Genomic DNA, 576,716 nt, shown 5'->3' with positions numbered 1-576,716 from the left:
GAGAGGAAATCGCAGCACCAGTAGAGTTGAACTGCCACTTAGCCAAGGAGGAAGGCGACAGTAAAGAGGATGTAGCAGGAGGAGTAGGAGGAGAAGGAGAGGAGGTGGCAGCAACTAGGTCCGCTGCACAGCCACGTACTCCCTGCTTGCCAGTGGTCACCAGGTTGACCCAATGAGCTGTGTAAGTAATGTACCTGCCCTGACCGTGCTTGTGTGCCAGAGATGACACCACTTGCCTTTCAACTTCACGGTACAGTTTGGGTATCGCCTTTTTGGAGAAATAATTGCGGCCTGGTATCTTCCACTGCAGTGTCCCAATGGCCACAAATTTTCGGAAGGCCTCAGAGTCCACCAGCTGGTATGGTAACAGCTGGCAAGCTAACAGTTCCGCCAAGCCCGCTGTCAGATGCCGGGCAAGGGTATGACTGGCAGACATTGGCTGCTTCCGCTAAAAGATTTCCCTCACGGACACCTGGCTGCTGCTTGTCTCGGAGTGGAGGAGGGTGGCTGTGATTGTGAAGGTGCAAGGGAGAAAGCGGCTGAAGATGATGCACCTGAAGGAGGAAGAGGAGAAGGAGGGTGGCTTTGTGTTTGTGTGCTGTTTTTCCTCAGGTGGTCTTGCCATTGCAGTTTGTGCCTTTTCTCCATGTGCCTTCGTAAGAAAGTTGTCCCTACGTGGCTGTTGGCCTTTCCATGGCTCAATTTTTGGCGGCAAAGAGAACAGATGGCATTGCTCTGATCTAAGGCAGACAGACAAAAAATTTCCACACCGCTGAGCCCAGGAGTGTGGGCACTATGGTGGCGTCAGCAGCTGACATTGAAGGGCATGTTGGCTGGCTGTCCATAGGTGGCCATACATGGCTGTAACGATTGTGGAACTTTCTCCGTGATCAGCGCACAACGCGTGCGCTGATACGGCGGAAATCCTTCACAAGCGTATAATTGCAGGAACCAAGCAAAAGGTGCTACGCACCCGTAGAGGGAAATTCCTGTCGGCAGTTGGCGCTGAGGAGTGCAGAGGAACCAATCCTCTGTACCTCCACAAATGCCACACAGGAATTGTACGAAGCGCAGAACGCAATTGCAAGAGAAGCGATTGCGAATGAGAACGAGCAAAGGGACAGGTTGTATGTGTGTGCGCCAATCTAGTCGCCACCCCGCGACAGCGGACACACAACAGCAGATACGAAACAGAAACGCAACCGCAAGAAAGGCGATTGCCAAAAGTGACACAAGGCAGATCAGAACAGAATATGAGGATAGCAAAGGCACAGCAAATCATACAATGAGGAGATACGGAAAATAATAAACGCTAACTGAACGCGAACACCGCACTCATTCGCAACAGTGCACGCGTTCATGCGCGGTCTCCACGTGATAAGCACAATAGAGACAAGCACGCCTAACTAACCATCGACAGACAAACATGTAACAGAGGACGCGAGCGCTTGCTTAACGGTTACCTCACAGAGCCTCCAGCAGGCGTTCGTAGCAGACAAATCAGACACACGAAAACAGGGACAAGCGAGAGATAGGATCCACAGCACTAGCGAAAGTGGCTAGCGCGATCCAGGAAGACAGAACAGAAGGATCCACAGTACTAGCGCAGGATGCTAGTGCGATCCAGGTACAGAGTAGCAGAACAGAAGGATCCACAGCACTAGCGCAGGATGCTAGTGCAATCCAGGGAGACAGAACAGAAGGATCCACAGCACTAGCGCAGGATGCTAGTGCGATCCAGGTACAGAGTAGCAGAACAGAAGAGATCCACAGCACTAGCGCAGGATGCTGGTGCGATCCAGGGAGGCAGAACAGAAGGATCCACAGCACTAGCGAAAAGAGGCTAGCGCGATCCAAGGAGACAGATCAGAAGAGATAGCTGGTAGCAACCGCTGCACCAGCTATACTCCATGAACAGAGATCAGAACGATTTCCTGTCGACCACCACTGGGACAGGACAATCGCAACAGAACAAACAAAACAGATAAGCAATCCTAACTGCACTAAGGAAACCAGCCTAGTGCAGTTTCCAGGAATAACTCTAAGCTGATCTTCAAACAGAGAGTAAGGCTGACACTCCTCCAGGAGTGTTTCACAGGAAGGAATCCTTATGACCAGCCAAGCATTGTGGGAAACACATAGTACTTATAGTACATGCCTCCAATGAATGTGGCCAGGCAATTTGCATGACATCGTATGCAAATTCCTCAGCAAGCACAAGCTGCAAAACTGACAGAAGCTCTCCTTTCCAGAGTCCTGCAGCATGCTAACCTAAACAATGGTCAAAAAGCTGCCTGCCTGCACAGGCAGCTGAGCAGATCATTACAATGGCGCCCGACACTGCCATCAGCTGTTTCTGACGACAAGCTCCCCATGCTTTTTTCAGGAACTAGTCTCCTCATACTCCTCTCTGACTCCCCCTCTGAACTGTCCCCTGAACCCACGTGACATTCGTATCATCATAATTATCCTCCTCAGTTTGCTTGCATCAGACACCTCCAAAACTGCACCAACAGCAGGTACTTCATCCTCCTCCTCCTGACACCTTACGTCCATAGTGTAGCCTAACTCAGACATATGAGGTGGTGTAACTTGCTTAGCGCCTTCATCTTGTAATAATAATGGCTGTGAATCAGTGAATTCACCACCAAATAACTCCTGCGAAGTGTGAAATGCAGCGGATGTGGTGCTTGTAGTAGCGCTGGTGGCTGCGGAAGATGAGGTGTTCTGTGTTAAATAGTCAACCACGTCCTGACAATCTTGGGAGTTGAAGGGACATGCCTTCTTCTGAGCACTATACTTTGGTCCAGGGCCGCACGAAATCACGTCAGCATTACCTCAAACAGACCTGCCCGGGTCTGCCTCTGCCTGTTGTTTTGTCCATACCGGGGGAGATGAAGTGAAAGGTATGCACTGACTTGACTAATACAATATGCAGTCACACAGGTGCAATGAAAGGTATGCAGTGACTGGTATTATAATACAATGTGCAGCTGTCACACAGGTGCAGTTAACAGGTATGCACGGACTGGTATATTAAACAGCGTGCGTTCACACAAGTACTGTGAACAATTATGCAATGAATAGTATTATAAATGTGCAGCTGTCACACACACAGGTACTGTGAACAGGTGCAGTAACTGGTGGTATATAACACTGGTGCGCTCACGTAGGTAGGTACACTGAACAGGTAGGTATGCAGTGATTGGTATTACAAATGTGCAGCTGTCACACACACACAGGTAGTCACTGAATGTGCTGGGCCTGGCAGTGGCACAGTAGGTATTACCAAGGGGCCAAGGGCCAGCTGCAACTGACTGACAGGGCTGAATATGCAACACAAGCGTCTGTGGGACACACACACACACACACACACACAAAAATAGATCACAAGAACAACATTAGCTCTCAAAAGAGCTTTTGAGGGGTGCTTTTTAGCAATAAGTATCAGCAAGGAGCAAGCTAACAAACACTAACTAGAGCCTAACTAAGCTTTCCCTATGTCTACAGCAGGTTCTCTCCCTTCTCTAATTACTGCAGCCAAATGAGTGAGTGAAAAGGCTGATGCTGCCTGCCTTTTATAAGGGGGGGGGGAGGGGCTCCAGGAGGGAGTGTAGCCTGATTGTCTACCCTGTGTCTGCTGACTGTGATGTAGAGGGTCAAAGTTGACCCTAATGATGTAGTATAGGGGGCGGGTCAAACTCGCATATAGTTCGCGGTTCAACGCGAACCACCGAAGTTCACGCGAATCGTTTCGTGGTCGAACCATTCTGGCCATCTCTAATGCCGGATACATGTGCTTGCCGGTTGCTTGTACAACTGGCAGAAAATGCACAAACCTTCCCCACTAAATATTTACCAAGCCTCCAGTGATGTCTTTTAGTCTTCTTGCAGCTCCTAGCAGCCTTCGGCGCCCTCCATGCAAGCAAGCCAGTGTGTCACTTGACCTGCATCGGGTCAGGTGACACTTTCATGCATGGTGCTGGAAAGCCACAAGGAGCTGCAGAAAGGCTACAATACTTTGCTGGAGGCTAAGTAAGTATTTGTATGCCTTGAAACCTGCCCTAAATCACCTAAAACAACAGCCCCCATTATCCATCAGGCATGCCGGTTAGTTGAGACTTCCAGTTACTGACAGCTAAAGATCAAGCAGCTGAGCCAGATGGTTATTAGATAAATGAAGACACGTTTTGAAAAAAATAACTTTTTGGTTTCAATCAAAAGTCAAGTGTTATGTTTTTTGAATGGCAAATGCTGCATTCTGCCATGAGAACCTCATCCCATCTGTGTGAAACATAACAGAGCTCTCATTATCGAGTTATAGGACCTCTGTGGAAAACAGATCACGCTCTAGTTAATATTAATAACGGGTTATTCAAAATTCAAAAGTGTTTACAAACTTTTGAGCACCACTGTAGAACAGACTCAGTGGAACTAACATACAGTATCTAATTGGATCTAGACTTTATACTGCCTGCACCTTATAACATCCGTTGGGTAAAGGCTGAGGGTGAGGGGGGGGGGGGGGGGGTTAATGATAAGCTAAGTTTGAAATTAGTAAGGTTCTATAAATTCAGGCTTCGAAAGCTGTTAACTGAACTGCTCCCGAACACCTTGCAAAAACTACCACCAATCACAAGACGAATGGCAAAACATAAATTAACCCAATACATTTTAAAAAGTGATACTTTCTAATTTACAAAACGTTAAGAAAGCCGAGTGACACGCGAGGCGGGCGCATTTAGAAGAATTATTGTGCTTTTTGGGCAGGCATTTTTATTGCTTAATTAATATGAAAATTATTCTCGGCCTTTCTTCGGCAATGTGTCCCCATAAAAATGAAAAACTACTTGTTGGGTTTATTAGGCGACACCAATGTAATCATCATAGGGAGAGCTATTACATATTAAAAAGAGGAAAGCAGAAATGGAACTGTATTGCAAGCTCGATGTTGGAACACAGACCGGTGATTACAGACATAGCTTGTTTAGCCTTCTGCTTTATGGTATTTGATCCTGGGGGTCAAGTGTGTAAATAACAAGGTCTGGGTTACTCCCATCAGTGCCTGTCTTTAATTAAAAGTCCATGCATTAGTTGGACATAACTACAAATACATGACAGGCCATGGCGGCTGCATCAAACCTGACATGTGCAAAGTCCTGATGAGAGTGTAAATGAGAGGTTACTCACCCAGCTCTTGGCATTCCACTGATGAGATCATCCTTCAATCAGGGGCACCTATAGCTACTTAAAGTGACTCCAAGCTCATAAAAAAAAATGAAAGCTGTACTCACCTGGGGCTTTCTCCAGCCCAGTGCTGGTCGGGAGGTCCCACGACGGCGTCCTGGCTCTTCTCCTTCTCCCCGCTCCGGAATGGCTGACAGGCCGCAGCCCGGATGACACTCGCCCGAGTGTCGGGCTGCTCCTTCCGCGTATGACGCGGATTACGTCACACGCCGGCCGCCTCGCGTCATCACGGCGTGAAAGTACTGCGCATGCGCGCTTTAATCGCGCATGCGCAGTACTTTCACGCCGGCCGCCGTGATGACGCGAGGCGGCCGGCGTGTGACATCAGCCGCATCATACGCGGAAGCTACAGCCCGACACTCTACCGAGTGTCGCCCGGGCTGCGGCCTGTCAGCCATTCCGGAGCGGGGAGAAGGAGAGGAGCCAGGACGCCGGCGTGGGACCTCCCGACCAGCACTGGGCTGGAGAAAGCCCCTGGAGAGTACAACTTTCTTTTTTTGGGTGAGCTCGGAGTCCCTTTAATACTGAGGATCTTTTAGCTACCTAATACTAAGGGACACCTGTAGCTACCTGATGGGCAAAGGAAGTAAGGGAAAAGTGACAGCTAGGGTAGCCAGCACACTTGCAGTGCAGTTTGGTGGAGGTTTAAAGGTTCATAGAGAGCGAAGTCTCAGGTGCCAGGACATCTGTGCCTATAGGCTCCTGTGAGGTAAATCCAGGCCTGCACATTGTACCTACACTAGTGATTTAAAGCAAGCCTTTTTTTTTTTTTTTTTTTTACAATAGATAAATGTGACAGACACTTGCCACAGATTTCTTCTCACTTTCTGTCCTTTTAAGACCTGAGAGGGCGAAGGGGCGACTTTCTCTAGAACACATACTGAGACAGCGTTCACACTTATTCATGCAAATTCCACATGCAATTCATGTTTTTCTGCATATCCAATTCTGCATATTGTGATATTCCAGGTTGCGTCTTTTTTGCTATTTTGCATTTTTGTGCTTGATTTTTATGCGATATTTCAGATTTGTCATTTTTCTTTGCACACCAATGAAGTTAAGTTGATGCGGACCGCCTAACGCTGTATGGCGGCAGGTCCGCTGTGCTGTTATTCCTATACGACGCATGTATGCGTCATCTCGTGAGGAGTGAGATTTGACGGGAGCTCACGCTAGGACGAGTGCGCACTCCTGTCAGCGTGCACAGTGAGTCCCAGCCATCAGCCTGCCAGCCAATGATCGGTGCTGGCAGGCTGTTTTTTTAAAATAAACAATTATTTAAGTATTTATATAGCGCTGACATTTTATGCAGCGCTGTACAGAGTATATTGGCCTCAATTCATAAAGCATTACCGCATGCGGTAATGCTGAAAACAGCAGACTTTCCCAAGCACTTAGCAAAGTGTCAATTCATAAAGACTGTTAGCGCATGAAAAACTGAAATTACCGAGCAATGAGGAAATCTACCGACTTGGCTAAAGTTACCTCCAACAAATGTCAGTAAATTGTCAGCTAATGTCAATTCATAAAGCCTTCAACAAGCGGTAAGTCAGACGATAATTACCAACACCTCTGGTGAGGTCTTAACAAGTTACCGACACCTCTGGTGAGGTCTTAACAAGTTACCGACATCTCTGGTGAGATCTTAACAATGCAAAGTATAGGGAGCCGAAAGTCGGAGCAGGGAGCCGAAGTCTGGTTGGGTCATCTGTGCAGGCCGAAGTCTGTGTGAGTCATCTGTGCAGGGAGCCGAAGTCTGTGTGAGTCGTCTGTGCAGGGAGCCATCTGTGTGAGTCATCTGTGCAGGGCGCCGTCTGTGTGAGTCATCTGCGCAGGGAGCCAACTGTGTGAGTCATCTGTGCAGGGAGCCGTCTGTGTAAGTCATCTGTGCAGGTAACCGAAGTCTGTGTGAGTCATCTGTGCAGGCCGAAGTCTGTGTGAGTCATCTGTGCAGGGAGCCATAGTCTGTGTGAGTCATCTGTGCAGGGTGCCACCTGTATGAGTTATCTGTGCAGGGAGCCGAAGTCTGTGTGAGTCATCTGTGCAGTGAGCCGAAGTCTGTGTGAGTCATCTGTGCAGGGAACCGAAGTCTGTGTGAGTCATCTGTGCAGGAAACCTTATTACAGCCTGTAACAAAAGAGAGATATTTCCACACTTCTGCTCTACTGCTCAATGGGCTGCAGTAATTTACCAAACTTCAAAGGCAGCTGTGAAAATCTTTATGAATTAGCACACAAAGGTCTAAAATACCAAATGCAGTATTTTCCCTCCCAGATTTTTTTATTGCACTGCTTTTATGAATGGAGGCCATTGTCTTCTCACTCACTAACTATCCCTTGGATGGGCTCATAATCTAATCCCTGCCATAGCCATGTCAATGTAAGTAGTGTGCAGTGTATGTGTCTTAGTCTAGGGCCAATTTAGGGGGAAGCCAATTAATTTATCTGTATATTTGTTTGTTTTTTTTACAACATTTCAGGCTATTTTCATCAATAAAATTAAAAACCTCTGGGCTCAAGTGATTAAAGGACATCTGTCGGAAAATCTTAAAATTTAAAGGACCACTATCGCGAAAAAAAGTAGGCAGTTAAAATGTGACAGATGACAGGTTTTGGGCAGTCCATCTTTTTAAGGGGGATTCTCAGGGCTTTCTTTGTTTTTAACAGCATTTCCTGAACAACAGTTGCAAAATCTAACTGACATAATAGTGTGCAAGTGATTAGGGAGGCCGGCTGGTATCTTGCTATTTTGGCAGTTAAACTGCTGTTCAGGAAATGCTGTTGAAAACAAAGCAAACCCTTGAAATACCCTATGAGGAGATGGATTGTCCCAAAACCTGTCGGTTCTGTCAGATTTTAAATGCCTACTTTTTTTTCGCGATAGTGGTCCTTTAAAATACATTTAAACATATACAAATAAGGAGTACGTTTCTTCCAGAGTAAAATGAGCCATAAATTACTTTTCTCCTATGTCGCTGTCACTTACAGTAGGTAGTAGAAATCTGATATTACCGACAGATTTTGGACTAGCCCATCTTCTTCATAGAGGGTTCTCAGGGTTTTCTTTATTTTTAAAAGCACTTAGTGAATGATAGTTGCTCCATCCAACCACCAAAAAGTGTGCAGCGAGCAGAGAGGCTGGCCAGCATCTTTGTATAAATCTTTTACAGGGAATGTCTTTATAAAGAATAAAGGCCACGCCGAGAATCCCCCATGAAGAGATGGACTAACCCAAAACCTGTCGGTAATGTCAGATTTCTACTACCTACTGTAAGTGACAGCAGCATAGGAGAAAAGTAATGTATGGCTAATTTCACTCTGGAAGAAATATACTTCTTATTTGTATGTGTTTCAAATTTGAGGATTTACGCGACAGTTCCTCTTTAATGTACATGAGAATGTATCTAATTAACTAAAGGTACGGGCCCTTAGTGTTATATTATCTACAAAATTCTCTATAATAAGATTTCTTCTAGTCCTTGTGATGTTGTTCTTTCTGGCTTTTTCAGCTAATGATTGCCTGCATGACGTCATCTAATAATCCACTATTCATTAGTCAACTACCTGACTACAACGCACAACAGTTGTCAAAGCCAAAACAACACATTAGCCTCTGTAGATGCCTTAATAAATCAGACCCACTCAGTTGCTTGGTGTAATGATCGCTGCTGCAGCAGCTATTGCTGGAAGTAGTGCTGCAGCTCAGGCAGTTCTGATGTCTTTCCATGCAAGTTGCATAGCTTTGTCTGTCTTTCCCTGCTGTCAGCTTGTGACTGATTATCATTCACCTGTGTGGGAATCTGCATGTCTGCTCCCATTGGATGACCTCAGTATAAAGATCTGCTTCCTGCAGGGTTTCCTTGGGTTTTCATAGCTTCAGCTTAAGCCTGCCTTGCTGTCGCTTTAGCCCCCCGATCGTGTTTCTTGTTATAAGATATTTTGCTGGTCTTTGCATCATATATTGGTTCATTGCCAATATATATGCATACCAGCACGTTTATTATTTTCCTTGTATTTGTGTTACGTTGATATATCAGTGTTGCTGATATATACGTACACGAACTGTTTATTTCCTGTGTTCAGTTAGTCAGTTTTCCAGCACGTTTTGGTAGTTTGCGCGTACCGTGAACACCCGTGCTGAGCTAGTTATCCTGTTCCTGGTCCTGTTTGTGGATTGCGTTCATCTCTGCGAAGAGATAACGAATCCTTCTGAATCCTGTTCTGTTCCTGTTTGTGGATTGCGTTCATCTCTGCGAAGAGATAACGAATCCTTCTGAATCCTGTTCTGTTACTGTTTGTGGATTGCGTTCATCTCTGCGAAGAGATAGCGAATCCTTCTGAGTCCTGTTCCCTGTATTACTCCAGTCCTAGTCAGCGTTCCTGCTTATGTCATATATCGGTTCATTGCCGATATATACATATGTTAGTCAGACGTTACAAATAGTTTCATTGATAGCTGTAATTGTAATACGCTAGGAAAACATACTTATTGTATATTTATCGGTGTTACGTTCATCTACCTTAATCCTGCTGTTTCCTGACTGTCCTGTCCTGTCTTTGTGAGGCACGCCATCGCCGCAGCGCATTGGCTGCCTCATTCCAGTCTGTCTGATTTTGGACGCTTGCTGTCGCTAAGTAGCCGCTAGCTAGCAAGCGTTCATTCTGTCTACCTGTCCTGATCTCCTCAGTTCTGGTTTGTGCGCTCAGCGCTACTTTGCGCTGAGACGTTATAACGAAAGCATTGTTTGTGGCTGTCAGATCTGCACCGGCTCTGTGCGCCACAATCTCCTATTGGAGTCAGTCCTCCCCTCCACTATACTAGGGATAGCCTGTTTCCTGGTGCTAGTGTGTGTACCTCCTCCACGCCAGCTCATGCGTTGCATGCTGACTGTGGAGAATACACCACCAAGCCTTACATTATGAAAACCCCATTACCAATCCCCATTGTGGGGGGGATTCCCAGAAAGTATGACACTGTTAATTATGGTTCCTGTTCCTTTAAGAAATTTGAAGAACTTAGCTCTGAAACAGAAAATGAGTTTTTCTCTGAATGTGCCAGGTTCCTGACCAATCCTGATCTCCAAGCGACTCCTGTTTCAACCTGGGCACTCCAACTAAGTTATATTTTGTTTAAAGGGGAATTTTTCCAGTGGGCATTTGATGTTCTCAATCATTCCGATTTGAAAGATAGACCGCTGGAATTTCTAGCGTTTGTGATCCATAACTGGTTGCGCATAGATCCATTGCCTTTTCCTCTTAATGAACTCCTGGCAGCAGGCCAATCAGCTGCTCCTTCAATTGCTTGCAAGAATGAGCAGCAAGCAGAAAGTGTTACTGATAATTTTCCTGCAGCTTTGAATAAATCACCAAAACCCGCAAGGTCAAAGGCAAAACGCAAACGTTCTAAGAAACGTGTCCAATCTGCAGAATCGTTATCCTTAGCGACTGAGACCTATAATGAGATTCTGCCATTAACAGATAATGAAATGCAATTGTCTTTCAGGGGAGTTAAATGGACTTATGAAACTACTAATGAACTTTCCTCCCTGGCTAGGGAAAATAAAGATTTTTGTTTAAAAGAATTATCTGAGTATGATTATGATGAGATATTACAGAGTATTGAACAAATCAACTTATTTGTGAACCAAGGGAAGTTTGCATACACTACAGTTCAACACTTGCTACAGGTATTGGAGATTCTTAAGAATAAGGAATCTGCCAATCACCTGCTAATTAACCCTATACATGTGCCTGCCACAATCATATCTGCAGACTGTGATCAGCCTAAATGTTTCGCTGTTAAGTATGCATGGGATCCTCCATTCGAGAGGGGAGAGATGGAAGCCCTGGTCTGTGAATGGAAGAATGATTCAAGTTCATTTTGTCAATTTTACAGTGCAAAAAGTGAAATGGTATTGAACGCATGCATTAAGTCAGCCTATAACCTAATAGAGGCTGGTGTGTGTAGGTATGACTGTGTGGCTCCCTTGATTGATGTGTGGGAACTGATTTTGGATGATTTTTATGTGACTCCGAATTCGCAAATTTGGCGTTCTGACCCGCCTGCTTCAGCACCTTTGGCTGATTCAGCAGGTGATTCGGAGCTCTTTTTGTGTGAAATTGAAGTTCCTGCAATTCCACCCTGTACCATGGATAACTCAGTGTTACTTCCCAGTAAAACAGAAGCCACTGATACATTCTTAACCTTGCCCTGCGCAAATTTCTCAGCAGAGAATCCAGAGGTCCTGCTGACTTCCGAGTCCAGCCTAGCCAGTACTCATGACTCTTTGTTTAGTGAAACAGACACCAGAAAAATCTTGCCTGTCTCTGCAAACACTTCTGCAGAAATTACCTGTGTTAATAAAGTTCAACTCCTGTCTGATCCAGCAGATGCCAATAGATGCACTACATCAGTTTCCGAGTCCCAGCAATCCTGTCTAGTAAACTCAGAACCCCAGCATCTGAATTTTCCAATTTTACAAATGAATGGTGATTCAGATGCGCAAACATTGTGTCTTGATCTTCCTGTTTCTACACCTCGCTCTAGTTTCGTGAATAGCTCAGAGCATCTGCTATGTGAACCTGAAATCGCAGAATTATTACCTTGTTCAGAAAATTTTCCAATAAATTTGCCCTGTACCATGAATTGTGCAGTAGATCTCTCCAATGAAACTCAGGTCACAGAATCATTATGCTGTCCAGCAGGTGCTTCCATGGTTTTGCCCTGCAATATGGACTGTTTAGTGATCCTGTCCAGTGAAGCTGTGGTCGCAGAGTCTTATGCTTCACCCAGTACTTTGGATACTTTAAACCCTCTAGCAGAGGAGGCTGAAGCACTGCTTACCTCAGTTGGTGTTGCAGTAATATTCACTTGTCTAGCAGCTGTTTTGGAATTACAGTCTGCTCTAATAAAACTTGATGAATTTCTGCCCAGCAAAGCAGAAGCCATTGAAATATTGTCCTCGTCAGCAAGTGTGTCAGATACCTTGCCCTGTACACAGTCTGATTTAACCAATGTTGAGTCCCTCTCCAGTGTTGTAACAGCCGAGGAACTCCAGCCCTGTCCTCTGAATGTTTCAGAAGTCTTGCCCTGTAACATGGATAATTCTGATTCTCTGGTCAAAATAATAGAAATCTCAGAATTTCAGTCCGGTCTGATGAGTGTTCCTGAAACCCAGCCCTGTATCCTGAAAGATTGTGGTTCTCTGGCCGCTGTGGCAGAGGTTCCAGAGTCCCCTTCCTGTCCAGGGAATTCCTCAGTTTTGCCTAGTCCAGTGGGGGCTGCTGCAATACTGACTTGTTCTGCAGCGCCTCATGAGCTCCAATCCAGTGTATTAAATGAGTCTCTGCCCAGTCCAGAGGTAGTTGTGGAGTCCCTATCTGGTTCAGTGCATACATCAGAAGATTTGTCCTGTCTTGTTAGTGCCCCTGAATCTGATTTGTTACTGACTTTGCTGGAATCAGCGACATCTAAGTCTGATCCAGCATTCTCGTGTAAAAGTCCAGTAGTTGCGAAGTTTAGTCATGATGATTTTTTTTTGGCCAGTCCTGGTTTTGGTCCTGTCTTGGCTGACCCTGAGGCTCACAGTTCCTTGACATGCCCAGAGGTTTCTCTTGTGCCGGTGTGCCCAGATGTTCTTTGTGTGCCAGAATGCCCAAGTGTGTCTAAGGTGTTAGCGTGCTCTGATGCTTCCTTAGTGGGAACACGTTCTGATGTTGCCAGTCTGCCTGCATGCCCAGAGATGGTTCTGGTCCCTGAAAGCCCTGATATTGATGTTTGTCCTTGTGGCCCTGACTCGGGAATTGCCCTAGGTTCCATAGGGGTTCTTGATAGTTCTCCATGTGAGCCTAAGGGGCATTCTGACCTATGGGGATCTCTTTGGAGCTTCAAGGTGTTCTGGGAGGTCTCTGAGAAAACTTGTCCTGGTGCCTTGGACTGGTTCAACAGTGGGTTTTGTCTTGGTAAAGACAGTACCGGTGGGCATTGCAAAGGCTTTGGCGTTTCTGAACGGTTCCTGGAAGGCGGTGGGTATCGCTCAGGGAATTTCGGAGGGCTTTCTTCTGGAAATCATGGTTCTGATGGGTGTCACACTGGGGCTTGTAGTACTGATGGGCATGGTTCTGTAGGTTCTGGTTCTGATGCGTCCAGTCTTGTGGGGACTGATTCTGGAATTTGGTCTTGCCGGGCTGTCCCGGTCATCATGAATTATCAGTCAGACTGTTTTGTTGGAAATTTCGGTTTTGAAAAGCGTCTGGAATCCGCTTTTAAAGGCGGGGGTACTGTAATGATCGCTGCTGCAGCAGCTATTGCTGGAAGTAGTGCTGCAGCTCAGGCAGTTCTGATGTCTTTCCATGCAAGTTGCATAGCTTTGTCTGTCTTTCCCTGCTGTCAGCTTGTGACTGATTATCATTCACCTGTGTGGGAATCTGCATGTCTGCTCCCATTGGATGACCTCAGTATAAAGATCTGCTTCCTGCAGGGTTTCCTTGGGTTTTCATAGCTTCAGCTTAAGCCTGCCTTGCTGTCGCTTTAGCCCCCGATCGTGTTTCTTGTTATAAGATACTTTGCTGGTCTTTGCATCATATATTGGTTCATTGCCAATATATATGCATACCAGCACGTTTATTATTTTCCTTGTATTTGTGTTACGTTGATATATCAGTGTTGCTGATATATACGTACACGAACTGTTTATTTCCTGTGTTCAGTTAGTCAGTTTTCCAGCACGTTTTGGTAGTTTGCGCGTACCGTGAACACCCGTGCTGAGCTAGTTATCCTGTTCCTGGTCCTGTTTGTGGATTGCGTTCATCTCTGCGAAGAGATAACGAATCCTTCTGAATCCTGTTCTGTTCCTGTTTGTGGATTGCGTTCATCTCTGCGAAGAGATAACGAATCCTTCTGAATCCTGTTCTGTTACTGTTTGTGGATTGCGTTCATCTCTGCGAAGAGATAGCGAATCCTTCTGAGTCCTGTTCCCTGTATTACTCCAGTCCTAGTCAGCGTTCCTGCTTATGTCATATATCGGTTCATTGCCGATATATACATATGTTAGTCAGACGTTACAAATAGTTTCATTGATAGCTGTAATTGTAATACGCTAGGAAAACATACTTATTGTATATTTATCGGTGTTACGTTCATCTACCTTAATCCTGCTGTTTCCTGACTGTCCTGTCCTGTCTTTGTGAGGCACGCCATCGCCGCAGCGCATTGGCTGCCTCATTCCAGTCTGTCTGATTTTGGACGCTTGCTGTCGCTAAGTAGCCGCTAGCTAGCAAGCGTTCATTCTGTCTACCTGTCCTGATCTCCTCAGTTCTGGTTTGTGCGCTCAGCGCTACTTTGCGCTGAGACGTTATAACGAAAGCATTGTTTGTGGCTGTCAGATCTGCACCGGCTCTGTGCGCCACAATCTCCTATTGGAGTCAGTCCTCCCCTCCACTATACTAGGGATAGCCTGTTTCCTGGTGCTAGTGTGTGTACCTCCTCCACGCCAGCTCATGCGTTGCATGCTGACTGTGGAGAATACACCACCAAGCCTTACACTTGGCTAGAGTGTCCCTGTCCCTTTAAATGGGCATCCATACCATTTAAACAGATGTTTACTGCTCTAAATCCTTTCCTATTTGTCTGCCACTGCCAATATATGATACGTCTCAGACAGAAACGTGTCCCTTTTAAGCAGGCTGTCTTTGAAGCCATGGTCCCATATTTATATAGTACGATTTAATTAAACATATTTTTCAGCCCTGAGCAGTCAATTTTGTGTTGTTGTTTAATAGCCCCAATTATAAAAAAAAGAAAGAAACTATTTACGCAGGCAGCTAATTTGCTATTTACTTAGTGAGGCTCGCTGCCTAAGCAGATGGCCCTGGAATGTTTTTTGGCTGCAAATTCTCGCCCATCTTTTATTGTTCTTTGCAAACTTCTGTCGCCAGGCATGGGGTTGGCGGCTAAACGCAAGCGGCTTCGCACCCGCCGGATCCCCGGTGCCCGCTCACGCCACGTATTAAAACTCAGCAGATAATCCATTAAAGTTTCTTCTGCAGTGCAAATATTAATCATTTAACAGAGAGAGCGAACAAATGTAAAAAGCGTCATGTAAATATTAGCACTGTTACTGATTTTAATCAGTACTGATAGTAAATACGGGAGCGTTAATTTTTAATAACGTACAAATGGGAAGAGATAATGTCATTTAGCATTCCGAAATGACCTGCAGTGCTTAGTGAGATACCTATCAAATAACATTTGCTTGATTAGGACTAAATAAAATATGCAGTGAAACAGCCGAACAGCGATGAGATTACAAGTGCCTGCCTGGGACAACTTTATTCGTAATGTGTATAATATCCGAGAAAAATGAGTATTTCTGGAGAGAGACGATGAATTTTTAAACGACTTAATGGAAAAGTGAACTTATAACATAAATATGCTAAAGAAGCCCGCCTGATTAATAACGCCATTATAATGTGTTATCACATTTGGCCTCGCTAATAGATCTTCGAACTGCCTGGATGCCAATTGTTGATATGTGCTTCTCTTTTGATAGTAATCTGTACACACGCTATATACAGTATATACAGTATATATATATATATATACAGTATATACTGTATATATATATATATATATACAGTATATATATATATATATACAGTATATACTGTATATATATATATATATATATATATATATATATATATATATATATATATATATATATATATATATATATATATATATATATATATATATATATATATATATATATATATATATATATATATATATATATATATATATATATATATATATATATATATATATATATATATATATATATATATATATACTGTGTATATATATATATATATATATACTGTGTATATATATATATATATATATATATATATATATATATATATATATATATATATATATATATATATATATATATATATATATATATATATATATATATATATATATATATATACTGTGTATATATATATATATATATATATATATATATATATATATATATATATATATATATATATATATATATATATATATATATATATATATATATATATATATATATATATATATATATATATATATATATATATATATATATATATATATATATATAACATTGCATCATTCTGTCATATTTGCATTTTAGAAACCACACTCTGTCTTTTAAGCTATAAAACAAAGCTATAAAGCGATCCTTGAACTTTCCCACAGTAAAACCTTATCCAATGTCTCTCACGGTTTCTTGGCTGTTTAAGTGCTTCAGAAAACAGGACTGTAATCGACCCATATAAGCCAACTCACATATAAGCCAAGGTACCCATTTTTTCTCAGAAAACAAGAAAAAGTGATTGACTCTTGGATAAGCCCCCGCCCCCAATATAGCCCCCTCCACAGTAGCCAGATGTGCCCCCAGTACAAGTCAGCTCCCCTCTCCACAGCTAGATGTGCCCAAGGATGATACAGCTGTGTCTCAAAATGCCATTAAATGGCATTATAGATATGACACACAGCTATTGCCACACAGGAAGAATCCCTGATCATTGCACCGCTGACACGTTGCTGGCACGGTCAGCTCCACAAGCCAGGGTACACAGATAGTCTTGGGCAGCGCACTCTGCACACCATGTTCCAGGGGCACAGACACAGCAGGGAGCCAGCTGGCAATAGCAGGATCACTAGTGCACGATCCTTATGCTCCTCTCCCAGTAACAAAACATACTCCACCGACCCTTCTGCTCCACTGACTCGTATATAAGCCAAGGGGGTAACTTTTCAGCACATTTTTTGTGCTGAAAAATTAGGCTTATACACAAGTATAATTGAAGTTTTTTTGAACTCTTCCTGTACTAGAAAACAACATGAGACTTTTTTTGCTTTGATACTAATGTTCTATTTCTCATCTGTACCACACGTACAATTCATTACCTCATACATTTATTTTCGCTTCAGGTTTCCATTAAAGGGTCACTATGGCAAAAATCTGTAACATTTAAAATACATATATGTAGATGTACATTTTTCCCATAGTAAAATACACTGTGAATGACTTTCTTTCTAGGTAGCTGACAGCTGTCACTTAGGGCTTGTTCACACTAGTGGCGTTTTTGGCCTTTTTTCAAGCGCAGACAATTCTTAAAATCACCCACAAAATGCTTGTGAAATTAATCTCTATAAGAAGGATCATATCAGCATAGTTCGTGCGCTGTGCAGGGCCGGATTTCTGGCAAGGCCACATAGGCCATGGCCTAGTGCACCAGAAATTTAGGGGCGGTTCAGTGAGGGACAGTAAAGCTGTTCCATGCAGCCATCCCTATCTACAAGGACAGCTTTAACCTTTGAACTCTCTGTCCTGTGTACTTGTGTCGTCCCTGCAGGACCTGTAAGCTCTATCCTACAGGTACACTTCAGCCTAACTCACATGGTGGCACAATGGGTCCATCATTAACGAGATGGCAAACATAACATGTTCTTAAGGAAAATATAACTTATAATTTATACGCGTATTACTGAAATAGTTATTGTCTGTGACATCCAATGATGTAAGCAGAATTCTCATTGCGGCACACGGAGATAACAACCATACAGACGGTATAATTGGCCTTGGGCGGTAAAAAGTACAAATCCGGCCCTGGCGCTGTGCACTGTGCGCGCAGCAAAGCAGTGCCTGGACCATTTTTAGGGCGATTTTGCCTTAATGGAACATATAGGAAAACCACAAACGCTCACAAAATAGCTTTGTGCAGTGATTGTGTTTGCGTTTTTAAGAATAAATACATTGTATTTATTCTTTTCTGGGTCAAAGAGTTCACTTCCTGATTTGCGTCAAGGAGTGAATTAAAAAATCGCCTGGGAAAAGCGCTTTTCACAGAAACACAACACCCACCCAAGCGCCGGGAATAAAAAAAAACCTCAAAAAAAGCCCAACGCTAACACGAGCGGAACGCAATGTGAACGAGGCCTTACAGTATTTTTAATCTAATGTTTCTGACCTTTCTGACAGATATTTGACGAGTCCATATTTCCGAAACAGGAAGTGAGCCCAAGCAACCGTCACTTCCTGTTTGGATGTTGGCCAGTAGGGGATTACCGCTTATTTACATGGTAATCCCCAAAGGCCTGTTTTTGGCAGTGCTAACGCCAACCCGCAATCTGAAACTGGCCTTAGGCTCCCATGTTAATATCAGAAAAATGATGGAAATTTGGGCGCTCAATACTTTTATCATCGGCACCTATGAGGCATCCAAATTTACGTGGTACCCAATATTTTTGTGGGAAGTGAAGGGGAAGTGGTAGGGGCCGTAATCTGGGTTTCTGGGAGGAGGTTTAGGGTTAGGCATCATGGAGGAGTAGGTTGTATTTAGGTATCGGTTGGTGGTCGATTAGAGTTGGGCATTGGTGGGGGGATCGGTTAAAGTTAGGCATCGTTAGGAGGTAGGTGAGGGTTAGGCATGGCTGGGGAATAGATTAGGGATAGGCATCGGTGAGGCATCACTAGAGGGAGGGCTCTGTGTGATAATAGGGTTAGGTTTAGCGGTAGTAAAATATAGGTAACATTTACTTTGAAATGACCACTGTACAATTGTAGAATATTTATATATATAGTATAAAAAGCTATTTGCAGTGCCAACATTTTCCCAGCGCCCTTTTTGCATGTACTCAAAAAAAACAAAAAACAAAACACCCATCTGCTTTAGGTAAAAAAATTACATGTCATGTATTGTTTCTGGCATGCAGCCATTTGAACTGCATTTACAGTTAGCTCCCGCTTTCTGAATTGCCTTTACAATCAGTGGAAGGCAGATGCTTCTCTCTATGTAAGTGAATGCTCTCCCAGCCACTCGCCTGATTACTGATATTGATCTCCTCTGATTTCTTTAATGCAGTTTGCTTGTAATGAAGGTAGTAGGAGAGCCAATTTGCTTCTCCTTTGTTTAAAACAAGGAGACGCGTTGCATTAATCACAGTTTGCGTCCTGATCTCTGCGAATGACTGATAACTTTGATGAGCGGGCTTCATTATTATCTCATTTCAGTCTCACAATAAATAAAGTGGAAAATGAGCGTGCTGCAACGGGAACCTTGGGACCTGCAGAAAAAAAGAGGGAAGATTTAGCTTTTGTTGTCTGCGAGACTGCAAAGTAAACTATAGTTCTACAAGAGCCGCGCTCAACCCATCATTCACATATTACACAACTGCAAATCAATCCTGAAAGACGAGACTTACACATAACTACCGAGGTGTGACATTGAAAATATAATAGCAGGGGGAAAAAAGGAAGAAAAGAAAAAGAAAATTCTGCTTGACTGAGTGTGTAGTGACCCTCTACATCCAATATGTTCTGAGGAGCTGACACAGAAGGAGTATGCAGATCGAGTTTTTCGACTCTATGACAGTGGGACCAGGGGCGTAGCAATAGGGGGTGCAGAGGAATTATGTATAAATAATTTAGTCAGTGTTTGCCCATTGTAAAATCTTTTAAATCCCTAATTTACATTCTGACATTTATTACATGGTGAGTGACATTTTTACTGCTGGCAGGTGATGCAGCTGCTGCTTGCTTTTTTAGCAGTTGGAAACAGCTGTAAACAGCTATTTCCCACAATGTAACAGGGTTCACAGACAGGGAACTGCCAGGAGTACCACGGTCCTCAGAGCTTCCTGTGGGAGGGGTTTCACCAAAATATCAATCATACAGCGCCCCCTGATGGTCTGTTTGTGAAAAGGAATAGATCTCTCATGTAAAAGGGGGTATCAGCTACTGATTGGGATAAAGTTCAATTCTTGATCGGAGTTTCTCTTTAACAAGCGGTTCCCCATCCCCTTCTTGCACCTCTGAGCTCTGACACTGTAGTTGCCATTGGCAGATTTTGATGTGCCGTATCAATTGTTATGTATAGAGTGCTTTGGGGGCCACATTATAAAACTTGCATCGGGGCCCACAGCTCCTTAGTTACGCCACTGAGTGGCACAGCATCTGGAGTCTGAATTGCCATTGGGTCTGCTGCTCCAGATGGTACTGATCATTGTCTGCTGTTTAAATGCAGGGAGTAACTACAAATCGTGGTTAGCCCCAGCAAAGCTTTAATGGAACCCTCTAATGTTCACACCCTGTCCCTTGCCTACCCCTGGTGATGCTCACAGCCTGGGTGCCCACCTTACAAGGGTCATAAAACAAGTGTGGCCATCAATATCTTTAAACCCATAACAAGCGTAGCCACAAAAACACCTGATCTGAAGGATGAATTTGATCAGAGAGAGCAGAGGCGTAGCTATAAATCACTGTGCCCCCCTCCAAAACTTTGGATGGGGACCCCTTCCCTTACACACTGAATAGGTATTGTCTACAAAACTTTATGTGATTCGTTATCAGTGTCTGAGCAGATGCAGTCATTAGAACAATTGTTCAGAGAGCAGAACGTTTTCTCTCTCCTTGCCCTTAGTTGTCAGTCTCTCAGGACGGGGCCCCCTGTATCTTCTGGGCCCCTCTGTGGCTGCATCCCTTGCAGGGTCTATTGTTATTCCCCTGGGAGGGAGTAAAGTAATATTTGGGGACCTTTTCGTCTCTGGGCCTCCTGCGGTTGCAGTGGCTGCTCACTTGTAGTTTTGCCCCTGTTGCCATGGCCACTTGTCACCAGAAATGACCTTGCCTTGTTACCTGTTGCAGACAGCACCTGTAGGTAAATATTTATACTTGGCTAGACCTGACTCCTTCTTCTGCCCCAACAGTCTCCGTTATGCCCCTTGGTTCCTTCTAGAGCAGTGATGTTGAACTTCAGTCCTCAAGGGCCGAGGTCTTCCTGCATTTTTGGCACAGCTATAATTAAATGATGAATCTGAATCAGGAAAGGCGCGGTTCATCAAGTAGAACACATTTTTCCATTTCTCAGTCCATCCTAAACACTGGCATGGATATGGTCCTGGAGTTCGACATCTGTGTTAGAGATAGACATCCAGACACCGGGTCCATTGCACTGGCGAACTCAGGGGGCTGTTCCGGGTGTCTGGAACCTCCCCCCTGCACTGAGCTGTGTATTCAGCCAGGGAAGCCCTCATAATATAAACAGCCTCATTCTCCCTCCCTTCTTACTTCTGGTGCTTCCCTCCAGCTAATAGAATGAGAGAGGCAGCCGAGCTTCCCTCACAACCCTCACAAGAAGATGCAGCCTACAGTGAGAGAATGTTGATTATGGAGTCCTGGACTCTCCACAGCACAGAAGTGTCAGACATGATGAAATTAGAGTGCAGGCAAGCTGGTAAATATGCACAGCATGATGCAGAGCTTGCCTGGACTCAGGGTCTGTGGGCAAACATCTGTCTGGTCTCTCCCCATTGTTATAATGACTGCATGTGTGGATAAGGTGTGGAACTGTGGATAACAAGCTGAAAAGTTTTTGACAGTCCCTAGACTCCAGGAGGGCTTCTTTCTGACTTGTGTGAGAGACTGACAGGGACAGGAGTCCGATTACAGGCAAGTAGCCTGTGTGATGTGGGACTTCAATACAGATAAGTTCTCTGCTCCATCTCCGGGGTTATTCTCAATTTCTCCACTCCTCTCTCTGGGCTAGTGCACGCCAAAATGACAATAGCAATCGCTAGCAATTTGTGAGTGTGATTTTGTGAAGTGATTTTCAGAGCGATTTTTGAATGAATTGCTCAAAAACATGCTACATGCAGTATACCTGCGATTTTGAAAAAATCACAACGCTGCTGTGGGAACACCCACATAGGGTAACATTAGCCAAGCGCTTTTCAAATCACTGTTGATTTGAAAAACGCTCAGAAGCACTCTTGGTGTGCACCAGCCCTCCCTCATTCACCTTTGTTTCCCTCTTCCCCTAGTGCTGGCTGACTGTGTGTTCTTGTCTTACAGGAAAGCTAAATAAAAGTGCAATCCTGGTGAGGCAAAATAATATTATTTAGTATTTATGTAGCGCCGACATCTTCCGCAGATGCATATATCCCTGCATCATATGGGTATCGCTTGCGCTATGTGAAACTATGTAGCATATTCCACTGAATTGTCCAAACTAAGTCTATCTCCTGTTCCTCTCTTGGGGAGTTGTTCCAGCGCTGTCCCCCGTTCACATTTGCTGCTACCAGAAGCCCTCAGAAACACTCGTGTCCTTGAGTACTTCCAAAGATAGGCAGCTCCGTAATACGCCAGCGCACTTTTGTGCATGGGCAGTATGGAGCCACCTGTATTCGGAAGCACTCGGGACATACGTGCTTCTGGACCTTTCAGGAACCCCCCCCTTAAAAATCCTGCGTTTGCCCCTGCATTGCAGCATTCTGGAATCCAGGCAATATTTAGCAGGTTTCAGATAAAATTTGGAAAACTGTAAAAAAACGGCTCAAATATTGGACTGCAGGTGTTTCTTTCACTGAAGTCTATGAGGGGGGAACCGAACACTCTTTTTTTTATGTATTACGTGTGCTGTCACTTTAACTTTAATACTGACACATTTCTTATAAGTTGAAGCAAGGGGAAGCTAATGAGCTTAAAACTCTAAATCTATAATCTAACACTGTTCTTGTGCAGCTCCCCCCTGACTGGAGGAATTACTGGGTCGCCTAGCCAAGGATCCAGGCAGCCTGTGAGGACGGCGAGGGACCAATGAGCCTGAAGGGAGCTGGAGGCAGCCTCAGGGCGTGTATCAAAAAAGGGCACTTGAAAAAAGGGCGCGGGATATAGCCGAAAATATAGGTTGTAATGTAAAACAATAATTTTCGTTTATAGCTTGTAAATGAAAATGTAGTGCTAAATAGGTGAAATAAACGGAAACTGAACGGCAAAATACCATCTGTAACAACAAACGAATTCTGAAATGAAATGTCAAATAGTGTCTATAACAAAAAACGATATTTACACTTGTATTAAGCATGGTAATACAATGGTAGATTTTACTGCAATTATACCTACCTGTAGGCTCACACAGTTTCCTCCCTATCCCTATCCCTAACCCCTAGACCCCCTCTTTGTTTAAATATACATAATTTAATAAATTGTATATATTACATATATTGTGCTGTAACTATACCTAACCTTACTTTCACACAGAACCTATCCCTAACCCCTACGACCCTCCTGATGGTGGCTAATCCTAACCAACCCCCTGGTGGTGTATATTGTACTGTAACTATACCTAACCCTTCTCTCACACAGAACCCTCCCTGTACCTATCCCTAAGGCTAGGGCCACACTAGCTCCTGGTGCGGGACCCATCCGCGGTCCGGGCTCCGATTTTCAAAATCCGGAACGCAAACGGATCCGTGCTGCCTTTTTTGCAGCACACGTTCTGGATCCGTTTGCGTGTGTTTTTTTTTTCCTGGAGGGGGTAGTAGCCACAATGGGAGGCGGCAGGCAAAGCGGCGGCCAGGGGGGGGGGGGGGGGGTCGCACCCCCCCTGCTCACCTGGGTGCCCCCCGTCCCCGCTCCCCCTCCAGCTCACCCATAATGTAATAAATTGTACCTAAGGAGGAAGTTCGGCGAGCCGGGCACTTGCGCCCACACTGCTCAAGTCACTTCCTGCAATGCCGCCCTCTGTATTTCAGTGGGGGGCATCGCAGGAAGTGACTAGAGCGGTGGGGGCGGAAGTGCCCGGCTCGCCGAACTTCCTTAGGTACAATTTATTACATTATGTGCGAGCTGGAGGGGGAGTGGGGACGGGGGGCACCCAGGTGAGCAGGGGGGGGGGTGTGACCCCCCTGGCCGCCGCTTTCCCCGCAGCCCCCCGTCCTGGCTGCTACCCCCTCCAGCATGGTGGCCCCACCCTTCACCAAGGGACACAGGAAACTGATCCGTTTCCAGTGTCCCAAAATGTCAGTGAAGAGGGAGGCCCGTTTCTCCATTGATTTTCACTACCCGTACGTGTATATGGGTCCGCGAAAAATGCTGCAAGTCCGGACTCTGCGTTCCGGGTTTAAAAACGTATTCCGCAGATCGCACGCGGATACGTTTTTAACTTGAGTGTGTACTGTTCCTATTTTTAACATTGGTATCCGTGGCTCAGTTTTTTGTCCGGGACAAAAAACGTAGCTACGGATACGTTTTTAAAGCAAGTGTGAACTAGCCCTAACCCCTAGACCCCCCTGGTGGTGCCTAACCCTAACCACCCCCCTGGTGGTGCCTAACCCTAAGACCCCTCTGGTGGTGCCTAACCCTAAGACCCCCCTGGTGGTGCCTAATAGAGTTGGGCCGAACGGTTCGCCGGCGAACGTGGTTCGCGCGAACTTAGGTGGTTCGCGTGCGGGTACCGCACGCGAACGTTTTGCGGAAGAAGTTCGGTTCGCCCCATAATGCACCTGAGGGTCAACTTTGACCCTCTACATCACAGTCAGCAGGCCCAGTGTAGCCAATTAGGCTACACTAGCCCCTGGAGCCCCACCCCCCTTATATAAGGCAGGCAGCGGCGGCCATTACAGCCACTCGTGTGCCTGCATTAGTGAGAGTAGGGCGAGCTGCTGCAGTCTCTCATATAGGGAAAGATTAGTTAGGCTTAACTTCTTCCTGGCTGCATACCTGTTCTGTTCAGTGAGCCCTCAGCCCACTGCATACCTGTACTGTGATCCTGCCACTGCATACCTGTTCAGTGATCCTGCCACTGCATACCTGTTCTGTGAACCCACCCACCACCACTGCATACCTGTTCAGTGATCCTGCCACTGCATACCTGTTCTGTGAACCCACCCACCACTGCATACCTGTTCAGTGATCCTGCTGCCACTGCATACCTGTTCTGTGAACCCACCCACCACTGCATACCTGTTCAGTGATCCTGCCACTGCATACTTGTTCTGTGAACCCACCCACCACCACTGCATACCTGTTCAGTGATCCTGCCACTGCATACCTGTTCTGTAAACCCACCACTGCATACCTGTTCTGTGAACCCACCCACCACTGCATACCTGTTCAGTGATCCTGCTGCCACTGCATACCTGTTCTGTGAACCCACCCACCACTGCATACCTGTTCAGTGATCCTGCCACTGCATACTTGTTCTGTGAACCCACCCACCACCACTGCATACCTGTTCAGTGATCCTGCCACTGCATACCTGTTCAGTGAACCCGCCACTGCATACCTGTTCTGTTCAGTGGACCCGCCACTGTATACCTGTTTAGTGAACCCGCCACTGCATACCTGTTCTGTTCAGTGGAGTTTGGTGTGTCAGTGTGAAGCAGTACCTTAATTACACTACCTGATTGATGTATACACATGCAAGATGTTTTAAAGCACTTTAGGCCTGTCATTTAGCATTCAATGTGATTTCTGCCCTTAAAACGCTGCTTTTCGTCAAATCCAGATTTTTCCCGGGGACTTTTGGCGTGTATCCCACTCCGCCATGCCCCCCTCCAGGTGTTAGACCCCTTGAAACATCTTTTCCATCACTTTTGTGGCCAGCATAATTATTTTTTTTTTTCAAAGTTCGCATCCCCATTGAAGTCTATTGCGGTTCGCGAACTTTAACGCGAACCGAACCTTCCGCGGAAGTTCGCGAACCCGGTTCGCGAACCTAAAATCGGAGGTTCGGCCCAACTCTAGTGCCTAACCCTAAGACCCCCCCCTGGTGGTGCCTAAACCTAACCACCCCCCTGCTGGTGCCTAACCCTAACCACCCCCCTGGTGGTGCCTAACCCTAAGACCTTCCTGGTGGTGCCTAACCCTAACCACCCCCCTGGTGGTGCCTAACCCTAACCATCCCCCTGGTGGTGCCTAACCCTAACCATCCCCACTGCACAAACACCCTTACACACTTATAAAAAATATTATATTTAATTATTTAATTCTTAAAATACTTCACTATAAATAACATACATAGAATAATTTCTATATTTGTAATAGAATAAATAGCCTTAAAATCACGTACACATTAATAATATTATAAATAGAAAAAGGTGTGTGTATATATTATATATATATATATATATATATATATATATATATATATATATATATATATATATATATATATATATATATATATATATATATATATATATATATATATATATATATATATATATATATATATATATATATATATATATATATATATATACACACACACACACACACACACACACCTTTTTTCTCTTCAGTATATATAATAGAATAAATAACCTTACAATCACGTACGCATTACAATTCTTAAAATAACGATAATATTAAAAGCGATATATTAGTAAGTTAATAAAACTATAATCGACGCATTATAAGTGTGAAAAACAAAGTTAATACCAAAAGCGATGTATTTCTAATAAAATAAGGTTGAAAACGATATTTAAAGGGACTCCGAGCAGGGCAGAAACTATGGAAAGATGCATATAATTTTAAAGCTCTCTTTCTCCTCTTTCCGATGATATATAAACCGCCGCCCTACGCCTTTTAGTTTTCGCTATTTTTGCGATTGAAATTGCCGCGGACGCGATTTCAATTGCGAAAATAAAGAAAACTAAAAGGCGTAGGGTGACGATTTAGGGGTCGTCAGAAAGAGGAGAAAGAGAGCTTTAAAATGATATCCATCTTTCCATAGTTACATTGTATTACACAGGACGACTTTTTCTGCTGAATGGAGCTGCTGACACTGGGGAAAGTGTTGCCCTGTGTAATACAAGTAACTATGGAAAGATGGATATCATTTTAAAGCTCTATTTCTCCTCTTTCTGGCGACACCTAAATCGTCGCTCTACGCCTTTTAGTTTTCTTTATTTTCGCGATTGAAATCGTGGCCGCGGCAATTTCAATCGCGAAAATAGCGAAAACTAAAAGGCGTAGGGCGGTGATTTATATATCATTGGAAAGAGGAGAAAGAGAGCTTTAAAATGATATGCATCTTTCTATAGTTTCTGCACTGCTCGGAGTCCCTTTAAGCATTATACGTATGAAAACGAATTTTTAAATGACAAAATAAGTGTAAACGAAAATTTACTTGTTACAGTCCTGTAAGCAAAATTTTAAAAACGGGAAAATAAGTAAAAGCTCCTATAAGTGAAATTTAAAAACGAAAAATAAGTATAACGCTAAGTCAAAACGAACTTGTAAACGATATTTGTTATAAACCTTATTCTGTAAACGAAAACTTTTGTTAGCACGATCCCTGCAACCACTATTTCTCTTGCGCCCTTCTTTCCTGTCGGGCGCCCAATAGCCGATATTTTGCATTGCAGTCTATGGCGGCACCCTTTTTGTCCATTAGCCATGTGCGCCCTTTTTTTACTGGCACCGCCCCAGGTATGTATAACTTTTTCCCAGCATCTCCGGTTTCCTTTAAGTCATTTACTAAAAGGTGAAAAGACAGTACATAAATATCTACATGAAACAAAAGAAAAAATAACATGACATGGGCAACATAGTGCACAGCATAAATACAAAAGTATTACAAGAAAATCACAGACAGGAAAGTAGTGCTTTGAAACACAGTGGTAGGTTGTGGGGATGGCAGAGGAAGGGCAGGGGAAGCTGTCATCAGCAGCCACTAGGGCCTGAGACCACTAACACAGGTGTGTCTGCTTCCGTTTACTTTTCAGCATCTGTAACATTGATGTTTAACTGAAAAGGGGGCACAACTGTGTCAATGGGCTCAGACTCTGACTCTTCTGTATATAGAGTTCAGAAGACTAATAATGCACCAGTGGATGTAAACAATAAGTAGCTACTCAGGGCAGGTGCTACCATTGACCCAACCTGAGCAACTGCCCTTAGAAGCACCCAAGTCTCAGACTGCGAACTGTAGCAACTGTCTTTACTGACAGAAAAAAATTAGGCTTGGTTCCCACATAAATCTTTGCATTTCCAGTCCAGTATTGTCCTGTTCTGTCAGTTTTGCATCAGTTTTCTTTTAGTTTTACCTGACTGGACTGGAAATGTACTCCTTTTATGTGTGAACACACCCATAGAAGCACACACACAAAACTGATACAAAACTGACAGGACTGGACCGGAAATGTACAGATTTACAGTATGTGTGAACACAGTCATAGAAACACCTGCAAAACTGATGCCAACTGTCAAAAACTAACAGGACAGGGCTCGACACCTTTTTACGTGTGCACCAAGCCTTAAAGCTAATGGGAACTGGGTTTAGAAAAAAAAAAGTCAGATACTCACCTGCTCCCGAAGACAGGCCGCTCTACACTGCGCATGCGCGCGCGCCCTCTATGACGCGTCCGCGTGTGCGCCGCTCCCGAAGACTTCCGAAGTCCCCTCGGCATGGGACGAGAACGGAGGAGCCAGCGCAGCACTGGGGCCACCGGGAAAGGGATGGCTCATTAGGACCGAGCCTTCCCTCTCCTTAGGTGAGTATCTGCCTTTTTTTTTTTTTGTAGATCCCAGGTTACATTAGCTTTAACGTGGAACTGAAGTCAATTTATTTACTTTATTTCCCTTGAGAGCACAGTTAATGACTTGCAGAAAAACAGTATTATTTACATGTAAAAATGTAAAAAAAACACAAAATTAAATATACTGCTTTTGGCTATGCCCCCTTTGAGCTTTCCCTGTGAAAATGTACTACATTTAATTGCCATGACTTCCCACATGGCAAAGAAACTTGTGAGCAACCATCACCACCTTGTGGTAAGCTGAAAAAAATAACATGTGCTAACACAGTTGAGACTGAAGAATGATTTTATTACAGTAGCAAGTATAGGTTGAGAGCAACTTTAGACGTGCACTTTACAAATTGTAAAGTGCACGTCTATATTTGTCCACTTTATAAAAGCATCCCTGCAGCAACTAATATTCCCTGCATCTTCAAATAAATGTTGCTACTTTATTGGCCCGATACTACCTTACCAGGATAGTATTTCTTACATACAGTATAAACTATCTTCCCAAGTTACGTGGGTGGCTGAAAAAGTGCTCATCCCATTAAGTAGATGAAGCAAGAAAATACAGCTATGACTCAGCGTATTAATGCGATTTCTGATACGTGTGAAGTGAGAATTCTAATGATAAAGCTGCTCAAATGTTCTGCTGTTTTAAGACATATTCAGAAAGGCTCCATTGTTTCACAAAGCACAGCTGGAGGCCGTCAACATTTTTCCAAATGGGTAAATGCATCATCATCATTCAGGACAGTCGCTGGGTTTAACCTAATTTCTTTCAGCGGCGTATGCAATTCACACAGCACAGGGGAATCTAAATAGGGATCGGCACAGCGGTCAGCCCCAGTGTCAGCAGCTAATACTCTTCCGCCGGAGATACCTGGAGACTCGGCTGCCTGGCGGAGCCACAGAAAATCATTTCACTGTTTACAACAAGGGCAGCACTCTCTCTCGGGCTCCCGTTTACCGGATTGTCGGAGATGCTTTGTGAATGCTTTTCAAATGATAAGTAAGCCGCAGGTCACTTGAGAAGAAATAAAAAATTGAAATGAAACGCATTATTATTTTTCTCTTTCTCCACAGATGCCAAGTAGCTTGAAAGGTCTTCCAAATCAGGAGAAGGTTGCAGTTTCCCATGCGGCGGTAGAGAATATCTTCTTTTAAAGAACTGTACACTGTGAATTACTGCAGGGCGGTGTTAAGATGTGTGCCATAGACAATGTTTTTTTGTTGTTGTTCATGAAAAGAATTACTTTTGGGGCTGAACTGCCATCAAATCAAGAGAACATGTGATAGAAAGACAACTGTTTTTCGAAGCTTTATTTGGAAGATGCCAATTATCTAACTTCGCATGAGCATTGCTGTTCGAGGATGATCATAAATGGATTCACAAAGGGAAGAAGACCCTCAGTGTTACCTATCTGGTTTGCAGAGTCTGGGCAATAGCTGATGGCAGCAGAACTGATGAGTGGTATAGAAATGGACCATGATGGAACAAGCTTGAGGTCAGGGCCATTGGCCAATTGAAGATAGCAAGTGGACAGGGCAAGGGTAGGGCCAGGCAGCAATCAGTAGGCAACCAATGCATAAGTCGGAGTTAAGGTAGCCATACATCTCTCAACTTGGTGGCCAATCAACCATCCCATTCGATAATTATAATCGAATTGGATAAAAATCGGTGCCACCAACAGCATGCCCGATCGATGATGTAACCAATTTTGGGACAAAATTGGTCACTTTGATTGATTGAAAATGCTGAAAGATGTTGGGCCGGAGTGGTTGATCAGGTGTGCAGTGGTAACGGCAAGCGATATTGGGATGAGCGACAAACATGACAAAACCCCCGGTGCTGTTCCCCCTTGTATATAAATGAGCCCCCCTTGTGTGCATTTATACATTACCTGTCTTGAAATCAATTGGAAACGGTCTGTGGTGTTTGGGAAGCCGACAGATCTCTCTCTAATCAGATTCAATCAAAGAGAGATTTGTCTCTTGGCTGAATCTGCCTATGTATGGGCATCTTTAGGATAGGTAGTAGACAGCAGATAAGCTGGAGAGAATTCTGAGGCAGGAGTGGAGGAGAAATATATAAATAATTGGAAGGTACCCCCTGGTGTTTGACTTGAGTATGTCATTAACAGTAAACCTTGAAAGTTACCGGATTGTGCAGATACACCCTACAAGTGAAGTTGAAAATTCAATAATTTAGCTTTCTTATCTTAGGCATGAAAGATTTGAACTTTAGTAAGTTTGTAGGTTTTATTGGTTTCATACACAACGTTCCCTGTTCTTGTCCAGATGTCAGCATGCTGTATGTGCATTGCCAGCTGGCCTGTGGGCTTATGATCATGGTACGAGCATGCATGCACACTACTGTGTCCCACTTGGCTCAAGCAGTTGCACATACGCAGTGAATGGGAATCCAGAGACAGGTCTGCAAGACTAAAGTAACTGCACAAAACATGGAAAGAACAGACACAGCCATGCAATCTGGCAGAGCTATCAGTACTGAGTGCTGTCTGCAGGGGGCATTTATAGGCAAGCAGGGGGCATTTATAGGCAAGCAGGTGACACTTGGGCAAGCATGTCCATGCACGGTGCATGTGCAAAGGTGTGTGCCACAGTGCCAGTAAATGTGCATGAACCTGTTGGGTGTGATGCGGCAGTGCACATGCAGACCTAAACCTCCCACCGTGGTCAGAAGGCCATGGCCGACCGCACATGTGCACAGAAGCATGCCATCGCTGGGACAGGAGCAAACAGCGGTAACTATGACAATTAAAGTGAGTTAGGAATATCGGTCGTTGCCCTTTGCATGTGGCTAATTTAGAGACAGATCCTGACTGCCAGCACTCAAGAAATAAATATAGCTCAAGCTCAATGACAGTTGCATAATGAACTTTATTCCTTGTGCAGTAAGACACACATATAGCTGATTAGTGGTTGTGACTGGGGACAGCAACAAACGTCAGTCAATGGCACATCTTCAGCAGCATTATTTAGTAATGTTCTTCAGAGGCAATATTGCAATATGGAAGGTGCAGACTGTCCACCCCATTTCTCAACATATCAAAGAGCTCTCAGGCACTAAGCAGAAGAATCACACTGTAGGCAAAGTTTGTCTACTGTGTTGATTCCCTATGACTGGCTAAATCCAAATCAAAGGATATCTGTTGATAATGAAGTTATAAGAAGCAGCAGCGGCGGGGAAATGCTAAGTTTCTTTCTTCAACCTGCCTATTTGTCCACTGTTTAGACCTGACAAGAATTCCCTAGAGGTCTGATGAGCCAGGTTTACTCATCAAAGACTTAAAAAGCTTACAGGTAACTGTATTCTTGTGGTGCAGATCTTAGTGATATACTATTGTACAGATATATCATATATGGGGTGCTGGACACAAATTGGAACACATGAACTCACAGTATTTTCACTGCTTATTAAGTGGCTTGGCCAACTGGGTTGCACAGTGGTGTGGACTTAATCCAGCCCAGTGTTTTCTGAAGAAAGCTGAGCTACTGCGCCTGTGCGAGCTGCCAGAGGTGTAACCAGGGCCGGAGCTACCATAGAAAAAAATGGGCAATTTCCCCAGAGCCTGTAGGGGCCTCCAATGTGTCCCTCCCCCATCTTAACTGTTGCTCCCCAGGGACTCTGCAGAGTCTGTTAAGTTGGGAGGTGGTTGGGGGAGGGTCAGCAGCCAGCTCAGGGGCCCAGGAGGGAAGTTTGCCTGCAACAAAGGGCCTATAATGATGCTTTGTGGTCAGGGAGTGTCTGTTGGGGGGCCCCCAGGCTAATTTTGCCCTAGGGCCCAATTGTTACTTGAACCGGCCCTGGGTGTAACAATAGCCACTGCAAGGGATGCAGCTGCAGGGGAGGCCTTAGGGGGAGAAGCCTGAGAGGGGAAGTTGGCTCTGGGGCCCCCCAGGGCCATTTTTAGGGGCAGGAGAGAACGCAGTGAAGGAAGGGAAGAAGCAGGCACAGGCAGCAGTGGGGAGGGCGGCCTGGTTCCCTCCTCACCTCGGGCTGCCACCAGCACTCCCCCCTGCAGCAATGACAGCTTGGGGGGGCATCAAAAGTTCCGCAGGGGGTCCCAGTGATTTCTAGTTATGCCCCTGTGAGCTGCTGATATGCATCGATAAGCTCTTTTTCAGGGGTCTCAGCACTGCAATTGAGGGCGGACGTAGGACGGGGAAGCCTCTGGATCCAATGGCGAGGTGAGTACTTTTTTTTCCTTACAGGTACACTTTAAGACTGAATTCTAAACAGTAACTATGTCAGCGTGATGTAAAATCTTGAAATATATAGAAATCAAGCGCACATCAATATAGTCTCATTCATGGATAAAAGGGTCACAAATCTTCTGTGGATAACTGTTAAACTTCACAAGGGAATCTAATCCTCCACCAGGACACCCGTCAGGGAGCAAACTCACCCTCGTGGTGTAACCCCTGTTAGTTGGGTTATTGATCACTCAGTACCGCCCAGGCTCCTTCGTGCATCAGGATCCGGGCCCTCAATCAGATATCAGCCAATAAGCAGTATGCCTCAAACAAGAGTAAACACTCCCATAGCGTAATACCGTTTTAAAATCATAAAATGTTATTCTAAAATTCACTTGCATATTCCTTAGATGTCATAGCGCATAGAGTTTGGTATAACGGCTCTTTCCTGCTGCCTCTGCGACAGGCACCGCCGACCTTTCCCTCTGCGCAGTCAGTCCTCGCGTCTCTCACCTGCTGGCCGCTCACGCATAGACGCTTCCTTGTTTTCCTAGGCTCCGCCCGCCTAGTTTCGTCACACCCTCTTGACTCATCAGGGGCTACCTGATTCAGGGGTCTCCAATCTTTTTGAACCCGAGGACCACTTTCATGCAAGACATTCTTTCCAAGGTCTGGCAGGAACGCGATCAGGGGCTGCGCATGTGCAGTAGCCGGCGAGGGGCCAGATTTGGGGGAGTCGCCGCAGCTAAACGGAGAGAATCAGGAGGACGTTGTGAGCACAGACAGACTCCAGGGGGCTGCAAGAAGCTCCAGGTAAGTTACAATAAATGTTTTAGGGGAAAGGCTTCCTATCACAAGCAGTTTACAAAACACTTTAGTGCAGATCTCCTCTCCATGTATACCTTTAAGCTAAAAAAACATGGCCCCCTCTGCACAGTGCACACACTTTCAACTTCACCCCACTGAGTGGGGCCCACTCACTGCTACTATCTGGCCACCCAGGGCTTCCCTCAGGCCAGGAGTCAGAAGTCACTGACTGCCTCTGTGGGGCTGTGATTGTCATAATCATGGGGCAGAATTGACAGCGCATACATCCAAAAGAGGCCCCGGGAAAAAATGGTGCACAGTGCCGCCAATAAAGTGCTATAAAAGCTATTTAGCGTTTTAAAGTCATTCTGCATATAAACTTTGCCGTTCACTTAAAATGCTATGTATGACTATAAATTTATGACCTAAACCATAAATAACGTTTTAAGCAATGACATAAAAATGCTAAATAGTATTTCACGGTGGGCAATGGCATACTAAGTCAAAACGCTAAATAGCGATTTACGTGGCACGATAACCCCATCACCGTGCGCCATTATTTCCCGGTGGGGCGTGCGCCATAATGTTACACTCCAGAACGTAAAATAACAATTACAATGTAATTGAATGGCGCACCAGAAAGTATTAACGGCGCTATGCACCATTTTTACCTGCTCCGTTGACAGCTAGGTGAAAAAAATCCATTAAGTATGAATTATAATAATCTCCTCCAGCATGGCTGACCTCCGCTCTTCCACGGGTTAGTCAGGTGGAGTCTCCTCTTTGAAACCAGGCAGACAGCAGTAAGGATCCCTGGATTCCCTGGTGCCCGCCTGCTCGCTTGGCACACAGCCCGGCTGGTCACTCTCAGGCAGCATGTTGCCTCAGCGAGTCAGCAGCAAAGGCTCCAGGGGAAGCAGAAAGAGCCAGCCAGGCCGTATGTACACTGATAGGGGTGGGGCTTGGAACAGAGCGGCCCCGGGTCGCCATGCAACATGACTGTGCAGTGTGCACACCACGGACTGCAGGGACTGTACTGTGAGGAGAGTCGGAGATGTAGCCACGTCCACTCATGGCTAATAAGGAGATGGGGGGGAGGGGGGTAAGGCTTGCTCAGCCGAAGGTAAATTTACATTCGAGCCGCGGCTGCACACTGCAGTGAGGAGAGGCAGGGGGTGTAGTGCAACATTTCCCGTGGCCCAGTATTGGGGCGTAGACCAGGGTTTGGGGACCAGGGCCGGGCCGAGGCAGAATCGAGAGGGCGTACTGTAGGAGGGGGCACACAACTCACTCAGCTATCATTCCCCTATTGTGTTTGAAGCAGAGAGAAATAAGAAAAAGAGTATACATGGCAGTGACTGCAAGGTAGATAACTAGAGATTAAGGTGTTGGGAGGGGTTGGGGCCCTGGGGGCCTCTTAGTCTAATAGCAATCAGTGTGTAATGGCTGGGGTGGGAGGAATGAGGGGGCACACTTTGGTGTCACAGCCATGGGTGCTGGAGGACAATGTCCTGACTCCGTTGGGGACCCCTGAGTTTAAGGTACAGCCACTCACTGCTTGTAAAGTGTCCTTCATACAGAAATCAGCACTTACATTTGTGAGATTCCTGTCCACAACAAGGGAGTTGTTTTTGTAGAGTAACAAATGTTATGCTGCCAGTACAGCTCCTGATAATGAATAATTGGCAGAATGCATTCAATAATTTCTCCTATCAAACCATCAGACCTGCGTGGAAACACGGTAACAGTGTAGAATCAGAAACAGACTGTATACTCTAGAGAATGCCTATTTTGTTCTGCTCTGATTCTCGTTCTTATTAATTCCATTAACTTTGTATCAGGTTGCAATAATGTTCTTTTGTCTTCTTTTATTACTCAGCTGCAAAGCGCCTTCTGAACATATCTTCCGCTTAGTTCAAGGCTGGTTTTCAGAATGGGGGGAGGACCTATCTTGTAATTATTCTACTGGAAATATTTTAATTAACCAGATCAGCATGCCTTGATAAGTGTGCCGGAAGCTGAGGATAATTTTAGACTCTGGCTTTTGTCAGGTAAAAACACTAGGGATGTGCGTCTTATTTTTTCCTTTGATTGTTTTTTCTTTTAGCTATTTTTTTTGTCCATTGTTTTCTTGCTCAGATAAGAACTCTACTAAGCAAAAAAATGTGTATAAAATGACCACTTAGGATAATTATAATTTGAGTTTGTGTAACAAATGGTCTTATCAATGTGTATGTTTAGTTTTGGCACAATCGTTGTACAGACACTTTGTCTCCCAGAACAAAGAAAATTGGGAACATTAGTCCAATCTGACAGATCACTACAGAAGAGGCAAGCGATATTGGTAGACCCCCGACCATGGGACCGCATGTAATAACTGTCATATAATTCCAGGCTGCTTAACCTTCCTGGCGGTAACTGCGCAGGAGGATTTCTCAGGCCCTGCTGGGCCGATTTGCATAATTTTTTTTTTTTGCTACACGCAGCTAGCACTTTGCTAGCTGCGTGCGCATATCGATCGCCGCTGCTCTGCGCCGATTCGCCGCTACCCGCCGCGGCGCCCCCCTCAGACCCCTTGCGCAGCCTGGCCTATCAGCGCCAGGCAGCGCTGAGGGGTGGATCGGGACTCCCAATGACGTCGATAACGTCGGTGACGTCATCCCGCCCATTGCCATGGCGATTGGGGAAGCCCTCCAGGAAATCCGGTTCGTTGAACGGGATTTCCTGATCGCAGATCGCCGGAGGCGATCGAAGCGGGTGGGGGGATGCTGCTGCACAGCTTTAAAAAAAAAAAAAAAAAAACTGCTGCGCTGCCCCCTGGCGGTTTTTAATAGACAGCCAGGAGGGTTACAAAATGGTGCTTCCAATATGCCTGTTTAGCTTTATGTAAGAGTAAAGCTACATTAAAGCAGTAAAGCTACATACACACTTGCACAATCTTTACAGGCCGTGTTGGTTGCAGTTTTAGCAGCACATCTTTAGCACAAACACTGTTCAGATGTTTGGCTCCCGGCTGAGCAGTGTGTAGTGCTCTGTGGAGAGGAGAGGGGAGAGATGCACAAATGGCACCAGATGGGAACTTTTTTTGAACAAAAAAAACAAAAACAGCAGTTTGATTTCCATTGTGCCTGGATCGCATGCTCGGCACATGAGTGGACTTCGGGCAGGTGTCACCGATGGTACAGCCATGGGTGCTCACGCTTGGGTTGCGTCCATGTGCGCATGTTAGGGCCATGCGTGTGTTGCGGGAGGGTGGCAGCTGAGCGCAGAAGGGACAGAGAATCCTGTCACAGTGAACCTTGCATGGAGCCTGGAAATTGAGTCTTTACTACACCACTCCTGCTGCCATAAAGCTTTCTGTGCAATGGAGGGGGGGATCACAGAGGGGGTCCAAGGAGAGGGAGGGAGAAGTTGAGTGCACCAATACCTGGCTAAGCTATACTAGAGACACCTATACCTGGCAAACCTATATTGGGGAACCCATACCTGGCTAACCTATACTGGGGCACCTATACCTGGCTAACCTATGCTGGGGGCACCTATACCTGGCTAAAATATAGTGAGGGCTCCTATACCTGGCTAACCTATACTGGGGCACCTATACCTTGCTAACCTCTACTGGGTCACCTATACCTGGATAACCTATACTGGAGGCACCTATACCTGGTTAACTATATTGGGGGCACATATGCCTGTCTACCTATACTGGGGGCACCTATACCTGGCTTACCTATACTGGGGGAACCTATCCTTGGCTACCTATTTTGGGGGCACTTATACCTGGCTATCTAGACAGGGGGCACCTATACTTGGCTACCTATACTGGGGGCACCTATACCTATACTGGGGGGCCAAATACCACACTGCAAATAACGTTCTCAAGCCCATTGGGGGGGGGGGGGGAGGGCATTTTGAGGCGTACGTTAAAAAGGGGCGCTGGGAGAAAAGGGCTCGGGATTTTAAACGATAAGCATGGATAACGTTTAAAAATGAATTGTACTGTATTTCGTTTAAAATTAATGTTTTATAAAGTTATAAATCATTAAATAATGTGCATGAAATCGGCAATTGTAAAAACGTTAATCTTCCGTTTAAATAGTGAAACGTATAATAAAGTTTAAAAAAAAATTACTAACTAACCCTCCCTGTACCTACCCCTAACCCCTAGACCCCCCTGTTGGTGCCTAAACCTAAGACCCCCCTGTTGGTGCCTAAACCTAAGACCCCCCTGTTGGTGCCTAAACCTAAGACCCCCCTGTTGGTGCCTAAACCTAAGACCCCCCTGTTGGTGCCTAAACCTAAGACCCCCCTATGGTGCCTAAACCTAAGACCCTCCTTAGAGATCACTGTATTGTGTGTAGAATAATGTTTTAAAAACAGTAAGGGATAAAATATAATACAATTTACGTTATGTACTGATCGCTTTCTTTCGTGAATAATAATGTTTTACAAACACTAAGGGATAACTTTTAAAATAATGTTTTATTGAAATAGGAAACGTAAATCATCACAAGCAGTTATAAAACATGAAAAATCTTCGGGCGCCGTTGGTAAACGTTATTATTCTTGGGCGCCCTTTTTTCCTGTTCGGCGCCCAGTAAACGATAATTATTATGGAAGTGAATGGCGGCGCCCGATTTGTCCACTAGCCACCTGCGCCCTTTTTTACTGTTTCCCATTTTGACACCCTTGCCTTGGTAGCAATTTAGCCAAAAATTTGCCCTGACTTAAAGTATTAGCTGCAGAGGATCAGCAGGACAGCCAAGCAATGTGCATTATTTAAAAGGAAGTAAACATGTCTGCTTCCATATCACTCTCAACTAAGGTTCCCTTTAAAGGACACCTGACCCGAGATAAAGCCACCTAAGCCAAGCTCAGTTATGTTCATGCTGGATTCATGTACATCTGTGCAATGTCCATTCCTCTCCCCAGTCCCTATAACATGCCTTGAAAATGTGACTATTGGCTAAATATTTCTTCCTATCACCACCCCTTCACACCATCCCCATTCCCACATTTTCCCCAAGGGGAGTGAATGGGGCAGAGAAAAGGAAGGAAGGGGAGGGGTTATGTGATAGGAAGGAACATCGCAGCAAGCCTGCCTCATTCTGTCTGAAAATTTGCCTTTAGCTGAAAGTCAAATTTCTCAAGGACTGATTACAGGGATCGGGGGGAGCGAGGAGAGGACAGTGCACAGAGGAATGTGGATCCAGCATGAACAGACCTATGTGCTTATCTTAGGCAGCTTTGGCTCGGGTCAGGTGTGCTTTAAAATGACACTTAAAGAGGAACTCCAGTGAAAATAATGTAATAAAAAAGTGCATTATTTTTACAATAATTATGTATAAATGATTTAGTCAAAGTTTGCCCATTGTAAAACATTTTAAATCCCTGATTTACATTCTGACATTTATTACATGGTGACATTTTTACTGTTGGCAGGTGTTATAGCTGCTGCTTGCTTTTTTGGCAGCTGGAAACAGCTGTAAACAGCTATTTCCCACAATGCAACAAGGTTCACAGACAGAAAACTGCCAGGAGTACCACAGTCCTCAGAGTTTCTTGTGGGAGGGGTTTCACCACAATATCAGTCATACAGCGCCCCCTGATGGTCTGTTTGTGAAAAGGAATATATTTCTCATGTAAAAGGTGGTATCAGCTACTGATTGGGATAAAGTTCAATTCTTGGTCGGAGTTTCTCTTTAACGGGAAGGTCCAAGCAAAATAAAAAAAATAAGTTTCACTTACCTGGGCCTTCTACCAGCCCCATGCAGCCATCCTGTGCCCTCGTAGTCACTCACTGCTGCTCCAGTCCCCCACTGGCAGCATGCCGACCTCGGAGGTCGGCGGGCCGCATTGCGTACATTTTTACGCATCTCAGCTAGTGCAGAAACATTAGCACATACATTTTTACGCGTTAGTGGTTCAATGCGTGAAAATGTCCCTTCCCCTTAAGCCTGAAATAAAAAAAAAATCAGTTTTACTCACCTGGGGCTTCTACCAGCCCGCTGCACAGTGCGCCTGTCCGCCAAAGTGAAACTAGCTGGCGGCGGGGTAGAGGAGGATCCGCAAGTGACTGGGAGGGCACTGGACCGCTGCAGGGGGGGTTGGTAGAAGCCCCAGGTGACTTAAATTGATTTTTTTAATTTCAGGCTTAAAGGACCACTATCGTGAAAAAAGTTGGCAGTTAAAATATGATAGAACCGACTGGTTTTGGGCCAGTCCATCTCCTCATAGGGGATTCCCAGGGTTTTCTTTCTTTTCAACAGCATTTCCTGAACAGCAGTCTAACTGACAAAATAGTGTGCAAGTGAGTAGGGAGGTTGGCTGGTATCTTACTATTTTGGGAGTTAAACTGCTGTTCAGGAAATGCTATTGAAAACAAAGAAAACTGAGTTTCCCCCATGAGGCAATGGACTGGTCCAAAACCTGTTGGTTCTTATTTTAACTGCCTAATTTTTTCGCAATAGTGGTCCTTTAAGCATCCCTTTAACCATAGGAACAAATAAATCTTACTTTTAGCCACTACACTTTTCCTTTAATTAGGAGCGGTAAGCAGAGGTGAACCGCAGTGTGTATTTTGTTCTCATCATTGTAACAAGCTTGCTTGCTGTATCAATCAGGCCAGTATATTAACATTACTAAGTCAGTCATAGTGATGCACAAGGCCTTTTAATAAAGACTCTCAGCCCTGCAGCTCAGGAGTGCTGTCTGCTTGTTTCTAAGCAACAGCAGAAATGGAATAAAACATTTTTATATTCACTTAAAAGGGAGCCTAGACACAGGCAGAAGACTGCTTGGTGAACTTCTGGTCCATTTTTTCCGGCGAACTTCCAGTGGTTCACGTTCGCCAGTGAACACTAACTTTTCCGGAAGTTCGGTTCGCCCCATAATGCACCATTAGGGTCAACTTTGACCCTGAACATCACAGTCAGCAGGCACATTGTAGCCAATCAGGCTACACTCCCTCCTGGAGTCGATTTTCGCCACCTACTGCATGGTTTCTGTACAATTTAATTGTAAAAATCGAATTGAAAGAGGACATCTGAGGAATATATTGTACCCTTAATGGGTACCTTAAAGCTGCTTACACACCACGTTAGTGCGCCTGTAACGCTCCCCCAACGCACAGCAATGTAACACAAGTGGGCTGTTCACACAGCCCACGTTGCGTTACATGTAATGCTGCACGTTCGGTGCAAAGTGCAGCATGCTACGGCGTTGGAGCGGCTATAGCCGCGTTAGACTGTTTGCACATGCGCAGTGAGGGGCGGGGAGGAGGCGGGGAGAGCCAGCTACAGTAGCCGCGCACATGGCTACTTAATATTCACTGCACTGGCGGCAGCTGATTGGCCGGCGGGACCACGTGATGCGGAGTGTCTCGCTCCGCATCACGTGGTCCCGCTGGCCAATCAGCGCCACTCTGGGAGACATTATAGGAATCGAGCCGCCGAACGCGGCTCACTCTACCGTCGGCTTTTGCAGCACCATACGTTGTGTTAGGTGCACGTTATGCGACCTTAACATGGCACCTAACACAACGTCTTGGTGTGCAAGAAGCCTAAAGTGTACCCAAGGCAAATTTTTCATTCCAAATGTGACGCAGAAGCATGTGCACAATATCCAAAAATAAAAAAAAATCTAATCCACACAGTGCTATATCAATAATTGCTGGCTGGATCCATTTTCAATTTCCATGTACCTTTCTCCCCCATACAACCAAAGTGAAAGCAGGAAACACCATGAGAAAACCCTCTCACTCTGCCCTTTATTAAAATATGAGAATTTGCTAATTCCTATTGGTTGTCAGGGTCAAGCTCTATATGATCTGATTCGTTTGCAAGGTTACCTGGGGAAATGCCATTGGATGTAGAAGGAAATGGGTGAATCTGGTAAATTCAAGATAGAATGGCTTTTCCCGCCATCCCTCAATGGGCTTACTTGCAGATCAGGTCATTTGTGCTAAAAGCTTCGAAAAAGTTTTTTTCTTAGGGCTCTCACCTCATTTGAAAAGTTATGCCACGAGGGCACTCAAGTCCACCACACTAAGGCCTAGTGCACACCAGAGCGTTTCCGCTGCGGTTTGCGATCCGCCTGCGGGTGCGGATCCGCTAGGGTAATGTATTTCAATGGGCTGGTGCACACCAGAGCGGGAGGCGTTTTGCAGAAACGCATACTCCCGGGCTGCAGCAGATTTTGGATTGCGGGTGCGTTTCTGCCTCAATGTTAAGTATAGGAAAAACGCAAAACGCTCTGAAAAACGCCTGTTCAGAGCGGTTTTGCCGGCGTTTTTGTTACAGAAGCTGTTCAGTAACGGCTTTACTGTAAAAATATATGAAATCTACTATACTGAAATCCGCTGCAGCAATCCGCAAAACGCCATAGAAAAATAACATAAAGCGTTTCAAAATCTGCTAGCATTTTGCGGATCTGCTAGCGGTTTTTGGTGTGCACCAGGCCTAACTCCTTATTTTATAAGTTAATGCAGAGGGGCTGCAGCACACAATAGGAAACAGTGACAGGGGCTCTTGGTTACGCTTTAACGCGCTTAAGCTCACCAACTGGGCCAAAGTGTCCCTAATCTGGTGAGTCCTACTCTACCATGTAAAATGCCAGTTTTTATAAGCAGTCTAGTGGGAACTAATCCAAAACCCAGAGTCAACTAAATGGGAGAAAAAGAAATTAAAAACACCTCACCTTTCACTAGCTACCAAATGAACTCTCTGAACATGTGCTATGCACTAATTTATATGCTTAACTGTGCTAGAGGTGGGCGTGGCTATGCAGGCTCACAGGGGAAAATTATAAACAAATACCAAGGGGTGAGCAGCACAAACCACAATTTAATGCAATATTTTTGCAAAGTATGCAAGCAGCAATGGAGATCCCCAATCTCCACATAAAATATATAATTAATGCAGAGGGGCTGCAGCACACAATAGGAAACAGTGACAGGGGCTCTTGGTTACGCTTTAACGCGCTTAAGCTCACCAACTGCACCAAAGTGTCCCCAATCTGGTGAGTCCTACTTTACCATGTAAAATGCCAGTTTTTATAAGCAGTCTAGTGGGAACTAATCCAAAACCCAGAGTCAACTAAATGGGAGAAAAAGAAATTAAAGACACCTCACCTTTCACTAGCTACCAAATGAACTCTCTGAACATGTGCTATGCACTAATTTATATGCTTAACTGTGCTAGAGGTGGGCGTGGCTATGCAGGCTCACAGGGGAAAATTATAAACAAATACCAAGGGGTGAGCCGCACAAACCAAAATTTGATGCAATATTTTTGCAAAGTATGCAAGCAGCAATGGAGATCCCCAATCTCCACATTAAATATATAATTAATGCAGAGGGGCTGCAGCACACAATAGGAAACAGTGACAGGTGCTCTTGGTTACGCTTTAACGCGCTTAAGCTCACCAACTGCACCAAAGTGTCCCCAATCTGGTGAGTCCTACTCTACCATGTAAAATGCCAGTTTTTATAAGCAGTCTAGTGGGAACTAATCTAAAACCCAGAGTCAACTAAATGGGAGAAAAAGAAATTAAAGACACCTCACCTTTCACTAGCTACCAAATGAACTCTCTGAACATGTGCTATGCACTAATTTATATGCTTAACTGTGCTAGAGGTGGGCGTGGCTATGCAGGCTCACAGGGGAAAATTATAAACAAATACCAAGGGGTGAGCAGCACAAACCAAAATTTTATGCAATATTCTTGCAAAGTATGCAAGCAGCAATGGAGATCCCCAATCTCCACATAAAATATATAATTAATGCAGAGGGGCTGCAGCACACAATAGGAAACAGTGACAGGTGCTCTTGGTTACGCTTTAACACGCTTAAGCTCACCAACTGCGCCAAAGTGTCCCCAATCTGGTGAGTCCTACTCTACCATGTAAAATGCCAGTTTTTATAAGCAGTCTAGTGGGAACTAATCCAAAACCCAGAGTCAACTAAATGGGAGAAAAAGAAATGGTACTTATCCGTTAGCCGGGCGCATCCTCTAGGTGGCGACAAAACTCCACCAGAGTTACATCTTTCCCTACTATCCATGTCGGCCTGGAGGGGGAATAGTAATAAGCGCCACCTGCCGGATGCGCCCGGCTAACGGATAAGTACCAAAGAAATTAAAAACACCTCACTTTTCACTAGCTACCAAATGAACTCTCTGAACATGTGCTATGCACTAATTTATATGCTTAACTGTGCTAGAGGTGGGCGTGGCTATGCAGGCTCACAGGGGAAAATTATAAACAAATGCCTTCTCCCATTTAGTTGACTCTGGGTTTTGGATTAGTTCCCACTAGACTGCTTATAAAAACTGGCATTTTACATGGTAGAGTAGGACTCACCAGATTGGGGACACTTTGGCGCAGTTGGTGAGCTTAAGCGCGTTAAAGCGTAACCAAGAGCACCTGTCACTGTTTCCTATTGTGTGCTGCAGCCCCTCTGCATTAATTATATATTTTATGTGGAGATTGGGGATCTCCATTGCTGCTTGCATACTTTGCAAAAATATTGCATTAAATTTTGGTTTGTGCTGCTCACCCCTTGGTATTTGCTTATTTTATAAGTTGATGGAGCCAGCACTCTCGGACAGAAAAAAGAAGTTTTTTAAGCAGTGATGAGCGAAAATGCTAATATTCTTTTCGCCTTATTTTTGCTTCGTCAAGCATAAATTCGCTGAAATATTTTAGCCTTTTTTTTCGCCTAATAGCTGCTGACTTTCGCAATTAATAGCTCAGCCCCCTTATGAGCTAGAATCACCAAATTTGCAGGATATGTTAGGGAGAACAGTGAGTGCAAAAGGAAAAAAAGTTTTCAAAAATACCTTATAGTTTTGGAGAAAATCGATTTTAAAATTACGAAACTAAAAAAAGTATACATTTAAATGCGGTAAACGACAGATACAGTAGGTTTCAAAAGTATTCAGCCCCCTTGAAGTTTTCCACATTTTGTCACATTACTGCTACAAACATGCATCAATTTTATTGGAATTCCACCACGAAGACCAATACAAAGTGGTGTACATGTGAGAAGTGGATCGAAAATCATACATCATTACAAACCTTTTTTACAAATAAATAACTGCAAAGTGGGGTGTGCGTAATTATTTGGCCCCCTGAGTCACTACTTTGTAGAACCACCTTTTGCTGCAATTACAGCTGCCAGTCTTTTAGAGTGTGTCTCTACCAGCTTTGCACATCTAGAGACTGAAATCCTTGCCCATTCTTCTTTGCAAAACAGCTCCAGCTCAGTCAGATTAGATGGACAGCGTTTGCGAGCAGCAGTTTTCAGATCTTGCCACAGATTCTCAATTGGATTTAGATCTGGACTTTGACTGGGCCATTCTAACACATAGATATGTTTTGTTTTAAACCATTCCATTGTTGTCCTGGCTTTATGTTTAGGGTCATTGTCCTGCTGGAAGGTGAACCTCCGCCCCAGTCTCAAGTCTTTTGCAGTCTCCAAGAGGTTTTCTTCCAAGTTTGCCCTGTATTTGGCTCCAACCATCTTCCCATCAACTCTGACCAGCTTCCCTGTCCCTGCTGAAGAGATGCACCCCCCGAGCATGATGCTGCCACCACCACCATATTTGACACACCATTTGATGGTGCGTTCCGAGTGATGTGCAGTGTTAGTTTTCCGCCACACATAGCGTTTTACATTTTGGCCAAAAAGTTCCATTTTGGTCTCATCTGACCAGAGAGCCTTCTTCCACATGGCATTCTCCCACATGGCTTGTGGCAAACTGCAAATGGGACTTCTTATGCTTTCTGTTAACAATGCCTTTCTTCTTGCCACTCTTTCATAAAGGCCAACTTTGTACAATGCATGACTAATAGTTGTCCTATGGACAGAGTCTCCCACCTGAGCTGTAGATCTCTGCAGCTCATCCAGAGTCACCATGGGCCTCTTTATTGCATTTCTGATCCGCGCTCTCCTTGTTCATCCTGTGAGTTTAAGTGGATGGCCTTGTCTTGGTAGGTTTACAGTTGTGCCATACTCCTTCCATTTCTGAATGATCGCTTGAACAGTGCTCCGTGGGATGTTCAAGGCTTTGGAAATCTTTTTGTAGCCTAAGCCTGCTTTAAATTTCTCAATAACTTGATCCCTGACCTGTCTTGTGTGTTCTTTGCACTTCACGGTGTTGTTGCTCCCAATATTCTCTTAGGCCTGGTGCACACCAAAACCCGCTAGCAGATCCGCAAAATGCTAGCAGATTTTTAAATGCTTTTTCTTATTTTTCTGTAGCGTTTCAGCTAGCATCTTGTGGTTTTGTGAAACATTTTTGGTGTAGTAGATTTCATATATTGTTACAGTAAAGCTGTTACTGAACAGCTTCTGTAACAAAACCGCCTGCAAAACTGCTCTGAACTGCCGTTTTTCAGAGCGGTTTGCGTTTTTTCTATACTTCAGAAACGCCTCCGCAATCCAAAAAATGCCTCTCCCCGTTAGAGTGCGTTTCAGCAAAACACCTCCCGCTCTGGTGTGAACCACCCCATTGAGATACATTGACCAAGCGTATCTGCAGCCACAAGCGGCTGCAAAAACGCCAAAAAAAAACAGCTCGGTGTGCACCAGCCCTTAGACAACCTCTGAGGCCCTCACAGAGCAGCTGTATTTGTACTGACATTAGATTACACACAGGTGCACTCTATTTAGTCATTAGCACGCATCAGGCAATGTCTATAGGCAACTGACTGCACTCAGATCAAAGGGGGCCGAATAATTATGCACACACCACTTTGCAGTTTTTTATTTGTAAATAAAATTTGGAATCATGTATGATTTTCGTTCCACTTCTCATGTGTACACCACTTTGTGTTGGTCTTTCATGTGGAATTCCAATAAAATTGATTCATGTTTGTGGCAGTAATATGACAAAATGTGGAAAACTTCAAAGGGGCCGAATACTTTTGCAATCCACTGTAATGTAGCAGCCTAATGGTAGTGTAAATTTACATATATCAAAAGAAAGAGCAATGAATTTCATGTCAGGGTTTCCAGGGGGTCCATACTAGTGATGTCGCAAACTTGAAATTTTCGGTTCACAGACGCGAATTTGCCACAAACGTTCACGAATCGGCAAATCATGCGAACCGTCCGCCACAGACTTCAACGGGCAAGAAAATTCTGAAACCTTGTTTCTGGCCACAAAAGTGATGGAAAAGTTGTTTCAAGGGGCCTAACACCTGGACCATGGCATGCTGAAAGGGGATCCATGGCAAAAGTCCCACCCAAAATTACGTTGTTTTAATCCCTAAAGGGCAGAAATTACAGTACATTCCTAAATTTGTGGAATAAAGGGCTTTAAAATGTTCAGCATGTGTACTCGTCGATCAGGTAGTGTAAGGATTATGCCCAATTCACACTGACAGACGAAACGCCACATTTACTGCCACATAACTGCGTATGGACTCCCTAGAAACTCCATGGAAGTGGAAGCTTTGGCCAGGGATCGCTATCAGCCGCAATATGTATAAAGATCCCTGGCAACGCCGACGTTTTAAAGCACGATAGAGATTAAAACACGACTTTAGGTCTACTGCGTAATTTTTTGTGGGACTTTTGCCATGGATCCCCCTCCGGCATGCCACAGTCCAGGTGTTAGGCCCCTTTAAATAACATTTCAATTAATTTTGTGGCCAGAAAAAGTCCCTCTAGGTTTAAGAATTTGCTTGCAAATTGACGTTTATGGCAGTTCGCGAACGTTTGTGGGGAATTTGTGTTTGCGAACCGAAAATTTCAAGTTCGCAACATCACTAGTATGGACCCCCTGGAAACCCCATCATGAAATGCATTGCTCTTTCTTTTGATATATGTAAATTTACACTACCGTTAGGTTGATACATTATCTGTCATTTACAGCATTTAAATGTATAGTTTTTTTCGAAATGTGATTTTAAAATCAATTTTCTTCAAAACTATAAGGTCTTTTTGCTAAATCTTTTTTTCTTCTTATACCCACTGTTCCCTAAAACTTACTCTGAAAATTTGGTGATTCTAGCTGGTAAGGTGGCTGTGCTATTAACCGTGAAATTTGGCAGTCATTAAGCGAAAAGTTTCGTAAATTTACATTAAAATCTAGAGAGCGAAAACATAAACATTTAAGCTTATTTTTACAAAAAAAAAAATCTCGAACACGAAAATGGCATTTTCGATGCGAAAATGCCTTAGGTGAAAATTCACAAGCAACACTTTTCTCAAGGCCTGGGAGGAGGCGTGTGATACCGCAGACCAACCTTTGGGCTGGGAAAATATCTCCTTACACACAAGAGCTCGGTAAATACTCTTATTCAACAGAAGGGCTACAAAGTTCTCACCAGATGGTACAGGACACCCGACAAACTTCACGCTATTTTCCTTTGCTGCACCAACCTTTGCTTGAGATGCTCTCAGGCCGTTGAAACTTTTGAGCATGTTTGGTGGTATTGCCTAAAGATTGCAATCTTTTGGGAATATATTCATTACTGGGCCAAAAAGATCTCAGGCATCTCGGTTCCATTTAAAATTGAGAGGTATCTCCTCCACTCCACTCCAACTCCCTTTCATTAAAGTCTTATAAAAATTCTCTTATGAAACATATTATTGACGCTGCCGGATCTCTCATACCACGGTGTTGGAAGTCTCCCTTACCACCCAAGTTGATTGATTCACCTGCATTGATTTCATTCAGGATATGGGAGATGTGAAACATACCAAACTTACCAAACTAGATAAAATTGCAAAATTTGTGTCTACTTGGGCCTGTTGGACTGACTTCCAAAGCACTACTGATTATCAGTGCCTCTTAACATCTGGATAGCTGGATTTGGAAACTCTTCCTCTTCCCGCTGTATCCTTATTCCTTCATCATCCCACCTTTCCTCGCTTTCTGCTGATAACCCCTTTTACATGAGAAATCTATTCCTTTTCACAAACAGACCATCAGGGGGCGCTGTATGACTGATATTGTGGTGAAACCCCTCCCACAAGAAACTGAGGACCGTGGTACTCCTGGCAGTTTCCTGTCTGTGAACCTTGTTGCATTGTGGGAAATAGCTGTTTACAGCTGTTTCCAGCTGCCAAAAAAGCAGCAGCAGCTATAACACCTGCCAACAGTAAAAATGTCACCATGTAATAAATGTCAGAATGTAAATCAGGGATTTAAAATGTTTTACAATGGGCAAACACTGACTAAATCATTTATACATAATTATTGTAAAAATAACGCACTTTTTATTACATTATTTTCACTGGAGTTCCTCTTTAAGTGTCATTTTAAAGCACACCTGACCCGAGCCAAAGCTGCCTAAGATAAGCACATAGGTCTGTTCATGCTGGATCCACATTCCTCTGTGCACTGTCCTCTCCTCGCTCCCCCCGATCCCTGTAATCAGTCCTTGAGAAATTTGACTTTCAGCTAAAGGCAAATTTTCAGACAGGATGAGGCAGGCTTGCTGCAATGTTTCTTCCTATCACATAACCCCCCCCCCCCTTCCTTCCTTTTCTCCGCCCCATTCACTCCCCTTGGGGAAAATGTGGGAATGGGGATGGTGTGAGGGGGTGGTGATAGGAAGGAATATTTAGCCAATAGTCACATTTTTCAAGGCATGATTATAGGGACTGGGGAGAGGAATGGACATTGCACAGATGTACATGAATCCAGCATGAACATAACTCTGAGCTTGGCTTAGGTGGCTTTATCTCGGGTCATGTGTCCTTTAAAGGGAACCTTAGTTGAGAGTGATATGGAAGCAGACATGTTTACTTCCTTTTAAATAATGCACATTGCTTGGCTGTCCTGCTGATCCTCTGCAGCTAATACTTTAAGTTAGGGCAAATTTTTGGCTAAATTGCTCCCAAGGCAAGGGTGTCAAAATGCCCCCTCCCCCCCAATGGACTTGAGAACGTTATTTGCGATGTGGTATTTGGCCCCCCAGTATAGGTATAGGTGCCCCCAGTATAGGTAGCCAAGTATAGGTGCCCCCTGTCTAGATAGCCAGGTACGTACTCCTGGCAGTTTCCTGTCTGTGAACCTTGCTGCATTGTGGGAAATAACTGTTTACAGCTGTTTCCAACTGCCAAAAAAGCATGCAGCAGCTACATCATCTGCCAACAGTAAAAATGTCACCATGTAATACATGTCAGAATGTAAATCAGGGATTTAAAACATTTTACAATGGGCAAACACTGACTAAATCATTTATACATAATTATTGTAAAAATGAAGCGCTTTTTTTATTACATTATTTTCACTAGAGTTCCTCTTTAAGTCAGGATTTTGAAAATACTATTCTTTTGTTCATTATAGGAAAAGGTTACATTTTGTTGTTCATCATAAAATATACTATGTATTAATTTTCTTAAATATGCCGAGTTCCAGTTTTCATATGCTAATTCTGTTTCTCAGTTGTTTATTGTGTTTATTCAATAAAGGCTTTTTTTTGGAAGGGAAATTCCTCTCACATCCTGTGGTGCCAATTGAAAGTAAGCTGTCATAGCACCAGCCCTGTCAAGAAGCCATCTGAATAATATAATTCAGAGGGCAAGATCTAGGGGGGCGGCACCGGCGACAGTACTTACTGTAATATGCAGACTGGAGTACATTTATCTGGTCCATCGCCATGTCATCTCCTCTTCAGCACTACAGCCTATCACCATGCAGCAGAGTCTTTCTGTTGAATCCAGACCCATGTCATGTGACATCCAAAAGAGATGAATTCACTTATTCAAAATTGAGCAAATAGACATGTCCAGGCTTTCCATGTGCACTGCATGGATCATCAACAAAATAGAAACAAATGCCGACACTGGCATTTGCTTCTGTCATGTGACTTTGGGAGCCTATGGAGAGACGCTGGCAGCGCACCTTTCTAAGGAGGTGAAGGTGGGAGGGACACATATACTGGCTGGACTTTTTGTGTGTTGGTCTTTAGGTAAGCATCTGGCAACAAAAAGTCTAGAACTGGCTCTGCTTAAAGTCAACTATGACATAGACAGCATTGTATAATTTTAAAGGAAACCTGAGATGGGGCAGGAGAAAAAAATTATACATATATGGGGCTTCCTCCAGCCCCCTCCAGGCTGATCTCTCCCTCGCCATCCTCCTGTGCCATCTGGATTTTCTGCAATTCTCTCCGGAGAGTCGTCTGGTCTCAGGCGTACTGCACATATGTGGCCCAGCCATGCGTGCACCTCCAGTGTGCTCCGGTCACTGAGAGCATTCAGTGCAAAAGGCGCAGAAGGCTCCCAGCCATGGGAGCGCAATGGGGTAGCATGATGGGGGAGCATGCACAGCCAGACTGAATTGCAGCCAGGCAAGGGCGTAGGAGGACGGCAAGAGAGCGATCAGCCTGAAGGGGGCTTTAGGAAGCACCAGGTATGTATAATATTTTTTTTTTTTTGCCCCATCTCAGGTACACTTTAAGGACTAAAGGAATCTGTTCTGCCAATGTTTAATGTTGTCGATATACCTATTGGATTGATAACCTCACTTCAACTGGTAAGGTCATTAAAAGAGACGAACGCTGGACACAGGATGAGTCTAGGAGTTGTGCTGGCGAGACAGGTGAGCATGCAACACACACCAGGGACAGAAATTGAATGAAATTGGGTGCCCATGTTGCGGTATTGTTATCCTCCAGATTCTATAATTATGACCGAATTGGCCAAATATCCAGTAATGAAATGAAATGTCAACCTAACACTATCAGAGTTATCTGAGTTTCTGTAGTTTGTTTGATGAACAGTTTGTTCCTGTTTTTGTACAATTTTGGCATCAGATGATTACAGTGATTTCAGGCTGAACACGGTAAACACAGACCACATTGAGAGCCTAATATTGGACAATTATATAGTTTAAACATACCATCAGGTGATGTTATGCATTTGCTTCAGTTGATTCTAAGGTTAGTGTGTTCTAGAAAATTAATTTAATGGTTCAGATTTTATCTTTTAAGCAGCGTCATTTAAACAGCTTATATCCATAAAATTAATTTTAGAACATTAACATTTAAGGAACCTTGGTGTCCTGAGGAGGCGTGACTACACGCGAAATAGCTGTTGACACAGGCATTCTGTAACCTGTTGTTCTTATCAACCGTGCTTGAATAAACTACCTCTGCATTGGAGTGCCGGAGTCCGTTATTCTTCATTTCAGATTGCATTAACATTTAAGTGACTGACTATTCTATTAGCACATCAAAGGAGGTACGAAGGGGCCAATAACACTGGCTCCATGCTGCTCCTTCTGTCATGTCACCACTGTGAAGGATTGAGGAGAAGCCGCCGCTTGTGCTGACAGTGAAGCGGCGGTTTCCGCGCACAGAGCAGCGGTTTCCTCACAGCAACATGCATCTGGGTTATCTGGACCTAGTAGTGCACACAGATGGAGAGCTACGTGCACGCGCGCCGCAAGACAGGCTCTTTATGCCAATAGGAGAAGGGTCAGCTGATCGGGACGGTCAGCTGACCCCAGCTCAGCAGATGATTGGTTGATGGGAGCTGGGCGGCGCTGAGGAGCGCTTCACTATATATATCTCTTACTGTTCAGTTGCTGTTGTCTGGCGTTGCGAATACCTATGTGTTAGCACTCAGACCTTAGTCAGATCCTTCAGTGTGGTGGAACCAGGAGGACATGGGAATCCACACTTAGCCAGTTTACTGTGTATCATCTGTGTTATACATTAGACCAGTTCCAGGGTGTAGAGACCACGGACCTCACACCCAGACTAGGGAACTTGTGTTATCATTCTGTTATACTTCAGACTAGTTCCAGGGTGTAGAGACCACGGACCTCACACCCAGACTAGGGAACTTGTGTTATCATTCTGTTATACGTCAGACTAGTTCCAGGGTGTAGAGACCACGGACCTCACACCCAGACTAGGCATTGTTTGATATCTGTTATGACTTTGCTTTCCTGACTATTCTTCTGATCTCTGATTCGGTACCTTGCACTTCTGATATTCTGTTGCCAAACCCTGCTTGCCTTGGATACCGAATCAGCCTTCTGTCTTTGTACTTTATCTGTCTGTGTGTTGTCGACCAGGCCTGCCTGACCTGTCTGACTGTCACCCACCCCTGGGGTGCTCAGTCCTCCTGCAGGGGTCCCCTGCTTTTCAGAGGGCACTGCTGCATACCAGTCAAGGTCTGCTCCCTCCTGGAGTTCCTGAATGCAGTAGAGTCTGTTTCTACTTATTGGACCACCTGCTACCCCGGTGGTCCGATCCATACTGTTACACCAAACACTTACACGCTTCAGGTGCCCAGAGGTTAGCGATATATCTGTATTATCGGTGATTCTGCAGATCATCAATAATCAGGTATATATCTGTATTCTTGGTGATACTGCAGATCGCCAATAATCAGATTCTCTCTGTGTGCTGACACCCATCGTTACAACCACTATGTGAGATTATGTTCCTTTCCTGCTAATAACTTGACTGAAATCTCACATTCTTTTACTTGACAGAGACAGAGAGCTTGAAAAAGATGAATTATTAATGTGGGTTTTGTTTTAAAGGAATCAGTCCATCCAAATGCGATATTTCAAATGCTGCGTTGTTGTTGAGGGATCTCGAAAACTAAAAGACCACTAGTGTTTTAATAAGAAGATAACTTGTAGGGTAAAAAAATTATGCAAATGGTCACTCACACATGTGGCTCACCTTAAAGGCAACCAACCACCAGCAGCAGGCAGCATGGTAGTGTAGTGGTTAGAACTCTTGCCTTGAAGTGCTGGGTCCTTGGTTCAAATCCCAGCCAGGGAATTATCTGCATAGAGTTTGGATGTTCCCCCTGTGTCTGTGATGGTGGCTTCCTCCGGTTTCCGGACTATCCACAAGGCAGTCATAGGGGCCTGATGGATTCTAGCTTCCACCAAACCTTACTAAAAAAGCCAGTAATTATCAGTGGTGGGCCAAAACTGTAGGGCCCCATTTCATCTTAAACTTTTTCTGCCCACATCTCAAAAACATACAGATAAGTTAATTGGCCCTAGACCATACATGTCAAACTCCGGTCCATGGGCCAAATCTGGCCCTCAGAGCCATTAAATTTGGCCCTCAAGTGGGTTCCCCACTTTGCATTATGTTTGGCCCACTCTAAACCACCAGGGAAGCTATATTGGAGGTGAAGCCCTAGAACACCAGTGAAGCCGTATGGGGGAGATAGGGGGAAAGAACTAGTCACCAAGGAACTGTACAGGGGTTGGAAGGGGGCCATTAGACATCAGGGAACTGTATAGGGTTTGGAGGGGAGCCATTAGACACCAAGGAACTTTGTAAGGGAGTGTAGCCACTAGACATTAAGGTTGGCCCGCAACTAGGTCCCAGTGTACAATTTTGGCCCACTTTGTATTTGAGTTTGACACCCCTGCCCTAGACTATGATACATGCAATACACTATATAGACATATGACCATGGTAAGGATTAACTTTCAGAAGGTGAAAAAGGAACACCAAGAGCCCAAAATAGTGTAGTACGTTCAAGAAGCAATTGGTAGTAATAAGGTGTATAAGAGTTTACACGCACCAGCGTGGGTTACCACAAAGGCAACCACTGTATAAGTGGGTGGGGATGTTATGACCCCACTCAGGTTAAGAAATCGCTCTCTGTAGATAGGAAACGGCGTAACACCCCTCTCCCAGGGGTGGACTTAGCAACATGAAGAGAAGCTTGAACAGTGTAAAAATATTTAAAAGCCGTGGCAGTGGTGGGCTTACCTCCCCAACAAGTAAAACACAGACTGTGTTGAATAAAGTTCAACAAAGATACAGTTTATTTAAGTACACCACAATGCAATGCATTTCGCAGGTTCTATCCCACTTCATCAGGCAATCAAAGGAGTCAAAACTAATACAAGTCAGGGTCCAAGCCAAGCATCTCTGTGCTCACATTAAAATACTTTTAAATGGAGAAAACATAGTGGACTTACCTTCCACAACAAAATACCTCAATGAAGGTCAAAAATGTCTTAGGACACTATGACGAGGGCCCTTATTCAATAAATTCTGATTCCTAAGTTTTCTGTCAGATGATATTTTCACACCTTGTCAGTTGTTTTAAGCCAGCAAGAAAATACTTTTTCACCTACTTTTTGGTACTTTTTCAATTGCAGAGTGCTGAAAAATTATTATAACAGATGAATAATTATCTCCTAGGAGACAACTTAGGAAAATACAAGGTGAATTGAATAAGGGCCAACAACGTGTTTTGAAGATTACAACCCCGTTCTTTTAATCGTTTCTTAATTTTTAATGTAATTTTGGTGATCTTTCTTAAAGATTAACAATGCTACTATAGATAACTCCCACACATCTTATTTGCCCAGTTTTCCCGGTGCCACAACATTTAAATTATTATGTCCCTAGTACAATGTGTGGCGATAATATATTATTTGGAAATAAACGTGTATTTTTTCTGTTTGTCCCCTATCAATAATTACAAACCCTTATTTGCTAAAATAACAGTAATATACCCTCATTATGTACATATTAAAAAATCTCAGGCCCTAAGGTAACTATGTATTTTTTAAAACTGTCAATTTTTTAACGTGTTTATATTTGGTAGCTACAGGGGAGTGGTTAGAGGGTTAATAAGGTTTTAATAAATAAATAATTTTGTAAAAAAAAAATGTAAACTTTAATTTTACTTTTTGGCCACTAGATGGTGCTATGCGCTATCCTGGAAGTTACCAGGAAAAACTCAATCCTTTTTTGGGCCCTGTATACATGAAAGACTTGCTGAAACTGCACCACACCTCTCACAAACTCAGATCAGCAGGATCCATAAACTTGATCACTCCCAGAGCAGTGGCGGACACAGGCAGCAGTGGGCCCCTGTGCAAAATATCAATTGTGGGCCCCCCTGACCTGCGGTGCGCGAAGCGCGGCGCGGCAAAAAACGGACGGGCAAAAAATGGGTGTGGCAATGACCGGATAAGGGCGGAGCTAACTGTAATTTAAAGTGATCCCGGGGTGAGAGTGATATGGAGGCTGCCATATTTATTTCCTTTTAAACAATACTAGTTGCCTGGCGGCCCTGCTGATCTATTTGGCTGCAGTAATAAACTGAATTACACCAGCAACAAGCATGCAGCTTAATCTTCTCAGTTCTGACAATATTGTCAGAAACCCCTGACCTGCTGCATGCTTGTTCAGGGTCTATGGTTGAAAGAATAAGAGGCAGAGGACCAGAACGGCAACCAGGCAACTGGTATTGCTTAAAAGGAGAGAAATATGGCAGCCTCAATATTATTCTCACCTCAGGTTCCCTTGAAAAGTGCAACGCAAAGACAGTGGGCCCAAGTTTTGGTGACCCTTTCCCCAGAAAATTCACATAATTGTGCAGGTTTTCTCAAGAAAATACACATAATGTGAGCAGATTTGCCCAGAAAATACATTCAATCATGTCGGCAGATTTGCCCAGAAAATACGTGCAATGATGTCGGCAGATATGCCCAGAAAATACGTGCAATGATGTCGGCAGATATGCCCAGAAAATACGTGCAATGATGTCGGCAGATATGCCCAGAAAATACGTGCAATGATGTCGGCAGATATGCCCAGAAAATACGTGCAATGATGTCGGCAGATATGCCCAGAAAATACGTGCAATGATGTCGGCAGATATGCCCAGAAAATACGTGCAATCATGTCGGCAGATATGCCCAGAAAATACGTGCAATCATGTCGGCAGATATGCCCAGAAAATACCTGCAATCATGTCGGCAGATATGCCCAGAAAATACCTGCAATCATGTCGGCAGATATGCCCAGAAAATACCTGCAATCATGTCGGCAGATATGCCCAGAAAATACGTGCAATCATGTCGGCACATTTGCCCAGAAAACACATGCAATCATGTAGCAAATTTGCCCAGAACATACATGTAATCATGTGGCAGACCTGCCCAGAACATACACGCAATCATGTGGCAGACCTGCCCAGAACATACACGCAATCATGTGGCAGACCTGCCCAGAACATACACCTGCTAAAATAAATAATAAAAAAAAACATTTACTCACCTGCAGCAGCAGACCTCCTGTCCCAGCCTCCATCCGGCGCGCAGCTCCCATGGGTGGTTGGGTGGATAGGTAGCCTGGTGGGTAGGTAGGCAGCCGGGAGGGTAGGTAGCCCTTAGCCGGGTGGATAAGTAGCCTGGTGGGTGGCTAGGTAGCCGGGTGGGTAGCCTGGTGGGTGGCTGGGTAGGCGGGTGGGTAGGTAGCCTGGTGGGTGGGTAGGTGGGTGGATAGGTAGCTGGGTGGGTGGGTAGGTAGCCTGGTGGGTTGGTAGGTAGCCGGGTGGGTAGGTAGGTAGGTAGCCTGGTGGGTAGGTAGGTAGCCGGGTGGGTGTGTAGGTAGCCGGGTGGGTGGTTAGGTATCCGGGTGGGTAGGTAGCCGGGTGGGTGGGTAGGTAGCCGGGTAGGTAGCCGGGTGGGTGTGTAGGTATCCGGGTGGGTAGGTAGCCGGGTGGGTGGGTAGGTAGCCGGGTAGGTAGCCGGGTAGGTAGCCGGGTGGGTGTGTAGGTATCCGGGTGGGTAGGTAGCCGGGTAGGTAGGTAACCGGCAGGGTGGTTAGGTAGCCGGGTGGGTAGCTAGGTAGCCGGGTGGTTAGGCAGCCGGGTGGGTAGGTAGGTATCCGGGTGGGTAGGTAGCCGGGTGGGTGGTTAGGTAGCCGGGTCGGTGGGTAGGTAGCCGGGTGGGTGGGTAGGTAGCCGGGTAGGTAGGTAGCCGGCAGGGTGGTTAGGTAGCCGGGTGGGTAGCTAAGTAGCCGGGTGGGTAGGTAGCCAGGTAGGTAGCCGGCATGGTGGTTAGGTAGCCGGGTGGGTAGCTAGGTAGTCGGGTGGGTGGGTAGGTAGCCGGCAGGGTGGTTAGGTAGCCGGGTAGGTAGCCGGGTGGGTGGTTAGGTTGCGGGGTAGGTAGCCGGGTGGGTGGTTAGGTAGCGGGGTAGGTAGCCGGGTGGGTGGGTAAGGTAGCCGGGTGGGTGGGTAGGTAGCCGGGTGGGTGGGTAGGTAGCCGGGTAGGTAGCCGGGTGGGTGGTTAGGTAGCGGGGTAGGTAGCCGGGTGGGTGGTTAGGTAGCGGGGTAGGTAGCCGGGTGGGTGTGTAGGTAGCCGGGTGGGTGTGTAGGTAGCCGGGTGGGTGGGTAGGTAGCCAGGTAGGTAGGTAGCCGGCAGGGTGGTTAGGTAGCCGGGTGGGTAGCTAGGTAGCCGGGTGGGTAGGTAGCCGGGTGGGTAGGTAGCCAGGTAGATAGCCGGCAGGGTGGTTAGGTAGCCGGGTGGGTAGCTAGGTAGCCGGGTGGGTAGGTAGCCGGGTGGGTAGGTAGCCAGGTAGATAGCCGGCAGGGTGGTTAGGTAGCCGGGTGGGTAGCTAGGTAGCCGGGTAGGTAGCCTGGTTAGGTAGCCGGGTAGGTAGCCGGGTGGATGGTTAGGTAACGGGGTAGGTAGCCGGGTGGGTGGGTAAGGTAGCCGGGTGGGTGTGTAGGTAGCCGGGTGGGTGGGTAGGTAGCCAGGTAGGTAGGTAGCCGGCAGGGTGGTTAGGTAGCCGGGTGGGTAGCTAGGTAGCCGGGTGGATAGGTAGCCGGGTGGGTAGGTAGCCAGGTAGATAGCCGGCAGGGTGGTTAGGTAGCCGGGTGGGTAGCTAGGTAGCCAGGTGGGTAGGTAGCCGGGTGGGTAGGTAGCCAGGTAGATAGCCGGCAGGGTGGTTAGGTAGCCGGGTGGGTAGCTAGGTAGCCGGGTGGGTAGGTAGCCAGGTAGGTAGCCGGCAGGGTGGTTAGGTAGCCGGGTGGGTAGCTAGGTAGCCGGGTGGGTAGGTAGCCAGGTAGATAGCCGGCAGGGTGGTTAGGTAGCCGGGTGGGTAGCTAGGTAGCCGGGTGGGTGGGTAGGTAGCCTGGTTAGGTAGCGGGGTAGGTAGCCGGGTGGGTGGGTAAGGTAGCCGGGTGGGTAGCTATCCGGGTGGGGGGCCCGACTCCTATCCTCCCTCACTCACCTCGGGGCCCCCTCCCGGTATGCGCTGCAGCCGGCGGGAGAGCAGAAAATACAGGAAGTCTCCGGCCGGGGCTGCAGCAGACGCTAGAGGCACCTGCTGCTTAGTTTCCGATATGTCTCCAAGTTGGAGACCAAGCGGCAGCTGCCGCCCCGGCCGGAGACTTCCTGTATTTTCCGCTCTCCCGCCGCATGAGGGGGGGGGGGCGAGGTGAGGGGGGAGGACAGGAGTTGGGCCCCCCAGGTTAAAAAAATAAAACATAAAAAAAAAAAAAAATTAAATTAAAAAAAACCTGCAATACTTAATGGGCCCCTGAAGCAGCGGAACTTCAAGGGCCCTCGTGCGGCGGCACGGCCTGCACGGCCGTATGTCCGCCACTGTCCCAGAGTGCACCTCAAAACCTTTGGAGCCAGAGCTTTCTGTACTGCTGCCTCTACCCTTTGGAATTCCCTACCACACCCAGTAAAGACAGCTCCATCCCTGGAGTTATTCAAATTTAGACCTAAAAAAGCCACCTGTTTAGCCTGGCATTTGCAGACTTATAGAATTCTTCCTCTGTACCACAATTTACCAATCAACCAATTACTGGTCTGAGCCATGCTTATGCTCCTTGTGCGAATTACACTTTTATGAATCAACATGTCTTGTGATTCGAGGCATGTTGATTCATTCACAGGGGCTTCAATTGGCTTTGGGAAAACATGTTCCCCTTCACCAATCGATGCCTCAGTAAGTGCTACTGAGAACGAGTGGCGGGCGCATGTGCACACACCCATCCCAGCAACACTAGACATGTATACACATCCAGAGTGGCTCCTATCTGGACAACTATAATGTACTTACTGTAGAATACTTGGGCTGGAAGGTGTGGATAGTGCTGCCAGTGAATCACTCACCCGTGTCACGGCAGGCGACCGCTGCTAGTACCCCCTTGGTACTCCAGATCATAATGGCCACCTTCTATTCTTCTGGCCTTCACATCCTTCTCCTGGCAGGCCGACACTCCTGGACTTCAACCTCTTGACAGGCTCCAAGCTTTACCTCCTACACTATTAGAGAACTCAACCTCCTCTGCTATTGGCCAGCAAAAATCAAATCACTATTTATAAAGAAGAAACCACACACCACATTTGCTTTGCAAAGTTTCTCTGTTCAAAATTCTGATTACAGAAGTATATAATCTGCATTAATCCAATATACAGGGGTTGGACAAAATAATGGAAAAACCTAACATTTTGGCATCATAATCTTTGAACATGTTTTAAGCAATCAAAACTTGACATATGTTTTTTTTTGTTTATTATTTTTGTTATTTGATATGTTTAACTAAAATAATTGTTTTTTACAGATATTTAAAACAAACTTGGTTATAATTTATAAAAATGGCAGATCCCTCAGACTTTCAAAGAGGCCAAATTGTTGGTGCTCGTATGGCAGGCGCTACTGTAACAGAAACTGCCCGAATGTTTGGCATTTCAAGAGAAACTGTCTCAAAAGTAATGACTGCCTTTGAAAGAGACGGAAAAACGTCCTCAGCAAAGCACAGTTGTGGCAGAAAGGTTGAAGTTGTCTGAAAGAGACCGTCGGACTCTAAATCGAATTGCTAGAAAAGCCCGGAAGACCACGGCTCCTAAAATCACTGCAGAGCTGAATGAACACCTACAAAACCCAGTTTCCACAAAAACTGTTCATTGGAAGCTTCACAAATCTAGATTCCATGGAACAACTGCAAATGGAAAACCTCTGCTCTCAAAGACAAATGTTTCAAAGCGTTTAGAGTGGTGTAGAAACCACCAGAATTGGTCCCTCGAGCAGTGGAAATTGTGATTTTCTCTGACGAATCATCGTTTCCTTATTTCCTTACCTTATTTCCGACCTCTGGCCGAGTGTACGTTTGGAGACAGCCGAAAGAAGCATTTCATCCAGACTGCCTTCTCCCAACCGTAAAACATGGCGGGGGTTCTATGATGATCTGGGGTGCTATTTCTTGGAAATCCGCCAGGCCAATGATTTCCCTTCATGGAAGAATTAACAGCCGAGACTATTTAGGAATTTTGGGCAACCAAGTTCATCCTATGGTTCAAGAATTGTTTCCAGAGGGGAATGCCATCTTTCAAGATGATAATGCCCCAATCCATACAGCTAGAATTGTTAAAGAATGGCACATGGAACATTATAATGAAGTTGAGCATCTCATCTGGCCACCACAATCCCCAGACCTCAACATTATTGAGCATTTATGGTTTTTTTTAGGGATTCAAGTAAGAAGTCGATTTCCACCGCCATCGTCTCTAAAAGAACTGAAGGGTGTTTTATTTGAAGAATGGGCTAAAATTTCTTTGGAAACAATTCACAATTTGTATGATTCAATACCTTGGGGAATTGAGGCTGTAATTGCCGCAAAAGGTGGACCTACACCATATTTAAAGATATTTTGTTGATTATCAAGGTGTTTCCATTATTTTGTCCAACCCCTGCATATACAACAGTATAGGTTGGTCAATCCAATGGATACCAGAGCTTAAACATATTGCAAAAATGGGGGTGCAGGCATGTGCAGAAAGCAGTCTGCATGCCTACCACTCCCCCTATTCTCCTCCCCTCCGTTTTCTCCCAAATGTCTCTCGCAGCTACTTCCGGGTCGGCCAGTAGTGCACAGGTGCTGGCCTCGCTGTGTGCATCTTTGATCAAGGGCTAGATGCTTAACATTTGTGATCATTGAAAATCAGTGGTGCTCATCCAATATTCGGGTATCTGAACTACCCAGATAATCCAAACTTTTTATCTGCATTCGGATATCTTTGTAAATCCGAATAGTACTATCCGAGTAAATTTGGATTTTCCATGTGAAATCCGAAATCTGGGCGGAGAGTTAGTTAGGAAATCCGAGCAGAAGCCATCAATGGCAAAAATCCCTTTCGGAGGCATGAGAGAGAGAGAGAGAGAGAGAGAGAGAGAGAGAGAGAGAGAGAGAGAGAGAGAGAGAGAGAGAGAGAAAGAGAGAGAGTTTTGGAAGCAATTTAAGCCATTTCCAGGCCACTTCGGGTTTTCGATCCGGATATCCGAATCCGACCGGATATCCAGGATATAGGGTTCGGATATCCGATTCTGCTCTAATACCAAAAAGTTCGGATTCGGATATCCGATTCGGATCCGGATATCTGAGTATCCGGATCCGAATTCAATTCGGATTTTGAAAAGGGGTATCCAAGCACCACTATTGAAAATTGCTGCAGTGCCAGTAATTCCATAGGATTAGTTGTGCAGCAGCGCTTTACTGATCTCCGGCAATCAGCAAAGTGCGAATTGCAGGTAAAAAGTGCCTGACTGAAAATGAGGCCTTACTCATCCCTCCCCGCACACCAATTAAATCACTGGCAAACGGAGGGGGCTATTCCGGGTGTCTGGAACAACCCCCCTGCACTGAGCTGTGTATTCAGCCAGGGAAGCGAGCCATAATATAAACAGCCTCATTCTCCCTCCCTTCTTACTTCTGGTGCCTCCCTCCAGCTAATAGAATGAGAAAGGCAGCCGAGCTTCCCCCACAAGAAGATGCAGCTTGCAGTGAGAGAATGTTGATTCTGGAGTCCTGGACTCTTCACAGCACAGAAGTGTCAGACATGATGCAATTAGAGGGCAGACAAGCTGGTAAATATGCACAGCATGATGCAGAGCTTGCCTGGACTCAGGGTCCGTGGGCAAACATCTGTCTGGTCTCTCCCCATTGTTATAATGACTGCATGTGTGGATAAGGTGTTAAACAAGTTGAAAAGTTTTTGACAGTCCCTAGACTCCAGGAGGGCTTCTTTCTGACTTGTGTGGGAGACGGGCAGGGACAGGAGTCCGATTACAGGCAAATAACCTGTCTGATGTGGGACTGCAATACAGATAAGTTCTCTGCTCCATCTCAGGCTATTCTCAATTTCTCCACTCCTCTCTCTGGGCTAGTGCAACGCCAAAATGACAATAGCAATCGCTAGCAATTTGTGAGTGTGATTTTGTGAAGCGATTTTCAGAGCGATTTTTGAATGAATCGCTCAAAAACATGCTACATGCAGTATACATGCAATTTTGAAAAAGTCACAATGCTGCTGTGAGAACACTGTCATAGGGTAACATTAGCCAAGCGCTTTTTAAATCACTGTTGATTTGAAAAATGCTCAGAAGCACTCTTGGTGTGCACCAGCCTCCTTCATTCACCTTTGTTTCCCTCTTCTCCTAGTGCTGGCTGGCTGTGTCTTCTTGTCATACAGGAAAGCTGAATAAAAGTGCAATTCTGGTGAGGCAAAATATTATTATTTAGTATTTATATAGCGCTGCCATCTTCCGCAGATGCATATAACCCTGCATCATATGGCTTTTGCTTGCGCTATGTGACATTATGTGGCATATTCCACTGAATTGTCCAAGCTAAGTCTATCTCCCGTTCCTCCCTCGGGGAGTTCTTCCAACGCTGTACCCCGTTCAAATTTGCTGCTACCAGAAGCCCTCAGAAACACTCGTGCCCTTGAGTACTTCCAAAGATAGGCAGCTCCGTAATATGCCAGCGCACTTTTGTGCATGGGCAGTATGGAGCCACCTGTATTCGGAAGCACTCGAGGACATAAGTGCTTCTGGACCTTTCAGGAATCCCCCCCCCCCCCTTAAAAATCCTGCGTTTGCCCCTGTAAATAGCCAGCTGCCGGGAGATCTGGGCACATCATACAGCCGATTAGTGGTGCTCAGCAGAGCTCGAATATTCGAGTAGCTCGAATATTCGAGCTCTTTTTCAGCTATTCGAGCTCGGTATTCGAGCTCCGAATAGCTGGAGCTATTCGAATGGGCTATCCGAGTACACTCGAATAGCCCATTCACTATTCGAGCTATTCGAGCAACCCGGCGCTATTCGAGCTCGGTACCGAGCTCGAATAGCGTCATAGCCCAGATTGATGTCCTTAGAGCCAATCAGAGGGCTCCCAGGCCCTCTGACGGCAGCCAATCACAGAGGGGGACCCTGGCCAGCCCCTACCCTATAAATAGCGGCCGCCATGTTCCGTTTCTCCGTGCTTGCCTGAGACTTGTACAGAGAGAGAGTTGCTCCTTTGTGCTTTGGCTTAGCAAGAGCTCTATTGTGGTCATTTACCTAGCGTTTTTGCTCACATACACCTCCTATACACACCTATATTGTTGTTAGTTAGATAGACATTGTATTTTAGTTAGTAGCTTGTGTGTTACATTAGAGACAGGCAGCTGCTGCAAGCTTACAGGTTTAGGCCTCAGGGGGGCCTTGCCTCTGTGGGCAGCTGTCCTCTGTTTATTTCTCTCATCTATACCAGTATTTCTGCTGTCCTTTACTAATAGTATTGTAGTTATACTGTACTAGGAGTAGGACACTCACTGACTGTCACTGTTTATAGGCTACTAGCTAGCTCCTGCGTGTGTGCACTCACTCACTGTCTGTGTGTACACACACTCTATTTCCTTCTGATTACTGATAGATTATTGTTAGTTAGTTGTACTTACTTACTACTTACTCTTACTGTACCCGTAGGGACACTCACTGTCACTGTTCATATAGGCTACTAGCTCCTGCGTGTGCGCACTGCACTCACTGTCTGAGTGTACACACACAACACACACTCTATTTCCTTCTGATCGCTGATTGATTATTGTAATTAGTTAGTTCTACTTACTGTTACTACTTACTCTTACTGTACTAGGAGTCTAGGACACTCAGTCACTGTGTTCATAGGCTACTAGCTCCTGCGTGCGTGCACTCACTGTCTGAGTGTACACACACAACACACACTCTATTTCCTTCTGATCGCTGATTGATTATTGTAATTAGTTAGTTCTACTTACTGTTACTACTTACTCTTACTGTACTAGGAGTCTAGGACACTCAGTCACTGTGTTCATAGGCTACTAGCTCCTGCGTGCGTGCACTCACTGTCTGAGTGTACACACACCCACACTCCATTTCCTTCTGATCGCTGATTGATTATTGTAATTAGTTAGTTCTACTTACTGTTACTACTTACTCTTACTGTACTAGGAGTCTAGGACACTCAGTCACTGTGTTCATAGGCTACTAGCTCCTGCGTGCGTGCACTCACTGTCTGAGTGTACACACACTAAATTTACTTGTGATTACTACTGATTATTGTAACTGCTAGTTGTACTTCCTGACTGTTACTACTTACTTACTGTACTAGGGGACACTCACTCAGTCACCTCACCAACCAACCCACTCCATTAAAGTACCCCACTTTTCACCCGCCCTTTTAAAAAACTTTTGTCTATACGCCCAAAACATTGAAGATGTCTGGAAGTGGCAGCCAGCGCGGTTTGGGCAAGGGGAAGGGCAGCAAGGGAATCAGGAGGAGAGGGAGCAGCATTGTGGCAAGCCGCGGCCGCGGGCGCGCCACCATGCACAGTTCCGCAGCAGCAGCAGCAGCGTCAGTGGCTAACATTCCTCCCATAGCCACTGGCCGTGGACGCCTTGGGCGCCGCCCAGCAGGAGCATCTGCAACTCACGCTGCAGAGACACAGCAGCAGCAGCGTGTAGCACCTGCTCCCATTTTCCTCCAGCCGGGTCGGAAACGTCCCATTGAGGAAAAGGATGCAGACACTGTGGTGCAACTCATGACGGAGGATGAGCAGCCCGCCATCAGCTCTGCATCCGAGGCCTCCACCCTCACCACCACCACCACCACCACCACCACCACCACCACCCCTGTTCGCAGCAGCCGCCCAGCAGGGCCTGGGGAGGAGGCCAGTTCACCATCAGTCGCCGACCTGTCACTCAGCAGTCTTTTTACCCCAGGCACCATCAGGGTATTGTCTGCTGTTGTTGGCGATTTTGAGGAGGAGATGCTGATGGGCACTTTGGGGGAGGAGGGATTGGACAGCAAGACTGTGGCGACAGTCAAGCGTCCCATCCATGCATCAGGAGAGGAGTTTGGGGGGTCATCATCCCAGCAGGACATGTTTCAGGAGGGGCATGATGATGATGACCCGGTGACAAACAGAGACTGGGTGCCACCACCTCCAGGGGATGTCGTCCTCAGCAGCTCTGAGGAGGAGGAGGAGGATGCGCTTGTGGGCCTTGCAAGGAGGCGCATCATTGCAAGCATTGGCAGCGTCCCACAGCCTGCTGGTGTCTCAGGCTCAGCAGCAGCAGCAGCAGCATCAGCCAGTACCACCACCAGCCGCACCCAAGCCCCCCCCCCCCCCCCCCCACCACCACAGGGAGACAGGCAGCAGCGCTTCCATGCCGTAGGGGGAAGTTTCTGTCACCAATCTGGCGGTTTTTCACCATGCCCACTGTGTACAGCAAGTACGCCACTTGCAACCACTGTCAGCGGAAGTTGAGCAGAGGTGCAGACCCCTTAAAGTTCTGCACCAGCTCGCTCATCAACCACCTTGCGGCTAAACATTTCCACCAGCATGAGGAGTTCCAGAGGCTGAAGGCATCTGCTGCTGGCAGTGGCACCACACCCATCACTGCACAGCCTTCAGCAGCAGCAGCAGCAACAGCAGCCACCCGCCCTCCTGCTCCTCCAGCAGCACCAGCAGGAGTGCGGAAACGCACTGCTCCTCCCCCCTCTGCAACTCCTGCCGCCGACACTGAGGCCTGTTCTGGCAGCCAGTCCTCAGTGGCCTCCTCTCCTGTGTCTGCTGATTCCCGTGTCAGCAAAAGGCCACGCCAGAGCCTTTTGAGCGAGTCCTTCCAGGGGGTGGTTAGGGCTCTGCCTCCCAGCAGCCGTCGCGTGCGGCAGCTGAACGGCTTGCTGGCACGGGCCATGTGCTCCCAACTCCTGCCGTACACGCTCGTGCAGGAGGGGAGCGACATTCGTGCGCTGCTTGCTTGCGCAGCCCCAGACTGGAAGCTCCCCAGCAGACACTTCTTTGCCCGCAAGGCCATTCCTGCACTGCACCGCTTTGTGATGGCCAATGTGGAGCGAGGGCTGGAGCACGCGGTTGGTGAAAGGGTCCACGTCACCATGGACTCCTGGAGCAGCCGCTTCGGGACAGGCCGCTACCTGTCCTTCACTGTCCACTGGGTCAGCTTGGTGGAAGGGGGTGAGGATGGGAGAGCAGCAGCGGGCACAGCAGCAGCAGCAACACAGTGGGTGGTGCCACCCCGCAGGGTCAGGGGAACTGCAGCAGGTTCCTCCGATCCTCTGCCATCCTCCGGCACACCTGGCCAAACCCCCCGCCTTAGCAGCAGCGTGAAGGCCCGCCACTGCCAAGCGCTGCTGCACTTGGTCAGCCTTGGGAAGACCAAGCTGACGGCAACCCATGTGTTGGCCAAACTCCAGGAGCAGGAGAGGATTTGGCTGACCCCCAGAGGCCTCAGAGTCGGAGAGGTGGTGGCCGACAATGGGGCCAATCTGGTTGCCGCAATAGACAGGGGAAACCTGACCCACATCCCCTGTCTTGCCCACGTGCTGAACCTGGTGGTGCAGAAGTTCCTGCGCACCTACCAGGGGATGGGCGAACTGCTGGAAACGGCAAGGAATGTTGTGCGTCACTTCCGGCGCTCGGCTGCAGCCTGTGCGAGCCTGGAAGACGTGCAAAAGGAGCTGGATCTGCCACGCCATCGGCTGATCCTTGACGTTCCGACTCGCTGGAACTCCACCCTGCCGATGTTGGAGCGTCTGGTTGAACAGAGGCACGCTGTCAAACAGTACCTTGCCCTGGCCACTGTTTCCGCAGCTCAGAGAAGGGACAAGACCAGCAACATCCCGTCCATCGTCCCCGATGATGACTGGAGGCACATGCAGCAGGTGTGCTTAGTGCTGGCTCCCTTCCTTCAGGCCACAAACATGGTGAGCAGGGACCATGCTATGGTCTGCGAGTGGGTGCCCCTGGTTTCTCTGCTGAACAGGGCCCTCGATGCTTTGCTGGAACAGGGAGCGGCAGCCTTGGACCAGCAGGAGCGGCAACCAGCTGCGCAGTCCACCTCTGAGGGGGAGGAGGAGGAGGACTTGGTGGAGGTCCCTGACCTGGCTGCTGATGAGGGGGATCAGCACAGCGCAGCTGAGTTGGTGCGGGGGTGGAGAGAGGATGAGGCGGCAGAGGAGGAGGATGAGGACAGCACTGACGTCGATGTGCCAGCAGACGTGGCCCGCCTCTTCCCAATGGCAGCGCACATGCTGACGTGCCTGCGCAGGGACCCCAGGGTGATCCAGATGAAGCAGAGGGAGGACATCTGGATCAGCATGATGTTGGACCCACGCCTCAAGGGGAAGTTGAGCCAGTTCCTGCCGCCTGCAGGAGGAGACCCAGCGCAACAAATAAGGAGCTTGCAGCAGGCCCTTGTTGAGCGCTTGGAGGAAGCCTTCCCCCAGCCTTCCACCCCCACTGTCCAGCAGCCAGCACAGAGGCAGCAGCAGGTGCCTGCATCCAGCAGCAGCAAGCGCCCCACAGACCTGCTGTCTCTCAGCCACGAGCTCTACAGGACTGTAGAGGCTCCGGCAGCAGTGACTAGAGAGGAGATGCATGCAGCAGCATCCTCCTCCGGTCACAGCCAGCGCCTGACCCGCATGGTGGCTGACTACATGGGGTCGTACAGCGGGCTTGACAGCGATGCCCCTGTTGATCCCATGGAGTATTGGGTCAAGCGCATGGAGATCTGGAGCGAGCTGGCGCAGTACGCCCTGGAAGTGCTGTCCTGCCCCCCTTCCAGCGTGCTGTCCGAGCGCTGCTTCAGTGCAGCTGGTGGCGTGGTCACCGAGAAACGCTCACGTCTGTCTCACAAGTCTGTGGACAGACTGACGTTTCTCAAGATGAACCAGGCGTGGGTGGAAGGCGAGTTCCTGGCCCCTCTTGTCGGCGAGAGGGGGACATGAACTGGCTGCCGGAACCATCGTTAATGTGCCTTACCACCCTTTACCACCTCCTGGCTCCTGCTCACTAAGCCAGCCTGGTTCACTTTGACTATTACGTCGCCTGCAGCCACACATTTTACACCTACAGTGGGCTGCTGTGTACTGCCCTTCTGCTGTCTGTCTGTGTTTCCCACTGCCAGGGTACACAGAATTACCTTCTTCTGCTGCCACTCTGCCACCAGCTATTACGTCAAACAATAGCTATATTGGTTGCAAAACCAAAACCAAACAAACCATTAAAAAAAAAAAAAAAAGGTTTAATTTTTCTAAGGTGCCCGGGTTGAAAACTGTGTTGTTCCAGTTGTGTATTGGACACAATGTGGGCTGCACGACCGCTGTCTGGGACCTCCTGTTGTGTTTATTTACAGCCCTGGTATCACCGCTAGGTACCAGGGCTATTATGTCACGCTGCCTACCTGCTGCCACACTCACACTGCTCCTCCATACCTCCTCCTGCTGGTATACCCAGTCCTTTATACCCTGTAACTACAGGGACACTGTTATCCCACAATACACATTTGTGTGCGGTGGAGAGATAACAATATAGAAACATCCATTTCTCGTGTACTCAACAAGATTAATCGTTGACGTGAATTCCCTATCTTTTTAGAGGGATCACGTCCATCTATTGATTATTTATTGATTGTTATTCATTCAATGTTTCGTTTTGATTTGTAGATTAATTCATGTGTCTTTTTGATTGACTTGTATTCATTTTCTAATTTTGTGCGGGGTTCCCCTTTAAAGCTCGGTGGTGGGGTTCCGTTGCGCGTTGTATCCTGTGGTGTGCCCGTTGCACACATGGCGACTTCCCTCTCAGTTCCTCATTTATCCCCCATTCCCCCTTTCCCTACTCCTCCCTACACCCTTCCCAAGCCTCTTATCCTTGGTCGCACTGTGCACTGGGGGTGCACCGCGGGCTCCGGCGCGCATATGGTTAATCCCATCTATGCGCAGACAAGGGGGGCGTGCTCAATAGGCGTTGATTACGCCCGTCAGCCGGCCTCCTCACCAGTTGTCTGCGCATGTCCAGCCGGATCCCTTGGCGGCGCAGAGGGCATGCGCGAGCCGATTGGCTTCCGGCGGACCCGAGCTGCCTGGAACGCACTGACCGCGCCTCACTTTGGTTGCGGATGACGTGCTTCCGGGTGAGACGCCTTTTATGGCGTGGGGCGCGCCGGAGATGTTACACTCAGCAATCACACGGTCTGGGGTCCTGAGGAGCCGGATTACCGGCGAAACCGGTCGACAACTTAGCCCACCACAGCTCGCAGCTCATATCCCTGGATGTTTCCCCCATGCTTGCGGACCTTTATTACATCTCATTCTTCTACCTCAGATGGACAATCTGAAGCGGTGCATGGATGTGTGACGCATGGAATCTTTCCAGGAGTGGTAGCTATAAAACAAAGTTATTGCATGAAGTTGGAACTTTCCTTGCCTTACGAATATTTACATGGATGTTGCGATTGGACATCTACAGGCTTTACAGTTCATTACTTGTTACAGAGCTGGAACTTTTGTTGCTTGCTGAAAACCTATATGGATGTTGTGATTGGACATCCACAAGCATTCTAGCTGACAATTGGATAGTGGGATTGATTTCTTGCAATGTGCTATCTACCACCATACTCTTGAACCAATGGACATACTCCATTACCATCCATGAAAGTGTATACCTATATATACTCTACGCCTATACAGGCTAGCAGGCGACCTTTATCGCTCTAAGGGGATACTATTACATCCAGGTGGCCACCATAGGGCATGCTGAGTGGGCTTACAGACCGTTGTATTCTTTTCTTTTATATTCAATGCTGAGTTGTATATTTATGTTGATCCATTTATCCCAATATAGGGAGTTTTAATGTAAAAAATAAAAAGTTTTTCTATTTTTCTATATACATGACTCATTGAGTGCTTTGGCTCGCAGATGGGTTCTGCGGTTTCTTTGCACAAATACTACTTTTTAGCCAGACCACTCTGAGCCATGAATGATACTTATTATAAGATAATACCATAAGAAACGGTAGTGTGTTGGTTTGGGACGTGGTTTACAGTATTACACAGATGATTTACCTTCTGCTGCCACTCTGCCACCAGCTATTACGTCAAACAATAGCTGCTCGCCTACTCCTCCATTCCTCCTCCTGCTGCTGCTGTCTGTCTGTGTTTCCCACTGCCAGGGTACACAGATGATTTACCTTCTGCTGCCACTCTGCCACCAGCTATTACGTCAAACAATAGCTGCTCGCCTACTCCTCCATTCCTCCTCCTGCTGCTGCTGTCTGTCTGTGTTTCCCACTGCCAGGGTACACAGAATTACCTTCTTCTGCTGCCACTAGCTATTACGTCAAACAATAGCTATATTGGTTGTAAAACCAAAAACCAAAAAACCATAAATAAAAAAAAAGGTTTAATTTTTCTGAGGTGCCCGGGTTGAAAACTGTGTTGTCCCAGTTGTGTATTGGACACAATGTGGGCTGCACGACCGCTGTCTGGGACCTCCTGTTGTGTTTATTTACAGCCCTGGTATCACCGCTAGGTACCAGGGCTATTATGTCACGCTGCCTACCTGCTGCCACACTCACACTGCTCCTCCATACCTCCTCCTGCTGCTGCTGCTGCTGTCTGTCTGTGTTTCCCACTGCCAGGGTACACAGATGATTTACCTTCTGCTGCCACTCTGCCACCAGCTATTACGTCAAACAATAGCTGCTCGCCTACTCCTCCATTCCTCCTCCTGCTGCTGCTGTCTGTCTGTGTTTCCCACTGCCAGGGTACACAGATGATTTACCTTCTGCTGCCACTCTGCCACCAGCTATTACGTCAAACAATAGCTGCTCGCCTACTCCTCCATTCCTCCTCCTGCTGCTGCTGTCTGTCTGTGTTTCCCACTGCCAGGGTACACAGAATTACCTTCTTCTGCTGCCACTAGCTATTACGTCAAACAATAGCTATATTGGTTGTAAAACCAAAAACCAAAAAACCATAAAAAAAAAAAAAAGGTTTAATTTTTCTGAGGTGCCCGGGTTGAAAACTGTGTTGTCCCAGTTGTGTATTGGACACAATGTGGGCTGCACGACCGCTGTCTGGGACCTCCTGTTGTGTTTATTTACAGCCCTGGTATCACCGCTAGGTACCAGGGCTATTATGTCACGCTGCCTACCTGCTGCCACACTCACACTGCTCCTCCATACCTCCTCCTGCTGCTGCTGCTGCTGTCTGTCTGTGTTTCCCACTGCCAGGGTACACAGATGATTTACCTTCTGCTGCCACTCTGCCACCAGCTATTACGTCAAACAATAGCTGCTCGCCTACTCCTCCATTCCTCCTCCTGCTGCTGCTGTCTGTCTGTGTTTCCCACTGCCAGGGTACACAGATGATTTACCTTCTGCTGCCACTCTGCCACCAGCTATTACGTCAAACAATAGCTGCTCGCCTACTCCTCCATTCCTCCTCCTGCTGCTGCTGTCTGTCTGTGTTTCCCACTGCCAGGGTACACAGAATTACCTTCTTCTGCTGACACTCTGCCACCAGCTATTACGTCAAACAATAGCTATATTGGTTGTAAAACCAAAAACCAAAAAACCATAAAAAAAAAAAAAAGGTTTAATTTTTCTGAGGTGCCCGGGTTGAAAACTGTGTTGTCCCAGTTGTGTATTGGACACAATGTGGGCTGCACGACCGCTGTCTGGGACCTCCTGTTGTGTTTATTTACAGCCCTGGTATCACCGCTAGGTACCAGGGCTATTATGTCACGCTGCCTACCTGCTGCCACACTCACACTGCTCCTCCATACCTCCTCCTGCTGCTGCTGCTGCTGTCTGTCTGTGTTTCCCACTGCCAGGGTACACTACACAGATGATTTACCTTCTGCTGCCACTCTGCCACCAGCTATTACGTCAAACAATAGCTGCTCACATTACTCCTCCATTCCTCCTGCTGCTGTTGCTGTCTGTCTGTGTTTCCCACTGCCAGGGTACACAGAATTACCTTCTGCTGCCACTCTGCCACCAGCTATTACGTCAAACAATAGCTATATTGGTTGCAAAACCAAAACCAAACAAACCATTAAAAAAAAAAAAAAAGGTTTAATTTTTCTGAGGTGCCCGGGTTGAAAACTGTGTTGTCCCAGTTGTGTATTGGACACAATGTGGGCTGCACGACCGCTGTCTGGGACCTCCTGTTGTGTTTATTTACAGCCCTGGTATCACCGCTAGGTACCAGGGCTATTATGTCACGCTGCCTACCTGCTGCCACACTCACACTGCTCCTCCATACCTCCTCCTGCTGCTGCTGCTGCTGTCTGTCTGTGTTTCCCACTGCCAGGGTACACTACACAGATGATTTACCTTCTGCTGCCACTCTGCCACCAGCTATTACGTCAAACAATAGCTGCTCACATTACTCCTCCATTCCTCCTGCTGCTGTTGCTGTCTGTCTGTGTTTCCCACTGCCAGGGTACACAGAATTACCTTCTGCTGCCACTCTGCCACCAGCTATTACGTCAAACAATAGCTATATTGGTTGCAAAACCAAAACCAAACAAACCATTAAAAAAAAAAAAAAAGGTTTAATTTTTCTGAGGTGCCCGGGTTGAAAACTGTGTTGTCCCAGTTGTGTATTGGACACAATGTGGGCTGCACGACCGCTGTCTGGGACCTCCTGTTGTGTTTATTTACAGCCCTGGTATCACCGCTAGGTACCAGGGCTATTATGTCACAGCGAGCTGCCTGCCTCATTGACTGCCTGCTGCCACACACTCATCCTCCTCCTCCTGCTGCTGAATTTACCTCCTGCTGTCTTTGTGTTTCCACTGCCAGGGAGCACATACAATGGCGCTTCCAACATGCGTGCGCCCACCAGCTATTTGTTACGCTCAAAAATAGCTGCATTTCTTTAAAAAAAAAATTGAAAAGAGAAATACGTGAAGAAGAAGAAGACGATATTGAAAAAGAAGGAGAAGGAGAAGATGAAGATGAAGAAGATGAAGAAGAAGATGAAGAAGAAGATTAAGAAGAAGATGAAAAAGAAGAAGAAGATGAAGAAGATGAAGAAGATGAAGAAGAAGAAGATGAAGAAGAAGAAGATGAAGAAGAAGAAGAAGAAGATGAAGAAGATGATGAAGAAGATGAAGAAGAAGAAGAAGATGAAGAAGAAGAAGAAGATGAAGAAGAAGAAGATGAAGAAGATGAAGATGAAGAAGAAGAAGAAGATGAAGATGAAGAAGAAGAAGAAGATGAAGAAGATGAAGAAGAAGAAGAAGATGAAGATGAAGAAGAAGAAGAAGATGAAGAAGATGAAGAAGAAGAAGAAGAAGAAGATGATGATGAAGAAGAAGAAGAAGATGATGAAGAAGAAGAAGAAGAAGACAATATAGAAGAAGAAGAAGAAGATATAGAAGAAGAAGATCTAGAAGAAGAAGAAAGATAAAGAAGAAGAAGAACAAGTATATACAGTAACACTACTGAACAAAATTAAGGACACAACTTCTCTTTCCACATTTTTTTTTAAAGGAACATCCCCACATAATCACTTGCTGTTGTTACTTGGAAAAAAAGATGTTTCTTGCATCATTCACCCTCAAAACAAGTGTTGGAAGCTATTTAAGGCCAATTCGAATAGTCAGCTTTAATAGTGAGCTCGAATACCGACTCGAATAGTGAGCTCGAAGTCCGAGGTCGAATCGAATAGTAAAAATTATTCGACTCGAATATTCGACTGACCTCGAATAATTTACTATTCGAATTCGACCAAACTCGAATTTTAAAAAGGGGTATTTGAGCATCACTACAGCCGATATATGGCTTATCCTGCTCCTGCACAAGTCCTGGCGGCATTAATTATTATTCCCCCTCCAGGTCACCATGGATGGTAGAGAATTATGTAATTCGGCTTCCAGCTATCGCTGGAGACCGAATTAATGTTTTAAAAGTAATTTGATCTCCGTCTTGTGACGGTGCCCAAATTACTCACTGAGGGTAGCTATAGCCATAATTCCTATTACAGCCTATGGTGGTGCCGGCTGCGCCCAGACCTCCAGCCCTGTTTTAACAGCGTTCATCCCTCCCCACCCCTCCTTCTGCAGTAGTAGTCCCTACTACTGCAGTGGTAACTGAACTCATTTCTCACAAGTGAAAGCAGAGCAAAATCATTGAGAACAAATGCACATATGCTGCAGTTATCACTACACACATACATGAAGGTGGTGTTACAAATGAATACATTTTGCTACATCTTGACTCTTAAAGTTCCTCAAGCTGAAGGCTGTTATTTTCTTCCGTCATTTTAATCTCTGCTACTGGTTCCTTTCCCGCGAGTGCTGCATATTGCTTGGATAGAATCTAGGTCAGGAAGGAGTCCGAGCCTATCACTTATCCTACAATAATATTCAGACAGCATACATGAGCGAGGCCAGAGAAATGATTGAGGTGTGCCGCTCTGAATCTCAGGCAGTGTGCCAAGAATGGCTGATAAGATGCAGATGCTTTCAGGCTGCAGACTTGGGACCGCGGGATAGTCCAGAGTCCTGTGCAGCGATGGATGGAAATAGATGTGACCGTGGTAACCTAGCGTTCAACTTAGGCAGCCAAGCATATAAAGCACTGTGCAAGCTGTCATGGAAATACCGGTCTCAAAGTGACAACAACTTCCCACCAGCGCCAATATACTCCTTAAAGTGCCCCTATCATAAAAATAAAAATAGAGCTGGAATAAAAGTAATAGATATTATCTAAAGGGCATTTCCCAGCAAGAAAAGGTAACACACATTCTCTGTGCTTACTTAGCTCACAGTTGTCCTTATACTGGAAGGAAATTCCTCTGTTCCTCTTTTCTCCGCTAGTATCCCTATTTTGTGCGAGCGGGGGCACACATACACTAAGTGTAAATGTGCTTTCCCATCAACATAACTCAACACACAGCCTTTAATATCTAAACTGTTAGGAACAAAAGTGAGTACTCTCTCCCTTAAAACCAAACAAATAAAAAAAAATCAGGACTGGTGCTCACCCTGCATTTTTTAATAAGATGTGAAACTTCTACCCCTCAAAGATGTACACACACACACAAGCACACACACATACACACACACCTACACACACACACACACACACACACACACACACACACACACACACACACCTACACACACACACCTGCACACACACACACACACACACACACCTACACACACACACCTGCACACACACACACACACACACACACACACACACACACACACCTACACACACACACACACACACACACACACACACACACACACACACACACACACACACACACACACACACACACACACACACACACACACACCTACACACACACACACACACAGTACACACACACACACCTACACACACCTACACACACACACACACACACCTACACACACACACACACACACACACACACACACACACACACACACAAACACCTACACACACCTACACACCCATTCATACACACAAGAACTTTTGGCTACCTACTGTATACTGAAGATGGCTACGTATACTGGGGAAGAGGAGACGAGTGCACCTTTGGCTGTCTACCTTCAATGGAGGGCTACTTTTTTGGTTACCTATTATTATGTGAGGATGGGCTTCTACCCTGGGGGGGGGGGGGGGAAAGGCACAAATGATGTGTTACTTGGGGCCACAAAAGCCTTAGCAGCAACTATATGTGTGTCCATGTGTCCCCCCAGATTGCTTAAAGATCACACATGCTGAATCTTTACACTACATTGACCTCAGTTGCATTGTTCCCCTTCTTCCCCAGATTCCCGGAAGCCGCTCTATTGTGTGCTGTGCCATTGTCCCTCCTTCCTTCTCCGTAGAAAGAGATGCATTGCTTGGCTGTACTTTGGGGGTACTAAAAAGCTAGGGCACACTTTGGGGACTTGAAGACTACAACACATTTTTTAGGGATTACTAGAAAGCAGGGACAACATTCAAATACTCTGATGGTCCGTCCCTGCCATTTCCCTCACATACTGGACTGACCTGTTAAATTTGGACGCTTTAGGTCATGTGACCACATTTCTAAAACAGGATATTTAACTGCAAGCCCTTCATTTCATACAGAAATAATGTAATATTTGAGTACTCAGCTCACTAAGCTATCAGATGGCAGATTCAGATCTGTGCCCAGGAATGGGTTTTATCTTTAATGCCTTATTAATCAAAACATAACTCCCTCGATAATGTGGTCAGAGCATTCCGTCTGCTCCTTCAATATTTTATTAAACATCAACCTACAGGAACATGTGCAGCAGTGAGAGGAAGGGCTGAATCACACCAGAGTGACAAATAAATTAAAAATAACTCCCTGATGGCCCTATCCCTATACTTTAAGCTAATCCATAACACTTAAAGTGAAACTAGAGTAAACATTTCCTCAGGGCCCTTTTACACCAGGGTGGTGCGGTGTGGTATTTTTACCGCACCGCACCACCAGGCAATGAGACTTTCATACCTCCGCGGTATGACGCGATGCAACAGAAGTGATGTTTTCGCCTCACACCTGATGCAGGTCCAAAACTACCTTACCACGCGGCTTTTGCGTCAACTTGCGGCGATCTGCGTCGGCCTGGAAGTCATGTTAGTCTATAGCGACACGTGGATTTTCAAGAACAATTACTGACGCCGTGGCGCGCATGTGCAGAAGCGTATTTTTACAATATGCTTCTGTGCATTTCCACATACTGGTTTTACTGGTTATGAATTAAGATCAAAATTGGTAGAGCCTTGTGATTTTACATTGCTATGGGATATGAGAAAGTAGGATAATAATGTAGGCAATAAGAAGTAAATAAACAGTTTTTTTTACATGTTATGTCACACTGTAATTGTAATTGCACTCATTCCCTAGGGCGACAGTTGGGGGACGAATGCTGTACAGATGCATCACTAGCCTACACATTCTGTTGTTGTGGAGGGGGAGGAGTGAAGGTGGCATAAATTAAGGATTAAGTGCACATTGGAGCAGATTCGAGTGGGTGGTGAAAGTAGGAGAACAATGAGCTCATTCTGTGCCCGGTCCAGATGATCCGTATCCACAAAATAGTATTCATTGAATTAGAGCCCACAGGAAATCGCAGCTCATTCAGGTCCATGCAGAAGGGCGGTATGGTTCATATATGATTTGCATCGGATTCTATCCCCACTGTACTGTCCTAGTAGCAATGCACTTGAGGGTGTTTGATGCTGCTTTATTTAAAATAACTATACACAAAGGTTGCAATGGGACAACTCTGCTTCATCATGCAAAATACAGGCACCTGGCTTGCTGAGAGAACATTAGAGATACTCCATACGTTTTGTATTTGCCCGATGAAGCCAGATTGTCCCGTGAAACGTGTTGATACCTTTGGTTATCATTCTTAAAAAAAAAAAAAGCAAAAAAAAAGCTCTATGACAACCACTGACAGTGGCTCTGATCTGGTGAGCTAAGTCCACCCTTATCTCCTTTTTAAACTGTTTTTAATTATTTTATGCAACTGTTATGCGCCTCAAAAAAAAAAAATATAAAAAGTTTGTATGTTGTTCAACTTGCTAGCCATTTCACAAAATTGACATTTTGTTTTTGGCGAAGTTGGCCTTTAAACAACTCCTTTGTACAAGACGGAGATTTGTCTAACTGGAAAGTTGGCATATACAACACGCCAACATTTTTTTTTCTGTTGCTGCCTGTTGTAACATTATCAGATAAGCCTGTTCTACAAGATTGAAACAAGAACCTAAACAGATGAATTTCTGATCAGCCTGGCTGATAAAATGGATAGAACAGAGTTACATTTCCAGACCAACGTACTTTCCTTATTAATATCCCCAGACAGCTCGGGAGCAGCAGATGTGTTTCAGCAAACATAATAGGATGAAAACAATTGAAGTGATTTCAGGAACGGCGGCGGAACGTGCGCGGCGCTTTATGCAGCACTGTATTTAAATGTGATTTAACGATTCAGCTGAACACAGTGGAAGATCAGCCCTGATTGTATTGACACAAGTCTAGAGAGTGGGGATTACTCACCTTATATATCTCATCTGCGCACACGGCGGACATAATGATGGCTAATCCGACCGGGTATTATTTGCGTGTTTGTCGAATCAAGCCATTAAGGATTAAGTTAATCCAATATGGGTTTTTTTTTTTGCGGTGTGCAGAATTCTTCCTAACCTGTAGGCCATGACTGGCCCATTTTACAGCTGTGATCGTGAAACTGGCTGCTCTGGCTTATTCTTTTGCAGTCACAGAATAAGACGCTACGGCATTCACTTGGTTTTATGGAGGCAGGTTTAGACTAATCATCGTAATGAAAGCTTATAGCAGGGTTGAGAGTGAACTGAGTTGTCCATTTATGGTGGAATAGGTCACACTCACTATATTAAAATGCTTCACAGAGCTTTCATGTACTAGGGGAGTGATGGCTAACCTTGGCACTCCAGCTGTGACAAAACTACAAATCCCATCATGCCTCTGCCTCCTCGAGTTATGCTTAGAACTGTCAGAGTATTGCAATGCCTCATGGGACTTGTAGTTCCACCACAGTTGGAGTGCCAAGGTTAGCCATCACTTTACTAGGGCAAAACAGAGGTGCCAGAAAGAATAATTTGCACTAAAAACAGTTTAAAATGGGAGGTAGTGGTGGACTTATCTCCCCATTGAAGACTCAAACTGTTTAATTCAGGCAAATTTTCTTGTGTAAATACCTCCTCCACAAATGTGTGTTCTTGCACACTCTGTCGATATAAAAAATGCAAAAATTCCCAAATATATAGCAAATGTATCAAAAACTTTATTCAAAAATAGTTTAAAACATGTTGCTTCATGCTGCTTGTACAATTTTAGTCACAAAAACTGTGCTACCCCTCAAAACCAATGTAACACATCTGTGTCAACACTTCTTCTGTATATTCCCCTTTATACACCAATCATCAGTTCAAAGACCAGCAGGGCTACATGGTGATCATCTTAACATCCTCCTATAACAAACACAGTTTCTACCTGGTGAGGTTGGAGGTTCATGGGGTAAGAGGGGGTAACACCATGAGTTTCTGCACCAGGTAACACCAACCCTAGTGACGCCTCTGGAGGTAAGTCCACCACTAGCTCACATTTTTACACTGGTTTTAGCGTTTTTTATTCTTCCTTGTGCCTCTGTTTGTCATATTACCTATATGTTTGTTCACCCTTGGTGGAGAGGATTACCCCCTATCTTCTGATCAACAGAGAGCAACATCTTAGCCCGAGTGCAGTCGGATGTAATCTCCCCACCTGCCTACACAGTGGTTGCCTTAGTGGTAACCATTCTTGTGAGTATTCATTCACATTGATTTTATTCTTTGCAATGTGACTTTAACAAACTACACTATTGCCGGCTTTTTGTTTTTATAAAGCTTTCATGGTTCTCATTTGCTCTCCCCACCAATCCCATAAGTTACATAGCCAACACTGGCATCAATAAAGGTCCCCAAATACCTTTATATACTATATGCCTAAACTTCTGGTGATGGTTGCTATTTTATCCCACACTGGCAGCTTCTAGATGAAGCAGATAAAAGGGCACTGGAAGTGCAGAGGTGAACCCCAGTTTGTAAGTGGGTGGCTCGTTATTGTATCAGGTTCCTGCAGCGCCCAAATTACCAATTATAGCCACTGATCACAAATATTAATGTGGTCAGTGGTCACCTATGGTAGCAGCCAATAATAATAATGGCAGTATTTGTATAGCGCCTTTCTCCTGTCGGACTCAAAGCGCTTGCGAGGCAGCCACTAGAGCGCACTCAGTAGGCAGTAGTAGTGTTAGGGAGTCTTGCCCAATGAACTCCTTACTGAATTACTGGCTTACTGAACAGGCAGAGCCGAGATTCGAACCCAGGTCTCCCATGTCAGAGGCAGAGCCCTTAACCAGTACACCATCCAGCCACTCAGTTAGCCAATAAGTTAGGGTTAATCATAAGTTGGGGAAAAGAATGGTCTAGGGTTAGGCATAGGTTTGGGGGGTCTTTTTTTTGGTTAGGCATCGATTTGGGAGGGGGGGGGTGGGGGTGGGGGTTGGTTATGGTTAGGCATAGCTGGGGAATTCATTGAGGGTCATGCATAGGTTGGGGTGGGGGGAGAAGTCTTTTAAAGGATAGATGAGGCAAATAAAACAACAACCAGATTTACTTACCTGGGGCTTCCTCCAGCCCCTAGAAGCCTCTGTGTCCCTTGCTGACGTTCCACCTTCAGCCACTTTTCCGAGGTCCGAGGTCCCGCATGTGTGAGCGTGAAGACACATTGCTCGCGGTCGCTTGCGTTCCTTTGGACGGATTAGGCGATAGTTGAATATTAGTAAAAAATACCAGTATTTTACTTTTATGATTACATAGAGTCTATCAGTAGAATATCTGTAATTTTACAGATATTCTACTAGTGGCTATTTCTGGCTCCCTTATTATAACGGTGCCCTTTTAACATAATGGGCGAGAGATGCTAAAGCCAGCTCAGTCCCCTCAAGGAGCATACAGTATGTAAACCCGTATGTAAAGCCTAAGATTACTCACTTCCAAGCCAAAGTTTCTTCCTCACTCCAATCATTTCAATACTAATCTATCAGCAGATTCAGGAATGAAAGTCCCTACATAAGCTTTTATAAGTTAAAAGTTGTGACCACTACAAAGCCCTTTTTCCAATCCAGCGAGCCTTTGAAAGTGTACCAGTTAATTTAGGTGTCAGCACTTTGGTTTCCTTGGCCTGCCGTGACAGAGCCCAGTGCAAAATTGTGACTGAGAGGTGCCAAGTGCTTGATTTAGGCACTGCCATAGCCGAGCGCCAACTAGTTTTCTTTCAGTTGCTTTTCTTCTATTATAGTCAAATGTAATAGCAAAATATGTAATTGCTAGTTTTCTTCTATTATAGTCAAAATGTAACAGCAAAACATAACCTATTCCTGTCACTAAAGTATCATATTGCTTCAAATCTGAACTAAATGTCCCTCTACTCCAGCCAATCTCTGCTAAGAATATATCAGGGAAATTAGATACGGGGCATAAATATGGTCCAGGGTATTTGATACTGTGCAAAAATATTATATAAAAAGGCCACTTCTACTAAACAGCAAAACAATATAAATATTTCCATATTAACAATTAGTTCCAAATTGATGCAGGTTAATGCAAATGTATGCAAATCTATGCAGCTTGAAAATGGACCAATTGAATTCTACCTTAGCAGGAATCAACTGGTCCATTTTCGAGCTGCATAAATTTGCACACAGAATTTTTATAATCCTGCATCTAGAATTATTTGTATCTCAATGTCCCTCCCTAATTAACATGCCCTCAAGCCCGTAGATAAATGCACAGCATGACACACTTCTATAATACTGAGGGGTAGGAGTGATGGACTGGGGGACCCAGAGTGCCCGGTGAAGTGGGGCTCTGTGGCAGGCCTTGTGGAGACCCGCGGCAGTCTCTCCCATGGTGCAGAGTATTGGCAGCGGAACAAACCACATCAAAGAAGAAATGGCACACCACTGGCTGCAAAAATGTTGCTGTGTAATGCGGAACAGGAGCACAATACACAGCAACGTTTTTGCAGCGAGTTGTGTGCCCTCTCTTCTTTGATGTGGTTTGTTCCAGGACCGTTTTGAGTAATCCGGTCAAGGTTTGGCACCAGCTTATCAGCAGGCTTTATATACCTGAGCAGCTGTTTCCTTGGCATCACATACGCGGTTGGTATTGGCAGTGGAAGTTAAAAGAAGTAACTCATCACCTATATGGGGGTGATGCCACATACGACTCCTATACTAGGAGGTCCTTCGGCTTACAGTATATACTGAGAGTCTACAACTGGGTACCTAAACTTGAGGAAGGGGCTACTACCAGGAAACTCTCTGACTGCCTATAGTGGGGGGGGGGGATTTGGCTATCCATGCTAAAGTGGGGAGGGGCGCAAGCAAAACTTATAAAGCCCCATGATTTCTAGCTACATCCCTGAGATGAAACCATTTTCCTGTGATTTGGCTATCCATACTAAAGTGGGGAGGGGCGCAAGCAAAACTTATAAAGCCCCATGATTTCTAGCTACATCCCTGAGATGAAACCATTTTCCTGTGATTTCCAAAAATAACCTGCTTAACTGCTTGCTGACTGCTCCACGCCAATTGGCGTGAATGCGGCGGCAACCCCAGGACCACTCCACCCCGATTGGTGTGAATAGCCTTCTATAGGGCTAGCAGGAGAGCGCATCTCCGCATGGAAATCGGGTCTCCCAGCGGTGATCACCAATCGGAGACTGTTAGATGGCAAAACCGCTGTCTAATAAGGCTGGACAGCACTGCGATCTAAGTCAGTGCTGTAGTGGGGACCGCCGTGTGACACGGCTGTCCCTCTGGGGAACACAGAAGCAATCGGTGATGATAGGCTGAAGCCTATCACAGCCGATCGCTGTGATAGGCTGACAGAGGGAGGGAGGGAGGATGGGCAAAATAATAAAAAAATAGACATTTTTATTTTAAAAAAAAAAGCAAAATATTTGTAAAAAAATAAATAAACATTGGGGGAGCGATCAGACCCACCAACAGAGAGCTATGATGGTGGGGAGAAAAAGGGGGGTGGAATCACTTGTGTGTTGAGTTGTCTGGCCCTGCTGCGAGGCCTTAAAGCTTCAGTGGCCCGATTCATGAAAAAAAGGCCTGGTCACTAGGGGGTTTAACACCGTGGTCCTCAAGTGGTTAATGGCACCTCCTATTCCATTTTTAAAAGGAAAAGTCACACAACCAGTTTAGCTCCATAATGACTAAATTGCACATCTACATGTAAAAGTCTTTTTACAGGAAGAACAAAGCAAACATGACAGATGATGGAAGTATATTGATAAGCCAGTTCAGAAGAAAGACAGATCAGGGGATTTGCATATATAACGATCCTTGAAGCATCAACAAATTATCATCATACCTACCCTAGGCTTATACAGTCCATCACAGATCTCCTCCAGCCAGCCGGCAGACATCGGACCTCAACATGGCTTACCTCCCCAAGTCCCCTGGCCTGTATTCATAGCATGTTATGGCACACATGACTGAACTTCAAGGCCCCTGCTCATACATTTATGCCAAAGGGATCCAGCATTACAGTTGTCCCTTCTGTCTCCCATTTAGGTGCCTTTGCTTTGCCATGTGACCTGATTTGGTGTTCACTACACGTTTTGCACACTTATTATGGGCTTCATCGTGGCTCATGTTAAACATAACTACTGTAAATAACATTACCTTACTAATACAGTGTCACATTCCTTGCTGTTCAGGCAGGGAACACACTTGTCTTTCAGTTTTCTGCGCGCGTTTTCCTACATACTTATTCTGCACACCAAGTGTGTCTCTGTGCAGGAAAACACGCACGTTTTTTCATAGCAGCTGATGTAATTGATACAAAGAAATGACAAAATGTGCAGAGTCATGATGCAGAATGTCAGTTTTTTTTCTGCGCGCGAACAAAATATTAAGTGTGTACCAGCCCATTGATTAACATGAGTTCTCAGTTCTTCTGTGCAGAAAACGCGTACGGAAACAGTCAAGTGTGTTCCCTGCCTCAGAGATGCACAATATGCTGTATTAGTTTCCTGTGGACAGCCATTACTCTTTTTAAAAATTACAGAAACAACCTTTTCTGTAGAGCTGATGTTTCTGACTGGTAGCTACTGCAGACACTAAAAGGTTATATTTGCCTCTGCCTCTCCTGGGCCAGAAGTTTGTTTACACTAGAGGAGCAAAGCAGTATAAAACACTGCTGCCAACTTCATGGAGACTAAACAGAAAAAATCCAGAATTTCTAGAGAACAGAGTTCTAGCTGTGAAAACAGAAGGTACGCTTTTTTTTTTGAGTAGTGCTTAGAAATAGCTTTTGTTTGCAATGAAGTTTCTGTGTACAGCTGCAGTTTAACATTATCATTGGTTGGAAACATATTCATTTATAAGTGCCTGTAATTATCAATGTGTGTGCAGCTCTCCACAGCTGTCAGTCACCGGGCTGTGGGCTTATATCCTGCTAGCTTGCTAGAGGCAGTGGCACATTGTGGCAGTCATGTGGTTGGAGAGAGGGTTGCCCTAGCCCTTGAAAATAAAATAGTCACTGCTGGAGTGCAGAATGCATTGCTCTGTTTATCCTCGAATATTTCACTTCCCTGCTAATGTGTTATTTCCTAAGCCAAGCTACCTATTTCTTTTTATCTTGCATTCAAGATACTTTTAGAATGTACTCTTTATTTTATTTTGGTTATGCCCTGTCTTAGGTCAAGTGCGCATGGGTTCCAGACAGCAAACAAAAAGCATCATTTCAGGGGGAAGAATGGATTGCTTTTATGAAGGATTTGTGATGCGTTTACAGTGTGTTTATGATGTGATTGTAAAGCCTTTGCCATGCCTTTACAGTGTGCACTGACTGATGGCAAAGTATGAAATAAGCAGCTGAACGCAGCCGGGCAGAACATGCTGAAATTCTAAACACTCAAAGCATTGTAAAAACCACCAAAATGCTCAGCCGTATTTCTGCAGAGGCATAGGCTGTGGCTTAAAGCTCTTGAGGGCTAGGGCCAACTATTTATTATTATTAATTTATTCAAGTATTTATATAGCGCCAACATATTACGCAGCACTGTACAGAGTATATTGTCTTGTCACTTAACTGTCCCTCAGAGGGGCTCACAATCTAGTCCCTACCATAGTCGTATGTCTATGTATGTATCGTGTAGTGTATTTATTGTAGACTAGGGCCAATTTAGGGGGGAGCTAATTAACTTATCTGTATGTTTTTGGAATGTGGGAGGAAACCTGAGTGCCCAGAGGAAACCCACGCAGACACGGGGAGAACATACAAACTCCTTGAAGATGTTCACCTGGCTGGGATTCGAACCGGGGACCCAGCGTTGCAAGGCGAGAGCGCTAACCACTATGTCACCGTGCTGTCCAACTAGAGCGAGTTTAGCGCTTTGGAATTGATTCGATAGGGATTAATGGTGATTCCAAAAGCGCTCGGCCAATGAAAGTCAATGGCTGCAAACCCAAGGAGCGATTGTGATTAGTGAAATCGTAATTGCAGGTCCTGCAGAATTTTTTGAGTGGTACAAATTATAGCTAAATTGCTTTTGAGTTGCTATTCCAAAATGATTTTACGTGTACCACAATTCAGTTTGAAGAAGTTTTTCCAAACTGAAAGGTCCATGTGTGGTGGCTTCTGGTGCGTAGCCCCACCTCCTTGCACAGAATCAATGACTCTATATGCAAGGGGGTGGAGCAACGCTCTGGAAGCCGCTACATATGTAAAAACTTTATTCAAAATACAAATTGCAAAACCAACAAATCCTGCCGCAAATTGTGGGCAAAAACAGTGAGCATAGTGTTTGCGCTTTAGGAAGTGCAAGTTCTGCTCTCAGTGGGTGCCCAGCCTTATACTGCCAATGTTGTGCTGCATTCATGGGTTCTACTATAAACTGACGCATTGCGCTGTGATTTTTCACAACTGGAAATGCTGTGCATGTTCCTTTTTGCGCGCAATTCCCACTGCTTGAATACAAATTTAAAATGCAATCGCCAAAAGATTCCAAAAAATCACATTGCAAAAATTACAAATGCAAATTTGGGTTTCGCACTGTCAAAGAGCCCTAAGTGGACCTGCTGCCTAAGGGGTGAGATTGGATATGGTACAAGGGAACTGCTGTACATTAGGATCCTGGCTACAAACACAAATAAAGGCTTAAAATTTGTGACTGCACAAGGAATAAGCAAGGGCAGGTTTGCCTGAAGCAAACTTGTCCCTCTGAAAAAAGTGAGGCCAGTATCTGCCCCATCTCCTCCACCTTAGTAAGAAGTTCTCCCAGATTCTGTCTGTGTCCCTTCTCCGTTCCCTGGTGCTAAGGGGGCTCATCTCTCTCTCTTCCCTCATCTTAATAGCAAGCATGCAGAGGTGCACAAATACCTGGTCTAATGCCTGGTCCTCTCCTCTTCTTCATTAGTCGGTCTGTCACTATACCTCAATGCATGTCATGCTACATTGGCAACCTGCGGTGAGATACTTCTGCATGGTTATAGGTTGCAGGACAGAAGAGGAGAGGACCCTGCAGTGGACTAGGTATATATGCTCCACTTTGCGCTCTGTGCAGTCTCTTAGATTTTGCTGCATAAATTATTTGATTTAGGTGGTTTCATGGTAGGCCTGGCCCCACTTACTCCCCAGACGTATGAGTCACAAGTGCGGCACTCTGTCGGCTCTCCACCCCCCGCATTGCATCAGAACTTGTCTCTAGCCTGCAGGCTTACTACACGTCTGTATAGTCTCAGCCGAGCGTTGTCGCCCAAGGGATCAAGTCCCGATCCCATCCAGGCGACATCCATCTAGTGTGCGTATGGGCCCTATGTAAATAAGTAAAGTGAGATCATTCAAGAGGAAAGCTTTGTCAAATTATCCCAATATTACCAGGTAGAGTGCTTCAAGAATTGAAAAACGTTTACTTTGCATGTTTCATACATTTACAAATGAAATAATTATTAGCTAATAGCGATGATCTTGAATGTCGCAGAATAAACATTTTACAGCAAAATTTGGAATTAGGATGCAAAATCTCAATGCAAAATTTCAGACTATTGCAAAACTAATTTTGGATGTAATTGTAATTATGATTAGTAAATAATATCGCAATGATGCATCATTTCACAACAATGTATCTTTCTTATGCCCATAGACTTTAATGAAATTCTCATGCAAAACTTTTGGTTTTTTATGCTCCGTAGACGTCAATGCATTTATGAGATAAACGTATTTACTTACATGCACAAACATATTTTTTTATGCTTCATAGACTTCAATGCATTCATCCAACAAATGCTTTTTTTCATATGTGAAAATTTGTTTTCTTATGCTCATAGACATCATCGCATTTCTGTGAAAATTACACAAACTCAGGATGAACCATGAAATCATAATTTCGCTCAGAATCGTAATTTAAAAAAAAAATGATGTGAAGTTTCATGAAACCGAAATGACTCATTACTATCAATGACATTAAGTAAATAAAAAAGGAGAAAGTTGAGAAAAATGAGTTTTGGAACAGAGTAACCTGTCTTGTATAAAACAAGGATTTTAATTGGTTGCTTTGGGTGAATATTCCATTTTGCTCCACTTTTCTTTATTCCAGTGTTTATAAATCGAACACACACTGACAAATGGGAACCCCAGTTGCACAGTACATTCTGTCTAAATGTCCTTTCCAGCATTATTTCACTTCCCGCAAACCAATTCAGCTATCTCTATAGCCCACTATGATCTCTTTTCAAGTTAAAGAAGAGTAATATCCACTTATTTCAATAGCCTGTTTGTTGTTTATTTTTCTTTATTGTTGTTGCTTTTCCATCGCCAGATGTCGTTTTCTTCCCCTCATCTGTCTTCGCGTGCCAGCAGACAAAGACGGTAGGATAAGTGATCTGTAAGTAGATTATCTTTTCTTAAATAACCCAAAAAATATAAATCTTGCGCTATATAATACACAGATCTGCATTAGCACAGTTTTCTCATTAAGTTCCAATTTAGAAATGCAAATGTATTTAGGCTGCTGACTCGTTAATGGCACAGTGGCATCTCGGGGTAATGTGTCTTTACATTGTGCTTCTAGCATGTATAATGTGATTAGTGCAGTGCTACCAACCAAATTCAACAGCAGCATCTATCAGAGACCAACCTGAGGTCATTTATCAAAGTGATTTGGAAGTAACTTTGACCTTATTTATTGCCTATATTTAGATAATGTCAGCATAATATTCATGCAATACATTAAATCAGTACAACTCATCAGGCACACCGGTGTGCCCTTATTAAATTTAAAGTGAACAGGTATTAAAAAATTGCTTTGCAAATTACATTTACGAATAGTAAGAAGTACGTCCAGGACCACTTAAATTAAAATAGGGGCCCCCTTTGAGACTGAGGCTCTCAGTTAGATTGAGCATTAAGGGAAAAGGGAAAAATGAAGGGGAACCCAAAGAGATCACAATTCACAATATGTATTAAAAGATACCTTAGCTCAAAATTAAATTAAAAAAAGAGGGGTGGGGGGAGCAGGCATATTTAGTGGGTTCTACCCATGCCCACCAATCCCCCCATTCTCCTTCAACCACCTCGGGTATTGCCTTCTGACACCCCAAACGTACTTCCTGGTCGGGGTGGTCGAGGGTGACTGGGCAGATGCACTACATAGTCCTTGTTTGCATGCCCATGGCCTGGAGTGCTCTGCACAGGACCACTACATAGTTGCGACATCACAAAAGGGGGTATCAGCTACTGATTGGGATTACCGTATATACTCGCAATGACCCCCAAAAAGTGGCCCAAAAGTTGGGAAGTCGGCTTGCTTACGAGTCATGTGGACCTCACCCCCCCCCCCCCCCGCTCCCCCCGCGGCCGCCGCTGCTATTACCTTTGCCGGTGCCACTTCCTCTATTCCCCTCTCCTGCTCCCTCATAACTAATTCACAGCAGCGCTCTCCACGGCTGCTGTGATGATGAGGCAGGAGAGAGAGAGAGAGCGGTTCCCATAGTAACCGGCGATACACATCGCCGCTAAAGGAAGCCTGCTTCCTGCCTCATCATCACAGCAGCCGTGGAGAGCGCTGCTGTGAATTAGTTACGAGCAGGAGAGGGGAATAGAGGAAGCGGCGCCACCGGCTAAGGTAATAGCAGCGGCGGCCGTGGGGGGTGGACACTACTTACCCATACTGGGGCGCTATACTGGGCACTACCTACCTATTCTGGGCACTGTACTAGCTATACTGGGGCACTACCTACCCATACTGGGCACTTTGCTAGCTATACTGGGCACTATACTAGCTATACTGGGCACTTTACTAGCTATACTGGGCACTATACTAGCTATACTGGGACACACTGGGGGCATCACGTGGCCAGCATTTCCTACCCCCGGCTTATATAGGGGTCAATCATTTTTTCCTGTTTTTTCTGGTAAAAGCTGGGGGGTCGGCTTATATGCGGGTCGGCTTGCTTGCGAGTATATATGGTAAGTTCAATTCTTGGTCACGGTTTCTCTTTAAATGAGGAAAGGGAAGATGCAAGTTCAGATGGAGAGGTTGAAAATAGCTCACACAGCTCAAACAGCTTGGAGTACTCTGCGCAGGCGCACTACATAGATGTGACGTCACACGTCCCGTTTTTAATTGAATTAAAAACTAAAGTATCCTTTAAGTACAATTACAAAATAACATACGTTTCAAATACATTTTTATTTAGAAACTAGCTGATAGCCCAGCGTTGCCCAGGTATGTATTTGACTGGTTTTGGCTCCACCCACTTTTTCTAACCCAAACACACAAATACTCAGTTACTCAATGACCTAGTTTGTGAGATTTGCGGCCTTTGGCATCAATAATTTGCATTGAAATGAAACAAATCTGATTGGCTGTGGCTTTTCAGATTTTGAACCGCAGACATCCAATGACCAACTGTACCAGGTTTGAGGCTTGTGTCATTAACAGTGCAGGAATAGCAGCAATTACTTATTTCCCTTGAAAATCAATAGGTGAATTTGATTGGCTTTTGTAGGCTCCATCTACTTTTCTGAATATTACTTCCAGTCACCCAGTTACCAACTGTGAAAAGTTTGAGAACCCTACCATTATCAACAGTGTAAGAATGGCTTCAGTTTACATTTTCCCAGTGAAATGTGTATTTGTCTCCGCCCACTCTTTCTCCTCTCCCTCAAGATGTTTGTCCACTGTGATGCAAAAATGTACCGCCAGCAATCGACACCACAGAGTCAGTCAGACCACACACAGAGACATGCAGGCGGCAGGTGGCCAGATCGTCTAATGGCCGCCGCGGTCGAACTCAGACATTTTGGGTTGGCAAAGGGGACCCCCTCTGCCTTACTTGTAGCATATATTTGTGGCATAGCATAGTGGATAGTGCCTCTGTTACTCTTTAGCAAGGATTTGGTGGACGGATTTCAAGATCTACGGTACCTTAGGGCTGCATAAACAGGCAACACGAATCCCAGGATGGACAAATCACAGACTATGTCCTGTAACTGGGTAAGACAAAACTTCCTGTTCAACTGGGGCCAATCATGAAGCCTCTGTCCAAAATGTAGCCAATAATCATGCAGTCCAACTAGTGCACCTAAGGTATTCTAGACCTTGTAGTTCATCCATCAAATCTGGATTGTAGCTAAAGAGTAAATTCTGAATTTTTTATGTAGTCACAGCAGAGATTGTGTTACTGCATCTGAGTTTCTTGGTGTATGTGAGAATGTCTTTTAGTTCCACTGACTTTTTAAATTGTTGAACATTCAGTTTCAGTCTATTTCATATAGGATGTTTAGTTAGCAGTTTAACACTTCCAGAAAACACCGCTAGAGACAAAAACTGGGTCACATTCCAGAGCTTATGAGCATAGACCCGGCATATTGAGCATAAAATAGCAGATTATGACAGCACTTCCGATAACATAGAAACGCTCTTCTTGAGAGAGAGAGAGAGAGAGAGAGAGAGAGAGAGAGAGAGAGAGAGAGAGAGAGAGAGAGAGAGAGAGAGAGAGAGAGAGAGAGAGAGAGAGAGAGAGAGAGAGAGATAAAACTGCATGTGTCTGTAACTCGAGCTTCATGTATAGAAAGCATTTGTTTATTACCGAGAGCAACCAGTCATATTCCTTGTTTCCTATTTAAAACAATGGGACCCGAATTAAAAAAAAAATCCCACTCCGCCATGCCCCCCTCCAGGTGTTAGACCCCTTGAAACATCTTTTCCATCACTTTTGTGGCCAGCATAAATGTTTCTAGTTTTTAAAGTTCCCCTCCCCATTGAAGTCTATTGCAGTTTGCGAAGTTCGCGCGAACCCGAACTTTTGCGGAAGTTCTCGTTCGAGGTTCACGAACCTAAAATCGGAGGTTCGAGCCATTTCTATTGGTAAATACACAGAAACAGGAAACAATAGTGGGTGGTCCCCGACCTTGTAAACTTACATTCTCGAGGATAATGGAATGGAGACACTAAACCTCAAATTATAACTTTATAAGTTTGTCTGAATAGGTATGTCTTGAGGATACATTTTAAAATTTCCAGGCTTGGAGCATGATAGACAGGCTGTGGGAGAGAGTTCCAAATGAGAGATGAAATTTGGGAGAAGTCCTGGAGTTGACCAAGCTGAATGACAAAAGGGTCTTGTAAGAGAAGCAAAGTTTCTTATGCTGGGTACACACCATGCGTTTTCCCGCTCAATCTGCGGGTTGATCGGTATCAATTCGACTATTTCCAACATGCTTGATTTGGGCTTCGATCGTTCCTGCCATCGATTTGCATGTTAAGTATGCAAAATAAACGGCAGGAACGATCGAAGCCCAAATCGAGCATGTCGGAAATAGTCGAAACGATCCTAATCGACCTGCGAATCGAGCGGGAAAACGCATGGTGTGTACCCAGCATTAGAAGGATGATATCTGGAGATGAATAAAGATTAAGTGTACGGAGGAGATAGCTTATATAGAGCTTTGTATTATAGTGTTAAGATTAAGAACATTCAGGCAGGTAGCAGCAGTAGCTAGGCCCTTGAAACCCAAAGATGAGAGTGTCTGGAGAAGCAGCGAATGACTAAAAGTGTCAAAGGCAGAGGGAAGGTCAAGGACTAAAGAGAATTGGCCTTTGTAATTTGCAATGAGGAGGTAGTTTGCAACTTTAGTGAGGACTGTTTTAGTGGAATGGTGAGATCAGAAGCCAGGCTGGAAGCGGTTGAACAAAGAGTTAGACAGAAAGTTATAAATAGACAGTTATGAATAAACGCTCTACTCCAGAAGTTTGGAAAGCAAAGGGAATGTGTTTTGATTAGTGGTGTTATGGTATTTTTTCATTAATGGAGAGTGGGCTTCATCCAACATTTTTCTGAGCAGGCCTACTTAGACCGCTGTTAAAGAGGAACTCCAGTGAAAATAATGTAATAAAAAAAGTGCTTAATTTTTACAGTAATTATGTATAAAGGATCAGTGTTTGCCCATTGTAGAAGCTTTCCTCTCCCTGATTTCCATTCTGACATTTATCACATGGTGACATTTTTACTGTTGGCACTGCAGGTAATGTCACTGAAAGTAGCTGCTGCTTTCTTTTATGGCAGTTCGAAACAGCTGTAAACAGCTATTTCCCACAATGCAATGAGGTTCACAGACAGGAAACTGCCAGGACCATGGTCCTCACAGTTTCCTGTGGGAGGGGTTTCATCACAATATCAGCCATACAGAGGCCCCTGATAATCAGTTTGTGAAAAGGAATAGATTTCTCATGTAAAAGGGGGTATCAGCTACTGATTGGGATTAAGTTCAATTCTTGGTCACGGTTTCTCTTTAAATGAGGAAAGTTCAGATGGAGAGGTTGAAAATAGCTGTTAAAGCAGGGATGAAGTAAGAGGAGCGCTGGGGAGGGAGAATATGTTATGGTGATCAAGGGGAAAAAAAGGTGAGGGGGGGAAATCCAAAGGCTAAAGGTGGCCACACATGCTAGAGTAAAACCTTTGAACTTCCCAATTTTTCAATAAAAATCATTGGTTGCATAGAAAAATGTAATGTTTTCATTATTTTATAGGGAAATGTATAATGTAAATTTATATTATTTTAATAGGGAAATGTAATCAAATTTCCTATTTTTACTTTTTTTTATCTTTTGAAAATTCTGATCAGTTTTGCAGTGAATTGAATGGTGTAGGATATATTCATCATTTTTATGATTTATGGACCCAAGCAATTTTTTTCTAACTTTTGGATAATTTTTCATAATTAGGGAATAATTGAACACACGCAGGGCCGGATTACCAACCAGGCAACAAAAGCAGTCACTTGGGTCCCCATTCAGAGTCAAAGGGGCCCCATCAGCACATAAACCAGCCTTCACCATCCTGTCAGCGGTGGCTGGATGGTATAATGGTTAAAGGGACTCTGAGCAGTGCAGTTACTATGGAAAGATGCATATCATTTTAAAGCCCTCTTTCTCCTCTTTCCAATGATATATAAACCGCCACCCTATGCCTTTTAGTTTTCGCTATTTTCACGATCGAACTCGCGGCCACGGCAATTTCGCGAAAATAGCGTAAACTAAAAGGTGTAGGGTGGCAGTTTATCTATCATTGGAAAGAGGAGAAAGAGAGCTTCAAAATGATATGCATCTTTCCATAGTTACATTGTATTACACAGGACGACTTTTCTCCAAAGTCGGCAGCTCGATTCAGCACAATGCAATGAAATATAAGGAACCCAGGAGGACACAGGAGACCAGGATTCGAATCTCGGCTCTGCCTGTTCAGTAAGCCAGCACCTATTCAGTAGGAGACCTTAGGCAAGTCTCTCTAACACTGCTACTGCCTAGAGGGCGCGTCCTAGTTGCTGCAGCTCTGGCGCTTTGAGTCCGCCAGGAGAAAAGAGCGATATAAATGTTATTTGTCTTGTCTTGTCTTGTGAAATGATGCAGTGCTCTCCTCCTAGGTCCCCCTCCTGCTACTGTGCGCTCTGCCGCTGCCCACTCCTCCCTCCCTTCCCACAGAGATCCACAGCTGCAGCAAGAATGATAGCAGCAGAACGCTCACTCACTTATCCATGATCCAAGCGATAGAGATCCCGTCATCTGAAACCCATCTTTCTCTTCTACAGTGCAGCCGCTCGCTCTGGACTTCCTGATTCTCAGATCAGACAGGAAGTAGTAATAGTAGTAGTAGTAACAGAGCGGCAGCACTCTAGAGGAGACAGATGGGCTCCGGATGACGGGACCTCTATTGCTTGGATCGCAATAGGTGAATGTGAGTCATCTGGTGCTGTCATTCTCCCCCGCTGTGGCTGCTTTCTCTGCTGGACTATCGTATTCACTGGGATGGAGGCTGCATGGTGGCTGTCTAGTTTGGGAGGAAATCGGTTGTTCGGTGGTGGAGGTGGTTATGTAATTCTGACTGGGGAACGGCTTTCTGGTTTGGTGGTGTCCAGAGCTTTCTGCTATTGCCAGGCTGGAGATGCAGGGGGAAAGTGCTGCTACTGTGATATCTGATTTGATAAGTATAGGCTCTTCACTGTGCCCCTGATGAGTCATTGGACGAAACTAGTAGGGCGGAGCCTAAGGAGCTGAGGAGACGCTGGAGGATCCTGTGCTACGTTTTTTTATATGCGCATGTTTTACTGCAAATTTGTAAGTGCACTACTTTTATTACTTATTAAAATCAAACGGAATTATGCTATGGTCGGCTTTGTTTGAGTCCTAGGATGTCCTTTATCCCAAAAACTGAAGTTATAACAACACGCTATATTGCTGGTCTGTTGCGGGTCGGCCAGTGCATCTGGTGAGCGCCTTGTGTATCTGTTTATGGTGGAAGCACGTTGGTGGCACTGTTCTGGAAAAGGGGTGCACTGGTGATAATATTAAGCTCTATCCAAATGGTATCACACTATTGCATTTCCCTTGTTTTATTCTGAGCTTATGGTCGGATGCCTGGAGAGGCTGGTGAAGTGATCGGAGGAATCTCTTGCTGGCAAGGCCAAAAACGCTGACTGCTGATCTGAAAAGATTGGCCAACCGATCTGGTGAGCGTATAGTGATAAGCGCTGTGACAGAAATTTATCAATTTCTTTGGAGGAAGTTTTACAGTGAAGAGCCTATACTTATCAAATGTGGATGAACTTTGTTTGGACAGCATTAGGCTTACGCCAAAGAGGACATTGATTACTTAGCAACATTAGTGTTGCAGTTCTTGTTACTGTTGATCGCTCTGCTTTTATGTTTTTAATATTTTTGTGAGTGTTACACACACTTTTTATGCAGTAAGCGAACCAGATTGATATAGGAGAGAGGAAAGCAAGGAGGTAGTGAGGAGCGCCAGGTTTTATGTTTATTTACTGTGATATCTGGCACCCTCTTCACAGGGGTGCCCCAGCCCCTGAGTGCAAATGTCCCAGCCATTCATCTCTCACTCTGCATTTTGCCGCTGCTATTCCCTGCATTGTGCACCCACAGAGGAAAGCGGACTGTTGCCCATAGCAACCAGTAGCTCGGCTGCCCCGGTGTGTGCGGCATGTTGCTGTGCAGCTGCATCTTCTGATTCTATTACGACATGATGGGGGGGCCCAAATCAGTTACTTTGCTTAGGGCCCCATTTAGCCTTAATCCGGCTCTGAACACACGTGTGAAATACATTGGTCAGATTTTTAAAAAGTTACTGTTTATGGGAAAAATGGGATCATAATTCTATATATATATATATATATATATAGCTAATCATGTGGGGCCACCTTAAAAGAGAGAAGATATAATTAATATTACCAGATCAGGTCATATGCTTATGTTGTTAATGTAATAAATTGATTAATTAACTTAGGGAATGTATAATCTGGCATCATTGTGGGGGTTCTCTCTTGAACAATGCATGGTGCAAAAGTTTTCTGTGTTATCAGGGGATTTTATTGTTTGTGCGTATGTTAAAGGATACCCGAACTGACATGTAACATGATGAGATAGACATGTGTATGTACAGTGCCTAGCACACAAATAACTATGCTGTGTTCCTTTTTTTCTTTCTCTGCCTGCAAGAGTTAAATATCAGGTATGTAAGTGGCTGACTCAGTCCTGACTCAGACAGGAAGTGACTACAGTGTGACCCTTACTGATAAGAAATTCCAACTATAAAACACTTTCCTAGCAGAAAATGGCTTCTAAAATCAAGAAAGAGGTACAAATGGGAATTTCTTATCAGTGAGGGTCACACTGTAGTCACTTCCTGCCTGAGTCAGGACTGAGTCAGCCACTTACATACCTGATATTTAACTCTTTCAGGAAGAGAAAGAAAAAAAGGAACACATCATAGTTATTTGTGTGCTAGGCACTGTACATACACATGTCTATCTCATCATGTCACATGTCAGTTCGGGTATCCTATAAGGTGATGGTGTGTGAGTGTGTGTTGTGGGGGGGGGGGGGGGGCGGGGGGTCGGGGGGGGGGGGTTCATATTGTTTGTAAACATAATTTCATTATTTTGCAACGACTCAAGGAATACATTTGCTTGCATTTGTAGCCTCCAACAAGTATTAACATGTGCTGGGAATTATTCATCATGCTTTTTACTGGCTGTTTTAGACTTTTTTCTCAACATAAAAAGCATAACCTTATTTTTGTTATTGCATTTCCCATAATTACAGTAGCACACTATAATTTCTGGCTGCTGAAATCTTCAACAAAAAAAATGATTATGTTTAGGCTCTTACCAAAGGTAGTCATTCTAATGTATTCTGGAATAAATTGATTTGGCTCATATTAATGTGTTTAAATGAGCGACAAACTCTTGAAAAGTTTTGTTTTACCCCAAATTTGCATTTTAATAGCTTGAATTGGTCCATGAGATATACAGTTTTTGTTACTTGTTTTGGTAGCTATGCAAAGCTTTTATGTAAGGTTTAGAGATGGCCCGAACGGTTCGCCGGCGAACGGTTCCAGGCAAACTTTGGGTGGTTCGCGTTTGCATGCGATCACAAACTTTCCCGGAAGTTCGATTCGCCCCCATAGTGCGCCATTAGTGTCAACTTTGACCCTCTACATCACAGTCAGCAGGCACATTGTCGCCAATCAGGCTACACTCACTCCTGGAACCACTCCCCCCCGTATATAAGGCAGGCTCCGCCGGCCAGTACATTCACTCGTGTGCCTGCTATAGTGAGAGAAGGGACAGTTGCTGGCAGACTCTCATAGGGAAAGATTAGTTAGGCTCTTGGCTTGTTAGCTTGCTCCTGGCTGATTCTTATTGCTATAATAGCACCCCACAACAGCTCTTTTGAGAGCTAATCTTGTTCTTAAGATTTTTTTTTCTGTGTGTCCCACTGATCTAACACTTGTGTTGCATAGACAGCTTTTGTAATTCATACTGTGTGTGTGAGACTGCCAGCCAGGTCCAGCACATTCAGTGACTACCTGTGTGTGTGATAGGCAGCTGCACATTGTAATATGCATTACTGCACTTGTGTTGCATAGACAGCTTTTGCAATACATACTGTGTGTGTGCCACTGCCAGGCCCAGCACATTCAGTGACTACCTGTGTGTTATAGGCAACTGCACATCATGTGAGCACCCCTCCCACTCCTTGTGCAGCCCCCTCTTCCATGTCTAATATTCATGTGAGCACCCCCTCCCATTCCCTGTACAGCCCCCTCTTACGTGTCTAACATTGATGTGCAGCACCCCCCTCCCATTCCTTGTGCAGCCCCCTCTTACATGTCTAACATTTATGTGCAGCATTCCCTCCCATTCCTTGTACAGCCCCCTCTTACATGTCTAACATTCATGTGCAGCATCCCCTCCCATTCATTGTGCAGCCCCCTCTTACATGTCTAACATTCATGTGCAGCATCCCCTCCCATTCCTTGTGCAGGCCCCTCTTACATGTCTAACATTCATGTGCAGCATCCCCTCCCATTCCTTGTGCAGCCCCCTCTTACATGTCTAACATTCATGTGCAGCATCCCCTCCCATTCCTTGTGCAAGCCCCTCTTACATGTCTAACATTCATGTGCAGCATCCCCTCCCATTCATTGTGCAGCCCCCTCTTACATGTCTAACATTCATGTGCAGCATCCCCTCCCATTCCTTGTGCAGCCCCCTCTTACATGTCTAACATTAATGTGCAGCATCCCCTCCCATTCTCTCCTTCTAACCATGTCTAACCAGCACTTGCCTATTTCCATGTGTTGCTCCTTATTTACAACCTCTGTATTTTATTTGCAGCTTCTTCTTCCATATGCACCGGTTACGTGTGCAGCTGCCCCTTGGCAAGCCACTTGCTGGGCTTTGCTGGGCTATCCAAATTGGCCCTGCTAATAATGGCAGGTGCATATTGGCTTTTCTTGTCTCAGCAATTACTCTGTAGCCATTTAGTGTGAGTGTAAATAGGACGCCACATTGCATAGCTGCCAGTACTGTATCCCAGTTACCCAAATAAGGGCATAGCTACAAACCAGGCCCTTATTTTTGGCATACATTTCATAGTGCATGGTGTGGCCAGTCTAGCACCCCTCCTGCACCCCTCCTCCTCTGTCAACACAGAGGCGCTCACTTCTGCATTTAGACCCATTGAGTTATACTCCTGTTTGCCTGATGAATCGGGACCACACCCGAGAAACGCGTTGCACTAAGTGGAGTTGAATAAAAAATGTTTGTATTGATATATTGTGACTCAATTGAGTTTTGTACTTTTGAGGGAGGTAAGTCCACCTGAACATCACCCTCTTTTAGACGGCTTTTAAACACGTTTTTGTAAACACGCCTCTGGCCGCTCGCCCGGAGATCAATGAACGGGAAAATCCATTCCCGTTCGTTGATCTAAGCCCCGCAATGATCCGCTGCTTCTCCGATAAGCAGCGCGATCATTGTGAAAAAAGAAAAACTTTCCCAGCCTCCTAGTACTTCCTCCAAGCATCCAGAAGGACGCTTGGAGGTCGCATTAAACAAAAAGTTACTGTTGCAATCTTGTGGCCAAATAGTAAAACTACACCCTAAAGCATTTTTCACATACAAATACATTACTTACACACAAAAAATGAACTCATTACCTTCCACACTCCCCATTTTTTTTTGTAATTAAAAAAAAATTAAACATTTACAATTTAAAAAAAATACATAAATAGTTACCTTAGGGACTGAACTTTTTAAATATTTATGTCAGGAGGGTACAACACTGTTACTTTATAAACTATGGGCTTGTAATAAGGGATGGACGCAAAACTGAAAAAGAAATGCACCTTTATTTCCAAATAAAATGTTGGCGCCAAACATTGTGATAGGGACATAATTTAAACGGTTTTATAACCGGGACAAATGGGTGTAATGAGGCAACAGCAGGCTGAACGAGGAGGATTGTCCGGGTCCGCATCAGCAGCGCGACTGCCCGCATGGTCACATGCGGAACGCAGAGAAACGTCCGCAGCGGCAGCACGATCCACCGCTCAGTCGCAGACCTCTTGGCGTACTCCACGCCGAGGCTGCACTCCTGGATCACCTTCACAGGCCTCATGGCATGCTGCTCACGGGGCACCTCTCATGACAGTCTGAACCCCGTGCAGTAGAGCCTTATATACTCTTAGAAGGAGAGTCAGCTGACCAGCTGGTCAGCTGACCTCAGCAAGGTCCTTGACCTGTGCTGCAAGGTCCTTAAGCCATGTTGTGATTGGTTGAATGGTTGGGCGGGCTGTTTGAGTCCAGCACAGTATAAAAGCAGGCATTCTGTCAGTTGCAAGTTGTCTGCAGTCAGCGAATACTTGTGTGTTAGCACTCAGACCCTAGTCAGATCCCAAAGTGTGCTAGAACCAGCTGGAGGTGGGGATCCACACTTAGCCAGATCCTGTTGATAGCCTAAAGTACTAATTGCATTGTATATTGTGTATGAGCTTTTGCCTGTTACCTGTTTATTCTCTTGTCTCCTGATTTTGTACTTCGCCAGCCCGTACCATTACCGACTATTGGCTTGGCTTCTGACTCCTCTTGTGTTTCTCGATTCTGTACCTCTGCCCATCTGATTTTCCGTTACTGACCTTGGCTTGACCTCTGATCTTGATTTCTGTCTGTCGATTTGGTACTTCCTTGCCAGTTCTGATACCGAACCATTTTCCGTTTGACTTCGCCCCCTTTAGTGGTTCTTCCACTAAAGAGTTAACTTTGCTGAGTTCTCATTGCGGAGAACTCAGTAACTCCTCAGCATATCATTGCTGTTGAGAAACGCGATTCTGCGTTCTTATCCTAGTCGCAGAATCGCACACACTGCCCTTCCTCCCAGAGGTCACCATCCCTCTGAGTTAACGTCAGTGTGGTGGGTTTTCCACAAGTTATATCATCTGTACCTTGTACTTTCCAGAGTACATATGAATATTTGTATTATTGGTGATTCCGCAGATCACCATATAATCAAATATATCTGTATTACTGGTAATACTGCGGATCACCAATAATCAGAAAACTCTGAGTGTGTACACCAAAACACCACACCAAAACAGTACTGCAGACCAGTAAAAGTATCATGGAGGGAGTTGCCGAGCAGTTGCAGACTTTAACTACAGCAGTCGATGAGCTTAGAAACATCGTTGCTGCTCAGCAGGCCCAGATCAACCAGCTGACTGAGGCCTTTCAGAAACTGCCGGCACCACTTAATGTTCTACCCTCCCCAGCCAGTAGCGAGCCTAAGATGGCTCTTCCTGAAAGATTTTCTGGTTCTCGGTCCGACTTCAGTAATTTCAAAAATCGTTGTTTAGCCTATTTTCAGAGGAGGCCAATGTCATCTGGTTCTGAGGTACAGAGAGTAACTCTCATTAAAACTTTGTTACAAGGGGATTTTCAGACATGGGCTTTCAGCTTACCTGAGGGTCACTCTGCCTTATCTTCAGTGTCCGAGTTTTTCAAGAACATGGCCATCATATATGAGGATCCTGATTTAACCGGCACTGCCGAGCGTAAACTCAGATGCCTAAAGCAAGGCAATCGTATGGTTGAGGAGTACGCTGCCGAGTTTAGAAGGTGGGCGGTCTCAGCGAGGTGGGATCAGTTCACTCTTCTAGACACATACATGACCGGTCTCTCCGAGTCCATTATTGACGTCATGATAGGCCATCCTGAGCCCAAAGATGTAGATGCGGCTATTGCCTTATCAGTTAAAATCGATAGACGCATTCGTTATCACAAAAAGGGCAGGTCATCTGTGCTAGTTAGAGAGCCCTCTACTGTTGGTTCCCCTGAGGTTCCAGAGGAGGAGCCAATGCAGTTAGGGCACAGACGACTCTCAGTCGCTGAGAAAGCTAGGAGAAGGAAGGAGGGTCTGTGTCTATATTGTGGGGAAAAGGGGCATTGAGTGCAGAACTGCAGTAAGAAGGCGGAAAACTTAACGCTTAGGGATGGTTGAAGGTACCACCCTAAGCGAGCCAGTTCTACCTCCATCTCAGAATAAAATCTTGCTGCCCTGTTCTCTTCATTGGGAGATCAGTGACTTCCTAACCTCTGAATTTGTTGACTCTGGGTCAGCTGCCAACTTCATTGACAGAGACCTTGCTTTGAACTGTAACATTCCCATTCTTCCCATACAAAGACACATCTATGTTACAGCAATCGATGACTCTCCTTTACAGAACAAGACATCTCTTTGTCAAACTGCGCCGCTCACACTTCAGGTTGGAGTATTGCAATGCACACTGAGGTCATCCAGTTCTATGTTTTAAAGATGGCCACCTCATCTGTCATATTGGGGCTACCATGGTTGAAGAAGCATTCCCCTCAAATAGACTGGAAAGAGGGCCAATTATCTGCCTGGTCCTCCTATTGTCAGGAAAATTGTCTTAAATCTATTTCTGTGTGTGCTTCAGAGGTACAGGTCCAGGGTGTCCCACCTCAGTACACTGATTTTTCCGATGTATTTTGTCCTCGATCTGCTGACAGGTTGCCTCCACATAGACCCTATGACTGCCCCATTGAATTGAGACCGGGTACACTGCCTCGTAGGGGTCGTTTGTATAACCTCTCCAGCCCTGAAAAGGTGGCAATGAAAGATTACATCAAGGAGAACTTGGAGAAGGGATTTATCCGTGCCTCCAAGTCTTCTGCGGGTGCAGGTTTCTTTTTTGTTAAAAAGAAGGATGGTGGTCTTCGCCCCTGCATAGACTACAGGCAGCTAAACAAAATCACCATCAAAAATCGATACTCTCTTCCACTCATTGATGACCTGTTTACTCAGATTACGGAGGCCTGTGTTTTTTTTAAAGTTAGACTTAAGGGGGCATACAATCTTATTCGGATTAGAGAGGGTGACGAGTGGAAGACCGCATTTAACACTCCTGATGGTCACTATGAGTATTTAGTTATGCCCTTTGGATTGTGCAATGCCCCAGCTGTCTTTCAGGAGTTTGTAAACAATATCTTCAGAGATGTGTCTGGCAGGTTCACAGTGGTCTATCTTGATGATATTTTAATTTTTTCAAAAAACTTACAGGAACACAGGCAGCATGTACGATTTGTGTTACAAAAGCTCAGGGAAAACCAGTTATATGCTAAGCTGGAGAAATGCCTCTTCGAGGTGAAAGAGGTGGCATTTTTAGGGTATATTATATCCACCTCTGGACTGGCAATGGATCCAAGCAAAGTCTCAGCAGTTCTGGATTGGCCGCAGCCTTCAAGTCTTAAAGCCCTGCAGAGATTTTTAGGCTTTGCTAATTATTATAGGCGGTTTATTAGGGGGTACTCTTCAGTTGTTGCCCCATGACCCAATTGACCAAGAAAGGCGCTGATGCAACTAACTGGTCACCAGAAGCCATTGAGGCCTTTCAATCACTAAAAAGATATTTTTGTTCCGCCCCCATATTGCGTCATGTTGACATCACCCGCCCCTTCATCGTAGAGGTAGATGCATCGGAGGTTGGGGTTGGGGCAGTCCTCTTGCAAGCTTTTGGACCCGATAATAAGGTTCATCCTTGCATTTGCATTGCAATGAGGCAACAGCAGGCTGAACGCGGAGGATTGTCCACGTCCGCATCAGCTGCGCGACCGCCCGCATGGTCGCATGCGGAACGCGGAGAAACGTCCACGTCCGCAGCGGCAGCACGATCCACCGCTCAGTCGCAGACCTCTTGGCGTACTCCACGCCGAGGCTGCACTCCTGGAACACCTTCACAGGCCTCATGGCATGCTGCTCGCCGAGACACCTCTCATGACAGTCTGAACCCTGTAGGGGCCGCGCGCGTGTGCAGTAGAGCCTTTTATACTCTTAGAAGGAGAGTCGGCTGACCAGCTGGTCAGCTGACCTCAGAAAGGTCCTTGACCTGTGCTGCAAGGTCCTTGAGCCATGTTGTGATTGGTTGAATGGCTGGGCGTGCTGTTTGAGTCCAGCACAGTATAAAAGCAGGCATTCTGTCAGTTGCAAGTTGTCTGCAGTCAGCGAATACTTGTGTGTTAGCACTCAGACCCTAGTCAGATCCCAAAGTGTGCTAGAACCAGCTGGAGCTGGGGATCCACACTTAGCCAGATTCTGTTGATAGCCTAAAGTACTAATTGCATTGTATATTGTGTATGAGCTTTTGCCTGTTACCTGTTTATTCTCTTGTCTCCTGATTTTGTACTTCGCCAGCCCGTACCGTTACCGACTATTGGCTTGGCTTCTGACTACTCTTGTGTTTCTTGATTCTGTACCTCTGCCCATCTGATTTTCCGTTACTGACCTTGGCTTGACCTCTGATCTTGATTTCTGTCTGTCGATTCGGTACTTCCTTGCCAGTTCTGATACCGAACCATTTTCCATTTGACTTCGCCCCCTTTAGTGGTTCGTCCGCTAAAGGGTTAACTTTGCTGAGTTCTCCTTGCGGGGAACTCAGTAACTCCTCAGCATGTCATTGCTGTTGAGGAACGCGATTCTGCGTTCTTATCCTAGTCGCAGAATCGCACACACTGCCCTTCCTTCCAGAGGTCACCATCCCTCTGAGTTAACGTCAGTGTGGTGGGTTTTCCACAAGTTATATCCTCTGTACCTTGTGTTTTCCAGAGTACGTATGAATATTTGTATTATTGGTGATTCCGCAGATCACCATATAATCAAATATATCTGTATTACTGGTGATACTGCGGATCACCAATAATCAGAAAACTCTGCGTGTGCACACCAAAACACCACACCATAACAATGGGCAAATACATTTCATGGGTTTTAATTACAGTAGCATGCATTATTTAAAAACTATAATGGCCGAAAACTGAAAAATAATGCATTTTTCCCCACATTTTTTCTATTTTCCCAATAAAACATATTTAGAATAAAATAATTCTTGGCATAATGTTCCACCTAAAGAAAGCCTAATTGGTGGCGGAAAAAACAAGATATGTTCATTTAATTGTGATAAGTAATGATAAAGTTATAGACGAATGAATGGAAGGAGCGCTGAAAGGGGACAATTGCTCTGGTGCTCAAGGGGTAAAACCCCTCAGTGGTGAAGTGGTTAAACCACAACCAACTTAACAATATTACACCATATTGGGCTCTCAATTTCTCTTTGTTCTTCTTAGCTAGTAGGACTTCTATCTGAGCCCATGGGTAGAAGGTAATGTGGGTAATGTGGGGGAGTGCACATTCTCCCAATAGGACACATGCAGGTTGATGCATTACGTGTACAGCGCTAATGAAAATTGCGCAACTTACTTATAGCGTGGGCCCACTACGCACTCTACTGGCAGTGTCGCCTGCATTCTTTAGCAATGGGGTCCTTGTAAATGCCCCATCATAGTGACATATCGCTACGTTTATTAACGTGGAGCAAAAATCCAGAACATGGCTCATAACAATGCAAAAGAACCAACATAGCTCTTTTAAAAAAAAAAAAAAACAGCATATAACAAGGCTTATTTAAAAAATACAAAAACCTGTCTCACGGCAGACCCTATGAGTCCTGATGTTCAATAGGAAACATTTCACCTAGCACGACCCTATCGAAAGGCTTTGATGTACTTGAGGAGTAGCCAGGGGAGGGATAGAGATACTAAAGGAAGGGTATAATAATATATGGGTAGGCCTTAACAAATTAGTCAAAGGGGGTGGGAAGGAAATGAGACCACAAGGATCACAAATAGTCCCAAGGAGGGGTATATGGCCTCTGAGATATAGGGATATCTTTAGCTACTGGTGAGATATGTAGAGGGAAGTGAGTATATAAGCTCATGGTTGTATTAAAAAGATTGGGAGGAGGGTAGATGACCCCTTTATATTGATCTATAAAGTCGGTTCAGCAACTCTGGATCAGGAGTAAGGATTGAAGAGCATCAGAGTTGCAAAAATCCATATTGACCACCTCTGAATGTAAATATCATGTTTGTCCTGTGCGGTGAGCATGTGCTCATCCATGCGTTGGATATGGTTGACCTGTGTCACGCTGAAAAGTTATTTTAAAGAGACAATGAAAATTATCTCCTAGAAGATATCTCAGGAGAAAAAGTTAATTGCATCCGGGCCATAATTGGGCCATAGTTTTATGTAATTTTTCACAAATGCATTGAAGTCTATGGGCTGTATGCAATTATCATTTTCTCCTGAGTTTTCTCCTAGCTGATATCCTTACAACTTGAACTTGCCAATAAAATGCCCACCAGCAAGCAAGAAAATGCTCAAAATAATTTTGATTGTACTTTTTCACCATCTTTTTGGTACTATTTCAGTTGCAAAGTGCTAAAAAGTTATTTTAAAGAGAAGATGAAAAAAATATCTACTAGGAGCAAACTCAGGAGAATAAGTGAATTGCATATGGGCCTATGAGGAATAAGACAATACATTTTGTATTAGAGAAAACATTTTATCGCAAATGCTTTGAAGTCTATAAATGCATTAAAGCTATGGGAATGAAAAAAGTTATATTTTCATGAAAATACATGTCATTGTGAAAATACTGATCATAATTAATTAATTTTGCAATAGTCTGAAATTCTGCATTACAATTTCTCATCCTAATTTCTGAATTTCACTGTAACATTTAATAACAAAAATATGTAATAGCAAACTCAGTCCAGTAGATTTTGTACAAGAGGAAAGCTTTCTTTAACTGATGATCTTACATTTTTCATAGTAGTAATTTCTCAGTGAAATTCACAATTACCATGCAAAATCATAATGCAAAATGTCTAACCTATTTCTCAATGCATAATTTTGTAATGACTTTTAATGCCCATATATTTTTGCAAATATTCTGATCTGAGGGAATATTATGGAGAAACAAAAATGTCCCAATTCACCTTTAGGTAGCCATATGGCACACATCCTGCAAACATATTTCTTATTTCTGTAAGTGGATGATCACAATCATAGCTGTGAAAATTATAAAAAAAAAATTATAAAAAAAAAATCAGGAAAGTAAAATTACCCATTAAGATCAACACTATTGGCCCTGGTGAAGGGCACAGCCTTTCCAGCGAGTCAGGCTATCGCAAATGAGGCGTCTCACCGGCAACTTGTTTCTCCCCTGAATCTCGGCAAAGTGTGCCATGGCCGTGTAAGACCGCCTGAAATGCCCACACAACTTCCTGGCCTGCTTCAGGACATCCTCTAAGCCTGGGCACCAGTAGAGTTGAACTGCCACTCAGCCAAGGAGGAGGAAAATGATGAAAGCGAAGAGGATGTAGCAGGAGGAGAGGAGGTGGCAGGAGGCCTGCCTGCAAGCTGTGGAGGTGTCACAAGTTGGTCCGCTGCACAGCCACATACTCCCTGCTTGCCATCGGTCACCAGGTTGACCCAATGGGCTGTGTAAGTAATATACCTGCCCTGACCGTGCTTGGCAGACCAGGCATCTGTGGTCAGGTGGACCCTTGACCCAACGCTGTGTGCCAGAGATGACACCACTTGCCTCTCAACTTCACGGTACAGTTTGGGTATCGCCTTTTTAGAGAAATAATTGCAGCCTGGCATCTTCTACTGCGGTGTCCCAATGGCCACAAATTTATGGAAGGCCTCAGAGTCCACCAGCTCGTATGGTAAAAGCTGGCGAGCTAACAGTTCCGCCAAGCCAGCTGTCAGACGCCGGGCAAGGGGGTGACTGGCAGAAATTGGCTTCTTCTGCTCAAAGATTTCCTTCACTGACACCTGGCTGCTGTGGGCAGAGGAGCAGGAACCGCTCAAGGGCAGAGGCGGAGTGGAGGAGGGTGGCTGTGAAGGTGCAAGGGAGAAAGCGGCTGAAGATGCTGCACCTGAAGGAGGAAGAGTAGAAGGAGGGTGGCTTTTCTTTTGTGTGCTGCTTTTGCGCAGGTGCTCTTCCCATTGCAGTTTGTGCCTTTTCTCCATGTGACTTCGTAAGGCACTTGTCCCTACGTGGGTGTTGGCCTTTCCACGGCTCAATTTTTGGAGGGAGAAAGAACAGATGGCATTGCTCCGATCTGAGGCAGACACACTAAAAAATTTCCAAACCGCTTAGCCCCCTTGGGGTGATGGCACTATGGAGGCATCAGCAGCTGATGTTGAAGGGCATGTTGGCTGGCTGTACATATGTGACGATACATGCTGCCGAATACTGCCACCAGCTGTTTCTGATGACGAGCTCCCCCTGCTTCTTTCAGGAACTCGTCTCCTCCTACTCCTTTCTGACTCCCCATCTGAACTGTCCCCCTGTTCATCTCCTCTATTGGGAACATACGTGGGGTCATCATCATAATCATCCTGCCCAGCTTCGTTTGCCTCAGACACCTCCAAAACTGCACCAACAGCAGGTACTTCATCCTCCTCCTCCTCACACGTTATGTCCATAGTGTCGCCTAACTCAGACATATGAGTAGGGACAGAGCAGGGACAAGGTCCTCCAGCACCCAAGGCTGAGACACCAAAGTGCGCCCCTCCATCCCTCCCACCGCAGCCATCACACACTGATTGCTATTAGACTAAGAGGGCCACAGGGCCCACAACCTCCCCAACACCTTAATATCTAGTTATCTGGCTTGCAGTCACTGCTATGTATCAACTTTTCTTATCTCTTTCTGCTTCATACACAATTAGGAAAGACAACTGAATGAATTGTGCGCCCCCTCCTACACTGCGCCCTGAGGCTGGAGCCTCTCCAGCCTATGCCTCGGCCCGGCCCTGAGTAGGGATGCTCATTCGGATTCCGCGGAAATGCAATTTCTGAAATTCCGATCGGGAATTGCATTTCCGCATCGGAATGTGGAAATCGGTAATGCAAGTGCGTTAGGCGGATTTCCGCCGGAAATCACGGAAATTTCCGCCGGAAATTTCCGCCGGAAATCGCGGAAATTCCGCCCGACTTTAACATCGATTTTCTCAAAAACTATAAGGTCTTTTTGAAAACTTTTTTTTGCATCTTATTCACAAGATTTAGTTTAATAAACCCTGAAAATTTGGTGTTTCTAGGACTTACGGGGGCTTTGCTATCAACCGCTAAATTCGGCAGATTTTTACTGTAATGTAAAATGCAGAAAATCTGCATCTGCCTATTTTCTGCATTTACATTACAGTAAAAATCCGCCAATTTTAAAGGTTAATAGCAAAGCCCCGTACGTCCTAAAAACACCAAATTTTCATGGTTTATTAAACAGAATCTTCTGAACAAGATGCAAAAAAAAGTTTTCAAAGTTCTCAAAAAGACCTTATACTTTTTGAGAAAATCGATGTTAAAGTCGGGCGGAATTTCCGCAATTTCCGGCGGAAATTCCGCATCGGAATGCGGAAATTGGTAGCGGAAAGCGGAATCGGTATTTGGCAATGGCGGAATGCAGAATTACCGCGGAATCGGAAATTGGCATTTCCGACCATCCCTACATATGAGGTGGTGTAACTTGCTTAGCGCCTTCATCTGGTTGTAACAGTAATGGCTGTGCATCAGTGATTTCCCCACCAAATAACTCCTGCGAACTGTCAAATGTAGTGGATGTGGTACTTGTAGTAGCGCTGGTGGCTGCGGAAGATGAGGTGTTCTGTGTTAAATAGTCAACCACGTCCTGGCAATCTTGGGAGTTGATGGGACGTGCCTTCTTCTGAGCACTATACTTTTGTACTTTGGGCCAGGGCCGCACGAAATCACATCAACACGAACTCGCACAGACCTGCCGGGTGGCCCTCCTCTGGGTCTGCCTCTACTTCTGCCTCTACCTGTTTTGTCCGTTTTGTCCATATCGGGGGGGGGGGGGGGGTGTGTGAAGTGAAAGGTATGCACTGACTTGACTAATACAATGTGCAGTCACACAGGTGCAGTTAACAGGTATGCATGGAGTGGTATATCACACTGCGTGTGCTCACGTAGGTAGGTGGGTGCACTGAAGTGAACAACAGGTAGGTATATGCAGTGATGGGTATTACAATGTGCACCAGTCACACACAGACAGGTACCGGACAGGCACAGTAACACTGCGTGCGCTCATGTAGGTGGGTGGGTGCACAGTGAACAAGAGGTAGGTATATGCAGTGGGTATTACAATGTGCACCTGTCATACACAGACAGGTACCGGACAGGCACAGTGACACTGCGTGCGCTCATGTAGGTGGGTGGGTGCACAGTGAACTACAGGTAGGTATATGCAGTGAGTATTACAATGTGCACCTGTCACACACACAGGTAGTAGTCACTGAATGTGCTGGGCCTGGCAGTGGCACACACAGTAGGAATTACTAAGGCTGTCTATGCAACACAAGTGTCAGTGGGACACACACACACACACAAAATAGATCACAAGAACAAGATTAGATCTCAAAAGAGCTGTTGGGTGCTTTTTTAGCAATAAGAATCAGCAAGGAGCAAGCTAAGAAGCCTACAAGAGCCTAACTAAGCTTTCCGTAAAAGAGTCTGCAGCAGCTATCCCTTCACTAATTACTGCAGGCAATTATATGGTAGAGGAAGAAAGCCCTTAAAAAAATAGCACCTCCCACAGCAAAATTTGAAAAAGTATAACAAAAATCTTTATTCAACATTGGGTATATTAATTAACGACCAGCTAACGCCCATAGGCGTCAGCAGGTCTTAAGTGGGTTACCATGGAAACGGCCGCTCGATCGAGCAGCCTTTCCATGTCAGTTCACGGAGGGTGTCTCCGTGAACAGCCGGAGAGCCGCCGATCGCGGCTCGCCGGCAAAATGTAAACACGCGGGGAAGAAATCCCCGCTGTTTACATCTTACGGCGCTGCTGCGCAGCAGTGCCGTAAGGCAGATCGGCGATCCCCGGCCTCTGATTGGCCGGGGATCGCCGGCATCTGATAGGCGGAAGCCTATCCTTCAATGCGCAGGACGGAACTCCGTCCTGCGCATTACGGAGAGAGGGAGGGAGGGAGGTAAGGAGGCAGAGGGCGGAAATGGCTACGGAGGGGGGCTTTGAGGAGCCCCCCCCGCAAAACGCAGATGGCCGGCGTCGATCAGACCCCCCCGGCAGGACATCCCCCTAGTGGGGAAAAAAGGGGGGAAGTCTGGTCGCCCTGGCTTCAAAGCGATCTGTGCGGTGGGCTGGAGAGCCCACGCAGCACAGATCGGGCCAGCATAGGCTGGTCCTTAGGTGGTTAATAATCACAGTACTGATGATTCAATTAAGAATAAAACCATTTAAAAACCAAGCAAATATTCCAACATGATCCCTGCTGCATATGAAACAATCACTCTAAATGCAATATATTGTATAATGACACAATGCTGCTGTCAGATATAAAACCCCACAGTAGGCTCAATATTGAGCCCAACAGGGGGAGAACCCGGGTTTAGTATACAACCTAATGTGATACAAGACCAATAACCACCTGTGCAAAAAAAAAAAAAAAAGAAAGAAAAAAAAAACAGACACAAACAAATATCACATATATAAGATTATGAAATAAAGTGCACAATTGCCATCCAAGTATATAGTAATACTAGTGATAAGATGCCTAGTAAAAAATTAAGGCAAAGGAGCAGCCCATAGGAAAAAGAGCATAAAGTGGAGTAGTGCAAAAAGTAGGAGATACTTAGCCCAGAAATGGTAAAGTCAATCTCAGCAGCACAGCAGGGAACAAGGAATCCCCTCAGAGGACAAGATCCCACTAGTTCCGCGAGAGTCACCTCGCTTTATCAAGGATCCTCTCTCCTTGATAAAGCGAGGTGACTCTCGCGGAACTAGTGGGATCTTGTCCTCTGAGGGGATTCCTTGTTCCCTGCTGTGCTGCTGAGATTGACTTTACCATTTCTGGGCTAAGTATCTCCTACTTTTTGCACTACTCCACTTTATGCTCTTTTTCCTATGGGCTGCTCCTTTGCCTTAATTTTTTACTAGGCATCTTATCACTAGTATTACTATATACTTGGATGGCAATTGTGCACTTTATTTCATAATCTTATATATGTGATATTTGTTTGTGTCTGTTTTTTTTTTTCTTTCTTTTTTTTTTTTTTTTGCACAGGTGGTTATTGGTCTTGTATCACATTAGGTTGTATACTGAACCCGGGTTCTCCCCCTGTTGGGCTCAATATTGAGCCTACTGTGGGGTTTTATATCTGACAGCAGCATTGTGTCATTATACAATATATTGCATTTAGAGTGATTGTTTCATATGCAGCAGGGATCATGTTGGAATATTTGCTTGGTTTTTAAATGGTTTTATTCTTAATTGAATCATCAGTACTGTGATTATTAATATACCCAATGTTGAATAAAGATTTTTGTTATACTTTTTCAAATTTTGCTGTGGGAGGTGCTATTTTTTTAAGGGCTTTCTTCCTCTACCATATAATTGCTCTTGATTTGAGCGCTAGCACACACAGTTATTTGGTTGAGGTGTTGCAGACACTCCCTAGAAACTATCTAATTACTGCAGGCACACAAGTGAGTGAAAAGCCTGATGCTGCCTGCCTTTTTTAAGGGGGTGGGGCTCCAGGAGGGAGTGTAGCCTGATTGGCTACAATGTGCCTGCTGACTGTGATGTAGAGGGTCAAAGTTGACCCTCATGATGCACTATGAGGGCGAACCGAACTTCCGGAAAAGTTTGCGGTTCTCCGCGCGAACCACGGAAGTTCGCCGGGAACCGTTCGCCGGCGAACTGTTTGGGCCATCTCTACTGGTGAGTCCTCTTAAAATTGATATTTATCAATTGGTGGCAATTAAGATAGCAGGAGGCGCAGGTGGAAGGAGGTCATTATATTGACACAGACGATTTATTAGATTATATAAGACACACAGCCCTTTATTTAACTTTTTCTCTTGAGTTTTCTCCTAGGTGATATTTTCACACCTTGTCAATAAAATGCCTTTTAAAGTGGACCTGAACTCTTCCACAGGACAGAAGGAAAACAGAGAGAAATTCACCCTGTATGTATTTAGAGAGTTTAGCCTGTTTAATTCCCCCTCATTTGTGTCTAATCACAAGTTGTAATGTGATCTCTTCCGTGTCACATGACTGCCATTGCAGAGATGGCAGATAAGCTCATTTGAAAGCACAGGCTGTTAACAATATGTCTGCTTCCATGAATCAGGAAGTAGAAACAGTGCAGATTTATGTAGGATTTGTATCAGGTGTAACAAAGAAATGTTTTTTGTTTAAAGGTTATTATGCTGTTGCCTATCTTTTAAAGCAGAGGAGAATTTCTGAGTTCAGGTCTGTTTAAGCCACCAACAAGCAAGAAAATAATCAACATAATTTTGAAAATACTTTTTAGCTACTTTGTTGTACTTTTTCAATTGCAAATTGCTGCAAAGTTATTTTAAACAGAAGGTGAAAACGCAAGAGAAAAACTTAATTGCATATGGACCAGAGAATTTTCTAGAAATTCATGTAGCAAACAAAAACAAAAAAAACAAAAACAAAAAAAAAAGAACTTACGTAACTTGTAAGAATGAATATGGTGATAAAACATGTGATTTACAAGAACATTTGTATATCTTTAGAAAAGCATCTGAAAACCATAAGTTTATTAGCATTGTATTGTATTACTTTAAATAATTTTAATGCCATTTTGCCTGGTACAATGCTGCAAAGGAGTTTGTAACTTTGATGTTTGAGTGAAACCATTATTTTATGATTTAAAATATCTAGATTTATTTGAATTGTGAAATATGGAGTATATGGCTATTGTTTTATTGTATAACCTGAATTTTAACAAATGCATCTTCAAAAAATATATTACTGATGAATTGAATGAGAAAGCGGTCACTTACAGTTATGGCCTATTGTCACCTAGAATAGTTTAATGTCACTACGCGGGCCGTAACTTTTTTCCGCCGAGGGCGGTGATAAGTAAATTATTCCTAAATCATATTAGCTGTTTAATTCCGTGCTTCAGCCAGAGTTTTCTTTAATTAGCAAAGCTTTGTATAGATTTACTAACTTGTTAAACTTTTTGCAAACTTAGTAGAAAAAAAAAATAGCTCAGCAAAAAAGTTGAGTGGAGTTTGCGTTGTAATTTATTAAACACTAGCTCACAGTTAATAACATATTAAAATGCTCGGGGGGAAGATCTGATCTATTTTTCATCACTCTCCCAGGCAGGCATTACAAAACCCTCGAGTATTGTCAGGAAAAGGTCTTTCAGCAATCGTGCCAAATTGTTGCTCCTGCCAGCCAAACTGAGGTTGAGAAGTAATACATTACCTTGCTAGCGTACACTTAATATGATTTATCACTATTGGTTGACCTGCAGATGATACATTAATACATCAACAGATCAACAGATTTACCAGTGTCCTACAATGTGATGTATTTGTTTATTGGAGAAAAGAAGGTCATTTCGCCGATGACTTTATAACTCACGTAGGTCTTCGCATTAAAAAATGTAAATAGGATCCGCACTGAGGTTGAGTGTACATAGGCAGAGCTTTTGTTTGCTAAGTGAAAGCCTCCTATGACTATTGTCAATATGGTCCCTGGAGTCAGGCTTGCAACTCTACTAACGTCAACAAAGGGATTGCTAACAACACATGTGAGGTCACAAAAATGGTAGAGTAGAAACTCCCATTGTCTGATATCAACTTGGTTTTTATTGTTATTAATTCATAAAGCACCTACCTCTCCCATAGCACTAGGCAATAGACTGTACTTAGTACATTTAGTTACATGAACAACAGGGACGGATTTACCGTAAGTCACTGTAGGCAACTGCAGAGCCCAAGCAGAGCATAAATGTCCCGAGCAGAGCATAAATGAGAGGTTACTCACCCATCTTTTTGTATTCCACGGGCAAGATCTGCCTTCAGTCGGGGGCACCACCAGCTATTTAATACTGAGGGAACCTCTGGCTACCTAATGCTAAGGGACACCTGTAGCTACTTAATATTGAGGGTACTTCTGGTTACTTAATACTAAGGGGCACATGTAGCTATGATGGGCAAGGGAAGTAAGGGGAAACAAAATAATACAGTAGGAGTGCTTCTCTGGCGCATTAACTTTTTTAATATGCTTCTCAAATAAATAAAATTGCACTTTCAAGGTACAAGTACATGCAAGGCATATTACACGCTAAGGGCTTGTTCACACTAACAGCGTTTGCTGATTTTTAAAGCAATGGTGATTTTGCAAATCGCCGTACAAGCAGACGTCAGGAAGTGAAAAAAATGATCGCTGAGCAAAAGAGTTTAGAAAAGTGCTTTTGTAATCGTAAAGCGCTGTAAAAATCACAATATAAATCGCTCAACGCTTGCGATAGCGCTGCTGATTTATAATGTGAACAGGGCCTTAGGTGCAGGGTTCACTGTCTCCTTCTGTTGACACAAACCGCCTCACCTTCCTCTACCCTATGGCTAGTAGTGTGGGACTTCAGATCTCCAATAGGAACCAAGCGTCAGCATCTGAGGATGGGTGGACCCGGTAGCTACGAAGCACCTATTGCGTACTTACGCATTTCAGTGCTATACGACTTTCTCAGATATCAAGGGAAGTAAGGGAGAAGTGACAGCTGGGCCAGCCAGCACACTGGCGGTGCAGTTTGCTGGGGGTTTGTAGGTTTATGGTGAGTGAAGTCTAGGGTGCCAGGACATCTGTGCCTATAGGCTCCTGTGATGTAAATCTGGGCCTGGTGAACAATAAGACTTATCTATTTTTACTAACTACATTTCTGTGATGCAAATCATACAGCCCAAAGTTTTTTTCTTTGCAATCCAGAGCCACCATGATGGAAAAGTCTCTTTGCTTATTGCAATGTGAGATAATAGCACTGGCTAAGCATCGCGCTTTGAGAGGTAGCCAGTACAGGAGGTGAACAGAGCAGCCACTTCCTCCCACTGCAAGCCTGATTTCAACTTCCACTTGGTTTAATCTCGTAAAAGTGTCATTGTTTCAGGGCCTGAAGCGCCAAGTCCTCTCTTCTCTCTCACTCGCACTGGCCAGAGAGCATTAGCGTAGCTTCGGGGCTCGTGAAGTCATGTGACTTCGGTAGCCCCAAAGTTACGCTAATGTTTGCAGGCCAATGTAAGTGAGAGAGAAGAGAGGACATGGTGGTTCTGGCCCTGGATCCCACTGCAGCACATTGCATATGAGTGCACAGGGTGGCAGGCACATGGGTGCTGGTGGGAGGGGCATAAAGTTCACTGGTGGCTTAGATGAGGTAGGAGGCGCCCAAGGTATAGCTAAGATCACTATCTATAGGTAAGAAGTCTTACCTTATTTCAATCGAATTTCAAATAATAAGCATTTCTCGAGAAGGTAGTTAAATTTTAATATGCACATAAGACTTAACTACCTATAAAGGAATCCGCTTTAGTCTTATATCTCAATTGAGCTTAAAGACTGCATATTTTTTTTTTTTTGGAGCTGCGACCGTGACTTCTACCTTAAAGAAAAAGGCCGAGTGAGGACGGTATTTCCTCACACGCATTGACCAGTGGTTGCTTGGAGTGCAACCCACACTTGTGAGTATTTATACACCACCTCACATACTAATCCAACCTAACTAGGCGATACTGCACTATATTGGGCTCCCGGTGTCCCTGTGTCTTTTTTTTTTCTCGTACCAAGATTCACTGGTGGCTTAGGCATTGCAGGGAGGGGGTTAGAGGGTTAGAGAGTGCCCCGGACATACTGGCTATATGACAAGAAATTGAGGACTGACTTGAGTATAAGGCAACCCCTACCCTTTTATATTGTGGGTCAGTCCAAAATATCTTGACTCTAGCCGTGGATATACAATTCCCTAGATTAACCTTAGGCCCCGTTTACACTTAATCAGTTGGCACACATTTTTTTTTCTTCCCTAGCAGTGCATGGTTAAGAAGATTTAAGTTAAAACACGTTAAGTGTGAACTGTGCCATAGGAAAACATTGGCATTACTTTGAAAATCAGTTATCCTTTCAGTTATAACTGAGAGCAACTGGTTAAAGTCAATGTTACCCCATCTAAAAAGAACAAAAGTCAGATACTCACCTAAGGAGCGGGAAGGCTCTGAGTCCTAATGAGACTTCCCTCTCCTCTCTTGGTGCCCGGTCCCGCTCAGAAACCCCCGTAGCAGCATTCAACCAGTTCGGTCAAATACTGCCACTTCCGCCGCCGAAGGTAGGTTTCGGAAGTCTTCGGGAGCACTCGGGCTCCTGAAGACGGGCTGCTCCATACTGCACATGCGTGAGCGCCCTCTATAACGCACTTGCGCGTGCGCAGTATGGACCCGTCTGTCTTTGGGAGCCCGAGTGCTCCAGAAGACCTCCGAAGTTCCCCGCGGGGGGGATTGGAACGGGGGAGCCAGCGCAGCATGGAGGGCACAGGGAGAGGAGAGGGAAGGCTCATTAGGACCAGAGCCTTCCCTCCCCTTAGGTGAGTATCTGACTTTTGTTTTTTTTAGATCGGGTAACAATGGCTTTAAGTGTAAACGGGGCCTCACTTTTACCCTTCTCTTCCAAACCAGTTGGACAAATACTATATGAATCATTACTACTGCTGAGCACTACACCACTGTAGGCACTTCAGACTGCTGCAGTTGTGGGACTGACTGGAGAAGATGGTGGAGCACATACAGATGGGGTCTAGGAAGCAGCTCTCCAAAGATAAGTAATGCTTGTCACCCACCCCCAACAACCCACACTATTTATGAACCTCCTTTGGTGGGAGGTTCTTTTTAAATGTTATATCAGATAGATGCTCCGACCCCTTGAAGGGAGCATGGGACCAGCACAAAAAAAGATACTTTAATGAGTATCCCTAGCCACAATATAGTTCCATACCCAGTAAGTAACAATAATAATCATAATAATAATTGTAATAATGTATCACATATGCTGGTACTGGGGTATGTGCCAACTGATTTGAATATGAACACACGTTATTGTTACAGTATCACAGCACAAGAGCACAAAGCTATTTTTAACAATTAGCTCAAACCATATGGTTTAATACACAGTTACAACACATATGGTGGAACTGCTGCGCAGGCAACACAGTTTTCAATATAGTGTCTACTCTTATTTGCCCATATGGTTGAGCAGCATAAGAAGAACAAATCTTCTCAGAGCAAGAAATGCTGCAGAGCCCCCACCACTGTCCTCTGAGAGCTACTAGTGAGCACTATCGCACGATGATGTCAATTCAGAAGCCCCATAGGTTCTCCTCCACCACTACCACCACACACACACACACACTGCATTTGCTGTATGATAGTGACGGACATACAGCCATGCAGGCCGTGCAACTGCACAAGGGCCTTTTAATGTCCAGGGCTCACGGGAGTGAGATAGGCAAAACAGGGCACACATTTTGGGCGCACCACATGCCACCATAGGCTGCAATGTGAATTACCCAATTTGTAACCCTCCAGGACACTGTTGGAACCACTCCACTCCCTGCTCCATGTGTTTACTGGCTCTCACTTTCGCATCCAGACCCGTCCAACATGTTTCGTCATAAATGACTCATCAGGAGTTCTATAAAACAGACGACTACTGATGCCGTGTAGCCATTAAGGTAGGAAACAGCCTAGTGTCCCCAAGTGTATGCTGATCTACATATAGGTATTTATAGGACTACATTACCCATATAGGAAACATGAGCTCTTTTATGGGTAAAACACTCTTTGGGGGTACATTTGGCTTTACAAGACACTGACCCTGTACTTGGTTTGCTTTCCTAGCTTGGAAGACCAGCCCTCCCTGTTCCTGTCCCTGCCACACCCATCTCTTCCCTTGACATGTCTTGCCCCTTCCCTCTCCGATGTCTATGCTCTGTGGTGGCTTCTGAGGACTCACTGGGTCTCAGCAGAGCCCTGTTAATGAGCTGGGAAGACTGTATAATATTTTAATTTTATTTATTTAAGTATTTATACTTTATTTATTTAAGTATTTATACAACACCGACATATTACGCAGTGCTTTACACGCTGTACAGCACTACGTAATATGTTGGCGCTATATAAATACTTAAATAAATAAATAAAATATTGTCTTGTCATTAACTGTCCCTCGGAGGGACTCACAATCTAGTCCCTACCATAGTCATATGTCTATATATGTATTGTGTAGTGCATAGGGCCTATTTAGGGGGAAGCCAATTAACTTATCTGTATGTTTTTGGGATGTGGGAGGAAACTGGAGTAGCCGGAGGAAAGCCACGCAGACACGAGGAGAACATACAAAGTCCTTCCAGATGTTGACCTGACTGGGATTTGAACCGGGGACCGGGCATTGCAAGGCGAGAGCGATAACCACTACGCCACTGTGCTGCCCCATAATGCACACCCTTACCACATATCAGGCTTGCAGGGCTGCTTTAAATAAGAAAGTTTTACATTATCAGTGTGGAAAAATACTGTAAATATTGCATATAAAATTATAGTCTACTTATTCTTCCAAATCACCAGATACAAGCTGTATTAGAATGTTAACAACAGCATGAAGATAATGAGCAGATGATGGTCAGGGCTCATGTGCAGCAATAAATGTTTTTTGTGTGTGCTTCTAGCACAAGGTCGACAAGAATTATTTCTAATTACTTTAAGTAGGGTAGTTACTATGTTCAAAGTGCATTTCAGGAAGCTTTCAGGGCAATTGCAAAATGTGTGCTGGAGGTGTCTTATAGTACTAAAGTGGAGGAGAATCCCTTGTCCTGTTCCTAAGAGGATGAGTGTCCATTGTCCTGCTCCTCTCAGGACTTGACTCCTGGTTGTAACATTCACACTTTTATACTTTCCAGGTAAAATGGAGGGGTTGCTATCAAGGTGGGATGCTGTGTCTCAAGTTAATGATGCAGCACCCACTGAGCTTCATGGGATACCTGGTCTGCCAGGATCAAGTTTCAAGCTTGAGGCTCCCACCCAGTCTGCTATGCAGAGTGCACATTACAAGCATATGTGGGGTGCATAGTCCTTGGATTTTCCATGCAGCTTCTGACTTCAGGACGTTAGTTGCAGTCGTATGTCAGGGAACCCTGGAGCAGTGTTGCTCGGATACAAGCTGTGATTCACACAAGCATTGTTTCACTATCCGACATCGTGATCTGAATCCGTGATCGGGAATCGATCATGCCAGTCAATCACAAATTCAGCCATTCATTATTCCAAGTATTCGGCCCGTGATCACAGCCGTAATACTTAGTATAGCTGAGAGCAGTTCAGCGGGGGGCAGCATGGGTGTCGGCAGCCGGCGGAGATCTTCAATCAACTTGGAGGAGTTAGAGGATATTGGCGTGGGACATTTCCGAAGATATTGGCATGGGAACATTTTTTTAAAGGTACAGGTAAGTATTTCTGGTTAATTAAGAATATTAAAATATTTTACTCATCGTTGTGTTTTTATTTCATTTAGCCCTTTGTGGAAATGGGTAAAGGGTACTTAATTTCTCCTGGGAGGGGGCAGGCATCTGGGGTCCACTTCTTAAAGGGGACTCCCAGATGCCACCATGACCCCCCCCAGGAGGTCGTCGCCCCCACCTCCTCCTGGGGCACCGGAGGTAGGGAAGATCCCCTTGTCCATGGATTGGACAGGGCTCCGGGGGGAGGGGAAGGCTTGGCCGCCACTCCCCCCCGGAACCCCCCCCCCCATACCATGGATCAATCATGCTGGCTGGTATAGCTCAGGGTGCAAAGCTCCAGTCGGCTGGGACTCCGCATTCTGGCTATCCCAGCCTGCATGGGGGACAAGGGGTTAAATATGCTTGGTAGGGGCACCCCACATCATTTTTTTTTTAAATTTCCACCCTCTGAAAATAAAAAAAAGTTTAAAGAGAACCCGAGGTGTGTTTAAAGAATGTTATCTGCATACAGAGGCTGGATCTGCCTATACAGCCCAGCCTCTGTTGCTATCCCAAACCCCACTAAGGTCCCCCTGCACTCTGCAATCCCTCATAAATCACAGTCATGCTGTGAGGCTGTGTTTACATCTGTAGTGTCAGTCTCAGCTGCTCCCCCGCCTCCTGCATAGCTCCGGTCCCTGCCCCGTCCCTTCCCTCCAATCAGCAGGGAGGGAAGGGATGCAGGCGGGGACTGGAGTTCTGCAGGAGGTGGGGAGAGCAGCAGACTGACACTATAGAGATAAACACAGCCAGCTCTGACAAGCTGTTTGTCAGCAGCATGGCTGTGATTTATGAGGGATTGCAGAGTGCAGGGGGACCTTAGTGGGGTTTGGGATAGCAACAGAGGCTGAGCTGTATAGGCAGATCCAGCCTCTGTATGCAGATAATATTCTTCAAACCCACCTCGGGTTCTCTTTAAAAAAATAGGAAAAGATTATTTTTTTCCCACTGTTCTTTTTAACATATCCTGCAAAGTTTGTGTTTCTAGCATGTAAGGGGGCTTTCCTATTAACTGCTAAAGTCGGCGGGTTTTGCTTCATTAACTAACTGTCATTTATGCATTTAAATGTATACTTTTTTCCTTTGAAATATTAAAATCGATTTTCTCAAAAACTATAAGGTCCCACTATTCTTCTTAACATATCTGGCAAATTTGGTGTTTCTTCTACCATGTAAGGGGGCTTTGCTATTAACTGCTAAAATCGGCGGGTGTTGGCGTTTTTTAATCACGAATACTTTTTTTATTTGAAACTTTAAATTTGATTTTCTCAAAAACTATAAGGTCTTTAAAAAATTTTTTTTAAGATGTAGACACTGATCACCTTTATAATTCATGCAATTTTGGGGATTGTAGCATGTATGGGGGCTTTGCTATTAACGTTAAAGGTACAGTAAATCCGGATAACGACCCGTGATCACGGATTGTAATGGTAATCACGGCTAAAATCTGAGTCGAATTCGTAAGTCAGTCATGTATCTAAAACTTGATATAGGAATGCAAGGATTCTCACCACTCAATAGACACTGTGCCTGTATGCCTTCCAAGGCTACAACTCGAGATGAGGGGCACTGTGGGGGTTACTCAAAGAGAGATGACTCGAGTATAAGCCGAGACCAATTATAATTTCCATTGTTTGGATAATGCTCTGTATTCTCGCATTTTCTAATACTGAGCAGGAGCCGAACCATACAGTCGATGTCATTCAATGATCGTAGAGTAGAACTGCACAATTAATTTTTGAGGTAGGCCAAGCTTTTTCAGTTGCCATAGGAAGTGAGGGTTGTAGGATGAGGGTGGGAACTCAATGGTGGATGACCAAGGTAAGGCAGAGTTATTAAATGCTTTCTTTGCTTCTGTCTTCACAAAGGAAACAGCACTGTTGCAAATTACAGAGGCAGAAGAGTCTCAATCTTCTAACTGTAATATTAAATACTTAACGCAGGAAGAAGTAAAGGCAAGACTAAATAAATTAAAAATAGACAAGGCACCTGGCCCGGATGGCATGCATCCTTGGGTCCTAAGAGAATTAAGTTCAGTTATAGCTAAGCCCCTTTATCTTATCTTTTGTGACTCTCTTGCAACTAGCAGAGTCCCAGTGGATTGGCGTACAGCCCACGTTTTCCCATTATTTAAGAAGGGCAAAAAATCTGATCCAGGAAATTATAGACCTGTAAGCTTAACATCAGTTGTATGCAAACTATTTGAGGGGTTACTAAAAGATACTATACATGACTTCATAGTAGAAAATAATCTTATTTCTCAGCATCAACATGGGTTTACTAAAGACAGGTCCTGTTTGACTAACATGCTCAGCTTTTATGAGGTAGTGAATGCTAATATGGATATTGGGAATGCTGTAGATGTGATATACTTGGACTTTGCAAAGGCCTTCGACACTGTTCCCCACAGAAGTCTGGTGCAAAAGTTGAGGATGCAAGGACTGGGGAAGAGTTTGTGTGCATGGATAGGGAACTGGCTAATGGACAGAAAACAAAGAGTTGTGGTCAATGGATCGTACTCAAAATGGGAGACTGTTAGCAGTGGGGTCCCACAGGGGTCTGTACTGGGTCCAGTGCTCTTCAATTTATTTATTAATGACCTAGTAGATGCAGTAGTGAGTAATGTTGCTATTTTTGCAGATGATACAAAATTGTGCAGAATCATCAACTCTCAGGAAGATAGTGTCATATTGCAATAGGATCTGGATAGGATGGCTATATGGGCACATACATGGCAGATGAAATTCAATGTTGACAAATGTAAAGTCATGCATTTTGGTCGTACCAATGGTCTAGCACCATACAAAATAAATGGGATACAGTTGGGAACATCAAACTTGGAGAAGGACTTAGGAGTACTCATCGACAACAAGTTAAATAATCGTACTCAATGCCAAGCCGCTGCAGCTAAAGCGAACAAAATTTTGGGATGCATTAAAAGGGAAATAAAAACTCGAGATGCTAGCATAATATTGCCCCTGTTTAACTCTCTTGTAAGGCCACATCTGGAATATGGAATTCAGTTCTGGGCACCACATTACAAAAAAGATATTGCAGTTTTAGAGCAGGTGCAGAGACGAGCTACAAAATTGATACGTGGGATGGAAGGTCTCGCTTACCAAGAAAGGTTAGATAAACTGGGTTTATTTAGTCTAGAGAAAAGACGCCTTAGAGGAGATCTAATTAACATGTATAAATACATCAGAGGGCAATATAATAGCTTGGCGGATGAGCTTTTTGTCCCTAGGCCTTCTCAAAGGACTAGAGGACATGAGCTGCGCATGGAGGAAAAACGTTTTAGCCATTTATTTAGGAAAGGGTTCTTTACAGTAAGAGTGATTAAGATGTGGAATGCATTGCCACAGGAAGTCGTTATGGCAAACTCTATACCTGCATTTAAAGGGGGCTTAGATGCTTTCCTTGCGTTGAAAGACATCCATGGCTTAAATTACTAGGTTATGCCTAATGATGTTGATCCAGGGATTTTATCTGATTGCCATCTGGAGTCAGGAAGGAATTTTTCCCTTTTGGGGCTAATTGGACCATGCCTTGTGGGGGTTTTTTCGCCTTCCTCTGGATCAACAGGGGTATGTGGGGGACGGGCTGGAGTTGTACTTTGTACTGGTTGAACTCGATTGACGTATGTCTTTTTTTAACCAAAATAACTATGTAACTATGTAACTATGTAGTGAGGGTTGTAGTGAGGGTTGGCTTGACTTTGAGTATTTATGGTATGTCTCAATTTTTTTTTTAACTCTCTCTACAATATTTTTTAACACTCACAACAAGCTGGAACACTGACAGTAATTGAAGCAACTCAAAATGGAGGACCTTAGTTTTGAAACATACTGCAGAATATTTAGCACCAGGTTAATTCAGGAAATTACCTCAATTCACTAAGCTTATCTCCTGTCTTTAAAGAGTAACTGTCAGGCTGCAGAAGCTAATTTAAACCTCTATTCTCCTGTGTTAAACAGTTTAGAAGGAAGCTCAAAAGCCATTAGTGAAGATAAACATTTCAGTTACCTTTGATGTGTGCTTATCTTAAAGTCTGTTATAGACCCATAAAGACGCAAGCCGCAGCTAAACTGCAAAGCATTCTGGGGCCCTCCCCTCGGCTGCTAATGAGACGGTACAGGAGCTTCTATTCAGTCCAGCGCGAAACACTGATAAATCTCGGGGCAGAGTTTCACTGCAGGAGTCAGCTATTGTTCCTAGCCACATGGCTCATTAATATTCACTGCACACCGTGTTGTTCAAGAACGAGCTTATCTGTGATCAGAAGCAGGCAGGACATGACGACACATTTGGCTTCACAAACATGGAGCCTGCCATGAGCTGTCAGGAGCATCTATCTCTGCATATACTATATAAAAATTCTGTGAAATCCAAACGTGGACAGTGAAATGCATATGTAATGTAAGTACAGCCAATCTTTAGCTACTGATATATGTGTTTATTTTCTCTGAGACCCTATACCTAACAGCTCCTCTTTAATAACGTTTCTAGAGTTATCACCATGGTGATGAGGCTTGTCGTATTCAGGAAACCTTTTACCTCAGGCAAACCTAAAGTTAACTCTTCTGTCTTTAAGTTAACTCTTCAATGCTTAAACTAACTCCAGAATTCTAAAGTTAAAGAAAGGCTGTTAATTAGCTGTGTGTGAAAATAACTACAGAGGAGGTAACTTAACTACAGAGGAGGTAACTTAACTACAGAGGAGGTAACTTAACTACAGAGGAGGTAACTTGCGGAATGAAGAGATAAGATAACTCTCTCACTGTGTGGAGGTAAGTTTTCTCTTGCCTTATTATCTCCAGCATGATCTTAGTGAATTGAGGCCATTGTGGTTCCCTCAATTGTGGTGAATTGGTGCACAATATACTGAAGTTTGTTTTGGAAACTAAGATCCTCCATGGGTTATGGCAAAAGCAGGTGACACAGGCTTTAATAAAGCTGGGGAGGATATACACAGCAGGGATAAAGTAAGAGGCACAAAGGGACTGGCTGGTCTTTTTGTGCACCCCCCTGTATAATTAAAACTTGGGGGTCAAAAGACAGTCAAGTAGAGGAAAACCAATGATAACGACTATTCGAAGTGCATATAGAGATGATCATTGCCACTATAGCACCAATATATATTTAATGTAGTGACTGGAGGTTGGCCGCATGTGAGCCCCTCAGGTCCATGCCCTAGTGTATTCTATCTTTCTATCTATCTATCTATCTATCTATCTATCTATCTATCTATCTATCTATCTATCTATCTATCTATCTATCTATCTATCTATCAATCTATCTATCCAAGGCCATAATTACAAATCATGGGGGCTCCCAGCAAAACTTTGATAGGGCCCTCAATATTTACACCCTTTCCATTGTCTACCCCTGGTGACCCTCACAGCCTGGAGGTCCATCTTGCAAGTGTCATAACACAAGTGTAGACACTAAAAACATCTGATCTGAAGGATGAACCCCTTTATCAGAGGGAGTGAAGTTATAGTTGGGGCCTCCTTTCAGCTCTGGACCCCTGCAGGTGCAGTGGCTGCACACCTGTAGTTAAGCCCCTATATCTATATATCTATCTACCAGGCATTTAAACGCTCTCTAAAAACACACTTGTTCCGACAAGCATATGCTCTACCTTAGGCCACTTCCCTTTGTACTAAGACCAAATTGCACTCCTACTAGGTATCCTAAAACACAAAGCCTCTATATATTTGCTGCATACTACCCCTCCTCCTGTCCCCCCCCCCCATTCCCTTTAGATTGTAAGCTCGCAAGGGCAGGGCTCTCTCCCCCTTTTGTGTCTTGGTAACTATTATACATTTTATTCATCATGTTAATTTTATCACTGTCATTACCAATTCTATAATTTGTATTTTGTATCATTCTTTGTATTTTGTCACTAGTTATGTATCTTGTATATTGGTGTACACCATTGTCTGTATTATTATGTACCCCATGTTTGTTTCTTACTTTGTACAGCGCAACGGAATATGTTGGCGCTTTATAAATCAATAATAATAATCATAATAATAACCGGGACATTACAAGCCGGCACTGCTCTACGACTGTAAATAAGCAAGCCCGGAACTGAACCTTCTTCTTTTTAGCTGACCTGTTCAGTTATCTGTGGGAAATAAAGCATCTCTAATTGAAAGAGAATGTTAACTTAAAAAGACAGGAGGTGTGAATGAAGCCACACACGTCCGGAAGAGTTCTTGGCTGAGAATCTTTCCGTAACAAGTCTCCTGAACCCTGAAGTAGATGAGGTCAAGCTGACTCCAGCAATGCCGATTCCCCCCTGAGGGATCCGAGCTGCCATTCTACAGACCTGGTAGAATAGCTGAGATTGTCTGCACTCTGCTCTGCAACCTATTTCCATATAAGGGTGGGAAAACCGGATATTACTATGATAATCCATTGAATGTTGTACGGGACAAATGCAAAGAGCGTTAAGGGGTGACTCTGCAGCAAATTTGGACTCTGGAAATAAAGTCATACAGATCCAAATAGGAAATCAGTGAAAATCATGGTATTTACTAGAGGGACAGGGCTGGATTTACAACTCAGGAGCCTATAGGCACAGAAGCTCAGGTGTCCTAAATTCCGCCCCTCAGCACAGGCAACAACCTAAGTCACGCCCCCTTTTCATATGTCATAAACCACGTACGGTAATGCAGATATTACCAAGGACAAGTACAGAATACCAACAATATGCAGTAGATTTTAGTCATAGATAGAATCTATTGATAGGAAGGAGCCTTCATAAATTACAGGGTGGCACACAAAAGCAACTGCCAGTCATGAGCGCAAGTATAGAGGCAAATGCTGGCCGGCCTGTCCCTGTGTGCCTCCTGCTCTTTCTCTGCTGTATGTGTGTCCTCCTTGGCTTTATTGAAGCCTGTATCGCCTGCATTTGTGTATGAGATTGTTACCCATACAGAAGCTAATATAGGCAACATAGGCTGTAACAAAGCACAAAACTGCACACAATGCAGGGATAGAAAAAAAGGTGCACGGGGACCGGTCAGCATCTGCTTGTAAACTTGCACACATGACAGGTCACTTTAAAGAGGAACTCCAGTGAACATTTTACTGTTGGCAGATGATGTAGCTGCTGCATGGTTTTTGCCAGTTGTAAACAGCTGTAAACAGCTATTTCCCACAATGCAACAAGGTTCACGGACAGGAAACTGCCAAAAGTTCGAACTTTTCTTGTGGGAGGGGTTTCTTGTGGGAGGGGTTTCACCACAATATCAGTCATACAGCGCCCCCTGATGGTCTGTTTGTGAAAAGGAATAGATTTCTCATGTAAAAGGGGGTATCAGCTACTGATTAAGATAAAGTTCAATTTTTGGTTGGAGTTCCTCTTTAAAGCGAACCTGAACTCAGTCAGAACTTCATCTCAGCTCTAAAAGATACGCAAGAGCATAATAAACTTTTAAGAAAAGCATTTCTTTGTTACAACTGATAGAAACGGACATATTGTTAACATCATGCACTTTCAAATGAGCTTGTCTGTCAGTCAGGTGACACAGGGGAGAGTTCAAATTACACCATGTGATTAGTCACAGATGACGGGGAATTAGACAGTCTAAACTCACTAAATACATACAGAATGCATTTCTATTTGTTTTTCTTCTGTCCTGTGCAAGAGTGCAGGTCCACTTTAAAGCCTGCTTGTGGCCTAGATAAGACACCCCCACCCCAAATAAAGCCTACCTTCTATGCCCCGACTCTCCCGATATCCCAATACCCTTCGCCCCCCCCAGGCACACTGGATAGTCAATGGCCATAACATCATAAGCTGTGCAGAGGCGCCAAAAGGATAAAAGTATGCTAAAAAGTTTAAAATATTCGGGTGGCGGTGGTGGACCGGTCACTCCAAAAAGGACACAAAATTGTCACTTGAGGAAAAGACAATTTAATTAAATACTCCACGAACAATTCGCAACGCGTTTCACGGGCACAATCCCGCTTCATCAGGCAATAAACATACGGAGTATCACTACAAATGACAGAGATGGAAGCATGTCAGAGAACTGCAAATGTACATATGATTGTGCAAATAATAGTGGTACAAAATAGTGAGTGAACACGTTATATTGTAATATTTTGTCTTATTATATATTGTCTTATTATTCTGTCTATTATTCTTCTGGTTCCAATACGTACTACACCATACCGGGCTCTCGGTTTCTCCGTTTTATTAATGGCCATAACATACCCCCCCACCCATAAATAGCAGATCTCTTTAACCCCCATTCCCCCTAACTCCCTAACTGCTGGGCATTCAGGCAGCTATCTGTGAGAAAAACAAAATACTTTACCACAGCCTTGCCTATCGCAGGTGTAACTCACTGCATGCTTACTCTATGGCTGGAACCGCTGCCTGTTTAAAGTGCTGAGCTCTGGGAGAGGGGAATAGGGCAGCAGGAGCATAAGCCTATACCTGCCCTCAGGACCACTCAACGAGAAGACGAGCCCACACGCCTGCCCGCACGCCAAAGTGCTTTAGCTCTGGTGCTCCACGTGGTCTCAGAGGTTGGGAGGGAAGATCTTACACCGGAAATGCTGTGAGTGCAAGTTGGTCCTCATCTTATCTCTTGTCACTCTGGCTCCGGGTCCTCTTGTCACTGCTCCCAGCCTGCACCATGTGAAATGGGGTGGGGGGGAGCGCTTTGCATTTATCTTAGCCACACTGCACCCCCCTACCACAGCCTCTGTGGTAACTCCCTCCAGGCCTCCCCATGGTTCTTGGTGTCCAGCGTAGCAAAACTAAATAAAGCCAGCAGGCAATGCCCCGATGCCTACGCTGCACATGGCGCAACGTTCTGTGTGCTTGAATGAATAGGGCACGCCCACTGTGTGACTGCCAACTACAGGGGAGACCCTATTGGCCAGGGGGTGAGTGTTATCCCGCTCTGCCACTTTTGCTTTGTGTAGGGGGACATTGAGGGAGCCTCCTTTGCCATAAAAGGCGCCTGTATGAACGTGCCTACAGTGCATTATGGTAAATCTAGCCCTGTAGAGGGGTGAATGCTTATGGGGGATTTTTTTGGTAATAATCAAAATCCCTAGGGTCCCTTTTGAAATGGAATTTTACTTCAAAAACTGGTCACGGGACCTGAAGCAGTCCAGCTGAAGTAATTTACAGCACAATTTGTGGAAGCCGCTGCTTCTTGGTTTGGTGCAAGGTCATATTTATACTTTTGCCCTCCTAGGCCAACAGTCTTGTGGTTCCCCCTCCATGTGCAGCACTGCCCTCTCTTTTCCATTCCATAAGCAGACCCTCTATAATTTACACCATTCCATGGGCAGCAGCTCCCCTCTTCCTTGTATTGCTCACCATCTGCAACCTCCTCTTCCATATGTAGCAACTACTCTCCCATGTCAGCCACTCCTTTGGGCAGCCTGGGCTTTTGTGGCCTTCCCAGAAATCCGAGTTTTCTGTTTTGATGTGTGACTTTATTGGAACAGATCTCTAAACTGGTCCACTTCAAACTTTATCATCAGGTTTGGCATGTTAAGGGCCTTCAAACCCATTAAATTGACATTGTTGAACACCATACAATTCTTTAGTACCAGGAAGTATAGAAAAAGGCAGGTTCCTGGTGGCTCTTTATAAAGCACTTATTGTTGAATGGGTAGCTGATAGGCAGTAACAGTTTGCAGCAGGGGTCTAGTCCTAGGAAAAGAGGTGAGTGGACCCACCCCGAAAACTTTTGGCACGCCCAAAAAAATGGACGTGGCTAAGCATAACGTGGGCGTGGTAATGGGTGGGGCCAACTATACATGACCTTAGCAGTGATGTAAAAGGTCTTCCGGGGCAGTTTGAGCTCTGCCGTAGTGTATCCCCCCAAAATAGGTGTAATTTGACAGCATTTCACAAAAAAGACACGTAATCTGGTAGAAGTTCCCCCAAAATAGACAATGTGGCAGTAGCAGTTCCCCCAACATACACATAATCTGGAAGCAGTTCCCCAAAATATGTGAAACCTGACAGCGGATCACCCAAAATACACATAACACCCAAAATACATGTAATCTGGCAGCAGTGGTCCCCCAAACATACACAATCTGGCAGCAGTTCCCCAAAATACATGTAATCTTGCAGCAGCCATTCCCCTAACATACACATAATCTGGCAGCGGTTCCCCAAAATACACTTAATCTGTTAACAGCGGTTCCCCAAAAATGCAGATAATCTGACAGCAGTTCCCCCAAAATAGGTACCCCCAGCATAGGTAGCCAAGTCTACATGAGCGTAAACTTTGACCCTCTGCATCACAGTCAGCAGGCACATTGTAGCCAATCCGGCTATACTAAGCCCTGGAGCCCCACCCCCCTTATATAAGGCAGGCTCCGGCGGCCATTAGCCTCACTCGTGTGCCTGCTAGAGACAGACTAGGGACAGCTGCTGCAGACTTGTTCTCCTAAGGACAGATTAGTCAGGCTCTTGCCTTCTTAGCTTGCTCCTAGCTGAATCCTATTGCTATAATAGCGCCCCAGAGCAGCTCTTTTCAGAGCTAATCCTGCTCGTGTGATCATTTTTTTTTCCTGTGTTTGAAACTGACACTTGTGTTGCTTAGACAGCATTGCTAATTCATACTGTGTGTCCCACTGCCAGCAGCCCACCAGCAGCAGTAGCACATTCAGTGACTACCTGTGTGTGTGAGACACTTGTGTTGCTTAGACAGCATTGCTAATTCATACTGTGTGTCCCACTGCCAGCAGCCCACCAGCAGCAGCAGCAACACATTCAGTGACTACCTGTGTGTGTCAAGAAAAGTGGGGTGATAGGTAACACCCCCTGGTGCGATCAGGCCCCTCACAAGATGCACTCAGCTGCTCCCAAAGTATACCGCTGTAGAAAACATAAAAAGAAGGGGCGCTTTGAGCCTTCTGAACAACACAATGATCACTTCTACTAGGCAGGTCTCACCTGATTTGAATGTGGCTGGTACAGCGTACACAGCCTCAGCACGCTTGTGTCCCGCTAAGCCGAGCCGGGGACCAGGCTCTCAATCGTAGGGCCGGATGTGACGTCACGTCCCAGGATCCTCCGAGGTCAGTAGCTATAGCAACCAGGACGCTCGCCTGTAAGGGTTGCGTCCTGGTTGAAGTGGTCATTGTGTTGTTCAGAAGGCTCAAAGCGCCCCTTCTTTTTATGTTTACCTGTGTGTGTGAGACACTTGTGTTGCTTAGACAGCATTGCTAATTCATACTGTGTGTGTCCCACTGCCAGCAGCCCACCAGCAGCAGCACATTCAGTGACTACCTGTGTGTGTGAGACACTTGTGTTGCTGGTTCTCGTTAAAGGATTTAAAGTACATTCATTTGAAATACAGCAAGCCCTCGATAGTCCTCCTGTATTGTTATTTTTGGTCACTACCTCGGGGCGGCCATGCCTGCCTGCTGCCCGCCTTGGATGTGTAGTGGTAGCCGTTTCTCAGGCTCTACACCAGATTCAAGCCCTCATTCCCCAGCCATTACCTGGGGTCACAATGGCAGACTTGCCCGCCTCCATATGATTCTCGTGAAATTAGATCTTTTGGACTGCCAACCATACAATAATTGCCTGCCATAACTGGTTCTCGTTAAAGGATTTAAAGTTAATTCATTTCAAATACACAGCAGGGCCTTGAAAGTCCTCCTCCTGTACTGTTATTTTTGGTCACTACCTCAGGGCGGGCGTGCATGCCTGCCTGCTGCCCTCCTTGGATGTGTAGTGGTAGCCGTTTCTCAGGCTCCACACCGGATTCAAACCCTCATTCCCCGGCCATTACCCGGAGTCACAATGGTAGACTTGCCCGCCTCCATAGGATTCTCATTGTAGCGGTACTGAACAAGTACACAGCAAGTAGAAAATGTAATTTAAAAACAAAACGTAAGCTTTTTAACAATGCCATGGAAAGTTGATAAGGCAGTCACACATTACCTGACATCACTGAGTGAGGAAGAGCAATCTCGCCATGTTGCGCACAATGCGCAGTAGTCCAGCATGGCCGTCACTACACAAACAGCTGGTAACTTGCGGTGCGTTACACAGTGAGTTTGGTGTGTCAGTGTGAAGCAGTACTCTAATTACACTACCTGATTGATGAATACACATGCAAGATGTTTTAAAGCACGTTAGGCCTGCAATTTAGCATTCAATGTGATTTCTGCCCTTAAAACGCTGCTTTGTGTTCAATCCAGATTTTTCCCCGGGACTTTTGGCGTGTATCCCACTCCGCCATGCCCAACTTCAGGTGTTAGACCCCTTGAAACATCTTTTCCATCACTTTTGTGGCCAGCATAATTTTTTCTAGTTTTCAAAGTTCGCCTCCCCATTGAAGTCTATGGCGGTTCGCGAACTTTTTTTGCGAACCCAACCTTCCGCGGAAGTTCGCGAACCCGGTTCGCGAACCTAAAATCAGAGGTTTGGCCCATCACTAGTCTACAGGTGTCCCCAGTATAAGAAGCCATGAGTATAGTTGTCCCCAGAATAGGTAGCCAGGTGTATAATGTCCCCAGAATAGGTAGCCAGGTGTATAGATGTCCACAGAATAGGTGGCCAGGTGTATATGTTCCATAAGTAGCCAGGTGTGTAGTAGTACCCAGTATATGTAGCCAGGTGTATAGCTGTCCCCAGTATATGTAGCCAGGGGGTATATGTGCCCAGTATATGTAACCAGAGGTATATGTGCCCAGTATATGTAGCCAGGGGTATATGTGCCCAGTATATGTAGCCAGGGGTATATGTGCCCAGTATATGAAGGCAGAGGTATATGTGCCCAGTATACTGTATGTAGCTAGGGGTATATGTTCCCAGTATATGTAGCTAGAGGTATATGTGCCCAGTATATGTAGTCAGAGGTATACAGTGGGTTGCAAAAGTATTCGGCCCCCTTGAAGTTTTCCACATTTTGTAACATTACTGCTACAAACATGAGTCAATGTTATTGGAATTCCACGTGACAGACCAATACAAAGTGGTGTACACATGAGTAGTGGAACAAAAATCATTCATGATTCCAAACATTTTTTACAAATAAATAACTGCAAAGTGGTGTGTGCATAATTATTCGGCCCCCTTTGATCTGAGTGCAGTCAGTTGCCCATAGACATTGCCTGATGAGTGCTAATGACTAAATAGAGTACACCTGTGTGTAATCTAATGTCAGTACAAATACAGCTGCTCTGTGAGGGCCTCAGAGGTTGTCTAAGAGAATCTTGGGAGCAACAACACCATGAAGTCCAAAGAAGACACCAGACAGGTCAGGGATCAAGTTATTGAGAAATTTAAAGCAGGCTTAGGCTACAAAAATATTTCCAAAGCCCTGAACATCCCACGGAGCACTGTTCAAGCGATCATTCAGAAATGGAAGGAGTATGGCACAACTGTAAACCTACCAAGACAAGGCCATCCACCTAAACTCACAGGCCGAACAAGGAAAGCGCTGATCAGAAATGCAGTCAAGAGGCCCATGGTGACTCTGGACGAGCTGCAGAGATCTACAGCTCAGGTGGGAGACTCTGTCCATAGGACAACTATTAGTCATGCACTGTACAAAGTTGGCCTTTATGGAAGAGTGGCAAGAAGAAAGGCATTGTTAACAGAAAGCATAAGAAGTCCCGTCTGCAGTTTGCCACAAGCCATGTGGGGGACACAGCAACCATGTGGAAGAAGGTGCTCTGGTCAGATGAGACCAAAATGGAAGTTTTTGGCCAAAATGCAAAACGCTATGTGTGGCGGAAAAATAACACTGCACATCACTCTGAACACACCATCCCCACTGTCAAATATGGTGGTGGCAGCATCATGCTCGGCCTCTCTTCAGCAGGGACAGGGAAGCTGGTCAGAGTTGATGGGAAGATGGATGGAGCCAAATACAGAACAAACTTGGAAGAAAACCTCTTGGAGGCCTGGTGCACACCAAAAACCGCTAGCAGATCCGCAAAATGCTAGCAGATTTTGAAACGTTTTTTCTTCTTTTTCTGTAGCCTTTTAGCTAGCGTTTTGCGGTTTTGTGTAGCGGTGTTGGTGTAGTAGATTTCATATATTGTTACAGTAAAGCTGTTACTGAACAGCTTCTGTAATAATAAAAATAATAATAATCTGAACATTTGTATAGCGCTTTTCTCCTGTCGGACTCAAAGCGCTCAAGAGCTGCAGCCACTGGGACACGCTCAAGAGGCCACCCTGCAGTGTTAGGGAGTCTTGCCTTGAACTCCTTACTGAATAGGTACTTGACCTAGCCAGGTTTTGAACCCTGGTCTCCCATGTCAAAGGCAGAGCCCTTAACCAGTACACTATCCAGCCACTACACTGTAACAAAAACGCCGGCAAAACCGATCTGAACAGGCGTTTTTCAGAGCGGTTTGCGTTTTTCCTATACTTTGCATTGGAGGCAGAAACGCCTCCGCAATCCAAAATCTGCAGCAGCCCGGGAGTATGCGTTTCTGCAAAACACCTCCCGCTCTGGTGTGCACCACCCCATTGAAATACATTACTCAAGCGTATCCGCAGCCGCAAGCGGATCGCAAAACGCAGCTGAACCGCTCTGGTGTGCACTAGGCCGGAGACTGCAAAAGACTTGAGACTGGGGCGGAGGTTCACCTTCCAGCAGGACAATGACCCTAAACATAAAGCCAGGGCAACAATGGAATGGTTTAAAACAAAACATATCTATGTGTTAGAATGGCCCAGTCAAAGTCCAGATCTAAATCCAATCGAGAATCTGTGGCAAGATATGAAAACTGCTGTTCACAAACGCTGTCCATCTAATCTGACGGAACTGGAGCTGTTTTGCAAAGAAGAATGGGCAAGGATTTCAGTCTCTAGATGTGCAAAGCTGGTGGTGACATACCCTAAAAGACTGGCAGCTGTAATTGCAGCAAAAGGTGGTTCTACAAAGTATTGACTCAGGGGGCCGAATAATTACGCACACCCCACTTTGCAGTTATTGATTTGTAAAAATTTTTGGAATGATGTATGATTTTCGATCCACTTCTCACATGTACACCACTTTGTATTGGTCTTTCACGTGGAATTCCAATAAAATTAATGCATGTTTGTGGCAGTAATGTGACAAAATGTGGACAACTTCAAGGGGGCCAAATACTTTTGCAACCCACTGTATGTGCCCAGTATATATAGCCAGTGGGATATGTGCCCAGTATATGTAGGCAGGTGTATATGTGCCCAGCATATTTAGGCAGGGGTATATGTCCCCAGAATAGGTAGCCAGAGGTATATGTGCCCAGTATATGTAGCCAGGGGTATATGTGCCCAGTATATGTAGCCAGGGGTATATGTGCCCAGTATATATAGCCAGGGGTATATGTGCCCAGTATATGTAGCCAGGGGGATATGTGCCCAGTATATGTAGGCAGGGGGGTATGTGCCCAGTATATGTAGGCAGGTGTATATGTGCCCAGTATATGTAGGCAGAGGTATATGTCCCCAGTATATGTAGTCAGGGGTATATGTGCCCAGTATATGTAGTCAGGGGTATATGTACCCAGTATATGTAGCCATGGGGATATGTGCCCAGTATATGTAGGCAGGGGGATATGTGGAGGAGGAGCAGTGCAGAGAAGAGCGGCCAGACTAGTTGCGCACAGAGCGTTCCAGTCCCTTGCGGCTGGAAGAACGGCGGTAAGTCTCCGCCCACTTTAGCCGCCAAGATTTAAAAAATACCAGAGGGGAGAGCCAGGAAGGGGAGCCCCAAGGTGAGGAGGGGGGGGGGGAAGACATCCGCCCTTCCCCGCTGACCTCACAGCTCTCCTTCTCTGCGCTGCTCCCCTTCACACATGCCAGGGTGGACGGCGTCCACCCTCTGAAAAAAGCAAGTGGACGTCGTCCACCCGCGTCAACGCCCCACTCGACCACTGGTTTGCAGTACTTGTGAGGGTTGCTAGTAGGTTAATGAATTATATTTTGAAGCAGAAATAACAGCAGTCAGTTTAAAGAAAAAAAAACACTTACTCCAGGTTTGCTGGATCATTTGTGTCATCTAGAGTTCTCTGCTATTCTTTATCTCAGGAGGCCTTTAGTATATTAGCCCTAGTGCATAGCCTGCATCCAAATAAGCAACATCATTATGGCTGACTGTATCATTGTAATAGGTCTAGCCCATGTCCCTGACCTCTACAGCGGATGCTGGGTGATCTATGCTGTCATAGTGCAATTGTCATTCAAAGCAGGTTTCAATCGCTGGCTTAAAATGTAGTAACTGTATTTAGAATTCCAGCCTTGCTGCTACATGACTACCACCGGCAACTTGTCTGTGTGCATTACAGCCAATAGGTGGATATCAGTACTAGCTTTGCTACTACACACTGTGTTTAAGTCAATTGACTGGTTAGCTACCTAGTTGTCTACTTCTATCTCCATCACCACAAGCAGGGAGGTTTAACACTGGAATTGTATGAAGCTATGTGCTGTGACTATTTTCCTTTTTCAGATGGTTTATTTTGCAAATTAGTAAATTACAATATTACGTTTACAGAAAAATGTTGACACGTTTTATGTGTTACTATAATTTGGCCTCAGCCAACCAAACAGCTTGTTGTTATACTCCCAAGTATAATGTTACAGATTGTGTTATGGCACAGGTTATTAAAGAGTAAAGTAGCACCCACAAATGAAGGCTAGGCAGTGGACCAAGTGGACAAGCTGTTAAGGTGTCTTGTAGACTAGATACTAGACTAAATTGACAAGTTACTTAGGTCTCTTGGAGGCTAGATATTGGACTGAGTGAACAGGTTAGTTAAAGGGGAACTTCAGCCTAAACAAACATACTGTCATCAAGTTACATTAGTTATGTTAATTAGAATAGATAAGTAATATAATCTCTTACCCACCCTGTTTTAAAAGAACAGGCAAATGTTTGTGATTCATGGGGGCTGCCATCTTTGTCATGGGGGCAGCCATCTTTTTGGTTGAAAGGAGGTAACAAGGAGCAGGAGACACAGTTCCAACTATCCTGTGTCCTGATAACCCCTCCCAGCTGCACACACTAGGCTTCAAATGTCAAATTCAAAATGTAAAAAAAAAAAAATTGCACCAAAACAGCAGAACGAGAACAACAAAATCAGAAATCCCATCATGCTTTGCACAGCATCAGGGTGCAAAGGAGGTTCACTTTAAGGTCTCATGTAGTAGTCTACATGAGATATTAGATACTGGACTAAGTTGACAGGTTAGTTAAGGTTTCTTGGAGGCTAAATATTGGACCAAGTTGAAAGACTAGTTAAGGACTCTTGCAGACTAGATACTAAACAAAGTGGACAGGATAGTTAAGAGGCTAGATCTTGGCCCAAGTAAACAGGTTAGTTAAGGTCTCTTGTACTCTAGATATTGGACCACGTGAACAGGTTTGTTATGGTATCTTGTAGACTACATACTGGGCCAAGTGGACAGGTTAGTTAAGGTCTTTTGGAGGTTAGATATTGGCCCAAATGGAAAGGTTTTTAAGGTCTCTTCTTGCCAATGCTTACCATAAGAGCTTTCTGCAGAGGTACCAGACATTAGTAGAGATACAGTATGAAATAAAAAGGAGTGTGGAATGACACTAGAAATATGTTTTATACAACTAGAAATTGGATTGTCGGAATCATCATCAAAGAGTTGATGATACTGCCTTGACCAGCATACGTAGTGTAACATTGTCGGTGAGCTGGGCACAGGGCGAACTGAATGCGGCTCACCCTGCTGTCCAAATTCCCGGCAGTGTTAAATATTGTCTCCCCTCCGACTTGTAGCAACTCGAACGGAAAAGTAATTTGGGGTCCGGCAATCCCCGGAACCCCGAATTACGCTTGTACCGGTTGCACACTATAGAAATAGTGCTATCGCAGCGCCCAAATAAGGTGCCAAGTGTCTAAATAGCCTGCTTCACTTGACCAGCCCATGTCACAGTCCCATGTGCCTTTGATTAGCGTTATCTCTGAATATTGTCTCCTCAACATATTCCCAATACTGATATGGGCAGTTATTACAGATGTCTGGCCCATACGCTTCACCCTGCAAGATTGTTGATGGAAATGTCTTTTATGTAATATCCAACTGCCTTCATAGTTAAAGGACCACTGTCATGAAAAATTGTAAAATTTAAAACACATGTACAAGTACGTTTCTTCCAAACTAAAATGCACTACAAATTACTTTTTTTCTATGTCACTGTCAATTACAGTACATAGGAAAAATCTCTCATGGGGATTCCAAGTATTTTGTTTATTTTTTACAAAATGACTCCCTGGAAAGAATCTGTAAAAGATGTTTTCAATTGTGCCTGCTCGAATCATGCAAAAACAGCGCCAGAGATTTTGGCGCAGCCGGCACCACCATAGGCTGTAATGGGAATTATGGCTAAAGCGGTGCTTGGACAGTAATTTGGGGGCCATCAAAAGAAAGAGCCTAAATTACTATAAAAACAGCATAATATGGCTGCCAGCAATAGCTGGCAGCTGAATTAAATTTTTTACCACTATCCACGGCGACCTGGAGGGGAAATAGTAATTAACGCCACCGGATCTTTTGCAGGAGCAGGGTGAGAAATTTATCGACTTTGCCCTGCGCCCAAATTTCCTGGTGGCTTAATTATAGGTATGCACGCCTGCTTGCTACACAGTATTTTTGCAGTTGAATTGAAAAACTGCGTATCAGTAAGGGCTGAGACACACTGCAGAGCGTTTTTTTTTTTAAAAACACACTCCCGTTGACTTGCATTAAAATTGTGGAAAACAAATCACAGCGATTGCAACGTTTTTCATAGTAGTGGCCCTTTAAACTGTATGCAAAATTGCCACAAGATGGCACTTTGTATTTGGTTGACGTGAAAGCTCAACATCATAAGTTTGACTGCTGGGAGGATCGTGAGTGACCGTGTTGATCGGCCACAGAACAAATCTATAGTGCCACTGCCAGTCAGAGCCCAACATTCGGGGGGGAGGGGGGAGGAGCCAGTGTGAAAACTCTATACGAGCGTTCATCTGCAAAATTGTAAGTGCACAACTTTTTATAGCCAATCAATATGGAATGGTTTTACACTATTGGGGGCTTTTTGCTTTGAGATAATCTTTGCTGGTTGGATGATGGGAGAATCTGCTTGCCTATTGTGAAGAAGATTCATACTGTGAAGGTCCTTGATATCATCTCTTAACCAAAGAGATGGAGACAGCCTAGTGTCCCAAAGTGCAAGTTGACCTACATACAGGTCATCTGATCAGGTGAGTCTGCTTACATCAGGTGAGGTGATGGTTGGTCTATCCAGTGTGCAAAGCTGCCAGAGAAGATTAACAACTACTTTGTGAAGTTTTAGCTGATGTTGCTGTGTAGTGCTGCCTTCTAAGTTGTGAGCCTTCTAGCCTTACCAATATTAAGGGCATGGCCTGGCCTGCTTCTTCAGAGTCCACGATTCAAACAATAAAGTTAAATCATAGCTGGGCACAAGCCAAAAGGTCACAGCGGGCTTCAGGCAGGCATAGATGAGATATCTAGTGAAGGTCAATGAGATGCAAATAATTCCAAGCTAAGGCAAATGTTATGCTAATTATGATGCACCTGGAAAATAAACTAATGGAATGAATCCATCGTGGAATTTTCAAGCTGCACAAATTTGCATAAAAATGTGCGGAACCAGTTTTTCCACCACTACAGTATATCTACGTCCTCTGTGACTTCATCTAAGCCATGAGGACGTAGATATAAGTCGTGTAGCTGAAGCACAGCTCTGCATGATTAGGCTTGCCCCTGTGCAAAACCTCTGGCAGCACTAATTGGTGAAAGCGAATATATGTTCTCTGAGCATATAACGTTGATTTTTTACAATTCAAAATACTTTTATTTTCTCAGTTCATAGTGAAAAATACACACCGTAGCATTATTTCAGAATCAAATATCTTCACCATAAATTGTGATAGGAAGGTTTTTTTCAATGTTGGGATAAACAGTAGAAATAACCAAACAAAATGTATGTTTTTTTATCTACTATAGTGCTTTTTATTTTTAAACTGGAATTGGTAAAACTGAGAAATAATGTGTTTTTTTCAATTTTTTTTCCTAGTAACTGCTTTCCGACCGCGTCACGCCAACGGGCCGCCTAACACTGATCGGCGTAAGGTCCTTGGGGCTTTCAGTGCAGGAGATCACGCACAGGTAGGCGGAGCGGAACTGCCATCTAGTTTCCTTGTACAGCGCTGTGATCTGCAGCAGGCAGCGCTGTACTGGGGACAGCTGCGTGACACGGCTGTCCCCCTGGGACACTAGAGAGCGATCGACTCTCATAGGCAGAAGCCTATGAAAGGTGATCTCCAGGATTGGCTGGCTGGGCAGAGGGAGGGCTTTGACAAAATTTTTTATAAATAATAGTAAAAAAAAAAAATAATAAAATAAAATAAAGACACAAATATTTATTTAAAAAAAATAAACACTAGGGGGGCGATCAGACCCCACCATCAGAGAGCTCTGTTGGTGGGGAGAAAGGGGGGGGGGGTCACTTGTGTGCTGTGTTGTGCGGCCCTGCAGATTGGCCTTAAAGCTGCAGTGGCCTATTTTAAAAATAATGGCCTGGTCTTTAGGGGGGCTTAACACTGTGGTCCTCAAGAGGTTAAAATGCATAGACAACAAAATTGTTCAATGGAAAAATGCCATACAATGAAAACCTAGTTAGTGGGGATCAGAGGTCAGAGACTAGCAGGGATCCCCGCTGAGTTACGGAGCTCTGCTCAATAAACAGCCTGCCAGCCGCAATCGGAGCTGGCAGGCTGTAAATAGAACAACAACAAAAAAAAAAAGCCACAACTACTTGTACAGCGCTGCAATCTAGTGCAGCGCCTTACGGGGAACAGCTCTGTCACTGAACTGTTCCCCGGGAGAGGCTCACAATCTGATCCCTCTCATAGGCTGATGCCGATAAAAGGTCATCATAGAGGCTGGATCTCGGAGGGAGGGAGGGAGGGAGGAAGAATGAAAAAAATGCACAATTTAAAAGTAAAATGACACTAAAATTATTTTTTTTTAAAAATCTAGCAGCAATCAGATTCCGCCAACAGAAAGCTCTGTTGGTGGCAAGAGGAGGAGGCAAGATTCATTTGTGTGCAAAGCTGTATGGCCGTGCAGCGAACTGTTAAAGCTGCAGTGTGCTGAATAGTAAAAAATGGCCTGATTGCTACGTCTGTGATAAGCCTGTGGTCCTCAAGCAGTTAAATAGGGACATAGCTAAAAATGTCAAAACTGCTCTGGTCCAGAAGGGGGAAACAAGGTCTGGATGTGAAGTGGCTAAAATCTGTATCACATCAGAATTATTTGCATCCCATTGACCATCCCTCATGATAATGATGATAATAGTTCTAAACCTGTGAAAGTGTATTTCTAATGCTCGCCAAACACCATACAATTTAAACAATTGATTTGATTGGAATGGCCAATAGTTCATTTTATAATTAACTACAGTTGTGTCCAAATAAAAAAATGGTTAAATAACCTACAGGATCTTCTCAAAAAATTAGCATATTGTGATAAAGTTCATTATTTTCTGTAATCTACTGATAAACATTAGACTTTCATATATTTTAGATTCAAATACACACAACTGAAGTCGTTCAAGCCTTTTATTGTTTTAATATTGATGATTTTGGCATACAGCTCATGAAAACCCAACATTCCTATCTCAAATAATTAGCATATTTCATCCGACCAATAAAAGAAAAGTGTTTTTAAAACAAAAAAAGTCAACCTTCAAATAATTATGTTCAGTTATGCACTCAATACTTGGTCGGGAATCCTTTAGCAGAAATGACTGCTTCAATGTGGCGTGGCATGGAGGCAATCAGCCTGTGGCACTGCTCAGGTGTTATGGAGGCCCAGGATGCTTCGATAGCGGCCTTAAGCTCATCCAGAGTGTTGGGTCTTGCGTCTCTCAACTTTCCTCTTCAAAATATGCCACAGATTCTCTATAGGGTTCAGGTCAGGAGAGTTGGCAGGCCAATTGAGCACAGTTATACCATGGTCAGTAAACCATTTACCAGTGGTTTTGGCACTGTGAGCAGGTGCCAGGTCATGCTGAAAAATGAAATCTTCATCTCCATAAAGCTTTTCAGCAGTTGGAAGCATGAACCCACTTTTGAACCAGAAACAGTGGCAGAAGCGCCTGACCTGGGCTACAGAGAAGCAGCACTGGACTGTTGCTCAGTGGTCCAAAGTACTTTTTTCAGATGAAAGCAACTTTTACATGTCATTCGGAAATCAAGGTGCCAGAGTCTGGAGGAAGACTGGGGAGAGGGAAATGCCAAAATGCCTGAAGTCCAGTGTCAAGTACACACAGTCAGTAATGGTCTGGGGTGCCATGTCAGCTGCTGGTGTTGGTCCACTGTGTTTTATCAAGGGCAGGGTCAATGCAGCTAGCTATCAGGAGATTTTGGAGCACTTCATGCTACCATCTGCTGAATAGCTTTATGGAGATGAAGATTTCATTTTTCAGCACGACCTGGCACCTGCTCACAGTGCCAAAACCACTGGTAAATGGTTTACTGACCATGGTATTACTGAGCTCAATTGGCCTGCCAACTCTCCTGACCTGAACCCCATAGAGAATCTGTGGGATATTGTGAAGAGAAAGTTGAGAGACGCAAGACCCAACACTCTGGATGAGCTTAAGGCCGCTATCGAAGCATCCTGGGCCTCCATAACACCTGAGCAGTGCCACAGGCTGATTGCCTCCATGCCACGCCGCATTGAAGCAGTCATTTCTGCAAAAGGATTCCCGACCAAGTATTGAGTGCATAACTGAACATAATTATTTGAAGGTTACTTTTTTTGTTTTAAAAACACTTTACTTTTATTGGTCGGATGAAATATGCTAATTTTTTTGAGATAGGAATTTTGGGTTTTCATGAGCTGTATGCCAAAATCATCAATATTAAAACAATAAAAGGCTTGAACTACTTCAGTTGTGTGTAATGAATCTAAAATATATGAAAGTCTAATGTTTATCCGTATATTACGGAAAATAATGAACTTTATCCCAATATGCTAATTTTTTGAGAAGATCCTGTATAATTTATAATTCTTTTTTTTTCAATTATCTTAAAAACAGAAATGATCAAAAATCATTTGCCACGAATGATGAGAAAATGTACATTTGATTCCATGATTGATTTGATCATATCATCGAACTGACTCCTTTGAACATTTTGCTTGTATTGTATATGACCAATTCACATTTTTATCTACAACGAAGGACAGCGATAGGATAATGGCAAACACGTCTTATTTCAACATTTCATCTTTCTCTTACTGCCAGATTTTTACTAGCCCTTCCAGCTACTGCCTGGCACTGAGGGCTTTACTACTTTATTAAATGGAACAAAATCAAGTGTTTTGTGAAATCAGATTAAGTGCACTGCCAAGATCCAGTTTACAGCTTAGTTTCTGGGACAATAATGAACAGATCAGACAGGCATGGAAAAAAAAAATCCATTTATAGAACTAAACTATTCATCAGTTCAACATTACATTTTAGAAACTTTCTGTTTTTCTCTTTATTTTGTTAGCAAATAGCAGGAAAAAAAAAATAAGAAAGTGAAAAAAGAAGCCTAGTTGTATATGTGACCTTCCAGATTGTGCGTATACATTTTCACAGCTCCCTCTTGTTATGCACAGACAGTATCCTTGTTTGTACTTTGTAGATGAGCAAATTCAAACGTTTGAATGATATATGTATAAGGTTTATTTTACAACAGCATAATGGACTAGACAAATAATACCAAGCTATGAGAAGCAGCTTAGTGCTTGATAAAAAGACCCTATGCTGATCTTTCTACAGCAAAGCCCTCTGTATACAGCAGAGGCGGGGATTGGTTGCTGGTCAAAAAAGCACAACCCCCCCTCCCCACCAATGGTGCAGCAGAAAATACTTATTGAGACGTCAGTCATTGGCTTCTACCCTTCCTGTAGCTCAGTCCAAGCGGGTAAGGCACGGATGCCAGAAGGCCGATTGCAGCTGCAGTAAGGGTAGAAGGTCGTGCCTGGAGGTTCGGTAAGTATTTTCTACCCTACAATGCCCTACAACCCCCCCAGCACTGTTCCCATTATCCCCCTCAGGCATGCTGGTTAGTTGAGACTTCCGGTTACCTTAGTTCCAGATGACGGGACTTTTCTGTAGTGTGTATTTCAGTTCTGAGTGCAGCACAAGCTCAAGTCTGGAGGAGTACATTTACTGGTCACAGCTCTTACTCTGATCACTCTCCTCTTCCTAAACCCTTATTGTACCGTGTTTCATATCTATGCATTCTCTTATTAGGGATTTGACTGGGGCTTACTCAGTGGCATAGCTACAAAGTCACGGGCACAAATACAAATGTTGCACTGGCCCAGCTAACACTGTATGTATCAGAGCTGGGACAAGGTCCTCCAGCACCCAAGGCTGAGACACCAAAGTGTGCCCCTCCATCCCTGCCACCCCAGCCATCACACATTGATTGCTGTTAGACTAAGAAGCGCCACAGGGCCCACATCCTCCCCAACACCTTAATATCTAGTTATCTGGCTTGCAGTCACTGCCATGTATCCCCTTTTCTTATTTCTTTCTGCTTCAAACACAATTAGGAATGACAGCTGAATGAATTGTGCGCCCCCTCCTACACTGCGCCCTGAGGCTGGAGCCTCTCCAGCCTATGCCTCGGCCCGGCCCTGGTATGTATAGTAATCGCTTGATACAGACCACCAAATATTAGCTTTGTAATGTTATCAATGATGTGAGAGAGATGTAAGCAGAGGAAAAAGATTGTTTCATTAATGATTATCATTATTTAAGGCACATAGGGCTTGATTCACTAAGCAAAATAGCATGCCTTATCAGAGTTAATGCACCTTATCAGCGTTAACATGCCTTATCAGAGTAGCATAGAGAGCGCTACAAACTTATTCCTGTTATGTGGCAATGACGAGAGCTCAACTTCTCTTGCCCTGAGCCCCTGCGGGTCCAATCACTTTAAAGGACATTTTCCCTGCACTTTAATTGGCCCAATAGGCTGCCTGTCACTCGACATGAAACTTGACAGGCAGCCTACTGGGCTAATCAAAGTGCGGGGATAATGTTCTTTACAGTGATTGGACCCACAGGGGCTCAGGGCAGACCGAGTGGAGCTCTCGTCATTGCCAATTAGCAGGCATAAGTTAGTAGCGCTCGCTATGCTACTCTGATAAGGTATGCTAAATCTTATAAGGTGGGTTAACTCTGATAAGGCATGCTATTTGTCTTAGTGAATCAAGCCCATATAGAGGTGATCATTACCACTACAGCAACCAATAAAGAGCTACTGCAGCAACTGGAGTAAGGCCCTGGTACGGTAGCATCGTCTTCATCCCCTATTGTTACTGGGTTTAGTCAAAAGGGATAATGCTACTTTGATAAGGTATGTTAACTCTTATAAGGTGGATTGATTCTGATAAGGCATGCTATTTGTCTTAGTGAATCAAGCCCACATAGAGGTGATCATTACCACTACAGCAACCAATAAAGAGCTACTGCAGGAACAGGAGTAAGGCCCTGGTACGGTAGCATCGTCTGCATCCCCTATTGTTACTCTACTGGGTTTAGTCAAAAGGGATAAAAGGTTAAAAAAAAAAAAATTAGTACAGGTAGCTCTCGGGTTCTGAATGCATGGGATAAAAAATTAACCACCATTCCAAAAGTTGCACCAGTTCGAAGTCTTCACACAAAAAAGGAGATGAAGACTGCAGAGAACTCCTTGGAGCGACAGAATACATCATCGGAGGTGAGAAGAAGCCCCCTAGTGGCATAGGGAAAAGAGGGGGGGGGGGTGTCAGTGGTGGCAGGATGGGGCACAGACAGATAGGAGGAGGCAAAGAGAGAGTATGGATGGACAGGAGGGGGTACAGAGGGGGCATAGGGGTACAGGAGGAGGCACAGAGGGGCACATGTGAACAGGTTGAGGCACAGAGGAGACACACAGTAGAGGGTGCAGATGGGGCACAGAAAGACAGAAGGAAGCAAAGAAGGGGCACAGGGAGGCAGAAGGGAACAGTAGAGGGACACAGGGAGGCAGAAGGGAACAGAAGAGGGACACAGGGAGGCAGAAGTGGACGGTAGAGGGACACAGGGAGGCAGAAGGGAACAGAAGAGGGACACAGGGAGGCAGAAGTGGACAGTAGAGGGACACTGAAGGCACAAAGGGATGCAGTAGAGGCACAGAGGAGGACAGTAGAGGTATAGAGGGATGCACAGTGGGATGTTGGAGGCACATGGGGACAAATGTTGCACAGAGTGGGACACTGGTGTCACAGTAACACAGTGTTCTGACTTACATACACATTTAACTTTAAAATTTACCTTCAGTCCCTCTCTCTTTTATTAACTGGGGACTGCATGTAATCCAAGTGGAGGTTTGTTGTGATTGGTTTGTCTGCAGGGCTGTATTTCTGGAAAGGTCACACGGGCCTGGACCTAGCACAGCAACTGCCCAAGGGGGTGTCAGTTAATCAAAGAGGAGTTGCTGAAGATGGAAAATGAGGCTGCAAATGGAAAAGAAACACTTCAAGTATGAAACAACAAATGAAAGAGGGGAGATGCTACCCAAGGAAGCTGTACATTAAAGAAATGGGCTGCTGTAAAGGGATGTTACACCTGTAAGCAGGGATGGTCGTAGTCAGCCAACTTTGCTACGCTGGAACTACGCGTAGTTTTACGCAATTACGCTTTGCCAAACTACGGCCTCGAAATCAAATATTCGCTTTGTATTCCTTTCGTAGACTACGCGTTAAAATACGCAATTACGCGTAGTGTGAAGCTTATTGTATGCGGACGCTTATGCCATTATGAGGAAAAATGTACGCATTATTTCCTCTGCAAATGCTTGTACCAGGAACTTTTCTATGCGTACATTTCCCATTTCCAATGCGTAATTTTGTAAGCATACAATCGTACGCGAACAAATAGATGCAAATGGCGCATTCGTAGTTTACTTTGCGCTACACATGTGAACTACGCATAGGGGCGTAAGCTACACATAACGGTACTTCGCCATGCGTAAAATCGTAAGCGTAGTTTTGAAACTTCGTCTACGAACTACGATGCGTAAATTCGCACTGGCGTAGTTTCTGCTCATCCCTGCCTGTAAGAGAGAACTGTGTCACATGGAAGTTGGCCTAGGACTTAGAGGTGGAAAAGTTATAGTTTGGTGCAGGGCATGTAAGGGAGACTGAAGATAATAAGTTTGATAGTGACTTCTATGAAAAATACACACATGCACACGTTAACTTTTTTTTTTTTGTGAACAGCCAAAGGATTGTCCAATCACTTTAGCAATGGCTTAGAGTCACATTTTTTATCAGAAGCAAGCAGACCCGGACTAACCTCACAGGAGCCTATAGGCACAGATGTCCTGGCACCTTTGATTCCGCCCTTCATAAACCTACAAACCCCACCAAACTGCACCACAGGTGTGCTGGCTGTCCCACATGTCACTTCTCCCTTACTTCCTTTGCCCATCATAGCTACGGTAACTTCTAGTATTAGGTAGCCAGAAGTACCCTCAGTATTAACTAGCTAGAGGTGCCCCCAAGTATTAAGTAGCTTGAGGAACCTCAGTATTAAGTAGCTAGAGGTGTCCTTGACCGAAGGGAGATCTCACCAGTGGAATGCCAGGAGCTGAACCTCTGCATAGGGAAGGAGGAAGCGAAGTGGGCTGCCTGTCCATCATCCGGCACCCACCAATCTAATACCGGGGGCACATTTGGCTATGATGGGGGTCGGTGCTAATCCTGGGGGCATATCTGGCTAAAATGGTGGAATGCTGATCCCAGGGGCACATCTGGCTATAATTAGGGGCACTATTCTTAGGGGCGCATCTGACAATCTATGCTGGGGGTGGCAAATGCAGGGGACACATCTGACTATACTGGGGGGGGGGGGCTTATATTGGGGACATATCTGACTATCCTGGGGTGGGGGCTGATACTGGGGACACATCTGGCTATGCATTCTGTGGGGCATAATACAAGTGGCATGGTTTTTATGACAGTAGCACTTTTTATTTTTAAGCTGGAAGCGATAAAAGCACAGAAATCATACATTTTTAATTTTTTCCCCATTAAAATGAATAGAAAACAACTATTTTCTTAGTACAAAATACCCCCCAATAAAAGCCTAGTTTGTCTTGAAAAAAACGGTACATAGATCATTTAGGTGTCATGAGTAGGGATAAAGTTATTGCTGATTAACTAGGGTCATGGCTAAAACATCAAAAAGGCTCTGGTCCATAAGGGGGAAACAAGGCCTGGATGCGAAGTGGTTAAAGGAGTACTGTAACCCCAAAAAAGAAAAAAAAAGTTTGACTTACCTGGGGCTTCTTTCGACCCCCTGCAGACGTCCTATGTCTGCGCCAGTACAAAACAATGCGCTGGTCCAGGGAGGACGCAGAGAGAACGCGTTCGGTCAGGGTGGCGCAGGCGCAGTGGCTTGCAACATTAAAGTCGCGAATACTGGAAGTGAGCCGCAGAGGGGGACCAGAGCATCCTTTTGTACTGGCGCTGGCACAGGAAGTCTGGGGGGGAGGGGGGGACGGTAAAATCACCAGGTAAGTTAAACTCTTTTTTCTTTCTGAGGTTACAGTACTCCTTTAGGGCCAATTGCAGTAAGTATATGCACACGAACACTTAAAAAAACTTTTATGCATTTCCTTTCTGTAAATTTTATTTTACGCCTACTAAACAGAAATGTCCTTGGTTTTTGATTGTTTCATTCTCTTCTTGTAAAATACACCTGAGTAACTACATACCATTCATTTTACACAGCTGCAGAGACGTTCATTAGGTTTAAGTGGTGCTGGCGAATTAGCTCTCCGCATACGCCTGACTCGACACAGCTATACTGACTGACACTGATGACTCTCTTCCATTAGGGTTTCATATGCACATTTTCCTGAATAGGTTGACAACTAATTAATGCAGGTGACAAGCCTTGCTCTGAAGAATCAGCACGCAGTGTGTCAATTCTGCAGCGCAGTACCCTCTTGCCAACACTAGATGGCAAAGTTGCAATAGGATATTTCCACACGGCTCAGCCTGCTGTATAAAATGGGGATTTGGGTAGTAGGCATTGCCGCACCAAGGGGTCAAGCAATAAAGATGACTGGCAGTGGCTAGGCATGTCTGCCCGATGAAGCTTGCCTAATTGCTACAATAATTTGTATGTGATGCTAAGATTCATTCCAAATCCACAGCAGCTAAATGTGCTCTGCGTTCCTTTTCTAGGAGGGTGGCTTGCTTTGTTCAGCAATATTTGGAGATGCGACGAGAGTGGAAAGCATTAAACCGGTCTTTTTTTTTTTGTTTCAGAGGAGAGGAACAGCTTACGGGTTTTTCAAAGCAACAGGAGATAAGTGTCTAAAACATAAAAGGACTTTGCAGTTGTCTAAATGAGGTGAGCGAGGTTGGGAGAGTTTTCTCTACTTGAAAATGGAAAGGTAATTTCTCCCCTTCCTGGGTTCATGCCTGGGCTAGAGCTGGAGATGGCATTTGAAGTACAATATTGTCAGTATGGGAACAGCACTGCAATATTTTGATGGTAATTACATAGAAAGACACAAAGCACACAGACATCTATTCCCAGGTAGAAATAGTTCAGGAATCACTTAAATGTGTATATGTGTAAACAACAGACTGTGACAGTTTGTGAAGGGTATGAAAAATTTTAGGTTAGGGAGGGGACCAAGTGGGGGTTTTACCTGCACGCAGTGTCCCTGCTTGTGACATAATCCATAATTACATCCGACCAATAGAGATGGCCCCAACGGTTTGCATGCGAAAATCGCTGTTTATGTGAGTTCGACCCGCCACCTATACTACATAATTGGGCTAAACTTTGACCCTTTACATCACAGTCAGCAGACACATGGCAGCCAATCAGGCTGCACGCCCTCCTGGAGGCCCCCCCCCCTTTATATAAGGCAGCAGCGTCGGCCATGCTCTCACTCTGTGTGCTGCAGTAATTAGAGAAGGGAGAGAGGTTGCTGCAGAGATAGGAAAAGCTTACTTAGGCGTGTTAGCTTGCTCCTTGCTGATATTTATTGCTAAAAAAGCACCCCAAAACGGCTCTTTTGAGAGCTAATGTTTTTGTGATATTTTTTTTGTGTTTGTGGCCCACTGACACTTGCATATACAGCCCTGTCTGTCGCAGCTGGCCCTTGCTAATTGCTATACTGTGCCAGGCCCAGCACATTCAGTGCCTACCTTTTCACTGCACCTGTGTGTGTGAGAGCGGCATATTGTAATACCAGTCCGTGCATACCTTTCACTGCACCTGTGTGACAGCACACTGTTTTATATACCAGTTTGTGCCTACCTGTTAACTGCACCTGTGTGTGTGAAAGCTGCACATTGTATTGTAATACCAGTCCCAGCATACCTGTTCACTGCACCTGTGTGACAGCACGCAGTTTTATATACCAGTCCGTGCATACCTGTTAGCTGCACTTGTATGTGTGAAAGCTGCACATTGTATTGTAATACCAGTCACTGCATACCTTTTCACTGCACCTATGTGATAGCACACAGTTTTATATACCAGTCCGTGCATACCTGTTAACTGCACCTGTGTGTCTGACAGCTGCACATTGTATTGTAATACCAGTCACTGCATACCTTTTCACTGCTACTGTGTGACTGCACTTCGTTATACCATACCAGCAGTCACTGCATACCTTTTCATTGCACCTGTGTGACTGCACATTGTTATACTATACCAGCAGTCACTACATACTGTGAGAATCTGCTCAGCTGCCGGTGCAGACAGGCAGCGTTTTGACCACTGTTCACGTCTGCATTCTGCAGGTCTCTTTAAGAGAGACTTTCTGTCAGTTCTGCAGCTTGTGTTGCTGAGGAATTTGCATACATTAGTCATGCAAATCCGTTACCTGCCTTCTTTTGATGACTAGCACTATAAAAGCATTCTGCTCTCAGAATGCTTTGCTGGACATTTCCCTTCCATGGTCTGTTCCTGATGGACACTGCTGGAGTGTCAGCCATTGCTATCTAGTATAGTTAATTCCTGGGGGTTGCTTTAGGCTCCCCTTCTAGTCCAGTCAGGTTGTATTATCTGTTTTGCCTGTTCCGTCTGTCTTGTGTTTGGATCGCACAAGCCCTAGCGTTAGCGGCTGTGGATCCTTCTGATTGAGTCTGGAGTGTAGGTTGGAACAGCGGTTGTTTCTGCCTACCTCATCTGTTCTGTCTGCCGTGTGTTTGGATCCTTTTGTTCTGTCTCCTGGGATCGCGCTAGCCACTTTTCGCTAGCGCTGGGGATCCTTCTGTTCTGTCTCCTGGGATCGTGCTAGCTACTTTTCGCTAGCGCTGGGGATCCTTCTGTTCTGTCTTCTGGGATCGCTCTAGCTACTTTTTGCTAGCGCTGGGGATCCTTCTGTTCTGTCTTCTGGGATCGCGCTAGCCACTTTTCGCTAGCGCTGGGGATCCTTCTGTTCTGCTACTCTGTACTTGGATCGCGCTAGCCACTTTTCGCTAGTGCTGTGGATCCTATCTCTCGCTTGTCCCTGTTTTCGTGTGTCTGTCTTGTCTGATTCGAAACGCTTGCTGTAGGCTCGGTGAGGTAACCGTTAAGCAAGCGCTCGCGTTCTCTGTTTCGTGTTTGTCTGTTAATGGTTAGTTAGGCGTGCTTGTCTCTATTGTGCTTATCACGTGGAGACCGCGCATAACCGCGTGCACTGTTGCGAATGAGTGCGGTGTTCGCGGTTAGCTAGCATTTGTTATTTTCCGTATTTCCTTATTGTATTATTTGCTGTGCCTTTGCTACTCTCGTGCTCCGCCTTGCTGTACCTTGTGTCACGTCTGGCGATCGCACCTCTCGCGATCGCGTTCCTGTTTCTTATCTGCTGTGGTGTGTGCACAGTCGCGGGTTGGCGACTAATTTTATGCACACACACACAATCTGTCTTTGTGCTCACTTTCAATCGCTTCTCTTGCGATTGCGTTTCTTCCCTTCGTACAATTCCTGTCTGGCGTGTGTGGTAGGGCAGAGGAGCTGTTCCTCTGCACTCCACAGCTCCACCTGCCGACAGGAATTTCCCTCTGCAGGTGCATAGCACCTAGCCTGGGTGTCCTCAATTATACGCTTGTGGAGGAAATCCGCCGCGTCAGCGCACGTCTGGTGCGCTGACCACGGAGACGATTCCGCAATCGTTACAGAATGTCCAGCCAAACCAAAATTCCCAGGGCAGAGGGAACCTTCGATTTTGTTCAGATGTCATTGCCTGAGGCAAAGGCATATGTGGATCCTATTATAGGTAGGATCGCACACTACATTAAAGCAGTTAAAAAGTCTGTCCTCGTTCCTGACCCCAACCCATATGGAGATTACCTAGATACTGGGTTGTTTGAACCGCCATTTGCCTCATGGGAGATTGGGGCCTTGTTGGAAGAGTTTGATTTCGATTGGAAAGCCTTTTGCGATTTTTATATCGCAAAGAGCGCGGATGACCTGAATGATTGTCTCGACTCTATGTACCTTTTGATCGATTCTGATGAATGTGATGAGTGTGATGTGGATCTGGTGATTTATGTGTGGCAGACTATTTTGGACGAATTGCACACACACCAACCAATTATTTCCAATAAAGAGACACCATTGTCACATGATTATTCCTGTCTTTCTGGGGTAAAGCAAGTGAGTTTGGACACTGTGCGACCTGAAATGAATGGGTGTGCCTCGACTGTGGACACCTGCGCGAATTCTGATGGAGTTTCTCCCGTTTGTTTAGAGGTTAAATCTGTGCGATCTGATGCCGGTTTCTCAGATGTTCCTGTCGATTGTGATCGGCGTGAGTGTGTCAGCTTTGTCAATGATTTGTGGGATCCCTTGCCATGTAAAAACAGATCTTCTCTCAGTACTACTTTAAGATCCTCCATCTATGATCTCGCTATGGGGAAAATTCCCAAACGATGCAGTTTCAAGAGTAAAATTAATATGATTCCTCATGTTGTTGTCACAACTTCCCCTAACATTGTTCAGTATGAATGCTCAGACCTAGTCAGGTGTGAATGGGAGCCCCCGTTCCAGAAAAAACAGCTCGAAGCGTTGGTGTATGAATTGGAGAACGATTCAGAGTCGTTTTGTGAGTACTACATTGCCAGAAGTGAATCTGTCTTGAGAGCATGTATAAGTTATGCTTCCGCCTTAAGAGAAAAAAAGGGGTGTGAATTTGACTTTGTAAGTCCGCTGATTTGTATGTGGAAAATGATTCTGAATGAATTACGTGTACGTCATTCAGGTGACGTTTGTAAAGATACATTGTCAGCTGGCGTTTCTGAGATCCAGCAATCCAGCCTGGAGACCTCAGAATCCCTGTCTTTGGAGTGTTCGGTTTCGCAACCTAAAGCGATTGTGGATTCGCAAATTTTGCGTTCTGTCTCCTCGGATTCGACATCGTTACCCGAGTCTAAGAGTGAGACAGCACTTTGGTTTTGTAAACCTGATACTGAAGCACCTTTGCTCTGTCCAGAGAAGGTGTCTCTGAGCCTGCCCTGTATCATGAATAAAGACATTATGTCCACTCGCATTGACATTTGCGAGTCTGATTCTGAAGTAAGTACTGACTCTCCACTCAGTAATCTGGATGAGTCAATATTACCTTGTTTAAAATGTCCTGCAGTGTCCCTAGAGGCTCGTCTAGGTATTGCAACCATTGTTACCTGTTTCTCTGCTATTTTGGAATTGCAGTCTGGTTTGACTGCTATGGAGGAATTTCCCTGCAGTGAAACGAAACTCAGAAAGCCAGAGTTAGTTTCACTAGATATTTCTGTGTATCCCTGTCCTGATGATGAAATTCAGTCTCAGTTTATGGTGGAACCTTCCCTGGGACATCTGCCCGGTTCACAAAATAAAGTTCAAGCCTTGCCCTGTAACATGGATAGTTCAGAATCCTTCTTAGGAAACTTGAAAAAGGATGTTCCTGAGGTCCTGTCTGACCTCCTGGAGATCTCCGAGTTCCTCCCAAAGGGTGCAGAACTTGTAGGAGACGTCTCCTGCCCCCCAAGTCCTTCTGAGGTGTTGCCCACTTCAGTAGGCATTGCTGCCTTGCTGGCTACCTTTTCAGCTCTGATGGAGCTTCATGCCTGTGTAGTCAATGATGATATTATTGTCACAGAAATTTCTGAATTTGTATCCGAGTCTTCTTTTGAAAGTCCAGTGCCTGTGACCTCCACTCATGATGATTCTCTGCCCGGTACTGGTTTTGGTCTTGACGTGCCGGACTCTGAGGTTGGCAGTTCCCCGACATGTCCTGAGGTTTCTCCTGTGCTGGTGTACCCCAGTGTGCTCTGTGACCCAGAAAGCCCAAGTGTGCCTCGGTTACCAGCGTACTCAGATGCTTCCTCGGTGGAGACATGCTCTGATATGGCCTGCCTGCTTGCATGCCCAGAAGTGGTCCCTGAAAGTCTTGATCTTGATGGGTGTCCTCGTAATTCTGAATCCGGAATTGTCATTGGTTCCATGGGGGTTCTTGGTAATTCTCCATGTGAGCCTGGTGATTGTTCTACCCTCTTGGGATCTCTGTGGAGCTTCAAAAGGTTCTGGGAGATTCCGGGAGAGATTTTGCTTGGTACCCTGGATAAGATCAACGGTGGCTTTTGTGTTGTAAGGGACACTTCGAACAGGTATTGTGGCAGGTTTGGTATTTTCGGACGCTCCTTGGAAGGTGGTGGGTATTGTCTGGAGGGTGTCGATGGCTTCTTCTCTGGCGTTCACAGTCCTGATGGGTGTTATACTGAGACTGGTAGTACTGATGGGCATGTTTCGGTGGCTCCTGTTTCCGATGAGGTCGGTTTCGGGTGGACTGACTCTGGAATTGGACCTTGTCGGGCTGCCCCGACCTTCATGAGTCTTCTGTTAGAATGGTTTGGAGATATCGGTTTTGAGGGTCGTCTAGAATTCGACCCTAGAAGGGGGGGTACTGTGAGAATCTGCTCAGCTGCCGGTGCAGACAGGCAGCGTTTTGACCACTGTTCACGTCTGCATTCTGCAGGTCTCTTTAAGAGAGACTTTCTGTCAGTTCTGCAGCTTGTGTTGCTGAGGAATTTGCATACATTAGTCATGCAAATCCGTTACCTGCCTTCTTTTGATGACTAGCACTATAAAAGCATTCTGCTCTCAGAATGCTTTGCTGGACATTTCCCTTCCATGGTCTGTTCCTGATGGACACTGCTGGAGTGTCAGCCATTGCTATCTAGTATAGTTAATTCCTGGGGGTTGCTTTAGGCTCCCCTTCTAGTCCAGTCAGGTTGTATTATCTGTTTTGCCTGTTCCGTCTGTCTTGTGTTTGGATCGCACAAGCCCTAGCGTTAGCGGCTGTGGATCCTTCTGATTGAGTCTGGAGTGTAGGTTGGAACAGCGGTTGTTTCTGCCTACCTCATCTGTTCTGTCTGCCGTGTGTTTGGATCCTTTTGTTCTGTCTCCTGGGATCGCGCTAGCCACTTTTCGCTAGCGCTGGGGATCCTTCTGTTCTGTCTCCTGGGATCGTGCTAGCTACTTTTCGCTAGCGCTGGGGATCCTTCTGTTCTGTCTTCTGGGATCGCTCTAGCTACTTTTTGCTAGCGCTGGGGATCCTTCTGTTCTGTCTTCTGGGATCGCGCTAGCCACTTTTCGCTAGCGCTGGGGATCCTTCTGTTCTGCTACTCTGTACTTGGATCGCGCTAGCCACTTTTCGCTAGTGCTGTGGATCCTATCTCTCGCTTGTCCCTGTTTTCGTGTGTCTGTCTTGTCTGATTCGAAACGCTTGCTGTAGGCTCGGTGAGGTAACCGTTAAGCAAGCGCTCGCGTTCTCTGTTTCGTGTTTGTCTGTTAATGGTTAGTTAGGCGTGCTTGTCTCTATTGTGCTTATCACGTGGAGACCGCGCATAACCGCGTGCACTGTTGCGAATGAGTGCGGTGTTCGCGGTTAGCTAGCATTTGTTATTTTCCGTATTTCCTTATTGTATTATTTGCTGTGCCTTTGCTACTCTCGTGCTCCGCCTTGCTGTACCTTGTGTCACGTCTGGCGATCGCACCTCTCGCGATCGCGTTCCTGTTTCTTATCTGCTGTGGTGTGTGCACAGTCGCGGGTTGGCGACTAATTTTATGCACACACACACAATCTGTCTCTGTGCTCACTTTCAATCGCTTCTCTTGCGATTGCGTTTCTTCCCTTCGTACAATTCCTGTCTGGCGTGTGTGGTAGGGCAGAGGAGCTGTTCCTCTGCACTCCACAGCTCCACCTGCCGACAGGAATTTCCCTCTGCAGGTGCATAGCACCTAGCCTGGGTGTCCTCAATTATACGCTTGTGGAGGAAATCCGCCGCGTCAGCGCACGTCTGGTGCGCTGACCACGGAGACGATTCCGCAATCGTTACACATACCTTTCACTTCACCTGTGTGACTGCATATTGTTATACCATACCAGCAGTCACTGCATACAAATTGTACTGTTGTGATTTCGTGCAGCCCTGAACAGTGTTCAGAAGGCACGTGCCATCAACCCCGAAGATTGTCAGGACGTAGTTGACTATTTAACACAGAACACCTCATCTTCCGCACAGAACCGTGACATATCTTCCTCCTCCTGCTCTGATTCTGGCACCCCACTTAACACTCAGTCGGCAGCCATCACTAAAGTGCCATCATCCCAGGGCTCAGCGGTGTGGAGATTTTTATGTGTGTCTGCCTCAGATGAGAGCAATTCCATCTGTACTCTCTGCCACCAAAAATTGAGCCGTGGAAAGACCAAGACCCGCGTAGGGACAACTTCCTTACGAAGGCACATGATGACAAAGCACAAACTGCAATGGGATGACCACCTGAGGAAAAGCAGCACACAAAAGCAAAGCCACTCACCGCAGTGGAAGATACCAGGCCGCAATTATTTCTCAAAAAGGCGATACCCAAACTGTACCGTGATGTTGAAAGGCAAGTGTTGTCATCTAGCACGGTCAGGCCTGCCCAAAGACTAAGTCAGTCCCCACACACAGCATCTCTGCCTTCACGTCGTGTGACTGCCTGCCCCAAGACTAAGTCGGTCCCCAGTCCCCAAACAGCATCTCTGCCTGCAGGCCGCTTGACTGCCTTCTCTGTCACCACCAACAGGGTCCAGGACTCCAGGTGGATTCCTGAATTTTTAAGGCTGCTGCTAGAAGCGGCCGCTAACAAACACAATAACAATTTTTTTTCTGGTGAGTGTACATTCCTGCCTAATTTTTCTGGCTGCACTGCGGCCGCAGCAACAAAACAAAAGGCATGTACATGTGTCAATTCCCCTTCATGATCATTACCTTGCCGTGGGGAAGGGGCTTGCGTATCACAATTTAGCAATGACCGGCTATATGATTGTGTTGGGGGGCACACCTGACCCAAGATAATTAGGTCGTTGCTTCATTGTGGACAGACCAAATTCGATCAGCTGGACAGTCACTGTTGTTCTATCATTGAGCTACCTTAGCCCGGTGACCATATGGGCTTGAAAACCGCTATCGCCTGCACTCTCGCCATGGTGCGCACCAGTCCAGCACGGCCATCAATACACAAACAGCTGTGTGCGGTGCGTTACACAGTGAGTTTGGTCTGTCAGTGTGAAGCAATACACTCATTTCACTACCTGATTGATGTATAGATCTTTTAAAGCACTTTATGCCTCCAATTTAGCATGCAATGGGATTTCTGCCCTCAAAACCCTGCTGTGCGTCAAATCCGTAATTTCCCCCCGGGACTTTTGGCGTGTATCCCACTCCACCATGCCCCCCTTCAGGTGTTAGACTCCTTGAAACATCTTTTCCATCACTTTTGTGGCCACAATTAGTGTTTGAAGTTTTGAAAGTTTGCCTGCCCATTGAAGTCTAATGCGGTTCACAAAGTTCGCGTGAACCCGAACGTTTGCGGAAGTTCGCGTTCAAGGTTCGCAAACCTAAAATCGGAGGTTCGAGCCATCTCTACCGACCAAAGCCTCCCACCTGAATGCTGCTAAATGTATGAAATTCCTGCTAGATTTGGTATGGCAGGCAAAGGGTATATAACATTACACTTGATTGGCTGAGAGGCTGCCTGCTGAACAGATAAAGGTAGGAATTTGCTAACTGGAAGTGTGCTTTTTGCTTTTCGTGTGTGTTGCAGTCAGCATTCAGTTTAGAGGCAGTATGGGTCATTCCCCTGGTGGCGAAAGTTCCAGGGCTTACCTGTACCTCTAGGTATCGCGTGGTGGTTTAGGGGTCCCGGCCAGTGTTACCTTTGGAAATGTCAGTCACATGACCCATATATCTATGTCCATGCCCAAAGTGCAAAGCTGCTAACAGATTCAGTTCTTTTTCTGCACATAACTGTCATCTGACCATGCCCACCCCCTCACTCTACTCTATCCTGTGGTGCCCCTTCCAGCTCTTCCATGACTTCTTTCTGTGGACAATGATGGAATACAGTACAAGATTTGGGAGGATTTGGGACAGAACACAGAAACTCAGCCATCTATAATAACAAAAATGAATAATGCAAAAAAAAAAAAAAATGAATAAGAAAAAAAAAATATATAATCACACCACTGTCACTCTAACTATCATTACGGTTGGCTCGGTGTGTGGCTTATAGGAATGATGCTGTATTGGTGGGCAATAACTTACCAAGCATTACTGTATCGGGGAGGGGTTACTGTTAGTGGGGAGGAGGAAGAACCACTAGACACCAGATATTACTATATGGGGGGGAGGGAAAGGAGCAGGGAATAACCACTAGACATCATAGATTAATGTATGGAGAAACCGGGAGGGGGGTACTGGACACCAGGCATTACTGTGTGGGAAGGGAGGGGATCAGATCACACTGGGGTGTTCAGCAAAGACAAAAGTTCATGGGAGGCTGAAAGAGTGGAGGAAGTTAGGGAAGGTGAGACAATGATGACTGTATACCTTAATTCTTGCAGAACTATGAATGGAGCCAAAGCAATGTGAAGAAGAGCATATTGGTGGGCATGTGAGTAAACAGACTTAGAAATAGGAAGGAGTTCTTTTTATTTTGAGTATAAAATAAAAGGTTTGGTGGCAGGTGAATTCAAATGAAACTCTGGCACATTTCTCTCAATGAAACTTTAAAAGAGACACATCTGACAATTTTATATAGAGTTAACTCTATAAGCACCAATGAAGAGCTAATGCCATTGCTGAAACTGGACCCTATGCTCCTATTATTGTGTATTTACGTAACACAGGCAACTTCCACAGTTGCTCTTACATACTGTATATGGTCATGTCACTAACTGTCGCTCAAAGGAGCTCACAATCTAATCCCTATTTACAAACTAAATTATGCTGGGCATACACGGGTGGATACTTGTTATCAATCGAGCCGCTGATGGCTCGATTATTAATTTCCGATAGGTCCGATTGCCCGCCGGATCGATTCCACGCTCAATACCGGCGGGCAGGACAATGGAAAAAGCAAAGCGCTGATTAGGAAGTGCCCGCGGGGACGAGCGGGGGCGCGCTGGATCGAGCCGCTGGCTCGATTCCGGTGCATAATCTACCCGTATATTCCCAGCATTACAGGCTCAGTTGCAGGTACCACCTCTGCATCACCTACTGCTGTATCACTAGTTCCACTTCAGGCAAAGATTTACATTAACTTAATGAGTAATCCTATCTCAGGCCAGGAACTAGTAAAAAAGGGCGCACAGGGATAGTGGACAAAAAGGGCGCCGCCATAGACTGCAATGCAAAATATCGGCTATTCGGCGCCCGACAGGAAAAAAGGGCGCACGAGAAATAGTGGTTACAGGGATCGTGTTAACAAAGGTTTTCGTTTACAGGATAAAGTTTATAACAAATATCGTTTACAAGTTAGTTTAGACTTTGTATTATACTTATTTTTTCTTTTGTAAATTTCGCTTATATGGGTTTTAACTAGTTTTTTCGTTTTAAAAATGTGCTTATAAAACTATAACAACTAAAATTTCGTTTACACTTCTTTTATCATTTAAAATTCGTTTTCATATGTATAATGCTTAAATAACGTTTCTAAAGCTGATTGTATTAGAAATACATCGCTTATGGTATTAACTTTGTTTTTACACTTCTAATGCGTTGATTATAGTTACTAAAATATCGCTTTAAATATTACTGTTATTTTAAGATTTCTACGTGATTTTAAGGCTAGTTATTCTATTACAAATTACTGTTATTTTAAGATTTCTACGTGATTTTAAGGCTAGTTATTCTATTACAAATATATAAATTATTTTATTCATGTTATTTGGAGTGAAGTATTTTAAGGATTAAATATATTATTGTTTATATGTGTTTAGCGTGTTTTGTGCAGTGGTGATGGTTAGGTTTAGGCATTACTAGGGGGTCTAGGGGTTAGGGATAGGTACAGGGAGGGTTAGGACCAGGGTGGTGGTTAGTTTTAGGCACCACCAGGGGGGTTTTAGGTTTAGGCACCAGAAGGGGGGTCTTAGGTTTAGGCACCACCAGGGGAGTCTTAGGTTTAGGCACCACCAGGGGGGTCTTAGGTTTAGGCACCACCAGGGGGGTCTAGGGGTTAGGGATAGGTACAGGGAGGGTTAGGTATACATACAGTGCAATATACACCACCAGGGGGGTGGTTAGTTTTAGGCACCACCAGGGGAGTCTTAGGTTTAGGCACCACCAGGGGGTCTTAGGTTTAGGCACCACCAGGGGGGTCTTAGGTTTAGGCACCAGAAGGGGAGTCTTAGGTTTAGGCACCACCAGGGGGGTCTTAGGTTTAGGCACCAACAGGGGGGTCTTAGGTTTAGGCACCACCAGGGGAGTCTTAGGTTTAGGCACCAACAGGGGGGTCTTAGGTTTAGGCACCACCAGGGGAGTCTTAGGTTTAGGCACCACCAGGGGAGTCTTAGGTTTAGGCACCACCAGGGGAGTCTTAGGTTTAGGCACCAACAGGGGGGTCTTAGGTTTAGGCACCACCAGGGGAGTCTTAGGTTTAGGCACCAACAGGGGGGTCTTAGGTTTAGGTACCACCAGGGGGGTCTAGGGGTTAGGGATAGGTACAGGGAGGGCTCTGTATGAGAGTAAGTTTAGGTATAGTTATAGTACAATATATGTAATATATACAATTTATTACATTATGTGTATTTACACAAAGGGGGGTCTAGGTGTGAGGGATAGGGATAAGGAGAGATATCTGTGACCCTAAAGTTAGGTATAATTGTAGTAAAATACCTGTAAAACCTACCATTCTAGTACTATGCTTAATACAAGTGTAAATATCGTTTTTGCTATAGATGCTATTTGACGTTTCATTTCAGAATTCGTTTACTGTTATAGACGGTATTTTGCCATTTCATTTCCGTTTATTTAACGTATTTAGCACTAAATTATCGTTTATAACCTCTTAAATGAAAAATACGGTTTTGCATTCAAACTTATAATTTCGGCTACACCCCGCGCCCTTTTTTCCAGGCGCCCTTTTTTGATATACGCCTCAGGCCACATTCTAAACCTCCATAAATCCTTATCCTAATACCCGAATCTTCAGTTCAGCTATAGGTCTAGCACTTTCTGTTTACACATGTGTATGCCATGCATGAAATAATGGTCTCCTTTATTGCTGTGAATTAAAGCTATGTTGCCTTGATCTAATCAGGTTTAATGGAATATGATTGGCGCTAGCAGTGGTAATTATACATGTGTTTTATTTACACACTGGTGACTTGTGCAAGGGTCTAACAGGCAGCGTGTGACCAAATTATCTTGTGCAGAAACTGGCGGCATTTCATTTCATTAGAACAGAATTGTATAGTTTAACTGAATTAGCGCGGAACTCGGAAGATGTGATAGATCTGGCAACCCTTGACTTTATTCTGATTGGGAGATGCCATTTTGAATTAGGAAATAGATTTTGACAAAGAAATCGGTTTGTAGGCAGTTGTGCAAGTATATAGGTGAAATTGTATCCTAGTTATACTTTTTTTGTAGTTGGACATAATTAAATCATGCTTTCAATAATATAACAAAAACAGAGGTGCCAGCATTCATTTGCAAATATACAGAATAAAATATAGTAAGCAGCCAATAGCTATTATTACTATTATTTATGGTATTTAAAAAGCGGCAACATATTACACAGCACTGCACAATAAATATATATGTTACGGCCCAAACCAGAAGTCGGCCAAAGTGGGAACTGGCTGTCTGTTTCTCAGAATTACCAATTTAGTTATGACATCACTGGCCAAAGTCTAACATTGGCCGCCAATGTGCAAATTGGCTTTCCTTTTACTATTTGCCTGGTGTTGTGTCACTCTCTTGGACATGACAGAATCTGGAGAGGTGGGAAGGTTGGGGTTTAGGCTGAGGAGAGGAGGAGATTAGTGGTAGGTGCAGAAGAGGGGAAGTTCATTTTAGCCACAGGAGAGGGGATATTCATTTTAAACAGAGGAGAGGAAAAGTCTGTATTAGGCCTGGAGCCCACTAGAAGGCGCAAAATGCTATCGCAATCGCTAGCGATTTGTGATAGAGTTTTGCAAGTGATTTTGGGAGCGATTTCCCTACCTCCTATACAATTCATGAGAATGGAAACACTCCCAAAATGCTTCATGTCCTGCGATTGCGATTTCCTTAATCATAATCGCTCTAGTGGAATCTGTCCCATCCATTTACATTGGCAGAACGTTTAGGGAAATTGCTAGTGATCCCTAAACGCTAACAAACCCGCTCTAGTGGGTTCCAGGCCTCAGGCAGAGGAGAGTGGAGATAAGTGTTATGGTGGCCACTAATGATCCAATCTTTTTCAATCAATCTTACCATTTCTATGTAATATAGAGGAACTGCCTAAATTATCCATTCAATGTACAGTATTCACTCAATTTACCCTTAAACTACATAGATTGGGTAAAATTAGATGAAAAAAATTGGATCATTAGTGGCCAGCACTTAGACAGTAGAAACTAGAGAGGTGAAGGTTAGTGTTAAGCTCAACACACACCATACAATCTTGGTTGTACAGATTTACCAAATCTATGTAGTATAAGGGCCAACAGATTGAAAATACCTTGAATGATTGATTGGATAAGCTCTTATACTACATGAAAGTGGTAAGATTGAACAACCAAGATTGTATGGTGTGTGTTGAGCCTAAGGCATAAGCCTGCAGGTCACACATTTCGGAAGAAAATGCTTTGTTTTGTCACCTCACCAGCCAAGGTATGATTATTCTCTTACATCTGACTTTGGCCACTTCCCACATTACCCATACTTCCGGCTTTGGCCCTAATACATACAATGATACAAAGCATGACAGACATAACATAACAAGAAGGTTATACAATATAGGACTAAGTTATACAAGGCAAACGGAGCAAAATACATGATCATGCAATTTTCAGCTGGTTACGGTTAGGTAGGCCCAGTGATACAAGTATGAGGCCGTTATAAGAAAGGAACACACAATAATCTAGAATACACTAGGAAAGTGAGGACTCTGCCAAAGGCTTACAATTTAAGGGAGTACCTAGCAAGTTCACAGCAGAAGCTACAATTACATGCCTACCCTTTAAAATGACAAATATAGATAATGTGTTGCAGAACAGAACTTGTGTATTTCAGTCACTTACTGTACATGCTCCTGAACATCACTCTGTCTCTGTCTTTGGAAGCCAAGAACAAGATTCTTTAACTGAAATCCGGCATAAGAATGATCAATATTTCTGCTCTGTCATTGGGGTGTATGGGGGCGGGGGTTGGAGGAGAGGGGTGGCCAAGCCTTCCCCTCCTGGGTGCAGGTACTGGGTGTGAATACTTGGTGCCATGCCTGTACTGGGTGCTAGCTATGGGTGGGCTTTGGGTGTCATGTGGGTTTTGAATGCAGATACTTATAGTGCGGGTACTGGCTAAGTGGGTGCTTGGTACAGATATTGGGGGCCATGTGGAGGCTGTGTGCAGGTGTGAGTACTGGGTGCAATGTCAGGTCAATGTGGGTTCTGGGGGAGGGACAGGTCAGTGTGGGTACTGGGGGAGGCAGGATCACTGCAGTGCTAATGCTGGGTAAGGAAGAGGTTAGTATGGGTCTTGGGTGGAGGGAGAGGTCCCTGTGGGTGCAAGGTTGAGGGAGAGGTCACTGTGGATGCTGGGGAGGGAGAAGTCACTGCTGTCAGTGATACACCATCTTACCTGCTCCCACACAGCTGTGGGGATGATTACACTAGGATTCCTGTATGACACCTCTTTACTCCAAAGTGTTCCAGAGGCTTCTTGTGGTGTGGGCAAGGCTTCCCACTGGAAAGGGTGGAGCATATCACGGCCAGAAGCGGAGCTTCATTTTTGCAGTCCAGTGCAAGTTATACATTACCTGTCCGCAGCCTCCGCCTGTCCTCCACTGCTCCGGGTGCACTCCACTGTGCACTGCATTCACACGCACCCCATGTGGTTTCCTAGTAAGGGCGTGTGTGTGTGACGTCATGCGTCACACTCGTGGCCACGTTACTAGGAAACCACATGGCGTGCATTTATGGAGAATCCCAGAAACAGCGGAGGACAGACGGAGGCCGCAGATAGGTAACATATCACTTACACTGGGCACAGGGGAGACCTTTGACAATCGGGGCAGGGAGGTGGCAGATGAGGCGTCAAAAGGCCAATTCTGGGATCGGGAATTGGCCTGAGGTATATGGGCAGCTGACAGATCTCTCTCCAATCAGATGCAATTAAGAGAGAGATTTGTCTCTTGGTCGAATCTGCCCATCATCGCTAGATGTATGGCTACCTTTAGTATAACATAGCGGACAAATGGTAATTAGATAAGTGAATACTCACAAATCCAGGTTGCTTAATACAGGAACCACCAATATAGCTTGTGAGGAATTAGCATCCCCACTTGGCCTTGAAGGTGAAGATAAGCTTACAAATTCAACAAGTGGCTGCCAGTGCCAGCCCACCCAACAACCTCTTGTGTCTCTGACTGACGTATGGCACATGCGCCAGCCCACTTTCCATTATAGATATTCTGTTACAGTACATCTGTTTTTTGGCCCCTGCAGTATTCTGTATCTGGCTATAATGCAAAGTGCTGGTAGGAGGGGGGCAATGTAAAATTTACACTGGGGCCTGTGGCTCTGTAGCTATGGCACTACTGTCAATCATGAGGGGATACATGCTGCTGCAATAATATTTGGAAACACTATCATACACCCACAAACCTATGCATGACAATATACATATATACAGTATCTATCTATCTATCTATCTATCTATCTATCTATCTATCTATCTATCTATCTATCTATCTATCTATCTATCTATCTATCTATCTATCTACCTACCTACCTACCTACCTACCTACCTACCTATCTATCTATCTATCTATCTATCCACACACACACACTAGTGTCCCTTAGGGCCAGTTCACACGGGCGGCAGGCAGCGTTGGGGCGGCCAGGAAGTTGCGTCATCCTGTGACGTCTCGTTCGGTGGCGGCAGTACGGAGATCGTCGCCATCGGCGTTTCTCGTCCCCGCAGGGGGACATGAAGCTGCGCCGGCTAGCCGGCCCTGGACGTTGCATGCGGCTTCTAGGGACGGCCGAAACGATGCGTTAAATCGGGATCAGAACGTCGCGTTTATGCAATCGACGGTAATCGACAGTAACCGCGCAATGCTTAACGCTCCCATTCACTTGAATTGGAGAGTTTAGCCGATGGGTCCCGAACGCTTGACGGTAGACGCCGCCAAGCGTCCGTGTGAACCGGCCCTATAGGGTTTGGGAGAAAAAGTGGTTTACTCTATCAGAAGTTTACTAAATAGTACACTATAGTAGTAGACTTCAATTCAGTCAATAATTGGGAGTAATTTTTTTCTTTTCAGTGCTTCAGCAAGCAAACACAGTGTCTAAGCTAGATCAAAATGCACAGTGTTGAATAGGCAGGGATTTGCATGCAATAATCACGCAATAACTTGCACAGAAAGCATAGATCTCACGAGTTAATGCAGATACAGTACTGACAGTGTGCTCCTCTGTCCACATTTCTGTGCAGCCTGGATGATACTGTAGTGCTGCAGCCATGCACAAGCAAGTCACAGATGATAGGCAATTCCCTCAGTCCTCAGGCAGCAGCTTACACAGGAAGCTTAGGTCTCACTTGCTGGTGCTTTAAGGTAATTCCTGCAGGCCAAAAGTAGTACGCAGATAGCGAGCAGGCTACAAGTGACTGCCAGCCCTCCCACGGCTCATGAGTCTCTGACTGACATATAACGCATTCCAGGGGTCGAGTCCTGCGTGGACGCGGGTGGACGGTGTCCACCTGCTTTTTTCAGAGAGTGGATGCTGTCCACCCTGGCATGTGTGGAGGGGAGCAGCGCAGAGAAGGAGAGCTATGGGGACAGCAGGGAAGGGGGGACGTCTCCCCCCCCCTTCCCTCACCTTTGTGCTCCCCTTCCTACCTCTCCCCTCCGGTGTTTTCAAATGTCTGGCCGGCGGCTAAAGTGGGCGGAGACTTACCGTGTTCCAGGCGCAAGGGACGCTCCAATGGGAGGGGGATGGAGCGCATAGGTCATGACGCGATGGTCCCATATAAACATCCGCAATACGCATCGGGCTCCATGCCCCTGATGAGTCACTGTGTGACGAAATCGATAGGGCGGAGCCTGATGCGGAAGCGGACGAGCATACTACGGAGGGGCGTGGCGGCGAGACGGACCTAGGAAGGGAATCCCAGTACACTGAGCGCACGGTGGTGTCCAGGAGTGAGCCCAACGGGTCGGAAGCCTGCCAGCCTAGGCCACCTATACGGGGGAGAGCCCGTTGAAAAACTCTGAGCGATTTTAACCCTTTTGGAGCATGTGAGTGTATCTGATGTTTTAATAAACCTATTTTAAGACGTTATTACACTATGTGAATTTTTGTCCTCTGAGGTGGTATTATAGAGAAGAGGCATCCCTGAGAGGAGTTATTGGTGTATTTGTTCTGAGAGGTGGGGGACGACCCGGGAACTGTCCCAAGGCTTATACTGGCCAATCTGGTCAGTGGATGCGGTGAGTGGCACACAAAGGGTGCTGGTGGTGGCCATCTCTATTCTGTTTATATTGAGGAATATTCTCATTGAAATTAATATATGGAAGCCCAAGGAATTTTGGAATGCTAGTCTGTGGACTGTTTCAAGGGACATTATCAAACAAACCTTTCCTGAACTGTACCAAATCTTTGTATTAATATTGTAAATTTCAATCTATCATTTTATACCGTGAGCGCCATGCCTCTTGGATTGAGGGGTATTGTAAGCTAAGAGGTGGCGAACAGGTGTTTTTTTCTGTAATTTTTGAACTTCTTAACTTGTGAGTGGGACCATAACGCTGAGAGCGCTACCTCTTGGGGAATATTTCTCCTTCTCTGCGCTGCTCCCCTCCTGCTGGGGGCACACCTGGCTACCTGGGCACATATACCCTGCCTACATATACTGGGGACATATCCCACTGGCTAGATATACTGGGCACATATACCTCTGCCTATATATACTGGGCACATATCCCACTGGCTATATATACTGGGCACATATACCCCTGCCTATATATACTGGGCACATATACCCCTGGCTATATATACTGGGCACATATACCTCTGCCTACATATACTGGGGACAGATCCCACTGGCTACATATACTGGGCACATATACCTCTGCCTATATATACTGGGCACATATCCCACTGGCTATATATACTGGGCACATATCCCACTGGCTATATATACTGGGCACATATACCCCTGCCTATATATACTGGACACATATACCCCTGGCTATATATACTGGGCATATATACCCCTGGCGATATATACTGTGCACATATACCCCTGGCTATATATACTAGGCACATATACCCCTGGCTATATATACTGGGCACATATACCTCTTCCTACATATACTGGTCACATATACACCTGCCTACATATACTGGGGACATATTTACCCCTGGCTACATATACTGGGCACATATACCTCTAGCTACATATACTGAGCACATATACCCCTGGCTATATATACTGGGCACATATACCCCTGGCTATATATACTGGGCACATATACCCCTGACTACATATACTGGGTACATATACCCCTGGCTACATATACTGGGCACATATACCCCTGGCTACATATACTAGGCAACTATACCTCTGGCTACATATACTGGGGACTACTATACTCATGGCTACTTATACTGGGGACACCTATAGACCTGGCTACCTGGTGGTACCTATTTTGGGGGAACTGCTGTCAGATTATCTGCATTTTTTTGGAACCGCTGTTATGTATTTTGGGGAACAGCTGCCAGATTATGTGTATGTTAGGGGAACGGCTGCTGCCAGATTACGTGTATTTTGGGGAACTGCTGCCAGATTGTGTATGTTTGGGGGACCAATACTGCCAGATTATATGTCTTTTGGGTGTTACGTGTATTTTGGGTGATCCGCTGCCAGGTTTCGTGTATTTGGGGGAACTGCTTCCAAATTATGTGTATGTTGGGGGAACTGCTGCTGCCACATTGTCTATTTTGGGGGAACTACTTCCATATTATCTGTATTTTGTAGGAACTTCTACCAGATTACGTGTCTTTTTGGTGAAATGCTGTCAGATTACATCTATTTTTGGGGGATACACTACGGCAGAGCTCAAACTTCCTCGGCAGACCTTTTACATCACTGCTAAGGTCACGTATATTTGGCCCCACCAATGATCACGCCCACGTTATGCTTGACCACGCCCATTTTTGGTGCGCCGCGCTACGCGCAGCGTAGGGGTTTTCCTAGTGAGTCCACTCACTTCTTTTCCCAGGACTAGACCCCTGACGCATTCCTTGCTAACTTTCCACTAGAGCCAGATACAGAATGCCCCAGGGGCCAAAAAACAGGTTTAGGGCTGGTGCACACCAAAACCCCTAGCAGATCCGCAAAATGCTAGCAGATTTTTAAACGCTTTTTTTTATTTTTCTATGGCGTTTTGCTAGCGTTTTGCGGATTGCTGCTGCGGTTTTCAGTATAGTAGATTTCATATATTGTTACAGTAAAGCTGTTACTGAACAGCTTCTGTAACAAAACCGCCTGCAAAACCGCTCTGAACAGGCGTTTTTCAGAGCGGTTTGCGTTTTTCCTATACTTAACATTGAGGCAGAAACGCATCCGAAATCCAAAAAATGCCTCACCCAGGCATTTTTCGTTTCTGCAAAACGCCTGCCGCTCTGGTGTGCACCACCCCATTGAGATACATTGACCAAGCAGATCCGCAGCCGCAAGCGGATCTGAAAACGCCCAAAAAGCTGCTCGGTGTGCACCAGCCCTTACTGTAACAGAAGTTCTATTAGATCAGAGTTTACTATACCAGGCGCTACTCCCATAGACTTATATTGGGGCTTGGCTGGGATCTGGACACTAAAGGTGGCCACTTATGATATAATTTGCTGTTTACAATGATTGTTTACAAATGATTCTTCATACGAACCATCAGAAATGATCATTTGGGACCACTAATGGATAAAAATCTCCTAACTGAGATAAAATATAGAATTTCCAATACGATCAGATTAATAAAATTGATACAAAAATCAGATCAATTTCATTAATCAGATTGGACTGGTTGGAAGATTTTTATCTATTAGTGTCCCAAATGATAATTTCCAATCGTTGCTATGAAGAATCGTTTGCAAATGTTCGTTCAGCAGATTGTATCATTAGTGGCTACCTTTAGTTTAATATACCGGAATGTACTCTATACTAGTTCAGTAAATGGCAGCACGAGTGATCTACAATGCATAGGATGGCATGAGAACACAGCCACAAGACTTGCTGCTAATGTTTTCCTGACAGGCAGAAGTCATTAAAGCTCGAAATTCTATTTTTCTTTCTTCTTTTGTTAGTCATTCCTTGTTGCCAAGTCAAGGCCAAGGTTAAAGCCATCTAAGTAATCACATTATTAAAAGGCAATGTTGTAATGGCCTCCTAAATGTGTTGATACAAATCGCATTCGCACCAGCGGTGTTGCACAAATATTTTCAATGCTAATAAGGAACAGGAAAGCTGTGAAAATTGCTTAAGTTTAAGCGCTTGGCCTGCTAATGAAGCTAAGCAGCAACATTAATGTATGAATGGACAAATCTGCCTATGAAACCTTGAGCGCTGTATGCTTCGTGGCTCCTAATGTGTTTTCTCCATCCAATCTCTCGATGAGGAGAGCGGATTTCTAGCTCGGAGATAACAGACTTCTCATTATGCCGATGCAGCACATTTCTACTCCTGGGAAAACAATGCGAGGAAAATATTCCCTGTGGTAATTGGATTCCACCGGCCATCAGTCACTTGTCTGGAGAAGCTGTTTATCTGATTGAGTACTAAATAAGTCTGAAAAGATCTGCAATGTGCATCAAGGTTGTGCTTACCATACAGGCATTTGCCTGTTGCCATTTCCTGACCTCTGAGGGTGGTTCCTGGTGCAGATGTACCTCTTGGCTGGTTTGAACATAAACATGAACGCTCAGTTCTACCAAGCTTTCATGCCTATGGAGAGGTGGAGAGTCATAGGTTAATATAGGGAGCAGGGGCGTTGCTAGCTCCAAAGATCAGTGGCACTTGCCCTGGACCTATTGTGGGGTACCCCGAATGTCCCCCAGGCAGAGTCAGCTGCGGTGCCTCAATGGTGGGCATGCTGGGAGCTGTGGTGCATCAAACGGGGGTATGCTGGGTGCTGTGGTGCCTCTATGTAGGCAAACTGGGTGCTGTGTTGCCATGCTGGGGGCTATGATGCGTTTATTGGGGCATGCAGGGAGCTGTGGTTCTTCTATGGGGGCATGCTGGGAGTTGTGGTGCCTCAATGTGAGCATGGGAGAGGGTTCACTAGAAGGTCAGGGAATACTATGGGGAACTGCCCGATAACCTGGCGGCATTTTAATGTTAAAACGCTATTTAACGTTTTAACATTAAAACGCAAAAAAGCATTTTGAACACTAGCGGCGGCTCCGTGCACCATTTATTATCTGTACATAAATAAAAAATAAAATAATAAATATGAATAAAGAAAAAAATGTGTGTATATATAAATATATATATATATATATATATATATATATATATATATATATATATATAGGCGCTTTGAGTCCGCAAGGAGAAAAGCGCAATATAAATGTTATTTGTCTTGTCTTGTCTATATATATATATATATATATATATATATATATATATATATATATATATATATATATATATATATATATATATACACATATATATTTATACATGTATTAACATGTATATAAATGCCATTTTTTGCTTATTGTATGACGTTTAAAAAAAAACGACATGGGGTCCCCCCTCTTGAGCCTCTTTAACCCCTCATCACCCATGCAGGCTGGGATAGCCAGAATGCGGAGCCCCGGCCGAGTGGGGCTTCGCACCCTAAGCCATACCAGCCCGCATGGTCCATGGCATGGGGGGCTCCGGGGGGAGAGGTGGCCAAGCCTCCCCCGGGAGCCCTTGTCCAATCCATGGACAAGGGGCTCTTCCCCGCCTCCCTTGCCCCAGGTGGAGGCGGGGGCGATGACTCACGGGGGGGGGGGGGGTTCATGGTGACATCTGGGAGTCCCCTTTAAGAAGGGGACCCCCAGATTCCCACCCCCCTCCCAGGAGAAATGAGTATAGGGGTACTACCCATTTCCACAAAGGGTTAAAAGAAATAAAAACACAACCACGAGAAAAAATTCTTTATTAATCTTAATTAACCAGAAATACTTACCTGTACCTTTAAAAAAATGTTCCCACGTCAATATCCTCGCAAATGATTTAACGAATACAGTATCCTCTTATGTTGCGATCTTGATGGAAGATCTCCGCTGACCGCGCACCCGACGCCACACACCGCCGCTCCCACGTGCTTGCTCTAGCTATACTGAGTATAGCTAGAGCTAAAAAGCATCTTTAAATTTTGCTCCAAGGAGCCACATTGGTCTAATAACAGACCAATGGAGTTCCTCCTTATACCCATTGGTCTGTTATTAGACCAATGGGGAGCCTTGGAGCCAAAATTTAAAGATGCTTTTGATCTCTAGCTATACAGTGTATAGCTAGAGCCGCTCCGTGGTCCCTCCTGCGTGGCTTTCCGCATAAATGGCATTTATATACATGTTAACACATGTATAAATACATGCATTAACACATACATACATATATATATATATATGTATATATATATATATAAACACACACACACACACACACACACACACACACACACACACACACACACACACACACACACACACACACACACACACACACACACACACACACACACACACACACACACACACACACACACATATATATACACATACACACATATACACAACTATATATAGCTGAAGCCAGTGCCTAGGTTTGGGATAGATAGATATATTGAGCATATACTAAGATAGCACTGATGATATCAGTATTATAGTGAATAAAAATCGATCTCAAGTTTAAGACGGTGGAATGTAACTATTAGCTAGAAGTATTTATTATGGCTAGGTATAGTTCAAAAGGGGTAGGACACAGACAGGTGTCAAACACAAGGCTCGCGGGCCGAATGCGACCCTCCTTGCCATTCTATATGGCCCTTTGTGAGCTTCAAATGTGCTCCATTGTGAGTAGCAGTAAAAAAAAACAGTACACTGCATTCCTATCCAGAGGATGATAGTGTTTCTGGTTGGCACTTGGCACCAAAAATTCAGGCAAATATCAACGTATCAGTCTGTATGCTGTTCAGAATGAGAAACACTTGGAAAACCTACTAAAAACAGTGTAACCCCCTCAAAAAATATCAATGTATCAGTCAGGGAAAAGTCGGGTTAGTTTGACAAGGAGAGGTCCAACAAAACTAATGTCATTGTGGATCTATGGGTTACTTAGTTAATGCAGCACGGTGGCAAAGTGGTTAGCACCCCTGCCTTGCAGCGCTGAGTGCCTGGTTTGAATCCCAGCCACGACACTATCTGCACATAGTTTGTATGTTCTCCCCGTGTCTCATGGGTTTCCTCCAGGCTCTACGGTTTCCTCTCACATCCCAAAAAACATGCAGATAAGTTAATTGACTTCTCCCTAAATTGGCCCTAGACTACGATACATACACTACATGATATTGACATATGACTATGGTAAGGATTAGATTGCTAGGGGCAGTTAAGTGACAAGACAATATACTCTGTACAGCGCTGCTCTGTACAGCGATATTGGCGCTATTTAAATACTAGTAACTAATAATAATACTGACCCCTATGCAATAAAGACCTCACCAAAATGGAATATAGGTTCTCTGGAGGCAGGGCCGGCGCTACCATAGAGGCAGAGGAGGCAGCTGCCCCAGGGCCCCAGAACTTGTAGGGGCCCCCAGTGGCTACAAGAGAGAATTTTTTTTTTCAAATCGGCCTTATAGTTTTTGAGGTTAGAGACTAGTTTAGACCTGCAAAATCAGTGGGACCTGGGGTGGGAAAGGAGGGGTTGGGGATTATGTATCTCTGGTATACGGAGAATTAGAGACAACCTTCTTAGATTATTTGGTCTTGGTCTTATATGTTATATTATATTCAATTCAATTCAATTTCAATTTAATTCAATTTCCTCCCAGTTTACACATAATTGGTTTAGGGGCGTACCCATTTGCCCTCTTATGATAAAAAGCTTTTCCATGTGTAATGTGAAGTCCACTGAGTTACGGAGCTGGTTGAATGAGGGTAAGTCCGCCGAGCCCCAGTTGGATAATAGGAGTTGTCTAGCTGCACATATCAGGTGTACTATTTTAAATTTGCAAGGTACCGGTACAGGGTCGAGGCCTAATAAGAATAAGGCATTTTCCGGGGAGATTTTAAATTCCTTCTGTAGCCATGTTGATATTATATTGGAGACCATATCCCAGAAGGGTGATATAATCGGGCATTCCCATAGAATGTGGAATAGGGTGCCTACTTTAGCACAGCCCCTCCAGCAGAGTGGGGAGTTTAGTTTTGAAAAGGAGGCTAAGAGTCTGGGTGTTAGGTACCACTTATAGATTATCTTTTTTGTTGTTTCTATATGATTAACGCATCTAGAGAGGTTTTTTTGGTCTCTTAATGCCTTCCCCATAGCCTGTGGATCTATTTGAGTTTTCAGGTCCTCACTCCAAACTTGGAGACATTTTTCCATCGGATTTGGTTTGGCTAAGTTCAGCTGGCGGTACCATAGGGAAATGCCTTTCTGTGTCTGTTTGGTAGCATCTTGCGGCCACAGGTGGGAGGAGACTTCCTGGGGGATACTTTTTGGGATTAGTGATCGTTTACTATTTAGATGGCTTATTTGTAAGTACGTGTACTGGTCATTATCATTAAGTTTAAATTTCCATTTTAGGTGGGAGAATGGAGCAATTGACGATTCCATCTAGTGTTGGGCGAACAGTGTTCGCCACTGTTCGGGTTCTGCAGAACATCACCCTGTTCGGGTGATGTTCGAGTTCGGCCGAACACCTGATGGTGTTCGGCCAAACCGTTCGGCCACATGGCCGAACTAAGAGCGCATGGCCGAACGTTCCCCGAACGTTCGGCTAGCGCTGTGATTGGCCGAACGGGTCACGTGGTTTGGACCCGAACGCGCTCTGATTGGCCGAACTGTCACGTGGTTCGGGTAAATAAATACCCGAACCACGTCATATTTCCGCCATTTGTCTGTGGGTTTAGCTTTGGGTAGGCAGGCAGGGTAGTTCGCGCTCCAGCCACGCTAGCCAGGGTCCCCCCAGTCATTGTGTCGCTGCTGGGAATAGTAGTACACCGCTCGCTCAGCATTCTTTTTACTGCCACTCTGTGTACCTTGCTCAGCCACACTATATAGCATTCTGTTTACTGTTCTGTGTCTGCTGGGAATAGTAGTACACCGCTCGCTCAGCCACACTATATAGCATTCTGTTTACTGCCACTCTGTGTACCTCGCTCAGCCACACTATATAGCATTCTGTTTACTGTTCTGTGTCTGCTGGGAATAGTAGTACACCGCTCGCTCAGCCACACTATATAGCATTCTGTTTACTGTTCTGTGTCTGCTGGGAATAGTAGTACACCGCTCGCTCAGCCACACTATATAGCATTCTGTTTACTGCCACTCTGTGTACCTCGCTCAGCCACACTATATAGCATTCTGTTTACTGTTCTGTGTCTGCTGGGAATAGTAGTACACCGCTCGCTCAGCCACACTATATAGCATTCTGTTTACTGTTCTGTGTCTGCTGGGAATAGTAGTACACCGCTCGATCAGCCACACTATATAGCATTCTGTTTACTGCCACTCTGTGTACCTCGCTCAGCCACACTATATAGCATTCTGTTTACTGTTCTGTGTCTGCTGGGAATAGTAGTACACCGCTCGCTCAGCCACACTATATAGCATTCTGTTTACTGCCACTCTGTGTACCTCGCTCAGCCACACTATATAGCATTCTGTTTACTGTTCTGTGTCTGCTGGGAATAGTAGTACACCGCTCGCTCAGCCACACTATATAGCATTCTGTTTACTGCCACTCTGTGTCTGCTGGGAATAGTAGTACACCGCTCACCCGCCACTGTATAGCATTGTGCTCTGTGTCGCTGCTGGGAATAGTGGTACACCGCTCACCCGCCACTGTATAGCATTGTGCTCTGTGTCGCTGCTGGGAATAGTGGTACACCGCTCACCCGCCACTGTATAGCATTGTGCTCTGTGTCGCTGCTGGGAATAGTGGTACACCGCTCAGCCACACTATATAGCATTCTGTTTACTGTTCTGTGTCTGCTGGGAATAGTAGTACACCGCTCGCTCAGCCACACTATATAGCATTCTGTTTACTGCCACTCTGTGTACCTCGCTCAGCCACACTATATAGCATTCTGTTTACTGCCACTCTGTGTCTTCTGGGAATAGTAGTACACCGCTCACCCGCCACTGTATAGCATTGTGCTCTGTGTCGCTGCTGGGAATAGTGGTACACCGCTCACCCGCCACTGTATAGCATTGTGCTCTGTGTCGCTGCTGGGAATAGTGGTACACCGCTCAGCCACACTATATAGCATTCTGTTTACTGTTCTGTGTCTGCTGGGAATAGTAGTACACCGCTCGCTCAGCCACACTATATAGCATTCTGTTTACTGCCACTCTGTGTACCTCGCTCAGCCACACTATATAGCATTCTGTTTACTGCCACTCTGTGTCTGCTGGGAATAGTAGTACACCGCTCACCCGCCACTGTATAGCATTGTGCTCTGTGTCGCTGCTGGGAATAGTGGTACACCGCTCACCCGCCACTGTATAGCATTGTGCTCTGTGTCGCTGCTGGGAATAGTGGTACACCGCTCACCCGCCACTGTATAGCATTGTGCTCTGTGTCGCTGCTGGGAATAGTGGTACACCGCTCAGCCACACTATATAGCATTCTGTTTACTGTTCTGTGTCTGCTGGGAATAGTAGTACACCGCTCGCTCAGCCACACTATATAGCATTCTGTTTACTGCCACTCTGTGTACCTCGCTCAGCCACACTATATAGCATTCTGTTTACTGCCACTCTGTGTCTGCTGGGAATAGTAGTACACCGCTCACCCGCCACTGTATAGCATTGTGCTCTGTGTCGCTGCTGGGAATAGTGGTACACCGCTCACCCGCCACTGTATAGCATTGTGCTCTGTGTCGCTGCTGGGAATAGTGGTACACCGCTCACCCGCCACTGTATAGCATTGTGCTCTGTGTCGCTGCTGGGAATAGTGGTACACCGCCCAGCCACACTATATAGCATTCTGTTTACTGTTCTGTGTCTGCTGGGAATAGTAGTACACCGCTCGCTCAGCCACACTATATAGCATTCTGTTTACTGCCACTCTGTGTACCTCGCTCAGCCACACTATATAGCATTCTGTTTACTGCCACTCTGTGTCTTCTGGGAATAGTAGTACACCGCTCACCCGCCACTGTATAGCATTGTGCTCTGTGTCACTGCTGGGAATAGTGGTACACCGCTCACCCGCCACTGTATAGCATTGTGCTCTGTGTCGCTGCTGGGAATAGTGGTACACCGCTCAGCCACACTATATAGCATTCTGTTTACTGTTCTGTGTCTGCTGGGAATAGTAGTACACCGCTCGCTCAGCCACACTATATAGCATTCTGTTTACTGCCACTCTGTGAACCTCGCTCAGCCACACTATATAGCATTCTGTTTACTGCCACTCTGTGTCTTCTGGGAATAGTAGTACACCGCTCACCCGCCACTGTATAGCATTGTGCTCTGTGTCGCTGCTGGGAATAGTGGTACACCGCTCACCCGCCACTGTATAGCATTGTGCTCTGTGTCGCTGCTGGGAATAGTGGTACACCGCTCACCCGCCACTGTATAGCATTGTGCTCTGTGTCGCTGCTGGGAATAATGGTACACCGCTCACCCGCCACTGTATAGCATTGTGCTCTGTGTCGCTGCTGGGAATAGTGGTACTGTATAGCATTTCTGTACTGCCACTGTACTGCTGCCAGTCAGCGTGTACTGTAAGGATAAGTGAAATGAGGAAGAAATCCGGTGAAAGAAGGAGGGGCAAGGGAAAAGGTGTTTCCCCTGACGGTTCACGTACAGGCCACAGGGGAGCACCCAAGAAAACCCACTCAATACCGCCCATGTTGTCCAGGACAACAACCCTCACAAATCCAAAAGAACAGGACCAGATAATTACTTGGATGACCTCTCAAGCGTCCAGCAGTGGGTTAAGCAGCACCAGCACATCACGCACGAGGTCCGAGTCCTCAGCCAGTTACAAGGAGCCAGTGGGCACAAAGCTGACACAACCGGCAGCGACACCACGCACACAACTGCCAGATAACCAGTCCGATGAATTACCTCAGGACACAATGGGGTATTCGCAGGAGCTATTCCCAGCCCAACAAACTTCCACCTTTCAAAGGTCAATGGAGGAACAGCCAGAAATGTTGTGCCCGGATTCACAACCATTAACTGTGGGAAATGCACCGCGCACTGAAATACAAGGCGAGTCCGAGGAGGACTCGGAAACCCAAATCCCAGAGCAAGTTGGGCAGGAGGGGTTGCAATTGCAGGAGGTCGGCCGACAAGATCTGGAAGACGACGTTGGAGTGAGCTGCGCAGAGGTTGTTCTGGGGAGCTCTACTCCACGGCGGCGGCCCCCCACAATGACATATGACGAGTTTGAGGAGATGGAAGAGGAGGGTATGGACAATGTGGACAGAGACCCAGATTTTGTTTGTGAACGAGAACATCGCCGTCGTAGCAGCAGCACAGATGAGTCTGTTGAAGAACCCACTGCTGCACGAGTTCGCCTTGTGCCACAAGGTAGGCGGCGCGCAATTTCAGGCACCACAAGCGTGGAAGTTCAAGTGAGAGGCAAAAGAGGAGCAAACAGAAATCGCCAGCAAGGCAGGTGCTCCAAAGTCTGGGCTTTCTTTGAAGACTGCACTGAGGATGTTACCATGGCGATTTGCAAGGTGTGCAAGACCCGCCTGAGCAGGGGGAAAAGTATTAACAACCTCTCCACCACCAGCATGAGCCGCCACATGCTATCCAAACATCCCACTCTGTGGGCAAACTCGGCAGGACAGGGTACCAGCAACACTGCCTCCCTTGGGTTCACCAGACTCACCACCAGACCCGCCTCAGCAGCAGCGGTAGCCCAGCCATTGCATGGTTCACAACATTCACAAACATCAGACGACGCTGACACTGTCACTTTCCGGAGTAGTGCTCTTGAGGTCTCCCAGTCTTCATCAAACACAACAACCAACAGCCCTTCCGTGTGCAGCGCTACGGTTCAGTTGTCTGTGTCGGAGATGTTTGAGCGCAAGAGGAAATTGCCAGCAAATGACCCCCGGGCCGTGGCAGTAACAGCCAGCATAGCCAAGCTTCTGGCCTGTGAAATGCTGCCATATCGAGTGGTGGAGACAAACAGCTTCAAGGGCATGATGTCAGTGGCCATCCCACGTTACGTGGTTCCCAGCCGCTACCACTTGGACGCTCTGCAGTGCCTGAGTTGCATGAGCACGTGGTCAGCAAAATAACCCGAAGCTTGAAGAATGCCGTTGCCTGCAAGGTTCACCTCACCACTGACACCTGGACGAGTGCGTTCGGCCAGGGTCGATACATCTCCCTTACCGCGCACTGGGTGAACCTTGTGGAGCCTGGCAGCGATTCCTCACCTGCTACGGCGCGGGTGTTGCCCACGCCAAAAACAGCTGCACCGCCGTCCCTCCCACTGGATAACAACAGCAGCACCTACCTCTCTGACTCCTTCTCCTCCAACGCATCTCAAAGCTGTACCTCATCCGGAAACGCGAACCCAGCAGCAGTAGGATCGTGGAAGCAGTGCAGCACAGCTGTTGGCATGCGTCAGCAAGCATTGCTGAAGCTGATCTGCCTTGGGGATAAGCAGCACACAGGGGAGGAAATTTGGAAGGGAATAAAGGAACAGACGGAGGCATGGTTGTGTGTGATAATGGGAGTAATCTCATTCGCGCTTTAAGGTTGGCTAAGCTGACACACATCCCTTGCCTGGCGCACGTGATGAACCTAGTAGTTCAGCGGTTCCTGAGGACATACCCAGGCGTGGCCGATCTTCTGTTGAAGGTGCGTCGAGTGGCCAAACATTGTAGAAATTCCAGTACTGCTTTGGGGGCACTCGCCAAGATGCAGGAGCGCTTCAATCTCCCCCACCATCGCTTGCTGTGTGATGTCCCTACGCGCTGGAATTCTACGCTGCACATGCTAGCCCGCTTTTGTGAGCAGAAGAGTGCAGTGGTCCAGTACATGACGGTGCAGTACCGAGGCGCATCCGGACAGCTGCCAAGCTTCTGTGGATCCGATTGGGCCAACATGTTGGACCTCTGCCAAGTCCTCCAAAATTTTGAGCAATCCACGTTGCTTGTGAGCAGTGACAACTCTTCAGTCAGCATTACCATACCACTGCTGTGTTTACTGAAGAGGTCAATGTTGAAAATCAAGGAAACAGCTGTCATGATGCAACTGGGGGAATCTGAAGGAGAAAACGATCAGCGTGATGGTACCAACATCAGGCCATCCGCCTCAGGGAACGCTGGCCCCAGCAGCTATGACGAAGAAGAGGAGGAGGAACAGCTGGAGTTGGAGCAGGAATTTCATGCCACCACTGACGAGGGCCAGAGCGGTGCACGTTGGACTTCCACAATTCAGCGCGAATGGTCAGCAGAAGCAGACCAGGAGGAAGGTGACGACTATGATGCATCACAACAACTATCACAACGCTCACAAGAGGATGATGAGGATTCTGGTAGGACTCTGGCACACATGGCTCAATTCATGCTAGACTGCATTGAACGTGACCCACGCATTGTGCGCATTTTGGACAACACCAATTACTGGGTTTATACCCTTCTGGATCCACGGTACAAACACAATGTTCCAAAACTGCTTGAAGAAAGAGTCAGACAGGTCAAAATGGAAGAATACCAGCAGGCCCTTGTGGAGACTTTAGAGAGGAGATTGACATCCTCCCCCTCCTCTAGCCAGTTGTACGCCGACAGACTGACTTCCGCAAACCCAGGACGACCAGGAGGGCAGCAAACAACGCAAGCCGCAACTAGTGCCCAAAAGGGAATGGTATCGGCAGTGTCCTTGGAGTGGGAAAATTTTCTGACACCCATGCAGCAGCAGCCCACTGAACAGCAAGCGTGCAGATCCACCTCCAACACCGATCGCCTGGAGAAGATGGTCAAGGACTACATGTCAGATGATGTAGCTGTGTCGAACAATCCATCTGCACCCTTCAACTATTGGGTATCGAAGCTAGACACCTGGCACGAACTGGCAATGTACGCAATAGAGGTGCTGGCTTGCCCGGCAGCCAGCGTTATGTCGGAACGCTGTTTCAGTGCTGCCGGAGGCATCGTCACAGATCGGCGTATCCGCCTCTCCACAAATAATGCAGACCGTCTGACTCAAATTAAAATGAATCAATCCTGGATTGGAAATGACTATGCAACACTCCAGGACCCCAACCAAGTAACATGACCAATGAACATCTGGGATGGTGTAGCGTTTCCGGTCCCTGTTTATTGAACCTCTCATCTGTATTACATTTATGACTACATGGCGGCAAAAAGCATTGCTGCTATATCCGCACGCTTTTTGTCCTCATGCAAGGCCTGGGTTGTTGTGTCTCACAAAGCGTGGCCTTCTCCTCCTGTGCCTCCTCCTGTTCCATCACGTCTGCTGCTGCTGGGTTAGCGTTGCCGCGTGGTCCCTGTTTATTGAACCACTTATCTTTATTACATTTTTGACTGCATGGCGGTACAAAGCATGCTATCCGCACGCTTCTTGTCCTCATGCAAGGCCTGGGTTGTTGTGTCTCACAAAGCGTGGCCTTCTCCTCCTGCGCCTCCTCCTGTTCCATCACGTCTGCTGCTGCTGGGTTAGCGTTGCCGCGTGGTCCCTGTTTATTGAACCACTTATCTTTATTACATTTATGACTGCATGGCGGTACAAAGCATGCTATCCGCACGCTTCTTGTCCTCATGCAAGGCCTGGGTTGTTGTGTCTCACAAAGCGTGGCCTTCTCCTCCTGCGCCTCCTCCTGTTCCATCACGTCTGCTGCTGCTGGGTTAGCATTGCCGCGTGGTCCCTGTTTATTGAACCACTTATCTTTATTACATTTATGACTGCATGGCGGTACAAAGCATGCTATCCGCACGCTTCTTGTCCTCATGCAAGGCCTGGGTTGTTGTGTCTCACAAAGCGTGGCCTTCTCCTCCTGCGCCTCCTCCTGTTCCATCACGTCTGCTGCTGCTGGGTTAGCGTTGCCGCGTGGTCCCTGTTTATTGAACCACTTATCTTTATTACATTTATGACTGCATGGCGGTACAAAGCATGCTATCCGCACGCTTCTTGTCCTCATGCAAGGCCTGGGTTGTTGTGTCTCACAAAGCGTGGCCTTCTCCTCCTGCGCCTCCTCCTGTTCCATCACGTCTGCTGCTGCTGGGTTAGCGTTGCCGCGTGGTCCCTGTTTATTGAACCACTTATCTTTATTACATTTATGACTGCATGGCGGTACAAAGCATGCTATCCACACGCTTCTTGTCCTCATGCAAGGCCTGGGTTGTTGTGTCTCACAAAGCGTGGCCTTCTCCTCCTGCACCCCCTCCTGTTCCATCACGTCTGCTGCTGCTGGGTTAGCGTTGCCGCGTGGTCCCTGTTTATTGAACCACTTATCTTTATTACATTTATGACTGCATGGCGGTACAAAGCATGCTATCCGCACGCTTCTTGTCCTCATGCAAGGCCTGGGTTGTTGTGTCTCACAAAGCGTGGCCTTCTCCTCCTGCGCCTCCTCCTGTTCCATCACGTGTGCTGCTGCTGGGTTAGCGTTGCCGCGTGGTCCCTGTTTATTGAACCACTTATCTTTATTAAATTTATGACTGCATGGCGGTACAAAGCATGCTATCCGCACGCTTCTTGTCCTCATGCAAGGCCTGGGTTGTTGTGTCTCACAAAGCGTGGCCTTCTCCTCCTGCGCCTCCTCCTGTTCCATCACGTCTGCTGCTGCTGGGTTAGCGTTGCCGCGTGGTCCCTGTTTATTGAACCACTTATCTTTATTACATTTATGACTGCATGGCGGTACAAAGCATGCTATCCGCACGCTTCTTGTCCTCATGCAAGGCCTGGGTTGTTGTGTCTCACAAAGCGTGGCCTTCTCCTCCTGCGCCTCCTCCTGTTCCATCACGTCTGCTGCTGCTGGTGCTGGGTTAGCGTTGAAACAAGAAACATGACATTTTCCACATTTAAAAGACAGTTTTTCCTTTGAAACTTTACAATCAATTTTCTCAAAAACTATAAGCTCTTTTTCAAATATTTTTTTTCCTCTTGTACCCACTCCCAAGGTGCACATACCCTGCTAATTTGGGGTATGTAGCATGTAAGGAAGCTTTACAAAGCATGAAAGTTCGGGTCCCCATTGACTTCCATTATGTTCGGAGTTCGGCACGAACACCCGAACATCGCGGCGATGTTCGGCGAACGTTCGGCGAACCCGAACATCTAGGTGTTCGCCCAACACTAATTCCATCATTAGATCCTGTATGTAGGTAATACCTGATCTCTTCCATCTATGGATGTTAAGGTTGGGAATTGCTATTGATAAGATTTCTATGGTGACTTTTATTGGGACTGTATTATTTTTGGTGTCACTGGTTTTCCTGAATGTTTGCCAGGCTTTTAGCGTAGCTTTAATAGTTGGATGAGTTATCAGGGGTGTTGGCAAATTCAACCAGGATAGATAAATTAGATTCGGTAGAGGAAAGGGTGAGGCCTCTTTTTCTAACTTTACCCACAATTTGTCTTGTTCTTTAGGGAACCAACTTTTGGACATGTCTAGTAAGGTTGCTAGATGGTACAAGTGGGGATCTGGGAGGCCAAAGCCTCCTTGAGAGGGATGGGCTGTTAAGATTGAGTAGGCTATTCTATGCTTCTTTGCGTTCCATAAAAATTTGAGAATTATAGTCTTTAATTTCTTAAAGAACTTATACTGGATTGAGATAGGAATCGTTCTAAAGAAATATAGCAGTTTTGGAAACACTGCCATCTTGTAGGCTGCTATTTTCCCTGATATTGAAAATTCAAACTTAGCGATATGGGAGAGGTCCAGTGCAATTTTATCTAATAATTGGGGAAAGTTGCTGGCGTATAATTGTTTAGTACTAGTTGGGATTTGGATTCCTAAGTAAGTGATAGTGGAATTTGCCCAGGGGATAGGGAAAGGTAGTTGATATTTCCGATTTGGTACAGTTAGGGAGGTTTATACCCAGGAGTGTAGATTTGGATTCGTTAACTTTGTAAAGAGAGGCTTTAGCGAAAGCATCTAATGTGAGACACACATTTTGGAGGGAGTTTACCGGGTCAGAAATTGTTAACAGGACGTTGTCCGCAAATAGGCTTATTTTGGAAGTGATTGAGTTGGATTGGATGCCTTTAATTTGTGGATTGTGCCTTATGTTTTCTGCCAGGGTCTCCATCAAAAAATAAAAATCCCCAGTGAACCCTGTCGAAGGCCTTCTCAGCATCCAAAGTCAGGAGGAGAGAAGGCCTTCGACAGGACTCCAGCGCGTGTAGTATATCGATGATTCGGCGTGTTCCATCCGGGGCTTGGCGTCCCCTAGTGAAGCCGACTTGGTCTATCTGTACAAGGTTCGGTAAGACATCATATAGTCGATTTGCAATTATTTTAGTAAATACTTTGAGGTCACTATTCAGAAGAGAGATCGGCCGGTAGTTGGAGGGAGCTGCGTGGTCTTTCCCCGATTTTGGGATTACGGTGATGGTGGCTCTAGTAAATTCTGATGGGACTTGTTTTGTAGTTACGCAGTGGTTGAGTGTTTCTGCTAGTTTGGGGGCAAGTATTGGGGCAAACGTTTTGTAGTACTCGTTTGCAAACCCATCCAGGCCCGGAGCTTTGTTGTTTTTTAGGTGTAGCATTGTGTTAAGAACTTCAGAGGTAGTTATGGGTCTATTTAATTTTCCTAGGGTTAGAGGGGGGATTGAGGGTAGATTAATTTGTTCTAAGAACTGGTTTATAGTATCGGGAGAGGGTTGTGGAGTGTGTGGATCGTCTTTGAGATTGTAGAGGCCGCTGTAGAAGTCGCTAAAGGCATCAGCGATTTCTTGTGGGTTGGTAAGTAGCTTATTAGTGTTGGGATGGTATAGTTTTGCAATTTTGGATTTTTCTTGTCTGTGTTTGATTAGTTTTGCAAGTAGGGGGCTCGCTTTATTGCTCTGGTGATATTGTCGAAATTTAAGTCTGTCTAGGTGGAATTCATACTCTGAGGCTAGTACTATTTTAAGCTTCTGTCTTAATGTAAAAAGCTCTTTAGTAATGCTTGGGGAAGGCCCTTTCATATTTTTTAATTCTGCTGTTTTGATTTCTGCAAGGATTGAGTTTAAGAGGGCCAATTTTTCTCTTTTTTTGATTGCTCCCATCTGTATAAGGAAGCCTCTGATATAAGCTTTATGGGCCTGCCACACTGTGCTCACTCCAACTTCCGAGGAGGAATTCCTCTCAAAGTACTCTAGTAATAAAGACTGTATTTTCTGTGCTTTACTAGGATCCAAAAGAGTTGATGTGTTCATTCTTCAGACATTAGGTTTATGCTGAGATCTAGAGAGTTGTAGGGACATACTAAATGGGGGCGTGGTCAGACCACGAGATCTCGTGTATGTCCGCTTTGGAAATTCTTTGTAAGGAATGCCTGTCCGTGAGAAAGAAGTCTATTCTTGTGTAAGTGGAGTGGACTCTTGAGAAAAAGGAGTAGTCTCTTTCGCTGCCATGAAGAGCTCGCCAGGGGTCATACAGGTCCTCTTTGTGAAGGAGAGATGCTAAGGCTTTATAGGGTTTCCTCTTGGAGGTGGAGGTGTCTAGCGAGTTATCTATTATTGAGTTAAAGTCCCCTCCCATAATTAACGTGCCTTGCTGTGAAGCTTTAGCTTTGCGGATCATGCTGCGGATGAATTTCTGTTGACCCTCGTTCGGTGCATAAATGTTCAGGAGGGTAATTGGGCAGTTATCAATTGTACAGACAATTAGCACAAACCTACCTAGTGGGTCTCGTTCTATGGTTGAGATTGCTACATTCAAGCTTTTGTGAAACGCAGTGAACACTCCCCTTTTTTTTTTTGTAAAGTTACTAAAAATTATCGTGGGATAATCAGGGTGGGTACACTTAGGAGCCGAGTTTTCTTGGAAGTGTGATTCCTGCACGAATAGTATGTCTGAGTTATGTCTCTTCGCTTCCTTCCATAACGAATGTCTTTTTACTGGGAGATTGAGGCCTTTAACGTTCATTGATGTGATTTTAAGTGCCATGGTAGATATAATGGTATGATGATTCTTTGCTCTGTTTGATTGATGGTGTTACATAGGGCCTCCAATTCTTCCGTATGAGGTCATTAAAGGGGTCGAGATATCTAGGAGAGGAGGGGGTAGGGAGTAGCAGGTCTTGCTCTTTAGCCACACCGGCTGGCTGCTTAGTACCAACATTTAAACCTAGTATTATGAACCATATAGTTAGGTAGGAATCTATCTGTGACGGTGAACTACAAAATAAGGCTCCAAGGTGGGAGCAGGAACGGGTCCTCAGTACTTTTCTTGAGGATCCCTGTTCCATTTAGCTGGTCTAGAGGTGTTGTGTGCAGAGGCCCCAGCTTCACACTCGTTGCCAGTCTTGTGGAAGCTTAGAGGCGCCAGGGGATTTTTGATTGTCCTCCTGGCGGGGTGTAAGGTGTATACCCCAGGAGTGTAACAGCTTATTGCCATCAGATGCAGCAGAGATTGCAATTGTTTTGCCCGCTTTGGAGATTAGGAGTTTGGTCGGATAGCCCCATTTGTACTGTATGTTATTATCTCTGAGGGTTTTTGTAACTTGGTGGAATTCTCTTCTCTTTGTCAGGGTGGCTTGAGAGAGGTCTGAGTAAAGGGTGATGTGTTTATAAGGGTCTGGGAGATTCCCTTTGGTGCGGATGGCCTGTAGCAAGCCTTCTTTTGTGGTGAAAAACTGATAACAGCATATCACATCTCTTGGTATTGAGGCTGCTAGATTAGTTGGTTTTGGTAACCTATGTACTCTTTCAATTGCCAGCTCGATTTCAGAAATCTGTGGCAGGGTTGCTCTCGTCAGTTTGGTGACATAGTCCCGCAAGAGAGCTGGGGTGACTGTTTCCTCAATGCCACGGAATTTCAGATTACAACGCCTGTTGCGATCCTCCAGATCGGCGGATTTTAATTTTAGCCAGGCTATGTCTTCTTGGTTACCTTCTAAGCAATCAACCGCCTTGTTATGTTCAATTGTGAGGGCAGCTACACTATCCTCTACAACGGCTATTCGATCCCCTAGAGTGTCAATAGAGAGTTGGATTTTACTGGTTATGTTGCTTAAGTCCATAGATATGGAGCTTTTCATAGCTATCATCAGCTCTTTCATACATGCCTGAGTGGTGGTTTGTTCTGTGGCCGGGAACTGTTCAGAGCTGACTGTGGCGAGTGATGAGGCCTGTGCCTCCGTGTCTGCATTGCCTACCTGGTCCCCGGAGTCATTCAGTTTCTGCCGGGACTTAACCGGGCTGCGCGAGGTCGGTGAGTCATTCTCCGGTGAGGATTCCCAACTTCCCTTGTGCTGTGCCGCCTGTGTGATCTGGGCTGCGCGTGTGTCGTGGCCGCTGGGAGTTGTTCCAGCACGGGAGCCGGTGCCATCTTTAGTTCCAGCCCGGGCCTGCATTCCGGCGAATATTTCAGGCAGTTTCATCGGTTTGGGGGTCTGCTTCTTCCTTTTTTTGGAGGCTTCTGTCTCCATGGGCGTTTCTGGCATCCTGGGGTCTTTTTGCGTCCTGTATGGCTTGCTTTTCGTAGCTCTCCAGGGCACTCTGCACGGAGGAGCTGGATTACACGTCCGACATTCACGCTCTGCGGACACGCCCCCCCCCAAAGTATACTTTTAAATGCGGTAAATGTCACTTTTAGTAGCAAACCTAACGGTAGTGTTATTTTACATGCATCAAACGAAAGCGCAATAAATTTCCTGACGGGGTTTCCTGGGGGTCCATATGCAGCCACGGCGCTTTGGCCAGGGATCGCTATACAGCCGCAATATGGCTGTATGAAGATTCCTGACATTTTTTTCTATTTTCTCAATTTTTTTTTTTATGTTTAGAGTGTGGGTATTTTTTTTCTTTTAATTATGTGGGGTCCCTCCTGAAACTTTTTAACCCCTTGTCCCCCATGCAGGCTGGAATAGACAGAATGTGGAGCTCCGACCGATTGGGACTTCACACCCTGACTATACCAGCTGCAAAAAAGGTCCCCTAATGCCGATTTTTGTTCCGGGGTATATGTTGGGGGGGCCCCCCATGTTTATTTTGCCCTGGGGCCCCATTGTTGCTTAAACCGGCCCTGTCTGGAGTAATACTATAGGTATGACTAGGTCAAACTAAATTAATCCACATCTTAGGTCAGTGCTATTGTGCTTAATTTTATCCCCCTGCTACGAAGGCATGTATTTCAGAGACCAAAGGAAAATATTATACAAGGAAGTTTAAAATTCTGAAAATAAGCTAGTTAACTTAAAGTACTGCTCAGACTTCCTGTGTAGTCAGCCGTCAGGAACTTGCAAAGCCTGGTTAAGCATGAATGGACTTATTACTGTAGCCCCATAAAGATCATTACAGTGAGAAGCCTCTTAAGTAGCAGAAATAGTCGTGATTCATTAGCTGAGTCAAATATACTTTATTTTATGAAGAACCATCCGCCAAGGAATAGGATGGAGGATTCTTCAAGGGAAGTTTGTTTTTCATTAAAAGCAGTCATTAGAATTACAAATAAACAACAATAATAAAACAAAAAGAAAGGAATCCTATGGAGGATTGTAAATATATGGCTAATAATCTGTTAGTTCTCACTGTAACTTTGCCTAAATATTAAAAACATTATTTTTCTGTTTTATTCACCAAGCTCCATAGCTGTATATTTCCCCATACATTACCTTGTAGCAGATGAATTAGAGCTGATGATTTTGGCTATGCTGGGTAAAAAGCGGGTGGTATTCAGGGACAGAACTATAGGGAGAGCAGCCCCTGCAACAGCAGAGGGGTGGGGGGAAGGGGTCAGAAAGGGGAGTACCTAGAAAACCCCGTGCCCCCCCTGCAAAAAAATCCCCCCCTCCCCCCAGGGCCCGCTCAGGGACTTTTTGGGGGCAGGAGGGGTCGCAGCATAAGAGGAGAGCTGTGGCCGCAGATCGGTGGGGGAGATTTCCCCCCCCTCCCTCACCTCGGGCACTCCTCTAGCGCTCCCCTCCTGCAATCAACCATTGGTGGTGCTCGTGGCAGCCTCAGCGGCGGCAGGCAAGCTGAGCACATACCTTCTTCTGGCCGGAGGTCTCTGATCACACAGGAAGTTCCATAAAGTACTTTGTGATCGGAGAGACCGGCCAGAAGGAGGTATGTGCTCAGCTTGCCTGCCGCCGCGGCTGCCACGAGCACCACCAATGATTGATTGCAGGAGGGGAGTGCTGAGAGGAGTGCCCGAGGTGAGGGAGGGGGGGGAAATTTCCCCCCTCCCCACCGATCTGCGGCCACAGCTCTCCTCTTATGCTACGACCCCTCCTGCCCCCAAAAAGTCCCAGAGCGGGACGGCAGGGGTCGCATCCCCTATTGTTACGCCAGTAGGGTCAGAGCTGTGGGGCGGGCCCAACTATTTTCCCTCCCACCGTCCGATACAGAGGTCCATTGTTTAGACGCAATTATTATACAGTAGGTAGGGGGATTATGATGATGGTCAAACTTGATACATTAGATGGAGCAGAGTGGACTGTACACGCAGATTAGCACCCGGTATAACAAGTTAGAACTCTACTGAAGAAAATGTGCAGATATAAATCATACACAACCATTAGGTAATGCAGCTTACTTAGAACACAGAAAAACACAAAGCGAATTCAGGAAATTACAATACCAAAGAGATCATCACAGCACATTACAGACAGTGCCATCTTGTGGTTGCTTTAATATACTACAGTATAATTAATACTTGATAATTCTAATAACATGGCAGATAGGATCCAAGGCTGTAGGGCTCATCAAGGAGACCGGTGAAAGGGGTGTAAATGTTGGGGGTGGGGGCATCAAAGTTTTGGTAAGCAAGCACCTGAAGAAGTTTCCTAAGGGATGCGAAACAGCCATGGTGTGTTTATCACTAGTACCCACAGCTACTGTATGTCCTAAATTCATGGACCACCTCAACTGCCTTGTAATGTTTACCTGACTTTTGGGTCAGTAAAGTTCTACTACATTAGGATAGTCAGCAAAGAATGAGGAGCTCATGAGGCTGGGCAGAGACACACAGCACAATTTAGAGACCTCAGCTCAACACACAGAAAGCCAGCAGATTAGCATGGTGTTGTTTTTTTAATCATTTAATGGTACATACACACTTCTTGACTTATGTACCCCATCAGGCATTAGGAGGGTTAGGGTTGGGGGGGGGGGGGTGGCCGCTGTGTACATGCCTGACAATAGGCTGAGGCAGTCATTATTATCAGCTGCCTTAGTCAGGTGTGTGTACAGGCCAACAGTGGTGTCACACTGTTCTTAGGAAGATCATCTGACAAATAAAGCTTCTTTATTTTGATTTTTTTTTAATTTAGGCCCCATTTACACTTAATCAGTTGCTCTCAGTGTCAGAATTCTAGTGGTTTTATTTATGCAGGAAAAGATGTCATATGGATATGTGTTAGGTTTTAATGTTCTATGCAAAATTTCATTGTAAAGTTGAAAAGTTAGAGTACTTTATATTGCTCTGTGACATAGCATATTCCAGGCTGTGAGGCCTCTAAGATTATTCTAGTTACAAAAAGTCAGAGCATTCTTGTGTATGCTAGTGCATGGCCTTGATATTTAAAGAGGCTTCTGTGTGAAGACAGAAAAGCAAGTTAAACTTACATTACTGCAGTAATTATAAATGCACATAATTATTACACACAGATATTATTAATCTAAATATTAATGATCAATACAGACCCTTTAAAGAAATAAATAGTTATTGTTAAACCCTATATAATAGAATCTATTACTTTAAAATATATTTAAAAGCTAGTGATGATTTGGGTCTGTGAAACCTTGTGAGATTGTTTTAGTTTTAGAAGATGTTTCTTAGCTTGAAGGCCAAGGCCAGCAAGAAAATATAAACATTTCCCAGACAGAGAAAGTCAAAGCATGGAGATATAAAATATAAAACAAGGGGTTTTCCCAATTAGTTAAAGATGACTCCATGATGCCATCTGGCGTCAACATTATTAATACTGTTTGTTATTTGTTATGAAAGGCTGACCTCTGCCGGTTGAAATTAGATATTTATTTCTTCATCAGAAAGACAAATATATGGAAAAGGATTTTATATTATCAAGATTTAATGTGCAATTATTTCTTTTATAATTAATTGTTTTAAGAAGAATTATATAATAAGCTTTATATTTAAATAAGTATATTAGAAGCCCTGTATGTTTTAATAAGCCTTAAATTGCTGAAGGCTCTCACAGGTCTGGTTACAGTGTCAACCGGACCAATCTCATGTCTGGGGAAGTACCAAGACATTCCAACATAATTAGCAGCAAACACTTTATCAGAAATGCATCATAAATGACATTGTTTAGTCTCCATGTCTGGGTCAGCCAACAGACAAGATGGCTGTTGACGTCCATTTTTAATTAAGTGCGTCAGAAATGACCCTATATCAAATGTCAAGCACTCCAAATGACGTAAATTCCCACATAAGGTAAATTCCCATGATAAGGTAATTAAGAATTTATAAACAATAATATTGTGACTTAGGTAATCAAAACATGATAAAGCATTGACGCACGGAAGCTTTAGCCAATCAGAACCTGGGATCCAGGGAAGTTCCAGATTAGGCAGCCATATTGCCTCCAACCCCTATAAAAGTAGAAGCTGAAAGCTCATAGTTTGCAGAAGCCCAACAATCTCCTGACACATGAGGCAGAAGCTACCTTCCCACAAGTGGTTCGAGATCCTGAAGAGATGACAGAGCAGGGGTAATATGCTTAATATTCTGGCGATTTACTTTATTAATTTTTCAGCATTAAGTTTTATTAAGATGTTAGCAAGAAGTTTTTTAGAAGCTATTTTTTATGCTATTTCTTTAAGAAGATTACTACAAGTTTTACACAGCTACTAGATACACAGCTATTAATACAGATGAGACTACTTTTGATCTTATTCTACATAACACAACTGTTATATTCTTTTTTGAATGTACTTAGAAGATTGATGATCGTTTGGCTATAAAGCCTTGATGAGATGGAATACTGTTAGAAGGAAACACTACTTGGAACTGTTCATATTTTGTATATATGCTGTATGATAAGCAAATACAATTTTTTATATAGAACCATACACTGAGTGCTCTGATTCATTTCAAGGTATACCGTCAATTTTTAATTACTGTTATAGAGGGTTCAGACCCCGCTATGCCGGATTTATATTGTCCAAGATGTTTAAGGACAGGGAAGACTCGGACACACCTCGTCAAATAGACAACACATTTATTCATGCATCAAGGGCCGTTGATACAGGCATCATCAGAGTAATGCTGCAGATCATTAGCACACAGCAGATTTTATAGGGTTACAAGTATGCAAAAATATACACTCCCTGGGGCTGGCCAGGATATTTGTCAGTGTTACAAAAACCAATCACAGTTCAATAATCAGTGCAGACATGAAGCAGTTAACATTTAATTCTTAGAACTCTCCACCCATATTATAATGAGTTTCACCACCCACTGTTCTCTTACTCAACCTTCTGTTTAAGGTCACAAGGGGAAGTGGTCCAGTCTGGACAACACATCACTTGTCTAAATCTGTCTGTGGGGCCCCTTTTCCACTAAAAGTCAAGGAAGCTAGGACATTGCAAAATAACGGTAAATCTACTATTATGACATGTTCAAGAGTAACAAGTGTCCCTGAACACGTACACATCATGTGGCCTTCTTCTAACACATTTTGTTCATATATCACCAAATGGAGCTAATTTAGAACAAAATGTCCGTTATACAATAAAGACAGGTATCACAGCTTTGTCACTCCCTCCTCTAGTTCATCCCTGTGAACTACTTATATCAAAAGTTTTTCCTTGGTCCTTTGGTGGGGGGCCCCAGCTGATATCACCGGATGGCATTGTAGTATCTTCTCCCTCCCCAGAGCCGCACCCTTAGCCAAAACTCTGAGTTGGGTGGTGCACCCTGGGAGAGCATTATTGTGTCTCTCCTCAGGGTGAGTCAGAAAAGGTTCCTTGAGGTCCTCCATTGAAGCAAAGTGTCATACCAGGATGAAGAGTGCTCCTTTTTGATGTGGAGCGATGTCTTACCAAGGATTCAGCTGCTGTCACCTGTCCAGCTGGGGTTTCTTTCCTCACATCCTTGGGACCTCTTGCCACTGGTTTGTAGAATAACAGGTTATATGATGACACATGAGGTAGAGTTGAAATCATGAGGTAGGTGCCACACTTATGGACAACAAGTCTCTTAGGTGTCTTCTTGGTGATAAGCCAGGACCCCTTTAAGTCTTCTGAGGTAGATCTTAAGGTAGAACTAGAGGGTGATTGATGTGGTTGTTGCCTAGGTGCACAAGGAAAACACAAGAACATGTCTGCAGGACAGAGGAAAAACTTTTTTTTTTTTTTTTTTTTTTTTAAAGTCCCAGTACCAAGCCCCAGGTGTCTGTGGCCCCTTCCTCTTTTTTTTTTTTTTTTTTTTTTTTTTTTTTTTTAAATAGAGCCACATCATATTTGTTCAATAATAACACATAGGGGATTACAATGCCTAATAAATCTACCCTCTCACTTCTAACAGACTCCTCCCGCCCCTAGCTCAGCAGTCTGACCGCTGGCTTCCGGTTCAAGAAGAGTCTGTATAATTATCAGTTTCATTCATACCTATGTTAACTTGTTTTCTCCATCGCTGGAGGACCCTACGATTTCCAGTCACTCGTGTCCATTCACACTATTTAACTACAAGGGATTGGGGTAAAATTACCATGATTGCACAACATTTATCCATATTCGTCATCCGGGGATACCACCACTAAAACATCCCTGAATTTCTTTTTATTTCTTATTTATCCTTGGGCTCAACCTCTTCATTTTACAAAACATGAATAACTGAAAAAGGTCAACCAATACGGTAAGGGCTATTAGTACCACTACTGGGTTGAGCATGAGATTCAGAAAGGCACTTGCTTTTGGACTATACCCGAATAAGCTTTCCCACCAGGACACACTAGCATCTTGCTCAAGGGCATGTGAGACCTGTAACAGTTTCTCACGATTATGCTCCAGGAGCACAGTTGCTTGCCTTTCTGAAGCTCCGAGAGTTTGTATGATCTCATCCTTTTTCCCAAAATCCAATAACCACCCTTTCAATTCTGCTCCACACCCTAAAGGAATCTTTTGTAAATAGATAGGTGTATCAGGTTTGATGTCGAGTCTCTTTTCAGGTGTTATGGGTGTTCGCCCTTCTGGCTGTGCCAGATCTATCCCTAGGACTGGGCCAATGGTGCAGTACACCCCTCGGGTCAGTGTTCTACCTTGAGTACAATTCAATGTGTACACTGCATAAGAAGTGACATTCTCCATCTGATACCAGCACCAATAACCCTGTCCCAGACATTTCATCCTGCTCGGCACCTTTTTTGTTGCGTCCATCAAACATTATGCTTCCTTGTCCCAGCGTTGCTGTCTCAAAATTATATTTTGTTGTCCTTGACATAAGAGAACATTTTCCTTTTTCCAGTGCCCATATGTATCTACTAATCTGGGCTCCCCTTCTTCATACAGCACTAAATTTCATGGTTAACCCAGGAGTGCAAAACCCGCACCTTCAGATAGAATAGAACCCAGATTTACCACTGCATAAGCTTGGTATTCTTTGCCAGCAACAGGCACTAAGAAGGAAATAGTGCCTGTGAGGCTCTGACACCCATGGAACTGAGTAAGCCACCATTTTTCATGTGTCTTGCAAAATCAAGGACAGATCTTTCAGCCTGTTTACGTAAATTTATAGGAAAATGGCCAGCGTGCAGCGAGGTTATCATTAGCTTTAAATCTTGTGAAAGTTCAGATTGAACCTGCGTACATGATAATGCCAACTGGACGTCTTCTGAATGTTTAAACAGACCTGCAATTAAACCCTTGAACTTCTTCTTCATTACTTCTGACAGTGATGCTGTAGCATCAATGTGGTCATGTTGTAAATTCTCCAATACATGATTTATATCTAAATGGGTTTTCACTCCCATCCCTACATGCTGAGCCACCCCTCCAAGTTTATTTCGTAGCACCTCCAACTCCATAGTGTTCAAAAGCTCCCAAACCGAGACCCCCAGCCCCTCGTACTGTACCCATCAAATCCCTTTTTACTTTATTGTGGCTATGTCCTGATTACAACCACCCTTTCAGCATGTATATTTGATTTTTGACATACACACCACACCTCCTGTCTCATGCATTCACCCTAAAGTCAGTTAGGGTTACTCTCCATTGATCTGAGTATCCACCAACATCGCCCAAGGTGCAGCCAATCCAGGAACAATTAGATCCACCACTTTGACAGCTGGGACCTTACATGTGTCTGAACTCACCTTTGCATGGACCACAACATCCTTTTCCCATTCTACTTGAACTACAGTTACACATACTTTATCTTTTCCTTCCCATGTGTACCATCCCTTTTTATTTATCGACAGGTTGTTCACACCAGGAACTGGACTCTCCCCATATTACAACCACCCTTTATCCGACTCCTCATAGAGAGGCCAGACAAATGGTCCATATAGATCTAAGTCTAGATCTAATTCATAGCCATGAGGATCTTTCCAGTCCATGGTATGATACACTCCCCTCAATCCCTCAGACATGGGAATCCCATCCATCCATTCATTTACCTTTGGTGCATCTATCCCATTGCACAGCACATCCCACCTCCAAGGCTTTGGTCCATTGAAGGAGAGAGACTGATTTGATGACCAGTACGCTGTGTCAATAATATAATGACCTTCAATGTCTGGTGTACAGGCCTCTCTCATAAATCTCAACATATATTGACGTACTGTTATACCTTCTTTAGGTGTGATGCGTTCAAATAACTTACTTTTAGCATCTGTTTGTACATGCAATACCAGGGTGCTAAAATAGGCACCAAGTCTGACTTTTTCAGTGTCTTTATACTAGGTGACTTGTTTGACTATACTACAGTTCAGTCCAAATATAATTCTTTCTTGAGTCAAGTATGTCAGAGGGTTTACAGTTCCAATGTACTCAGGAATTTGCGTGAGTCGGAACTCCATAATCCCATCTGCTAGGTTATAACGCTTATTTAACAAAGTACCTTGCACTGGTTTGGGTTGGTCATAGAATATTTTCCTTACTGTCCTGTCTCTCCAACATTATATACCATGTACATAATGTTCCAGTCGTCATACCCTCCTCTTGTCGGGTCTTCAGGATATCATTTTCCTTTGTCACCTCTTACTGGCAATGGGTCAACTGAGGTTCCATTGTTTAAATTGTATGATAAGTCCCTCAGATCTTCACTTTCAAGTGTTTCGTCATCTATGTCATTAGGGTCTGTACTGAAAATTCCTGGTATGGTACATATGTCTACTTCAGGGTCCTCATCTCCCTCACAGTCAAGTATATTTTTGTCGTGGACATATGTCAAAAAGAAAATAATCTCCGGTCTTCCCTGCAACTTCTGTTTTAAACACTCCTGACAAAGGGGGAATTGTTCTGCGGTACAGACTGCCACAGAGCTCATCTAGGGTATGCCATTCAGTGTCCATTACGAGGTGGATGTATTGGTCTAGCATGTTCAAAATAATGCTAAATAGTGGGACTCATTCCCTTTATACCATGTATATTCAAATACTTATGGACAAAGAGGGGGTATTTTGGCACTAATTTCCCATGTTTATACTCTATCCTATGAAGGTGGGATGGATCCCATCCTTTTGGTTTTATTCCCCATATTTCATAAGATTTGGGTGGAACCCAAGGTTCCTGATGGTGATTTGGGACATGCTGACTATCAGTCCCTGTGGATTCACTTGACAAACGTCATAACATACAGACTAACATAAATGCCCCTGTTGGCATAGCTGCCTTAATTGTTTTCCCGTATTCCTTTGCAATGAGATGCATGGATCCACAGAACCTTCCCCTCCAATTGTCACCGAATTTAGAACCTGAAATAGAGGAGACAACTTGTCCATGCAATTTTTGTACGTGGGTTATGTAATGAATATACATACATCTCTAATGTTTAATGCATAGTTTGTCCTTTTTGTTCTCTATTCCTGACATCACTGAAGCCAATACCTGTGAAAGGCTGGAGGTCCAGCCCTTTAATTCAGATCTAGGAAGTTTATACATAGAAACTGACAAGCACCTGTTGAGGGTCCTCCCATCATGGGAGGACCCCTGCCTTTGAAAGCTAATCACATTAGTCAGCTGAAGAGTCAGATGAAGAGTCATCTCTCTCTCTGTCAGGTTGTATGTGGGCCAGCCTGTCACTGCTACTGTGTGTTGTCTCTAATGAGGTCTGCGTTAGCTGTCTGTTGTCGCTGTGTGCCTGTACTTCCTCTTTCTTAGTGAGATCACCTGGTGGCTGTGTGTCAGCACTGTCATCAAGAGCTTCTGCAGCAGCTCTGTGTTTCACATGCTGAGACACGGCCTTATCAGTCCGCCCACGAGAAGACCCGGACATAAGTGCTGTCCAAGCCTGGTGTGCTCCCATATCCAGCACATCAGTGTCTTCAGTCCCCTCATCTTCTAGCCGTGGTGACCCTCCTGTGCCTGATTGTTTTACTGTCATGATGGTGACGTCTTCGGATCGGCGAATCGCCTCCATCATCCACCTACTCCATGCTTCTCGCTCGTTTGGGCGAGTCATCCTCACCCTGTGGACATCCCACAAATTTTCCCACACCTTTGGTTTAAAAGTTCCCTTTCTGGCATATTTCTGGTTAGTCCATCGCTCCCAGTCCTCCAAGTATCGGGAGACCCACGGTCCATACTTGCTACACATCTCTTCTCGCGGCGTCAAATGCTGCGGCTCACCGCGATTTGACGCTCGCTTCTGAGCAATTGAATTCCCCATAGTATGGACTATGTGTTCCCCTTGAATTCCAAGCAATTCTCACACCAGAGATGGCCAATCTCTGGTTTCGCCTGGGAGCAACTTGAGCAACAGGTTCTCTCCCTGCTGCTACCGTGTGAACCACTAAGCACACTGGAGTCAGCCAATCCCGTCACCCCTCTGTTGATTTTCACAAGGGTCAGCAAGGTTTTACTGATGTTATTCAGCAATATTGTGCTCACTCCAGCACGTAGTAGAGGGAGTCACAATAGTCACACTGTCTCACGTGGTCTGGCAAGCAGCAAGGTTTTATGTTTGTCCTTGCTGCCCAACAGGTCACCCGACCCTTCACTGTCGCCCAGTAGGCATTGGTCTGGTGAACATTGCCAACCCTGAGAAATCCAAACTGCAATAATTGTGCGGGTGACACGCACTTAGATCTGGCTGAGTGGACCCTTCACTGGCTTGGTCTGACAGAGGGTCCCCTCCCGATGGACTAACCTCAACACCACCATTTACAACCTCTATTGAATGGCAACTGACCGAGTCTAACTGATTGGGCTCGTTTCTGAAGTGGCATTGAGTTTGCTCTCCTGATGCCCTTATACCAAAACCGAACCTCAATGCTCTCTCTGACTCAGCCCTGGTTCCGTATACTTCAACCAAATCAGGACAACACAACTCCCTCCAGCGACAATAACACCAGGAAACCACTAGAAACACCACAGCGCAGGCTGCAACAGCAAACCCATAAGTCCACACACCACAGCCTTGCTCAGAATAGGGTGTATATTCTATAGTCATTTAGTCAAAGGAAGAAACCTGCTAGTGGCATCACCAGTCTAGCCAGTAATTTATGCAAAATTCATATTTACAGATTTTCGGGTTTTTGAATTATTTGAGCCCGTCTAGCCCTTAGGTAGCGCTCAACACTTTCCTGCACCTGTGGGATAGGGCGGTGGCAGGGAGCAATTATTGGCAAACTCTCAAACTCGTCAGATTCCTCTGAGCTTTTTGAGTCCTGTGCTTGTTCTCCAGGTATCTGGGGATTGGATAGGTTCCAGGGTGCATTCAGCACTTGCCAAAATTTAATGCCTAATTCGCTGCACTCCCAGGGCGCTGAATACAAAGAGAATGTATAGCTGACTGGTGGCTGCAGCGAGCCAGGTGGCTTGTAAGATTCTATCACAACTGGCTTACGTTTATCTAGAAAGGTGTTTGGGATACCACAGGTTATTCTTCTTCTGACCAAATAACCAACAATACTAAATATTTTTTGTAACGGTGTTAGGCACTCAGGACATGTATAAAATTTCCTATACAGTGTTGTACAAGCCGGACACAAAGCTGGTAAATTCACTCTCCTCCTCTCCATTCATCACCCCAGTGCACCGCAGTGATTGGCTGGCTAAATGCCTTCCAACGCGATGTATCACTGATATTTTATGCTATTAAGGTGATCAATGGAAAGGAGACAACGACTCACCAACACATACTGGTGAACACAATGATCAGCACTAAGTGCAAGCACTTATATCTTGACCAACCAAATACTTTCACTATATGCAACAGAAACTTCATAGGAACAACACAGTTTGACCTTATTTTCAGACTACACCCTGCCGTGAACACTTCGTGTCCCTATCTGTCTTTGTTGTTTTATAGTTAGACTGAGGTGTGTAGCTACACTGTTTGATGAAATGCCCTGGGCTTCCACACCTGTAACATACTCTCAAACCTCGCTTACGAGGTCTAGGTGGATAGACAATTTTGAGTTGGTTTGCCAAAGCGTTTGTCCAAAAATGCCCCTTTTCACTGGAGTCTTGTGACACATCCCTTGGTATAAATGTCTTGCTGACTATTTCCTTCAGGTCCCTCTCCCCACACACCCTTTTGATAAGTCGAAACATGTTTCCCCATGTGGCCTTGTAGCACGTCTGTGTATCTATTAGTCCTTTTGTAAATTTGGCAGGGTCAGCTCGTGGGTGGGGTATGACACTCAAAAGTCCCCTTATTTCTGAGGGGGTCCAGGGTATACGGTGTCTGGTAGTACCTGTCAGCCTGCCATGGTTATTTGACAATACTTGTTCCCTTACTGGATATATCATTTCAGCAGGGTGCTGCTGTTCCCAGTTGGGTTTAGCAGGGGCTCCTGACAGGTTAGTCCCCCTCTGTGACTCACTGGGATTATGTTTCTCCTGCGTTTGCCTTAAGGGGATTGGCTCTTGCCTGAAAGGGTTAGTATCACTTACCCAGGATGGTTGACTGCTGCCTGACTGTGGTGTAAAAGGGGCAGTATTAGGACTAAGCTGCAAAGTGCCTTGGGGTGTGCCATTTAAACTATCAAGGTCGGTTAAGTCTGTATTGTCACTGAAGGGACTAGGTGACAGTCTAGTGTCAGAGAGAGAAGGTGTCACTTCCCCTTCTTGGCTTTGACTTAGATGTTGCTGCCAATCTGGTTCTGGCACCCTTGCCGTGGTAGTGGGCTGAGAGGGCATAGGAGTAAGCTGTGGGAAAAATCGATTTCTAACTTGAGATAGTAATGGATGATCCATGAAGGGGGAGGGCTGCATGTAGTGTGTTAAGTAGTTGCTTATATTACTAAGATGAGTAGGGATTAATTCATAAGGGGAGCAGTGAGGGATGCCCGTCATCATTGGTTGGAGGGGGTACATCCTATCATTTGGATTCAGAGCACAGTTGAGGGAAGTGTATTCTGACACTCTCCCTGTCTCATATGCATGTGGTGATTCTTCCCTTAACTGTGCTAGGGCAGTTAGTGTACTTACTTCAGTGGTTAGCTTAGGATCTATAGTGGGATGACGCAGTTTCCCTAGCTCCCCTCTTCCCCCGTGAGCTCCTAGGCTTGCTGATTCTGGCACATCCTGTCTCTGCCTCTGACCTATGTGAAACTGTACTTCCTCTGTTTCAGTGAGGTCAATGAGAGGCTGTGTTGCAGCATTGCCTCTTGTAAGAGGTTCTGCAGCAGCTCTATGGCTCACGTCTTGTGACGCAGTTCTGTTGAATGACTCATGCAGCTCCCCGGACATGATTGCAGACCAAGCTTGGTATGCTCCCATCTCCATTACCTCCTTCTCCTCTATTTGCTCATCCTCTGACCCATACAATTGTTCAGTGCTTGCAGTTGTAGGTCTCATCTTACCTGTGACAGTTGCAGATTGTGTCACTGTCAATATGTTCACATCCTCTGATCTCCGGATGGACTCCTTCATCCATCTACTCCATGCCTCTCTCTCATTAGGACGACTCATTCTCATTCTGTGTGTGTCCCACAGATTTTCCCAAATTTTTGGCCTAAAGGTACCCTTTTTAGCAAACTTGTGGTTCGTCCACCATTCCCATTCCTCTAAATATCGTGACACCCATAGTCCATATTTGTCAGACATTTCCTCTCGAGGGGTCAAATACTGTGGCTCTCCACGATTTGACTCTCGTTTCCGGGAAATTGAGTTCCTCATAATAAAGACTATGTGTTCACCCTGAATTCCACGCAATTCTCACACCAAAGGTGGCCAATCCTCTGGTTTCGAATGGGAACAACTCAAGCAACACTCTCTGTGTTGCTTCTGTGCAATACACTTATTGACACAAGGGTCAGCCAATCCCGCCAATCTTCTAGTGACTTTCACAATAGCTTGTGATGCCTCACTTAGACCCCTCCAGCTACAGTGAAGGTTTATAAAGCTCTCACTGTGCTGCCTGGTTAGCCTGCAAGACACCAGTACCAGTGAGGTTTCACAAAGGCTCACTTGTCTGCTTGAGTGGCCTGGGGAGCAGCAAAACCCTTAGTTCGGCTGCACTGCCCACCTGGTCACCCAATTATGTCTAGCAGGCAGTGGTCTGGTGTGCATCACAATCCCTGTGAAGTCCCGACTACAGTCACAAAAGTCTGCAATGCCCCACTTAGATCCTCCAGCCCCAGTGAGAGCTTACAAAGCTTCCACCTTGCTGCCTGACTGGCCCGCAAGACACCAGTACCAGTGAGGTTTCACAAAGGCTCACCTGTCTGCTTGAGTGGCCTGGGGAGCAGCAAAACCCTTAGTTCGGCTGCACTGCCCACCTGGTCGCTCAATTGTGTCCAGCAGGCAGTGGTCTGGTGTGCATCACAATCCCTGTGACATCCAGTAATCTATTGATCGGCAATGAATTGGATCTGGCTGAGCGGAGACTTCTCTCTCGTGGTCGGGAAGCTCCTCCCCCGGTGGACAAACCTCAAAGCCAAACCTCAAAGCCTCCTCTAAGGCAGCTTGAGTCTCATATATATCAGCCAAATCAGGACAACACAAATTCTTCCACCAGATATAACACCACTAGACTATCAGAATGATTATACTGTTAACTGTAGCAATGAGCCCATAAATCAGTGTCTCACAATCCCTCTCAGGGCAAATAACAGCACCCTGTGAGAAATTTACATTTATTTGATCAGGATAAGACCTTTTGAGCATGCGGTCACTCCCTCACTCATCCAGGGGTGTGCACAGGCTATACTGTCTCAGATATGTAAGCCATCAGAGTCATCTGAACACTTAGAACCCTCAGGTAGTGGATCCAACCTCTCCACTAACTGAGGGATTGGATAATTGATTCCAGATCCTCAGAATTGTCTGAGTCTTCTGAGTTGTCGAGTCCCTGCCCCACCCTCTCTTAATAGTTGAGGGATTGGGAGGTCCCAAGGGGGCGACTAATTTTGACAGAAAAATATAATGCTGAGCGACTATTTCAGGCTTTGGCTGGTATTCAAGGCCCAATTTTGCACACTCCCAGGGTGTTGACTCTAAGAGGAATTGAGTGCTGCCTGGGAGGCGTGGCACATAGGGCCTTATTACAATTGGCCTGTATCTGTCTAGAGAGATATTGGGGGTGCCGCAGGTCACTCTCCTCCTGATCAAATATTCAACTATACTGGGTACTTTTTCCAATGATATGAGACACTCTGGGCACACTCTAAAGTGTTTGTAGAGGTTAGTACAAAAACAGCATAGTTCAGGCAAGTTTAGTTTTCTCCCTTCCACACGCCAATTAAGTAGGCCCCCCCGATGAGCCCCACTATACTTTATGTAGTGTGACGTAATTTAATGTGTATTCCACCTTGGTGTTTGTTGGGAAGGAGAAAACAGTTGCCTACACATATAAGAGAACACTTAGTCAAATACAGTTATCTCTGAGCTGCACACACTAGGTACCTTGCAGACAATAAACACCATTAACATCACCATAAGTTTAAACATATGTTCAATCTCCCTGCTACAAGTATCCCATCCAAAGTTATGTTGTCTCAGGGGAGAGCCAGCCCACAAGTTCTCTGCTTTGAAGGAAGCGAATCTCCCCTCTGTCTGTGATTTATGACCACGGTCTATAGTTTTTCAACCTGTGGTTTCCTTCTGAAAACTTTCTCCACAGTGTGTATCCTGTGTGATAACTGCATGTTGCAGCACCACAGGGCTATGCACACAATAGTATGCTGACTCACAGAGTTTATAATCTAGATTGGCTCTCCACCGTCGACCCCCAATACTCAGGATACCAACATAGAATGTTCTCTTCAGAAATATGACATTACTCAGCATGAATCCACATATCATATACTATTGTAATGAATTCTAGTTACTCACACAACACTATACTCCATACAATAGCAACTAAGTCAGATTCCATGCACTAAGTTAATCACAGCAGACAGACGGCATACATAACATATGTTAGATCTCAAGCACCAAGTTAATCAGAAGAAAGAGACGGTATGCATACAGGGTACAGAGTAAGAAATAGAAGATGACATACCACATATCAGGAGACCGTTGTCATGGGAGATCCTCACGGAAACCCTGCTGAGCGGAGTAGGGTTGCAACCAGCAGGGAGGTGCAAATATCAAGTAGGTGATCAAGTCTCACCTGGTACAGCGCTGTTTAAGGATTTGATATCTGGACCTCTCCACGGCTGTTTCTCCAAGGTTCCGCTCCTCAAGATGTCCAGGGTCCCTCCAGAGGTGTGCCACAAAGTCAATCGTTCATTGCCCGCGTTTCTCCACCAAAACTGTCCAAGATGTTTAAGGACAGGGAAGACTCGGACACACCTCGTCAAATAGACAACACATTTATTCATGCATCAAGGGCCGTTGATACAGGCATCATCAGAGTAATGCTGCAGATCATTAGCACACAGCAGATTTTATAGGGTTACAAGTATGCAAAAATATACACTCCCTGGGGCTGGCCAGGATATTTGTCAGTGTTACAAAAACCAATCACAGTTCAATAATCAGTGCAGACATGAAGCAGTTAACATTTAATTCTTAGAACTCTCCACCCATATTATAATGAGTTTCACCACCCACTGTTCTCTTACTCAACCTTCTGTTTAAGGTCACAAGGGGAAGTGGTCCAGTCTGGACAACACATCACTTGTCTAAATCTGTCTGTGGGGCCCCTTTTCCACTAAAAGTCAAGGAAGCTAGGACATTGCAAAATAACGGTAAATCTACTATTATGACATGTTCAAGAGTAACAAGTGTCCCTGAACACGTACACATCATGTGGCCTTCTTCTAACACATTTTGTTCATATATCACCAAATGGAGCTAATTTAGAACAAAATGTCCGTTATACAATAAAGACAGGTATCACAGCTTTGTCACTATGATAGCAACGCTTTAAGGGCTGGTCCTTTACTGAGTTAGCAATCATGAAAAAGGCAAAAACCGCTCAGGTTTTTGACATCAGTTATAACTGAAAGGACAACTGATTTTCAAAGTAACGCCCATGTTTTCCTATGGCACAGTTCACACTTAACGCATTTAACTGAAATCTTTTTCACAATGCACTGCTATAGAGAAGAAAAAAAAATGCATACCAACTGATAAGGTGTAAGGGCCATTTTCCACTAGCAATCACAATCACAAATCACAAATGCCAGTGATTGCGATTCTTCATTAATTTTGTTATGCGCTTGCGATTTTTCATTTGCATTGCATTATCCCTCTTAAAATCGCTCCAGAAAGTGATTGCGATTTGCGATTTACAAATCAAATCACTATAGTGGAAAAAACTTCACATGGTTTCTATGATAAAGTAACAACCCTAGCGATTGAAAAATCACTAGTGGTTTGCGATTTTGCAATTCAGCTGTACAGTGGAAAAAGGCGCTGAACGGGGGCCTAACCTACCATGAGGGAGGTTCTGTATGGAGTGTGCCAGTGTGTATGTGTGTGTTGGGGTGAGCCTTACTAGTTACCTCTGTGCAGAGCAGGATCATCCATCAGGCAACAGGTGCTAGGGTCCTAGTGGTTGTCAAGGGGCCCATCTGCTACCTTTGACCTCTCTCGACTGTAGCTTACAAAAAGGATTACAATGGGGCCCCAAATCTACTACCTTGCCTAGGGCCCCATTACATCTTAACCCCTCCATGACAGGCTGACTTATTAAAACGTCCTGTTTGAACCTGTTAACGGCTCCAGGACGTTTTAATAAGTTGCTCGCTCCCACCGCCGCTCTGCACGTGTGCGCCCCCCGCCGCTGTTAACCGTCGGGACACCACAATCTGAGATTGGGGAAGAGAACCGAGCGGTCCTCTACCCAATCGCAATGCCTGGAATGAATGGACATGACCGCAATCAGCGGCCACGTCCATTCATAAAATGGGAAAGAGTCACAGTTTAGTTAAATGTAAAAATAAAAAGTGAACACTTCCTATAAAACAGGAGAGCACCATCTAGTGACCAAAAAGTAAAATTACACATACAGGCACATACATACACATACACTTACACACAATATTAATAACATTAATAACTTACACTTCCAAAGCCCCCCCTTCCCCCCGCCGAAAAAAAAAACCACTTGCAAGAAGTATCAGGTTAAAAAAAAAATTACATAAATAGTTGCCTTAGGGACTCAGCTTTTTTTTAATCTTTATTTTATGAGGGAATATTACTATAATAGGGGGATTGATTCACTAAAAGGTGATAACTCATATCACGGCCGTTTTCGATCACATTTTCGCGTTTGCAATTGTGCGCGCAAATTTGCGGTCGCGCGCAAACACGAAAAGGCACGCGAAAACTGCCGTGATATGAGTTATCACCTTTTAGTGAATCAAGCCCTGGAGCTTGTAATTATGGACCTGACAAACCCCCCCCCCCAGAAAAATAACACCTATATTTCCAAATAATATATTGTCGCCATACATTGTGATAGGGACATAATTTAAATGGTTTAATAATTGGGACAATTGGGCAAATAAAATGGGTGGCTTCTATCCACAGTAGTGCGTTTTATTTTAAAACTATAATGGCAGAAAACTGAGAAATAATGGATTTTTTCCATTTTTTTTCTAATTTTTCCCATTAGAATGCATTTAGAATAAAAAATTCTTAGCAAAATGTACTACCCACAGAAAGCCTAATTGGTCGCAAAAAAACAAAACAAGGTATAGATCATTTTGTTGTGATACGTAGTAATAATGTTATTGGCGAATAAAAGGGAGGAGCCCTGACAGGTGAAAATTGATCTTGTCCATTAGGGTAAAATGGTTAAGTGGTTAATCCATCTCTGCCTCTGGGAGACTGCTCCCGTGGCCTCTTGTCCCTACGGAATGCACCATATTCCCCACAGTGACTACATCTCTGTACTCTCATCCACAGGCTACATCTCCCAGCATGCACCGCTGCGAGCAATGCTGACATGAAAATGAAACTGCGGCACTGCGCGGGCTCTCCATAGGTAACATTGTGCACTCCATAGGGATAAAAGGCCACAAGAGCAGACCCCTGCAGGTAAGTGATGCCTCTCACCCCAACCCAAGCCAACCCCCATGGTACATTGACTTCAGACCCTCCCTTAAGGTCAGGTTTCATTTTTAAATAATTTATTCACTGGTGCTCAGTTTGCTTTACTATACTGCCAATAGTAAATGGTAGTTTTAGAGTAGCACTCAGTGCTGGTTAGTAACTTTTCAGGAGTATAAATATCTGGCTGGAATGAGGCATAAAACAGTCTGCCATCTAGAGGATTCTTACACCAAAGTGCTCCCCCCCCCCCCCCAGCCACGGTAAACGACTTGCCAGATCCAAAAACGCACAGGGTCTGTATGCGTGTGTGGAGTATATCACCATCCCCCAGCCACTCTGACAAACTCCTCTGCTTGGCCACCTCCGTTCCTGAGGTCGTCCTCCAGCTCACCTGTACAGGCGAGCAGCCTGTTTTAAATATTTTGTTTCATTGATCTGTGTATATTTGTGTGAGCGCTTTAAATCTTTTTACTTGCGCATACTGCCAATAGGTCTTTGATGTTAAAGAATGCCAAAAACTAATGAGGATCAGAAACTTTTTTTTTCTCAAACTCTACATCTGAAAATAAAAAGAAAAGATATAAAACTTATTGACATGTTTTTGTTATGATTGCCGGATTTTGTAGTTTGCCTATCGTCCTCCTTATTTCCTCTTGTAGTAGAACTGATTGTCTTGTTCCCAGAAATGATTACCTGTGTGAAAAGCTTGATTTGTAAAGACAAGGTGATCCCTGAGCATCTTGATGACAGATTTTCCATTTCCTTTAAGTGTCTGCGATGAATCAGCTGATTGTTTCCATGGTTTGCAAATTACTGGCAGATAACACGCTGCAGTTTTCTTAAAGTGTATTGATGAGGATGGAAAAGTTGTGAGAAGGGAGTCTGATAATGTGGTCTTTCTTCGTGGCGTGTGGATACAGTCACTCAAATCTAAAGCCTAGTACACACGATGCAATTTTCCATCAGATTGACGGGTAATCTGATAGGAAGTTGCAAAATGTGTAGACATCCGTTCTGTTCCAAATCGATACATTTTCTGTTGATAAGTACCCAAAATCTATTGTGTTATCGATCTAGATCTGATCGGACTGATCAGAAATTATTTGGTTGATCCGTCGATCTGTTGGAAATTGGAACATTGCATCATGTGTACTAAGCATAAAGGTCAGGTACGAGCTGTAGTTGAGTAGTTGATCTGGTGGAAGCGTAAAGTGTTGAGTCTAGATTGGATTTGTATTGCATATGAATTTATAACGTCTCCCTCCATTGGATGATTAAATGGGTTCCAATGGGAATTGAATTTTAGCGAAAGGAGATGGCTCAGCTTTGGCTACAATTTTCTACAAAAGTTTAATACTCTCAAAGGGGTTAATTCATCAAATTGCGATAATATTACTGTGCATAAACAGCACCTGGTAGTTAGTGACGCTGGCGAACTGCTCACCAGCGAACATCTATGGGCAGCCTAGCTCTGTACTACTTCCGGGTCGCAATGCCCCGGAGTAGTATGCATGCCCTAGCCCGACGCGTTCATTAGTGCGCATGACCTGACCCAGCGGTGCGCATCCTTGATTGTGCGCCTGTGGCCGGGCACGCTTTGTGACATCATGGACATGCACCGCTGGGCCAGGGCATGCTTACTAATGAACACGTCCGGGCTAGGGCATGCGTACTACTGCGGGACATTGCGACTCAGAAGTAGTACAGGGCTAGGCTGCCCATAGATGTTCGCTGGCGAGCTGTTTGCCCATAGGCAAGCTGTTCGCCTACAACACTAGCGGTAATATTACAAAGCGTGTGGTAATATTCATGTAGTGTACGCTCGTAACTACCGTGCGATCCGCTCGTAGCGCAGCTGCTACTACGGTAACATGAGCGAGCTTCGTCACAATCTCTACCGATCTCTGCGCCAACTTTGCCGCTAAACTAACCATCCCTGATATCTTAGCCAACTAATTACCATCGGGCACCGTTGGCACCCACATTACTCACTGGGCATGCAAGCCCCCATAAAGAACTAAGAACCATTACATAAAGCCCCATTTAGACTCCAGTTGTAATGAATATTATGTGTTACATAACTAAATTATTCATTTTTTTGCATTATCCTTTTTTATATTACTTGGCTGGGTTTACAACACTGACTTTCTGTCCTGTGGTAATTTTGGATACTGTTTGGCTTGGCTAAGCAACAGACTTTGACCTGTCTAAACTCCTCCCCTATGCCATCACCACCCACACCCACTTGAGGTAGTCAAGGAGGGTGCCCCACCCAATTTATCATATAAACACAGAGCTAGCCCATTATGTGTTTCTGAGAGGGAAACGGGTCAGGGGATAGCTCTGTGCAGTAGAATAAACTCATACTCTCCTTGCAGACATATTATTTGTATTCACATATTTAGGTCATGTGACTAATTTTTCCAATAGGAATGAGAGGATGGACTGAAAAACTGAAAGAAAAAGAAAATCAGGTTTTAAAATAACTAATTAAATAAATACAGGAGTTCCAACTTTTCAGATAACTGGGCTCAGGCTTGCCAACAAATGTTGGGAAGTATGTAAGCATTGAGCACAGGAGAAGAACAGAGAAAGAAGGTTACAGAATTAAGATACAAGATTTAAAGAGACTCTGTACTAAAAAAAAAGTCCCCTGGGGGGTACTTGCCTCGGGAGAAGGAAGCCTCAGGGTCCCAATGAGGCTTCCCCTTCCCCTGTAGCTGCAGGCAGTCCAGCGCTGGCTCCCCCGAAGCGTCCTGCAATCCTGGCTCGACAAGCCTGACAAGTCTTGATATATTTACCTTCCCTGGCTCCAGCAGGTGGCGCTGTTGCAGCTCTCAGCACGGAAATAGCCAATCTCTGTCGGGTCCGCTGTACTACGCAGGCGCTGGAGACTTGCACCTGCGCAGTAGAGCGGCCCGACAGCTATCGGCTATTTTGCCTATCTCCGAGTGGAGAGCCGATACTGCGCCAGCGCTGGAGCCGGGAAGGTAAATATTTACACCCCTGCTGTTCGGAGGGGCACAGCGAGACCGCCGTGGGACACAGGAGGACGGGGGAAGCCTCGATAGGATCCGGAGGCTTCCTCCACCCGAGGTGAGTATCCCCCAGGGAAACTTTTTTTAGTTACAGGTTTTCTTTAAGATGGAAGGGGAAAAACAGAAGATAAAGGGACAAAAAGAAAAGATTCATGATGAAACTTCACTCTAGAGTCTAGAACATATACTACAAAGGTCTTCTAGGATATGTACAGTGCAAAGCAAGTCTGGAGACATACTTTGTGATTCACCAATTACTTTGTTTGTGCAGCACATGCTATTTAGAGGCTATTTACAATATTTACAGAAAAACAGGTAACAGAACATTAAAGACTTGCCACTAAATGGGCAACAAACTGCAACTAAAAAGATGAGTATCCTCTCTACAGGTAGTGAGCCTACTGTTTGACCCAAATCAAAAGAAACAGCTGACTCAAACAAGTCTCTTCACAGCACATAAGTCTAATACCTTATCTGTTCAGTCCACTACAGCCACATGATTTCCAAAGCATGAAAAATGCAAATTCCACAAAAAGAATAATGAAATTGAAGCTCATGAGTGCAGTTGTACCATAAACAGATAACAACTGGCATGTGCTTTTTTTTTTAAGGGATCGGTAGAAGGCACAATATGACTGGTGTTATTCTCACGATGCAGAAACAGTGATTTTTTTTCTGGGAGAAACAAGAAAGTTATTTTGTTTTTCTGAAAAACATCCTTCCAATCTTTATGAAGAATGCTGTCCCCTAATAAAGTTTTACTATGATTCTGATTGCATCTAGTAAAGTAGTATAGGTTTTGCTTGTTACTTGGATTCTGTGGAACAGTTTCTTCCCTTTCTTTTTATAGATAACTATAAAAAAAGGCAGAATATCCAAAATATGTACAGTCACATCACCAAGTATGACAGAACTTCCCACTATAATGGGAAACATATGAGATCCTTGCCAGATCACTATCTGCATTGAGTTTGTATGTTCTCCTTGTCATGTTCTCCAAAAAACACACAGATAAGTCACTTGGCTTCCCCATAAAAAATTGGCCCTAGACCACGATGGGCAAATGACTATGGTAGGGACTAGATTGTGAGCCACTCTAAGGGACGGTTAGCGACAGGACTATGTACTCTCTACAGTACTGCAGAAGATGTCGGTGCTATATAAATACTAAATATTATTAACTTAACTCCTTCCTTTTCTATTCTGTGATGGGTGGAAGGAGATTTGTTTTAAGTGTGTAGTCAACAACAGAAACAGTATAAGCTATGGGAAAGAAAAAAATAGTGGACAAGTACTGCAGTTGTCACATCTGTCACTTCAATATGCAGATAGTGTATTCTTTCATTAAAAGGAATTTTCAAACAATACCAGATGCCTGGCCATCCTGCTTATCTCTTTGGCTTCAGTAGTGATGCTTAGTGTTACTTGCCTTCTTAAAGGGGTTCTTTAAGGTTTTTGTTTTTTTTAAATTTCACTTACCTGGGGCTTCTACTAGCTCCCTGCAGAAGTCCTGTGCCCATGCCGGTCCTCAAGGATCCTCTGGTCCCCTGCCGCTGCTCACTTTTAGTTTCACTGACTACGGGCACTACGCCTGCAAGGCCAAGGCTGCTCGCGTCGCCGGGAGCGTCCTGCGCAGGTGCAGTATGAGAAAACTTCGTACTGTGCCTGCACAGGATGCTCCCAGGCAACGTGGGCAGGAGTGAGGACGTGCGTGGCCACGCCCACGCAGGCACAATGGTGGTCGACTTGTAAGTCAGTGAAACGCAAAGTGAGCTGCGGCGAGGGACCAGAGGATCCTTGAGGACCGGTGTAGGACAGGATGTCTGTAGGGGGCCCTGTGCACACAGCTCTGGGTGTCAGTGGGCTGTGGAGTGTCACACACAAAAAAAACCACAGGAGACCGATGTGCTAGCCCTCAATAGGGCTATTTGAAGTACTTACAAAGCAAGTGAGGAACAAGAACACAGGCCTAGCTAATGCTTTCCCTACCTATCTGCAGCAAGCCTGACCCTGCTCTCACTAACAGTCAGTAGCCAGCAGATAATTAATCCAAAATGGCCACCGCAACTTCTTTTTGATAGGGGGGTGGAGTGTCCAGAAAGGGATACTAGCTGATTGGCTGCCATATGTCTGATGACTGTAAGGTAAGGGGTCAAAGTTTAGCTCAATGATGATGTATAGGAGGCGAATCGAAGAGGTTAAATGTTAGCTATTCGCCGCGACTGCAAACAGCCGATATTCGCAGAACACTGCTCGCAGGCGAACTGTTCAGGCCATCTCTACTGAGCATAAGGTTCCTTTCAACATTCATTTTGGACAGAGTGTCTTATTTAGGTGACTGTAAAGTTTACTACTTTTAGGTACATTTTTATTTCAGTAGTGATATTTTACATTTCTTTTTAAATAAAGCTGGCAAAAGTACCAGATTGCACCTTAAAGAGGAATGTAACTGAATGATTAAAGTTGCTTTCATTTTACAATGCTCATTTGTAAATTATTTAGTTCATGTTTGTCCATTGTATAACCCTCCCTCTCCCTAATTTACATGCCTAAATGTATCACAGATGGTGATATCATTACTGCAGAATGTTTGTTTACTCTGTGTTACAAAGTGAGCAGAAACAATAACTTAATAGCCTAGGTGAAACATCCATGGGAGGTATATATATATATATATATATATATATATATATATATATATATATATATATATATATATAACATAAAATGCTGAAACCAAGATAAGTAACATAAGATTGGGTATTCTGAATAATGTATCACATTCTATATGCTGTTGCAGTGCCTCTTTAATACCTTTAAAAAGACAAACAAAGAGACAGAAAGCCCAATATGGTGTATTAGAATCAAATGGAGATAAAATAAAAGCAAACGGTAGATGTACTCACAAGTCTGGGTTACCGCAAAGGCAACCACTGTAACTGCAGGTGGGGATAATTAGGACCTGACCCCACTCAGGTATTAAAAAGTCGCTCTCTGTAGATAGAAAAATTGGGGATGCACCCCTCCACCAAGGGTGGACTGTTCAACAGCAAAAGCAAGAATAACAGAAACGCCAACAGGTATCAAATAATTAAAAAACGCTTTAAAAGGAGGGATGCAGGTGGACACATCTCCCTCAGGTAAAAAATAGACCAGCCAATAAGCTGTTAATTAATAACAGAACTATTTATTGTGGATTCTCTAGGTATGCTGGAGAATCCCCAATAAATAGTTCTGTTATTAATTAACGGCTTATTGGCTGGTCTATTTTTTACCTGATGGAGGTGTGTCCACCTGCATCCCTCCTTTTAAAGCGGTTTTTAATTATTTTATACCTGTTGGCGTTTCTGTTATTCTTGCTTTTGCTCTTTAATACCTTGTTTATTTCGCCTTTTCAGATTGGCAGTGGTTGGGTGGCAGCGTGAGCCTACCAAGATTGGCTATATGTTCTGTGAACTCATGTTGTGGCAGCTTGATTACATGAGGGGAGAGTAGAATGCTGGCCTTATCTGAGATTAGCCCTTGCATAAGTGCCGATTCACACTGACTACCACATTGTTTCGGGTGTGCAACAAAAGCGTTGTTTAAACACTTCACTCCACATGCTGTTTTATCCTTTCCACCAAGAGCCATTTTGACCTCTCAGCACTCCTCCCATTAATTTGACCATAACTTTATCACTGTTTTTCACACCTAAAGGGGACTAAGGGTTAGGTAGTCACCTTCCCCCCACCCCCACTAGATATACGGAACTTCCTCCCCATGCCACCCCACACATCAGCTACACCAGGTCGCAGCTTATCCAATGGGAAACATGCAGTACCCCCCCACCCTGGGGGTTGGCTCCTGTTCAATTCTGTCTAGAGCCATGTCCAACAAATCGCTGGCTCTGCTCCAGGGTCTTGTGTGGGTCAGAGGAGGAGGGGCAGTCTATCAGGTGCACTTGTGAGGCTAAGAAGAAAAGGTCTGTGGTCATCCATCCCCTTGATCCTACTGGTGCATTTTTGCTCCCTACCAGATGTGTAGCTATGGGGCCCCATTGCATAACTTTCTTGGCACCATCAGATATAGGCATTCTTGAGCTATAGTACCACCCGCTCCTTAACTAAGGATATGTGGACAATTTTCATTCTCATCTACACTGATATAGTCCATAGGCACTGAGACACAGTCAGAGGGTGGAGGAACACAAGTGAATACATCAAGTACTACTTGAGCCCCCTCTGCTTCAGGGCCCCATAGCAGTTGCTATGGCTATTGCTACACCCCAGCTCCCTACCGAACATCAGGACAAACTTTCTCTCCTCAGCAACGAGAGCTCGTCAGTAATACCCACCCCAGTCCATTGATTCATGGAAACGTGTTTGTACGATGAAATCGCAGGCAACACACTTCATCTCCCAGGATTCAGCCTTATCCAGGCATACCACAACAAGGTCTATTTTACAAGCCCCCCCATACCCTTACAAGTCCCTTGTTTTCCTCTTGGTCCCCTCTGTCGTGCCATGGTGTCCCCCCAAAATCTCACCAACTGGACCAGTTGTGGACTACTGTGCATGCGTGGCACATGTACAGCAATAATTCAGAAGTCCGCACACTCAAAGAAGTGATTTTATTCACATGGTACCCCTAGTATCCATTCTGGTCACCAACGACTGTTTTGGGGCCACGGAGGGTCCCCTTTGTCAAGGCATGTAACAGAATGAAAAATGAAAAGTTGTACTAGGTGTACTATGTGAATAAAATCACGGTGAACTTCTTTGAGTGTGCAGACTTCTGGATTATTGCCTATGGATTATCTTGTCCAGCACCTCACAACAAAGGTTGGTGTGCAACTCTGCTTCTGCAATGCACCCGTACATTAGCCTGCTACTGGCGGAGCAGCACAGTAACACAACGGAGCAGACCAGGAAATAACCAAGGGACTTGTAAGGCCACAAGGGGCTGGAAGAAGCCCCAGGTAAGTAAAATAGAGTAAGTAAAATAGAACTTGTTCCCACTCCACGTGTCTGAGATTTACTTCTCTGCAGTGTTCATCATATCTGTGTTAATTTCTAGATTTTTGTTAATTTCCTGTTTTATTCTACACCACACTTACTATTGCCTCTTTAGCACTAAGTTAATTTCAATTTATACTTTGTTTCTGATTCAAGTCATTGCCCATATGCAATAAACTTTTCTCCTTCATTTTCTCCTAGGTGATATTTTCATAATTTTTCCAATAAAATGCCCTTTAACCTCTTGACGACCAGCTAACGCCGATTGGCGTAAACTGGTCGTCTGCGGGTTACCATGGAAACTTTCCATGTCAGTTCACGGAGGGTGTCTCCGTGAACAGCCGGAGAGCCGCCAATCGCGGCTCTCCGGCAAAATGTAAACAGGCGGGGAAGAAATCCCCGCTGTTTACATCATACGGCGCTGCTGCGCAGCAGTGCCATAAGGCAGATCGGCGATCCCCGGCCTCTGATTGGCCGGGGATCGCCGGCATATGATAGGCTGAAGCCTATCCTTCAATGCGCAGGACGGAACTCCGTCCTGCGCATTACGGAGAGAGGGAGGGAGGGAGGTAAGGAGGCAGAGGGCGGAAATGGCTGCGGAAGGGGTCTTTGAGAAGCCCCTCCGCAAAACGCAGATGGCCGGCGGCGATCAGACCCCCCCAGCAGGACATCCCCCTAGTGGGGAAAAAAGGGGGGTAGTCTGATCGCCCTGCTGCACTCCTGATCAGTGCTGCGGGCTGTAGAGCCCCCGCAGCACCGATCAGTGAAAAATCCCCTGGTCGGCAAGTGGTTAAACCAGCAGTAAGCAAGAACATACTCAAAATCATGTTTACGGTACTTTATCATCAACTTTTTGGTACTTTTTTCAATTGCAAAGTGCAAGGAGAAAAAGTTAATTGCACATGTGCTATTGAGTTTTACAAATGTTTCCTTTATCGTATGTTTCTAATATATCATATAACTGAAATTTCTCACTGTCCCGTCTTTAGGATCTATCTATCCCTTGGCCGCTGTACTTTACCAATCCGCTGTCTTATCTCTACTCTTACCAAATAACGATGAGTGTCACAACTAGATCTTGAACCCTCTACCCATTATGTTATTTTGAAAACATGCTACTCTTAATTAACCTCTGGGATCCAGCTAAATGACATTTTCCTTCTTAAAGAGACACTGAAGCGAAAAAAATATATGATATAGTGAATTGGATGTGTACTATGAATAATTACTAGAAGATTAGCAGCGAAGAAAATATTCTCATACTTTTATTTTCAGGTATATAGTGTTTTTTTCTAACATTGCATCATTCTATAATATGTGCAGATGACACAACACTCAGCATTCAAAATGAGTCTTTCAGAGCAGTCTGTGAAGTAATGACCTCTCCTCTAGCAGAGGAAAAGTAAATAGTCCAGGAACAGTTGAGATAATAAAAGTCAGATAACAGCCCTCTTAATGACTAACTTAGTCGGAGAGCTTATTGGCTTGTTTGCATAGAGATAACAACTGGAGTTTCTCAACTCTTCCTGTACTGGAACCAATTACACTGATGTATCTGATCTTAATGTTTTATCTCTTAGCTGTGCTACACATACAAATCATAATATCATCATTTTTTTTCGCTTCAGTGTCTCTTTAAATTCTACAGGTTTATTTATGTAGCCCACATCTGCTTGTTACATTGAACTGTAATACTGCTCTTCTCTTCCCACTTCATCACTGGAATCTCTGAAGATTATCAGCATATCGTGTTTTGCAATTTTATCACACATCTTTTCTAGTATGCTGTAAAATTGTCCCACAATCATATCTTGTAGTAGAGTTATATCTTGGAGTATAGACATTGATGAATGCTATATTGAGAAGCTGGTCTTTGACTCAATTTACAGATTCTCCTGTAGATTGGTTCCAGTCCCAGATCAGATTGCCTTGTTTTGGTTTAAATTATAAATCCTGTCTATATAGTCTATGCTACTATAAAAGAAGGAGGCTTTGAAGAAGCATTAGCTATAGCTAGGCATCCCCTCTACCTCCCACACATAGGCCCATATGCAATTACATTTTTCTCCTGAGTTTTCTCCTAGGACATAATTTTTCATCCTCTATTTAGGATAAAGTTTCAGCACTTTTGTTGTAATTGGAAAAGTACCAAATAGTACGGGGGAAAGTGATATCAAAACTATTTAAAGTATTTTCTTGATTGCTGATGATTTAAAAAATACATTGTATCCAGGGGCGTACCTAGAAAGCTCCGGGCCCCCCTGCAAAAAAAAAATCCGCCCCCCCCCCCCCAGGGCCCGCTCTGGGGCTTTTGGGGGCAGGAGGGGTCGCAGCATAAGAGGAGAGTGTGGCAGATCGGTGGGGAGGGGGGACATTCCCCCCCCCTCCCTCACCTCGGGCTCTCCTCTCAGCGCTCCCCCTCCTGAAATCATTGGTGGCAGCGGGCAGGCAGCAGCAGCAGCAGCGGTGGCGGCAGGATAATACATTACCTCCTTCTCGCTGGAAGACTTCCGTTCTAAGAGCTTCTTGCAACTTCCTGTGTAAACAGGAAGTTGCTCTTAGAGAACGGAAGTCTTCGAGCGAGAAGGAGGTAATGTATTATCCTGCCGCCACCGCTGCTGCTGCCTGCCCCCTGCCACCAATGATTTCAGGAGGGGGAGCGCTGAGAGGAGAGCCCGAGGTGAGGGAGGGGAGGGGGAATGTCCCCCCTCCCCACCGATCTGCCACACTCTCCTCTTATGCTGCGACCCCTTCTGCCCCCAAAAGTCCCTGAGCGGGCCCTAGGGGGGCCCCGGGCCCCCCCCCCCCCCCCGCGACGGCAGGGGTCGCATCCCCTATTGGTACGCCAGTGATTGTATCTACAAGTTTGAAAATATAACTTAGGAGAGAAAAGGTTAATTGCATATTGGCCAAAGCCTTCTACCTGTCTTTTATACTAGTCCTTATTATTATTATTTTAGTTTTTTCATTCAGACATTTTATTATTTGTCAAAGTAGTACATTGCAAGTTATTCCATACTACATGAATTCCTTGCATAGATTCTTGCAAGGTTTTCCAAAAACAAAGGTGATTTATGAAATTAACAAAGCAAATAGCATTCAAGCTTAAAGTGTACCCAAAGGGAAAAAAGTGCCCCAAATGCATAATTACCTAAATAGATTGAAGCCTCCTCCACCAGGTTCCAGGGTTTAGACCCTGCCCCCCAAACACCATTGACACAGTAGCAAGGACCCAATCAGGCTCGACTTTTTCCATTGAGCTCAAGCAGGTCCATTCTACTGCACACACACAGTTTGGTCATTAGTGGTCCCAGACAATCATTTCAGATCGTTCATGGAAATAATCGCTCGTAAGCGATTGTTCAGGAAATTGTATAATTAGTGGCCACCAGTGGTGTTCAGCAAGATTTCGGATATCCGAACTACCCAGATAATCCAAACTTTTTCCGAATAGACTCCGATGCAAGCCAACTCGGATTTCCCATCTGAAATTCGAAATCCGGGTGGAGAGTTAGTTCAGATATCTAATTAGATCCAGATAGTGAAAAGTGGTATCCGAGCAGCACTGGTGGCCACCTTAAAGAGACACTGAAGCGAGTAAAAAACTCGCTTCTTCTCTTATATTCAGCAGGGGCATGTGTGCCCCTGCTAAACCGCCACTATCCCGCGGCAGAACGGGGGTCCCTTACCCCCCAATTCCCCCCCCTGCAAAATCTACGACCAACTTGGTCATAGATTTTTCTTCTCCTAGAGGCAGGGCTAATAGACGCAGCCCTGCCTCTCAGCGCCGTCTATCAGTGGCGGTTCTCCGCCTCTCCCATCCCCTCTCAGTGAAGGAAGAGGGAGAGGGGCGGGCGAGAGGCGGAGATACGCGCTGACAGACGTGTGTGAGGCAGGGCTGCGGCCATTATCCCTGCCTCACCAGGAAGAGATCACCGGCGAGGACGGAGGGGATTTGGGGGGTAAGGGACCCCCGTTGTGTGGCGGGATAGCGGCGGTTTAGCAGGGGCACACATGCCCCTGCTGAATATAAGAGAAGAAGCGAGTTTTATACTCGCTTCAGATTCTCTTTAATGTTGATTTTTGCTTCTCCCTAGAGTTCTTCATAATTAACCACTCATGTGGCCGATCCTGCCAAGAGTTCTTTAGTGCTATCAAGGAATAGAATATGAAATGTGTGCAGGAAAATGTCCCTCTTGACCAACATTATATTAGATGTCATTGGTTCCAATGAGCTCCTAAAATATCTATGCATAATGCTGAAATGTTAGATTCCTCCTTAAACTGTATGAACACCAAGATAATTGAAGAATAGCAACCTTTTTATTATTAATATATCCTTTACGAACAAAGAAAGTTCAATCTACTTGCTACCAATAAAGAATGTATTACTGTTGCCATGATCTGTTGACAATTTCACACGTTGACCAGTAGCTGTACTGCAGAATCAGTGCTTGGACATGTAATTGTTCACCACCTAATTGAACGTGCCTGTAATTACAGGTAAAACACAGTCATTCATTCTCATGAACCCTGGGGAGTCACGGTGTAGCTGAAGCCTGCCCTCAGGCCTCCAACAAACAGCCCACACAGCAGCTCCCGCTAACGACGACATGATTGATCAGATCCGCTTGGATCGATGTCTCTCACCTGATTGCATTTTTTCCTGGGTTTAATTAGGAAACATGAGACCAAAGAAAGACCAGCCAATTAGAACTAAATGCAACCAATTAACCTTACACATGATCAAGAAGAAGTCAGCGTGTCGCTCATCCATTTTGTCAGATGACATGACTACAGTAAACTTTGCCAAACTTGATAACTGAAAATCAACGATAGACTTCATTAAGAAGTCCACAAAAAGAAAATATGTAAGTAAGTTAACGAAATTAGAACTTAAAAAAATCATATCTTGGAGGATACGGGATTTGCTTTAGTGGGATATGGGAGCAAAGGCATGACTGCACAGCAATCCTACAACTTGCCATAAAAACCTAGAAAACTAAAACCATGATTTGAAGTGTGTGAGAGTATTTATACTAACAGTACTGTTATTTGTGATTGAACTCCTGCAAGCTTCGACATGTGTGAAAGGTGTGTTCTGTGCAGCTTATGATTGAATATTATGAATACCTGCCAGGGCCAGTTCTAGGAACAATGGGTCCCCAGGGCAAAATTAGCTTGGAGGCCACCCAACAGACACCACCTGACCAAAAAGCGGCACTAGGGGTCCTTTGTTGCAGCAAAATTTCCCTCCTTGGTCCCTGAGCCAGCTGCTCACCCTCCCTCCCAATAACTGTGCTCCCTGAGGCCCCTGCAGAGTCTTTGGCAGTGTAGTCTCACCTGCCCACCAGCAGAGGTAAAATGCTACTCTACCAAAGACTCTGCAGAGGCCCCAGGGAGCAACTGTTAAGATGGAGGAGAGACACCTTAGGGGCCCCTACAGGCTCTGTGGCCCTAAGGAGATTGTCCCCTTTGCCTCTATGGTAGTGCTGGCCCTGGTAACTGCAGTAGGGATGAGCAAGCCAAATATCCGCGGAGCCTGGGAGTCACGTGGGACGCATCAAGGAAGTGAAGCTAGCGGGGACTGTGAGTGTGCAGCGGGATCCGTCCGCGGCGGTGGCTGGCACCAACAGATAAGCGCTTATTGTTTTTACATTTGGTACGCATATTTTATGCTTTTTCTGACAATACATTTGTGAAGGTTTTTATGCTATGCGAGTCCCGCTCTTGTATTTTTAAAGGTTGGTTTTAAGGTGCTGTGCCCAGATTGGAGGGCTGATACGCTGAGACACAAGAGGGGATTCGGTTAGTGTGACCCGATAAGGGGGCGCATCCTTCCCCCCATGTATAGTGTTTCCGGTGGAGGCCTCTCATTGCACCCTTTTTTTGAGTGAATCACTGGGTGGTTCAGATCATGCGGTACTGTGCTATATAAAGTTTATTTTACAGGGTGATCTTATATCTTTTACTTGGGAGCAAGCAGGATATGAGGATTTTGATCGCGGCTTTTTTTCTGGTCTTGAACAAATATTTTGAACTTTTGAATTGTCTGTTTAGGATCCCTTTTACTTATTTAACAACTAGAAATAGAGAAATGATTTTGGATTTACTGCTCATCAGTTACTTTCTTACTCCTCTGTAGGTATGCTCGTGCGGATGCATTTCCGCATTTCTGATCGGAATTTGTATTTCCGCATTTGAACTCGGAACTCGATAGTAAAAGTGCGGTAGGCGGATTTTCCCGGAAATCCCTGAAATTTTCGTGGAAAGTTCCGCCAAAGTTAACATTGATTTTCTCAAAAAGTACAAGGTCTTTTTGAAATATTTTTTTCCCTCTTGTTCCCATTCTTCTGCTTAAAGGGATACTGTAGGGGGGTTGGGGGAAAATGAGTTGAAGTTTCCTGGGGCTTCTAATGGTCCCCCGCAGACATCCTGTGCCCGCGCAGCCACTCACCGATGCTCCGGCCCCCGCCTCCGGTTCACTTCTGGAATTTCAGACTTTAAAGTCTGAAAACCACTGCGCCTGCGTTGACGTGTCCTCACTTCCCCTGATGTCACCAGGAGCGCACGGCGCAGGCATAGACCATACTGGGCCTGCGCAGTATGCTCCTGGTGACATCAGCGTGATCGAGGACGCGGCAATGCAGGCACAGTGGTTTTCAGACTTTAAAGTGTGAAATTCCAGAAGTGAACCGGAGGCGGGGCCAGAGCATCGGTGAGTGGCTTCACGGGCACAGGATGTCTGCAGGGGACCATTAGAAGCCCCGGGTAAGTTCAACTCATTTTCCCCCAACCCCCCTACAGTATCCCTTTAACAAACCCTGAAAATTTGGTGTTTCTAGCACCTACGGGGGCTTTGCTATTAACCACTAAAGTCGGCAGCTAATTAACTGTAATGTAAAAGCCCCCATAGATGCTAGAAACACCAAATGTTAAATGCAGAAATCCGCATTACTGATATGCGTTATGCTGCTGACTTTAGAGATTAATAGCAAAGCCCCCATAGGTGCTAGAAACATCACATTTTCAGGGATTGTTAAGCAGAAGAGAGTGGGAACAAGAGGAAAAAAAATCTTTCAAGACCTTGTACTTTGTTTGCGAAAATCAATGTTAAAATCGGCGAAGATTTCCGCGAAAAATTGAATGCGTAAATCCCTAGTGGAAAGCGGTAGCGGTAATCGGCAATGACGGAAAGCGGATTTTCCGCGGAAATCGGCAATTCCGACCATCCCTACTCCTCTGTAGAGGGAGGGAGGAAGAGAAGCAGTGGCACTTCAGCCAGCCAGCAAGCTGCCTCTCACACAGGTGGTGGTGCAGCTGCAGCGCTGAGCTCCCTCACAGTGCTGCACCCAGGGACATATCTCCCCAACCGCCCCCCATAGCTACGCCTCTGCAGCACTGATATGCAGTATAGCAAGTTTTCATCAGAAGTGGAAGACCACATCTAACTGGTAATGATATATCAGGAAAGGGGGGGGGGGGTATTTTACACCTACAGACACCAGAGAATCTTTATCTGATTCAGTGTGTTAGAATGTCACTAATTCCTGTAACTAAACAGTTAAATTAGCAAGCAGTTCTAGAAGTGGAACACAGTGCATTCTATTCAAGGTATTCCATTTGATGCTGTGATTTCCGTCATTGCTCAAATCAACACTCTGTCATATACCGTCAATCCACAATCATAACGTTTTCCTCTAGAAGAGAGGGAGAAAAAAAATTAGTAGAAAAGAAAATCCAAAGAGAGAGAAATAAAATGACTGTATATACTATATATATATATATATATATATATATATATATATATATATATATATATATATATATATATATATATATATATATATATATATATATATATATACAGTATATATTCTTTCAATGAATGCCACTATGGTTGTACCTAATCACTTCACCAGCATTAGACTTTAGTGTATAAATTGCTTCCTCTCTGAAACATACAGCATTGAGGCTTCATTCACACTTGAGTGTTTTGCCGGCGATTTTGGAAAAGCGTTCAAACGCTAGCGCTTTTGAAAGTGCTAGTGTAATAAAACCCTTTGGGCCCGTTCTTACTTGGGCGACTCACTCTAATCGCCGCAAATAGCTCAGAATCGCGAAATGCAAACCCGTAGCCTGCACCATTTTCAGGCGATTTCCCGGCGATCGCGTTTCAGTGCTATAGAAGTGCTAAGCGCGACCGCAGAGAAATCGCTGCGCTGTCCAGTGATTTTTCCACGTGAAATCGCGGAAAAATCACTCCTGCAAAACGCCAGCAAAAATCGATGGCGTTTTGCGCTTCTAAGTGTGAATGGGGCCATATACCTTGAGAACAGACTTGAGCTTCTATTAATCAGTTAAAACAGAATCTGTAGAAATCACACTTTTTCCTGTGCTGAATTTTAAGCCTCTGCAGGAACGATTGATGATGGCAACCATCATCAAGGTGGAAGAAGTTTTATGAATTTAAAAAAGTACTCTGGGCAAATACTAAATTCACCCACAGGCAGAAACACACGACTCCAGGTATCTGTCTATTTTCATCGGAACTGCAATTATTTTTTTAAGGAAAAAAGTTATGTAAATTTTCGGGCTGGCAGTTAGAACAGAAGACTTTAAATTGGCCTGATTTATTAAGGCATCACTAAGTTGGAGATTATGAGAGATTAAAGCAATTCTTGATTTTTTTGGAATAGGTCAACCCTGAATTAAACAGGAGCTATAATGACACCCAGTAGAATGTTATAAATTATTCAGCATCCCCATTATTACCTTAATTATCTTATTTTCAGCATCAGAAATATTTTTTTATATATATATTAAATCTATATTTATTAGAATGTAGGTTCCCTTTATGCACTTTCAGGCCTGGAACCCACTACAAATCGCAAACCGCCAGCACAATCGCTAGCGTTTTAATTAGCGTTTTGTAAGCGATTTCATGAGCGTTTTCTGGCGATTTTGGTAGCGATTTAAAAAAATGTAAGCTTTTTACCAGTGATTGTGATAGCGATTTGCGATTAGCGTTTTTTTTAATTCTGATTGATCCTTTCTAATTATTTTAATTTTGTTACAGTTTGCAGTAATTTAAAACCGCACACAAATCGCTGTGTAGCAATTAAAGAGACACTGAAGCAAAAAAAAAAAAAAAATGAATTGGTTGTGTAGTACGGATAATTACTAGAACATTAGAAGCAAAGAAAATATTCTCATATTTTTATTTTCAGCTATATAGTGTTTTCTATAACATTGCGTCATTCTCTAATATTTGCAGTTTATACACTACTCAGCATTCTAAATTATTTTACAGAGCAGCCCAGCAAACTTTTGACCTGTCCTCTTGCAGAGTAAAAGAAAATGGAGTGACTGACAGTTGATATAACAGGCTCCAGAAGAGGCACTCTCTGCAACTTTGAAAATCGTGGAGCTCAATGGCTGTTTTGCATAGATAACAACTGGATTTTCTCTTAACTCTCCCTGTACTGGAAACAATATTAGACTTATGTCTCTGCTCCTAATGTTTATTTATTAGCTGCACTACACATACAAATCATTATATCATAATTTTATTTTGCTGCAGTGTTTCTTTAATGAGCAATTTGCCAGCGCTTCAATACTTTACGTTGATGCGCAAACGCTCCCAAAATGCTGCATGTCCTTTGTCCAATTGCAATTGTGGAATTTGTTACATTTATTTACATTGGCAGAGCATTTCGGGAGATCGTTAGTGATTTAAAGCACTCCTTAAACGCTCAAAAAAGCGCTCTAGTGGGTAACAGGAAAAAAGGGTGCAGGCAGCTAGCGGACAAAAAGGGCGCCACCATTCACTCCCATAGTAAATATTGTTTGATGGGCGCCGAACAGGAAAAAAGGGCGCCAGAGATTAATAACGTTTTACAAATGGCGCTCGAAGATTTTTAATGTTTTATAACTGTGCTTGTGATGATTTACGTTTAGAAAATGCACCCGTGACGAATAACGTTTATAAAAATACTAAACATATTTATCCTGTTTAACTAAAACATTATTTAAATGTTATCCCTTACAGTTTGTAAAACATTATTATTTACAAAATAAAGCGATCAGTACGTAATGTAAATTGCAATATATTTTTTACAGTCACTATTTGTAAAACATTATTATCCACACAATACAGTGATCACTAAGGGGGGTGGTTAGGGTTAGGCACCACCAGGGGGGGGGTCTTAGGGTTAGGCACCACCAGGGGGGTCTTAGGTTTAGGCACCACCAGGGGGGTCTTAGGTTTAGGCAACACCAGGGGGGGTCTTAGGTTTAGGCACCACCAGGTGGGGTCTTAGGTTTAGGCACCACCAGGGGGGGTCTTAGGTTTAAGCACCACTAGGGGGGTCCTAGGTTTAGGCACCACCAGGGGGGTCTTAGGTTTAGGCACCACCAGGGGGGTCTTAGGTTTAGGCACCACCAGGGGGGGGTCTAGGGGTTAGGGATAGGTACAGGGAGGGTTATGTGTGAGAGTAGGGTTAGGTATAGTTACAGTACAATATACACCACCAGGGGGGTGGTTATGGTTAGGCACCGCCAGGGGGGTCTTAGGGTTAGGCACCACCAGGGGGGGTCTAGGGGTTAGGGATAGGTACAGGGAGGGTTATGTGTGAGAGTAGGATTAGGTATAGTTTTAGTAAAATTTTAGTAATACTTACTAATGTTTTACAACACTTATTACGAACGTACTTATATTTATATCATCGTTATAAACAATATTTTCAGATTTTATTATAAGAAGAAACGATAAATGAAGGTTATTCACTATAATATACAATTATAACGATTAAACATATATTATCTTTTTTTAAGAAACGTAATTATAAATTTCACTTTTGAAACAGAGAAGATTAAGGTTTTCACAATTGCCGATTTCGTACACATTATTTAATGATTTGTAAATTTGTAAAACATTATTTGTAAACAAAATACAGCACAATATTTTTATAAACACTATTAATGCTTATTGTTTAGACCCCACGCCCTTTTTTCCCGACGCCCTTTTTTGACGTACGCCTCTAGTGGGTTCCAGCCCTCAGGCTGTGATAGACGCTGGCTAAAAATGCTACATTATAAGAAATAAGTAATAGGAGCACACTATCACTAGTGCTTTGTGTAAGCAATTTGTTGGCGATGTGTGTTGCATTTTCTGGTGATTAAGGTAAATCATATACTATGCATTGGAGCCCAACGCTCACAAAATACTGCATGTCCTGCGCTCTAGTGGGTTCAACAACATTGACTTATACTAGTTAAACACAGACAAATAAACACTGAACATTTGTATTGCGCTTTTCTCCTGGCAGAGTCAAAGCGCCAGAGCTGCAGCCACTAGGACGAGCTCTATATGCAGTATCAGTGTTAGGGAGCCTTGCCCAAGGCCTCCTACTGAATAGGTGCTGGCTTACTAACCAGGAGGAGCCAAGTTTTGATCCCAGGTCTCCTGTGTCAGAGGCAGAGCCCTTAACTATTACACTATCCAGCCACTGTTAAGCCTGTCTGAAAGCAGCAGTGGTTGCCGTAGCTTCAAAAATGTGCTCAAAATCGCTCTAGTGTGTCCCAGCCTTTAAAGGATGCCTAAGAGTGCTTTTGGCGGTGTTTTAAAGATCACAGACAATCGCCAGCATTTTCAAAAAGCATTTTACTATTTAAAGTCAATGGTGGGGAACACACTAGAGAAATTGCAATGAGGGTTAATCGCAATCAATCGCATTTTGTGAGCAATTGCGCTCCAATGTAAAGGATACGAGCAATGCAAGATTGTTTTTGAATCGCTTTTCTAAAGCAATTTTACAGCGATTTGGGGAATTATTTTTTTTTAAATAAAGTTTAATACATGTCCTGATGTCCAGCTTCCGTCTGTAGTCCTGCCCCCTAGCAGAAGAAGTCACTCACAGGCGTTTCTCTGATTGAAACTAGAGAAGCATTGGCTAGAAGGCAGGGCTATGGGCAGAAGCCGGACATCAGGACATCTGGTGAGTATATTAAACGTTATTTACCCAGGCAATCACAAATCAGAATCGCTGTACAGATTACTGCACAGTGCTTCAAAACACCCAAGAATCACAGTCGCTATCGCTCTAGGAATCAAAACGCTTATGCGAATTCAAAGCGCAGCAGCGATTCCGAGTGGGTCCCATGCCTAATGGAGTTCTCAGTGAGTGTATGAATATTATTTTTAAAATTGTTTACTTACACTTTTGTTTTAAATTTGGCACGTCTTGGTAAATGTCTAAATGGAGTGAAAGCTGATCAGACTGAATGCATTACTTGCAATAGCAAGTGTGCATTACTGGCAAGTATGTATCGCAAGGATGGATTTCTGGTAATAGTTGGACACCTTCAAATATTATTGTGACAAGTTTTGAAAATTTCACAGTTAACTGTGGCAAAAAAGATAAATAAACCACTAAATTTACTCTAAAAATCAAAGTTTGAACAAGAATGCCATTAAATCGTTTGGAGTCTACAGAACACGTCGTAGCAGATCTCACTTAGCAATTGTCTTTTATTTGGATTATGCTCAGGCGGATAAGCTATCTCTGAACAGAGTATAAGCTGCTTTATTTCATAATGATGCAGCCTTTCTGCTGATGTTTGCTGCGTATTCCCTCTCTGTCATTTGACACCTGGATTATACTTCTGAGGTTCAAGACCTTTGTACTCAGCCTCAAACTGAGGAGAAGTAGGAGGATAATTGGAATCTGTCTAGTCTGAAGATAAAACACTCTGTATTACTCAGGCAATAGCTGCAGCCGAGCCATAAGACCTGTACACACGTTAGATAAAATTCAGCCAAGGCGGACGATAATGACCAGCCTTTGCCGAGAATCCAGCATGTGCACAGAAGCCCCCGACTCCTGATGGCTGCTTGGCCAAAGATCTGCCTGGTCGTTAAGATTGAGCGACGGCTAAATTTCCCCTCTCTAATACAAACTATTCTACAAGATCTTCATAAATGGACGGCTTACAAACTATCTTGGATAGGTAGGATATATTCACTAAAAATGAACATATTACCACGGATTCTGTATCTCTTTGAAACCCTCCCTGTCCAAGTACCTTCATCACAATTCAAAATACTACAACGAGCTTTTTTACAATTTATATGGCATAACTCCCGGCCCAGGGTTCGATCATCTGTTCTTATGGCCTCTAGAGAACAGGGCGGTCTAGGAGTACCCTCTCTAGAACTCTACTACCAGGCAGCCCACCTACGGCAACTTCCAGAATGGTCTGACTTCAGAGTCCGTACTAAATGGGGTTATATAGAAGCAAAGAGTATTTACCCAATATCCCTTCCTACTCTGATATGGTCTTAAAATCCCCCTAAGATCCCCCTAACACAAATGCTACCCACCATTAAATTCACCCTACAAATTTGGAAAGCTACAGCCCAAAAAGCTAATCTTAGATCTCCAATATCTCCTCTATACCCTATCTTGGATAACCCCGCTTTTTCTCCAGGGACATCTGAGGATTTTATGGGGAGATGGTACACCCTACAATATTACAACCTTAGCAAATGGACAGATAACTTCACAGGTAAACTCATAACAAAGAATAAATTAGAGGAAAAAATTACCTTCACCACACAAACCCACATGGAATATATTCAAATCAGCCATTTTTTAAGAACATACACTAAGGGGGCGAACCCTATACCCACATTCTCCCCATTTGAACGTATATGTGAAACTAGAGGTCACCAAAAGGGTCTAATATCTTCAATATATACACTGTTGTTGGATAAATCAGGCACTTCCAAACCGAATCACACCTATATGTCTAAATGGGAACAAGCTATTGGTCAGTCCATAAGCCTAGAGGATTGGACATCTATATAGGACAACGCCAAGCGTACCTCTATATGTAGTCAGGTGAAAGAAAATATATACAAAATTCTATTTCATTGGTATAGAACCCCTGAAATGTTATCAAAAATGTATCCTGATGTCTCCAATAATTGTTGGAGGGATTGTAACCATTTAGGTACCTTAGAACACATTTTTTGGTCCTGCCCAATTATACAACCTCTCTGGGTCGCTATACAAACTTTAATATTAAAGGTAACTGGTATCTCCATTCCTCTAGATCCTGTCCATATGCTACTGGGCAAACCTATCTATGGCTCCAGACGACATCCTATGAAACTTATCACGCATATATTAACAGCCACGAGACTGGCTATAGCATCCCAATGGCGTGACATTGAGGCCCCAACTCTTTCTAAAATTATTGCTAAACTACAATGGACTAAACTCATGGAATATCTCACAGCCATTCTCAGAGACACAGAACCCCAATATGAAAAAGTATGGAATCTATGGGAACTATACTTCTCCAATTATAATCCACCTTGATGTCATAAACCTATATGAACCCTGTAGCATATCGAGAGGTATCAGCTTTTTATGTAATGCTGAAATAATGATATGATCCCCACTATGTAAAAGACTTAAACCTAATACGGGACCTATCCACCAATCATCAACCATACCAATATACATAAATAAGGGCTGACCAGACCAGACTAAAAATTTTAAATTATCTACAAATGTATAACATAGATTGCATACTATGAACCATCCTTATCTGTTTCTTTATTTTTTATTCTTTCTTCTAATATAGGCATTATATATGGGCCTATATTGTTCTTAGCTTTACTACTTTTATGCTATTATCTTTGTAAATGTTGGATGATAATAAGCTGTTAAATGTTTTATACACTTTCTGTACACTATATTATCCTTTAATAAAAACAGTGTTACAAAAAAAAAAAAAAAAAAAAAGATTGAGCGACGGCTAAGAGCTTTCTTCTCCCTACTGACCCCGTCTGCCACATGATATCACACTCACACCGCTCTGTAAGCCCTTTGACCCCTGCATTGGAACAGAAAACCTCTAACAACAGGGATCACAGAAGGTGCATACACACCTTTGAAGGATGTTGCCTGTAGTGGAGCAGGACCTGATCCCCTTGGGCAACATTGCTGTGCCGGGTTGCAAAGAAACATGTCAGCTGTGTAGCTGCCGATGCACTGTGTTGCTATGTGGGGCCGGGGGGATGATGGAGAGAAGACGAGCATGCCTGGCGTCACATGGCGGGTGGGGGAGTGTCATCATCAATGGGATCGGTGGTGACTTGGTGTCGCTAGGGTTGAGTAGATCTGCCCGGTGGATTGCTCATGGGTTGGGGGTCCGGGGTCATCACCAGGTTGTCACCTGCCGTAAACATAGAGTTGGGCCGAACCTCCGATTTTAGGTTCGCAAACCTGGTTCGCGAACTTCCGCGGAAGGTTCGGTTCGCGTTAAAGTTCGCGAACCGCAATAGACTTCAATGGGGATGCGAACTTTGAAAAAAAAAATAATTATGCTGGCCACAAAAGTGATGGAAAAGATGTTTCAAGGGGTCTAACACCTGGAGGGGGGCATGGCGGAGTGGGATACATGCCAAAAGTCCCGGGGAAAAATCTGGATTTGACGCAAAGCAGCGTTTTAGGGGAAGAAATCACATTGAATGCTGAATGACAGGCCTAAAGTGCTTTCAAACATCTTGCATGTGTATACATCAATCAGGTAGTGTACTTAAGGTACTGCTTCACACTGACACACCAAACTCACCGTGTAACGCACCGCAAACAGCTGTTTGCAGTATGCAGTGGCAGGTTCACTGAACACAACAGGTATGCAGTGGCGGGTTCACTGAACAGGTATACAGTGGCGGGTTCACTGAACAGAACAGGTATGCAGTGGCGGGTTCACTAAACAGAACAGGTATACAGTGGCGGGTTCACTAAACAGAACAGGTATACAGTGGCGGGTTCACAGAACAGGTATGCAGTGGCAGGTTCACTGAACACAACAGGTATGCAGTGGCGGGTTCACTGAACAGGTATACAGTGGCGGGTCCACTGAACAGAACAGGTATGCAGTGGCGGGTTCACTGAACAGGTATACAGTGGTGGGTCCACTGAACAGAACAGGTATGCAGTGGCGGGTTCACTAAACAGAACAGGTATACAGTGGCGGGTTCACTAAACAGAACAGGTATACAGTGGCGGGTTCACAGAACAGGTATGCAGTGGCAGGTTCACTGAACACAACAGGTATGCAGTGGCGGGTTCACTGAACAGAACAGGTATGCAGTGGCGGGTTCACTGAACAGGTATGCAGTGGTGGGTTCACAGAACAGGTATGCAGTGGTGGGTTCACAGCACAGGTATGCAGTGGTGGGTTCAATGAACAGGTATACAGTGGCGGGTCCACTGAACAGAACAGGTATGCAGTGGCAGGTTCACTGAACAGGTATGCAGTGGTGGGTTCACAGCACAGGTATGCAGTGGTGGGTTCACAGAACAGGTATGCAGTGGTGGGTTCACAGCACAGGTATGCAGTGGTGGGTTCAATGAACAGGTATACAGTGGCGGGTCCACTGAACAGAACAGGTATGCAGTGGCAGGTTCACTGAACAGGTATGCAGTGGTGGGTTCACAGCACAGGTATGCAGTGGTGGGTTCACAGAACAGGTATGCAGTGGTGGGTTCACAGCACAGGTATGCAGTGGTGGGTTCAATGAACAGGTATACAGTGGCGGGTCCACTGAACAGAACAGGTATGCAGTGGCAGGTTCACTGAACAGGTATGCAGTGGTGGGTTCACAGCACAGGTATGCAGTGGTGGGTTCACTGAACAGGTATGCAGTGGTGGGTTCACAGCACAGGTATGCAGTGGTGGGTTCACAGCACAGGTATGCAGTGGTGGGTTCACAGCACAGGTATGCAGTGGTGGGTTCACAGCACAGGTATGCAGTGGTGGGTTCACAGAACAGGTATGCAGCCAGACAGGAACAAGTTAAGCCTAACTAATCTTTCCCTGAGAGACAGTCTGCAGCAGCTCGCCCTACTCTCACTAACGCAGGCAGCACACGAGTGACCGTAATGGCCGCCGCTGCCTGCCTTATATAAGGGGGGGTGGGGCTCCAGGGGCTAGTGTAGCCTAATTGGCTACACTGGGCCTGCTGACTGTGATGTAGAGGGTCAAAGTTGACCCTCCATGTGCATTATGGGGCGAACCGAACTTCCGCAAAGGTTCGCCTGCGGGACGCGAACGCGAACCACTGAAGTGCGCATGGAACCGTTCGCAGGCGAACCGTTTGGCCCAACTCTACGTACACACACCTGATTGTTGGCTGAGGCGGTCGTTATTGGCCATCTCAGCCTGCTTAAGTGTGTACGAGGATTAAGGAACATTTGTGTGTAGAGTGATTCCTTTATGGATTAACCTATAAAAAAAATACAGAAGATACACATGATCATGGCCAAAAACATCAAAGCCCAAAAGGTGGATCAGCGCATCACCAGGCCGCCTCCGAATGGCCTCCAATCAGAAGTGCGCTGAGCCCCCCCAGAAACTGCAAACGCACCTTGAACCCAAACAGAAGCTCTGCATATACACTGAAAGCAAGGCTGTTAAGTGGGAGCAGCTGACCAAAAATGAATTAAATTAGTACATGGCAAGGACAAAAAAATCAAAGCCCTACTAATCTAATCGCCTAATTAAACTAATTAAAGACAAGACAAATAACATTTATATTGTGCTTTTCTCCTTGCGGACTCAAAGCGACAGAGCTGCAGCCACTATGAGGTAGTAGCAGTGTTAAGGAGTCTTGCCCAAGGTCTCCTACTAAACTGGTGCTGGCTTACTGGTCAGGAAGAGCAGAGATTCAAACCCAGGCAGGGATGGATCTAGGGGGGAGGGGGGGGGAAGGCGGGTCTCTTGCCCCAGGCGCAGTTTGTTGAATTCTTAAAAAGGCGGAAAAATTTGGATGGGGAATGGCAGTTTAGGCGCCAAAACCTGACCTTTAGGCGCCAAAACATGACATTTAGGCGCCAAAACCTGACCTTGCCCCAGGCGCAACTTGGTCTAGATCCGTCCTGGTCCCCTATGTCAGAGGCAGAGCCCTTAACCACAGAGGGAGATACTGGTTGCTTGTCAGTTGGAAACAGCTGTTGTTTCCCATAATGCAACAAGATTCACATACAGGAAACTGTCAGGACCTAGGTCCTGACATCACAGTGTGAGAGTGGTTTCACCACAATATTAGCCATACAGACCCCCTGAAAAGGTAAAGCTTTCTCATGGGAAAGGGGTATCAACTACTGATTGGGGTGAAGTTCAATACTTGGTTAGAGATGTCTGGAACATCAAATTTTCCATTCGCGAGCGCGAACTTCCGCAAATATTTACCAAAAGGCAAATCTGGCGAATCTCCATAAACTTCAATGGGCAGGCAAATTTAGAAACCTGCAAAGACTGTTTCTGGCCACAAAAGTGATGGAAAACTTGTTGCAAAGGGTCTAACACCTGGATAGGGGCATGCCGGAGTGGGATCCATGCCAAAAGTGTCACCAAAATGTACGAAGTTGGCGCAGAGTCGGGTTTAATCCCTAATGGGCAGAAATCACAGTACATTCCTACATTTGAGGAATAAAGGGCTGCTTTTAAATGTCCAAAGTAGTAATGTAAGGGTTATGCCCGCTTCACACTGACAGACCAAATGTGTGGCACACAATTAAATAATATCACTAGAAGTGGGCACAGGTGTGGGTCAGTGCTTGTGTGCTCTGTCCGTGCATTATCAGATAGACACTGAGAATATGCTGCAACAGTTCAAACACAATTTAGTGATAATAACAAAGGCCCTGGAAAACTATTGTGCTTGTAGTGGGCACTGGGAACAATGGTGGCTGCCTGTGGGCTGTGGAGTGTCGCACGCATAAAAAAAACAAAAAACAGCACAAGGATGAAGTAGCCCTCAGAAGGGCTGTTTGGGGGTTTTAAACAGTAACCAGCCAGTGAGGATCAAAATAGACAAGCCTAGCTAAAGCTTTCCCTGTCTCCAGCAAGCTCTGTCCTTTCCTCTCTTGAATCCAGCCAAAGACAGACTGGAACATGGGGGGCGCTGCAGTGTTTTTATAGGGGGCGGGTGGGTCTGTGAGGGAGTGCAGGCTGATTGGCTGCCATGTGTCTGCTGACTGTGATGTAAGGGGTCAAAGTTTAGCCCAATGATGATGTATGGGAGTGGGTCGAATAGCGTCATGTGCTCGAGAGCGAATACCCAATCTTCCCCCGAATACTGCTCGCCGGCGAAGCGGTCGGGCCATTTCTAACCTTGGTTACAGTTCCTCTTTAAGGGAAATGGATCTAGGTAAAATACAAAAAAAAGCCAATCCACTTTAAATAGTGTTGTGCTGCTACCCAGAGTTTAACTATAACACAATGCACAAAATTAAAAAAATGCAATATAAATCAACTATTAATCAGGTCACTTATTTGACTGCATACCACATGGCTTTACTGTAGCTTAATTATCAATGTTTGAAGACTTTATGAAAGCTAAATTTTAATTAAGTGTGAAATGATATGCACATCACAGATTAACAACAACAAATAAAATTGGGGATCAAGCAAACACTCAGCTGCTACTTTCACTGAGAATGTAAATAAACTGTCATTGACGAACTTCTATGTAAATAGTTTTCAGCTTAGATCTTAATTTCTTCATGTGACTGCTGAATTCATTTTCTACCATTTATAATACACACATAATATTCTCACTGGCAGCAGCTGGAGGTCTTAAAATGTGTGAAATCTTTTATATACTTTTTAAACCTGTTTTATTAAAGATTTGCAGTATAAACGAGTACAGGCACAAAAGTCAAAATATTTCCCACAATATTTTTGCATTCAATTTAAAGTGAACCCGCAGCGATGCAGAAAGGGGAAGATGGGACACAGAGACATGCTCCTTGGTCCATGACATGCCTCTGTGTCCCCTATGCGCCGCTCTCTGCCCCCTTGTGCCGCACTGTGACCCACCCCCCCCCCCCCCCCCCCCCGAAATTGCCGACATGAAACCACCAGGATAGTTAAAGCGGAACTGTAGATTCCTATTAAACACATTGTTTCACTTACCTGGGGCTTCCCCAAGCCCCCAGCAGCCATCCTGCCCCGCGCCGCTCCTCGATGAGCCTCCGCTCTCCCGCCGCCAGCTACTTTCGGTTTCGCCGTCGGGCCACTGTGCCTGCGCGGCTCTGGCCACGCGTATCCTTTCTTCACGTTCCCCGCTATTGCAGAGGGGAACGCAAAGAAAGGATTGACTTGGCAGGGTTGTGCTGGCATCGACTTACAAGTAGAGGTACAGAACGGAGCTGCGGCGGGGTAACGGAGACTCGTGGAGACTCGGCGCGGGACAGGACAGCTGCTGGGGGCTTGCAGAAGCCCCAGGTAAGTGAAACAATGTGTTTATTTTGAATCTACAGTTCTGCTTTAAGGTAAAGATGGGTACCCTCTGTACTATAATGTCACTATGGTTCCTATTTAGAATTTAAAGGGGGTACTGTGGCAATGAACTGTAGCATTTACATACAATACTGCTGCAAACATACAATGTACAGTACATTTGTCCCAGAGTAAAAATGCACTGTAAATTATTTTTTCCTATATAACTGTAACTTACAGTAAATGGTTCAATATGGTGGCTCCAGTGTTTTATTGACAGGGTCAGAACAAGTCAGAACAACAGCTGCCAGCACAGTGTGTGAGCTGGTAGGCAAGCCAGCTGGCATTTCTGTATAGATCATTGCTAAGGAGTACTTTTAAACAAATATAGGAAGCTGTGATGTTCCCCCCCTAAGGAGATGGACTAGACCAGGGGTGGACAAACTTTTTGGACCAAGGTACAGATAGAATGCCTATTATAGTTTTGTCAAATAAAACATTTCTATGGGAACTAAACCATATTCCATGTGTGCTCTCAAATTGTCCCCTTCAGTGTGTATTGGGGGCTGCTAATGAGTGACTGCTGCTGCTGACATAGTATAAGTGACTGCTGATAGCATAGTGGCTACTCCTGGCATAAGTAGCTACTCTTTACTCATCCAGGCCCATGTACATGCTTTTCCTCCCCCTCCACTGGGACTTCTGCGGCCATTTTCTGTTGTCCCACAGTAATCTCTGTAGGACTACAAAAAATGGCTGATGTTTTTCAGTGTATACTGCATATACACTCAGGTGGCCATTTTATTGTAGTTCTATACTAATTCCTATGGGACTGCAGGAGAGTGGAGGAGGAGGCAGAGGGGTGACACAGGTTGGTCCTAAACATTGGTGATTGAGGAGCCACAGTAATAGCCTGTGGGCCGCATGCAATGACAATCTCACAGGAACTTTGGGGGCAACTGAAAAAGGCTTGGCGGGCTGCAATTGGCCCTCGGGCAGGACTTTGGACAGCCCTGGACTGGAGCAAAACCTGCCATTTAGAGGTTCAGAGCTGTCAGTTGAGGTCCCTTTTACACTAGTGTGTTTTCCTTGCTTTGCATTACCCATTTTTAACGCAGAGTAACACTAAAGCAATAAAAAGTCTATGGGACATTTCATACCTGATGTGTTGCGATACGATGCACCGGAAGTATCACATCTGACACGAATGCATCAGTGCATTATGGGTCAACTTCCACAGTGACATGTGTTGACCGGAAGTCATGTAAGTCAGTGGCGCCACAGATATTTTAAACTGCGTATGCATGGAAGCATATTTTTTCAATACACTTACTTGCAATTCATATTTCGGCCACAGGAAGTGAGTGCTAGAGAGCCTCAATTATAGTTTGGTTTGCTGCCAAAAATGACATTACCCAGCATCAACGCGGGTGTATACAAGGCTTCCTTTTAGCGTTGAGTTGCAATGCGCTCATCCGATTGCACCGAAACGCTAATGCAGGCTGCTAATGGGAAACCAGCCTGAATAATAGTGACAGCTATATCGGAAATCATTAATTTATAGTGCATTTCAATTAGGTATAAATGTACATTTGCTAAGCATGTGCACATACGACTTATTAAAGATTTCATCATTGTGCCTCTTTAAGCATGTTTTAATATCCTTCCCGCCCACCTAATGCCGATCAGCACCAAGAGCGGTGGGCGGAGATTAGCGGGGATTGCGCATCCCCGCTGAGTGACGGAACGGAGCTCCAAGATCAGCCTGCTAGCCCGCAATCGCGGCTAGCAGGCTGTCAGAATTTTTTTTTTTTTTAAATTTGGGTTGTACAGCGCTTCGATCTAGCACAGCGCCGTACAGGGGACAGCTTAGTGACAAAGCTGTCCCCTCGAGTGTCTGAGAATGTGATTCCCTCTCATAGGCTGATGCCTAGAGAGGTGATCACAGATTAGATCTTGGGGGAGGGTAAAATAAAACGAAAATAGCAATATTTATTTAAAAAAAAATTAATGAAAAAAAAATTGCAGCAGCAATCAGATGCCATCAACAGAAAGCTCTGTTGGTGGCAAGAAAAGGAGTAAAGATTCATTTGGGTGGTAAGTAGTATGGCAGTGCAATAAACTGTTAAAGCTGCAGTGTGCTTAATTGTAAAAGAATAGCCTGGTCACTAGGGGGGTGTAAGCCTGTGGTCCTCAAGTGGTTAAACACAACTGGAATTTAAATAAGGGAGGTTTTCATAACAGTGTCCATGATTACACACAAATGTTTGCTCATTAATATTAATGTCCTCTGCCATGCTGCACTATATGTGGTGCGATTTCTTTTCGCATACACATCTATAAGTTAATTTTAATTTCATAAGCCCATCATGCCACTGCTGTTCTCACTCATTATTGACCCCCACGCTTAACCAAGATATACATATTCACCCCGTGATTAGTGTTTTACCTTAGGAGGAGTTGGGACATAATAAATTGTTTTTATTACTGTGTTTAATATTAAGTAATTATCATTTACATAATTATGCTATTCTGGTTACTATGGCATCATCATTATTTGACATGAAAAACGGAAGATAAAGGCTGGAGTGAATGTAGATAATGAACATCTGCACTAATGTTATTTCAATCAATAAGATGAAGCATCAATTAATACTCTGAACAAAAGAAGCAAAACACATGAACACGACAAACATATTAATAAATAAAAATAAATAAATTATTATTTATTAATAAATAAAAAAGAAGATTAATTAAAAAGTAATTGTGTTGTCGGCTTTGCTTGGCTGACACCGCACTGGCAGGACATACTACGGGTGTCATGCATATCGGAGGTTTTGTTTAGCCAACAACCGATCATGTTTCAGGCGCTCTTATGTCACTCCAAACGTGTTTGTGTTTTTATCATATGTTTCATTTAAATTATTTTAAAAAATCCTAAGAAAACACTGTTCATACCATTTAAAGAAAACACAAAAAAAGGCAGCCTGACACTTTCACAATGAATTAACAGAAGGATTTGATGTACCTTTTATGCTGTCAGGATTTCTAGTATTCACCAATTTCCTCTCAGCCCTTATGTCCAATCTCCTCCCCACGCTTCACCCTATGTGACTCCTCCCTGCTCACCTGAGGGACTCGGTTACACCCAGGCTTTTAAGTGCGCAAGATATAAATGCTGAGAATTGGAAATCAATGAAGTACCAGACAACCCCGAAGCAATGTCCATACAAGACAAGTTCAAACCAGGAATCAGATGTTAGTCTTACCATGATAATCCAGATAATTTATTACCACCACAAAGTTGTGGAGAATTGATGTGACGTATGATGGGGTATCGTAAACTTTTCATTATCACTGGGAATTTAGTATGTTACATTGATGACATTTTGGTCCCTAAGTGCAGCTCATTGTATCCTCAATTTCTTTTACAGATTGTGCCAGAAGTGTCCAAAGTATGAGCTGGAAAAGGATGGATTAATATAGGAAATGGAAGGCTCTATATGCTATACAGAGTCTTCATCTTTATCTCAGTTAGAATAATAAATATGTTAAAATAACAGTATTAAAAAGGATGCGGGGTGAAGCCGGAATTGCAAAATATTGTCTATAACAATGAAAATGAAGAAATATTTACACTTGTAAGGAGGTTAGTAAAAAATTGGTTAATATTACCGATATTTGACTACAACTTAACCTAACTCTACTCTCACACAGAACCCTCCCTCTTCCGATGCCTAACTCCCTGATGGTGTCTAATCCTAAAAAATCCCTGAGGTGCATGACCCCTAAACTCCCCTGGTTCTGCCTTACCCTAATTCCCCCCCCCGTGGTGTCTAACTCTAAGACCCCCCCTGGTGGTGCCTAACACTAAAACCCCCCTTCCTGATGCCTAACCCTAAGACTCGACAATTTGCAAAACTATAACTCTCAAAACGAATTTCAAAATAATAAAAAAAATTATAATTTTCAAAATGATACTTCCCAAAATGAAAAATTTTGGTTGGACAGGCCCGGCGCCCTCTATTTATTGGGCGCCCGATAGCCAATATTTTGCATTAACGCCTATAGGGAGCCTAAAAGTCCATTAGCCCCCGTACCCAAATTTCCCGCTTCCACCCTAAGTTTCTCTTGATAAATAACCATTTATTAACAGAACTCCCCGATTGCTTATAACTGTTTTTCAATTGCCCTAATGTATTTAATAAACTACAAAAACGTATTTAGTTATGCTTCTTGATTAACTAGCAGTATATAACACTTAAAACTCATTGTCTGTGACAAACACAAGTACCTCTCGAGACACCCCCCCAGTACCCGTTGGCTACACATGTAGAGAGCTTGTGGTTTCTTGGACCTCAGTAACTCTGGTGCATATGTAGGCAGTGGTGCATGGCGGAGGTAGAGCTACAAGAGTCATATTACAGCTTCACCTATAAGAAGGTCGGATTTTACTATGCTCATCTATGTCACCATCACACATAAACAGTACAGGGATGGAGACCACAATTCTCTACAAGGTATTGCTGTGCATTATAGATCATAAAGGCTGCTGCTTATAGCAATAAAACAAAGAAAAAAATGGATCGGACTTGCTTTAAGAGTCTGGAGAGGTTTATTTTTTTAAACGAGAAAAGGCATTTTTCACAGTGAAAATGATTTTGTGCATAAGACCATCTCATCATTGGGAAATAACAGCGAGGCATCTTAGCCTGGCCTTTAGGCTTGCGAGAATTAAACAGGCATGTTTACAGCATTGGCGAAAGTACATTATGTTGACTTATGGTTTGGTGTTTTCTCTATTCCTTAAAGCCCAGCTAGATTATAACAGGAGCTTACAGGTCACTGCCATCATTTTCTCTTACCCACATACTGATGAGGAAATAACAGCTCTTTTGTTTTAATTTGCTTTCTCATTAAAAAAAATGAGACAGAACTTTTTGCACTTTTGTCAGAAGTTCTTTAAAAGGCAAAATCCAAACGCGCTGGGAACCTGAATAAAATGACTGCAAATTACTCTGATTATAAAAAAAATGCAGTTATATGACTGCCAAGTTCCCGGGTGGTAGCGCAGTGCATTATATCTTCCTAATGATTAACTAAGAGAATCGGATGGTCTTATTTTCCGACATAAACTCTTTGGCATAATTACTCTTCTTAAGAGTAATGGACGGTAGCCGGAGGAGCGTATCTGGAGAAGACAAAATAAAATGTAGCTAAAACGGTGAAAATTGTATGTGATATCAGGCAATCTCTGTTGACTGATAGGCAGCCCAGTAGGTGTGCACCACAGGGAGATTGGCTCCTGCAAAGCAGATAATTGTGTTTTAGTGGAAGGCAGATTATGGAATGTTAGAACAGGCTCAGGCAGAAAGTTATCACTGTGCTTAAAAAAATATTTGCAGACAATGATCATGTATTGTTTCTTTTTTTTTTTTTTCTAATTTATTAGAATTAGAATTAGAATAGGAAATGGTTGAGGGTTTTTTAAATGTAGAGCTGTAGGCATTGTTTAAGGCTTTCAATAGCATCGGGAAAGGTAAGTACTAGATTAGTGATGGGTGAATATGGCCATTTTAGTTTTGCCTTAATTTTCACCAAGATGTCAATGTTTGCACAAATGATAATATTTGTGAACATATATGGGCATAAGAAATCTAATTTTCACTAATGCTTTGAAGTCGACGGGCATGAGAAAACACATTTTAAAAAAAAGTTCTTATTTTTGAGAATCTTGAAAAAATTCTGTTATACTTTCCTGAACGTTTCAAATCACGTAAAAATGCAAATTCCATTGTGAAATTGACTTTGATGAAAATTTGAGTCCATCCTATCAGACAGTTTACTGGAGCTCCACTTTCTGCTGAGAGGTGTTGATGGAGGCTTTTAATGGAAATTGTTGTATTAACAATGCCCCCTGAACAAAGCCGAGACAAGATCCTCAAGTACCCAAGGCTAAGACACCAAAATGTGCCCCTCCATCCCTTCCACCCCTACCGTCACACACTGATTGCTATCAAACTAAGAATCACCCCAGGGTCCCCGACCCTCCCAACACCTTAATCTCTAGTTAAGTGGCTTGCAGTCACTGCCATGTATCCCCTCTTCTTATTTATCTCTGCTTCAAACACAATAGAGGTATGATAGCTGAGTGAGCTGTGCGTCCCCTCCTACACTGCGCCCTGAAGCTGGAGCCTCTCTTGCCTCTGCCTCGGCCCGACCCTGCCCTTGAAATGTCTTCACAGCAGAAGCACATTACCAACTAACTCACCTTCCTGCTAAACCCCAGTATGTAGTTACCCAGTGGCTGGGCATTCTGCTGCACTGTTGTTCTGCTGGTCATATGGGTGGGTGACTTGTATGTACTGTGCATATGTAATTTCCTAGGGCTGGTTAGTGTTAGGAGATAGGATTAGAGATTAGTGCTAGCCTTAGCTATGATAGGGTTAGTGTGAAAAGCTATGGTAGAGTGAGAGGGGTGGTTAATTTAACAGCTATAGCAGCTGGCAAGTTACCAACGGTTGCCATTATGTGAATTTCATAAACAATATTTAAAATAACAGCAGCCCTGATGGTCAAATGAACACATGCCTCTAATCCATGTACGCATAAGCAGAGAACTACAGACATAGAGAGTCCCAGGAACAGATAGTGCTGCCAATATTATCTTGGTTTTAGTTATGTGTTCTTAAATTAAACACATTTGAAATAACACAATCTACCACATAAGCCATGTTTTTTGAATTACACATGTATTTTCAATAGCTGAAATTTTAGGCAACTACATTAACCCGTTTGCATCTTCAAACTAAATATATTATTTGAAGATGCTGCACTCATTTTAACCTCAGCTGGCAGAACTCGTTGTTCTGTGTACTGAGGTCATGCAGAGCGGTGCAGGGATCTTTTTTATAGTTACCTGTTTAGGGCGCTGGACCAACTTGCTCTCTTCCTCCACCCATGGCGCTGCACTCCCAGCATCCTCTTCTGACTTCTGATCACATGTTATTGCGTGTATTATTTGGCTGCTAAAAGGTTAAGGAGGCCAGATTGTGGGAAACATGGAGAAGTAGAAGTTCTGATTTTGTTTACTCCCTTACAGCTCTGAGAGTGTTTTAATCTAGACAGAAAAGCTTTATACTTTACAGACAGTCACTGGTACCCTACAGAGATGTAGATTTTGATATTTGTACTCAGTAAAGGCTTGTGCTGAAGTTTAAATCTGAGATGACCGAGATTTTTAATGAAATGACAAATTTGGGCACAAGAGGTGACGTGGAAATGTGGGTGCCGCCATAGGTGCCCATGTTAAATGGAACAAAGCATGGCTACAGCAAGAAATTTGATTGCTGGAGGTACTCGAGCAAAATAGCAGCATTGGTGTTCCACTACATAATAGGACAGTGCCAGTGGCAGGGACAGCACAGGTATATGATTTTGTGTGGCTATGTAGCTGCTCACTAGGAGCAGTAGTGCACAGACGTTTTGCTACACTGTAGTTGGACTCTTGGCTTTATAATTACCAGGCTGTTCAGCTGTAAAGCCACACACTGGGAGCAGTAGTTCACTGGAGTTTGTAGGTGATCTCCAGACTTTTTAAATACCAGTCTGGCTTGAGTTTAGTGTTGGAGTAGGTGAGGGTTGTTAATGTTAGGAGTAGATAGAGGGAGGTTAGTGTTAGGAGTAGGTGGTTAGTTGCTAGTGTTCAGAGTACATTTTTTGAGTGATGTGTTTCAAGACAAGTCAGTGGGAATGAAGAAAAGTCACAGAAAATCATGTGTGGTTTGATGTTAATTAGGTGTATTTTTTATGTTAATTAACTCCATAGGTATTCATGGTGAGATTGCATTGTAACTTTTTGCATCCACAAAATTTCACAAAAAGTACAAAAATCACAAATGCAGAAACCCGTATGAGTAAAAATGCGTGCTTTTTCTGCTAAAACAGGTATGAAGCCTCTCTAAAACAAGTTGACCTGCCATGTAACTGAAGCTGATACAACACACAGCTGAAATAGGTTTAAGGCTGCTTTCACAGTGGGACGTTACAGGCGCACGTTAGAGCAGCCTGTAACACAGACCAACTCACAGCACTCAAAAATCAATGGGCTGTTCACAGTGCCCACGTTGCGTTGGAGTATAACGCAGCACGGTAAATGAAAGTGCAGCGTGCTGTGCGTTATACTCGTATGTGGCTGTGTTCGGATGTTTGCACATGCTCAGTACTGTTTTTTTTTATTTGCTGCATGCGTCGTTTTTGTTTGATAGTATGCGTCAAAAAGTATGCATCACGGTCCCGGACGCATGAAGAGACACATAACGCGGCTCTATATAACGTCCAACTTCAAAGCTCACATGCGTTGTGTTCGGGGCACGTTATGCAACCTTAACGTCGCATCTAACGCAACGTCCAGGTGTGAAAGAGCCCTAAAAGATCTCATCAGTGAATTCAAAAAGCTGCAAGAATGTGAAATGCAGGAGTAACATTTTAGCATGTTTTGGAATTTTGTGTTTTAATTTTGTGAAATTTAACATTATACTACGTGGCATCTTCCATGACACTTTACAAAGTACATATACAATTTATATAGATAAATAAATACAGTAGATATATAGCTAAGGTACAGTACAAAATAAATACAAACTTGCATGACTGTAATTACTACGCAATATGCACTGAAGCAAAGAAAAAAAAATGAATGAATAAAAAGGAAAAAAATATATTGGATTTCTGCAAAATGTGCTTTTAGAAAAATGTGTTTTCTAATGCTGATTCATTTAAGTGCATGTCGTAAAAGTGTGTGCTTTCACCTGCTCATGTACTTTTACAAATAATCACATCTTTGTAAAAATGTTAAAGGGGAACTTCCGCCTTAACAAACATACTGTCATTGAGTTACATTAGTTATGTTAATTAAAATAGTTAAGTAATATAATCTCTTACCCACCCTGTTTTAAAAGAACAGGCAAATGTTTGTGATTTCATGGGGGCAGCCATCTTTTTCATATGCCAGCCATTTTTTTGGTTCACCCCTCCCAGCTGTGAGTGCTAGGCTTCAAATCTCAACTTCAAAATTAAAAGAAAAATTGCCAGTACAACAAAAGGAGAACAACAACATCAGAAATCCCATAATGCTTTGCACAGCATCAGGGGAAAATGCCCGGGCAGTTTTCTTCTGTGCAGCTAAAAATGAGGCTTGCGTAAGAAAAACCAAATTCTGATGTTGTGAAACTATTAAAAAAACACCAAGCATTTCAGTGCTGCTGAGTAGATTTTTAGTCTGGAGGTTAACTGAAAATATAGGCAAAGGGAAATACCATACAGTATTTGCTCATCACCATTGGCTACAGTGGCCACCAGCAAACAGCGGGCAATGCTATTAATAATCATGTATTTTGTACAAAAGGCTTGCTTTACATGGCACCGTAGCCTTTAATAATTCTATTAATCAAATGTAAAAAATTTCAAGCTTTAGTTATGGCGTAAGAAATTAATTAAACCGTCTTTTGACATTCTATGCTAATAATTTAATTTTAGAAGCAGTTGTAATCATTAAAATAAATAGATTTAATTGTGCTTCTTTTATTGAAGTGTCAGTGCAGTCTCTATTCGTTTTTTGTTTTATTAACCTCCCTGGCGGTATGCAGTTTCAGTGGCTGCGTCTGCTGGAGGGATTTTCTTAAATAAAAAATGTTTTTTATGTGTTAGCTAGCACTAGGCTAGCTAACTATGTCCCTCAAGCCCTGCCGCACGTCTCCGATCGCCCGCCGGCAATATTTACCCCTCCGCGATCCCGCGAGAGCCGCAGCTTCACCAATCAGCTTCAATCGTCGCTATGGCGACAATCGGACATGACGTCATGGGCGTCATGACATCATGCACAGTCCCCATCCTCCCCATAGCGAAGCCTGGAACTGATTGAGAAGCTGCGCCATCGCGAGATCCCTGGGGGGTACGTATTATGGTGGCGATCCGGGGCGATCAATGAGGACCAGAGGGACTTGGGGCACATAGTTAGCTGGCCAAGTGCTAGCTTAAGTACATACAGCAAATTTTATTTTAAAAAATCCTCCCGGGACCATATGATCCCCTGTGGCGGCTAGCCCGAACGTAGGTAGGGCTTTCCACCAGGTAGAGATGGCCCGAACCTCAGATTTTCGGTTCAAGAACCGGGTTCGCGAACTTCCGGAACAGTTCAGTTTGCGTGAACTTTCGCAAACCGCAATAGACTTCAATGGGGAAGGGAACTTTGAAAACTAGAAAAATGTATGCTGGCCACAAAAGTGATGGAATAGATGTTTCAAGGGGTCTAACACCTAGAGAGTGGCATGGCGGAGTGGGATAGACACCAAAAGTCACGGGGAAAAATCTGGATTTGACGCAAAGCAGAGTTTTAAGGGCTGAAATCACATTGCATGCTAAATTGCAGGCCTAAAGTGCTTTAAAACATCTTGCATATGTATACATCAATCAGGGAGTGTAGTTATAGTACTGTTTCACACTGACACACCAAACTCACTGTGTAACGCACTGCAAACAGCTGTGTAATGACGGCCATGCTGGACTGGTGCACACCATGGCGAGAGTGCAGGCCGTGGCGGTTTTCAAGCCCACATGGTCTCTGGGCTGTGGTAGCTCAATGATAGAACAACAGTGACTGTCCAGCTGATCAAATTTGGTCTGCTGTCCACAATGAAGCAACAACCTTATTATCTTGGGTGTGCCTCTTCCCCCACCCCCGAGACACTCATATAGCAGGCGGTCATTGCTTCATTGTGATACGCAAGCCCCTTCACCGCGGCAAGGTAATGATCACAAAGGGGAATTGGCACATGTACATGCCTTTTGTTTTGTTGTTGCAGCTGCAGTGCAGCTAGAAAAATTAGGCAGGCATGTACACGCACCATGCTAGCAGCGGGCTTACAAATTCAGGAATCCACCTGGAGTCCTGGACCCTGTTGGTGGTGGCGGAGAAGGCAATCAAGCGGCCTGCGGGCAGAGGTGCTGTGTAGGGAGCGACTTAGTCTTGGGGCAGGCAGTCACACGGTGTGCAGGCAGAGATGCTGTGTGTAGGGGGCGGACTTAGTCTCGGGGCGGGCAGTAGCCCTCTGGGATCCATGCCTTATTAATTTTGATAATGGTGAGGTACTGAACACTTTTGTGACTTAGGCGACTTCTCTTCTTCTCAGTGACAATGCCTCCAGCTGCGCTGAAGGTCCTTTATAACAGGACACTTGAGATAGGGAAAGACAGAAGTTGGATGGCAAATTGGGACAGCTCTGGCCACAGGTCAAGCCTGCGCACCCAGTAGTCCAAGGGTTCATCGCTGCTCACAGTGTCTACATCCACACTTAAGGCCAGGTAGTCGGCTACCTGCCGGTGCAGGCGTTTGTGGAGGGTGGATCCGGAAGGCCTAAGGCGAGGCATTTGACTAAAGAATGTCCGCATGTCCGACATCACCATGAGATCGCTGGAGCGCCCTGTCCTTGCCTGCGTGGACATGGGAGAAGGATTACTGGCAGTGGTACCTTTATTGCGTTGTGCTGTGACATCACCCTTAAACACATTGTAAAGCATAGTTGCCAGCTTGCTCAGCAAGTGCTGCAGCCTTTCTGCCTTCAGGTGAGTTGGTAACATGTCCGCCACTTTGTGCCTATACCGAGGGTCTAGTAGCATGGCCACCCAGTAATTGTCATTTCCCTTGAGTTTTTTTATATGGGGGTACCTCAACAGGCTGGACAGCATGAAAGACGCCATCTGCACAAAGTTGGATCCAGACGAACTCTCCATCTCCTCTTGCTCTTCCTCAGTGACGTCAGGTAAGTCCTCCTCCTCCCCCCAGCCATGAACAATACCACAGGAACGTTGAGCAGCACAAGCCCCCTGCGACGTCTGCTGTGGTTGTTCTTCTGCCTCCGCCTCCTCCTCCTCCAAAGAAACACCTTCCTCATCATCCGAGTCTGACTCCTCTTCCCCACACGACTCTTCCTCCTCTTCCTCCTCCCCCCTCTGTGCTGCCGCAGGTGTTGAGGAAACATCTGGTTCTGATGAGAATTGATCCCACAACGCTTCCTCCCGTAATTGTTCCTGTTCACGTTCCTCCACAGCTTGATCCACCACTCTACTCACAGCACGGTCCAGGAAGTAAGCGTACGGGTCCAAGTCGCTGATGGTGCCTTCACTGCGACTCACCAGGTTGGTCACCTCCTCAAACGGCCGCATGAGCCTGCATGCATTTTGCATGAGTGTCCAGTTGTTGGGCCAGAACATCCCCATCTCCCCAAACAGTGTCCTTCTACTGTAGTTGTAGAGGTACTGGGGGATGGCATTCTCCTGTTCTAGCAGGCGAGAGAACATAAGGAGGGTCGAATTCCAGCAAGTCAGGCTATCGCAAATGTGGATCTTATTGCTATTACCTGTGTATCTTATTGCTATTACCTGTATTGTTGCATCTATGGTCTGTTACCTGTATTGTTCTGTCACCCCTGATATCATTGTCTGTAATCCTATTTATTGTACAGCGCTGCGTAATATGTTGGCGCTATATAAATCTAATAAATAATAATAATAATCGCAAATCAGGCGTCTCACCGGCAACTTGTTTCTCCGCTGAATGTCCGCAAAGCGTGCCATGGCCGTGTAAGACCACCTGAAATGCCCACACAACTTCCTGGCCTCCTTCAGTACGTCCTCTAAGCCTGGGTACTTTGACACAAATCACATGTATCAGCTTTCCCAAATTCAAACCGGAAATGAGATTGTTTCCGTTGTCACACACCACGTTGCCGATCTCCAGTTGGTGTGGGGTCAGCCACTGATCCACCTGTTTGTTAAGAGCAGCTAGGAGAGCTGCTTCAGTGTGACTCTCCGCTTTTAGGCAAGACATGTCTAAGATGGCGTGACACCGTTGTACATGGCATGCAGCATAGGCCCTGGGAAGCTGGGGCTTTGTAGCTGGAGAGGAGATCGCAGCACCAGTAGAGTTGAACTGCCACTCAGCCAAGGAGGAGGAGGATGACGACAGCGAAGAGGATGTAGCAGGAGGAGATGAGGTGGCAGGAGGCCTGCCTGCAAGCCGTGGAGGTGTCGGTCCGCTGCACAGCCATGTACTCCCTGTTTGCCAGGTTGACCCAATGGACTGTGTAAGTTATGTACCTGCCCTGCCCGTGCTTGGCAGACCAGGCATCCGTGGTCAGGTGGACCCTTGACCCAACGCTGTGTGCCAGAGATGACACCACTTGCCTCTGAACTTCACGGTACAGTTAGGCAATTGTCCGTACGTGGGTGTTGGCCTTTCCACGGCTCAATTTTTAGAGGCAGAGAGAACAGATGGCATTGCTCTAATCTGAGGCAATCACATTAAAACATTTCCAAACCGCTGAGCCCCCCTGGGGTGATGGCACTATGGTGGCATCAGCAGCTGACATTGAAGTGCATGTTGGCTGGCTGTACATAGGTGGCGATACATGGCGCCAGACACTGCCACCAGCTGTTTCTGAGGACGAGCTCCCCCTGCTTCTCTCAGGAACTCGTCTCCTCCTACTCCTCTCTGACTCCCTCTCTGAACTTTACCCCTGTTCATCTTCTTTATTGGGAACAAACGTGGGATCCGTATCCTCGTCATCATCATAATCATCCTGCCCAGCTTCGCTTGCCTCAGACACCTCCAAAACTGCACCAACAGCAGGTACTTCATCATCCTCCTCCTCACACGTTACGTCCATATAGTGTCGCCTAACTCAGACATAAGAGGTTGTGGTGTAACTTACTTAGCGCCTTCATCTGGTTGTAACAATAATGGCTGTGCATCAGTGATTTCCTCACCAAATACCTCCTGTGAACTGTCAAATGCAGCGGATGTGGTGCTTGTAGTAGCGCTGGTGGCTGCGGAAGATGAGGTGTTCTGTGTTAAATAGTCAACCACGTCCTGACAATCTTGGGAGTTGATTGGACGTGCCTTCTTCTGAGCACTGTACTTTGGGCCAGGGCCGCACAAAATCACATCAGCACGACCTAGCACAGACCTGCCGGGTGGCCTTCCTCTGGGTCTGCTCTATCTCTGCCTCTACCTGTTTTGTCTGTTTTGTCCATATTGGGGGGGATGAAGTGAAAGGTATGCACTGACTTGACTAATACAATGTGCGGTCACACAGGTACAGTTAATAGGTATGCACGGAGTGGTATGTCACACTGTGTGCACTCACGTAGGTAGGTAGGTGCACTGAACACAACAGGTAGGTATATGCAGTGATGGGTATTACAAATGTGCACCTGTCACACACACACAGGTACCAAGCAGGTACAGTGACACTGCGTGCGCTCACGTAGGTAGGCGGGTGCACTGAAGTGAACAACAGGTAGTAGGTATATACAGTGATGGGTATTACAATGTGCACCTGTCACACACAGACAGGTACCAGACAGGCACAATAACACTGCGTGTGCTCACGTAGGTAGGTGGATGCACTGAAGTGAACAACAGGTAGTAGGTATATGCAGTGATGGGTATTACAATGTGCACCTGTCACACACAGACAGGTACCAGACAGGCACAATAACACTGCATGTGCTCACGTAGGTAGGTGGGTGCACTGAAGTGAACAACAGGTAGTAGGTATATGCAGTGATGGGTATTACAATGTGCACCTGTCACACACAGACAAGTACCGGACAGGCACAGTGACACTGCGTGCACTCACGTAGGTGGGTGCACTGAAGTGATCAACAGGTAGTATGTATATGCAGTGATGGGTATTACAATGTGCACCTGTCACACACACACAGGTACCGGACAGGCACAGTGACACTGCGTGTGCTCACGTAGGTAGGTGGGTGCACTGAAGTGAACAACGGGTCGTAGGTAAGGTATATGCAGTGATGGGTATTACAATGTGCACCTGGCACAGCAGTAATTATACCACCAAGAGGCCAAAGGCCAGCAGCGACTGACTGACAGGGCTGTATATAATGCAAGTGGGCCACACACACAAAAAAAACAAATAGATCACAAGAACAAGATTAGCTCTCAAAAGAGCTGTTGAGGGGTGCTTTTTTAGCAATAAGAATTCGCAAGGAGCAAGCTGTTATAAACTGTTCTTATCACCTTGCTTCGACACCATCGTCTCACAGACTGTGAGATCACTTGACTCTCCACACAGCAAACAGGATATAGACTTTCTCAGGCTTCTTAAAATGTTTACGTTATTTATTCAGGAAACAGGAATACAGATAGATACATTCATCTCCTGGCAAAGCAGACTTCCATGTTGCGTTACAGCTGCTTGAGTACCTTCCTTCTGAAAGTACCCAGGTCTTCTTGTATCTACTCTATGTTACATCTAGACTACCTATGTACAGCATACATTATATCAGATTACAGAAAGGAATAACATACTTAGAGAAATAATTGGGTTCCAGTCAGTATTGCGAGCTAGTGAGGAAGGAAGAAGCAGAAGTGAGTTCTCCATCGCTCGCTCCAGATTTAATACCGGCTAGGAAAGAGTTAAATATGACATCATCTTCGCCACCCCCTATATCAGTCTATTGGTGGACCCACTCATGGTGTCATCATACCCGCCTACTCGATTAATAATCGATGAGACATTTGACATACATGCAGGAATGTGAATATTTACAAAACATGACTGATGTTTATTGTTCCAGGCCCAGGTCAGGGAGACCTGCGGCCTTGATCAGAACAGCTTCTTGGTATGTTCTAGTTCTGCTGACAGAACTGCAGATTTTCTCTCTTCAGAGAAAATCCCCTTAAAGGGCAGGTCTGCTCATCAAGCCTTTTTGACTAACTCAGTCCAAATAACTGAGGCCTACTTAAATTATAACAATCCCCCCTAAAACGGCTTGACCCGCAGATCCCAGCGTCTGAACCTCCCAGTACCTGGTTTCTTTCGTTTATGTTTCACTTTTCGATGTTCGTGCTCACACAACTTCTCTGCTCTCGGTGGTTACCCCTGGAAGAGAGAGAGCAAGACCTCTTGGTCTTCCTGTAACCAGGCTCTCTGGGGAAGCCCTACTTCTAAGTCCCTCAACACCACATGCTCAGCATTTGCGTCACTTGCGTATCACTCACAAACTTGCATGACCACAGAAAAGTGAAACTCGTTTGGTTGTTACAAAACGGAGCAGTGCCAGGTGCCTTCTAAAAGAGCGCCTTTATACAATCAGCTCCTAGGTACTACTAAACCTATACCCGTAACCCTGTATATCCCTTAATTTAAACTATTGGTTCCGGAGATTGTTTATGAGGCACCAATCTCTGGACCAGGTTAATTTATTTTACGTAATTTTAACCCGCAACCTCACCTGGATAACGATGCCTAAAGTTGTCATCCCCATCCAGACGACCAGTGGGTGTAGAAAGAACTTTGGAACTGCAGATGCCCCGTCCGAGTGTCCCTGGAACATCACCGGAACCTTTGTCCACCAGGGCAGACTGGAACTCACCTGCTCATTTTTGTGTTCTACCTCGTTAAGATCACCTGTATCATGGTGAAATCTTACCTCTAACTTAGTGTACTGTTTGTTTAACCTTTGTAACAAAATGTGGTCGTCTTGGATCAAAACCTGTTCCCCTTTGTCCCATGTCGTGTTCTCTTTCAGGACGGGAACTACCCGTGAAACTTTGACCTTTAGAGTTCTCTTAACAATCTGAGAAACAACGTCATCAAACCTGGATGACAGGATCCATATGGGATCTCCACTCACACAATGTGTTCCCCTTGGAAACTCCCCCTTATCGGAACAATTATGAGAATATACCTTGAATGTATCATTAGACCTTATGTTAAAAAACCAAACCCTTCCTTCAGCCACCGGAACTATTGGTTTGGCTTCAGGGTGGATCTTTTGAATGGTAGCCTCGCACTCTGCGTTATTGAGCCTGCAGGCATCTTCACTAAATTTGACTTGCCCCGGCCAACGCAGGTACTTCTGCAAGAATTGCCCGCATGAGGACAACTCTACTTGCTTCACCTCCCCGTCTAGCACCAAAAAAGGTTGACCTCTCAGGTCCTGGTGTAAGACACGGGTTGAGGTGGGAACTAAGGAAGTGGCGGTGCCTAAAGGAATCTTGCACCGTTTCCATTTGTTCACCCAAACATCTCGAAGCTGCCATGCAAAAGATCCTTCTCCAGAAAAATCAATATACCTCCCCTTGTCCAATCTCAGTTGCACAGGATCTTTTAGCATCTCCCTGACAAAATATGTCCCCAACTGTCCTGATTGGACCTCTTCCCCCCTTATGTCCTGAGGCACAATATGTACCTGAGGTCGGGAAGACTGTACTCTCTGCAATCTTTCGATTAAGAGTACCTCATCACTTACCCAACTATCATGAGGATAAGCTGCTGCATATGGACTGTGTAATATCGTCCCCTGTTGTGACCCGTGTGGTGTGAATGGGGTTCCCTGTGTGGGCTTTCCCTCCCCCGGGACCGCTCTCCCCACCCTCTTTGTCACCTGGAAATGTGGCTTGATCTCGATTGTTACTTCTTGTTTCGAGAACCACCCACCCTTGGCTTTCCAGCCTTTACGTGTGTAAAGTTGTTTCAGAGGCACTCTCTGTTGGTAGCTCCAGAGTGTGATGTTGTCCCCTGCGTCTCTCTGGTAAGAGAATTGACGCCCCCTGCTCGTTCCTCTCCAATCTGGAACCATCTCACTCTGCATAACCAAGACAAGGTACCCCTGAATCACACACTCCACCTTTTGCATGTACCCATTATACTGCAATGTACCTTTTAACAAACCTTTGGATCGGTGCATTGATTCTGGGAGTGTGGCATTCAATAGCAGATTTACACTGCCATTAAATTCCCACTGCCCGCACACTTGACCCTTCAGACCTTTCACCCACATTGTGCCATGAAATTTGCTTTCTCCTGGCACAAGTGCTCTTTTCCTCCGTCCCTGCATGGTTCATCTGTGCCAAGCGGAGGGAGGTGTGAAAGGATCAGTACCTTTGTCACCCAACATTAACATGCTTGGGCCTTGCATTCTCATTAACCCCTTATTATACATGAGAATGTCCTCTCTTCGTTCTCCTAGGACGGAATGGCAACCTAGGATCACCATCAGCATGGTACACTTCATTATAAAAGCACCACCCTGGGAAAGAAAAACATTAGCACTTTGCATTATGCTTTGCTCCGACAGTTTTGTTAGTCTCTTTCCGATTTCAGGAATCTCGTGGTTTAGTCTCTTTCCAATTTCAGGAATCTCGTGTTTTAGTCTCTTTCCGATTTCAGGAATCTCGTGGTTTAGTCTCTTTCCAATTTCAGGAATCTCGTGTTTTAGTCTCTTTCCGATTTCAGGAATCTCGTGTTCCTCCAAGCTTAGATTGGCATCTGGAACCTTTCGCTTATCCGACTGACATCTCCATCTTTGCTGCCAGCACTGCAGCTGTCTCAATTCCATATTGCCAAACACCTGAAATCGAAATACAAACAAATCAATTCTTATTAATGATTTGGGATTCGCCCTGCGGCTTGTACTCTTTACACTTTAAATTGATCAATATATATCGTAATTGATCTCGTTGCTTTATGGTTCTCCTGAACTCTGTTTACTCTTATTGGTAGATTGGAGTTAAACTTCACCCCCCTACCTCAGTACTATCCTCAGTACTTACCTGTTTAAAATATGCTCCCGCGGACTTCACCTATGGAAGCTCGCTTCACCTTTGGAAGCTCTCACCCCATTGCAGCTCACTCCACATCCCCCCTTATCTGTCCATGCGCGGCCGTCGCATGCACAGATTACGGATGCCACACCTGATGCTGCTTTGCAGGTAAGCCTGCAATGCTCTTACTCATTATCGCATTTACTTATCTAGAACTTCATCGCGATACCACCTCTGCTAGAAGTTCTGTGTGTTGTACCCTCTGACCAATGTTTGCCGTGCCACCACCTAAACTACCAAAAAAAACTGGCTGCCTCCCTGTAGGAAGGAGCACTTTGCACTTAAACTACACAGGGTGCAGGGCTAAGCATACCAGCGTCACATGCCTGTATGCAGATCCCTGAATGCCCACATGGAAGGTAGTCACATGGCAAACAGCGTACTGATACACTGTCACTCTGTAAACGGCAATTCTATCATCTGTATAATTGCCCCATGAACTGTTGTCAGTCCTTGTTCTTTGTGCTACAATTGATAGGAGCTGGAAAAAACATATTTGACCAATCAGTGGACGAAAAAAAACGCACACAAAACAGCTCCAGCCCAGCATAGACCTCTCAGTCCAGCTCTGGCCCTATTCACGACAAAACCGGAAAAAAACGTTACCGCTCTGCAGAAGCGGCGACGGAAACCCGAATTGGTCAACTCCCTTTTTTCCAACTCCGGCACCCCCTTTGATGCGCTGTCCCCCTTTCCTTCTATTGGGAACTCATGCTGCACCACCCATTAAGGTGCCTCACTTACAGGAATAATCCCATAAGCAACACAGTACAGACCCATTTCCGATCTGTACTGCTCCGTGTGTCCCTGCACCGAGCTGGGAAACACTTCCTATTCTGGCATTCCTGTCCATGGACTCTGGGAAAAACTCTGGGGAAATACGTTGCAACCCGAGACACACAGTAGCATGTCTCTGTATCTCTCCCCCCCTCCCTTCCAGCTGCTCTGCCCGGAGCCGCGAGCACAGCCTGACGTGACGTGGATCCCCCAGCCCCTCCTCCCCCCTGCCATGACTCACGGGGGCGGGCTCTCTCCACTGCCGCCATTTTGAGTCCTGGACTGCCAGCCAAGATGGCTGCTCCCATAGCAGCCTCTCGTTCCTATAGACCTAGGAGAGAGAGCAAACACAAATAGAACATACTTTTTTTATGCATCGTTACACACAGCTTCTATCCACAGTGCACCAAAAATCAGCCTCAGCATTCCTTCACGTCTCAGCTGTAATCCGAACTGCAATCAAACATACGGATCCCCAGAGACGTAGGAATCTTTCTCACTCTATCACAGACATAACTAAAAACCGCCCGAGCGAGCTATACGACTCCAAACCACTGTAACTGTTTTAACTGTTAACATCCCAGCTAGAACTTCAACACAATACAGACATTGAAAAAACATGTTAGCAGCAGCACCGACTGACTGGAAATGCGAGAAACGTGCAGAACATCTCACAAACAGAAAGACACTCGCTTTCCTCTTCTCTCCCTCTATCCCCTCTCTCCACAACTCATCTGCAGCTTATCTCAGCCATAACTTAGAACTATTACAGCACTATTACTGAGACGCACAACAGACGAGCTGGCTGAACAACATAACAGATGCAGATATTTACAAGCCTGTTAGCAACTCTGACTGGAAACGCGTGGAGAAAAGACAAACAAAAACCTCACCCATTATCTCAGCTGTCCCTATGCGAACTTCCACAGCTACCCAGAGACAAGGGCTGTCCACCCAGCTCCCCGAGAAAAACGTACTTCTAAATTTCACAACTGTTCTCTCCTGTCTACTCTGCTACCTATGCCGCGGGGGACCCCCCCCCCCCTTATCTATCATCCTGCCCAGTCTCTGGACAGGGAGAGAAAAACAAAACATCTGCCACACAGAAAACTTGAACCCGAAGAAGAAGAAAAAACAAAGCACATAAACTCTGAAAACACATTCTGTATTTACATCGGAGCTGCCCCTCTCCTCACCCCTCTCTCCACGCACAGGAGAGATGGGAAGCCCGCAGCCTCCCCACTGCAATTAACACAGAATATACACATTAACACATTACCCTCCTCTCATACAATAAAGATAATGCAACACAACAACGTAAAACATACTTGCCTGAGCAGAAGACTTTGTAAGCCTGCGAATTCGACCAGCTTTTGGCAACTTTCCACGACACTGAGTGGATCTCTGGAACTACTGAGCGTCAGCTCTGTGTACCCACACTGGCTCAGCGGATCATCTCCAGCGGCAGCTGCCAGCCGGCCTCGGAGCTTCCAGACACCTGCGATCCGGTTTAGGCTAGGACTGATGTGCACTTCAGTCTAAGTTTAACATCCACGAGTGTCGCCGCTGGTTCTCTCGAATTGCAGCTGTGTGCTTGGCTCCCGCACACACCCACTTATCAGTATCAGCTTGATAAGCTTTACCATCTGCGTCCGTCTATTCCGCTTGTTTTGCTGTGGAATATCTTGAAACCATTTTCCTTCGGCCCCGGCCCCGTCTGCCTGTATCGTTAGGCAGGGAAGGATTTCAGGCACCACTGTTATAAACTGTTCTTATCACCTTGCTTCGACACCATCGTCTCACAGACTGTGAGATCACTTGACTCTCCACACAGCAAACAGGATACAGACTTTCTCAGGCTTCTTAAAATGTTTACGTTATTTATTCAGGAAACAGGAATACAGATAGATACATTCATCTCCTGGCAAAGCAGACTTCCATGTTGCGTTACAGCTGCTTGAGTACCTTCCTTCTGAAAGTACCCAGGTCTTCTTGTATCTACTCTATGTTACATCTAGACTACCTATGTACAGCATACATTATATCAGATTACAGAAAGGAATAACATACTTAGAGAAATAATTGGGTTCCAGTCAGTATTGCGAGCTAGTGAGGAAGGAAGAAGCAGAAGTGAGTTCTCCATCGCTCGCTCCAGATTTAATACCGGCTAGGAAAGAGTTAAATATGACATCATCTTCGCCACCCCCTATATCAGTCTATTGGTGGACCCACTCATGGTGTCATCATACCCGCCTACTCGATTAATAATCGATGAGACATTTGACATACATGCAGGAATGTGAATATTTACAAAACATGACTGATGTTTATTGTTCCAGGCCCAGGTCAGGGAGACCTGCGGCCTTGATCAGAACAGCTTCTTGGTATGTTCTAGTTCTGCTGACAGAACTGCAGATTTTCTCTCTTCAGAGAAAATCCCCTTAAAGGGCAGGTCTGCTCATCAAGCCTTTTTGACTAACTCAGTCCAAATAACTGAGGCCTACTTAAATTATAACACAAGCTAAGAAACCTACAAGAGCCTAACTAAGCTTTCGCTATAGGGCTCTGCACAGTAGCTCTCCCTGCTCTAATTAATGCAGGCACACGAGTGAGTGAAAAGCATGACTCTGCCTGCCTTTTTTAAGGTGGGGAGTGGCTCCAGGAGGGAGTGTAACCTGATTGGCTACAATGTGCCTGCTGACTGTGATGTAGCGGGTCAAAGTTGAACCTCATGATGCACTATGGGGGCAAACCGAACTTCCAGAAAAGTTTGCAGTTCTCTGCGATCGCGAACCCCGGAAGTTCGACGGGAACCGTTCGCCGGCGAACCGTTCGGGCCCTCTCTACCGCCAGGGAGGAAACCTTAACCGAGTGAAAAGAAAAAAGTTTCACTTACCTGAGGTTTCCACTAGTGTTGGGCGAACATCTAGATGTTCGGATTCGGGCCGAACAGGCCGAACATGGCCGCGATGTTCGGGTGTTCGAGCCGAACTCCAAACATAATGGAAGTCAATGGGGAGCCGAACTTTCATGCTTTGTAAAGCCTCCTTACATGCTACATACCCCAAATTTACAGGGGATGTGCACCTTGGGAGTGGGTACAAGAGGAAAAAAAATTTACGACGGTCTGCATTTTCTGTGGAGAGGCGGATATGCCGATCTGTGACGATGCCTCCGGCAGCACTGAAACAGCGTTCCGACATAACGCTGGCTGCCGGGCAAGTCAGCACCTCTATTGCGTACATTGCCAGTTCGTGCCAGGTGTCTAGCTTCGATACCCAATAGTTGAAGGGTGCAGATGGATTGTTCAACACAGCTATGCCATCTGACATGTAGTCCTTGACCATCTTTTCCAGGCGATCGGTGTTGGAGGTGGATCTGCATGCTTGCTGTTCTGTGTGCTGCTGCATGGGTGTCAGAAAATGTTCCCACTCCAAGGACACTGCCGATACCATTCCCTTTTGGGCACTAGCTGCGGCTTGTGTTGTTTGCTGCCCTCCTGGTCGTCCTGGGTTTGCGGAAGTCAGTCTGTCGGCGTACAACTGGCTAGAGGAGGGGGAGGATGTCAATCTCCTCTCTAAAGTCTCCACAAGGGCCTGCTGGTATTCTTCCATTTTGACCTGTCTGACTCTTTCTTCAAGCAGTTTTGGAACATTGTGTTTGTACCGTGGATCCAGAAGTGTATAAACCCAGTAATTGGTGTTGTCCAGAATGCGCACAATGCGTGGGTCGCGTTCAATGCAGTCCTAGGCCGAAGAGGTCATAGCCTAGGGTCACAAAAACCTGTTTATTTGGGCAATTTCAATGGTAGTGATGCTGACGTACATAAATCTCAGCCATGGCCGTTAGCAACGTCTGAATTGCAGGTAGAAGACATATTGTTAGACTTGGATTCCAAAGATGGGGTTCCTACATCTCTGCAAACCAGAGTTACAGGGGTGCACAATTGGTAAAATCCCCCATAGGCTTTCATTGCCTCCCTATTTCACTTTCCAAAATCTCACATCTTTTCAAAGGGCAATTGCTCAGCAGTGGCAAATTTTCTAGCATTGTAGGGACCCTTAGGGGGAACATGACTGGTGAGTTTTGGGCCCCTAGGCCGAAGAGGTCATAGCCTAGGGTCACAAAAACCTGTTTATTTGGTTAATTTCAATAGTGACGAGTCTGACGTACATAAATCGCAGCAATGGCCGTAAGCAACGTCTGAATCTCACGAAATGTCTCATGCAGGTAGAAGACATATTGTTAGACTTGAGCTCCAAAGATGGGTTCCCTACATCTCTGCAAAACAGAGTTACAGGGCTCCAAATTTGGTAAAATCCCCCATAGCCTTTCATTGGGCCTCCTATTTACAGTTCCAAAATCTCACATCTTTTCAAAGGGCAATTGCTCAGCAGTGGCAAATTTTCTAGCATTGTAGGGACCCTTAGGGGGAACATGACTGGTGAGTTTCGGGCCCCTAGGCCGAAGAGGTCATAGCCTAGGGTCACAAAAACCTGTTTATTTGGGCTATTTCAATGGTAGTGATGCTGACGTACATAAATCTCAGCCATGGCCGTTAGCAACGTCTGAATTTCACGAAATGTCTCATGCAGGTAGAAGACATATTGTTAGACTTGGATTCCAAAGATGGGGTCCCTACATCTCTGCAAACCAGAGTTACAGGGGTGCAAAATTGGTAAAATCCCCCATAGGCTTTCATTGCCTCCCTATTTCACTTTCCAAAATCTCAATTGATATTTTCAAAGGACAATTGCTCAGCAGTGGCAAATTTTCTAGCATTGTAGGGACCCTTAGGGGGAACATTGTGCGACCCACGCATTGTGCGCATTCTGGACAACACCAATTACTGGGTTTATACCCTTCTGGATCCACGGTACAAACACAATGTTCCAAAACTGCTTGAAGAAAGAGTCAGACAGGTCAAAATGGAAGAATACCAGCAGGCCCTTGTGGAGACTTTAGAGAGGAGATTGACATCCTCCCCCTTCTCTAGCCAGTTGTACGCCGACAGACTGACTTCCGCAAGGACGACCAGGAGGGCAGCAAACAACACAAGCCGCAGCTAGTGCCCAAAAGGGAATGGTATCGGCAGTGTCCTTGGAGTGGGAACATTTTCTGACACCCATGCAGCAGCACACAGAACAGCAAGCGTGCAGATCCACCTCCAACACCGATCGCCTGGAGAAGATGGTCAAGGACTACATGTCAGATGGCATAGCTGTGTTGAACAATCCATCTGCACCCTTCAACTATTGGGTATCGAAGCTAGACACCTGGCACGAACTGGCAATGTACGCAATAGAGGTGCTGGCTTGCCCGGCAGCCAGCGTTATGTCGGAACGCTGTTTCAGTGCTGCCGGAGGCATCATCACAGATCGGCGTATCTGCCTCTCCACAGAAAATGCAGACCGTCTGACTCAAATTAAAATGAATCAATCCTGGATTGGAAACGACTACGCAACACTCCCGGACCCCAACCAAGTAACATGAACAATGAACATCTGTGATGGGTTAGCGTTTCCGCTCCCTGTTTATTGAACCTCTCATCTGTATTACATTTATGACTGCATGGCGACAAAATGCAAATTGCTATCCGCACGCTTCTTGTCCTCATGCAAGGCCTGGGTTGTTGTGTCTCAAAGCGTGGCCTTCTCCTCCTGCGCCGCCCTCCTCCTGTTCCATCACGTGTGCTGCTGCTGGGTTAGCGTTACCGGTCCCTTTTCCTGGAACCTCTTATCTGTATTACATTTATGACTGCATGCCGACAAAATGCAAATTGCTATCCGCACACTTCTTGTCCTCATTCAAGGCCTGGGTTGTTGTGTCTCAAAGCGTGGCCTTCTCCTCCTGTGCCGCGCTCCTTCTGTTCCACCACGTGTGCTGCTGCTGGGTTAGCGTTACCGGTCCCTTTTCCTGGAACCTCTTATCTGTATTACATTTATGACTGCATGCTGACAGAAAGCATGTTACCTGTGCAAAGAAAACAGACATTTCCCGCATTTAAAAGACAGTTTTCCCTTTGAAACTTTAAAATCGATTTTCTCAAAAACTATAAGCTCTTTTTGCTAAAAAAAAATTTCCTCTTGTACCCACTCCCAAGGTGCACATACCCTGTAAATTTGGTGTATGTAGCATGTAAGGAGGCTTTACAAAGCACAAAAGTTCGGGTCCCCATTGACTTCTATTATGTTCGGAGTTCGGCTTTGAACACCCGAACATCGCGGCCATGTTCGGCCCGAACCCAAACATCTAGATGTTTGCCCAACACTACACATGACCCGTTCGGCCAATCACAGCGCTAGCCGAACGTTCGGGTAACGTTCGGCCATGCGCTCTTAGTTCGGCCATATGGCCGAACAGTTTGGCCGAACACCATCAGGTGTTCGGCCGAACTCGAACATCACCCGAACAGGGTGATGTTCTGCAGAACCCGAACAGTGGCGAACACTGTTCGCCCAACACTAGTTTCCACCATCCTCCTACCGATGTCCTGTGCCCGCACCGGCACTCACCAATCATATGGTCCCTCTCTGTGGCTCAGTTTTGTTTTTGCACTATGCGTACATACGTAATTACATACGTACTATGCGTACTGCACATGCGCAGCAACGGGAGCGCAATTGAGGACGCACGCGGCAAGGACCATGCAGGTGCATTGGCTTGCCAACTGGTCAGTTGCCAAAAACAAAACTGAGTCATGGCGACTGGAACGGGATGATCGGTGAGTGACGCCGTGGGCACAGGACGTCGGCAGGGGGCTGGGGGAAGCCCCAGGTAAGTGAAATTTAAGGGAACACTCGTTTAAGGCGGATCAGTGAATAATGGCGCATAGCCTCTATGCATACAAATGGCGCTGCATTAAAAAGATACGCTTATCGCTATTTATCGTTAGTACAGCATAATAATGGCGCACAGGGAAAAAAGAAGAAAAACGGCACACAGTAATGTTATTTATCAATAGTGCCGTTCATATGCCAAGCAGTAGACGTTATTGTGCACAGTAACGTTATTTATCTATAGCACCCTACATAGGCCAAACTGCAGAAGTTATTTAACTGCAAAACAGTGAATGGATTTAATGTAACACTGTCAAGGTTAGGGTTAGGCACCACCAGGGGAGATTTAGGGTTAGGCACCACTAGGGACTGGGTTAGGCACCATCAGGGGGGTGGTTAGGGTTAGGCATCACCAGGGGGGTGGTTAGGGTTAGGCATCACCAGGGGTTTGGTTAGGGTTAGGCACCACCAGGGGGGTGGTTAGGGTTAGGCACCCCCGGGGTGATTAGGGTTAGGCACCACCAGGGGGGTGGTTAGGGTTAGGCACCACCAGGGGGTGGTTAGGCACCACCAGGGGGGTCTTAGGGTTAGGGATAGGTATAGAGAGGGTTCTGTGTGTTAACGCTAAATAACAATAAGACTGTAACGTTAAATAGCGATAAGGCTTTAACGTTAAATAGCTATAAGCGTCAAAAGGATTAGCGGCAACACCGTGCGCCATTATTCGCAGGCGGGGCGCCATTTTCAGATGGACCCCATTTAGGGTTCCCATTAAGGCTAACTTCACAGGGGGGAGTTGATGCAACCCAATGTAGTGCTGTATCCCAATGCAGTGCATGCAGTATGTTACTGTTTATAAGCAAAGCTGAACTGAAAATTAAAAGTCAAAATAAACATACACAGGTCATGCCTGCCTGTGGTAGAGTTTACTCCTCAATTTCTTTCTCCTTTTTCCTGTTTGTCCACTGTGATCAAATACATTTTTTGGCTTCCATTCTAAAAATGGCGATGACCCTGTATCAGCTTCCGGGTCAGCACATTGTTAAACTGTAATATCTCCCACTTGAGCCATAGGGAAATATGGACATTACCTTGCACATCAGTTGTGCTTAAAACTTTAACTGACAGCAACTGATATATAACTGACAGCAACTGCAATATTCCAGTTCTGACAAAATCCTGTCAGAACTGGAAGGGATAATTGTTAGAAGAAAATGGTGAGCTTCTGAGAGGAACTGACAGTGAGGTAATTATGTAATATTCATTTGCTGGTACATCATGTGTTTATTTTAAATAATTTTACTCAATTCAGACGCAATGCATGGTAGCGTAGTGGTTAGCGCTCTCGCCTTGCAGTGCTGGGTCCGCAGTTTGAATCCCAGCCAGGTCAACATCTGCAAGGAGTTTGTATGTTCTCCCTGTGTCTGAGTGGGTTTCCTCTGGCCACTCCAGTTTCCTCCCACATCCCCAAACCATACAGATAAGTTAATAGGCTTCCCCCTAAATTGGCCCTAGAATACGATACATACACTACACGATACATTCATAGACATAAGACAATGGTGGGGATTTGATTGTGAGCCCTTCTGAGGGACAGTTAAGTGACAAGACCATGTACTCTGTACAGCGCTGCATAAGATGTTGGCGCTATAAAAATAATAATAATAATAATAATGTGTGGTGCAACTTCTTGTTCTGTTTTAACAGGAAACACTATTCAGCTCCCGCTGTGAACTTAGCCAAAGGCCCGGTTCACATTAGCGGTTGTTTGCCAAACGGACCGGATGACCTGACCGGATCCGGATCGGAACCGTACGGTTCTGATCCGGATCCGATCCGGATCCGGTCAGGTTGCATCAGGTGGTAATCAGGATGCGATCCGGATCCGTTTGGCAAAATATACGTAAAAAAAAAAAAAAAATGTTGGGGTCTGGGAGGTCAGCAGAAGGGGGACCTGTGGAATCAGGCCCTCTGCTGTTTAGCACTCACCTCCACCTCCGACATGCTGCCAACATCCTGCCAACACCTCCAGCTCGTGCTGCTCCACTCCAAAATGCTTGCCCATGTGTCCCCAGCCAATATCGCCGCAAAAATCCGCATAGGAAGTGGGGTAGAAGATCCGGATTTCTCAGCCAGTGTGTTGTGCGGCCTCCGGTTCCCATTTGTTTGTATTGGCCGGATGGTGCAGTCCGGCTCCGCCCCGGATACGGCTGCCGGAGGGGCCGGATGAAAAAATAGCGCATGTTGGAACGGAGGCCGGAGTCCGGATCCGGCCCGGATCCGGTCCGGCTCCGGTTCTGCAGAACGGACCCATGTGAACGGACGCATAGGCTTTAATTGCTATGCCGTGCGTCCGTTCCGTCCGTTCTGCAGGCGGTGCGGCTCCGGCACGGCGATTCCGGAGGGCCACCGCAAGTGTGAACCTGTGTGTGTGTTGTGTTAAATAAAGAAAAGGAAAAAAAAAGATTTATTTTTGTTCAGTGCCTAAATGTGATTTTAAAGCATGAAAAAGATAAATCAGGCAAAAAATTTAATTATTTAATATCGTGGCCTTGTTCATGTGTATTGCTCCAGGGTCTTGAGAATATAAAATACATGTTAGGTTTGTGTGTGTGAATGGACAGAATCATGTTTGTCAGGCATTGTGCTGGATAGCCAGAGACCATTTTTTACTTAAATGGACTGATGGTGCCATGGCGAAGCAGCGTAATTGCTTATGATGCACATGAACTGCTGGGGAATTGTGCATGAACTACGAATAATGTCATAGCAAAGAAACAAGTTATTTCAGTGGTGATTTACTAAGATACTTTAAGGGTTATATAACAAAATGCTTTATTTAGAAGCCTGATTTAAATTCAAATACAATTCTACAAAAGTAAAAAAAATGTTAAATTATATCTAAGGCACAGAGAGGACAAGAAATGAGAAATCTTATGTATAGATCACTGCTGGAAGCTGAGAATCACTGCACGCTGCTGTCGTTTGCATCTTACAACCAAGCAATCACAGATGCCAAAACCAAAAGCCAATGGTTAGCAATGCAAAATAACACTTTTGGACTTCAAAATGAGACTCACTATCTCCACTTAAAAAACACATAGATCAAATGCACATTAATCCTATCACTAGCCTAACCTTAACCCTTATTACCACACTGAAGATGTTCCAGGCCAAGGACCTCATAAGGCAGAAGAGAAAAAAATGAAAGCCAATAATGGAGTATGTGTAGACATTTGGGAAAACACAATTTTTCTCCTCAGTTTTCTCCTAAGTGATATTTTCACACTTTGTCATAAAACACTTTTTAACCCTCTCCCGACAGCCTAACGCCGAATGGCGTCATCTCACTCCTCGCAGGATTAGCAGGGAACTAGCGCTCACTCGGTGAGGAACCAGATGATTGCTGTAAACGAAGTAGGGCCTCGCAATCAGCCTGCCAGCCGTGATTGGAGCTGGCAGGCTGAAATAAGATTAACAAAAAGCAAATAAATATTTGTACAGGACTGCAATGTAGCACAGAGCTGTACAGTGGACATAGGCTAATGACTATGGCCTCAATTCACTAAGATCATGCTAGAGATAATAAGGCAAGAGAAAACTTACCTCCACACGTGAGAGAGTTATCTTACCTCTTCATTCCTTAAGTTACCTCTCCTGTAGTTAATTTACCTCCTCTGTAGTCAATTTACCTCCTCTGTAGTTAATTTACCTCCTCTGTAGTTAATTTACCTCCTCTGTAGTTATTTTCACATGCAGCTAATTAACAGCCTGTTTTTTTTTAACTCTGGAGTTATTTTAAGGATTGGAGAGTTAATTTAAAGACAGAAGAGTTAACTTTAGGCTTGCCTGAGGTAAAATGTTTCCTGAATACTACATGCCTTATCACCATGGTAACAACTCTAGAAGAGTTATTAAAGACAGGAGATAAGTTTAGTGAATTGAGGCCTAAGTATGGGTATTGTAGTGTATGAATCGCTGTCTAGGGCTAATGCCCCCCCCCCCCCATTAGCCCTTTTTTTTAAATCCTTATCTCTAATACCCCCCCCCCCCCCCCCCCCCCCGTAATAGAGATAAGGGTTTAAAAAAAAAATAATCTTTAATTAATAATAAAAAAAAAAATAAAGATTGCAGCAGCAATGGAGAAGAAATGGAGGGAAAATGTATTTGGGTGCAAAGTTTTATGGCCATCAATAAACTGTTAAATCTGTGAAGTGCAGAATTGTAAAAAATGGCCTCATCACTAGGAAAGGTTAAAACCTGTGGTCCTCAGGAGGTCCTCAAAAATAATTCTGATAGTACTTTTTCATCAACTTTTGGGCACTTTTTCAATTGTAAAATCCTAAAACGTTATTTTCAAGAGATACTCACAAACCCTGTTAGCCTAGCCACCCAGATAGCCACTGTGCAGGCAAATGGGGAATATGGCTGTTGCTCTCTTGAATGGTAAAAAGGGGATTGGATGCATAAAATACAAACCCATGCCCCCACCTCTAAAAGGTCAAGTTGGTAAACTGTTGGATTGGAGGCACCCAAGTGGGAATAAACTATTTTAAAACTTAACTCTTAAAGGGAACCTTCACCCTGGGTGGAAAAAGTTTCACTTACCTAGGGCTTCTCCAAGCCGCCTGCAGCCGTCCTGGGTCCTTGCAGCTCCTTGAGTTTCCTCCTGTCCCCCGCCGCAGCTTAGTTTCATTTTTGGCCAACTGACAGTGGCCCCCGGCAACGCGTCCTCTCAGTACGCTTGCACCTGCGCAAGACGTGCTTGATGGCGAGGAAGGCGAAGAAGAGGATGCGTTGCCAAAGGCGGACTGTTATTTGGCCAAAAACTAAACTAAGCCATAGCGGGGGACTGGAGGACACTCGAGGAGCTGCGAGGGCGCAGAATGGCTGAAGGGGGCTTGGGGAAGCCCAAGGTAAGGGAAACTTGTTTTCCTTCCAGGGGTAAGGTTCCCTTTAAGGTAGAAGCAAGAAAACATAAATAAAGCACATTCAGACAGTGCATTTCGTGGTTACTTTACTCACCTACCTATACTATCTATAAGGGTATGGGACCTTCCTCTGAAGGTAAGTTATACCTTTTTTTTAAGAATTTATATTTTTGTATTTATACAACATAAATATAAAAAGAACAAACTCACCCACTCTTAAACTCCATGTCCTTATGGTGTATTGGATGTAGTGGACTCTTCTCTTTCCCCTGTACATCCCCCACAATTATACATTTACAGTGTAGGTTAGTAACTTACACAGTAGCATAGAATATTTTACAGAGAATATTTCACATATCAAGTTTGAACATAGACATTCAGCCAGTTTTTTTTACACATAATATAAGTCTTGTAAATAAATTTACCATATTTTTGTGAATATAAAACACACTTCTTCTTCCCCAAAACTTGGGGGGAAAAGTGGGTGAGTTTTATCTAATAAAAGATATGGTAACTAGTAGTACAGAGTGCGCAGGGAAGCACTTTCCGCAACCAGCAACGCTGTTCATGTAGACACGCTCCTCTTCTCCCCTCCTCTTCCTGCAGCTGCTGGCGATATAGTGGGACACTGTGGCCACCTGCCGCTATGCAGCTCCTAGTCCCCCAAAGCTGCATAGCAGCAGGAACACAAAGAATATGGTATATATCACAGGATCTTTATTTATTCAGGTATAAAGGGGCGGGTTACATTGTTTCCAATGAAACACAATAATGGGTTTAGCATAAAATACAATAATTCTAATCAGGATTTTTTTATGAGCAGTTAAGTGAATATATCCAAATCCATGCCATGTGATAAGACTTTAGAGTTAAAAGATATGATGGCTTTGGATAAGGTGGGGAAAGTATGAGGTTCTCAGTTTTAAAAGTGCTTTATACAAGGGCAAGACTAGATATCATATGTAGGAAAGAAGCTTGATACAGTCTGCATCTCCAACACCAATCTTCAGTCAAGTCACCCATGTTACAGAGTTTAGCTGGTGTGAGATATGCTCTATTAACACATTTTAATGCTATCAATTTATGTTGTGCTGTTATAGGTACAGTTGGAATATTAAAGGGACACTTAAGCCAGGAATAAAAAAATCAGTTTCACTTTCCTGGGGCTTCTACCAGCCCCCTCCAGCCGTCCACTGTCCTTGCAGTCACTCATGGGGCCTCCGCTCCACCGCCGCCAGCTAGTTTCACTTTTTGCTGACAGGCCTGGCCCCGTGGATTCTTCTTCACGTTCCCGTCCGCAATTGCGTCCTGTGGAGGACGCTATTGAGGATGGGAACATGAAGAAGGATACGCGTGGCCAGGCCTACGCAGGCGCAGAAAGTCCGTCCACTCCCTGTCAGGGCCTGTCAGCGAAATCGAAACTAGCTGGGGGTGGGGGATCGGAGGCTCCATGAGTGACTGCGAGGGCACGGGACAACTGTAGGGGGCTGGTAGAAGACCCCAGGCACGTAAAACTGAATTTTTTTTTTCGTTTAACACAAAATTTTATTAAGTGAATTCACAAAGCATAAACAGCTAAATCAAAAACATTGAGTGATCGCTATACATATGTAGATATATACACATATATAGGATTCTGTAAACAAGAGAGGTACATGTATATCAGAGGTTATGATATTTTATCGTCCTTCTAACAGTGTCGATTTCTATTTGTACCTTGGTGTTATAAACAGCCTTAAGGAGTGTTATTAACATTGTAAGGCAAAAGAGAAGGAGATTTATATTTAGAGAAAAATAAAACTTAGAGAGAATAAGGAGAAAATTAGAACTAGGAGGATAAGGTCTATTTGTGTGGGTCTGTCTTTCCGTTTAGTAGTTGATGTTTAAGGTATACTTTCCTCAGGTCCCTGTTACCAATCAAACTTCCAATTCAATCATGGGGGCATATAGTTCAAGAAGTATGTTTCCCATGGATCCCATATTTTATCATAGGTGGTTTCTGAATCTCGTAATAGAGCTGTTAAAAACTCCATTAGCTTGGTCCATCTGATTTTAGCCATAATCTCGGGTGTTGTGGGACTACATAAACTGAATTTTTTATTCCTGACTTAAGTGTCCCTTTAAAGATGGCTTCAGACCATTCAGCTTCTGATCATCAAGATTTTTTTTTTACCAGTTAACAAATAGTTTATTATTTCTATTGTTTTCTTCAATTACTAGCAAATTATATATTTTGGAGATTATTTTTAATGGTTAGTTGTTACAATGGATGAGATCACAAAGAGAACATTCTAGATGAGAATGGTGTACGAAAAACATATCTAAGTTCAATAAATCTAAAATATTTGACATTAGATAAATTTCAGAGCGTTGTATTGTAGTTGATTATTGCAGACAATAACTTTTAATACTAACATATTTTTGTCAGCCCAAATCTAAGGATCATGAATTTTTAAGAATTCTGGTAATTTCTTGTTATACCAAAATGGAGTGTGGGTCACCATTGATTTGAAGTATTTAAGGATTATTGTATCAACTCCCAAACTTGTAAGGTAGTCTTCATGGAGAGTATATTTTTTAAACTTTTTATACCCTGAAAGAAGATTAAATAAATGTAATAGGGAATGAATTGTTTTAGTTTCTAAAACATATGTTGGATTAAATATGGGTTGGTAAAAGAACCAATAAATATAAGTAGTAAGAAATATTGTAACCAAATAATAATGTTTATACTTTGGTAGTGCAATACCCGTTTTAGTAACTGGGAGCTGGAGTCGGGTAAATTAAATAGGGGGTGAACTGGAGTTTCAAATGAAGGCGGTAATGATTATATCAAGTTTGGTAAAGAATATGGCAGCAAGTATTGTAATGGGAGTATGTCTGGAAAAATTTAAAAAAAATTATGTTCAAAGTATTAATTTTTACTAGGCTAGGACTATTCAGGAGTGAAAGTGGGAGGGAGCTCCAACCAAAGCAGGAAATGTGAGCACCGCCATAGGTGCCCATGTTAATGGCCGCAATTAGCGATTATAACAGGAAACATTGTGGGTGCTAGAGGCACCAACTATAAAAAAGAAGCTACAAATAGCGGGCTCCTCTATCACATATTTTTTGGGGGCACCTTTGTTGAAAAGGACACCTGAGCCATCTGTGTAAAAAGGGCGCCTCCATAGACTTCAGTGTTATTTTCTGCAAATCTCAGCTACAATGTGGTGAAAAGGTGCCCTTTTATAGCCAAGATTGTTGATTCGGCTTCAAAAGATTTTTGATTCAGCTACGAAAAGGTGATTTTAGGCTATAAATGCAGCTGCAACATTGGTTATATCAGCAGGTAACTAAACTAGGTTATAACAGTTATTTTGGTTATATCACTTCAAAATACCATATATGCATGACATGAAATGCGGCGAAGATTGAGAACCACAAAGGGTGATTAAGGTTCAGCTACGAAAAGGTGATTTTAGGCTATAAATGCAGCTGCAACATTGGTTATATCAGCAGGTAACTAAACTAGGTTATAACAGTTATTTTGGTTATATCACTTCAAAATACCATATATGCATGACATGAAATGCGGCGAAGATTGAGAACCACAAAGTGTGATTAAGGTTAGGCACCATGGGGGGGGGGGGGGGGTTAGGATTAGGAATCACAAGCGGGGTGTTTTAGGATTAGGCACCACCAGGGGAGGATTCTGTGTAAGAGTAGGGAGAAGTTAAAGGAGTCATCAGGGCAAAATTAATAAAATAAGTGCTACTTACCGGGGGCTTCGTCCAGCCCCAAGCTCCCAGCATGTCCCTCACCGCAGCTCACCCCGCAGCCATTCGTCGCAGCTCCATCCCGGTCCCCAGAGATGATGTCAGGGCGACTCCTTTAAGTCATAGTAATCACAGGGGGGTCTTAGGGTTAGGCACCACTGGAGGGGTCTTAGGGTTATGCATCACCAGGTGGTTTAGGGTTAGGCACTACCTGGGGGGGGGGGTTAAGGTTAGGCACCACCAGGGGAGGGTTCTGTGTGAGAGTAGGGAGAAGTTAGGTCATAGTAATCACTTTTCTCGGCTATATCACCTTTCTTGGCTATATCGAGCACATTTTTAATGCCCAACAAATTTTGGCTATAATAGCATTCTTTTTTATAAACTAAAACTAGCTTTTTGGCTTCACCAGGCACCTTTTGTAGCCAATTTTGGCATATCGGCTACACCAGGCGCGTCTTGTAGCTGAATGTGACATCACGGCTACACCAGGCGCCTTTTGTAGTCGAATTTGGCATCTCGGCTACACCAGGCACCTATTGTAACGAATCTGGCTTTTTTTAGGTCTATATCAGGCGCAGGAAAATGTTTTTAATTGGCTAAAATATATAAAGGAGCTACTTTCCTGGAACACAATTGTTTCCTTACCTCAGGCAGGATGTTATAAATAGAAAGAGAAGAAAATACCAGAAACTTACATATGCACCAGTGCAGTGGACATCAAGGGGACAAAAAGGGGCATTAATTAAAAAGAGAAGGAGGTCCAGGGTGAGAGACACCAGTACAGCACAGTGGGATCATGATAATCTATAAAACTGAAATGCGCAAAGCAACACACCGTGATGACGGGGTGCATTTTTTTACTTCTACCAATGATCTGTAAGGAATTGTATTATGCACAAAAAACAATGGGACAAGCTACAATGTACTTATTTAAAGAAACTCTGCAACAAACACTGCCCCCCATATGCAAGCTGTGGAGTGTCAATGTTTTTTATTGTTTCAGACACTTTTGTTATTTGATCTGAGGAAGCGGACTGCGATCCGCGAAACGTGTTATCATTCAAGTGTCTGGTTTCTATTGAAAATGTTATTACTTTATTTGGGCTACCAACTTCTTTTAGTGGTAAGCCTATTTATTTATGTTTTATCCAGCTGACATTATCCCTTCCACTCATCACATCTTGGGGCGTCTCCTCCCTCCCAGTATTGTCCCACACCAACCCCCTCAGCTCTGGGTGTTGGCCGTGTATGTTGGTTCCTTGGAACTCTTACACCCCTTTTTCTTTTCCTGGAGAGCGACCTACATTGACAAAGACTAAAGAACCCGAGTGAGGACGGGCTTTCCTCACCAGCCGTTACACTGTGGTTGCTGGTCTTGCAACCTATTCTTGTGAGTATTCTGCACATACTGTTTGTCAGGCATGTCTGGTCAATGACTATAGGTCAGACTGTATGCCCATATGACTGACCTATAGCCCAGCCCGTAATACCTGCACAATCTCCTACCTAGCAAAAATACTAACAATACCCTGCAGGTAGATGTAACTTATCTGACTGATAGCAAATCACCAGACAGATCCTGATTACTTAGTAATGCAATATGGGCACAACAGAGCAATATAAGCAATATAAGACAGTCACCTGAGGCCTAGTAGATCAGGCTATCCAGATGAGAAGATGAGAAAGCCAAGAGCTTCAGGGAGACGTAGCAAATAAGGGTAGGATTTCCCAGAGAATCTGTAGTCAAAACAAGCCAGAGTCGGTCCAGGCAGAGTTCATGCAACCCGTGTCCAGAGCAGAGGTGAAGCCAGGCAGCAGGCAGCTGATTGATTCCTGTTGCTGATACCTGCTTTGTACCTTGACCATGTTTAACTTCTGATTGATTCCTGTTGCTGATACCGGCCTTGTACTTTGACCAAGCTTAAAAGGGCACTATGGTGAAAAATTGTAAAATTTAAAATATGTGCAAACATATACAAATAAGAAGTACATTTTTTCCAGAGTAAAATGAGCCATAAAATACTTTTCTCCTATGTTGCTGTCACTTACAGTAGGTAGTAGAAATCTGACAGAAGCAACTGGTTTTGAACTAGTCCATCTCTTCATAAGGGATTCTCAGCAAGGCTTTTATTCTTTATAAAGATATTCCCTAAAAAATGATTTAAACACTGATGTCGGCCAGCTTTCCCACAGTTTTTTGGCAGTTGGACAGAGCAACGGCCATTAACTAAGTGCTTTTGAAAATAAATAAATCCCTGAGAATCCCCGTGAAGACATGGACCAGTCCAAAACCTGTCACTTCTGTCAGATGTCTACTACCTACTGTAAGTGACAGCAACATAGGAGAAAAGTAATTTATGGCTCATTTTACTCTGGAAAAAATTTACTTCTTATTTGTATATGTTTGCACATATTTTAAATTTTACAATTTTTCACCATAGTGCCCTTTTAAGCTTGGTCAAAGTACAAGGCCGGTATCAGCAACAGGAATCAATCAGAAGTTAAACATGGTCAAGGTACAAAGCAGGTATCAGCAACAGGAATCAATCAGACAGTGAGCGCACAACCAGCAAGCCAAAGCTAATGCTATAACGGGCACTGACTGGGAGCGCTCACTGAGTTTAAATAGAAGGAGTCACCCATCAGCATGAAGCAGAGTTGAAATCAAACCAATTACGTTCAGCGTATCAGCTAGTCAGCTGACACGCAGGCAGACACGTGACTACTGTTTACATTGGCAGATCGCGTATTGAGAACGCCATGTCCAATGAGGACTGCCCAGCCACCTGCGTTCCACCAACGTCAGAGGCTTGCCGAGACCCGGAAGTCGGGTCCGCAGCCCAGGTCTCGGCATTCCACCGCTGACGATCGGCGGATCTAACACTGTTGTTGAATGTCCCATAACCTCAACATGCTACACTATCAGGGGCTCCTGGTGTCCCTGTCTCATTTTTTGTCTCGGGTGTCAAATTCCCTAAGTACACCACTGCATGAGATCCTCACAGTGTCAATTAGTGACAGGAATTATTCAATAAACTCTGTAAAGTACTATGGGAACATGTTAGTGCTATAATACATTTATGATGGTGATGATGACACTAACAACAATATTAATAATAATAGTAATAATAATAATAATAATAATACTAATGTATTCTTCTAGAAGGTTATTGCACATTAAAAATAATATATGTTCATAAAGCATATGTATGCATGCTAGATTAAACTCAGCTGTGGAGGCTTATACTGAACACCTCAGCAGCCCCTGATGGCCCCAGCCACATCAGTAAGCATGGCAGATTGATTTGGCCAAGTGCTAACTGAGGATATTGTTCTACTCACTCACCCCGCCCATACCATGATGCGCTTTGTGCGCCACACTGATGCCTCCTCTCTCCTCATAGCAACAGAATGCATTGGTAGTCTACTGGCTAGCAACGTATCTGTACATCCTCAGCACTGTTGCTGGAGGAATTGAGTTCTGATTTCGCTTCTGGTTTATAGCACATGTATTTACACAGTTTTTGACCAACTTTGCAAAGAAGCCATTTAGGCTGCATTGGCCTTCATCAGTGGAAGTTATAGATTCCCTTTCAGAGGAAACAGGGCTTGCAGGAGGAGCCAGTTACAGTTATAGAGTTTTTATTGGGCAGCACAGTGGCGTAGTGGTTAGCACCCTCACCTTGCAGTACGAAAGTGCCCAGCCAGGGCTCTATCTGCATGGAGCTGGTTTGTTCTATCTGTGTCTGCGTGAGTTTCCTCTGGGCACTCTGCTTTCCTCCCACATCCCAAAAACATACAGATAAATGAATTGGCTTCCCCCTAAATTGGCCCCAGACTTTGATACATACACTACACGATACATACATAGACATAGACTTATAACAATGCTAGGGATTAGACTGTGAACCCCTCTGAGGGACAGTTAAGCAACAAGACAATATACACTGTACAGCCTTACTGAAGATATTGGCGCTATATAAATACTAAATAATAATAACTTGAAATTTGGATAAACACAGTAAACAGTAAATCTCTATGGAAAATTTTCTACGAAAAACACTGTAAATACAAACTTGCTAATACCATGGCTTTCAGTGATTTTTCAGCACAATCCTTTTAGATTTATTTAGACCCAGTACAAAATAATTCGATGTTTCCTAATTTTCAAAGCTTAACTGGGCACCATGTATCAAGATAATGTAAAATGCTCTTTTAATCTTGTTAGTGCTTTTTTGCTGTGATGGGTTTCGGTATGTCACTGAGGGAATATACAGCATGTTAGATACATTACTTCAGCATCGGTTATAAAATGTTGGCAGCTGTCATTTAGATGAAGCCGACATACAAGACTGACTGTAAAACCTAATTAACATTGAGCTAATTATCCAGACGAACTAGAAATGAGCGCTAATATCTATGAGTAATCACTCCTTGTACCTTGAAGAAGCTCGGAACTCTAGAACTAAAAGAAAAGTTAGTTTTATAAAATCTACCATAGACAGCAATACTTCCTGCATGGAAAGGAAATATGACTCCATTTATGGTGACACTTGGTACCTCTGCAATTAAGTGTTTGATCTTATTGTGGTCATGTTGGAAGGGTCATGAATAAGTAAATCTCAAAAACTCAAGTTTTTGAGGCTCAAATTTGGAAGCTGGGATCCTGCAGATAGGCCATAAAGGTCAATCATTGTCACACCCAGCTTATGTGGTGCAGGCCAAGGTTAAGGCGGAACAAGCCCTGCAACTGCAAGAGTTGCCAGAGCTGTGGGGGTTGAAACTACTTACCTCCGTCCCTTTGATACATGAGACCATCCTCCAGATCAGGTGTTGTGGCCACACTTGTTATGGGTGTGGAGATTATAATGGCCACACCAGTAATATGACCATTGGAAGATGGGCCCCCAGGACGTGTGTGTCACCAAGGGAAGCTGGGGAAAAGGTGCAAATGTTTCTGGGCTCTGTCAGAGTTTTGCTGAGAGGCTCAATGAACTGTTATTCCCTGGTGCTGGCTGTAGGGAAAGCCCTGGTGTAATGGTGCCATAACTACTTCAGACGAAAGCCTCTAAAAGCGTTAAATTGCTTTATGGCCAAACCATTTTTCCAGGCTTTTGGGGGTGTGCTTCATGAAGGATAGCCATGCCTTGATTTTGCTCTCAACTTAAGCAGCCTAAATATTGTTTTTAAATGAGAGGTGTTTTTTTTTCATACTATAAACTAACAAATACATTTTATTTTTGCCGGTTGTTCTTTACAGTAGAGAGCAGTCAGTCTCTCCACTTAAATTAATAGAGAGGCCATCTGCTTCCCACTTAACAGTGGAGCTTAGCAGCTCAAAGGGGGTAAGAAGTGCTAAGAAGTGGATACAACAGTTAAAAACAGCTAAAAATAGAAAAATAGAGGTGGCTTACCTCAATAATGACAAGTTCATATAAATATGAATTTTAATAAGGACAGGCAATGCGTCTTGTGGGTCTGCGCCCACTTCCTCAGGCCACATAAAGTGCCAGAGTTGTATCAGAGCCAGGTACAGAGCACCTCCTTTGTGCTTTTCACCGACCTTTGGGAGGGGTGTACAACGGTACCTAGTGGCTTTGCCATCAATAGGACCTTTGTTGTTTTTCCGAAGACTGCAACCGCATCCAGCTCCAGCTGGAAACCTGAGCGGAGTTGTGTTTATAGATCCCAACCTGATTTCAGTGGTTGTTTGTCCCTTGTACAACCTTCCTTTGTGAGTACCCTAATCCTTTTTGTTTTCCATCACACTTCTTGTGGCATCCTGCTGCACCATTTGGGCTCCCGATGTGTTTGTGTTCTTCTTTTTTAGGGTGTTTGATCATCCTACCTTGCACTTAGCAGCTGAAGGAGTCATGTAGCTACATGTAAATAAACAGAAAGCCTTGGCTTTTGAGACCAGACAGCCTCTGATGCCCGAGAGGTGAGAACAAGATGGTGGAGGTACTGGGGTTCCGGGGGTTCATGAAACATGGGAGGGTATTTGGAGAAATTCATTTGTAATTGTAAATACAGTTGTCCTGCAAGACATTTCAAGACACAGTGGATGATGAGCACAGCATGGAAGAAGGCGGAGCAAAGCGGCACTCTCCTTGCACATGAGCCTCAGAGAAGAGCACAGTCTCAGTTGGGGGATGCACAAGCCTGCATTGCAGTTAATGAAAATGTTATTGACTATAACCAAATAATGACTGTGGCGTGTTAAACAAGCCTTGGTCAAATGTACACATAGTTATGGTTCCTAAACTTAGAGCAAATGTTTAATTAATGGGCTTCATTAAAAAAAATGCCATGTTCTTACTGTGCAGGATGAACTGGTAAAGTCTCCAAATCACTCTGTACCAGTTCACATATGCATTCTGCTCCTTCATAAATCAGAAGCCCTATTTTCATTTTACGGAACCATTGCCAGTTCAATGCCTGATGGGGCCCCGGGAAAAAGGTAACCTGGGGCCCCCATCAAACTTAGCCCCCAAAGCCCCCAAGTTAGCTGCCACATCCCAATCTCCCCCCTTGACCCTGATGTGCTCACCGAGGCCCCTGCAGTATACCAGCATTGGCATCTCACCTAGTGTGCACTATTCCCATCTTCTTCCTGCTGTCTGCCTCTTGTGATCCGATGCATGTTGAGTGAGGACATGCGCCAGTGACAAGAGGCAGGCAGCGAGATATGAAGACTCCCCGTTTTCATAGGAAACACCCGAAACTGCACGCCGGCAGAGGACAGGTGAGATAACGATGCAATGTTGTTATAGTACAAGGGGCGCCGAGGAGCATGTCAGAGTTAAGGGAGAGGGCCCGCATTTCTCAGGGGCCTGGGGGCAATTGCTCCCCTTGCCTTTATGGAAGTACCGGCCCACCACAGAACAGGTTATCATCCCTTTTGACAATAAATGAGACCGTGAGCAAATAGATGTGGGCCTAACCAGAAATGTAGTGCAAGTTCTTCTTCCTCTTTGCAACCTGTTAAGTGATGTCCCACTGCTAGAATACAATGGAGATTAGAAAATATCATCAATTAATCATAAAATGTTCAAGAAGATGCCCAAAAAAAGACAATTTAATGAAGGATGGGAAACAGAATATATGTTTGTGCTTTGAGAAGACAATTCATTCAAATCTGAGAAGTTTAGCCGCATGCTTGTTTCAGGTATGCGATTCAGTAAGCCAGCATCTATTCAGTAAGGAGTCATTGGGCAAGACTCCCTAACACTGGTACTGCCTACTGAGCACACACTAGTGGCTGCAGCTCTGGCACTTTGAGAAAAATGCAATATAAATGCTATTTGTCTTGTCTTGTCTTGATTCAGACACTACTGACCAGAAAGATCAGCAGCACTGCCAGGCAGCTGGTATTGTTTAAAATTAAATAAATATTTCAGCCTCCATGTGTCTTTCACCTTGGGTTCCTTAAAGGGTGATATAAAAGAAAAATAGTTTAACTTACCTGGGGCTTCTTGCAGCCCCCTGGAGTCATCCTGTGCCTGCGTCGTCCTTCACCGACCCTTCATCGAGCAATGGCGACCCTCTCAAAGCTGCCTATTCATGGCCTGTCGAATGCTACAGCCAATGCATGGTCCCGTAGGCACAGGATGACTCCAGGGGTTTGCACGTTTACATATAATTATGCAAAAATGTAAAATTTTGATTCGGTGGGACCCTCTGGATGTTTGCAACCACAATCCTGTCCATGAACAAGTGCAGCTGCACTGTGCAGGACTCCTAAATCCCACGCAGTACCACAGAGCTGCTTGAGCTCAGCTTTTTCCACATCTTGTGCATGGTCAGTGTGGTCACGCTTGTTCATGGATGGGAGCGCAGGTGAAAACTTCCAGAGGGTCCCAGCACTAGATTGGTGGAGGCGAAGGGGATGTGAGTGGATCCAGAGGTTTCCCTCTACGGAGGTAAGTATGTGACTTTCTCTCTTTTTAAAGTCTCAGTATTGCATTAAAATGTAAAAAAATCCCCATTTTATTGGCTTGTTCCCATTTGTTTCTGGTTTGTGCAAAAGTGTTTTTTTTACCATTTACCATATATTCCGGTAACTGGCCGTATATTCCGGTGACTGGGCGTATAAGACAACCCCCCAATTCTTCCAGTTAAAATATAGAGTTTGGGATATACTCGCTGTATAAGACTACCCCTCTCTCCTCTGAAAGTCTAAAGCTGAAAGGATGCATAAGACATACATTGCTTTAACATTCCAGTGCTGCAGGAATTGGGCAAAGAGAAATCCATTTCCAGCTTCACAACCATTAGCATTATGCGAGCAGCTGCCTGGTTCTGAGCCACATGATGCTCTCCTCTCTCCAATCTCCAGCATGATCGCATATGTCGCCGCCGGGCCGCTGGGTGTCATTAATTTAATTTATTGAATCCGGAACTTCAATAGATTACATCAGTGCTGGGCCGAAATTACGCATTAGCGTAATTACGCATCGTAATTCACTACAAATGCACCGTAAGCGTTACGTGTAAGGTTACGGTATTACGCGTAATTAATTACGCGTAGACCGTAGGGTTACGTTTTACGCGTAACAAATTACGCGTAAGACAGTAAACTCCCATTGAAATTACACAGTCTGCCGTAATCGCGTAATATTACGCTCCCGTATAATATAAAAAAGCCGCCGACTTTAAGGGTTAATAGCAAAGCCCCCTTAAGTGCTAAGAGCCTCAAATTTGGAGAATATATTAAGGAGATCAGAAGGAATAAGAGGAAAATTTTTTTTTTCAAAAAGACCTTATAGTTTTTGAGAAAATCGATGTTAAAGTTTCAAAGGAAAAATATATACATTTAAAAACCCGCCGACTTTAACGGTTAATAGCAAAGCCTGCTTAAAATTTAGGAACACCAAATTCACAGGGTATATTAAGGGGATCAGTGGGAATAAGAGGAAATTTTTTTTTTCAAAAAGACCTTATAGTTTTTGAGAAAATCGATTTTTAAGTTTCAAGGGCGAAAATGTCTTTTAAATGCGGAAAATGTCAGTTTTTTTTGCACAGGTAACAATAGTGTTTTATTTTCATAGATTCCCCCAAGTGGGAAGAGTTTTACTTACTTCGTTCTAAATGTGGGAAATATAAAAAAAAAATGACGTGGGGTCCCCCCTCCCAGACCTCTTTAACTCCTTGTCCCCCATGCAGACTGGGATAGCCAGAATGCGGAGCACCGGCCGCGTGGGGCTCCGCACCCTGACTATACCAGCCCGCATGGTCCATGGATTGGGGGATCTCGGAAGGGGAGGGGCAGCCAAGCTTTCCCCTCCCCCTCCGAGCCCTTGTCCAATCCAAGGACAAGGGGCTCTTCTCCACCTCCGATGGGCGGTGGAGGTGGAGGCCGCGATTTCCTGGGGAGGGGTTCATGGTGGCATCTGGGAGTCCCCTTTAAAAAGGGGTCCCCCAGATGCCCACCCCCCTCCCAGGAGAAATGAGTATAGAGGTACTTGTAGTACCCCTTACCCATTTCCTTTAAGAGTTAAAAGTAAATAAACACACAAACACACAGAAAAAGTATTTTAATTGAACAAAAAACATAACCATTGGTCTGCTAAGGACCAATGGGGCTCCTTGGAGCCCAAATACAAAGATGCTTAGAGAGCTCTGAGCTATAGCTCAGAGCTCTGTCGGGTCCTGCAGCACAGACGCGGAGGCGGCGGCGGCGGTGAGTGACGTCGGGTGCGGCGTAGTTACAATGTAACAAAGTTGTTACATTGTAATAACTTTGTTACATTGTAACTGATTAGTATATTTCCGAGGATATTGCGTGGGAACTGGCTTTTAAAGGGACAGGTAAGTATTAATGGTTAATTAAGAATATTAAAGGACTTTTTTCGTGGTTATGTTTTTTGTTCAATTAAAATACTTTTTCTATGTGTTTGTGTGTTTATTTACTTTTAACTCTTAAAGGAAATGGGTAAGGGGTACTACAAGTACCTCTATACTCATTTCTCCTGGGAGGGGGGTGGGCATCTGGGGGACCCCTTTTTAAAGGGGACTCCCAGATGCCACCATGAACCCCTCCCCAGGAAATCGCGGCCTCCACCTCCACCGCCCATCGGAGGTGGAGAAGAGCCCCTTGTCCTTGGATTGGACAAGGGCTCGGAGGAGGAGGGGAAAGCTTGGCTGCCCCTCCCCTTCCGAGACCCCCAATCCATGGACCATGCAGGCTGGTATAGTCAGGGTGCGGAGCCCCACGCGGCCGGTGCTCCGCATTCTGGCTATCCCAGTCTGCATGGGGGACAAGGGGTTAAAGAGGTCTGGGAGGGGGGACCCTACGTCGTTTTTTTTTTATATTTCCCACACTCAGAACGAAGTAGGTAAAACTCTTCCCACTTGGGGGAATCTATGAAAATAAAACACTATTGTTACCTGTGCAAAAAAAACTGACATTTTCCGCATTTAAAAGACATTTTCGCCCTTGAAACTTAAAAATCGATTTTCTCAAAAACTATAAGGTCTTTTTGAAAAAAAAAATTTTCCTCTTATTCCCACTGATCCCCTTAATATACCCTGTGAATTTGGTGTTCCTACATTTTAAGCAGGCTTTGCTATTAACCGTTAAAGTCGGCGGGTTTTTAAATGTATATATTTTTCCTTTGAAACTTTAACATCGATTTTCTCAAAAACTATAAGGTCTTTTTGAAAAAAAATTTTTTCCTCTTATTCCTTCTGATCTCCTTAATATATTCTTCAAATTTGAGGCTCTTAGCACTTAAGGGGGCTTTGCTATTAACCCTTAAAGTCGGCGGCTACCTAACATTGATCCATGCGTCAACATTTCCGCTTGGCAGCATGACCGTACGCATTAATTGCTAGTAGGATTTTACGTGTAAGCCTATAACGTAATAACATCAATTACGGTATACTTACGCGTAATTGCGTAAGTGCTATGCGTAATTGTAGACATGTACCGAAATTGAATGACTATGCCGTAAGCGTAATTTCGTAATGCGTAATAGCGTAAAATTACGCGTAATGATCCGTAAGCGTAGCTTTCTCTATTACGACCAGCACTGGGAATAACATATAGGATACGTTTTTATCCCCGTAACCAAAAAGTGGGTGGAGACAAATACAAATTTCACTGGGAAAATGTCAAAAAGAAGCCATTCTTACAATGGTAGGGTTTTCAAACTTTGCACAGTTGGCCACTGTGTGACTGGGATTAATATTCATAAAAGTGGGTGGAGCCTACAAAAGCCAATCAAAATTCACCTATTGATTTTTAAGGGGAATATTTAATTACTGCCATTCTTGCACTGTTAATGGCACAAGCTCTAAAACTGGTACAGTTGATCATTGGGTGACTGGGGTTCAAATTCAGAAAAGGGGGTGGAGCCACAAACAGCCAATCAGATTTGTTTCATTTCAATGTAAATGATTGATGCCAAAGACCTCAAAGCTCACAAATAAGGGCCATTGTGTAATTGAGTAGTTGGGCTTGATTCACTACCTAGTGCTAACTCAGTTAAGGCTTTGCACGTGCAAACTAGGATGCTAAGTAGTTTGCAAGGCAAATCTGTTGCTATTTGCGTGCTGATTTAGCGCGCACTGCGTAACACGGTGCTCGCGTACGGTGCTACGCTATGCGGTCCGTTCGCGTGTAAAATCAGCCGTATCACGCTACGCAAACTGCTGCGCGAAACTTTACACATGCAAACTTACACGTATACTAGCACGTGAAGAGGCAGTTTACACGTGCTAAGGGGCTTTTCACTGGTGTGCTAATACTTAGCACGCTTTTGTGAATCTAACCCATTGTGTGTAGGGTTAGAAAAAGTGGGCGGAGCCAACACCAGCCAAATACATATCCGGGCAACGCCGGGCCATCAGCTAGTTTTATATAGATATATATATATATATATATATATATATATATAAAACATTTTTTTTTAAAGACTATTGTATATTTTCATTCCCTTTCCTCTTGCTTTATTCAGCTCAACTCTCAGTGGCAGAAAATGCTCACAGTTTAAGATTAGGAGACAGAGGCTGCTTTGCTGAGATCAGAAGCTACATTTGGGAATCTAGAGGTTTATTTATATTGCTTTCTGGTGATCGCTCTGCCTGGGATGAAAGATATGACTTCTTTTCCAAGATGAAAACCTGACCCACAGAAAATCTGTAAAATTTGCAAGTAGTCTAAGATTTGTGTTTTGGCGAACGCGGCAGAAAACATCAAACAGTATTTTAATATAAAGCTTGCACTGGCCTCTTTCACCGTGAAAGGGAAAAAAAAAGCAATTTGAACAAATTGAAGGGATCTTCACTGGCTGCTTTTCTAATGCATTTTATATGACACGTCTGCTTTATCGCTACGATCAACAACACACAGCGGCTCTGAAAAATAAATTTGCAGCCCGGCTGTGGAATAGAGTCACGCTTGGCATCGGGGAGGGGGGGGGGGGGGGGGTTACGCCCTGTTCACTGTGCATCATTCATTGATACCTGCTTAAAATTAAAAGAAAAACAAATGACTGTCCTTTTTTTATTTTATTACAAGCTATTGATTTTTATTGAAAAAATATATACAAAATATACAATACAATAAATAATAATTATATTCGTGATCAAAAGGATCACAAAAGCAAAACATACATAATCGATATATACATTGTATATCCTATACATAATGTATTAGCAACAATACTATTAACACAAGGTGATTAATTATCCATATCACAAACTTGTATCAAGCAAAACAAAGGATTATAAATCCCTGAGCAGAAGAATACTCATTCAATCTACATTCAAAACCAGACAGGACAACAGGAAACATGAATCCATCATCCTACACCCAACAAGTGACTATCACCAGAAACAATAACCACTCATTCTGCCATTTATGCAGGAGGGGTAAACAAAGACAAAAATATCAAAATCAACACAGGACAAACAAGGACACCCATAAGTTAGTTGGAGGGATAACTCCACTAATTATGTCTGCGGCCAATCATCAAAAAAGGTATGAAAAAAATAAATCAAAAAACTGAAAAAGGGTGATAAGAAACAGAAAGCTCACCCATAAGAGACGGAGATAGGCTAAGGAGGCCTGATGTTCTGCCACGCAAGAACCCAGGCACCTCTGCCCAAACTACGCCTCTCCAAGTCCCGGATCCTAGATACCTCACTCAGAATATTGCCTACCACCACCTGAACAGGAATGGTTTTATGCCTAAGTGGTACCTGACACCGTGCCAACCATGTGTGCTGCCTAACAACTAAGCTGACTAAGTATAAGGTGCATAAATCAAAACCCTGGTGGTGTCTGAATGCTCCATACGCCCACTCTGCGTAACTTAGACGCTCCAGAAAGGGAATACCTAGGCTTCCTCCCACCTGTTTATACACTTCAACGTTAAAAGGACAATGAAGTAGAAAGTGGTCCATGGATTCCTCAACACCACCACACTCCTCACGAGGACATCCACGTGCTTCCACCTTCAAGCACTTAACATTACTTCTAACGTAAAGCTTGCCATGAAAAGAGAGCCAAGCAATATCCCACAATTTATTTGGAATCCGCGGTGAATTAAGAAGTCGCAAACCCTCCTCCAATTTTACGCTCGGGCAATCTCTCAGGTACAGTGGCTCATGAAAGTATGAGTCTACCACCCGGATCGTAAGGACACGCCTCTCGACCGATTTGATATCCTCCACAGTCAATCCCCACTGCCTTAATTTTCTCAAGCACATAACAACATAGGTCGGAAGATAGTCACGACGTGACGCCAGTCACTTCACTGAACCACCACTTTCCCAACTCTTGAGGTAAATCCCAAACCAGGTCCGAAAGATGCCTACCCAGTCAGGTGGGTTCTCTGCCAACATATTACCAAGATTGTGTTTAATAAAAATCAGAGTAAAGAAAACAATTGGGTTGACCATGTCTATGCCACCCTCCCGCCTGGCTCTGTAGGTGATGCTTCTACGCATGATGTTTAATCTATTTCCCCAGAGCATCTGGAAAAACAGATCACAGATCCTTGCATACAGAGATTGAGGCAAAACTGCAACATAGCTGACATATAAGAGGATTGGAACCAGATGGCTTATTACAAGCTATTGTTGTGGTTACTGCTAGTAATAAAACCATGCTCTTGACCTGTTACAGACAGCGCCACAATCAGAAATTTTTGGGCCCCTCACACATCATCAGGTCTAGCCCTCCCAGTCCACCCATTGGCTGCTGTGCCTGCCCACTAGCCACTCCACGCCACCCTGTGCCCGCCAGTAAGTTCTTACATAGGATAGGATTAAAGGATACCCCAACTGAAATGTGACATAATAAGATAGACATGTGTATCTACAGTGCCTAGTACACAAATAACTATGCTGTGTTCTTTTTTTTTCTTTCTCTGCCTGAAAGAGTGAAATATCAGGTATGTAAGTGGCTGACTCAGTCCTGACTCAGACAGGACGTGACTACAGTGTGACCCTCACTGATAACAAATTCCCCCTTTTTATCTCTTTCTTGCTCTCAGAAGCCATTTTCTGCTAGAAAAGTGTTTTATAGTTGTAATTTCTTATCAGTGAGGGTCACACTGTAGTCACTTCCTGTCTGAGTCAGGACTGAGTCAGCCACTTGCATATCTTCTATTTAACTCTTTCAGGCAGTGAAAGAAAAAAAGGAACACAGCATAGTAATTTGTGTACTAGGCACTGTACATACACATGTCTATCTCATTATGTCACATTTCAGTTGGGGTATCCTCTAACCACTTCCCGGCCGCCTAACGCACAGGGGCGGCCGGGAAGTGGAGCCCTTAAGGACCGGCTCACCCACAGAGGCGGCGGTCCATTTAAGGGCATGGGCGGAGCGATCGCGTCATCCGTGACGCGATCCTCCGCCCGGGATCGATGCACGGGCGTTTTGTCTCCGCTCGCCGGCCACTTAGCAGAGCCGGCGAGCGGAGGAATCCGCAAATGTAACCAATCAGTGAGTATAAGGCACTTTGTTAGGTAAACAAAGTGCCTTATACGTGCTTCCTCCTCGCCTCGTGGTCTCATTGTTGCAGAGACCACCAGCGAGGAGGAAGCCTTTTGTGAGTATCACAGCACACACGTTTTTTTGGGCCTACAGCCCCCCTGATCTCCCACCCCAGGCCTCATACCCCCCCTGATCACCCCAGCAGACCCCTGCCAGCACCCTTGCACCCCTTTAAAAACCCCAACCCCCCCACCTATCACTAACTTTAAACGCTATCCCCTGCGTTAGGTCCCTAACTGCCTCCTAGTCACCCCTGATCCCCCCCCTACCTTTAGATCACCCCCACACCCCATCCCAGACTACCCCCCTATATACTGTATACATCTGTATACAGCTACCTTACCCCCTGATCCCCCTCTGATCACCTGTCTATCACCTGTCCATCACCCCTCAGCACCCCCACCCATCAGAGCAGACCCTAACTGCCCCGCGGGGGTAACCGATCACCTGCCCAGGCCCTCGATTGCCCTCATACCCCCCTTCTGATTACATCCCCTGCTCTTTGTTTACATCTGTCCTCCCCAGCAATCACTAACTGATCTGCGATCAGTAACCCCCTGTGTCTGCCTCTCATCAGATCAGGACTCAGTCTGCCCCGTGCAGGCTCCTGATCAACCCCCACCCCCTCAAATCGCCCTCAGACCCCCCCCCTAATCACCGTCCAAGTGCATTGTATTTGACTGTGCTGCGCTTGTATTCGATTGTGCTGCGCTTGTATTTGATTGTGCTGCGATTGTATTTGATTGTCCCGTGATCTGCTTCGATTGTCCCGTGATTGTTTGATTGCCTGAGACCCCACTTCCCACCACACCCAACCCCACCCTCCCCCCCACCACACCCAACCCCACCCTCCCCCCACACCACCTCCAACCACCACCTTCCGAGTGCATCAGATTTGCTTGTGCTGTGATTGGAGTCGATTGTGCTGTAATTGTATTTGATTGTCCCGTGATCGACTTCGATTGCCTCGTGATTGTTTGATTGCCTGAGACCCCACTTCCCGCCACACCCAATTCCACCCTCCCCCCATCACCTTCCGAGTGCATCAGATTTGATTGGGCTGTGATTGGATTCGATTGTGCTGTAATTGTATTTGATTGTCCCGTGATCGGCTTCGATTGACCCGTGATTGTTTGATTGCCTGAGACCCCACTTCCCGCCACACCCAATCCCACCCTCCCCCCATCACCTTCCGAGTGCATCAGATTTGATTGGGCTGTGATTGGATTCGATTGTGCTGTAATTGTATTTGATTGTCCCGTGATCGGCTTAGATTGCCCCGTGATTGTTTGATTGCCTGAGACCCCACTTCCCGCCACACCCAATCCCACCCTCCCCCCATCACCTTCCGAGTGCATCAGATTTGATTGTGCTGTGATTGGAGTCGATTGTGCTGTAATTGTATTTGATTGTCCCGTGATTGTTTGATTGCCTCTGAGACCCCACTTCCCTCCAACCCCAATACCTCTCAAATACTCCCTTTTTGCTAGGTAGGTGCTCTTTTTTTCTGGATAGTCTCGGAGGAAAACCCCATAAATTTAGCGATCCAAAATGGCAAGAAGGGGGCTTTCCGATGACGAGGTATACAGGTACATGGACCAGTCGGATGAGTTATTTTGGGAAGAATCATCCGTCGAATCTTCCGGGTCCGAATTTGAACCTGTAGAAAGCAGTGGTTCCTTGACCGAAAGTGATGACGAGGCTATGGTCCCGGCTAGAGCCAGGCGTACCAGACCCCGAGTCGTTAGACCGCAGGTGGCGCAGGATCCGCCTCAAGGGCAGCAGGGTGGTGCTAGCGCTGATGATAGTTTTCTTGGTGAGGCAGGCACCAGCAGCGCAGCATCTCCTGGACTTAGTGCCAGTGCTTCCGTAGACCCTGGCGAAGTGGTGAGCGTCAGCATGGAAGTTGAAACTGGTACGGTGGCAAGTGCAGTAGTACCCCCGTCGCAGCCACCAAGAAGAAGACGGGCCCGTAGTACCCATAGACTCCCAGAGGTGCTGGCACAACCAGATTGGCAATCCCCTGATTCCGCCGCACCCGTAGTGCCCCCTTTCACCGCCCAGTCTGGAGTCCAGGTGGCGACAGCTCATCTAGGAACGGCCCTAGACTTTTTGCAGCTGTTCATCACCCAGGTTCTCTTGGACTTAATTGTGGTTGAGACCAACCGTAAAGCCACACAATTCATCACCGAGCACCCGGAGAGCATGTATGCCCAGCCTTTCGGATGGAAACCAGTCCAAGTTTCCGACATTAAAATCTTTTTGGCCCTTATCCTTCACTTGGGACTAATGAAACAAAATGTATTGCGGGCGTATTGGTCTACGAACCCAGTACATCATGTTCCCTTGTACCCTGCTGCCATGTCCAGGACACGATTTGAGTCCATCCTGCGCTTCCTGCACTTCAACGACGACGAAACCTGTCATGAAAAGGGCCACCCTGCTTATGACCGGCTCCACAAAATTCGGCCCCTCATAGACCACCTGTCATCAACATTTGCAGATGCTTATATCCCTGAACAGCACATCTGCGTAGACGAGTCCCTCTTACGCTTTACCGGGCGCCTTGGCATCAAACAGTACATCCCAAGCAAGCGCGCCCGGTATGGGGTGAAACTGTATAAGCTCTGTGAAAGGGCCACAGGCTATACATGTCGTTTTAGGGTCTATGAGGGAAAAGACTCAAAATTGGAGCCGGTCGGATGCCCTGACTACCTGGGGAGAAGTGGAAAGGTTGTGTGGGACTTGGTGTCACCCTTGTTCCAGAAGGGGTACCATCTATTTGTGGACAAATATTACACAAGTGTGGCCCTCTTTCAGCACTTAAAGTTAGAAGGAATCCGATGCTGTGGCACTGTGCGGCCTAGTCGCCAGGGCTTCCCCCAACGGCTCGTTACCACCAGACTTGAACGGGGGCAGAGGGCCGCCTTGCGTACTGAAGACCTGCTCGCGGTGAAATGGAGGGACAAGAGGGACGTTTACTTTCTGTCCACCATTCACACAGACATGACAGTCCAAATTCAACGGGCAACTGCGGTCATTGAAAAGCCCCTTGTCGTCCACGAATATAATGTCAACATGGGAGGGGTGGACTTCAATGACCAGAGGTTAGCGCCCTATTTAGTTACCCGGAAAACAAGACGTTGGTATAAGAAAGTGTCTTTTTATCTGATTCAATTGGCGGTTTACAACAGCTTTGTTCTCTACAGTAAGGCTGGGAGAACTGGATCTTTCCTCCAATTTCAGGAACAGATCATTCTGGACATCCTGTATCCAGGAGGTGCCAGCCCCCCCCCCCCCCCCAGATGCAACTAGCCGACTGCATGGAAGGCATTACGCCTATCAGCTTCCGTGTGCCCCAGGTCAACGCATCCGAAGAAAACGTTGCCGTGTCTGCAGCAGGGCTGGAACAAGGACTGACACCGTTTATTATTGTCCCCGCTGTCCTGACCAGCCTGGTCTATGCGTAGGGCCGTGTTTTGAGAGGTACCACGAGCAGGTACACTATTAGAACCTAGGGAACTCCAGACACAGGAGTAGGCACACACTCAGTGGTCTTTCGCACATTGTCGCAGGGAGAGGAGAGGTAAGCTTGAAAACCAAACGGGTAAGCATAAAAGTCGGAAGAAGGATCGGTTTCCATGCTTGATATTGCTGATCTGTCCTGGGTTGGCGATATAAGACGGCATGTTTGAATTTCCCTTGAGTGTGGACACCCCCGGTTTATATGTGATTTGGGCCTATGATGATGCTTTAATGCCACACAGAGTCATCTCTATTGGCAGGCATATTGCTGTATCCTACAGGCATAATGCTGTATACTAAAGTTCTGAGGCCCAGTCACATAAGTTGGTGGCTCACCCTGAGTGCAGGGTGGCATGGGGTGTCTCTCTCCCGAGGTTATCACTGCCATTGATGTGGAGGAAGATCTGCCATTGATGTGGAGCAAGGTATGTTTGCCGTTCATTTTTCCTTTCAGCCCAGAGTGCATTACCCGTATACCCAATATAAGGAGTATAGCAGAAACTCCTAATACTGGCCATACATGTAATTATTGCAGAGACCCTAAAATGTCAGGACAGACTTCACAAATGACCCCATTTTGGAAAGAGGACACCCTAAAGTATTATGTGAGGTGCACGGTGAGTTCATAAAAGATTTTAGTTTTTGTCACAAGTTAGCAGAATTTTTTTTTTTTTTTTTTTTTTTAACAAAGTGTCATTTTCCGTTTACTTGTGACAAAAAATAAAATTTTCAATGACCTCACCATTACCCTCATGGAATACCTTGTTGTGTATTCTTTCCAAAATGGGGTCATTTGTGGGGTTTGTTAACTGTCCTGGCAAGTGGGCGGGGTGCTAAATTGTGAGCACCCCTGTAAAGCCTAAAGGTACTCATTGGACTCTGGGCCCCTTAGCGCAGTTAGGGTGCAAAAAAGTGCCACACATGTGGTATCACTGTACTCGGGAGAAGTAGTACAATGTGTTTTGGGGTGTATTTTTACACATACCCATGCTGGGTGGGAGAAATACCTCTGTAAATGACAATCTTTTGATTTTTTTACACACAATTGTCCATTTACAGAGTTATTTCTCCCACCCAGCATGGGTATGTGTAAAAATTCACCCCAAAACACATTGTACTACTTCTCCCGAGTACGGCGATACCACATGTGTGGCACTTTTTTGCACCCTAACTGCGCTAAAGGGCCCAAAGTCCAATGAGTACTTTTAGGCTTTCACAGGTCATTTTGCGGAATTTGATTTCCAGACTCCTACTCACGGTTTAGGGCCCCTAAAATGCCAGGCCAGTATAGGAACCCCACAAATGACCCCATTTTAGAAAGAAGACACCCCAAGGTATTCCGTTAGTAGCATAGCGAGTTCATAGAAGATTTTATTTTTTGTCAAAAGTTAGCGGAAAATTGATTTTTATTGTTTTTTTCACAAAGTGTCATTTTCCACTAACTTGTGACAAAAAATAAAATCTTCTATGAACTCACCATACTCCTAACGGAATACCTTGGGGTGTCTTCTTTCTAAAATGGGGTCATTTGTGGGGTTCCTATACTGCCCTGGCATTTTAGGGGCCCTAAACCGTGAGGAGTAGTCTGGAAATCAAATTCCGCAAAATGACCTGTGAAAGCCTAAAGGTGCTCATTGGACTTTGGGCCCTTTAGCGCAGTTAGGGTGCAAAAAAGTGCCACACATGTGGTATCACCGTACTCGGGAGAAGTAGTACAATGTGTTTTGGGGTGAATTTTTACACATACCCATGCTGGGTGGGAGAAATATCTCTGTAAATGGACAATTGTGTGTAAAAAAATCAAAAGATTGTCATTTACAGAGGTATTTCTTCCACCCAGCATGGGTATGTGTAAAAATACACCCCAAAACACATTGTACTACTTCTCCCGAGTACGGCGATACCACATGTGTGGCACTTTTTTGCACCCTAACTGCGCTAAAGGGCCCAAAGTCCAATGAGCACCTTTAGGCTTTCACAGGTCATTTTGCGGAATTTGATTTCCAGACTACTCCTCACGGTTTAGGGCCCCTAAAATGCCAGGGCAGTATAGGAACCCCACAAATGACCCCATTTTAGAAAGAAGACACCCCAAGGTATTCTGTTAGGAGTATGGTGAGTTCATAGAAGATTTTATTTTTTGTCACAAGTTAGTGGAAAATGACACTTTGTGAAAAAAACAATAAAAATCAATTTTCCGCTAACTTTTGACAAAAAATAAAATCTTCTATGAACTCGCTATGCTACTAACGGAATACCTTGGGGTGTCGTCTTTCTAAAATGGGGTCATTTGTGGGGTTCCTATACTGCCCTGGCATTTTAGGGGCCCTAAACCGTGAGGAGTAGTCTGGAAATCAAATTCCGCAAAATGACCTGTGAAAGCCTAAAGGTGCTCATTGGACTTTGGACCCTTTAGCGCAGTTAGGGTGCAAAAAAGTGCCACACATGTGGTATCGCCGTACTCGGGAGAAGTAGTACAATGTGTTTTGGGGTGTATTTTTACAGATACCCATGCTGGGTGGGAGAAATAACTCTGTAAATGGACAATTGTGTGTAAAAAAAAATAAAAAATTGTCATTTACAGAGATATTTCTCCCACCCAGCATGGGTATGTGTAAAAATACACCCCAAAACACATTATACTACTTCTCCTGAGTACGGCAATACCACATGTGTGGCACTTTTTTGCAGCCTAACTGCGCTAAAGGGTCCAAAGTCCAATGAGCACCTTTAGGCTTTACAGGGGTGCTTACAATTTAGCACCCCCCAAAATGTCAGGACAGTAAACACACCCCACAAATGACCCCATTTTGGAAAGTAGACCCTTCAAGGTATTCAGAGAGGGGCATGGTGAGTCCGTGGCAGATTTCATTTTTTTTGTCGCAAGTTAGAAGAAATGGAAACTTTTTTTTTTTTTTTGTCACAAAGTGTCATTTTCCGCTTACTTGTGACAAAAAATAATATCTTCTATGAACTCACTATTCCTCTCAGTGAATACTTTGGGATGTCTTCTTTCCAAAATGGGGTCATTTGGGGGGTATTTATACTATTCTAGAATTCTAGCCCCTCATGAAACATGACAGGGGGTCAGAAAAGTCATAGATGCTTGAAAATGGGAAAATTCACTTTTTGAACCATAGTTTGTAAACGCTATAACTTTTACCCAAACCAATAAATATACGCTGAATGGGTTTTTTTTTATCAAAAACATGTTTGTCCACATTTTTCGCGCTGCATGTATACAGAAATTTTACTTTATTTGAAAACTCAGCACAGAAAGTTAAAAAAAATCATTTTTTTGCCAAAATTCATGTCTTTTTTGCTGAATATAATAAAAAGTAAAAATCGCAGGAGCAATCAAATAGCACCAAAAGAAAGCTGTATTAGTGACAAGAAAAGGAGCCAAAATTCATTTAGGTGGTAGGTTGTATGAGCGAGCAATAAACCGTGAAAGCTGCAGTGGTCTGAATGGAAAAAAAGTGGCCGGTCCTTAAGGGGTAGAAAGCCCTAGGTCCTCAAGTGGTTAAGGATACCTTAGTGGAAGATAAAATGAAAAACGGGGAGGGGGGGGGGGAGCAGGCATGTTTAGCGGGCTCTCCTCATGCTCACTGCTCTCCCCCTTCTCCCCTGTCCCCCTACAATAGTCAGTAGCTACCTCCCAAAACTTACTTACGGGTTGGGGTGGTTGCGGCTAATTGCGCAGGCGCTGCCGAGTGACGCGTATCCTTGTACACATTCACGCAGCCTGGAACGCTCTGCACAGGCACACTACATAGTTATGACGTCACAACTACGTAGTGCACCTGCGTAGAGCGCTCCCTCCCAGTCGCGTGAATGTGTACAAGGTAGCGCTTCACAGCCTGTGCCTGCACAGTAAGTCGCGACCACCCTGACCTGGAAGTAAGTTTGGGGGGGGGGGGGCTACTGACTACCAGAGGGGGGCGGAGGAGAACTGGGAAGTGGTGGGCATGAGGAGAGCCCACTAAACATGCCCGCCCCCCCCATTTTTGATTTTATCTTCCATTTTAATGCCAGTGGTCCATCGTGTTGAGGGGGGGGGGGGGAGGCCCGGGCCCCTCACTCTAGTGTTAGTTGTCCCACCCTGATGGCGGCCCTGGTTACAGATATGACTTTTATGGCAGGACATTGTGACTTGCACTTATTTTTTGGCAGGTCATTGAGTTTCTAAGGTAAAATCTTTTCAAAATTGATGTGCAGTGTATGGCAGCAATAGATCCTAATCTGATCAGATGGCGATCAGAAAGGGATCTACTGATCAGAAAAAACTGGGAAAAAAATGAGTATAAACCAGGAGTAGGAAATGCAGCTGCTACTGTTAAGCGTCAATAGTCAAAACAAATGCCAGAAGGATAAGCACAGGATGTACCAACTTGTACTGGCCAGCTGCTGTTTGCTGTCATGTGGGTGGTAGCCACTCCCCCCCCCCCCCTCCCCAGAGGCAGCATGTATACCTAAGGGCCTGTGTACCCCCCGACGCCCCAGTGTCCTGTCCAGCAAATGAAGTGCTGTACACAAACGGTGTGAACATTTGACACAGAGCAAGCTGAGTGGTGATGGCTGTTATCAGGGGCATAACTAGAGGGCAGCAGTGATCGTAGGGTGCCCCAGAGCTTTGAGGGGGCCCTAACTACTACTTCACTCCCTCCGATAAAGAGGTTCATCCTTCAGATCAGGTGTTTTTGTGGCTACACTTGTCATGGGTTTTAAAATCATGATGTCCACACTTGTTTTATGACCCTTGCAAGATGGCCCTCCAGGCTTTAAAGAGAGTCTGAAGCGAGAATAAATCTCGCTTCAGACCTCATAGATAGCAGGGGCACGTGTGCCCCTGCTAAACTGCCGCTATCCCGCGGCTTAACGGGGGTCCCTGATCCCCCAAATCCCCTCCGTAATGCGGGGGAGCGCTTCCTGGTTGGGGCAGGGCTAACCGCTGCAGCCCTGCCCCACGCGCGTCTGTCAGCGCGTATCTCCGCCTCTCCCCCACCCCTCTCAGTCTTCCTTAACTGAGAGGGGCGGGGGAGAGGCGGCGATGCGCCGCTGACAGACGCGACTGGAGGCAGGGCTGCATCCGTTAGCCCTGCCTCCAGGAGCGACCAAGTCTGCGACCAAGTGTCGCAGTGGGGGGTTTGGGGGTGAAGGGACCCCCGTTCAGCGGCGCTATAGTGGCGGTTTAGCAGGGGCACACGTGCCACTGCTAACTATGAGCTCTGAAGCGAGAGTCACTAGGAGTGGGCAAGTGAAAGGTGTGAACATTGGGGGGCCCCATCTAAGTTTTCAAGTGGGGGCATTATTTAAAGGGGAACTGAAGTAAGAGGTATACGGAGGCTGCCATATTTATTTCCTTTTAATCAATACCAGTTGCCTGGCAGCCCTGCTGGTCTATTTCTCTGCAGCAGTTTCTGAATAACACCAGAAACAAGCATGCAGCTAGTCTTGTCAGATCTGACTTTAAAGTCTGAAACACCTGATCTGCTGAATGCTTGTTCAGGGGCTATGGCTGAAAGTATTAGAGGCAGAGGATCAGCAGGGCTGCCAGGCAACTGGTATTGCTTAAAAGGAAATAAACATGGCAGCCTCCATATACCTCTCTCTTCAGCTGTCCTTGAAAGTTACATCCCTGGCTGTTATGCATACAGATCTGTGGGCTGTGTACCGCCGTCCTGTCCTCAGAGCAGAGCAGCATGTATAGTTGCTATGGGTAATGGAGCGCACGCTGTAGTGAGGTGAGACCTAGTGGCGCTGCTCTCACCTGCTGACTGCTGCTGCCCGGGCCTTGCTATGTATTCTGCTTGTCATTGCTCCTCTCCTGCCCCCTCACGCCAATCTCCCCTGCTCCGTCAGTGGCTCGGAGCTCGGGACACAGCGCACAGCAAGGAATCCTCTGCTGTCAGTCGCAGTCTCATTGCTATGACTCTTGCATCGGTGCATAATTGCCATTAGTGGGCATCATAGCAATGACACTACGGCCAACCGTTACAGAGGATTCCTTGCTGTGCGTTTTGTCCCAAGCTCCGAGCCGTGTGACGGAGCAGAGGAGATTGGCGTGTGAGAGCAGAGGAGGAGTGGAGACACTGCAGGAAAAGCAGGATACATGCCAAGGCCTGGGCAGCAGCAGGTAAGAGCAATGCGACTAGGTCTCACCTCACTACACACTGTGGGCTGACGATCAGCACTATAGAAACTATACTTGCGCCTCCCTGCTCTGAGGACAACACGCCAACACACAGCCCACAGATTACAGCCATCACTGCTCAGCTGTGCTGTGCCTATGGGGGGGAAGGGAGCGCTCAGGGGGTTAGCAGTTTGTTAGTGACTCGAGCATAAGCCAATTCCCCCACTTTTGGACCATTTTTTTGGGCCCAAAATCTTGGCTCATACTCGAGTTAATACAGTATTCTCTCACCGCAATAACTGACATGTGCAGAGAAGTGATGTCTGTTATAAGTCTTGCTAGGTGGCAGAGACCAAGTGAAAAAGGGGATATCTGTGCCAAATGCAACCTTGCAGAGGAAGGAAAAGCTGTCAGATATTGAAAAGTGTTTTTTCTGAGACTTATGACACAATGCCCCTGATCCAATTCATGTTTTCTCCAAGTTTTTTCCTTAGTGATTTTTTTTTACATCTTAAATAAATTGCCATTCAAGCAGGGGCGTCCCATCCACTAGGTGCCAGGGGGCATAGTGCACCGGGTGACTGCTGACAGGGAGGATGGTATCGCCGCGGCCTCCAACAGAGGCCATGAGCAGGAGGGGAAACAGCACAAGAAGAGACTGTGGCATGTGACATGGAATGCAGGAGTTAGGTAAGTCATTCCCCACTTGCCCACCACGCTTGCCTGCCGCCTGCATGTCTGGAGGGGGAGAGTGTGGTAGGAGGAGATCCAGGTGAAGGAGGAGGGGTCTGGCTCCCCTCCCCGCCGCTGTCCCTGCTGCCCCTTCTTCTTGCTCTGCTTCCCCCTCCTGGGGCTAGCTATATTGGGGGAAACTATACTACCTACACTGGGGGCAACTTTACTACCTACACTGGGGTCAATTATACTATCTATACTGGGGCAACTATAATACCTTCACTGGGGGCAACTATACTACCTACACTGGGAGGAACTATACTAGCTATACTGGGGGCAACTATACTGGGGTGACCATACTAGCTATACTGGGGCAACTATACTACCTAAAAGGAAGCAAAAGACAGGAGGAGCGCTCCGTAGTGTGATACCGTTTAATAAAATGAAAACTGCGCAATAAAAGATACACTTACTAGATGTGTATGAACAGTAGGCATTTAAAATTGGCATATAGCCCAGAATAAAAAGGACATCCCCTCTTGGAAGCGAAACCTGAAGCTGCAGTGGCCAGCGGCAGCAAGGATCCAGATGGTAAATGGATGACAGGTGTCCCTTCGGGGTGACTGTGTGCAGGTTACGTCAAGACGCGTTTCGGCGTGTCCACGCCTTCGTCAGTTAACGTACCTGCATGCACACTATGCTCCTATTTATAACAGGAGTCAAGGGAATGGCTTCCCAGAGCAAATTGAAAAAAAAAAAAAAAAAAAAAACGGTGGCCCCAGCATCCCTGTAGAGGCAACGGGGGCGGGTCGACCATTTTTTTTTTTTTTTTTTTTTTTTTTTTTTTCTTGCAACACTTCATACTGTTGCGGTTGAATCAATCAGTTATTTGCCGTCAGGGCTTTATGCCCTGGTGATTTAGAGTTGAGCTTCCGTCAGGAGGCTGGAAAATATAGGGTTTTTGTTTGCAGTACTTTGCAACCCCGCCCCCTACCCTCTCACCCTCGTTAACCTCAATTTGCTCTGGGAAGCCATTCCCTTGACTCCTGTTATAAATAGGAGCATAGTGTGCATGCAGGTACGTTAACTGACGAAGGCGTGGACACGCCGAAACGCGTCTTGACGTAACCTGCACACAGTCACCCCGAAGGGACACCTGTCATCCATTTACCATCTGGATCCTTGCTGCCGCTGGCCACTGCAGCTTCAGGTTTCGCTTCCAAGAGGGGATGTCCTTTTTATTCTGGGCTATATGCCAATTTTAAATGCCTACTGTTCATACACATCTAGTAAGTGTATCTTTTATTGCGCAGTTTTCATTTTATTAAACGGTATCACACTACGGAGCGCTCCTCCTGTCTTTTGCTTCCTTTTCCAGTAGTCCGCTCACAGCCGAGTGTTTGAGGAGCTGCCAGTGTGTGATCAGTCTGCGGTCCACTTTGACCTCTCACCTGCGTTAGCGCAAGATTGCACATCTTTTGTTTTTCCAACTATACTACCTACACTGGGGGCAACTAGATTAGCCATACTGGGGCAACTGACCTCCGAAAGCAGACTAGACTACTTGTCTGACATAAATAAACACTTTATTAGTACCCAAATAGATGCAACGCGTTTCGCAGGACCAAGCAATAAAACAGGGGACAAACTGTGGACAAAGGCAAAAAGTACAGTTCTACAGTGAGCTACATAATATAAAAAGCATTCATACGGTACATATAAATATATCAATTGCTAATTGCTGTGTAATAAATATTAAAGTGCAAAGTATAGTAGATAAATACTGTGGCATAATATATTAATCATAATGACAAATGGCCTAAAAAAGTAGTTAATAAGTGAATAAGAACAAGGGGATGCTTAGCAGCTGACCAGGGGACAGACGTTATCTCACCGAGTGACACATACTAATAAAAGGACATTTTTATGTGTAGTAATATGTAATAAAAGCTTTAAAGATTATGAGTATACGGCAGAGTATAAAAAAACGTGTAGCTTACCAGTAGCTCTTAGGTAGCACGTATAGCGCCTCTGTACAGAGGTTTAGGACGCTAGGTGCTATTAATGCATTTATGGACAGGAGACCAATTTCCACTGTTTTTATACATAATACCATCTTGCCCCCATATATTTGAGCCCTGATCCATGGGTCCCCCACAGTGACCCTCCCCTGTCCATCAACAAAGCCTTAATTTTGAAGTACAGCGGTGATTTTCGCTGTACTCCTTCAAAATGCGGGTGCCCCCAGCGTTTGCCCTTAAACAAGATGGCCGCCGCGTCCCTCTGGCCCCTACAGCACATGCGCGTAATTTCATCATGTTAGCATGTGGCCGCGTAAAAGATGCGGACGTTTATATTGCATATCCATAGGGTGCGCCGATATCGTTGCACCCGCCTCATAATAGCAGACAAGACACGACAAACAACATTTGTGTCGTGCTTTTCTCCTGGCGGACTCAGAGCTCCAGAGTGGCAGTGTTGGGGAGACTTGCCTGCCACCTGGGGTCTCCTGCTGAATGGGTGCTGACGTGCTGAGCGGGCATTCGAACCCGGGTCTCCTGTGTTGGAGGCAGTGCCCTTGACCATTATACCATCCAGCCACAGCTTAATAATAATATGCATGCCATCCATAGTTTTGTTTGCATTGATGCATCGTTTTCAACGCACGCACTGCCGAATATACACGTCAGCAGCCGATTGGCTGCTACTCTTTCCCTCCATACTGACCATTTTACTCCAGTGGCTGCCCCGGATTGGGTGAGACCTGTCTACAACTGCATTAATAGCACCTAGCATCCTGACCTCTGTACAGAGGCGCTATACGTGCTACCTGAGAGCTACTGGTAAGCTACACTCCATTTTTTTTATACTCTGCCGTTTGCCTTTCATTAAGACTGCCATTCCCTTACACCTCGTAAAGTACTAACACTTTGGATTCCCTTACACCTCATCATCTTTTTTAATCGGACTGTTTTTTATTATTATTGGCTTCATAATCTTTAAAGCTTTTATTACATATTACTACAGATAAAAATGTCCTTTTATTGTATGTGTCACTGGGTGAGATAACGTCTGGCCCCTGATCAGCTACTAAGCATCCCCTTGTTCTTATTCACTTATTAACTACTTTTTCAGGCCATTTGTCATTAACATATTATGCCACAGTATTTATCTACTATACTTTGCATATTTATTACACAGCAATTAGCAATTGATATATTTGTATGTACCGTATGAATGCTTTTTATATTATGTAGCTCACTGCAGTACTGTACTTGTTGCCTTTGTCCACAGTTTGTCCCGTTTTATTGCCTGATGAAGCGGGCTTGGTCCTGCAAAACGCGTTGCATCTATTGGGGTACTAATAAAGTGTTTATTTATGTCAGACAAGTAGTCTAGTCTGCTTTCTGAGGTAAGTCCACCACTGCCTCCCCAGCATATTTTAAAACTTTTAATTATTGTTTTTATTCTGCTGGCGCCTCTGTTCATCAAAGTCATTATAGTGTCCACCCTTGGTGGAAGGGGAACCAACCCCTACCTTTCTTCTATCTACAGAGAGTGACTTCTTAACCCTGAGTGAGGACAGGCTTAATCTCCTCACCTGCATTCACAGTGGTTGCCTCAGCGGTAACCCTTGTTTGTGAGTATAACCTTCTCACATTACATTATTCACTATTGTTCCGAGCATACTACACCATATTGGGCTCTCTGTGTCTTTTTATTATACTGGGGCAACTATACTACCTACACTGGGGGCAACTATACTACTTATACTGGGGCAACTATGCTACCTAAAATAGGGGCATTGATACTACCTATGCTGGGGGCAACTATACTATAAAAATTATCTCCTAGGAGAAAACGTCAGAGAAAAATTTAATCGGATTGGGCCCAATGTGTATTAAAGGAAACCTGAGACCAAAGAAGTATCTGTTTTTATACTTACCTGGGGCTGCCTTCAGCCCCCTTGAGGCCGCTTGGTCTCCCGTTTGTCTCCCTGGGCTGCTCCTGTCTCCTACTGGGCGGCCCGGTACTGTGACTGAGTCATGCTTTGTCACGCCCCCACCGTGTGCACTCCCACATAGTTACTGTGCAGGTGCAGAATGCTCCCGGATATGGGAGCGCGACGAAGGAGGACGTGCATGCCTGATGAAGCGTGACTTGGCCAGGATACCAGGCCATCCAGCGTGAGACAGGAGCGTCCTGGGAAGATGGCAAGGACTGAGCAACCTCAAGGGGGCTGGAGAAAACCCCAGGTTTGTATAAAACCTGAGACTTCTTTGGTCTCAGGTACGAAGGTTAATATTGTCACTATATACGGTCCTTTAAAAAAAATGGTCAGATCCATGGACCACATCATCATGTCAATAGAGGGGCCATTTTGGCAAACTGCAGTTTATTCAGGCACTCTTCTCTTGGTGACAGATGCCGATTAGAATCCTACTACAATGCTTTTGCAACAAATTATCCACTTCAACCAGTTAACTTTATAGAGATTAATTTTAAATATCTTGAAGCCTACTTATGCATTCAGTATATGTGTAATTAGGCGGAAGAAAATCTGATCTATACACCTTAATCCTTTAATCTCCTACATGCTAACTATATTAAATTCCGTCAGGGATGCCAGATGAAAAGATGCGCTTTATTAGCATTCAGAAAAAAATAGAAACAAATCAAACTTGTCTAGTCAGCACTGCTGGAGAATCAGAGAATTCTGTTATCATAAATGTTATTGATTATACCTCATTACCTCTGTGCTTTGGATGCCTCATAAATCAGAACGCAGCAACTTCCTTCATTTTCTTCTAAGTGTTTGTATTAAAGCTGAGATTCCTGCTAAGAATGTTATGCTGTGCATCTCATAGCTGCTTGAATGCAAAATTAGCTCTTTAACTACTTCAGGCTCCAGGGGTTCTACCCCTAAGGCCTCTTTCACACTAGCGTGTTGCGTTACCCTGTTTTGCTGCAGGCAGGGCTGCCATCCGAAATTTTGGGGCCCCTCACACATCATCAGGCCTGGGCCCCCTCATCCCCGGGCCCACCCACTGGTTGCTGAGCCTGCTCACTAGCCACCCCACACCTGTGTCTGTGTGTGAAGTGCGCTGCAGCTAAAAAATGTGCATGGCTCCGACACTGAAGAAAGTGGCATGAACAGTGTGATGTGGCAAAAAGTGGAGGTAAAGGTAGCCAAGTATAGGTGGTGCCCCAGTATAGGTAGCCAGGTATAGGTGGTGCCCCAGTATAGGTGGTTCCAGCCCTAGTATAGTTAGCCAGGTATAGGTGGTGCCCCAGTATAGGTAGCCAGGTATAGGTGGTGCCCCAGTATAGGTAGCCAGGTATAGGTGGTGCCCCAGTATAGGTAGCCAGGTATAGGTGGTGCCCCAGTATAGGTAGCCAGGTATAGGTGGTGCCCCAGTATAGGTAGCCAGGTATAGGTGGTGCCCCAGTATAGGTAGCTTAGGTGGTTCCAGCCCCAGCATAGGTAGCCAGGTAAAGGTGGTGGCTCAGTATAGGTAGCCTGTAGCCAGATATAGGTGGTATATCTGGCTACAGGCTATAGTATATAAGTCCGTTGTAGCGGGCTCACTCATCTGTTCCCCCCGTTCAAGAGCTGATGTCATTCTTCTCTCAGTGCTGGTACGCGGTTTGCTGGGTAGTGAGCCACAGGCCTGCAGGGTAGTGAGCCACAGGCCCTTCCAGCATTTTCAGGGCCCCAGGGCCCCCAGAAACTCTGGGCCCCTCACTGAAGTGTCAGTTGTCCCCCCCTGATGGCTGCCCTGGCCGCAGGCCCAGGTAACGCAGTGGCATACCTAGCATGGGGCTGCAGGTGCTCACAGCACCGGGTGTAGCCATGGTTAGGGGTGCCGCTGTGGTGCTCAGCCACTGTGTTCTTCCACCTGGCACCTTTTCTCATAGTTTTGGCAACATTTGGGAAAATAACAGCAGGAAAATAACAGCAGGCAGTGCATGGGACTGTACTACTTCCTGCACTAGATGTGGCACCCTTACCCCTTTTTGTCCTATGGGCAATGTGTCTCCTTGCTTGCTACACACAGCCTGCAGTTAGTGAATGTGCAGAGCAGCAAGGTGAGTAGAGAGAATGATTGCTGTGCTGCAGCTGGGACATTAGCAGGGAGAGGTGTCAGGAGGTGTTTAATACTTTAGAAGTTGCCTGTCATTAGTATCCATGAGCACTGGCTGCTGTAATACCAGAGTGCCATGGACTATTAATTATGTATCCTGATCAGAGTAATGAATCAATAATGCAGGGCAGTTTGCTGTTGCAGAAGCCAGTGACACAGGTCACAGGTGCTGACAGCTGACTTCTGTAGTGAGCAGAGAAGCGAGCTCAAGACAGTTTAGATTAGCTTGATTGCAGGTATCTTATCTCCTTTCCCAGCTCCCCCTCCCACCCTGTTGTCTTTCCCCATGACCCTTTCGTCTTTTCAGATTTTAGCAGTTTCTTTTAACAGCATGTCCCTGCCAAATAGCATTGGTGATGTCTGCAGACCTGGTAAGAGGTCTTCCAGCCATTTCTCCTCTCCCACCAAACTCAAAGTGAAAGACACCATCACTGCGTATGCCAGGAGGAAACTGTGACACCGAGCGTAAGTGAAAGACACCACATATCCCAGGGGAAACTCGGGTTGGGCAGCACTAAAAGTATGTCCCAAATTCTGCACCCCCCTCAAATATTGCAGTTTCATATTGTGGTGGGGGTGCACTTGGGTGGCCACTCTGTGCTTATGACAAACTATGTATATGCCCACTTTTGGGCCACTCTGAAACTCGGCTTATACTCGAGTATATGCGGTATAACAATTTTATTATGCCTTTGTGTGAATAGAGCGGGGGTTGTAGATACAAACGGTTTCAGCAAGGGGCATTGCTAGCCCCAAAGAACAGTGGCAAGTGCCCCGGATCTATTCTAGGGTGCCCCCGATGTCCCCCAGGCAGCGGGCGGCAGTATTCACCTCCGGCCACTTGGTCTCCAGATTCTGCAGACATCTTCTCTTCCGGGCTTCTCCCCCTAGTGTCTAAGAATGAATCAGATGCTAGAACTCCTAGTGTCTAATTCTTGGATGCTAGGGGGAGAATCGCCTGCTATAGAGGATGTCTCCAGACTTGGACCAGATGGTGGAGATGAGTAGTTCCTCCTGATGTGCTACTCTGCTGGGAGGGGGGGGGGGGGGCAGGGGGAGGAACTGTAAGCCCACAATGCATGCTCCCTATAGAGGCTCCAGGCACCGCAGCTTCCAGCATGTTACCACAACACCCATCATGCCCCATAGAGGTACTACAGCACCCAGCATGGCACCACACAGCACCCAGCATGTCCCATATGTTTAAGCAACACTTGCCTAATTATGTGATATGCTGCATTTTATATTTTCTGGGCAGGCCTACTTAGATCACTGTTAAGTTCATGTAAATTAGGCCCCACCCATGATCACACCCACATCCAGGTGCATGGCCACACCCATTTCTCATCTGGAGTGCCCAAAAGTGCCCCGGATCTCTTATGATCCTAGCAACGCCCCTGGTTTCAGGACATTTTTCCATTAATATCTCTAAGATACATCAGGAGAATACAGTCAGAATTCTCCTACACTTTCTCAGATGTCAGTTTGGCCTTTGACATAACAAAGGATTATGTTTAATTACGCATAGAACAGTTAAATAATAATTTTAGCATTTCTGCAGTAAAAAAATGTGCTATATTCAGGTTTTACTTTAGCTTCCAGTTCTTTAATTAAATTGGCTCCTTGAAGCCTTAATGCAACAGTTTCTAAGACCCGCATTAGATTATGCAAATAAAACAGACTATGTGGCCTTTTCAAAGAAACCTCTAATTTTCCATCTTCAAAAGCGATATCAAGTAACTTACATAAATCCTAGATAAATGTGGCTTTTTCTATAGATAAATAGTAAAATAAAAAAAAATCACCAAAGATGCAAGAAATAGAAAGCTGCAAAAATATATTTTTTATCTTGTCTGTTTTTGCTGTAGAACGATTTGCATTTCATTAAATCTCTGTCGGTTTGAAACTGTCGCTTACATTTTCACAGCTGTCCCAAAAGAAAATGGTTTGTGATGTGGATTCCACTAGCGCACATCACAGCATTCCAAAGGAAGACATTCTGGCGACTGAGCAGCCAAGTCACTTCCTCTCCCTCTATTGATGCTAGAGGAACGTGAGACGGGGAGCTGGTGTGTGTGTGTGTGTGTGTGTGTGTGTATGGTGTGTGTATGGTGTGTGTGTGTGTGTGTGTGTGTGTGTGTGTGTGTGTGTGTGTGTGTGTGTGTGTGTGGGGGGGGGGGGGGGGGGGGGGCCTCTCCTTGATGAAACCTGAAAAAAATGCATTCGCACTAATCAATATTCACGTAAGACAATTGAAGTGGAATGTGCAATCCATTATTTGCAAAATCTGTGTTCTGGAAACGGCAGTATATCGTTGAGTCACATAAAAGACCAGATTTCACGGTGAAGATTAATAGGTTTTCTTAGAAACTCAAAGAGGAAAAGGAAGAAAGGAGGTAGAGAAGTACAGTGAAAACACCAGTTACGGGACTTGATGTGGAAGCTGTAGCTGGTGGACTAAAGAAAATAGAAAAAAATGACAGTCAGGGACGGTGCTTCCATAGGGGCAAAGGGGGCAATTTCCCAAGAGTCTGTAGGGGCCCCCCCAAGGCGTCTCCCCCCTCCTCTCCAGCTAAGAGGACCCTATACATGCCTGCAGGGAACAGGGAAAAGAAGCCCCGAGCATACAGCAAGTCCTGCCTGCATTATGTAAGACTCTGCTGTATTTACACTCTGCACTTGTAAAGTGAAGAATGAGGGGAATAATGGGGACGCTCAACAATGCATGTGGGCACATATGAGGGACACCTAATGATATTGTGATGGGGGAGGGGGGGATCAGGCCTCTGCAGCAAATTCATCGCCCGGCTGGCTTGGGGGCCCTGGGCGATGCATTTGCTGCAGAGGGTGGGGCGGTGCTAGGGGGACCCCTATTGACCAGGTTATCTCTTCTGGGCTCCATGCAATAGAGCTCCACACGCTGGGCTTCTCTGTCTCCAGAGCTGCTCACTCTACTTCTTGTTTAGCACCTATAACAGGCTACCTTTGCTGTAGTGTTCAAAACTTGGCTACCTATACTGGGGGTACCTATACCTGGCTACCTATACTGGAGGCACCTATATCTGGCTACCTATATTGAGGCACCTATACCTGGCTACTAGTACTGTTCGGGTTCTGCAGAACATCACCCTGTTCGGGTGATGTTCGAGTTCGGCCAAACACCTGATGGTGTTCGGCCAAACCGTTCGGCCACATGGCCGAACTAAGAGCGCATGGCCGAACGTTCCCCGAACGTTCGGCTAGCGCTGTGATTGGCCGAACGGGTCACGTGGTTCGGACCCGAACGCGCTCTGATTGGCCGAACTGTCACGTGGTTCGGGTAAATAAATACCCGAACCACGTCATATCTCTGCCATTTGTCTGTGGGTTTAGCTTTGGGTAGGCAGGCAGGGTAGTTCGCGCTCCAGCCACGCTAGCCAGGGTGCCCCCAGTCATTGTGTCGCTGCTGGGAATAGTAGTACACCGCTCCCTCAGCCACACTATATAGCATTGTGTTTACTGCCACTCTGTGTACCTCGCTCAGCCACACTATATAGCATTCTGTTTACTGCCACTCTGTGTCTGCTGGGAATAGTAGTACACCGCTCGCTCAGCCACACTACATAGCATTCTGTTTACTGCCACTCTGTGTACCTCGCTCAGCCACACTATATAGCATTGTGTTTACTGCCACTCTGTGTCTGCTGGGAACAGTACTACACCGCTCGCTCAGCCACACTATATAGCATTCTGTTTACTGCCACTCTGTGTCTGCTGGGAACAGTAGTACACTGCTCGCTCAGCCACACTATATAGCATTGTGTTTACTGCCACTCTGTGTACCTCGCTCAGCCACACTATATAGCATTGTGTTTACTGCCACTCTGTGTCTGCTGGGAAAAAAGCATGTTACCTGTGCAAAGAAACATGACATTTTCCACATTTAAAAGACAGTTTTTCCTTTGAAACTTTACAATCAATTTTCTCAAAAACTATAAGCTCTTTTTCAAATATTTTTTTTCCTCTTGTACCTACTCCCAAGGTGCACATACCCTGCAAATTTGGGGTATGTAGCATGTAAGGAAGCTTTACAAAGCACGAAAGTTCGGGTCCCCATTGACTTCCATTATGTTCGGAGTTCGGGGCGAACACCCGAACATCGCGGCGATGTTCGGCGAACGTTCGCGAACCCGAACATCTAGGTGTTCGCCCAACACTACTGGCTACCTATACTGGGGGCCACTATACCTGGATACCTATATTGGGGCACCTATGCCTGGCTACCCATACTGGGGGCACCTATATCTGGCTACCTATATTGGGGCGCCTATACCTGGCTACCTATACTGGGGGCCACTATACCTGGATACCTATATTGAGGACACCTATACCTGGCTACCTATACTGGAGGCACCTATACCTGGCTACCTAATCTGGGGGCACCTATACCTGGCTACCTATACGGCTACCTATACTGGGGGCACCTATACCTGGCTACCTATACTGGGGGCACCTATATCTGGATACCTATATTGGGAGCACCTATACCCGGCTACATATACTGGGGACTACTATACCTGGTTACCTATATTGAGGGAACCTATACTTGGCTAACTATACTGGAGTCACCTATACCTGGCAACCTATACTGGGGCACGTATATGAGGCTACCTATGCTGGGGCAACTATACCTGGATATCTCTACTGCAGAGGGGGGGGGGGGGCTACATCTGGCTACCTAATACTGAGGCTGCAAAATACCACATCCTGGGAGCAATATATCTTAAAAACTGCTGTGCTTATTAATCAGGTTGACCTGATCAGGGTGCTGACACCGCACTGAAGGACAGCTTCGAGCACGATTCTTTTAGGGAAAAACTAACGCTCTTTGTATATGTCATTGTTTGGGCATTTTAGGAAGTGTTTACAATTGTTTATTTTTTTATTCAAAAAATAAATGTACACACTATGGGAGCTCATTTCCTATTCTACCCTGCGTGCGGTCCATGCTCCCTGCGACTATGAGGGGAGATATAAACAGCCATTAACAAGATAGATGCTGGCCTGGATTTAATTTATATGCTTTCAGACCTTGCACAGGAGGTCTAATGTTCCGCCAAGTACTTCTCACATGAGGTGTGCTGGTAGAGCAATATATGTGAAGAGCGTTTCGCAAGCACTTGGGCATTGTTACATATTAATGTACCTTTATTATGGTGGCTGTAGAAGCTGAACTGATGGTGACTGGGACATGAGAACGAAGCACACGGGAGGGACTTTGGCTGTTTGTTGATAATATCCTTACAGAATGGCTGCAAAATGTTGCTTCCCCAGCTTTTAGCTGATGCAAGAATTTTGTGCAATGAGACAGTTGGGGTATGAAGTGCCTCTTCACCTATTTGTAAATATACTGAGTGGGATTGTGTGTGTAGGTACAATTCATATTTGTGATAAATATGCCCCTAAGTGTAGACAAATTTGGAGGGGTGTCACAGCACCCTAGGCAAAAAGGTACAGGAGACAAAAACGGGAGCCCAAATAGTGTAGTATGTTAGATGGGAAAAGCGTGAAGAAAAAAAAATTGAAACGCTACTCACAAAGGTAGTATTTGTGAGTAGTAAGCAAGTTGTGTTTGGTTGCAAGGGAGCAACCAACTGCAGGAAGCAGGTGGAGACAATGAACCCGACTCCACTCGGGGTGGTCCGGCCAGACCTGGATGTGGTCGCTCTCCTTATGAAAAGTGACAGTGAGCCTCTGTGGTAAGGACCATAGGTGTTCTGTGTTAGCCCCTACAACAGGGGACGTTAAGCACAGTTAAAGGGACTCCAAGCAGTGCAGAAACTATGGAAAGATGCATATCATTTTAAAGCTCTCTTTCTCCTCTTTCCAATGATATATAAACCGCCGCCCTACACCTTTTAGTTTCCGCTATTTTCGCGGCCGCTGCAATTTCAATCGCAAAAATAGAGAAAACTAAAAGGCGTAGGGTGAAGATTTAGGTGTCCCCAGAAAGAGGAGAAAGAGAGCTTTAAAATGATATCCATCTTTCCATAGTTACATTGTATTACACAGGGTGACTTTTTCCTAAAGTCAGCAGCTCCATTCTGCTGAATGGAGCTGCTGACACTGGGGAAAGTGTCGTCCTGTGTAATACAATGTAACTATGGAAAGATGCATATCATTTTAAAGCTCTCTTTCTCCTCTTTCTGGCGACACCTAAATCGTCGCCCTACACCTTTTAGTTTTCTCTATTTTTGCGATTAAAATCGCGGCCGCGGCAATGTATATATATGATAATATATATCATTGGGAAGAGGAGAAAGAGAGCTTTAAAATGATATGCATCTTTCCATAGTTTCTGCACTGCTCGGAGTCCCTTGAGAGGGAAAGATGTGCCCTGGTATGTGTAAAATGAATTAAAACCAGTTTAAAATTGAAAAAGGTGAGGTGGCTTACCTCAATAACGAAATTCTTGTATGAACAAAGGATTTTATTTTATTTAGCACAGGCAACGCGTTTCGCGGGTCTCAGCCCACTTACTCAGGCCAATCACAGTGCCAATTAGAAAGAAAAAAACATTAGTTTACTGTTGTTCATACAAGAATTTCATTATTGAGGTAAGCCACCTACCTTTTTCGTTTTTTTAACTGGTTTTAATCCATTTTATACATAACAGGGCGCCTCTTTACCTTTAACCTTCTTGCCGGTTATCCCGAGCTCAGCTCGGGGTAACCTGCGCAGGAGGATTTCTCAGGCCCCGCTGGGCCGATTTGCATAATTTTTTTTTATTGCACGCAGCTAGCACTTTGCTAGCTGCATGCATAATCCGATTGCCGCCGCTGGCCGCCGATTTGCCGCTACCCGCCGCGCCGCCCCCCCCCCCCCTCTAGACCCCGTGCGCAGCCTGGCCAATCAGTGCCAGGCAGCGCTGAGGGGTGGATCGGGATTCCCTCTGACGTCCCGACGTCCATGACGTCGGTGATGTCATCCCGCCCCGTCGCCATGGCGACCGGGAAGCCCAGCCCTGGGCTCGCTACATGATTTAACAAAATCATGCTTGCTGCGGTCTCTTCCAGACCTGTAATGAGGCCCACAGGTCAGGGACTTTCCTTGACTTGGAACATAAAGCTGGAGCAGTGGAATGTATACATCAAAAAAGGACATCTGGAAATGTGGGCACCTGGTGAAGACTAGTAGAATATCTGTAATTATACTGATATTTTGCTATCCCCCACTGTAATCTAATTGTCCCACTAACCCTCCCCTATCTAACTTCCACCCACCTATACTTGCCCCTTACACTAACCTCCACCCACCTACACCTACCTCTAACCTCCACCCGCCTACAGTACACCTACGCCTAACACTAACCTCCACCTATCTACACCTATTCCTAACACTAACCTCGACCCACCTCCACCTACGCCTAACACTAACCTCCACCCACCTCCACCTATGCCTAACACTAACCTCCACCCACCTACACCTACCCCTGACACTAACCTCCACCAACCTACACCTAACACTAACCTCCACCCACCGACACCTACGATTAATACTTACCTCCAAACACCTACCCCAACACTAACCTCCACCCACCTACACCTATGCCTAACACTAACCTCCACCCACCTCCACCTACCCCTGACACTAACCTCCACCAACCTACCTCTATGCCTAACACTAACCTCCACCCACCGACACCTACGCCTAATACTTACCTCCAAACACCTACCCCTAACACTAACCTCCACCCACCTATGCCTACGCCTAATGTCAGCAGAGCCGGCACAAGACTAAGAGGCACCCCAGAGCCCCCAACACCTTAATCTCTAGTTATCTAGCTTGCAGTCACTGCCATGTATCCCCTTTTCGTATTTCTTTCTGCTTAAAACACAATAGGGGAATGATAGCTGAGTGAGTTGTGCGCACCCACCTACACTGCGCCCTGAGGCTGGAGTCTCTCTCGCCTCTGCCTTGGCCCTTCCCTGAATGTCAGAGTTTTATTCCACATTAAACATAACTGTGCATTTTATTTGTCTTATTTAAGAGATGTTGTACTTCGGACTGCTAACCTCCTGCTGAATATTGGCATATCTCTTTCATGGGGCTGACATAGTACAAACACCCCATTATTAATATTCTCTGTAACGAATAGCCACATTTAGTCTCATTATGTTGTATATTTTTAGCAGGTCATGATGAAAATGCTTTCATATATTATGTGCAAGAAGCCAGAAGAAAATTGCAATCATGTCTTGTATTTCTGATCGTAATTTTGCAGCTGGAAGCCAGGAAACACCCAACCTCCCCTATCCCAAAGGCAGAGCCTGAGTCCCGCCCTCAATGCAGAGATTTTGAAAAGCCTCAGTTCTCCATTTTGTAACATCACTCAAGCAACCTGAAGCTGGCAGAGAACCCAAGGATGGCTTCCATTTTGAATGGACTCTTAAACAAAGAATTTTCTAAATACATGATCTAAAGGCTAAAGGCCTGTTTCCACTACACGCAGATTGGATGCAGAATAGAAACTGACTCCAATGAATGTCTATGGGCCTGTTTCCACTAAACGCTATTATTCTAATGCTGGGCATACACGGAGCGTTTTGTCCTTATCAATCGAGCCGCTGATGGCTCGATTGATAATATCCGACAGGTCCGATGACCTGCCAGATAGATTCCCCGCTCGATCCCCGCGGGGCTCGATACCAGCGCATTATCGCGCCGTGTATGCCCAGCATAATGCAGATTTTACCATAGGCATTCATTGGAGTCTTTGGAGTTGGAGTTTTGGAGTTTTTCTGCATCCACGCTGCGTGTAGTGGAAACAGGCCCTAAGGCATTTCAACAACAGGGACTGACATCTTTAACCCCTTCAGGACCGTAGGCATACACCCCCCTAGTGACCAGGCTATTTTTTACAATTTAGGCCACTGCAGCTTTAAGGGCTCGCTGTAGGGCCGTACAACTCAGCACACAAGTTATCCCCCCCCTTTCTGCCCACCAACAGAGCTTTGTGTTGGTAGGCTGTTGGTGGGGTCTGATCGTTCCCACGTGTTTCTTTTTAAATTATTATTTGTCTTTTTTTTTCAAATAAATTAACGTTTTTGGGGTTTCTTTTTACTACTAGCCCTCCCCAGCCAGCCGATCGCTCCTTTGCCTCCAGCACAGCACTGCTTTAGATCGCAGTGCTGTACATTGTAATCATTTGCGATCGCCGCTGGGAGACTGATGGCGGAGCGGAGCTTCGTCATTCAAGCCGAGATGCGCACGCATTGGCGTGCATGATCTCCTGCAAAACCCGCCCCAGGACTTCACTCCAATGGCGTTGATCAGTCCTGGGGCTGCCGCCGCATCCATGCCAATTGGTGTGAAGCGGTCTGCAAGGAGTTAAACTTAAAGAAAATCTGTAATGAAAAACCGTCCCCTGGGGGTACTCACCTCGGGTGGGGGAAGCCTCCGGATCCTATTGAGGCTTCCCCCGTCCTCCTCGGTCCCACGGTGGCGGGGAAAATCCTCCCGGAGCGGCAGTGATGTAAATATTTACCTCCGTGGCTCCAGCGCAGGCGCAGTATCCCCTCTTCCCGCGGAGATAGGCGAAAATAGCCGATCTCCGTCGGGCCGCTCTACTGCGCAGGCGCAAGTCTCCTGCGCAGTAGAGCGGACCCGATGGAGATCGTCTATTTCCGACTATCTCCGTCAGAAGATCCAAAACAGCGCCCCCGCTGGAGCCTGGAAACGACAGGTTGTCGGATTTGTCGCGCTGGCTTTGAAGGGCTGCAGCGAGACCCCCGTGGGACAGAGGAGGACGGAGGAAGCCTCATTAGGATCCTGAGGCTTCCCCCTCCCGAGGTGAGTACCCCCCAGGGGACGTTTTTCTCATTACAGTGTCTCCTAAAGTATTCCCCATTTTCTCCTTTTTTATTTTAATAGTTTGCTAGTGCTTCATATTTGTTATTCATTGCATTTTTTCTGTTATTATTAATAATATATTGCTTATTTTAATGAATGATAAAAAAGTCATGTTTAGGGCTATTTACCTATATTGAGTACTGCAGACAAAACTTCCCTCTCTGGAGAGAAGCTATCCAGAGAAACTGTATAGTTTTACTAAAATTAGGTAATGTTAACCTTTTCTTTCTCAGATCAGATTAGATGACAGGTTCCTCTTTCCCGAATAAAATTCAAGCAGGCATGTGCAGGAAGTGGACCGCATACCCACTGCTTCCCCATTCTCTTCTGTCTCCCTTCGTTCTCTTCTAAATGTCCTGCAAAGTTACTTCCTGGTTAGCGAGGTTGGTGACTAGTGTGCAGTTGCTGCCCAAGTGCAGCGAGTCCTTGACTATGCACCCATGGCAGGGAGCACTCTGCGCATGCGCACTTCATCATGACTACGTAGTGCGCATGCACAGAGCACTCCCGGCCATGTGTAGCAACCTTGAAGCAACCACAAATTTGTATCTTATTTCCTCAGATTAAATACCCTGATGCAGAAAAGACAGTATGATGAATGCCCTCTTTACCATTGGTCATCTACAGACACCTACAGCTTGTAATCTCTAGGAATTATCGCATCTTTATTTACATCTGATGAAACAAGGAAATCCTTGGCTACCTACAGTTGTGAGTCAGTTATCGGAAGTTATTAGTGGTGCCTGAGTTGGATTTGAGCTCTATTTAAAGCAACCATGGAGCGAGCGACCCAAAAAAGTGTTAGATATCCACCTATGTAGAGGGAAGGCTTTGGGTCCCATAGAGCTTTCATGGTCCTCTCATCGCGTCCTCGCTCCCCTATTACCATTACCACCCAGTAAAATGAATTAACCTCCAGGTCAAATACATCTTTGACCCTCCTCAGGCTGACTTTTGGAAGTACTCATGTCCCCCAGGACATGAATGCTTCTGAAGTCTTCCAAGAACTCCATAAGGTGGCAAATTTGGGCACAGCATGGGGTCACAAGGACATGGAGAGAGGGCCCTGAAGTCTCTATAGGATCCAGAGCCTTCCCTCTACATAGGTATCTAAGTATTCTTTTGTAGGCCGCGTCACGGGTTGCTTTAACTGAACAACCCACAGTTTTGGGATTTCATGGATCCTGATCCCAGACACCAGTGAACTCTCTGAGGAAAAAAAATTCTGCCAGCCTATTCTGATATCTGTAGAGGGAGGAACGGTCACTGTAGTGAAGTCGGCACGAAATTACGCGTAAATTCCACGTAAATTAATGCGTAATTACGAATGATTACACAAAGTCAATTGAATTACGAACATGTAATTACGTATATATATATATATATATATATATATATATATATATATATTTGCGAAAATGTACACGTAATTTCATGTAATCGTAATTAACACATTACGAACATCACTAGTCGCCTACAGGAATAACACATTGTTTTTGTGCCTACGGGGAAATCAACACCGTCTCCGTTCGTTATCTCAGGTCCTGCTGGAAACTGGATGATCGCTCTCCTAGGATCCTTACTGGCTGGGGATAGCACCACACCGGTGGTAAAACCACTTCCAGAAGAGGTGTGATGATAAGCAATGATGAGAGGTGGAGGAGCCCAGAATATAATTGTCCGAAAATACTTAAATAATAGAAAAAGAATAAAGAGACTATAAAAATGAGGTGTCCTGCCTCTCCAGATGATACAACCCAGACAAAAAAAGGGATTTAGATCAGGTCAGATTTTACTCAAGCACATTTAAAACAGGCAACACATCTCACAGGTCTCTGCCCGCTTCCTCGGGTCATTCAGTTTTAGACAAGGGCACCAAAAATAGCCTCTTTTTGCTATTTTTGAAACCCTTGTCTAACACTGAATGTCTGAAGACACTCATATTGACCCAAGGAAGTGAACAGAGACCCACGAACGAGTGGTCACTGGTCTGTTGTAAACGTGCTTGAATAAAATCTTACCTGATCTAAACCACTTTTTTTGTCTGGGCTATGTCATCTGTAGAGAAAGGACACCTCATTTTTATAGTCTATTATTTTTCTATTATTTACATGTATTCTGACAATCATATTTTGGGCGCCTCCACCCCTCATCATTATTCTGATGTCTGATAAAAACTACAGCCAGGGGTTTGCTGGGGGGACTAAGATTTGCAGTTACACCCTAAAAAACAATGCTCAAAAACAGTGTTTTTTGCCATTGCACCTCCTAGTGTCTTAGGGAACTAGAACCAGTATAACCGCATTCAAGGGAATCTGAAGTAAAAATAAACTTATGGTATAATGTTTTGAATGTGTAGTACAGCTCAGAAATAGAATATTAGCAGCAGAGATATGAGTCTAATATTTTTTCCAGTGCAGGAAAAGTTAGGAAACTCCAGTTGTTATTTATGCAAAAGAGCTTATCTGAGCTGAGCTCCACGACTTTCGAAGTCACAGAGAGCTCTGTCTTTTGAAGCTTATTATATCAAGTGTCTGTCACTGTATTTTGTTTTTTCTGCAGAGTAAAGTTCAAAAGTTCACTAGCCTGCTCTGTGAAATCATTTAGAATGCTGAGTGGTGTGTAAATTGCAAATATTAGAGAATAATGCAATGTTATAAAAAAAAAACTATATAACGGAAAATAAAAATATGAGACTATTTTCTTTGCTACTAATGTTCTATTAACTATCCGTACTACACATACAATTCATTATATCATATATTTTTTTTCCGCTTCAGTGTCACTTTAACCACTTCACCCACAAGAGTGATTTTCACCTTTCAGTGCTCATCCCTTTAATTTGCCAATAGCTTAATCACTTCTAATCACAATGAAAAGATCTATACAGTATCTTGTATTTTTCACCACCAATTAGGCTTTTTGGGGTTGATATTTGTTTTCAGTCATTTCTGTATTTTCTATGCATTTTAAAGGGAAAAGCAAGGAACAAGTGCAAAAAATACACTATTTCTCCATTTTAATTCCCTATAGTTTTAATATAAACACTGCTCTTGTACAAAAAACCCACACATTTGATATGCCTATTTGTCTTGGTTATTGCAAGATTTTAATTATGTCCCTAGTTTAAAGTATGGTGATAATATATTATTTGGAAATAAAGGTGTATTTTTTCTACGGTGTTTTTCCCCCCACTAATCTCACATGCGCGCGCACGGGAATGCACGTGCACAGCATCAGCAGCACTGTTTGACTTATAAAAATGTCCTGGAGCTGTTAAGAGGCTCTAGCAGGACGTTTTTATAAGTCTGCTTGTCATTAAGTGGTTAAGCAACTATGCTAAAAAGTTTAACTATCTAGTCATCCAGCAGAGCTGACAGTTTAGGATCTCATGTCCTGCAGCGCCCCATAGATATTGTATAGTCTGCTTTAGTTATTGCTATGACCTATTCTGCAGCCATCTCTAGATTCACCTCCTCCTAGCATCAGTTTAGTGGAAGAATCATAAAAATGACAGATACACAAAATATTCAGCTATTTTTAAGACCTGAAATAGCGCAACATTGCTTTTCAACGCTGCAGTTTGCAGTTATATATCTGGAAGTTCAGAGAAGTCAGCTTACAAATCAATTTATTTTGTTCTAGCAAGCAGCTGACTATATTGGAAACAAATGATGTCTGGAGGCCTTCCTTTGATACTTTACTTAAAGAGTACATTTCCTAGGTCCGACCTCCTCTCTCTCTACACTTAATCTTCCGTGTGTCTTAAAGGTATTATTTGATTTGATCAGCATTGTGACTATTCATTTACCAAGGTTGGGAATTTGATAGCGCAGTAATCATTTTTCTATTGTGCTCCAGGGAATATATAGTTTTCTTTATCCTAATCTAAGTTAATGAGAAGCTGTAAAGTGTTGTATGCATCGCAGCAACTGATACATGAAGATCATCAAATGCCTGTGAAGAAGGATAAACATAAAATCTCATTTATACAGTAAATAAATCAATATAAACAAGTCTGCTAGATGGATGATCGCCATCAGGCAGATCTGTCTAACAATGTAAGGTATTGAAACCTTAGAGAAATTATTTATGTTTTTAATAATGCAGTTATTTTTTAATTTGATGGGGAAAAGGATTATGCCTCTGCAGCATAACGCCTTGTGCTTAAAGAGAACCTGTAATGTCATAATTCAGATCAAATTAGCAATGCTGAAAGTGACTGCAGGGGTCAGGTTTTAATTGCAAATTCATTTTTCATCTAAAAAGGCCGTAATGGATGGTAGGCAAGAAGGCATGGAACAAATAATGATAATAAAAAGATTAGTGCCAACTCTCTTTGCCTTTAGCCATGCCCCTTCCTGTTCCAAGTCTCAGGCCTGACCAGTTGCTGGTCCTGTAGAGGTTGCCTGTAGAGGTTCCCATTGCTTTGGCAATACCTGTAATGAATCTTGGTCATGCCAATAAAGCTATCTTTGATTTGATTTGATTTGATTTGGCTCCCACTGTGGGCTGTTAAACAAGTCATGGTGAATCTTGGTGCGGTAATAATAGTAGTATGAGGCTAGTTTCACAGTGGGACGTTGCGGTTTGATGCGACGTTAAAGTCGCAATGCAAACTTACAACGCAATGCGCCAAAATAGTCACAACGCAGCGTTTCCATCGCATACAGCAGATACAGTAGAGCATACAGGCAATGAAAAGTATGCTTCCAAGTCATTACTGAGCATGTGCAAACAGTCTAACACAGCTAATAACGTGTATAACGCACTGCATGCAGTACTTTCACTTAACATGCAGCGTTAGTCACCAACGCAACGTGTGCACTGTGAATGGGGCATTGATTTTTCATTGGCCACTAATGATACAATCTTTTTCATCCAATGTTACCAAATCTATGTAGTATAAGGGTAAACTGAGAAAATATAATGAATAGATAATTTAGGCAGTTACATTATATTAAGGACAATTCACAAGTTTATAGGGAAACAAGGTATCAATAGTATAAATCTTTAATTAATCTAAATATCAAAGAACAGCTAAGACATACACTTAAAATCAATTAAAACTCATTTGCATAGTGGCACAATTTACAGTGATACCCCCAGAGCTCATATAGGTGCACCTATTGATATTTTAATACCGGTATATATATTCTCTTCAGGCCCCTTTAAGGATATACTTGTAAACACCACAATGTCAGCCATTAATAAAGCATGTCTTCATTTGTGTGTTGTATATAGTGTTTCGATGTGGTTTGATATCCTGCAATTTGAATTAATATAAAATGGCATATGTTCCGATATTTGAGCTAGATGATGAGGAGTCACAGGGTTTTGATAAGGTGCAGATTGAAATCGCCAATGAGGAGAAATTGTCCCTTGTTCGTTTGTTCCGTCAACAACAAAAGATTTCCCTCAAATTTGTAAGGAAAAAGTGGGAAATATTAAGTATGGATAGATATATAGACAAACAGATCATACCGAGAGGGATTAGGGAAAGGGTTGCCCCAGCTGAACACCTGCAGACTCTGCGTATGCTCCCTGAATGGGAGATTGAATGCAAAAATCATGGGGTACGTATTATGAAAATCTTCGTTAAAGAAGAGAGGATTCAATTTCAAGATGTAGAAAAAGAATTAGAAGCTAGTACAGTGAAAATAAATGAATTTAAAGATGACCCTAATTTTGAAGAATTAAATCTTAAACTCAAAAAAGCAGTTGAAAAAGAAAATGAAAGGATTAAACATATCAAAGAAAAGAAATTTATGAGAGATGTTGAGGATTATAAAAGAGGTGATATTTTCAATCTGGGTGGCAAAAAATATGGATCCAGAGTCAGCAGAAAAGTAGGCTGGGGCAACACTTCAGAAGAGTCAGGGGGCGAATCCTCAGGAAAACAAAGTGATAAATCTGGAAAACCAGGAATACTGAAAAAGAGGAAACAGAATAGAAAATGGAAACCCAGAAGGAGAAGCAATAGAGAAATAGACAATAATGATCATGATTTTTTTAGGGGTAGAAGAAGAGGGAAATGCGGTAAAAAGAGGAGGGGTACAGACCCGGGGGCAACAGGCGAGGGGTGCCTCGGGCTAAACTCCACGGTAGATGATGTCAGTGATAGTGTGAATTCCCTTAATGTGATTAATTTAACCAATGTTACTTTAGACGATTCTCAACTATCTTTATTAAAACAGGGTTTGAGTTTTTGCCCTAAACAATCAGGATGCGCGTTTGAAGCATTCAAAGATGTTCAACTCTTTTTGAGAAGGGTTCTCCTTAAGAGGATGTACGCCAAAAGCTCTGCAAATGATGAGGATTGCCCTGAGATTAATGATGTCGATGATATTGACTTGGACGACCTTCTTCAGGATGTGGACCAAAAAAACCCGACTTTAAAACTACATACCCACCTTCACCCAAAATCTAGATTTATGCCTGCCTTGAGCAGTAATAAATATACAGCAATGTTTATGGATCTCGTAGCAGAAGATCTAAAAAAGATTGATTGGAAGGCTAAGGGAAAGGATCATTTAAGTAAGGCCGAGAGAGTGGCCCTCAAGGAACTACAAGATAATAAACAAATCGAGATTAAAAGGAGTAATAAGGGTGGAAATATTGTAATTATGGGTAAAGACTACTATGAAGGAGAAATTAGGAGATTATCAGGGGATAAAATGACATATGAAAGAATACGTAGCTGCCCCTTTAAAAACCTAATTAATAAAATCAATGACAAAATTATATGGGGATATTTGGATGGGGTTCTTATGGAAAGGGAAATGAAATTTCTTAAAATTGACATATATACAATACCTACCTTTTACATCCTACCGAAAACCCATAAAAATTTATTAAACCCCCCTGGACGCCCTATTTTGTTGGGAAATGGAGGTCCGCTTGAGAAGATTGCCCAATTCGTTGATCTAAAGATTAAGGATATTGTACAAAAATTACCGACTTTTGTAATGGATACAAAGGCGGTTCTTGCAGAGCTTGAGGGTGTGCACATTGAGGAGAACTGGCTTCTGGTTGGACTGGACGTGGAGTCTCTCTTCACGTCCATCCCTAACCAGAAAGGCCTTGAGGCCCTTAATTTTTATTTGGAGAAAAAATATGTAGAACATCAAGAACAGATAGATTTTGTTTTGGATCGTATGAAGATTATCTTAGAAAATAATTTTTTTGAATTTAAAGGCGAAATTTATCGCCAGAAAAGGGGTGTGGCTATGGGGGCGGCGTGCTCCCCATCCTACGCATGCCTCCACCTAGGATTTTGGGAGGAGATGGTGGTGAGGGGCATGCGTGGGTACCGGGAGCACGTCGCCCTGTGGCTAAGATTTGACGAAGACATTTTTGTTCTATGGAGGGGTACTGAATCCCAATTAACTGATTTTGTAACTGATTTGAATAAAAATGACCGTAATATTTTCCTGACTTACACTTGGAGCCCCTTGCAAATATCCTTTTTGGATTTAATGATTAGGAAAAATGGTAATGTGTTAACCACTAAGACTTACCGTAAAGAAACAACAGGGAATACCCTCTTGTCTGCCAAAAGCGCGCATTTGCCGTCACAAAAATTGGCTGTCCCTACGGGACAGTTCATGCGGCTGCGCAGGAACTGCAGTGACATAGCAGATTATAAAATAGAGGCAGATGATTTAAGGACAAGATTAATGCTAAGAGGTTAGGGATGAGCGTAATGACCTAATTACGAATTTCCGAAATTTCGCGAAATTACTACAATTACGATTTTAGCAGTAATCGAAATTTCGTAATTTTCGCAAATTACGCAAATTTTCGTAATTACAATTACGAAATTTAGTATTTTAAAGTTTGCAAAGGTTTCTATCCCTCTAGATGCCTAAAATGAATAACCAACCAACCTCCTCCTCCTCCTCCTCCTCCTCCTCCTCCTCCTCCTCCTCGTCTGCTGTTGCAAATGCTACGTGTTAGCACTGAGACCTTAGTCAGATCCCAAAGTGTGCTAGAACCAGCAGGAGCTGGGGATCCACACTTCAGATTCAAATTTTTTGTCACAAGTTAGCGGAAATTGATTTTAATTGTTTTTTTTTCACAAAGTGTCATTTTCCGCTAACTTGTGACAAAAAATAAAATCTTCTATGAACTTACCATACTCCTAACTGAATACCTTGGGGTGTCTTCTTTCTAAAATGGGGTCATTTGTGGGGTTCCTATACTTCCCTGGCATTTTAGGGGTTCTAAACCGTGAGGAGTAGTCTTGAAACCAAATGTCACAAAATAACCTGTGAAATCCTAAAGGTACTCATTGGACTTTGGCCCCTTAGCGCAGTTAGGGTGCAAAAAAGTGCCACACATGTGGTACCGCTGTACTCAGGAGAGCGCAGACTAGGGTGGCTGCAGCCTGCCCTGGTGGTCCCTTGAACACTGGGACCACCAGGGCAGGAGACAGCCTGTATAATACACTTTGTAAACATTACAAAGCGTATTATACGCTTCCTATGCGGCGATCGTCGGGTTAACAACCCGCAGGCGCTTCCGATTGGCCAGCGGGTTGACGTCGCGGGTGGGCGGAACATCCAAGCTCTTTTTTCACTATTCGAGCTCGAATACCGAGCTCGAATAGTATTAGCTATCCGGGCTGTGCTATCCGAGCGCACTCGGATAGCAATCAGCTATCCGGAGATATCCTAGCTATCCGAGCTCGGATAGCGTCATCCGCTCGGATAGTGTCACGTCAGACGTCACCTCGAGTCCTCACAAGCGAATTAGAGGGCTCCCAGCCCTCTGACTGCAGCCAATCACAGAGGTGGAGCCTGGCCAAGCCCCCCTCGATAAATAGCAGGCGCTATGTTGCCTCACTCGTCCTGCTTGCGACTTACTGACTGACTGTACTGAGAGATTGCTCCAGTGCTTTTTGTCTGTGCAAGTGCATTTATTGTTCAATACACCTAGCGTTTTTACACTCCAACACTTGATATTCACCTGTATTGCTTTGTATTGTAGATAGATTGTATTTTAGGCAGTTTAGTTTGTGTGATTAGGGACTAGGGAGGGAGACTGTCACTGGTGCTGCTGCAGCTGCAGCAGCTAGGCCCTGTGCTTAGGCAAGGCAGCCTGCCCTGCTCTGTGCTCTAGCCTCTAGTTACCTGTGCTCTCACCTGTCCTACTCTACTGTACTACTTCTGTGGTAGATAGATCATTGTACTATTTTGTAGTTTGCAAGGCCCAGCTTTACTGCTATACCTGTCCTGTATCTGCTCTCTGTAATCTAGTCACACCTGTTCTATTGTTTAGCTAGATTCTTCTATTGTTTAGTTAGTACTGTAGTGTACTCTAGTCTGTGTATAAGGACTGTCCGTCACCGCGTTACCTAGGGTCTTTGTGTGCGCAGTGCACGTTTGCGCTGTCCGCACCCTCTCGTTAGTGCTACACCCGTCCTATTGTTTATATTACTTGTATTGTGTATTCGCTGAATTGTACTGTACTGTAGTCTGTGTATAGGGACACCGTCAGTCAGCGTCAGCTAGGGTCTTTGTGTGCGCACTGCGCACTCTCTCGTTAGTGCTACACTGATCTTTGCTGTAGAGTACACCTGTCCGTCACCTCACACACCCACCACCACCAGTCCCACCCCATTAAAGTACCCCACTTGTCCCACCCGCCTTTACATACCTAACTTTTTTTTTTCATTTGTATAATAAAAAATATACGATGTCTGGCACTGGCAGCCGCGGTTTGGGCAGAGGCAGCAAGGGCAGCAAGGGCATCAGCAAGAGAGGAGGTCATGGCAGCCGTGCCACCACCACCACCATGCGCAGTTCTGCGTCTGCACCAGTGGCTATTCCGCCATTAGCCACTGGCCGTGGACGCCTTGGACGCCCAACAGCTGGGAGTCACGCTGCAGAGATACAGCAGCAGCGTGTGGCGCAGATGTTCCTCCCACCGCCAGGTCGTAGCCGTCCTATTGAGGAGAAGGACGCAGACTCTGTGGTGGAACTGATGGTGGATGAGTAGGCCACCATTAGCTCTGGAACCAAGTCCTCCACCCCCGTCACCACTCCTGTTCGCAAGAGCAGCAGCAGCCGCCCAGCACTGCCTGGGGAGGAGGAGGAGGAGTGCAGTTCTCCAGCCCCAGCAGGCAGCACCAGCACCCTGTCACTCAGCAGCACCTTCTTCTTATCCCCAAGCACAGCGGGGCTATGGAGTGCTTTTGCGGCAGAATTGGAGGAGGAAGAAATGCTGATGGGCACTTTGGGGGATGATGCTTTGGACAGTCAGACAGTGGTGACTGTCCCTCAGCCCATGCATGCAGAAGGGGAGTTTGTGGGGTCATCCCAGCAGGACATGTTTGCGGAGGGGGAGGATGATGATGACAGGGTGAAGGACAGAGACTGGGTGGCAGATCCTGGGGATGTCATCAGCTCTGAGGAGGAGGAGGAGGATGCGTCTGTGGGCCTTGCTAGAAGGATCAGCATCGCAGGCATAGGCAGGATCAGAAGTGGGCGTGGTATGCAGGCCACACAGGGTGCTGATCCGGAGGCGGAGAGTTCTGCCAGTGCCACCAGCCGCACCAAGAACCCCCTCCCCCCCCCCAACCACCACAGGGAGACCAGCGGCCGCAGCACCTTCCAGCCGAAGGGGAAACTTCACCTCCCCAATTTGGAGTTTTTTCACCCTGCCATATGTGGAGTGCAAGTATGCCACCTGCAACCAGTGCCACCAGCAGCTCAGCAGAGGGAAGGAGCCCTCTGCGTACGGCACCACCTCTCTGGTGAACCATCTGGCAGGGAAACACTTCCATGAGCATGAGGCGTTCATGAAGTTGAAAGAAGCTGGCAGTGGCAGACCCTCCACCACTGCGAAGCCGTCAGCAGCAGCCACCCGCCCTCCTCCACCTCCTCCAGCAGCACCAGCAGGAGTGCGTCAGAAACTCACTGCTCCTCCTCCCTCTGCAACTCCTGCCGCCGACACTGAGGCCTGTTCTGGCAGTCAGTCCTCAGTGGCCTCCTCTGCTCCCTCCAGTGATTCCCGTGCCAGCAAAAGGCGTCGCCAGACCCTGCTCAGCGACAACTTCCAGGGGGTGGTCAGGCTTCTGCCTCCCAGCAGCCGTCGTGTGCGTCAGCTGCACGGCTTGCTGGCACGGGCCATGTGCTCCCAACTCCTGCCTTATTCCCTTGTGCAGGAGGGGAGCGACATGCGTGCGCTCCTGATGTGTGCAGCCCCCGATTGGCCAATCCCCAGCCGACATTTTTTCGCACGCACGGCCATCCCTGCACTTCACCGATCTGTGATGGCCAATGTCGGGAGAGGGCTGGGTCAACGGGTTCATGTTACCATGGACTCGTGGAGCAGCCGGTTTGGGACAGGCCACTATCTGTCCTTCGCATTGGGTCAGCTTGGTGGAAGAGGGTAAGGAGGGAGGAGCAGCATCGGGCACTGTCAGAGCAGCAGCAGCAGCAACAATGCAGTGGGTGGTGCCACCATGCAGGGTCAGCGGAATTGCAGCAGGTTCCTCTGATCCGCTTCCATCCTCCGGCCCACCAGCCCAAACCCCTCCCGCCTCAGCAGCAGCGTGAAGCCCTGCCACTGCCAAGCGCTGCTGGAATTGGTCAGCCTGGGGAAGACCATACTGACGGCGAACCATGTCCTGGCCAAACTCCGAGAGCAGGAGAGGAATTGGCTGACCCACAGAGGCCTCAGAGTTGGAGAGGTGGTGTCCGACAATGGGGCAAACCTGGTTGCTGCAATCAGCAGGGGAGACCTGACCCACATCCCCTGCCTGGCGCACGTCCTGAACCTGGTAGTCCAAAAGTTCCTGCAGACCTACCAGGGGATGGACCGACTCCTTGATGTGGCAAGGAAGGTTGTGCGTCATTTCCGGCACTCGCCTGCAGCCGTAGCGAGCCTGAAAGAGGTGCAGAAGGAGCTGCACCTGCCACAGCACCGGCTCATGATCGATGTTCCAACTCGCTGGAACTCCACCCTGGCGATGTTGGAGCGTCTAGTTGAACAAAGGCAGGCTGTCAGCCAGTACGTTGCACGAGCAACAGTTGCCGCCATCACTGCAACTGGGTGTGCCGCCACCAACCTCCCGTCCATCATCTCCACGGAGGACTGGGGGCACATGCAGCAGGTGTGCTCAGTGCTGGCACCCTTCCTGCAGGCCACCAACATGGTAAGCAGGGACTATGCAATGGTGTGCGAGTGGGTCCCCATGGTGTGTGTGCTGGACAGGGCCCTGTATGCACTGCTGTAAGAGGGAGCGGCAGCCTTGGACCAACAGGAGCTGCAGGCAGCTTCACAGGCCACCTCTGAGGAGGAGGGCTTGGAGTTGGTGGAGGGGAGCTGCAGGCAGCTTCACAGGCCACCTCTGAGGAGGAGGGCTTGGAGTTGGTGGAGGTCCCTGACCTTGCTGCTGATGAGGGGGAGCAGCAGAGCGCAGCTGGACTGGTGCGGGGGTGGAGAGAGGATGAAGTGGAGGAGGCAGAGGAGGAGGACAGCACTGTCGGCTCTGGGGCTGCCGATGATGTGCCAGCAGACATGGCCAGACTCTTCCCAATGGTAGCACACATGCTGAGGTGCCTGCGCAAGGACCCAAGGGTCATCCAGATGAAGCAGAGGGAGGACATCTGGATCTGCATGATGCTGGACCCACGTCTGAAGGGGAAGCTCAGCCAGTTCCTGCCTGCAGGAGGAGACCGTGCGCAACAAATGAGGGATTTGAAGCTGTCCCTTGTTGAGCGCTTGGAGGAAGCCTTCCCTCAGACATCCACCCCCACTGTCCAGCCAGCACAGAGGCAGCAGCAGGTGCCTGGCTGCATCCACCAGCAGCAAGCGCACGCGCACCACAGACCTGCTGTCTCTGACCAACGAGCTCTACATGAGTGTAGAGCTGCCAGGGACTAGAGAGGAGGTGCCTGCAGCACCATCCTTCTCCAGTCACAGACAGCGCTTGACCCGCATGGTGGCTGACTACATGGGGTCCTTCAGCGGGCTTGACAGCATTGCCCCTGTTGATTCCATGGAGTATTGGGTCAAGCACCTGCCGATCTGGAGCGAGCTTGCGCAGTACGCCCTGGAAGTGCTCTGCAGGCCCCCTTCCAGCGTACTGTCAGAGCGTTGCTTCAGTGCAGCCGGTGGAGTCGTCACTGAGAAGCGATCTCGTCTGTCTCACAAGTCTGTGGACAGACTGACTTTTCTCAAAATGAACCAGGCTTGGGTGGAAGGCGAATTCCTGGCCCCTGTTGTCGGCGAGAGGGGGACATGAAGTGGCACAAACACATTACACCTGCTGCTGCTGTTGTTTTTCTTCCTGCTGTCTGTGTCTCCACTGCCAGGGAACACATTAAAAGGTGCTGCTGCCCATGCGCCACCAGCTATTTACGCTCAAAAATAGCTACATTTCTAAAAAAAAAAAAAATGCAATAATTTTGTGTTATTATTTTAGAGGTGTCCGGGTTGAAAACTGTGCTGTCCCAATTGTGTATTGGACACAATGTGGGCTTCACGACCACTGCCTGGAACCTCATGGTGTTCATTTACGGCCCTGGTACCACCGCTAGGAACCAGGGCCTATTATGTCTGGCTGCCTGCCCTCCTTCTGCCTGCTGCCAGTCTGCCACACACTCATCCTCCTCACGCTGCCTGCTGTTGTATTTACTCCTGTTGTCTGTGTCTCCACTGCCAAGGAACACATTACAAGGTGCTGCTGCCCATGTGCCACCAGCTATTTACGCTCAAAAATAGCTGTATCTTTTTGAAAAAAAATAATTTTTTAATTATTTTAGAGGTGTCCGGGTTGAAAACTGTGCTGTCCCAATTGTGTATTGGACACAATGTGGGCTTCACGACCGCTGTCTGGAACCTCATGGTGTTCATTTATGGCCCTGGTACCACCGCTAGGAACCAGGGCCTATTATGTCTGGCTGCCTGCCCTCCTGCTGCCAGTCTGCCACACACTCATCCTCCTCACGCTGCCTGCTGTTGTATTTCCTCCTGCTGTCTGTGTCTCCACTGCCAGGGAACACATTACAAGGTGCTGCTGCCCATGCGCCACCAGCTATGTCTCGCTGCCCGCCTGCCTGCTGCCACTGCCACACACTCATCCTCCTCACGCTGCCTGCTGTTGTATTTCCTCCTGCTGTCTGTGTCTCCACTGCCAGGGAACACATTACAAGGTGCTGCTGCCCATGTGCCACCAGCTATTTACGCTCAAAAATAGCTGCATTATTTTGAAAAAAAAAATTAATTATTGTAGAGGTGTCCGGGTTGAAAACTGTGCTGTCCCAATTGTGTATTGGGCACAATGTGGGCTTCACGACCGCTGTCTGGAACCTCATGCTGTTTATTTACGACCCTGGAACCACCGCTAGGACCCAGGGCCTATTATGTCTCGCTGCCTGCCCTCCTGCTGCCTGCTGCCAGTCTGCCACACACTCATCCTCCTCACGCTGCCTGCTGTTGTATTTCCTCCTGCTGTCTGTGTCTCCACTGCCAGGGAACACATTACAAGGTGCTGCTGCCCATGCGCCACCAGCTATTTACGCTCAAAAATAGCTGCATTATTTTGAAAAAAAAAATTAAATTATTTTAGAGGTGTCCGGGTTGAAAACTGTGCTGTCCCAATTATGTATTGGACACAATGTGGGCTTCACGACCGCTGTCTGGAACCTCATGGTGTTCATTTATGGCCCTGGTACCACCGCTAGAAACCAGGGCCTATTATGTCTGGCTGCCTGCCCTCCTGCTGCCAGTCTGCCACACACTCATCCTCCTCACGCTGCCTGCTGTTGTATTTCCTCCTGCTGTCTGTGTCTCCACTGCCAGGGAACACATTACAAGGTGCTGCTGCCCATGCGCCACCAGCTATTTACGCTCAAAAATAGCTGCATTTTATTATTATTTTTTTTAATAGGGCCTATTATGTCAGTCACAACACACTGCCTGACACACACTACTCCTCCTCCTGTAGCTGCATTGAGCTTCTGCTGTCTGTGTGCTGCTAGTACCACTGCCAGGGAGAACAGAAGAAGAACTATTTTCTGCTGCCACCCACTCTCCTACCAGCTATTACCACACTACAATAGCTGCAACTACTTCCTCCTCCTGCTGATGTCTGTGTTTTACCACCGCCAGGGTACACAGAAAAAGGCGCTGTGGCTTGCAATGTGCCACTACCTATTATGACATCAACACAAATATAACTATGGTGTTATTAAAATAAAATATTTCCACAAATGAAGTAAAAAAAAAATTACAAAAGAAAGGAAAACCAAGACACATAATATAATGATAGAGAAGAACAGGAAGAAGAAGAAGAAGAAAGAAGAAGAAGAAGATATAGAAGAAGAAGATATAGAAGAAGAAGATATAGAAGAAGAAGATATAGAAGAAGAAGATGAAGAAGATATAGAAGAAGAAGAAGAAGAAGATATAGAAGAAGAAGAAGATATAGACGAAGAAGAAGATATAGAAGAAGAAGAAGAAGATATAGAAGAAGAAGAAGTAGAAGACGAAGAAGAAGACGATATAGAAGAAGAAGAAGAAGAAGATACAGAAGAAGAAGATATAGAAGAAGAAGAAGATATAGAAGAAGAACAAGAAGATATAGAAGAAAAAAAAGATAATTGAAGAAGATACAAGAAGTAGAAGATGAAGAAGATTCGAGTAGAAGAAGCTATAGAAGAAGAAGAAAAAGAAGAAGATATAGAAGAAGATATAGAAGAAGAAGATGAAGACGACGTAAATGAAGACTTCCGACTTACAACCATTTTGGACACACCTTCTCATGCAAACACTTTTCATGAAGTTAATTTACTATTTTTGATACCTTTTTTATAACTACTACATCACCACATAATCACTTGATGTTTTTCTTCATAAAAAAGGTGGTTTCATGCATCATTGACCTCCAATACAAGTTTTAAAAGCTATTTAAGGCCAGCTCGAATATTTTACTCGAATACAGACTCGGATAGTGACGTTGGATATCCGAGGTCGAATCAGATATTTGATTAACTCGAATATCGAACTTGTAGTGAATTCGGATAGTTTACTATCCGAATTTGACCAAACTCGAATAGGATAATGAGGTATCCGATCAACACTACCCGACGCCATTCTGCGTTACGTGGTCCTGGGGCTGCCACTTTGCCACCGCCAATCTACAGTGGGCGGTCGGCAAGTGGTTAAAACAAATAAAAGTCAACCTTCAAATAATTATGTTCAGTTATGCACTCAATACTTGGTCGGGAATCCTTTTGCAGAAATGACTGCTTCAATGCGGCGTGGCATGGAGGCAATCAGCCTGTGGCACTGCTCAGGTGTTATGGAGGCCCAGGATGCTTCGATAGCGGCCTTAAGCTCCTCCATAGTGTTGGGTCTTGCGTCTCTCAACGTTCTCTCCACAATATCCCACAGATTCTCTATGGGGTTCAGGTCAGGAGAGTTGGCAGGCCAATTGAGCACAGTAATACCATGGTCAGTAAACCATTTACCAGTGGTTTTGGCACTGTGAGCAGGTGCCAGGTCGTGCTGAAAAATGAAATCTTTATCTTCATAAAGCTTTTCAGCAGATGGAAGCATGAAGTGCTCCAAAATCTCCTGATAGCTAGCTGCATTGACCCTGCCCTTGATAAAACACAGTGGACCAACACCAGCAGCTGACATGGCACCCCAGACCATCACTGACTGTGGGTACTTGACACTGGACTTCAGGCATTTTGGCATTTCCCTCTCCCCAGTCTTCCTCCAGACTCTGGCACCTTGATTTCCAAATGACATGTAAAAGTTGCTTTCATCCGAAAAAAGTACTTTGGACCACTGAGCAACAGTCCAGTGCTGCTTCTCTGTAGCCCAGGCCAGGTGCTTCTGCCGCTGTTTCTGGTTCAAAAGTGGGTTCATGCTTCCATCTGCTGAAAAGCTTTATGGAGATGAAGATTTCATTTTTCAGCACGACCTGGCACCTGCTCACAGTGCCAAAACCACTGGTAAATGGTTTACTGACCATGGTATTACTGTGCTCAATTGGCCTGCCAACTCTCCTGACCTGAACCCCATAGAGAATCTGTGGGATATTGTGAAGAGAAAGTTGAGAGACGCAAGACCCAACACTCTGGATGAGCTTAAGGCCGCTATCGAAGCATCCTGGGCCTTCATAACACCTGAGCAGTGCCACAGGCTGATTGCCTCCATGCCACGCCGCATTGAAGCAGTCATTTCTGCAAAAGGATTCCCGACCAAGTATTGAGTGCATAACTGAACATAATTATTTGAAGGTTGACTTTTTTTGTTTTAAAAACACTTTTCTTTTATTGGTCGGATGAAATATGCTAATTTTTTTAGATAGGAAATTTGAGTTTTCATGAGCTGTATGCCAAAATCATCAATATTAAAACAATAAAAGGCTTGAACTACTTCAGTTGTGTGTATTTGAATCTAAAATATATGAAAGTCTAATGTTTATCAGTACATTACAGAAAATAATGAACTTTATCACAATATGCTAATTTTTTTAGAAGATCCTGTATATATATATATATAGATATATATATACATATTTCCACTACCAAGGTTGCCTCCTATCCCACTGTATCCAACATTTGGCCAGTGCCACTTTCTTTGAAACTTGAGTTTCTCACTAAGTGTAGAAAACGTTGAATAAATATGGCAGCCTCCATATCCCTCTCCCTTCAGTTGTGCTTTATCACCTTATGCCCTTGTACCAGTTACTCATTCTAAGGACATTTTTTTTTGCATATTGCTGTTGTTACCATGATTATTAGTAAAGTTGCAACTTTACTTTGGTAGTGTAACTGTTTATCATCCCTTTTCTTGCTGCTGTTTTTATTTTATTTGACATTCAGGATAAGGCTAAGCTGAGGTGTAAGGTCAACAATAATGTTAGGATTAGTGGACTTGCACCATATTACACTATACACCCCCACTCTCTTATAGTCTAAAGTAGAAGGGCTGGACACAAGAGGTAAGGGGAGTTGGTAAGATGTATAGAAGATACAATTGTGCAGTATTTACTGAACAAGTTGTATGCAAACTGTGTTGGTCCATGAACAGGCTAAATTGGTTTAGGTCAGATCGCATGCTTGCCTGAAAAGAAGAGTTCTTAGATTGCATTTACAAAAAAAACAACAAAAGTTGGTAAGTGTTAGAAAGATTTAGCTATGGAGTTTTAAGGATTGAAGTAGCTCATGAGAAGTCTTATATGTGGGATTGAGAAGAATTGATTACATAGGATGAGAGAAGCTCATTAACAGATGCAGGCTGCATTTAGGATAGCACCTGAGAATGAGTTTAGCAATGTATACTAGAGGCAGATTAGAGACTGGAGAGCATTTTGCAGGTAAGGTTTACATCATCCTTACCTAGATATTGTAAAGACGTTACACATCTTCAGCCAGGAAACGTAACATCTGTATAATGACTGTCAATTAGCAAAGTCTGCTTGTTGGCTGGAGTGAACAGATTACTTTTACACAGCTTTTTTTTTATATGACTGAAATTCACCTATAAATTGTAATTCTGGTTCATTAACAACCAATCCGCGTTTTCATCCATCTTTATTAAGTAGAATCGGCTTGGCGCTGATGAGGCTTGGATGCAGAAATGTATCGAAATCGACAGCCACAGCTTGTGGCGTGCTGTTATTGGGGAGGGAATGTATCTATTTAGCTCTGCAGAAAAGATTAGCGAGTAGAAGTAAATAACATTCTGCTCTCCTCAAGCCTCTCGTACAAGGAATGGACAGGCTACGCCATATGGCAAATGTCTTCTAAGAATCTCATCTTAGTCGCTACCTGTAGGATTCACATCTACACTTCCTCTGCTTCCTAAGTACCATCTGCCTCAGCCTCAGTACTATTTAAGTGTTATATGTATATAGTGAGAGAGATGGAAATATTATGGAGTCTATGGATTTGTTTCTACAGAGAAAACTATCATTGATTTGTCATTTTCAGTAGAAAAAAAATAACTTGCCTCTTACATACGTGCTGCTGATACACCCACACAGAAAATCAGGAGCTCTTTCTTTTTGGCTTCTAGAGAATTGTTATAAACCTGAAGCCCATAAATTGTCCCTAAGTGCATTTTTGTTGCACATATATCATAAAGAAACTACAGTCTCGCCTTATAAAATTGCCATAAATATAAGTTGGGACTGCACAAGTATTTTCGTAATTCAACATTATAAAAATTGCCTCTCCATTCGCAGCCAGCCCAGAACTTCCAACACTGACAGTAAATCTCATCCTACAGTGATTTTTTTTTTATTTGGGAGTGGAAAACAACTGTCTGTTCATTAATCCTAAATATTTTTATTATGTAATGTTATCACTGATTTATACAGTTCCAGTATATTCTGTGATGCTATATAAAGTAAGAAAAACAAACATGGAGTACATAATAATGGTGTACACCAAATATAGACACTGGTTCAAAATACAGAATTAGTAATTACAATGTAACATGATGAATAAAATGTGTAATCAATTCCAGACATAAAAGGGTGAGAGAGCCTTGGTCTTGAAAGCTTACAATCTAATGGAATAATGAGGTGGGGGGAAGAGGTGGGGTAGTAAACAATATGCATACCTAGAGGCAGTGTGTGTTTTTAGGTTATTCAGTAAGAAGTACAACTTGGGCAGAGGTCCAAGGGGGAATAGCCTATTTTAGAGTAGGTTTGCTGGAAAAAGTGAGTTTTTAGGGAGTGTTTCAAAGGTTGGAGAATGACGGTTGTGTTATGGAATTATAATCAAAAACTTAATAAGCGCTCAATAACTTTGTATCAAAAGACACAAAAATGGCAAAAAACAAAGCCAGTATTCTAAAGAGAAGATGCCAATGTGTGTCCACACCTAATATACATATCAAAAGACAGCTCTACACATATATATGGTGTAAAGATATGAACAACTTTATTTCTCAATCCAAGTAAAACAATTAAAAACAATTAAAATCTCCCGATTCAAATCAACAGTAATTGATATTCCAGCTCATAAACAACAATAATGCAATAAATTCATAATAATCAAGCAACGTACAGGGAAGGCCACAAAAAATGCCTAGTGTAAAGTGCTATAGTATAAGGTGCCTAGTGCAAAGTAAGCATATGCTACATGTGTAAGTGCTATAGTATAAAGTGCCTGGTGCAAAGTAGGCAAATGCTATATGAATGAATGCTGTGCAAAAAACATAAGGGACAATTCATATGTCCATAGTCCTAGAAAAATGAAAAACCTCACACAATAGAATATAAAATATGAGAAAACCTCGCCCTGCAAAGAGAAAATTATTGAGTCAAAACACAAACAAATATGGGATCTGCTCATGCACACAAGCCCCACACACACAATCACCGTGCAAAGCAACTACTAGTTTAGCAATGTGCAAAATCATACATACAGTGCATGTTACATAAAAAGCATGGCCTTACCACAACAAGCTGGAAGCCGGGAGAAGGAAACCTGCCTAACGCGATCGCAGCTAGTCTGCTGCTTCAAAAGAGGCTGCTTCTAACTGGGATTGGTCCCAGACTGACCAATCCCAGTTAGAAGCAGCCTCTTTTGAAGCAGCAGACTAGCTGCGATCGCGTTAGGCAGGTTTCCTTCTCCCGGCTTCCAGCTTGTTGTGGTAAAGCCATGCTTTTTATGTAACATGCACTGTATGTATGATTTTGCACATTGCAACTAGTTGTAGTTGCTTTGCACGGTGATTGTGTGTGTGGGGCTTGTGTGCATGAACAGATCCAGCGTTTTGTATTGGGGCTGGACATGCACGTGATCTCTACACACACACATATTTGTTTGTGTTTTGACTCAATAATTTTCTCTTTGCAGGGCGAGGTTTTCTCATATTTTATATTCTATTGTGTGAGGTTTTTCATTTTTCTAGGACTATGGACATATGAATTGTCCCTTATGTTTTTTGCACAGCATTCATTCATATAGCATTTGCCTACTTTGCACCAGGCACTTTATACTATAGCACTTACACATGTAGCATATGCTTACTTTGCACTAGGCACCTTATACTATAGCACTTTACACTAGGCATTTTTTGTGGCCTTCCCTGTACGTTGCTTGATTATTATGAATTTATTGCATTATTGTTGTTTATGAGCTGGAATATCAATTACTGTTGATTTAAATCGGGAGATTTTAATTGTTTTTAATTGTTTTACTTGGATTGAGAAATAAAGTTGTTCAAATCTTTACACCATATATATGTGTAGAGCTGTCTTTTGATATGTATATTAGGTGTGGACACACATTGGCATCTTCTCTTTAGAATACTGGTTGTGTTATGGAAGGGAATTCCAGAGGAGAAGTGAATCACATGAGAATGCTTGTGTACGAGAATGCTAGGAGGTGATTCTAGAGGAGGACAAAAGAAGGTTATGTGCACAGATTGTGGTTGGGTTAGTATCTGGAAACAAGTTAGAAAACATACAGGGGAGAGAGATTATGGAGAGCTTTGTAGGTCAAGGTTAAGAGTTTGAAATTGATCCTCTGATGAATTGGCAGCCAATTAACACTTTCCCATATTCTTGTTTTGTTTAAAGTAATCCTAAAGCGTCATCTTGCATATGGACCCTTGGTCTGTGTTATTACATTCTAAGCCTTCCTCTATTAACAAACATAAATGTAAATTATTTCATTTTCTAATAGTAGCCATTCAACAAACAGTAGCTGAAATTTGGAAAAGTACTCCTGTTCATTTTGAGGATGTTAAAATGTGTGTTACTAACTTCATGATCCATAGACGTTTAATAAGTTTAGTGGATGATAAGCTGGATAATTTTAACATTATTTGGATACCTTGGATTGAGTATCTATTTAGAAATCTATTTAGAAATATGTTATGCTATATATTTTATGTATGGTGTGGGTTTGGTGGTGGAGAGATGTATCGGTAACCAGAACACCTCCTTTAATTGTTTGAGTTTCTTTGTTTGTTTTTTACTATACCTCATTTTTATCTAGGACAATTCTCAAAGGTCATATTACTTGTAATCTTTATGGCTTCTATACTAAAACTTTTTTTTATTATTCTATTGTGTGTTTTCTGAACTTGTTGTAATTTTATGCAAATCTTATGATTGTTTGAATTTACTCTTTCGGGCCCCTTTGCAAGTATGGGTTGTGTTACTCTGTTTTACCGCTGGGTTACGCAACGGCAATGCAAGGTGTTGCAACGGAAGTTTCTCAATCACTGCCGAGCCGCCACAAATTCAACAGCACGTTACAGGTGGACTTCCCAAGTGGTGGAATAATGTAAGTCAATGGGTGATGCATACCTTTAAAAAAAGGTTGACAGTGTTGTTGCGGCACGCATGCGTGGAATGATGGGACTACGACAGGGATCCCCGGGAATCCCAGTGATGTACTTCCTGTCCAGCAGGAAGTACTTCACTGGGCAAGAGGTGGCGAGGGGATTAGCATATGACCCTGTCAGTGCACTCTGCTGCTAGATATTATGTTAATCATGTTTGTGTTGTGGTGGGATGCGGCAGGGGCATTGCATCCCCACCACAATGCAAATATTAGATTTAAAAATGGCCTCAATAAAGATTGAAGTAAAAAGTAATCCTGGAGTGGAAACATGTATAAAAATACATATTACCTCATTAGTGTGAAGCCTCTGGATAACACAGAGGATTCCTAGTTCCTCCTTTAGCCCGCTGATCCAGCAATGGGTCCTCCTACCTTTATAACTTGGTGCGTTCAATGGGTTTCTTCTGGTCGGTTTGTAGCCATGTCGAGAGCTTCCACGCTGGGCATGCATGAGTAAGGCTTCACTCTAATGAGGTAAGTATGCAACTTTTATTTATTTTTTTTTATTTCAAAATCTTATTTTTAAAACCTAGTTGCCTTACTGGCATTCTTCTTCATTTTGATACAGTACCCTCCAGAAATAAATTAGAGTTTATTTCTAAATCTCCATTCCCATCCAGTACTATTTTTAATGTTTTTTCAGCTCTCGTGCTAAGTAATCAGTTTCACCAACTGCAGACATACTGCAATTTATAGCACCAGCTTATTAACCTCCTGAGCGTTACACTGCTCAGGAGGTTGTGTTACTTTGTTCCCCGGGATGAATTCATTTGCTGTAATAGCTGCAAAACCTTTAGCTAGCACTAGGCTATCTAGTACAAGTGTCTGGCACCCCCGATCCAGCCAGTTTATACATTACCCAGCCTGGCTCCAGCGATCGGCGCAGCCTCCCCGGACAGCTCCGGTCTTCACTATGGGGAGGATCGCACATGATGTCGCCGACATTATGACGTCATGCGCAAACCCGATCCTCCCCATAGAGAGACCGGAGCTGTGCAGGGAGGCTGCGCGGTCGCTGGATCCAGGCAGGGTGATGTATAGAAGGGGGGATCGGGGGGAATCGCAGGGGATCGGGGGGTGCCGGACACTTGAACTAGCTAGGCTTGTGCTAGCTAAAGGTTTTGCAGCTATTACAGCAAATTAATTCATCCTGGGGCACTGCTGAGGACAGAGAGCGTTATGCCCAACACAGTGTCGGGCATACCGCTAGGGAGGTTAACTCTTAGAGCTTGTTCACATTATAAATCGACAGCGCTATCGCAAGCACTGAGCGATTTATTGAGTTTTTAAAGAGCTTTTCCCTGCGCTTTGCACTTAGAAAAGCGCTTTTAAAAGTACTTTTGCTCAGCGATGTTTTTTTTTTCACTTCCTGACATCAGTCAGGAAGTGAACTCTTTCACCCAGAAATGAATAAATACGATCTATCATCAGCAATCTATCGTGCGGCTTGATACACGGTACAAAACGTACCGTGTATCCCCAGCATAAGAAAAATAGTGTGCCTTATCAAAGTTAGCACACTATATCAAAGTTAACACGCCTTATCAGAGTAGCAAAAAGAGCGATATGAAGCCGCAGGGGCTCAGGGCAGGACGAGTGGAGCTCTCGTCATTGCCAATTAGCAGGCATAAGTTTGCTGTGCTACGCTGATAAGGGGCTTGATTCACAAAAGGGTGTTAACTGTTAGCACGGCCATTTTCGCGCGAATTTTCGCATTGCGCGCGACCGTGAATTTTCGCGCGGAACTATAACGTTTTCGCGCGCAAAGGCGAATTTTACCGCGAATCATTTATCGTTTAGTGCGAAAATTCGCGATCGCCCGCAATGCGAAAATTCACGCGAAAACGGCCGTGCTAACAGTTAGCACTCTTTTGTGAATCAAGCCCAAGGTGTGTTAACTTTGATAAGGCATGTTATCTCTGATAAGGCATGCTATTTGTCTTAGTGAATCAAGCCCAATGTATTTATTCATAGAAGGGCTCAGGAAATCGCTATACAAAGCGCTTTTTCCAGAGCTTTGCGATTCCCCTACACCTTCCATTAAGCCAAAGCACTCAGAAAATGGTACATGTAGCGCATTAGCAATTTTAGTAAAATCAAAACGCGCACATGTGAACACTGTCATAGGGAATCATTGCATAAGTGCTTTTGGGGCGATTTCTAAAATCGCCAGCGCTTAAAACCCTAGCAAACACTCATAGTGTGAATGAGCCCTTACAGTGGAAAGAAGATAAAGGAACCACAGGCAAGTTCTATGTAGGCTGGATACTTTTTAAACACGTTTGTCTCATCATGCTATAAGTCACTTTAGGTGTGCTTTAATTTTTTTTTCTTTCAAAAATTTTTTATTGAACTGCAATCTAACAGTGAGTACATACACATATGCATAGAATGGAGCACAGAACGGTAGGTATGTTTACATATACGTATTGCATGCCCCATGGCATTTTGAAGAGGCAAATAAGAACGTAATAAAAAAAAAAAAAAAGGCAAAAAAATAAAGAGAAATAAAATTAAATAACTTGAAAAAACATGAACAAGTTATTAAACATCGGAAGGTTGTACAATGAAGCATGAACATTCACATTCACTTGGTGTGGAAAGGCTACCTAGCAGTGCGGATTGCCTCACGCGGAGGCTATATCTTATGTAAATTGGGGTGGGAGCTGGCAGCACTAAGGCAACAATTACCAGCGCCCTCCATGGGAGCCACAGGTTGTACTTATAATGCGTGGGCAAAAAGCTAGGTCCACCAGTCAGGGAGGTGGACTATCAAAAATTGAGAAGGCCGTGGGTACCTATGGTACTAGGTCTCGAACGTTGGGAGGGGGTCAAAGCTGACACCCCTCCTCTGTGGATGGCCCTGTCAGGTGACTGTATCTTACATAGGGCATGGGGGGAGAGGTAAGGGAAGAAAATGAGAGAGAAAGAAATAGGTGAGTGGGGAGAAAAAGGAGAGAGGGAAGTGTTAGGAGAAAGAAGAGAGAGAAAGAAGAACAGAGTAGGGAAGGGGTCCGCCCCAGCGCCGCCCGAGATCAGGGAAGGTTAAAGTGTATGGTTCAGTTGTTTGGTTATATGTTTAGTTAAGTGATTGGTTTTTTCATCAGGTAAGATTAGATTAGATTAGGTTGGATTAGGTTAGGTTAGGTTAGATCCCCCTGTAGCCATTACACAAAAGCCGAGTGGGGAGGGCTATGGTGTCATTAAACTGTTGTGAGGGAATGGGGAAGGTCTTGGTGGTATTGGTTGATATATGGGAGCCAGATTTTGTCAAAACGAGGGAGGGAATCATCTAGTATGGCCTTCATTTTGTCGAAGCAGAGGGCGTTGCTTAAATTATTTTTGAATTTGGTTATGGATAAAATGGGGGATCTCCATGCCCCTGCAATGGCTCTCTTCCCTGCTAAGCATATGTGTGAGAGCAATTTGTATTGTGAGTTAGTTATAGCTGGAGGGCGTAGTCCCAGAAGTGCAACCTCGGGGGCCCTGGGGACCTGGACTTTGATAGTGGAGTATATAACCTGATATATTCTGATCCAGAACCTCCGGGCCCTCGGGCAAAACCACCACACATGCGCGAGAGTCCCCCTCTGGCCGCAACCTCGAAAGCACAAACCAGTGCACTTAGTATCAAACTTTGCCATGCGGTCTGGGGTGAGGTACCATCTTAGGAGAACTTTATATTGGGTCTCCACGAGGGAGGCACTTATGGAGCATTGCGGGGTGAGTGACCAGATATTGGATAGGTCCTCCATTTCAAAGGTGGAGTTAAGGTCAAGTTCCCATTTTGTTACATAGGAGGGTTTAGGGAGGCCAGAGGGGGACACGATGCACCTGTATAGCAGGGAGACCAGGCCCGGGGATCCCGGATCGGTGGCACATATATGCTCAAAGCGTGTGCGGGTCAGAAGGGAGCCATGCCCCCTGACAACCTGAGCAAGAAAATGTGAGATTTGCAGGTAGCGAAAGTTCTCCTTTATAGGTAGCTGGTGTTTCTCTGCAAGGTGTGCAAAAGACCTAACTGATGTGTCAGTGACTAAGTCGTACAGGATCGTAAGGTGTTTAGAATGCCACCAACGGAAGGCTGTTGGATTCTCCAAGCCCGGATTGAAATCTGGATGTCCTAAGAAGGAGGTGAGAGGGAGGTGTGGGGATATTAGGTTACCTTTAAATTTGACTGTGTCCCAAATTTTAAGGGAATGCGTAATAATCGGATTTTTGATAATTTTCCGTCGAGCGGGAGACCACCAGAGTAGATTTCTGAGGGAGATAGGGGAGCATATGGATTGCTCTATTTTAACCCACATCGGGGGGCACGATAACTCATGCCACATAGTAAGTTGTGAGATCTGTGCGGCTCTATAGTAGGCGATAACATTTGGAGCCCCCATGCCACCGTCCTCTTTTAAGCGAGTCAATGTGCTCCTAGGGACCCTTGGTTTGGTTTTTCCCCAGATAAATGAGAATATGGAAGATTGTAAGCGCTTGAGAATCGGAATAGGGATATTTACGGGCAGTACTCGAAAGGCATAGAGCAGCCTAGGCAAGATCACCATTTTGGTTGCGGCGATGCGCCCGATTCAGGAAATGCTGTAGCGCTTCCAACATTCCATAGACTGAAGAACACTTTTAATCAAGCCTGGGTAGTTTGCCTGATAAATAGAATGATATGAGTGTGTGATAAAGACGCCCAGGTATTTTAGCTTAGTAGGCTCCCATTTAAATTCAAATGAGGATTTTATAGCCTCGAGTTCCGTGGCGGGGAGAGAAACATTGAGGGCTTTTGATTTGAGGCTATTAATTTGGAGACCTGAGATATCTTCAAAAAGTAAAAGGACATCGGCAAGTTCCGATAAGGAATCATGAGCCTTCGTGAGAGTCAGAACTACATCATCGGCGTACATGCAGAGCTTATGTTGGTGTCCAGCCAGGGAGACCCCCTCAATGCCCTCGTGTTTATTGATTAGTATAGCAAGGGGCTCTATAGCAAGCGCAAATAAAAGAGGGGACAGGGGGCATCCCTGCCTGGTGCCCCTGCGGACAGGGAAGGCGTCTGACCTGTAACCAGAGTATTGTATGAATGCCTGCGGGGAGTGGTAGAGTGCCCGGACCCAACATAAAAAATTTGGTCCAAAACCCCAATGGGAGAGTAGGTGGAACAGATACTCCCACGACACCGTGTCAAACGCCTTTTGGATATCTAAGGACAACAGCATCATGGAAGCATCCGCCCCCCCTGCCGAGGATATGATCTGTAGCAGGCGTCTGACATTATCTCCCGCCTGACGGCGTGGTATGAAGCCCACCTGGTCCAGTCCGACTAGTGAGCAAATGCCCTCATTAAGCCGATTGGCTAGGATCTTTGTCAAGATCTTAATGTCTACGTTAAGTAGTGAGATGGGTCGGAAACTGGACCAGGCGGTTTGATCTGTTCCAGGCTTGGGTATCATGCTGATGGCAGCAGTAAGGGAATCCAATCCAGGTTTTACCCCTTGTAACAAGCAGTTAAAGGCTTTTAGCAGGTATGGAGAGAGCATGTGCGAGAATTTTTTGTAATAGCAAGAGGGGTAGGTGTGCTTTAATTTTTATCGTAGCAGCGAGTCATGTGACTGCTCCTGCTCCTTGTAGTTCCCAAATGGTGGGTGGCTCTCTTTAGCAGATTAAGAGAACTGCTTTATCCAAATTCTTCCTACCCCCTTCCAATAACCCATGGGAAAGATATCTGCTGTAATCACGTCAAAAGCAAGTGGTGCTAGGCAGTATTTATCCTTTGCCAAATTATAGGTAATATGGTAAAATCTAATAGTGTACGCAAGCCTTTCAGGTACTGGCAAGGCACCTACGTTTTCCCTTTGCATTAAAGAACAAATTACTTCCAGATTCTACTTCAATAATTTAGCTGTTATATGGAGCTCTGAAAATAAGAAGATCAACACTTCTTCCCACTGAAAGTTTAATGCAAACTATAAATCTCTTTAATCTGATGTTAGTTCCATGAATAGTGAGATGGTGTAACGTTTGCGGAATCGTTTTCGCGGTCAGTGCACAGGATGCGCACTGACACAACAAAAACCCTCCACAAGCGTATAATTAGGTGAACCCAGGCTAGGTGCAATGCACCAGCAGAGGGCAATTACCACCAGCAGATGGCGCTGTGGGGTGCAGACGAGCACAGCCTCTGCATGGCCACAGATGTCAGATGGGAATTGTACAGATCTAAGGCAATGCTAGGCTGAACAGCCCTTAAAGAGAAGGGCACAGAGATAGACTAAATGTGTGTTCCCCAAACTAGTCGCCACCCAGCGATGGTGAACACTGAAGTGAAGGCTGACACTCAAGGAGTGTTTCTCAGTAACAAACCATGAAAGGATGACCAGCAAAGGATCCTGGGAAAACATGGGCTTTTATACTGCCAGCCTTCAAAGGAGGCAGCTAGGTGATTTGCATAACCAATGTATGCAAATTCCTCAGCAGCAGAGCAGATCAGAAACTTGCAAAGGAAAGACAGGTCTCTCTTCCAGAGACCTGCAGCCCACAGACTAGAGGAATGGTCTGCCTGTGCAGCCAGCTGAGCGGATCATTACAGATGGTATATTTTTGGAATAATTTTAATGTGTACATAGATAAATTAGTGCCTTGCTATAACAAACAGTCCACCACCTGTATACCAACATACATGTAAACGGTCATGTATGTTGGTAAAACATAACATCTACTAATACATGTCTTTAAAAAAAGCTCAACATTTTGTATCATTCAATTCCTGATGCTAGTAAACATTCTAGGAAGCTCAGCGTGCATTTCGCAGCCAGCAGCTGCTTCTTCAGAGGCTTTTAAACATCAATGTTATCTGCAACATATAGACAAAAATGAATTCAGTCTGCTTCAATCTTGAAATATGCAAGAGCACATTTTGTTTGTACACAGACAGGTATGGGGTTTTTAGCGTAGCAGGTGCTTTCGGGGCATGGTGCTGCCCATGTAGTGCTTAGCTTGGGCACCGCTATAGTACTAGTGCCATAGTGCCCGTCCCAAGCTCTGGGAATTCAGGGTTCCGGTGTTCGCTGGACCCCAAATTACTTCTTCCTCTGAGTTGCTACAGCTCAGAGGGGGAATTATATTTTATGCTGCCAAGAATTTGAGCAGCAGCAGGATGACCCATCATTCAGCTCATGCTAAGCCCTTGTCATCGGCAGCATATACATATGTTCTACCGATCCCTGTCGTTAAAACATAACTTTAAGTACGTCTCTAAAAATATATTAAAAATGTCACAGTCTGATATCATGTAATTTATGATGCTTTCAGGAAGCCTTGCGCACGTTTCATGGCCAGTGGCAGTTGCTTCTTCAGAAAACAAAACTATTTATTTTCACATTTTTCAGATTATGCCTATGATGATCTAAATGGCTGACCAGTAGGTAAACAAGTATGTTATAGCTACAGGAAATTGGGATTTGTGGATTGTACAATTCTCCCTATGTCTCCAACGATTTAACGTACTCTCATTCAAGGAAATTGGGTAACAGCAATTAACGTGGATCATATAAGAGCACAAAAATATTTGGTGACCTTTGCCTGTGCATCTTCATCCAGGACTGAAATATTTCAGTAACATCCGGTTACACCAGACAATTGGTCACAGATACACCATGAAATTTACAGTCTACACCGGACAATATATTATTGAAAGTGTCTCCCGCTGCTTGAAGGCTCATTGTGCCTTTTACTTTTTCCTTTTTTGGGGATTGCCAGACTTCCGAGTCACTAAATTACCTGCTCCGTTTCAACGCTTCGCAAAACTCTTTCCATATTTCTTTTTTATTTTCTTCTGTTATTTTAAATAGTAGCCTGGAGGGTCACAAGCAGATACCATATTCACTGTGTTGACAAACAGATGGCACTGAAAAATTATTTTCCCATAAAAGAGATTTTGCCTGTCATCTGCATATACTGTGAGAATTATTATTCTGTTATTTAGCATTTATGGCGTTGTGATGTCCTGATTATCTTGTCATGTTCTTTATCTGAATTTATAGTCATGCCTATTGGCCTGGTTACATACCTGGCAATGGGATGAAACATTTTATTGACATTTGCTTAGTTTGAGGGCCTACAAAAGTCTGTTAGAACTTTATTTTGCGCATTAGCCTCCAACATCACCTATTACCATGAGTGGATTAGAATTTTTAGTGACCCTGTTCCAGTGATGTCGTTAAAGGGACGCTGAGCAGAAGCAGAAAAACGAAATCTGGAGTTACCTGGAGCTTTCTCCAGCCACCCGTAGATGCTCCAACACGCCGCCAAGCAACTCATAGATGCTCCAGCACGCTGCGCTCCAACAGCATGCACAGTTCTTTAACTGCCGTGATGATTCGCTAAAGGCACACTCACATGACTTTGTTTAGTCGCCGGATTACCGGAGCCACCAGCGGGACCATGTGAAGGATGAATGCCAGGGATCTCACTGGCTATGGGGGAATGGAGGAAGCCCCAGTAAGTTTAGATTTTGTTTTTCTGCTACAGCTCAGGGTCCCTTTAACGATGATGATGGAATCAAGTTGTATGCCTTTATGCAAATGTGGGATGGTGGCCACCTTTTTCTTGTTTTTTTTTGCTGTAAAGATTTAACTGGCTGCCACATTTGCAAGATAGTGCCGAATGTCAGATGGGGGACAGGGCCTGTGGTGTGATTCAGTGTTGCTCACAGAATTTTCACCAGATTTTTACGAAAATGTTTGCGAAAATACATTGAATTTATTTATTGTATTTATAAAGCGGCGCCAACATATTACGCAGCGCTGAACATTAATTTAGGTTACAGACAATATTTAGGGGCAGTGGTGCTCACCGCCAGGTCGTGATCACGCTTACGCGTGGATTCACGACCATTTTGACGCATTCCGCCTCGGACACGCTAAGCCGTGAATAGATTTTCAACCACGAAAATCTGCTTCGGCTTTGCGTGAATGCGGACAGAAATCCGCATTCACGCTCGTGAAACCCGGCGCTGAAGTTGTGGTTAGCGGAAATGCGTCAAACTATGCGGAAGTGACACATTGCAGGCCAATCAGAGGGCCCCAGCCAGGCCCTAGCAACCAATCACAGGAGGGGAGCTATGCCCTCCCCTCCTGAATATAAAGCGGCGGCCATGATGGAAAAGCTCTGTCCTTGCTAGACTGTGGTGCTGAGAGGATTATCTCCAGGCCATTGTTGTTTGAGCAAGTGCATTTATTGTGTTAAAAACAAAGCGTTTTTTTTGCTAACACTGCTCTTATACTGTACACAGTTAGCTAGTCAGTGAGTGATTGCTGTAGTTGTAGTCAGTGTAGTGTAGTGGGAGTGTGGGAGTCTAGTGATTATTTAACTGTGTGTAGTGCAGGCAGGTTCAGTGCTGCAGTGTAGTCAGTGTAGTGGGAGTGGGGATTATCTGTGTGTAGTGCAGGCAGGCAGGTTAGTGCAGCTGCAGTGTTCACTTGTATATTCCAGTGACAGTTATACACTTGTACTATTTGCAGGCAGCCAGTCACACCGCCGGCGCCGCCACTCTCTTCCAGCGCTGTTCATTCATTCTGTCAGTGACCTTGTGCCGTGCCCAGTGCCCACTGCTCGCTTGCTGGCATATAAGCATCTCATTACACACTTGTATATTATTTCAGTGACAGTTATACACTTCACTTGTACTATTTGCAGGCAGCCAGTCACATCGCCGGCACCGCCACTCTCTGCCAGCGCTGTTCATTCATTCTGTCAGTGACCTTGTGCCGTGCCCAGTGCCCACTGCTCGGTCGCTGGCATATAAGCATCTCATTACACAGTGTGACAGATTCCTTGTGTGCCCACTGCATCCTTCAGTGACCTAGTTGTATATCCAGTGCCCACTGCTGTGCCCACTGCATCCTTCAGTGACCTTGTACTGTGCCCACTGCATCCTTCAGTGACCTAGTTGTATATCCAGTGCCCACTGCTGTGCCCACTGCATCCTTCAGTGACCTTGTACTGTGCCCACTGCATCCTTCAGTGACCTAGTTGTATATCCAGTGCCCACTGCTGTGCCCACTGCATCCTTCAGTGACCTTGTACTGTGCCCACTGCATCCTTCAGTGACCTAGTTGTATATCCAGTGCCCACTGCTGTGCCCACTGCATCCTTCAGTGACCTTGTACTGTGCCCACTGCATCCTTCAGTGACCTAGTTGTATATCCAGTGCCCACTGCTGTGCCCACTGCATCCTTCAGTGACCTTGTACTGTGCCCACTGCATCCTTCAGTGCCGTTGTACTGTGCCTGGTGCATCCTTCAGTGACCTTGTACTGTGCCCACTGCATTCAGTGATTCATTACTAGCAACATGTCTGGCAGGGTTTCGCGGGGTGAGAGGAAAGGGAGTTCAATTGCCTCAGCCACTTCTGGGACTGCTCCACGTCCAGGGAGAGGACGCCCAGCTGTACGTGGTCGTGATGCAGCAGAAAGGGGGGCAGCGAAGCCTGGGCCGAGTCAGCGGACGCCATTGTCCAAATATTTTAAAGTTTCTGGTCCCCGTGTGGTGGTTGAGCAAATGCAACCTGACGTACTCATGGACATCATGACTTCCTCCCAGACCTCTACTGTGAGCACCACTCCAAGCAGCAGCAGCAGCAGCCAATGTCCCACGCTTGTTGTGACATCCACCCCAGCACCCACTGGTCAGCAGCCCTCCCAGGATGACAGCGTTCTGTCCCTCAGTCCGGCATCTGGGAACCTGCTGATGCAAGAAGCTCAGGACTTACTGGGGACTGATGTGGCAGAGATTGAGATCGGGCCACAATCACAAGCGTTGTTGAGTTCTGGTGATGAAGAAGAGGGGTCTGTGTCTGGGGATGTAGGGACAGAAGAGGAGGCGGGGGAGTCAGAGGAAGAGCTGGATTATGATGATGCTGCTGATGATGACGACGTTGTGGACCCTAACTATGCGCAGCCTGCTGAGTCCGGGGAAGAATGGTCAGAGCAGGATGACGAGTCACCTCGGCCTAGGCAAGGATATCGCCATATGTCAGGCAGGGGCAGGGGCATCGGCAGCAGTGGGCGTGGAGGAAGTAGTCAGGACACTGCTTCAGCCGGCACCACCACCATGCAACCCCCGGCAACTACTACCACACATTGTTCCGCTGCACCCTCTGCTAGTGGGGGCCGCAGTAAATTAAAGTCACCAGTGTGGGATTGCTTTGACGAATGTACTGATGACAAAAGGTATGCGGTGTGCAGGTTATGCAGCAAAAGATTGAGCCGTGGGAAAAGTCTGAGCAAGATGGGTACCTCATCCCTCCAGGGCCACCTGAGAAGCCGCCACTGCCGCGAGTATGCGGAGTTTAAGAGGAAGCAGGCACTGCTGGCAGGGGTTCCTGAGAGCAGAAGGCCCACCAGCGCAGCAGCATCATCCCTCCCTCAGGGTGGTGAATCCCCGACAGCAGCAGCAGTAGTAGCACGCAAGCGCTCTTCCACCTCGGCTACTCAGGACACAGACATTGAGGCTGGCAGCCAGTGGTCGTCTCTCTCCTCTGTCTCCCCTGCATCCCAGCGTCGTCAGACCCTGCTGAGCGACACCTTTCAGGGTCTGACCAAGCCTCTGCCTCCAAGCCAGAGGCGGATCCGCAAACTAAATGGCTTGCTGGCCCGGGCCATGGCATCACAGCTGCTTCCCTACTCCCTGGTGCAGGAGGGGAGCGCCATGCGGACACTGCTCCAATTTGGCATCCCTGAGTGGCAAGTCCCCAGTCGCCACTATTTCAGCAGGAGAGCGATCCCAGCACTCCACAAGTTTGCGGTGGAAAACGTGGCCCGTTCCCTGGACTACTCTGTGGGCAAGCGGGTCCACGTGACCATGGACTCGTGGAGTAGCAGATTTGGGACAGGTCGCTACCTGTCCTTTACGGCCCACTGGGTGACACTGATGGAAGGGAGGGAGGACAAGAGCGCATCAGCCCAGCTAGTGGTGCCACCACGCGGGATCAGGGGGGATGCAGAAGGGTCCTGTCACGACATTCCCTCTGCACCCAGAAAGCAAGCCCGCCTCGGCAGCAGCAGCGTCAAGCCTCGGCACTGCCAAGCCCTTTTAAAATTTGTGACCCTGGGGAAGGAGAGGCTTACGGGCACCAACGTCCTGGCCGCCCTCAGGAAGCAGGAGTGGAGGTGGCTGACCCCCAGAGGCCTGGAAGTGGGGTATGTGGCAGCCAATAACGGGGCCAACCTGGTGGCAGCAGTGCAGCAGGGAAACCTCCAGCACATCCCCTGCTTGGCCCACGTGCTCAATCTTGTGGTGCAGCGCTTCTTGTGCACCTACCAGGGGATGAGCGAGCTGCTGCAGGATGCCCGGGCGGTGGTACGCTTTTTCCGCCTGTCAGCCACTGCCTCTGCACTCTTGTCCACCTTACAGCAGCAGTATGGAAGGCCACAACACCGGCTGATCATCGACAAGCCAGTTCGCTGGAATTCGACTCTGGCCATGTTGGAGCGGCTGTGTCAGCACAGGCTGGCTCTTAGAGCCTACATGCTAGACCCAAGTGTCCCCAGCAACCAGCAAGTCCCCATGATTACTGCCACTCAGTGGACACTGATGCAGCAAGTATGCCTGGTGCTGAGTCCCTTCCTGGAGGCAACCAAAATGGTCAGTGAGGAGCGGGCCTCTGTGTGCCAGTGGGTGCCCTTGGTTTGTCTACTGGAGCAGGCAATGGACAATTTAATTGAGCGTGGGGATGAAGCCCTGAGGCAGTTGGAAGAACAGGAGCAGATGGCAGCACAGTCCAGCTCAGAGGAGGGCTCACAGCAGGTAATGGAAGAGTTGGAGGTCCCTAACCTGAATGAGGAGGAGGAGCAGAGTGAAGCAGGCGTTGTACGTGGATGGCGGTTTGAGGAGGACAACGACATGGCACAGGAAGAGGACAGGCATGCGTTATGGGACAATGGCGAGGACGAGGAAGATCTTGCTGGCAGGGCCAACTTGTTTCCCATGGCTGTGCACATGTTGCGCTGCCTTCGCAGGGACCCCCGGGTGATCCAGATGCGTTCAAGGGAGGACATCTGGATTACCTTGATGCTTGATCCCCGTCTGAAGGGGAAGCTGGGAGACTTCATGACGCCATCCACCACCGAGCAACGCACAAGGGAGTTGAAGAAGGCCCTTGTGCGCAGACTACTGGAAGCATTCCCCCAGCCTTCCACCCCCACTGTAACTGCTCTGCCAAGCCAGCAAGAGGTGCCTGCCATTGACACTAGCAGCACAACAACAACAACCAGCACCAGCAGCAGCAGCAGCAACTGGCGCCCCGGAGACCTGAAGAGCCTAAGCAAGAGCCTGTATGCAGTGCAGCAGCCCAGAACAGAGGTGCCCACCACAGCATCCACCACCAACCAGCACAAGCAACGACTGACCACCATGGTGTCTGACTATATGGGGTCATCCAGCGGGCTCAATGACACCGACAGCCCCGTGGACCCCTTGAAATACTGGGTCAAGAGACTGGACATCTGGAGCGAGCTTTCCCAGTACGCCCTGGAACTCCTATCCTGCCCTCCTTCCAGTGTCCTCTCAGAGAGATGCTTTAGTGCGGCCGGTGGCGTGGTCACAGAGAAGCGCTCTCGGCTCTCCCACGCCTCTGTGGACACTGGACAAACTCACCTTCCTGAAAATCAACCAGGCTTGGGTGGAAGGTGAGTTCCTGGCCCCTATTGTCGGACACAGGGGGACATGAAGTGGCTGCTGCATGTGCTGTTGTTAACTATGCCTGCCTTTATAAAGACAGTTACTACCTGCCTAGTGCCTACCTTGGTTAATTTTTTGGTGTTATGGTACTACTACCAGTAAGTTGCCATGGTCCTCCTTCTGAGCTGCTGAACTGACCACCCGCTTTGTCCTCCTGACTCAGTCGCTACTACACTCTGCGTTCACACTGCCCGGGTCACTGGGTGCATTTAATTTTTAGGCCAGCACTATGACGCTGTGCTACTACTACTACCACCAGTATGTTGCCATGGTCCTTCTGTGCTGCTGAACTGACCACCCGCATTGTCCTCCTCCTGCTGACTCAGTCGCTTCCACCAATGTACTCTGTCTGCGTTCACACTGCCCGGGTCACCGGGTTCATTGAATTTTTTGGCCAGCACTATGACGCTGTGCTGCTACTACTACCACCAGTATGTTGGCATGGTCCTTCTGTGCTGCTGCTGAACTGAACGCCCGCTTTGTCCTCCTCCTCCTCCTGACTCAGTCGCTACCACGGTACCACCAATGCACTCTGTCTGCGTTATCACTGCCCGGGTCACCGGGTGCATTAAATTTTTTGGCCAGCACTATGACACTGTGCTACTACTACTACCACCAGTATGTTGGCATGGTCCTTCTGTGCTGCTGCTGCTGAACTGACCGCCCGCATTGTCCTCCTCCTCCTGACTCAGTCGCTTTCCGCTGCTGCACTCTGCGTTCACACTGCCCGGGTCACTGGGTGCATTTAATTTTTTGGCCAGCACTATGACGCTGTGCTGCTACTACTACCACCAGTATGTTGCCATGGTCCTTCTGTGCTGCTGTTGAACTGAACGCCCGCTTTGTCCTCCTCCTCCTCCTGACTCAGTCGCTACCACGGTACCACCAATGCACTCTGTCTGCATTATCACTGCCCGGGTCACCGGGTGCATTTAATTTTTTGGCCAGCACTATGACACTGTGCTACTACTACTACCACCAGTATGTTGGCATGGTCCTTCTGTGCTGCTGCTGCTGAACTGACCGCCCGCATTCAGGGGCGTAACTAGGCCCCACCGGGCCCCCCTGCAGAATTTCTGAGCGGGCCCCCCCCCCCTGGGGCCCGCTCGGGCCGTTTTGTGGGGGTTGGAGGGGACGCAGCATGAGGGGAAAGCCATGCAGCAATTCTGCGGGGAGGAGGGAAGGTCCCCCCCCCCTCCCTCACCTCGGGGCTCTCCCCTCTGCGCTCCCCTCCGCCTTAACACGCAGAGACCCAGTGTTGTAATATTACAACATCACATTTAAGGCTAAAAAAAAAACCCTCCCCCATTCTCTTCTTTTTAAAACCTCATGTACATTACTAATAGGACCTATTGTTCAGTTCTGCAACACTATTGGATGATTGAATGTATAAATAGGTCTGTTTATTTGGCCATGAAGTCATACAACTCTGTTGCCTGCTTTGGAGTATATCATCTTGTTGTTTTGGACAGGATACATCAAGACTCAAGTAAATAAAAAGTTTGAAATATTTTTTTCTGTGATAATTAACATGTGTAGATCATGCAGATTTTGTAACATCATCAAATATACTGATATTGAGAGATTTGGAGATGGTTATTTCTATGTTGTAATTTTACAACAGTGGGTCATAGTGATAGCAAGATTTTGTCTGCATAGTAAACTTGAGAAGGTGATAGTTTTCTTTGAGGCAAGGATGAAGGGGTTTGCATGACTAATTGAATAATTTGTCTACCTGATAAGAGTTGTGGAATGGAAAGTGTGAAGTTGAAACATGAAACATGGACTTATGCTGGGAATACACGGGTCGATCTGGCCGATTAGCCGCCAGATCGACTCCCGCTGCGTCCCCGCTTGTCCGCGCGTGCACCCGGATCGATTCCCACTTGTCCCCGCCGGCGCTTCTTATCTCCCGCTCGATTCGCCGTTATTGTCCGGCCATGGGTATCGAGCACGGAATCGATTCCCGCGGTGATCGGACACGTCGGATATTATCAATCGAGCCATCAGCGACTCGATTGATAAGGGGGCATCGAGCCGTGTATGCCCAGCATTAGGGCTGGTGCACACCGAGCGGGTTTTCTCGCGTTTTTACAGCCGCTAGCGGCTGTGGAAACGCGTGGGTAATGTATTTCAATGAGGTGGATCACAGAGCGGGAGGCATTTTGCTGAAACGCATACTCCCGGGGTGAGGAATTTTTTGGATTGCGGAGGCGTTGCTGCCTCCAATGTTAAGTATAGGAAACACGCAAACCGCTTTGAAAAACGCCAGTTCAGAGCGATTTTGCAGGTGTTTTTGTTACAGAAGCTGTTTAGTAACAGCTTTATTGTAACAATATATATAATCTACTACACCAAAAACGCTACCCAAAAACGCAAAACACTAGGTGAAACGCTTCCTAAAAAGAAAAAGCGTTTCAAAAACCGCTAGCGTTTTGCGGATCTGCTATCGGTTTTTCGTGTGCACCAGGCCTTAATATCAAACCTGGCTGTTCCTGCCTGACAGGAAAGTCATTGGAACTTCCACAAATGCCTATCTCCTGCAGCCCTCAGACCTGCCAATACATATGGTAATTGATGACATTTTTCATTGTTTGATGCATCCACTGTAAACAGGCACCCAATTTGTACATCACAGGGTCCTGCTTGCAGACTTCCTAACCTTTTTTTGTGCCCTGTTGTATCAACTGTTATCCCCTGTTACCACCTGTTCTTTAACAGCTAATTTAATTAGAGTTTTTGTATACCTGTGGTTAGGTGCTGGCAATTAGCTAATTTGTTTAATTTATGTATGTCTCTACCTACTGTATAGAGCCTTTAGAGTAAATTCATGGGCCAAAAGGCCATTACCCCATAACAGCTTCCTGGTCAGCACACTATTAAACTGTAATATTGCCCACTTGAGCCATAGAGAAACATGGACATTACCTTGCTCATTCAGTTGTAACTGACAGCAGCTGATATATAACTGATATATAACTGACAGCAACTGGTATATTTCAGTCCTGACAATCTTGTTAGAACTGGAAGGGATCACTGTGGCCTAGTGCACACCAGAGCAGTTCTGCTGCGGTTTGCGATCCGCTTGCGGGTGCGGATCCGCTAGGGTAATGTATTTCAATGGGCTGGTGCACACCAGAGCGGGAGGCGTTTTGCAGAAACGCATACTCCCGGCCTGCTGCAGATTTTGGATTGTGGATGCGTTTCTGCCTAATGTTAAGTATAGGAAAACCGCAAACCACTCTGAAAAACGGCACTTCAGAGCGGTTTGCCAGGCGGTTTTTGTTACAGTAGCTGTTCAGTAACAGCTTTACTGTAACAATACATGAAATCTACTACACCAAAACCGCTACACAAAACCGCAAAACGCTAGCTGAAACGCTACAGAAAAAGAAGAAAAAGCGTTTCAAAATCTGCTAGCATTTTGCGGATCTGCTAGCGGTTTTTGGTGTGCACCAGGCCTATAAGAAGAAAACGGTGAGCTTCTGAGAGGAAAGGTAAGGATGTAATATTCATTTGCAGCTACGTCATGTGCTTATTTTAAATAATTTTACTCAGTACAGGTTCCTGTTAAATACACCGACAGCAGAAACATAAATAACGACAGGGCAGTGCAGGCGATACTGCACTTGGAATTTACCGCCCTGACATGCCCCCTTTCTGCTTCTTGAATACTAGTTTCGGAAAATTTACCGCACAATTACAGCACGCACGATATTGACCTGCGATGTCATTCATGAATACTAACTTCCGCTACATGCTTGCGCTAAATTACCGAACGCTCGATAAAGCATTCGGAAAGCGTTCGGTAACACTTGATGAATCGAGGCCATAGTCTGGATCCAGTGGTTTTTTTATATGATACTCATTTTTTGTATTAAATTGATAATAAAAATTATTTTTTTTCTTTATTATACTGTTGTTATTGTGCATATACATGAACTTATGTGGGTCTTTATAAACTGTAAAGTAAAAAATAACTTAATTGTTCCTTACATGTGTTCAGAGTGTGAGTGATACTATTGAACTTCTGCTACTCTACAAGCCCAGCGTTGCAATTTTACAACATCCTCCCAAAAAGTTACTAAAATGTCAAAATAAAAAAAAACCACTGATTTAGGCATCACAAGCCTCCTATAACAACATGTGAAAGGTTGAAACATGTTTTTGAAGTTTTTTTCTATATCTGGGTCTCTGGGGGTTAAATCTAAGTCCGGGCAGTGTCTGGGCAGCGGCGGGCAATCTTCGGGTGATCCGGATAGTAGTTATCCGGATGACACCCAGTACTGCTGTGCTGTGCGGGCTGGGCGGAGGATCAAGCTTACCCTTCTGACGTCTTTTCCGGCCGTCCCTCGGCGCCTCCCACGATGCGTTCCACTCGGCGCTCACGTGACTTCAAACACTTCCTCCTTCCGGGTTGAAGGAGGAAGTGTTTGAAGTCACGTGAGCGCCGAGTGGAACGCATCGTGGGAGGCGCCGAGGGACGGCCGGAGAAGACGTCAGAAGGGTAAGCTTGATCCTCCGCCCAGCCCGCACAGCACAGCAGTACTGGGTGTCATCCGGATAACTACTATCCGGATCACCCGAAGATTGCCCGCCGCTGCCCAGACACTGCCCAGACTTAGATTTAAGGCGGAGGGGAGCGCAGAGGGGAGAGCCCCGAGGTGAGGGAGGGGGGGGACCTTCCCCCCTCCCCGCCGAATTGCTGCATGGCTTTCCCCTCATGCTGCGTCCCCTCCAACCCGCACAAAACGGCCCCGAGCGGGCCCCAGGAGGGGGGCCGGGACCCCCCGCGGGTGCAGGGGCTGCAGGCCCTATTGTTACGCCAGTGCCCGCATTGTCCTCCTCCTCCTGACTCACTCGCTTCCACCAATGTACTCTGTCTGCGTTCACACTGCCCGGGTCACCGGGTGCATTTAATTTTTTGGCCAGCACTATGACGCTGTGCTGCTACTACTACTACCAGTATGTTGCCGTGGTCCTTCTGTGCTGCTGAACTGACCGCCCGCATAGTCCTTCTCCTGACTCAGTCGCTACCACCACTGCACTCTGAGTTCACACTGCCCGTGTCCACTGACAACTGTGCTGCGATGTCATTGCTAATTGCTGCTGCTGCAAAAAAAAAAAAACAAATTACAAAAACCTCTCTGGGGCCTTTTTGGCGTCAGCCACTCATCCTCCTCCAGCGGTACCTTCGCCGCCAAGTGCCATTGGAACTCGCCTTCATCTCTTTGATTGCTTAACGCGTATATCCCTTTTTAAAACCACGTATTACCAATTAATAGCCCCATTTACAGTGGTGATTCGTCTTTAAAAGCCATTAAAAAAAACAAAAAAAAATTTTGGAATTTTTTATGTTGAAGTTATGTTGCCCCTTATCACCTCGATAATCCATGCAATTTGGGGGATTGTAGCATGTATGGGGGCTTTGTTATTAACGTTAAAAGAAATTCCGCCTCCGGGCGGGAATCCACGCGTGATTACGCCATTCACGGCAGAAAATCCGCGTGGTTGCTTGGACGCGGACGAAAATCCGCATGCAGCGGGGCAGAATGCGGATTTTTTTTTGCAACCACGCGGATTGCCGAATTCGTGGATGAGGCACATCCGAGCACCCCTGTTTAGGGGTGACATACAGCAATATGACAGGAATACAAGAAAACCAGATCACACAGCACAGTATGAGTACCAGGCAGTGGCGTAGCTAGAAACCTCTGGGCCCCGATGCGGAATCTGGATGTGGCCCCCCCCCAACAACCCCCCCCCCCCGGCGACAACAGCCCCCCCTCCCCCGGCAACACCCGACGCACACACATATCCGAATCCCTATAGCCAGCTACAGGTCACCCCAGTATAGGTAGCCAGGCAGAGGTAAGCCGGTATAGTTGCTCCCGGTATAGGTTAGCCAGGTAGGTGCCTCCAGCATAGGTAGCCAGTATAGTTGCCCCCAGGTATAGGTTAGATAGGCAGGCGCCGCCAGCATAGGTTAGATAGGCTGCCCCCCCAGGATAGATTAGGTAGGTAGCTGCACCCTCCCCCCCCAGGATAGATTAGGTAGGTAGCTGCCCCCCCCCCTAGGATAGATTAGGTAGGTAGCTGCCCCCCCAGGATAGATTAGGTAGGTGGCTGCCCCCCCAGGATAGATTAGGTAGGTAGCTGCCCCCCCAGAATAGATTAGGTAGGTATCTGCCCCCCCCCAGGATAGATTAGGTAGGTAGCTGCCCCCCAGAATAGATTAGGTAGGTAGCTGCCCCCCCCCCCCAGGATAGATTAGGTAGGTAGCTGCCCCCCCCCCAGAATAGATTAGGTAGGTAGCTGCCCCCCCCCCCCCAGAATAGATTATGTAGGTAGCTACCCCCACATAATGGAAGGGAGGGGGGAGCCGGAGCCGCGGGGAGGGCAGCCCGACCTCTCCCTCCCTTCCTCTCCCCGGGCCCCCCCCCTCAGATGCAGAGTGACGCGCACGGAAGCGCTGTAGGCGGAACTCACTCACCTCCGTCCCTGGTTCCAATCGCCGCTGGTCTCCTCCCGCTCTGCATAGATGCTGTTACACACGCAGCTTCCTGTTTAGCCGGAAGTTACATGTGTACTGTGTGTGTAACAGCATCTATGCAGAGAGGAGACCAGCGGCGATTGGAACGCAGGGAGGTGAGTTGTGCCTTCAGCGCTTCCGTGCGCGTCACTCTGCATCTGAGGGGGGGGGGGCCCGGGGAGAGGAAGGGAGGGAGAGGTCGGGATGCCCTCCCCGCGGCTGCGGCCCCCCCTCCATTACAGCGCCCCCCCCTCCCAATAGCGCAGGAACATGGGCCCCCCCGGCCCCTCCCCCGCCTCTTTAGGAGGCGGGCCCGGTCGCCAAGGCGACCGTTGCGACCCCGGTCCCTACGCCACTGGTACCAGGTAATGCTTAATCAGTCACTGGATGGAGCATGGAGATTAGGCAAGTTAGGTTCACTCAGATGCATAGCATGGGTTCACAGTAATGGAGGTGCAAGATCAGGTAGGACACAAAAGGAGGAGGACCCTTACAATCTAGAGGGAGAGGTAAGGACACGAATGCTAGGGGACCAGAGTTCAGCTGTAGGTTTAGAGCACTTGTGAGGGGTAGTAGGCCAGAGTGAAAAGGTGAGTTTTGAGGGCTTTCTTGAAGATGTTGAAGGAGGGGGCTGCCCTAATGGGTGGAGGTAGGCAGTTCCATAGTGTTGGAGCAGCTCTTGAGAAGTCCTGGAGGCGTGCATGGGACTGGGTGATGCGGGGGGCGGTTAGGCGAAGTTCATTGGAAGAGCGGAGTGAGCGGCTAGGTGTGTACCTCTGAGTAAGATCGGAAATGTAGGTTGGACAGGTTTTGTGGACAGATTTGTAGGTCAGACAAATGTATTTATGCAATATTGCAAAAATTTGTGAAAGTCGTTATTTTTCCACAAAAAAAAAAAATTAGCATGAAAATTCACAAAAAAGCAAACAATTACAGAATGATTTTTAATGGCATTTTTGCTCAAGTTTAACATTATTTTAGAGAAAATGAATGCAAAAAGAATATCGGCATTTTCACTCATCACTGCTGTGAATTATGTGGCTGCCTGATCACTGTGCCTGTCTGGTATCTGTCTGTGTGTGACAGGTGCACATTGTAATATTCATCACTGCATATACCTCCCTACCTGTTGTTCGCAGGGCACCCACCTACCTACGTGTGTGCACGCAGAGTCACTCTGCCTGTCCGGTATCTGTCTGTGTGTGACAGGTGCACATAGTAATACTCATCACTGCATATACCTACCAGTTGTGTTCAGTGCACCCACCTCATCACTGCATATACCTACCTGTTGTGTTCAGTGCACCCACCTCATCACTGCATATACCTACCTGTTGTGTTGAGTGCACTCACCTCATCACTGCATATTCCTACCTGTTGTGTTGAGTGCACCCACCTCATCACTGCATATACCTACCTGTTGTGTTGAGTGCACCCACCTCATCACTGCATATACCTACCATGCCTGTCCATATTTTTTTGCCTGCACTGCAGCTGCAAGCCTGCAACAACAAAACAAAAGGCATGTACATGTGCCAGATCCCCTTCGTGATCATTACCTGGCCGCGGTGAAGGGGCTTGCGTATCACAATGAAGCAATGACCGCCGGCTATATGAGTGTCTCTGGGGGGGCACACCCATGATAATAAGGTAGTAGGCTTCATTGTGGACAGATCAAATTTGATCAGCTGGACAGTCACTGTTCTGTCATTCAGCTACCTCAGCACGGCGACCATATGGGCTTTAAAACCGCCATCGCCTGCACTCTCGCCATGGTGCGCACCAGTCCAGCACGGCCGTCACTACACAAATGGCTGTTTGCAGTCACTGCATACCTTTCACGGCATCTGTGATTGCACATTGTATTATACCTGGCAGTCAGTGCATACCTTTCACTTGAATGGATGGCAGACTTGCCCTCCATAACAGATTCTCGTTAAAGGCAAGTGGTGTCATCCTTGTCCGCCAGAACAGATTCTAGTTAAAGGATTTAAAGTTGATTCATCTCATATACAGCAGGGCCTCGAAAGTCCTCCTGTATTGTTATTTTTGGTCAATACCTCGGGACGTGCATGCCATGCCTGCTGTCTTCCTTGGATGTGTGGTGGTAGCCGTTTCTCAGGCTCCAACTCCGGACCGGAATTGAACCCTGATTCCCCGGCCATTACCCGTGGTCCCAATTACAATGGCAGACTTGCCCTCCATAATAGATTCTCGTTGAAGGTACTGAACAGCAAGTAGAAAATGTAATTAAAAAAAAAAACTGATGTAAGCTTTAACAATGGTAGAGAAAGAACCATTGAAAGTTGATAAGGCAGTCAGACATTACCTGATATCACTGAGTGAGGAAGAGCAATCTCGCCATGGTGTGCAGTAGTCCAGCACGGCAGTCACTACACAAACAGCTGTTTGCGGTGCGTTACACAGTGAGTTTGGTCTGTCAGTGTGAAGCAGTACTCTAATTACACTACCTGATTGATGTATACACGTGCAAGATGTTTTAAAGCACTTTAGGCCTGCAATTTTGCATTCAATGTGATTTCTGCCCTTAAAACGCTGCTTTGCATCAAATCCAGATTTTTCCCCGGGACTTTTGGCATGTATCCCACTCCGCCATGCGCCCCCCCCCCCCCCCCCCCCAGGTGTTAGAACCCTTGAAACATCTTTTCCATCATTTTTCTGCCAAGCATAAGTGTTTCTAGTTTTCTAAGTTCGCCTCCCCATTGAAGTCTATTGCGGTTCGCGAAAGTTTGCGCAAACCGAACCTTTCGCGGAACCTTTCGCGGAGGTTCACGAACCCGGTTCACAAACCGAAAATTGGAGGTTTGGGCCATCTCTAGGGACAGGCACAGTGACACTGCTTGCGCTCACGTAGGTAGGTGGGTGCACAGTGAACAACAGGTAGGTTTATGCAGTGATGGGTAATGTGCACCTGTCACACACACAGGTCGTCTCTGAATGTGCTGGGCTGCTGGCAGTGGCACACACAGTATGAATTATCAAGGCTGTCTATGCAACACACAGAAAAAAAAATAGATCACAAGAACAAGATTAGCACTCAAAAGAGCTGTTGTGGTGCTATTTTAGCAATAAGAATCAGCAAGGAGCAAGCTAAGAAGCCTACAAGAGCCTAACTAATCTTTCCCTATGAGAGAGTCTGAAGCAGCTGTTCCTTCTCTATTTACTGCAGGCACACGGGTGTGTAAAATGGCCGGCGATGCCTGCCTTTTAAAAATATGGGAGTGGCTCCAGGAGGGAGTGTAGCCTGATTGGCTACAATGTGCCTGATGACTATGATGTAGAGGGTCAAAGTTGACCCTAATGGTGCACTATGGGGGGCAAATCAAACTTCCGGTAAACTTTGCGGTTCTCCGCGATCGCGAACCCTCGGAAGTTTGCCTGGAACCGTTCGCCGGCGAACCGTTCGGGCCATCTCTACTTATGTCTAAAGGGTACCTGGCTGTAGCAAGAAAAAATGCCCCTGTGGGGTACTCACCTCTGAAGGGGGAGGCCTCTGGATTCTAAAGAGGCTTCCCCATCCTTTTCCACAGTCTCCTTCTAGCCCTGGGGCTCCTAAAACTTAGCGTGTCGACTCTCATGCACTTGCGCTATCTCTGTTCCACTCTGCTTTTCTCGGAGATAGCCGTGCTCGGTCAGGTGCCCCCCCCCCCCCAAGGTGAGTACCCCATAGTGGCCCTTTTAAATCTTAAAGGGTTAACATTAAGGAAGCAAAGATCATGCTTGGCACAGTATTTCCAGTAATAAGACCTTTGCAGTCCCTTTGGCCCACTATAAAAACCCTATTGGTACTTATTTATAGACAGAATTCCAATCTTTTTCATCACAAGAGTTTATCAATTTTCCCCCATTTCTTGTTTTTTTTTCTTTTGTTCAAAATACTAACAAAGAAGGTCACAAAGAGAAATCACATTTGCTTCAATTTACAAACAGATGGCGGTGAAATACTATTTGTCCTAAACAGGATATTATTTGTCATCTACGTTCCAAGTATTATTATGTTGTAGTTTAGCACTGAAGATTTTATGATGCTCCAATTATCTTGTCACGCACTTTCTCAGAATTTTTGTGCAGACATTATACATACGAAGTAGCTAATTAAAGTAGAAACTATTGCGCATTGTCATCGAGTACATCTACATCTACTATATCTAATGATTGTTGTCAAGATTAAAAGAAAGTCATTTTAACATGACTTTCAGATCTTATTGGTTGACGATTCCTTCCATATTTCATTACAGTTTTTAACATATTGCTTCTCCCCTTTACCTTTACTATATAAATATTATAAATAAACTATATAAATATATAATATCCCGACGTGAGGCGGTGATGGCGATTGCGGCGTGTGTGTGCGGCAATTCACCGGTATTCGTCGCTATTCCGCCGTTTCAGCAGTCTCTGGTCCTTAAGAGGGCAGAGACCGCTGGTACTTAAAGAGAAACTCCGACCAAGAATTGAACTTTATCCCAATCAGTAGCTGATACCCCCTTTTACATGACAAATCTATTGCATTTCACAAACAGACCATCAGGGGGCGCTGTATGACTGATTTTGTGATGAAACCCCTCCCACAAGGAACTCTTGTACCGCGGTAATCTGGGCAAACTGCCACAATGTAACAATGTTCACAGACAGGAAATGGCTGTTTACAGCTGTCTGTAATAGCCACAACAGCTACAGTGGTGTGAAAAACTATTTGCCCCCTTCCTGATTTCTTATTCTTTTGCATGTTTGTCACACTTAAATGTTTTTGCTCATCAAAAACCGTTAACTATTAGTCAAAGATAACATAATTGAACACAAAATGCAGTTTTAAATGATGGTTTTTATTATTTAGTGAGAAAACAAACTCCAAATCTACATGGCCCTGTGTGAAAAAGTGATTGCCCCCCTTGTTAAAAAATAACTTAACTGTGGTTTATTACACCTGAGTTCAATTTCTGTAGTCACCCCCTGGCCTGATTACTGCCACACCTGTTTCAATCAAGAAATCACTTAAATAGGAGCTATCTGACACAGGGAAGTAGACCAAAAGCACCTCAAAAGCTAGACATCAAGCCAAGATCCAAAGAAATTCAGGTACAAATGAGAACAAAAGTACTGTAACTGAGATCTATCAGTCTGGTAAAGGTTATAAAGCCATTTCTAAAGCTTTGGGACTCCAGCGAACCACAGTGAGAGCCATTATCCACAAATGGCAAAAACGTGGAACAGTGATGAACCTTCCCAGGAGTGGCCGGCCAACCAAAATTACCCCAAGAGCGCAGAGAAAACTCATCCGAGAGGCCACGAAAGACCCCAGGACAACATCTAAAGAACTGCAGGCCTCACTTGCCTCAATTAAGGTCAGTGTTCACGACTCCACCATAAGAAAGAGACTGGGCAAAAACGGCCTGCATGGCAGATATCCAAGGCACAAACCACTTTTAAGCAAAAAGAACATTAAGGCTCGTCTCAATTTTGCTAAAAAACATCTCAATTATTGCCAAGACTTTTGGGAAAATACCTTGTGGACCGACGAGACAAAAGTTGAACTTTTTGGAAGGTGCGTGTCCTGTTACATCTGGCGTAGAAGTCACACATCATTTCAGCAAAAGAACATCATACCAACCGTAAAATATGGTGGTGGTAGTGTGATGGTCTGGGGTTGTTTTGCTGCTTCAGGACCTGGAAGGCTTGCTGTGATAGATGGAACCATGAATTCTACTGTCTATCAAAAAATCCTGAAGGAGAATGTCCGGCCTTCTGTTCGTCAACTCAAGCTGAAGCGATCTTGGGTGCTGCAGCAGGACAATGCCCCAAAACACACCAGCAAATCCATCCAACAAAAATGAAGACTTTGGAGTGGCCTAGTCAAAGTCCTGACCTGAATCCTATTGAGATGTTGTGGCATGACCTTAAAAAGGAGGTTCATGCTAGAAAACCCCTTAAATGAAGCTGAATTACAACAATTCTGCAAAGATGAGTGGGCCAAAATTCCTCCAGAGCGCTGTAAAAGACTCGTTGCAAGTTATCGCAAACGCTTGATTGCAGTTATTGCTGCTAAGGGTGGCCCAACCAGTTATTAGGTTCAGGGGGCAATTTCTTTTTCACACAGGGCCATGTAGGTTTTGAGTTTTTTTTCTCACTAAATAATAAAAACCATCATTTAAAACTGCATTTTGTGTTCAATTATGTTATCTTTTACTAATAGTTAACGGTTTTTGATGAGCAGAAACATTTAAGTGTGACAAACATGCAAAAGAATAAGAAATCAGGAAGGGGGCAAATAGTTTTTCACACCACTGTAGTAGCAGCTACATAACCTGCCCACAGTAAAAATGTCACCATGTGATAAATGTCAGAATGTAAATCTGGGAGAGGAAAGATTTTACAATGAGCAAACACTGACTAAATCATTTATACATAATTATTGTAAAAATGAAGCACTTTCTTATTACATTATTTTCACTGGAGTTCCTCTTTAAGTGGTTAAAGCAACATGAGCATTAAAGCTCATGAAAGCTGGTGCAAAAATGGCTCAGCACCACTTGTTATCTTCTTTGGGCAGCTAAGCTTCTGGCACAACTATTGCAGTTCTGAGAGCTTTTAAAGGCACTGCATGTGTTCACCTCTTAAGAAAGCAAGGGAAAAAAACAGCATGATGGCCACTTCCTGAAGCTACAACAACCATGCCCAAGAACTTTAAAAGCTGGTCGGTAACAGAGAGAACCCTCCCCCATGGAGGACCCCAGTTACTCTGTTTACCATATCCCATGTCTGTCAGCAGTAGGGAAGGAGTACCTTTAAAGGAAGGATGACAAAGCCTCCCTCTTCTCACAATGCATTGTGCCCACTGCTGTCAGACACATTACTCTTCTGAAATCCCATGGCCTAGTAGGATGCCTGGTAATAAGGCATGGGTATTTTATTGCTATTTTATCAGAGCGATCAAATAAGCACCCCACCCTAGCCAACCAATAAAGACGCTGTGGTTGTTATATTTTATTATTTGTAACTTGCTAAAAGGCTTTGATTTTATCTCCAAGACCCCTGTCTTGATTGCTACTTGATTGCAGTCCGAATCTTGTCTTGCTGAATCTGATTACAGGTTTCAATCATGTTTGCTGAGTCACTGGAGGGAACACCATCCTCAATGCTTTCTTTCACTCTATCTATATTTATAGACTTGGTTGAGTTCTTCCTTTAGGGCGACAAGTCAGAAAGCTTAATATTTTGGGAGTATTTTGGCCGAACAGCATTCAAAATGAACTCAGGATGAGTTTGGCTCACTTTGATTCCGATATAGGGATGGCCAAACATCACAATTTCATGTTCACAAATTTTACTGCAAAAATTTGTGAACCGGAAATTTCTGGTGAGCTGCATTGACTTTAATGGCAGGCAAACATCAAAAACCTTCAGGGCATCTTTGCAGCCACAATTCCTTTTAAAAAGGTGTACAAAGTGTACAAAAACTCGAGGATTGGCATGGCTTTGGGGGATCAAGGGCAAAATATTCCTCCAAAAATACGTATTTTACGCAGAGGCTTTTTTTCATGTGTGAATGCCAAAAGTCACATGTAGTTTCTATTTTTTTTTTTTAATAAATGAAGGTCTTTCAAATGCCTGCCATGCTTACCACTCTAAAAAATGTTATGTGCAGCCACTGTCTGAGATGCCTGAAATAAATTGTATTTATCTGTCTAAACATTTTAAAGGATACATGTGACCTGATGAGATAGACATGGGTATGTACAGTGCCTAGTACACAAATAACTATGCTGTGTTTGTTTTTTTCTTTCTTTGCTAAAAGAGATAAATATCAGGTAAGTGGCTCACTCAGTCCTGACTCCTGACAGGAAGTTACAAAAGTGTGACCCTCACTGATTATTCCAACTACAGTATAAAACACTTTCCTAGCAGAAAATGGTTTCTGAGAGCAGAACAGAGATAAAAAGGGTCAATAGTTCATAGATTTTGGCTCTGGTATACTTAAATGAATGTGTCATTAAACAAAAACAGTGAAAACGTAAAAAGTAGATTTAAATATAAAATAAAACTGTGGAATATCGTTTATTTCATTAGTGTATTTTTGGGTGTCCTTTAAATTGCAGCCACAGTATGTGAGGCCTGAAAGATTAGGTAATTACCTGGCCTGCCAAATAAATATTTGAATTTCATCCTCTGTATGAGACAGAGCCTAGAAAAGTTGGGCAATTACCTGCCAAAAAACGATTTGAATTACAGCCTCTGTATGAGAAAGAGGCCATAAAAATTAGGCAACTACCTGCCAAATAAATATCAGATTTTTAGCCACTGTATGAGACAGAGGCCACAAGTAAGTGGCATATGCCAGTGTAATAATACTTTTTTTTTTTTAGGAGTAAAGCCAAATTAGCCAATGAAGTAGGACCAAATGACATATTGGGTACCATGCTGATGACGGTGCAGGAAAGCTGTGCTCGTGGCCAGGACAGACATGAGGCCTTCAGTAACTGACATGCACCAGGGTAATAATATTATTGGTAAAGCAAAACAATGTAGATGTAGAACGAAAATGACATACTGGGTGGTGGCGGATGATGCAACATAGCTGTGCCAGTGGCCAGGGTGGACATAAAGGCCAGAACAAACTGGCTACACCAGGATAATAATAATATTTTTTGCTTGGTTAAACCAATCGAAGTAGGACCAAATGACATACTGGGTGGTGGTGAACCGTGCAAGATAGCTGTGCCTGTGGCCAGGATGGAGATGAGGCCAGAGCAAACTCACATGCACCAGGGTAATACTAATAACTTTTTGCTGGGTAAAGTCAATAGTAGTAGGACCAAATGACAAAGTGAGTCTTGTCGGATGGTGCAGGAGGATAGCTGTGCCTGTAGCCAGGGTAGACATGAGGCAAGAACAAACTGGCATGCATCAGCATAATAATGTGTAAAAATCTAGTAGGAGTAGACTGTAGGACTGTATTCTGAGTAAGCCAGTCCTCTGCATTCTGGGAACTAATACCTTTCTACTGAAGAAGCTCACATATGCCACGGCCACGGGATGACGCGCCACCACGACCCCTAGTACCTCTGTGATTTGGCCTGCTTCTGCTTGTTATGTTTGTTATAGTGAGTGACACCAGCACAGGGGTACTGTCACAAATTGAATCATTTTTTATTTTACACACTTAGATCACCGATAACACACAATACAGTTACACGGCTGTTGGTGTGACACTGACCACACAGAAGGCAGTGACCAGAGAAGGGGTATTGTCACCAATTTCCGTGACGCTTTTTTTTGTGACACGCTGAGATCACCAATAACACAGTACAGTGACATGGATGTTGATAGGGATGGTCGGAAATGCCCATTTCCGATTTCACGGAAATTACAATTTTCCGTTTTACCCGTTTCCTGTTTTTTTTGGTTTCTGGTTTTCAAATTTAGAAAAACGGAGACTGGAAAAACCGAAATCGGAAAAATGGAAATTTGTCTAAAATTACAATTTGCTGAAAAATTCTGCATTCTCTGATTGGTCCAGTGCTTCCGAGTTCTGTTGTGATTTAGCTGAATGTACCGAGTTGCAGCAAATTGGATTTCACTGAATCTGAATGAGCTTTCCTAGATGTTGACGTGACGCTGTAAAACTACATCTTGATCAGTTAATTTTTTTGATGGGAGGGTTGACAGATTGGGGTGTCAAGTGTGTCGCTGCGAATTTTGAGGAATTTTGGGGGAAAAAGAGTCAACAGGATGTGGACAGAGCTAACCATTATGAAACTCTGTACTCTATACCAGTGTTTCCCAACCTTTTCCGGCCCGGGGAACACTTTCTGACCAAATTTTTCTCCGGGGAACAGTGGGGGGGTGTTGGCACGGGTGTTTGCGAGACCTAGTGGACAGTGCCGTGCGCAGCAAGCAATGGGGGGGGGGGGGGGGTCTGTGGTGCGGCTGCATAGCCAGCATAGTTGCCCCAGTATAGGGAGTTTAGTTGCCCGAGTATGGCTAGTATAGTTACCCCAGTATAGTGCCCCAGTATAGCTAGTATAGTGCCCCAGTATAGCTAGTATAGTCCCAGTATGGATAGGTAGTGCCCCAGTATAGTGCCCAGTATGGGTAGGTAGTGCCCCAGTATAGCCAGTAAAGTGCCCAGTATAGCTAGTATAGTGTCCAGTATAGCTAGTATAGTGCCCAGATAGCTAGTATAGTGCCCAGTAAAGTGCCCAGTATAGCTAGCATGGTGCCCAGTATAGCTAGTATAGTGCCCAGTATAGCTAGCATAGTGCCCAGTATAGGTAGGTAGTGCCCCAGTATAGTGCCCAGTATAGCTAGTATAGTGCCCAATATAGCTTACTAGTATGGGTAGGTGTGCCCCTCCCCCCTCCGCGGCCACCGCTCCTGTTACCTTATCATGAGCGGGCGGCCGCTTGTCCGAATAGATTCCCCCGTAGTAGCCGCTCTCCTCTGTGGCATCTCCTATTACAGCAGCGCGCCCTCGGCGGCTGCTGTGATGAGCAGGAAGCAGTACAGCGGCTTCCTGTAGCGGCGATATGCATCGGCGTTACCATGGGAACCGCTGTACCGCTTCCTGGTCATCACAGCAGCCGTCGAGCGTGCTGCTGTAATAGGAGGTGCCACAGAGGAGAGCGGCTACTACGGGGGAATCTAATCCGACAAGCGTCCGCCCGCTCATGATAACATGACAGGAACGGTGGCCGCGGGGAGGGGAGGAGCGAGAGGCCAGACCTGTACGGCACACCAGGCAACATCCCGCGGTTGAAAAACGCTGCTCTATACAGTGCTGCAGAAGATGTCAGTGCTATTTAAATACACAATAATAATATGGTAGGACATTAGACTATGACTATGATATGATTACATTGTGAGTTCCTCTGAGGATAGTCAGAAAAGGGGGACATACGAAAGAGGGGGATGCATAGGAGGGGTGGGGGATAAAGGGGTCGAGGCACCAGACAAGACAGAGAGCCTGGTGGGAGAAGAGAAATGGTTGTAAGACCTTTCACCAAGACTGCAGACATCACCAGTGTTGTTTGGCAAAGACATGCTTGGACATGGCAGGGACTCTGAAAAGAGGAAAGGATCATGGGGAAGACAACAGGGTGGGAGGGGGAGCTAGGAAGAGAGATACGATTACCTGCAATCAAGCTAATCTAAATTGCTTCTTTGCTCACTACAGAAGTTGGCTGTCAGCACCTGTATCACTGGCTTCTGCAATAGCAGACTGCCTTGCATTATTGCTTAACTGCTCTGATAAATACTCAATAGTCTAGGGCACTCTGGTATTACAGCAGCTAGTGCACATGGCTACTAATGACAACTTCTGAAGCACTAAACACATCCTGCCACTTCTCCCTGCTAATGTTCCAGCTGCAACACAGCAATCATTCTCTTTACTCACCCTGCTGCTCTGCACATTCACTCACTGTGGGCTGTGTGTAGAGAGCGAGGAGACACATTGCCCACAGGACAGGAAGGGAAGGGGTGCTACATCTAGTAAAGGAAGTAGTTCAGTCCCCTGCGCTGCCTGCTGCTATTTTCCCAAATGTTGCCCAAACTATGAAAAAAGGTTCCAGGTGGAAGAACACAGTGACTGAGCAGCACCACAGCGCAGGGGAGGACTGGCCAGGGGGGAAGGGGGGAGGTTTCCACCCAGGCTCCCTCTCATTTAATGATTTAGGGTTGGCCGATGCACCAACCGTTTTGATAATTATTATTGAATTGGATGAAAATCTGTACCGCGACAAGCATGCCCAATCAACAATTTAACTGATTTCAGGTGGAAATTAGTTGAATGTATTGATCTGAGATGCTGGGAAATCTCGGGCCAATGTTATTGATCAAGTGCGATGATCACGAATGATGAATGCGACGGAAACCCCAGCCCCTCAAAATATATTATGTGCCCCCCAGTGCCTGTGCATTTATAATTAACCTGTCACGCTGTCCCTCAAGTGTCCTGGCTGTATTTCTGCATTGGTGCCCCACGTGACTACCGGCATATAGGCTGGGGCTGCCGTGAAAATGGGTCTCTAGTTTGTGTTTTCCCTCCAAGCCAAAAGGTCCCAGTCCTCCCCTGCCACAGCTGCACCCCTAGCCTTGGCTACACCAGGTGCTGTGAGCACCTGCATCCTTATGGTAGTTACACCACTGGTTGGAATGACACTGTGTGGGGTTAACACAGCAGCACACGTCGAGTCACAAATGTCAGATAATCAATCACGTTTGTGCAGTGGGGGTGGGCTATAACATATATGCTGTATATGGGTGTTGTATTGCTAAAACACAGCACACCACAAAAACCAATAACTATAAATCAGTACAGCTGGATCAATGTCTGTCCTCAAAAGGAGTGTTGTGGTCAGGATGAGGACTATTAAAGGGGTCCTTGGGTGATGAAATTCAAGTAGCAGTGCACCTAGAAAGCAGCTATACAGCACAATATCAAACAAACAGTCTATCTCTCACTGTCCCTCTATCTGCAGAAGCAACACCTCTCCCTACACCATACACAGGGCCGGTTTAAGCAACAATGGGGCCCCAGGGCAAAATAAACCTGGGGGGGGGCCCACCAACAGATACCCCGGAACAAAAATCGGCATTAAGGGACCTTTTTTGCAGCTGGTATAGTCAGGGTGTGAAGCCCCAATCGGTCGGAGCTCCACATTCTGGCTACCCCAGCCTGCATGGGGGACAAGGGGTTAAAAAGTTTCAGGAGGGGGACCCCACATAATTTTTTTTTTAAATCCCACACTCTAAACATAAAAAAAAATTGGGAAAATAGGAAAAAATGCCAGGGATCTTCATACAGCCATGTTGCGGCTGTATAGCGATCCCTGGCCAAAGCGATGCAGCTGCGTATATGGACCCCCTGGAAACCCCGTCAGGAAATGTATTGCTCTTTCTTTTGATGCATGTAAAATTACACTACCGTCAGGTTTGCTACTAAAAGTGACATTTACCGCATTTAAAAGTATACTTTTTTCCTTCGAAACTTTAAAATAGATTTTCTCAAAAAATATAAGGTCTTTTCGAAAAATTATTTTTTCCTCTTATTCCCAATGATCTCCTTAACATATCCTGCAAATTTAGGGTTTCTAGCATTTAAGGTGGATTTGCTATTAACCATTAAAGTTGGCGGGTTTTTAAATGTGTATTTTTTTCCTTTGAAAAACTTTAAAATCGATTTTCTCAAAAACTATAAGGTCTTTTTGAAAAAAAATGTTCCTCTTGTAGCCACTGGGGGCCCCTACAAGCTCTGGGGCCCTGGGGCAATTGCCCCCTTTGCCTCTATGGTAGCACCGGCCTTGACCATACATGTCAAACTCTAGCCCGAGGGCCAAATCTGGCCTTTGGAGCCATCAGATTTGGCCTTCAGGTGGTTTCCCCACTTTGCATTAAGACCACCAGAGTAGCTATATTGGAGGGTAAGCCCTAGATCACCAGGGAAGCCACATGGGGAGGAGGAAAGCACTAGATAACAGGGAACTGTACAGGAGAGGGAAGGGGCCACTAGACACCAGGGAACTCTACTGGGGTAGGAGGGGGCCACTAGACACCAGGAAATTGTATAGGGGAGGGAGGACCACTAGGCATCGGGGAATTGTATAAAGGAAGGACCACTAAACACTAGGGAGCTGTATAGAGGATGGAGGGGGGCTATTAGACACCAGGGAACTTTATAAGGGAGAGAGGTAGCCACAAGATATTGAGGTTGGCCCGCGACTTGGTCCCAGAGCTAATTTTCGGCTCACTTTGCATTTGAGTTTGACACCCCTGCCCTACACTGAGCAATGCAGGCTGAAAATGGCTGCCAGGATCATGCCTTTTATGACTGGCCATCCTGTCCCACCTGCCTTTAGAATGAAGGGTCAAAAAATGGCACTATGTGAAAGTATAAAGCATGCGGGAAGTGCATGGTCTCCGGGAACCATTCTCCAGCAAACGTGTCCTGCCATCACTACTCAGATAGCTACATGCTTATTACAGGCATGTAATTAAGACAACAACAAACCAAAAGATCAGGAAAACAGCTGGATAACTGGTATTTAAGAATACAAATTGTTAAAGTATAAAGGCTTAGATTTAACAAGGACAATCATACAAACATTGGAGTGCATATAAAATTTGGCAACAGACCTTTTTTACGTATGTTAAAAAAGTACAGATAATTTAAAACAAAGATCACTGTATATATGGTAGAATACCGTCAGCACACACACAGCCACTGTATTTAAAGAGGAACTCCAGTGAAAATTATGTAATAAAAAAAGTGCTTCATTTTTACAATAATTATGTATAAATGATTTAGTCAGTGTTTGCTCATTGTAAAATCTTTCCTCTCCCAGATTTACATTCTGACATTTATCACATGGTGACATGTTTACTGTGGGCAGGTTATGTAGCTGCTCCTAGCTGTTTTGGCTGTTACAGACAGCTGTAAACAGCCATTTCCTGTCTGTGAACATTGTTACATTGTGGCAGTTTGCCCAGAGTACCGCGGTACCAGAGTTTCTTGTGGGAGGGGTTTCATCACAAAATCAGTCATACAGCGCCCCCTGATGGTCTGTTTGTGAAATGCAATAGATTTGTCATGTAAAAGGGGGTATCAGCTACTGATTGGGATAAAGTTCAATTCTTGGTCGGAGTTTCTCTTTCAGGAATGCTTTATCTTTCCCTTTGTGAAACACAGGGGACCCATGGGTTTATTTTGATTGGGGAAATCCGCATGATATAACTTTGTGTAATGTGCTTACCTTCCAGTGGCAGGTCCCGCGGCTTCTCCGGCATGGTCCGGGTGAGCATGTTTCTCTCCTAAAACCAGCAGCCAACACAATTTCATCCTCGGCCCCTCCTCCGCCAATAGAGGTGGATGGTGAACCCGAATATGAAATTGAGAAAATTTTAGACTCCAGGAAAGTTCGTGGTTCTGTACAATACTTGGTGGATTGGGAAGAGTATGGGCCAGAGGAAAGGTTTTGGGTTCCAGCCCGTCAGATCCATGCTGATCAGGATTTTCATCTGGAATTTCCTGATAAACCTGGAGAGTGTTCGGAGACCACACCTCAAGGTGGGGGGAGTTAGTCAGTCTTTGTTATTTTCGTATTTATTCTCGTAATATTATTGTAACATCATATTGTATATTTTCTTTGTACCAACTTATCGCTTGCCTCCTCACCTCGCTCTTGTCTAGTCCTTCTGTACCGCTGCCATCTGATTTACGTTACTGACTCGGCTCTGTCCCTGACTCTGTTTCTGCCTGATCCTTGCAGTACAACTGACATCTGATTTGTGTGTATAACCCTGCTCAAACATTGGACTACGATTTAGCTTAACGACTTTGTACCTAGATATCTCTGACCTGTACTTGACCTCAGCTAGATTTTGACTATGTTGTGTTGTATTTACCTGAACGCTACCTAAACGCTATCTCATAACGCACCAGCGTGATACTTTCTATTTTTATGACTGGACTCCTGAAGAAGTGAAGCTTGATCATGAAATGCATATAATAGATAATATAATTTAACAGCATTTATACTGTACTAGAAGGTATCTGTCTATATTGGTTGACTTATTATCCAATAATATTTGTCTCACATTGTTTGTACACTACATGTTTTTGTTAGCATATGTCAACTAAGGTCTATTTTTTATGTATTCTAATGTTTATATGGTTGTACTCTAGTAATTCCCTTAATTAAATGTATGCGTTTTTTTTATTGATCATACATTGGGATGTTGGGGAGCTTAGTATACAGGGTGGGCCATTTATATGGATACACCTTATCTATGGATACATCCCATATACCACACCATATCATCAATGTTTTGGTTCCAACAGTCTTGGAGGGATCTATCCAATGTGGGTTAGTGTCAGACCAATAGTGGTGGTTTTGTTTGTTAACTTCACCATTCACATAAAATGGTGTATCCATATAAATGGCCATATTAAGGTGTATCCATATAAATGGTCCACCCTGTATATTGGAACCTTACCCCTACAATATTTTTTCTTGTTTGGGGTGGGTGGGTGATCTAAAAGTTAGTGCCATTTTAGGTTCTAACTAAATTTCAATTGTTTTGTAGTGCTGCTCGATTGTTGGCTAAACAGCACATCCTTTTCTATGGAAAGGCAAGGGAATAAATTCAGGAGGTGGTGTCACACCAACTCACAGCCTAAACAATCACTCAAACCAGACCATCACCCATGATCAATTTAGAAAAAAAAACAAGATTACATATGCATATATACAATATATATATATGTGCAACTCTTCGTTTAGCTGATAACTTCCTCTTTATTTTATGGTAAAAGCGTTAAAAGTTCCTCTTCATTTTCTCTGAAAAAAAATGCTATAAAAAAGGATGGGGTTAATGTATTTACACTTTACACTGTGCTCGGTTCCTCTGGGAGAATTTCACATAAATAGTTAAAAATATCAATGACAGGTCATAATTCATGTGCTTGAGGAGAGACTGAACTCGTGCTTTCAGGCGACTACAATCTCACAGCCAATAAACAAACAATAAAGAAAAAAAATCATCCTCTGTGACTTAAATAAATAAATAAACACTGCTCCAGTTTATATATTTAGGTTTGAAGGGTCCTTACAACAAAGGTACAACTCAACTCAACCTAACAAATAAATAGTCTTTAAACAGAGATGATAGATGTATATTTATGATGAATTGCTTCTACAGGGTATTACACAGCTTTATTGTCGCTGTTCAGAGTTGGGTCAGAGTTAAATTCACCAAGAATAAACAGAGATATTTGATGGATATTTTGGAGGCATGTTAGGCTTTCGCTTAACACCCTGGTTCACTAATCACTGGTTAGGAATAAACAGAAATGTCCAGGGCCAGTGCTGCCATAGAGGTACCGCAATGCCGACCCCGTCAAATGCTGCTCTCCCCTCACAGTCAGTCAGTGCGTGTCCCCAGGTCCCTGTGAGTGTAATAGCTGCGGCAATTATCTGTCCCGGCAAGCGGGCAGTGGCTGCACAATCCTTGCACTCTAAAGCACACAGTCTGCCTCCTTCACTATGACACGTAATGTGCGGGGTCCTAGAGAAGGAGGGAGACAGCTTGCTTCAGAGTGCACAGATTGTGCAGCCGCTGCCCTTGGCCCGCCGAGACAGATAATTGCCACAGCTATTACATTCGCAGGGACCTGGGGAGCAGTCGTCTGATGGCCACGATTTGGAGGGGTGGTGCTTCTCGGGCAGGGGGCCCCCACACTTCAGTTTACCCCAGGGCCCCGGGCCCCCTTAAACCGGCCCTCAGAATGTCTATGATTCTCTGGCAACCATCCTGTTTGTGATAAGCATCATATTAAGGCTTGTACACACTTCCAACAAAGTGCACAACCACCTCCACAACATGCCCGACCCCATGACAAACCTTCTGCACAAAAATCACTTGGATACTGAACGTGCAAGTGAAACGATGGACTGCAGTGTCATAGCCGCATATCACTGAAAGTCCACAGAGATTTTCATACTCAGATGACATTGTACACAAGATATCGGCTCAACAGTCATGTGAATTTATCTGCCAGAAGGATCGGGCAAACCGCCTGTTATCAGTCAATTGTCTAATCATTTGCCACACATACACATGCCTGATTGTCGTCCAAGAAAAAAAGTAGAAGGAGGAGCGCTCCGTAGTGTATTAAAACTTTTAATAAAAATCACGCAATGATTAAAACCACTTACTCAATAGTAATCAAAACAGGCATATCTTGGGAAAAACCCAAACCAATGACCCTGGATGACAACCTGCTCCTCCTTTGTGGCCAGCAGTGGTGGTTGTCTTGGATGGTGATGGACAATAGGTGCCCCTCTTCTGGTCAATGTGTGCAGTAACCTCACAACAAGTTTCGTCACTTGACAAAGGCGTGGATACACCGAAACGCTTTGTGAGGTTACTGCACACTTTGACCAAAAGTCTGATTAGCGCAATATTGCATATCACATTTTTCTGATTGTCATCCAACAGACCAAAATCAGACGACAATCGGGTGGACTTGTTGGACGTGTGTATGAGCTTTTTACAAGGCTTTCAGTGCCTGGTAATAGACCACCATTTCAGCCTTCGGGGGTTAGTTAAAGAAAGTCTCAGTTGCTGCTAATAATAACAAAAAGAGGTTTAGAAACAAAAATTATTTTAATTGTTGTGGGTGATTATACAGTACAGGATTTTACAACTTGAACATGCAGGCACTGGCAATGTCTGTCCATGTTACATAGTTACATAGTTACATAGTTATTTTGGTTGAAAAAAGACATACGTCCATTGAGTTCAACCAGAGAACAAAGTACAACACCAGCCTGCTCCCTCACATATCCCCGTTGATCCAGAGGAAGGCGGAAAAAAAACCTTACAAAGAAGGCATGGTCCAATTAGCCCCAAAAGGGAAAAATTATTTCCCGACTCCAAATGGCAATCAGATAAAATCCCTGGATCAACATCATTAGGCATTACCTAGTAATTGTAGCCATGGATGTCTTTCAACGCAAGGAAAGCATCTAAGCCCCCTTTAAATGCAGGTATAGAGTTTGCCATAACGACTTCCTGTGGCAATGCATTCCACATCTTAATCTCTCTTACTGTAAAGAACCCTTTCCTAAATAAATGGCTAAAACGTTTTTCCTCCATGTGCAGATCATGTCCTCTAGTCCTTTGAGAAGGCCTAGGGACAAAAAGCTAATCCGCCAAGCTATTATATTGCCCTCTGATGTATTTATACATGTTAATTAGATCCCCTCTAAGGCGTTTTTTCACTAGACTAAATAAACCCAGTTTATCTAACCTTTCTTGGTAAGTGAGACCCTCCATCCCACGTATCAATTTTGTTGCTCGTCTTTGCACCTGCTCTAAAATTGCAATATCTTTTTTGTAATGTGGTGCCCAGAACTGAATTCCATATTCCAGATGTGGCCTTACTAGAGAGTTAAACAGGGGCAATATTATGCTAGCATCTCAAGTTTTTATTTCCCTTTTAATGCATCCCAAAATTTTGTTAGCTTTAGCTGCAGCGGCTTGGCATTGAGTACGACTATTTAACTTGTTGTCGATGAGTACTCCTAAGTCCTTCTCCAAGTTTGAAGTCCCCAACTGTATCCCATTTATTTTGTATGGTGCTAGACCATTGGTACGACCAAAATGCATGACTTTACATTTTTCAACATTGAATTTCATCTGCCATTTATGTGCCCATATAGCCATCCTATCCAGATCCTGTTGCAATATGACACTATCTTCCTAAGTGTTGATGATTATGCACAATTTTGTATCATCTGCAAAAATAGCAACATTGCTCACTACTGCATCTACTAGGTCATTAATAAATAAATTGAAGAGCACTGGACCCAGTACAGACCCCTGTGGGACCCCACTGCTAACAGTCTTGCATTTTGAGTACGATCCATTGACCACAACTCTTTGTTTTATGTCCATTAGCCAATTCCCTATCCATGCACACAGACTCTTCCCCAGTCCTTGCATCCTCAACTTTTGCACCAGACTTTTGTGGGGAACAAGGTCAAAGGCCTTTGCAAAGTCCAAGTATATCACATCTACAGCATTCCCAATATCCATATTAGCGTTCACTACCTCATAAAAGCTGAGCATGTTAGTCAAACAGGACCTGTCTTTAGTAAACCCATGTTGATGCTGTGAAATAAGATTATTTTCTACTAAGAAGTCATGTATAGTATCTCTTAGTAACCCCTCAAATAGTTTGCATACAACTGATGTTAAGCTTACAGGTCTATAATTTCCTGGATCTGATTTTTTGCCCTTCTTAAATAATGGGAAAACGAGGGCTGTACGCCAATCCACGGGTACTCTGCCAGTTGAAAGAGAGTCACAAAAGATAAGATAAAGGGGTTTATCTATAACTGAACTTAATTCCCTTAGGACCCGAGGATGCATGCCATCTGGGCCAGGTGCCTTGTCTATTTTTAATTTATTTAGTCTTGCCTTTACTTCTTCCTGCGTTAGGTATTTAATATTACAGTTACAAGATTGAGACTCTTCTACCTCTGTAATTTGCAACAGTGCTGTTTCCTTTGTGAAGACAGAAGCAAAGAAAGCATTTAATAACTCTGCATTACCTTGGTCATCCACCTTTGAGTTCCCACCCTCATCCTTTAGGAGTCCTATACAGTCAACCTTTTTTTTTTTAGAGTTGATGTACTTGTAAAACTTTTTGGGGTTAGATTTGATATCCCTAGTAGAGATGTCGCAAACCTCCAATTTTCGGTTCGCGAACACCGTTCGCGAACTTCCGTGGAAGGTTCGGTTCGCGTAAAAGCTTGCGAACCGCAATAGACTTCAATGGGGAGGCGAACTTTGCAAAATAGAAAAAAATTATGCTGGCCACAAAAGTGATGGAAAAGATGTTTCAAGGGGTCTGACACCTGGAGGGGGGCATGGCGGATTTGGGGGAAAATCTGTATTTGACGCAAAGCAGCGTTTTAAGGGCAGAAATCACATTGAATGCTAAATTGCAGGCCTAAAGTGCTTTCAAACATCTTGCATGTGTATGCATCAATCAGGAAGTGTAATTAGAGTACTACGTCACACTGACACACCAAACTCACTGTGTAACGCACCACAAACAGCTGTTTGCGTAGTGACGGCCGTGCTGGACTTGTGCGCAACATGGCCAGAGTGCAGGCCGTGGCAGTTTTCCAGCCCATATGGTCGCCGGGCTGTGGTAGCTCAATGATAGAACAACAGTGACTGTCAAGCTGATCAAATTTGGTCTGTCCACAATGAAGCAACGGCCTTATTATCTTCTTGTATGTAGGTAGGCATAGGTAGGAGTCCCAGTATAGGTAGGTAGGTAGGCATAGGTAGGAGTTCCAGTATAGGTAGGTAGGCATAGGTAGGTGCCTCAGTAGTTAGCTAGGCATAGGTAGGAGACCCAGTATAGGTAGGTGTCCCAGTAGTCCCAGTAGTTAGGTAGGCATAGGTAGGAGACCCAGTATAGGTAGGTAGGTGCCTCAGTAGTTAGCTAGGCATAGGTAGGAGACCCAGTATAGGTAGGTAGGCATAGGTAGGTGTCCCAGTAGTTAGCTAGGCATAGGTAGGAGACCCAGTATAGGTAGGTAGGCGTCCCAGTATAGGTAGGTAGGCATAGGTAGGTACGTTAGTAGTTCGCTAAAAAAAAAAAAGGAGAGGACGTCAGGATGTGTGCTCCTAATCCATTGATAGGTTTGATGCAATGAATGTGTTTGCATGTCTGCACTATGCATGTTACAGGGCCAGAGTCAGGACACCTATGTTTTCCTGGGTACTTCTGCGCAGTATAGGTGACTAAGCATTCTTTTGTGAACTAAAACCCCGGCTTTTAACTTAGCTGTAGGGATAACAGTTGTGCCTGGATGAGTAAATCTGTGAATGCATTTGTTTGAACATTTGCATGTGAGAGTGCGAAGGGTTAATAGATTTTTGCTGTTTTCTAGCCACACCCCCTTCAGCACCTCCCTTTCCTTAACTTATTTAATGTCCTAACTAGATGCGATGTGCCTGGATATATGTATTTTGTTCAGTAGTTAGCTAGGCATAGGTAGGAGACCCAGTATAGGTAGGTAGGCATAGGTAGGTGTCCCAGTAGTTAGCTAGGCATAGGTAGGAGACCCAGTATAGGTAGGTAAGCATAGGTAGGAGTCCCAGTATAGGTAGATAGGTGCCTCAGTAGTTAGCTAGGCATAGGTAGGAGACCCAGTATAGGTAGGTAGGTGCCTCAGTAGTTAGCTAGGCATAGGTAGGAGACCCAGTATAGGTAGGTAAGCATAGGTAGGTGCCCCAGTAGTTAGCTAGGCATAGGTAGGAGTCCCGGTATAGGTAGGTAGGCATAGGTAGGTCCCCTAGTATAGGTAGGTAGGTGTCCCCATATAGGTAAGTAGGTGCCCCAGTAGTTAGGTAGGAATAGGTAAGTGTCCCAGTATAGATAGTTAGGCAGGGCCTGGCTGGCACAATAATAACAATTACCAAGGTGCAGCTGCAACAGATAGGGCTGTATAATGTCAGTGTCAGTGAGCAACACACAAAAAAAAAACACATCAGGAAAACATTAGAGCTCTTAAAAGAGCTGTTGAGGGGTGCTATTTTAGCAATAACAATCAGCCAGGAGCAAGCCAAGAGCCTAACTAATCTTTCCCTAGGAGAAAAAATCAGCAGCAGCTCTCCCTAGTCTGTCTATTTGCAGCAGGCACACAAGTGAGTGTCATGGCCAGCGAGGCTGCCTTATATAAGGGGAGGTGGGGGTCCAGGGCTTAGTGTAGCCTGAATGGCTACAATATGACTGCTGACTGTGATGCAGAGGGTCAAAGTTGACCCTCATAGTGCATTATGGGGCAAATCGAACTTCCCAAAAAGTTTGCATGGTCCAGGCGAACGCGAACCACCAAAGTTCGCCTGGAACCGTTCGCAGGCAAACCGTTCGTGACATCTCTAATCCCTAGCAATTTGATTTTCAGCTTCGATCTTTGCCAGCCTAATTTCTTTTTTACAATTTGTATTGCACTCCTTATAATTGTTTAGAGCAACAGCCTCAGTCCCCTCCTGTTTTAGGACCTTATAGGCATTCTTTTTCCTCTTCGTTTTATCTCTAACCTTCCTATTCATCCATAGAGGCCTTTTTTTATTCCTAGATATTTTGTTTCCATATGGGATATACATACTGCAATATTGATTGGGAATAAGTTTAAAAGCTTGCCATTTCCATTCAGTGTCCTCCCCTTGTAGTACATTATCCCAGTTCACCAAACTTAGTGCCTGCCTAAGTTGATTAAACTTTGCTTTTCTAAAATTCATAGTTTTAGTGGTCCCGCTGCCCCGTGGCCTATCAGTCACCAGATCAAACGTTAATATGTTGTGATCACTATTTCCCAAATGTTCTTGAACCTGCAAATTTGATGCATTATCTGGTCTATTAGAAATGATCAGATCCAGTAACGCATTCCCCCTTGTTGGTTCCGTTACCATTTGAGTCAAGTAATTGTCCTGTAGTGCTGCCAGAAATCTGCTGCTTTTACCAGAATGGGTAGCCTCAATACCCCAGTCAATGTCTGAAAAGTTGAAGTCGCCCATAACTATGACCTCATTTTTACTTGCAGCTTTTTCAATCTGCTGTAGTAATCACAGTTCTGCAGCTTCATTAATATGAGGTGACCTGTAGCATACCCCAATAAGCAATTGGCAACTTTTATTTCCACAATGAATATTTACCCAAACGGACTCCACATCTCCGCATTCGCAATCTTTCTCCATCTCATCGTTGAGGACAGCTGTAAAAGAATTCTTAACAAAGAGACAAACCCCTCCACCTTTTTTCCCTGTTCTATCCCTCCTAAACATATTGTATCCTTTTAAATTAGCTATCCAGTCATGGCTTTCATCCATCCATGTCTCGGTTATTCCCACAATGTTATAGCCTTTGTCATTCAGAATTAACTCTAGTTCGTCTATTTTATTTGCAAGGCTCCGAGCATTGGTTACCATGCACTTTATATTTTTACCACCACATTTACCAATTGGCTGCTTGAAGTTTTACCAACCTCCTTAATCTTTACACTGTCCCCACCCCCCTCTCCACCCCCCATAATGTTAGGCTCCCACTGTCTTTTTACCTTATCTTGTCTACGTATTGTGACTTTATCCTCCCGCCTCCCCCTAGATTCTAGTTTAAAATTTCCTCCAACCATTTAGCCATCTTCTCCCGCAATGCAGCTGCACCCTCCCCATTAAGGTGCAGCCCATCCCTGCTGTAGAACCTGTAGCCGGCTGCAAAGTCTGCCCAGTTCTCCAGGAACCCAAACCCCTCCTTCCTACACCAATTTCTCAGCCACTTATTTAACTCCCTAAGCTCCCTCTGTCTCTCAGATGTAGCACGTGGCACTGGCAGTATTTCAGAGAACACCACCTTGGAGGTCCTTGCTTTAAGTTTATCACCAAGTACCTGAAAATCATTTTTGAGGACCTTCCATCTCCCACTAACTTTGTCATTGGTGCCAATGTGTACCATGACAGCCGGGTCTTCCCCAGCCCCACCCAATAATCTGTTGGTGTATAGCTATTCTGCAATCATTTATCATCATTATCATTACAAATGACGATACCGAAGGGTGTTCTGGTTTGCTTAACAGAATTCACATTGGGAATTTAGTGATAATCATAATTACTAAATTTTGGTTACACACAATTACCGGTAAGTGTGATTTTCCTAATTACAATCATAGCTAAACTGTAATTGCAAAAATGATGCATAAAATTTTGCGTAATTACGAGTGCATGCCCAATATTTGCAATTATGATTGTTTTTGCGATAAGGATCGTAATAGCTAATTCATAATTACGTGAAATCTCCATAATTACGATTGATTTTGACCAATTTTTGTGTAGTTACAATTAATTATGCAAAATTGTGCATAATTACGAGTAAATGTGAAATGACAAGTAAATGCAAAATAATGCACAAAATAATGAATTCTTAAGAAATTAAAAATTTGCTGAAAATTATGATGATGAAAAGTATAAATCTGGCCCTGGTTATAGCACCAATAGCTATAGCACCAACCTGTAACGATTAATGTCAGCACGCAGAGAGAATCTGATTATTGGCAATCTGCAGTACCACCAAGAATGCAGATATACGCCTGATTATCGATGATCTGCAGAATCAGCGATAATACAGATGTATTACTAACCTCTGGACACCAGAATAGTGAGAGTGTTATGAGTGTTTGGTGCAACAGTAATACTTTGAGTGGAGACCACCAGAGGAGCTGGCGACCTAAGACTCCTGAGGAATTCACCCCTGACTGTGGGTGATATTCCTGCAGCCTGTGGACCCCTGGGCGAGGGGCCGAGGCTGGATTGCAGGAAGCCCTGCAGCTAATATGAAAGGTTTTGCCCTGAACTGGGCTAACGTAATACAGTAATAGCACAATCCTAGTCTGGGGTGTGAGGTCCGTAGTCACGACATCCTGGAACAAGTCTGGAGCATAACATAAATGATAATACGATTCCCTAGTCTTGGGTGTGAGGTCCGTGATCATCAACACCCTGGAACTAGTCTGGAATATAACACAAAGACAATGCAGTTCCCTAGTCTTGGGTGTGAGGGCCTTGATCTCAACACCCTGGAACTATGCTAGAGAATACACAGAAGATACACAGTATTCCTAGTCTGGGGTGTGAGGGCCTTGATCTCAACACCCTGGAACTGGTCTAACAAAATAACCGTACAAGGTAATCTGGCTCAGTGTGACTTCCCAGGTCCACCTGGTTCAAACACACTGTAAGGATCTGACTATGGTCTGAATGCTTCCACAAAGTGTTTGCAATGGCAGACAACCAGCAACTGACAAGCAAGCAGAATATATAGTAGCTGAACTCTGCTGCTCCGCCCGAGCCACTCAGCCAATCATGAGTCCAGCAGGAATCAGCTGATCATCCTGATCAGCTGACACTTCCCCTGCTGGTATAAAGGTCCTGACTTCTGGCCCGCGTGCGCGTAGCTCTTCATCCATCTATGTGGACTAACAGACCCAGCCACTGCAAAGGCACGCTGCTGCGTACAAACCGCCACTTTGGACGCGGAAACAGCCGTTTTGCTGTTAGAACATGTTGCGGCTTTTCCGCGTTCTGCCACACTACCAGACGCGTGCCTACGCATGCAAACCGCCGCGTTGGACGCGGAATCAGCCGCCTTCCTTTCAGCACACGCGGCGGCTTTTCCGCGTTCTCACACAACCCAACCAGATACTTTCACAAAAATTATTTCTAAAAGCATTGATGTGCAAAGCATAATAGTTTGTTAATTAATGCACATTTATTATACTACTAGGTCTTTAGAAGGTTCTATGATCTGCAGAGCTTGCAAGCTATTTACCTACAGTAAAGAGAGGTAGACATGTGAATTATTTTTAGCTGGCAATTTCAGCATTTTTTTCAGTTTAAATGTTCTGTTTTTCATTATACCAAAGATTGTTCCCATAGTTCTTTTAAAACATGCTACTTTTATAACACGATGATATAGCTAGTTAAGTACAGTCTTTGTTTTCTAAAATCTGTGATGGAGAAAGTTCAACATGAATTAATCATGACTTAATTGACTGAGCTAATTCAGGTTCTCTCCATCCCAGTGCACAGCAATATTCCACCCTTCCCAGTGTTACTGCTAAATGAAACAGATCATTGGACTATAAAGCTTATTTTCGTTCAACTCTAAAATAGAATTTGCTGTCTAAGTTTCAATTTGCCTTGAGTTAAACTTGCAAAACATTTTCACTGTTCAGTAACGCTCGCTTAGCCGTCTTCTGCTACCTTCATTACTCAGAATTTCACCCTGGGCTAACAGTAAAGAAGAAGAAGTGAAGAGTGTGTGTGTGTGTGTGTGTGTGTGTGTGTGTGTGTGTGTGTGTGTGTGTGTGTGTGTGTGTGTGTGTGTGTGTGTGTGTGTGTGTGTCTGTGTGTGTGTGTCTGTGTGTGTGTGTCTGTGTGTGTGTGTCTGTGTGTGTGTGTCTGTGTGTGTGTGTCTGTGTGTGTGTGTCTGTGTGTGTGTGTCTGTGTGTGTGTCTGTGTGTGTGTGTCTGTGTGTGTGTCTGTGTGTGTGTCTGTGTGTGTCTGTGTGTGTGTCTGTGTGTGTGTCTGTGTGTGTGTCTGTGTGTGTGTCTGTGTGTGTGTCTGTGTGTGTGTCTGTGTGTGTGTCTGTGTGTGTGTCTGTGTGTGTGTCTGTGTGTGTGTCTGTGTTTACATTTATTTTAACTGAGACTACGATTTAGATCCCACCTGACAGTATCTCACAAAGTTGGGTACACCCCTCACATTTTTGTAAATATTTAAGTATATCTTTTCATGGGGTAACGGTGAAGATACTTAATACGCTCTGATACAGAGGCATTTCTAGCCTTTCTGCCACAGGCAAGAAGTCCTGTGCCACCCCCCTTCCCCCACAAATAGATGCACAACACAGGGAGTCCTTGAGATACAAACAACCTGCCGATCCTGTCACATTTTGCACATGGGCACCATTTCACTTGAATCCATCTCAGACACACAAGGGAGCATAGGATGGCGGAGAGCGAGGGTGGGGGGGGGGGTGCTGAAGAAGGTACAAGGAGACAGATGGAGGCAGAAAGGGAGACAGAAGGAGGCACAGAAGGAGAAATAAGGAGGCACAAAGGGAGACAGAAGGAGGGACAAAGGGAGACAGAAGGAGGCCCTAGGGGACAGAAGGAGGTACAAAAACCTGAGGGCGTGGCTTAGTTTAGGGGCACTACTTAGTTTATGGGGTGGGGCTTAATCAGAGGGGGCTTAAGCAGAGGCATGGCACCCCAAAGGACCAAATGCACTCCATGCAGTAGCCTGTACTGCCTATGCCTAGAAACGTTGATACAATTGCTATATTGTACACAAATACAATTGCTACACAAATACATTGCTTTGATACAATGAGAGGCTGGGACCCCCGGCTGTCGTGCGAACCAGTGTTTGTGACTTTGATACAATGCAAAGTTGTCAACGTACAGTTTGCAAAATTGTAAATTTGCTGTCCCATCAATATAAATCAGCACACATGCCATTAATGTTTAAAACGCTAACAACCCCTAAGGAAGAAGGTAAAAATGTTGCTAATTTAGGGCCCTTTTACACTATGGCATTGCGGTAAGCTTTGTTTACTGCAAGAGGTCGCTGAGTCAATGAAAGTCTATGGAGACTTTCATACTTAATGGAAGTATTGAGATTGTCGTAATGCCATCGCAAAGTCAACAGTGCGCTATTGCATGATCTGTGCCTACTGCGCAAATTATGCAGTAATGCAAGTTTATGGCGACACAGTCAAGTGTAAAACACACAGCACATCACAGTGAGGTTCTTCCTGTCCAGCAAGGAGTACATCACTGAGCAGGGGGCGGGCCTATGCATATGACCGTGTCGGCACACTTTGCCCCAGGGTCATATGAAGTCTGGATTTGTGCGGGGCAGTGATCCCTGCCACTGAACCATCTCACCGTACAAGTGGAAATGCAGCCTCAGAATTTTTTCCTCCCTGGGGTTATGCTATTTGTGATAAGGTGAATGGGGGGTAGGTGTGTTAAATTTGGTGTTATCACTCTCACACTCTTGTTTACTGGTCACTTCAAGTATATGATGGAGAACTCTGAGGATCTTAGGCTTAGGCTATAGAAAGATTGCCATCATCTTAAAGGATACGTCCAGGAAACAAAAACAATAAAAAGATCCACTTACCTGGGGCTTCCTCCAGCCCCTGGCAGCCGTCCTGTGCCCTTGCGTAGATAGTGAGAGAAGGGAGAGAGTTGCTGTAGAGATTAGGGAAAGCTTAGTTAGGCTGTTAGGCTTGTTAGCTTGCTCCTTGCTGATACTTATTGCTAAAAAGCACCCCAAAACAGCTCTTTTGAGAGCTAATGTTCTTGTGATATGTTTTTTTTTGTGTGGCCCACTGACACTTGCATATACAGCCCTGTCAGTTGCAGCTGGCCCTTGCTAATTGCTATACTGTGCCAGGCCCAGCACATTCAGTGCCTACCCTTTCACTGCACCTGTGTGTGACAGCTGCACATTGTATTGATACCAGTCACTGCATACCTTTCACTGCATCTGTTTGACTGCACGTTGTATTATACCTGGGAGTCAGTCAGTCACTTGAATGGATGGCAGACCTGTCCTCATAACAGATTCTCGCTAAAGGCAAGTGGTGTCATCTCTGCCACACAGCGTTGGGTCAAGGGTCCATCTGACCACAGATGCCTTGTCTGCAAAGCACGGTCAGGGCAGGTACATTACTTATACAGCACATTGGGTCCTTCCTTGGATGTGTGGTGGTAGCTGTTTCTCAGGCTCCCCACAGTCCCCACACAGCATCTCTGCCTGCAGGCCGCTTCACTGCCTTCTCTGCCACCACTAACAGGGTCCAGGACTCCAGGTGGATTCCTGAACAAAAAGTATAATAATTTTTCTGGTGCGTGTACATGCCTGCCTAATTTTTCTGGATGCACTGGGGCTGCAACAACAAAACAAAAGGCATGTACATGTGTCAATTCCCCTTCGTGATCGTTACCTTGCCGCGGTGAAGGGGCTTGCGTATCACAATGAAGCAATGACCACCGGCTATATGAGTGTGTTGGGGGCACACCCAAGATAATAAGGTTGTTGCTTCATTGTGTAACGATTGGCCATGCAGATCGTGGTCGTGACTGGAACCTGACTGGCAGATCCACGATCTCTGCATGGCAATCGTTTTGGTTTAAACAAAACCAGAAGATCACAATGGAAATACTGACGTCTGCACAACAGAGTAGAATAATAAATGTGTTTTATTTACAAAAATGCAAGTGAACAAATGCAGATCACCATACACATACAATATACAATCAAACAACGCGTGGTGCACCACAAATACCAGAACCCTGACTATCTAACTATCTATCTATACAAATCTATACAGCAACACACAATATGAGAATATATACAATATATACAGACACGTCTCAGCAGAATCAGCACACGGAAGAATAGTCATACAAGCCAAGATCAATAACCAGAGAATACAAGGTACAAGGGCAGAAGACAGAGAATAGTCAGACTAGCAAGGATCAAATACCAGGAATACAGAATATCAGAGCAGAGTTCAGGAGCACAGGACTGGATGGCCAGAGTCACAACTGCAGCAAGCAGACAAACGGAATGACCTAGCAAAGTGCTGCTAGGAAGTCCGGCCTTAAATAAGCAGCACATTGCTCAGGTGACTGGCCAGAATCTCCCACAGTTCCATCTGCTGGTGAGCCGAGGAATTGCCCCGCTCCCAGCAATATGAGAGCCATCTGCTGGTAGACAGCGGAAGTCCACCTCAGTGCTGCCACCAGCAGGATGACACAGGCACAGATCCTCACAGTACCCCCCTCTTTAGGAGCGGGCTCCGAACGCTCCATATGATCTCCAGAGTTAGCCCCACCTGGGTCCCAATAGAAAAATCGAGGCTGGGTGGGCAGGGAGGGAGAGAAATCGAAAAACTTTTGGAACCCATCAGGATCAAGAAGAGCCAGAGCAGACTTGAGATCCGCAGGAACACCGTACTTGGAAGCAACAACTGGAACCGTGGACTTGGAAGCAACAACTGGAACCGTGGACTTGGAAGCAACAACTGGAACCGAAGACTTGGAAGCAACAACTGGAACCGAAGACTTGGAAGCAACAACTGGAACCGAAGACTTGGAAGCAACAACTGGAACCGAAGACTTGGAAGCAACAACTGGAACCGAAGACTTGGAAGCAACACCTGGAACCGAAGACTTGGAAGCAACACCTGGAACCGAAGACTTGGAAGCAACACCTGGAACCGAAGACTTGGAAGCAACACCTGGAACCGAAGACTTGGAAGCAACACCTGGAACCGAAGACTTGGAAGCAACACCTGGAACCACAGACTGGATACCCTCAGAAGCGGCAGCAGACTGGATACCCTCAGAAGCGGCAGCAGACTGGATACCCTCAGAAGCGGCAGCAGACTGGATACCCTCAGAAGCGGCAGCAGACTGGATACCCTCAGAAGCGGCAGCAGACTGGATACCCTCAGAAGCGGCAGCAGACTGGATACCCTCAGAAGCGGCAGCAGACTGGATACCCTCAGAAGCGGCAGCAGACTGGATACCCTCAGAAGCGGCAGCAGACTGGATACCCTCAGAAGCGGCAGCAGACTGGATATCTTCAGAAGCAGCAGCAAAGTCGCCAGACTTGGAAGCAACAGCAGAGTCGCCAGACTTGGAAGCAACAGCAGAGTCGCCAGACTTGGAAGCAACAGCAGAGTCGCCAGACTTGGAAGCAACAGCAGAGTCGCCAGACTTGGAAGCAACAGCAGAGTCGCCAGACTTGGAAGCAACAGCAGAGTCCTGTGACATCTGAGCAGTTAACTGAAAAACTTCAGGTAGTGCTGCAGGCAGATTAGCAACAGACTGAATAGTCTCGGGCAGGGCAGCAACAGGCTGGATTTTCTCGGACAGGGCAGCAACAGGCTGGATAGTAAACTGGGTGCCCTCAAGTAGTCCAGCAGACCAGGCACTACCAGGAGAAGCAAGAACAGTAGCAGGCCGGGCACCATCAGGAACATCAGTCTGAGCACCATTAGGAGCAGGATCATCAACAGACTTGGCACCTACAGGAACAGCAGCAACAAAAGTCTGTGAAGGCTGGGCAGCAGCTTGCATAACCTCAGGCAAAACAGAAGGCGGGATAACTTTAGGCAAGTTAACAGGTTGGGATGCTTCAGACAGGACAGCAGGCTCAGTAGTTTCAGACAGGACAGCAGCCTGTGTAACCTCATGGATCTGGACCTTTGGTTGAGCTCTTGGCTGGACCGTTGGCTGAGCGCTTGGCTGGACCGTTGGCTGAGATCCCGATACAGTTTGTGTGGACTGGCACTGAAACGGTGTGAACTGAGCCTGTGCGGACTGGGAGCAAAGTTCCGCAGGCAAGGAGCAAAGTTCCGCAGGCAAGGAGCAAAGTTCCGCAGGCAAGGAGCAAAGTTCCGCAGGCAAGGAGCAAAGTTCCGCAGGCAAGGAGCAAAGTTCCGCGGGCTGGATGCAACACTCTGCGGGCTGGATGCAACACTCTGCGGGCTGGATGCAACACTCTGCGGGCTGGATGCAACACTCTGCGGGCTGGATGCAACACTCTGCAGGCTGGATGCAACACTCTGCGGGCTGGATGCAACACTCTGCGGGCTGGATGCAACACTCTGCGGGCTGGATGCAACACTCTGCGGGCCTGGCAGGCTGACCCACTGTCAGCAAACCTAGTCCATGAAAGAGTCCACAAAGAAAGGCGAAGGACTGCTCAGGACAGACTGGAGATTGCTGAGGACACAAATCACCTGGAGTCTGCATGGACTTGGTTGAAGTCTGCATGGACATGGTTGAGGTCTGCATGGACATGGTTGAGGTCTGCATGGACATGGTTGAGGTCTGCATGGACATGGTTGAAGTCTGCATGAACATGGTTGAAGTCTGCATGAACATGGTTGAAGTCTGCATGGACATGGTTGAAGTCTGCATGGACATGGTTGAAGTCTGCACGGATCGGGGTGAAATCTGCACGGAGCTGGATGAAGTTTGTATGGAGCTGCAAGGAGTCTGCACCGACCTGCATGGAGTCTGCACCGACTTGGATGGAGGCTGCACACGACTGGAATCGGCTGGAGGCTGCACACGACTGGAATCGGCTGGAGGCTGCACATGCTGAATGGAGTTGGTAGGAAAGAATTTTTTCTTTTTGGATGATGACTTGTTTTCTAATGATTTTTGCCAGGACCAAGGTGTGGTTCTGAATGCAGTTTGCAATGGAGTTTGTACAGATAACTGACATGCAGGTTGTGAACTCTGGACATAAGGGTTATCAGAGAGAGGATGAGATTGAAATTTAGAGGAAAGAATTTCTTGCCAGATGGCAATCAAAGCAGAGGCAGATTCATTCTCACACAAAGCATTAACCATCAGAGATCTTACTCCACAGATACAATTCCTAATAAACTCCTCATTTTGTTGCGAATAGAATGACATAAACTGGTCCCTATCATTCTTCAAATAGCCATAATAAGCATTGATCTCTTCTGCAGTAAAATCAAAACTGACTCGATTGCTGCAATCTCTCCACTCATTTGATTCCTCAATCACATGCATGCATGCATCTGCATCAAATGACAAGATTTCCTCCCAAACTTGGATCAGGGCAGAGGCGGCTTTCTGCGGACACAATTTGTAACCACTCATCCTTTTCACAGCATGCACATATTTCAGCAGACAAGAACTTTCCATTTTAGAATAGTGGTTTACAAAACTTTTCCTATCCTTCTTTAAATGATCAAATAGATAGTTAATATCTGCTGCACAAAAGACAGGCTCTAAACGAGATTGGTTCCTAACTGGCAGAGAATTTATTTGTCTATTAATAGAACTTGACTGAGCTACCTCAGAAGCAGAATCAAGACTGGACTGGATTGTAACAGACAAAGAACCAGTTTGTATTTTATTCTTTGCTGTCACAGAACAAGGTTTGCATTGGGAAAACAACATCTCTTCCCAGGCAGACATTAACAAGGAGGTTTTTTCAAATTTGCATACTCTTAAATCAATTAATGATTGAAGAGATTGGACACAAGCTTGCATAATATTTTTGTCTTTCTTGGAGTAGAACTTAAAGAAAGATTCCCTGTCATTTTCCAAAATAGAAATCAAAACGGTAATATCAGATGGACTAAATGGAGGATCAAGAAAATTATCCTTGGATAATTTACTTTTAAACAACCATTGAAGGACCTGCAGCAAGTCCTGCACCTCTTCTGCAGACAAAATTTTCTGATTTACATAGTTTTGCACTAACTCCAATAACTGCTGAAGCTGCTTTCTGGAGTAAGCTGCAAAATACATGAAGGAATAACTTTTGTTATCCTCAGCCAGCAAGACATAGTAGTACACATCATCAAAACTCCAACTCTTTGTAAAGATAGATGAATCTGCAGTATTTCTGTGATCAATATATGGGTAGGCTAGGTCATTCTGTAACGATTGGCCATGCAGATCGTGGTCGTGACTGGAACCTGACTGGCAGATCCACGATCTCTGCATGGCAATCGTTTTGGTTTAAACAAAACCAGAAGATCACAATGGAAATACTGACGTCTGCACAACAGAGTAGAATAATAAATGTGTTTTATTTACAAAAATGCAAGTGAACAAATGCAGATCACCATACACATACAATATACAATCAAACAACGCGTGGTGCACCACAAATACCAGAACCCTGACTAACTATCTATCTATACAAATCTATACAGCAACACACACAATATGAGAATATATACAATATATACAGACACGTCTCAGCAGAATCAGCACACGGAAGAAGTCATACAAGCCAAGATCAATAACCAGAGAATACAAGGTACAAGGGCAGAAGACAGAGAATAGTCAGACTAGCAAGGATCAAATACCAGGAATACAGAATATCAGAGCAGAGTTCAGGAGCACAGGACTGGATGGCCAGAGTCACAACTGCAGCAAGCAGACAAACGGAATGACCTAGCAAAGTGCTGCTAGGAAGTCCGGCCTTAAATAAGCAGCACATTGCTCAGGTGACTGGCCAGAATCTCCCACAGTTCCATCTGCTGGTGAGCCGAGGAATTGCCCCGCTCCCAGCAATATGAGAGCCATCTGCTGGTAGACAGCGGAAGTCCACCTCAGTGCTGCCACCAGCAGGATGACACAGGCACAGATCCTCACACATTGTGGACAGACCAAATTCGATCAGCTGGACAGTCACTGTTCTGTCATTGAACTACCTCAGCCCACATGCAAGATGTTTTAAAGCACTTTATGCCTCCAATTTAGCATTGCAATGTGATTTCTGCCCTTAAAACGCTGTTGTGGGTCAAATCCTGATTTTTTTCCCCAGGACTTTTGGTGTGTATCCCACTCCGCCATGCCCCCTCCAGGTGTTAGACCCCTTGAAACATCTTTTCCATCGATTTTGTGGGCAGAATTAATGTTTGAAGTTTTGAAAGTTTGCCTGCCTATTGAAGTCTATTGCAGTTGGTTCGCAAACTTTTGCGGAAGTTCGCGTTTGAGGTTTGCAAACCTAACACAGGAGTCTCAACCACCAGGCAGGTATAAATTCTTGCCTAGAGCTGCAGGAGGAGGCAGGAGCGCTGCTGCACTGAGTAGCGAGAAAAGAAATGCCTTACAGCTCACTCAGGTATCAGTTTAAAGCAGCAGCAGCAGCTAACAGCAGCGCCTGACACGACTCATAACTGATTCACTGACTGATTCATTCAGTTCCTTCAGCTCAATGATTCAAAGAACCACAGTAATGAATGAGTCAGTGAGAGAAGGCACTTGTCCCAGCTCACTCAGTCCCAGCTCACTCAGGGATCCATCCGAGTACAGCATCAGCTCCTGAGTCCTGACTCTACACTCTTAACTGATTCACTGATTCATTCAGTTCTTCTCTCTCTGCTACTGGTAACTGTGTGGATGTAGAGGCTGAGTGTAGCAGCCAGGCATGGACTGCCCCCCCAGGCCCCCTTTTATTTAGTGATTTAGGGCTTGTCCTGTGCCTGGTGTATTCAGGTTTGTTGTTATAGGGCAATGTGAAACACTAGGCTAGCTGATAAAAGTGCAATTAGAGGGCAGGCAAGCTGGTAAATATACACGGTATGATGCAGAGGAGGGTCCGTGGGAAAAAAATTTGTCTGGTGTCTCCCCATTGTTAAAATGACTGCGTGTGCAGATAAGGTGTTAAACAGGTTGAAAAGTTTTGACAGTCCCTGGTCTCCAGGAGCTCTGTTTTCTGACTTGTGTGAGAGACTGGCAGGGACAGCAGTCATATTACCGGCAACTAGCCTCTGTGTAATGTGGGACTGCAATACAGATTAGCTCTCTGCTCCATCTCCGGCTATTCTCAGTCTCACTCCACTCCTCCTCTCTCTGGGCTAGTGCACGACAAAATCGCAATAGCAATCGCTAGCAATTTGCGAATGTGTCTTTGTGAAGCGATTTTTGAAAGAATCGCTCCAATAAAAGCTACCTGCAGCATGTTTGCAATTTTAAAAAATCACAAAGCTGCTGTGGGAACACCCTCATAGGGTAACATTAGCCCAGCGCTTTTCAAATTGCTGTAAATTTGAAAAGCGCTCTGAAGCACTCTTGGTGTGCACCAACCCTCTCTCATTCACCTTTGTTTCCCTCTTTCCCTAGTACTGGGTGTTTGTGTTTTCTTGTCATACAGAAACGCTAAATAAAAGTGCAATCCTGGTGAGGCAAATATCTTCTTCCCTCTCTTTCAGCTTTTCTCTCCTCGTTGTTTCTCTGCATAAGGGCTCAGACACACTATAAGGTAGTGAAAACAGGGATTAGTAGAGATGGTGGTGAAGGGGAGGACATAGGTAGGTGTATGTATGTATGTGTGTGTGTGTGTGGGGGGGGGGCATGGGGGGATTGGCCTTGAGGGAATTACAGTGGCCATACTTCTGTTGACTTGATAGCCGATCAACCAACCGCTTTGATATTAGCGAATCGGATAAATGGATTTGGGTGGAAATTGGTTGAATGTATCAATCTGAGATGTTGGATAATCATGGCGTGCGATAACCATGAATTATAGACAAGACAGAAACCCCGGCAGTTGTCCCTCAAAATGTATTGTGCCCCCCTGATGCCTGTACTTTACCTGTCACACTGTTCACAGAGTGTCCTTGCTGTATTTCTGCATTGGCACTCCACATGATTACTGGCATATATGACATGGGGTGAATGTGTGACATAATTTGGGCTGAGGCTGCCATGATAACGGGCCTTTAGTCTGTGTTTCCCCCCAGGCCAGAAGGTCCCAGTCCTCCCCTGGTAGCAGCATAGTGTGTGTGTGTGTATAGTGTATGTCGTGTGTGTGCGTGTATATAGTGTGTGTGAATAGTGTAGTATGTGTGTGTCTGTATAGTGTGTGTGCGTGTGTATAGTGTGTGTGCGTGTGTATAGTGTGTGTGCGTGTGTATAGTGTGTGTGCGTGTGTACTGTGTGTGTCTATAGTGTGTGTGCATACTGTGTGTGTGTGTGTGCATAGTGTGTGTGTTGTGTGCGGTGTGTGTGTGTGTACTGTGTGCGTTTGTATAGTGTGTGTGTATAGTGTGTGTATATAGTGTGTGTGTGCGCATGTGTATAGTGTGTGTGCGCATGTGTATAGTGTGTGTGCGCGTGTGTATAGTGTGTGTGCGCGTGTGTATAGTGTGTGTGCGTGTGTGTATAGTGTGTGTGTGTGTGTGTGTGTGTGTGTGTATGTGTGTGTGTGTGTGTGTGTGTGTGTATAGTGTGTGTGTGTATAGTGTGTGTGGTGTGTGTGTACTGTGTGTGGTGTGTGTGTGTACTGTGTGTGGTGTGTGAGTGCATGCCGCAATAAGTATATTTTATGGTGAAACTCTCTGCTGCATTACAACTATTTTCTGGTGAACCTATGCCGCAATAAGTGTATTTTCTGATTTTCTGGCGAAACACTGCTGCATTATGATTTTTGGGGGTCTTGGGGGTGGTGTTTACCACGGGGGCGGGGGGTATGGAGCTGGGGGGCAATTACGGGGGGGGGGAGGATTTGGGTAGCGCCACAGGATTTCTCGCCTGGAGGTTTGAGCCATCACTACTCGTGACAGACACCAGTAACAGACCACACCACATCACAGCCCCTCAGTAACAGACAGTACCTCGTTACAGACACCAGTAACAGACAGCACCACATCACAACCCCTCAGTAACAGGCAGCACCACATGACAGCCCACAGTAAAAGACAGCAGCACATGACAGCCCCTAGTAACAGACAGTACCTCATGGCAGCCCCCAGTAACAGGCAGCAATACATGATAGCCCACAGTAACAGAAAGTACCTCATGACAAACACTAGTAACAGCCAGCACCACATGGCAGCACCCAGTAACAGGCAGCACCACATGACAGCCTACAGTAACAGGCAGCACCACATGACAGCCCCCAGTGACAGGCAGCACCACATGACAGCACCCAGTAACAGACAGTACCTCATGACAGACACCAGTAACAGGCAGCACCACATGACAGACACTGAACAGAAGATTAGATGTAGAGTTTTGCCTGAGACCATCACAAATGGTCATTCCAGCTGCAGAAAGTGTTAATGTAGTTTTACATTTTTTTTAAACTTCTAAAGAATAAATTATGTTTATCCCTCATATAATTACCAAAATGTCACACGGGTTTATGAAACAACATTTCTCTCTTTTACTTTAATATGTTAAAGGATTTCATCATCTCTCCATTTCTCTCTCTCTTCGCGACGTGTGGCAGGTTGTCATTACAAAAGATGAGTCTTTGTAATGTTTCCCTAAGAAAATTTTATCCTATTGAAGAGTAGAGCGGCCTAATACAATGCTAAAATCAAACAGCACAATCTCCCATTCACAGGCTGATCTGAGGGGAAGAAAGGAATTGACGTAGGTCTGTGAAAATGATTCCATTTCATGTATCTTTTAGATGCGCTAAGTAAAATCTAGAAGGATAATATTCATCTCTCTGCAGTAGTAATTATAGATGTAGTCCTGGACCCACAGATGGGTGGGCAGCATAAGGAATAACGATTGACTGGTACTTTTACAGCACTTTCTTTTTACTTATTGGTAGAGTGGGGAAAAAGTTTTGAACTTTTCTCAGGTTTCTATGATAATGTTTTTCTGCTGTGTAAAGTTCCTCTTTACTTCCGTTCTGTGTTTGAAGCTGAAGCATAGACAGAAAGTTGGGTTTGGTGTTCCTCTGACATAAATGTTAGAGAAAATGGCGGTAAGCCGCGCAGGAGGATTTCTCAGGCTCTGCTGGGCTTATTTGCATAATTTTTTTTTTTGCTGCATGCAGCTAGCACTTTGCTAGCTGCGTGAGCACACCGATCGCCGCCGCTCCGTGCCGATTCGCCGCTATCCGTCGCGCTGCGCCACCCCCCCTAGACCCCTTGCGCAGCCTGGCCTATCAGCGCCAGGTGACGCTAAGGGGTGGATCGGGACTCCCGATGACGTCACGACGTCGATGACATGGCGATGGGGGAAGCCCTCCAGGAAATCCCGTTCTTTGAACGGGATTTCCTGATCGCAGATCGCCAGAGGCGATCGAAGTGGGTGGGGGAATGCCGCTGCACTCCTCTAGGATGTATAACATTCAGAAAGTTGGTCCAGCAGGCTTTCTTTTGAAGCAACAATTTTTCTTTGTCGCCTCCTCCAAATTGTTGCTTCAAAAAAATTGCTGCTTCAAAAGAAAAATTGTTGCTTCAAAAGGAAGCCTGCTGGATCAACGTTCTGGATGTTATACATCCTAGAGGAATGAATGAACATACGCAGTGGAAATGTTTTTTATAACTGGGATATACAAAGTTTGAGAATAACTTATTGGGTTTTTAGGCGTATCATTATATCATTCTTCACTTTTTTACAGCCTGGTGTTCACGGGTAGCCATTCCGGAGTGCCCCAGGAGTACGGTCAGTTGTTGTACTGAGATGTGGGCAGCCCATATGGGAATACCCTAGAATATGCATGTTTTAAAATGTATATAATATTCATTTAAGTCTTTTTGATAGTATTAATATTTCATAGTAAAGGTTGGATAGCATGTGTTTGTATGTTATGCGATTTATATCTTTATAACTTGTGTGGTGCTTGCATCTAATTAGCGAAGGAGTGGCCTATGTCTAGCTAGTGCCTACCACGCCCCCTGATCAAGGGGTGTGGTCCAAATCATTATCAATGGAGGTTGTGATGTTTGGTGCATTATACACCTGATGAAGAACCGTGATGGTTCGTAACATGTAGTGTTGCTCCGTTTTTCAATACATGCTCTAAACAGCAAAGCCTTTTGAGAGCCGCCTCTTCACTCTTTGTTTGCTCGTTGCTCAGGGAGGTGACCTGAGCGAGGTGTTGCACCGGCAGTTCCAGGAACAGTCTTCCTGTGTGGGTCCCAGGACCGTGGTCCTCTCGTGTCTAGAATTAGAAATCAGTCATTCGGTGGTTTCTAATCAAATTCCACATCAGGTGACACTGCTGTCCAAATGGACTGCAGGTTGTCACCTGGGTATGCTTCACTGTCTGGCCCGAAAAGACTTCTACATCATTTTATGTATACTCCGGCCCCTCAGCAGTCTGAAGTATGTTGACCCGGCCCTCAACCCAAAACGTTTGGGGACCCCTGTCATAGAGTGATGTGGACATTACTGAAGCAAACATGGTTACAATTCCGATGGCAGGATCATTTGAAAAGATCGCAATTTGAAAAGGTCGTGGCTATCTCCACTATAGATTATAGCGGTTATACAGAAATCTTGGTGCAGACAGTATTCACTTGGCACAAAAGAGAGACAGAATTCCAGCACTATGCAGTTTAGTTTGTGAAGATAAGAAGCATAGAACTATAAGCATAAATGCAAAGTGCAATGCAAGATCAGTCCAGGCTGGTACTGGTAATCACTTATCTGATGCTGCTGTGCTAGGATCATGGAGGCGCAGTGGGGGGCTGTGGTGCATGGTCTCAATTGGCACCCGCTATAATAGCGGCAGCAATTTGTAGCCAAACTTTATAGTATTTTAGTGAACCACCCTCAATGTGTAACTCTTGTCACATTCAACCCTCTTCCTGCATGCAGGGCCGGGTCTCTCATGAAGCAAGGTGAAACATTTGCATCAGAGAGGCACAGAGTTTACAGGGGCAGCATTTTTGCACTGTGTTTACACTTACAGCATGCAGTCAGAGTAGGAGGAGAAGCGAAACTCACAGACCCACAGCCTGCCAGTGTACTATTGTGTTGAGCCGCAGCATATCATGTGAGAACATTAAATAAAGAACAGCAAATTGTCGAGTGCTGTGTGATCATTCCAGTTCGGGGGGGGGGGGGGGGGGGGGGAGCACATCCTCACAAGTTTGCCTCATGCAGCACAAAGTCTAGAACCGGCCTTGCCTACATGGAATGTTAAACGTTGTCAATGACAATATTTTAAAATGGTGTCACTTTCAAATACTGCAAACTTCATAACTTCTGTGACTTAGCTGTATTTTGGGATATTTTTGACTTTATGCTTTACCATTGATCTGGGGTTCTTTGTAGATAAGTACTGTTCCTACAAACAGGGAAATCGTGCATCCATAAGAAGGAAAATCCTCTGCAGATTTCTGCGTGTTTGTGTTTCTGCTAGGCAGGTGAAGCCGCCTGTCACTTCTGTTATAAATTGAGTAGTTGACCAAGGGCAGTGGTGACACTGTATAATAAGCAGTTGTTCCAGGCACCCGACAGAAAAAGAGACGTCTGTTCCTGATTGCAAGAGTTGGACACCTAACATTACCTTCCACAGCCACTCGCTACAAAACAATAATCAAACAATGTCTTTCCTGGGTCCTGGGAGCAATTCACCATGAAGAAAGCTGAATCTCATCTCTCTGACATCTCTTGTTGCAGTTCTTGGCGTAACAGATTTATTTTTCCTTAAAAGTCAGTAAGCGGAAAATGACACAGCGGCCTGGGCCACCTGGTATTTTTCAAGAAAGCGTTGGTGTACAGTGAGTACAGTACCAGTATTATATGTTATCATAGCAGTATGGGAAGGACTAATGCCTTGGTCAGTGCAGAAGTTTAGGTGACACAATAGACAAATATATGCGCGCTGCGTGTTGCAACCAGGACTAAAGGATATTATGTCCAAAGTGGATCAGTTCTCCAATGCCAGTGTCAGACAATGAAAGAAGGAAAGGTAGCATCCAGTGCAGCTCTCTCAGCGGTGGAATTTGACAAGTGACAGTATCAGAAAAAGGAGAGAGAAGAGAGCGCCTCTATGGTGCAATACATTTAATACAGTTTGCAAATTGCAAAAGAAATGCATGTACAAAATTGCATAAATTTGCAATGACTTCTAATGTCATTATCAGCTGGCACGCAGAGCTTGCCTTAACTCCAGACCTACCACGGACCCTTGTTGATGTCCCCCGCTGGCCATGGTCGATGTCCGAGGAGTGGAACATTGAGCATGTGAGATATGCTTGCAAATGTATGCGATTTTTTACGTGCATTTCTTTTGCAATTGGCAAACTGAATTAAAGGTATTGCACCATACAGAAGTTTAGGTGGCATGGTTCAATGTTCAGCAACATAATGAGGAGGATAAACGTACTTGAAGAAACAAGCAGGAATTAGAGAATAGACAAACTTTACAGATTCGTTCACCAAAACTATCTTCATAGAGAGTTTTAGTTGTCAGTTGTGGAACAACCAATGTACCTAGACACTAATTAGCTCCTGGCTGAGCACCATATACTGCTCTGTGGAGAAGTGAGTGGGATGAAAGAGCAGTACCGAACTGTAGGCAGTTCCTTTAAAGTTCCCACAGAACAATAGGTAATCAAGTGAAAGTGATTCTCTGGATCTGGATGGATCTTTGAAGAGGCAGCTAGTAAAGAAGTTTAGGTGACACTGGTATTGATTAAAAGGAAATAAATATGGCAGCCTCTTTATACCTCTTACTTCAGTTCCCCTTTAAAGGATACCTGAAGTGACATGTGACATGATGAGATAGACATGAGTATGTACAGTGCCTAGCACACAAATAACTATGCTGTGTTCCTTTTTTCTTTCTCTGCCTGAAAGAGTTAAATATCAGGTATGTAAGTGGCTGACTCAGTCCTGACCCAGACAGGAAGTGACTACAGTGTGACCCTCACTGATAAAAAAAAATCCCATTTTTATCTCTTTCTTGCTCTCAGAAGCCATTTTCTGCTAGGAAAGTGTTTTATAGTTGGAATTTCTTATCAGTGAGGGTCACACTGTAGTCACTTCCTGTCTGAGTCAGGACTGAGTCAGCCACTTACATACCTGATATTTAACTCTTTCAGGAAGATAAAGAAAAAAAGGAACACAGCATAGATATTTGTGTGCTTGGCACTGTACATACATGTCTATCTCATCATGTCACATGTCACTTCGGGTATCCTTTAAGAAATCATCTGTGGCTAAGCATACTTCCCAATCTGGCCTGGACTGTCCTAGGTTGGGAGGCACCATCCCGTGGTACTCTACCTCCTGTCCTGCTTTAGACCCAGTATATTAGGAGTAGCAGGCAGCGCAGCGGTAGTTTTGCTTATCTCACCTCCTCCTCCAGGTTAGAACCATGTCCATCTATCCTCTAGTAGCACTGCTGCGTGGTTTTAAACAAAAAAAACATGTGCAACTCATTGTAATTTGTAGTTTCCATATGCAATTAACCTTTTTTTTTCTCCTGAGTTTTTTCCTAGGAGATCTATTTTTATCTTCTATTTAAAATTAACTTTCAATACTTTTGCAATTAAAAAAGTACTAAAAAGTAGGTGAACAAGTACTATCACAATTATTTTGAGTATTTTCTTATTTACTGGTGATAGAAAAGGCTTTGGCCCATATGCAATTAACTTTGTATCCCGAGATTTCTCCTAAGTGATATTTTTAAGCTTGTCAATAAAATGCCTTTTACGGCTTGTTCACACTACAAGAGCTTTGTGATTTTGAAAGCTCTTGCTAATGTTATCCCATATGTGTGTTCTGACTGGAGCAATGTGATTTTGTAAAAAAAACAAACAAAAAAAAAACATAACATTGCATTAGCAAGATCTTTTCAAAATCAATAGAGCTTAAAAAACTGTTGTAGCCCTTAACCTCCTGGGTGATAATCCCGAGCTGAGCTCGGGGTATGTCGCGCAGGAGGATTTCTCAGGCCCTGGTGGGCCGATTTGCGTAATTTTTTGTTACACTTTGCTAGCACTTTGCTAGCTGCGTGTAACTTCCGATCGCCACGGCCGCTCGCCACCGATCCGCCGCTACCCGCCGTGCCGCGCAGCCCCCCCCTCCCCGACCCCTTGCGCAGCCTGGCCAATCAGTGCCAGGCAGCGCTGAGGGGTGGATCTGGACTCCCTCTGACGTCACGACGTCCATGACGTCGGTGACGTCATGCCGCCCCATGGCGACCGGGAAATCCTGTTCTGAACTGAATTGAATAAGGGTCATGGGCTCATATGCAATTGACATTTTCTCCCAAATTTTCTCCTAGGAGATAATTATTCATCTTATATATAATAATTTTTCAGCACTTTGCAATTTGAAAAGGTGCCAAAAAGAAAGGCCCTCTGGTGAGAGTAGAGTGGTCAGACAGATCCGGTTGGCAACAGACAGACAGGAGCAGTACAAAATCGGAAGGCAGAGACAGGAAGGTATAAACAGAGTTGGCAGCAAGATCAGATGGGCAGCGGTACAGAGTCACTGAGCAGAAGTCAGAACGAGCCAGAGTCATGCACAAATAATAACACAGTAATGATAAATCTTTAAGGCTATCAAACAAGTCCTATCTTGTGTGAAATCCCCGGTTTCCTCCCGGATCAAAGCACACCGGAACTATCTAAGAGTCTGAGCACTAACACCAAGTATTCGCAACAGCAGACAAATTGCGAGTGATTCAGCTAGGCTTATGAAGCAGAGGAGACCCCTCTGGCACGCCCCCTCCTATCAGCAAATGAGGAGCGGCGAGCGTCTCCTCTGACGTCAGCCGACCGGCCGGTCAGCTGACGCGCCTCCTCCCCGCATAAAGGTCCTGTCTGTGCGCGCGCACACGCGACAAAGCAACCCTATGTGCAGCTGACAGACCCGTCCTCGGCATGCTAGACGACTGAGGCACGGATACACTGCTAGACAGGGAGCTGGGGGCAGCCACGGAGGTAGCGCTGTTCACCGCGGCTGCCTCTTCCACGTTTGTTACACAATTACATACAAAACATAGTTTTGACAGTACGTATTCATCACCTACTTGTTGATAATTTTTCAATTACTGGGCCATATGCAATTCACTTTTTCACCAGAGTTTTCTTCTAGGTGATATTTTCATAACTCATAAATAAAATGCCTTTTTATCCACCAGCAAACAAATAAATACTCAAAATAATTTTGACAGTACTTTTTCACGTACTTTTTGGTACTTTTTCCCCTGCAAAGTGCTAAAAAGTTATTTTAAATTGAAGATGAAAAATTATCTCCTAGGAGAAAACTGAGGAGAAAAAGTTAATTGCTTATGGGCAACAGAGTGCTAAAAATTATTTGAAATACGCGATGAAAAATTAAGAGAAAATTCAGGAGAAAACGTTAATTGCATATGGGCCAGGGAGCACTTTTGTTTTGACCCTGAGTGGTATTCTAAGCATAGTTCCAGAGTCAGAAGCATACTTGGAGGTTTGCGCAAAATACTTCTATCAACACTTCCACAGTGTTATGTCACATGACTCGCATTGTTATTTTACAAGGAATAAGCATTTAAGGATTTTACTTTATCTTTCATTGAATTTGAATTCTGCTTTAGCGGAATTCAATGGTGGAAACTAAAATAGCCCTTTTTACTCAAAAATAGACACCCAACATGTTCCTACAGAATGAGGCAACAAATGACTACCTGCTGAAAGACAGTGACACGTGCTGCAAAAATCACCGTAATATTATTGGGCTCTACCTCGCCTTCCTCTTACAGCCTCTATTGTAGAGGAAGAAGCCATCAAGCAATAATGAGCCTATAAGACAGACGGCATGCAATTAAACTCTATGTGCTATGTAATAACAGCACGTCTTCAGCATAAGGTCTAATAATATGATAGCAGAGCAAGACGGATAATCACATGATATGTTACAGGCACCAGAGGAATGGAAGAACATGGCTATCTGTATAATCATCAATTATACAGAGCACCTTGGAGCAGGCAGCACGTTGTAGTTCTAATTCACGTCAATCTACCATACTGATAATGCCTCCTAACATTGTTTATAATGAAATTACAGTTTTATGTTGCAGCATTTTAGCCACAACATATTCTGCAGTGCCTATTTTAAGTGGCAGTCCAAGAATATATATATATATATATATATATATATATATATATATATATATATATTCCTTAGTTTTATTGTTATAGAAAAAAAATCTACTACATTGTTTGGACTATAAGACTCACTTTTTCTCCACCAAAAGTGGGGGAAAAAGTCACTGCGTCTTATATGCAGGGAGTTCCTGGCTTGTGAACGCCTGCCAATATGAACCTCCAACCTACTGCAATGTTGGGGACTCCCTGTACTGTGCTCATGCAATGTTGGGGACTCCCTGTACTGTGCTCATGCAGAGAAGGACACAGGGGGAGAAATAGAGGACACAGGGGGGACACAAAAGGGCAAAAAGGAGGACACAAGGGGGATACAAACGGCATAGAGGAGGACACAAGGAGGACAGATGCAGACACACGGGGGGCACAAGACACAAGGGGGACAGAGGAAGACAGAGGGAAACACAGGAGGTGCAATGGGGCATGATGTACAAAAGGGGCATAATCCACAAGATGCCCCTTCACCATGTATGCACCAGGGTTAGTATATATTTTTTTCCCTGGTTTTTGTCCTCTAAACCTAGGTGCGTCTTATGGTCAGCAGCGTCTTATATTCCAAAAAATACAGTATATATTCGCTGGTACCTAATTAATTTCAGAGCAGAGAATAATTAACCACTTGCTAGAATGTTTTTTTATTGAACTGTGTTTGGCTAGCATCATCCTGCTATTGTATCTTAACCACTTCCCAACCACAGGTTTTTTCCCTTTAAAAAGCAGAGCAATTTTCACATTGCATTCCCCCATTCACCAGTAATTTTATTGTCACTTATGTTATCACATCGCAATGATCTATATATTGTTTTATTCACCACATATTAGGCTTTTTTGGGGGGTACTTTTTGCTAAGAATTATTTTATTATCTATTTATTATTATATATCATGCTGCACAGATAAACCACTGCTTTACTAACCCTTGCAATGAAAATTAAAAAAAAGAACACAGGCAAGTAGGTTTGGTACAATTTCAGTGAACTTTAAAGTGTAACTGTTGGGCATAAAATAAAAAATCAATTATTTATTTTTATCTGGTAAACAACAAGTAATAAGGATGCTAACCAGGCAATCCAAAATTTTAAAATAACTATTACTTTTCTTGTTGATAAATGATCATTCCCCAGTTTACCTGACTCTTATTTGGTACATTGCCGCACAACGGAAGTTACAGGGCATGCTGAGTTGTCTTTTTTTGCTCCTTTACATCCAATCAGGGCCCATACACCTAACGATTTTCCCGCTGATATACAGCAGATTCGATCACTGTGATCGAATCTGCTGTGAAATCGTTGTGCAAATGTTGACTGAATGATCGATTTCTGACCGAAATTGATCGTTCCCGTCAATTCCTGTCCATGCGGAAGATTTTGGTCGATTGCTGGCTGGTCGGGAGTGTGTCAATAGCGGTGCTCGAATGCCCGACGACCGACGCAATACAGCGGCAATACATTACCTGTTCTGCCGGCGCGTGTCCCCACTGTCACCGCTGCTCCTTCTCCGCTGGGCTCCAAGTCTGGCAGGCTTCACTTCTTCCTGTCCCGGCAGGAAGTTTAAACAGTAGAGCGCCCTCTACAGTTTAAACTTCCCCGGACAGGAAGTTCAGGGAAGCTGGAGCCGAGCGCGGAGAAGAAGACAGCGGAGACCGGGGGATTCGCGCTGGCCGGATCAGGTAATCCATGCGGGCGGGCGGCAGTGGCAGCTCCACAGATTGGGATTGGTTTCATGCTGAAATCGATTCACAATATGTTTGCAGTAAAGGCAGCCATACGATCCCTTTCTGATCAGATTCGATCAGAGAGGGATCTATCTGTGGGTCGATCTGATGGCAAATCGACCAGTGTATGGGCACCTTTAACTAATGCAGCCTGATTGGCCGAAGGCTCTTTCCCTCCCGTTTTCCGCTTCCTCACCTCTGTTCCTCTCTGATATGCCAATATTTCTCATGCTGAGACAATGCACTTTCTCTTGCAGAGCTGAGTGGGAGTGCCTGAAGACTTGGATAATGGACAATGCATAAACAATTAGGCAAAGGAGCGTAAGGGAGGAAATTACATCAGGATTGGCTTCAAGATAGACACAGTTAAAATGGAGACTACTAAGTAGGATTTTCTCTTTTTTTTTTACGATAGCAAAATCACTAAAATCAAGATGTGGACAGTGCAATACATATGTTATGTAAGTAGAGCAAGTATTTATCTACTTAAATATTTTTTTTCTGAGATAGCTCCTCTTTAAGCAATATAAGCAAAAATGTTGTTATTTTTAGTGACGATAATATATTGTTTTTCTTTCTGTTTTCTTGAGAGCCTTTGCATTGTCTGGAATTAATGGAATTAATGGACAGGTCAGGATTTGATTTATTGTTCTCTGCTCATCAAAAGAAGCACTATCATCACAACAAAAACAAAGATAAAATGAACAGCGATTCCTCCATATCCGCTGCTATTAACATATCTCTAGCACTGCAGAAAGGTTCACAGCAGGCTGCCACAGAGACTGTATGGAATCAGTTGAGGGAGAGGAAATAAGGGCAGCCTTCACAAAAATTCTGCTTGGAAAAAAAAAATGATTATTTAGCTGAGGAGCATTTAATTAAATGTCGTCTCCGTCAGCATCAGCAGAATCACTAGCTATTTCCATCTGGACTCTGAATAAAGAGAGTCAATTGAAGAGCTCTCGGGTGAACAGCGTGATGTATTATTCCTATAAGCACTCTACCTTGGAAGGGCATCCAGTCAGTAAATAACGAAAGAGAAACTAAGCACTGGGGAGAGGTGACAGGCCTGACAAATTCTCCGTTAGCAATAAACCAGGTAGAAGCTAGCTGGTCTTTGGTGTTTGCAGCTACACCAGCTCCTTCTTTAGTACTTTTACCAACTTTGTTCTGTATTGGTATTTTGCCTGTGAATTAATTATGAAGATGTGTATCTTAGAGAAAAAAAAGTTCAAAATGAGAAAGAAAAAAAAATCACCAATCCAGTACTGCATATATATATTTTTTTTTTTCAAAAACAGCTAGAGGCACCTAAAACACTCACTGAATCCAAACACAATATAAGAAAGTAAATAATAGGGTATAAGAAACACTTAAAGGGATACTGTAGGGGGGTTGAGGGAAAGTGAGTTGAACTTACCCAGGGCTTCTAATGGTCCCCCGCAGACATCCTGTGCCCGCGCAGCCACTTACCGATGCTCCGGGCCCGCCTCCGGTTCACTTCTGGAATCTCAGACTTTAAAGTCTGAAAACCACTGCGCCTGCGTTGCCGTGTCCTCTCTCCTGCTGATGTCATCAGGAGCATACTGCGCAGGCACAGACCATACTGGGCTTGTGCTATACGCTCCTGGTGACATCAGAGGGAGCGAGGACACGGCAACGCAGGCGCAGTGGTTTTCAGACTTTAAAGTCTGAAATTCCAGAAGTGAACTGGAGGCGGGGCCGGAGCATCGGTGAGTGGCTGCGCGGGCACAGCATGTCTCCGGGGGACCATTAGAAGCCCCAGGTAAGTTCAACTCATTTCCCCCCGACCCCCTACAGTATTCCTTTAAAGGAGTATCAAGGTGAAAATAAACTGCTGAGATAAACATGTATAAGTAAAGTGCCAAACACACAAATACAGTGCATCACTTCAAATATTCACAGTGCATCACTTTTTCCACAATTTATTATGTTACAGCCTTATTTCAAAATGAAAAAAGGGGGTAAAGAGGTGCCCAAGGTGAATAAAATACATTAAAAGCAACTAAAATATAAATAAATGGGGTGACATTTAGTGGCACTTCCTATATGGGTGTGTCTTCATTGAGGTAAGCCACCTCATTTATTTATATTTTAGTTGCTTTTAATGTATTTTATTCAGCTTGGGCGCCTCTTTACCTCCTTTTTTACTGTGTTTCACCCCATCTGTGGGGTGCTCCTACACCTGACCACTGGTGGTCTCTGACACTACCTAGTTTGCCAGTGTGTAAGAGTTTTTTTTCAAGAGAGCGACCTTCGCCAGGTCTCCTGGTACCCCGAGTGGAGTCGGGTTTGTGTATCTCCACCTGCCTGCAGTGGCAGCCCTTCTGCAACCCGCCTTTGTGAGTATTATTTCAACACCATTTAATTTATTCATCAATCTCTGTGATGTACTGCGCCATCTGGGCTCCTGTTGTCTCTGTGTTTCTTCCCATAGGGTGCACATACTCACCCTCAACCTTTTTGTTATTCCAAAATGGATTAAATTATTTTTTCCTCTGAATTCTATACAACACCCTAAGACAGCGTGAAAGGCTGTCCTTCTGGACAGTGATGAGCAAAACTGCCAATACTCTTTTCACAAAAATAAGGTTAAATTTGATTTTTGAGCGAAAATACCATCCAAAATAAGTTTTAAGATATTTCATGTTTTTCATGCTTTTTTGCGAAAATTCACAATAAAATATTGATCTTTTGCGTTTTAGTGGTAATTTGTTTTTGCAGGAAAAATATTTGTCGCACACCCGTAGGTGTAGCTACTGTATGTTATGCATCAGCGGCTCGATTGATAAGGAGGATCGGAGCCGCATCTACGCGTGTAGATGCGGCTAAAGCTAGCTCTGTGAATCTGCAGGGTGGCAATGCAGGCAGATGATAAGACATACCAATAAACTGGATTCACTATCAGCCGGTCAGTAGCTTGCTTAAGTTCCTTCAGATGAGGCAGAATGAAGCAGCAATGCGAAGTTATATCTGTCACAGCCTGTATTTCAGCTCACAGACAGCACAGTTCTGTGTGTGGTGGAGCACTGTGTAATCCCTCAGATCTCTCTCCTGCCTTTTACCTTTCTCTTTCCAGAAAATATGCAGTTCTAGTCCCTGTGGAGAAAGGATTCCACCTCCACACAGTTCTCCCTGCCTCAGGCTCACTCTCCCCCAACTCACTAAAAACTCCCTCTCTAGAACATTACTTCCTCTCTGAGCTAAGACTTTCTCACATTGGCTACAAACCTCCAAAGTATAAAAGCTGTTCTCTATGGTTACATGCATCCTCCACCTAGATGTAAGAGGGAAAGTGCAAACAGAGCAAACCATCAACTGTTTCAGAGCTAAATTTCATAGAAGTACAAATCTCGGCAATATGATTACACAGAGAATATACTTTGTGCAGGTACTGAATAGCCATGCTGGCAGGATGGCTACATATTGTTTTTCAGCTTCCCTCTCTCCCTCCTCCTGGAGGGAGGAGGGCCTTGTCTTCCAGGGAATTGTAGTATTTCAAAAGCCAGCTTACATACCTTGGCCAGGAATTGAACCCAGGTCTAAGTGCGTGGTAGGTAGCTCACTTCACCACTATACCACCACCAACACTACATGCTGAAGCCAGCCTAGCATGTACCATTATGATATATCCAAGAGAAAAATGAGCTTGCTTAAGGAGTTGTAGCATGTCAAAAGCCAGCTTACATACCTTGGCCGGGAATTGAACCCAGGTCTGAGTGCGTGGTAGGTAGCTCACTTCACTACTATACCACCACCAACACTACATGCTGAAGCCAGCCTAGCATGTACCATTATGATAGATCCAAGAGAAAAATGAGCTTGCTTAAGGATTTCTAGTATGTCAAAAGCCAACTCACATTGGCCAGAAATCGAACCCAGGCCTACCGCGTGGCAGGCTGCTATCCTAACCATTATACCACCAACACAACACACTACAATGCTACATGCTGAAGCCAGCGTAGCATGTACCATTGTGGTATACCCAAGAGAAAAATTAGCTCTCTCTCTCTCTCTCTTTCTCGCTAGGACTTAATGCCATTGAAGTGAATTTTTAGCTTAAAACCATCAACGGATACCAGCAGAATTTCACAGGCAATTTCGGAATTGTGCCGGATTGAAAAAGCAATTCCCCTTCCGACCAAATGGAACGGAATGACCAATTTCTGCCCAAAATTGCAGAAAATACAATTCCGCGGAAAGCGGTGAACATCCCTACTAGAGAGAGAGAGAGAGAGAGAGAGAGAGAGATGAATAGAGATAAATCTACATGGCTATCTGGGGTTCTCTTCGGACAACTGTTGAACACAAAAGGCAAGGCAAAGCCTGGGCGGGCTTGAACCACCAATCTTTCAGTTAACAGCCAAACACGCTAATCAATTGTGCCACAGAGACTGTGTACCACAAAGACTGTGCACTCAGTTGCTGTTGAATGATTTTATGGGGATGTATGTGTGTCTTTTGGAGTGTGGAAGTAAGTCTGCTCCAAGAAGTTTGAGCATGTAGTGTTGGTGGTACAATGGTTAGGATAGCAGCCTACAGAGCGGTAGGCCTGGGTTCTATTCCTGGCCAATGTGAGTTGTCTTTTGACATACTACAAATCCTTAAGCAAGCTCATTTTTCTCTTGGATATATAATAATGGTACATGCTAGGCTGGCTTCAGCATGTAATGTTGGTGGTGGTATAGTGGTGAAGTGAGCTACCTACCACGCACTCAGACCTGAATTCAATTCCTGGCCAAGGTATGTAAACTGGCTTTTGACATACTACAAATGCTTAAGCAAGCTCATTTTTCTCTTGGTTATATCATAATGGTACATGCTAGGCTGGCTTCAGCATGTAGTGGTGGTATAGTGGTGAAGTGAGCTACCTACCACGCACTCAGACCTGGGTTCAATTCCAGGCCAAGGTATGTAAGCTGTCTTTTGACATACTACAATTCCCTGGAAGACAAGACCCTCTTCCCTCCGGGAGTGAGGGAGGAGGGAGAGATATAAGGAATAACAATCAGCTAGGAACAAGCCTACAAGAGCCTAACTAAACTCTCCCTAGCAGAGTTTGTCAGCAGCTGTCCCTTAACTAATTACTGTAGGCAGACGAGTGAGTGAAACGACAGGAGAACCTTGCCTTTTATAAGGGGGGGGGGGCTCCAGGAGTGAGTGCAGTTTGATTGGCGACAATGTGCCTGCTGACTGTGATGTAGAGGGTCAAAGTTCTGCTCAATGGAGCATTATGGGGGCGAATCGAACTTCCAGGAAAGTTTGCCTTTGCCGGCGAAGGCGAACCACCCTAAGTTCGCCTGGAACCGTTCGCCAGCAAACCGTTGGCCAGCGAATCGTTCGGGCCATGTCTAATCCTCATCTTTCCAGAGGACCTCTGAAGCTCTGCCAGAGTCACCATTGGATTGTTTCCTGACTAAGGTCCATCTTCCCCGATCGCTCAGTTTAAATGGCTGACCAGCTCTAGGAAAAGTCTTAGTGGTTTTGAACTCCTGCCTCAGTGGTCTACTGACAATTGATGTCATGCTTAGTTTTACTCTGCCATGAACGGTCAACTGAGGAACCTTATATAGACAGGTATGTGCCTTTGCAAATCATGTCCAATCAACTGAACTTACCATAGGTTGACTCCAATTAAGCTGCAGAAATGATCAGGGGAAACAGGATGCACCTGAGCTCAATTTTGAGCTTCATGGCAAAGGCTATCAATACTTACGAACCTGTGCTTTTCTCAATTTTTTTTATTTTTAATATATTTGCCAAAACCTCAAGTAGACATGTTTAACATTGTCATTATGGGGTATTTTGTGTAGAATTCTGAGAAAAAATAAATTGAATCCATTTTGAAATAAGGCTGTAACATAACAAAACGTGGAAAAAGTGATGCACTGTGAATACTTTTAATGCGCACTGTAATTAGGCTGTGTTCCTTTTTTTCTTTCTCTTCCTGAAAGAGGTAACATTCAGGTATGCAAGTGACCATTTCTGTCCAGTCAGGACCTAGTCAGACTATAGCTTAACCCTCATTATGTCCATAACACTCTTTCCTTTCAGAGAACAGCTTCTGTGAGCAGGGAAGAGATAAAAAGGGTCAATAGTTCATAAATTTAGCTCTGGTGTATGTCAAAAACAATGAACAGAGACAATGAAATATTAAAGGGAAGGTCCAAGCAAACTAAAAAAAATGAGTTTCACTTACCTGGGGCTTCTACCAGCCCCATGCAGCCATCCTGTGCCCTCATGTCCCTCACTGCTGCTCCAGTCCCCCACTGGCAGCTTGCCGACCTCGGAGGTCGGCGGGCCGCATTGCGTACATTTTTACGCATTCCTGCTAGTGTAGGGACATTAACACATACATTTTTACGCATTAGTGGTTCAACGCGTAAAAATGTACGCATTAAACCAATAACGCGTAAAAATGTATGTGTTAATGTTCCTGCACTAGCGGGAATGCATAAAAATGTACGCATTGCGGCCCACCGACCTCCGAGGTCGGCAAGCTGCCTGCGGATGACTGGAGCAGCAGTGAGTGACTACGGGGGTACAGGATGGCTGCATGGGGCTGGTAGAAGCCCCAGGTAAGTGAAACTCATTTTTTTATTTTGCTTGGACCTTCCCTTTAAAAACTTAAAACGTTATTTTTTAGGAGTAGGTGGATAGATACACATGTATCTCATCGGTGTATTTTCTCCTCAGTATTCCTTTAATTGTAAAAAAAAAAAAAAAGTTTCGTTTATGGCAGTTTATGAAATTCTACTCAGACAATATGTCCCTTGGTATTTACTACTTTTTCAAGCCTGTGCCACTCAAGATGTCAGTTTTCAAACAGACAATTTTCTGAGTACTCTTAAATAAAATGCCTAGGACACCCTGAAGTGATGATGCCAACTTCATCCATGCAATTCAGAAACTTTATGACCATAATACAAAGATGACAAGGTATGTTTTAGGGCTCATTTTCACTGTTGCGGTGCGGAATCGCCTGGATTCCACCGCGGACAAAATCGCATGCGGATACGTTTCCGCATGCGGATTTCCCCGCGATTTCGCATGGCAAGGAGCCAGGCGAATTTAACCATGTCACTGCCTGTGTAAAGCTCCATAGCTTTGCATGCGAAATCGTACGCGAAATCGCGGGGAAATCCACATGACAAAGCCGCATGCGATTTCCCTATTAAAAGCATTGTGGGAGATTCGCCCGCATTCCTGACGCACGCAAAATCTGACGGCTCTGCCGTGCAGATTTCCCCCGCACACCAAAACGCACCCGCACGACGCACAAGTGGAAACAATCCCATCCACTTGTATTGACTATGCGAATCCGCATGCGGTGCCTGCATGCGGATTCGCTATAGTGGAAACGAGCCCTTAAAAGGTAAATTTGAAGTGCATTTTATTTCATGCAATGCAATTGAATGGGTATGTTTTTTTAGCGCATAGAAGCATATAGCAATGTGCTTTGTTAATGCTTTGTTAATGCGCTTTTTACCCATAATTTAAAAAAAAAATGTTTTCAAATGAAAACAAAACTGCTACATCAAAGAAGCAAAACATGCTGAACAAAAACCATGTTCAAGCACACTTGATTGCATGTAAAATGCATTGGTCCACTTAAAAAAAAGCTCACCGCAAAGCACTGAAATGCATTATGACCCCCCCCCCCCCAATGCTAGGGGACATGGGGAAGCCTAATAGCAAATACTGCTATGGAGGTGGCTGGGGTTTTGCACATGCCAGCCAGGCATATGCCGGAAGTAACTCAGCAGCATACATTGACTTGTGCACACCTCTATGGGAATACTAGGTAGTAAACATTAATCTGAACACGCCACATCAATGCTCAGGAGAGTTATGACTTGTGTATACAGTGGCTTGCAAAAGTATTTGCCCCCCTTGAAGTTTTCCACATTTTGCCACATTACTGCCATAAACATGAATCAATTTTATTGGAATTCCACATGAAAGACCAATACAAAGTGGTGTACACGTGAGAAGTGGAACGAAAATCATACATGATTCCAAACATTTTTAACAAATAAATAACTGCAAAGTGAAGTGTGCGTAATTATTCAGCCCCCTTTGGTCTGATATCAGTCAGTTGCCCATAGACATTGCATGATGAGTGCTAATGACTAAATAGAGTGCACCTGTGTGTAATCTAATGTCAGTACAAATACAGCTGCTCTGTGATGGCCTCAGAGGTTGTCTAAGAGAATATTGGGAGCAACAACACCATGAAGTCCAAAGAACACACCAGACAGGTCAAGGATAAAGTTATTGAGAAATTTAAAGCAGGCTTAGGTTACAAAAAGATTTCCAAAGCCTTAAACATCCCACGAAGCACTGTTCAAGTGATCATTCAGAAATGGAAGGAGTAATGCACAACTGTAAACCTACCAAGACAAGGCCGTCCACCTAAACTCACAGGCCAAACAAGGAAAGTGATGATCAGAAATGCAGTCAACAGGCCCATGCTGACTCTGGATGAACTGCAGAAGTCTACAGCTCAGGTGGGGGAATCTGTCTATAGGACAACTATTAGTCATGCACTGTACAAAGTTGGCCTTTATGGAAGAGTGGCAAGAAGAAAGCCATTGTTAACAGAAAAGCATAAGAATTCCCGTTTGCAGTTTGCCACAAGCCATGTGGGGGACACAGCAAACATGTGGAAGAAGGTGCTCTGGTCAGATGAGACCAAAATGGAACTTTTTGGCCAAAATGCAAAACTCTATGTGTGGCGGAAAACTAACACTGCACATCATTTTGAACACACCATCTCCACTGTCAAATATGGTGGTGGCAGCATCATGCTCTGGGGGTGATTATCTTCAGCAGGGACAGGGAAGCTGGTCAGAGTTGATAGGAAGATGGGTGGAGACAAATACAGGGCATTATTGGAAGAAAACCTCTTGGAGTCTGCAAAAGACTTGAGACTGGGGCAGAGGTTCACCTTCCAGCAGGACAACGACCCTAAACATAAAGCCAGGGCAACAATGGAATGGTTTAAAACAAAACATATCCATGTGTTAGAATGGCCCAGTCAAAGTCCAGTTCTAAATCCAATAGGGATGGTCGGAAATGCCAATTTCCGATTACGCGGTAATTCCGCATTCCGCCATTGCCAAATACCGATTCCGCTTTCCGCTACCAATTTCCGCATTCCAATGCGGAATTTCCGCCGGAAATCGCGGAAATTCGAGTTTAACATCAATTTTCTCAAAAACTATAAGGTCTTTTTGAAAACTTTTTTTTGCATCTTGTTCAGAAGATTCTTTTTAATAAACCCTGAAAATTGGTGTTTCTAGGACGTACGGGGGCTTTGCTATTAACCGATAAAGTCTGCGGATTTTTACTGTAATGTAAATGCAGAAAATAGGCAGATGCAGATTTTCTGCATTTTACATTACAGTAAAAATCCGCCAACTTTAGCGGTTAATAGCAAAGCCCCCGTTAGTCCTAGAAACACCAAATTTTCAGGGGTTATTAAACTGAATCTTGTTTTAGAGAAAATCGATGTTAAAGTCAGGCGGAATTTCCGTCTAACACACTTGCATTACCGATTTCCGCATTCTGCTGCGGAAATGCAATTTCCGATCGGAATTTCGGAAATTGCATTTCCGCGGAATCCGAATGAGCATCCCTAAAATCCAATCGAGAATCTGTGGCAAGATCTGAAAACTGCTGTTCACAAACGCTATCCATCTAATCTCACTGAGCTGGAGATGTTTTGCAAAGAAGAATGGGCAAGGATTTCAGTCTCTAGATCTGCAAAGCTGGTAGAGACATACCCTAAAAGACTGGCAGCTGTAATGGCTGCAAAAGGTGGTTCTACAAAGTATTGACTCATGGGGCTGAATAATTACGCAAACCTCACTTTGCAGTTATTTATTTGTAAAAAATGTTTGGAATCATGTATGATTTTCGTTCCACTTCTCACGTGTACACCACTTTGTATTGGTCTTTCACGTGGAATTCCAATAAAATTGATTCATGTTTGTGGCAGTAATGTGACAAAATGTGGAAAACTTCAAAGGGGCCGAATACTTTTGCAAGCCACTGTAAGTCGAGACCTCCACTTTCTTGGCTTATAGTATATACAGTATTTATAAAAGGCCAATGTCCTTTAGCATAAGCCCTGTTGCAAGGTGATGGTTGCTACAACTGAAAGCCAGAGGTGGACCAAGGGGAAGCCTTCTGAGTAGGAATTTGCAGACAATCGCAAGCTTCTCTACAACCTCATAGATATGACTAGTGATGATATGCTAATTACGATTTTACAATATGTCATGTAATTTTTTTAATTATGATTAAGATTGTAATTGAAAAATTGTAATCGTGAAAATTATTCAAAATACCAAGTAATATGGACTATATACCAATTTTAATCATTACCATTATTTCCGTGATGAAATGTTTATAATTACGGTGATTACGGTATTTTTGTCACTGATTTTCATGTAAATCACGAAAATGATGATTTTGGGTTACATGTAGCTTCGTATGTTACACAAAATTGGAAGTAACACGACATTAAACAGGAAATTACAATTAAACATAAAATTACAACACAAAATTACCATATTTTTCGGACCATGAGACCCACCTGACCATAAGACGCACCTAGTTTTAAAGGACATAAACCAAGGGGAAAAAATATTTTAAATCTAGTGCATCCATGGTGCAGGGGCATCTTCTAAGGATCCCATTTTCAATACATTCATGGTCAAATTAAAATCCACAATAAACATTAAAAAACATAAAAAAACATAACCAGATAAGGTAGTTATGGCTGACTTTTTTTTATTACCGTAACTTATACCTACTGTGGATCAGTGAATCTGGTGCAGGCAGTGGAGGTTAGCAGAAGTGTTAACAAAAAACATGTATACATTTATACACTATTAATATCCATATAACAATAAATTAGTGTAGCAGCTAAAGATATAGCCAAACATGTTACCTGGTCCTGGGTGTCAATTTCTGTTTCATCTCCTTCCCTGCTTGCTGAGAAAACTCTGTCCCGTAATCACTCCCCGAGTCTCTGCCCTGAACCAGGAAGCCAGCCATAGAATGCACACACAACCAACCAAAGGAGTTCCTTTGGTTGGTTGTGTGTGCGTTCTATGGCTGGCTTCCTGGTGTTGCTATTGGTTGGCTACTAGGTGTGCTGAATTCCTATTGCATCCAATTCAGGTGGGACTAATGCCAGCTGCCAGAGAGGGTCACTGTCCCCACTGCTGCACAGTCCTGGTTCAATCCAGCTGGCAAATGCAATCACACTGTCCCCACTGCTCAACCAAGTTCCCGCCGCCGCTCCACCTCACAGTGCCCAGCTTCTCGATGCTGCACTGTTCCCATGGCCGCACAGTCCTGGTCCGATTGCCACCGCACATCGCTGTCCCCGCCACCGCTGCACATTCCTGGTACGATTACCACCGCACATCGATGTCCCCACTGCCGCCGCACATTCCTGGTCCGATAGCTGCTAATCATAGATGTCCTCACCGCCGCTCAGCCCTGATGCAAGCCAGCTGTCCCTGCCGGTCAACTACGATATTCAGGTCACTGCCAAGCATTGCTGTACCAACCGCCACTCAACCTCGCAGTGCCCGGCTCTTCGGTAGTGTCAACAGAACACGGAAGTGAGCTGCTGCGTTCCATGGCAACAGTGACACTGCGGAGGGCACTGTAAGGTAGAGTGGCGGCAGGAACAGCGATGCTTGGCGGCGACCTGAATAACGTGGTGAGTGGCGGTGGGGACATCTATGATTAGCGGTTATCGGACCAGGACTGAGGCGGCGGGGACATCGATGTGCGGCCATGGGAACACAGCGATTGGACAAGGGCTAAGCAGCAGCAGGAACTGAAGGTGCATGTGAGGGGTTGGGCCTTATACATTAGCAGAGCCTGCTGCTTCAATAGAGGAAACCAGGAAGGGACACGGGGCTAGTATTTTGTCGGCTGTACTTTGCCATTGTGAGCACATTCAGACCATAAGATGAACTGACTTTTTCACCCCACTTTTGGGGAAGTGAAAGTGCGTCTTATAGTCCAAAAAATACGGTATGTTTAACTTAAAGTTTACCAGAGCTGAAACGATATAAAAGTTTTATACATACCTAGGGCTTCCTCCAGCCCCATCCGCACTGATCGCTCCCACACCACCGTCCTCAGTCTTCTCCCTCTACGTAGAGGGCGCACTTCTTTTGCGCAAGCTGCCCACAACTGGCTGAAGTTACAGGACCCGGTAAAAAAGAGGGAGAAGGCTGAGGACGGCGGTGTGGGAGCGATCCGTGCTAATGGGGCTGTAGGAAGCCCCAGGTATGAATAAAACTTTTATATCGTTTCAGCTCTGGTTTCCTTTAATTATAATTAACTAAAATAATTAAAACATTTCCAAAATTTACAAATTACAATTAGTGTGGTAATGCTGTGTCTTGATTAAGCAAATATTAAATTTTGGCTCATCACTAGATACAGTATGACTGCTTGGCAAAGCCAATTGTGAGAGGATGTGATGCAGCACAAGTCATGTTCCTCATCATAAGTTCATAAGTAGAATGGCAACCTTTGTGTAGTTTTATTATTAGTGCTGTTCTTCAAATCCAGGTCAAAGTTACATTCATTCCCAAATATTGGTTATCCAGTTCTGCTCAATCAGATACAAATAATGTCTGTATTTGGGGGAAACTTGGGGAACTCTGTGGTGCATCCTGCAAAGCTCTGGTCCACCAACCAATAAGGCTTCTTTTCCACAGGTGGCTGAATTGTTTGTCGAACAGTTCATACTAGCAGCTGCCGGCCACAATGACATGCAGCCGAATGGCAGTGAATGTCATGTTTGACACGTTACCAGGCAGAAAAAAACATGTCACATGTCACGTCTGAGGATGGCAACCACCATGCTCAGATGCAACTTCATGAGGGTGCCGCTTGTCTGCAGCCTGTGCTAAGCGCTAGCGGGCACCAGATTGGTGGATAGGACCAGCTGACAGGCCGTGAATTCACCGCCTTCAGCTACCCATAGAAAAGAGCTATTTTTCCATGTTTGGCTGGCATAGAGTGCAATATTCAACAACACAAAGGAGGAGAAAGGGTAGCCTGCCACTACTTAGACGTTTATTGCCAATAAGGTGAAATTAGCATGTGATAGTCAAAGACATGTTATGTTTAGCCAGTTGATGCCACGGTCTGTGTGCCTTGCTACTCCTTTCCTCTCTCTCGTTGCATTATTCTACAACCTTTGAAAAAAGCAGAGGTATAGTTGAGCAACGCTATTAATAAATTGTCCCTATCGTTTATTAAGTTGAAATGACAAAACGTGCACTTTAAGCTTCAACTGCTGCTACCAGGATTTCTCCCTGTACATGCATTATTCATGTGTTTTAGAAACCGGTCTCTTTGTTTACAAAATCTCTTTGAAACTAGGGATTTTATCATTATCTTTTGCTCTTTTCATCCACATCAGCATTAGTTTCAAAGCCGTAAAAGTTGTCTACGTTGTGTACGTTACCATCCCTTTGCCAAATACCGCGTATTGTGTAAAAATGAAAGCTTTGGTCATTGGCGGTCTAATAGCCCCGGGAGAAAATAGCTCTTGAAAGTAATAAAGGTTCTCTGAGCATGGAGAGAGCTAGAGTGATTGAAATGAAATAATAAACATGTTCGTTTCATCCCCCAGTGTCACTGCAGCTAAGTACTCTGACAGCATTCAGCCACCTCCATAGCATTGAAAGCACAAGATATTCAGGCTACTCTATGGGGAGCTCTGCACAGAGGAGAGAACAGCAGACAAGGACCAAACAGTGTGGGCTGCACAATAAGATAGCAGAGTTGACATGGAGACCTATAGATTCCATTTTTTTTATATTTCCCTTTTGTAAATCAAATTAATTGATGTTCCAGCCAGAGATTTGCTGGAAGGCATTCAGATATTACCTGGATGGCCTAAATATAGTAAGAAAAGAAAGATCTTCTACAAATCTTTATCTTTCTTTTTAGATCACACTAGGGAATATTTTTTTTTACCTGTATACTCCACTCCACTTTACAAATATTTTACTATCCCATAGCCTGACTTCACTACCACTTGAACCCTAACCGTAACCACCTCCTCTAACCAATTTCTAACCCTAACCAACCCCCCCAACATTCACCTCACCCTAATAGCCCCCCCAACCCATAGGCAAACGCAGGGGGGATTACAGCTGCCCAGAATCCCCCCTCAGACCCGGGCCGGTGCATTGTCTGGGGACAGGCACAAGTTGAGACACCAGAATATCTACAGGTATCCTGCAGCTCACAGCACTGCCCCCTTTCTTTCCCTCCTACAGTTGACTTTGGATGGAGCAGCAGTGTGTGCACAGAGCATGGAGCAGCTCTGGAGAACTTAACAGAGTCAGGTATGAGCACAGCCCTGTGCCCTGCTGGGTGAATACTTCACTTTCCCCTTCATTACCAATGTCAGCTGTCCTCATTATTATCTGCATCCAAACGGCTCCTGATCGATCCCGTTGTCGATCGGGAGCAAAACAGACATTTAGGAAATACTTGTCAGATCCTGTCATTCGGAGGGGAAATTGCATTATGTGTACCCAGCATGATACTCTACCATATTATTATACTGTATAGTGTGTGGCTGAGGGAAACCTTTCAGGAATCCCCCCCTTGAAAATCCTGGGTTTGCCCCTACAACCTATACCCAAGCCTAATTGACCCCCCCCCCCAACCTATTCCTAACCCTGAACAACCAACCCTAACCTATGCCTAAACCTAAATGACCCTCCCACACACACACCTATGCCTAACCTTAACCGACCTGTTTGTGATTTGGTTGGTTCCGAATCCAAACACCATTGAATCTATGGGGGAACATTCTTTTGGTGTGTACTGGTCTCCTAAAGAGCAACTACAGCACCCAAGCACTACAAACCAGTGTACAGTGCCAAAGGGAAACCATTGAATGCCATCCATTTCGGCCTGCAGACAGCTTAGAATTTTGGCTTGCAAAAGTATTCGGCCCCCTTGAAGTTTTCCACATTTTGTCACATTACTGCCACAAACATGAATCAATTTTATTGGAATTCCACGTGAAAGACCAATACAAAGTGGTGTACATGTGAGAAGTGGATCGAAAATCATACATCATTCCAAGCATTTTTTACAAATAAATAAGTGCAAAGTGGGGTGTGCGTAATTATTCAGCCCCCTGAGTCAATACTTTGTAGAACCACCTTTTGCTGCAATTACAGCTGCCAGTCTTTTAGGATATGTCTTTACCAGCTTTGCACATCTAGAGACTGAAATCCTTGCCCATTCTTCTTTGCAAAACAGCTCCAGCTCAGTCAGATTAGATAGACAGCGTTTGTGAACAGCAGTTTTCAGGTCTTGCTACAGATTCTCGATTGGATTTAGATCTGGACTTTGACTGGGCCATTCTAACACATAGATATGTTTTATTTTAAACCATTCTATTGTTGCCCTGGCTTTATGTTTAGGGTCATTGTCCTGCTGGAAGGTGAACCTCTGCCCCAGTCTCAAGTCTTTTGCAGTCTCCAAGAGGTTTTCTTCCAAGTTTCCCCTGTATTTGGCTCCATCCATCTTCCCATCAACTCTGACCAGCTTTCCTGTCCCTGCTGAAGATATGCACCCCCTGAGCATGATGCTACCATCACCATATTTGACAGTGGGGATGGTGTGTTCAGAGTGATGTGCAGTGTTAGCTTTCCGCCACACATAGCGTTTTGCATTTTGGCCAAAAAGTTCAATTTTGGTATCATCTGACCAGAGCACCTTCTTCCACATGGTTGCTGTGTCCCCCACATGGCTTGTGGCAAACTGCAAACGGGACTTCTTATGCTTTCTGTTAACAATGCCTTTCTTCTTGCCACTCTTCCATAAAGGCCAACTTTGTACAGTGCATGACTAATAGTTGTCCTATGGACAGAGTCTCCCACCTGAGCTTTAGATCTCTGCAGCTCGTCCAGAGTCACCATGGGCCTCTTGACTGCATTTCTGATCAGCGCACTCATTGTTCGGCCTGTGAGTTTAGGTGGATGGCCTTGTCTTGGTAGGTTTACAGTTGTTCCATTTCTCAATGATCGCTTGAACAGTGCCCTGTGGGATGTTTAAGGCTTTGGAAATCTTTTTGTAGCCTAAGCCTGCCTACCCTGACATGTCTTGTGTGTTCTTTGGACTTCACGGTGTTGTTGCTCCCAATATTCTCTTAGACAACCTCTGAGGCCCTCATAGAGCAGCTGTATTTGTACTGACATTAGATTACACACAGCTGCACTCTATTTAGTCATTAGCACTCATCAGGCAATGTCTATGGGCAACTGACTGCACTCAGATCAAAGGGGGCCGAATAATTATGCACACACCACTTTGCAGTTATTTATTTGTAAAAAATGTTTGGAATCATGTATGATTTTCATTCCACTTCTCATGTGTACACCACTTTGTGTTGGTCTTTCACGTGGAATTCCAATAAAATTGATTCATGTTTGTGGCAGTAATATGACAAAATGTGGAAAACGTCAAGGGGGCCGAATACTTTTGCAACCCACTGTATTACAGGCTTAGTAATAGTATTCTGTGTACTCTGTTAGTACAGATGATACAGGACTGTTCAGAAACTTTCACCTTGCAGCAAGAGTCATTTTTTCCACAGAGCAAGAGGTACTTTACTAATTTCCAACATCTGAACTAATCCACTGGCAGGTTGCAGAGCAGACTCTAGCACTTCTTTCTGCAAGCTTCCCCTTAGACGAAATGTCGAGTACTTATGTTGTGTATGTAACTCTAACATTTTCCATAGTCTCTAATTGTTCCAAGTTGATCGTGCTTCTGTACCCATGTTGCAAGATCGTGGAAATGATTGCTCGTTGCCGAATCATCGGAAAAATCACCTGGAAAATTACATAGTGGGTACGAGCTTTTAGAATCTAAGGGACTCTCACCAGAGTACTTTTAAAAAATGTGCTAGTCACATGAACCTGGTTAGACTATAAAATATCCAGAAGGGCAGGAGCTGTTCTCCATATTTCCCAGTCACCTCCCACAGTCCCTTTTGGCATATGCTTTGGGAAATGGTATATTGTATGCACCCTCACATTGTTTTAAATGCGATATGAAAACTAAGAGAGAATCTTTTTAAAACCTAAACATTAGCATTACAGACATGCACACAGCCTGTTCTAGATTTTTTGCTTTTTGCTGCCTGAGGCAAACTTGGCAGCCACAATTGGAATGATCATATTGCACCCAAACCCTCATTATAGGTATGTAGGTAGCCAGGTATAGGTGCTCGCTGTATAGGAAGCCAGGTATAGGTACCCCCTGTTTAGGTAGCCAGGTATAGGTGCACCCAGTATGGGAAGCCAGGTAAAGGTGCCCCCAGTACAGGTAGTTAAGTATAGGTGCCCCCAGTAAAGGTAGCTAGGTATAGGTGCCCACAGTATATGTTAGCCAGGTATAGGAGCCCCCAGTATGGGAAGCCAGTTATAAGTGATCCCAGTATAGATAGCCAAGTATAGGTGCCCCCAGTATAGGTAGCCAAGTGTAGATGCCCCAGTATAGATAGTCAGGTTTAGGTACCCCAAGTATAGGTTAGCCAGGTATATGTGCTCCCAGTAAAGGAAGCCAGTTATAACTGCTTCCGGTATAGGAAGCCATGTATAGGTGTCCCCTGCATGAGTAGCCAAGTGTAGGTACCCCAGTATAGATATCCAGGCATAGGTACCCCCAGTGTAGGAAGCCAAGTATAGGTGCCCCCAATATAGGTAGGCAAGTATAGGTGCTCCCACTATAGGTATCCAAGTATAGGTGCCCCCAGTATAGGTAGCCAGGTATAGGTGCCCCCAGTATAGGTAGCCTGGTATAGGTGCCTCCAGTATAGGTAGCCAAGTATTAGGTGCCCCCAGTATTGGTAGCCAGGTATAGGTGCCCTCAATATAGGTAGCCAGGTATAGGTTCCCCCAGTATAGGTAGCTTGGTATAGGTGTCCCCAATATAGGTAGCTAGCCTGTCCCCCCTCCGTCTACCAGCCACCACTCATTTACCTGCTTGGGTGGCGGCCCCTTCCTCCACAGTGTCCCCGGATCCGCTGGGTGGCCTGCCACTGCTGTGGCATACAGAGAGACCTCAGATCAGCAGTGACTATAGCAGTGGAGACAGGAGAGCATTGCCCTAGTAGTGTTGCCGGCACATATACAAGAAGTAAGCTCTTCTTGTATACGCGTCGCTACTAGGGCATCGCTTTCTTGACTCCACTGTGGGTTACTGCTGATCTGAGGCCTCTGTATGCTGCACCAGTGATTGGTGATCCAGCAGGGGAACGCTATAAAGGAGAGGGCTGCCGGAGCAGGTGGCAGTCTAGGAGGGAGGCAGGAGGAATGCCGGATGGGATGGCCCTTGGATGACGCACCTGACGCAAGTGGTTCAGGCTGCGTCATACAAGGTCCAACCCCTGGACAGGCAGCTGCCACTTCAGAAAGGAAATAAAGATGGCAGCTCCCACATTCTGGCAGGCCCAGAGTTCTGGAAAGGTAACAGAGGCACAAACCTATAGCGACTACTGCCCAAGGGTGAAGTTGCACTTGGGAGAGGGGTTGCTGTAGCTGCATATGGAAGAGAAGGCTGCAAATGGTATGCAATGCATTAAAGATGGGATCTGCTGCCAGGTGGAGCTGTACATCAAGGAGAAAGGGCACTTGGAAGAGGGGGCTAGGCATGTAAATGGTGGTGGTGGTGGGGTGGGGGGGGGGGGGTTGCTGTACTATAATTCTGGCCTCGCATTCAGGTACCTGTTAAGACCTTCCACTTCAAATATTATGATGGCCTGCATTAGCATTTATTATAAAGTTTTATGACATATGCATCAGTAGTGCCGAGCTATTTTCTTCTCCTTTTGATTGAATGCATATGAAGCTGTGCCTTTGCTTTAAACACATTGAGCATTCAGGACTCTGCACACACTGTGCCCTTCACTTAGTGTTGGGCGAACACCTGGATGTTCGGGTTCGCGAACGTTCGCCGAACATGGCCGCGATGTTCGGGTGTTCGCGCCGAACTCCGAACATAATGGAAGTCAATGGGGACACGAACTTTCCTTACATGCTACATACCCCAAATTTGCAGGGTATGTGCACCTTGGGAGTGGGTACAACAGGAAAAAAAATATTTGAAAAAGAGCTTATAGTTTTTGAGAAAATTGATTGTACAGTGGTGGGTGAGCGGTGTACTACTATTCCCAGCAGCGACACAGAGCACAATGCTATACAGTGGTGGGTGAGCGGTGTACTACTGTTCCAAGCAGCGACACAGAGCACAATGCTATACAGTGGTGGGTGAGCAGTGTACTACTTTTCCCAGCAGCGACACAGAGCACAATGCTATACAGTGGTGGGTGAGCGGTGTACTACTATTCCCAGCAGCGACACAGAGCACAATGCTATACAGTGGTGGGTGAGTGGTATACTACTATTCCCAGCAACAACACAGAGCACAATGCTATACAGTGGCGGGTGAGCGGTGTACTACTGTTCCCAGCAGAGACACAGAGTGGCAGTAAACACAATGCTATACAGTGGTGGGTGAGCGGTGTACACAGAGTGGCAGTAAACACAATGCTATATAGTGTGGGTGAGCGGTGTACTACTGTTCCCAGCAGTGACACAATGACTGGGGGGACCCTGGCTAGCCTGGCTGGAGAGAGAACTACCCTGCCTGCCTACCCAAAGCTAAACCCACAGACAAATGGCGGAGAAATGACATGGATCGGGTATTTATTTACCCGAACCACGTGACCCGTTCGGCCAATCAGAGCGCGTTCGGGTCCGAACCACGTGACCTGTTCGGCCAATCACAGCGCTAGCCGAACGTTCGGCCATGCGCTCTTAGTTCGGCCATATGGCTCGAACATCACCCGAACAGGGTGATGTTCTGCAGAACCCGAACAGTGGCGAACACTGTTCGCCCAACACTACCTTCACTGCAGTTCATTCATCAGTGGTCCCACCCCCACTCTTTCCCCAGCGTTGAGGTTCCTCAAAGTTGAAATGGTATTTCAACTTTGAGGAACCGCAATGCTGGGGAAAGGGTCTAGTACAGAATGCTTTTGCAAGCAAACCATTTTGAAAGCGAATATCTGATTCCTCCATTTCGTTCAGCCGAATACAACTTGCATTCCAGTTGGTTTTATCACTACTAGAGTTCCAGACTGTTGTGAGTGTTTTAAGTACAGAAGGTTAATGATTGTCTGTGTGTAAATTGACCACTTCCTTCAGCATATCCTTTCCTATTTAAAGCGGACCTGAACTCAGAACTTCATCTCTGCTCTAAAACATATGCAACAGTGTAATAACTTTTAAACAAAAAAACAAAAACATTTCTTTGTTACACCTGATGCAAATCCTGCAATGACTTTGTACTGTTTCTCCTTCCTGATTCATGGAAGCAGAAATATTGGTAACCTCCTGTGCTTTCAAATGGCCTTATCTGCCCTCTCTGCCATAGGCAGTCATGTGACACAAGGGAAGGATCAAATTACAACTTGTGATTAGACACAGATAAGGGAGAATTAAACTGGCTAAACTCTTTAAATACATACAGGGTACATTTCTCTATGTATTTCTTCAGTCCGGTGCAAGAGTTCATGTTCACTTTAAATCCTGGGCTCTTGAAAGGATGAGCAGTATAGCTTCCCTTGCTTGGAAGAAAGATAACAACACAAAACTGACTGTGCTATGTGCCTGGACTATCTGAATTGCAGGACCAGCCAGACAGATTATACGTCTTTTTACAGGTAAGATGTTTCACATCATCATATACCGTATTCAATTTGTGCATTTTGCTGTCTACATGGAGTCATGCTTAACGACCAGCTAACGCCCATAGGAGTCAGCAGGTCTTAAGTGGGTTACCATGGAAACGGCCTTTCCATGTCAGTTCACGGAGGGTGCCTCCGTGAACAGCCGGAGAGCCGCCGATCGCGGCTCGCCGGCAAAATGTAAACACGCAGGGAAGAAATCCCCGCTGTTTACATCATACGGCGCTGCTGCGCAGCAGCGCCGTAGGGCAGATCGGCGATCCCCGGCCTCTGATTGGCTGAAGCCTATCCTACAATGCACAGGACGGACATCCGTCCTGTGCACTTCACAGCCAGAGCGAGAGGGCAGAAGAGGTAGGGAGGGCGGAAAAGCGCTGCAGAGGGGGGCTTTCAGGAGCCCCCCCGCTCGGCCACACAGAGCGGCGGCGATCAGACCCCCCAGCAGGTCATCCCCCTAGTGGGGAAAAAAGGGGGGGGAAGTCTGATCGCCCTGCTGTATTCACGATCTGTGCTGCGGGCTGCAGAGCCCACGCAGCACAGATCTCTGAAACACAGCCCAGTCCTTAAGTGGTTAAATAAGCCAGCGCTTGTGAGATGCCCATGAGGAAAAGAAGTATCAAACTTACAAGTTACTGGGGAAAAGACAATATCAGAATAATTAATCAACTATTTAACAAACATGAGGGTAAAGGGAATGTAGAGCTGTTAGATTTTCAGTGACAGCTCTGCAGTTTGAGTCAACTTTGCTCCAGGCTTCCCTGCAGTCACCGACTGCGCGTCGGAAACAGATGCTGCAAGACGGCTGCGGATCGGTTTTAATTTAGATATCCATGATGGTGCTTCCCTTTAATGTGACATCATTAGAGGTACAGTACCTCAGCTACAAAGTGATTCATCTGTCTGTCTAGTGTCATCATGTCAAGTCTTCTGAACCAACTTCCTGTTCAAGCCATCCGAAGCGTATGTGTGTGTGTTGGTGGGGGGGAGGGGTTGGCATAGAATAGACTTCCAGACCTGTTATTTGTGCAGGGATATCTAAGTTTGGCTAATTCAAATAACAGTTCACCAATAAAGGTGCCCATACGTCTAGCGATATGTGGGCAGATCAACCAAGAGACAGATCTCTCTCTGATCAGATAGAGAGAGATCCGTTGGCTGGCCATACACCGCAGACCCATTCCTGATCGATGTTAGAATGAAATCTATTACGAATTGGCATTGCGATGCCGCTGATTTCACCCGCCTGGCCACAGCCGCAATGTAAATGAACCTCCCAACCCACCGCCCTCCTTCCGTACGCATGCATTGTAAGTCACACTGGACAGGCTGCCTTGACTCCCAGGCCCATATGCAATTAACTTTTTCTCCTGAGTTTTCTCCTACGTGATATTTTTAATCTTGTCAATAAGATGCTTTGTAAACCACCAACAAGCAAACAAATACTCAAAATAATTCTGACATTATCTTCTCACCTACTTTTTGGAACTTCCATTGTAAAGTGCTAAAAAGTTATTTTCAATCTCAGATAAAAATGATCTCCTTGGAAAAAACTCAGGAGAAAAAGTGAATTGCATATGGCCCCCGGTGTCTTACCGCTTTGTCTCCTCAGTACTGCCGTACTTGGAGCACAACATGGCATTGTGTATACCACATTGATAATTACGTCACATACACACACCTGGCGCCACACGGGAGAGACCGGGAGTCACGGCAGATGGACAGGTGTGATTTAACACTGCATGAGCACCGGGGGAGACATCTTACACTTGGTGGACAGCGACCGGGAGTCCGTTGCATTCATCAGTTTCCCACAATATCGCACATTGTTACTGCCACACACCCGATGGAGCACATTAGACCAAGATTTTCCAGCTTGCTCGATCGATCCAGTCAACTGATTTCGGCATAAATTATCAGGCATGCTTATTGCGGTACCGATCTTCATCTGAAATTATCAAATTGAATGGTTGATCAAACCACAAAATCGCTAGCTTTAAGAGCAAATTAAATGTCTTGTTGTCTATTCCCAACAACCCAAATAATCGGAAGGTGAAGGATGTATCAAAGCTCAACCATGAAAACTACAAAAAAGTCAGTTGCGTATATATGGGTGGACTCCCTGAAGGCCTTAGGTCATACTAGACTAATGAGATACAAAAAAATGGGAGAATCCAAGAAATGGAAAAGAAAAATTAGAAAAAAAAACGTTTACTATTCTATTAATCCAAAATCACACATATCAAATACAGTATACCCTAAAATCCTTTGTACTGGAACGAATGGCTGGAAAGTACAATTACGCTAGGATGTACAAACTGAATAGTGTGGACTGCAAAAAGCACACAGTACCACGCTCACCCTGGATTCAGACAGTGAGCAGAGCGTGTTACCTCCACACTTTGGAAGATATTAGAATCAAAGCAATAATAGGGTCACACAAAAAAAAACAAACATATAGGGACATCAGTATAATAATTGCATGCAGAATTAGAATGCATTTAAGGGCATATAAGCAGTGGTTGCTTTCCACATAGTGAAGCTGTTGTAAGAAATGTCCCATGGGGCCTGACACCCTTGTGCAGCTTAGCAGCAGTAACTAAAATGCACATAGAGATACTTGGCCACAATATTGGTGCTCTCCAAAAATAGTAAAATCACTTGTGGAAAAAGCATTGAATTCTATGACACATAAACATTCTGAATTGCATTCAGGGAAAATCGGAATTGCAAATTGGAATCACAAAACGGATTTGCAGTGTGCAGGGAGCCTATGCTGATTAATAACCCAACTATATAAATGCTTGATGCAAAGTCTGCTTATGAACTGTGGCTTATATTCGATGAAATCCATGCTACTGCACTGCTTTTAATTATACAAACTGTTTTTATCAACTGATGTGGACAACTTAATCGATCCTATACATGTCTCATTTGCACTCTGGTGGTGCATGACCTGAAAGCCTGGAGGAGATTTGCTATCTGCTTATTCTGTGTGTGATACCCAATGAATTTTCTTATATTTCTCAGAGGATCATGGTCTTACAAACCTGAAGGACTATTGTTGTTGACCATACTTCTTGTGCATATGATTTGCATTGCAATCGCATGAAATAGCCAACTTTGCTAAACTTAGGATTTGCCTGGATGTTGTATCTAAAACCAACTTTGCTAAACTTAGGAATTCAATGCTTTTCCCACTGTGGAAGTGATTTGACTCCTTTTTTGGGCAGAGCCAATATTGTGGCTAACAGGCGCGTCATTAGGGCAAGAGATTCGGGGCACTTTTTTGAATCTCTGTCCACTGTGTCCTTCTTGTTCTTGTCAGGGCATGGAGTGCCCATAACAGTGCTTCAAATGTTTCAGGTGGCATTGGCCTACCCCCTCTCACTAGTGCTCTAAACCCGCACCTGAACTCTGGTCCCCTAACTTTTTGTGCCCCTACCTCTCCCTCTAGATTGTAAGCCTTTGGGCAGGGTACACCTCCTTATGTCTGCTACCTGTTCATGCATCTTCATTAGTGTACACCCATCCTATAGATCTGAGTGAACTCTTGAATGAACTCGACTTGCCTAATCTCCATGCTCCCATGCAGTGACTGACTATGCATTACCTGGTACTCATACTGTGCCGCGTGATCTGTTTTTGTTGTATTCCTGTATTGTCATATTGCTGTATGTCACCCCTAAATATTGTCTGTAACCTTAAATAATGTCCAGCGATGCATAATATGTTGGTGCTTTATAAATACAATAAATAAATAATAATAAATAAACCAGCTTACAATCAGCGCTGCATGCATTCTATGGCCCGCCCCCAGCAGCCCATACCAATCATTGTGTCCAGTGTGGGGAGAGCAGGACATTAGTTGACAGTTCCTTCTTTCTATTGGCTGGTCTGGCTCAGCGTAATGTTGGCATGCCCCATGCACACTGCTGGGTTCCACTGATGCAGAACAAGGAGGACACCACTTCTCCAGATAAGGCACACAAAAGCTTGCATAGGCTTTGCAAATGCTCATCTGAACAAAGAAGAAGACTTTTGGTCTTCTGTGAAACAAAAATTGAATTGTTTGGTCACAATGATGTTTCCTTCATACGGAGTAAAAAGGGAGAAGCCTTCAACCCAAAGAACACAATCCCCGCTGTAAAACATGGTAGTAGGAACCTAATGCTTTGGGATTGTTTTTTCAGCCAATGGACCAGGAAACCTAATCACAGTAAACGGCACCAAGAAAAAGAGTAATACATGAAGATTCTCAACGACAGCATCAGGCAGTCTGCAGAGAAACTTGGCCTTGGCCACCAATGGATATTTCAGCATGACTATAACCCAAAACACACAGCAAAAGTGGTGAAGAAAGGGTTAGCAGACAACAACATTAACGTTTTGGAGCGGCCCAGCCAGAGTCCTGACTTAAACCGCAGGTCCCATTCATAAATCGAAGTCCCCGATTCAATGAATACTGACATCTACGAGACCGCCAGCATTCATTGTATCTTCATGTTGTTACACTGCTACGCATTACTTCCGATTCACGTGCTTACGTACGTGAATCGGAAATAATGACTGAGGACATCTTGTGGCCAAATAGTATGTTGCACCAATTTTCATTTTTGCTTAATAAAAATCCCTACACTGACTGTTAAAATTAACTATTTCCCTCCCACACCCTCCCATAGTACCCAAACATTTTTTTTTATTTATATAGGGGGGGGGGGGGATTTACATAAAGAAATATATAAGTAGTTACCTTAGGGACTGAACTTTTTTAAAAATGTATTTTAAGGCGGTATATTACTATTAATTTTTAATTTATGGGCTTGTAATTAGTGATGGATGCAAAACTGAAATAATGCACCTTTATTTTCAAATAAAATATTGGAGCCATACATTGTACTATGGAAATTATTTAAACGTTGCAATAACCGGGACAAACGGGCAAATAAAATATGTGGCTTTTATCCACAGTAGTTACCTTAGGGACTGAACTTTTTTAAAATGTATTTCAAGGCGGTATATTACTATTAATTTTTAATTTATGGGCTTGTAATTAGTGATGGATGCAAAACTGAAAACATGCACCTTTATTTCCAAATAAAATATTGGAGCCATACATTGTACAAGAGAAATGTTTTAAACGTTGCAATAACTGGGACAAACGGGCAAATAAAATATGTGGCTTTTATCCACAGTAGAATGTTTTATTTTAACACTATAATGGCCAAAACTGAAAAATAATGCATTTTTTCATTTTTTTTTCTTATTATTCATGTTAAAATGCATTTAGGATAAAATAATTCTTGGCATACTGTAATGCCGGGAATACACGATGCGTTTTTGCGTTCGTTTTTGCCGTCGTTTTCGCTTTCGATAGATTCTACTCTCGATTCACTGCTCGATTCCCCTCTCGATTCTTTATCTTTTCTTATCAATTACATTCACTTGAATGAGGAGAATCGAAACGAAAGTAGAATCGACCAGATCCGACAGGTTGGAAATTATCTATCGCACCCATCTATCTAAAGTAAAAACTTAACATGTATTCCCAGCATAACTCTCAAAGAAAGCCTAATTGGTGGCGAGAAAAACAAGATATAGATCATTACACTGTGATTAGTAGTGATTAAGTTATTGGTGAAAGAAAGGGAGGAGCGCTGACAGGTAAAAATTGCTGTGGTCCACAAGGGGAAAAAACCCTCAGTTGTCAAGTGGTTAATGGTGAAATATTTTCCTTAGATGCGATCCTTTGATCCGATTTTTATGATCAAGTTGGTCAGAAAATCATGCAGTGTGTGTAGAAAATTGATGTAAAATAATTCTATGGTGGACTGGAATACAAAGTTCTGTTAATTGAAATGTTGGATTTTGCGATCATATCTAGAGAGAAAGTACCATAATCATTCGGTTTATATAAACAATTGAGAATTACCTTCAGATTACTTTCAATCCCATAAATCTAATTAAATGATCATATGTTCTGAAAATATTGTAATGCTTATAGGCACCTTAAATGGGATTGTTTAGACCATCTGGGAATGAGCAGGAAGAAATAGATTTATGAGGAAGAAATGAGGATCTGTCATTTTTTTTCCATTAAAACGTAGCAAAAAATAACATTTTAGAGTAAAGCTTTTTTTATGCATCATTCATTTCAGGGATGAGCAGAAACTACGCCAGTGCGAATTTACGCATTGTAGTTCGCATCTACGCATCGTAGTTCGTAGGTGAAGGCTCAAAACTACGCTTACTAATTTACGCGTAGAAAAGTACTGCTACGCGTAGCTTACGCCCACTATGCGTAGTTAACATGTGTATTGCGCAGTGAACTACGAATGCGTTACTTACGTCTATTTTTCCGCGTGTGATTGTATGCTTACAAATTTCCGCATTGGAAAGGGGAATGTACGCATAGAAGATTTCCCGGTATAAGTATTTACAGAGGAATAAATGCGTAAAATTTTCTGCATACGGGCATAAGCATCCGCATACACTACGCTTCCCACTACGCGTAATTGCGTATTTTAAGGCGTAGTCTATGAAATGCATACGAAGCGAATATTTGATTTCAAAGCCGTAGTTTGGTGAAGCATAGTTGCGTAAAACTACGCGTAGTTCCAGCGTAGCGAAGTTGGCTGACTACGACCATCCCTGATTAATTTACAATAATTTTATTTTAAATGTACATAAAGAAAAAAGTCTGTGGCTGAAATGGGGTTTAAAAGAAAATCTGTAATGAAAAAAACTCCCCTGGGGGGTACTCATCTCGGGTGGGGGAAGCCTCCGGATCCTATCGAGGCTTCCCCGTCCTCCTCGGTCCCACGTCGGTGGCAAAAATCCTCCCGGAGCGGCAGCGATGTAAATATTTACCTCTTGGCTCCAGCGCAGGTGCAGTATCTGGTCTTCCCACGGAGATAGGCAAAAATAGCCGATCTCCGTCGGGTCCGCTCTACTGCACAGGTGCAGCTCTACTGCGCTCTCCTGCGCCTGCGCAGTAGAGCAGACCCGACGGAGATGGGTTATTTCCGCCTATCTCCGTCAGAAGACCCGCAACAGCGCCCTCTCTGGAACCAGAAAAGGTAAATATTGCACAGCGTGACAAATTGTCGCCTTTGCGTTCCGGGGGCTGCAGCGAGACCGCCGTGGGACACAGGAGGACGGGGGAAGCCTCGATAGGGTCCAGAGGCTTCTCCCTACTGAGGTAAATACCCACCAGGTAAACTTTTTTTCAGTACAGGTTTTCTTTAAGTATTACACAGAGCAGAAAAGAGAAGGTTGGTAATAAATCAAAACTAAGATGCAAAAACACTGATGAGATAAAGAACTGAACCAATAGTTTTAATCCTGAAAGGTAATTGAATAGGAGATAGGGGTCCTTATTCAATTGGCCCTTTTCTCCTGAGTTTTCTCCTAGGAGATAATTTCTCATCTTCTCTTTAACTTACCTTTTCAGTAATTTGCAATGGAAAAAGTACCAAAACAACAGGTGAACAAATAACGTCAAAATTATTTTCTTGCTTCCTGGTGACTTAACTACTTAGTACACGCCGTGCAGTATATTCACAGCCTGGGAAAGGTCTGCAGGGAAAACTCTGGAGAAAAAGTTAATTGCATATGCCCCACGAAGGAGAGATAAGTTGAGGTGTATAAGGAGAGATAAACTGATAATTAATAAGTAAGGCAAGATAATTCATTAAATGCTATTTTGGATCAACCCCTGTGTTACATTTCACAGCAGATATTCTTTAAAGGAATACTATTGATACCCAAGTGTTCTAAAATGACAATGTACAAATAATGTCTAAGTAGCTGTGTAAACATTTTCCTACTTTTCATGTTAAATATCAGAGGCAAAAGCTGTAATTTATTGAGGGTAGGATTTAGCAATATTGGGACAAATCAACTGCAGAAGGGGTGTCTGCTTCAATGCACAGCCAAAGTTGCATATCAGACTACAGAAAGCAAATATCAAACATATCAAACTCTGAAAGCAAAAACAGTATGGAAAGCTGTGAGAATTAGTTACATTTCCTCTGCTCTCTTCAGACAGGTCAGTCAGAAACACAGGACCTGCCCAGCTGTTGGGAGCTCTCTTCTCTGTCACACACAGAGCTACACATAGAGTTAACTGATCAAGTGTGAGGGGAATTTCCCCTCTCCTCATGGCTCAGTCAGCCGTCAGTTTTGGCGTCAGTAAAGTTTGAATGTATTTTGATGACAGTAAACAAAACAAAGAAGTTGCTACTAAAATGTGTACACCAGTACTTAGCAGCACTTCCCAAACAATTCCTGTGTCAATTGAATAAAATATGTGAATCGATAGTATTCCTTTAAGAAAAGAGTAGTACACATTAGTTAGTTTTGGCTGGGGTGAAGCAGGAGGTGGTTTCATTATAGGTCAGGCAGGGGTGGGGACAATTTTTAAGATGCTTGGGTTTGACATTTAACCTCTGTATGCTGCAACCTAATGCCCTGGTGAAGGCTAATGTTGCCAAACCCACACCTACACGCAGCTTCAAAAATAACCCTTTGTCCTTGTTTGTAAATTATGTATATCACTCTTTATGAAATGCTAATAAGCCAAACTCCAGCCGTTAACTTTTCCTTTTTTTTTTTTTTTTTTTACAGTGTGTCTAAATACAGCAAATGGCAATTAAATGCAATTCATTCTTCCTATTCTCTTCTGGCTTTGTCATTACCAGTATGGAAATGTAACCTTAAAGGTAAAAGAAAAGTGCTTTAAGAAGCCCCAGAGGGGACAACAAGTGACATTTAAAATATGGCTCAGACCTGCCGGGGCAACCTGTGGCAACAAGGTCATTTACGTTGTTTGGAGCTGAAATGACATTCAGATCCAAATTTATTTGTGTGATCCATCTGTTTCACCCAGGCGGTTATAAAACTGCATCTCTACCGCAGTAACAAAACTGACTCATTAAATTTCTCTCTTCGAGTAGCACGTCCAAGAGGTAGAGAATAAATTAGTTTTTAGTTTTTTTTTCCTCTTTTTTTAGCACTGCCTTGTTTTTATGTTCATAGAGATTAAACATGATTTTAAAATCACCTGGGGTGCAATAGATAGAAAAGCATTGGAGAAGTAAGAGGGATCATCGCCCTGCTGGGAGACTACAAAATACAATGATTTGACTCTTAAAAAATACATTCCAAATGTAAACATGTATGAAAAACTGTTTAAAGATGTAGTGAAATAATAAAAAAAATTGCAAAATGGTTCATGAATGCTTTATGCAATATGAATGAATGCGGGGAGATTTCAGTAGAGTATTGGAAAAAGATATAGCAAATGAGAGAACAATGGTATATCCGGGGGCTGTATTTCACTGTCTTCATTTCCAGTTTAAATTCTTGTGCAGAAACTGGAAAACAATCTTCTGGACCTACGTGACCTGACCTGGGGCAAAACCACCTAAGGTAAGTACAGATGTATGTTTATGTGTGAGCCACATACCTCTGTGCGTTGTCTGCTCCACTTCTTGTTTCCCCCCGTCCCTGTAACCACTCCTTAAAAAATTGACTTTTGGCTAAAGTCAAATTTACAGACAGGAAGAGGAAGTCTTGCTATAATGTTCTCTCCTGTCACTCTTATATTCCCTCCTCTTTCCTGCCCCATTCACTCCTCTTAAGAAAAGAGAGGAACAGTCAAGGTGCAGAGGTATGTGGATCCAATATCAGCATATTTCTGTGCTGAACTTATTAGTTAAGGTAGCTTTTGCTTTAAAATTGACACTGGACGCGGAAAGTGGGTGTTACCTTAGGTAATGTTTTTTTGCTTTGCTTTACACACCTAAATGACATGTATGGACTAGTTTACTGTGTGTTGGGCTGTAGGATCTTCTTCAGGACTCATTGGCCAAAAGCTTCTCCTCAACATGTCTTGTGAATTTTCCAAGCTTTTTTTTATTGTTCAACTGAGAAGCACTTGTTACAGCACTGTAGATCCATATTTATCTCATTTTCGTGTGGCTGTTCAGATTTGATGTCTTCTGTCTCTTCCAAACCAAAGCACACCAGTGTTTGTTTGGGATACTCAGAGTGCTTGACAGGCAATGATGGCCAGCTCTACCACAATACTGCAGAACCTAATCAGTGTACAGGGATAAGCAGACGACTTTGGAAACCAGGCATTCTATTGATATTCTGCTTCAGTTGTCCTAGAAGTAAAATCAGTGTTGCTGATGATGAGATATTGTTTAACTGGTTAAAGTATTTGTAGTACATTTTTTGCAAGATATTAGAACTTACTTAGTAAATCCAGTCTATGTCAGGAGCATCTAGTTTTAGTCTACATCTGTGCTGCATAAAACCACTCATCATCCTCAATGGTTTATGGTGTCTATGGATCTTGAAGTTGCATCTTGTTCAAACAGGAATTGAGCAGCACTTCTGCTTGTCTGCTCTCAACTACCGTATATTCCGGTGTATAAGGCGACTGGGCGTATAAGACGATCCCCCAACGTTTCCAGTTAAAATATAGAGTTTGGAATATACTCGCCATACAAGACTATCCCTCTTCCAACACACACCAAATTAAAAAAAAAATCATATACTGGTGCTATGTATGAACAGATACTGGTGCTGTACTGTATGTGGTTCCCATACAGTACATGTGGTATGTGGTATGTGGTTGGATTGGTCAACTCTCCCTAAGTGGATTGGTCAGCTCTCCTTGTCTACCTGTTTATCAGAGTGGTATGGAAGAATAGATTGCGCTGTGCCCATAAAACACGCCTCTTTCACCTCTGGCCTGCCCTTGTATCCTATTTACCTCTGTCACTGCCTCTCAGATCTCGCACATGCTCGCCTGCGCTGCTTCATTACAGTCCTCAGCAGCGAGATCTGAGAGGCGGTAACAGGACAGGGTGCATCACCCGGCATCAATGACACCCGGCGTATAAGACGACCTCCAACTTTTCTGAAAATTTTCAAGGGTTAAAAAGTAGTCTTATATGCAGGAATATACAGTACTTATATTGTTCCTCATTCTCAGTATTGTAGAGATGACATATCTGCAAGCACTATCCACTAATATAATTGCACTACACCAGGGGGATAATACGCTGCAACAGTCCTCTGCCCAAACCCTAACGCCACAGAGGTGCTTGCCACAGGCCTGGACAGCATATGCTGTATACTCCTATCTGACTGCCTGATGAAGCATGGTAACACCTGCAAAACGCATTGCAAATATTGTGGAGTGTATATATACAATTTGTGTTAAACGTTAACATGTTTGTACTGTCGTGTCCTTTGGAGTGGATAAAGGTCTACCACTGCCACTTCCATTTTTTAAAAATTGTATGATATTTTATTCTTTTGGCGCCTCTGTTCACTCGTGTAATGCGTAGAGACTCTGGATTAGGTCATTTAGGAGTATTTTTTTCAGCTAATCGAAGTGCTCTTTGCAAATTGAAGCAAATCTTGCTACTAAGGGCATAAATAGAAGGGTGTGGAGTTAAGCTTTATACAGCAATGCACCAAAAATATATCAGCAAAGCTTTTTTTTCCTGCCAATCAGCATCATATCGTAGTGGCGAGAACCAGCGCCAGTATAGAAATTCCTGTCCCTTTATTTCAACTATATTGAATCATACAGCATAATGTCAAGTGTCAAGGGTCCTCAGTGTATGTTACCTGTCAATAAACCACCAAACACAGAAAGGATTCCATCAGTACATCTAGTCTGGAGTCAGTGGAACCAACTCGTGAATAATACAAAAGGACAAGATGACTGTGTGATATCATTCTAATCAAAGCTACAAAAAGATTGCTGTGATATATATCAGTGACTCGCTGGCAGTGAGCGGCAGATAAATAGGAGGTGTGGGAAATGCAAAAATACACATATATCACAAAGCACAAAGCAAGAAAAATACATTACTTTTCCTACTACTGGCTTGTGATAAATTTTGAAGGCATTTTTCATTTTCATGTTTGATCACCCGAGCCAGCTGAAATGCTGAAGGCAGTGTTAGTGTTCCTATTTTTGCTGAGAGCTTAAAATGCCTTAAAATGGGGCCCTGACTAATGAAAAAAATGTCCTTGCATTTTTTAGATTCCTAAGATATTGACATATTGGGCTTGATTCACTAACCGGCTTAGCGCCCATTATCTCCAGCATGAACAGCGTTAGTGATGATTGTAATATGCTAATTTTCCTTATGTAAAATTTCACAATAACGATTCCATTCATAAATTTTGCATGCTTTAGCGAAATTACAATTGAGGCCATCGTAAAGAATTTTTTACATACCATATTCCGGCATATAAGAAGACTTTTTAACCCCTTAAAATCTTGTGAAAAGTCGGGGGTGTCAGGCCGCCAGGTGTCATGAATTGAATTAATTGAATCCAAAACTTCAATAGATTACATAACGAATGCTGCAGAAGGTACCAATTGAAAAAAAAATGGTAGTCAAAGGTTCCTGCACAAGCATTAGCATCATCTTTCCAGCCGCTTGTGCGCCGTGAGGGTAGCAGAGCTGCTTCCTGGTTCTGGGATCACCTGACTGATGACGCACCGCTCGGATGATGCTAATGCTTGTGCAGGAACCTTTGACTACCGGATTTTTCAATTGGTACCTTCTGCAGCATTCGGTATGTATTCCATGTAATGTGCTATGTGTGCCAAATTTCATTCAAATCCGTTCAGCCATTGTTGCGTAATTGAGTAACAAACATCCAAACCTTCGCATTTATAATATTAGTGAGATAACCAGAGCATGATCATCCACCAGGCAACCTAGGCAGGTGCCTGGGGCCTATTGGGTGTCAAGGGGCCCACCTGACACCTTTTCTGACCTCTCTCCGCTTCAAGTTACCAAAGAGACCACAACTGGTCCCAAAATTAGGGCCCCATTACATCTTAATCCATCTTTGAAAATAACCCACAGATTAACACAGACTAGATACAAATGGAGCTAACTTAAAGGAGTTCTGTGGGGGGAGTCACATAGCTTGATGCAGAGCCAGGTCACTTAGCAGGCAAGTGAATCCCCCCCCCCTCTTTTCTGCCCACCAACAGAGACTTCTGTTGGTGGGCTCTGATCCCTGGTGATATGTTTGATTATTTTTTTTAATTTATTTCTATTTTTTTTAATTACTTTATTTTTTATTTATTTTAATTACTCCCCTCCCTCCCCTCGCCAGCCAATCACGGTGAGCCTCTCTCATGGGCATCAGCTTATGAGAGGGGATCGCGATCTGAGCCTCTCCAGGGGACAGCTGAGTGACACGGCTGTCCACAGTACAGAGCTGCCGTAGATTGCAGCGCTATACAATGTAAATAGACGGCCGTTTCGCCGTCTAACAGTCTTCTAATTGCGATCGCCGATGGTAGACTTATCCACTCAAGTGAGTTTGTGCGCGCAACAGTGCGTGCGATTCCCTGTAAAACTGCGCCCCAGGATTTCATGCCTTTGGGCGTTAAGCGGTCCTGGGGCTGCCACCTTCCTGACACCTATCGGCATTACAAAAGCATACCATAGAAGGGATCTGAACAAATATGTCAGCAAGCTTTCAGACTGGATTGCACCCTATTTTGGAAGTTGGACTCAGTAACTGCAGTTTGACAAGTCCTTTTATAAATAAAGAAAACCCTGACAATCCACCATGAGGAGACGGACTAGTCCAAAACCAGGGCAGTTTCTAGGCTAAAATGCACCCAGGGCGAGGGGGTAAAAATTGCCCCCCCCCCTTCCGGCTGAGCCAGGTATAGGTGCCTGCAGTATAGGTTAGCCAGGTCTAGTTGCACTCAGTATAGGTCCCCCCAGTATAGGTAGCCAGGCATAGGTGCCCCAGTATAGTTGCCCCAAGTATAGGTTAGCCAGGTAGGTGCCTCCAGTATAGGTAGCCAGTATAGTTGCCCCCAGTATAGGTTAGATAGGTAGGTTCCCCCAGTACAGGTTAGCTAGGTGTGTGCCTCTAATATAGGTAGCCAGAATAGTTGCCCCCAGCATAGGTTAGATAGGTAGGTGCCCCCAGTATAGGTTAGTTAGGTAGGTGCCTCCAATATAGGTAGCCAGTATAGTTGCCACCAGTATAGGCTAGCTAGGTAGGTAGGTGTCCCCAATAGAGGTTAGATAAGTAGGTTCCTCTAGTATAGGTTAGATAGGTAGCTGCCCCCCCCCCAGTATATGTTAGATTGGTAGCTGCCCCCAGTATAGGTTAGATAGGTAGCTGTCCCCCAGTATAGGTTAGATTAGGTAGGCGCCCCCCAGTATAGGTTAGATAGGTAGCTGCCCCCCAGTATAGGTCAGATTAGGTAGCTGCCCCCAGTATAGGTTAGATAGGTAGCTGCCCCCCAGTATAGGTTAGATTAGGTAGCTGCCCCACAGTATTAGGTAGCTGCCCCCCAGTATAGGTTAGATTAGGTAGCTGCCCCTTAGTAAAGGTTAGGTAGGTGGTTACGTAGGTAGGTAGGTCCCCCCCCCCACCATAATGGAGGGGGAGCCACAGCTGCGGGAGGGCAGCCCGACCTCTCCCTCCCTTCCTCTCCATGGGCCGCCCTCCGTGCTCCCCCCTCAGATGCAGATTGATTGCAGCAGGGAAGCGCTGTAAATAGTAACTCACCTCCCTGGTTCCAATCGCCGATCACTCACTTGCCGCCGGTCTCCTGCTACGCATAGACGCGTGTGTATACCCAGCTATGCAGAGAGGAGACCAGCGGCTCCTCTCTGCATAGCTGGGTGATCGGCGATTGGAACCAGGGAAGTGAGTAGCTATTTACAGCGCTTCCCTGCGTGCTCACTCTGCATCTGAGGGGGGAGCACAGAGGGCAGCCCGGGGAGAGGAAGGGAGGGAGAGGTCGGGCTGCCCTCCCCGCGGCTGCGGCTCTCCCCTCAGTTACAGCGCCCCCCTCCCAATAGCTCTCAGGGTGGCCGCACGGCCTGTCCAAAACCTTTCAGATATGTCAACTTTTCACCACCTACTGTAAGTGACAGTGACATAGGAAAAACAAGTAATGTATATTTAATTTTACTCTGGGAGAAATATACTATATATACTTGCATATAAGCCGACCCGCAAATAAGCTGACCCCCCCCCCCCCAACTTTTACCTCATAAATAAGGAAAAGATCATTAACTCGCATATAAGCCGGGGGTAGGAAATACAGGGGCTTCTAAGTTTCAAATAAGTAAGTGCCAATTAAATTAAATTACATTGCCAACAGGCCAGACTGAGCCTCACAATGCTCACACAGTACAGTTCTCCTGTCTACGTGCATTGCCCAGCCAATGGGCATTCACTGTGATAGATGGATGAATAATACAGCCATTCAGAAGCTGCAGCAAGCAGATCTGAACTCAGGACTTCATCTCAGCTCTAAAGGATATGCAACAACATAATAGGGTAAACTTTAAAGAAAAAAATGCCTTTGTTACAGCTCATACAAATCCTGCAATAAATCTGCGGTGTTTCGACTTCCTGCTTTCATGGAAGAAGACATTGTTAACATCCTGTGCCTTTTAAATGGGCTTATCTGCCATGGCAGTCAGCTGGCACAGGTGAGAGATCAAATTACTGCTTGTGGTTAGACACGAATGAGTGGACATTAGACAGGCTAAACTCTGTAAATACCTTAGGGTGCATTTCTCTCTGTTTTCCTTCGGTCCTGTGCAAGTGTTCATGTCCATTTTCAGCTTTGCCTCCGCCTCTTGATTGAGTAACTGGATGATGGAGGGGTGATGGAGCAACGAGTATTGCAGCCAGCTTGTGCATAACAACGTTTGGATGTCTGCCCTATAGAGGATCAGCTGCCTCGAGTTCCTCCAGCTACATCCGCTTTATTGGCTGAGAAACATAATGTCTATCAGCGGGCGGCGGTGCGGGAGAGCATTACAGTTCAAGTAAATCCGGCGGAGGAGTACTCCTACAATCAAAATAGCTGAGAGAGAGGGAAGGAGCGCTCCTCCAATCAAGAGGCAGGGGGCAGAGCTGAAGGAGTGCTCCTCCAATCAAATGGCAGGAGGCAGAGCTGAGAGAGAGCGCTCTCTCTCTCCTGTACCTTAATTGGAGGAGCGCTCCTTCAGCTCTGGCCCCTGATTCTTGATTGGAGGAGCGCTTCGTCCATCTCTCTCAGCTATTCTAATTGGAGGAGTGCTCCTTCGCTGGCCTGAATTAAACCACCGGTAATGCTCTCCCGCACCGCCGCCCGCTGATAGACGTTACGTTCCTCAGCCAATGATGCGGATGCCGCTGGAGGAATAAATGCAGAAGGACTTGCGGCGTGCCTATAGGGCAGACATCCGAATCTTGCCGCTCTGCTCTGCTTGCCTGGTCACTCGGGGGGCACAGAAACGGGTAAGACCAGATGCAAGCATGGCAGGCTGGCAGATTGAATCGCATATAAGCCGAGGGGTGGACTTTTGAGCACATTTTTTGTGCTCAAAAATTCGGCTTATATGCAAGTATATATGGTACATTTATAGGTATGCATTTTCAATTTTACTATTTTTCACAATAGTTGTCTTTTATATATAGATACAGTATATGATGCATTTCTGGTATATCTTTTTCTTATTTGGGCCCATATTCAATTACATTTATCACCTGAATTATCTCCTAGGAGATCATTTTCATCTGCTCTTTAAACTAACATTTCAGCATTTTACAATTGAAAAAGTACCCAAAAGTTGGTGAACATGTATTTTGAGTACTTTCTTGCTTGCTGTTGCACGTTATGAAAATATCACCTAGGAGAAAACTCAGGAGAAAAAAAAATTGCATATGGGCCTCAGCCTTTTACATACAGCTTAAAGGAAACCCAAAGTGAGAGGGATTTGGAGGCTGACATGTTTATTTCCTTTTAAATATTGTACATTGCCGCATTGCCTGGCTGTCCTGCTGATCCTCTGCCTCTAATACTTTAGGCCATAGATCCTGAAGAAGCATGCAGATCAGATGTCTATGGCAAATCTGACAATATTAACTGCATGCAGGTATCAGGTGTGGGATTTAGACCCCTCTGACCAGAAAGATCAGGACTGCCAGGCAACTGGTATTGTATAAAAGGAAATACATATGGCAGCTTCCATAGGTCTCAAACCTCAGATTCCTTTTAATGCCCATGTAAAGTAAGGAAAATCAGTGGATGAATGGTATGCACAAATATGTATAAACTGTAATTTGCTCAGGGACAGAGAAGAAACATGTCAATTTTTCTAGCAAGAAAAGATTCCCCATAAAAGCACCAAGGTAGTAATATGAGAAATGCAAACCAAAAAACTGCACTAGTCATCAATACTATCATCAAATGTTTTATTGGCAATGTCTTGCAAAATTCAAATCAAGATTGTGGGGGTAACAGAGAGCAGACATGATAATGGCCTCAATTCACTCAGCTTATCTCCTGTCTTTCAGGCCCGTTTCTAGGGGCCGTGCAGCCGTGCGGCAGCCCTGAGTGCAGAGGGAGGGGGCGCTGTAATGGAGGGGGGAGCCGCAGCCGCGTGGAGGGCAGTCCGACCTCTCCCTCCCTTCCTGTCCCCGGGCTGCCCTCCGTGCTCCCCACTTCTCCTCTCTGCCCAGCCGCCGATACACACACTGCTTCCTGTTTAGCAGGAAGCAGCGTGTGTATAGCGTCTATGCAGAGAGGACAAGACCAGCGGCGAGTGAGCGGCGATTGGAACCAGGGAGGTGAGTAGCTGTATATAACACTTCCCTGCGCTAATTACTCTGCAGTCAGAGGGGGAGCATGAAGGGCGGCCCGGGGAGAGGAAGGGAGGGAGAGATTGGGCTGCCCTCCCCGTGGCTGCGGCTCCCCCCTCCACTAACCTATACTGGGGGAAACTACCTATCTAAACTATACTGGGGACACCAACCTATATAACCCATACTGGGGGAACCTACCTACCTAGCCTATACTGGGGGAAGCTACCTATCGTAAACCTACCTATCGTAAACTATACACGGGGGTCACCTACCTATATAACCTATATTGGGGGCACCTACCTATCCAATGTATACTGGGGGAAGCTACCTATCTAAACTATATTGGGGCACCTACCTATCTAACGTATACTGCGAGCACCTACCTAGCTAACCTACACTGCGGGCACCAACCTAGCTAACCTATACTGGGGGCAACTATTCTAGCTACCTATATTAAAGACACCTACTTAGCTAACCTGTACTGGGGGCAGCTACCTAACTAACCTATACTGGGGTCACCTACCTATCTAACCTATGCTGGGGGCAACTATTCTGGCTGCCTATATTGGAGGTACCCCCCTAGCTAACCTGTACTGGGGTACCTACATATCTAACCTATACCAGGGGCAACTGCCTATCTAACCTATAATGAGGGCAACTATACTGGATACCTATACTGGAGGCACATACCTGGCTAACCTATACTGGGGGCAATTATACTGGGACACCTATGCCTGGCTACCTATACTGGGGGGACCTATAGCCCACTACCTATACTGGAGCACCTATGCCTGGCTACCTATACTTGGGGGGGGGACCTATAGCTGGCTACCTATACTGAGTGCAACTAGACCTGGCTAACCTATACTGTGGGCACGTATACCTGGCTCCACGGCAGGGGGGGGGGGGGGGCACAATTTTTACACTGTCGCCCAGGGTGCAATTTAGCCTAGAAACTGCCCTGCTGTCTTTAATAACGTTTCTAGAGTTAGCATGGTGACGAGGCATGTAGTATTCAGGAAACATTTTACCTCAGGCACACCTAAAGTTAACCCTTCTATCTCCTAGGAAAAAACTCAGGTAAAAAAATGAATTGCATATGGTCCCCTGTCTTTTAACTTTAGAATTCTGGAGTTATTTTAAGGATTGAAGAGTTAATTTTAGAGATTTCACCTTAACTTAAAGACAGAAGAGTTAACTTTGGTTTAGCTGAGGTAAAATGTTTCCTGAATACTACATGCCTCGTCACCATGGTGATAACTCTAGAAATGTTATTAGCCTCCTTGGCGTTCAGTTGTTGCGGCCGCGGGAGGGACATTTTTTATTTTAAATTGATTTTAAATAATGTAGCTAGCACTAGGCTAGCTACACATGTGCCCCAAGTCCCCCGGCACCGCTCTGGTCCTCCCGATCGCTGCCGGCTATATTTACCTAGCCGTGAGAACCGCAACTTCCCCGAACAGCTTCTGTCGTCGCTATGGCGATGATCGGACATGATGTCTGACGTCATCGACATCATGCGCAGGCCTGATCCTCCCCATAGCAACGCCTGGAGGCTATTGGTGAGGCTGCGCCATCGCAGGTTCCGGGGGAGGTATGTATCAGGGTGGCGATCGGGGGATCAGAGGGTGCCGGCGGCGATCGGGGGACAGATGTAGCTAGCCAAGTGCTAGCTACATGATATAAAACAATTTGTTTTAAAATTAAAACCACCCGGGGCCATGCTCGTCCATACCGCTCAGGTGGTTAAAGAGGAACTGTAACGGCAAAACGTCCCCTGGGGGGTACTCACCTCGGGTGGGGGAAGCCTCCGGATCCTAATGAGGCTTCCCACGCCGTCCTGCGTCCCTCGGGGGCTGCAGCCCTCCGTACAGCCGTGACGTAATATTTACCTTCCTGGCTCCTGCGCAGGCGCTCTGATGGCTGTCGGCTCCGAAGTAGGCGGAAATACCCGATCGCCGTCGGGTCCGCTCTACTGCGCAGGCGCAAGTCTCCGGCACCTGCACAGTAGAGCGGACCCGACGGAGATCGGGTATTTCCGTCTATTTCCGAGCCGAATGCAGCCACAGCGCCCCCGCTGGAGCCAGCAAAGGTAAATTACAGTCGGGCCTGTCGCCGGCTGTTCAGAGGGCTGCAGCGAGACCCCCGTGGGACGCAGGACGGCGTGGGAAGCCTCATTAGGATCCGGAGGCTTCCCCCACCCGAGGTGAGTACCCCCCAGGGGATCTTTTTAAAGTTACAGAGTCTCTTTAAGGACAGGAGTTAAGCTTAGTGAATTGAGGCCATTGCAACAATATGTAAAGGGCTGCATGTAAGTAGGGGCAGAGCCACAAATCATAGGGCCCCCCAGAAAAACTTTCATGGAGCTGGCCTAATGTTCACACCCTTAGGCCCCGTTTACATTTAATCAGTTGCTCTTAGTTATAACTGAAAGGACAACTGATTTTCAAAGTAAGGCCCATGTTTTCCTATGGCACAGTTCACACTTAACACGTTTTAACTGAAATCTTTTTCACAATGCATTGCTATGGAGAAGAAAAAAAAATGCGTACCAACTGATTAAGTGTAAATGGGGCCTTACCCTTGCAAAAGGCATGCTAACTTTGATCCTCGCTATGCTACTCTAATAAGGCGTGTTAACTGTGATATCCTTGATAAGGTGTGATATGTTTGATAAGGTGTGATATTTGAGTTATCACAGTTTAGTGAATCAAGCCCAATAAGTGCTATTATCTTCAAAATGAAAGCAGCACATATCTTACCAAGCATAATGGAATTTTTATTTGTGCTGATTGTAGCGGGGCAGCTTCATGGAGCTGTGATATTTCACCCCTTCCGGCTAGGGTCTGCTCTGTAAGACAGACCTTCATCCTTCCTCCAGTCTAACCTGTCCATTCGCTGAGCACCCTCACAGTGCTGCGCCCGGGGACTGCGCCCTGCGCCCCTTGCCCCTCTTGGTGGGCTATGGCTGGAAGAAGCCCTAGGTAAGTAAAAGGATACAGCTTTAAGCACAGTTCAGGTGTGCTTTCAATGTTTATTTTACCCAGAAAAAATACCTATTCCAAAAAAAAAAAGACGACTGTGTAATGTACCTTTTTTAGCTGTATTGTGCAATGCCATATTCAGCTAAGTGCATGTTTTTGAGATTCAGATATGACAGGAAACTCAGGAGAAAAAGTTTATTGCATATGGGCCCAGGTGTTGTTTCTGCTCACTTCGGAACACACCAAACATATTCCACAGTGAGTCTCCTTGCCAGCAGTAACGATTTTGCCACCTGTGAATCTGTGATAAATTTAAGAATATAAATCAGGGAGTGGAAAGATTTTACAATGGGCAAACAGTGACTAAATCATTTATAAATGAATAATGGAAAATATAAGCAATTTTAATCAGTAGCTTACATAGGGCTTGATTCACAAAGCCGTGCAAACTGTTTAGCACGGGTGTGCTAAACAGCACGTGAAGTGCCATTTGTGGACTTTTGCGCGCGCAAAGTGCTGCGATTCGCGCGATTGGGGACTTTTGCGCGCGCAATTTGCCGCAAATTGCACGCGCAAAAGTCCACGATCGCGCAAATCGCGGCACTTTGCACGCGCAAAAGTCCGCGAACGGCACTTCATGTGCTAACTGTTTAGCACAACCGTGCTAAACAGTTTGCACGGCTTTGTGAATCAAGCCCATTGAGTTAATTTGTGAATCAAGCCCATTGAGTTTAGTTGCTATCCCATATTAATGAAACAATGTTTGTTACCCTTCTTATTAAATTAAAATGTGGATCAAATTGTGTCTTTAGTTGTCTGATTGAAATTCAGCTTGAAGTGGAAAAGTCTATTGTTTAATTAAAGGGACTAGAATACTCGGTGCCATTAAGCATAAAGCAAAAAAAAAAAAAAAAAAATGTAGTTGGGGCCCGGAAATCATATGCATGCTTTGGAATGATCCGCTGGGTCCTTTTGTTTAGTACCCTTTAAAAACAAAACAGAGAATGCAGTATATTATTCACTGAGGTTCACGATAGTGCTGTGAATGTAAAAACACGCTGAAAGACTTTGGCATGGGAGCAGGTAACAAATGAAACGCTGAATGAAAAAGCATGAAATCTGCATACTCGTAAAGCTGTGGAACAAAGTGCAAAATTTACTTCTACATTGCAGTGAGTGTTCAGCTGGCCAAGTGTTTTCATAGCAAATTACAAATCTTGGGGCCAGAAAAATTTTTTTTTTGCTGGTGCTTAAGATTGATAGACTGAGCAGCAACATCCTCCCCCAGGGTTTATGTGAATGCAGCAAACTATGGTCCCATAAAACACACAGAGGGTGGAGTCAGAGGTGACTGTTTCTCCCCACATTCACAAGAGCCTGCAGAAAGCTTGTACTGGACAGCACTCCTCCTTCCCAAATATGCTATCAGCAGCAGTGGCATAGCTAGAGAATATTGTTACCCATAGAAACATTTTGATGGGACCATCAGATCTAGGCACTAGATCTTGTATACTTGTTAAAGAGACACTGAATTCTCATGTTTTATCTTATTTTTTTATTCAGCCTTCATCAGCATTAAATTATAAGCTGGATCGCCGCATCCCTGTGGCAGAGCGAGTTATTTATAGCCCTGAAATTGTCCTGCAAAGTTCCACAAGTTGCATCATTCTGCTTCCTGGTAGAGGCAGAGCTTTGTGCAGTAGCTCTGCCTCCTCTCCAGTCAATCTCCGCCTCTCCCCGGCCCTCTCAGTATTCTTTCACTGACAGGGGTGAGGAGAGGTGGAGATTGGCGGAAATTGACTGCAGAGGAGGCAGAGCTACTGCGCAAAGCTCTGCCTCTACCAGGAAGTAGAACTATGCAACCTGTGGAACCTTGCAGGGCAATTTCAGGGCTATACAATAAAAAACTAATTCTGCTGTGGGGATGTGGGGATTCAGCTTAGAATTTAATGCTGAAGAAGGATGAATAAGAAAATAAGGTCATCAATGAGACTTCAGGGCCCATTCACACTTAGAACCGCAGAACACCGGCGATTACCGCCGGCGTTTTGCGGGAGTGATTTTCCCACGATTAGCGCGGAAAAATCACTGGACACTGCGGCGGTTTTGGAGCGATCGCGATTAGCATGCTGTGCACGCTAATCACGATCGCTAATCGCGGAACGCCCGTCGTCGGCAAACCGCTGCATGCAGCGCAGTTGCGGTTATCGCTAACCGCAACCGCGGCAGTGAGAACACTGCCACTCGCTACATTGTGTAGCGGTTCTTGCAGAACCGCTAGCGGTTTGCCGTGAGCGGGAATCGCTCGATTCCCGCACAAGTGTGAATGGGCCCTCAGTGTCTCTTTAAGGACACCACCTTTGACACAGGAGACCAGGATTTGAATCTTGGCCCTCTACTTGTTCAGCAAGCCAGTACCTATACAGCGAGGAGTCATTGGGCAAGACTCCCTTATACCGCTACTGCCTACTTAGCGCACCCTTTGTGACTTACAAGCACTTTGAGTCTGACTGCAGAAAAGGGTTAAACAAATGTTAGAATTATTATTATTTTCTCCTACCCTATGGATATGAGCAATGGGAAATTAAAACCTACCTCCTGGCAAGGGATAAGAGGCTCTAAACAAGGCATAGATTTCAGCTGTGTATGTCAGAAGAGCATAAAGATGAATTTTCCCTCCTCTGATTAGATTCATATTAAAAATGTTAAATAAATAAATCAAACTTGCAGGTGCCATACAATCAGATGTCACTGCTACTGAGTGCAGTAATTGGCCCAATGATGATGATGCCGTGGAACCGCCCATGAGACCATCAGCATCAGTTAGCAAAAGGAGCAGCAGGTGGCTGTGATTAACTAGTCTGGTGCCAGCATCCCCGTCTGATTGGTCAGGGCAGGTGCAATTGATCGAATGAGGATTCAGGGAAACATGGATGACGTGGGTAGGGTGTGTGTGCCAGAAAGTCAAGCGGGAGAGTGGAGAGAAGGCAGGTGCCAGGTGCCCCAAAATGTTTGTACAAGCACCACCCTCTAGATTTTGCTGCCTGAATCACGTGTTTTAGGTGGCTTCATGGTAGGTCCGGCCCTGCATATCACAGTACATTTGCTACATTTGCATCACATAGCAATCAACATTGTATATCCCTACTGTTTGCAATACATTTATTTAAAATACCTGTCTGCTGATCCTTGGGGCTCCAGCTTCTTGCTGCCAAGCGGGAGTTCCTTTTTCACCATAGAGCTGATCACCAGGGAGAGGAAGTAGTAGGGATAATCTAATACAAGTAGCAGAAACAACTATAATAAAACAGGCGTATAACAAAAAGACCTCTATGGGCTGGTGGCGGTGCACATTTTTAAAAATGTTTTTTTTAAAATGCTTGTGGGTTGAAAACCACTTGGCTAATGTATTTCAATGGGATAGTGCACCCGGAGCGGTTTGTTTTTTTTCCCCAAGTGCAAACTCGGGTCCTGCAGCATTGTTGCAGATTTCAGAGGCATTTCTGCCTCAATGTAAAGTATAGGAGAGTGGAAAATCGCTCTGAAAAGCACTAGATCAGAGTGATTTTCCAAGTGTTTTTGTTACAGAAGCTGTTCAGTAGAGATGGCCCGAACGGTTCGCCGGCGAACGGTTCCAGGCGAACTTCCATGGGTTCACGATCGCAGAGAACCGCAAACTTTACCGGAAGTTCGATTCGCCCCCATAGTGCACCATTAGGGTCAACTTTGACCCTCTACATTACAGTCAGCAGGCACATTGTAGCCAATCAGGCTACACTCCCTCCTGGAGCCACTCCACCCCTTATAAAAGGCAGGCATCAATGTCCATTTTAATCACTCGTGTGCCTGTAGTAAATAGAGAAGGGACAGCTGCTGCAGACTCTCTCATAGAAAAAGATTAGTTAGGCTCTTGTAGGCTTCTTAGCTTGCTCCTTGCTGATTCTTATTGCTAAAATAGCACCCCACAACAGCTCTTTTGAGAGCTAATCTTGTTCTTGTGATCTGATTTTTTCTCTGTGTGTCCCACTGACACTTTTGTTGCATAGACAGCCTTGATAATTAATACTGTGTGTGCCCCTGCCAGGCCAAGCACATTCAGTGACTACCTGTGTGTGTGACAGGTGCACATTACCCATCACTGCATATACCTACCTGTTGTTCACTGTGCACCCACCCACCTACGTGAGCGCACACAGTGTCACTGTGCCTGTCCGCTACCTGTCTGTGTGTGACAGGTGCACATTGTAATACCCATTACTGCATATAAATACCTACCTGTTGTTCACAGTGCATACCTATCACTTGAATGGATGGCAGACTTGCCCTCCATAACAGATTCTCGTTACAGGTAGTACAGTCTATCAGTGTCATCTACAGCAGGGCCTCGAAAGTCCTCCTTTTGGTCACTACCTCGGGATGTGCATGCCATGCCTGCTGCCTTCCTTGGATGTGTGGTAGCCGTTCCTGCTCCTTTGCCCACAACGTGCCTGCTGCCTTCCATGGATGTGTGGTGGTAGCCGTTTCTTAGGCTTCCACTCCGGACCGGAATCGAATCAGGATTCCCCAGCCATTACCCGTGGTCACTCACAATGGCAGACTTGCCCTCCATAAAAGATTCTCGTTGCAGGTACTGAACAGCAAGCAGAACAAGTATTTAAAAAAATAGATGTAAGCTTTAACAATGGTAGAGAAAGAACCACTGAAAGTTGATAAGGCAGTCAGACATTACCTGACATCACTGAGTGAGGAAGAGCAATCTCGCCATGGTGCGCACCAGTCCAGCATGGCCGTCACTACGCAAACAGCTGTTTGCAGTGCATTACACAATGAATTTGGTGTGTCAGTGTGAAGCAGTACTCTAATTAACCTCCCTGATTGATGTATACACATGCAAGATGTTTTAAAGCACTTTAGGCCTGCAATTTAGCATGCAATGTGATTTCTGCCCTTAAAACGCTGCTTTGCGTCAAATCCAGATTTTTCCCCGGGACTTTTGGCATGTATCCCACTCTGCCATGCCCCCCTCCAGGTGTTAGACCCCTTGAAACATCTTTTCCATCACTTTTGTGGCCAGCATAAGTGTTTCTATTTTTCAAAGTTCGCCTCCCCATTGAAGTCTTGTAACGGTCTTGTGTCGTAGCTCAGCTGTCTGAAAATGTGGTGATCTGCAGAATCACCAATAATGCAGACGCTATACCTGATTATGTGTGAACTGCAGAATCACCAATAATACCAGTATAGCGGACAAAGAGCTGCGTGTGTAGTGATTTGGTTCAACTGTAACTTTAATAGTTTAATGAGACCTCACCAGAGGGCTGGTAAGGTACTATCAGTACACAGAGTGTGCACTAGAGTACAAGCTCCAGCAAGCTGGTGAAAATAATACCGAAGAGGGTGAATCTCCCGTGGACTGTAGCCGAGTGAGACACAAGCAGTACTGCATTAGTGATTGCCTGGGAACAGGTGAGTCAGACTGTACTGCAGCCGAGTAATCACCCTAGGAGCGGGTGAGTCAGACTGTACTGCAGACTAGGAGACACAACCAGGACTGCACTAAATAATAACTTCACCAGAGGCACTGGTGAAGCTAGCACCTCACCAGTGGCGAGGGCCCACTGATAAGTAGAGTAGTCTGACAGGCACGTTTCGGCAACAGAGAGGTCAGTATCGGTACAGAATCATGAGGCAGGAGAGTAAACGGTAATCAGGCAGAGGTTCAGAAACAGAAAGGTACGTATCGATACAGAATCGTGAGACAAGAGAGTAAACGGTAATCAGGCAGGGGTTCAGCAACTAATAGGCAGATAGGCAAAAGTACAGGATCAGAAAGCAGGATCAGAGTCGGAGTAATAGCCAATAGTCATACACAGGAGATCTATATAATAAGCAATATCCTAGTCTAGGTGTGAAGTCCTTGGCATCAACACCTCGGAACTAGTCTAACAAATGAACAGTAACAATACAGTAATATCCTAGACTAGGTGTGAAATCCTTAGCATCAACACCTGGGATCTAGTCTAAGGTCTGAGCGCTAACACGCAAGTATTCACGACAACAGACAGTGTGTGAATGAAGCCCGAAGGCTTAAGAAGCAGAGGAGACGCCACTGGCACGCCCCTCCTGAATCAGCCAATCCTGGGCGCTGTGGGACTCCTCTGACGTCAGCCGACCAGCAGGTCAGCTGACAGGCTTCCTCCCCGCATAAAGGTCCCGTCTGTGCGCGCGCCTGTGCGCTAAGGCGACCCCCTGCACGAGAGAAGGTTCCGTCCTCGGCGTCCTGGACGCTGGACGGACGGATGGCCGCATGGAGGCAGCTGCGGCGGCGGTGCTGTTCACCGCAGCTGCTTCGTGTATTACAAGTCTACTGTGGTTCTCGGAAGTTCGCGCAAACCGAACTTTTGGCGGAAGTTCACAAACCCGGTTCGCGGACCGAAAATCGGAGGTTCGGGCCATCTCTACTGTTCAGTGACAGCTTTACTGTAACAAAATATAAAAAAAATGCTACACCAAAACACTCCAAAAATCGCTAGACATGTTTAGAAAATCGCTCCAAACAGGCCTAGAATCGCTCTGTAAATCCGCTTCAAAAACCGCTAGTGGTTGCGGATACGCTTGTGGTTTTTGGTGTGCACTGGCCCTGAGTGACCACATTCAAATGCCTGAGAAGTTTCTCTTTAACTTTTAGACTGGATAAAAAAGACATTCTGCAGGCATAATACAAGTTGCAGCCCACTCTATGGGATTGCCAAGGGGGTTTTCCAAGAAAATTGTTGGCGTCAGTGGCTGGGCACAGCAGATCCAATGAACACTCGCTTGTCTGCAGCACATAACTGCGAAGTCGGCTATTGATCAGAGTGTATTTCACCTCCAGCACCTCGTCATTAGCTGGCTTCCTTAGGGCAGCGATATGTTTGATATATGTTTATACAGATTGGGCATGTCCAATAAAATGGCATTGATTTACCTGTGACATTTCTACAACTATAAATTACGTTGCGTAACAAAGTTTATGTCTTCCTCATTGAGGCATCAATAGCAATTTAGAGGGAAAGGGTGTAACGTGGAAGTAGAAGTGTTAGTGGAGGCAATGAATTATTCTCTGTTAGTCATTGCCAGATAATTGTAGGTAGTTTTGGCACACACACACACACGTACTATAGAGACCTTGCAGGGAGTGCAGATAGTGTAACTGTCCGGGGCCCCAGAGGTTAGAAGGTCCCAGAATTACTGTTTTTCTTATTTACAACATTTCTGCTCATATCAGATCCTGTAAATGGAAAGCAGTAGCTCACTTTCTCCACATCCCTTTTCCAGTCCTCTGCAGTGAAGTGTTATTTTAGCTTATAAAAAATAGTGTATGTACACTGCCTAGCGATGTTTGACCTCTGGATTTACAAATCAATGTCTCCCCATCACACAGAGTCTGTGGTTTGTGATGGTCTAGCAAACGAGTGGTCTCATCTATTTGTCATAAATTAGCTAGCATCCTTGTGAGATCCTCCTGGAGTTGTAATTAGGGCATCTAATGGCATTTATTTATGTTTGCAAAATAATGTTCTCCTTTGAATGTCCAGTGTATATAAGCTGTGTGTTTTAACATCTTGTTAATAGAAAGGATAGGCGTCTGAACTTGTGTATAAGCCAAAAGCTTACATTTTATTTATCTCTAAGTTAGCCAATACATGGTATCGTCCTGATTGTGTTGTAAACAATGCTAGTTGCATGGCTGCCATGCTGAAATTTTGTCTTTCATTGTTTTTGAGCCACACACCTACAACAAGCACACAGCCAGTGAAGGCAGACCAGAGTCAAAGCCTCTGATCTGCACGCTGATTCTAGGCCAGTGACTTAAAATATTAGAGCCAGATCATCATCAAAAAGGTCAGGCAAGTGGCATTGTTTATTAGAGAATGTAGATGGCATCTTCTGTATTCCTCTCACTTCAGCTTCCCTTTAAAGCAGACCTAAACTCAGAACTTCATCTCTGCTATAAAAAATATGCTAAAGCATAATAACCTTTAAAGAAAAACATTTTCTTTGTTACAGCTGTTACAAATCCTGCAATAAATCTTCAGTGTGTCTACTTCCTGCTTTCATGGCAGCAGACATATTGTTAACACCCTGCGTTTACAAATTAGCTGTTCTGCCATGGCAGAGGAGATTCCCGAGCTGACACATCTGAGAGATCTAATTACAGTGGTGATTAGTCACGGATGAAGGGTGATTAGACAGGCTAAGCCTCTAAATACATACAGGGTGCATTTCTTCTTGTTTTCCCTTTTTCCTTTGCAAGAGTTCTGGTCCACTTTAAGCCAATGATACTGTGATTCACTGAAAGTATAGTGTATACAACACCCCCCCCCCCCCTCAAAAAAAGGGGGGGGGGCTAAACCATCAAAAATGTTTTGTTTGTTTCCCTTAAATGCATTGTTGATTTTTTTTTCTCCCCTGGGGGAGTGACACGCCCTAATATAGTTTTTAAAATGAACCTGAAACGAGAGGTATGTGGAGATTGCCATATTTATTTCATTTTAACCACTTGCCAACCGCCCCCAGCCGATGGGCGGCAGTAAAGACTGGGCCTAAACGACCGCAATACGCCCATCGGCGGAGGCGGCGGCAGGCGTGTTTATGTGGCGATTGCGTCATTCGTGACGCGATCAGCCTATTATACTGGCTGCCTCCTGCCCTGGTGGTCCCAGTGTCTGAGGGACCACCAGGGCAGGCTGCAGCCACCCTAGTCTGCACCCAAGCACACTGATTCCCCCCCCCCCCCGCCCCCTGATCGCCCACAGCACCCCTCAGACCCCCCCCCCCCCCCTGCCCACCCCCCAGACCACTGGTAGCATCCAATCACCCCCCTAATCACCCATCAATCACACCCTGTCACTTTCTGTCAACGCTATTTTTTTTGTTAACCCTAAACTGCCCCCTGCTCCCTCCTGATCACCCCCACCCCTCAGATTCTCCCCAGACCCCCCCACTGTGTACTGTATGCCTCTATCCCCCTGTAATAACCCACTGATCACCTGTCAATCACCCATCAATCACATGTCAATCACCCATCAATCACCCCCTGTCACTGCCACCCATAAATCAGCCCCTAACCTGCCCCTTGCGGACAATCTGATCACCCACCCACACCAATAGATCGCCCGCAGATCTGACATCAGATCACCTCCCAAGTGCAGTGTTTACATCTGTTCTCTCCTCTAAACACCCACTAATTACCCATCAATCATCCATCAATCACCCCCTATCACCACCTGTCACTGTTACCCATCAGATTAGACCCTAATCTGCCCCTTGCGGGCACCCAATCACCCGCCCACACGCTCAGATTGCCCTCAGACCCCCCCTTATCAATTCGCCAGTGCATTATTTACATCTGTTCTTCCCTGTAATAACCCACTGATCACCTGTCAATCACCTGTCAATCACCTATCAATCACCCATCAATCACCCCCTGTCACTGCCACCCATCAATCACCCCCTGTCACTGCCACCCATCAATCAGCCCCTAACCTGCCCCTTGCGGGCAATCTGATCACCCACCCACACCAATAGATCGCCCGCAGATCCGACGTCAGATCACCTCCTAAGTGCAGTATTTACATCTGTTCTCTACCCTAAACACCCACTAATTACCCATCAATAACCCCCTATCACCACCTGTCACTGTTACCCATCAGATTAGACCCTAATCTGCCCCTTGCGGGCACCCAATCACCCGCCCACATGCTCAGATTGCCCTCAGACCCCCCCCTTATCAATTCGCCAGTGCATTATTTACATCTGTTCTTCCCTGTAATAACCCACTGATCACCTGTCAATCACCTGTCAATCACCTATCAATCACCCATCAATCACCCCCTGTCACTGCCACCCATCAATCACCTCCTGTCACTCCCACCCATCAATCACCCCCTGTCACTGCCACCCATCAATCAGCCCCTAACCTGCCCCTTGCGGGCAATCTGATCACCCACCCACACCATCAGATTGCCCCAGACCTACCCTCAGATCACCTCCGAAGTGCATTGTTTACATCTGTTCTGCCATCTAATCACCCACTGATCACCCATCAATCAGCCCCTGTCATTGATACCCATCAGATTAGACCCCTATCTGCACCTAGGGCACCCAATCACCCGCCCACACCCTCAGAACGCCCTCAGACCCCAGCCCTGATCACCTCGCCAGTGCATTGCTTGCATCTATTTCCCCCCTCTAATCACACCTTGAGATACCCATCAATCACCTCCTGTCACCACCTGTCACCCCCTAGCACACCTACCCATCAGATCAGGCCCTCATTTGCCCCGTGTGGGCTCCTGATCACTCGGCCAAATCCTCAGACCCCCCTCAGACCCCCTTCCGATCACCTCCCCAGTGCATTGATTGCCCCCCCCTAACCACCCCCTGAGACACCCATCAATCACCTCCTGTCACCCCCCCCCCCCCCCCCCCCAGCACTCCTATCCATCAGATCAGGCCCAATACAACCTGTCATCTAAGAGGCCACCCTGCTTATGACCGGTTCCACAAAATGTGCCCCCTCATAGACCACCTGTCATCAAAATTTGCAGATGCTTTTCCCCTTGAACAGTCATTTTGAGAAATTTGGTGTCCAGACTACTCACGGTTTTGGGCCCGTAAAATGCCAGGGCAGTATAGGAACCCCACAAGTGACCCCATTTTAGAAAAAAGACACCCCAAGGTATTTTGTTAGGTGTATGACGAGTTCATAGAAGATTTTATTTTTTTGTCAACAGTTAGTGGAAATTGATTTTTATTGTTTTTTTTACAAAGTGTCATTTTTCACTAACTTAAAATAAAATCTTCTATGAACTCACCATACACCTAACGGAATACCTTGGGGTGTCTTCTTTCTAAAATGGGGTCACTTGTGGGGTTCCTATACTGCCCTGGCATTTTAGGGGCCCTAAACCGTGAGGAGTAGTCTAGAAAACAAATGCCTCAAAATTACTTGTGAATAGGACGTTGGGCCCCTTAGCGCACCTAGGCTGCAAAAAAGTGTCACACATGTGGTATCGCCGTACTCAGGAGAAGTAGTATAATGTGTTTTGTGGTGTATTTTTACACATACCCATGCTGGGTGGGATAAATTTCTCTGTAAATGGACAAGTGTTTTTAAAAAAAAATCAAAAATGTGTCATTTACAGAGATATTTCTCCCACCCAGCATGGTTATATGTAAAAATACACCACAAAGTACAGTATACTACTTCTCCTGAGTACGGCGATACCACATGTGTGGCACTTTTTTGCACCCTAAGTGCGCTAAGGGGCCCAAAGTCCAATGAGTACCTTTAGGATTTCAAGGGTCATTTTGCGGCATTTGGTTTCAAGACTACTCCTCACGGTTTAGGGCCCCTAAAATGCCAGGGCAGTTTAGGAACCCCACAAATTACCCCATTTTAGAAAGAAGACACCCAAAGGAATTCCGTTAGGAGTATGGTGAGTTCATAGAAGATTTTATTTTTTGTCACAAGTTAGCGGAAAATGGCACTTTGTGAAAAAACACAATTAAAATCAATTTCCGCCTATTTGTGACAAAAAAAAAAATCTTCTATGAACTCACCATACTCCTAACGGAGTACCTTGGGGTGTCTTCTTTCTAAAATGGGGTCAAAATTGTGAGGAGTAGTCTTGAAACCAAATGTCGCAAAATGACCTGTGAAATCCTAAAGGTACTCATTGGACTTTGGGCCCCTTAGCGCAGTTAGGGTGCAAAAAAGTGCCACACATGTGGTATCGCCGTACTCAGGAGAAGTAGTATAATGTGTTTTGGGGTGTATTTTTATACATACCCATGCTGAGTGGGAGAAATATCTCTGTAAATAGACAATTGTGTGTAAAAAAAATAAAAAATTGTCATTTGCGGAGATATTTCTCCCACCCAGCATGGGTATGTGTAAAAATACACCCCAAAACACATTATACTACTTCTTCTGAGTACGGCAATACCACATGTGTGGCACTTTTTTGCAGCCTAACTGCGCTAAGGGGTCCAAAGTCCAATGAGCACCTTTAGGCTTTACAGGGGTGCTTACAATTAGGCACCCCCCAAAATGCCAGGACTGTAAACACACCCCACAAATGACCCCATTTTGGAAAGTAGACACTTCAAGGTATTCAGAGAGGAGCATAGTGAGTGAGGCAGATTTCATTTTTTTTTTTTGTCGCAAGTTAGAAGAAATGGAAACTTTTTTTTTTTGTCACAAAGTGTCATTTTCCGCTAACTTGTGACTAAAAATAAAATCTTCTATGAACTCACCATGCCTCTCACTGAATACTTTGGGATGTCTTCTTTCCAAAATGGGGTCATTTGGGGGGTATTTATACTATCCTGGAATTTTAGCACCTTTAGAAAAGGCAGAGATGTTTCAAAATGGGAAAATTCACTTTTGGCACCATAGTTTGTAAACGCTATAACTTTTACCCAAACCAATAAATATACACTGAATGTTTTTTTTTTATCAAAGACATGTAGCAGAATAACTTTCGCGCTCAAATGTATAGGAAATTTTACTTTATTTGAAAAATGTCAGCACAGAAAGTTAAAAAAGTCATTTTTTTGACAAAATTCATGTCTTTTTTGATGAATATAATAAAAACTAAAACTCGCAGCAGCAATCAAATAGTACCAAAAGAATGCTGTATTAGTGACAAGAAAAGGAGGTAAAATTCATTTAGGTGGTAGGTTGTATGACCGAGCAATAAACCGTGAAAGCTGCAGTGGTCTGAATGGAAAAAAAGGCTCTGGTCCTTAAAGGGGAACTGAAGTTAGAGGTATACAGAGGCTGCCATATTTATTTCCTTTTAATCAATACCAGTTGCCTGGCAGCCCTGCTGGTCTATTTCAATGCAGTAACAAGCATGCAGCTAGTCTTGTCAGATCTGACTTTAAAGTCTGAACCACTGAAACCCCTGATCTGCTGCATGCTTGTTCAGGGGCTATGGCTAATAGTATTAGATGCAGAGGATCAGCAGGGCTGCCAGGCAACTGGTATTGCTTAAAAGGAAATAAACATGGCAGCCTCCATATACCTCTCTCTTCAGTTCCCCTTTAGGGGGCGAAAAGACTGTGGTCCTCAAGTGGTTAAGCAATGTTTTTGCCTGGCAGCCCTGCTGATCTCTTTGGCTGCCTAAACAACACACCTGAAACAAGAATGCAGCTAATCTTGTCAGGTTTTTGTAAGAAACATCTCATCTGCTTGCTTGTTCAAGATCTATTGCTAAACACAGGCAGAGGATCAGCAGGGAAGCTGGGCAACTGGTGTTGTGAGAAAGAACATAAATATGGCTGCCTCCATATCCCTGTCACTTCAGGTTCCCTTTAATGATCAAAACAGCAAAAAACTTTTTTGAAAGGCAATTTAACCATGAGAAATTGAATACTTTGCTTGTTTCCAAGATGAAGAATTTGACATTGTGTGCTGTGCTCTGAAACTCTTTGTTTTTTTTGTTTTTAATATTATTTTTATTTATTTATTTTTAGTGTGTTTGAGTTTAGCATAGCACGAAGGCTGATTATCATACCTGGCAGCACAAATGTTTGTTTAGCACAAATTATTGATAGCAGTTGGGCTGCAGCTGACATATTGATAGTTGGGAAAGTGTTTGTTCCAGAGTAGTTGGCAGCAGCACTTCGGTGGACGTACAAAGCTGAATTCTATTGTGTATATTCCTAGTAAACTCGGAGAGCAATTTAGTTGAGCACCTCATAAATCTGCAGGCAAAAAAAAGAGGAAAGGTGTTATGAGCATAGGAGGAGATGTTTTTGCAGAGAAATGCTTCAAAATATTCAAGTCTGCTTCACAAAATGCAATTCAAAGTGATAGAAAACTCACAGGGCCATATGCAATTAACTTTTTCTCCTGCGTTTTCTCCTAGGAGATAACTTTTCATCTTCTAAAATAACTGAATTAACTGAAAAAGTACCAAAAAGTGGAAAAGTACTATCAAAACTATTTTAAGTATTTTCGTACTTGCTGGTGATTTAAAAGGCAATGTATTGACAATTTGAAAATATAATGTTGGAGGAATCTCGGGAGAAAAAGTTAATTGCATGTGAGTCACTGTGTGTATCTTAACACCTGACATTGCTTAGTAGTTACTAGCAAATTTAAATAAAAGTAATTCTCCTGAGCATTGCTGTTGCCAAATAATGATACAAGACACAGACAAGACACAGGACCTTTATATTATGCTTTTCTCCTGGCGAACTCAGAACCCCCGAGCTGCAGCCACTAGGGTGCTCTCTATGGACAGTAGCAGTGTTATGGAGTCTTGCCCAAGGTCTCCTCACTGAATAGGTGCTGGCTTACTGAACAGGGAAAGCCAAGAATTAAACCCTGGTCTCCTGTGTCAGAGGCAGAGACCCCTAACCAGATGGTAGAGCGACAACTGATTGGAGGCGGCAACCAGGATAATAAAATGCATTCAAAATACTAAAATAAAGAAATAGGTTGGTCTATCTCTCAAGGCGAATGAGCCAGTTGAACACCTACTAATGGAAAATAATTTTATTGCACAAGGGTAGACTACGCGTTTCGCAGGTTGGGCCTGCTTCTTCAGGTCAACGACAAGTCAGGTTGGGTGGCTTGAATGAGTAAGACGTAAGCACATTTATTTATTAGAGCGAAATCTCCACTTGCTCTAGAACTGTCCTTCAGCATCACAGCACTGCCAAGAACCAAAGAAACTGTCTGCACTCAAGGGATAAACTGTCTGCACTCAAAGGATATAGCATCCTCTGAAGTGAACCACATTTGTGGATGTGCTCCTTTATTTGCATACTGTTGATTTGTTGAAAAAAAACCTCTGTGTTACGGGCTGTTTCCACTACACGCAGATTCTGGATGCAGAAAACTGACTCCAATGAATGCCCATGGGCCTGTTTCCACTAAACGCGATTTTGCTGATGCAGATTTCTCATAGGCTATCATTGGAGTCAGTTTTCTGCATCCAGAATCCGTGTGTAGTGGAAATAGGCCCTTAGCATACCTGTTAAAGAGGAACTGTCGCGAAAATCTTAACATTTTAAACACATACAAATAAGAAGTACATTTCTCCCAGAGTAAAATGACCCATAAATGATTTTTCTCCTAAGTTGCTGTCACTTACAGTAGGTAGTAGAAATCTGACATTACCGACAGGTTTTGGGCTAGTCCATCTCTTCATGGGGGATTCTCAGCATGGCCTTTATTCTTTATAAATACTCTACCTGAAAAGGATTTATACAAAGATGCTGGTCAGCCTCCCTGCTCGCTGCAAACTATTTTGGTAGTTGGACGGAGCAACTGCCATTCACTAAGTGCTTTTAAAAATAAAGAAAACCCTGAGAAACCCCCTATGAGAATATGGCCAGTCCAAAACCTGTCGGTAATGTCAGATTTCTACTACCTGCTGTAAGTGACAGCGACATAGGAGAAAAGTAATTTATGGCTCATTTTACATTTTACTTAAATTTTAAGATTTTCACTACAGTTCCTCTTTAAGTGTGGATTTTATTTTTGGTTCTTGGATGACTTGAGGCTGGCAGGCTTTGATGCATGCACCTTTTGTAGACACTTTATAGCTCTTGTTTTACTGGTAACTTTTCCGATATTAAAAAGCTACAGTGCTGGGCACCATAAAACTCCCCTAATATCTGGTGCACCTGTGCTAGGCAGCAGTGGCACCATTGCTCCTTGCCAAAGCAGCCAATCCCTGCTACTCTTCTCTACACTTCAAATACTGTGAAATGGGACCCCTATCGCTCCCCACTGCCGGGTTTACAATGCACTACGATACAGGGAATGCCAGAAAAAGCATCTTAAAGCCTCCCATACGGGTGCTTCACCAGTCCACTAAACTTGTTGCATCTGTGAACCAGTGGGTAGCCCAGTGGGAAGATATAAAGATGCTTTTACTAAGGTTCCCTAGACAGTACTGTGGCAGAGACCTGACATGGATCAGCATTGATTCCATTGAAGTTGGCACTGTGGGAGAGGGTAGAGTCGATGACAAGGGGACTTGGCAGAGGTGCAGCAAGGAGCAGTGCTGCAGTGAAGGGATGAGGCAGGGCCATGGGTGCCCAGCAATGGTGCAGTGGGGAGTGCATCGAGGTGCGGTGGTATTCTCATGGAGTGGCTGTCAAGGAAAAGTGGTGACTTCTCAATTAAATTGATTGCTTCTTAAGGACCAGGTACAAAAAACAGGGTATACCGACATCATGCCGCACGGACCCGCCGCTACTGACGATCATGCCGCTCACCCATCGCTGAAGCTTACTCACTCTGCCATTACTATGATGGCAGAGCTCCATAAGCTGGCCAGGAGCCGATTTCATTGGCTCCTGATCCTGTGATCACTGTGAGCCAATAAGATTGGCTCACAGTGATCACAGGGTCAGTAGCCAATGAAATCAGCTCCTCACTGGCTCACCGAGCTCTGCCATCATAGTGATGACAGGGCAAGTAGGCTGAAGTGGCGAGAGAATGGCACGATCAGTGGTAGCAGCAGGAGCGTGCAGCGAGCTAATGGAAATCTACCCCCTGGCAGGGATAACAGTTCCCGAACGGCGTAAATTTCAATTAGCATGGTCCAGAAACTGTTAAAGCATTTTTTAAATAAAAACAAAAACAAAGCTGGCAGCAGTTGCGCAATAGCGACTTATGCCCTGCTTTAATATTGGGTATCCTGGATAATGTATTACATTCTACTATATGCTATTATGGTGGCTCTTTAAAAAAAGACTAGAGAATGTCTTTTGCAGTGGCTCTGGAAGCTGCATCATTGAATGGCCAGCCGGATGACAATGCAAGAGACAGATGTAAGTTTAACAACTACTAAAAAGTTTCTTTGGCCTAGACCATCAATTTTACAGTGTTGTCTTCCAGCAGTATAAGAAAAAATGTCAAGAAAACTGGAGCACCATCTTGCCAAATAATTGGCATGTTCCCCTTGCACTGTATCACATTTTTCATTTACAAAGGAGTACATTGCAGACTTTCAGCTCTCTGCCTTTGGCCCATATAAATCATAACCTTGTTCAAATGTGCTTAAGAAATAAAACACAGAAAATGTTCTACATTTCACTTGCAGTAATGATGATTTGAGGAACCTGTCACAGCATAGATGGAAGAAATATACCTGCCATTCGCCAAAAGCGAACATGTGAAATTACGGGGTATTAAAACCAAGTAGCCCCCATACTGTATTACTCCAATTCGGATGGAACACAGCAAGATATAGTTCTCTGATGGGCTTCCTTGGGTGACCAGGGTGCTTGTTTTACTCACAGCATATAAGTTTATTAACTTCACTAACTTAATTGTGCTAAAAACATAACCAATAGATATACTGCTTAAAGCAGAATTAGTCTAGCATGATGTACAATACAAATGTGTATTCCTTCTATTTATTGTGTATATAGTTATCCTACCTGCTTCTGTCCCAAAGTAGTATCATCTTTGCAAAAATTACCTCACTTCCTGGATCACAATGCAGCCATGCTGGGAGCATCCACCGTGTGGTTATGTTATATTCGGTAGCACTGCACTGATAAGTCTACTCACTGAGAAAAAAATGCACTTTTTGTCTATAGTCAGTGAATTGAGCATACACAAAACTCTGTTTGTTTTAACCTTATCTCCTGCAATTAGTGATCAAAGAACAGCTCCAAGGAACAACTCATTGCAAAGTGACTGGAAAGCCTCCTGAGCAAAGTGAAAACAAGTTTACTAACCCCTGTTATTAATCTTACATGTCTGTATAGCCTCTTTCTTTCTACCACTGTTGTCCAAGGGATTGAGTCCTTACCCTGGCCAGCAACAATCCTTGTAAGTGTTTATAAAGTCCAAAGTTTTTAAAGCAAACCTGAACTGAAAATAGACTAAATGAAGACACAATTCTATCTATCCTCCTACTACTAAAATGACAATTTAAAAAAAATGTCACTGTTTTGTTTTCTGTTTAAAGTAAACCAGAGACTAATACATTGAATCAGTACTTGGGGCTTCTTCCTGCCCCATAAGCATGCCCCACGCTGTCCTCCCGCGGTCTGCCATTCAACCGCGATCAGCCCCGGTAACAGGCTCAGTCGGGTCCAGTCTGGGTTTTCTGCGCATGCGTGGACCTCAGCAGGGTTGCCAACCTAATTTCAATTTTTTTACGGACAAAAGGTCCAAAAAAAGCAGGACAAACACATTTTTGGACGGACATGGTGGTGGAGTCAGCAGCGCACTTTTTCGACAGGGCAAGTTCACGTTTTTTTAAGTTTTTTTCATGCTACCTAAATGAAAAAGGCTAGATTGGGACAGCTTTTTATCTGCATGTAGCTGCGTTCTATTATACCCCATAGGGTGCCTGGGCTCGTATTTCAACTGAAGGCTATGTCATACCCATCTATTAGCAACCTCAGAGGCCTCAAATGACAAATATAGTAATCCTGAGGGCCCCTCACCCCCAATGAATTATGGATCAGGAAAAAAAAAGTGATAGATAATCTACTTTAGGGGACTCGGCAGGAAACCTCATAGGGAACAGTTTAGTCACAGCACACGCTACAGCACAAAGCGCTGTAATTGGCCAAATAGTGTGGGTCTAGATTACTACAACCTATTGGAAACCTGGCAGTTTAAGTGGGTGCTCTTCATCCAATCAAGTTAGCTGAATCTCTCTATGAAGTACCCTGCAGAGTCCCTTTAAGTAAACTAGTGCCAGAAAAAACGGATCAAAGCCAGTGAAGTGTTTAGATCCTACCTCTATTCGCTTTAGCAAATATTTTAAGAAACAGATGTATTTTTGGACATATAATTAAGGCGATATGCATAGGGTATAATATGATATCAGGGAATAAGATAGTCCTTGATTATCAACCCTGGCCTGAGGGGATAGAGAAAGGTGATTTATAATATCCAATAGAAGTGCAATAGCCAATAGAAGGGGAAAATGCTGCTTGCCACATCTTGCTATAGCCAGAAACAGAGCAAGAGTCAGGAGAGGTGATTGGCTGTCACATAGCAGTGCCTATTCACTTTCAGTAACAACAAAGCAGACAAGCAATACACTCACTGACAGCCTGGCACTGGGGTAGCCTGCTGTGCACTACTCGTTTGTTTTTTTTCTCCCCAAAGTGAAAAAAAAGTGCATTGCTTTAAAAATCCCCTCTCTCGACTACTGCTGTTTCCCCCTTTAGCAGCTGAATTATTCCTGGCATGGGGGCTCAGTTTCCCCTTCTATTACCACTACCTGCTAATTTAATGTTTCAGGGTACTGGGACAAGCAGTTAACGTGAGCCGAGGTAGCAGGCATTCCAACCCTGACTGACCCTGTCCCTGACCTTTCAAACAATTAGCAACTTATCACTGGCTTCAATCACATTCTTCATTTTCGGTGAGGGAGTGCAGCCAGCGGCTGTTCTAGGTGAGGGAACCTAACTGAGGCTGAGCCACACAAACACATTACCTGGCTCGGCTTCTGCAGTGCTCTGTATGTCATGCTGGGCAGCGAGAGGCTAGGGAGAACACCCAGCAGCAGGGTCCATACAAAGTCTCTCTGCATCCACACGTGCTTCCTACTCCTCGACTGAAACAGTGGATGACAGGCATTGTGGGGGTGGAGCTGGCTTGGCTGCCTCTCTCTTATTGGTTGGAGAGAAGCGCCATTCATAAACAGGCTGTCCGTGATTGGAGGGAGGAGGGAAGGACAGAGGAGGATTCCAGGCTCAGCCGCCACCGAGATCAGCGGCTTTTTTCAGCAACACACGCATGCGCATGAGGATTATTGCAAAAAGTACACTTTGGACGGACGCCTTTTGCGAAGTACGGACAGGAACGGACAGCTGATATTTGGGATCATTTAGACGGACTGTCCGTCCAAATACGGACGCTTGGCAACCCTGGACCTCAGACGTGTTTATTGGGTGGGAGGAACCCCCGAGTAAGTATCGATTCAATGTATTAGTTAGTCTCTGGTACACTTTAAAAACTAAAAAAGTAGGTTAACCTCCCTAGCATTCTGGACGAGCTGTGCTTGTCCAGAGACGCTAAAGGGCACCGCTCAGGCTCCGCTGGGCCGATTTTGATAATTTTTTTTGTCAAACACGCAACTAGCACTTTGCTAGCTGAGTGTTTGCCCCGATCGCCGCCGCTTGCCGCCGATCCGCTACCCGACGTGAAAGAGGCCCCCCCCGCAGACCCTGTGCACAGCCTGGCCAATCGCCGCCAGGCTGCTCTTTGGGGTGGATCAGGAGTCCCAGTGACGTCACGATGTCGATGACGTCGATGACGTCACTCCGGTCATCGCCATGGCGACGGGGGAAGCCCTAAAGGAAATCCCGTTCAGAACGGGATTTCTTATGGGCGTGATCGCCGGCGGCGATCAGAAGGGTGGGAGGGAGAGAGGAGGAAGGGGAGAATCATGTAGCTAGCGCTAGGCTAGCTACATGGAAGAAAAAAAAATTAGGCGAAAAAAACCCTTGCAACGCCCAGCAGGTTAAGGCACGGGATGCACTTCACTGTTTTCGTGTGCATTTTTTGCATAATAATAATAGCAGACATCAGCAAAATATAGGGGATTCTGTAAAAACATTAAATTACGCAAATTTATTAACAAAAAAGGCATAAAAAAACTTTTCTGCTGAAATCGGTAATCAGAATCAGAAATTCCAATTTCCGCAGAGTTTGAAATCGACATTTCTGATCATCCCTAATCTGGACATTTTTTCTTTGTTCAAGAAGACCTCCTGCATGTGCCCAGCGCTCTATGAGGTTTATATGGTAATAGTGATGTCAAATACAGAGGTTTAAATTTATTGGCAACAAAGACACAAAAGGTAGCCACGCATGACTTAACCTGCCACCAGGTCAAACCTTAGATAGATCCATGTGTGTTCCTATCGGATCAGAGAGGGAACTATTGCCTGCCTACACACTGCATGCTGATTTCCAATAGGGTCCAGCATACATTTTTTTTCAAGATCGTTCTAGAACAACCCCCTCCCCCAATCGATATGTGCCCTCCATGCCCGTGTGTGGTGTTGAAGGCTCACCTGTCACTCACCGTGTATCTTGGCCTCCTCCACAGTCCGGCATCACTGCCAGTGCCAGTACCACATGACACCGGTGTATGCATGTAGTGACATCGATACATACGCCGGTGTCAAGTGGTACAGGCAGTCATGCCTGACACCAGAGGAGGCCAGGACTTGTGTTGGTGTGACAGGTGAATTGGATAGATGGAACAGACTGGATCTTCTGAAAGATATGCAATGGAGCCTCCTATCTTTATCTTTCTATCTAAGGCCCGGTTCACACTTGCGGTGGCCCTCCGGAATCGCCGTGCCGGAGCCGCACCGCCTGCAGAACGGACGGAACGGACGCACGGCATAGCAATTAAAGCCTATGCGTCCGTTCACATGGGTCCGTTCTGCAGAACCGGAGCCGGACCGGATCCGGGCCGGATCCGGACTCCGGCCTCCGTTCCAACATGCGCTATTTTTTCATCCGGCCCCTCCGGCAGCCGTATCCGGGGCGGAGCCGGACTGCACCATCCGGCCAATACAAACAAATGGGAACCGGAGGCCGCACAACACACTGGCTGAGAAATCCGGATGTTCTACCCCACTTCCTATGCGGATTTTTGCGGCGATATTGGCTGGGGACACCTGGGCAAGCATTTTGGAGTGGAGCAGCACGAGCTGGAGGTGTTGGCAGGATGTTGGCAGCATGTCGGAGGTGGAGGTGAGTGCTAAACAGCAGAGGGCCTGATTCCACAGGTCCCCCTTCTGCTGACCTCCCAGAACCCAACATTTTTTTTTTTTTTTACGTTAACTTTGCCAAACGGATCCGGATCGCATCCTGATTACCACCTGATGCAACCTGACCGGATCCGGATCGGATCCGGATCAGAACCGTACGGTTCCGATCCGGATCCGGTCCGGATCCGGTCAGGTCATCCGGTCCGTTTGGCAAACAACCGCTAATGTGAACCGGGCCTAACATTCCCATTTTATTATTTTATTTTATGACAGCACTCATTGTCGGTAATATGCATTTGCAGGTTGCTTGAATCCCAGTTTTTCAAAAGATCAATTTGAACATCTTATCCATTATGCAATCTTAATTTCCCTGCTACTCAGAATTATCCCGAGAGTCCATCCTATTGGCTTCCATAAAGGGAGAACTCTTTATGCATTATTAAACGTTCTGTTTCCTTTGGAAGGAAATAGCCTGGAAAGTTACAGTTTGTCTCCTTCAGTTTTGCATATCACAGTCAGGGAGATGATTAATGCAGATTTTGAGTTGGAAGGAAAAAGTTTATTGCAAAGCATTCTGGACAATATTATGCAAATGCTGTAGATTTTAAAGATAATCACTTTCAACAGCTTTTAAACTTGCCAACAGGTCTATTCTTAGTGCCTGGTAGCTCGTTATGATTGCATTACCCTGACATGAATACGACTGTTGGCTCTGACACTGGAGGGGGAAACGGAAATAATTGGAAAATGCAAGAACAAGACTAAAGGAGATTTCCAGCCTGGATAATAGCCATTTGTAAGGAACGCTGAGAGGAAATACTCATAACACCATTTATAGTACTTCTGGTCTTTCCAAGACAAGCCTCAATGGGTCAGCTATTTGTCCACCAGGTGGACAACTTGTCTAAAGGGATTGTTAGGAAATCCTTTTAGATCCGTTTGTAGTTCACAAAAATGATTACTTAATTCCTCACTCTCTCTGCATGTAATTCAGGGTCCAGCTATTTCCGGTATTGAATTACGATGTGTGAACAGCACTATGAAAAAAGAGCAATACATGAGGATTCCCAACTACAACATCAGGCAGTCTGCCGAGAGACTTGCCCTTGGGCACCAGTGGACATTTCAGCATGACACACAGCAGAAGTGGTGAAGAAATGGTAAGCAGACAACAACATTAACATTTTGGAGTGGTCCAGTCAGAGTCCTGATTTGAATCCAATAGAGAATCTGTGGAGGGAGATAAAGATCAGGGTGATGGCAAGAAGACCCTTCAACCTGAAAGATTTGGAGCACATTGCTAAAGATGAATGGGCAAAAATACCTGTGGAGACATGCAAAAAGCTGATCTTCAATTATTGGAAGCGTTTGCTTGCTGTAATAGCCAATAAAGGCTTTTCTATTGATTATTGAGAAGGGTATGAATAATTTTGGACCGGACACTTTTTGCTCAAATGTAAGTAAAAGCTGAGATTTTTTTTTCTTTCCCCACAATAATGCCTCTTGTACATCGCTTTATCATCTTTTGGGAGACACCTATGTCATTTCCTGTCAAAAAATGTATTGCTGGTTGAATAAAAGTAACTTTAAGTCAACATTTGCCAGGGGTATGAATGGTTATGGGCAGCACTGTACCTACCTACCATATTCATCTATTATTATTTAGCCTTACTGTAATGAATAGCGGAGATGCCGCAGCATGGACAAGCGGCATGGCGGCTATCTCCGCGTCCCAGCCGGCGGCTTCTGCCGTGCAGCAACATGATGCTGGTTTGCCTGGTCCTTCTAGTGCACACAAATGGAGAGCTATGCGCACGCGCGCCAGGCGACAGGACCTTTATGCTAGTAGAAGGGGATTCAGCTGATCAGGCCGATCAGCTGACTCCAGCTATGCTCCGGATTTGCTGAGTGACTGGGGCGGCGCTGTGGAGCGCGTTTGGTATATATAGGACTTGCCTGTCAATTGCAAGTTGTCTGCTGTTGCGAACATTTACGTGTGAGCGCTCAGACCTGAGTCAGATCCCACAGTGTGTTAGAACCAGCCGGAGCTGGGAATTCACACTAAGTCAGATTCCGTTGATAGCTTTAAAGTACTATTGCTTGCTACAGTTTATGTGTTAGACTAGTTCCCAGGTGTTGAGACTAAGGACCTCCCACCTAAGACTAGGAGATTGCTACATTGCTACTGTTTATCTGTTAGACTAGATCCCAGGTGTTAAGACCAAGGACCTCACACCTAAGACTAGGACTGAGATACGTTACTGTTACCTGTTATGACCTTTGGCTTTCCTGACTACTCTCCTGTTCTCTGATTCGGTACTTACGCCCATCTGATTATCTGTTGCCAACATTGCCTGTACCTGGATACCGAATCAGTCTTCCGCCTCTGTACTTTATCTGTTCGTGTGTTGCCGACCTGGCTTGTCTGACCTTTCTGGCTTTCATCTAGCCCTTGGGTGATCAGCCTTACTATACATCTGTGACACTTGCTCTTCAGGTGGTTACTAGCTGCAAGATCAGGGCTGTGGTCACCGGCTCCTCTGGAGACCATCTTGCAGCACAGTCAGTGGGTCTCTACCTCTCTAAGGTCCACTGGCTGCAGTACAGTCTGATTCCCTGCCTCTCAGGGAATCCTTGGCTGCAGTACAGTCTGATTCCCTGCTCCTCAGGGAATCCCTAGCTGCAGACCAATCCTCATCACATTACTCCAGTCAGCGATCCCTGCTCCTCAGGTATCCACTGGCTGCAGTACAGTCTGATTTCCTGCTCCTCAGGAAATCTTCGGCTGCAGTTCTATCTGAATCACTCATTCCATTACATATAATTACCTGGCAGCACAGTCAGTGGGACTCTGCCCCTCAGAGGTCCACTGGCTGCAGTACAGTCTGATTCCCTGCTCCTCAGGGAATCCTTGGCTGCAGTAGTGTCTGTATCTCCCGCTTCTCGGGAGATAGCCTCTCCAATTACTGTTGCACCAAACACTATACCACATTGGGTGTCCTGTGTCTAGCTATACTAGTATTATTGGTGATTCTGTAGATCACCACATAATCAAGTATAGCATCTGTATTATTGGTGATAATGCAGATCACCAATAATCAGAAAAATCTGTGTTGCTGACACCAATCGTTACACTTACTTTTTAGGACTGTGCTTACTGTCAATAATATTCATGTGTAAGCAACACGAATTCCAGTTTTCAAAAGATCAACCTGAATATTTTATCCTTTATGCAATCTTAATTTCACTCCTAATTAGAATTATCCTGAGAGTTTGACCTGCTGGTTTCTATAAAGTTAGAACTCTGCATGCATTATTAAATAATCAGCATTCTTTGGAAAGAAATAGCCTGGAAAGGTACAGTTTGTCTCCTTCAGCTGTTCATGTCACAGTCAGGGCTGGCATTAAAAAAACTCTGTTTGGTCACTTGGCAGTGTTAGTCCTACCTGTCCTGAAGAACAAAGCCAGCTGGACACAGCGGTGGATAACCAGGGGGTAGTGTGACAGGTAAAGTATAAATGCATGGGCACTAGGGGGCACATAAAACATTTGGGAGGGCAGCCAGGGATTTCCATCGCGTTCGTAGTTCATGATTATCGTACACTGTTACCCGCACCTAATTGAGCACGCTGGCCAGAGATTTCCCAGCATGTCTGACTCTGATACATTCAACCAAGTTCGGGCCAAAATTGTTCCAATTGTCAATCGGCCTGCTCTTGTCAGCACCAATTTTCATTTGATTCAATAATAATTATTTAATCAGATGGCCAATCAGCTGTTAAATCAACTGGTGTATGGCCACCTTTATTCAAGCACTATAAAAAAAAAAAAACACGTTTCGTGAATGCTTACCTGCTTCCTCAGGTCAATTCAGGAAAGTTAAGACGAACACTGCCTCTCCATTTTAACAATTTTATCAACACCGGGCATCTTCATCCTTTGTTATTGTCAGTTTTACATCTCTGTTGGGAGGTAGTCATTGTTCAGCTTTACCCTAAAGAACCCAAGAAGCCAACCAAGCAGGGATGGTTATATTCTAACGGTGGTTGCAAGGCCTTGCAACCCACTTATGTGAGTATATTTATTGACATCACAACTACACCAATGTTTTGTGATACCGCACCATTGGCTCCTGGACTGATGACCGGTGGGTCCCAGTAACTACAGGAATTATTATCATTACCAATCTAATAAAAAAAGCCCTGGTTGGTTTTTCCTTCAAGCCAATTAGAACAGTCAAGCTGCAGCAGACCAGGGGTGCTGGCCAGTCAGGACTATTTTTTGAAGGCTATCAACTAATTCAAGTCACCATTCTCATGCACAGAGTACATTTTAATTTTTAACAAAAAAAAAAAAATTTTTTTTGGAAATGACGTTCAGTGTTCAAAAAAACAGCAGCCATTTTGTTCAGAATTGATGGGAATAGCAAAAACATTTTAACCCATTACCAGCGTTTGACCTCAACCGGCAGAACTCATTGTGCTGTAAATTCTTTGGAATGCTTTGATCTCTCTCTGCAGAGCAGAGAATATAGAAACTGAAAGCAGAAGTCCCCCTAGTGACGAGTGGCCGTAAACACACATTACAGCAGTACTAATTATTAGCCAGGAAATGTAACAAATAAGAAATAAAAAAAAAATGTGCTAAAATAATTGGCTGCTAACGGGTTATAGAACAGAAGCGAGAAAGGAAGAAAAAAGCAAGGCATAAATCGATTCTTTTAATCAATACCTACATCAATGAGCCGCCGTAGAGTCCCCCTTTAAAGGACAACTGACCTGAGAAGGATAGGGCGTCTGCCATATTTATTTTCTTTTAAACAACACCAGTTGCCTGGCATTTTGCAGATCTTTCATGCATCCGCTGTGTCTGAATCGCACACCTGAAACAAACATGAAGCTAATCCAGTCAAACTTAAAGAGTAACTGTCAGGCTGCAAAGGCTAATTTAAACCTCTATTCTCCTGTGTTAAACAGTTTAGAAGGAAGCCAAAAAGGCAATACTGAAGTTAAAAAATCTCTCTTACTTTCAATGTGTGCTTATCAGCAAAGCTGTTAGACCCAAGCTCTCAAAAGGACGAAAGGCCGCATACCATACTGCAAAGCATTCTGGGGCTGCTTGGGCCCTCCCCTCGGCTGCTAGTGAGAAAGTACAGGCTCATGTTACAACAGAGTAGCAGTGAAAAATCTCCAGGCAGAGTACACTGCAGGAGTCCGCTATGGTTCCTAGCCACATGGCTAATCAATATTCACTGCACAGTAGTGTTATTCATTACGGATCTTTTGTGTGAGTGAAACATCAGGAAGCAGGGAGGACATGACGATACATTTGGCTTCATAGGAGACAGACAAACATGGAACCTGCCATGAGCTGTCAGGAGCATCATTCTCTGCAAATACTATATAAAAATTCTGTGAAATCCAAACGTGGACAGTGAAATGCATATGTAATGTAAGTACAGCCAATGTTTAGCTACTGATATATGTGTTTATTTTCTCTGAGACCCTATACCTAACAGCTCCTCTTTAACTCAAACAATTGATCTGCATGCTTGTTCAGGGTCTATGGCTAAACGTATTAGAGGTAGAGGATCAGCAGGACTGCCAGGCAATGTGCATTGGAAACAAATATGGCTGCCTCCATATCCCTCTCAGGCCAGTTGCCCTTTGACTCTTCCCTATGGTCCAGACAACTGGTGTTTTTCAAGAACGGCTTTCTGGTTTTTCCATGCTGTGTGAGTAATTTAATCAGCACCATGTGTAAAATGGACTGGCGAGAAAATTAATCAGCAGCCTCAATTCTTTTTATATTTTCAAATTGTTCTCTTACAAGCAGCCATGGCATACATGGAAACATTGCATCTCATTATAAAGGTGGCGTAACCTTTGTGAAAGTCATCAGGAATTCCATTGCTTACTGTAATATTATTAAGTACACAGAGCATTCCTCTTGTGCTCAGTGACTAATAATCCCCGGTGAATAGATTCTGATTACAATCCAGGAGTGAAAGTCAATTGTAGCAAGCGCTGAAGTCCTGCCTCTATTGGTGATTAATGTGTTCATCATGTAGGGCTGGCTTAGAACGTTTAACCAGGCACCCTGCCGCAAACGCCAAATGTCAATGTATATGTTAAATGTTCCCTCCAGACCCTTGGGGAATTCCCAGACTAATGTATAGATGGATTGAAGTTGGCCAGCAATGTTGTTAAGCCTGATGGAGCACTTTCTTCATTATTAAACAAAATACATTATGGAGTACATTTTGCTATTTTAAGGGAAACTCCAGCCCAGAATTGGAAAATGGATGCTGAGGATGACTTTTAATAATGGTAAAGTGGTTTCCATACACTTATTATACACCTGCTCATGATGAATGACTGTGCAGCAGCAGCAGCAGAATGCTCTGTACTGCTCTTCAGACGTCTCTTTCGCTCACTGTTTAATATAAGTTGCTTCCTTGTTAAAACACTCTAATCTGTAGATGGTGATAGCTGACAACATTACTGCAGAAGAATAGGCAAATATTGCTACACCCCCCCACCCCCACCCCCCCCCCCCCCCCCCACACACACACACACACACACACACACACATACACACCTTTCTTTTTTCTCCCTTTTTTACATATATTTGTATTTTTCTTTCCTTTATTTAGTTTTTCTTGATGCCTTCTTCTTATTCTACATCTCCCCTTCCTGTTCTCTTTTCTATTCCATGTTTTTCTAGCTGCTCAGTAGAGATGGCCCGAACGGTTTGCTGGTGAACGGTTCCCGGCGAACTTCCGGGGTTCGCGATCGCGGAGAACCGCAAACTCTTCCGAAAGTTCGGTTTGCCCCCATAGTGCATCATGAGGGTCAACTTTGACCCTCTATATCACAGTCAGCAGGCACATTGCACATTGTAGCCAATCAGGCTACACTCCCTCCTGGTGCCCCACCCCCTTATAAAAGGCAGGAGGCAGCGTCAGGCTTTGGACTCACTCGTATGCCTGCATTAATTAGAGAAGGGAAAGCTGCTGCAGACTCTCATAGGGAAAGCTTAGTTAGGCTGTTGTAGGCTTCTTAACTTGCTCCTTGCTGATTCTTATTGCTAAAAAAGTACCTCACAACAGCTCTTTTGAGAGCTAATCTTGTTCTTGTGATCTATTTTTTTTTTTTGTGTGTGTCCCACTGACACTTGTGTTGCATAGACAGCCTTGGTAATTCCTACTGCGTGTGTGCCACTGCCAGGCCCAGCACATTCAGTGACTACTACCTGTGTGTGTGACAGGTGCACATTACCCATCACTGCATACACCTACCTGTTGTTCACTGTGCACCCACCTACCTATGTGAGCGCATGCAGTGTCTCTGTGTGACAGGTGCACATTGTAATACCCAATTAGTGGTGCTCGGATACCTCTTTTTGATATATGGGTTGTTCCAGATCCAGATAGTAAAAAATCTGGATAAATCCAGATATCTGGATACCTCTTTTTGATATTTGGGTTGTTCCAGATCCAGATAGTAAAAAATCTGGATAAATCCAGATATCTGGATACGAACCGAAATGGCTGTAAATTAACAACAGGAGGTTCCAGACAGCAGTCGTGCAGCCCACATTGTGCCCAATGCACGACTGTCTGGGACATCACAGTTTTCAGCCCAAACATCTCAAAAAAATTAAACAGTTTTTTTTTTCAACAAAATACAGCTATTGTAGTGGCGTAAAGTGACAATGGCAGACTGTCAGCAGAAGATTTGTTTTGTGTGGTGGGTAGAGATCTCTGTTGTAGAGCTGGTGGTGGCCTGCTCATCCATCATCAGCTCCATCACAGACTCGGCGTCTTTCTCCTCCAATGTGCGCTGACGACCCTGCTGGAAAATGGCAGCTACACGCTGCTGCACCTCTGCACTGTGACTCCCCCTAACAGCTGGGCGTCCAGGTACTTGTACTTTATTCAAATCAGTAGTACTAGTAGATAGTAGCAGTAGAAGTAGTGTTGAGCCGAAATTTTCGAAATTTCGCGTTACTATAATTACGCATGCGAAATTTGCTATTACGATGCGAAATTATGGTAGCGTAATTGCCATTAAAATCGTAATTGAAAATACCGTAAGCGTAATTTTCAATGCGTAATTTCGCGTTTAGTTCATAACGTAATTTCGCGTTAAACCATAACGTAATTTCGCATTTCTTCGTAATTTCGCGAATTTCGTAATTACTTGTTAGCAGGGTTGCTCGCAAATTTTCTCCAAAGGCATTTTCGTCTGCATGGCGAATTTTGATGCGAAATATCTCTACATGGCGAATTTTATATGCGAAATAGCATTCCGTAACGCGAAAATTAACGCTTACAGTAATATGAACTATCGCGAAATTACGTTATGTAACTACGCTTACAAACGGTTGCATGCAAGGCAAACGTAATTTCGCAATACCCACTGTAATGCGAAAATTACGCGAAAATTACGCTTACGCGGAATTTCGCGAAATCCTTCTTCATTACGATTATGTACTTACGGCCATAATCGTAATTACACTAATTACGCGAAATTTCGCAAAATCGTAATTAAGTCATTACGCTCATCTCTAAGTAGAAGAACTTCAACTAATGGAGTGACAGCAGAGTAGCACACACTGACACACTAACTGTCTGTCTATCTGTCACACTGTAACAGCACTGCAATTAAAGTAAGCTAACTCAATACAAATTAACTATATGTAACTGGTAGTAGTATAATAGTTGTAGTAGTACTAGAAGAAATTCAACTGACAGAGTGACAGGAGCACACACTAACTGTCTATCTGTCACACACTGACTGACTCTAACAGCAGCACTGCAGTAACTATCTGTAGTAAATAAAGCTAACACAGTAGTAGTACTCTCTCTAACAACTAACAACACAATATAAGACTAGTAGTAGTGCAGTAATCTAATCCCTAATAACCTACAAGCTATACTGTAGCTAAGGCTGGCAGCAGGCCTAGCCTATGCATACAGCAGGCCCTAACCTAGCCTAGCAGCTGCAGCACTGAGTCTGACTGTCACATTGACTAAAATCAAAATACAAGCTAGCTAACTAAAAAACAATAAAATACTGGTGTAGTACAAGTGTTTAGGAGCAAAAACGCTGGGTTTAACTCAGTAATACAGCATTTGCTTAGGCAACAGCACTTGAGATGTCTCTCAGTGAGCAGTCACAAGCAAGGACGAGATTCTCATCATGGCGCCTGCCTTATATACTGGAGGGGCTGGCCATGGTTCCCCTCTGTGATTGGTTGCTAGGGCTTCGGCTGGGAGCCCTCTGATTGGCTCAATGGCTCAATGGTGGTTACGCTATCCGGATCCGGGTACCCGAACTAGGTATCTGGACTGATTTCCAGATACCTAAAAGGTATCTGAGTTAGCTCGGATAGTGCATTCCGGATTTATCCAGGTATCTGGAATCCGTATCCGGGTTCGGATACCAGAAAAAAGTTCAGATATCTGGATAGTTCGGGTATCTGGAATCTGGATGAGCATCACTGATACCCATCACTGCATATACCTACCTACCTGTTGTTCACAGTGCACCCACCTACCTACGTGAGTGCACGTAGTGTGATATACCACTTAACTGCACCTGTGTGACTGCACATTGTATTAGTCAAGTCAGTGCATACCTTTCACTTCATCCCCCCAATACGGACAAAACAAGGCAGAGGCAGGCCACCTGGCAGGTCTGTTCGAGGTCACACTGTCGTGATTTCATGCGGCCCTCGACCAAAGTACAGTGTTCAGAAGAAGGCACATGCCATCAACCCCCAATGTTGTCAGGACGTAGTTGACTATTTAACACAGAACACCTGATCTTTCTCAGCTTCCGCACGGAAGCGTGACATATCTTCCTCCTCCTGCTCTGATTCTGGCACCCCACTTAACACTCATTCGGCCACCACCACCAAAGTGCCATCTCCCCAGGGCTCAGCGGGATGGAATTTTTTTTTTGTGTCTGCCTCAGATGAGAGCAATGTCATCTCTACTCTCTGCCACCAGAAATTGAGCCGTGGAAAGACCAAGACCCGCGTAGGGACAACTACCTTACGAAGGCACATGATTACAAAGCACAAACAAACTGCAATGGGATGACCACCTGTGGAAAAGCAGCACACAAAAGCAAAGCCACACACCGCAGTGGAAGATATGCAATTATTTCTCAAAAAAGGCGATACCCAAACTCACCGTGATGTTGAAAGGCAAGTGCTGTCATCTCTGGCACACAGCGTTGGGTCAAGGGTCCATCTGACCACGGATGCCTGGTCTGCAAAGCATGCTCAGGCCTGCCCAAAGAGTAAGTCAGTCCCCACACACAGCATCTCTGCCTGCACGCCGTGTGACTGCCTGCCCCAAGACTAAGTCGCTCCCCACACAGCACCTGTGCCCGCAGGCCGCGTGACTGCCTTCTCCGCCACCACCAACAGGATCCAGGACTCCAGGCGGATTCCTGAATTTTAATGGCCGCTGCTAGCAGCGGCCGCTATACTAATTTTTCTGGTGCGTGTACATGCCTGTCTAATTTTTCTGGCTCACTGCAGCTGCAACAACAAAACAAAAGGCATGTACATGTGCCAATTCCCCTTCGTGATCATTACTTTGCCGCGGTGAAGGGGCTTGCGTATCACAATGGGGGGGGGAGGGGGGGCGGCAAATCGAAGATAATAAGGTCGTTGCTTCATTGTGGACAGACCAAATTTGATCAGCTGGACAGTCACTATTGTTCTATCGTTGAGCTACCACAGCCTGGCGACCATATGGACTTGAAAACCGCCATGGCCTGCACTCTCGCCATGGTGCGCACCAGTCCAGCTTGACCGTAACTACACAAACAGCTATTTGCGGTGCGTTACACAGTGAGTTTGGTGTGTTAGTGTGAAGCAGTACTCTAATTACACTCCCTGATTGATAAAGTTAGAGAAACCGAGAGCCCAATATAGTGTAGTATGTTCAGCATAAATATAGTAAAGATAATTAGTGAGAAGAGTATACTCACAAACGTGGGTTACCACAAAGGCAACCACTGCATAGGCAGGTGAGGAGATTAAACCTGTCCTCACTCAGGATTAAGAAGTCACTCTCTGTAGATCAGAAAAGGGGTAGATCACCCCTCCACCAGGAGTGGACACGGTACAGGAAAAGGAGAACAGAGGCGCCAGCAGCAGGGTAGAAGTGGATAAAACCTTTGTGCAAATGTGCAACGCGTTTTGCAGGCCTCGCCCGCTTCATTAGGCAATCAACGTGGGGACAAACAGAATTTCAGCAGCAACAGGAGTAGGTCCTGAGGCACTACTCCTGCTTCTGCTGAAATCTGGTTTGTCCCCACGTTGATTGCCTGATGAAGAGGGCGTGGCCTGCAAAACGCGTTTCACTTTTGTTTTATCTACTTTTACCCTGCTGGCGTCTCTGTTCTCCTTTTGCTGTCCCTGATTGATGTATACACATGCAAGATGTTTTAAAGCACTTTAGGCCTGCAATTTAGCAGTCAATGTGATTTCTGCCCTTAAAGGACTTACGAGCCCAAATAGTAAAAAAAAGTTAAGTACCTTAGGGCCCTTTTCCACTAGCGCGTTTGCGCTAGCTGAATCGCAAAACCGCAAACCGCTAGCGATTTTACAATCGCTACGGTTTGCTTTTTAACATAGGAATCGCGGTAGGTCATTTCCACTACCGCGATTCGTTTTTTACTTGATAGCGATCGCGCCGCGGAGCGACTTTTGCCGCGATTTTGCTATGCAGTGCATAGCATAGCAAAATCGCGGCCGCAAACGTCGGGAAAACGGCGGAATTGCGATTCAGCAATCGCTAGCGTTCAGCGTGAACGCTAGCGACTGCTAGTGGAAAAGGGCCCTTCATTTTTAAATGCACGGAGGACGCCGTCCGCGCCCTCCGTGCTGTTCCGCCGGGTCCCCGCAGTCTGATCGCCCCCCGTGCCGCTCCCGACCCCACGGACGGGGTCGGGCTCCCCTTCCTCTCCCAAGATGGCCGCCGGAGCCGGCCGCGGCTGCGCAGTCCGCATACGCGTTAGTGCGGCTGCGCAGCTCTAGGGCCTCCCCCCTCGATCCACGCTACTGTGCGTGGATCGGGGGGGAGGCCCTAGAGCTGCGCAGCCGCACTAACGCGTATGCGGACTGCGCAGCCGCAGCCGGCTCCGGCGGCCATCTTGGGAGAGGAAGGGGAGCCCGACCCCGTCCGTGGGGTCGGGAGCGGCACGGGGGGCGATCAGACTGCGGGGACCCGGCGGAACAGCACGGAGGGCGTGGACGGCGTCCTCCGTGCATTTAAAAATGATTAAGGTACTTAACTTTTTTTTACTATTTGGGCTCGTAAGTCCTTTAAAACGCTGCTTTGCGTCAAATCCATCTATTTTTCTTTCTTCTTTTCTTTTTCTTTCCCTGCACCTCCTCTCTTTATTCTTTCTCCCTTTACTTTTCATTCTTTTTTCCATTGTTGTAACCCTCCTTCTGTCTTTTCTTTTCTACTTTTTTTTTCTCATTTCCCTTTTTAATGTTCTTCTCTTTTTTTCTTTTTCCTTCTACTTGTTCTCCTTTTCCCCTTTTTTTCACTACAGAGACATGCATTTTTTAAAAGCCCATTTTTGGTTCCTGTGTATGTTTGTGTACATTCACACTTGTGCAAATAGGTGCAGAAAGTAGCCAGACCCCATTTTTTAATAGACCACTATAGTGTGAATGGTTAAACTGAAGCAAAGCTATCAATGGAACTTTTTCTACTGCTGAATTTTGTATACCCTATCTATTTCAGTGGAATAAGGGAGATAATGATTTAATTGGTAATTAAGAGTAAGAGGCTTTTTATGTAATGAGATGAACTGAAGTGGATAGGGCACTGCTGGAGTATGATGTGGTTGTTTATTGTAAACATTACCGACCTAATTCACATGTATCATGTGCAACAATGAGTCAAAGGTGAATAAATCATCACAAATGTGATAAGTGCTTGTGTACAGGGCTGGCGCTGCCATTAAGACAAAGAGGGCACTTGCCCAAGAGCCCCCAAGCGCTGCAGGGCCACCCAGGGCCTCAACTGTTCCCCTGCACCTTTTTAAGGAGTTTTGCAACTAACCTGTCCCAAAACACTGCTCTGTGCATGCTCCACATCTTCATCTCCAGTGCTGGTTGCCTTTTGTAAGTGACCTGTTGTATGTCACTATGATATAACATGGGTTAGCAGGAAAAAAGAGCGCTGGCTGATGGTGGACGAAAAGAGTGCAGCCATAGATTTTAATACAATTATAGTTAATATGGCGAAAAAGCAGAAAAAAGGGCGCCGCGAAAACTTTCGTTATAAACATTACATTATAGTTTTTTAGGTAGTTATCGTTTTAGAAGTTTACAACAATATAGTTTTTGTCATATTATTTCGTTAATAAGTACAGATTTTTGCGTTTTCAAAGGTATTATCGTTAATATATGTAAAAGGGTGTTTCTGCAGAGGGAGTGGTTAGCGTTAGGCACCACCAAGGGGAGTGGTTGGGCTTAGGCACCACCTAGGTGGCGGTTAGTTTTAGGCAACACCAAGGGGGAAGATTAGGGTTAGGCACCACCAGGGGGCTGGTTAGGGTTAGGCACCACCCGCGTATAAGCCACATTTTTGAGCACAAAGAACGTGCTCAAATGTACCCTCACTTGGCTTATATTCTAATCACTGTCCCCTCGAGTGCCCTCCCGGCAAGTTATAGTGACCCCCCCGCTTTGTCCGTGCACCTCCATGGAAACAGAGTGTGTGGCCAACACTAGGTGGACTGACCTGAGATGCAGTGGACCGGAGAGAGCAACATCGTCACCTCCCTTATGTGCTGGATGCACACACCTTTCCATAGGGAGGTGCTGTTTTCTCAGGGGCTCCCCACTGTGGCAATTTCTGTGGTGGCCGCAGTGTAGCAGAGTAGGGGGTACACAGCAGTGGGCTTTGGGACCTCACCTGACATTCCATGCTTCATTGTGCTGATGATAGTGCACAGGAAGCAGGCAGAGCAGGCTAGACAGCTATCTATATGCCAGCACACTTATTCAGATACAATTTTTGTATCCTGAGCCACTTATGTACTCTGTACTGCTCCCTGTGTTTTAAATAATTGGTATTTATCTTTTTTATATTTTGCAGTGTTTTTAGCTATGTATATGGGTAGGGGAAGCCTCATATTGGGGCACATCTGGCTATTTATACTGTGGGGGGCTATACTTTTTGCTTGATTCACTTTCTCTCATCCCCTTCCCTCTGCCTATGGGTATTGCTTATATACTTTACCTTTCTAGGTTATCTCTATGCAATTTTAACATGGTGTGCTGTAAGCCTGCCTGTTATACATATTACTGTTGTTTGTACACATAAACTACACAAATGTATTGTTTGTACCCCTTTAGTTGTATGGAATCATGGACGAGATTGGTGTATATACATCAATAATAATAAATAATAATGAGTCATTGAACAGTGGTAAATGAAACGCTATCATTATATCATGGAATGAGCGTATGCTCGCTGCTTTGCGGTTGGATAATTGGATATGCGGTACATATATCTGTGGCGTTTCTATATGCAAGAATAGTGTCGTTGTTAGATGAGGCTCACAACTCTTATTGATTAGATCCACCCATGCTTCGCTGCACATTTGTATTGTCTCCCCCTATGGGTTAACTGGAAAGTTATGTTCCAAGCTGCAGCAGTCAAATATGCTTATAGTTTCTCATGAGAAAATATTTTTTTTGAAGATATTCCCTTATCATTTCTTTTTGAGGGGCTGGCAACGTTTTATTGTATCAAAAAGTTGATTAAAGTGGATGCAAGCAGGGATGCTCAGCAGAGCTCGAATATTCGAGTAGCTCGAATATTTGAGCTCTTTTTCAGCTATTCGAGCTCGGTATTCGAACTCGAATAGCTGCAGCTATTCGAATGAACTCGAATATCCCATTCACTATTTGCGCTATTCGAGCAAACAGCGCTATTCGAGCTCGAATACCGAGCTCGAATAGCGTCATAGCCCAGATTGATGTCCTTAGAGCCAATCAGAGGGCTCCCAGGCCCTCTGATGGCAGCCAATCACAGAGGGGGACCCTGGCCAGCCCCTACCCTATAAATAGCGGCCGCCATGTTAGGTTTTTCCGTCCTTGCTTGACTTGTACCGAGAGAGATCTGCTCCTTTGTGCTTTGGCTTAGCAAGTGCTCTATTGTGGTCAATCACCTAGCGTTTTTGCTCACATACACCTGCTATACACACCTATATTGTTGTTAGCTAGATAGAGATTGTATTTTAGTTAGTAGCTTGTGTGTTACATAGAGACAGCTGCTGCTGCAGGCAAGCTTAGAGCTTTCAGCCTCAGGGCCTTGCCTGTGTGGGCAGCTGTCCTCCTGTTCTCTGTTAGTTTATTTCTCATCTATACCTGTGTTTGTGCTGTGTATTCTACCCTGTCTTGTCCTTTACTACTGAGTGATTATTGTATTTTGTAGTTATACTGTTCTAGGGACACTCACTGTCACTGTTCATAGCTCCTGCGTGTGTGTGTGTGTGCACTGTCTGTAGTGTACACAGTACACACTCTATTCCCTTCTACTGAATCATCTGATTACTACTGAATCTGATTATTGTATTTTCTAGTTGTACTTACTGTACTAGGGACACTCAGTCACTGTTCATAGGCTAGCTCCTGCGTGTGTGTGTGCGTGCACTGTCTGTAGTACACAAACTCTATTTCCTTCTACTGAATCTGATTACTAGTGATTATTGTATTTTCTAGTTGTACTAGTGTACTAGGGGACACACTCACTGTTCACTGTTCACTGTTCACACTTACTGATTACTGATTATTGTATTTTGTATTTGTACTGTACTAGTAATCACTTAGCGATCTAATCACTTAGTGATTAGTGTCACCTCACCCACCAACCCACTCCATTAAAGTACCCCACTTTTTCACCCGCCCTTTTAAAAATCTTTTTTGTTTACGCCCAAAACATCTAAGATGTCTGGAAGTGGCAGCCAGCGCGGTTTGGGCAAGGGGAAGGGCAGCAAGGGAATCAGGAGGAGAGGGAGCAGCATTGTGGCAAGCCGCGCCACCATGCACAGTTCCGCAGCTGCGTCAGTGGCTAACATTCCGCCTATAGCCACTGGACGTGGACGCCTTGGGCGCCCAGCAGGAGCATCTGCAACTCACGCTGCAGAGACATAGCAGCAGCAGCGTGTAGTACCTGCTCCTATTTTCCTCCAGCCGGGTCGGAAACGTCCCATTGAGGAAAAGGATGCAGCCACTGTGGTGCAACTGATGACGGAGGATGAGCAGCCCGCCATCAGCTCTGCATCCGAGGCCTCCACCCTCACCACCACCACCACCCCTGTTCGCAGCAGCCACCCAGCAGGGCCTGGGGAGGAGGCCAGTTCACCGTCAGTTGGCGACCTGTCATTCAGCAGTCTTTTGACCCCAGGCATCATGAGTGAATTGTCTGCTGTTGTTGGAAATGCTGATGGGCACTTTGGGGGAGGAGGGATTGGACAGCAAGACTGTGGCGACAGTCAAGCAGCCCTTCCATGCATCAGGAGAGGAGTTTGGGGGGTCATCATCCCAGCAGGACATGTTTCAGGAGGGGGATGATGATGATGATGATGATGATGATGACAGGGTGACGGACAAAGACTGGGTGCCACCACCAGCACCTGGGGATGTCATCAGCAGCTCTGAGGAGGAGGATGCGCTTGTGGGTCTTGCAAGGAGGCGCATCATTGCAAGCATTGGCAGCAGTAGGCAGGTCCCACAGCCTGCTGGTGTCTCAGGCTCAGCAGCAGCAGCATCTGCCAGTACCACCACCAGCCGCACCCAAGCCCCCCCCCCCCAACCACCACAGGGAGACAGGCAGCAGCGGCTCCAGTCCGTAGGGGGTTTTTCACGTCACCAATCTGGCAATTTTTCACCATGCCCACAGTTCACAGCAAGTACGCCACTTGCAACCACTGTCAGCGGAAGTTGAGCAGAGGTGCAGACTAGTGTTGGGCGAACAGTGTTCGCCACTGTTCGGGTTCTGCAGAACATCACCCTGTTCGGGTGATGTTCGAGTTCGGCCGAACACCTGACGGTGCTCGGCCAAACCGTTCGGCCATATGGCCGAACTAAGAGCGCATGGCCGAACGTTCCCCGAACGTTCGGCTAGCGCTGTGATTGGCCGAACGGGTCACGTGGTTCGGACCCGAACGCGCTCTGATTGGCCGAACTGTCACGTGGTTCGGGTAAATAAATACCCGAACCACGTCATATCTCCGCCATTTGTCTGTGGGTTTAGCTTTGGGTAGGCAGGCAGGGTAGTTCGCGCTCCAGCCACGCTAGCCAGGGTCCCCCCCAGTCATTGTGTGTCACTGCTGGGAACAGTAGTACACCGCTCGTTCAGCCACACTATATAGCATTCTGTGTACTGTTCTGTGTCTGCTGGGAACAGTGGTACACCGCTCGTTCAGCCACACTATATAGCATTCTGTGTACTGTTCTGTGTCTGCTGGGAACAGTGGTACACCGCTCGTTCAGCCACACTATATAGCATTCTGTGTACTGTTCTGTGTCTGCTGGGAACAGTAGTACACCGCTCGTTCAGCCACACTATATAGCATTCTGTGTACTGTTCTGTGTCTGCTGGGAACAGTAGTACACCGCTCGTTCAGCCACACTATATAGCATTCTGTGTACTGTTCTGTGTCTGCTGGGAACAGTAGTACACCGCTCGTTCAGCCACACTATATAGCATTCTGTGTACTGTTCTGTGTCTGCTGGGAATAGTGGTACACCGCTCGTTCAGCCACACTATATAGCATTCTGTGTACTGTTCTGTGTCTGCTGGGAACAGTAGTACACCGCTCGTTCAGCCACACTATATAGCATTCTGTGTACTGTTCTGTGTCTGCTGGGAACAGTAGTACACCGCTCGTTCAGCCACACTATATAGCATTCTGTGTACTGTTCTGTGTCTGCTGGGAACAGTAGTACACCGCTCGTTCAGCCACACTATATAGCATTCTGTGTACTGTTCTGTGTCTGCTGGGAACAGTAGTACACCGCTCGTTCAGCCACACTATATAGCATTCTGTGTACTGTTCTGTGTCTGCTGGGAATAGTGGTACACCGCTCGTTCAGCCACACTATATAGCATTCTGTGTACTGTTCTGTGTCTGCTGGGAACAGTAGTACACCGCTCGTTCAGCCACACTATATAGCATTCTGTGTACTGTTCTGTGTCTGCTGGGAACAGTAGTACACCGCTCGTTCAGCCACACTATATAGCATTCTGTGTACTGTTCTGTGTCTGCTGGGAATAGTGGTACACCGCTCGTTCAGCCACACTATATAGCATTCTGTGTACTGTTCTGTGTCTGCTGGGAACAGTGGTACACCGCTCGTTCAGCCACACTATATAGCATTCTGTGTACTGTTCTGTGTCTGCTGGGAACAGTGGTACACCGCTCGTTCAGCCACACTATATAGCATTCTGTGTACTGTTCTGTGTCTGCTGGGAACAGTAGTACACCGCTCGTTCAGCCACACTATATAGCATTCTGTGTACTGTTCTGTGTCTGCTGGGAACAGTAGTACACCGCTCGTTCAGCCACACTATATAGCATTCTGTGTACTGTTCTGTGTCTGCTGGGAACAGTAGTACACCGCTCGTTCAGCCACACTATATAGCATTCTGTGTACTGTTCTGTGTCTGCTGGGAATAGTGGTACACCGCTCGTTCAGCCACACTATATAGCATTCTGTGTACTGTTCTGTGTCTGCTGGGAATAGTGGTACACCGCTCGTTCGCCACTGTATAGCATTGTGCTCTGTGTCGCTGCTGGGAATAGTGGTACACCGCTCACCCGTCACTGTATAGCATTGTGCTCTGTGTCGCTGCTGGGAATAGTGGTACACCGCTCACCCGTCACTGTATAGCATTGTGCTCTGTGTCGCTGCTGGGAATAGTGGTACTGTATAGCATTTCTGTACTGCCACTGTACTGCTGCCAGTCAGCGTGTACTGTAAGGATAAGTGAAATGAGGAAGAAATCCGGTGAAAGAGGGAGGGGCAAGGGAAGAGGTGTTTCCCCTGACGGTTCACGTACAGGCCACAGGGGAGCACCCAAGAAAACCCACTCAATACCGCCCATGTTGTCCAGGACAACAACCCTCACAAATCCAAAAGAACAGGACCAGATAATTACTTGGATGACCTCTCAAGCGTCCAGCAGTGGGTTAAGCAGCACCAGCACATCACGCACGAGGTCCGAGTCCTCAGCCAGTTACAAGGAGCCAGTGGGCACAAAGCTGACACAACCGGCAGCGACACCACGCACACAACTGCCAGATAACCAGTCCGATGAATTACCTCAGGACACAATGGGGTATTCGCAGGAGCTATTCCCAGCCCAACAAACTTCCACCTTTCAAAGGTCAATGGAGGAACAGCCAGAAATGTTGTGCCTGGATTCACAACCGTTAACTGTGGGAAATGCACCGCGCACTGAAATACAAGGCGAGTCCGAAGAGGACTCGGAAACCCAAATCCCAGAGCAATTTGGGCAGGAGGGGTTGCAATTGCAGGAGGTCGGCCGACAAGATCTGGAAGACGACGTTGGAGTGTGCTGCGCAGAGGTTGTTGTGGGGAGCTCTACTCCACGGCGGTGGCCCACAATGACATATGACGAGTTTGAGGAGATGGAAGAGGAGGGTATGGACAATGTGGACAGAGACCCAGATTTTGTTTGTGAACGAGAACATCGCCGTCGTAGCAGCAGCACAGATGAGTCTGTTGAAGAACACACTGCTGCACGAGTTCGCCTTGTGCCACAAGGTAGGCGGCGCGCAATTTCAGGCACCACAAGCGTGGAAGTTCAAGTGAGAGGCAAAAGAGGAGCAAACAGAAATCGCCAGCAAGGAGGCAGGTGCTCCAAAGTCTGGGCTTTCTTTGAAGACTGCACTGAGGATGTTACCATGGCGATTTGCAAGGTGTGCAAGACCCGCCTGAGCAGGGGGAAAAATATTAACAACCTCTCCACCACCAGCATGAGCCGTCACATGCTATCCAAACATCCCACTCTTTGGGCAAACGCGTCAGGACAGGGTACCAGAAACAACACTGCCTCCCTTGGGTTCACCAGACTCACCACCAGACCCGCCTCAGCAGCAGCAGTAGCCCAGCCATTGCGTGGTTCACAACATTCACAAACATCAGACGACGCTGACACTGTCACTTTCCGGAGTAGTGCTCTTGAGGTCTCCCAGTGTTCATCAAACACAACAACCAACAGCCCTTCCGTGTGCAGCGCTACGGTTCAGTTGTCTGTGTCGGAGATGTTTGAGCGCAAGAGGAAATTGCCAGCAAATGACCCCCGGGCCGTGGCAGTAACAGCCAGCATAGCCAAGCTTCTGGCCTGCGAAATGCTGCCATATCGATTGGTGGAGACAAACAGCTTCAAGGGCATGATGTCAGTGGCCATCCCACGTTACGTGGTTCCCAGCCGCTACCACTTTGCACGCTCTGCAGTGCCTGAGTTGCATGAGCACGTGGTCAGCAAAATAACCCGAAGCTTGAAGAATGCCGTTGCCTGCAAGGTTCACCTCACCACTGACACCTGGACGAGTGCGTTCGGCCAGGGTCGATACATCTCCCTTACCGCGCACTGGGTGAACCTTGTGGAGCCTGGCAGCGATTCCTCACCTGCTACGGCACGGGTGTTGCCCACGCCACAAACAGCTGCACCGCCGTCCCTCCCACTGGATAACAGCAGCACCTACCTCTCTGACTCCTTCTCCTCCAACGCATCTCAAAGCTGTACCTCATCCGGAAACGCTAACCCAGCAGCAGTAGGATCGTGGAAGCAGTGCAGCACAGCTGTTGGCATGCGTCAGCAAGCGTTGCTGAAGCTAATCTGCCTTGGGGATAAGCAGCACACAGGGGAGGAAATTTGGAGGGGAATAAAGGAACAGACGGATTTGTGGCTGGCACCGCTGGACCTGAAACCGGGCATGGTTGTGTGTGATAATGGGAGTAATCTCATTCGCGCTTTAAGGTTGGCTAAGCTGACACACATCCCTTGCCTGGCGCACGTGATGAACCTAGTAGTTCAGCGGTTCCTGAGGACATACCCAGGCGTGCCCGATCTGCTGTTGAAGGTGCGTCGAGTGTCCAAACATTGTAGAAATTCCAGTACTGCTTCGGGGGCACTCGCCAAGATGCAGGAGCGCTTCAATCTCCCCCACCATCGCTTGCTGTGTGATGTCCCTACGCGCTGGAATTCTACGCTGCACATGCTAGCCCGCTTTTGCGAGCAGAAGAGTGCAGTGGTCCAGTACATGACGGCGCAGTACCGAGGCGCATCCGGCCAGCTGCCAAGCTTCTGTGGATCCGATTGGGCCAACATGTTGGACCTCTGCCAAGTCCTCCAAAATTTTGAGCAATCCACGTTGCTTGTGAGCAGTGACAACTCTTCAGTCAGCATTACCATACCACTGCTGTGTTTACTGAAGAGGTCGATGTTAAAAATCAAGGAAACAGCTGTCATGATGCAACTGGGGGAATCTGAAGGAGAAAACGATCAGCGTGATGGTACCAACATCAGGCCATCCGCCTCAGGGAACGCTGGCCCCAGCAGCTATGACGAAGAAGAGGAGGAGGAACAGCTGGAGTTGGAGCAGGAATTTCATGCCACCACTGACGAGGGCCAGAGCGGTGCACGTTGGACTTCCACAATTCAACGCGAATGGTCAGCAGAAGCAGACCAGGAGGAAGGTGACGACTATGATGCATCACAACAACTATCACAACGCTCACAAGAGGATGATGAGGATTCTGGTAGGACTCTGGCACACATGGCTCAATTCATGCTAGACTGCATTGAACGTGACCCACGCATTGTGCGCATTCTGGACAACACCAATTACTGGGTTTATACCCTTCTGGATCCACGGTACAAACACAATGTTCCAAAACTGCTTGAAGAAAGAGTCAGACAGGTCAAAATCGAAGAATACCAGCAGGCCCTTGTGGAGACTTTAGAGAGGAGATTGACATCCTCCCCCTCCTCTAGCCAGTTGTACGCAGACAGACTGACTTCCGCAAACCCAGGACGACCAGGAGGGCAGCAAACAACGCAAGCCGCAGCTAGTACCCAAAAGGGAATGGTATCGGCAGTGTCCTTGGAGTGGGAAAATTTTCTGACACCCATGCAGCCGCAGCCCACTGAACAGCAAGCGTGCAGATCCACCTCCAACACCGATCGCCTGGAGAAGATGGTCAAGGACTACATGTCAGATGGCGTAGCTGTGTCGAACCATCCATCTGCACCCTTCAACTATTGGGTATCGAAGCTAGACACCTGGCACGAACTGGCAATGTACGCAATAGAGGTGCTGGCTTGCCCGGCAGCCAGCGTTATGTCGGAACGCTGTTTCAGTGCTGCCGGAGGCATCGTCACAGATCGGCGTATCCGCCTCTCTACAGAAAATGCAGACCGTCTGACTCAAATTAAAATGAATCAATCCTGGATTGGAAATGACTACGCAACACTCCAGGACCCCAACCAAGTAACATGACCAATGAACATCTGGGATGGTGTTGCGTTTCCGGGCCCTGTTTATTGAACCTCTCATCTGTATTACATTTATGACTGCATGGCGGCAAAAAGCATTGCTGCTATATCCGCACGCTTTTTGTCCACATGCAAGGCCTGGGTTGTTGTGTCTCACAAAGCGTGGCCTTCTCCTCCTGCGCCTGCTCCTGTTCCATCACGTCTGCTGCTGCTGGGTTAGCGTTGCCGCGTGGTCCCTGTTTATTGAACCACTTATCTTTATTACATTTATGACTGCATGGCGGTACAAAGCATGCTATCCGCACGCTTCTTGCCCTCATGCAAGGCCTGGGTTGTTGTGTCTCACAAAGCGTGGCCTTCTCCTCCTGCGCCTGCTCCTGTTCCATCACGTCTGCTGCTGCTGGGTTAGCGTTGCCGCGTGGTCCCTGTTTATTGAACCACTTATCTTTATTACATTTATGACTGCATGGCGGTACAAAGCATGCTATCCGCACGCTTCTTGCCCTCATGCAAGGCCTGGGTTGTTGTGTCTCACAAAGCGTGGCCTTCTCCTCCTGCGCCTCCTCCTGTTCCATCACGTCTGCTGCTGCTGGGTTAGCGTTGCCGCGTGGTCCCTGTTTATTGAACCACTTATCTTTATTACATTTATGACTGCATGGCGGTACAAAGCATGCTATCCGCACGCTTCTTGCCCTCATGCAAGGCCTGGGTTGTTGTGTCTCACAAAGCGTGGCCTTCTCCTCCTGCGCCTGCTCCTGTTCCATCACGTCTGCTGCTGCTGGGTTAGCGTTGCCGCGTGGTCCCTGTTTATTGAACCACTTATCTTTATTACATTTATGACTGCATGGCGGTACAAAGCATGCTATCCGCACGCTTCTTGCCCTCATGCAAGGCCTGGGTTGTTGTGTCTCACAAAGCGTGGCCTTCTCCTCCTGCGCCTCCTCCTGTTCCATCACGTCTGCTGCTGCTGGGTTAGCGTTGCCGCGTGGTCCCTGTTTATTGAACCACTTATCTTTATTACATTTATGACTGCATGGCGGTACAAAGCATGCTATCCGCACGCTTCTTGCCCTCATGCAAGGCCTGGGTTGTTGTGTCTCACAAAGCGTGGCCTTCTCCTCCTGCGCCTGCTCCTGTTCCATCACGTCTGCTGCTGCTGGGTTAGCGTTGCCGCGTGGTCCCTGTTTATTGAACCACTTATCTTTATTACATTTATGACTGCATGGCGGTACAAAGCCTGCTATCCGCACGCTTCTTGCCCTCATGCAAGGCCGGGGTTGTTGTGTCTCACAAAGCGTGGCCTTCTTCTCCTCCTGCGCCACCCTCCTCCTGTTCCATCACGTGTGCTGCTGCTGGGTTAGCGTTACCGGTCCCTTTTCCTGGAACCTCTTATATGTATTACATTTATGACTGCATGCCGACAAAAAACATGTTACCTGTGCAAAGAAAACAGACATTTCCCGCATTTAAAAGACAGTTTTCCCTTTGAAACTTTAAAATCGATTTTCTCAAAAACTATAAGCTCTTTTTGCTAATTTTTTTTTCCTCTTGTACCCACTCCCAAGGTGCACATACCCTGTAAATTTGGGGTATGTAGCATGCAAGGAGGCTTTACAAACCACAAAAGTTCGGGTCCCCATTGACTTCCATTATGTTCGGAGTTCGGGTCGAACACCCGAACATCGCGGCCATGTTCGGCCTGTTCGGCCCGAACCCGAACATCTAGATGTTCGCCCAACACTAGTGCAGACCCCTTAAAGTTCAGCACCAGCTCTCTTATCAACCATCTTGCTGCTAAACATTACCACCAGCATGAGAAGTTCAAGAGGCTGAAGGCATCTGGTGCTGGCAGTGGCACCACACCCAGCAATGCACAGCCTTCAGCAGCAGCAGCAGCAACAGCAGCCACCCGCCCTCCTGCTCCTCCAGCACCACCAGCAGGAGTGCGGAAACGCCAGCCAGTCCTCAGTGGCCTCCTCTGCTGTCTCCGCTGATTCCCGTGCTAGCAAAAGGCGACGCCAGAGCTTTTTGAGCGAGTCCTTCCAGGGGGTGGTTAGGGCTCTGCCTCCCAGCAGCCGTCGCGTGCGGCAGCTGAACGGCTTGCTGGCACGGGCCATGTGCTCCCAACTCCTGCCGTACATGCTCGTGCAGGAGGGGAGCGACATGCGTGCACTGCTTGCTTGTGCAGCCCCAGACTGGCAGCTCCCCAGCAGACACTTCTTCGCCCGCCAGGTCATGCCTGCACTGCACCGCTTTGTGATGGCCAATGTGGAGCGAGGGCTGGAGCACGCGGTTGGTGAAAGGGTCCACGTCACCATGGACTCCTGGAGCAGCCGCTTCGGGACAGGCCGCTACCTGTCCTTCACTGTCCACTGGGTCAGCTTGGTGGAAGGGGGTGAGGATGGGAGAGCAGCAGCGGGCACAGCAGCAGCAGCAACACAGTGGGTGGTGCCACCCCGCAGGGTCAGGGGAACTGCAGCAGGTTCCTCCGATCCTCTGCCATCCTCCGGCACACCTGGCCAAACCCCCTGCCTCAGCAGCAGCGTGAAGTCACGCCACTGCCAAGCGCTGCAGCAGTTGGTCAGCCTTGGGAAGACCAAACTGATGGCAACCCATGTGTTGGCCAAACTCCAGGAGCAGGAGAGGATTTGGCTGACCCCCAGAGGCCTCAGAGTCGGAGAGGTGGTGGCCGACAATGGGGCCAATCTGGTTGCCGCAATCGACAGGGGAAACCTGACCCACATCCCCTGTCTTGCCCACGTGCTGAACTTGGTGGTGCAGACGTTCTTGCGCACCTACCAGGGGATGGGCGAACTGCTGGAAACGGCAAGGAATGTTGTGCACACTCACACTACTCCTCCATTCCTCCTGCTGCTGCTGCTGCTGTCTGTCTGTGTTTCCCACTGCCAGGGTACACAGATTTACCTTCTGCTTCCACTCTGCCACCAGCTATTACGTCCAACAATAGCTAACTGTTTAATTTGCCTTAAAAAAATAAATAAATAAATAAACCAATTAAAAAAAAAAAGGTTTAATTTTTCTGAGGTGCCCGGGTTGAAAACTGTGTTGTCCCAGTTGTGTATTGGACACGATGTGGGCTGCACGACCGCTGTCTGGGACCTCCTGTTGTGTTTATTTACAGCCCTGGTATCACAGCTAGGTACCAGGGCTATTATGTCACACTGCCTACCTGCTGCCACACTCACACTACTCCTCCATTCCTCCTGCTGCTGCTACTGCTGTTTGTCTGTGTTTCCCACTGCCAGGGTACACAGATTTATCTTCTGCTGCCACTCTGCCACCAGCTATTACGTCCAACAATAGCTATCTGTTTAATTTGCCTTAAAAAAATAAAAAATAAAATAAACCAATTAAAAAAAAAAAAAGGTTTAATTTTTCTGAGGTGCCCGGGTTGAAAACTGTGTTGTCCCAGTTGTGTATTGGACACGATGTGGGCTGCACGACCGCTGTCTGGAACCTCATGCTGTGTATTTACGGCCTGGTACCACCGCTAGGTACCACAGCCTATTATGTCTCGCTGCCTGCCTCTTTGACTGCCTGCTGCCACACAATCATCCTCCTCCTGCTGCTGCTGCTGAATTTACCTCCTGCTGTCTGTGTGTTTCCACTGCCAGGGAGCACATACAATGGCGCTTCCACCATGCGCCACCCACTATTTATTACGCTCAAAAATAGCTGCACTTCTTAAAAAAAAAAATATATAGAAGAGAAAGAAGTGAAGAAGTAGAAGACGATATAGAAGACGAAGAAGAAGAAGAAGAAAAAGAAGAAGAAGAAGAAGAAGAAGAAGATATAGAAGAAGAAGAAGAAGAAGAAGATATAGAAAAAGAAGAAGAAGAAGAAATAGAAAAATAATAATAAGAAGATGAAAAAGAAGATGAAGAAGAAGATGAAGAAGATGAAGAAGAAGATGAAGAAGAAGATGAAGAAGAAGATGAAGAAGATGAAGAAGAAGATGAAGAAGAAGATGAAGATGAAGATGATGAAGAAGAAGAAGATGAAGAAGAAGATGAAGAAGAAGATGAAGAAGATGAAGAAGGTGAAGAAGAAGATGAAGAAGAAGATGAAGAAGATGAAGAAGAAGAAGAAGAAGAAGAAGGTGAAGAAGAAGATGAAGAAGAAGATGAAGAAGAAGAAGAAGAAGAAGAAGAAGAAGAAGAAGAAGAAGAAGAAGAAGAAGAAGAAGAAGAAGAAGAAGAAGAAGAAGAAGAAGAAGAAGAAGAAGAAGAAGAAGAAGAAGAAGAAGAAGAAGAAGAAGATGATGAAGAAGAAGAAGATGAAGAAGAAGATAAAGAAGAAGATGATGAAGAAGAAGAAGATGAAGAAGAAGATGAAGAAGAAGATGAAGAAGAAGATGAAGAAGAAGAAGAAGATGAAGAAGAAGAAGAAGAAGATGAAGAAGAAGAAGAAGAAGATAAAGAAGAAGATGATGAAGAAGAAGAAGATGAAGAAGAAGATGAAGAAGAAGAAGATGAAGAAGAAGAAGAAGATAAAGAAGAAGATGAAGAAGAAGAAGAAGATGATGAAGAAGAAGAAGATGAAGAAGAAGAAGATGAAGAAGAAGAAGAAGAAGATAAAGAAGAAGATGAAGAAGAAGAAGAAGATGAAGAAGAAGATGAAGAAGAAGATGAAGAAGATGAAGAAGAAGAAGAAGATGAAGAAGAAGATGAAGAAGAAGAAGAAGATGAAGAAGATGAAGAAGAAGATGAAGAAGAAGATGAAGAAGATGAAGAAGAAGATGAAGAAGAAGATGAAGAAGAAGAAGAAGATGAAGAAGAAGAAGATGAAGAAGAAGATGAAGAAGAAGAAGAAGATGAAGAAGAAGATGAAGAAGAAGAAGAAGAAGATGAAGAAGAAGATGAAAAAGAAGAAGAAGATGAAGAAGAAGATGAAAAAGAAGATGAAGATGAAGATGAAAAAGAAGATGAAAAAGAAGATGAAGAAGAAGAAGAAGATGAAGAAGAAGATGAAGAAGAAGATGAAGAAGAAGATGAAGAAGAAGATGAAGAAGAAGAAGAAGATGAAGAAGAAGAAGAAGAAGATGAAGAAGAAGATGATGATGAAGAAGAAGATGAAGAAGAAGAAGAAGAAGAAGAAGAAGAAGAAGAAGAAGAAGAAGAAGAAGAAGAAGAAGAAGATGAAGAAGAAGAGGAAAAAGAAGAAGAAGAAGAAGAAGATATAGAAAAATAATAATAAGAACATGAAGAAGAAGAAGATGAAGAAGAAGATGAAGAAGAAGATGAAGAAGAAGAAGAAGATGAAAAAGAAGATGAAGATGAAGAAGAAGATGAAAAAGAAGATGAAAAAGAAGATGATGAAGAAGAAGAAGACGAAGAAGAAGAAGAAGAAGAAGATGAAGAAGAAGATGAAGAAGAAGGTGATGAAGAAGAAGAAGAAGATGAAGAAGAAGAAGATGAAGAAGAAGATGAAGAAGAAGATGATGAAGAAGAAGAAGAAGATGAAGAAAAAGATGAAGAAGAAGATGAAGAAGAAGATGATCTTTTAAATATCTACAGCATCTTTGTGTGCAGCATCTTGCAAAGATTTCTGTCTGATGAGGAGTTCAGCTCCATAGAATAAACTGTGTAGGTGTGGCTCTCATACTACATGGAAGGGGGTAAAATTGGTCTGTGATCTTTCATTTTCCAAAGACTATGGTCTGATGTGTGTATGAGCCTTAAGCCAGAGTCATAAGACCCTAAAAAGCCAATGGGGAACTGGCAGCTGGAGGAGGAACATCACTGCTCATTGTAGCAACCTACCTTGGAAAAAACCCATTAGCATTTTATAAATAGTCTGAATTTTTTTCTTTTTTATGCAAAGCAACATTTAGAGTTTCTGTTCAGCTGTACATTATTTTCACCCTTAAAGTGGACCTGTACAGGACAGAAGAAAAACAGAGAGAAATTCACCCTGCATGTATTTAGAGAGTTTAGCCTAATTACCGCTCATCTGTGACTAATCACCAGTGTAATTTGATCTGTCAGCGGTGTCAGCTGGCTATCTCGGCAGAGCACCTAATGTGTAAACACAGGATATTACGCCTATGTCTGCTTTCATGAAAGCAGGAAATAGACACACTGCAGATTTATTGCAGGATTTTTATCATCTGTAACAAAGAAATGTTTGTTTTCTTTAAAAGTTATTATGCTGTTGCTTATCTTTTAGAGCAGAAAGGAAGTTCTGAGTTCAGATGCACTTAAAAAGTATAAAAAAGTTATAATTTTTTATGGGCTGAAGTTATTTTTCCCTGGTATACATCAATTTTTGCCTCCAGGCAAACAGGATTAGAATTTAGGACAAGGACACTCTATCCCGCGTACGTTAAAAAGGGGCGCTGGGAAAAAAGGGCGCCGGGTTTTTAACGATAAGCATGGATAACGTTTAAAAATGTATTGTACGGGATTTCGTTTAAAATTAATGTTTTTTAAAGTTATAAATCATTAAATAATGTGCATTAAATCGGCAATTGTAAAAACGTTAATCTTTCGTTAAAATACTGAAACGTATAATAACGTTAAAAAAAAATAATTACTAAGTAACCCTCCCTGTACCTACCCCTAACCCCTAGACCCCCCTGTTGATGCCTACACCTAAGACCCCCCCTGTTGGTGCCTAAGTAACCCTCCCTGTACCTACCCCTAACCCCTAGACCCCCCTGTTAGTGCCTAAACCTAAGACCCCCCTGTTGGTGCCTAAACCTAAGACCCCCCTGTTGGTGCCTAAACCTAAGACCCCCCTGTTGGTGCCTAAACCTAAGACCCCCCTGTTGGTGCCTAAACCTAAGACCCCCCTGTTGGTGCCTAAACCTAAGACCCCCCTGTTGGTGCCTAAACCTAAGACCCCCCTTTTGGTGCCTAAACCTAAGACCCCCTGTTGGTGCCTAAACCTAAGACCCCCCCTGTTGGTGCCTAAACCTAAGACCCCCCTGTTGGTGCCTAAACCTAAGACCCCCCTGTTTTTTTTTTTCGTTTAAAAATAATGTAAAAAAAAAAAAAAGTACTGTTTTTCGTTTAAAAATAATGTTTGAAAAAAAATATTGTACTGTTTTTCGTTTAAAAATAATATTTAAAAATGTATAAATAATTAAATAATGTGTAATCATGAGAAGCAGTAATAAAACATTAAGTCTCCGGGCGCCGCTTTTAAAACGTTATTTTTCACCGGCGCCCTTTTTTCCTATCGGGCGCCCATTAAACGATATTTATTATAGGAGTGAATGGCGGCGCCCGATTTGTCCACTAGCCTCAGGCGCCCGAATTTACTGTTTCCCTCTATCCCTACTGTAGACCTGGTATGAAGTGGTGCTGAGAAGTGTGTAGCTTTTGCCAATTCCTCTGTTCCTTCAAAAAAAAAAAAAATCAATTAAATGTATGTAGTGCCAAGTAATATGTGCCCTATGTTTCTTACACATGGGGGGGGGGGGGGGTGTTTCTTACACATGGGGGGGATTTTTCAGCTCCTGCTTGTATCAGAACACCAACAGCAACGAGTGAAACAAGAAGATGAGAGTGTTACAGAGGAAGAGGGAGAGAAAAGTAAAGCAAGGAATGAACAGTGAACACAGAAAAACAACCTTTACCCACGGAGGGCAATCGTGTACTAACAATTCCAGATTATTTCAAAGCGGATGTTTAGTGACTAGTGATGGCTGAATAGGGCCATTTTCGTTTTTGCCATCATTTTTGGGGGAATATATGGGTGTGAGAAAACTCATTTTCAATACATTTCTTATTGTCACATAAATGTGTGTACTGAGAAAATTCAATTTTTGTGAAACTTTTAAGTCAGGCAGAAAATAATACAAATTTTAATGCAAACTTGACTTTGCCAAAAATTCCAGCTCATCCATGTTACTTGAATATGCCTGTGTTCCAGGGCTGCATGCTTAAAAAAGGTCAGAATATTTACACATTGTTCTTTAGTTTAGCCAGTAATTAAGGGTCTTTCTCCCGTTACAGCACTGTCTTACTTTTAGGGGGGTTGTTATTGCTGACCGGGTTCCCAGTAAAAAAAAATATTCTTCAAATGATAGGACAGGCACAGTCCAAAGTAAAGCCTGGTAGAAAGGATTCAGGCTATGTTCACACTACAAATCGCTAAACGCAAAAGCAAACGCTAAAGCGTTTTCTGGCGTTTTTCTCAATAGTATTTTGGGTACTTATCCGTTAGCCGGGCGCATCCGGCAGGTGGCGACAAAACTCCACCAGAGTTACATCTTTCCCTACTATCCATGTCGGCCTGGAGGGGGAATAGTAATTAGCGCCACCTGCCGGATGCCCCCGGCTAATGGATAAGTACCATATTTTGAGCGTTTTTGCACTGTATGGGATAGCGTTTTTCAGCGTTTTACAGGAGATGGCAGCTAGCCAGGAAACAGAGATGTTTTATGGATAATCTGCTCTGTCTTGTGGCTAATCTGCTATATTTACTGAGTAAAAGCGCAGGAAACGCTGATTATTGTGAACAGCCCAGCGCTTTTGGGCGATTTTGAAGCGCTCCTATCTTTAACATCGAAGCGCTAATCGCTCAGAAATGGTGCAGGTTACGAGTTTGCGTTTCAGCTAATCGCTGAAAAACACAAAACACTTAAGTGAGAACAGCCACATATACTTAACATTGACCAAGCGCTTTTCAAAACGCTAGTAATTTCCAGCGATGCTGAAATCTACTGAAAAGCTCTCTAGTGTGAATGGGGCCTCAGAGCTTAGTGAAAGTAAGTAAAACTAAATCATGCATTGTAGTGGTGACACATCGTAATTTTCAATTACGCATTGTAATCGTAATGCGAAATTTCGGGAAAAAGCGCAATTCATTTTGTATGCAATTGTAAGCATTCGTAATTACGCATGAATTTAAATGATGCGTAATTGTGTGCTGACTTTGGCAGTGAATAGTAAAGTATGTTAAGGAGATTAGGAGAATAGTGGGTACAAGTTGAAAAAAAAATTGTTTAAAGGACATCCGAGGTGAAAGTAAGATGAGATAAACAATTGTATTTATCCTTCTACTCTTAAAAATGACTTTTTTTTAGATATCCCACAGTTTTATTTTATATTTAAAACTAGTTTTTAAGTTTTTACTGTTTCATTGTCTCAGCTCAATGACACCTTCATTGACGTATGCCAGGCTTACATCTGAAAATGGCGCCTGACAATAATGGCGCACGGTGTTGCCGCTAATCTGTTTGCTGCTTATCGCTATTTAACGTTAAAGAGAATCTGTATTGTTAAAATCGCTCAAAAGTAAACATACCAGTGCGTTAGGGGACATCTCCTATTACCCTCTGTCACAATTTCGCCGCTCCTCGCCGCATTAAAAGTGGTTAAAAACAGTTTTTAAAAGTTTGTTTGTAAACAAACAAAATGGCCACCAAAACAGGAAGTAGGTTGATGTACAGTATGTCCACACATAGAAAATACATCCATACACAAGCAGGCTGTATACAGCCTTCCTTTTGAATCTCAAGAGATCATTTGTGTGTTTCTTTCCCCCATGCACTGAAGTTTTAGGCTGCTCTTTTCTTCCTGCAAACAGCTTTGCCCTTGTTTGTAATTCCTCAGTATGTGAAAGCCCAGCCAGCTCAGAGGACGATTTATCCAGCTTGTAAAAGATAAGAGAGAAGAGAGAAGCTGCTCTAATCCTAAATAACACACAGGCAGTCTGCACAAAGGGGAGTTCATAGCAGAACCACAACACTGAAGAACTTGGCAGCCTTCCAGACACAGGCCGACAAGTCTGACAGGGGAAAGATACATTGATTTATTACAGAGACTGTTATAGTAGAAAGTGCTGCAGTAAGCCAGAACACATTAGAATAGCTTTTGGAACTTGTAGGATGATAAAAAACAGGATGCAATTTTTGTTACGGAGTCTCTTTAAAGCCTTATTGTTATTTAGCGTTAAAGCCTTATCGTTATTTAGCGTTAACACACAGAACCCTTTCTGTGGGTCCATCTAAAAATGGCGCAGGGAGAAAAATGGCGCACCGTTCTGCCGATAAATGTATCATAAAACGCTATTTACCGAAAATACATTAAAACGGTAAATAGCGTTTTATGCTACATTTATTTCAGCACGGTACGCCATTAAAGCAAGCAGGGGGCTGCGGGTCGCTAGTATAGGCAGCGGGGGTTGGGGGAGAGAGGCAGCGGACACTGAAGGGCATAGGCAGCGGACGAAGATGTGTGCAATATGCATACATTACCTTGTCCCGGGCCGCCGATCGCTCCTTCCCTCCGCTCCTTCACTTCCTAGTTTGTTTGCTGTAGTCCTGCAGCGGGCCAATCACCATGCGGAGAATGAAACCGCATGGTGATTGGCCGGCTGCAGGACTACAGTAAACGAATGGAGGAAGTGAAGGAGCGGAGGGAAGGAGCGATCGGCGGCCCGGGACAAGGTAATGTATGCATATTGCACACATCTTCGTCCGCTGCCTATGCCCTCCAGTGTCCGCTGCCTCTCTCTTCCCCCCGACCCCTCTGTCCTCAGAAATTTTGAAGCTTTATAACGCTATTTAGCGTTATAAGTGTAAGGCACACTGCCTGCGCCATTTTTTAACACTTATAACGCTAAATAGCGTTATATAATGCAAGTCTATGGGGCGCCCTTCTTATTCATCTGGCGCTGTGCGCCATTTTTAACTGTCCCGCTCTCTGTACCTACCCCTAACCCATAAACCCCCCTGGTGGTGCCTAACCCTAACCACCCCCCTGGTGGTGCCTAACCCCCCCTGGTGGTGGCTAACCCTAACCACCCTCCTGGTGGTGCCTAACCCTAAGACCCCTCTGGTGGTGCCTAACCCTAAGACCCCCCCCCGGTGGTGCCTAACCCTAACCCCCCCCCCGGTGGTGCCTAACCCTAACCCCCCCCCCTGGTGGTGCCTAATCCTAACCACCCCCCTTGGTGGTGCCTAACCCTAACCACCCCCCTGATGGTGCCTAACCCTAAGACCCCCCCGGTGGTGCCTAACCCTAACCACCCCCCTAAAGGTGCCTAACCCTACCCCCCCCCCTGGTGGTGCCTAACCCTAACCCCCCCCCCCGGTGGTGCCTAACCCTAACCCCCCCCCTGGTGGTGCCTAATCCTAAACACCCCCTTGGTGGTGCCTAGTGTTGGGCGAACAGTGTTCGCCACTGTTCGGGTTCTGCAGAACATCACCCTGTTCGGGTGATGTTCGGGTTCGGCCGAACACCTGATGGTGTTCGGCCAAACTGTTCGGCCATATGGCCGAACTAAGAGCGCATGGCCGAACGTTACCCGAACGTTCGGCTAGCGCTGTGATTGGCCGAACGGGTCACGTGTAGTGTTGGGCGAACATCTAGATGTTCGGGTTCGGGCCGAACATGGCCGAACTCCGAACATAATGGAAGTCAATGGGGACCCGAACTTTTGTGCTTTGTAAAGCCTCCTTACATGCTACATACCCCAAATTTACAGGGTATGTACACCTTGGGAGTGGGTACAAGAGGAAAATTTTTTTTAGCAAAAAGAGCTTATAGTTTTTGAGAAAATCGATTTTAAAGTTTCAAAGGGAAAACTGTCTTTTAAATGCGGGAAATGTCTGTTTTCTTTGCACAGGTAACATGCTTTTTGTCGGCATGCAGTCATAAATGTAATACATATAAGAGGTTCCAGGAAAAGGGACCGGTAACGCTAACCCAGCAGCAGCACACGTGATGGAACAGGAGGAGGGTGGCGCAGGAGGAGAAGGCCACGCTTTGAGACACAACAACCCAGGCCTTGCATGAGGACAAGAAGCGTGCGGATAGCAATTTGCATTTTGTCGCCATGCAGTCATAAATGTAATACAGATGAGAGGTTCAATAAACAGGGACCGGAAACGCTAACCCATCACAGATGTTCATTGTTCATGTTACTTGGTTGGGGTCCGGGAGTGTTGCGTAGTCGTTTCCAATCCAGGATTGATTCATTTTAATTTGAGTCAGACGGTCTGCATTTTCTGTGGAGAGGCGGATACGCCGCCGATCTGTGACGATGCCTCCGGCAGCACTGAAACAGCGTTCCAACATAACGCTGGCTGCCGGGCAAGCCAGCACCTCTATTGCGTACATTGCCAGTTTGTGCCAGGTGTCTAGCTTCGATACCCAATAGTTGAAGGGTGCAGATGGAATGTTCAACACAGCTACGCCATCTGACATGTAGTCCTTGACCATCTTCTCCAGGCGATCGGTGTTGGAGGTGGATCTGCACGCTTCCTGTTCTGTGTGCTGCTGCATGGGTGTCAGAAAATTTTCCCACTCCAAGGACACTGCCGATACCATTCCCTTTTGGGCACTAGCTGCGGCTTGTGTTGTTTGCTGCCCTCCTGGTCGTCCTGGGTTTGCGGAAGTCAGTCTGTCGGCGTACAACTGGCTAGAGGAGGGGGAGGATGTCAATCTCCTCTCTAAAGTCTCCACAAGGGCCTGCTGGTATTCTTCCATTTTGACCTGTCTGGCTCTTTCTTCAAGCAGTTTTGGAACATTGTGTTTGTACCGTGGATCCAGTAGGGTATAAACCCAGTAATTGGTGTTGTCCAGAATGCGCACAATGCGTGGGTCGCGTTCAATGCAGTCCTAGGCCGAAGAGGTCATAGCCTAGGGTCACAAAACCTGTTTATTTGGGCAATTTCAATGGTGGCGAGTCTAACGTACATAAATCGCAGCAATGGCCGTTAGCAACGTCTGAATCTCACGAAATGTCTCATGCAGGTAGAAGACATATTGTTAGACTTGGGCTCCAAAGATGGGTTCCCTACATCTCTGCAAACCAGAGTTACAGGGCTCCAAATTTGGTAAAATCACCCATAGGCTTTCATTGGGCCTCCTATTTACAGTTCCAAAATCTCACATCTTTTCAAAGGGCAATTACTCAGCAGTGGCAAATTTTCTAGCATTGTAGGGACCCTTAGGGGGAACATGACTGGTGAGTTTCGGGCCCCTAGGCCGAAGAGGTCATAGCCTAGGGTCACAAAAACCTGTTTATTTGGGCTATTTCAATGGTAGTGATGGTGGCGTACATAAATCGCAGCAATGGCCGTTAGCAAAGTCTGAATCTCACGAAATGTCTCATGCAGGTAGAAGACATATTGTTAGACTTGGATTCCAAAGATGGGGTCTCTACATCTCTGCAAACCAGAGTTACAGGGGTCCAAAATTGGTAAAATCCCCCATAGGATTTCATTGCCTCCCTATTTCACTTTCCAAAATCTCACATCTTTTCAAAGGGCAATGGCTCAGCAGTACCAAATTTTCTAGCATTGTAGGGACCCTTAGGGGGAACATGACTGGTGAGTTTCGGGCCCCTAGGCCGAAGAGGTCATAGCCTAGGGTCACAAAAACCTGTTTATTTGGGCTATTTCAATGGTGATTTTTATTGTAAAAATATATACAAATTTACAGTACAATAAATAATATAAATGAAAATATAGTGACCAAAAATGACCACACAAATCAAAGAATTACATACATCTGAATAAACATAAACCTTTTACACAAAAATATGTACAAAAACTCATAAAGTCAAAATTGACTATAATGCATTTTCGCATATTCTCTTATACACAAAGGGACTTTTACGCCCAACATAAGAACCAACTTTTCATATCGCAAACAAATATTTCCAAAAACAATCCTATGTCCAAAAGGACATCCACAAGGAAGCATAAATCCTGAAACAGGAGAACCATGCATTTGCTACATTTATACGACGCAAGACTAGACGACATAAACCGCCACCCTACACCAACCCACTGGTGACCAAACACCAGACATATAACCAGACATAGTCATGCAGCAACCCACTCACACCAGGAGGGATAACACACACGGGACAGAAATAATCAAAACTGTAACAAGACAAAACAAAGAACCCCCAAGTAAGCTGGAGGGAAGACTTCAGTTATGTCTGCGGCCGAACATAAAAATATTGAGAAAATAATCAAAATCTAAGCAGGGTGAGTTAAGGAGATAGAAAGCCCACCCAGGAGAGACATGGATGAGCTAAGGAGGCCTGACATTCTGCCAAGCAAGAATCCAAGCACTCCTGCCCAACCTACGCCTCTCCGAGCACCGAATCCTGGACACCTCACCAAGAACATTGTTCACCACCACCTGGACAGGGATGGATTTTTGTCTAATAATTAACTGACACCGTGCCAACCATGTGTGCTGTCTAATGGCTAAGCTAACTAAATATAAAGTGCATAAATCATAACCCTGGTAAGACCTGAAAACTCCATATGCCCACTCAGCGTAACTCAGACGCTCCAGAAAGGGGATACCTAGGATCCCACCCACCTGTTTACACACCTCTATATTAAAGGGACAATGAAGCAAAAAGTGGTCCATGGATTCCTCGACACCACCACACTCCTCACGAGGACATCCACGTGTATCCACATTCAAGTACTTAACATTGTTCCTAACATAGAGCTTGCCATGGAAGGAAAGCCAAGCAATATCCCACAATTTATTCGGAATGCGTGGGGAGTTAATCATCCTCAAACCCTCTTCCAATTGCACGCCTGGGCAGTCTCTTAAGTCCAGTGAGACATGAAAATGAGAATCTATCACTCGTTTCGTTAGGTCACGCCTCCCGACCGATCTGATATCCTCCACCGTCAAACCCCACTGTCTCAATTTTTTCAAACACATGACAACATAGACCGGGAGATAGTCCTGACGAGACCCCAGACTTTTCACTGAGCCACCGCTTTCCCAACTTGTGAGCGAAGTCCCAAACCATGCCCGGAAAATGCCTACCCAACCAGGTGGGTCCTCTGCAAGCATACTACCAAGATTGTGTTTAATAAACAGCAGAGAAAAGAAAACAATTGGATTGACCATGTCTAGGCCACCTTCCCGTCTGGTTTTGTAGGTGATGTTCCTGCGCATAATGTTTAATCTGTTTCCCCAGAGCATCTGAAAAAACAAACCACAGATCCTCGTGTACAGAGATTGGGGCAAAATTGCGACATAGCTGACGTAAAGCAATATTGGAACCAGATGACTCTTGATCAGGTCCACCTTTTCCCTGAAGGTCAAAGACCAATTCTTCCAGCGTGTTACTTTGGCGTCGACATCATCTAGCCTACACACCCAATTTTGATGGCCGTAATCGCCAGGACCAAATTCGATGCCAAGAATCTTGATTTTCTGTTGAGGCACGGGAAAGGAGCCAGGAAGCTCGAAGCTCTCACCATCGTTCCCCATCCAGAAAATTTCACACTTGTCTGGATTGACTTGTGACCCTGATGCCTTTGAGTACAGTGCAATCTCCGAGACCACTACCTCCGCCTCCTCTGTCCCAGAAACTACCACCGTCACATCATCGGCATAGGCCACAACCTTTAGGGGAGGCACATCAGAAATGCCCACAGGAACTCCACTGAGCGCACCGCTCTCTAGCCTTCTTACAAAGGGGTCGATCGCGAATACGTACAGGAGGGAGCTCAGCGGACACCCCTGACGCACTCCAGAACGAACCTTGAAAGATTCGCCAACCCAGCCATTTATAAGCATGAAACTCTCCGCCTCTTTGTACAAAATGCGAAGCCAATCAACAAACCTTTCCTGTAGGCCATACACACAAAGTAGTCGCCATAAGTACTCATGGTTGACACGATCAAAAGCCTTAGACTGATCCAATGCCAGCAAATACTTTCCCCAACCCTCAGCCCTGCATCGTTCCAGGACTTCCCGGACAGACAAAAGTGCTGAGAAAGTGCCTCTACCTGAAATCGAGCAGTGCTGGTGGTGGGAAAGCAGGGATGTCACCTGGGATAGACGCCAGAATAATATTTTTGCCAGAATTTTTCTGTCGATGTTGAGAAGGCTGATGGGACGCCAGTTCTCAATCATCTCAGGATCTTTGCCTTTAGACAGGAGAATGACCGCTGACTTTCTCATGGAGGGTGGTAAGTCACCTTCAGCAAGACACTGATTAAACATATCTGCCAATTGAGGTGCCAGAAAGATCTTGAAAGCTTTGTAAAACTCGGCTGTCAGACCATCTGGACCCGGAGACTTTTTGGGCGTGAGACTATCAATGGCTCTCACTACTTCTTCAGCGGTGATTGCTTCTGTCAGGCTTATGTCAGAAACATCTGCATTCCCCAGACCTGGAGTTGAGACTAGAAAGGTCTCCATTCCTGCCTGGTCAATCGGCTTGCTCCCAAGCAAATCAGCATAAAAATCTCTAGCGATGGATAAGATTCCGTGCCTGGACTTTTCCACAGAACCCGATCCATCTCTGAGCCCAGTAACCGTTTTAAGGGCTGCACCTTGTCTGCAGTTCTGATAGGGATCAGGCGAGTGGTATTTGCCATAATCCCTCTCTAAATACAGAGAGGTCAGACGGTCATATTGCTGTTGCTTGAGTTGGGCCTTGACCTCAGAGATCTCCCCCTGATCTCCGTTCTCCGAGACAAGGATCTCAAGCTTTCTTCTCAGTTGCTGGTAAGCAATATTTCTACCAATCTGTTTCTTCCTGGCTAGGCCCTTGAAAAGTCTGATGACACGACTTTTGACCACCTCCCACCACTCTGACCTGTTGTCGAAGCATTCCAGGATAGTGATCTGTGCCTGAAAAAATTCCTCAACAGACTGTCTCACATTCTCTTCCAACAGCAGGGACGAATTTAACTTCCAGGTACCCCTACCCCTGGGAGGAGCACAGGACGCACCCAGATCCACCGATAGAATACAGTGATCCGAGAATTCCACTGCCTGGACCCTAGGGGCTGAAGCAGTGCAATTTTCTGTAACAAAAAATCTATCTATTCTACTCTGTCTCCCTGGTCGTGGAAAAGTGAACCCAGTGAGGTCTGGTGAATGCTGAACATGAACATCCACCAGACCCGCCTCTTTAACTATCTTATTTAAGAAAACGCTATCAGGACGCAACCGAGTGTTGGTACCTTCCCTGTCCATTACCCTAACAATGGTGTTAAAATCACCACCAAACACAATCGGTTGCGTCGTAAAAAGGAACGGCCTGATCGTTGTGAAAAGACGTCTCCTCTCCCAATAAGTCTGTGGTGCATAAACATTTATTAACCTGAGGTTCTGTCCCCTCACAACGACGTCTAGGACCAGACATCTTCCCATCTCTACCTCAATTACTCGCCGGCAAGTTACCATTTCAGTTCTGAAAAGCACTGCCACACCACTGTAAGGCTCGGCCGCAAGAGACCAATAGCTCGGACCGGATCTCCAGTCCCTCTTGGCCAGATGGATATCGGCCAAGGAGGTGAGCCTAGTCTCCTGCAAAAACAAAATGTCAGCATCAAAACTACTGAGAAAAAATAAGGCCAGGTTGCGAGCTCTTACTGATTTAATACTGGCGACATTAATGGTCGCCAGTTTAAGTGGTGGGGGAACAGCCATTTGAGTAATTGAAATAATGTCACTCCAAACTACTCCACACAAGACAAAAAGGAAAAGGAATACAAAGCACATAGACAACATTAGGAAGTATTCTCCTGTTCAGCATCCTCCTCCTCCATACTCTCCTCAGGGGACGACTCTTCCTGCTCATCGCTCAAAGCCTTAAACCTATTCGCTAGTTGACGGACCAATCTTTTGGCCGCCACTTCACTCTGCTTCTGTACCCGTCTATCTCTCAGTGTTTTGAGTTTATGCTTCTTCATATCTGGATGGAGAGACTCCACACCAAGCACTTTCTTCTTTACCCCTCCCTTTGATGAGGAGAGAACTCCAGAAGTGGAAGGTTGGGGTGTAGATTCAACGGGTTTAGGGGTTTTATCAGGAGGTGATGGTGGACGGGGACCTGGGGAAGAGGAAGGGTTGGCAGGGATGGAAGGGGAAGGGAGAAGGATTGGGGAGGAATTGAGAGTAGTCTGAGGACCACTCCCAGGTGTTTGGGAAACGGAGTCCCCTTTTGGTGCACCCCGAGGTCCCTCCTTCCCAAGAAACCTCTTTTTGGGTCTCCCAGAGGGAGAAACACCCCCCGGATTTTTAACATCTTGAAAACCAGTCTGTTCAGGGAGAGTACCCGCTCCCTCGGTCACATTCACAGTGCGGCGCTTTCCCCTGACTCTCTTCACTACCTGCCATGATGTTTCAGAGGCCTTGCCAGATGGTGTCTTATCAGAAGAGGGCACAGCCCCGAGATCTTTCTGGGATTCAGACATGGGGTTTGACACACTGGGAACAGAAACTGACACAGAAGACTGAGGATTTAACTGGGTAGAAACAGACTGGGAGGGTAACACGAGAGGTAGGCTGGAAGCGTAAGACTGTATACCCTCTTCTTCCATCTTCGTTAGCAAGGCCTCTTTTACTGACTCGGGCAGGTTTGCCCAGGAGTTCGGACATATGCTGTAAGGATGGCCAAAGCTGTGGCACAGATTACATTTAATGTTATTACAATCCTTTGCATCATGTCCGAACTCCTGACACAAACCGCAACGTGGTTGCTTGCACCCATAACTGTAGTGTCCCCTCCCTCCACAACGATTACAGATCCTGGGTTGACCCGGATAGAAGACTGTAATTCTATCTCTGCCTAGCAAGGCTGTACGGGGAACATGCGAATAGATGCCGTTTTTATATTTCATTTTAATTTGTACCTCATACCCACCCCACCAGATATCCAGGTCATCCAGGACCTTCTGAGGAGGAGACACCACATCAACATAGTGAGAGAGCCAGAGGACAATGTCCTGCACTGGAATGGACTCATTTGTAACCACGATGTTAGCCCTCCTCACCAGGGGCTGTCCAGACATGTACGAAGCTGCAAAATGTTTCCATTCTGCTTTTTTCTCCTTTTCTTCAATAAAAAATTCCTGTCCCCCTGGTGTAAGAAAGCTAACATCGTAGTATTCAGGGGGGTCACCAGGAGCCAGGATGGCATAGATGTCCTGGGCTTTTACACCCGTGCCTAGGAGAAGACGGACAAAATCTTGTTTATTGGGAATCCGTGACTCCCCTGTCCATTTCAGGCGGACCACGTTTCGTCTCCCCCCAGCCACAGGCGCATCCTCCCCCTGTTTCAAGGGAGCGGGCACTCTCCTGCCACCAACACGACCTCCACTCGTTTGACCCGCAGCTCGGGCATAGGACAAAGCCACGGGTGCCTGGGCCACAGTTTCTGGAGCTGCTGGTGATTTGCCACCTCCTCTTGCGATAGATACTAGTTCAGGAGCAGAGGATGACTCGGCCTGTTTACGAACAGACGGGTGACAATCCCCTATGCCACTGATAATTTCCATAAACATCTCTTTGCCCTGGCTATCATAGCAAAATAAAACTTCATTTCTTATGTAGAACACATAATCTCCTGCTTTGAACTTTGCCTGTATGCCCAGATTTGTATTTCCAAGTCCGGCTGACTCAATCCTACCTAAATTAGTGTCATCTTGTATCGGGTGAAAATCTACTACTTGACAAGTTTCAATATCTAAAACGTACATTATATTCGATTCCACGACATAACGCCTTTTTCCTGCTACAAAATCACCAATTATTTTGGTTCCCATAGTCTCTGGTCTGAAAGACATAGATCCATCATCATTATCATTTACTTGGGTTTGCACACCCGTATCACCTGAATCTACAACTCCCAGGGGTTCTGCCAGCACTAACATTTTTTCCCCAGGAATTACATTTACTTCACCAAAAATAGTATCAATTGTTACAAGCGAAGCCGGCTTTGTCTCAGAAGACACCGGTTCCTGACTCGCACTGAACTTATCAACAACATCATTATTTACAAATGAAGCGCCACAAGAAATGTCATTCTTATTGTTAAGCTGCCCATCATTATTAACACTCATATCCCCACTATTGGCTACTGGTAAGACAACTGCACATGCTGTGAAGTTACTGCTGCTCACCTCCAACGATCTGTTGTGTCCAGTAATGTCAGCCACACTCTGTCTCTCTCCCCCATCAGGCTGACTTGCAGTGTTATTGCTGGCTGAAGTTACTTTTTCTTCTGGTACTGCTGGGCTTTGTTGTCCACTCTCCTTTCCTCCTTCAGGTAGTGGAGGCTGTTCTCCCTCTGGCTTTGGATGCCCAATTCCAGGATCTCCTTCCTGCGCTGCCACAGGATGCCTTGTGGTTAGCTCAGAAATTACTGAGCTTTGCTCGTTCGTCAAGGGGGATATTTTCTCTCCCACACTCACTCCTCCTCCTTCTCCTTCTCCGAGTGGTGCCTTGGTGCCTGTAATCCTTCCAGGTTGTTCCGCCTCTGCCAGCCGCTCAGATCCCCCTCGCTCGCCGCCAGGAAACGCTGGAACGCACGCCGGAGCCGCTGGAGCGCAACCGGAAGTTCCGCTGACGTCACTTCCGGTTTGCGCTGGTGTCCTCTCAGCTACTGCCACGCTGGCAATTTCTGCTGCTAGCTGCCTCACAAGGCTTACAGACTTACGCACATAGTAAGTCTTCCTTCTGGCTGCTCCACCATTCCTCCTCTTGCGTCTTTTCACCTTGGGAGGCGGATTCTGTGAGGATCCTTCATTTGTTCTTTGTGACACCTCAGACTCTTCTATCATGTCTGTGTCAGACTGGGATTCTGGAATCTCATCTGGCACATCTGTTTTTCCAGGGAAAACTTCCTCATTCTCCATGGGCACATCTGGTTTTTCTTCTCCACAATTCACCTCACTTGCTTTATTTTGTGCACTGGATTCACTTTTCTCCATACCAGCTTTTAAGTTTTGGTTAGCTTGCTTATTTGCACATAAACCGTATTTCTTTATTGTTTCACCATCTTTAATGCACACATCTGTGCTTGGTTCAGCCGCCACTGACTCAGCATTTTTCCCATTTCTCTTTCCAGCTGCTGCTCCCTTCTCCACCACCCGCCTGCTCTGGATGTTTCTGGAGTTAGTCTTACTCGCAGGACTTACGGCTTGGGAAGTCACAGGATTCACTGGTGCTGGTAAGATGCTGTCAACCGCACACTTCACCACAGCTTCCACATTCATTAAACGAAATCTTGCTGCGTTTTGGCGGGTCTCACGAAAGGGTCCTCCCTTTTGCTCCAACTCCGAGACCACCCTCCACTGATCTGCAACCTTCTTCTGCAGTTCCGCAGTGGCTGGATCATCTTGGAGGAATTCAGGTCTCCATCTAATTCCGAAACGGTGAATTCTTTGCTTCAGTTGCAGACAAAGTTGTTCGTATTGGTCAGTGTGAAACTTTATGAGCCTGTTCCACGTCACCACATCTGCCACAATGTCTCCAGGCTTACCTCCATTAGCGCTTCCCCCTTCCCCTAGGTAAGATAGGTCAGGGGGGGTATGAGCCGACTGCTCCATGGCTGGAAGCAGTCGGTTAGAAAATAGGGAGGCCCCTGCAGGCCAGGCCTGAGCAGGGACCTCTAGTAGTCCAAAGTACCCAGAAAACCTCCTCTCAAGCTGGGCCAGGTATAAGCCAGCAATAGGGTCTGGAAGTCCACAGGAGCTCTGGTACGCACAACCTCTCAGTTCGGGCCCCTAGGCCAAAGAGGTCATAGCCTAGGGTCACAAAAACCTGTTTATTGGGGCTATTTCAATGGTAGTGATGGTGACGTACATAAATCGCAGCAATGGCCGTTAGCAACGTCTGAATCTCACGAAATGTCTCATGCAGGTAGAAGACATATTGTTAGACTTGGATTCCAAAGATGGGGTCCCTACATCTCTGCAAACCAGAGTTACAGGGGTCCAAAATTGGTAAAATCCCCCATAGGATTTCATTGCCTCTCTATTTCACTTTCCAAAATCTCACATCTTTTCAAAGGGCAATGGCTCAGCAGTACCAAATTTTCTAGCATTGTAGGGACCCTTAGGGGGAACATGACTGGTGAGTTTCGGGCCCCTAGGCCGAAGAGGTCATAGCCTAGGGTCACAAAAACCTGTTTATTTGGGCTATTTCAATGGTAGTGATGGTGGCGTACATAAATCGCAGCAATGGCCGTTAGCAACGTCTGAATCTCACGAAATGTCTCATGCAGGTAGAAGACATATTGTTAGACTTGGATTCCAAATATGGGGTCCCTACATCTCTGCAAACCAGAGTTACAGGGGTCCAAAATTGGTAAAATCCCCCATAGGATTTCATTGCCTCCCTATTTCACTTTCCAAAATCTCACATCTTTTCAAAGGGCAATGGCTCAGCAGTACCAAATTTTCTAGCATTGTAGGGACCCTTAGGGGGAACATGACTGGTGAGTTTCGGGCCCCTAGGCCGAAGAGGTCATAGCCTAGGGTCACAAAAACCTGTTTATTTGGGCTATTTCAATGGTAGTGATGGTGACGTACATAAATCGCAGCAATGGCCGTTAGCAACGTCTGAATCTCACGAAATGTCTCATGCAGGTAGAAGACATATTGTTAGACTTGGATTCCAAAGATGGGGTCCCTACATCTCTGCAAACCAGAGTTACAGGGGTCCAAAATTGGTAAAATCCCCCATAGGATTTCATTGCCTCCCTATTTCACTTTCCAAAATCTCACATCTTTTCAAAGGGCAATGGCTCAGCAGTACCAAATTTTCTAGCATTGTAGGGACCCTTAGGGGGAACATGACTGGTGAGTTTCGGGCCCCTAGGCCGAAGAGGTCATAGCCTAGGGTCACAAAAACCTGTTTATTTGGGCTATTTCAATGGTAGTGATGGTGGCGTACATAAATCTCAGCCATGGCCGTTAGCAACGTCTGAATCTCACGAAATGTCTCATGCAGGTAGAAGACATATTGTTAGACTTGGATTCCAAAGATGGGGTCCCTACATCTCTGCAAACCAGAGTTACAGGGGTCCAAAATTGGTAAAATCCCCCATAGGCTTTCATTGGGCCTCCTATTTACCGTTCCAAAATCTCACACCATTTCAAAGGGCAATGGCTCAGCAGTGGCAAAACTCACCAGTCATGATCCCCCTAAGGGTCCCTACAATGCTAGAAAATTTGGTACTGCTGAGCCATTGCCCTTTGAAAAGATGTGAGATTTTGGAAAGTGAAATAGGGAGGCAATGAAATCCTATGGGGGATTTTACCAATTTTGGACCCCTGTAACTCTGGTTTGCAGAGATGTAGGGACCCCATCTTTGTAATCCAAGTCTAACAATATGTCTTCTACCTGCATGAGACATTTCGTGAGATTCAGACGTTGCTAACGGCCATTGCTGCGATTTATGTACGCCACCATCACTACCATTGAAATAGCCCAAATAAACAGGTTTTTGTGACCCTAGGCTATGACCTCTTCGGCCTAGGGGCCCGAAACTCACCAGTCATGTTCCCCCTAAGGGTCCCTACAATGCTAGAAAATTTGGTACTGCTGAGCCATTGCCCTTTGAAAAGATGTGAGATTTTGGAAAGTGAAATAGGGAGGCAATAAAATCCTATGGGGGATTTTACCAATTTTGGACCCCTGTAACTCTGGTTTGCAGAGATGTAGGGACCCCATCTTTGGAATCCAAGTCTAACAATATGTCTTCTACCTGCATGAGACATTTCGTGAGATTCAGACGTTGCTAACGGCCATTGCTGCGATTTATGTACGTCACCATCACTACCATTGAAATAGCCCAAATAAACAGGTTTTTGTGACCCTAGGCTATGACCTCTTCGGCCTAGGGGCACGAAACTCACCAGTCATGTTCCCCCTAAGGGTCCCTACAATGCTAGAAAATTTGGTACTGCTGAGCCATTGCCCTTTGAAAAGATGTGAGATTTTGGAAAGTGAAATAGGGAGGCAATGAAATTCTATGGGGGATTTTACCAATTTTGGACCCCTGTAACTCTGGTTTGCAGAGATGTAGGGACCCCATCTTTGGAATCCAAGTCTAACAATATGTCTTCTACCTGCATGAGACATTTCGTGAGATTCAGACGTTGCTAACGGCCATTGCTGCGATTTATGTACGTCACCATCACTACCATTGAAATAGCCCAAATAAACAGGTTTTTGTGACCCTAGGCTATGACCTCTTCGGCCTAGGGGCACGAAACTCACCAGTCATGTTCCCCCTAAGGGTCCCTACAATGCTAGAAAATTTGCCACTGCTGAGTAATTGCCCTTTGAAAAGATGTGAGATTTTGGAACTGTAAATAGGAGGCCCAATGAAAGCCTATGGGTGATTTTACCAAATTTGGAGCCCTGTAACTCTGGTTTGCAGAGATGTAGGGAACCCATCTTTGGAGCCCAAGTCTAACAATATGTCTTCTACCTGCATGAGACATTTCGTGAGATTCAGACGTTGCTAACGGCCATTGCTGCGATTTATGTACGTCAGACTCGCCACCATTGAAATTGCCCAAATAAACAGGTTTTGTGACCCTAGGCTATGACCTCTTCGGCCTAGGACTGCATTGAACGCGACCCACGCATTGTGCGCATTCTGGACAACACCAATTACTGGGTTTATACCCTACTGGATCCACGGTACAAACACAATGTTCCAAAACTGCTTGAAGAAAGAGCCAGACAGGTCAAAATGGAAGAATACCAGCAGGCCCTTGTGGAGACTTTAGAGAGGAGATTGACATCCTCCCCCTCCTCTAGCCAGTTGTACGCCGACAGACTGACTTCCGCAAACCCAGGACGACCAGGAGGGCAGCAAACAACACAAGCCGCAGCTAGTGCCCAAAAGGGAATGGTATCGGCAGTGTCCTTGGAGTGGGAAAATTTTCTGACACCCATGCAGCAGCACACAGAACAGGAAGCGTGCAGATCCACCTCCAACACCGATCGCCTGGAGAAGATGGTCAAGGACTACATGTCAGATGGCGTAGCTGTGTTGAACATTCCATCTGCACCCTTCAACTATTGGGTATCGAAGCTAGACACCTGGCACAAACTGGCAATGTACGCAATAGAGGTGCTGGCTTGCCCGGCAGCCAGCGTTATGTCGGAACGCTGTTTCAGTGCTGCCGGAGGCATCGTCACAGATCGGCGGCGTATCCGCCTCTCCACAGAAAATGCAGACCGTCTGACTCAAATTAAAATGAATCAATCCTGGATTGGAAACGACTACGCAACACTCCCGGACCCCAACCAAGTAACATGAACAATGAACATCTGTGATGGGTTAGCGTTTCCGGTCCCTGTTTATTGAACCTCTCATCTGTATTACATTTATGACTGCATGGCGACAAAATGCAAATTGCTATAATCTCTTTTTGCTAATTTTTTTTTCCTCTTGTACCCACTCCCAAGGTGCACATACCCTGTAAATTTGGGGTATGTAGCATGTAAGGAGGCTTTACAAAGCACAAAAGTTCGGGTCCCCATTGACTTCCATTATGTTCGGAGTTCGGGTCGAACACCCGAACATCGCGGCCATGTTCGGCCTGTTCGGCCCGAACCCAAACATCTAGATGTTCGCCCAACACTAGTGGTGCCTAACCCTAACCACCCCCCTGATGGTGCCTAACCCTAACACCCCCCCCCCCCAGTGGTGCCTAACCCTAACCACCCCCCTGATGGTGCCTAACCCTAAGACCCCCCCGGTGGTGCCTAACCCTAACCTTGACAGTGTTACATTAAATCCATTCACCGTTTTGCAGTTAAATAACGTCTGCAGTTTGGCTTATGTAGGGGGCTATTGATAAATAACATTAGTGAGTGCCACTATTGATAAATAACGTTAGTGTGTGCCGTTTTTCTTCTTTTTTCCATGTGCGCCATTATTATGCAGTACTAACGATAAATAGCGATAAGCGTATCTTTTTAATGTGGCGCCATTTTTAAGCATAGGCACTGTGCGCCATTATTCACTGATCCGCATGCCAGAGCTAAAATCTATTATTGACCCTTTTTATCTCTTTCCTGCTCTCAGAAGCCATTTACTGCCAGGGAAGTTTTTTTCTGGCTGTAATTACTTATCATTGAGGGTTATGCTATATTTTGACCCAGTCCGACCTGGACAGAAACTGTCACTTGCATACCTGTTTAACTCTTTCAGGCAGAGAAAGAAAAAAAAAGGAACACAGCCTAGTTATTTGTGTGCTTGGCACTGTACATAAACATCTATCTCGTGATGTCACTTGTCACCTTGGTTGTCGTTTAAATATACAAAGAAAAACATTTTGTAAACTAATTTTAGAAACCATTTTTCTTTGCCTTTTTATTTTCTCAGAAACAACAAGGTATGTTTGAAATCTTTTTTTTTTTACTTGTACCCACTATTCTTCTTAACATATCCTATTCACCGCCAAAATCTGCACCGAATTGCACGTAAATTACATGTAAATTTATGTGTAATTACGAATGATTATACAAAGTCAACTGAATTATCAATTTTTATTTACGCATAGGCGTAATTGCAAAAATTCCATGTAATCTTTAGCTGATTACGATCAATACTAATGGATTAGGTCTGATCCACTTCACCTTTTCTCATACGTTTTTTCCTAGGTGATAATTTTTCATCTTTTGTTTAACCATTTCAGCCCCCGGGTATTTTTCACCTTATGGACGAGAGGAATTTTCACATTTCAGCGCTCCTCCCTACTAATTACCCAATAACTTTATCACTACCTATCACAACGAAATTATCTATACCTTCTTTTTTCCATCACCAATCGCGTGCCGGCGGGGAGAATATGAATGGGAACCTTGTTTCCATTCATAAATTTAACGATCGGGCGGCAGAAACCAGCGGAAATGACGGTGGCTCTATGTAAGAATAAACACTGTTTTTGAACAAAAACAGTGTTTATTCTTAGCGGTAATGTATGGATTGGCACAGGGGACTTCTGTCCCCTGCAGCCAATCTCCCCCTGCTCCCGGTAACAGCGCGATCACGGACATTTTCCTGCACGATCGCCCACACAGCCCCCCAAACTGCAGGGACGTGACTAGTACGCCCCAGCGGCTCTAGCAGCAGCTGGACCTGGACATGAAGTTAACATCCGTACGGCATAAATGGTTAAAATAACTTTGGCACTCTGCTGCAATTGAAAAAGTACAAAGAAGTAGGTGAAAAAGTACTGTCAACATCATTCTGGAGTAGGAAATATCAATGACAGAGAAAACTTCACAAGGTTCTACGTCTTTCCATAAGCCTGCAAATGTGAGCAATTGACTGAATTTACAAATAGGTACTCTGGACTTCTTCTCGTCCTCGCTCCCTGCATGCATGAATAGGGTCACTATAGCTGGAGAAGAGGATACCTTGGGGGGCCCCTATAAGGCTCTGGGGCCCTGGGGAAATTGCCCCCTTTGCCTCTATGGAAGTGCTGTTCCCTGTTAGGGATTCCTGTGACTTGTAGTTCCCCCCTTAAAAATGGTGGTTTATAGGCTTTAACCTAACATTCCATCTTTTCTCTCCTCATTACATTGCCCTTTACAACCCATTTCTGACATTTTGACAGTCTGAAGAATTTTCCAGGAACAGATACATATTTTTGGTGATTTGGGTTCTCGATAAAGCCAGATGATTGACAATTACTGTGAGGTAAAACCATCATCCGTTCTCTGCTACTTGAAGCTTGTCTGACAGATAGAAACTCTGAAACTTCTCCTTTCAAATGCGATTTCACTGAAAATGATTTAATGAGCTGCATTTATGCCATTGTAATTGTGGCACAATACGGGTGAAGATGCTAAAAAGTGTATTTAAAGTGTACGTCTAGATTCCTGTGATTATTGCATCATAAATACATTCGTTATCACCAATACAGTTGTCTTCATTTCTCTTTATTAATGTACATTAACCTTATTTCTTATTTTGATTTGTCCACTTGCTATCTTGCTGCAATTCTCATGTGTCCTTGTTGTCCTGGCATTCCGTCTTCTCCATATGCGGGCTGCTGGTTGTGCTGTGATTTATGCGTCATGCGTGAAATTTGTGCATGGGAATTTGCGCCAAAACGCAGTATACAAGAACCGCTTCAGCCATGACTCAGTGCTGTTCATTCCTTTAGCTGACAGCTAGGGGTTTTGCCTGACCATACCTGTGCCTGTGGCCTATCCTGCATTTGTTCCTGTCTGCCTGTTATTGACCCGGCTCACCTGACTATCCTCAATGTTGATCCCCTTGGTTTGACTTGGCCTGTTTACTCGACCTGATTGATTGCTGCCTGTCCTGACTATTGGTCTGTGTACTGGATTTTTCCCTGTCTGCCGCAATCCTGGACTGTCTTCTCACTCAAGTCTGCCTGCCGCCAGTCCGACTCTTGGATTGCTTTAAAATGTAACTGTCGGGCATAAAATAAAAAATCAATTATTTATTTTTATCTGGTAAACAAGTAATAAGGATGCTAACCAGGAAATCCGAAAGTTAAAATCTCTATTACTTTTCTTGTCTATAAATGATCATTCCCCAGTTTAACTGGCTCTTATTTGGTACGTTGCCGCACAAAGGAAGTTGCAGGGCATGCTGGGTTGTCTTTTTTTCTTGCTTCTTTATTTCCCCTCAGACTTAACTAATGTACAGAAGCAAAAAAGGACAACCCAGCATGCCCTGCAACTTCATTTTTGCAGCAACGTACCAAATAAGAGTCAGGTAAACTGGGGAATGATCATTTATCAACGAAAAAAGTAATAGAGAGTTTAACTTTTGGATTGCCTGGTTAGCATCCGTATTACTTGTTTACCAGATAAAAATAAAGAATTGATTTTTGATTTTATGCCCGACAGTTACTCTTTAATGACTATTCCTGCCTGCTGCCTGCCACTGACTCTGGATTGTGTAATGACCTATCCTGCCTGCTGCCTGCCAACGATCCAACTAGTCCTTACTCTCCACATTGTGGTATCCATTCCCTCGACCACTAGTAAGGTGATGCCAGTTTGTGACCAGATGGGCATTAGGCTGCTGAGTCCAGGGCTACCCTCTCCTCGGGTCGTTATTGGTGAAGACCAGTGGTCATTTAGAACCCTGCATCTGGGCAAAACCTTATCCCCTGGTGGAAGGGGCAACAAACCACCAGCACAACCAGAAATCCTCCCAATTAACGGCCTAACACTTGCCTTTGAAGTAAATCTGAAGCGAAAATAAACTTAAGAGATAATGATTTGTATGTGTAGTATGGATAATAAATAGAACATTAGTAGCAAAGAAAAGAGTCTCAATCCTCAGTACCTAAATTAAATTTTTTTAAGTGTTACTATTTCTTTCTCACATGACCTAATTCAGTTGATTAAAGAGAGTCTGAAGCGAGAATAAATCTCGCTTCAGACCTCATAGTTAGCAGGGGCATGTGTGCCCCTGCTAAAACGCCGCTTTCTTACGGCTTAACGGGGGTCCCTTCACCCCCAAATCCCCTCGGTGCAGCGGGGGAGCGTTTCCTGGTTGGGGCAGGGCTAACCACCGCAGCCCTGCCCCACGCGTGTCTGTCAGCGCGTATCTCCGCCTCTCCCCCGTCCCTCTCAGTCTTCCTTTACTGAGAGGGGCGGGGGAGAGGCGGCGATGCGCCGCTGATAGACGCGACTGGAGGCAGGGCTGAAGCCGTTAACCCTGCCTCCAGGAGCGACCAAGTCTGCGACCAAGTGTTGCGAGGCTGGGTTTGGGGGTGAAGGGACCCCCGTTTAGCGGCGCAATAGCGGCGGTTTAGCAGGGGCACACATGCCCCTGCTAACTATGAGCTCTGAAGCGAGATTTATTCTCGCTTCAGAGTCTCTTTAAATCATACAAATTCATTTTCTGATAAATAAAAAAAAAAAGTCAGTCCTTAAAAATGGGTATTGTTGTGTTGCAATCAGGCCCCAAGAATCACTGGTGCTTAAAACACCTCATCCATAGCAGGAGTCTGTGATGCTGAGATGGCGAGCCTGTAAATGTAAGTGCCTTGTCACCAGTTTACTAGCATGCAGTCCTCTGCAGAATTGCTAGAGATTGCCCAAACTGTTCTGCCGGTGAATAGTTTGCGGCAAACAATGTATGTTTGCGTTCGCATCTGTTCACGAAAATATGGTGTGTTTGACCCACCGCTTGTACATTACAATCAAGCCAAAAATGACCCCTCACCCCAGAGTCAGCAGACACATGGGAGACAATCAGCTATCCCTCCCACCTGGACCATCCCCCCAACTATCAGAAAGCCAGCACAGCAGTCATTTTACACTATGACTGTGTGCTGTGTGAAGCAGTTTAGGCAGAGTGCTGTGCTGCAGATAGGGAAAGTGTTAGTTAGGCCTGTGTTCTGTGTCCAAAGTGGAATTTCTTGCTGCTGCAGTACCAACTTACCATCTACATAAGCTCCAGAGCCCTTCTAAAGGCTGTGTTTGAATCTTGTGATACTGCTGTTCATTGTGTCCACACAGTGCACTTTAGTTGTTGCAGACCGGTGTAGCTAGTGCATAGTGCTACAGTAGTTCACCCTTCTAAGCTTTTTTTGTTTCTCCTGCTATTGTTATATTGCAATTCTATGTATCAAGTGCACCCATTAGCTGTTGGAGACAGGTCAGCTGGTCCTAGTAGTGCACCGGCCATAACCCAATAATCCTTCTACTGAACCCCAACCCCCCCGTGCAGAATCAATGGTTTCTTTTTGGTCCCTTACCTGTCATTGAACTACCTCAGCCTGACCACAGGGGCTGAAAAAACCCGATTGTTTGCATGCCTGCGAAGGTGCGCACAAGCACAGGAGCCACTATACACCACTACACAAAACCTGCCGCCGAGAGGACTAACCCTTTGGGCTTGATTCACAAAGTGGTGCTAACCTACTTAGCACGTCTAAAGTCTTTAGACGTGCTAACCAGGGTGCTAGGTAGGTTAATCAATTGAGAAATCCGGTGCTACCCTACTTAGCACCCTGGTTAGCACGTCTAAAGACTTTAGACGTGCTAAATAGGTTAGCACCGCTTTGTGAATCAAGCCCTTTATGTCTTGGAGGTGTCACCTAGTAAAAATAATGATTTGCTCGCCTGATGTAATCACTAAAGGTCTTTTGCAGTTGTTTGTGGTGCGTGAAACGCGGCATTTCGTCTGTCAGCGTGAACTGGGCCTAACCCTTCAGAATCAGAATCTGAATCAGAATCTTTATTTTTGCCAAGCACGACTGGGTCGTGCCCGGAATTGGGCTTGGCACGTACAGGGTACTGATACAGGATATAGATACAGATACAGGACAGGTCATGCAGTCAGAAGGAACAGAACATTATACCAGATGCAGAGAGAGACAATGTGGCATAAGTTACAACACAAACACACAGCTAAAAAAGTCTTACACTACCTTATCACTGTGTACACACGCCAAATGTTTTAAAGCTCTTTATTCCAAAAATGTAATGTGATTTCTGCCCTTTAGAGATAAAAACACAACTCTGCGTCAACTACATAATTTTTGGTGGGAGTTTTGCCATGGATCCCCCTCCGGCATGCCACAATCCAGGTGTTAGGCCACTTGAAACAACTTTTCCTTTACCTTTGTGGCCAGAAACATTCCTTATAGGTTTTAAAATTCTTATTAATACCATATCATAGCGCTATAGCTAAAAGTTAAACATTAAATTAAACATTCCCGGGAGTGCGCTGCAACCAGGTTTTGGCAGACCTATTATCAATCCATAGTAAATGTTTAGCACACATTCACAGTAAGTCTTTCCAAAGTTCATACATAAACTTCCTTTGCTTTAATCTTATGTGATCTTAGGTCAGCATGTCAGTTACAGCACTCTCGTTTAATGTCAGTGACTTAAAATGTATTAAGGGCAGAAAACTGCTTCAACGCCTAGGCATGCAGCGTTCTCTAAAAATAAGGTCAGCAGAGGTAGCCTTCACAATATCTCAGTATAAGTCCATTATAAAGTTTTCCTGAACTCAGGTACTCAGTTGCAAACATGATTCCATACAGGGCCGGGCCGAGGCATAGGCTGGAGAGGCTCCAGCCTCAGGGCGCAGTGTAGGAGGGGGCGCACAATTCATTCAGCTGTCATTCCTAATTGTGTTTGAAGCAGAAAGAAATAAGAAAAGGAGATACATGGAAGTGACTACAAGTCAGATAACTAGAGATTAAGGTGTTGGGGGCCCTGGGGTGCCTCTTAAGCTCAACACACACCATACAATCTTGGTTGTACAGATTTACCAAATCTATGTAGTATAAGAGCTTATCCAATCAGTCATTCAAGGTGTTTTCAATCTGGTGGCCCTTATACTACATAGATTTGGTAAATCTGTACAACCAAGATTGTATGGTGTGTGTTGAGCCTTAGTCTAATAGCAATCAGTGTGTGACGACTGGGGCGGGAGGGATGGAGGGGCGCACTTTGGTGTCTCAGCCTTGGGTGCTGGAGGACCTTGTCCCTGCTCTGATTCCATACATTTTATTTGCACATCTGCAGCTCTGTTCACTAGTAAGCCATTGTCAGTTAAGTCTAGAGCCGGGCAGAGGCAAGAGTGGCTCCAGCCTCAGGGTGCAGTGTAGGAGGGGGCGCACAACTCACTCAGCTATCATTCCCCTATTATGTTTGAAGCAGAGAGAAATAAGAAAAGGGGATAGATGGCAGTGACTGCAAGCCAGGTAACTAGAGATTAAGGTGTTGTGGGGGTTGGGACCCTGGGGCGCTTCTTAGTCTTGTAGCTATCGGTTTATGGGATGGGATGGATGGAGGGGCGCACTATGATGTCTCAGCCTTGGGTGCTGGAAGACCCATGACAGAGAGATTTGTAGGATAGAGACACAGTGGAAGCCGGAAAAAAGGGTGCATATGGTTAATGGGCAAAAAGGACACTCTATAGGCTGCAATGCAAAATATTGGCTATTGGGCGCCAGAGAAGATATTAGGGTACCCGACAAATATCAGTTGCAGGGATCGTGATAACAAAACTTTTCTGTTACAGAATAAGGTTTATGACAAATACCATTTATAAATTCATTTTGATTGTTATTGTTTGATTGATTTGCTTTCAGGAGTGTAATGAGCAAATTTTCGTTTTCACTTATTTTATTGTTTTAAAATTCATTTTCATATGTATAATGCTTAAATATCGTTTTCAAGCTTTTAGTATTACAAATATATCGCTTTTGGTATTAACCTTGTTTTCAGACTTAGAGTGGGATGCAAAAGTTTGGGCAACCTTGTTAATCGTCATGATTTTCCTGTATAAATCGTTGGTTGTTACGATAAAAATGTCAGTTAAATATATCATATAGGAGACACACACAGTGATATTTGAGAAATGAAATGAAGTTTTTTGGATTTACAGAAAGTGTGCAATAATTGTTTAAACACAATTAGGCAGGTGCATATACATTTGGGCACCCCCCCAAAAAAAATGAAATCAATATTTAGTAGATCCTCCTTTTGCAGAAATGTCAGCCTCTAAATGCTTCCTGTAGGTTCCAATGAGAGTCTGGATTCTAGTTGAAGGTATTTTGGACCATTCCTCTTTATACAGGATCTTCTCAAAAAATTAGCATATTGTGATAAAGTTCATTATTTTCTGTAATGTACTGATAAACATTAGACTTTCATATATTTTAGATTCAAATACACACAACTGAAGTAGTTCAAGCCTTTTATTGTTTTAATATTGATGATTTTCTGGCATATAGCTAATGAAAACCCAAAATTCCTATCTCAAAAAATTAGCATACTTCATCCGACCAATAAAAGAAAAGTGTTTTTAAAACAAAAAGTCGACCTACAAATAATTAAGTTCAGTTATGCACTCAATACTCGTTCGGGAATCCTTTTGCAGAAATGACTGCTTCAATGCGGCATGGCATGGAGGCAATCAGCCTGTGGCACTGTTCAGGTGTTATGGAGGCCCAGGATGCTTCGATAGCGGCCTTAAGCTCATCCAGAGTGTTGGGTCTTGCGTCTTTCAACTCTCTCTTCACAATATCCCACAGATTCACTAAGGGGTTCAGGTCAGGAGAGTTGGCAGGCCAATTGAGCACAGTAATACCATGGTCAGTAAACCATTTACCAGTGGTTTTGGCACTGTGAGCAGGTGCCAGGTCGTGCTGAAAAATGAAATCTTCATCTCCATAAAGCTTTTCAGCAGATGGAAGCATGAAGTGCTCCAAAATCTCCTGATAGCTAGCTGCATTGACCCTGCCCTTGATAAAACACAGTGGACCAACACCAGCAGCTGACATGGTACCCCAGACCATGACTGGCTGTGGGTACTTGACACTGGACTTCAGACATTTTGGCATTTCCCTCTCCCCAGTCTTCCTCCAGACTCTGGCACCTTGATTTCTGAATGACATGTAAAAGTTGCTTTCATCCGGAAAAAGTACTTTGGACCACTGAGCAACAGTCCAGTGCTGCTCCTCTGTAGCCCAGGTCAGGCGCATCTGCCGCTGTTTCTGGTTCAAAAGTGGGTTCATGCTTCCATCTGCTGAAAAGCTTTATGGAAATTAAGATTTCATTTTTCAGCACCACCTGGCACCTGCTCACAGTGCCAAAACCACTGGTTAATGGTTTACTGACCATTGTATTACTGTGCTCAATTGGCTTGCCAACTCTCCTGACCTGAACCCCATAGAGAATCTGTGGGCTATTGTGAAGAGAAAGTTGAGAGACGCAAGACCCAACACTCTGGATGAGCTTAAGGCCGCTATTGAAGCATCCTGGGCCTCCATAACATCTGAACAGTGCCACAGGCTGATTGCCTCCATGCCACGCCACACTGAAGCAGTCATTTCTGCAAAAGGATTCCTGACCAAGTATTGAGTGCATAACTAAACATAATTATTTGAAGGTTTACTTTTTTTGTTTTAAAAACACTTTTCTTTAATTGGTCGGATGAAATATGCTAATTTTTTGAGATAGGAAATTTGGGTTTTCATGAGATGTATGCTAAAATCATCAATATTAAAACAATAAAAGGCTTGAACTACTTCAGTTGTGTGTATTTGAATCTAAAATATATGAAAGTCTAATGTTTATTAGTACATTACAGAAAATAATGAACTTTATCACAATATGCTAATTTTTTGAGAAGATCCTGTAAAACATCTGTAGTTCATTTAGGTTTGATGGCTTCCGAGCATGGACAGCTTTCTTTAACTCACACCACAGATTTTCAATTATATTCAGGTCTGGGGAGTGGGAACTGAGTTGGCCATTCCAGAACGTGCAATAGGGTATAAGAGGCACCCTTGGTGGTGTATAAAAGCACTCAAAAACAGTTTAAAATGTAAAAAGTTTTTGAAGTAGCTTACCTCAAATGACAAAAAATCTTTATGTAATACAAAAGATTTTTATTGGTAGCACAGGAAACGCGTTTCACGGGTCTACGCCCGCTTCCTCAGGCCAATATCAGTGCTGAACTACAATGATAATTTCAGCAAAGGGAGTTCCCTTTGCAGGTGTAGCAGGTAGCAGGTGTTTTTCTTGGAATGCTGTGTTGTTTTTCCTCAATGCATACCACCCCTTGTTATGCCCAAATAACTCAATTTTAGTTTCATCAGTCCACAGCAACTTATTCCAAAATGAAGCTGGCTTGTCCAAATGTGCTTTAGCATACCTCAAGTGGCTCTGTTTGTGCTGTGGGTGGAGAAAAGGCTTCTTCTGCATCACTCTTGCATACAGCATCTCCTTGTGGAAAGTGAGCCGAATGATTGAACAATGCACAGTGACTCCATCTGAAGCACGAAGATGTTGTAGGTCTTTGGTGCTGGTCTGTGGGTTGACTCTGACTGTTCTCACCATTTGTCGTTTCTTTTTATCAGAGATTTTTCTTGGTCTGCCACTCCGAGCCTTAAATTTATGCACCTGCCTAATTTTATTTAAACAAATTTTGTGCACTTTCTGTAAATCCAATAAACTTCATTTCACTCATTGTCCTCCTCTAGAATCACCTCCTCCAATTCACGCTTACAAGATTTTGCACGCGCTTCACCCCTTCTCTGGAATCCCCTCCCACAACACATCCGTCACTCGCCAACCTTTGTTACTTTTAAACGCTCTCTAAAAACTCATTTGTTCTGGCAAGCATATGCGCTACCTTAAGCCACTTCCCTTTGTCCTAAGACCAAATTGCGCTCCTACTAGGTATCCTAAAACAGTGTTTCTCAACATTTTATTGGTAGGTACCCCTTTTAAAACCCTGTACTCACCAAGTACCCCCTAACATAGCAAACATTATCACAAGTACCCCTTTACAATTATATATGGAATCGTTGTACTTGATAATTTGTTCTAAACAATTTCCAAACATTTACTATTGCTTTTATTTAACTAAAACACTAATTTGGTGGTGTTTAAATAAGCTGTATCATTTTCTAAAACTCTTAATTTTTTTATTCTTGGTTAAGTATATAAAGCCCAAGTACCCCCTGGAACCATCAGAAGTACCCCCTGGGGTACGCGTACCACACGTTGAGAACCTAGGTCCTAAAACACACTGTCTTTATATATTTTATCGTATACTACCCCTCCTCTTTTTTCCCCCCCATTCCCTTTAGATTATAAGCTCGTAAGGACAGGGCTCTCTCCCCCTTTTGTGTCTTGGAGATCATTATACATTTTATTCATCATGTTATTTTTATCACTGTCATTACCACGTCTGTATTTTGTATTCTGTATGCTGTATAATTTTTTGTATTTTGTCACTAATATGTATCTTGTATATTAGTGTACACCATTGTCTGTATTATGTACCCCATGTTTGTTTCTTACTTTGTACAGCACCACGGAATATGTTGGCGCTTTATAAATTAATAATAATAATAATAATTTCACTTCTCAAATATTACTGTGTGTGTCTCCTGTATGATATATTAACTGACATTTTTTTCATAACAGCCAACAATTTATACAGGAAAATCATGACTATTAACAAGGTTGCCCAAACGTTCGCATACCACTGTATAATATGTAAATTATCGTTTTAATATTTATTATCTTACTAATATATTGCTTTTATTATTATCATTATTTTAGGATTTTTAAGGCGTACGTGATTGTAAGGCTATTTATTCTATTATAAATATATAACTTTTTCTACTTATATTATTTTTTTAATGCGTAGGTGATTGTAAGACTACTTATTCTACTACAAATATATATATATATATATATATTTGTAGTGAAGTATTTTACGGTATCAAATATATTATTGTTTCTACGTTTGCAAGTGGGGATGGTTAGGGTTAGGCACCACCAGGGGGTGGTTAGGATTAGGCACCACCAGGATGATGGTTAGGTTTAGGCACCACCAGGATGATGGTTAGGTTTAGGCACCACCAGGAGGATGGTTAGGTTTAGGCACCACAAGGGGGCCGTTAGTGTTAGGCACCTTCGGGGGGGGGGGGGGTTAGGTTTAGGCAACACTTGGGGGGTATTAGGGTTAGGCACCACCAGGGTTGTTTTAGGGTTAGGCACCACCAGGGGGAGTCTAGGGATTAGGGATAGGTACAGGGAGGGTTCTGTGTGAGAGTAGGGTTAGGAATAGTTCCAGTACAATATTTGTAATAAATACAATTAATTAGCATGCATGAAAAAAGGACGCCATGAAAAAAGGGCCAGGCTGGATACCAAAATGGCGCCGGTGGACAACGAAATCTGATAACGCTAAACATCGTTGTCAAACTTGGTTAACAATAAATACAGTTATAAAAACAGACGGGAAATAATAATGAAAATATATTAACGTTTAAAATTGTTACGTAATTCAACAATACAGCTTAAACCAACCCTACTCTCACACAGAATTTTGTCTATATCCCGCGCCCTTTTTTCCAGTCACCCTTTTTGCATGTACGCGACACAGCAGTAGTGTTGGGCGAACAGTGTTCGCCACTGTTCGGGTTCTGCAGAACATCACCCTGTTCGGGTGATGTTCGAGTTCGGCCGAACACCTGATGGTGCTCGGCCAAACCGTTCGGCCACAAGGCCGAACTAAGAGCGCATGGCCGAACGTTCCCCGAACGTTCGGCTAGCGCTGTGATTGGCCGAACGGGTCACGTGGTTCGGACCCGAATGCGCTCTGATTGGCCGAACGGTCACGTGGTTCGGGTAAAAAAATACCCGAACCACGTCATATCTCCGCCATTTCTCTGTGGGTTTAGCTTTGGGTAGGCAGGCAAGGTAGTTCGCTCTCCAGCCACGCTAGCCAGGGTCCCCCCCCAGTCATTGTGTGTCGCTGCTGGGAACAGTAGTACACCGCTCGCTCAGCCACACTACATATAGCATTGTTTACTGCCACTGTGTACCTCGCTCAGCCACACTATATATAGCATTGTTTACTGCCACTCTGTGTACACCGCTCAGCCAGACTATATAGCATTGTGTGTACTGCCACTGTGTTCCTCGCTCAGCCACGCTATATATAGCATTGTGTTTACTGCCACTCTGTGTACACCGCTCAGCCAGACTATATAGCATTGTGTGTACTGCCACTGTGTACCTCGCTCAGCCACACTATATAGCATTGTGTGTACTGCCACTCTGTGTACACCGCTCAGCCAGACTATATAGCATTGTGTGTACTGCCACTCTGTGTACACGGCTCAGCCAGACTATATAGCATTGTGTGTACTGCCACTCTGTGTACACTGCTCAGCCAGACTATATAGCATTGTGTGTACTGCCACTCTGTGTACACCGCTCAGCCAGACTATTTAGCATTGTGTGTACTGCCACTCTGTGTACACCGCTCAGCCAGACTATATAGCATTGTGTGTACTGCCACTGTGAACCTCGCTCAGCCACACTATATAGCATTGTGTGTACTGCCACTCTGTGTACACCGCTCAGCCAGACTATATAGCATTGTGTGTACTGCCACTCTGTGTACACCGCTCAGCCAGACTATATAGCATTGTGTGTACTGCCACTCTGTGTACACCGCTCAGCCACACTATATAGCATTGTGTGTACTGCCACTCTGTGTACACGGCTCAGCCAGACTGTATAGCATTGTGTGTACTGCCACTCTGTGTACACCGCTCAGCCAGACTATATAGCATTGTGTGTACTGCCACTCTGTGTACACGGCTCAGCCAGACTATATAGCATTGTTTACTGCCACTCTGTGTACACGGCTCAGCCACACTATATAGCATTGTTTACTGCCACTCTGTGTACACGGCTCAGCCAGACTATATAGCATTGTTTACTGCCACTCTGTGTACACGGCTCAGCCACACTATGTAGCATTGTTTACTGCCACTCTGTGTACACCGCTCAGCCACACTATATAGCATTGTTTACTGCCACTCTGTGTACACGGCTCAGCCAGACTATATAGCATTGTTTATTGCCACTCTGTGTACACGGCTCAGCCACACTATATAGCATTGTGTTTACTGCCACTCTGTGTCTGCTGGGAACAGTAGTACACCGCTCACCCGCCACTGTATAGCATTGTGCTCTGTGTCGCTGCTGGCAATAGTGGTACACCACTCACCCACCACTGTATAGCATTTCTGTACTGCCACTGTACTGCTGCCAGTCAGCGTGTACTTTAAGGATAAGTGAAATGAGGAAGAAATCTGGTGAAAGAGGGAGGGGCAAGGGAAGAGGTGTTTCCCCTGACGGTTCACGTACAGGCCACAGGGGAGCACCCAAGAAAACCCACTCAATACCGGCCATGTTGTCCAGGACAACCACCCTCACAGATCCAAAAGAACAGGACCAGATAATTACTTGGATGACCTCTCAAGCGTCCAGCAGTGGGTTAAGCAGCACCAGCACATCACGCACGAGGTCCGAGTCCTCAGCCAGTTACAAGGAGCCAGTGGGCACAAAGCTGACACAACCGGCAGCGACACCACGCACACAACTGCCAGATAACCAGACGACGTTGGAGTGAGCTGCGCAGAGGTTGTTCTGGGGAGTTCTACTCCACGGCGGCGGCCCCCCACAATGACATATGACGAGTTTGAGGAGATGGAAGAGGAGGGTATGGACAATGTGGACATAGACCCAGATTTTGTTTGTGAACGAGAACATCGCCGTCGTAGCAGCAGCACAGATGAGTCTGTTGAAGAACCCACTGCTGCACGAGTTCGCCTTGTGCCACAAGGTAGGCGGCGCGCAATTTCAGGCACCACAAGCGTGGAAGTTCAAGTGAGAGGCAAAAGAGGCACAAACAGAAATCGCCAGCAAGGCAAGTGCTCCAAAGTCTGGGCTTTCTTTGAAGACTGCACTGAGGATGTTACCATGGCGATTTTCAAGGTGTGCAAGACCCGCCTGAGCAGGGGGAAAAGTATTAACAACCTCTCCACCACCAGCGTGAGCCGCCACATGCTATCCAAACATCCCACTCTGTGGGCAAACGTGGCAGGACAGGGTACCACCAGCAACACTGCCTCCCTTGGGTTCACCAGACTCACCACCAGACCCGCCTCAGCAGCAGCAGTAGCCCAGCCATTGCGTGGTTCACAACATTCACAAACATCAGACGACGCTGACACTGTCACTTTCCGGAGTAGTGCTCTTGAGGTCTCCCAGTGTTCATCAAACACAACAACCAACAGCCCTTCGGTGTGCAGCCCTACGGTTCAGTTGTCTGTCTCGGAGATGTTTGAGCGCAAGAGGAAATTGCCAGCAAATGACACCCGGGCCGTGGCAGTAACAGCCAGCATAGCCAAGCTTCTGGCCTGCGAAATGCTGCCATATCGAGTGGTGGAGACAAACAGCTTCAAGGGCATGATGTCAGTGGCCATCCCACGTTACGTGGTTCCCGGCCGCTACCACTTTGCGCGCTCTGCAGTGCCTGAGTTGCATGAGCACGTGGTCAGCAAAATAACCCGAAGCTTGAAGAATGCCGTTGCCTGCAAGGTTCACCTCACCACTGACACCTGGACGAGTGTGTTCGGCCAGGGTCGATACATCTCCCTTACCGCGCACTGGGTGAACCTTGTGGAGCCTGGCAGCGATTCCTCACCTGCTACGGCGCGGGTGTTGCCCACGCCGCAAACAGCTGCACCGCCGTCCCTCCCACTGGATAACAACAGCAGCACCTACCTCTCTGACTCCTTCTCCTCCAACGCATCTCAAAGCTGTACCTCATCCGGAAACGCTAACCCAGCACCAGCAGCAGTAGGATCGTGAAAGCAGTGCAGCACAGCTGTTGGCATGCGTCAGCAAGCGTTGCTGAAGCTGATCTGCCTTGGGGATAAGCAGCACACAGGGGAGGAAATTTGGAGGGGAATAAAGGAACAGACGGATTTGTGGCTGGCACCGCTGGACCTGAAACCGGGCATGAAGCTAGACACCTGGCACGAACTGGCAATGTACGCAATAGAGGTGCTGGCTTGCCCGGCAGCCAGCGTTATGTCGGAACGCTGTTTCAGTGCTGCCGGAGGCATCGTCACAGATCGGCGTATCCGCCTCTCCACAGAAAATGCAGACCGTCTGACTCAAATTAAAATGAATCAATACTGGATTGGAAACGACTACGCAACACTCCAGGACCCCAACCAAGTAACATGACCAATGAACATCTGGGATGGTTTAGCGTTTCCGGTCCCTGTTTATTGAACCTCTCATCTGTATTACATTTATGACTGCATGGCGGCAAAAAGCATTGCTGCTATATCCGCACGCTTTTTGTCCTCATGCAAGGCCTGGGTTGTTGTGTCTCAAAAAGCATGGCCTTCTCCTCCTGCGCCTGCTCCTGTTCCATCACGTGTGCTGCTGCTGCTGCTGGGTTAGCGTTGCCGGTCCCTGTTTATGGAACCTCTTATCTTTATTACATTTATGACTGCATGGCGGTACAAAGCATGCTATCCGCACGCTTTTTGTCCTCATGCAAGGCCTGGGTTGTTGTGTCTCAAAAAGCATGGCCTTCTCCTCCTGCGCCTGCTCCTGTTCCATCACGTCTGCTGCTGCTGGGTTAGCGTTGCCGCGTGGTCCCTGTTTATTAAACCACTTATCTTTATTACATTTATGACTGCATGGCGGTACAAAGCATGCTATCCGCACGCTTCTTGTCCTCATGCAAGGCCTGGGTTGTTGTGTCTCACAAAGCGTGGCCTTCTCCTCCTGCGCCTCCTCCTGTTCCATCACGTCTGCAGCTGCTGGGTTAGCGTTGCCGCGTGGTCCCTGTTTATTGAACCACTTATCTTTATTACATTTATGACTGCATGGCGGTACAAAGCATGCTATCCGCACGCTTCTTGTCCTCATGCAAGGCCTGGGTTGTTGTGTCTCACAAAGCGTGGCCTTCTCCTCCTGCGCCTCCTCCTGTTCCATCACGTCTGCAGCTGCTGGGTTAGCGTTGCCGCGTGGTCCCTGTTTATTGAACCACTTATCTTTATTACATTTATGACTGCATGGCGGTACAAAGCATGCTATCTGCACGCTTCTTGTCCTCATGCAAGGCCTGGGTTGTTGTGTCTCACAAAGCGTGGCCTTCTCCTCCTGCGCCTCCTCCTGTTCCATCACGTCTGCTGCTGCTGGGTTAGCGTTGCCGCGTGGTCCCTGTTTATTGAACCACTTATCTTTATTACATTTATGACTGCATGGCGGTATAAAGCATGCTATCCGCACACTTCTTGTCCTCATGCAAGGCCTGGGTTGTTGTGTCTCAAAGCGTGGCCTTCTCCTCCAGCGCCTCCTCCTGTTCCATCACGTGTGCTGCTGCTGGTGCTGGGTTAGTGTTACCGGTCCCTTTTCCTGGAACCTCTTCTCTGTATTACATTTATGACTGCATGGCGAAAAAAAGCATGTTACCTGTGCAAAGAAACATGACATTTTCCACATTTAAAAGACAGTTTTTCCTTTGAAACTTTACAATCAATTTTCTCAAAAACTATAAGCTCTTTTTCCAATATTTTTTTTCCTCTTGTACCCACTCCCAAGGTGCACATACCCTGCTAATTTGGGGTATGTAGCATGTAAGGAAGCTTTACAAAGCACGAAAGTTCGGGTCCCCATTGACTTCCATTATGTTCGGAGTTCGGCGCGAACACCCGAACATCGCGGCGATGTTCGGCGAACGTTCGCGAACCCGAACATCTAGGTGTTCGCCCAACATTACATAGCAGCCAGCAGGTAATTATAAGTTGCTATTAGCAGAGGACCCATTAAATGTATAATATTCACCGTCTATCCACTTTAAATGTACTGATTTTCATGGTTAAGGATATTTTTCTCACATATAGTTTTAGAGATGAAGAGTAATCTGCAAACCTAAAGCAGGATTGTCAGCCACAAAATCAAATTCAATTTACCCACTGCTCTATGTTTATTATGTAGTCTACACCCTGATTTACAAGCATTTAAATATAATCATAAATGTTTCTGCTGTACTGAATCTTATCTCAATCAGCCTAGCTCCTTTCTGGTACATTGCAGGGGAGAAGGAAGCTTGTTGTCTCAACCTCCCACATTGCTGCTCTTCACTGATTGGCTGAGGGCAGTTCAGTGTGACATGAAGCTATGAAAAACGATCTATGCTGTGCTCACATGTGTTTACAAAGCAAGCTGGTGCAGTTTCAAGGAGAAATAAAAGGAAGGAAATGACATCAGGATTGGCATCAGTCAGAAGCAGTAAAGATGGAAAAATGCCTGGAAAAATTTTCTCTTTATTTACCATATCAAATTTACTGAAATCAAAACAAGGACAGTACAAAGTACAATACATATGTTATGTAAGTAGAACAAGTACTGTTTTTTCCGTCGTATAAGACGCACTTTATCTCCCCCAAAAATGGGGAGAAAAAGTCCCTGCATCTTATATGGCAAAGGTAGGGAATACCCAACTAACTAACGTCTGCAGACACGAACCGCGACCCACCGCCACATGTCGCATTTCCTGCCTGTGCCTCCGCTCCCTCCGCATGCCTCTGCTATCCCACTCTAATCTGCTTGCCCCCCTTCCCCATGTGTGCAGCGTCTCCTCTTGTGTCCCCCCCCCCTCCACATGCCTCCACTCCCCGCGCATGTCTCTGATATCCCCCTCTAATGTCCTGGCCCCCCTCCTTGACTATAGCCAGGTGTCTGCAGTCTGCACTGTGGCATGTTTCGGGTAAGCTGCTGCAGACAAGCAGGACATTAGAGGGAGATAGCAGAGACCAGGGCATTAGAGGGCGATAGCAGAGGCATGCAGGGGGAGTGGAGACATGTGGGGGAGGGGGACAAGAGGAGATGCTGTACATCTGGTGGGCAAGCAGATTAGAGCGCGATAGTAGAGGCATGCAGGGGGAGAGGAGGCACGTGGGGAGGACACAAAAGGACACATGAGGGAGACATGTGGCACACAGAAAGACACATGGGGCACACAGGAGGAGGCATGGGGCACAGAGAAGGAAACATGGGGCACACAGGAGGAGATATGGGGCACACAGGAGGAGACATCGGGTACACAGGTAATATAGACAGGGGGTAGACATGGGGGTCACAGGAGGACACATGGAGCACACAGAAGGACACATGGGGCACACAGGAGGAGACATCAAGGAGACATGGGGCACACAGGAGGACACATGGGGCACACAGGAGGACACATGGGTAGACATGGGGGTCACAGGAGGACAGATGGAGCACACAGAAGGACACATGGGGCACACAGGAGGAGACATGGGGCACACAGAAGGACACATGGCGCAAACAGGAGGAAACATCAGGAAGACATGGGGCATGCAGGAGGACACATGAGGCACATAGGAGGACACATGGGTAGACATGAGGGACACAGGAGGACACCATTTGGGGATAACATGTACAAGATGCTCCCAGAATATGGATGCAGCAGGTTTAGTATATTTTCCCCCCCTGGTTTTTGCCCTCTAAACCTAGGTGCGTCTTATATTCCGGAGCGTCTTATACGGCGGAAAAAAAACGTATTTATCTACTTATATATGTGATGTTTTGTTTTCTGGGATAGTATGGCTGTCCCTGCTACTTTAAAAAATATTACATATTAAAATGACTTGAGCAGTACTGATGCACGCTATAGAAAATGTAAATGAAAATGGAACATCAGATATATACTGTATAGCTTAGTTGTCTCTACTTTTTCCTTTTTTGTAAGGCTAGCTGTGCAGCCTGTGATCCGAAAAGCTACAGATATTACCCTTTAAAGACAGCGATAAGTCACCTTCGCTTAAGTGACAACATCCTGCAAACAGTGTAAACATCTCCCCCTAAGGAACAACTCCTGATACATTGTCCCTGTGCCGATACCATCGCCGTTGCAAACTTTGCTGTAGCGCTTTTTGATGAATAGGCCCGCGCTTGTCATGCAGAGTTATTGCTGCAGCTCTGCACTTTAAAAGTCAGTTTGTTTTTCAGATAACGCAGACAATCATTTTCCGCAATTGTCCTCGCCGCTGCCCAACTTCAATAAATTCTCCTTTATTTAAAAGAAGGGATTTCGTTGCTTTTGGCTGACAGGCCAAGGTTAAAAAGTACTGTGATGGAACGTAGTTTCTGAGATATTTTCTAATAGGATTGTGTATCTTGCCAAATCGTGTAGTAAATAAGGCAATGTTCGGTCCACGGGCCCATCTTATCTGCAGAGAGCTATGAAACAAATTAAATGTGCGTTCCAGTCAAACATGATGGTTTTACATTTAAAGGAAAAATGAGCTTCAAAACTAGTAAGTCACAAACTATGAGATGTACGGAAGGGGGCATGTGTCTCAATTCAAAACTAGATAGTGCCTCCTTTTCCTGAAGCTTTGTGGGTCTCTTCCATTATTTAGTGTCAGTAACTATGGGCAGTTTTCATTGACATAAACTGTATTCTTCTAAATCATCATCAGCAACAGTTTAACTTTTGGTGGCTGAATGATCAGTGGGCTCAATTCACTAAGGCTGTGATATTGACAGAAGTTCACACACAGAGACACAGAAACACACACAGACCCAGCCACACACACACAGCCACAGTTTCTCTCTCTATCCTCCCCTGGCTGTCCTACACAGGCTAGCTGTAATTGTCCTGGGAGCAGAAGGGGTGGAGCTACATCCTGCCTGTGTGTGTGCCTGCCCTACCTACCTACTGCATGTGAGAATAAGCCAGAGGACTGGACTGATAACACAACACTCTCACTGTGAAAACTTATCACTACATGTTAATAAGGCAAGCTTCTTTAGTAAAGTAAAATGAACCTCCAGACTAAAAATCGACTCAGCAGTGTGAGAGAACGCGGAAAAGCCGCCGCGTGTGCTACCGAGGAGGCGGCTGATTCCGCGTCCAATGCGGTGGTTTGCACGCGGAAGCGTGTGTCTGGTAGCAGGGCAGAACGCGGAAAAGCCACCGCATGCAACAACAGTAAGGCGGCTGGTTCTGCGTCCAGCGCGGCAGTTTGCGCGCGGCAGCGTGTGTCTGGTGTGGCTGAGTCTGTTAGTGCACACAGGCTTAGGAATACGCGCGCGCGCGCTGAGAGGCAGAATTCTTATACTGGGCAGAGAGAGTCAGCTGATCACGCCGATCAGCTGACTCCAGAGCAGGATACTATTGGTTGATCAATTAGGGGTGGTGCTGGAGAGCACTACTCCATATATAGTTACTGCTGGCCAGTTGCAAGTTGTCTGCCGTTGCGAACACTACGTGGAAGCACTCAGACCTTAGTCAGATCCAACAGTGTGTTTGAACCAGGAGGACCTGGGAATTCACACTGAGCCAGATTACTTGAACTGTTATTCTGTTATGCTTAAGCTAGTTCCAGGGTGTAGAGACCAAGGACCTCACACCCAGACTAGGGAACTGTATTATCATTTGTGTTATACTCCAGACTAGTTCCAGGGTGCTGAGACCACGGACCTCGCACCCACACTAGGGAACTGTATTATCATTTGTGTTATACATCAGACTAGTTCCAGGGTGCTGAGACCACGGACCTCGCACCCAAGACTAAGGAACTTGTGCGAGCATTTTGTTATACATCAGACTAGTTCCAGGGTGGAGAGACCACGCACCTCACACCCAGACTATGCATTGTTTGATATCTGTTATGACTTATTGCTTTCTTGACTACTCCTCTGTCCTCTGATTTGGTACCTTGCATATCTGATACTCCATTGCCAGACCCTGCTTGCCTTGGATACCAAATCAGCCTCCTGTCTTTGTACTTTATCTGTCCGTGTGTTACCGACCAGGCGTGTCCATCCTCGAGAGCTATCTCTTCCCTTAAGAGATAGTCTCCAGATCAGAGAGTGACATCCACCTTCAGGTGTCACTCACTCTCTGGCCCTTCCTATCTCCAGCCTGACTCCACCCCTTGGAGAGTCTCAGGCTGCTGGAAGGTTCCTGTGCTCTCCGAGCAGTGTTCCTTTACTGCCTATGATCACCTGCTCAGCAGGTGCATTACTCAAAGTACTACTGTTACACCAAACACTTACATACCCTAAGGTGTCCAGAGGTTAGTAATATATCTGTATTATCGGTGATTCTGCAGATCATCAATAATCAGGTATATATCTGCATTCTTGGTGATACTGCAGATCACCAATAATCAGATTCTCTCTGCGTGCTGACACCAATCGTTACAAGCAGCACTGAAAAGGCTTGGTGTTTCTTTAACAGTTTCACAGCATCAGAACTTTGTTTCTCTTATACAAGCCTCATTTCTAGCTGCACAGAAGAAAACTGCCTGGGCAGTTTTCCCCTTATGCTGTGCAAATTTGCAAAAAAATTTCTGATGTTGTTGTTCTCGTTCTGCTGTTTTGGTGCAATTTTTTTTTTTTTTTACATTTTGAATTTGACATTTGAAGCCTAGCGTGTGCAGCTGGGAGGGGTAATCAGGACACAGGACAGTTGGAACTGTGTCTCCTGCTCCTTGTCACCTCCTTTCAACCAAAAAGATGGCTGCCCCCATGCCAAAGATGGCAGCCCCCATGAATCACAAACATTTGCCTGTTCTTTTAAAACAGGGTGGGTAAAAGATTATATTACCTATCTATTCTAATTAACATAACTAATGTAACTTAATAACAGTATGTTTGTTTAGGCTGAAGTTCCCCTTTAACACTTAAAATATAGATTGATGTGTGGTAATACGTTTTCACTTGCCTTATTAAAGCCAGTAATGATGCCTTTGAACTTCATATTTTGGGTTCGCGAACCTCGAACAGACTGTTTGCAGCGGGCACCATAGACTTTAAGGGCAGGCAAATGGCCGCCAGCTTTAGATGTTAATAGCAAATCCCCTTACATAGTAGAAACACCAAATGTTCAGGGTATGTGGAGGGGGACAGTGACTACAAGAGGATTTTTTTTTTCAAAAAGACCTTATAGTTTTTGAGAAAATCAATTTTAAAGATCTCCTTCTGAGTGTGGGAAATGTTTCAACCACTGCCGACTTTAGCGGCTGGTTAATAGCAAAGCCCCCTTAAATGCCAGAAACACCAAATTTGCAGGGAATGTTAAGAAGAACAGTGGGAACAATAGGAAAAAACTATTCAAAAAGACCTTATTAGCATTCACATAGGATGCACTCTAAGCTATACTTAGTAGAGCTTAAAGCTAGTGTTGGGCGAACACCTGGATGTTCGGGTTCGCGAACGTTCGCCGAACACGGCCGCGATGTTCGGGTGTTCGCGCCGAACTCCGAACATAATGGAAGTCAATGGGGACCCGAACTTTCGTGCTTTGTAAAGCCTCCTTACATACTACATACCCCAAATTTACAGGGTATGTGCACCTTGGGAGTGGGTACAAGAGGGAAAAAAATTAGCAAAAAGAGCTTATAGTTTTTGAGAAAATCGATTTTAAAGTTTCAAAGGGAAAACTGTCTTTTAAATGCGGGAAATGTCTGTTTTCTTTGCACAGGTAGCATGCATTTTGCCGCCATGCAGTCATAAATGTAATAAAGATAAGAGGTTCCATAAACAGGGACCGGCAACGCTAACCCAGCAGCAGCAGCAGCACACGTGATGGAACAGGAGGAGGCGCAGGAGGAGAAGGCCACGCTTTCAGACACAACAACCCAGGCCTTGCATGAGGACAAGAAGCGTGCGGATAGCATGCATTTTGCCGCCATGCAGTCATAAATGTAATAAAAAATAAGAGGTTCCATAAACAGGGACCGGCAACGCTAACCCAGCCAGCAGCAGCACACGTGATGGAACAGGAGGAGGCGCAGGAGGAGAAGGCCACGCTTTCAGACACAACAACCCAGGCCTTGCATGAGGACAAGTAGTGTGCGGATAGCATGCATTTTGCCGCCATGCAGTCATAAATGTAATAAAAATAAGAGGTTCCATAAACAGGGACCGGCAACGCTAACCCAGCAGCAGCACACGTGATGGAACAGGAGGCGGCGCAGGAGGAGAAGGCCACGCTTTGAAACACAACAACCCAGGCCTTGCATGAGGACAAGAAGCGTGCGGATAGCATGCTTTTTACCGCCATGCAGTCATAAATGTAATACAGATAAGAGGTTCAATAAACAGGGACCGGAAACGCTAACCCATCACAGATGGTCATTGTTTATGTTACTTGGTTGGGGTCCAGGAGTGTTGCATAGTCGTTTCCAATCCAGGATTGATTCATTTTAATTTGAGTCAGACGGTCTGCATTTTACAGTGGTGGGTGAGTGGTGTACTACTGTTCCCAGCAGCGACACAGAGCACAATGCTATACAGTGGTGGGTGAGCGGTGTACTACTGTTCCCAGCAGAGACACAGAGTGGCAGTAAACACAATGCTATACAGTGGTGGCTGAGCGGTGTACTACTGTTCCCAGCAGCGACACAGAGCACAATGGTATACAGTGGTGGGTGAGTGGTGTACTACTGTTCCCAGCAGCGATACAGAGCACAATGCTATACAGTGGTGGGTGAGCGGTGTACTACTGTTCCCAGCAGAGACACAGAGTGGCAGTAAACACAATGCTATATAGTGTGGGTGAGCGGTGTACTACTGTTCCCAGCAGCGACACAGAGCACAATGCTATACAGTGGTGGGTGAGCGGTGTACTACTGTTCCCAGCAGAGACACAGAGTGGCAGTAAACACAATGCTATACAGTGGTGGCTGAGCGGTGTACTACTGTTCCCAGCAGCGACACAGAGCACAATGCTATACAGTGGTGGGTGGGTGAGCGGTGTACTACTGTTCCCAGCAGCGACACTGAGAACAATGCTATACAGTGGTGGGTGAGCGGTGTACTACTATTCACAGCAGCGACACAGAGCACAATGCTATACAGGGTGAGCGGTGTACTACTGTTCCCAGCAGACACACAGAGTGGCAGTAAACACAATGCTATATAGTGTGGGTGAGCGGTGTACTACTGTTCCCAGCAGCGACACAGAGCACAATGCTACACAGGGTAAGCGGTGTACTACTGTTCCCAGCAGAGAGACACAGAGTGGCAGTAAACACAATGCTATATAGTGTGGGTGAGCGGTGTACTACTATTCCCAGCAGCGACACAATGACCGGGGGACCCTGGCTAGCCTGGCTGGAGAGAGAACTACCCTGCCTGCCTACCCAAAGCTAAACCCACAGACAAATGGCAGAGAAATGACGTGGATCGGGTATTTATTTACCCGAACCACGTGACCCGTTCGGCCAATCAGAGCGCGTTCGGGTCCGAACCACGTGACCCGTTCGGCCAATCACAGCGCTAGCCGAACGTTCGGGTAACGTTCGGCCATGCGCTCTAAGTTCGGTCATATGGCCGAACAGTTTGGCCGAACACCATCAGGTGTTCGGCCGAACTCGAACATCACCCGAACAGGGTGATGTTCTGCAGAACCCGAACAGTGGCGAACACTGTTCGCCCAACACTACTGAAAGCTGCGGTGGGGGCGAAGTGTGTGGCGGCGGCCGGCGGAGATCTTCAATCAACTTAAGAAGATTGCAAGATTAGAGGATATTGGCGTGTGACCTTTTTCGAGGGTATTAGTGTGGGAACATTTTTTAAAGGTACAGGTAAGTATTTCTGGTTAATTAAGATTAATAAAGGACTTTTCTCGTAGTTGTGTTTTTTTTTCATTTAACCCTTTATTGAAATGGGTAAGAGGGACTTTATACCCCTATACTCATTTATACTGGGTGGGGGGTGGGCACATCTGGGGTCCCCTTCTTATACCATGCAAATTTGGTGTTTCTAGCATTTAAGGGAGATTTGCTATTAACTGCTAATGGCAGTGGGCATTTAATTTTTCCACTGTCAGAAGGAGAACTTTAAAATAGATTTTCTCAAAAACTATAAGCTCTTTTGGAATTTTTTTCTTCTTATACCCACTGTCCCTTTACATACCATGCAAATTTGGTGTTTATAGCATGTAAGGGGGCTTAGCTATTAACCGTTAAAGTCGGCACCATTAAAGTCTATGGGAAAAATGCGAATGCAAACTTTTTTGAAAAAAATTCACGTTTCGCCGCGGACACAAACACCTGTAGTTCACGTGAACTACCTGCCAGGCGAACTGTTGGGCGACCATCTCTAATATAGATGTCCCAAACGGTTCACCGGTGAAAGTTCCCAGCGTACTTCCATGGTTCGCGATCGCAGCGAACCGGGAACATTTCCGGAACTTTGGTTCGCCCCCATAGTGCATCATGAGGGTCAACTTTGACCCTCTCCATCACAGTCAGCAGGCACATTGTAGCCAATTAGGCAACACTCCCTCCTGGAGCCCAACCCCCCCTTATAAAAAGCAGGCAGCGTCAGGCATTGGACTCACTTGTGTGCCTGCAGTAATTAGAAAAGGGAGAGCTGCTGCAGACTCTGCTGCAGACTCTCATAGGGAAAGCTTAGTTAAGCTCTTGTAGGCTTGTTAGCTTTCTCCTGGCTGATTGTTATTGCTAAAAAAGCACCCCTCAACAGCTCTTTTGAGAGCTAATCTTGTTCTTGTGATCTATTTTCTTTTGTGTGTGGCCCACTTGCATTATATACAGCCCTGTCAGTCAGTGTCACAGTGCCTGTCCGGGACCTGTATGTGCGTGACAGGTGCCACACCTGGCAGGTCTGTTCGAGGTCTGTGATTTTGTGCGGCCCTCGACCAAAGCTATATGAGTGTCTCGGGGGGGGGGGGCACACCCAAGATAATAAGATCATTGCTTCATTGTGGACAGACCAAATTTGGACAGTCACTGTTGTTCTGTCACTGAGCTACCACAGCCCGGCGACCATATGGGCTTGAAAACCGCCACGGCCTGCACTCTCGCCATGGTGCGCACAAGTCCAGCACGGCCATCACAACACAAACAGCTGTTTGCGGTGAGTTACACAGTGAGTTTGGTGTGTCAGTGTGAAGCAGTACTCTAATTACACTCCCTGATTGATGTATACACATGAAAGATGTTTTTAAGCACTGTAGGCCTGCAATTTAGCATTCAATGTGATTTCTGTCCTTAAAACGCTGCTTTGCGTCAAATCCAGATTTTTCCCCGGGACTTTTGGTGTTTATCCCACTCCGCCATGCCCCCCTCCAGGTGTTAGACCCCTTGAAACATCTTTTCCATCAGTTTTGTGGCCAGCATAAGTGTTTCTAGTTTTCAAAGTTCGCCTCCCCATTGAAGTCTATTGCGGTTTGCGACAGTTCGCCGGAACTGCACTTTCGCGGAAGTTCAGAACCGAAAATCGGAGGTTCGGGCCATCTCTCATCTCTAATAGCCAGCATGATCTTGTGGCCATTATTTCCTCATCGGTGATATTTTACAGACAACAAAATAGCATGCTTTTCATGTCTATTCACAAAGGTTTTCACCACATGCATTATTTTAAAGATGGATTTCTTATTTTAAGAATACATGTGGTATTTCATGTGGTATTTAAGAATTCATGTGATACTTCATTCTTTCTTTAAAAATTCATGTTGTATTACTCCCTTATTGCAGCACATAGAAAATGGAAGCCAGCTGTAAACCGCATTTCCACAAGGGATTGTGAATGAGATGCAATTAATTACAAGTTAATACAGGAGGATACAAATTTTCTGTGCAAATTTATGCTGCTTGCAAATGGACCAATCAAATTCTACTGAGGTGGCATTGCAGAAGTAGTGGGTGCCAGCATGGGTGTGGGTGACAGGTGTGAGAGGCAGGGAGGACAGGAAGGGAGCTGGCAGTATAGTGTCTGCATAGGACGCGCTCTCAGCTATACTAAGTATAGCTAAAAGCTAAAAGCATCTTTAAATTTCCCTCCAAGGCTCCTCATTGGTTCCTTATCAAAGAACGGGGATCCTCCTGATCCCCATTGGGGAAATTTAAAGATGCTTTTAGCTCTCAGCTATACTTAGTATAGCTGAGAGCAGTTCAGCGGGGGCAGCGTGTGTGGCGGTGGTGCGCGGTGATCTTCAATCAACTTAATGAAGATCGCAGGACAGAGGATATTGGGACCTTTTCCGAGGATATTGGCGTGGGAACATTTTTTTGAAAGTACAGATAAATATTTCCGGTTAATTAAGATTATTAAAGGACTTTATTCGTTGTTATGTTTTTACCTCATTTCACCCTTTGTGGAAATGTGTAAGGGGTACTTTGTATTCATTTCTTCTGGGAGGGGGGCAGGCATCTGGGGTCCTCTTCTTAAAGGGGACTCCCAGATGCCACCATGAACCCCCCCCCCCCCCCCTGGGAGTCCTCTCCCCCACCTCCACCTGGGGCACCAGAGGTGGGTAAGAGCCCCTTGTCCATGGATTGGACAAGGGCTCTGGGGGGAGGGGAAGGCTTGGCCGTCCCTCCCCACCGGAGCCCCCCCCATACCATGGACCATGCAGGCTTGTATATCTTGGGGTGGGAAGCCCCAGTTGGCTGGGGCTCTGCATTCTGGCTATCCCAGCCTGCATGGGGGAAAAAGGGTTAAATATGCTTGGTAAGGGGGACCCCACATCAATTTTTTTTTAATTCAAGGATTGTATCCGAGCAACACTGCTGAAAAATTCAAAGGGTCATTACTTCTATTTGTTTTGCAGTAGTAGAGGGTCAAATTTACCACAATGTAGTGCACATTCCTAGAACTGAAAAAAGACCTGAAGAAAGTTGCACAGTGGGGCAGCAACATCTTTTTCTTGAAATGTAACAATCTACGGCTTCTACTTTTGCAGCAGTATAAAGCAGATTTTAAATCAGACCATCATTGCTGCTGCTTAGATCTCAGTCTTCACTATTCAGATCTTTCTACATCCACCATGCTTTGCTCGCATCGTCCATTGGAGTTATGTGATTGTATTTGATCATACTGTATTCATTTTTCTTCAACAAAAATAAAGTAAAAAAAAAAAAATCATAATAACAATCATATCTTAAACTGAAAATAAGAATAAGAGATTCTGTTCTACTGTATGTCACTAGCTTTCTATTGACCATTAAGGCTGGTTTCACAGTGGGACGTTACAGGCGCCCGTTAGAGCAGCCTGTAACGCAGCTCACCGCACAGTAATGAAAAATCAATGGGGCTGTTCACAGTGCCTACGTTGTGTTACATTGTAACGCTGCGTCACAAGACAACGTACTGCATGCAGTACTTTAGACGTGGCTGAGCCGCGTTAGACTGCTTGCACATGCTCAGTAATCTTGTGGAGGAGCGGAGAGCGGCCAGGCACATGGCTAATTAATATGCACTGCACGTTATGACGTGCAGTGTTTACTTCCTGGAGCGGCCGCTCTGTGCGGCGATTGGCCGGCGGGACCACGTGATGCCGCATGTGCACAAGAGTGCGCATCACGGCATCACTGACGCCAGAGTGAGCTGCACAACGCGGCTCACTCTGACGTCCAGATCCAGCACCACCAGGCATTCCGTTAGGGGGACGTTATGCGACCTTAACGCCCCCTCTAACGCAACGTCCTGGTGTGAAATTAGCCTTACACTCTACACCAAATTATCTCATATGTTTATTTACAGTTCGGGTTTCCTGTACAGATGAAAGCAGCCATCAGGCTTTCATGACACATTTAAGCTGAAGGATACAACAGTGGTTTCCTCTCCGTGGTTCCTTTATAGGCACACTTTAAGTTATTCCCAGCATTGCCGCATCTTATCTTAAGTGTTACATATCTGTTTCTGTTGTTAGAGTATCTCTTGACATCAGTATGAATTGCGTTTGTTGTTTGCTTTATTATATTTAGTAAATCATTTATTATTATCTCATTAAAACAGAGTTGTTTTAGTTTTAATACACTGGAACAAAGCTGGTGAGAAATTCTTTCAAAATGATTTAATTGGCTTGCCACAGTGTTGGATCACTTCCACGCTATACATTTAGCAAAGGAGAGATTAAGATCACAAGAAGTAGATTAATCCCTTTCTAGGCACTCTTATTTTTCCCCCCTTTTTCCTTTTATTTACCGCTCCGAGCTGGTGTTTTAGATGTTGTGTGCGTGGAGCCGACACGCTGAGCAAGAATTTATGGCTACGCTCAAGTGTTAGGTGTTTGTTGTTAAATCACAAAAGGTATAAATTCTGGCAACAGGTATTTAAAGGGGTTTCTACCTCGTAGCTTTATCTAACTGCTTTATTGTATGGAATGTGAGAAAAATGAGTAGGCCTATTCATATTAAGAAAATCTTCTATCTTCCTTGCTGTTATACCAATCCTCTCTCTTTAGTACTTTCTTTGTCGGTAAGGTCCCTTTCACATATAACAGAATTTGCATGCGGTTTGCATTTTTTGCAAATTCTTGTCCACCACGCATCTGGCATGCATGCCTTTTTTTTCCTCAAGAGGCATACGGTTCCCATACTTATTCAAACCCACCACATTACCATCTCATACACAGCTTCCCTTCTCCTATTTTACTATCCTTTAAAGTGGGTCCGAGATAAACTTTTACTCATTGCATAATTGTGTTTCTTTCATATAGTTTATAGGGCATTCCTCAAGCCAAATACTTTTTTGTTTTTGTTTTAATACTCTAATTCCCTATAAACTAAATAAACCTAACCCACAGCTTTTCAGAGTGCCTTGGCATTTTCAGACAGTAGCAAGGGCTTATGGGAGCTCAGTGTGGGCAGGAGGAGGGGAGGTGTTACTAGCCAGAGATTTCAGAGGCAGAGGGGAGGAAGGAGGAGGGGGAATTAGGTTTTTACAGGCTGAGGGCTGGAGATGCAGATCAGCTTGCCTGTGTGTAATGTTTACAAACAGAACATGGCCGCTGTCATTGTATCACAGGAAGAAATAACCATATTCTGTTGAAGCTGTCCGCATCTAGATTTGCTGTGTAAACTATCTAAACTTTAGATAAGATATATAGACAAGTTACTTGTTTTAGTTACGGTAGTTTTTTATCTCAGATCCGCTTTAAGGCCCCATTCACACTGGTGATGATCACAAAATGCTAGTGATTTTTTTTTTTTTTTGCAATAAACACACCAAAAATAACTGTACATTTATGCAATTTTTGAGTGATCGCAATTCGCATTTTAAATTCAATGCAATCATGGTTGCTCTAACAGCACAAAAAAAAATGCTATATTTAGTGCATTTGCGTTTCCCGCAAACCACTGGCAATTGCGGCATTGAGAACACTGTCATATACTTTTAATTGCACTGGCACTTTTAAATGCACTAGCTATTGCCCGCGATTCAGCGATTAGTGGTAAACGCCCGCTAATCGCCCAAGTGTGAATGGGCCCTAACTCATTAGACTGTACGGTCGATTGGCCAGGGGTCTTTCCCCTTTGTCTGTCAATGCTGTGTAATGTGGTACGGTATCTTCCACCCCTGTTTCAAATCTGTAGTTGATTTGTTCACTGCATCAGCTGCAATCCACCATTTTCTTGTATTGTTAATTGTTGTATTATTTATATTGCTTAGGTATACCTTGTATTTTATTGTACAGAGCCACTGAAGACGCTGGCACTCTATAAATATAAGTAATAATAAGAATAATAATAGCTGAGCTGTCAATAACTTGGCCAGTTTTGAATGTAATTTTTGATTGTGAGGTTGGGTGGGATTAAGGGTTCGTCTTGATTGCATAATCGATAAATGACCTAATAGGGACCTGTAAGGTTGAGCACTTACCACTTGTAATTGCAACCACTATGACACTCTCCCTTTCTTGTAATTGGTGCATATCCCCTCTATAAAAAGTGTATCCACCATGACAACCTTCCGCCTTAGTAACTGTAGCTGATATATCTCCTTTCTCCCATAACAAGTCTGGCCACCATAAGGCGGGCCTCTGATTCAGCTGCTGGGAGACTTCGGGAAAAGGGTAACACCGATAAACAGCTTACCTTGCTCCTGCACAGGTCCCGGTGGTGTTTATTACTATTCCTTCTCTAGGCCGCCATGGATAGTGGGGGAAAGATGTAATCTGGCTTTCAGCTATTGCTGGTGACCAAATGACAGTGTTTTTGTAGGAATTTGTGTTCCGTCTTTTGATGGTGCCCAAATTTATTCCTATAACGGCCTATGGTGGCGCCGGCTGAGCCCAAATCTCCTGCGCTGTTTTCACAGCGTTTGACCATAAGACCTAGGGTTGCAACGGTATGAAATTCCACGGTATGATAACCGTAAAAAAAAATACCACGGTATGACGGTATTACGGTATACGGTATTAAACAATTATTTGGACCTGGGCCCCACCCCCTTACATTAAATAATGTGCCCCCACCCGCCAGTAATAGGTGGCTGCAGCATAGGTATCCAGGGATAGGTGTAGCCAGTGGTAGGTAGCCACAGCACAGGTAACCAGGGATAGGTGTAGCCAGTGGTAGGTGGCGCAGCATAGGTATCCAGGGATAGGTGTAGCCAGTGGTAGGTAGCCACAGCATAGGTAGCCAGGGATAGGTGTAGCCAGTGGTAGATGGCCACAGCATAGGTAGCCAGTGGTAGGTGGCCGCAGCACAGGTATCCAGGGATAGGTGTAGCCAGTGGTAGGTGGCCGCAGTGTAGTAGGTAGCCAGGGATAGGTGTAGCTAATGGTAGGTGGCCGCAGCATAGGTATTCAGGGATAGGTGTAGTCAGTGGTAGGTAGCCGCAGCACAGGTAGCCAGGGATTGGTGTAGCCAGTGGTAGGTGGCCGCAGCATAGGTAGCCTGTGGTAGGTGGCCGCAGCATAGGTAGCCAGGGATGAGTGTAGCCAGTGGTAGGTGGCCGCAGCATAGGTAGCCAGGGATGGGTGTAGCCAGTGGTAGGTGGCGCAGCATAGGTAGCCAGGGATAGGTGTAGCCAGTGGTAGGTGGCGCAGCATAGGTAGCCAGGGATAGGTGTAGCCAGTGGTAGGTGGCGCAGCATAGGTAGCCAGGGATAGGTGTAGCCAGTGGTAGGTGGCGCAGCATAGGTAGCCAGGGATAGGTGTAGCCAGTGGTAGGTGGCGCAGCATAGGTAGCCAGGGATAGGTGTAGCCAGTGGTAGGTGGTGCAGCATAGGTAGCCAGGGATAGGTGTAGCCAGTGGTAGGTGGCCGCAGCATAGGTAGCCTGTGGTAGGTGGCCGCAGCATAGGTAGCCAGGGATGAGTGTAGCCAGTGGTAGGTGGCCGCAGCATAGGTAGCCAGGGATAGGTGTAGCCAGTGATAGGTGGTGCAGCATAGGTAGCCAGGGATAGGTGTAGCCAGTGGTAGATGGCGCAGCATAGGTAGCCAGGGATAGGTGTAGCCAGTGGTAGGTAGCCACAGCACAGGTAGCCAGGGATAGGTGTAGCCAGTGGTAGATGGCCACAGCATAGGTAGCCAGTGGTAGGTGGCCGCAGCACAGGTATCCAGGGATAGGTGTAGCCAGTGGTAGGTGGCCGCAGTGTAGTAGGTAGCCAGGGATAGGTGTAGCTAATGGTAGGTGGCCGCAGCATAGGTATCCAGGGATAGGTGTAGTCAGTGGTAGGTAGCCGCAGCACAGGTAGCCAGGGATAGGTGTAGCCAGTGGTAGGTGGCCGCAGCATAGGTAGCCAGGGATGGGTGTAGCCAGTGGTAGGTGGCGCAGCATAGGTACCCAGGGATAGGTGTAGCCAGTGGTAGGTGGCGCAGCATAGGTAGCCAGGGATAGGTGTAGCCAGTGGTAGGTGGCGCAGCATAGGTAGCCAGGGATAGGTGTAGCCAGTGGTAGGTGGCGCAGCATAGGTAGCCAGGGATAGGTGTAGCCAGTGGTAGGTGGCGCAGCATAGGTAGCCAGGGATAGGTGTAGCCAGTGGTAGGTGGCCGCAGCATAGGTAGCCAGGGATGAGTGTAGCCAGTGGTAGGTGGCCGCAGCATAGGTAGCCAGGGATGGGTGTAGCCAGTGGTAGGTGGCCGCAGCATAGGTAGCCAGGGATGAGTGTAGCCAGTGGTAGGTGGCCGCAGCATAGGTAGCCAGGGATGGGTGTAGCCAGTGGTAGGTGGCCGCAGCATAGGTAGCCAGGGATGAGTGTAGCCAGTGGTAGGTGGCGCAGCATAGGTAGCCAGGGATAGGTGTATCCAGTGGTAGGTGGCGCAGCATAAGTAGCCAGGGATAGGTGTAGCCAGTGGTAGGTGGCGCCGCATAGGTAGCCAGGGATAGGTGTAGCCAGTGGTAGGTGGCGCCGCATAGGAAGCCAGGGATAGGTGTAGCCAGTGGTAGGTGGCGCAGCATAGGTAGCCAGGGATAGGTGTAGCCAGTGGTAGGTGGCGCAGCATAGGTAGCCAGGGATAGGTGTAGCCAGTGGTAGGTGGCGCAGCATAGGTAGCCAGGGATAGGTGTAGCCAGTGGTAGGTGGCGCAGCATAGGTAGCCAGGGATAGGTGTAGCCAGTGGTAGGTGGCGCAGCATAGGTAGCCAGGGATAGGTGTATCCAGTGGTAGGTGGCGCAGCATAAGTAGCCAGGGATAGGTGTAGCCAGTGGTAGGTGGCGCCGCATAGGTAGCCAGGGATAGGTGTAGCCAGTGGTAGGTGGCGCCGCATAGGTAGCCAGGGATAGGTGTAGCCAGTGGTAGGTGGCGCAGCATAGGTAGCCAGGGATAGGTGTAGCCAGTGGTAGGTGGCGCAGCATAGGTAGCCAGGGATAGGTGTAGCCAGTGGTAGGTGGCGCAGCATAGGTAGCCAGGGATAGGTGTAGCTAGTGGTAGGTGGCCGCAGCATAGGTAGCCAGGGATAGGTGTAGCCAGTGGTAAGTGGCGCAGCATAGGTAGCCAGGGATAGGTGTAGCTAGTGGTAGGTGGCCGCAGCATAGGTAGTCAGGGATAGGTGTAGCCAGTGGTAAGTGGTGCAGCATAGGTAGCCAGGGATAGGTGTAGCTAGTGGTAGGTGGCCGCAGAATAGGGATACGTGTAGCTAGAATTAGGTGGAGAGCCAGAGGGAGGGAGAGGGGAGTCAGGGGACAAATACTCACTTGTCAGCAGCAGCAGTCCTCAGTCCTAAGTGCTTCATTCACTTAGAGTGCAGAGACGCTGGGCGGGAAAGAGCGTCATTGATGACGCCAGCACAGGACTACTCAGGAGAAGTGCTCGGCATAGGGCGCCGCTGGTGGGAGCCTGGGAGGAAGTCTCTGCGTTCCAGCAGCCGCGTCCTCACTGGACGCGCGTCATATCCGGCGCCTGAGAGCTGACTCGCTGAGTGGTGACGGGCGGCGACAGGCGGCAAGTGCGGAAGCGGAAAAACCGGTATTTTGACAATGTGCATGGTATGATAACCATGCACATTGAAACCGCGATATATCGCGATACCGGTATATCGCGACAACCCTAATGAGACCCCCTCTCTCCATAAAGTGTGGTGGCAGTGATGGATTGAGTATATTGACTTCTCCAGTGGCAGGTCCAGTCCCGTTCTCCGGTTTGGTCTATTGTCCATTGTCACTACTTTCTATACTTCTGTCCCAAGGCTGACATGATTTATTAAGAGATTTATTAGTCAAAGGTTTATTTGACGCTTGTAAATGACCATTTTTTTTTTAACAAATGATTGATTTCCATCAACGTAGCTATATCTTAACTGGACAGATCTTTCGATGAATTATTGCCGCAGGAATATTTCCATTTTTAATTTATGGATTGATGTCATGAACTGACATCGATATACTTTGTGAATCAGGTATCCCAACATGCCATTGATCACGTCTTTTTTTAAACCTTCTAGCATCACATCTATTTAACTTTTCTCTATTGATTTATGATCCTTGATTATGGTTATTTGTAGGGCTCCATTTCGATATAGATTTTTCTGTTTTTAATGACTGTGAACAGACTTAATGTATAATAAATGGAATGTGTTTATTCCTTTTTGATTGTCATGTTTGCAGTCGGAAGGTCTCAGAAGCTGCTTCAACGTATTTAAATATGAATGTTATCCACTGGGGTGAATAAGAGGAAATGTTAAATAATTCTTCTTCCTCTACACTAGATCGGAGAAATCTAATGCTAATTAATATTGCCTCCTATTGATATCAATTGTTGCGGTTAAAGTGTACCCGAACCAAATGTAACATAATTTAAATAATGTGCAGCATTCCTTATTGCAGCCACAGTCTTACTGCTGTTTGGTGAATCAGGGCCCTTTTTGCATAGCCGACATTGGTGTACCCACAGGGGGGCAGCCCTTGTGACTGCCGAAGGGCACAGAGGTGTAGGGGACCCCAACTAGTAACCTTCCCTCTATCCAATACTCCAGATCAGGTGTTTTTGTGGCTACTCATGTTATGGGTGTGAAGATCCTGATGGCCACACTTGTTTTATGACCCTATAAAGTCAGCGCAGGTCTATAGTAATACAGCTTTTGTCATTTTCTGGTATACAGGATCTTCGAACAAAAAGGTAAAGAAGCAAGGCTTACCAGATTCCAACAACCCACATTATAAGGTTGTAAACGAGTTTGATAGATGGTCCGCAGAACTTTCAAATGGTGTTGTTTCACCAGCGATGTTGCACACCACAAATTCCTCCGGAATATATTAGATATCCTGAGGTCGCAGAGACTAGCCAAAGGGGAGTCCAGTAGGATAATGACATGTACGGCACATCTAAGTATAAACCGTCTTTATTACATAACAAGTAAAACTATTTAAAAACAAGGATAAAAGAAACTCACATACGGGGCCCGTGCACTGGGAACCCCGAAAAAGTAGCGTGCATAAAATGGTCAATAGAAGACCTCAAATAAAATGGTGCCGCCTGTCGCCTTCCCGACCGGTTTTGCAATCTTGCGTCATCAGGGGAGATCCCCCTCCAGCATAATTATGCTGTGAAATTACTCCTTTGCTAAATTCAAGCTCACCCCCAGCCAAAATCCGCAAAAATTTTCAGCGCAACTGATTTGGCCCAATTAGAAACGGCAAGCAATTTGCATTAAATATGCACGCAAGTCAGAATTATTAGCATCTCACTGACCACCTCCATTGGCCTTTAGTGATGGTCAAACTTGGTGCCATCCAAGTTTACGGGGCAAAGATTGAACCCACGAGAAAGAGAATGTGTAAATGGTGAATGTGTAAATTTCAATGCAAACGCAGATTTGAGAAATGCATTCACTTTAGCAGATTCAATCCTGCTGGCCAGTCAACCTTAGTTTTAAGATCATATTGAGAATTATGGGACAAAGGTTTGCCATTGGCAGACTCACGTAAGTGTTTGTGAATCCTGACATGGAAACATGTCAGTGGCCAACTCCATCACCATTGGCCTTAGATGTCTTTGAATAAAGAAAAAGTTATGCATTTTTTTTAGGTAACACGAGGTAAGAGTGATATGGAAGCTGTTCTATTTATTTAAGTCCTGCTGATCTCTTTGGCATCAGTAATGTGTCCAATAGAGATGGTCTGAACGGTTCGCCCGAGAACGGTTCCAGGCGAACTTTAGGTGGTTCGCGTTCGCCGGCAAAGGCGAACTTTTGCGGAAGTTTGATTCGCCCCCATAATGCTCCATTAAGCACAACTTTGACCCTCTACATCACAGTCAGCAGGCGCATTGTCGCCAATCAGACTACACTCACTCCTGGAGCACCACCCCCCCCTTATAAAAGGCAAGGTTCTCCTGTCGTTTCACTCATTCGTCTGCCAACAGTAATTAGTTAAGGGACAGCTTCTGACAGACTCTGCTAGGGAGAGTTTAGTTAGGCTCTTGTAAGCTTGTTCCTAGCTGATTGTTATTCCTTATATTACTCCCTTCTCTCCCTCTCTCCGTAGGGAGGAGGGTCTTGTCTTCCAGGGAATTCCACTGGCCAATGTGAGTTGGCTTTTGACATACTACAAATCCTTAAGCAAGCTCATTTTTCTCTTGGATATATCATAATGGTACATGCTAGGCTGGCTTCAGCATGTAGTGTTGGTGGTGGTATAGTGGTGAAGAGAGCTACCTACCATGCACTCAGACCTGGGTTCAATTCCCGGCCAAGGTATGTAAGCTGGCTTTTGAAATACTACAATTTCCTGGAAGACAAGACCCTCCTCCCTCCGGCAGAGAGGGATTACACACTTCCATTGATGTTGTAAAGCAGTGTAGGCCTGCAATTGAACATTCAATGAGATTTCTGACCTTAAAACACTGCTTTGCGTTAAATTCATATTTTTTTCTGGGACTTTTGATGTGTATTTCAATCAACCATGTCTTCCTCCAGGTATTATAGACCCCTTGAAAAATCTTTTTTATCAATTTTTAAGTTCGCCTCCCCATTAAAGTCTATTACGGTTCACGAAAATTTACGCGAACCGAACCTTCCACGAAAGTTCGCGAACGGGGTTCACGAACCGAAAATCGGAGCTTCGTGACATCTCTAGTGTCCAAGTCAGACACCCAGGGCCAGGCCGAAAGCAGAGGCGAGAGAGGCTTCAGACTCAGGGCGCAGTGTAGGAGGGGGCGCACAACTCACTGTGTGACGGCTGGGGTGGGTGGGATGGGGAGTGCACTTTGGTGTCTCAGCCTTGGGTGCTGGAGGACCAGCCAGAGGTACTCATTTCTCTCCTTGGAAACCTACGATTGGCTGAAAGTAGCACCTGATCTGACTATCATGGGAACACTTGTAAATGAATGAACTCTTTTTTTGGAGGATGGTCTGTTCCGGGATGTCCCTTTATAGGGGGAAGGAGGCTGATGTCCAGTTTTCTGAAGATTAAAGAAAATCATGATAGACTGAGTGTTTCATCAAAGTATATCCAGCTAAGCGGATGGGGTGCCGAGGGATGTAAAAGGAATTACACAACACCTTATGCAGACTAAAGAAACCAAACAGAAAAAAAAAAACAATTCTTGACATCTTTAACACCAAGCTGTACACTGTTGCCATGGTTTCCAACTAGTTATAAAAGTAACCTAGCAGCTGCAGACTAAAGTTAAAAGACAATATTGAAAGGCATTCAGCTACTAAATTATGTTAGATCTTTGTTCAAAAGTGGAATAACCCTTTAACAAAAGTGGGGGGTGCCCTTTAAAGTGATATTACATTTTCATTCAAAAGATGTCCGTGACGCATATCAGTGCTACATAAGAAGCATCCGACTTCCAACATCTTGTTAGCTGTTCAGCAGCTCTGTCTGGAGCTGAGATGTTATCCTTTGGGGTCATCTCTCATTATTCGCTTGAACATACATTACCCATTCTTGTGCTTTCAGGAAAAAAAAAATAATAAAAAAAAAAAACAAGTGAAAAAAATAAAATAATAGTAAAATAGAAAAAAATGTAAGCATGAAGTAGAGAAATGCAAATACAGCCAGGCTTTGAATTATATCCCCATCTGGACATAGCTTTCATTTATTTCTGTGTAGAGCGCAGTGCAACAAAAGAATACAAAAATAAAATAAAAAAGAATCGGCATGTAAAGAACTCAATAAAAAAAGGAGACAATCAAACAGCTGGCGGTATGATCAGTAAGATAATGCTGAGATGGGAGGAAAGGGCCCTGTTCACCTGCTGTATTTTTTGACTTTTATGCAATGTTTCTTTTAATCTTCGCCATTACCCAAAGGACGCGTCTGATTAAAAATGCGTCAGCTGTGGTCGACGCACATTATTTACAGTCAGCCAGGGGTCAGAGCTTTTGCATCGCTAACGATGTATTTTTACCATGCCTCTTGCTGAAACCCTCGGGAGGCCTGAGCTTGCAAGTGGCTAGCATTTTTGGTTTGAGGACAACTAAAACTACAGCTCAGCCGAATAAAGTTGCTTTGATTCGCCCTTAGGAAGATGTATACAGGATTTTCTTACTCCTGTACAGACATTGGTGTGTGTTCAGTTGTGTGTAGAAGGCAAGCTACGCAATCTACAGTATGTAACGTGCATTACATAGTTTGTGAAACGCCCAGTAAAATGTAAGTGCGCTGTCTGCGTATGTAAATTTTATTGAACGTTTGCGAATACATCTTATTGAGAGATATTTCATTATATTAACACTTGCTGTGCAGCACAATGCAAATTTGGATTGATACATTGCAGTAAGCTTCAGTACCCTTGCTGTAAATTTCCATTTGGTACTAAAAGTCTACCAGTTTACCCGCATCTTTCTTCAATGACCCGAACTTAACCATTTGGGGCCCGGCTGCCTAACTCCCCTTAAAGACCAGGCGATTTTGCATGGGGGGGGCCCGTTTGGGGGGGTCAGGCAGCTGGATCCCCATAGTGGCAGGGTAGGTGTGTGGTCCTCTGTGTGGCCAGGTGTCCCCCCTGGCCACACAGGGGACAGCAGCCTTAACTCACCTCCCAGGCTCCAGCGATGAGCAGCTGTGGACCCCTCCGCTCTCGCCGGCATCCCCGCTGGTACTGCCGTTCAGTTCTGGGTCGCGCTTGATGACGTCACAAGCCGGGACCCGACACTTGACGCACAGTGAGTGGGGATGTCGGCGAGAGCGAAGGGGAGCGCCGATCGTTGAGGGAATGTAATGAAGTTGAGTGGATCCTCTTCTTTCCCCCCTACCGCCGCATCACTAAACAGTGATCACTATTATCTGCCGGCAATCATAGTGATCACGTGATCAGAAGCCATACGCGATGGCTTCTGATCACTGAGGGGAGATGTCAGCTGTCATATGACAGCTTAATCTCCCCTCTCAGATGCGCACGATCGCATCAGAAGAGGAAATGGCGGGTGGTATAGCTCCTACGCCGCTTCAGGCTAGGACAGCCAGCCACAAGTGCAGCGTAGGCGCTACATTACGCGGTCCGGAAAAGGTTAGAGTAAGTTTAACCTAGGATTAAACTTTATCCAATCAAAACAGTATCTGATATCCCCTTTACCACAAGAAATCTTTATCTTTTCTCAAATAGATCATCAGCGACACCTGCATGGCTGATATTGTGGTTAAACCCCTCAGACATTGTGATGTCATGACCATGGTCCTGACAGTTTGCTGTCTGTGAACCTTGTTGCATTGTGAAAAATAACAGCTGTTTCCAGCTGCCAAGCAACCAGTATCTCCTTCCGCACAGATCACTTGACAGGACTAAAAATGTCGCCACCTGAGATAAATTTCAGAATGTAAATCAGGGAGAGCAAATATTTTACAATAGGCAAACACTGACTATATAATTTATAAATTAATAAAAAAAACTAAGCAATTAATTCATAACATTATCTTCACTGCAGTTCTTCTTTAACCCTCCTGGCGGTTGATTTTTTTATGCCAAATGGGCAGAAATCTGTTTTTTTTGTTTTTGTTTTTGTTTTTGTTTCATGTAAAGCTACCAGAGTGGTAGCTACATGAAACACCACAGGGCGCATGTGTCCCTCTAGTGCAATCGCCGGCGGCATCTATAGCAAACAGAGGAATGCGTATATAACGCGTTCCCCTGTTTGGCTTCTCCTGTCGCCATGGCGACGATCGGAATGACGTCATGGACGTCAGCCGACGTCCTGACATCAGACGCCTCAGATCCAGCCCATAGTGCTGCCTGGAACTCATTGGTCCGGGCAGCGCAGGGCTCTGGCGGGGGGGGCCCTCTTCTGCCGCTGCGTGCGGGCGATCGCCGCAGAGCGGCAGCAATCAAGCTGTGCGTGCGGCTAGCAAAGTGCTAGCTGCGCGCACAGCACATTAAATGGGGCGAATCGCCCCACCAGGGGCTGAGATATCTTCCTGCGCGGCATAGCCCGAGCTCGGCTCGGGCTTACCGCCAGGAAGGTTAAGTCAGAAATCCAGCAGTGTAATTTAAAGTTAGTGCCTGGGACACTAACTCTATGTTTAGAATGAATTATGATAGCCACAGTTGTAATTACTCACCCACTCCGCCCAGATTACGCCTTTTAAGCACTTAAGTCTATCTAGACGGATATATCCGTCCAGATAGACTGTGCTGCTACCAATGCGCCGGGTGCGTAATTGTGCCCTCTCCTGCCACCTTCCAATAGCTCCGAGATTAATGAATGGGAACATAGTCCCCGGCAGAAAAACCTTATCAGAGGCCATGGTCTTTCTGCACAAAAAAAAGTTTCCTGTCCTTCGAATGCTTCCTGGAAGCAAGAACTTTCGCTTTCAGTACTTTTTGACTGTAGTCATCTTGTAGCCAAGTAGTAAAACTACACCCACATGCATTTAAATTTAATTGTTTACCTCCCATACCAAAAATTATCCAAATAAAATTTTTAATAAAAAAAATTACACACACACACACACACACACACACACACACACACACACACACACACACACACACACACACACACACAAAAACAACTTAAATAGTTACCTAAGGGTATGAACTTTTTAAATATGCATGTCAAGAGAGTATATTACTATAATTTTTTAAATTATAAGCTTGTAAATAGTGATGGATGCAAATTAAAAAAAAATGCACCTTTATTTCCAAATAAAATATTGGCGCCATAAATTGTGATAGGGACATAATTTAAATGGTGTAATGACCGGGACAAATGGGAAAATGAAATACATGGGTTTTACCCATCACCCAAAGAAAGCCTAAATGGTGGCGGAAAAAACAAGATTTAGATCATTTCAGTTTGATAAGTAGTGATAAAGTTATGGTGAATGAATGGGAGGTGAAAGTTGCTCGGATGCATAAGGTGAAACAACACTGTAGGCTGTAGTGGTTAAAGCTTAAAGCAGTATAGAGATCGATGTTAAACGTTATTTCTGTATTGGTACAGGTTCAGGCTGTAGTGGTGCAGAGTGGTATTAGACGTAAAAGATCAGTACCTGGAAGATCTTACAGACTGTTAAGCAGGGCTGGAGTTAGGCCAAAGCCACCTAGGCCATGGCCTAGGGCACCACAGGAGCAAGGGCACCAAAGCAGCAGGATAAACTGGAGCAGCATTTGTAAGCATTTGTAAGCTTGCAAATTCTGCAATGCAGGGAGATCAGGCTAGCGTCTGACCACGGTACTCTGCTGCTAGCCACCTGTGCAGAGGCCACCTTGCTCTCTGTGTATGTTTGCATTGTGGCCGGCGGCTATAGACTTGGGCAGCATTGGAGAGAGGAAGCTTCTGCACTGAAGATGAGTGAAGAAATGAGTGACACTTTTGGCTGCTGCGGTGTGTAGGTGAGATGGCTACCTATACTGAAAGGAGGGCTTAAGGGAGTCGTCTGGCTACAATACTGGAGGTAAAGGGGGAGGGGGTCATCTGGCTACCTATACTGGGGGGGGGGGGGTTATCAGGCTACCTATACTAGAGGGAAGGGGGGCAAGGGTCATCTTGGTATCTATACTGGAGGGATGGGGAGAGGGGTCAGCTTGCTACCTATAATGAAGGGGGGCGACTGGTGACAGTGACCTTGGGTGGTAAAGAGTACAAATCCGGCCCTGCTGTTAAGTAGTAAAGAATAATGGTTGGGAGCTATCACTAAGCAGGAAGAGGATGGGGAGGCTGTACGTTTCAGAATGAAGTTTCTAACAACTATACTGTAATAGTAGGGCTAGTTCTACTGCTTCATAGTAGCTTATGCACTTGAAGTTTAAATGGCATTGGGTCACATGCACTTCTTATTCCTTGCAATGTTGTGACTGAGATGGAACCTGCTCCACTGTGATCAGTACACGAATGAATCCATTTAGGCATCTCTAACAGTTTGGCATCAGAAAGCCAGTAGAATTAAAATGCCGGGACCTAGATATCCCATGGCCATTGACCGGAAAATAGAGTGGTGACAGCCTGGAACCAGCCTGGTGACAGCTGGAACACACAGTGCGTATATAATAGTTATTGAACACTTACTGGTTTCTGATAAGTTCTTTCTAGCCTCCTCCATATTCATTGTGGCTTCATTTATTCCATGTTCAAAGAACGTCACAGAACGTGGCTCTTTAGATAATGGTGCATTCCCTCTATTGGCTGACATTAGAAGTGCACCCAGAACTTCGAGACAACTGCACTGATCCAGATACACTTAGTTTCCAAGTTACCCTACTAGTTTTAATGTTGCTCATACACTGCCCTTAATTTGATCGGTGTAGTGATCAAGGAGAAGGAAGGCTCCTGGGTCCTATAGAGCAGAGTTCCCCAACCCTGTCCTCAAGGCCCACCAACAGTGCATGTTTTGCAGGAAACCACAAAGATTCACAGGTGAGGTAATTAGTGTCTCAGCAGAGCTAATTAACTACCTCTGTGGAATTCTACAAAACGTGCCCTGTTGGTGGGCCCTGAGGACAGGGTTTTGGAACACTGCTATAGAGCTTTTCTGGTCTCCTCCCGGTCTCCTCGTTCCCCCGTAGGCTTCATGGTTTAAATCTCCCACCGTGGAAGACTTTGGCAGTCTTTGGAAGCACTCGGGCTTCCGTAGACAGGAGGCTCTGTACTGCGCATGCGCTAGAGCGTGAGAGAGGGCGGTCCATTTTTGGATGCTGGAGTGCTCCGAAGACTGCCGAAGCCAGCCCAACCTGGAAGAGAGCAGTCCACAACCAAAACGGTTGTGGACTGCTAATGGGGAGCCTGCAGGGGAAAGCAGAGACCGGGAAGAGAATGGGAGGGCTCTATAGGACCCTGAGCCTTCCCTCTCCTTAGGTGAGTATCTGGTTTTTATTTTCATTCTTGCTTCAGACTACCTTTAAGATCCCCAACGACTCCCACGCAAAGTACTGTTATTGCTTGAAACCTTGATTGCGCCTATTGTGTGCCATTGTGTGACGTCACACATACCCACCGTCCAGACCAGAAAATGGATTGGGAAGTGCTCGTTATCAGGGAGATGATGCTGGATACATCTTCCTGCATTGCAAGATAAGTATATAGCTGTAAAGCATTATGAATCTCAGTACTTGCAACATTGACAGAAGTCTTTATGCTGAAACTTTATTTAAAATACCGCATCTTGACACAATCGTTCCTGTATGCCAAAAATAACCTAACACTTTTAATGCATTTGTCATGATTTAAATGACTTAATTAGATACAATTCCATCCTCTGAGAGTCTTTCAATCTGTCAGCTGCTAACAACCCAATTGGACAAGTTGACAGGTTTCCCCTTTAAAACAATATCTAAACAGATACAGCCGCATTTGTCCCAGGTTGACGTTTAATCAGATTACAATAGGGCCCACCACAAAAAGATTTAGATGTTTCAGAATCATGGGAGCACAATAGCTCTGACTTAATACGTTAATGGAAGATGAAAACCATGAGTAATTTTGCTATATATTACTAAAATCTTTATGACAGGCTATTATGGTAGCTTCCATTGTTATTAATGGAGCATCAAGAAAAATGTATGGCTCTGGCATCATTAAAAAAAAAAGAAAGAGGTTGAATGGGAGCAAGGCATTACTTGGCAGCTCGGTTCCAATAACACATGCAAAGCTTTATGGAATATTTTTACGACTCGCTAAAGTGATGTTATCGGTCATTGCTTTCCTTTATCAGTGGGGTTTAATTGTGTTACAACCTATTTGATTAAAGGACAACTGTATTTTTAAAGCATTCTTCAAAATGTTTTAAAAGAACCACCTGATTTGGAGTGCTGTAAAAACAGCTCACGGGATTTGGGCGCAGCCGGCGCCACCAATAGGCCGTAATAGGAATTACGGCTATAGTGGAGCTCAGTAGGTAATTTGCTGGTGTATGTGCATGGTGCGCATGGATACATTACATTACCTCCCTTGTGCGATTGGTATGATGCACTGTCTGTCCCAGGAGAGGACAAGAGGATGTGTGCTCCTAATCCCTAGATAGGTTTGATGCAATGAAGCTTTACATGTCTGCCTTATGCATGTTACAGGGCCATAGTTATGACATTGACACCTACGATTACCTGGGTACTTCTGTGCAGTGTAGGTGACTACGCCAGAGAATGTATTCTTTTGTAAACAAAGTCCCCAGCTTATAACTTAGCTGTGTGGAAACCAGTGGTGCCTGGATGAGTGAATCTGTGAATGCATTTGTTTGAATATTTGCATGTGAGTGTGCAAAGTGTTAATAGTTTTTTGCTATTTTTCTGGCCACACCCTCTTTAGCACCTCCCTTTCCTTAATAACGTGTTTAAATGTCCTAACTGGAGGTGATGTGCCTAAATATATGTTTTTTTTTTCCAGTGAGTAATTTGGGCGCCATCAAAAGATGGAGCACAAATTACCACCAGCAACAGCTGGAAGCCGAATTACATCTTTCCTCACTATCCACAGCAACCTGGAGGGGGAAAAGTAATTAACACCGGCGGGACTTTTGAAGGAGCAGGGTGAGCCGTTTTTCTGCTTTAACCTGCACCCAAATCTCTTAGAGGCTGAATTATATGTATGTCCTGATCCATTATCTCAATTAATAGCATTACTGTTTGGACCTCTTCACAGGCCCAGATTTACCAGTAGAGAGATTAAAGGATCACTGTCATGGAAAATTGTAAAACTGAAAATACATGTGTACAAGAAGTACATTTTCCCAGATTAAAATGCGCTATAAATTATGTTTCTCCTATGTTCCTGTCACTTACAGTAAGCAGCCAAAATCTGACCGATCTGACAGATTTTGGACTACTCCATCTCTTTATGGGGGATTCTCAGGGTTTTCTTTATTCTCAAAAGCATCTATTGAACAGCAATTGCTCTGTAGAGATATCGCAAACATAGAATTTTCCATTCGCGAACTGCAAACTTCTGCAAATGTTTGCAAACATGCGAACCCGGCGAACCGCCATAGACTTCAATGAGCAGGCAAATTTTAAAACCTACAAAGAGTTTCTGGCCACAAAAGTGATGGAAAAGTTGTTTCAAGGAGTCTAACACCTGGACTATGGCATGCCAGAGGAGAATACATGCCAAAAGTCTCGCCAAAAATTACAGAGTTGATGCAAAGTTGGGTTTTAATCCCTAGAGGGCAAAAATCACATTACATTCCTACAAATTATGTACTGGAGTGGTACTGTGTGTGCAACTTAATGTAGCAACAATAGCAGTACTGTGCACAGCTCTGGGTGTGGGCTGTGGTGTGTCACACACAGAGAAATGCAATAGTACTATCAGAATACAGTGAAATAATAATGCACAGGAGGGGTACTGAGCCTGCAACTTAATGTGGCAACAGCAGTAGTGTGCACAGCTCTGGGTGTCAGTGGGCTGTGGAGTGACACGCACACACACAAAAAAAAAAGCCCAGGAGACCGATGTACTAGCTCTCAAAAGGGCTGTTTGGGGTACTTTCACAGCCAGTGAGGAACAAGAACACAGGCCTAGCTAATGCTTTCCCTGCAGCAAGTCTGACCCTGCTCTCACTAACAGTCAGCAGCCGGCAGAGAATTAATCCAATATGGTCACCACAGCTGCTTTTTAACCACTTCAGGACCACAAGCTTTACCCCGCCACCCCCCCCCCCCCCCCCGACCAGAAAAATGGCCACTGCAGCTTTAAGGGCTCGCTGCAGGGCCCACAACTCAGCACACAAGTGATTCCCCACCAACGGAGCTCTCTGTTGATGGGGTCTGATGTCCCCCCCCTTTATTTTTAACTATTTTCGTTTTAATTTCCTCTTCTCCCTCTCTAGGCTTCAGCCTATCACAGCGGATCGCTCCAGCTACCAAGCAGGTCTCCTGCAAAACTAAGCCCCAGGACTTTACGCTGATTGGCGTTAGGTGGTCCTGGGGCTGCCGCCGCAGCCACGCCCATCGGCGTGATGTGATCGGCAAGCAGTTAATAGGGGGGTGGGGGTCCAGGAGGGGGTGCTAATTGATCGGCTGCCATGTGTCTGCTGACTGTGAGGAAAGGGGTCAAAGTTTGGCTCCATGATGATGTATTAGAGGCGGGTCGAACACGCCATATGTTCACAGAGAAACAGCGGAAATTCGCCAGAAACTGTCCCACGGCGAACTGTTTGGGCCATCTCTATTGCTCTGTCCAACTTCAGAAATGGTGTTCAAACAAGTAGGAAGGCTGCCCAATTTTTTTTTATAGATCCCGTTCACGCAGTGCTTTTACATAGAATAAAAGAGATACTGAGAACCCATGAGGAGATAGACTAGTCCAAAACTTGTCAGATTTCTCAGAATTTTACTGCCCTCTGTAAGCGGCAGCAACATAGGAGGACAGTGATTTAAAGGGCATTCTACTCTGGGAGAAATGTACTGTAAGCCATGTAATTATGTGTACACATGTACTTTAAATTTTTAGTAATTTTTGCGATAGTGGCCCTTTAAAAACTACCTTAAGACCGCTCCACGCCCATGGGCGTGGCCGCGGCGGCAGCCCCAGGACCGCCTGACGCCGATTGGTGTCAAGTCCAGGGGCTGCAGTTTGCAGGAGATCGTGCGTAGGATGCGCGTGCATCTCCTGCTTTGGGGGCAGAGCTCCGCCCCGCCTTCAGTCTCTGAGCGGCAATTGCCGCTTGGAAGACTGTTAGACGGTGTAATCGCCGTCTATTTACATGTACAGTGCTGCAATCGGCAGCAGCGATGTACTGGGGACAGCCTCCATATGCTGGGCAGTGATCGGCTGTCATAGGCTGAAGCCTATGACAGCTGATCACCCTGATTGGCTAGTGGGGGGAGGGAGGGAGGAGGCAGGGGAAACTAAATTTTAAAAAAAGCAACATTTATTAAAAAAATAAATAAAATAAATATTTATATATATATAAAAAATAAAATAAACAACTGGAGCGATCAGACCCCACTAACAGAGAGCTCTGTTGGTCATTGGGTGACTAGGGCTCAAATTCAGAAAAGGGGGTGGAGCCACAAACAGCCAATCAGATTTGTTTCATTTAAATGCAAATTGTTGATGTCAAAGACCACAAAGCTCACAAACTTGGTCATTGAGTAATTGAGTGTGTTAGGGTTAGAAAAAGTGGGCGGAGCCCAAACCAGCCAAATACATACCCGGGCAACGCCGGGCCATCAGCTAGTGTATAATATGTTTAAGATGCATACAAAGCCTAAAAAGGGTGGGAAGACAGAGTGCCACATAGCAGCAATGTAATGCTGCATGGGGCATGTAAGGATAATTTGAGACTCCAGCAGTTGCTGGAACCTAAATTACCTCCATTTGAGTTGCGACGACTTGGAAGGGGAATAGTATTTAATGCCGCCGGGGAGTTTTGAGGCAGCAGGGTGAGCCGGCGTTTAACTCACTGATGACACGTACAAACATACGCAGACAGAGCACTGTTCACGAGTACCCAAACAATACTACAGCTTATTTGAACCCTGACTAGCTCAGGGCCGGGCCGACACATAGGCTGGCAAGGCTGCAGCCTCTGGGCGCAGGTCAGTGAGGTCATTGATGGGCGCAGGATCGGGTTCTTCTATGTGCACACACTGCCCATCGCCCGCTGTGCTGTTTGCTTCCAATTAATTAGTGCTGCGGTGCGAATTGTCTCTGCAGTCTGCACTGCTCTCTCCGAGAGAGAGTGTACAATAGTTGCCAGGGTGACAATAATGCCCCTCTCTCCAGCCAGGCATGTTGCAAGCGTGCAGTGTGCCTCACGGAAGCAGGAAGCAAGCAGCAAGCAGGGGCCATGAATTATGACACTGACACATGGCATGAAGCTCTGCAGAGGTATGGACTGTGCCATGTGTGTCACCAACAGAAGGGGTGGAATTTGGGGTAAGGAAAGACAAAGTTTCTATACTTAGACCAGGATAGTGCCTGCCTACTTGATCTGACTTGTCTTCCTCAGTCCTAGCAGCAGCTCCGTGGCCATCAAAGTGCAGAGGAAGAAATTCCTTCTATCCATCCCTCCCCCCTCCAAGAAGCCAGCTCTTCCATAGTACTGAAGTGGAGAAGAGAACACGTTGGTCCACAACACGGGTGAATTCAGTGAGCAAGATTGAAGGGGGATGTGAGTGAGTGTGTCACTGTGTTTATATGTGTGTGTCAAGATGGAGAAGAGTGTGTGTGTGATTAATGAGTGCTGCAAGATTGAAGGGGGATGGGTGTGTGCATACCAGTGAAAGGCCCCGTTCACACTTGCGTTTTGGCAAGTAAACGGACTGGATCCTGATCGGATCCTGATCGGATCAGGACCTGATCCTGATCAGAACCGGACGGTTCCGATCCGAATCCGATCCGGTCCGTTTGTATCAGGCATGCATCAGGCTGCCATCCGGATCTGTGGGCAAAAAATGGTGAAATTTAAATTAAAAAATGTTGGGGTCAGCAGAAGGTGCACCTGGTGCACCTGTAGAATCAGGTTCCTCCGCTGTTGGCCTCACCTCCACCTCCGACATTCTGCCAAACAGCTCCAGCATGTCTGTCACTGCTGCTCCACTCCAGACATGCTTGGCCCATGTGTCCCCATCCGAAATGGCCGCTTGGATACGCAATACGCATAGGAAGTGAGGTAGAACGTCAGGTTTTTGTAGGCAGTGTGTTCTGTGCCTTCCGTTCCCCATTGGTTTCTGTGTTCCGGATGGTGCTGTCAGGCTCAGGTCCAACTCCGGTCCGGGTGCGTGGGCCGGAAATCCGGACCCAAAAAATAGCGCATGTTGGAAAAGTGTCCGGAGTCCGGATCCGGTCCGGCTCCGTACTGTACGGAACGGACACGTGTGAACGTCCGCATAGACTTTGCATTGCTAAGCGGAACGTACGTTCCGTTTGTACAGTATACGGTCCGGATCAGATCAGGAAAATCCGGACAGGGAACGCTAATGTGAACCGGGCCAAAGTGAGTGTGTGTATAGATCTGTGAGTCCTGCTAGGAGAAGTGTGTGTCTATATCAGTGAGTGCTGCTTGAAGTGTATGTGTGTGATTCAGTGAGTGCTGCAAGTGTGTCTGTGTATTTATTTGTGGGTATATATGCATTGTCTATGTAATGTGTGTTGGTTTTGTGTGTATTTGTGTCTATCTGCATAGCGAGAGAGAGAAAGAGAGAGGGGGGGGGGGGGGCAGAGCCGGGACAAGGTCCTCCAGCACCCAAGGCTGAGACACCAAAGTGCGGCCCTCCATCCCTCCCACCCCAGCCGTCACACACTAATTGCTATTAGACTAAGAGGTGCCACAGGGCCCACAACCTCCCCAACACCTTAATATCTAGTTATCTGGCTTGCAGTCACTGCCATGTATCCCCTTTTCTTATTTCTTTCTGCTTAAAACACAATTAGGAATGACAGCTGAATGAATTCTGCGCCCCCTCCTACACTGCGCCCTGAGGCTGGAGCCTCTCCAGCCTATGCCTCGGCCCGGCCCTGGGGGGAGGAGAGAGAGAGGGAGAGAGAGAGAGAGGGGGGGAGAGAGAGCATGAGCACTTATCCTGGGTCCCACTGGCAGCTTGTAATGCACTATACGTTTTTTCTTATCAATCGCGCCGCTGATGGCTCAATTGATAGGTTCCGACATGTCCGATTGCCCGCCGGATCGATTCCGCGCTCGATACCCGCGGGCAGGACAATGGAACTAAACAAGCTCAAAATAAGGAAGCGCCCATGGAGACGAGCAGGAATCGATCCAGGCGCGCGCAGGGACGAGCAGGGACGCGGCGGGAGTCGACCCGGCGGCTAATCGAGCCGCAGAAATGTATAGTGTATGCCCAGCATAAGGATCGCTGAACCCTGATGGGTTGCATCTTCTGCACATGCTTGCGCCTGCCCACGAATGCGCTTATGTCACCGGGAGAATTCTACACCTGCGCAATAGTATGCTCCCAGTGATTTGGGTGTGTGCACGCATGCGCAGAGGACACCAACCGATCAAGGGTAGCCAATCCTTAGTGCAGCCAGCGGGACCCAGGAGAAGACCGGAGCTGTGGTGTGGTGAGCTGTGGTGAGGGAGTTTTGTAGATGAAGAAAACAGAGGAGAACGGATATGCCACATTTGTACATCAAAAGGGGGGTGTATAGGTGGAAACTAGGAAGGGGGCCCCCTGAAATTTTTGCAGGGGGCCCCAAGGTTTCTATGTATGCTCCTGCAAGTAAGCCTACATGTGGACGTTGCGTGAGCCTCATCCCCTTCTCTTGACGCTGGCTGGTGTCTGACTGGCCTGAATGCGTGTGTCTGACTCAGACCCCCCTTTCTTATTAAATCCCTCGCAGCGTCTTCTTGCTGGCTGGCTACGTAGTTGGGACTGGCACCTGTGGCCATATTTTCAAAAATTAAAAAGTCAACTTAAAGTCTGTTTTCCTGTGGACAAAGACTGTTTTATTTATGCATAATTTATCGGTACATTTAAACGGGGGGGGGGGGGGGGGCACCCGGACAGCTCAGCCTCTGTTGGTGGTAGACCTTGTCCCGGCCCTGGACTAGCTGTATGTTTATTACACCATCATCAGGTACTGTGAATAGCTCCACATCCCAGATCTCTCCTCCTCTACCATGGACAAAGTCTCCACCTGCCTCACATCCATTTCCTCCTGGATGGCCGCCAGGTTCCTGAAGCTTAATTTGGACCAGACTGAGCTTCTGATATTCCCAACCTGCACAGCTGCACCCCTCCCTACCCATTAGTTTTGAAAATACTACCATCCGCCCTATCTCCCAAGCCCACTGTCAAGGTGTTACCCTGGACTCTGAAATTTCCTTTACACCCCACATCCAAAGTATTGTCCGATCCTGCAACTTTCACCTCCGCAACATCTCCAAGATCCGCTCCTACCTGTCCCCTGACGCCACTAAACTCCTCATCCACTCCCTTGTCATCTCCCGCCTAGACTACTGCAATTCTCTTTTGTCTGGCCTCCCCTCTAACCGCATTGTCCCACTTCAATCGGTAATGAATGCAGCAGCCAGACTGATACGTTCTTCTCATCGGAGTGCCTCTACGACTCCGCTCTGTAAAGCCCTACACTGGCTCCCCATCAGCTTTAGGATCCATTTAAAAATCCTGTGCTTGGCCGACAAATCAGTGCACAAGACCTGCCCGACCTACATCTCCGATCTTGTCTACAGCCCGCCCCCTCTGATCCTCCAATGACCTGCGCCTAGTCGCACCATGCATATCTCAGTCCCATGCATGATTGCAGGACTTCACTAGGGCTGCCCCCACTCTCTGGAACTCGCTCCCACCAGCCATCAGACTCTCCCCACCTTTAATACCTTAGAACAAGCTCTCAAGACTCACCTTTTCATGCTCGCATACCCCCCCTACACCAGCACCATAATACGTTCTGTTAGACACCGTCTCAACGGATGCACCTATTGTCTCCACCTCTACCCTTTAGATTGTAAGCCTCTGGCAGGGCCCTCCTCCCTAGTGTTTCCAGCTTGATTATGCAATATTACTGTCAATCACCTCTATTGTGGACTAGAACAGTCTCTATTTTGACCTATGACACTGTACTGTTATCAAATCATTTACATGATCTTGTTTTGTGGTGAATTTCCTGTATGTTCTACCTTGTACAGTATGTTAACAAATTTACTGTATCTATTGTGCAGCGCTGTGTAATATGTTGGCACTTTATAAATACAATAAATAATCATAATAATAGCTGCTCTAACCTGCAAGTTCAGTTTGAGAACACTCTGGCCAAATTAATCCCAGAATGCAGTATTTGGAAGGTCCCGAGTGTGAACATTAATATTAAGCCCACCACATGCCTAAGGAACCTTGTGTTATAAACAATACTGGACACATTGTTATAGAACTGCTAAGGCTGATTCCTGGGAATCCATTCACTGAAAGCTAATCATTTACTGTACATGTTAAGAATAGGCCATTCGAGGTGAAAATAAACTAATGAAATAAATAACTGTATTTATCCCCCTTTTCCTAAAAATGACTTTTTAAGATATTCCACAATTTTATTTTATATTTAAATCTATCTATGAACTATTGACCCCTTTTATCTCTTTCCTTCTCTCAGAAGCAATTTTCTGCTAGGAAAGTGTTTTATAGTTAGAATTTCTTATCAGTGATGGTCACACTGTGGTCACTTCCTGTCTGAGTCAGGACTGAGTCAGCCACTTACATACCTGATATTTAACTCTTTCAGGCAGAGAAAGAAAAAAGGAACACAGCATAGTTATTTGTGTGCTTGGCACTGTACATAAACAGGTCTATCTCATCATGTCACATGTCACCTCGGGTATCCTTTAACCACTTTACCACCGCGGGTGCGTGTATCTACGCCCCTTTAAACACCCTTTGACCACCAGGGGCGTAGATACATGCACCCCCTGCCGCTACAGCCACTGTTCGCGCTCCCGCTCGCTCGTGCGCACGCTTCCGCACTCATGCACACCGCCGCCTGCTCACCCGGAGATCAATGAATGGGAAAAACCATTCCCGTTCGTTGATCTCAGCCCCCCAGCAATAATCGGCTGCTTCTATGAGAAGCAGCGCGATCATTGTGAAAAAAAAAGTTTACCAGCCTCTCTGAACTTCCTGCAAGCGTACTTCCTACACTTGCAGGACGCGTGTACAAAAAATTTCTGTGGCCATCTTGTGGCCAAATAGTAAAACTACAGTCATAAGCATTTTTCATATACAAATACATTATTTTACATTATAAATTAACTCATTCTCTCCCACACTCCCCAATTGTTACCATTTTTTTTTTGTAATTAAAAAAAACAAAAAAACAAAACATAAATAGTTACCTTAGGGACTGAACTCTCAAAATATTTATATCAAGAGGGTATAACACTGTTACCGTACTTTATAAACTATGGGCTTGTAATTAGGGATGGACGCAAAACTGAAACAAATGCACCTTTATTTCCAAATAAAATATTGGTGCCATACAATGTGATGGGGACATAATTTAAATGGTGTAATAACCGGGACAAATGGGCAAATACATTTCATGGATTTTAGTTACAGTAGCATGCATTATTTAAAAACTATAGTGGCCAAAAACTGAAAAATAATGATTTTTTGCCACATTTTTTCCTATTTTCCCATTAAAACACATTTAGAATAAAATAATTCTTGGCATAATGTCCCACCTAAAGAAAGCCTAATTGGTGGTGAAAAAAACAAGATAAAGTTAATTTCATTGCAATAAGTAATGATAAAGTTATAGACGAATGAATGGAAGGAGCGCTGAAAGGTGAAAATTGCTCTGGTGCTCAAGGGGTAAAACCCCTCAGTTGTGAAGTGGTTAAAGAAAAACTTTTGTTATTGCACACTCTAACACAGGGAATAGGTAGCAGGAGCTTTTTGCCTTTCCAGGATAGGCACAATGCAAAGCAAGTCTGGAGACAGTCTTTATGATTCCCCAACACCAGTGTATTAGTCCTATACAGACAATGTACAATCAATTTATACTTTCTACAGAAAGCAGGTAGCTAAACATAAACGAAAACCTAACTAAACTAAAAGTTGAGAGTTCTCACTAGTGGGAGCAAACCTACCGTATGTCCCAAATCAAAATAACACACAGTTTTTCTGTCTCTTTCAGCACAGCAGAAGGATACTTTGTAGTTCTGGTCCAGTACACCAAATGCTTCCCAGATTAGAACTGACTTGGGCTGGCCAATTAGCCCTTTTATTTTTTTTCCTAATCACTTATCCCAGACAGAACTCCAATTACCATAGTGGCTTTACTTTCTCACCTAAGCATACGGTTTAGGGAGAACACCAAATCCTGAGGGGAATTTTAAATAGGAGTGTCGAGAAAATAACTCAGGGATATATATATACAGAGTAAAAAATCTTTATATTCAGTGTGAAGGGCAGTTTAGCAGATTCAAGGCAAACATGGGAGAAAAACAAAAATCCTTCAATGTACAGTATCGTTCGGACCTATAATTGTGCTGAAACTGTTAAGCTGGCCATACACAAGGCCGATTCCCCGCCGATCGACAGCAGATTCGATCACTGGGATCGCATCTGCTGTCAAATCGTTAACGTTAACGCTAAATTTCGATCTATTTCGTCCCGAAATAGATTGATCCCGTCGATCGCCCGCGGGTAGGGAGTAGTGTTGGGCGAACACCTGGATGTTCGGGTTCGGGCCGAACAGGCCGAACATGGGCCAGATGTTCGGCATGTTCGGCCCGAACGCCGAACTCAATGGGAGTCAATGGGACCCCCGAACATGCCCATTTTGGGGGCCCCATGGGGTCGCAGGCATAAGGGGGGAGCATGCCCCGGTCGCGGGGGGGGTCGGAAATTCCCCCCACCCCCTCCGCTAGCGCTCCCCCCTCTGCCCGCTTCCCCATACAAAAAGTTTGAAACAAGTTCAATAGTACCTGGGCTGGTGGCACTGGCTGGCAGTGGAGTGAGGAGGAGGAGGAGTCCGAGTAGCAGAGTGACGTTGAGGCCGGGCAGCGGGCGGTTCAGCGCTAGTACCCTTGTGGTACTTCCGCCCTTTCTCTGACCTCACGTCCTCTGCGTGATGACGCATACGAGGGTACGCATGATGTGTACCCTCGTATGCAGAGGACGTGAGGTCAGAGAAAGGGCGGAAGTACCACAAGGGTACTAGCGCTGAACCGCCCGCTGCCCGGCCTCAACGTCACTCTGCTACTCGGACTCCTCCTCCTCCTCACTCCACTGCCAGCCAGTGCCACCAGCCCAGGTACTATTGAACTTGTTTCAAACTTTTTGTATGGGGAAGCGGGCAGAGGGGGGAGCGCTAGCGGAGGGGGTGGGGGGAATTTCCGACCCCCCCGCGATCGGGGCATGCTCCCCCCTTATGCCTGCGACCCCATGGGGGGCAGTATTCGGCCGAACAGGGCCCTGTTCGGCCGAACAGGGGCCCTGTTCGGCCATGCATTCAGTAGTTCGGCGAACCCCGAACAGTTTGGCCGAACACCACCAGGTGTTCGGCCGAACTCGAACATCACCCGAACAGGGTGATGTTCTGCAGAACCCGAACAGTGGCGAACACTGTTCGCCCAACACTAGTAGGGAGCACGTCGCTAGTGGCGTTCGAGTGCCCGACGACCGACGCAATACAGCTGCAATACATTACCTGATCCGGCCGGTGCGTATCCCCCGGTCACCGCTGCTCCATCTCCGTGCTGGGCTCCGGATCCAGCAGGCTTCACTTCTTCCTGTCCTGGCAGGAAGAAGTGAAGCCAGACTGGAAGAAGTGAAGCCTGCTGGATCCGGAGCCCAGACCAGAGCGGAGAAGAAGACAGAGGAGACCTGGGGAGTCGTGCCAGCGGAGCAGGTAATGTATGCGGGGGGGATGAGCGGTGTCAGCACCATCACCACCACAGATTGTGAACGGTTTTAGGCTGAAATCGATTCACAATCTGTTTGCAGTAAAGGCAGCCATACGATCTTTCTTTGATCAGATTCGATCAGAGAGGGATCTATCTGTTGGTCGAATCTGATGGCAAATCGACCAGTGTATGGCTACTTTTACTTTGTTGGGATTACTGATAGCTCTTTTCTGAGATTGTTCCAGCAACAACACTGTATGTTAGCAGCTCATAGTTTGCTCTCCCTCCCCCCTCCAGAAGCACACACTCATCCCACCAGTCTTTATTAAACAATCAATAAAGTTCAGCCTCTTTTGCTTTGGCTTAAAGGACCATTACTTGAATAAAATGTATAAACAACCCTATGTCTGCTCTTTCGCATCATATATCCAAGGGATAGTTATCAAACTGGCTAACACTGGGAAAGGCTATCCAACTGTGTCATCAGAATCCTTATTATCTTCTTAATCTTTGTGGTAGTTCGAAAAAACAGGTGGCTAAATCCTTCTTTAATGTCTCATTTCATCATCATACTGAATCATCATAGAATTTAGCTATACAAAGTTAGCATGAAATGCGTCTGTGTTGAGTTCATCGCACGGTGGGGCAGAAAGGTTCATAATTTAGGGTAGGTTGCTTATCCTTAATGTTGAAAGTGTACTGAGCTTTTTGAATCTTCACCAATGTGTTTCATGCCAGATTGCACTTGTTATTATTTTTCTAATGTTCCAGGTTCCTCCTTTAATCTTCTTTGCAAATCAAAGGGACCCCAGAGTCTTTGGTCCAGGATAAAGAGTTATATTCTGCCAAAGACTAAGCCTTAAGCATTTGCTTTTTCTGATGAATTTGTGAAGAAGAGAATCTTTGAGTTCTAGGTGACATTAGAGCATCAAAGGAGACAAGTTCAATTATCACCTGGATATTCTTCAGTTTATTTTTAACGTAAGACTTCACTTGGGCAAAGTACAAAAAGTGAACATTAGAAACGAGATGCATTCTCTTGACTTCTTCACATTGAAAGTTGTGCTCCTCTATGTGTGGGAAGGCCTCAAATGAACTCACAATGGCAAATTCCTGGACCTTCTTAACTGCCTTCCAAGTTTGCACATGTGATATGCAGAAGTAAAATAGTATTACACATGGGAAACAGAAGCCCAATCTGGTATAGTATTTTGGTATTAAGTTAGTGCAAGTAAACAAAATAATGCGTGCTCACACTCTTCTGGTTGCCTGACTTGCAACCAGCATAATTGCATATGGGGAAGTACCGTCCCCACTCGGCCTTTAAGGCACAGGTATGGTCGCATCTCCAAAAGAAAAATACATTTTTGGGTTTTTAAAAATCATAAAACTAAAATTTCTGACTCCCAAAACAGGGTGGAAACACATGTAGCTAGAAATTGGGAGTGCCCAATAAAAGTATAAAAGACTAAAAATTGCTTAAACTATACGTTGTAACGAATGTGGAATTATCTCCGTGGTCAGCGCACAACATGTGCACTGACACTGCGGAAACCCTCCACAAGCGCTTGGAAAAGGGAACCCAGCTTTGGTGCAAATGCACCTGTAGAGAGGAATTCCAACCGGCAGATGGAGCTGTGGAGTACAGAGGAACACGGTCTCTGTACAACCACAGATGCCAGATGGAGATTGCACGAAGTGAAGCAATACAGGGCAAGATAGCCACTCAAGAGAGAGTGAGCACAGAGACAGAATGTATGTATGTCCACCAATCTAGTCGCCACCCGGCGACGGTTGACATACAACAGCGAAGACCAAAGTGAGAAAGCAATCGCAAGAATGGCGATTGCTAATAGAGACACAAGACTGAGTAAAGACAGATCATTGAATGAAAAAAGACAAAACCAATTACAGAACCAATTAACAAACCGTAATCCAACAAGAAGGAACAGACAGGACTAGCTAAACGCGGTCACCACACGTTAAGCACAATAGCGACAAAGCGCGTTCCAGGCACGGTCACCGCACGTTAAGCGCAACAGTGACAAAACGTACCAACCCTGACTAACAAATGAAACACGGAAAAATGAAAATAAACAGAGAACGCGAACACTTGCTAATCTGTTGCCTCACCCAGACAACAGCAAGCGTTCGTTCCAGACAAGACAGACAGAAGGAGTAACCAGTAGTTTCACTGCACACAGCAGCCAAACTAGACTGCAATTCCAAAATGGCAGAAAAACAGGTGAGAATAGTTGCAATACCTAGACGAGCATCTGGGCTCACTGCAGGAGATTTTATGCAAGGCAACATTGACTCATCCAGTGTACAGGGTGGAAAGTCAGTACTTTCTTCAGAGCAAGAAAGGGACTCACAAATGTCAGTGCAAGTAGACATCATAGTTTCATTCCTGGTACAGGGTAGGCTCACAGAAATATTTTCTGGACAAAGCAAAGATCCCTCAGTATCAGATTTGCACAACCAAAGCACTGTCTCACCCTTACACACGGCTAACAATGTCGAATCAGGGGAGTCAGAACGCAAAATTTGCGAATCCAAGATCGCTTTCAGTTGTGAAACTGAAGCTTCTAAAGCGCAAGCCTCCGAAATCTGTGAACCAAATTGTAAAATTCCAGGATAGGAATATTGGAAACATTTTCATCTGGCAATGTGCTTTCACAGGTGTGAACAGAGTGAGGCATAGATTTATTTGCAGAAGAAGTTGCGACAACAACATGAGGAACTTTATTAGTCACATTAACATTACTCTTGAGGTTGCATAGTTTAGGAATTTTTCCCATAGCAGGATCTTAGATGGAGGATCTTAAAGAATTACTGGGAGAAAAAAGATCTGTTTTTAATTGACAAAGGATCCCACATATCTTTGACAAAACTGACACATTCATGTTGATCATAATTTGCAGGAACACCTGAGAAAAAGGCATCAGATCGCACAGATTCTAAACTCACTTGCTTTACCCCAGAAAAGCAGGAACAATCATCCGACAATGTTGTCTCTTTATTGGAGTCAATTGGTTAGTGTGTGTGTTCATACAAAATCGTCTGCCACACACAAATCACCGGATCCACAAAATACTCATCACACTCACCAGATTCAATCAAAGTGTACACAGAATTAATACAAGCATTTAGAATCTCTTCACTTTCTGCGATGTAAAAATCGCAAAACGCCTTCCAATCAATATCGAACTCTTCAATCAAAGCCCCAATCTCCCATGGAGCAAATGGAGGCTCAAACAACCCTGTCTCAAGGTAACACTCATACGGGTTGGGATCAGGAACATACATACATTTTCTTACTCCTTTAATATATTGAATAATTCTGCCTATCATAGGATCCACATATGCTTTTGCTTGGGGTAATAAAACCTGAGACTGTGAAGTTTCTCTGGATTTATCAAATTCAAGTGTATTCCGAATTTCAGACTTTACAGAAATAATTTTTTTATTTGTAGTTGCTATGGGCAACGGATCTTTCAGCTGGGAAGCCTTCCTAGACTTTCTCCTTTTAGTCTTAGCCGCTTTAAGTGGCTGCTGTCTAGATGCAAGGGAGCTGTTACTGCATTCATTCTCAAACTGAATGGTTTTGCATGGAATGGATAGAACAGCTGCTTGATTTGCAGGTACACACCCATCAAGAATAGGTGGTAAGGAAGGCAGTTTAAACCAGTGAGAAAAAGTAATGTAATAAACTGATAAAGCTTATCATTCCAAGAATTGATTTTCAAAATCTCATAAGCCCACTGAAAAAGATCTCCTTGCAATAGAACATAAGCTATTTGGAGACCCCACGTGAACGAATCAGTGATTTGAAATGCAGGGTTAATAAAAAGTCTTACGCATTCAGAAAGAAAGTCATCTTTGGTTTCAGAGTCTAGTTTTTTAAACCTCTTAAAGGTACAAGAACCATACTCGACAAAATCGTACAATTCGGAAATTCCCTCTATACTGGGAATTTCGGTTTGGCTGGTCATACTGTAACGAATGTGGAATTATCTCCGTGGTCAGCGCACAACATGTGCGCTGACACTGGGGAAATCCTCCACAAGCGCTTGGAAAAGGGAACCCAGCTTTGGTGCAAATGCACCTGTAGAGAGGTATTCCAACTGGCAGATGGAGCTGTGGAGTACAGAGGAACACGGTCTCTGTACAACCACAGATGCCAGATGGAGATTGCCCAAAGTGAAGCAATACAGGGCAAGATAGCCACTCGAGAGAGAGTGAGCACAGAGACAGAATGTATGTATGTCCACCAATCTAGTCGCCACCCGGCGACGGTTGACATACAACAACGAAGACCAAAGTGAGAAAGCAATCGCAAGAATGGCGATTGCTAATAGAGACACAAGACTGAGTAAAGACGGATCATTGAATGAATAAAGACAGAACCAATTAACAAACCGTAATCAAACACGAAGGAACAGACAGGACTAGCTAAACGCGGTCACCACACGTTAAGCGCAATAGCGGCAAAGCGCGTTCCATGCACAGTCACCGTGCGTTAAGCGCAACAGTGACAAAACGTACCAACCCTGACTAACAAATGAAACACAGAAAAATGAAAATAAACAGAGAACGCGAACACTTGCTAATCTGTTGCCTCACCCAGACAACAGCAAGTGTTCGTTCCAGACAAGACAGACAGAAGGAGTAACCAGTAGCAACTGCAGCTAAGGTTAAACTCCAAGGTTCAGACAAGAGAGATCCACCGCCTCTAACGCTAGGGCGAATGCGATCTAGGAACAGGACAGAACGATTCACTGTCAGCCACCGCTGGCGACAGTACCATCGCATGGACCAGACAAGACAGACAGAAGGAGTAACCAGCAGCAACTGCAGCTCTGGCTTACACTCCAAGACAGAGTACAGAAGGATCCACCGCCTCTACCGCTAGAGCGAATGCAATCCAAACAGACAAGACAGAACTAGGCAATACAGATAATAAACAACCTAACTGTGCTAGAAGGAATGCTAGTGCACTCCCAAGGATACCTACTCTAAGACAATACTAGCAAACAATAGCAGAGGGCTGAAACTCAAGGTAAGTCCAGCAGAACCAAACCTTTATGACCAGCAGGGAATTCTGGGAGGAAATGGCATTTATACTGCAAGCCTTCAAGAGAGGCAGAGATATCAATAATCAGATAAGTGAATGCAAATCCCTAACCAGAACAGCAAGTCTGAAACTTGCAGAGTGAAAACAGGTCTCCTTTCCAGGGACCTGCAGCATGCAGACCTGAAAAATGATCAAAAAGCTGCCTGCCTGTGCAGATAGCAGAGCAGATCATTACATACGTTTCCCAGCAGTGATGACAAAGCGTTCAAAGTTGCTTCAGGCCACAATATGTGTTGTTTTCGTTCTTATCAATAAAACTGTGTAAACTTGTAATGTTTGTCTTCATTGAAGGTAAGCTTATAGTTTTCTTCCTTTTAAGCAGTTTTTTTATACTTTCATTGGGTGCCTCCAGTTACTAGTTACATGCCTTACAAGTTTGTATTGTATCCATAATTAGCCTATTTTTGTTTTATCCTGGGTGGTAAATTGGCTACCAGTATATTGATGCAACAGAAAAGAAAGCACCAAGGCTTCCCATAATCAATATTTGAAGAGCTTTCTTTGTTTATCCAATCTGGGTTTTACCCTCTGATATTTTGAAATGGTAGTCCATTTAGATTTTAGGAAGTTATGAAATTTAACATATGCTACTCTGGCTCTTCTTTTCTTACTCAAAAACTTCCTTGGAAATATTATTTTTTTTTTTTGGTCACAGATATAAAAGATGCCCAAAACTCACCATTTTGATAAGGGATGGTTTCTCTGCTTATTGGCAGGTCCAACCTGCAGTGTATTTCATATATTCAATACAAGTGGAAAGTAATTTAAAGTTTACAAAGGAAGAATCCCCTCTCAGATATCTTTTTCTTATTCTCAGTTGTTTTTATCCTCTTGAGGAGGACCACAGGTTTATACCCCCTAGTGACCAGGTGATTTTTTACAATTCAGCACTTCGTCACTTTAACGATTTTTTGCTCGGCCATACAACTTATCACACAAATGAATTTTACCTCCATTTCTTGCCACTAATGGAATAATGGAGCATTTGTTGGTTGTCTGGAATTGCTGCTGTAATTTTTTAATGATTAATTTTAGAGTTGGGCGAACAGTTCGGCTGTGTTAGCCGAACTGCAGCCGAACTGTTCGGCTGCCCAACCTGTCATTTTGCTGTGGCTCTTACTACTTCGGGTTGCAATGACCCGGAGTAGTACGTCTGCGCTGGCCCGGCGGAGCGCGTCCTAGATCGCGCTCCCGTTGCCGGGCACTCTCTGCGCATGTGTGTGACGTCATGAGTGATGTCACACACATGCGCAGAGAGTGCCCGGCAACGGGAGCGCGATCTAGGACGCGCTCCGCTGGGCCAGCGCAGACGTACTACTCCGGGTCATTGCGACCCGGAAGTAGTAAGAGCCACAGCAAAATGACAGGTTGGGCAGCCGAACAGTTCGGCTGCAGTTCGGCTAACACAGCCGAACTGTTCGCCCAACTCTAATTAATTTTAAAAGATTTTTTTTTTTAATATAAAAAAATCCTTTTTTTTTTTTTTTTTTTTAATTTCCCTCTTCCCCGGCTAAATTGGCTCTAACAGCAATCCTTACACTGACTGCACTACCCTCTCTTAGGCATCAGCCTATGAGTGGTATTACATTGTGAGCCACTCCTGGGGACAGTTAAGTGACGAGGGAGTCCCCTGTACAGCGCTGCGCTAGATCGAAGCGCTGTACAAATGTAAATAGTTTTTTTTCTATATTTCAGCCTGCCAGCTCCAGTCGCAGCTGGCAGGCTGATCGCTGTATCCCCACTCTGTTTACAGCCGGGGACGCGATCAAGCAAACGGGCGTTCCCAGCTAATCCCACCTACCGCATTTGATGCCAATCAGCGTTAAGCGGGCCCCTAGCAGTCACGCTCCCACCGCCAATCGGTTTTAGGCAGTCGGGAGCTGATAAAATTCAACTTGTGGCTGAACTGAGCAGGCAGCAGTGAGCCAGCCAAGGGGCCAGCAAGCAGGGGAGAGTCCAGTAAAAAAACTCATGCACTTTTTAGTTACCCTTGTAAATGGACGTTTTTAATATTTTTAAATATAATTCAAGACAGTATTACACTATGCAAGGCATAATTTCATTGAGGAAATGGTGAAGGTGTATCCAGTGATGATATTTCAATAAGACAGTACATGGTGGTACAGAGAGGAAGGGTATGCTTACAGAGAAAGGATGATCAAACTGAGATGGTGGATGACCTGGTTGCTGTGCCAAGGTGCTTCTGCACGCCTATAATCTAGGGTCATATTACAGCATTGAGTTCACCCTTGTGGGACGTTGTTGGTGGCTTTCCCTATTTACAGTAACACAATTCTGTAGACCTACTGAAAGCTGTGTTCAGACCAAAGCCTCTTTATGAAACGTGTGGATTGAGATTCACCAATAGCGATACTTATATTTATTTTATATTTTGCAAGAAGCAATAGTTTTCACTAATGGCTTGTTACTAAATTAAAGCCAGTGAAAAATGTACATTAATTACAGTATGGCGATCAAAGCACTGATTTCTAATGTAATACATCTGATCTCCTTTTAACAAATATAACAAAGACAAGACACAAAACATTTATTGCGCTTTTCTCCTGTTGAACTCAAAGTATCAGAGCTGCAGCCACTAGGACACCCGCTGTAGGCAGTAGCAGTGTTAGCAGTGTTAGGGAGTTTAGCCTAAGGACTCCTTACTGAATAGGTGCTGGCTTACTGAACAGGAAGAGCCAAGATTCGAACCCTGGTCTCCTGTGTCAGAGGTGGAGCCATTAACCATTTTATGGGCTCTTTCACACTGCAAAACATTTAACTCACTGTTAAGATGCCCAATGGCCGAGAGTAAGCACCTTTTTAAGTTGCATGCAGCTGAATGGGAGCATATACAACCACATGTGGCAGCAGTTGACATGCAGTTCAGTAACTACTTGGTAAAAAAAACACCATGGGGTTGA

The sequence above is a fragment of the Hyperolius riggenbachi genome, chromosome 9 (genome assembly GCF_040937935.1).
Source record: "Hyperolius riggenbachi isolate aHypRig1 chromosome 9, aHypRig1.pri, whole genome shotgun sequence".
In the NCBI taxonomy this organism is placed as follows: domain Eukaryota; kingdom Metazoa; phylum Chordata; class Amphibia; order Anura; family Hyperoliidae; genus Hyperolius; species Hyperolius riggenbachi.
Note: the sequence above shows the minus strand (reverse complement) of the source record.